Source organism: Melanotaenia boesemani, chromosome 3 (genome assembly GCF_017639745.1).
Source record: "Melanotaenia boesemani isolate fMelBoe1 chromosome 3, fMelBoe1.pri, whole genome shotgun sequence".
In the NCBI taxonomy this organism is placed as follows: Eukaryota; Metazoa; Chordata; class Actinopteri; order Atheriniformes; family Melanotaeniidae; genus Melanotaenia; species Melanotaenia boesemani.
The window spans coordinates 26,650,690-27,227,405 of record NC_055684.1 but is presented as its reverse complement, the minus strand read 5'-3'; the positions used below and the strand labels follow the sequence as shown (position 1 = coordinate 27,227,405).

At 37.6% G+C, this 576,716-nt stretch overlaps 27 protein-coding genes and 2 long non-coding RNA genes across 51 annotated transcripts; 17 read left to right on the top strand and 12 right to left on the bottom strand.

Annotated features, from left to right (window-relative positions):
• Positions 1-27,428: 27,428 nt before the first annotated feature.
• cfap20dc (CFAP20 domain containing) lies at positions 27,429-69,172 on the top strand. Its single transcript, XM_041980323.1, has 17 exons — positions 27,429-27,630; positions 27,750-27,839; positions 28,350-28,443; positions 28,542-28,614; positions 29,371-29,485; positions 29,605-29,752; positions 30,177-30,323; positions 32,260-32,411; positions 33,593-33,650; positions 34,504-34,614; positions 34,724-34,858; positions 36,147-36,469; positions 44,410-44,754; positions 46,456-46,692; positions 53,436-53,497; positions 58,348-58,442; positions 68,615-69,172. Exons 1-17 carry the CDS (start codon positions 27,598-27,600, stop codon positions 68,731-68,733), a joined length of 2,337 nt encoding a protein of 778 aa, XP_041836257.1. The 5' UTR covers positions 27,429-27,597; the 3' UTR covers positions 68,734-69,172.
• On the bottom strand, positions 67,408-68,552 carry LOC121636640. The gene is made up of 3 exons (XR_006009754.1): positions 68,402-68,552; positions 68,130-68,190; positions 67,408-68,006 (listed from the first exon to the last, which is right to left on the bottom strand). It is a non-coding gene; the product is annotated as an uncharacterized LOC121636640 (long non-coding RNA).
• An 8,985-nt stretch (positions 69,173-78,157) lies between the features above and the next one.
• si:dkeyp-67f1.2 (uncharacterized protein LOC556106 homolog) lies at positions 78,158-80,858 on the top strand. 3 transcript variants are annotated; one of them, XM_041980324.1, is made up of 9 exons: positions 78,158-78,743; positions 78,818-78,913; positions 79,023-79,055; positions 79,191-79,314; positions 79,397-79,455; positions 79,532-79,582; positions 79,689-79,773; positions 79,853-79,979; positions 80,109-80,857. In XM_041980324.1, the coding sequence occupies exons 1-9, from the start codon at positions 78,731-78,733 to the stop codon at positions 80,199-80,201; spliced, it is 681 nt and encodes a 226-aa protein (XP_041836258.1). In that variant the 5' UTR covers positions 78,158-78,730; the 3' UTR covers positions 80,202-80,857. The 3 variants fall into 3 exon arrangements, with proteins under 3 accessions (XP_041836258.1, XP_041836260.1, XP_041836259.1); XM_041980325.1 differs by having other exon boundaries at positions 78,159-78,728; XM_041980326.1 differs by lacking the exon at positions 78,818-78,913 and having other exon boundaries at positions 79,038-79,055; positions 80,109-80,858.
• Positions 80,859-81,045: 187 nt separating this feature from the next.
• LOC121636874 (actin-associated protein FAM107A) lies at positions 81,046-87,884 on the top strand. Its single transcript, XM_041980716.1, has 5 exons — positions 81,046-81,203; positions 84,186-84,237; positions 85,668-85,851; positions 85,940-86,096; positions 87,496-87,884. The coding sequence occupies exons 1-5, from the start codon at positions 81,180-81,182 to the stop codon at positions 87,598-87,600; spliced, it is 522 nt and encodes a 173-aa protein (XP_041836650.1). The 5' UTR covers positions 81,046-81,179; the 3' UTR covers positions 87,601-87,884.
• Positions 87,885-88,460: 576 nt separating this feature from the next.
• On the bottom strand, positions 88,461-107,296 carry camk1a (calcium/calmodulin-dependent protein kinase Ia). Of its 2 annotated transcripts, none has more exons than XM_041981608.1 (12): positions 107,206-107,296; positions 105,761-105,871; positions 97,537-97,668; positions 96,587-96,661; positions 95,257-95,395; positions 95,036-95,162; positions 94,675-94,750; positions 94,480-94,592; positions 94,299-94,377; positions 93,746-93,833; positions 92,520-92,691; positions 88,461-90,960 (listed from the first exon to the last, which is right to left on the bottom strand). In XM_041981608.1, the coding sequence occupies exons 2-12, from the start codon at positions 105,844-105,846 to the stop codon at positions 90,857-90,859; spliced, it is 1,191 nt and encodes a 396-aa protein (XP_041837542.1). In that variant the 5' UTR covers positions 105,847-105,871; positions 107,206-107,296; the 3' UTR covers positions 88,461-90,856. The 2 variants fall into 2 exon arrangements, with proteins under 2 accessions (XP_041837542.1, XP_041837543.1); XM_041981609.1 differs by lacking the exon at positions 88,461-90,960 and adding an exon at positions 91,704-92,430.
• Positions 107,297-109,691: 2,395 nt separating this feature from the next.
• On the top strand, positions 109,692-123,820 carry pbrm1l (polybromo 1, like). 5 transcript variants are annotated; one of them, XM_041980338.1, is made up of 30 exons: positions 109,692-109,798; positions 110,096-110,273; positions 110,439-110,536; positions 111,507-111,654; positions 112,014-112,163; positions 112,663-112,779; positions 112,908-112,976; positions 113,085-113,183; positions 113,299-113,384; positions 113,548-113,639; positions 113,719-113,935; positions 114,064-114,205; positions 114,348-114,433; positions 114,619-114,898; positions 115,010-115,115; positions 115,529-116,168; positions 116,338-116,561; positions 116,660-116,857; positions 117,049-117,206; positions 117,293-117,535; positions 118,076-118,221; positions 118,375-118,532; positions 119,486-119,669; positions 119,753-119,960; positions 120,107-120,305; positions 120,390-120,461; positions 121,474-121,635; positions 122,000-122,064; positions 122,931-123,135; positions 123,411-123,820. In XM_041980338.1, the coding sequence occupies exons 2-30, from the start codon at positions 110,130-110,132 to the stop codon at positions 123,572-123,574; spliced, it is 4,860 nt and encodes a 1,619-aa protein (XP_041836272.1). In that variant the 5' UTR covers positions 109,692-109,798; positions 110,096-110,129; the 3' UTR covers positions 123,575-123,820. The 5 variants fall into 5 exon arrangements, with proteins under 5 accessions (XP_041836272.1, XP_041836270.1, XP_041836269.1 ...); XM_041980336.1 differs by having other exon boundaries at positions 120,390-120,545; positions 121,474-121,602; XM_041980335.1 differs by having other exon boundaries at positions 120,390-120,545.
• Positions 123,821-124,050: 230 nt separating this feature from the next.
• Positions 124,051-134,010, top strand: stau1 (staufen double-stranded RNA binding protein 1). 2 transcript variants are annotated; one of them, XM_041980534.1, is made up of 15 exons: positions 124,051-124,226; positions 127,476-127,762; positions 127,974-128,095; positions 128,177-128,321; positions 128,448-128,604; positions 128,708-128,879; positions 128,988-129,083; positions 129,210-129,422; positions 129,508-129,651; positions 129,771-129,917; positions 130,032-130,107; positions 130,193-130,512; positions 130,617-130,739; positions 131,782-131,861; positions 133,277-134,010. In XM_041980534.1, exons 2-15 carry the CDS (start codon positions 127,570-127,572, stop codon positions 133,317-133,319), a joined length of 2,031 nt encoding a protein of 676 aa, XP_041836468.1. In that variant the 5' UTR covers positions 124,051-124,226; positions 127,476-127,569; the 3' UTR covers positions 133,320-134,010. The 2 variants fall into 2 exon arrangements, with proteins under 2 accessions (XP_041836468.1, XP_041836467.1); XM_041980533.1 differs by having other exon boundaries at positions 128,177-128,333.
• A 2,984-nt stretch (positions 134,011-136,994) lies between these two features.
• Positions 136,995-139,483, bottom strand: LOC121636931 (retinol dehydrogenase 10). Its single transcript, XM_041980799.1, has 5 exons — positions 139,031-139,483; positions 138,052-138,150; positions 137,744-137,889; positions 137,521-137,652; positions 136,995-137,406 (listed from the first exon to the last, which is right to left on the bottom strand). Exons 1-5 carry the CDS (start codon positions 139,481-139,483, stop codon positions 137,286-137,288), a joined length of 951 nt encoding a protein of 316 aa, XP_041836733.1. The 3' UTR covers positions 136,995-137,285.
• Positions 139,484-142,538: 3,055 nt separating this feature from the next.
• si:dkey-7k24.5 (somatomedin-B and thrombospondin type-1 domain-containing protein) lies at positions 142,539-149,254 on the top strand. Its single transcript, XM_041981442.1, has 5 exons — positions 142,539-143,181; positions 144,372-144,563; positions 145,070-145,148; positions 145,284-145,460; positions 146,974-149,254. The coding sequence occupies exons 1-5, from the start codon at positions 142,956-142,958 to the stop codon at positions 147,089-147,091; spliced, it is 792 nt and encodes a 263-aa protein (XP_041837376.1). The 5' UTR covers positions 142,539-142,955; the 3' UTR covers positions 147,092-149,254.
• On the bottom strand, positions 144,487-185,095 carry kcnb1 (potassium voltage-gated channel, Shab-related subfamily, member 1). 3 transcript variants are annotated; one of them, XM_041981440.1, is made up of 4 exons: positions 184,730-184,945; positions 182,338-182,989; positions 153,720-155,628; positions 144,487-144,546 (listed from the first exon to the last, which is right to left on the bottom strand). In XM_041981440.1, exons 2-3 carry the CDS (start codon positions 182,908-182,910, stop codon positions 153,721-153,723), a joined length of 2,481 nt encoding a protein of 826 aa, XP_041837374.1. In that variant the 5' UTR covers positions 182,911-182,989; positions 184,730-184,945; the 3' UTR covers positions 144,487-144,546; position 153,720. The 3 variants fall into 3 exon arrangements, with proteins under 3 accessions (XP_041837374.1, XP_041837375.1, XP_041837373.1); XM_041981441.1 differs by lacking the exons at positions 144,487-144,546; positions 184,730-184,945 and adding an exon at positions 185,017-185,095 and having other exon boundaries at positions 153,115-155,628; XM_041981439.1 differs by lacking the exon at positions 144,487-144,546 and having other exon boundaries at positions 153,115-155,628.
• Positions 185,096-186,476: 1,381 nt separating this feature from the next.
• ptgis (prostaglandin I2 (prostacyclin) synthase) lies at positions 186,477-192,242 on the bottom strand. Its single transcript, XM_041980626.1, has 10 exons — positions 192,100-192,242; positions 191,521-191,644; positions 191,217-191,389; positions 190,990-191,121; positions 190,756-190,868; positions 190,464-190,645; positions 188,383-188,548; positions 187,901-188,082; positions 187,339-187,490; positions 186,477-186,814 (listed from the first exon to the last, which is right to left on the bottom strand). The coding sequence occupies exons 1-10, from the start codon at positions 192,168-192,170 to the stop codon at positions 186,667-186,669; spliced, it is 1,443 nt and encodes a 480-aa protein (XP_041836560.1). The 5' UTR covers positions 192,171-192,242; the 3' UTR covers positions 186,477-186,666.
• Positions 192,243-196,967: 4,725 nt separating this feature from the next.
• Positions 196,968-229,117, top strand: LOC121636860 (SLIT-ROBO Rho GTPase-activating protein 3-like). 4 transcript variants are annotated; one of them, XM_041980695.1, is made up of 22 exons: positions 196,976-197,435; positions 204,522-204,717; positions 208,501-208,663; positions 210,480-210,542; positions 213,855-214,043; positions 214,360-214,488; positions 214,603-214,824; positions 214,944-215,045; positions 216,822-217,019; positions 217,138-217,222; positions 219,204-219,231; positions 221,755-221,785; positions 222,117-222,177; positions 222,872-222,949; positions 223,251-223,385; positions 223,497-223,602; positions 223,682-223,909; positions 225,188-225,261; positions 225,371-225,551; positions 226,206-226,352; positions 226,444-226,759; positions 227,247-229,117. In XM_041980695.1, the coding sequence occupies exons 1-22, from the start codon at positions 197,369-197,371 to the stop codon at positions 227,709-227,711; spliced, it is 3,264 nt and encodes a 1,087-aa protein (XP_041836629.1). In that variant the 5' UTR covers positions 196,976-197,368; the 3' UTR covers positions 227,712-229,117. The 4 variants fall into 4 exon arrangements, 2 of the variants coding, with proteins under 2 accessions (XP_041836629.1, XP_041836628.1); XM_041980694.1 differs by lacking the exon at positions 221,755-221,785 and adding an exon at positions 220,168-220,270; XR_006009778.1 differs by lacking the exons at positions 223,497-223,602; positions 223,682-223,909; positions 225,188-225,261; ... (2 more) ...; positions 226,444-226,759; positions 227,247-229,117 and adding an exon at positions 220,168-220,270 and having other exon boundaries at positions 196,968-197,435; positions 223,251-223,314.
• A 26,953-nt stretch (positions 229,118-256,070) lies between these two features.
• On the top strand, positions 256,071-263,824 carry oxtrl (oxytocin receptor like). Its single transcript, XM_041981569.1, has 3 exons — positions 256,071-256,166; positions 256,286-257,380; positions 262,563-263,824. The coding sequence occupies exons 2-3, from the start codon at positions 256,456-256,458 to the stop codon at positions 262,823-262,825; spliced, it is 1,188 nt and encodes a 395-aa protein (XP_041837503.1). The 5' UTR covers positions 256,071-256,166; positions 256,286-256,455; the 3' UTR covers positions 262,826-263,824.
• A 379-nt stretch (positions 263,825-264,203) lies between these two features.
• On the bottom strand, positions 264,204-267,957 carry zgc:172270 (uncharacterized protein LOC100136849 homolog). Its single transcript, XM_041980981.1, has 3 exons — positions 267,640-267,957; positions 267,264-267,451; positions 264,204-265,445 (listed from the first exon to the last, which is right to left on the bottom strand). Exons 1-3 carry the CDS (start codon positions 267,865-267,867, stop codon positions 265,295-265,297), a joined length of 567 nt encoding a protein of 188 aa, XP_041836915.1. The 5' UTR covers positions 267,868-267,957; the 3' UTR covers positions 264,204-265,294.
• Positions 267,958-271,484: 3,527 nt separating this feature from the next.
• On the bottom strand, positions 271,485-293,177 carry LOC121637155. The gene is made up of 3 exons (XR_006009804.1): positions 292,751-293,177; positions 272,182-272,188; positions 271,485-271,497 (listed from the first exon to the last, which is right to left on the bottom strand). It is a non-coding gene; the product is annotated as an uncharacterized LOC121637155 (long non-coding RNA).
• si:ch211-213o11.11 (probable G-protein coupled receptor) lies at positions 280,637-285,246 on the bottom strand. The gene is made up of 2 exons (XM_041981120.1): positions 284,977-285,246; positions 280,637-282,380 (listed from the first exon to the last, which is right to left on the bottom strand). Exon 2 carries the CDS (start codon positions 282,272-282,274, stop codon positions 280,994-280,996), a length of 1,281 nt encoding a protein of 426 aa, XP_041837054.1. The 5' UTR covers positions 282,275-282,380; positions 284,977-285,246; the 3' UTR covers positions 280,637-280,993.
• Positions 286,159-289,721, bottom strand: LOC121637154. Its single transcript, XM_041981121.1, has 6 exons — positions 289,440-289,721; positions 288,972-289,148; positions 288,732-288,888; positions 287,453-287,625; positions 287,001-287,229; positions 286,159-286,901 (listed from the first exon to the last, which is right to left on the bottom strand). The coding sequence occupies exons 2-6, from the start codon at positions 289,131-289,133 to the stop codon at positions 286,705-286,707; spliced, it is 918 nt and encodes a 305-aa protein (XP_041837055.1). The 5' UTR covers positions 289,134-289,148; positions 289,440-289,721; the 3' UTR covers positions 286,159-286,704.
• On the top strand, positions 289,895-297,574 carry rrp9 (ribosomal RNA processing 9, U3 small nucleolar RNA binding protein). Of its 2 annotated transcripts, none has more exons than XM_041981119.1 (15): positions 289,895-290,084; positions 290,221-290,315; positions 290,404-290,516; positions 290,605-290,672; positions 291,990-292,031; positions 292,145-292,271; positions 292,363-292,487; positions 292,598-292,690; positions 293,248-293,348; positions 293,440-293,574; positions 295,248-295,310; positions 295,432-295,577; positions 295,785-295,864; positions 296,015-296,088; positions 297,422-297,574. In XM_041981119.1, the coding sequence occupies exons 1-15, from the start codon at positions 289,986-289,988 to the stop codon at positions 297,522-297,524; spliced, it is 1,464 nt and encodes a 487-aa protein (XP_041837053.1). In that variant the 5' UTR covers positions 289,895-289,985; the 3' UTR covers positions 297,525-297,574. The 2 variants fall into 2 exon arrangements, with proteins under 2 accessions (XP_041837053.1, XP_041837051.1); XM_041981117.1 differs by having other exon boundaries at positions 295,432-295,589.
• A 1,567-nt stretch (positions 297,575-299,141) lies between these two features.
• grm2b (glutamate receptor, metabotropic 2b) lies at positions 299,142-326,400 on the bottom strand. Of its 2 annotated transcripts, XM_041981479.1 has the most exons (7): positions 325,513-326,400; positions 321,210-321,835; positions 306,891-307,728; positions 304,601-305,664; positions 301,793-301,985; positions 301,504-301,556; positions 299,733-299,804 (listed from the first exon to the last, which is right to left on the bottom strand). In XM_041981479.1, the coding sequence occupies exons 2-6, from the start codon at positions 321,717-321,719 to the stop codon at positions 301,549-301,551; spliced, it is 2,613 nt and encodes an 870-aa protein (XP_041837413.1). In that variant the 5' UTR covers positions 321,720-321,835; positions 325,513-326,400; the 3' UTR covers positions 299,733-299,804; positions 301,504-301,548. The 2 variants fall into 2 exon arrangements, with proteins under 2 accessions (XP_041837412.1, XP_041837413.1); XM_041981478.1 differs by lacking the exon at positions 301,504-301,556 and having other exon boundaries at positions 299,142-299,804; positions 325,513-326,399.
• A 6,859-nt stretch (positions 326,401-333,259) lies between these two features.
• LOC121637276 (testis-expressed protein 264 homolog) lies at positions 333,260-385,342 on the bottom strand. The gene is made up of 4 exons (XM_041981323.1): positions 384,860-385,342; positions 377,255-377,476; positions 343,656-343,821; positions 333,260-334,289 (listed from the first exon to the last, which is right to left on the bottom strand). The coding sequence occupies exons 1-4, from the start codon at positions 385,115-385,117 to the stop codon at positions 334,003-334,005; spliced, it is 933 nt and encodes a 310-aa protein (XP_041837257.1). The 5' UTR covers positions 385,118-385,342; the 3' UTR covers positions 333,260-334,002.
• A 4,366-nt stretch (positions 385,343-389,708) lies between these two features.
• Positions 389,709-390,993, top strand: brk1 (BRICK1 subunit of SCAR/WAVE actin nucleating complex). Its single transcript, XM_041978003.1, has 3 exons — positions 389,709-389,866; positions 390,355-390,437; positions 390,517-390,993. Exons 1-3 carry the CDS (start codon positions 389,749-389,751, stop codon positions 390,541-390,543), a joined length of 228 nt encoding a protein of 75 aa, XP_041833937.1. The 5' UTR covers positions 389,709-389,748; the 3' UTR covers positions 390,544-390,993.
• Positions 390,994-391,760: 767 nt separating this feature from the next.
• rbm5 (RNA binding motif protein 5) lies at positions 391,761-401,410 on the top strand. 2 transcript variants are annotated; one of them, XM_041979953.1, is made up of 25 exons: positions 391,761-391,904; positions 392,157-392,202; positions 393,098-393,275; positions 393,371-393,526; positions 393,664-393,733; positions 394,156-394,229; positions 394,877-394,960; positions 395,236-395,296; positions 395,687-395,752; positions 395,857-396,017; positions 396,109-396,206; positions 396,408-396,495; positions 396,581-396,649; positions 396,946-397,012; positions 397,613-397,713; positions 397,806-397,953; positions 398,535-398,626; positions 398,738-398,926; positions 399,014-399,154; positions 399,246-399,329; positions 399,455-399,640; positions 399,765-399,839; positions 399,934-400,034; positions 400,133-400,262; positions 400,366-401,410. In XM_041979953.1, the coding sequence occupies exons 2-25, from the start codon at positions 392,186-392,188 to the stop codon at positions 400,489-400,491; spliced, it is 2,562 nt and encodes an 853-aa protein (XP_041835887.1). In that variant the 5' UTR covers positions 391,761-391,904; positions 392,157-392,185; the 3' UTR covers positions 400,492-401,410. The 2 variants fall into 2 exon arrangements, with proteins under 2 accessions (XP_041835887.1, XP_041835886.1); XM_041979952.1 differs by having other exon boundaries at positions 393,368-393,526.
• A 5,208-nt stretch (positions 401,411-406,618) lies between these two features.
• slc38a3b (solute carrier family 38 member 3b) lies at positions 406,619-433,964 on the top strand. 3 transcript variants are annotated; one of them, XM_041980174.1, is made up of 17 exons: positions 406,619-406,812; positions 415,079-415,244; positions 415,573-415,593; positions 415,757-415,838; positions 415,959-416,074; positions 420,590-420,663; positions 421,166-421,258; positions 421,509-421,590; positions 424,949-425,031; positions 427,210-427,268; positions 427,619-427,792; positions 427,959-428,038; positions 428,128-428,228; positions 428,868-428,992; positions 429,071-429,215; positions 431,162-431,265; positions 431,388-433,964. In XM_041980174.1, the coding sequence occupies exons 2-17, from the start codon at positions 415,138-415,140 to the stop codon at positions 431,490-431,492; spliced, it is 1,551 nt and encodes a 516-aa protein (XP_041836108.1). In that variant the 5' UTR covers positions 406,619-406,812; positions 415,079-415,137; the 3' UTR covers positions 431,493-433,964. The 3 variants fall into 3 exon arrangements, with proteins under 3 accessions (XP_041836108.1, XP_041836109.1, XP_041836107.1); XM_041980173.1 differs by having other exon boundaries at positions 406,620-406,812; positions 415,070-415,244; XM_041980175.1 differs by lacking the exon at positions 415,573-415,593 and having other exon boundaries at positions 415,070-415,244.
• Positions 433,965-435,317: 1,353 nt separating this feature from the next.
• Positions 435,318-477,352, top strand: gnai2b (guanine nucleotide binding protein (G protein), alpha inhibiting activity polypeptide 2b). Of its 2 annotated transcripts, XM_041981066.1 has the most exons (10): positions 435,318-435,860; positions 435,985-436,132; positions 461,813-461,855; positions 464,847-464,988; positions 470,268-470,428; positions 473,152-473,280; positions 474,938-475,067; positions 475,395-475,548; positions 475,679-475,871; positions 476,756-477,352. In XM_041981066.1, the coding sequence occupies exons 2-9, from the start codon at positions 436,015-436,017 to the stop codon at positions 475,867-475,869; spliced, it is 1,068 nt and encodes a 355-aa protein (XP_041837000.1). In that variant the 5' UTR covers positions 435,318-435,860; positions 435,985-436,014; the 3' UTR covers positions 475,870-475,871; positions 476,756-477,352. The 2 variants fall into 2 exon arrangements, with proteins under 2 accessions (XP_041837000.1, XP_041836999.1); XM_041981065.1 differs by having other exon boundaries at positions 435,318-436,132.
• A 1,943-nt stretch (positions 477,353-479,295) lies between these two features.
• inka1b (inka box actin regulator 1b) lies at positions 479,296-481,842 on the top strand. Its single transcript, XM_041980994.1, has 3 exons — positions 479,296-479,421; positions 479,513-479,564; positions 480,723-481,842. Exons 2-3 carry the CDS (start codon positions 479,562-479,564, stop codon positions 481,647-481,649), a joined length of 930 nt encoding a protein of 309 aa, XP_041836928.1. The 5' UTR covers positions 479,296-479,421; positions 479,513-479,561; the 3' UTR covers positions 481,650-481,842.
• A 786-nt stretch (positions 481,843-482,628) lies between these two features.
• On the bottom strand, positions 482,629-517,776 carry uba7 (ubiquitin-like modifier activating enzyme 7). 2 transcript variants are annotated; one of them, XM_041980993.1, is made up of 25 exons: positions 517,697-517,776; positions 517,538-517,622; positions 517,283-517,451; positions 516,624-516,758; positions 516,292-516,398; positions 516,124-516,214; positions 515,808-515,940; positions 515,498-515,595; positions 515,268-515,417; positions 515,010-515,174; positions 514,058-514,162; positions 513,848-513,928; positions 513,311-513,466; positions 513,014-513,179; positions 512,710-512,906; positions 511,967-512,031; positions 510,442-510,652; positions 508,301-508,375; positions 507,287-507,488; positions 507,123-507,205; positions 505,331-505,423; positions 504,447-504,638; positions 486,254-486,355; positions 484,213-484,295; positions 482,629-483,120 (listed from the first exon to the last, which is right to left on the bottom strand). In XM_041980993.1, exons 2-25 carry the CDS (start codon positions 517,582-517,584, stop codon positions 482,988-482,990), a joined length of 3,039 nt encoding a protein of 1,012 aa, XP_041836927.1. In that variant the 5' UTR covers positions 517,585-517,622; positions 517,697-517,776; the 3' UTR covers positions 482,629-482,987. The 2 variants fall into 2 exon arrangements, with proteins under 2 accessions (XP_041836927.1, XP_041836926.1); XM_041980992.1 differs by having other exon boundaries at positions 517,538-517,748.
• Positions 517,777-521,606: 3,830 nt separating this feature from the next.
• LOC121636625 (macrophage-stimulating protein receptor-like) lies at positions 521,607-534,127 on the top strand. The gene is made up of 21 exons (XM_041980283.1): positions 521,607-521,720; positions 522,296-523,582; positions 525,306-525,482; positions 525,633-525,752; positions 525,903-526,073; positions 526,200-526,366; positions 527,539-527,668; positions 527,773-527,909; positions 528,056-528,235; positions 528,352-528,451; positions 528,652-528,888; positions 529,033-529,179; positions 529,364-529,526; positions 529,657-529,743; positions 530,241-530,447; positions 530,529-530,609; positions 530,785-530,966; positions 531,110-531,219; positions 531,986-532,151; positions 532,230-532,366; positions 532,567-534,127. The coding sequence occupies exons 2-21, from the start codon at positions 522,377-522,379 to the stop codon at positions 532,784-532,786; spliced, it is 4,125 nt and encodes a 1,374-aa protein (XP_041836217.1). The 5' UTR covers positions 521,607-521,720; positions 522,296-522,376; the 3' UTR covers positions 532,787-534,127.
• A 13,646-nt stretch (positions 534,128-547,773) lies between these two features.
• Positions 547,774-561,676, top strand: LOC121637501 (caM kinase-like vesicle-associated protein). 2 transcript variants are annotated; one of them, XM_041981696.1, is made up of 11 exons: positions 547,774-548,000; positions 556,834-556,972; positions 557,082-557,213; positions 558,540-558,614; positions 558,742-558,880; positions 559,049-559,169; positions 559,327-559,402; positions 559,517-559,653; positions 559,767-559,845; positions 560,025-560,112; positions 560,210-561,676. In XM_041981696.1, exons 2-11 carry the CDS (start codon positions 556,878-556,880, stop codon positions 560,519-560,521), a joined length of 1,254 nt encoding a protein of 417 aa, XP_041837630.1. In that variant the 5' UTR covers positions 547,774-548,000; positions 556,834-556,877; the 3' UTR covers positions 560,522-561,676. The 2 variants fall into 2 exon arrangements, with proteins under 2 accessions (XP_041837630.1, XP_041837632.1); XM_041981698.1 differs by lacking the exon at positions 547,774-548,000 and adding an exon at positions 553,216-553,288.
• A 1,187-nt stretch (positions 561,677-562,863) lies between these two features.
• Positions 562,864-576,017, top strand: LOC121636292 (RNA-binding protein 6). 2 transcript variants are annotated; one of them, XM_041979685.1, is made up of 23 exons: positions 562,864-562,996; positions 563,599-563,662; positions 565,281-566,775; positions 566,886-566,975; positions 567,085-567,154; positions 568,076-568,149; positions 570,715-570,789; positions 570,940-571,228; positions 571,327-571,484; positions 571,595-571,695; positions 571,787-571,856; positions 571,969-572,044; positions 572,160-572,218; positions 572,297-572,417; positions 572,614-572,711; positions 573,697-574,044; positions 574,194-574,343; positions 574,432-574,497; positions 574,662-574,889; positions 574,981-575,055; positions 575,168-575,265; positions 575,398-575,449; positions 575,526-576,017. In XM_041979685.1, the coding sequence occupies exons 2-23, from the start codon at positions 563,616-563,618 to the stop codon at positions 575,616-575,618; spliced, it is 3,933 nt and encodes a 1,310-aa protein (XP_041835619.1). In that variant the 5' UTR covers positions 562,864-562,996; positions 563,599-563,615; the 3' UTR covers positions 575,619-576,017. The 2 variants fall into 2 exon arrangements, with proteins under 2 accessions (XP_041835619.1, XP_041835618.1); XM_041979684.1 differs by having other exon boundaries at positions 575,523-576,016.
• Positions 576,018-576,716: the final 699 nt, after the last annotated feature.

Sequence of the window (576,716 nt, the reverse complement as noted above, 5' to 3'; positions counted from 1 at the left end):
TTATTTTTCATTAGTAGGAGTTATCATACTGGGTCAATAAAGCATAATTCACCTTGCCACATCATTGATTTTCATTTTGTGTTCCTTTGTATTTTTTTTCTCGGCTCATCTTGTCATGAGATGAGATGACCGCACCTTTGATCTGACCTCAGCTAAAGAGGTTTCCTTTTAGTTATCTCTCGGTTTTTCTGTAGATTTCAAAATTTTATTTTAATTACTTAGAAAAAACACAATTCAGTGGACTTTGGTGCTAATTACATAAACAATGCCAGTGTGTTTGGTATAATTTTTTTCTTTATATAGACAAATAGAAGAAGTGGCCTCTTGACAGCTTTTGTGTGTTTTATTTATTTATTTTTTTTCCCACATATGAGTGTTTTAGTAAAAATAAAATTCTATGTTAATGTCAAAGAGACAGAGCAGTGGCTGTTGTAACTCTAACTTCTTTCTGCCAGGTGAAAAGGTGAAAGTAGTTTGATACATGGAGCCAAAAAGTCCACATAAAAGAGGTTGCTGGGTTGCTCCCGAAACATTCAGTGTAGGCGTCTTTTAATCATGCCAAGTCGTTCCAAAGGTTTCCATGGCTATGAGGGTCTTCAGAAAGAAGTAATAACTTCAGCCCATGTCATGATGTTTTTGGAACCCCACTGAACCTTAATCACAGCAGTGAAATATGAGTCCGCTGTGTTTTTAGCTAAACAGAATGATTTTGCTTTTTATCTCAATTAATCAGATATGCACTTTTGGTCGAGACCCCTTGGGGTCAATGTGCATCTCACAGCACAAGGACATTTAATAATTATCGTTTGTAGGTTGGGGGTTGGGTAATAGAAAATAGCCCTTTCAGATCTTTCACCCAGGAGACTGAATACTGCTTTGTCTGAAGGGCTGTTTGCTGTTCAGCTTTTGTTTTAGTGTTTTTTTTAATGTTGTTGTTCATTCCTTCTTTTAATTTATTATTCCCTGTTTGTAGGACCTGCCTGTGGTGAACCAAAACCTCCCCTGATGAAAGTTGAGATGGCTTTCAACTTCCCCTTGAACAGGATGAAGTGTGCAGACATGTGTAGATGGAGAGATGAATGGATATTGGATTTCTAAGGAAGATAATGTTAAAAATTCTAAATATAAGGCGGGGAAACTGTCAGAAACCTCATCAATAGGGTGGATAGATGGGTTTTGGTGGATTATGTTCACAGCTGTGACAAAGCACCTTTATGTCCAAAACCAGCCGAGATAATGCCAAATTTGTCATTTTCATTTACCATTAGTTTACACTAACCTGTAAACTATTTAGAAGTTTATTACCTCTCACATTAGCAGCTAATGCTAAGATTGATGGATCTGCTTTATTTAACAAACAGCAAATGTTTTGAAAATAACAGGAAGTGATGTTATTATGCACGTATGTACTCCAAAATAAATCCAATAATTGGACGGGTAAATTTAGACAGTGATTACTTGAACATCGTATTTTAGAAGTGCATGTAGACGCATCATATCACTTGCAGATATTTGATTTTAATGGTCTTGAAGAAAAATAGGTTACATAAATATCTGTAAATGAATCTATATCAAATTGGATTTAATCAAATTCTAACTGAATTAGGAAATTTGTGGTGATACCCAGCCCTATGAGCCAATGCCTGGACCACCACCCCTGGATGGGTGAATATTCCGTTCCATGGCTGTTTCTAGACATTTTTACAATTTTAAATGTGATAAATGATAATTAGTCAGCAAAGTTACTCAAGACTCTGCCTCCCTTGGAATTACTTAATACCCTGACTTAAAGATTGGGATTTTTAATGTTGATTAAAAACAACAGCAACAAAAAAAAAAAAAAAAACACCATCTAGTTATAGCTCATAATATGATTTACTTTGTGGGAAGTGTAATGTTTGAAATAGGATTAGCCTTTATGGTATAGTTACTTGCAGTTAGACATTACAAGTGAGCTAGAAACTGGATCGGACAACAACGCTTGGAAGAATCCACAAGGGGATGACTCAACCTAGAGGTAGGGAAGTCTGGGCCTTTAGCAGTACCTCCCACCATCCATTCCTTACATCCACATACATTTGTGGTAAATTTAATACATAAAAAAGTGGATGTCCTCTTGTAGAAACATCCTCAAAGATGCACTTAATCTGCAGCTGTCTAGAGAAAAAGATTCTGTCAAGAAATTGAGTTGTTTCCAAAATATGCCACCTTCAGTTTGTTTGAACAAATCTGCTGGTCAGAAGGTTATATCTAAAATATGACATTATGATTGTTTTTAAACTCATTTATTTATAATATTTTCCTTGTCCTGCCTGGGTACCTTTGATGCCATGGGTTCAGGTGTGTGTGTATATGTGTGTGTGTGTCTCCCCCTGCTGCATGGACAAGTCCTTGTGTGGAGAGGTGAGGGTGTGGTTGCTTTGGATATTGCAAGCACACACAGTCCCAGCTGTCTTCCATCAAGGCTCGTTATCTTATTGCATATAAACCTTGGATGCACCTTCAGTCAGTGCCAGATTGTTGTAGCATCTATGTGAACCCAGCTCACTGCCTCTGATTAAGATCTGTGGAGATTCTGTTGGTTCACCACCATCTCACATAAGTTCTCCTGGAAGACCGAAAGTGACACACCCCGGATCCTTGGATCCCTGGACCCATAACCTCTACTCACCTGTTGATCCTGCTACCCAGCATACAGCCCTAGTTCCTCTCCACCATACCACCACAACCTGCATAAAAAGACTGTACCGGAGTGTTTGGAAATAAATATCAAGTATAAGTTTCTATAATTGGTTGTCTTTGAATCTCGTGTTTTGCTTGAAGTCCACAGCCTTGTATGTTCTGTTCAGTACACACTGGTCTTAAATTGCCATGTGCTACTCCAGCTCTTCGTTTAGTTAGCTATCCTCACAGTGTGTTTATATCCCTTGGCTAGATCAATGTCATTGTTTCGTCTTTGTTTCCTCATCTTCTTAGTCCTCGGTTTTCCCTTATGGTCTCTGTAGTCCAGTTTGTCTGTTTATTAATTTGGATTATTTTATACAGTTGTATCCAGATGCCTGTACTACGAAGCGGGATTAACATACTCGAGAATATCTCTGTTACCTGTGCTGACTTACCCAGACAGTCGCAGTCCTGATATGTGGTACTATGAAGCTGCTTATAATCTCTGTAATTCAACCCTGGGTTTTCCCATCTTGATCAGTGCGCGCTCACATAAAAGGGGTGGTGTTTGCAGCATCTGACCAAACAGCCTACTTTGCCATGGATGAACAGACTATTATTCTTCAAAAAATGGAAAAATTCAAACACATTCAGCGTAAGTTACCATGGTGAGTTATCCGGGTAACAAGTGAACCAGCATTGTAGAATGGAAAATACCAGGTTAACCCCAAAGTTATCTTGAGAAAATGCACCTTCGTAGCACAGGCCTCCGCTATAGTAGAGCCTTTGTTTCACAATAAATCCTTCATTCCAATATCTACATGCCTCCTCCCTGGTCCTGCATTTGGGTCCTGTCTCCTCACCCGAACCACATCGTGACAGTGTTAGTGATGACTAAACCTAAGCAGAGAATGAGTGAAAAAGTTGTTGAGACAAGTAAAAAGTAGACAAAAAGAAGGAAGTGAAGATAAACTGCTGCTGTATTCTGGTTTACAAACTCAGGCCTGTTATCTCAGTCTGTGACTGTCCTCAACCTCACCTACAGCCCCCTCACCAAGACCTTATTTGTTAATTAGTAACACTCATAATGACATTTACTGCGCTTGTGGTATAATTACACAAATTAAAAACAATCATATGAGTTGTGTGTCAAGATATGTAAAAATGACCGATGGGTTAAGATGTGATTTGTATCTCCTTATGGGTTGTATTTAATGGTTAACAACTTAAACTGTCCCATAGGCTTAAGTATTTGACATAACTTGCTTTTTTCACCACCAACTACAACATCTTATTACTTGTATTTTCTCAAAGTGCAGTTGGGGCTGAAGCTCATATGAAGTAAGTTGTTTTTAGAGGTTCACTTATTGAGGGCATAATAACAAATATTTCCAAAACAAAAACAGTTTCTACATAAAACATAAGTGCTAATAATCAGTAATGTGATATTTTTAATACTTTAAATCTGTCAAAAGGCAGCAACAATAACCCTGTAATCCCATTCTATGATTTAAGTTTAACATTTGTGATAAGGAAAAAGGAATAAAATCAGCTACTTCATTTCTTCCAGCACTGCAATGAGCATTTTGAATGGACGTTTCATTACTGAAATGTATTACAACTATTCTGTTGTTATTTAGGATCATTTTTAACAGACTACAAGGATACTATTCCTTGAATATTGCAGTTTCTCCTTGGTAAAGCAGGTACCAAGTCAGCAATTAAGCTACTTTGACCCCTTTACTTTGATGGTGATCAACCCATTCACTTCCTTCACCCTTGTAGTTAACCTCCTTGATGTGATATATGACTGTAATGTCAAATGTTTCATTTCTTAAGGTACTTCTTTTATCGAGCATACCAAAACTAAATCAGCTGAAGAGAACTTCAAAAAAGGAGAAATGGAACGTGGTCAGGTGTAAGAGGATAAAATGAACTGAGGAGCTTGTAAAACCTCCTACTGCAACTTCCCCACTAAATGCTCCCTTGTTGGGGTAAAAGCTGCATTATATCTGATTCAGTGATCTGCCTCAGATTTTTAGCCAGAACCTGACTGCACTGTGCTTTTGTGTACTGGGCAAACATTAGAAACAGCCTATGGGATCACTTAAACTGGTACATGAACACAAGGTACAGTGTCGACAGCAAGTAAAGCAACAACCCTCACCTCCCTGAAGGAAAATGTCCTTGAAGTAAAATAACTGTGATGCTTCGGGTCTCAGCAAAAATCTCCATCCCCAGAAGAGACGTTAGAACAGGCAGACCTGTTTTAGGGAAGAGGGGCATCACAAGGCCTGCAGGCTGATGAGTCACTTTGAGGCAGATCTGAGAATACCGTTATGGCTGCAGGGGCTGGAGAATTGTCAGCCACATGGTGTTGAGAGCTGCAGAAACGCACCTCCCCCTCACTTCCTCACTAATGTTAAACAATAGTGAATGAACATATATTTAGGAAACAAGTTATTGAATTATTTCAGTCATGTTTTAAAGTCTACCAAGATGCTAAGGAGAAGCTTTGGAGTGTACCTGTTCATGACAAACTTAAAGGTATGTCTTGGGTAAAAAAGAATAAGACCAATGACAATATGTAGGTAATAACTCTCTAGCAGTGTTAAGACTCTTAGATAGAAAAGTAAAGATTATGTTGAAAGTTCAAAATGCCATAGAGCAGAAAATGAAAGAGTTTCTGTAGGGTCTTATCTCAGTGTGTATAAGAAATTACTTTTTTTATCTTTTGAAGACTGTAAAAAGCAATGAACTAAATGCAGTGCAGAAGGTCTCTTCTAAGCAGTGCAAAAGATTACGTTACTCTATTATACAGTAATTTGAAAGTGAGGTAAAGGTTAATGATGAAAGAGGGACTGGTGTTTGGGGCCAAAGGTGCAAGAATAGCTTACAGAGAATTATGCAAAAATGCTTTACAGTTACAAAATGGTTTAATAATTAATTAATCAATCTGATGTTTTATTAATTTAAAAAATAATTATTGCTTTCCATTTCCTTTACAAGATTGTATATGATAAAACTTCAGTTATAACTCAGGTGATGTGTCAGGTAATGTTACAGTGCAAGGTCAGATAGAGATATGGTAAATTCTAACTAACATAATTTGGATTATGAGGGAAAGAGCTCCAGGTAAACACAGAATTTAAAAAAAAGAAAAGTAAGGAAAGCTATTGAATGAGGCCATGAAAATCAGTAGGAGTTTAAAGTTTTGGATAGAAAGACATGTAAACAGAAGAGATGTGTCCAAATCTGGGGAAAATGAGCTGTCTGATGTCAAATTGTATGCTTAAATATATAAGAAATTCACTTTGATATACCCAGATCAATAAAGCACAGACAGATGTTAAGTAGTAAATTAAGTTGTTTTTTTTTTATATATTATTTTCAGTACCAGACAAAAAAAAAAAAAAAAAAAAAAGAAATAGCTGCAGTGCAGGAGAATAGTCCACTGAAACTGTTCATCTAAAAGTAGGAAAACAAATTTGAATGATGTCTTTACAGGGAGCAGTGTTGCTGAAAATAAATTTAAAAAAAAACTTATTTAAACAGTATAATCTTGAAGCAGGTTTCAAGGATGGGGACAGAATTCAACTGAAGAAATAGAAAACTTGGAAATGTGTCCTTCAAGGTAAAAGAATATCCAGTTGTGAATGACAATTTTTAATATCCGTTTTTGGAAAGAAAAAAAAAAATCTAAGAATATGTGTATGATTGCTTTCCACTCAGTGGAGACACATTGCTTCAGTTCGCTGACCACTTCATCTACACTTGCAACTTGCAGCCAGCTGTTGCATCACTTTCCTCAGATTCAGTGGAATGCTTTTAGCAAAACATCATGACTACAGTTAACTTACCTAAATTTAAAATTAAAAATACAATGAACACTTTTTTTTGACTGTACTCTGACAAATGCATCTTTTGTTTTTTTTAAAGAAGCACATCTTGAGAGAGCTTGAGAGTTCAGTCTAACTGCCATACAAAGTACTGTCTAAATCAACATAATGAAATTACCTGTGTATAAATTTATAAAATAAAACTTATCTGAGACAGCATGAAATATTGCGTCCTTAAAAAAGTATGGTGTGCGTTTGCTGCAATGAAGGCAAGGAATGGTTTAGAAAGACAGGATTAAATGATCACAAGTGCTATTTGAGTCTTAAAGACACATTATAAAACCTTCCAAGCTTAACATTTAGCGTTCTGGAATTCTTATTGGCACTGTGATATCTGTGCATTTCTGGATCAATTGCTGCCCAGTAGCATCCCCATACTGTGAATCCAACGTGACATTGCAGCCAAGTTTTTCTTTACACACTGCGTCACAAGCTAGCAAGCGGATATAAAGACACCAGCTGTTTTGAACGCACATAATGACTGATTCAGCAAAGAAATGCAAGAAGACATTATTGGAAGAAAAGAGGAAAAGAAAGAGAAAATGACAATGCAAGATATAAGACAAGTGTCTTTTACTAGCTCAGAATCAGAATCAGAAAGCCTTTATTGTCATTGTAAACCAGAGCATACAACGAGATTAGGGGGTGCTACTCCTTATGGTGTTTGCATCAGAATAAAAAGAATATCAAAAATATTAAGAATAAGGGCAAAAGGAGGAAATAAATAGAAATAAAATACTTAAAGTAGAATATAAATATGGTAAGTACTAAAAACAGATATATACATATATTTACAATTTGAATGCATTGCACTTAGAAGTATTGTATTGCACAACAAGGTTCAAGTTTCACAGTGGTATAATACTTGTTGCAGTCTATTGCACATGTGTGTGATGGAGAGACAAGTAGGATGTAAGATGGATGTAATTTCGGTAGTGTGTCTTTAACAGATCACACAAGCAGGATTGCCAGCTTTCAGACATACGGCCACTTATACACCTACGTAATACCTGGTTATGTGACAAAGTGCATTTCCATTACCCCTAGAGTTGTGCAAGATATAAATATCACAATAAAAAAAACTTTTATTAATGGAAATTATTAATGGAAACACCTATATTTCGAAAAACCTCTCAAATATTGCTAAAAAGTTTTTAACCCATGAGGTGGTTTTTCAGACATGTCAATATAAAAGTATATTGCAAAAGTGTAATGGAAACACTTTTTCCGCATTTACACATCCCCGGATGTGATGTAGAGGGTTACGTGATCCGTTCATTTCAAGTAAAAAAGGCGCGGTATGAGTAGAAGCAGTAGATACAAATTAAAGAAAAATATATACATGCCATCCTTGATAGCAAACAACAGCAAAATGCAGAATTTTACAAAAAATTAGAAAGCTCCATCCTCTTCAAAGTGAAATCTTGCAGGTGTTATGATGGACAGATTGGATTCATACTGATTTAATGAATAAAGAGATTACAAACAAAACTCTTATTGATGACGAAGTAGTACGGGAGTTCAGCTGAAACCAGGTGAGTCGGGACCGGGAAGGGGAGAGAAGGAAAGCCCTTCTGTTCAGGAACGAGGTCCAACCAGGAGTGAATGCGTAGCTGGAGAATAAAAGGTCCAAAGGGAGATTGGTAACAGGTGTGGATCATTATCTATCCGGAGAGTGACCGCTGTGGCGCATGGCTGGAAAGGGTGTGGATAATCAGTAATTCGGAGCGGGTGTGACAGCGGGATGAGATTTTATGAGAATAACAGCTTATGTGCTAAACACCATTCAAAGGAAACACCTGCAAATCGCAATTGCACTTTGTCGAAATTTTAGAAATATTGCTTTTATTTTACGAAAAACTGTCAGGTTATTTAAGGAAAACATCTTTTGGTTTTCAATTAAGGGGCAATTCTGTATTTTAAGAACCGCTTTGTTACCTCATACACAAGTGAAAAAATTTGTAAAGCTTCAGTAAAGGAAGTTACATATTTCTGTTGTTGAATTTTCAGTTTTGTTTTCCTGTAAAGCATTTGATTATTTTTGATGAGTCATACCAAGCTTGACAGAACTGACTACTAATTTGGGATAACTAATCTAATATGAGGATTTAGATCAGTTAATCCTCATCTGATTGTTAATTTAGCTTAACTTTATCTCTTTATAACAATCTTCTAGAATTTCAAGTATTGCTACAAGCAAATATGTCTAATTTAAAACAGTAAAACAAAACGACAGAATACATTGTTTACTGTGCTAAAGCAACATAGAAAGATTTTCTGATATGATGTCCCTTCAGGATGGCATAATTTTTTCTGGCCCTTCCAAAAATGACTCACTCATATTCAGGATCACACCACACACGCATATTCAATTTCATGTGCTCATCTATGTCTATACAGATTTGACTAACTGTCTCACTTGTCATGAGCACGTTTCCACACAGACACAACTTCACTATTAGGCTGCAGCTGTCCTCACATTTTCCATGGACTATAAGTTAGACCTCAATCTGTCTGCGACCTGTTTGTCCCTCCATCCTTCATCTCAGAATCACCCAGCCTTTCTAACTTTGCTCCATCATTAACATTCCACTGCAGCGTCTCACCCTTTCCTTTCTTTTTCCCTTCCTTTAGCCATTCCTAATATGGCTCCCTTGGCCTTCTTCTCTGCCTCAAGCACCTCCATCTCAAAATGAGTGAATCAAGGAGTTTCTCTTTTTTTTTTTTTTTTGGCTAAGCTATTTCCTGCTTTGTCGAATACAGTTCCTTTTTTTAATCCTCCCTCTGCAACCCCACCCCTGCTCTTCACCCTTATTTAAGCTCAACTTTTTTCCCCCTTTCTCTCTCCCATTTCTTCTGCAACTTGCTCGTTATCAGTTGAATGATCGTCATTAGTTCTCCAGCTGATACAATCTTCAACCGAGCCTCCACCATCCTTCCCATTTGGGTCGCCCAATTTCAGCCTCATGGCTCTCTTCTGTCTGAACTGCTCTAAGACAACAAATCATCCAGGGTAATTAAATTGATCTAGCTCAGCTCATTCAACCATCACTCCCTGATACCACCAATGGTAGAGAGTTTTCTGCCTCACAAAGCCCAGCCTTTCTCAAGCTCCACACTGTTTCAGAGACCTTATAACGACTGAGTTTTTTTTCATTTTCTCTCTATAGAGACGTTTTGTGAGGGGCCTTACTAATCTGCACAGTGGAGCTTGAAGGCCACTTATAATTCTGGACATAGCCCTGCAAATTAGTGGCACTAGACAACTTGGAAGGCACACGCCTCCCGAGTTGTCTAGTGCATCTCAAGCTCCAAGTCATCTGCACCATTTTAATCAGGCACACCCTCTATGTAGACTTCTACAGCAGAGCATACTTTTAGGACAACAAGAAACTCAACAAGAAACCTCATTGTAATCCTCCCTCTGAGCATTTCCAACTGCCTCCCAAGTGGTTGATGCTACAAACGAATGCTGCTATTCCTTTTCAGCTACCTCAACTGCATTATCTGCATTATCCCTTGAGGTTGTCTGTTCCTTTTGGTCCTCCTGTCACTGGCTGCCATTGCTTCTCTCCACAAATTCATTACCCTTGATACTGCTTGTAAATTCAGCTGACAATTGGCATCACTTCCTTTCCTCCTGGACCAGTATCTCCTTCTCCTACGCAGACCATATCTCACAGACTGACAAGATTCAGCCCTACACAGACGCAGGACTTGCCATTGGATTTGGGGTATAGCACAGCAGATGGTGGTTCAACATTAACTGGTCGTCTGATATGTTACTCTTCCCTCCTCCTTCCAGCCTCTGGGCTGGTATGGCATTGGAGCAGCTCTTCTTTGAGAAAATTAATAGTTTAAAAAGAACACATATTAAACTACTGTTGATATCATCGCAGAAGCTGTACTTAATCCTTTGATATCCTTTGAATGAGTGCTACTTCTCTTATTCCGTGTTGGATCAGTATTCATAGCCTCCAGCCAAAAAGTACCTGACCATATAGTTGATGGTCATTACAAGCATGGCTGTGTAGTTGTAGTCATTCACCCCAAATGACATCAGAAACATCCATTCTCACCTTGCATCATCAAACTCTTCTGGGGATCAATGCACTGAAGATGCAGTTTTGAAGAGTACTTTCTAAGATATACTCCCCCACTTGTTTTGATCCCTGTGTCTCAAAGTCACGGGAACATGACCGGTGTTTTCTGCTCTGAAATGCAGGGGGCATGTCTGCATCATACGTCTATTGACAAATAGACGTATGATGATGATGATCAGCTCAAATGAAACAACCAGAGCAAACAAAGCAGATTTCACTTTAACAGTAGCAGGCTGCTTGGATGTGAAATCCCAAAAGCATGTTTTAGGCATGAAATATTTTGCTCTCCTTCTAGCTGTGGACTGAGTTACCAACATTGATAAATAGCAAAACTCATAAATCCAATCTGTCAAGGATTCAGCAGACAAACACTGGTGAAGTGCAGGCACACACAGACAAATGAGAGACAGTCTGGCAGTGGCAGCAATGTGTTGTATCTGTTAATCCTAGCTGTTTTTGTCAAAAGAACAGTAAACATACCAGGTGCATAAGGCAGGTGTTGGTGGTGACCATGGCCCCTCTTCATCATCAGATGTACATACAATTAATTCAGTGTCCACACATTTACTCCTGAAGTCCCCTTTCTCTCAGAAGGTGTGCTACCCATGAACCACCACAGGGCTTCTCTGGTGTTTACAGGTATGTGTTGCTGCTGAATTTCACAAAATTTCATTAAATTTTCTGTTAATTCAAAAGAAAGCCTAAGTTCTGCAATTTCAGCACACAGGGAAGAGACATTTCTGTGACAAAGGGAAACAGTTTGCTAACTTAGTCTGATTCAAATGCACAGTTGTTTTCCTTTTTTAAAAACCCTCTGCAGAAATCCAATTAAAAAACACTAACAGTCCAACTCCAGAAATGTTCAAAACACAGCTCTTGGCCTTTTTTGCATGTTATAAGTTACAATTATCCAATACATATTACTCGTTACAAGACTTCAAGGTCTGACAACAATTTTGGTTATATTTGAAATTTCCCACATGGCCAGCAGATGTATGCAGATTTCAGACTCTGGCAGGTATTGGCAGGTATTTGAGCACCACATGTGTATAAATACGGTGCTTGTCTCTTTTGTGGATATTTTAGACACATCCAAACTGTTATCGACACAAAAGGCATTATTAAAGAAAAGTTGGCAGCCTTGTCCACAGTCAGCAGCATGTATTCCATGATATGCCAACAGTGAGAGAGCATTTTGCAAAAAGAATTTCATGTTGTATTCTGTGTCTTAGCAGAATCTGCTGACAATGTCCAGAATTTATGTTTATAAATAGCTATAAAGAAACAACTGTCAGTGTTAAGTGGGGAAACAACTGCCTGTTGTGGTAACATGTTAGGTTTTTCTTTGTCCAACTATTATATCTATGTTCTGTATTACTTTATAATAAAGTCGCTTGACTTTCTCCTTTGTGTTTACCATGACTACTAGGCTGTCAGTCACTTTTAAGGTAAATACCATTTTGTAGAACTTGCTGAAAAGACTGCTGTTGCTTTTCTCTTTGACAGCAGAAAGCTGTAATTCTAAGGTTATATATTTGGGGTACATTCTTGTTTACCCATCTCTGAGTTCTGTATAGTATCAACTCATTAGCATTAATTTAATTTATTTTAAGTTTAAACATTTGTCTGAGGTATGCTCATTAGTTCCGTGTAATTAGATAATACAAGTTTTTTGAGTCCTCCTGATTATCATTAACCCTCTATACATGTGTTCCTATAATGCAAAAAAAAATAAATAAAAGCAACATTTATAACTCAAACGTGCTGACCTCAACACATAAACACAGGTAACTACAGCAACATAGTAACAACCAGTGAATACAGAACAGGAATCTGGAGTAACTTCAGAGGGGTTTAACCCAAACTAAAAATACTATGGGCCAACCTTGCAACATTTAACCCCAGATACAGCACAATGAAAACTTCTCTGTGCTGAATACTGCAGAGCATTAATACACCTGAGAAATGAGGCCAGCTCAATGTTACGCACAGAATCGATTCAATACAACAACACTGTGAGTGGGAAAAACTGTTTCATTATGTGTTCTTGGTGCAAGAATGAGAATGTGTTAATTTAGTGATGCCAACAAGCTCTTTATTGTAATGTCTGCCCAAACACCAATTGTTGAGTGCTACAAAATGCCAACAATACACTGTGCACTGTGTCCTGCACTAAATCTTGTTGTTCAACACACTAGTTTCTCTTGTATTGAGACCTGGCTGAAACTAATGCTGTATATGCAAAACCCTTTCCCCTGGAATTGGTTGTTTTATTGAATGTACATTGCCACATTTTCCATTGTATAATACAAACTGGATTAATAGATCATCTGTTACCCACAGCAAAGATCTGGTAAAATTTCAGAGTTTTATGTCTGCAACAAAACAAATGGCTGTTGTTCAACAATACAGAGAATAAAATCAAGATTTTTTATTTATGTTTCCTTTTCACTAAAAATAAAATGTGTAACCTTGTTGACATGTGCGTAAGATGTTTTTTATTTGTTACATTTATTTTTTATTTGACATGTTCTGCAGAATATGTCAAGTAAGCTGAGGTCTGACTCTCCATTTATTGCATTCTACATAAAATGTCAGACAAACCTGTCATGACAACTTACAGGGCAGGGCTTGCAAAGGGTAACCACTTAATTAAGAAGGAAAAGTTAGCAAAAAAAACTAGGTAAGCTAGTTGTAACGCTAGGAGAGTAACAGTAAAGGCCCCATGCATTTTTGGCCTGCAGCCGAGTGAGCCTGGAGAGTTGTAGGCACTGATGAGGCTGCCATGAGGCTTTGCCCCACAAACCATGGGGCGTGAAGCATACTGTACATGCTTAAAGCCAGGTGACCGGTGTGCAGTGGGGCAGGAGTTTGACCAGTTAAGTTAATCATCTGATCCTTCTGAATAGCTGATGATGTCAAATAAACCCATTGTTGCTGTCTTTGTTTATTAATGTGACTGGAGTAGATCACGCTTGTGCCTGTTGAAAGTACCACCTTGTCAGATTTCTATCCAAAAATGTAACAGAAAAGCATCATTGTTACACATGACACCAACATATTCAGCTGTCACCGGATTAATGGCGGTGAGTGTGTGGAAGAGGCTTAGGTCATTATATGGATACACAGCCTTACATTGGAATCATCCTGCAGAAGGCTTATCGGCAAATAGGATAACACCAACTGATGGCAGCAGCTGATATTTATGTGGGGTGTCCTATTTGTGTTGCAGTGACTCTGTCCTACAGCTGACAAGATTTATTTATATATAATTTTGATAGACATGCAGCCACACACACAAAAAAAAATTGGGCTTTGTAACAACTGAAAAGATGTGTTAACATAAAAGGACCTTTGAGCATGTAAGATCATTTTTTCCACATCTGAATTAATTTCATTGTTATTCAATGATATTGTTATACAGGGTTGAAATACTGTTGATTTTAATAAACCATATTTTAATTAGAAAATTAAAGACAAAAACAACTGGTATTGGCTATTGGTCACTTGCTAAAATATTATTTTTTAACACTGGTACCTGTATCAACCTTGAATTTTAGAAAGAAATTTTAAATATATAATTATGAAAAAGAGAAAGGAGTTTTTAACAAATACAGATGGCATTTAAATTTGGGTATGCTCAAAGAAATAATTTGTTGGATGAACTTTAAAAGAAAATCATGGAAATCATTTCCACACAATTAAATTACTTTTTTCCAACATAAAGCAATTTTGTTGTTTCAGTCCAATTTACTTTATTTGAGTCAACCTAATTTTGTTCAGTTTGTTCAGCTTAATGTTTTTTTCTGGTTTGCTCAAGGTCATTAACTCTGTTTAACTAATTTTATGTGAGTTTGATTTACACAAATACTTTAGGTTGATCTAACTTAATTTGCTTAGAACTAACTTACAGTTTTTCTCTGTTGATTCTTGAAACAGAAATGACATTCTTAAAACTATAAGATTCAAACAGTCTTACAATTCTATGTAACATTACAGCTCACAAGCAAAAGCTCATATCTCTCCCGAAACTGTTCATATATGCTTCAAAACTAGATTCCTCTCCCATTCATTTCCCAGTCAGTACCATCATAATTGCAAAGATCCTTCTCAACTGCTTTGGCTCATTTGCATTCACTTAGTGCTTTTGCCAAAATAACCTGGATGGTTCAGCACAACACCATGGATCACCTGCACAAGCTTGTATCTCTCCCAGAACTGTTAACTCACGTGTCAAAACTAAACTTCTGTGTGGAGTTTGCATGTTCTTCCTGTTCTTCCTGTGGGTTCTCTCCGGGTTCTCCGGCTTCCTTCACTTTCACATAAAGTAACACTTTCACTGATCCCTGTCATCACCCTCCTCCTCCTGGTCACCACCCTCCTCCTCCTGGTCACCACCCTCATCCTCCTGGTCACCACCCTCCTCCTCCTGGTCACCACCCTCCTCCTCCTGGCCATCCACACGCTACTCTCTGTTTGGCCATAGATTTTCATCCACATTGCATTCATATACGGTGTTCTTGACTAATTTTGACAATTGAACAGACTATTGTGCATATGATGACTTACACAATGAAATCATGCTGACATGTTTTGGAGAGAACAACCATTAGATTGAGGCTCAACTAATCATTTTAGACCAGCAAGATCTTTTTATTTGGAAAATGTGCTGAATGTGGGCTCATTGTGCCAACTGTAGGCTACTTGTACATAACCATTTGCAAAGATGCACACTTGAGACATGCACTAAGACATTTGCAATTTGATGAATTCAATGAGAAATGCCATTCTGTTGAGAACAATTGCAAGGTGGTCTGGAGATTTGTCCATCTTTTTTTGAAAGTGTCACTTCTGTTTCAAGAAATGGGCCAAACCAACTAAGAAAAACTGTAAGATAATTGTGCAATCTACACACCTTAAAAATCTTTAATAGACTTATCTAAATTGGATTTCACTAAACCGTAGATAAGTTTGATTTACTCTAATATATTCGGTTAAGTTAACTCAAATGCTTAATGTCGAAAATAAATAAATGAATTATGTGGAAATGATTTTCATGATTTCTTCAAGTTCATTCAACACAACAATTAAAGACAAAACAACTTGTGTGGTGCCAAAGGTAGGAATGAAACACAGTTTGGAAAACTTTTTTAAAGCAAAAAAAAAAGAATTTAGTCAAACATGTTACATTAGTTATTGACACTGTGGCGTTATTATTGTGCTTCATTCCTGAACCAGCAGAGGGGCTTTCTGTGTGCAAACATATTGATTTTTGCACATCATGCTTTTTGATCAGAAAATATTTTTGCACAAAGAAAAACTTCATCAGAGGAAACAAAGATTAATTCTGTCCTCACAAACTGAATTTTCCATGTTTGCTCCTATCTGTGTAGATTTACGAGCATAAAACTTTCCCTCAGTTTTATTTATCTTTTCCCTCATCGTACCCTCCTCTGCCACACACCTGTGCACATGCTGCCACACACCTTTCCACATGCTCGCAGTGAACCGTCTGATCATCTCTGTCAACACGCTCGCTCATCCTGATTTACTGCTGCTCTGCATCACTGGAAAAGAGTTTCTAAGTCAATATGAGTGGTTTATTTCAAATTTCATTATGTTACATTTTTGGTTTTGCATGGTTATGAAAACTATTGGTGTCTGTAAAGAAATATATGTTCTTTCGCAAACATCTGTTCACCGATGCAAAGTGAAAAACCTGAGTTAAGTTTCAGGTTTTTGTCCCTTTTGCTTTTTTACATTACAAATAAGTCTGGACATGCCATTGGTATGGATGCACTGATACCGATACCAGTGACAGGTCCGACACTGTGTTCATGTACTTGTGCTTGGTAATTTAGCTGAGGTTACAATGAAACAAAAGATAGCGTTTCATATCGTCACTGACATGGGAATTCAAATATTTTTTGTCAAATTGTTATATTTTGAAAATGCAACTACTTGAATAGCTATTGGCTTATTTATATGTATCAAGGATCTCATTGTTGTGTTATTTTTTTATGAATGTGCTTCTCCAGCAATGTCGGTCTAGAACCGCCAATGCGGATAGCTAGCACTTTTTTGGTCCATTTTAAAGTAATAAATTAATAACTTAATAAAAAGTAATAAAGGTAATACATTGAATAATCAAATAATACTTAAATTCACACACACACACACACACACACACACACACACACACACACACACACACACACACACACACACACACACACACACATTTGGTTATTTTTTAAATGATTTTGCATTTTGTTGGATGACATTGGATTCCAGCTTAGAATAAACATTAGAGACAAGTTTTTGTCCCAATTTTAAGATCTTTTTAAAATTGTTGTCATTACTGCCCTTGTTCATATGCTGGGAAGAAATCTGTAAACCCCCCCTCATTACAAAATATAACAATGGCAACATGCAATGAGATAACTAATATGGAGTGACTAAACTCCTTGCCCGGAGAGTCTATATCTCACGCATGATAGAATATTCCTTAACACTTAGGATTAAATCTATTACATTGGACAGTTGTAGTTTGTGACAATACAAGCATATTAGTGGAATAATTTCCCCTAGTGGACTGGACATTATTATGTGCAGGCGGGTATTCAACATATAGCTTGCCTCAGCTAATGCCTCATACTTGGTAGCAAATTACCTTAAACTGACTGATAGGGATTCCAGAATAGCTTGAGCCAAGTTAAACAATATTTGTTTCTGGCACTAATGAGAATGAAGCATGTGTCGCGATTTGATTAACTTGTCATTTGCATTCAGTGACACAGAGATTGTGGAAATTTAATGGCTTCATGAAAAGGTTCAAACAAAGGTGTGTTATGTTGTTTGGCAGCCTCTCATTAAAAGTGAGTAAAAGTAGCAACCACACTCCATTTGGCAGCAACCACTTCCTCCAATTACACTGTGGCTACACTACTCCTGATCTCCTTCCAACAGCTATTAGTCATTATTTAGTTGTTCATAAATGTTTTATAGCCTATAATAGTTTATGCACTTGCCTAGACAGGTAAGGTGTGATAAAATGTAAATTGACCTCCATTTGCTATACTCTCATAAAGCAATACCAAAAAAAAAAAACTTTAATTGAACTGCTACTGATTGAAACAAGGGGTTGTATTCTTAAAGTAATATCAATAAATTATATCTCTTGACACACACACACACGGATGGATGGCTGGATAGATAGATAGATAGATAGATAGATAGATAGATAGATAGATAGATAGATAGATAGATAGATAGATAGATAGATAGATAGATAGATAGATAGATAGATAGATAGATAGATAGATAGATAGATAGATAGATAGACAGACAGACAGATAGACAGATAGACAGATAGACAGATAGAGCTTCAGAACCTTCATTTGGACTGACAACAGCTGCTGTGCCATACAACCATGTTCCACACAAGTACACATCCTGCATATATTTTGCTTGACATGCATATGCAGAGGAAATTACCAAACACCATTAAACTGCCACATCTGTGGCAAATTGAAAGAAATGTTCAAATCTTTTACGTTTATTTACAGGGACACTAGATAAATCTGACTGGTTTTCTTCTATTATTTGAACATTTGAACAGACATCCAAAGAGAACTATGTAGGAGCTTTAGAGGAAAATTTAGTGTTTGATAGGTTAAAAAATATTTTCCATTTTGATGATTCCTGATGATTCCTGTTATCTCTCTTTCAAGATAATTTATAACCAAATCTGCCTTTAAAGGTAAAAGACGTATAAAGAATAACATTTTAAGTTGAAATGTAGTTAGCAAACAGTCTAAAGAAGCCTGCAATCAAAATCTGGAAAGGATCCTTAAGATATTCTACTTGAGTAAATGTATTTTATTACTTTTCCCACTGATTTGATGCAGGACCAGTTATTTTGTGTTACTGCTTCATTTCACATAAAGCTGCTGGGTCCAAGAACAGCAAAATAGCTACCACATATATTCATCTGTGCACACACTGTAAGTGATTCTACATTACTGACCCTCAAGGCTACGTGTGCACATTGTTGGGGGAAGATGCTTTGTACAATGACTATGTTTCTCTGAATGTGGCACCATGTCATAAACAACAGGGGTTATTTACAACAACAAAGCAGCCCAATGTCCAAAGTGATTGCAGTGCAAATGTATAATTTTTTTGTTCTGTTAATCTCAAACTGCAGGAAGCTGCTAACAACCACAATACAAGTTACATTGCCAAGCACATCCCTTGTGGTAGAAACTCAGACACACAGGCTCTCAATCTGACACCAATGAAAAATTAAATCAACCAGCTACAATGAGAGACATATCTGATTAAATACCATGCTCAAATCTTAAAACCATATACAAATCAAAAGAAAAAAAGATATTCAAAAAAAGAAAAAGAAACAGCACAACGCTAGCACTGTAATCACTAAAATGCTACTAAATAACAGACCAGTGTTTATTGGCAGGTATGCTTGGTAGCCAGTAATGTGCATCTGTCGACACCGCTGAGCCATATCAGAATTCAACAAAACCACCACTGAGCTGTATGTCCAGCCATGCCAACTAACATAGAAAATAGCCAATTCTGTCTGTCTGTCTTCTTCTCTCTCCACTTTTCACACACGCCTTATACACACATGCTGCTACAAACTGTAATTTTTTTACAAAGAAGGGTTGGATGAACCAGTCCTGAATCTATTCACAGCTGTCCAACAACATGAAAAGAACTGAGCTGGGTAGAAAAATTGGTCTTCTCCCCACTGCTTTTTGCTCGTTTTGACTCCTCAGCAGTCGCCTACCTCTCATTAAATGAACACAAAGCCTCTTTACAATTACAGTTTGATAGACCGGTGCTTCAATTAATAAAATATCTATAACATCAGTAGGATGAACGGTTTCTCATTTGGCTTTTTCAAACTGTTCATAGACCACAGTGCTGCAGTGTGTTGTGTTTATATGATTAATCTAAAGGTTTCCAAACCACCCTTGGTCTTATAAAATCAACTTGATGTATATTTGGTTTTGGTGGCCTGGTTCTTAAGCACAGCATTGGAATTAAATTAATGGCACCGGAAAATCAAAAACAGAGAGGGAGAAAGAGTATTTTTAGTCTCCCATTTAGGAATGCAAAGGCTTTCCAACACTTGTCTTGTGAACCCAGCTTACATGCACAGTCTACCATGTGCTAATTAAATATTATAACCATCTTTGAAGTACAACTTTACATATTACAGCACATGATTATACTTGTCTGATATTGACATTACTATCATTATGTTGCCCTAAAAATACTCCCAATCGCTCTGAAAATGTTATCAATATTAAGGAGATTGTTTAATGAAGTGCAAATGTACTGGTTAAACCTCAACACTACACCACATTAATATGCATTTGCATCAGAGAACAGCCATAGACTTGCCTAGGAAGCATTAATGAACATATTTCTTTATTATATTATCATCAAATCATCATAACCTGACAGGAACGCAAACAGCAATGGGCTGATTGATCACAAACAGATTTATTAGTCAAACAACATGCATTATCTAATTAGAAACATGCGATTAACACCTCTGATTCTTAATAGTTTTTGGAGAAAACCTTCAAATGATTAATTTCAGCAACTAATGTGAAAATATCCAGAAATGGAAATCAGAGTGGAAATTAATGAGGCCTGCTAATCTCCCTTTTTTTTTCTTGCTTGCCACTTGTCTGCCTTGCCAAAACATTAACATAACCTGCTGACAGATATTGCCAACATACATGCTTTGGTACTGTCAGCACTTGTCATGAGGCGTAAGGTTTTTAACAGGCTTGTGCCTTGGAAATTCTGCAGGTGAATTGATTAATTTATTTTTCTTTTTTTTTTTTTTTTCCTTTTAAGAAAAATCTAAACAGCATGAGGCGAGATAAGTCACTTTCAGTCTAAGGTAACACGTTATCTTTATTCCAGACATAAATAGATTTCAGTAAAAGGAGCAGGATTTCTCTCAAAACAGGAACTAATACCCACTATGTGCTATTTGGTGTTCTAACACCGTAGAAATTCCTGCTAAGAAAACACTGAGGTGAAATAAGCCAATTTAAAGAAAAGAGAAATCAGCTGCTTGATGCATATACAAGAACTACTTTCAGTCTTATCATATACATTGCACTACCCTAGCTTGTATTCTATTAGTACAACTGACAAGTGTACCATCTGTGAAGTCTGGATGTGTCAAACATAAATGGAACATTTTTTAAAGAAGTCAGTTTGTTCACCTTCTCAACGTCAGATGAATGAACTTCATACGAAATAAAAAAGCAGTTTCTGTCGTAACATCAAGAGGAGTCAGGATCAGATACTGACACTTTAGTACTCCTCTGTACATCCCTAATGTGTGATGAGGAGTTTTGCCTTAGGAAGGAGAAGATGATTAGGTCATATATTAAAGAGAAGAAGGATCACTTTAGAACAGACTGTAGGCCAAACCCTGATAAGAATGGGGGCCCCTGTGCATCCATGGTAACGGCATGATTTATGTTGTATGTTTTCATCTTCCTGGGTGGAAAATAACATTAGACCAAGGGGTTGGGGGGGTTGAGCATATGGCGTAGTCCATTTTTCATCATTTCCTTTTAGGAGCATAGCTACTGTAACCTGCAGAGCTCTCCAGTTACCTTCGCAAACATCAGAAAGGCTATGCATTTTCATCACGCGCCTTGTGGTCCTAGCCAATTCAAAGCTCACGAGCCTAGTGTCTAAATCTCACAGACACATTCATCACTCTTTGCTGTTCCAAACCCTCGTCCTGTGGCACGTTGTGTTAAAGACAAAACACACAGAACAACAGTGTTTTGGAGGCCCCGCCGTGTGCGTTCTGTCCATTTTATCTGCCTCCTTGCAGCAGAGTAAGACACTTCTATCATCACAAACGTGACTGTTATCCAGATTCAGAACCTTAAAACTTTAAATACAGAAAACAGCCTGTCTGTCTCCAACCACGCATGTGAATTATCACCTGTCATTAGAGGGGGCCCGCATTTTCTGAACAACAGTGAAATGCAATTTGGAAACAGCATACTATGACAGCTTAATCAACCTCTCTTTATGACTTCACCGACTTTGGTTTATATGCCTCAGGCTAATTTTACTGAATGACAGTCCTCTGACTATTTTATGTTTCCAGCCCACTTTCGGTACCATTTTTTTCTTTTTTTCTCTGCTAAGGTCATACTTGATTGGATCACACAAGCTCATAATCAAGAATGGCAAAAAAATGGCAGAATATCAAATAAAATCAAGCCATGATAATTTTCTTTTTAATCAGTCCAGCTAATTTCAGCATGGAGATATTTTAACAGTCTGCATCGTTTTGGACTCATAGAAAAGTTGTTATGCTATTATTAGTTATTACCGGATTTTACTAAAATTCTTTAACCCTTTTAATTTTTTTTATTTCCTTTTTAATTATTTCATTGGGCAACAATGATTAGCACTTAGTTTACTTCTTACTTACAGGTAGGTTTACTTCCAAAAGATTAAAAGAGACACAGTACAGAGACTCAAAATGTTTGTTATATAATGTTATTGGAGGCTAAAGGCTACAACATATTTTAAATGCAAGAATTTATAATATAAGCTGAATTGTTTTTTTGCAAATTGGCCATTTTAATAAACATTTTTGAGGCAATGTGACTGGAAAATGATAGTTAGATACTAAAGAAGGGCTGCACAGTGGTGTGGTGGTTAATGTTGCTGCCTCACAGCAAGAAAGTTGCTGGTGCAAGAAGTTTCTGCTGTGCAGAAAGTGGGTTCTCTGGATACTCCGCCTTCCTCCCACAGTCCAAAGACATGCATGTTAGGTTAATTGGTCATTCTAAATTCTCCTCTCCTGAGTGGCTGCTTCTCTCTTTGTGTTGGACTTGCAATGTCTATCTGTCCAGTGTGTACCCTGACTTTTGCCTAGTAACTGCTGGGATAGGCTCCAGCTTCCCTGTCGCCCTGAATTGAAATGAGCAGTATAGAAAATTAATTAATGCTAAAATATTTAAACTATTTCTTTCTTTTATACTAAATATATATATATATCATAGCATTAAATATTTGCATTTAATTGAGAGTAGTTTTTGTGTGTGCTAAAGCAAAATTCCAAGAGTCAGTGAGTGTTGCTCTGCAATGGATAAGGTTTCTTTGACCGAGTGGTTATCCTTGTAGACTAGCTGAATACATAGTAAAACAAAGAACGTAGTGACCTAAATATGTCTTCAGATATAAAAGAAGAGTTGGCCTTCAAGGTGATATCGTTTATTGGACTAGAGGCTGAGCCCTTTGCTTGCACTCCCAGTAGGCTGTTAAATTCCTCTGTGTAAAATCTGGCAATGTTTGGAACCAACGAATAACTGATTGCAGGGTGGGGGAAAAATGAACCATTCAGACAGTGAGGGGTCAAGACAAATCTTGGTTTGAGGATATGGGTTGAGATGTAGGGCATACTGTATTTAAAATATTAAGTAAATCAGGACCAGTTGGGGAATAGGAGTAGATTTTTGATTGCCCACTTCTGTCTAAGGATACATTAATGGCTTAAAAGGTCATGGAGTAGATTAGTCCACAATTTGCCACAAGCTAGAACAGGATGTGAGGACAGTTATCATGTTAAATGACCCAGATAACCGACTTCTCAATTTGATTTGTTCGCCATGTTTAACTTGTGATGCATTTCAAAAAGATGTCATATATTGTCCAGATATTTTTCTCATTCCATGTTTTCTTTTAAATCCACTAAAGTGGGTCAACATGCATGTAACCCAGGTTGGTTATAATACTCATATGTTTCTAAAAATGTCCCAGAAAACACTTCAATTCTCAAATGTCTTAATCCCATTTACAAGCACTGCTACAATGTTTGGATTAGGTTGCTGAAAACAAACACAAGCCCCTGGCAATTACATTTCTTATAATCTAGGGGACTGAGTTTTGAAACAAATATGTGGCATTTACTAAAGCTCGGAGAAATAAGAATTTTTCTGAGAATATTTGCCTGCAGTATGTTGTCAACATCAGATGGAAGGCACAAAATCATCTAATGTCAACACAAAAAATAAAAAATCATGAAATCCTCTTAAGTGTTTCTTTTTTTTTTTTTTTTTTTCAAAATGGCAAGTTGAGCGTTGAACAGAGGTAGATATTCTGCAGGAGGCTGGTGAATGCAGCCAGCCTCATATTAGGCCTCATTTAAAGTGCAAAGTTGTGATTTTTGTTGATCTTTATTCAGTTGAAGAGGAGACGATACACTATAATTAACATGAGCACTGTATCTATCACGTAGCTGTGCCAGAATATGCTCCCTGGTAGGTTGATGTCATATTAAAATACACAAAAAATTACAGGAGCATATTAGCACAAATCATAAATTAAAGAATAAATGTTAAAATGTAGCTAACTAAAAAAAAAAACTAACATAAGTACATAAGCATAGACAAAAGCAATTGTTGTTGCTCAAAATTTAACAGCATTAGAAAAGGTTTTTCCAAATATTTCTGAAAACTCCTTCAAAGATAGTTTTAATCATCATTCTAATTTAGGTTTTAACTGAAAGACTTTGCAAGATAACTTGCCCAAAGTAGTGTTTTTACTTTTGGCTGGAAGTGGTTTTGCTGGTAATAAGCCTTCTGAGCAGCACTTTCTTCACTGTCTTTTGGTGAATAGTTACATTTTTATGCTGTAAGAGGCTCACACTTCACTGTTGATGAGCGTTTGAAAGAAAAACCCAGTATAGATCAATACAAATAGCTTTAAGGTAGAAGTCTGTATGCGCTGCAGCATATACTCATTCATTAGTCTCTCAGCTCTTCTGTAAGGATTGCTCCCTGCATCTAAATACTATGTAAATGTAATGTAATGCTTGGTCATGATGATTTAGCCATGAACCTCTAAACATATATTCTTACCTCAATGTTCAGGGAACATCAGCAACAAGATTGTGGCTGTTTGATTTAAGAAACCTCCTATGTGACTGTCCCTCTACAGTATTTCATAACCAACATTGTCAACACTAATTGAAGTGTTTTGATTCGGGTAAATGAATAAATTCTTTTGAAAATAATGAGCAAATAATTAGTCATAATCAAGTATGATAACAAGAGCTGATTTATTAAATGATTTCTCCATACCAGCTTCGTCAGTGTTCACTGCATGCCAGGCTTTATTTTAATGATGCTGTCAGTCCCAATCAGCATCAAGCAATTTCTGCAGAGATTAAGTCAGTTATGATCCTTTCAAAATGCCATTCGCTGCTGATGCTTTTTATTCTTTCACACAATTCTGTAATGTCCTAATAGAACAGTTTTTAAAGGAGGATAATTACAAGTTAGTAGAAGATGCATTTGCTAGAAGATGCTCCACACATGCTTTACAGCTCAGGGATGACCATCTACAATGGTTGTTAGTTTATGTATAGATCTCCCCAGAGAGCTCTTCTGGGTTGCCATCATTACACTTGGAGACCGTTAAGAGAAATCTACATAGATGTGTAAAGGTATCGACTTAATGAGAACAAATTGCAAGAAAGGCATCTGCCAAGCAAGGAGTAGAACCAATGAACGCAGTTTCTGTGGCAATTAATTAGAAGTTCAAGTTCCAGATGAAGCTTTTTGTCATTCCAACTAGGAAATAATTAAAGTGGAGTACTAGTGGCCTACAAAGAGCAGTAAGATTTAGTATAATCATTCCTATCTCACATGTGAACATGACAGGCATGCCAACATGAGAAAATGATAGACCCAGGAGGCGAAACTTGTTAAGGCAAGAAGCAAAAAAAAATCAGGTCAAAATGTCCTGCATTCCTTACAGTTTGAATTTTAATCCAGAAAAATGCTAAAAGGATATGAAAACTCACATCATCCAACATACACAGCCTCATATCAATTATACTTAACATTTGACAAACAGCAATTGTAGGGACAGGATTACTGTTCCACAGACATTTGTTTGACTTTGGAAAAGGTGGCATGTCTTGATTTTATTTTCTCTTAAATAATATCATTCATTTATTCTGAACTTGTCGTACAGAAATGTTTACTTCTGCTACTCCCCCAGATGTCATTTCAGTGTTACAGTGAGAACTAAATTTCCTCACTAAGGAAATGGTGACAGTAAAAACTTTGTAGCAGTGTTTGTTCAAGAGCGATAAAACTCACTGTAGTCATAGGTGTGGCTGGAAATAGTTCTTTTTGTTTGGTCTCTTTTGTTCTAAATCCATAAATAACTGAGACCACCTAGTGTTTGAAGTCAGATGCGCAGAAATGTTAATAAGCAGTAAGACATACAGTTGTACTTCCGGACGTATTCTCCCTCAGTAGCTAATTAAAAGACATCTTTTTGATCTTGTAATAGCTGTGCTGCTAGGGTAAACAAAGCAAGTGACAATGACACAATAATGGATTTTAACATTTCAAGAGCAGATAAAACTTTAATACAGGTCTATTTTTAACATGTTTAGTCTTGCAACATATGTATAATATCTAAAATCAGTTCTTTCTATTTCAGTTCTTTTTTTGTACAAAAAAGAAAGATGAATAAAAAAAAACCCTCATTCTGTAACTATACAGTAGCTTTTTATGAATCTGCTGCTTTATTTAGTTTTTATCACAGACCAGCTTCAGTGTGAATTGACTGACAGAAAGGGGCCTTGTGAAAGGGTGAAAGATAGGAAGTTGAAAGTAAAATTGTTTATGAAATGAAAGAGAAATTAAACACAACAAATAAAGAAACTGAAGCCAGCCTCATTTCCTAAAAACCTGGACTTTGTTAAACTGTAAACTCAAACAAAATGCAATTAGTTGCAAAATCCTTTCAGCTCACATGCAAATCTTGAACTATTTTTCTTTTTCTTTGACAGTACAATGCCCATTTAAAATTTGATGTTAGCGTCATTAAAAACAAAAAGAAAAAAGAGAATCCATTTTTAAAAGTTGTATTTTTCAGCTCTGTGTTGCAATACCTTTCTGTAACAATACAGCAAGCATTTGGAGACTGCAAAAGTTCTGAAAGGGACTTATTTCTCTTTTGATAAATATATGATTTTAAATGCTCTACAATCTAGGGCCTCCTTATTTATGTATTTCACAATGAGCTATACTGTCTTCAGCAGGTAGGTAGCAGGACTGATCTTAATTCAGGCTAATTTAGCACCCGGGCTCTTATACTGAGGTATGATGAAGCAGAATTTGGTTTTATGTTTTCTTACTGAAGTAAGCAAAGCTTTTTCTAAAAAAAAAAAACTTTTGTTTGCATGTCAGTACATGTTTCTAGTTTCTAGTCTTCACACTGATGCCATGTGTGTGTATGCACCCTATACCACCACCAAGACTTTTGAACTGTGGTTAAAATACGATTGTTCATGCAGTATCCAAGATATTGGAGACATTGACATGTAACTGTTATTTTAAGGGTAATACTGTATGGAATTATATTCTGATCTTGTTGGAATGGGTCATGATTATGTTTCTAAATTTACGATTTGTTTAAAAATTAGACAGGTAATTTTAGGTCCACTTATTTCAAACTGAATTCTTTTTCTTTCTTTCTTTCTTTCTTTCTTTCTTTCTTTCTTTCTTTCTTTCTTTCTTTCTTTCTTTCTTTCTTAATTGTTTTTTTTTTTTTTACATACTAGACGCGTTACGTTGAGGCCGCTCTCGAGCTGCGCTTTTTGGAATGTCGAGGCTGCAGTGGAGTCTGGTAACCATGGAGATGACTCCACAAACTGACTTTCTGTTGTACACGTTCAGTTCCTAGCATATTCGCTTTAGAAGTTTAACTGCGTAGGTGTTAAGTGTATCGCTCAAAATTGTCTGGGCTATTGCAAATGACCCGTAAAACGAAATATTTAAAGCGGGTGAGCGCGCACGCGATGTTTTAATCTGACTCCATTGATGTGCCGTAAAATGTTCAGGAATAACTATCAGGTAAGTTAACAGTATGAGTGCCGATTATATAAGCATTATTTTCATTAAATACTGATATGAGCGTTAGTTTGATGTTAAAATAACAAATTTAGGAAGCTATAATCCTGTGTGCTTCGCAGGGTGGACCTGTGTTTGAGCTCTTCAGTGGACAGGGAAAGGACCCTGTAGCCAAATGGAAACTTTGTGGAGCCCCGTCGGCTATATATAAAGTGAGTTTTACCTGTGAACTGGTCATTTTTATCAGGGTTTTGTAATTATTCACAGCCAAAATGAATGAGCTTGTGTGTCCAATAAGTCAAGCTAGCATCTGCAGAGATGCACAACAATTCACGCAACTCATGAAAAAGAAATATAGCAAAGTAACAGGATGTGTAGCCTACTGCATAAGTGCCATATGGTGTCACCCTGATAGATAAGATCAGGAAGACAGCGTCTTCCTGATTTGCTACCCACTTTTTTGATGCCAGTCCCTTTCATCAGACAGAGCTGACAAATAATCTTGCCTTCATTACTGTAGATGCCAGGCCATACTGCCAGCTAAACACTTTTTACAGCTTGAGTTGATCTTGACACATGGACTTTATAGCTCAAACCTCATATATATGCTCCCATAAAAACCATTTGTCATCCCTAGAGGCATTTACAAAGCATGTATACCAGTCATACCCTGCAAGGACTCAGACTTAGCAAGGCCTCTTCTGAATTATGCTCTCTCATAGGAGTATAATAAAGAAGTTAAAGGATTTGTTTACTGTCTGGAGGGAAGCAGCCAGACAGTCAAGATGCAAATGCCAGAGAATGGAAAAATGTCTCGTAAGTCACTATCATACTTTCATACCTCCATGGATAGCTTTTATTTTGCATGGTTTATTTTCACATCGGTAGTAATTCACTCCCTCTTTTTGTTGCAGTTGGACTAATACAAAGATTTTTAGTCCTTCAAGTCAATGTTCCCGAGCACCATAATTTTTCTACAGAGCTTGTGTGAGTCTAACAGTCAAGTTGTTCCTATATGTTTAAATACTATGGAAATAGTTGGTGACTATAATCAAATTCTGTGGTAACATCCACTATCAACTTTATGGAGTTAATACAAGAGTTTGTTTGCATTAGGAGAATCCTTTTAACGGCAATTACTGTTGTATGGGAGATAAAATAATCATTATTATGACTACATTGTTCATTTATAAGAATGCTTAGAAGCAAAGCTATTAAATATGTATAAAACATCTAACTGTCAGCAGTGATGATGGTTCTCTTCCACATTGTAGAGGTTATGGCTTTAGTAATACACTGGAGTCCAATTTGTGTATTTTAAAACTTTTGCATTTAGGCTTCATTAGTCATAAAACACAGTATGTTTGTTTTTCAATTTATATGCAGCAACTCTGTGGTGGATTTAGCATAATAAAAAATAACACCTAATTGCAGTAAAGACTTTGAAACAAATGGAAAAAATTAAGATGAATTGCTGGAGTTTAAATGATTTTTCTTTTACTTTCAGATGATTTATTCCCCTATTTACACTCATTGAATTATTTTTGAAATATTATCTTGAAGCTATTGTTGCTGTCATATATAGTTTTGGTGTCATGACAGCTGATTTTACAGAGTGAAATTAAAGAAAAAACATCTTTAAGTACTCACATAGGAGAACAATAAAGCTAGAGTTTGACTTCTCACTGGCACTATGCATGCTGGTGATAATTGATGTGCTATTGTGCTTCCTGTTATTTACAGGATAACCGACTCCGAAAATCTAAAGAGAAGACTTCATTTATCAACAGTGCATAAAGAGTTGTCCAGCACACTTTTGCATGCAAAGATACCTTACACAGGACTGAAGCGTAATACTGTGAGCATCTTTTTCATCCTTTACCATTTTTTTTTTTGTAGTTTTAAATGTGCCTTCGGCCATGTTCTTTTATATATTTGTTTATATGTTTAACTTAAAATTATGTTGTATTTGCTCAGTGGTCTACTTTATGCATCGACCTTGTGTCATTGACTGGTGAACTGTTCAAAGGATTTTTGACTCTGGACGGTATCACATTGTTTGCTACCTGTAAAGTCCGAAGGATCTTCACTATGACAACTGAGCCTGCAGTAATGTTGGAAGATGGTAATGTATTTGGTTATTTGTTAGAAATTATGGGATTTTATGAGCTTACACTTAAAAAATCCCCAAAGTGCTCTATGTGTATGGTTATCAAATAGGCACAAATGGCTTACTACTCTCTGCTAAATCTATTCAGCCATTTTAGCTTTTAGGTTTAGGTTTAATGAGGTTTTTTTTAAATGATGTAGATATGTGGGAGTAACTTGACAAATAATTGGCTGGTTTCTGTTATGTTTGGTTGAGAACACATTGGTTGATTTTGTTAAATTGCACAATAATGGCAGCTAAATAGTGTCTGACAGGGGTACACCTGCTCTACCTAATTAATTAGTCACTTTTGTAATGTGATGATTTTTGGTTAATTCTGTTGTGAGAAATCTTCTTGAATGTTTGGTTATTTATTTTTCTTAATATTTTTTTTATATAGATGTGTGTCTCAGTGGAGCTGGTCTTAAGGATACAATCCCTCGCAGTTTCCACTACCCACCTGACGTGAACCAAGTCACACAGGTGTTTAACATCGAGAATTTGGGAAAGCCAGAGATGAAAATGGGCTCTTTTAGAACTGATTATGGTAGGTAAAACAAAACTGAAACCTAAAAACAGTAAAAAACAAAACAAAACTGCAGTTTATTTTAAGTTATCTACTCTTGTGTTTCTGCATTCTTTGTGTGGACTTTGCTTCCACAGTTATGTTTGTTTGTTTTCTTTTCTGTTTGCCATATAACTTCTTCCATGCACAACAACACTTGAGAATGATGTGGAGTTTAATTTTCCTGCGCAAAACGTAACTTAATTTTTTTTAACACTTATGAGATGAACTTGCATGTTGAGTGAAAAACTGGGCTTATCTTTAGTGGCGATGCCTGACCCCACCAATTCTCTAGTCTAGTGGATAAAATCCCTGCAGCCTGGACAGCCCTCCTGCTAGAGAAGGAGTTGTTAAAGTAGCAAAATAGCCATGGTGACATGCAACATTCATAAAGTAATCTAATATTTGCAGAGTCTACATACCTTGTTTGATTGTTTATGTAATTTAGGCCATATATCTTCTTAAGTGGCCTTTCGTTGGCCTGACTGGAAATGTTGTCGTTCTGAGGATAATTCGTTAAGATGTAGGTTTTTACATACACACTACAAGATAATGAAAATAAAACAGCTCACTAACACACAAAGACAGAAAGTGATGCGGAAAGAATGTCATGTACAGAAACTGTTTTCATTGAAGATGCTGTGATTGTAATCATTTTGTTTTGCTTGTGTGAAATTCCTGTGGTCTTAATTCTTGTGTTTATTTGAGCCTCACCTGTACTCAAGGAGCTGCAATTATCTCCTCATAGAAAAAGACATGCACCAGTAATCCACTTCTGTTGCCTTTGTGGCCTTTTTATCAACACGTATTTATTTGTTCTGACAGGTGTCCAAGTCATGTTGAATCAAGCAGCAATGCCCTTAGAAGAGAGCAGTAACCACACACCAGAGATATCTTTTCATAATTAGCATCTGCATTATTAGCACAACATTCCTAATCATAATTAAAACGATTGCTATTAATGTAGGCATCTAATTTAGCTGTGACGAAGTTGGTTGGTGGATGTTGTTGTTCTACTACCCAATGTGTCAGGAACAGTTAATAGTAAGCTGCAGATATTTATTTATTTTTTTGTTTTTCTTCATGCAGCAACAAACAAACCCCGATTATCTCAGTCTTACACCAAAGACACTCTATTGCTTACAAGGTCAATTAATTTTCACAGATCCAAATCACTGCAGAAAATGCCTCCAGTGAACCAGCTATCATTCGTATATCTCATTGTAATCCTTATTGTTATCCCCCTCCTTTATGGGCTTTTTCAGATTTAAAGCACTTTGAAATTTATTCACTCCAGGAGTACATCTCAGTGCATTCCATCTGCTATATCACAAAAGTGTGATTTCCTCTTTCCTTCTCAGAACATCCAACTAAGCTCTGTCTGTATCATCTTGTCGATCATGTTTGTCTTGCGGAGAGGAAGTGTTTGCTCTCTGCTTTGATGAGGATCAGTAAGAACGTGTATTTTGCTGTTAGCTTTAGCAGAGGTGGTCCTGATTAGCCCTGGCACAGATACAGCAAGGTCAAGTCGTTGCCATATCACAACTCCCACTCCAGCCCATTATTTTCTCATGATGAAATGGGGCAGATTGCCAGATTAACAAAAAACAGTATCCCTATCGGTCTAGTTTAAATCCAGTTTTTAATTCTCTTTCCATGTAAAATACAAGCTGAGAACATTAAATTCTCATGCAAAACAGTGCTGTTTGCTGAAGCTTAAATAATCACCAGTATCACATCTAAAATCAAAACCCCTCAGTACATAACTACAAAAAAGGCATGTTTATCAAGTTGTACTATTCACAGTAAAAATGAACTTTAAAAGGGCTCTGTGGCTAGACAGAATGTCGCCTCTCACTGACCTTAAAATGCCAGTCTGTTCACCAGTGAACAATAAAAAATATCTTTCTTTTTGCAGCCTCTGATCAGTCTACCACTGCCAGATCAACCAGTTATCGGAGAACCAGGCCTCAGGGTGTGTTATACACAGCCTCGGGCTCCAGAGCTTCCGGACTGTCTCCCCAAACTGGAAGGAAAAGCAGTACAACTTCAGAAAGAAGGGAGAGAAGTGTATGTTTCAGTCAAAATACTGTAATCTAATGAATCCCAGAGGAATATACACTGGTCAGTCACAACATTAAACATACCTGCTACCTATTATGAAGGTCTCCCTTATCCTCCCACAACAGCAAGAGAACATAGAGGCACTGACTCCACAAGTCCGCTAAAGGTGTCTTATGGAAACAGGAGACAAGTTTTTAGTTCTGTACTGTAACTTGTGGGATAGGAACTCCATGGACTAGACTTTTTTTTCCCACTGCATCCCAAAGATGTTCAGATGGACTTAAAACTTGCAAATTTGGAGGCCAAGTCAACACTTTAAATGCTTCATGTAAATTTAAAATTTCCTGAACGATTTTGCTATGTAGCAGAATCATTATACTCCAGAAAGTCCCTATCATTTAATAGAGTGAAGTGGCTAGCAACATCGTTGTAACTGTGAGCTGTAGACATGAATGGTAGGACCCAAGGTTTCTAAACAAAACATTAGCCACTAAATGACTGTAATGTAATGTCTAACCAAGGAATTGATGCACACTTCTTCACACTTACACTTACATGTGATTAATGAAACCACCTCCTTCCATTGCTTCAGGCTTCAGAATTGATGCTTCTGTAGCAGTAGGTGGTGGACAGAGGTCAGCAAAGACATTCTGACTGTTCTGCAGCTACCCAGCCTCATGAAAGAAGGCTGTGTGTTTGTACATCTTCCTGTAATAGCCAGCATTAAAGTTTTCGGCCATGGTTGAAGCTTTATTTTTATTTTATTTTATTTTTTTATTTCTATTTTATTTTTCACTAGGTTGACTTCTTTTACCAAGCATGTCATTAAACCTTGAGTTCAGTGTTCATGTTTTATCCGTCCTTGGAAACATTTTGGTGGTACTTATGACAAAATCATGTAAATTACCAGCAGGTTCAGAGACGCTCTAATCTGACCTAGCTGTTTTGTAGTCATGACGATTAATAAAGTTGCCCAAATTTTTAATGCTAAGTTTATTATTTGCTTGATGACTCTCTTAAGAGGAGCCCTTGTAACCAAACTAATGATATTCAGTTCACCTGTTAATGTTTTAATGTTGTGGCTAATTGGGGTATAACCCTCTGAATTATTTGTACCTTTATGCTGAGAACAAAACAGAATCGGTTTTCATTGAGCTTGTAAATTTTCCTTTGATTCAAACCCACAGGCTTGTGCTTCAAACACAATGAAACAAAAGACACAGACTCAAGAAATTTCTGGGCAAGGTGAGGAGTTATCACATGGACAGTACTCACATGCTCTTCATAAGTTCGACACACTGTTAAGTTTACTGTTATTTTCATAAAGTTTGAATAGATTCCTGCATCTTTACATTTAGTCATCATTATGTTTTGTTTTTTTTTAACAATAAAACAATCATGTTTGCTCAAATGTCGACTCTAAGAGAAAATGAGACAGAACCTTGAATATAAATAACAGACAAGGTTTTGAAAACATGAAATTTCTTTACTAAGATTTATGGGAAAATCTTTTACATATTTCACCCTACCCTACCATAATCACTGATGTTAAAAAAAATCTCTTGAAATTATTTTTAAAATGATCATTTTAATTGCACTCATGTCCCAAATGTGTAAAAAAACAGTGTGATTGACTTTGTCTCTGCATTGTCAGTGAGACTAGATGTATTTGGCTCAACACCTGCAATATCCTATGAATGATAATCTTCATATATTAAATAATTTGTTCTCTTCTCTGTTTTATTCTTCCAGTACTGTTCATTTGTAAAAGCATTACAGATGAAGTAACAAATCAATAAAAAGGAGCTTCTGTCTCTATGTTCTCTCAAGCACCCAATAACTGTTTTTGTGATTGGTAAAGCACCATCCTTTCAGCATGACTGAATGGAAAAATCTGGATGATGAAAATTCCTTAATTCAGCTGAACATAATGTTGCTGGATATACTCTTTCTGCAGTGAATGATTGCAAGCTCAGTTACTGAAATGCCTTCATTATTAGGGATTTTCACGGATATGCTTCTGGCAAGCTTTAATAACATTGTTGTTTGAATGTTTTATGTTATGAAGCTTTTCTGATGTTGAAATTATTATACGTAGGAGCATCTTGTAAATTACAGCCCCGCCCGCCCAAAGAAAGATCATTTGACAAGCAGGGGTGTAAAAAGCCACAGGTCCTTAGTCCTGGAAGAGAGACGCTGGCATCATCAGGTAAGCTGTATGATCTGAATAATCTGATCTTTTTATCTCTGTGTTGGGTTGTGGGGTGTTTTTGGGTATTGTTTTATTAATATGGAAAGGTGTTTAATTTTTGGTTAAGCTCCTCTAGATGCTGAATCATCTGGCCAGAGGGAGATGACTGTAAGCAGGGAGAAGAGTGCTCCCTCATCCAGTCAGACAAAGTGCAGGCAACAGCCTTTGACCCCAACAGAAAAGTCAGAGCACCTACGAGAAGGTGAGACGACTGGAATATATGTAGAGTTTTAGGTCTGAACGATAGCTGGAAAAATATAACAAGATAGCGAGGGATGAAACATGAGACAGAAAAGATTAATATGCAGGTTGGGTCATTCAGATATCTACTTTGCATGCACTGATTTTAATAAGCAGCTCCTTTATACTTGAGAAAAATACTTATTCCTGCATTTATATAATTCATAAATTAGATCACTTCAAAATATTACATGAATTTAAATGAGTCTCAGTCTATGCTGCAGATATTGCAGATATGCTTTTGTTCACCCCTTTTAAATTTTACATAACCCACATCAGGGCCACTTGCAGGACCTATCACGGTCTGACCTGCGAACTATCCCCCACTAACCCCCACATTCACACATACTCACACTCACTCACATTGTCCTTGCAAAATGAGTGCATGTGTTCTGAGAGCTCATTTATGGGGGTTTCTCTACAAGCAGTAAGCTCCTTTGGTGCAGCCCTGCCCACAGATGGAAAGTAGTTAGTTCATTAATGGTAATGTGGCACATTAAATAAAAGTCAGAGGGACATCTCCTGGGCCCAGGGTTTGCCACACAGTGGGCAATTAGAGGAAGTGATTATACTGTCGAGAGGTTCAAATGTGCTCACTCATTCAGATTTAGGTGCCCCTCTCTTTGATCTAAGGTTTATCTTGAAGAATAAAGATTCATTATTTCTCATCTGGGTGCAACTGTCGTTTAAGGCTAGAAAACCTTTTACCCACCTGACTATACGTTCAGAGGCAACATGAAAAGATTGTAAAATCACAAAATGAAGGATGTTAGGAATATTTGCTTATGCAAGTGTCTCAGTTATTTTTAAGGACACTTTGGAAAGACTGTCATTACATGAGTGACGACTGAGCAGTGAACTTCTGACCTAACTGCTGATTACGTTGATCTTTGTATTGTTATATTCTCATTAAAATATTTGCATAACAGAGCTATTAACAACACCTACAAACATGTCAGTGCAAGAGAAATTGTTTAATTTGGGCAAGCAGTGAAATTAATTACAACCATGCATATTGTTATAAAGATTTTTTATGTGCATACAATCAAATTAACTCACTGCAGGATGACATCACCCCAAGGATGAAAAAGGATTAATTAATTACAAAAGAATTATGTTTTAAAATATGTTCTACAGAAATTGTATGCTAATCTGCTTTTGGATAGTGTGCCGTTGATAAATGAAAATATAACATTTTCTGTATGTGCAGCCACGTCTGTTTAAGGTAAAGATACATATTTCTGTTTCAGATGAATCTAGCTGCAGTCCTGCAAAGCAAAGCTCAAGAATCACCTCCACACCGGCAGAGTCTCCCCTCTGCTCGAGCCGACCAAGTTTGTCTTCTGACCCACAAGTCTGGAACAGCTGGAAGAGTAATGAGGGGTCTGAGCCTCAGCTCACTCTGCAAGAGGAGGTGTTCACTTTCTCATCCCAACCTCACTCACCCAGACGAGGGCAAGGCCAGGGTGACCAGGGGAAGACGGAGATGGGAGATGATCCGGTTCAGAGCAGAAGTGGGAGACGATATCATGCCCAGCCTGAAGACGACTTCATTGGTAGTGAAAGCGATGAGGTATGGTTGCCGTCTGTGAGACACACAAGCACACTCTTTTTTGACTACGTGCACATTTGAAGTGCATCTCTTGTTGCTAGGACACTAATTGCCATCTGCCTTCAATAAGAGCAAAACCTCTGTTATATCCAGTGCTTTACAAAAAAGAAAAAAAATGTTCAAAACTAGATTTGTCTATTTGTGGAGTGCAGGATTTTTATGTTAGTATAATGCATTAGTAAATAATCCATTCCATTATAAAAACTTATAATATGCACACAGTTGCTTCACTATAAGCTGAATATATATTTATATTTTGGATTTTAATTTGACAGTGTTAGTGCCAGCATTCTCAGAATGGGTTTTTTTTCTGCTATGGAGTGCATTGTTTCATACAGTGCAGTTCACTTCAAATGTCATTGGGTTATTTGTCTTTAGATGATTACTTAATGGCTCTGATTTGTGTAATAACAAAGAGCAGTGTTCTTTGTGTTGAGCAGGGAAATTAAACTGAACAGTAGATGTCAAGAGCTATCATCAAAATATGCTAACTGCTTTTATTTACTCAAAACTTTAGAATAACTCAGATACTTTACAGTTAAGAACCTCATTTTATTCTGCAGGTGATTAGTTTGCTTTTATTATTTGTTTTTGCACAAAAGCAATACCTACTATCAACTACGCTAATAGCAAAATCCATCATAAAACCCATAGGCATTCAAAATCTTTTCGTAAACATTAAAAGTAAATTTCAGGGGTTGTTATGAATAACTAAGGGCTTCCCATAAGACTGATGGTTTTATGTGTGTGTGTGTTTTTGTTGTGTGTTTTTTTTTTGTACATGTGCGAAGGTAAATGTTTGGAACTCAATGACCCAAAAATGTAAACAATTTAAAAAGATTCATTTCAAAAGAAGTTAAACTTTTCTAGTGACCTTTGTAAACTGTATATATAACCTTTCTCTTTCCATAAAGCTTTGTCCAGAGCTGACATTTTCTTTAAAATTGCATTTTGGATTTGTGATTGAATTTATGTCTACATTCACCACCTAGTAATAGTGCACAGTCCTGGGTCTGTCTTGGGCTGCCATTTTAACATATTTAGCTAAATGATCTATTATCCTTATAGTTTTATTTAATTTTTAAGAGAGATACTCCCTGGCACAACTTAAAAAAATAAAATAAAATGAGGCTAATACAAGTGTATGCATTTTAAGTGGGGAGAAATCACAGTATTCTCATACACACACTTACTCTACACACCCACACACCCTCTCACAAACACACTTACACACCCACATGCCAACAGGTTATTAGAGGCAAGCGTCATTCTCTCTATGCAATTCAATTATCATGTAGCCTCTTTGTTGAATTCAACAGAACACTTCAAAAGAAACAAACTCCACAGTGAGCTTTTAAAAGTACAATACCATGGGGTGCATGTATTTTCTTTTTTTGTCTATGTCTACTTTATTTATTTGCTCTCCAAGAAGACCTGCCATTCCCATCTGATTAAACCAAAGCAATGTGTCCAAACCCTGAACTATGATTGAAAAAGTCATTACTGTCTTTTCACTCATCACATGAATGATAGCTAGTTCATCTTTGCACCTTACAGTGTAAACACCATTGTGCTTTGGTGGGAACTGTCCATTTGGGTTATGGGAAATTAAATGATGACCATTGTATTAAACAGCTGATGAGAATAAATTAATCTACAAAGGGAAAAAATATTCCAGCATCACAGAGTGAAATTGCATAAACAAAGGAAATGTTCAGGGAACAAATCTTCAAATTAACTAAGCAGAGCTAGATGATTAACTTAGAAGTATGTGATTGAATTTTAATTTAATTTTTCAGAAGCAGAGTAGCTAGTTGACACTAATAAATTCATTATATTTTAAAGCTAACAGCAGAAAAAAGAAAACATTTCTCTACAATTGCACCTATAACTATTCTACTTTTTTTTCTTTTAGACAACCACAGTTTGTTTATATCTTAGAAAAAATCATATTTTTTTAAAAGGGAGAATAGTCTTTCTCCCGAGTAAGTCATATGTACTATAACCATACAGTTGGCCAGAATGTTGAACTGTGTGAAGAAACATTCTGTTGTGACATTCTTATAATAGATGATGCAGCAAGGTCACAAAACTATGCAATGCATTTAACCATAAATACAGTTCAACTTGGTGTGAGGGATACTTGGAGTTATTGTGACCCCAACCATCCTTTCAGAAAATCTTCCTTTATATATAACATTAGCTATTTAAATCGGTTCAAAACTTTTGGGACCCAGACACTTCACACCTAAATCTCATGGTGCATCTATTTTCTAATCAGTGCAAAAGATCCCTTATATCATGACTTTTATTACTTTATAAATGTTTAATTATGGTTCATCAAACCTGTCAGGTCCTATGTATCATATATGTTTTTTTTTTTTTTTTTTGCCAGTTCTTAAGATAGTAAGACACATGTGATTGTGCCTTTTTTAACGTTTATAAGTCTTTGGTTGTACTCAATAAAGAGACACATCATGTTCTGTTCAAGAGTGAGGTAACAGCATCTGTAGCTCTTTATGTAAACCACAAAAAAACAAGAAAATCCAAATGGATATGGGGTAATGCTGTGATCCATTAGCCTCAGAAGTTACAAGCTTGTTGTGTTGAGTTAAAAGTCAGAAAATCAGTAGATTTGCTCATTGTGCTTACTGACCAGAAAAGTTATTGATAGCAGTATAAGCTTCTAGCAAGCACCATCCATATCGTGCATATAAACACTGTGGCAGTGTGTTTACTGATAGAGGTTAGACAACATTATATGTGCAGTTGATTTGATGAGATATACATTGATACAAGTGCTAGTAGCAGTTTTTTAGTGCAGCTATCACCACCTTTTATGTATGAAGATTTCAAAAAGGGACTGAAGTTTTTCTGACTTTCTAAATTGAAAATCCTACTTCAGGAGTAGTCCAAGTTGAAATTTTCCTTCTGGGAGTTTGTCAATTCCAACTTGCATGTTCAAATTGAAAGCACCAGAAGCACTTTCTTAACAGCCTGATAAGAGATGGTTTGGTACCTGCAGTCTCTGTAGAAAGTTATATGCATTACTGTTGATCATTCCCAATTAATTGGGTCTAAAGTCCAACTAAATGTCAACCACGCATGAAAAATAGCCCTCAGTCCTGTTTTGATGTTTGAATTTGTTAACTGAACACATGTGACACCAGTGGAGACATGTAGTGAGTGTGTTCTAAAGCCATCTGGCATGTTGTTGATTCTTCTTTTACTGATATATACAGATTAAAGCAGTTTTGATCATTTGGATTTGTGTAGCCTGAAGTTAGCATTAGCCTACGACTTGCTTTTCTTTTACGAGCAGGAAAAATGAGTGTCTGTTATTTATTACCTCTGCCAAGGCGGAAGTTATGTTTTTGGCAACGTATGTTTGCCTGTCTCTGTTAGCAATATAACTCAAAAAGTAATTTAATAAGAAAATTTCAGGAACTCTCCGAAATGGAATAAGGAATAACTGGTTAGAGTTTGGGGGTGATCAGGATCGCCTCCCAGAACCAGGAATTTCTTTTAATGCTAGAACTGCCTCCTGGAACAACCAGAGGGGTAATTCTGACACTGTGTCAATGCCACATAACAATCATAAAGGTGGCGTTTACAGAGGCCAGTTCGTTCCATCTTCTAGTTGCAGCTAGAGATGAATACTGCCTCGGCATATTGTCAAGGATGTCTGCTCCTAACTTGGTCCAATTGTAGTGAGAGGAGCTGATCATTTCTCCCCCATTTGAGTCTTCCTCATTCATTAGTTGGTGCATAGCCAAAGTGTATTTGCCATTTATTCTTCTGCTTCTGTTCATTTTGTTCATCTCAGTAAAACTATTTCTATCACCAACAAATACAGCTAAGACAACAAACAATTCAAACACCAGGTACACAAAGTCCGAAAAATATGTAAACACAAATGATGTTTCCCCATGAACACGGACAAACGACTCCTCTATTGAAAGCTCACATCTCACAGAATCCACAGCTGGAAGTTTCATCTTGCTATGACCAAGATTCACCGAACCAAAAGCAAAAGAAGGCCCGATTTGTACTTTACGTTTGTAAAAGTCAGAAAACATGTCTTACCATTGTTGTCTTGCATAAATTAAAGCTACTTTTATTGAAATAAATAAATAATAATAAATAATCCATTGTCTTTTGGAAGCAGTTTCCCATCCAAAAATCACAGTGTTTTACCATTTGCATGCGTTTTGACAAAGATAAATGTCAGTTCTTCATTCTTAAGTTCCAGCCAGAAAACTTCTCTTCATTTTAAAAACCTGCTGTCTCCTGATTGCATCAGATGCACCGCTGCAGCAGGGAAGGGAGACAGGGACGCCATGTTTCTGTGGTCAAAGCCAGCGGCCAGCAAAAAAAAACAAACAAAACAACTCGCGATTAAAAAAATGAACGCCGTTAATTAAAATAAATAGAAAGATAGATAGATAGATAGATAGATAGATAGATAGATAGATAGATAGATAGATAGATAGATAGATAGATAGATAGATAGATAGATAGATAGATAGATAGATAGATAGATAGATAGATAGATAGATTTATTTATTTACATATTTCCTTAGTTATTCGTTGGCATTGTCACTCGGTCTCTGTCAGGTGAAGCTGTGCATGTGTGTGGGGGTAGGGGCATGTCTGTTTGGACACCTGTATCCAAAACTAAGGAAACAGGGCTGTGGACACTAATTCCTGAAAAATCTGATAAAAGGACTGTTGCGTTCATCTTCCCTCTCCACCTCCAGGGGTTATTGCTTTTTGAACAGCTGGTAGAGAAACATGAGAGCTTCACAAAAGGAGCAGAGCAACCCCAAGTAAACACTAAACTTAAGAAAACAAGCCCAAAAACCAGCAACCCACGGCTGACGATATTTATAATTGACTGCACAGAACAATAAGCCCAACAAGTGGGCTTTGCACCACTGCCCACGTCGTGCTGCATCGCCACTGTAAACAGGAAGAAACTCACAGCTGCTGGCCAAAATGCATTAATTTAGTTGGTAACGGAGTAATGCACCATAGAGTAACAGTAACTGTGCTACTTTATTTAAAGAGTAATGCATTAGAATATTAGTGACCAAAAAAAACAGCATTACTACCCAACACTGGTGCAAAGTACTGATCCAGTAAATTAAAACTAATCCAAACTCAGGAGATTTTTTATGTAAGCATGTAATGCCAAAGATTTTGTGGAACTTCTCAAGGTATTCAAAAATGTAATTATTATTAAACATCTGCAATTTAGTATTGCTCACATAAAACTGGTGAAAGTCATATATTTAATTTTCTAACAGCTAGTCTGATTGTGCAGCTGTTGGGATGTTTCCCAGTAGTTCTATAGAACAGAGAAGCTGATGTTAAACTTGGAAGATTATTTTTTTGTTTTCATGTCATACCAACGAGCAAATAAACGAAAGCAAAAAACATATTCTGTTTCACAAAAGAAAAACAAGCAAGCAAAAATAATAATAATAATAATAATAAAATAAATATATAAATAAATAAAAACCTGTGTAATGCAATAATAGCTTTAAAGCTCCTTGGCTGTCACAAGTGTTGACATTTAAACTCTGTGGTGGCACTTCCGATAATTTAATGTTGCCAAACTTTACACAAGAAAATGCTTTTTCATGTTGTAATTCACAGCAGGCATGTTGCATATTTTAATTAAATTGGCTCTAGATATGTCATTGGGTGTGGAGGATGTTTATCTAATTAGCTTCCTAACAGGAAATGCACCACAGAAGGTTTGAGGCAGTTACAACTGTTTCACTATCCAAAATGGATAAAAGGTGAAGTATTACAGCTCTGTGTGTAAATATAATTAGTCAAAATTCAAGTTTTATTTATGAAAAGCCTTGCACTTCTGCCCCCAAAATGTGCTTGTACCTGACAAAATTGCTTTGTACCTGCATTTGAAGCCTAAGCGCCCAAAAGTCCAACTAGTGGCCATGCTTGCCCTTACAGTGTGGGCTAACCACAGCAACTGACTGTGTTTACAGTCCATAACTGAGAGATTCAGTCTATTATACTGTAGCCTATAGTACTGTAAGCATGTTAAGCTACTGTGTTCTCCCACACTGTGAGTAGTTATACATTCAAACTGTGAATTATCGTCCAACACAGGTCAGTGTGATTGTGATATTGATTCATTTATGGCAGGTTGCTCTTTTCTGAACTTGAAGCATTATTATCTTTCAAAGGGTTGCATCAGGTTCATGCAATTCTCTTGAGCAGGCGTGGGCTCTTAAACAGAGAGAAATATTAAAAGCAGACGAAAGCAATGAACTTTCAGTGTGAGAAATACTTTGAAATGTATCAGAAACAATGGGCCAAGGTAAAGTTTGTCATATTTTCATAGGGAAGTTGTTATTCTGATGCAAAAATAACTCAAAATAATTGACTCTGCAGCAGCTCAGTCAGATGCATTCATGCTCACAGTCACACCGATATCCAGCCTTTCAATAATACATGTAATTCATTGTTTATTCACCTGAACTTATGAAAATGATAAAGCAAAGAAAGTGAGGGAAGAACAAATAAGATTTGGAGCTGGTGAGCTAAAAGCCTGCAGGGACTTATGATAACCTTTCACCCATAAAAAAAAACAGATCTCATAGATAAAAGACAGTGGAAGGAGATTTAGTATTGAGGTTCTAGGGAGAACTTAATTATAGAAAATTAATGTCCATATTCAAAGTCTAATAAATGTGTGTGAGGACAATCTGTTTGACATGTGTATCGTAAAAGGCAGGATATATTTTTACAGAACCTTGGGTTTTATTTTTCTGTTTAATTGAAAATAGTGTTTATTAATGTACAAATAAAATTTGAAACATCTTTTCATTAAGTAAGTTTATTAAATCAATTTCAGTTTGTAGCCAACAGTATAGAAAAACATTTTTTAAAGTAATGCTTCATAGAAAATCCATGTTTTCAATATGAAACATTCACGCAGTGTATGCTTGAACAGTAGCTTTGAAGTGTGTAGCTTGCTCCTTCGTGGACGACGGAAGCTGTTGTCAGCTTTGTTTCACAACAGCTGCGATGGATTTTACTGCGACCTAGTTGTATATTGAGAGAAAAAATGTCAATACATGCAAAGAAACTTTCCACAGCCTCTTCAGCATAATCACTTTTGCTCTGTCCACACATACTTTATGCATAATATTTCCAAGTGTGTGGACAACAGCGCTGGTGTCTTGCTTGACCAGGCAGCTATTTAAATCTACACTACACGTGTTTACCTTCTTGTAGGGTTTAAGGTGGTCAGCTAGTTTACATAGAGGTTAGTGACTCCAAAAAAAAAACTCCATCCAGATGTAACTCTTTTTTTTCTACCACAGTGAAACTGGGTCACAGCTTGAATTTAGTGTTGTGAATTCAGCTGCCATCTTCAGTAAAGGAACAAGTCACAAACTTTTCACAGTTGTGTGTCTTTCAAGCTTGCTGAGATAACTTTTGGTATTCAGAATTGTGGTTTCACTGGAGTGTTCCTTCAGGTTTGGAGGGAACCATGCATTGCTGTTATGTATGTAGTGTTATCTAACCTCATTGGTAGGCAGAAATGGGAAACTATAGTACTGAGAGCTATCTCTGAATTCGAAGGTGGAACAGATTAGCAGACTTAAAATGAACATCATTAGCCTTTTTAAATGTGAGGTTAGTTTTAAAGCTAAGCAATCAACATTATGTCAGTTCCTGTGACTTTTTGCTTTTTCATTACCGTGTACTGTAATGCACACATCAATCTAAAGGAAAGAACACAGCAATAATACTTAATGAATTAAGATTAGTCTACCATGCACTCTTAAGTTATGAGTAATCAGCCCAAAAACTGTGTTTTCATTGTTATTTTTGTTCACATATTCCCTGTATTTCTTCAGGATAAGGACTATACTGTGTTCCAGCGCCAAGAATCTATCCTATCCTGTCCTGCTCATCTGAGAAATGCTGATGCAGACTGGCATGCACGATTTGAAGATCAGCCTGATTTTCCAAACATGAACCAAACATCACCAAGACAGCATAGTCTTTCTAGTGCCGCCATGCAATCTCCATCCACTGGGAAAGCTGAACCAACTGGGATGGTCCCCACACGCTGCCTCTCACCTACCAGACAGGACCACAAGTCACAGAAAGTGAACTGGGTTCTGGGTGGAAACAGCAGCTTTTCACTTTGTCGTAAATTCCTGCAAGAAGTCACATTGAGGGACTCCAAACTGCACAAGGTAGGGTCCACAATATTAACAAACAGCAGCCATTTTACAGAGTCACTCTCTAAAAGTGCTTTTGTTGCATAGAGACAAGCATGTAAATAGCTATTATTTTCCAGTTCCTCCTTATAATTAACTGAATAGCTGTAAATTGGCCACCACCACTAATTACCTCCTCTGTGACATGCTCGTGTTTGATGCTACACTATATAGCTCCAAAAAACAGTGCTGTTTTAGATCTGATTATGTCAACAATAACAAGGCACACATCCTCATTAAGATGTTGTACATACCAATGAAAACAAGGCTGACCGCCCAAGAGATATCCTCTATTACTGTAATGAAAAGCCAAATTTATCAGTTTTTCATTTGATTAGAAAGTTAACATTAAATGTTAACTTTCTAAACAAATGATTGTCTGAGATCAAAGGGGATGGTCATTGGCCTAAAATGTAGGACAATTATCGTTGCAACTCCACAGAGGTTTAACCTTCTTTAAGGATATTGTTTAGGTTTCATGCCCTTTAAATTTATTTTAAAGTCACAGCCTGAGTCTAAGCCACTCTCAACATTACCTGTAGGCAATTGATCCCTTAAAAAAAGAAAGAAAAAAAAAAACCTTTGATAAATCCACCACGCTGTTTGTCCAGCATCATCAGAGACACATCAGAGCAACATCAGAGACACAAAGCAGGCAAGAAAAAAAGTTCAGCTCCCAACAGACCCAATCAAAGATCCAGATGCTGGTGGAGACCACAGAAGATAAAGAAAATAGTAGTTGTTTATAAGTCATTCTTCCTTCAAAAGTGATTAATGCAGCCAATAAATATTAGTTAATTTTTTTATTTAGAAGTGTTTTCCAGCAATAATTGATGATGTGTTTGATTCAGTTCTTATAATTTGCTATAAGAAAATGTGTACAGTTTGAGCTGGAACTTACTGTACAGAGTGGTTTGGAGACATTGTACCAAATATAAAGCTTTCTGAGAGACTGTATAGTGTTATGTCGTACTGTCTCTATTTTCCCTATAGTGATGTGTCAGATATCCAGATATCACTTCTGGTTTGGACAGCTAAAGAGGAGCTGTAGTAATGCTTTTAGGATCAAACTATGGTCTGTTATGAGGTAGTCCCTTGCCTCTGTCGAAGAGATCAAGGATCAGAGCATAGTCAACTGAAGCGATCACAAGGCCTGAAGCAAGTTCTGTCACATAGCTGTTGCTCTCTGCATTTGCACAACTCACTGCTGAGTGATATCGCAGCATCCTTCATCAGTGCAGCTCCTGACTGCTGATTTGTGCCAACTCCAGCAGGCAGCATGCAGTGACGGCTTTGAGTGAAAGGTTGTCAGAGAAATATGACAAGGCGTTTGCTTCCCCTCCTGCAGCTCCGGTGTATTGACTTCCATTGATTCACCACCAGGGCAGCACCAGGCTTCCTTCCACTTTGTCAGACAAATCAAGTTACTATAGGAGTCTCCTAAATCAATAGATCTACTGTTTAAAGACAGTTCCTCAGAGGGTCAAAATAGTGGCGCATGTCCAGCACTTCTTCAAGGTCCATCTGTCGTTGTCGCCTGTTATTAAGATTACCCCCACTTTGTAGGCTGCAAGGAATTTATCAGCTTTGTGAATTTGGTGTGTGGTGTGTGAAATACTGTGTTTCGGATTGCTTCCAAATAAGTGACCTCTGTTTTAATCTGTAATAAATTTGAAGGAAGAAGATGAGACATGTAAGACTGATGATTCCAGTCATAATGTCTTACAACTGCATGGCAATCTACGGATGCATGAAGATGATGATGAGGAGTTCCAAATGCTGGCAAGCCTGAAAAGACAGCAGGAGGAAGATGAATGTAGACCGCTGGCCCTCAGTGCATCTCAAATCCATCAGTGTGATGTCAGCGTCAGCATGAGCAGTGACGACACCTCGACCTGGACCCACAGCTCCATGGTCTGTACTATTATCCTCTGATACTCTGCATCATTTCACGTTAACTCTTCCCTAACATGCAGCAGATGTCCAGCTCTTACTGTAGACGCTTACAGTCATTAGTAGGTTGTCCCTCTCTCTGTCTTCTCTCTGGAATATTTAGTTTGACCCTGACTGACCCTCACTCTTGCTAATTTCCATTTCAAGGCCCAAGTTACGCCACCATAAAGTGCTAATGCACCTCCGTCCATAGCCTATTTTCTGCATTACAGAAGATGGTGAAGATAGAAGCACATTTATTGGCCTTTTTCAGCTTTTAAAAATTACACTGGCATAATATCCCCAGCCCACCCCCAGTGACTGAAAATTATTTAGGTCATTTGAAATTATTCCCTGAAGTCTTGATAGAATTCAAAGATGGTGCAATTTGCTCTTGGCTATTGAAGGTCATTATACTATAGCCCATTAGCATATGCAAGATGCACTTACAGAAAAAAAAAAAAGAACCTGGGTACACTCGTTGGATCCCCAACGAATACAATCATTAGAAATGCTGATGTGATAGGGGTATTACCGTTTCTATACATGCAGGCATTCATTAATGTCCTGAGATTCATGCACAACAGTATTTCTACTGGGATTATCATCTTTTGGTTCCTTTTAAGAACACAGTGATGTGGTTACCAGTTAAAACACAAATCTTTGGATCCCACGGCAGGCTCAGTTTTCAACCAGGACAGAGTGAGCTTTACAAAAATGATTTCAAGTCAGCTGCAGTGTTTAAAATTCTAAGTATACACTGTATGACAACAGCACCACCAACAGTATATAATGGAAATGCTTCCCAGTAAAGAGAAAAGAATGCAAATATAGACACATAATATCCTATTTTTTCCAGGAACAGATATATATTTTGAAATATTGTAACAAAGGAAACAAAAGGTATGTAATGCATTTTTTTCAAGTGCAGAAAAAATGAGATATTTGTTAGAACTAAATAACGAGGACTCACTATCTTGGACTGGGACTCATTGGAAATGACAAGCCAATTCTTGTTCCTGGATGCTGTGATCCAAATGGTCTCCGCTGCTGTCATTCATGCTATTGTTGCTATTTTCCCTGCTTCAGAAGCCACTTTAACAGCCCAGACAGAACTTCACCCGTAGGCAATTGTGTGCTGTGCTTGCCTTACTTGACTGAATGCAGAAGAGTAAACTTGTAGATTGAGCAGTTGTGTGAAATTGGATTTCCTACATGTTTGCATGTGGTCTCAGTGTGATAGGTATTCTCCATGAGTACATGACTAAAGAAAGAGCTGTCATGTCAGAATTCAACATTTTTTCAAGCCATGACAGTCACAGCTACAGATGCGAGACTAAATCAGACAAAAGAAAACACACAATTAGTTAAAAAAAAAAAAAAAACTCCTGCCATTGTCCAGAAATGTATTCTTTTTTTTTCGGTTACTCAAGCACTTTTGTCAGCTAAATTTGTGACAGTAACAATGCACTGGCATAGACGGTTTTGAATGGCTAGAGCGTACGTCCATATAATGCCTTTATTTTCTTTTAGGAAGAAAAGCAGTGGCAGGGAGCTCTATCTCTGCACCTAATCACAAGCTCCCATCAGTGTTGACTAAACAGCTCACAACAAGCTTGAAACCTGAATGGCAATGAAAGCACAATACATTCTGTGTCCATGCGATCCATTCCCGCAAATGGGCTTTTCTGTGTTTGTTGGTACAATTTCTGTATGTGGAAATTTCTGTCCATATGACAGGTCACCCGAAAAGTACTGATAGTGGTGACACCAGTGCCCTTTTAAAACCCTCAGAGTTTTTTAATGTTAAGCACTTGTGGTGGTCAGACAGAATATGTAGAACGTTCTAAAAAGGGATGCTGGGTGTAGCAATTGTCTGATACTTTAATGTTCACACAGTTTACCATTTACAATAGCTTTTTAATATTAAAATAAGCCCCCAAATTTAACTCACAGTGGGATGAAAGGTTCATATAAAACACCAATCATTTGACTTTCATATATGATGACGTCCATCTGAACTTCTTTATTTAACCATCAGCTATACATCATTAATTCTGCGGCTTGTTGAAGCCTTTACCTGCTTCTTATGGCAAAGAGATGGGAGACTCCATTGACCAAATACAAAGACAACCATTCATGCTTCAAGCCAATTTGGAATTACTATTTACCTTACATGCTTATCTTTTAGATTTAGATTACTTGTTTAGCCCCTGGAAAAAAATCTCAGGTATGTTCTGGGGGAAAATATAGAGAAGCTCTAACTGACCAACAGGTTCAGATCCACATCTGCTTAGCTGTGAGAAAACCTTTTTAACCACTCCATCATCAGCTGCCCACAGGACTAAAGTAAATCTTTAAATGTTTTTTTTTCTAATTTAAATAAGATTATCTGAAATTGTATCTTAAAATTGATAGTGGGTAATGTTCAGCTTAAGCTTTCTATATCATCATATAAAATGAACAGACATTTATTTTATCAAAAAATGTAACCATATTAATAATTGCTGTAATCTAGCTGTACTGATCAGAGTGCCCGTGGGCACTGTGTTCCCATTAGTATGTGCAGTAAATCGCTCAATGTAAAAAAAAATCTATATATATAGATATATATATACATACATATGGGGATGGGGATGACACACGTCTACTTGCACTTTACTTTTACCTATATTCTCTTAACTGCTAGTTAGAGAAACATAAATGACAGCATTTTAGATAATGTTAACTTAAGCCCTTAAGTTTTTCTAATTGTTGTAGGGTCACATGAGGCAACACACAGGATAACAAAAGATGTGCAAGGGTTGCTATGTAGAGGGGAAGAGATTGGAAAATAGAGCACCAAGATGTTTGAAGATAAACCAGAGAGACAATACAAGCACTCGAGATGTCATCTCTAAGAGCCAAACCCCGTTTATGTTTTTCTGAGAAGCTGCAAAGCATCAGACAAGTCATCACATTGACTGCCAACCAGCAGGCCGCCAAAGTTACTGTATTGAACTTCAAAACTGTATTTTGCTGTCAGGTCAGGAAGTGATGTTTGTTCAAAATAAATTATGTTCAGCAGTGGATGTACTTCAATTTTTTTTTTTTTTTTTTTTTTTAAACCTGAGTGCTCTTTCTGAAACTCTTGTTCATGCAAATTTAAATGGCTATGTGAGGTACTGGGTTTTATGTTAAAGCTGAATACAGAAATTGTTTCCAGTCCCTAAGGTTTTTGTTTTTTGGGTTTTTTTCTGTCACCCTGCAGGTAAGTCATCTTCATCAGTCCACATTACCTGTAGAATTCCACAGGGTGCAAATTTAGGTTCTTTCTACAGAATTACATAAAGAAGCCAGTGGAATGCAGCTTGATAGTCAGAATTAAATCAAGCAATGCGAGGACTTGTAAAGCTTCAGCATGTCTGCTTCTTCATCAAAGTCATCTAATGAAATAGCCTTTAACAAGCACTAGGCTTAAACGTACTCCCGAGGCCACGACATGGTCATTAGTTTTGACATGATGAAGAGGATAGCATACCTGTGTGCCTATCTATCTATCTATCTATCTATCTATCTATCTATCTATCTATCTGTCAGTATATCTGTCTGTCTGTCTATCTATCTATCTATCTATCTGTCAGTATATCTGTCTGTCTGTCTGTCTGTCTGTCTGTCTTGTAGCATCTTCAAAGCAGATATTGATATAACTGACCTCGATCCACATTTTATGACAGTGGTTCTGTTACATCTAAGTGTTGAAACAGGTTTTTTCTTCATTTTATGGATCCCTTGATCTTTGTTCACCTTTTATTGCCTCTCTGTTGTTTTTTGTTTGTTTTTTATGTTGCATTTAAATCTTTTGTTTGCCAGTTTAAGGATATTCTGCTCTGATCTGACCAGGTAGCACACAATTGGGGTTTTGTAATTCTAAAGATGAAGTCTTTTGCAGAAATTTGCTTTGTTTTGCTTTAATTATCTTTTTTGTTAACATCAAGTGCTATGTATTATATAAAGTGTATACTTTGTATGATATTAGGCCGTTTAGATCATATTTTGGACACTTTACTCCACAGTATAACTGAGGGACATCTTCCAGAAAGGCTGAAATTGCATTATTGAAAATCACTGAAGTGATGGCATGGTTTACTTGTCAGGCAAGAGTGCAGTGAATTTGGTCACAGATCTTCACAAAAATAAATTGAAATCCAGACCATATGGCCCTTCATGTGACTCCTAAGCGTGCAACCTCTGTTGCAAGAGCAGTGAATATCAAAATACACTGAACCAGTTCAATTCGAGGTTGCCTTCCTCTGGTTTGTCTCACTGCAGGGCAGTACAAACGCCTGCCAGAGGGCAGCTATTTGAGGACCCTTTGTATGACACGGGAGGGATCCTGTCAGATGAAGTGGGCTTTCGAGGGTGTTTGCTGATCATACAGAGAGGTCAAGAACCAGAGAGGCTGGCTTATGATTTTTGGCAAGTGTTCGCTGTGTTTTAAATGACTTTCTTGTTTTAGAAGCATTACAGAATGGATTGGAAATTTTTCAACACACTTGTGATTTAAAATGTTTACCAAATTATATTGAAATAACATTTTTTTAATGTTATTTGGCTTTTAGGAAAATTCTGTTTTAATTTCATAGAAATGAGAATTGCAGCTAGTGAATGAGTAGAACCATATTCTTGGACAATTTATTTGATTTCCCTTTTTATTTATCCATCTCTTAGGGAGGTAATTGATTCCAGCAGTGGCATTTGTATTTGGAAATTGTTGCTGTGAACCCACAACATGCAGTCAAAGGAGTGCAAGTGAAACAGGCCATGTTTGGCTGCAGAAACAAAACAAATCCATCAACGAGATAAGAAGAACACAGGGAGTGGCCAAAACAATTGGGTACATTCGGAGAAAAAAAAGCGTGCACTGTTGAGCTCAGCAACATGAAAAGGTCTGGGCATCAATGGAAGACAGCAGTGGTGGATTAATGCAGGATTCAATCAGGTGCTAAGACAAACCCTCTCACAACATCCAGCCAAGTGTAGAACACTCTAGAGAAGGCTGACACATCCTTATCTGTTATCCAGCAAAACTTCATTAGAGCAAATACAGAAGATTCACCATGAGGTGGAGATCAGTCATAAGCTAGATGAGCAGAAAGGATTAGACTCAGCCAGAAAGTGTGAAAAGCCAAAGCATTTCTGGAACAACATCCTTTGAACAGATGAAACTAAGATCAGCATGAACAAGAGGGAAATGTGTGGATAACACTTGGAGTAGCTCCTGATCGAAACATTCATCATCAGTAAAGCATGTGAAGGCAGTGTGATGGCATGGACATACATGACTTCCATTGGCTCTCGGTGACAAGTGTTTATTGATGATGTAACAGAAGACACAAGCTGGATGAATTATGGAGAGTGTAGAGATGAACTGTTTGCTCGGATTTGGCCAAATGCTGCAAAGTGAATAGCAGAGCTTTACAAAACAGACTGACAATGACTGAAAACATGTTGCAAAAGCAATCCAGGAGTTGTTGATGGTAAAAAAAAAAGAGGAATATTCTCAAACAAATCAAGCCAGTTTCACTTGCTGAAGACAAAACTACCAACCTGATGCATTGGGGATGGAATCTAATTGAAGATTCAGTGTGATCCATCAGTTTACTTTTTTAGGAACATTTTTACAGACAAGCATTATACAGTTGTAATACAGGACTGGACTGATTTTGGTTTAACAGGATTGTGTGTAATTGGGTTTTTTTTTTTTTATTTGCTGTCTTTCTCAGATGGCATCTGTTGTAAACTGGTGTAAAAGTATACAGTTAGAACTGCAGTGAAGTGAACTACAAAATGTCAGAAAAGACTCAAAAATAAACATCACCTGAGATGTGTATGGGTCCCAGATTTCAGGCAGCCATTGCCAGAAAACAATCCTAAACAATGTATTAAGATGTAACATGTCCCCATTTACATTTGAGCCCCTGAAAAAGAGAGTTCTTCAGACTGAAGAGCTCATATTCCTAAACCCCTCTGTAAATTTGGTTTTGAAGTCATGAGCATGCTCTTTAAGCTCACATTCAGTATATAACTTTAACGTCAACTTCTTATGGTAAACAGCTGAAACAACAAAAATCGTGTTAATGTCTACATAACTGTAAGTCGGCAGATGAATGAGAATGTTCTTCTCATCTCCATGAAGGATTTTCTGCTTACCACAGTGGATTTTATCCTTCTCTAGAAATGCTTTCTCTTTTTTTTCTCTCCTTTTGATCATCTCAGTATTTGTACTGGTGTACAACCTCCACATGTCCCCCATGAATTATGGTCACACTGCTTTCCAGTGCTTTTAAATCCACAAGCATCACTTTGGTCTCGATGACTTTCAACTGCCTTTGACTTCACAAAATGTGTTACTTTTGATTTTACAATACAATATTATCCCTGTGTTCTTGAGACGCAAAATGCCCTGTGACAATATTCTGTCAAAAGAATTGCATGATTTCTTTTTAGAGGCATCATCATTTGACAAGCAATTGAGCTTAAATAGTCTGCTGGTGGTAAACACAATGACCTTCATTACTCATTCTGGGCATAAGAAATATTTTCAGTCTTGACGTGCTGTAAGTGGACATACTTTTGTCTTTGTAAATCAATGACTGTAAAAAATAATAATGTGAAATTCTGGAAATGTGTTGACTTTGAGTAAAGGTGATATTTTAACACAATTTACTATTTTTTTCATGCAGCCAGTGAATCAGGGGCATCACTATCAGAAGGAAATGAACCCACTGCTGCATTCAGACCCAAGGTAAAATGCATCACAACATAGAGATATGTTCTAGATTTTTTTTTTTACTCAGAGTAAATGTATACTATTGTTAGCGGCCTATAGTCTAAGAGTGTTAATTGCATTGCAAGGAGAAGATAATAGTGCAGAAATTTGCAAAACTCACTAATGTATATATTTTAACCAGAAAAAAGGCTTTGAAGCTTGTTTTTGAATTACACTTCAAGTACAAAAGAAAAAAGAAAAAGCGCCTAGAAATTCATAATCAGATGGCTACCAGTGAATGCAATTTTAGGCTAAATGTCAACTGTCAGATAGATGTAGACTGGAGCTTATCATGCTCTCTTATGAGTACAAATAAATTGAGGACACGCCAGATGCTGTGCCTTTCCTTTCCCTGAACTGCTGTTGTCGTTTTCACAATGGCATTTCTTTTTCACTGATTATTTTTGCTAGTCAGATTCATCTCTGTAAATTTTTGAGTAGTAAAATGATGGCAGACTTTGGTTTCTTCCAAATTTAAAAGCAGACTGTTTGACTTGCTGCACAGCAGGAGTTGCAGTAGAAAATTATAATGGAAAAACAGCCATAAGGCATGTTCCATCTTGTTTAGCTTACCTGCAGGTTAAACCGAAATTAACTTCTAACCTCAAAAAGAAAACATGCTGTTGAATGGGCTTCTACTGCTGTAGGAGAGAGAATAATCACAATAGTTTGGACCAATATTAACTTTAGGCAAGTTAAACAGAATACACTTCATGAAGCCCAGAAAACCAACCAAGTAAAGTAGAAGTTGATAATGAGAGAAACTGGGAATATCAAAAATGTAAGACTATTACTATGAAAAAAGACAGAATGGCTAGATTTTCTGTTTACTTTGATAAGTTCAATGGAATTTGTAGCATTCAGGGAAAGATGGAATCAAATAATGTGTTGTATAACCCTCATGTAAGTCAAATCTGTTTTGGGCTGTGGTCCTTAGAGAGGGGTTGGCTTAGAGAAAACGGGCTAAAAAAATGCTGAGATATCCTCATTACTACCGTGAATAGAAATAATAATAACATTGAATGATAATAATAGCCATGAATAGAAATAATAATAACATTGAATGATAATAATAGCAATGTAAGGCATTAACAGTGCATGTATGTCTTAGTATTTAATGTGATCTCACTGACTGTATTCCAACCTCTGAGTAAGCCGTACTGTTTCATAGTGTTTTTCCATCTCATTGCCCTGCTGTGGCAGTATATGAATGGATCCAGTTGTCCTTGGAGGGTTCTGGAGACATCATATCGCACCACAGCCTGCTAATGCACAGTCGTGTCTCTGCACTTGTCCATCTCTTTGTGGGTGTACACAACCGTGTGTTACAAAGGAAGACAAAGGGATTGCATCACAGTTCCGCTACTCAAATTATGCAGCCTCCTCATCTCTTCTCGCACTTGTGATTTATTGATGAAAAGCAAGGTACCCTGGTGAGAACATGTGTTGACTCCCACATGTTTAAATAGTGTTTGTGTCATTGTTTGAATCTGATGAAAAATACAATTCTGATCAACAGTAAGGATAAACAGGACAGATGTTTCCTTTTTTGTAATTAAATAACATATCTGTATGAATGCCCAATGTTTGATTCAATGTCCAGTAAAATCAATGTTACTATTGGCTACCACCTCAAACATGCAGCTCTACAGCATCCACAGCTGTACTACTGAAATTAGACTTAGAAGCAAGCCTTGATTTACATATTGAATAGCAGCTGCACAGGATTTGTCATTGTTTTCTTTGTTTTCTCCCAGGCGTTGCATCCTTAGACACCCTTACAGTGAATTCTATCTTGGTGTATTTTGAGCATCCTGGCACTACTGCAAGGCTTTTCTTGCTGTCGAGAGCTGCAGCTTCCTTGACAACTAAAATGATCCTGTAGCTGGGCTTAATGTTGCCATGGCATGACAAGCATTTTAACATGTGATGCACTTTCTTTCGTAGTTGATGTTAAAATCTAGCTTTTTGACACATGTGGGGTAATTGTGTCTGACGTTGACTGGCATAACAAATGTGAAACTGCAAATAAGGTTGTCAGAGAGACTAGCTCTATAGTGGAAATACAGTTGTTTTACAGGAAATACTTGTGTGAACTTTAGCAGAGTTGTCAAGGAGTAAGAGAAAGAAAGTTGTTACTTTTTCCTAAAGATATTTGGAGTGTTTTTTTTTCTTTCTTTCTTTTCAACATACAAAATTTCTTTGTAAAGACAGCATATTTTCTTCAAACTTAATACTAAAGTTAAATTATTTCCTTTTGCCAGATATCTGTTTTTGGATTGTAATTCAAAATTCTAAGAATTTATTCACTCTTGCCAAGTCCCATTTAACATTTTCAGGTCCACCTTATTCCTCAGTTGCAGGGGTCCTTGTCCTTGAAAACAGCTTTAACTTTTGTACAATGTTCCTGTCTTTCAAACAGTCAGAGAGGTGTTAGAGTGAGGTAAATGCTTTAGCCTGAAAAAAAGAATCAAAGCCTTAGTTGTAAAAAAAAAAGTGTTGCATTACTTAAGTGGTGTAAGACCAAAAATTATAAAAAAAAAAAAAAGGTTTAATTTTTAAAAGCATGGTAGATCAAATAAAAAAAATAATCATCACACTTGCAATTTTAATATTATCATGGTGCTTACATATGTTAATGCACTCATACTTTGGTTTTGGTTTTTTATTAAAGTGGTATCTTTCCCCTGATGATTGACCACAGCTGGTATGACAAATTTGTCCTAACAAAATGTATTCAACAATTTTGCAGTTAGTTAATATCAGAGGACTTTACTTAACAGTGATGTGAGGAATAAAGTAGACCATTCATTTCTAGGGTTTTCCCTGTCAGGACATAAAAAAAAAAAAAACATCTGGTCCTTGTCCAGTCTGCGTGTGAAATGTACACTGATCTGCAGGGTGATTAAAGGCACTCGATAAAGCATAAACACCTTTACCAAAGCAGAAGTGGAAGTAACACTAGTGGAAAACATTAAAGACAGCTGCCAGCCTTCACAGGGGTGGAGGTCCTAGCAAGTTCACTGCAAGGTAAGATCATGCAATCCTCAGAGAAATGGCAAAAAAAAGAGCTACATCTCAGACCCTACAGCGTCTTATCATTAAAGTTCTTGATGGTAATATTAGAAAGAAAGAAAGGAAGAAAGAAAGAAAGAAAGAAAGAAAGACAGTAACATGGGAACACAGTTTATGTTAGCAAAGTTTCATCTGAACAAACCCTCAAGGCTTCTGGAACAAAGTCCATTGAACAGATGAGACCAAAGAGGACATGTTTGGCCATAATACAAACCTCATACCTCATAATTGTTAATTACAGCAGTGGAGGGGTGAAGATTCGGGCTTGTTTTGTATGAACTCCATGAACTCCTCTAACCCAAATAATGCTACAGTCAAATGTGAGGTGTTCCCTCTAAGAGGACAATGATCCCATGCACCACAGTAAATCTACAACAAATGTCTGAAAGAAAAAAAAATAAAGTTGCTGCAATGGTCTTGTTAAAGTCCAGATCTAAACCTGATTCAAATGCTGTGGTGGGACCTCAAGAAAGCTGTGCATAACCAAACAGCCACAAACATCAAAGTCCTAAAGCAATTTTGTGAAGAGGACGGTGGTGAAAATTCTCTACAATGATGTGAAAGAGGGATAACATATAGAAAACCGTTACATCAAGTTACTAAAGAGTATTTTCACGTGATATTAAAACACTGGGTATACTTAGTTTCTTGTACTCCATTTCTGTGCTTTGTTTAATGAGTGCAGTAATTGATCATGTGCTGTTCATCTGAAGTTGCATTTACCTAAATGAAGACCTTGTAAATTTCAAATGATTTTTTAAACTGTGTCATGATACATAAAAGCTTTTAAATCACAGATATGAAAGGTGTAGTACAGCCGTTTTCCCCCACTAGACTGTATATTATTACTGGTGGTATCCTGTTCAAACTAACATCGTGTACCATTAATCAGCGAAAATGTTGGAATCTTGATGCATAATTAAAATGCTGTCGATCTGACTGTTTTTGATGTAAGTGAGAACATATTTTAAATTTGTAAGTGCCGTTAAGCATACCATGCTGCTTCCAGGGTGCTATGAAGAAAAGCAGTACACAAACCATGAACTGTTTTCTTGCATGGTGATTGTTCAGTTTTCAGAAACTGTGACATTAACAATCATTACACTTCTTGATGGTGAGAGAGACCAACCAGAGGCAAACATTAGAATCTCCTGCTGTCAGCTGAATGTTGTATAGAACATTATACTGTAATTCCTCATTAAATATGCTCTGGTTTGCTCTTATCCAAAGGCAAAAGATGTTAATGGATGATTGCACTACTGATATATAGCCAAAAATTATTATGAATGCTGTTTAACAAATGAATCTCGCATTGCTTCCAAGCAATAATTCATCTTGTGATATTTTCTCTCTGGCTTTAATCATTTTCAGCATGCTAAAAGAACAGTGGTTTCATTTACTGGAAAGTGACGGATGCATAATGGTACTCTGCATACATCACAGGCAGAGAAGATACACTCATTTAGAGAAAAATGGAGTCAAGCTCTAACAGAAACAGGCAAGGTTAAGACCCCTACTTTCTGCCAGAATGTGGATACTTGGAAGGCACAGCTGGAGTCAGAATTTAATAAGTGATCCTCCAGGTAAAACTGTGAGGCTGCAGGAGAAGTGGCTCAAGGACAATGGAATCTTAGATGGGCTTCTGAGAGTGCATGATGATGGGACTTCATTGTTAAAATGTCATAGGGTAGGATGGTGAGTGTAATGGTATGTGTTGTCATGACTGTCTGGCTTTATGGTCTTTTCCCTAGAGAGTGGATGGACGTGCTCAGCCCTCCTATTATGCCTCCCAGCCAGCAGAGAAGGTCAGGCAACACACAGAACAATCTGGAAAGCCAAGGCAGAGGTACAGTAACCTTCATTTTAGTCCTTTTTGCCCCCAGACTGCCTTTTACATCCTTGGGAGTCAGGAGGACAGCAAACAACCCATTGTTTTAATACTAATTACTCAAAAGCATGCAATTAATAGAAACAGTCGTTGTTGTCAGAGCTTACAGAGATGCTACATTTTGACCAAAGACTGCGCACAGCATGGTAGGACAGCAAGCATAAGCTATCTAATTAGGGAGAAAAAACCCATGAGAGTGGAGCTCTCTGTCCTCTACATAACACCATAGGTCAGAAGAGACAGCCTCATTACAGGTCTGTACCCCCCAGACACATCGACAAGGTTAATTGATGGAACCTTTCCAGTTTACTACATCATTTTTAAACCTCTTACACAATGTGTCATATAATTAGTTTTCATTATTGTTGCTCAAGTTCTGATAAGATAAAAATGTTCATCCCGCTGCATTCTGTAACCTTTTTAGCTTTTAACTGCCTGTCAGTTTAACAGCTAAATTCCTGTGCTTTAAAGTAGCAGGGATTACAGGGAATCTCTTTACAGCTTCATAATGTGGTCCTGGGTCTGGGTGTCTTAGGTCTTGATTGATGAGGAAAAAAATGGCAGCGGCAGAAAAGTTTTAAATCCACCTAAGTCTGAAGGTCACTTCACCATCCAAGCTTCTCATTGTTTTCTATTAGCAGCTTGACAGAGTAGACCATTATTCATGTCGGACAAGGTTATGCAAGTATATATATATATATATATTTAATTATATATATATACTTATATATATATATATATATATATATATATATATTAGGGTGGGACTTTAACACAGTAACTACGAATAATAAATTACAAAGAAATTAACACATTTAATCGCAATTTAAATCCCAAAACACGCTGAACGTTTGTCAGTGCATGAGTTCCTGGTACACTGAATACTGGTACATACATCAGAGCTCGGCTAACAACTTAGCAACTCGGGTGCTATATTTAGCAAGTTTTCAGACCCCTCTATGCAACAAGTCTAGCATTTTCTTATGGTGTTATGGGACACTTTTGAAAACTGACGTAGAAGAAAGAAAGACTTCTTATTAATGAGCCGTGGGCACTGCTGCAAACCCTTCCCCCGTCCAAAAGCGTTCACAGCTGCAATCCAAGCAGCCGATGTTCACCTGTGCTAGTATCAAGTGAAAACAAAAAATGAAATGCACAAAGCTGACACCGGCTAATCTTGCCCAGGCTTACCGTCAAATATTAATGCCTACTAATGAAGAATGTGGATAAAAACATTTAAAAGTTAAAAGTACTGTAACATGTTCTAGACTAATCTAATAATTAATCAGAGAAACTACTTAAAGTACTTAAAATGGAACTTTAACTTTCGGTCTGTTACAGTTTTGACTATTGATATTTTCTATTTCTTTTTCTACTGTTATGAATTGAAATGCAATTAAACGTATTTTTCCATACATAACTAGAGCTTGAATTTACAATATTAATGTCTTTGTCTATTTTTGTTATGCGATTATTCAGTATCAACTACAAAGCCTCTAATTAGTTAGATCATTTTTTATCAAGTCCCAGCCCTTATACATACACACACACACACACACACACACACACACACACATATATATATATATATACATATATATGTATGTATATATGTATGTATGTATGTATATATATGTGTGATATAAATATATTTGTTCAAGCATGTGTAACCGTGTCAGACCTGGTTCTGACAGGGTTAGTCTTTTCTTGTAGTCTTACTCTGCGTTGTGTTTTTTTTGTTTGTTGAAGGTACTGAGACAGAGACTTGACCCCTTCTGCATTGACCATTTATTCTGTACAAAATACAAGAGTGCTGATCAGGAGCGGTTAGCCTGCAGCCGGGTCATTCACACACTCGACCGTATCCGTCTCAATACTGGCAAACATCTCATACAGTGAACAAATCACACAATTACCTGTACAAAATACAAGAGTGCTGATCAGGAGCGGTTAGCCTGCAGCCGGGTCATTCACACACTGTCGAGAAATGGGAGCGACTTAATGCTGGAACAGTTAGCACGTTCAGAAGCGGCACTTTAAGCTAGCAACTGCCGCTGCTCAATAGTTAAACAGTATTAGCCTACTTCAGGAGCAGCTATACAATGTGCTCTATACACAAATGTTCATTATAGACTTCCATAACCTTAGAAGTACTCCCACAAACGGACCGCTAAAAGACCCGACTTACCTCGACCGTATCCGTCTCAATACTGGCAAACATCAGACGCAGCTGATGACGTAAATACGCCAGCACCAAGGCGGACACGCCCAAGAGCAAACCACCACAGTACAATATAATGATAATAATAACAGTGGCAAGTGGAATAACACTATTTACCCTGTTACATTCCCCCCCGCTAAATTCCACTTGCACACCAAAAAAAAAATTGATCAGCATTCCTTAACATAACAAGTACAGGCAACAACATCCGTAGTCATATTACAAAACATTTGCATACTGTCACATACTACATAGAGAACCACCCCGTTGGACACACAAAAAGAACTCAGTCAAAAACTACCCCAAAGGAGTCAGAATGAAGAAGAAGGCTGGCCAAGCCTCATCCCACTCATAGAGCTAAAACATGCCTGTCACACATTTTATACACCATGTCCAACACAGTAAGTCCGTGTAGCCACACCGACCAGACGCAAATAAACAAAACAGAAAACAGCACAAAGCATCCAGTGCATATCGGCAACACCACAATCAAATATGGCAGCCGAAAAGAAAAGAAAAAAAACTAAGATGCCACCTCGCACCTTTGGTGCATCATTTCTATCAGCCGATTCACGGGCTTGAACAGCCGTCCAGCCCGCGACATTACACGGCTCCTGACGTCCTGAACAGACGCACCCTCCACAGCCGTGGACATTTCCATCTGTGAAGAGTCCACATGCTGCATGCCAGGCTCGCCTGACTGATCCCCTTCCACAGGAACAGATACATGCACCGTGTCAGACTCCACGACAGTCTCCACATGATCCCATGTAGAAGGAGGGGCCAACAGGGACACCCCATCACTACTCGGAACACCCGTATCCTCGTCAGCTTCCAGAGCCAACCCTTCCATAACAGTACCCCCAGAAGACACTGACGGTAAACTGGACACCCACACTCTGGTCCTATAATCCAAAGAGTCCTCTGACACGCCTACTGATGCTCCTTCCACCTCAAGATCACCCGAATCAGAGAAGGACGAACCCTCCACTTCGCCCTCAGAAGCCAGCTCACACACTGGAAGGAAATTCACTGGCATAATCAGGTTGCGGTGAACCACCTTTTCCTGACCCGTGGACGGGTTTCGGATCTTGAAGGTATGACTCTCTTCACGTATCCCCGTAACCACATAAACCACGTTTTCCCAACGGTCAGCCAGCTTCCTCTTCCCACGCTCCCCCTTGTTCGCCAGCAACACTCTATCTCCCACCTCTACAGGTGCCCCTCTTACTTTCCTATTGTACAGCTCAGCATGGCGCTGCAACTGCTTCAATGCCGTCGCCTGCACCACGTCAATGGCCTCCTTAAGCTCTGTCCGCAACGACTGAACGTACCGGTCATAATCAGAGACCTCTGGGACGTCCAAGGCAGAGCCAAAGACCAGGTCCACAGGCAACCGTGGAACACGCCCAAACATAAGCAAAAACGGCGGGTAGCCAGTCGTCTCATGAACCGTACAGTTGTAAGCAAAAGTGAGAGATTTCAGCGCTGTGGGCCACTTCTGCTTAGCCTTTGGTGGTAGAGCACGGATCATGTTTCCCAGCGTCCTGTTCATTCTCTCACAGGAGCCATTCCCCATGGGATGATAAGCCGTGGTGTGCGACTTCTGAACCCCAGCAACATCCAACAGCTCAGCGATTAAGGCACTCTCAAAATTGGCCCCCTGGTCCGAATGAACTCTCTTGGGAAAGCCATAAATCGAGAAGTAGTTGTGCCAAAGTTGGTGTGCCACTGCTTTCGCTGACTGGTTTGGACATAAGAATGCATGGGCCATCTTGGTAAAATGATCGGTCACTACCAAGACATCCAAAGACTTATTGGAAGAGTCTTCGGCCGACCAGAAGTCCACACACACCAGTTCCATGGGTTCAGACGTCCTAATGTTCTCCAGCGGAGCTCTCGCCTCCGGGTCTGGCGACTTCGCCACCACACACCGTCTGCAGCGTTGCACATACTCCACCACATCCTTGTACAACCCCAACCAATAAAACCTCTGTCTCACCAGGTACAGCGTCCGCTGTTGACCCTGGTGTCCTGCCTCATCATGAACCCCTCTCAGAACTCTGAGCCTCAACGATGAAGGGACCACATACAGGTAGGTTTTGCTCTTTGTCAGCACGTTCTTTGCCACACGGTACAAAATACCGTCCCTGATTGTCAACTTGCCCCAGGCTCTCAGGAGCCCATTGACCTCCAGCAGCTCTTTAACTCGCTCTCTCCGTGACGGTCTCCTACCCCGTTCCACGTAGAAGCGCACCCTACACAGGACTGCATCAGAACATTGTTTGTCCTGCAGGTCCTCATGAGAGATGACTTTAAGACCAGAATAGTCTGGGGGCTGCACCGCCTGCGGGAAGTGTGGCAGGAGAAGAGCCTGATGACACATCCTAATTTCGGCTGGGACGTGCGCCTGAAGAACTGCTGAAACTTCATCTGCCGCCATAGTCCCAGTCACTGGACCGACGGAACCCTCTTGGGCCACAGGCCTGCACCCGTCCGCAGCCTTGTCCCTGGGATGAGCAGAGCAGAGGAACGCCTCCCGCACACCATACGCACACACAGCTGCTGCGTCTGTCAGGAGATCCCCATACCCAACTCTGGTCAACCGATGAGACACAGCGTTCCGGACGAACGGCTCCCGGCTCAAAGCATCGGCCACAATGTTCTGGGGACCAGGTATGTACCTAATGCCAAACTGGAAGGGCGCCAACTTTGCGATCCACCTCTGCTCACAAGCATCCAAGCGCGGCTTGGACAGGATATAAGTCAGAGGGTTGTTATCCGTCCAGACTGTAAATTCATGACCTCTCAGCCAATGGTGGAATTTATCACACACAGCCCACTTTAGCGCAAAAAACTCCAGCCTGTGCGCCGGGTACCTGGATTGTGCGTGACTGAGGGACTTGCTCGCAAACGCAATGGGTCTGGCTACTGACCCATCTGCTGGAACCTGCGACAGCACAGCCCCGAGACCATTCATCGACGCATCCACAGCTAACAAAAAGGGCTTCTCAAAGTCTGGATGCGCCAGAAGGACTTGGTCCAGCAAAGCCTGCTTCAGCCGACTAAAGGACCGGCTGCACTCTTCAGTCCAGTCACCTGCTTGGAGCACTCTCCTCTTGCTAAGGCGCCCCTTCCTCCCTTTTCCCCGGGGACCCTTGACGCCTGACGCCAACCCAAACAGTGGCTTAGCCAGGGACGAACACCCCTCAATAAACTGTTGGTAGAACACTACCATCCCTAGAAACGACCGGATCTTTCGTGGAGACGGAACGTCCGACCGGTCTTCCATCAAATCCGCTTCCGCCAGTGACGCGATAGCAGCGACCTTCTCCGGGTCCGAGCTAATGCCATCAGCGGTCACAATATGGCCCAAAAACTTCACCGACCTCCTCAGAAAATGACACTTCTTCGGAGCCAGCTTCAAGTTGTTAGCGCTAAGGCGCTTGAAGACTATTTCCAACCTCTTCAAAGCCAGGGCTTCGGTGGGGGCAAACACCAACACATCATCTAGGTAGCACAGGAGACTAAGGAAGTTCTGATCCCCAAACACACTCATCATCATCCTCATAAACGTCGCTGGACTGTTGCACAGCCCTTGGGGCATTCGATTATACTCGTACAGCCCAAATGGAGATGTGAACGCGGTGAACTTCCGATCGTCCTCGTGCACCTCAACGTTGTAGTACCCAGATGTGAGGTCCATTGTTGAAAAAAATGCATTGCCGCCCAGCGCCGCCAAGGCATCCGCAGGATGTGGCAGGGGGTGCGCGTCTTTCACCGTCCTGGCATTAAGCCAACGAAAGTCATTGCAGATCCTCAAATCTCCTGACTTCTTCCATACCAACACCAGCGGAGATGCAAACTCACTACTAGACTTCCGGATGATCTCTTTTTCCTCCATCTCATCCAACACCTGTCGAAGCTTCTCGTACTGTGTCGGAGGGACGCGCCTGCATGGAAGGCGAAACGGCCTTTCATCAACCATCCGAATCCGGTGAAGACAACCAGTTGCCTTCCCACAGTCCAGCTTATCTCTGGAGAAAATTGACTGGAACTCCGCGATGAGACCAACTAGCCTCTCTTTTCCAGCTTGCGACACTTCACATGAGTCAATGTCAATATCGGACAACCCCAGAGCGTGCAAAGATGCATGCAACGGGTCCGAGTGATCTTTCCACTCCCCGGAGAGATGGTGATCGGGAAGACTGGAGACCTCCGTGACCAGGCTATGATCATCTACACCCGCACCTGCGCTCCCACCCGACACCTGTCTGTGCTGACCGATCGCAGCACCAGAGCCATCAGACGATTCTGGTGCGCCCAACCCCTCTAACGCTACGCACAAGAACACATCAGCCAGTCTGGTGTTTTTCTTTAAGGTGACGCACTTGTTAAACGGGTTAACCACCTTCACTGGCAGCCACCCATCTTCCCTCAGGACCGCGACCGTCCTGCCTACCATCACTGATCTGGGGACCGCCCCAGCACCGGTTGGTTCCATCATGACAGCACTGCCAGCATGCATGCCACTCCCTTGCAGATGCCCCCACACCAGGTGCTCGGTTAGCGGCTCCAGCACGATCGCTCTTTTGGTTTTCACAGTACCCATTTTGTCAGGCAGATTCTCAGTGCACTCCTCCACTCCAGCCAACATACTGAGGAGCCTCTTCTCAGAGCCGCTCCCATCCGCGGGTGTGGAGGAACCACCGATCTGCCCACCCTGCTTGGATCTTAACTGCTGAAGCAGGTAACGCAACATGTTACTGCCCAGAATGATATCATCGCTCTGGCCATCAACAACCAGAGTCGGGACTATCATCCTGCAGCCGTAAACCTCCACTTCTAGTTCACACATACCAGTGGGAACCGTTTTGGATCCACCACAACCCACTAAGACTACATCAGTGGGGTCCAAAACATTTCCCTTAAGGACATCACATTCATACAGTCTTGGAATCACTTTAGCGCTTAATGTACAGACCATTGAGCCCGTATCTATCATCGCTCTTGTGGGTAATTTACCACCCAACATCACAGTCTCATAAAACAGACTGTCATGCGCTTTCAACCTCTGCGTGTTTTGGAGGACTGGTCTGCGCCCCAAATCTCTCTCCTCGCACACAGTCTGATAGACTGCTTCCAAATCTCCATCATTCCCAACACACACTGGGGGCTCTTTCGTTGGCCCAACATTTTCCCCCTCTGAATGTAGGCCAGTTAGTTTCCCATCACCTGAGCCGATGGGTTCCCACCTTCAGGTCCGGTGGCTAAAGCTCCGGGACAAGCTGCTCGTGCATGAGCAGGCGAGTAGCAACTGAAACACAACCGATTCGCTCTACAATGGTAGTAAGTTGTGTGCTCCCCTTCACCACAGATAGCACAAGGAGCAGCGGTTCTGCTTCTCCGTACCCGATTTGGGAGACCACGATTCCCTCCCCTCCCCAGTATCTCACTGTCCTTCGGCTGCTGAACCAACATCCGCTCCAGCATGCTAATAAGACGCTCAAGCCGGTCCCCAGAGCCGTCAGAACAGCGGACTTCAGAAGGCTGCGCTGAAGCTCCCGTTGATGGTGAACGCTGCTCGCATGACCTCACTTCCTGCTGCTGCACGGGCACTGAAGCAGGCAACCTGACCGGAGGCGTCCGTGTATTGCCACCACGGTGCTCCACGAGCCTCTCATGTACCTCTGCAACAGACCACTGAGCCAGGGGTTTACACTTGAAGATCAACGACAGCTCTGGGTCGGGGCAGTTTTTAATAAACATGGCTGTTAAATCACGGGGCAAGTCCTCAAATAATTTACCCTGCCTCTTAAGACAGTCCTCTGTCGTGTCCATTGCTCCGTTCAGCCGCAGCCAGTAATCGAAGGGGTCTTCCCTTTCCTTGGGTAATGTGGCGTAAAAGTCAGCCAGAGGCATCCCTGAAGAAATAGTGTCACTGAAGTGCTGCTTTAAAATCTCGAAAATGGGATCTGGGCCCCCAGAAAGGGATAACCGTGGCTTACTACGAATGCCCACTTTCACAACCTCCCGAGCCCTCCCGCTGAGCTTACTCAGCACCTCTTCAGACTGATCAGCAACTGGGACCCCCCTTTTCTTCATGTACGCCATCATCATTTCCTCCCACTCTTGAACGGTATGTCCATCACGCCCGTCCCCTCTAAACCCAATGGGTTCCTTGGCCTCTGACCTTATCATAACATTTAACAAGGATGGATCCGTAATAGTGTTACCACTGGGGCCCACAGAGCTAGATCCCAGCCCGGAGCCCAAACGAGACTCCAGACACGAAGCAATTGATTCACCTATAGAGAGGCCGATCTGTGCAGCCACACCAGCCAGGTGATGGCCCGATGCCTCCCCACCTTGTGTAACCTGCGCACGCAGCGCATCATGGTCTGTGTCCCCAGAGCTGCCAACATCCCCCACCAGATTCCTAACACTGGGACCTGGAGGTGATACACCGGGAGAGAGCATGAACGTAGCTCTGCCCCTGCCAACCCACGGAAGGGGGGTGGACATCAGTGAACCCCGCCCTCTACCAAACACCAAGTCATTGTCCATCATGCACGAATCACACTCGCTCTCCCAATACTCCAAATAAGCAAAAAAAAATTTTTTTTTTTTTTATATATTTTTGAAAGAAAAGAAAAAAATTTTTTCTTTGTTTTCTGTCCAAGTCCAGTAATTATACCCAAATCAGACAAACTCTTTGCTCATAAAAAAAACAAAAAAATAATAAATAAAAAAAACTCTTTAATAACCCAGTCTGCTAAACCAGACAATCACTATAAGGACACGCCTCCACAGAAAGAGGAAAAAAATATATATATATATATCCAGGGCCCGCTGGTTTTACAGACCCGACTTCCACAGCCACACACAGAATGGCAGCTGCAGCACACCACGGACCCCACGTGTTGCAGTCTGTTACCACAGCCAATGGCGAGAGAGAACGATGATCCGAGGTGTCATCACAGCCAATGGCGAGAGAGGACGATGAGCCGAAGTGTCCTGAAGAAACCACGTGATCATGCGCGCCGAGTTGTCTCTGATCCAGCCGCTGCACCTCCCTTTCGGCGCGAACAGGTTCGCTGCACAGCAACCGTACCAGGTGATAGACGGGCCCCGTCCCGACGAAGGAAGAAGCCGAACGGGTCACGGCACCAGTGTAACCGTGTCAGACCTGGTTCTGACAGGGTTAGTCTTTTCTTGTAGTCTTACTCTGCGTTGTGTTTTTTTTGTTTGTTGAAGGTACTGAGACAGAGACTTGACCCCTTCTGCATTGACCATTTATTCTGTACAAAATACAAGAGTGCTGATCAGGAGCGGTTAGCCTGCAGCCGGGTCATTCACACACTCGACCGTATCCGTCTCAATACTGGCAAACATCTCATACAGTGAACAAATCACACAATTACCTGTACAAAATACAAGAGTGCTGATCAGGAGCGGTTAGCCTGCAGCCGGGTCATTCACACACTGTCGAGAAATGGGAGCGACTTAATGCTGGAACAGTTAGCACGTTCAGAAGCGGCACTTTAAGCTAGCAACTGCCGCTGCTCAATAGTTAAACAGTATTAGCCTACTTCAGGAGCAGCTATACAATGTGCTCTATACACAAATGTTCATTATAGACTTCCATAACCTTAGAAGTACTCCCACAAACGGACCGCTAAAAGACCCGACTTACCTCGACCGTATCCGTCTCAATACTGGCAAACATCAGACGCAGCTGATGACGTAAATACGCCAGCACCAAGGCGGACACGCCCAAGAGCAAACCACCACAGTACAATATAATGATAATAATAACAGTGGCAAGTGGAATAACACTATTTACCCTGTTACACATGGTCAAGATTGAACATAAAAGGTTCTCCTTTTTTTTTTTGCTTTAAAACAGGAGAAGATGGGCGGTTGAAAGAAGAGGATAATGACGACGAGTTTTTGACTCTGCTCTACGATCCATGCCTGAACTGCTATTTTGATCCAAAGACAGGGAAGTACTATGAACTAGCTTAATTCAAAGCCCATTAGAATCAAAACTGATATATCACATTAACTGAAAATGAATTGCTTTAGGACTTTTTTTTGAGGCCAAGTTTATTGATCGGAAGGAAATTCTCCATTCACCAAAACCCTTTCTTTGTTGGTCCTTTTGTTCCTGGAAACTAATGGCAGCTTTGTGTCACCATGTTCAGTCACAGTGTGTAGGGGATTGGGACTCCGTAAATCAAATTCCTGCTTTTTTCAAGTTCTTTATTATTCACTTGCACATCTGATGATAAAAAGAGTCTTTTCAGGAGTCTTGGCTTGGAAACTGATTTGAAAGCCATCTGAAAGAACACCAGAGCGTTCTTCTTAATAAGCAGATTTCTGACATTTCAGTTTCAGATGGATTAGTTTTATGTGATAGGTTATTTTTAATTATAATTTGTGCAATAAAAAAGCCATAAGAATGTGCTGATGTGTGTTTGTTATTCGAATTAAATTTGATATGAGAAATGTCAGTGGTCCCAGTTTCATGTGTTTGTGCTCATTTTAAATTGAACAGAGCTGTCCAAGCAAGCATAAAAGATGATTGATTGTAATTAATCTGATGCATTTGGAACAATCCAGGCTTTTTCATGGTGTGTAACTGTAAGCAAGAGTAACAGCAGGTGGGCTGGTGATGAGGCTGGCAGGTCTATTCACCAGGCTTGCCACAATACTCACACACCTGCTGCAAGGGATTATTGATTCCTAATTTTGAGCATGATACAAGAAAAACAAAAAATGAAAATAAATACATATATTTAACTAATTTTGACATTTTTCTATTAGTATAAATTATACTATATCTCATTAAGTAACATGAAAAGTGATAACTTATGTTGGCACACTTGCTGCAGTCAATACAATAGCCAGGTAGAAGTGTTCAGATTCACAAGACATTGTTTCCCATTAACAGTCACAACCCGCCATGAGAAACCTTGGACGTAGGGATCAGCAGATCAGAATTTTAATGTTCTCATGCCTCACAAAACTGGTTGGAAACTGAGCTGCAAGTGTGAGTCTTGAAAAGACATTGAATGTTACATAAGGGGTTATCATGAATTAACCACCAGTCATGCATTTTTTATACCATCTCAATGTTTTATGTCATGATGCATGGCTGACTGGGATATGTCAAGGGATCATCCAGAGCAATGGGCTTCTCTGGTTTCCTCTCAAATTTGGGAAGATTTCGGATTATAATGCAACCAACGTCCCCGCCCACCCCCTCCCCATGCCTGAAAGCTGGTTGAACGTGTCGTTAGGGGGCGTGTAAACAGGTGAGACGTTCACCAGGAAGTAAACGAGGAAGTAAACAACTATGGCAACGCTCTAGTTTTAACAGAAAACTGTTTAATTAGGTATTTAAGCAGTCTCCACATGTCCTGCTTTTAGTAATCTGTAATGTACGGAGTTCCTACCAAACTCTGAAGTTGACAACGATGTCAGCAGCTCAGGTAAAACATAGTTATCCGCGTCTTAGAGGTGCTCGCTTGCAGCTCAATGTGTTTAGAAGTTCAGTTTATGTTTTAAAGCCTAAAATTAAATGTGTCTGAGGTTGTCGTGCAGAAGAAGTCTGCAGTGGCCCTGAAAATGAATAAAAACACAGGCGGATATCACGCAGAATGATTAAGATGTGTGTCTGTGAAGGAGTAGCACCACTGAGAGAGAAATGTTAAAGCAATTTTGCTCTGAATACGCTTGATGATACTGAGCCACATCTTTTACCGGCGCCCTCGTTATTTGACTGATTTGAAGTCATTCGCTTTGCCAAATTCTATTCATTTTCGGGGCCATTGTGCTAAGAACTACAATAGAGTAAAATAACTTGCAAGTAAATGCTGTTAGAGCCAGTATAGCTAACTTTGGAAGGAAGACTTTAAAGTAAAAGATAAGAAACTGCCTGACAACAGTTAATGCTTAACCATACTTTGTTAAGTAGTTATGAGTTTATTTAATAAAATGAGGAACAAATACTTCCCCTACATTTGTAAAGTACATATTGGTGATTTCCCAGACAACTGACTGCTGTTTCAGAGTCGTGAGGTAATGATACTTCTTGAATTTCCACTAAACCTTCTTCATAACTCCTGCAGTGGACCTTTAACAAGTAATGTCTCTTTTATAATCAATTTCTTAAACATTTGTTTCTGCTTTTGTACACACCATGATAGTGATTCCATGTTGTCCTTTATCACACTGATTACTATCTCTTATCTTCTCCCCTTGAGTAAAGAGGTGCATCACACTGATAACTGAATCATTACTCTATAAGTATGATTCCTCAGCGTGAGTGGTGCATCATTATTACTGACTAACAGCTGCTTAGTTGTCACCCAAATTGATTGGTTAACTTAAGTCCTGACAAAGTTTAGCCACTAATCCATCATCACATCGTGATAAGATCATTCTAAAGAGAAGGTAACCTTTCATGATGCATCACAACTGTCTTCTCCTTATTTTTCTTTTGGGGCTGTTCCCTTCAGGGGTTGACAAAGCAAATTGTCCTCATACACCAGCTGACTTCATGCCCTCCGTTCACTACATCTTCTAGGCCTCCTGCTCAGTAGTTCCAACCTCAGCATCTTTCTACTGATATGTTCATCATCCCTCCTCAGTACATGCCCAAACCATCTTGCCTCAAAAACATCTAACATGATGATTTCTCTCTGATTTACTCTTTCCCGATTCTATCCATTCTTGTCGCTACCAAAGAGAACCCTAACATTTTAATCTCTCCCACCTCCAGTTCTGCTTTCTGTCTTTTCCTCAGGACCACTGCCTCCAAACCGTACAACATCGCTAGTCTCACCACCATCTTGTACACCTTTCCAGTGCCCCCCTTGGAATGTATTGCGATATACTATCACAACTGTATGACTATAAAATGAAGTTGAAAAAAAAGAAGAAAAAAAATAGAAACTTAGAGAATAAATCATGCATTTCAACATTTCAAATGGTGAACATAAAAAAAAGCTTGTAAAATGCAGGCAGCATGCTCTTTAGGTAATGATGAAGAAAGCATGTGATGGGAATGATGTAATGAAGGACTCCTTATCTAATCAGCATTATGTGTCACTGCTCTGATTACACATAAACATAACTAAAGTGTAGAATCCATTTTGTGTTTTTTATTAATTACTTCAGAGTTTCAACAGGAATTAAGAGGGAAGCATCAAGGTTATCAAGTCATTTGTGATTTTTTTTGTACCTGTTGTTAAACTAATCATTAGTTACCTAATAGAAGTGGATTAGGAGATGTTCATCAGGTCATGGTTAACGAGCATTTAACTAGCATTAACCTCATTTGTTCTCTCATAAGGACTCGAAATTTTATGTGAGTTATTAAAAAACATCATCTACTTGTGGCCCTTGTGTTCATTACATCGATCATGTCTCTATAGAGTAATGGGGGGAAAAATTGGTATTATTTTACCAGAAACAGAATTGTATTGAACATAAATAGTGTCAGTAAATTACTAGCATTGGACATCCCGGATGGTACTACTATCCTTTCTGTCCATTTTTAATAAGTGTAGTTGATATTAAACTGAAAACTGAAAGTTAAGTAAAACTTGGCACTTATTCCTTATATCATAGACTTTTTTAATTGATGTGGAACAAGCGTGACACTGTCATTGAACCTCATCACTGTTTGACTGTTTTTCATGTCTGACACCACTGCAGATGTGACATATTGTTCCTGCTGGGATTGTTACTTTTTGGTCACGCTCCCTGTGCACCCTCATTATTGCTGCAAACACTAATGCTCACACGCTCTGCATTACGAATGATCTGATGCACAACTGTAATTTTAAAGATACCATATTCTAATGGTCGAGAATTTGCTGTGCATGATCAGTTGTCAGAAAAGTGTCATTTTGTGCTTACTCAGACATTCACAGCCTTGCTGCTGAGCTTTTGGGTTGCACCCCAGTATGATTTATAACATACCGCTGTTCAGCTGTCATATCTCCTGCGTGTATTTCCTTTTTATCTGTGCCACACATCATGAACTGAGCTGTTAGGTTTATGGGCTCTTTAACCACCCCACTGTTATATCTTATTGGATTCATTTGTCTTTTTAGGCCGAGTTAAGGCTTCACCCCGGCATTATTGCATCGGTGATCTTTGTCTCCGTGGTGGCAGTAGCTGCTGCTGTATTGATCATCCGAAAGTACTGCTTCCCAGTCAAGTAAGCAAGCTTGATTAATGAGCCGTAACGTGATTATTTTAAACCATTAGTGCTGGGAAAGCTCATCAGCCTGGTCTGTCACGTAACTTTATTCCAGCGAGGCGACGTACAGATACTCACTGCTGAAGCGGATGGAAGATCACCAGTCAGAGGAAGATGGCGACAAGGGGCCCAGCACAGTGGGAGAGGAGTCAGACGAGGTCAGTTTATTGTGGCTTCTCTGACTGTAGCTTTCACTCTCTTCCAGTCCCTCAATACAAGTCAACACATTCATAACCTTCCTCATCATATGCACTCCCCTTTTTCTTGTGACAGGATCTATTGGAATAAAGCTCCAACTGGGATGCTGCTGGACTGACTGAGAAAGAATCTATTATCGATGGGCTGTGTGGTATAAGGCTGCAGCTAACAGTTTGGTTCATCATTATTTATCTTCAGATGACTGTTTCCTCTGTACCTTCAGCGTGGTTAATGTTTGTGGGTAAATTAGATACTCCAGTTCTAGTCAGTTTTATATTATTCTCTATAAACTTATATTTCTGATTTTATCACAGTAGATTTTGTTTTACTTGTTAAAGAAAACACAAATGTGATATTTTGTCTTAAGTGTCATCATGCTGCTGATAAGCATTGGTATTTCTCCTGGTTTTCACCTCTCAGGTTACATAAAGGCTGGACTTTCTAACAGGTGCCAGTATAACTGCAGGCACAGCTCAGGGCTACAGAAAACTTAAAAAGTCATCTCAGTTTTTAAATGATATATATATATATATATATATATATATATATATATATATATATACTCAACTGTTTTAAATTAAAAGGTGAATTAAAGAGCTATTTCTACTTTTTTAATTCAAATTACTGTTTAATTGTAGTTCTATGGAAACAAGTCTGATACTGCACTATTTTGATTTTTTTTAATTATCACATATATATTATATATATTATATATTTTGTGTTGGGGTTAAAAGAGCTGTCCAGTGTAAAACCATGCCATCTATGTATTTTCTACAGGCAAGCTGAAGAGATGGATGCTACCTCAGTAACATCATCCACTTTGTTTGCTAACTGTAATTTTTTTAAGCCTTGATTTTGGATTTAGCCTGTCACCATGTAATGCAGAAGTGACCTTATTCACATGATGGGTGGGGTGCTGAAAAAGTGGCACTCAGAACCTGACTGAACAAAAATAGAAATCAGACCTTGTGGATATCTCTTTCTGTCCAATCAGATTCCAATCGCCACCTTCACACCCTAAATATGGTCACTTCTGGTTTCAGAAAGTCTAACTCGGCGCTGGCATACTGCCGAAGTCCAGGCTTCAAAATGGCTGTTCCCAAACCTTTGGGTGACGTCAGGGGTTTGTCATGTGTGCAGTCACCCCACCCGAATGGAAGCTAGGCAATTTTCTGCTGTAAATGGGGTCAGCCGCAAAACATTTAGTAGCCATTTAAAAAGGCCCACTGTAAGTGGTCTTAAGTGTCTGTAATAGAGGACTACATTTGGATTGGGATCCCGCAGGAACTCAACATGAAAGGAAGCAAATTTTGTGGGAGGAGGCATTTTTAACTTTGCTGTGGGCAAGGGCGGGCAGTCGGGACATAAAATACAGGTCCTAGTGTGACACTGGCGTTGGGTCTTAGCTAGCTTTAACTACAGTAATGGAGATTTAAACAAGACTTTTCTGTACTTTACCAACATGAGACAGTTTCCTCTGTTGCATCATATTAAATGTTGCACGTTTAATAAATTAATGTTAAAAGGTACAAAAATCACTGGAACTACTGTGTGAATAGTCAAGGGTGTATGGGAACGGGTGATAATGGTTAGAAATCCATCAAGAGTGGGCAGGAGTCAAATGAACAAAACAACCTTTTTTTCTTTCTTTTTTTTTACTGTTTTACTTTGATATTAGTCAGTCACTTCTCATGGGCCGATATAAATGTAGCATTTCTATTGGTCCCCTCAAGGCCAACAGACTCCTTGAAAAAGAGATGATTTTATCTAACAGGTCACGAGTTGCTTCTCTACTGCTGCTTCAGTCTTCAAATCTGAGCTCATCTCTATGTATGTAGCTTTAAAGAGGGTATAGATGACTAATGGCTTTACTTCCTTGTGAGAGGAAGTTGGGCCTTCTTTTGGTGACTTTTTGGTGAAACTGTCACTTAAAATATCTTCTATAATTACACTTCTGTGTTTTTCAAATCCACCATCTACTCACATATCATAGACCTATCTCTAAAATTCCACACATATTGTTTAAACTGATAGTTTTGAAAAAAGAAAAGATAAATTTGAATACAATTCAGTACCTAGAATTAGAGCCAAAATGTGGAAACACTTGATAAAGTTGTCTGGTAATAATGTCAAAGGATAATAATTTACTAAAACACACTTAATCGTTCTCCAAGTGAATAAATCAAGAACAGAGTGTTTTATTGTTGCATTATTTCAATGGCAGTGTAATAAATGTCGTTAATTAGCAAGTGGGTCTTTATAAATGTGCACCTTTAGATTCATGCAGTATTAGCCTTAATTTGAATAAGTGTGCCGCAGACAGCACGAGGGTCCAACAACCAGCAGTAATGAAATAAGCAGTTGTCACAGAGCATCACGTAGAGGCACTGACATTTCAGATATTTAAAACAAACAAATTGATCTGCGGGTAAAAATAGTCACAGTAAGACTCAAGCTGTCTACCAGTGAACCAGTTCCCTTTGAAATGGTTTCCTCTTTCATGCTAACTTTAATGCACTTAAGGTCAATTTACTACAAAGTCTGCTGACTTTTAAATGGACGTCTATGCTGTGTGATGTTGTTTGATGTTTTTAGACAGCTTAATATGAAGAAAGAAGAAACATAGTAAAAGTACAATTAAAAAAACCAATTGCTCCTGCTTGCGGGTTGTGAGCAAACGCCATGATGTAGTGATCACCAGTGTCACAGGATGCCAGCGGCAGTTCATTATGAATAATTAATCAGAAGTCACTTCACTGAGTTTTCTCTCATTCTCTTCTTCACGTATTGTCACTTTGATCAACTAATGAAGTAATAAAACCAGACAGAGGTCTTTTTCCCCTCTTATGTGTTACTGTAACAAAGGTATTTGCTTCCAGTTACTGAGGTGTGAATGATATTAGTGATGCTCACTGTATCTTTATATGTATTGCTCTTTGTTTAAACAGATATGTATATTGATCATTAAATATATTCACCCCTGAGCTTGGATGGAGTGTGTTTGGATTGTCCTTGTTTTGTCAAGGTTGTGACCTTGATGTTTTATTTTCTTGATCTGAAAGGAACCCCAGCTTTGTAAGAGAGAAAATGCTTATTATCACGGCTATTATCACTGCTCATGCTTAACTGAGATGTGCATTTACTGTCTTTAGATGCACACAACTAAACAGATCCTTGGTTTCCACAGTTTTCTTGTCTTTTACTCTCAATGCTTTGTTTCATTTACCTTTAAACGGTAGTACACAAAGACCCTCTGCTGGCTCTCTGTGGTATTACACATTACTATGACTGGGAACCTTGTGAATTGCAGCATCACTATTGACTATTTTGTGATTTGTAAACACAGAAAATGCTTCTTTTATTGAGTTTTCAGCATTGCTGGCAGGAATATGATGTCACACAGAACTTTGGAGATAAATTATATCTCCATCCTCAGCATCCACTAATTCCCAGCTTTACTATGTGGGAATATTTCCATATATTCATACACCATTAATTACAAAAAGCCTTTAAGAGAAAATTATACAATCTCAGGGGCTCCATGTAGAGGATGTCATTTTTCAGTGCTCATAAGAATGTTATGATTTAGCAGCATTTATTCTAATTCCTGTGGGTAGAAAAATGAGTGATAAAAACCAGGATCATTGTTGTCACATTGGGTCTTAATTCATATGAACAGCTGTTGGAATTTTTGCCATCATCAAACTGTCAAATGAGATCTCTTTGAGGAAGGTGCACACATGGCTTGTTAAATTATCACTTCCAACATAATACATGTGTGATGAGTGTCATGTTTTGTTTGTCTTTGCAGTGATTTCATCACTTTACGTTTACTTTGCTACAAGTTTTGAGTCGTATCCACTGTTCTGCGGTTATTTTTCTCTCTCAAAGATCACTTTTTAGGGGGGGATTTTTTTTTTTTTAACATTTAGCAACCCCTTCTAAGATACACTAAAACAACTTTATCATTACCTTAATTTTTGTCTCTTAAAGCCAGCTTTCTTTATGATAAACACAATGGCAACCCCGAGTTAACACAGAGCATCTTATAGCTCTCACAACAAATAACACAACTACAGAAGTTCATACTCAAAATTTCATATGGCAGCATGCTGATCTTGTTAAGCAGCACAACAGACTGTATGTAAATTTAGAAAAGATACTGCTGGCAAGTCTGAGCATGCTGTAGTGATGAGCAGTCTTCAATCTGTATTGGAATCATCTCTTCGTGGTTGTTTAACTCAACAACAAGAAACGTCAGCAGTCGCTTGTGTCTATGGAAACATTACACTTCACATCTGTACTTACTTTCAATTCTTAAAGTTTTTTCCTCTGCTCTGCCATCTGTACATGACATGTTTTTCTATTACGCTGCCATCTGTAGATAGCCTTTCCTTTCTTTTTTTCAGATCTTATTTTGTGCCTTTTTCCACACCTTAAAGCTGTCTTACTGTCACTGCTGCTGTATTGTTGTTTGCTGCTACTGTGATGAAACACCTTACAAAGGGTTCAGTTGTGTGGTTTATTTGTCGAATGTGTCAAAGAAAAATGCAGTCATTTTATTACGAATATCCCCACTGAGGTGAAAGCTGGGAATCAGCTCCAGTTGGAGGATCAGCAGGGCGTTCTTTTGCTGACATAAGGCTTTGACCTCTGCTTTAAGGGATTATCATGTTTTTCACTATCAAGATGTGACTAATGGCTTGTTCCTGTGCAAACAGTGTTGCCTTCCATCAAAACCATGGACTTAAATACCAATGTCTTGCCATGACGTATTACCATATTTATGTTGTTTTCATTTCAAGGAATTGATTTTTTGTACTCCCTCCTGGCCACGTTTTTGAGTTTGGTGAATTAATTTCACATCTGATTCTATGTTTTTAGTTTCTTATCAGAAAATGTGTTTTCATGGTTGAGGTTATAATCCTTTGATTGTATTTTTTATTTTTATTTTTTTTCTCTCCGTCTATGGTCCCTAGTGGTTCTGTGTGTGTATGGTTGTGAGTTGCTTTATGCAGATATGGGTTTTACTAAAAATTTACATACAAATAGAAAACTCTGACAACTGCTACAATGATTCTTTAAACCTTTTTTTTTCTTTCTTTCTTTCTTTTTTTTCTCCTATTTACTCATCCAATATGAAATATGAAGCTTTTGGCCTCTTTTCCCCTCTTTGTTCCTTTTCTCCCTCCAGCTTTCAGATGCTTCTTTACACACCAGCTAAGCACAATCTGCCTCGGAGATCATTAGTATCAGCACCAATGATCTCCTATTTGTTGATATTGGAAACAAGAGAAACTTGATCATCAAGTTCACAATGGGTGTGAGCATGTCGGTTGCCACATCCTGGTTTTTATGTAGCACTCAGAGACTTTTTTTCTTTATGCTTATTACAAGGCTGTCTTACAATAAACGTGTAGGACTTATTAAGGAGCATGTTCACAGATGAGACCTTACCAAAGCTCTGTCATATTTGTTGGATTTTTTTATTGAGCACATCAAGTACATGAAAGGACTTTTTTGGCAGAAAAACACAGTTTTATTGCAAGTATGAAATATAAAGGTAAGATTTGACTTAACTGTAGAGCCGGTGTTTGTGTGGCTGCTGATCTCCATCTTTCTTCTTCTCGTTGGAAGCTGTTTTCTCCCTAACTGCTGCAACTGTCCTCCTTATCACATGGCATATCTTCATGAATTCTGTTGATGTTCTGGACAAAGTAAAAAATTCTCTTGGTAAGATTTTTTTTCTTTCCCCTTTTAGATCTTAATTTTTAGTTGTTTTTTTTTAGGCTATGTTTATGTCTGTAATTTCAGCTGCACTGTCTCCTCTCTTACTTTTTAGGATTTGATCTAATGGATGTTGGACTTACAACAGGTAACTTAAACATTTTCAGTTTTTAAACAAATTCATAAAACTTTTTTTTCCCCTCTCCTGTAATTAACATAAAATCCAATAAGTGGCAAAACTCTACAGTAAGATCTGTTCTGTCTCTCTGTGCTGCATTTTAAGTAACAATTCCCCCTCCACCCAAGTGCAACCTTTCCAAGAGCTGTCCGCACAACCATTTTGCATTTGGTATCGCAAGCGGAGCAGCTAATGTTGTCGGGCCAAAGATTTGTTTTGATGGGAGAAAGTATGTATTTATGTAGTAAAAGCAGATTTTAAATGAAAAAGATAGAAGCAAGATAGAAGAATCTTCATCTGTGTTTGAACAGCATCATGAGTCACGTGTTGAACAACGTGGGACCAGGACTGAACGTTGTTGTAGTAAATGGTGAGAAAAATACCTTCACCTGCTCAGTACACTGTTAAACTGATTAATAATATATATATTACATTTTTTTCCTTAGGTGAAAATGGAGATATAGAAAAATTTGGCTATCTCAATATAAATGCTGGAAGTAAGTTTTTGATGTTTTATTTATTTATTATCACATTTTTCTTTTCAAATATTTTTGACACCTTTAACTGATAGTGTTTTTTTTTTTATTTTTACTCTGACAAAAGACCCAGAAGACATCCTGACATACTTGAAGGAAATACAATCTGACATGATTGTCTTGGTGGCGTCATTTGATGACATGGCAACAAAGTAAGTCCAAATTTCAACGTTTCAACATTTTAAAATGATCTTTTCATAAAATGTGACCCGTTTTTCTTCTTTGTGGAAGACTGACAGATGAAATGAGGGAGATATTTGTTGGAATGGGAAGCACTTTGATCAGTTCTGTGAATCAGAGAGACAACTGGGTGTTTGCTGGAAGAGTGGGGACAAGTATCAAAAGCCGCTTTGAGAAGGTTAGTGAACCCGTTGAGTGCCGTTTTTGTTTATTCTATTCGTGTCAGAAGAAGCCATCTATTTTAGAATATGCTAAGAGAAAAACAGCATGATAAAAAGAAATGTTTTCTCTCCTGCTCACCTGTCAGCTTGCTGTTAATGATGAGAATACCAACGTTTTTGAGGGATGGCCAGAAATGGTGGAGGTGGGCGGCTGTTTCCCAGGAACCCAGATGACCTGATGATAAACAGCAACTTCAGTATCAATGAACTTTTTAAGATTTTCTTTGAAATAACTCTGCTTCTGATTATGTCACTCCATTCCTAAAACTAAAAGCCAACTATAGTTTTCTGAATGGCTGACAGGTGCCTTGTACAGTAGCTCTCCTGGTGAGAACACTGAGCCAAGAAATACACCATGAGCAAAGGTCAAAGAAGATCCTCCTATTCAAACAAAGGCACGAAAAGCAAAGCAAATGTTTGCAGCAAATAAATGAGCCATTCTGAGTCCTTGTCCTTCTGAAAGAGGAACTTTAAGTAAATTTCTTTGGGATACAATGCACTAGTTTATATACTGATATTATATATCATATGCAAGTTTCAACGGTTACTTCAGTTCAGCAGTTATGTCTCTAAGGTCCTGAGCAGTGATGGGTGAGAAAATAAATTTTCCATTAAAAGATTTTGGATTCAGCCTCTGGGTTTTTTTTTTTTTTTTTTTTTTTACTTTTGGCTTTTAACATTGTTGGATAAACCCATGTGAAATGCTTTAAAGAGAGATACTTTATCTCCTCTTGCCACCATCAGAAGTGTAAGAAACCCCAACTAGACACTGTGTTTCACAAAAGTTATTTTATCATGCAATGTGTTTTGTAAGTTAATCGAGTCCTAAAAATAAAATTTGAATGTAACTTGTGGCAAAATGCTGTCAAATAAATATATCAGAATTAAAATTATTATTTTGTACTACACCTCTGAAATATTCCAACAGGTATTTTCAATTAATTATAAAAACATGCTGTACATAATCAGCTTTTACCTTGGCTGCTATTTCTGTGTGAGTGTCACCACTGACCCAAACAGAGAGCTCTTTCCTCTCGCTGTGGCATTCTTGGCTACTGGAGCAGAGAGAAAGTAACCTCAAATTACTGCAGAAAGTGTTCGCTGTGAGTCCCATCAGGAGTCGGAGCTGCCTCTAAATCTGGATTCATGCTGAGGACATGGGAGTCACCCATGGGAAGAAGGTAAGTTTGTTGTTATCTTCCTCATTTTCGTTCCTCATTTCTCCGTGAGACACAGCACACGAGCCATTTCACAAGTAACATAAAGATAATCCAGCAGAGGCATCCATGCGGCAAAAATCCTTTCCCAGGATTTATTGTGTTTTTGAGAAGATTAAAAAATAATGGAAAAACCAATGTTTCAATATGCTCTTTTCATGCTTCTGTGTTATTATGACTTCTATATCCAGGATTATCTTTGCAATGATTTTTTTTATTATTTTTTTAAACTAATGCCTTTGTTTTACACTAACACATTTCTTCTTTTGTGAGATTTTCTGTAGCTGCCGTCTCTACCTTTCACTCATTCCCCAAAGGAAGTGAATGCTTGAACCAAAAACAGGTCTTTATCCATCTGAAAAGACGCCCACTGAACAGTGGGCCTTGGAGACTGTTTATCCTGTCATGTCCTATTAATTCCTCTCCACACAATATCCTCTGTGTGAGACTGGCCAAACAGCAGGCCTCCCCCTCATCAACCAAACAGCCGCTGGCAGAGATGCTGTCACAAGAGTGCCTCTAGCACTCTTCTAGATTCTCCTCTATTTTGAATGATTTGCTGCCATCTTGATTCATTTTTAATGTATTAGAATATTAGAGATGTCATTTAAAGCCATATATATATAAAATGCAGCTGCTGAGATCCATTCAATGCCACTTCATGTGGCTTCACTCACTATATGAAGTAGTAGGAAACCTGATCAGTCACAATATTTATAGTAGCAATGATTTGTGGATCATTTAGACACTGAATTAAAATAAAGTACATCCAAAACTGAAATTTAGAAATACTGATGAGTTTCAAAAGCCTTGAAACAGCTGCATGTTTATTCCTCTGTTATCGCCTCTTCTGTTAACAACTTTGAGGATACAAATTACTGTAGTTTGAAGTTGAAATATTTCCATTTCTTTCTGGATCTCTGCTTCTAAACAGATCAAGACCTCTTTTACTAAATGACTTGTTTTTATGGGTCAGATGTTTGCAGTGGTTTGAACTGCATGCAGTCCCACTGCTGAACCTGCAGAATCTGGTTCAACATTGTCTTGCTGAAATAAGCAAAACTTTTGCTGAAAAACACAGCGTCTGGATGGCAGTGTTTGTTCAGCCAAAACCTGTGTTTTTAATCATTAATGTTACCTTCTAGAGTTACCCATGCTGTATGCACTCATGCATCCCCATATCATCGCAGATTATGCCTTTTGAACTCTCCACAGAGGGTGCGGTGCACATGATTTATTAATCAAATTTTGATATGGCACACCACAGGACAGTTTTCCACTTCACTTCCAGTCATCATAAATGAATACAGGACCAAAGAAAGCAATGGAGTTTCTGCAGCTTGCTTATGTTTTTATTTTTTGTTTTGTTTTTTTGTTTTTATGACATAAACTTTCTTATCATTTTTGGATGCAGCTAGTTAAAAATTATTGAAAATGCAGTGATTTCTATTTAAATATTATCTTTTCTTTTTGTTTGTTTGATTTACTTCATGTAGTAGGGGCCTGGAAAACAGAAAATCCAAGAAATATTGGTTTTCAGATATCTTAAACATGTTATGGAGTTATTAAATGATTGCAATTTCACATTTAGAAACATTATTCTTAAATCACTGAACTATTTACAGGCATTGTCTTGCACAGAACTCTCCCCCTCTTTACTTCTGAAAGACTCTTTTTATACTGATCATGTTATTGACCTGCTGCAACTTAATATTAGTTTTGAATTGACTAATTTTAGGATTACACAACATTTCCAGCCTATTGCTGGAAATGGCAGGATTTTGATATTAAAAAATGTTCAAAATTAGCATGAAATTCACAATATATAAACAAATATATAGAAAAATACAATAAATTCTCTTTTTAACATTTGTTATAATGTCATTAAATTGTCATTTATTATAAAACACTTCATTTTACTTATTTTATTGACATTTAACACAGCATCCCACTATTTATTTTCCTCCACATTCATTGAGTATTTGATTAGAAAACAAAGGCAGAAAGAAACCAGCTAAAAGGTTTATTCAGCTGTCCTGTCTGGATCCTACAGGGGAAAAATTCTTGTCTCCACAATTAATTCTGCTCAAACTCCATCAAATGAAACTCTCAGTGGGAATCAAACCGTGTTTTGTTTGATCTTTTCATTAATGAGGTAGCAGCTCACCAGTAAGGGCGCTCGCTTGGTTGGACTCATGAAGCAGAGCTGACATTTCATTTGTCTGTCAGGATTATAATGTGTCTTTGTGTTGCTGCCATGTCAGATTTCTATTCAACCTCATTCTTTTTTTAGGCTGGATTCAGCCTTAGATTACATTAGCTTATGCAATAATTGAACACAACAGATAAAAGTTTTTGCATTTTTCTCTTTTAGATATAAACAAATTCAAATCTATGTAATGATTTATTTTCCATCATTATCCCAACAACGGATGTGCATCTCCTATTATTCCCTTTTTATACAACACATTTACATCTAGTCTTTAAGTTCTATTTATTCTACTGTGCTGAGAAAACCTTTTTTACAGCCTGCAGAAGTTAATTTAGGTTTGCTTTAAACATTACTTGCTTTATTTTTGTATAAATCAAATCATTACCTTTTATAACATGAGGCAGTAAGAACAGTAGTGGTGTGGTCATAGTATCAAGTCTTATTTATAGTCTGTGTAAGTTGTTTTTGTCTTAAAAATTTGAGTTAATTGTTGGTTTGCTTCCATATTTCCACACAGTGAGAAATATAAGAAGGTGAGCAATAGGTTTTAGGGTTCAGTATCACCTTAGATTTATATTAGATTGCTGTAAACTTGATTTATATAATTTGTCTGTCTATTTTTCTTTATTATATCACTATTTTATTAGCTTAAAGTCTCCAGTGAATAATTATATGAAATGTTATTTTATATGCAATGTTTTGGGGTTTTTTTTTCTCTCTCTCTCTCTTCACAGAAAGAGCACCAACATTTTCCACATACTAGGGAAGCACACCCTTCTCAGCCTGGTAAGGAAAATATCCACTGAGGTATCATGTCATATTGTTTTATAAGCTCCTACCTGAGCTATTGTTAGAACATCTAGTTGTCTAAATTGTTATTTTAGCTACAAAAATGTGGGATGTGTCTCACTATGAGGCTGCATTACTGTGCTAACCCCTGAACCTGCTTGGCATCAGTACTGTTTGTTATTATCATTGTGATCACCCGCAGGAGGCAGGATGAGATGTTTGCCTCTGTTGGCCAGTTTTGTGTCAAGGAGGAAGCAATGATATGTTAAGATTTGTGTGATTCCTTACCATAAAGCACAGGTGCACATTATAGTACTTGCAGAGGGGACATTTTTATTGATCTTGACTGTCACTGATAAAGAGTAAAAGGTTGAGATGCGATCTGTTATGTCAGTGAGCTCTTATGTAGCTGTCAATAAACCATTTGCCTTAGAGATGTGGCAATTCAAAGGAATTGTGCTTCAAAGCTGTAATTTTGTGAAAGAGGAAATAACACAGTCTCCGAAATCCATGAAAGTGAAATCTGACCTTCCTCCGTCTGTGGTACTGCAAGCTTATCATTTAACATTATCCTCTGTCACTTGTGGCCAGAATATCTACTCTCTAGCAAATGTTGCATAGCCTATCTTTAGGTTATTCCATGACATCCAGGCTATTCTGTGGCTTGTATCAGAAGTAGATGAGCATGTGCAGTTTAGTATGTGCTGCAATGCTTAAATCCACAATAGATAGGGACAAGTAGGAGATGAGAGACCAGCAGAGTGTGCTAAAGTATTCCTACATACCTCTCCTCAACTTGCCAGAGATTTTCCCTGCTGTACTTCTCATCCATCCATCCATCCATCCGTCCATCCATCCATCCATCCATCCATCTTGTATGCCAACTTAACTGAATTACGGGTCACAGGAGGAGGTCTGAAATCTATTCCAGCTGCTGTCAGACATGAGGTAGCTCCTTAGACAGGTAGTCAGTCCATCATGGGACCAGCACAGACACAAACATCCACTCACACTCACTCCTAGGGTCAATTTAGGATTACCAATTAACATTTAATTTTGGACTGTCGGAGATAGCTGTGTCCACACGCACACACACACAGATAGCGTGCAAACTCCAAATGAGATTCCAGATGAGGTTCGAAACTCTGCTGTTAGGGTGCATTTCTTAATTAGGTAATAATATGCTGTTTTACCTGTCATTTGAGGTAGTGCATTTAACTGTGATATAAGCTTTTCAGTAAGAACTCAAAGTGTTAGGTGAGTTTAATAGACTCATCTAAAATATTGTCTAGATGTCTATCTAATCTCATATTTAAATTTTAAATAATCTTTAGTTGTGTCAATAAAGTCTTAAAGTATGCCGTTGCTCTCAGCTATTGTCTTGGTAGTGAGATGTGTGCTGCTTCATAGTATGTTCTTCTCCTTAGCCTCCATGATACAGACGCACCAAAATGAACAGATCAGATTACCAGAGTTTCAGGCCCCTCCATCTCAACTGCTGAGTGAGGAGGAAAGCATTAATTTAATCAAACCTCACAAGCCTCTCAGTCCTCTAACTGCCTCCAGGAGTCACAAGGAGCTCCAAAAAGAACTGCAGATGACCCACAAGAGGTTCGACAGATGATGCACTGGAAGTCATACATTCACACCTCACTTTCATTGTACATATAAATTATTAAGTTCTGTGTGTTTCTGACAGGAGGGTGGCCCAGGATGAAAAGACTGAACTCCAGAGAGTTTTGGAGAAGAGGAAATGGGAACAAAGGACGAAGGCAAGACGGGATCAGGAGGAAGCAAAGAGGAATGCATCACCCCTTCATCAAGAGCTGCTGAAAAGAAAAAAGAGGCTAGAAAATGTACACACAAAACAAGCAAAACTGTCATTACTCACATGTGCTTCATGACAAATGTTCTTATTTGATCTGGCCAGCAAACTACCCGAGTCATTAACATTATAACTTTGTTTCTCTGAGAGCATCTCAGAGTAACATAGCATGAGCATGATTTTGTGCTATGGAATATAAAATTGTTCCACAGTCAGCCAGCAGAGGGAAGTCCAGCCCAGTCTTTACTCAAATACTTGATCCATCCATATGCTACACTAAACCTGTGCTATTCTTCACCTAAATGTAATGCATTTTCCATTAATGCAATGTTAGATGCACCACATAAAGAAAATCATTGATTATTTCTAAAAATTGCATTTTTAGGACCTTTACCTGTGTTCTCAAAACCATGGACAGTATGGCCTCTCGTGGCATTTCTTATGCAGGCTTATATTGACATTAACTGAAAAAGTAAAGCAATATCACATTGTACACAAATACTCCACTGCAAGTAAAAATCCTGGAAGATGAGTAAACAGGTCTCAAGGATGTAGCCGCTTTATTTTACTGTTATTAGTTTAATCATTAATGTTGGATTAAGAATTAATTTACATTAAATTGAATGATGCAGTATAATTATTTCTTTTCTTTTTTTGCTGCAGAGGTGAAGAAGCCTCTGACTGAACACACTCTGCTCTTAAATTATTATGTTGTGCAGAGAGTGTGCAGTATTGTCCATTATATTTAGCAACTGGCACGTCAGTCTTCCTTGCACAATCATCTCTCTTGACATCAGAGCAGTCCCCGGCACCAAACCAGCTTTCTTTATCAGTTTGTTCAGTTTCTTTGAGTCATTGGCTCTCATGCTGCTGTATCGACAGATGGCTGCAAAGGAGACTGCACTTCCCACCACAGACTTTAAGATGACATGCAGCATCTTGTTGCAAAAATCTTCCTCAACCAGTAGAGCCCACCTTCTAGCAGCCTGTTGCAAAGTTGCATTTCTAGTTCACCTTCACCTTTTCTTTCAGGATGAGATAAGTGTTTGGCTTATTCCTGATTTCCCTTAAAGTCCATAATAATCTGTTTTGTCTTGTTTAGATTGTCTTGTAATTCTATGACTAGTGGATCAACTTTGGTATTTTTTTACGGTAAAACATGGAAAATATTCAAGAAGTAGTGTAGTGAAGTAAGAATGATAACTTATCTGTATTGGGACCAAAATGTGTATTGCTCAAATAGTACATAAAAAAGTACATAAACTTTTTTACTTGAGTGCAGTATTTCAGTTTATTTTATCACATTCTACAGCTGTATTTAGCAAACTGGCTCAAAGTAGAAATCAACAGAATATCCTGTAAAAAATGGTGCTAGTTCACCGTAGTTACATGCAAGTTCCACATGTGACCATGTCTTCATATCTTTGTAGCTGGAAAGAGAAGAGAAGGAGAAGCAAGAGGAGCCAGAATTCCTACAGGTCAAAGAGCGACTGAGGAGGACCGCAGAGCCCGATGATGCAGAGAAAGATGTGTGAACATGAAGATTTTTTATTTCACATCCTTATGTGTTGACAGCACAGTAGATTTTCAGAATTAAAGTGACTTGATAAGGAACTTGGTGAGGTGAACAGTAAATAGATCACACTGCTTCATATTCATGAATGAGGCAATATATATTTTTGGTCAAGTACAAATACATTGTCTTAAAAAAGTATTTCTATTACTATATTTAATTCCAGATCTTATTATAGTTTGAATCCAAGCATGTATACATGTAAAAGTAATTTGTTTTTTCACCTTCTGTCTATGTGTGTTGTTGAAGTGTTGGATCATTATGTTAATGAATTAAGTAATCACAATAAATAAAATAGGCTTTGTCATATGTTGATTACCTCGTAGAATAACTACTTTTTCCAGGTTATTTACTCATAGAGGAAGTAGAAAAATACACAGAAATTATGGTCAGAGTACACTTGTATACATTTAAAATAAGTTACCTATATGCACTGAAACTATCAGTTCCATAAACGGCTGCACTTCCTGTTTAACGTGCATCTAAAAATTATTTTGTTATGACAGCACACACAATGCATAGACAAGGAAGTTTTATTTCTTTTCCTGCAGTTATATCTCTGTGGGTACAAATTTTATTTTCATACATCTTTATCAATAACCCATGATGCATTGCATCTATACATTTGTAGCTCAAAACAGCTTTTACAAAAAAGGATATACAATATATACTTGTATTTATATTTATATCTATATCTGTATGTATGTATGTATGTATGTATGTATGCATATACATACACATCTATCTATCTATCTATCTATCATTTATCTATCTATCGATATATATAGATATGTGTGTGTACATGCATTCATACATACATACATGCTTTTATGTGTGTGTGTGTGTGTGTGTGTGTGTGTGTGTGTGTGTGTGTGTGTGTGTGTGTGTGTCTTTCTTTATGCATTTAGATGTGTTTGTAATGGGTAAGAGAAGCTTTTAAAAAAACAGCCAAGTGGAAACAAATCCCAGGAAAGGTTCAACAAAAGGTAATTTCCAAACATAAAATAGCCAGGTTATCAAAGTCATCAATAATGGCTATCACACAGTTAACATGAAGCCCTTCAAACACAGTTTGCATATTTTCCACAATTACAGTCATGTAAATCCAGAGTGATTGCCCTCTTTTTCCTCTACTGTGGACCAGCATGTTTCAGTGATTACAGGTGCAACAAAATATCAACCCAGGTGGATGGATTGGTGGAGCAGATTTTCAAAGTAATGAGAAGAATTGAATCAGTTATGGTATACTTTGCTTTTATAATGGCACAAAATGATTAATATCAAGATCAGGGAAATCGAATTTGTCCATGTAGTTGTAGTTAATACTTTTATCTGTATTAAATCTATTGTAGAATCATAGTCATTCTTTAATTGAGTCATACATGACAAAAATATGACCTATCATAATCTGTTATAAAACATAATCATTTCTCTGTATGGCTTAAGTTGTGGAGGTCTTTCGCTCAGGAGGACTGATGTTAAGTGTGCAGACGAATAATGCTTCCAGCACCCTGACATTTTTTTATATATTTTGCTCTGTGGCTGATATGTTTTTTTATTTTGTTTTGTTTTGTTTTTTTTATTTCTTTGTTTTTTTCTCCTTCTCTAGCGAGTGAATATCAAAAGACAAAGCAAGCAAGGAAAACAGAGTTATTAATAAACACAGAACAGGAGAAATGTCACTCAGATAGAGACTTGGCCATCATAGTCAATGCAAATGAGAAGTCCACTGTGCCGTGTTGTATTTTGTCACCAACATTACTTCTGGTGTTACTCACTTCACATTATATAGCTCAAAATTACAGTATTACATCTTTTTTTTCAATACAACAGAGTAATAATAATCATGTGTGTTTATACTAATTCATCATCATTCATGTAAACATATTTAACCAGGTCATGCAAACAGTAGACCAAAACTTCTTCCACTAAAAGGTGCACAGCACAGAGCAGACCCAGACTGAGATCCCTCCGGCTCTGCATGAGCCGGACCTGAGCCAGAACCAGATACTGACAGCTGGCGGATATTTAGTCACTTCTCATAAACAGAACAATGAGGATGAGCATGTTATGAAGGTTTCCTTCCAAAAACAGGGTGGTTTATTAATATTATTTCTCCTCTAATCAATCCTCTTGACAAGATGGGAGCCAATGGATATGCAGACATATTGGGATCTCAGTTTGAGCCTCTGGTAACAGAACAGCCATAAAACAAACAAACAAACAAAATAATCTCCTTTTGATATTCATACATTTCAATGATTTCCCCAAGATGAGGCATGCAGATACTTCAGGTCAGAACCATCCTTCAAAATCCCAGTCTGAGCCAGAATATAGAGTCCATAACCCCCAGAATCACCTGCTACTTTCAAGTATCTTCCTTTCTGAAAGGCTTTAAACAAAAGGAGTTCCTATTTATAGTTTATTCTAAAAAAAAAAAGACAGAAACATTTAAATCACAATATAAGAAAAAAGTTTGATCAGTAAGAGGTAAATGGACAGATTGAATTAAAAGTAAAGACACACTGTGACAGGGATTATATTCAGCTACGTGATCAGTGACCAGGGTCACATTAATGGGTAAAGAGGATAAAAACATGCAGGAGTAGCTTTCAGCACTGATTCCCTTTAAAGAGTGTTTTCTTTGTGACCTGTCTGGCCAGATTTCTGGAAAAAGCTGCCAGTAACGTAGTGTGTGTGATTAAGGTGGATATAGACACACAATAACTATGGTTAGAGGTAGATGTGACAGATGATGGAAGGGCAAAAAAAAAAAAAAATGAAAAAAAAAAAAAAATCTTTTTAATCCTAATCATTGATTCAAGCTTCAGAAGCTTACATTTCTCCTGAAACAAACACCCTGAATGAGTTGTAATGTTCACACTGCAAAATGGTCATACTCTGCTACGTCTGCACAAAGACCAACTGCATGTTTTGCTAGCGGGGGTTTAATTGAGGTTAGACCCTTTTATAAATACAAGACCATCTGTGTGCTTAAAACAGCCTTGCATACCCTTTTGGGGTTAAAGCATGTCTTTAATCGTGGTGTAACAAAGACTTACAGTGTGTATTGCCCACACTGTAGAAGGGGCCTTCAGGCTGTGGATGTTCTCTGGTGGAGACTGCCTGATATCTGCTCTGCATTCCTGGCCAGACTGGGTGGATGGGCTTTGGGTGCTCCTGGGATACAACGTCACCATGACAACAGTAGGCTGTGCTCAGATGCGGCTGGTTGGCCTGCAGCAGTAGGTGCAACTCCTCAGGCTGTCCCGATCTGTGCTGCCCTCGTTACTTCCACGGCGACCATCCTCATAGTGGGACACTGGATGTTAGAGCATAGTTTTATTATATTTTAAAGTATGGTTGTTGTTCTAATACATGTAGCAGCAGAGTTACAAGGGGCAGGAAGTATGAACTTCTTAATGCCTTCAGTTATTTAAGTTTTTTTGTCAACACGATCTCTCAGAAATGTGTAAAAGTAATCCTATCTCTTTAACCCTGCAAGAAATACAGAGTGAGTGATGCAGACATTTGCATTAGCACATTTAATTCATCCAGAAAACCTCTAGAATATTTTAGTGCTCCAGTGCATGCATGAAACCAGCATGACTGATAAACAGTGGTCCCCTTTGACCCCTCTTTCCCATTTCCAGCCTTTGAGAGCATCTCCAACACACATAGTAACTGCAGAAGAAGTCTTAAAAGTCTGTTGACATGGACTGCTCCAAGGAAACAATGCTAATGACAGCTTAAATGGTCTTTTTCATCCTCATCACAAAGAACTTGAGATCCTTCTTTCACTAAGGGATATAAATCATGGTTTCATGTGACCCCATGTCCACCTTTTGTCCATCTGAATGTCATATTCAGAGTACTGAGTAGACAGTGTTGACTGAAGTCCTCAACCCTTGGCACATTATGAGGTGACAAAAATGAAACTGCAAAATAAACACAGGAAGCTTTATCCCTTTCTGTATGGGGGCACTATATAGCTGCATTCCAAGAGAAGCTTGCATAATGAACAATCACACAAAACTATCTCTACATTCACATGTGAGCTTAATTTGCTTTTAGGTTCAGGAGTCTAGGTCATTTGGAAAGATTTAGACACTTAAAAACAAATAACTTCAGGTTAGGATAAGATCATGGCTTGCCTTCAAATTCATCCACTGACAAAGTTCACTGCATGTCAGAAATCTCCATTTTGTAGCTAACTGGGTGACAAATCATATTCCTTCTGCAAAGAGTATGAATGAAGGTACAAAATGAAAAAAAAGAGCTGAAATACATTACTCTGGTAGACGTATTGGGTGCCATGAAAAAAATAAGCACAAGCTGCACACATGTGTACAAAAAAAAAAGTTATTTAAATGCATATGTAACATTTTGTAATGAATCACACCTCATCATCTGTCAAACACGGCGGAGGCGGTTTCATTGCTGCCAAATTATTTGCATTCAGGTATCACACATAGTCCTTATATTTCTAATTGTTAGTTTTTTTTTTAATTAGTTTTGAGCTTTCAAGATACTTTGTAAAGACAAGCTGTAGGTCTTAAACAGTTAATGCAGTATAATTTGATTAAATCCCCTGAATCAATGCTGCAAATCTACACATCAAACACAGCTTAAGAGATTCTTTTTAAATCCATGGTGGTGGCACACAATGAGAAACAAAATTATGGAAACTGTGTCACTGTCCAAATGCTTATAAAACCAACTAAAGCAAAGACTTGGCATAAAAAAGTAGAAGTCTTCTAGTCGTCATGACAACTTGGCTTGATGTCCAATCCTACAGTACAACATTAAGTATCTAATCAAATACAGATAACATGAGCAACTCTGAAGCTGTATTTGTCTATTTGTAAAACGCTAACTTACAGCTCTCCTCCTCTTCATTCCCTAGCTCATCATCTTCTTCTTCCACCTCCTCCTCTGGGAGCAGATGTCCATGGCAGGGGCTGGTAGGAGTAATCTGACTGGGTCCCTCAAGACTTGTGCCCAGCTGCAACCTCCGCATGTGGCGCACAACTGCCGTGGCATTAAATGCTTGCTGCAGGGAGATAAAGGAAAGCGAAAAATAAAAACATACACCTTTGACTGTACTGCTCTCCAAGCACATTTGTATTCGTTCGTCATGCAACAAGACAAGTCAAACTATTTCAGTGATTTCTTTTAACTTTGTTTCATGTTTCTGAGGTAAAGTCATTTGCGTTACACTCTAACAGCAAAGAAATAAAATTTATTGATTCTTTAATATGAGTACAAATATTTTATTCAATGTTTTGGAGCAAAACTTTGTCACAATTGTATGTTTTTGTCACGATTTACAGAGTTACTTAAAATGCCTTTGAGTGTAACCTCAGTTTATATACAGAAAAGAGGCATATTTGGAATTATATTGATTTTATGCAATACAGTCTTCCAAAGTCTTTACTTGGCGATTAAACAGTAATAGAATAATAACATATAACTGAAGCATTTGCCAAAAAATGAAATCCAGTTATATAATAGTTAAGGTTAGCTTAGAAACCTTTGTTTCATTTTCCAAAAAACATGTTACTTTAAGTGTATGTATGTATGTATGTATGTATGTATGTATGTATGTATGTATGTATTTATATATTTATTTATTTTCATGCTAAGGGTTTAATTGGAACTGGTACAAAGTTGATAGTAAAAGAAGATTATACTGGTGAAAAAAACCAACATGAATAAAAAGAAACTTAGTTGAACTGTACCATCTTTGCCAAGAGAACAGGTCTTCTATCCAGCAGAACTTTGGCTAAAGATATCTATCTATTCTGATTACATTTGGTAAAGGTGCATGTAGCTAAGAAACATAAAGCCAAAGTCAAACACTCTTGCCACAAAGCGAAGTTCAACAGTGGGATTGTCATCGTTCGAGACATCGTGCACGATGGCACATTTCTTGAGTCACCTGACTTTAAGACCATCTGCCTTAAGGGTTAAAAGTTTGACAAGGACATTTAAATTAAACTTCTGCTTTGACTTCTAAATGAAACCATATGTCTGATAACTACTGAGAGAGGAAAATGAACACAGCATGAACTTGGTTCTGATTCCTCAACAAATTGCTCACTCACCTTCCATTTACTTTTGGCAAAGTTCTTCCTGATTTGTGCGCTGACGGATTCATGGATGTTCTTGTCCAGAGCTGTGTCACCACATATCCTGCAAGTTGTAGAATTATAGGGACATGGTACAGTTTTCTGGGGGCTTAACGTTAGTTCTTAAGTAATAAAATATTTATTTGACACTAGATGCCCATAGAAGAAGCAATGGACATGTTTCCCTGGGCTCCTCGGATGCATGACTAAACAAACAAAAAATTGATAGTTTGATAGTAGATAGTAGAATTTATTTAATTAACTTAAATAAATACAAATTACCATGTTGTCTACAAATACTCAAAATATACAAGAGTACCAAGGGACATAGTATGTTTTTTTTGTTGTTGTTTTTAACTAAAATATATTTATTGAATAGTAATATGGAACACATAAAATTTCATTATATCTGAAAAATTCAAATAAGTAAATGTTTGGCATTATTTCCTGAACTATTCCTAGCCATATAAAACAGGAATAAGTGATATTTACTGTTCATGCTGTGTAGAAATTACTGTGACTTTCCTACCATGGATGCAGCAGGGCCTGCTCACATGTGTATCTTTTCAAAGGGTCTTTTTCCATCATGTGACAGATGAAGTCTTTGGCTGCCAACAAATTTGAAGTTCATATTATTAAGGAATTTTTTTTTTTTTTAAAACACTTGTTATATATCATTGTTGTACGGGTAATGAGTATTTTAGCAGTACCTGAATCTGAGATGTCATCCCAGTATGGAGAGTCAAATTCATATTCTGCCTTTAGAATCTGCTCAAATAACTTGGCGTCATTTTCATCGTAAAACGGAGGATATCCACATAGCCTGTGGAATAATATTGGACCATGTTCAGGTTTGTAAAAAGATTATTTTACTGCTTTTCAGAAATGCATAAAATCCAACTTACAGAATGTAAGAGATAACTCCTATGGACCAACAATCCACTGCTTTACTGTACGGTTTTTGAGCAAGCACCTCAGGAGCTGTAAAAAAAAACACACGGCACATATTCACAAAGCTGAAAAGATATGACACACAACAGCAGTGAGGGCGAATTCAAGTAGTCTTGACCTGTTAGTAATACCATGTGATCCAGCAGGTTACGTTAAACAGAAAGAGAGCACTTGTGAAACACTTGCAATTGACTTAGTAGTGGATCAAAGAGCCTCTCACAGCAGAGTGCATAAAGAGGAGATTTCAGTTGAAGGAGCTTTCATGAAAGAGAGAGAAGATGAAGAGATTCTGTCTGCAGAGAAATAGATCCTTACCAACGTAACCTGGAGTACCACAGGCCGTGGACATGACACTCCCCGTTCCCTCAATCTTTGACAGTCCAAAGTCACTGATCATAATCTTGGAGTCTTCTTCCATACTATAATACAGCAAATTTTCTGGCTGCAAAGACAAGAAGTTTTAAAAATGAAACAACAAAGGTCATATGCAAGGCAGAGTGAGCTGTATCATTTCTGTGTTCCCTGAACTGAAATACCTTCAGGTCTCTGTGGACTATCCCCATATCATGGAGATACTTGACAGCATCCAAGATCTGATGGATAAGCTGGCTGGCATCTCTCTCTGTGTAGAAACCTTTCTCCACGATCCTGTCAAACAGCTCACCACCAGACACCCTACCAATTCAAATCACAACAAAAATAGAGTTTAGAAAAATATTGGTAATTTTCTCCCTTTTGAAACTGAACTTCAAAGAAGCATGTTTTAAAATTCAATTTTATATATATATATATATATATATATATATATATATATATATTTCATTTATTGTTTAACAGTTATGTTAATGAATATTGTCCTAAAAGTGTCTCCCCCTGTACTTGTGTTGCTTCAACCTATAAAGTATTTTGATATTCTTAATGCAAATGTTATCACCTTGTTTTTTTTGTTTGTTTGTTTGTTTGTTTGTTTTTTTTGTTGTTTTTTTTGTGATGTGGTTTAAAACTTCTGGTTTGTTAGCAGACAGCAATGCAGACAGATGTGATTGTCCCACCAAAGGCTACATGCACTTGTTTCTCCACTCATCGTGATCATCTGTCTTCTTTCTGTTTCATGTGTGTGGGTGTCTTTCTGGTAAACATGTGGTGTGGTTCTGTGTTATATATATATGGACTGCTGGGACTCATATTTTCTTGTGAAACTGGATGAGAACCTCAGTAAAATCCCTCTCCAACATGAGAAATGTAACTTTGTTCTGGAAGAAGGTGGGCAAAGGTTTTGATGTATCTGGGACTGAAAAGCTTTGCCACAACATTCTGATCTGACAAGGGCAAACATGTCAGATTACAGTTCGTGTTTTGCTCCTGACAACACATAGGAAAAGGCAGACACTTGCACAGTTGATCAGCAGACCAGAACTCCTTTCACTGCCAGTCAAAAGTTTAAACACCCTTACCCATTAGATTTAATGGAAGGATGTCCAAATTTTTGACTGGTACAGAGCAAAGGGCTACAGGTGATTGGCTAATTTGCATATTAAAAGATTCCCAAATGCTAAAAAGAGGCAAAACTGTAAAATTAGTTATTAAAGGCATAGAGGATCATTTACACAAAAAAAAACCCAAACTTCTAAATGTAATTTTAATTTGATCTCACATTAGTTTTAGTGGTTTAATCTATTCACTGATGCAGCAAATCCTCATAATCAAGAGACTTGAATCAGAACATGTTTAGCAGATATGCTTGAAAAGCTGATGTCAATTCATTTTCAGGCAATTGATTGAAGAAATAAAATAAAATGTTCTGCAGCTATTTCACAGCTGTTTGAGAAATGTGGACCTTTCATATAATAAGAAAGGGAAACTCACAGTTGCATGACAAGATATAGATGGGATGTGCTCTCAAAGATGTCCTCCAGGGAAACAATGTTGGGGTGCTTGATTCTGAGGAAGACGCATGACAGAAATTATTCTGAGGTGAACCACATCAGTCTAATGCTTACTGTTTGTCACAAGATGGCATTCTTGCGCCACAGTTCATATTAGCACAGCTCCGCTCTCTCTTCGGTATGGAAAGGGTAAAAATAGAATAAGACTGAACAAACACTTTTCCCCAAAAAGCTACAAAATGATCCGAAAACTGAGATTAAACACAACAGAACTTTAGAAAGATTATCACATGTCAATGAAAGGTACATTACCCCTGAAAAAGAACAGTTATTATGCTAGAAAGAAATGTCAGTCTTACTCATAGGAAAAAAAATAGATTTGGACTGAGTGGCCAACAGATGGATGAGCATCTCTCTTGGATCTCGAGTCAAGTTGAGAGCATATGAGCCGTCACTAACACAGCAGCAGCTGAGAGGAGCAAATATGGCTTTTAGCAGAATGAGAGAATCCCCCTCTCTTTTTCTCATATGATACTTTAAACAGTTTTTTACTTTCTCATATTTATTTCACTGCTACTTTAAATATTTACCCCAAATCCACTCCCCCCATTCTTCTATATCGTGCTCTCCCTCTATCATACCCTCCCCCCATCCCGTCTCAGCTTCTCCACCCCTCTATGTCTCTTTCTCTTTCTTCAGCACACTGCTGCGGGGAACTCCACACCATCTCCGCCTCTGTGTGCTGTTGCCCTGGCAACAGGGACACTAAAAATAGGTCTATCTTCTTTACTCCTGACATTTCCGGTGCACAATCCTACTGTTTCTACTGACACCATGTATTTAGTCATGGCTTTAGTTGACCCTATTCTGCATCTGCACATGCACTGTCATGAGATGCTGATGCATCGCAAGTAACTTCAGTGACTTCACCTGTGGAGGACTGCGATCTCATTTTCAATGTTGTTCTCTTTGCCTTCCAAGGCTTTCTTGGGGATGCACTTGATGGCCACCAGCCTCTGAGTCCTCTTCTCCTCTGCTAGAACCACCTCCGAGAATGCACCCCTGAAAAATAAATGGACACGAGACAGGGAATGAAAAAACATGTGGGAGTTTTGAGCAAAATGGAAAAGATTAGAAAGCAAAAGCAGTACTCTGTCCTCTTAAGCTAAAGCTCACAATACCTTGAAATTGCTACACTGAAGAAAGCAATAACTGAATGCTGAGATTATAAATATCTTTTCCCTACAAAGGTTTTTGATTGATCTCCACACAAATTCATTTGGACATTTGACATTTTTGCAATCTTCTAAAAACTGTTTTTCAGCTACGACTTCTGATATTGTGATTCATTGCATTTAACCATCTTGTATGGCATGGTGTGTGCATGTGTGTTGGTGAGTGAGTGCTGTTCAAATGAATAATTCAAAGTGGTGACATTACTAAGTGTTTTTTTTTTTGGCATCTGAGAAAAGGCTCAGAAGGTGAAACAACAGATATTGCAATAGCAGTTACTTTATAAAAGAAACTATTTTTAATTCCTTCAATAATAGATAGAGTAAATGTAGTGTGGCTGTATCTGAAGAAGACTAGACTGCATTATGGATTATGGTCTGGTAATGATGAGAGGGAGAATAGTGTGTATTTACACAGTCTACCCACAGGAGCGTGGGAGGGAGCTCAGGAGGAGGCCTGAGTCCATGAACATTGTAAGTAACCACAGGGATCTTTTCCATGTGTGAGGAACAGCACTGACACTCCAAACATAATATATTATCAACACTCAAGTTAAATTTTATCCAGAATTTGCATATGGGATAACTTCTTTTATTCTTCAGTCTTAAGTTACAGTGTTAGCGCTTAAAGCAACCCTGTGAAAAGATAGAAATTATCTCTTTTCACAGGGTGAAAATGAGCAGAAGACTTCTGAAGTTTGCTTCATAAGTCTTCAGCTTATGATCATCTTTAGAAGAGAAAGAAAGAAATACTTCACATAACTCTGGTTATGTCTAAGATGGAATTGTACAGTTACCATCATGCACTCAACAAACCAGTGCAGCACAAAACTGTAGAAAACAGTAAAACTTTCTCTTCAAACTTCACCATGAAGCTGCCAAATAAAGAGTCAGTTCTTACACACGTCTCCAATTTCATTTCTAAAATGTCCTAAAATATTCTCAGAACAAATCACATAAAGCTCTGGTTCTCATCGACCCATAAAAGCATCCTAATGTATTTATTGTAGGTTTGCAGCATTTATAGTCTGGGCTTCATAAGAGTCAAAAACTGAACTAAAAGTTTGTTACCTCTTGATTGTGTACTCAAGCTAAGAATCGTAAAGAAGGTGGAATCCTGAAGGTGATGACTAATATGAGACATTTTAAAGAAAACCATCAAGTTCATTGAAATATAGTTTCTTCAGCAAAGAAAATGTACTGTATTTATTTATCATGTGCTTTGATCAAAAATAATATCGGCCGGCTTCTTTGCTGATGGTGTTGATTAGTATATTGTAGCATAGAGACTGAATAAACTAACTAAAGGACTGAAATATCCCATATTCTCAGCTAACAGCAAGTTAGGTATAATTTTGTGTTTTAGTGTAGCTTTCTTTTACCCTACTGATTATTGTTTTTGGTGCAGTGATGAAGATCTGTGTGTTTCAGTGAATAAGCTGCATTCAAATACAGTAATACAAGACTGTCATTAGGCTGCAGAAACAAATAATCTTTAAAAAAAAATAATCACAAAAAGGAAAGTCAAACAGCTGATACTTTTATATTATCATTTTTCCTAGAGATAAAAATAACCCTACATAACAATAAATCCTCACAATACAAACAAATACACCCTAAAAGATTTTATTACTCAAACATTAACTGAGAGAAATGTAAACAAACAAAGAATAACCGCAGATGCAAAAGTGTTTGTGTGGCTGAAGGAAATGGACTGATGGTTAAAAAGATGAGTAGAATGAAAACACAACTGCATCATTTCCCTAACAGTGAGTGACAGAATGACTGTGGGTAAATGAGAAAGCTGGAAAAGGATGTTCATGGATGTATAGACACACACACACATTTTTCCTCTGTTGCCATGAGACACACTGTAATTAACCATCCAGTTGCTCATTTCTCCTTGGAGACATAGTAGGGGTGGGCTCTCAACGGGTTTGGGAGAGAAGCGTAGAGGAGGAGATAAAGCTACTCTAGTTGTTACACTGAACTAATGAGATTTTGTGAAGAACTAATGTGCACATCTTACAGTAATACTGGACACTCGTGAAATCTGGATAAATGAGAGGTGTATGATGCTGTCAAGTCTCATGGATTTAAACATAGTGTCTATTTTCTGCCTGCAACCGACCACAGAAATCAATTTAACGCCAATAAACAATTCTGGCTCGTATTTTAACTTGCTGCTCAAAATTAAACAAAGTTTTACATGAGTCATTGGTCTCAAGACTCATAGCTGATGCAGCTGTCAGCTCAGCTGTTTTTGTGCACATGAATAAGCCCAATGTCTGATTGGGGCATTTATATAGATAAATTAAATAGATAGATAGCAGACTGATGATGTCTGCCTCAAGCCATCAGCACCACATGAACACATGCAGCACAGCATGACACGCTTTCTCTGTCTCACACACTTTCACATGCGTGCATACACATACAAGTTGGTAAAAACACAGTAATCTCAGCTGCCTATAAGGACAAATATTGATTCACGCATTTTCAAATTGCCATGAAACACTCATGGAGTTTTAAGTATGACCAGTGTGCCTCTGCTATACATACATAAAAGTATGCATCTTAAGAGCCTATTTCTATGAAATTGTGGTACAAACAACTCACATATCAGACTGATTTAATATAGCTAATTATGTAATAATGACCAGAAAAAAAAATAAAACAATATATTCAATATGCTTTGCTTATAAGCAGAATATCATTTCACAAAAACTTCAAAATACAAACTAATTACATGAGGCTCGAGTTAACGTGTCATTAGTGATGTTTTATGGGACTAGGCAGGACCATTTAGCAGCTATATGACAGACATTGAAGAAACAGGAATCCACTGGATCCACAGATGTTTTGAAATCAGCATCTAATCAGTGGTATTCCATTAACACTCCACATCTAATAGCAGATAATACACTTTTGATGCAGTTTATGGTGAATATACAGAGTTAAATAATATGATCAGAGTTATTAAATACATGCATTAATTTAGTGCATTTCTTGGACTTGAAAAGACAACAACACAGTGCTATCAGAAGACAAAACAGTACACAGCTTCTACATGTTCATGAAAAGGTCTGGCTGTCACTTAAAGAAAGAAATGTTTGCTGCAATAACAAATACTGTTCAGAATATTTTTGTCTCACAGATATAGACAATCGCTCAGGAATAATAAGGCCCTTTGGACCTGTTGCAAAAAACTACAAGCATCCATCAGCCTATTGATCTCACCTGATACAAACACTCCCCTTGAGCCCAACATGCTTTCAAGTTCCACCTGAAAAAGGTTTCCCTTTTTAGCCTAATCCATCCTGTGTGTGCTCTTGTGGATGTGTGGATTTTAAGGCAGAGAAAAATAGTAGCGCAGATGTATGGACATACAGAATAATCTAATTCTACCGATCTCCCAATCCACTAACAATTTTACCACTGAATGTCCTCCATCCACTCCACTAAGCTCATGAGTAGGTCAAACCTCTTAACTCCAATGCTGTTCTTCACAGACGAACGAGGGCTTTCCAGCAGTGTTCAGTTCTGCACAGTCACAAAGTTTATGTTAATTATCCACCTGAAATGCTCAAGTAGCTCTTAAAATTGACCTATCCCATATTTTAAAGCTATTTTCTTTTAAAAAGGTAAAAAAAATTAAATACCCTCCTTTTCTGTTACATATTCCTCCATCATAATGTATCCCAAATATCTTTTGAATATTGAATCGCTGATTAACATAACATAACATGCAACCAGGTAAACCTGTTGTTGTTGCTTTCTACATACAACACACTATGCATTATTCAAGTTCTTTGTTTCAAAGCAGGGCCATCAAAAAGAAGAGTTAATCATTAGCAATACATCCAAGAAATACTCTTCTGGGGAAGTTTAAACTTAAACTTGTTTCAGTGATGTTTTATGGTCTAAAATGATTTCTTTCTGTAATTACACTCTATCAAGAGTCCCAGTCAGATAAGCTGCCAGCCTACAGGGAGTTCATGCTCCATATCAAAACTTACACAGTCTTCCTTCCTTTTCATTTACAGTATAAACACATTAGATTAAGCTGTGTCATTAACAATTTATACAAACTGTAAAAGAAAAAGACATCCATGTTGTTGACGTTAGTGACAGACTGACACACTACAGAAGCTAACACTTGTGGTAATTAGACTGCATAACAGTGCAGCTGCAGTGAAAAGTGAGTGGCTTCCCTCCCTTTAACAAAAAACTCAAAGTTACAACTTTCTTTATGAAAAAGTTAGGATATTATCTTAAATGAGAATGAAAACAAGAAGTTGCTGTAGATAAATAATAAAAAAATATTTTTTTTGTTGATGAATTTTTCCACTCCACATCAGCCCATTTTGAATGAGTGTGGGGCCAGGGAGGCAGAGCTGGACGGTTTAATTCATTTTATATAGTAGTGTTTCCCAATCCGGGTCCCCAGGACCCCCTGCCCTGCATGTCTTAGATGTGTTCCTACTCCAACACACTTGATTCAAATTATTATTAATAACAATAATAATAATAAAATTATTTGTATAGCGCTTTATATTGCAGTAATCTCAAAGTGCTTACAGAAAAAAAAAAACTATTTAGCAGAAGGCTTTTTTAAAAAGGAAGGTTTTCAAGTTTTGCTTAAAAACTTCTAAAGACTGTAGACTTCTCAGGTGGTCTGGTAGGGTGTTCCACAGTCTTGGGGCACCAACTGAAAAGGCCCGATCACCCATGCTACAAAGCTTGGTTTGGGGAATTTAGAGGGTGTTTGTGGTTGTACGGAGGGTTTGTGAGGAGGTGTGAGGGGTGGGGAGTTCCTGTAGGTAAAGATGAACTTCTTCATCAAGTTCTTTGCAGCCTGTAAATGAGCCATTCATGTAATTCAGGTGTTAAAGTAGGGTTACATCTAAAACATGCAGGGCAGGGGGCCCCGAGGACCTGGATTGGGAAACACTGTTATATAGCATGACAAGTCACATTCAGTCACAAACACTCAAAATGTATGATTTTGAACAGTAAACAAAAAATAAAACACCTGTGGGAAACCCATGCAGGACAAAATGGAAACTCCCCACAGAAAGGCCCAAGCTGAGCTTTGAACCAGAGATCTTCTCACTGTGAAGCAGCAATTAAACAGCTAGTCGTCCTACCAAAGTGCCCCCCCTTAGAACAAGCTGCTGGTGTCCAAAATTTCAGCAAACGAATGAATGAATGAATGAATGAATGAATGAATGAATGAATGAATGAATAAATCGTCACTTGTTTTGTGATGTGGTGGTCAGCACTGTTGCCTCACAGTCCAAAAACATGCATGTTAGATTACTAGATTCTAAATTCTCCCTAGAAGTGTGTTTAAGTGTGAGTGTAAGTGTGTATGTCTCTGTATTGACGCTGTGATTGGCCGGTGACCTCTCTGAGGTGTACCTTGCCTCTCGCCTGATAGCAGTTGGGATAGGCTCCAGCCATGCACTGCGACCCTGCATGACACTAAGCAGGTATAGCCAGTGGATGGATCATCCTCAACATACTTTTGTACTGGAAATGAGGTTATTTTATTTTATTTGTTTAAGGACCTTGCAGAAACTTTAGCACCTTAACAATATGATTTGACCTTTAAAACCTCATACTTGATCATCAGATGCAAGTTAAGCTTTTGTACAACTGAAGAAATAAGCAAAAACTTAACTTGTTTTAATAATTTTATAAATAAAAAAACAGCACTATTATTCACATTTATGTAGCTCACAGTTAAACTACAGAAAGTTTCATTTGTTCTTTTTATTTCAATATAAAAATATATATTGACGAAGAAGAAAATGGTTTATGAAAATTAACAAAACTGAAAAACTGCCTTTAAAGCAAGACCGACATAATAACTGTAGAGAGGATTTTTTTTTTCTTTCGTCTGCTAACCCAACCATGAGGACAGTTCGTCCTACAGTGGATTCCAAACAGATGTAGAACTGTGAGGATTAACCAGATCTGAATATAATATTTCAACATAAATCAATTAACTTCACACACTGAACTCCTGGATAAAGCCTCCGTATAATCTTTTCTCTGAGCATAAGGAGCTTTCTGTCAACACATTAATTCTGCCCTCTGCTCGGTCCAGCTACAGTGACAGCAGGGAGAGTATTATTGGTGCTTTCTCCTTTCTTTTTCCCTAAATTAAGAGAGCATGGCATCCTGGCAATCCCTCAGTCCTCGTTATATAACCTGTAATATCATCCTTTACTTTGCTGTCTCTGTTTTAAAGTTCCTATAAAGTCTTAGCAGAAATAATCAGCATCCTGCACCCATGAATTCTCAAATTTGCAGCGTACTATAGTCAATCTGCGCAGCACTAAGCATACTCAGCTCTGAGACACAGACACCTGGACCCTCATCAGCATTTGAAATAACTACAGTCTAATGTGCCCAGTGCTGCTGCACTTTTCTGGATGTTGACCAGAGTTTTGCAGTCATTAATATCTGATTCTGTGCTGCCTCTCTAGGGGAAGCAGGTGTGATTCCAAGTGGAGAGAAAACAGCCTCGCCACATATGGCGCACTCATGTCATCACAGGTGGACATGTGCAGGGGTCACTTGTACTCAGTTTGGGAGTAGAGAGGTGCCCCATGACCATCTGTGCTAAGTCCTGTCCCCCCTGGAGAGTGCAGTCAGAGGTCTGCATGACTTTACCCTGTAGGATGAAGATTAATTTAACAGTCTATTACAAATTACATCCTATTAAATCAAATTTTAAAATGTATTTTAGGTTCCAGACTATGCAGCAATAATAAAATAAATCTGAGGGTCAGGAAATTAAGTTCAGCTCTGGATTCTGGATGGTAGTCAAGCTTTTCTGTAGTCAGTTGTCTTCTTTTGATTACCCAGTTTATCTGTTACACCACCTGTGCAATTCATCACACATTCAAATAAAAGTAATGCTGTGTCCCACAGAAACGAGAGAAATTATCAAGAGAAAACCAGGTCATATTTTTTAAAAATGACAGATTTCATTGACGCATACTGTATTGTGGATATTTTGTATTGTGTGTATGGGACTAATGATGGATCAGTTTCTTTATGTTTCGCAGTAAGCTACAGTCAGGTAGACTACACAACACCAGGACCTGAATGAACTGGAATTTAGTCCTAGTTACACACGTGACTTTCCAGTCACAAATCACCTGAAGAGCACATTACATTTTAAGAGAGGATGTCTTAGTAAAACCTTAGTGAAGAGTTGACGTAATGATGAAGTCATAGATCCAAGACTAAGCTATAGGTTTTTGTGTATTTGCTGCAGCTTTACAAAAACCAATCAAGCCATAAAAAGTTACTTCATAAAGGACTGCTGATTTGGTGAGTGTGGTGAAAGTGGTGTGTGTGTGTGTGTGTGTGTGTGTGTGTGTGTGTGTGTGTGTGTGTGTGTGTGTGTGTGTGTGTGTGTGTGTGTGTGTGTGTGTGTGTGTGTACTAGTGGAGTCAGCACTCAGGAGAGGCCAAGAGTCAAAACCTTCAGAGTCCAGGCTCAAATTCTGCAGCACTAAATGTCTGGACTCCCTCCTGGTCTTTTCAGCTCTGAGTACGTTGTCTACAAACTTGTTTTAATATCTATAAATTCCAAATCTGCAGTAATTCAGTTTGTTTTGGATTATTTCAACAAGTCAAGTTCTTAACATTGAGACAGACAGAACCAGAGTAATAGAAATCTTAAATTAGAAAATATTAATATCATCATTGAATGCCATCTGTGTTTCTTTTTCCCCACTTTTCTTATATTAACTGGGAATACCTGATGGATGATGGATGTAAAATATAACAACTGACACATTTAAACAATGGCAATCAAAAGGTTCTGGAGGATCTAGAGGTCACAAGTGCATTTGACCAGATGGTCATTCATCTTTAGTCTGACAACAACACGCTACTTACGTTCCCAACACTTCTTTGAAGTCATAATGTTCCTTGATGTCTGATGTCTTCTTTTTCCATCCATTTCCATCCTCTCCAAGAGGCATCCTGATCGGATTCGCCACACTACAACTGTGGGACAAAAAAAAACAGACTCTGAGCAAATACAATTAAGCACTGAAAATCTTCACTTAAGAGGATCATCGAGATAAATGTAAATGATTATTAAACTACTAACCTGAATAATAACTTTTACAGATGTTTAATGTTTAAGAAAAACAAACATTTATAATGTGTGCTGTAAATCTTTAACCACCTTCTGATGTTCTTTGTAACATCATTCTAACAGAGAGGGGTTACTGCTTGTCATTTTTATTGAAATATTGCACCACAATTAGTGACTACTGACATCTTTAATGATCACTATTTGTAAAGATAAATGTAGCCAAACAAGTTGAAGCAGACAGTTGCTTAACCCAGATTGTGTTACGTTTGAGTTTTGTTACGATTTAGTATGATATAAACACATTTCATCTGAAATTAAACATTTTCTAGCTTTAATTCTGCAATTTCAAAAAGAATATGCTGCACTGCACTTAAGGACAATAACACAAGTTAGTGGTTTTATTTTTAAATTCTTGATAACTAAAATGTCAGATAACACTGGCTCTGTATGCCTGTGATCTCTCATACCTATAATTTGCTCAAGTATTATTCTTATATCAAATAGGATCCATTAGAGAGAGAAAACAATTGTCTAAATTATGAAGATGTTGAGAAGAAATGTGCAAGGTCAGGAATATAATGCAAAACAAATTAGACAAAATATGTGATTTTTGTGGCACCAAAGGTCTCAGCACTCACAGCACACAATTTGCTGACAGTAAGCTTCCAACAATAAATAGCAACTAATAGCTTTAAAGTGGGGCCAACAGAGACAGGAAAAGGACCAGAGCATCCTTGCAAAAACAAATGCATGACTAGTGAAGGCAGATACCAGCTGGGGGAACTGTTCTATATTTAACATCTGCAGCTTTAAACAATAAGCTGAAAAACAATAAGTAAACAACACAAACATAAATTCCAAGCACTCTAGTCAAGTGGAAACTGAATCTCACTGAGTAACGTTGGGCAACATGCTCTGCATCACAGCTGCAGGGCGTGAATGACAAGAAAGGAGGGAGATTGCATGGAAATGAAAGGGTTTTTGCCGGTACATCATACTGAAATGAGTCCTGGTTGTGGTCATGAAATCATCATGTATAGAAAGAACAGGCGGTGTGGGTGTGCAGAATGTACTACTGCAGCGCTCAAGGGTATGGCATTCAAATGTAGACAGCGTCTTTAGGTGAAATCAGGAGACTGCGGACGTACGACATAGAAGCGCAGCAAGCAGATCATTCAAAAGAAAAAGTGTGGTGTATGATGATGCATTTCAATCAATCTATAATTGAAAAGCAACGTACCTAAATGGCGATCTGTAGCTGCGCTGTGCTCCGCTTTCCTCTGGGAGCGATGTGGTTGCTGTGCTTGTACGCAGCGCTGGTGCGCTCAGACTTCTCCTGACGTCAAGAAAGCCCGACGTCTGCGAACGTAGTGCACCATAAAATCACTCACTGTTCTCTTAACGTGATCTGAGATTCACTCTGATTGTCAAAGCCGCCATCTGTCAAAGACATGCGGTTTTGTTGTTTTGGGGTTTTGGACATCTGCTTGTTTTTTTGTTTTTTTTTGTTTTTGTTTTTTTTTTTTTTTTTTTTTTATAGCTTCTTGCCAAAAACAAACAAACGAGAAAAGAGAAGAAAAGAGAAGAAAAGAAAAGAAAAACTGGATAACGCTGCAGCATAGCGAAAGTTATTAAAACAATTGCCGGAATTTAAAGAGACGAATTAAATCCCACGCATGTACGGGGAGAACATGCCAACTCCACACTAACCCCTCCCCAAGGCTCAAACCAGCGACCTTCTTGCTGTGAGGCCGCTGTGCTAACCATCATTCAACCGTGCGGTCAGCAAAAAAATAAATTAATAAAAATAAAATAATAATAATAATAATAATAATAATAATAATAATAATAATAATAATAATATAAATAAATAAATAAATAAATAAATAAATAAATAAATAAATAAATAAATAAATAAATAAATTAAAATAAAAATAAGGCAAACAGTGAATAACTTGAAGTAATAAAAGGGCAGAAAAGGAAAATCTTACATTTTTGGAAGAATACAGCTTCATACTTAAACATAATGTCACTGTTGTGGAGCGGTTTCAACTTTCAGCTTAATAGATCAAAGGATACCAACTCATTGGGAGAGGATGGAATATAGTTTTAATGGACAAATTTGTTTTTAATTTTCCTCTTTTCCCTTTTTTTATTTTTATTTTATTTTATTTAACCCATAAGAGCCCGACATCACTTGTCACACACGAGACATTTTGCTTACTTTATGGCATAAACTTCGCTCAAAATCCTGTTGAACACAATCTGATATTTGTCTTCTGTCTCCTAATAGATACCCAGAAGCAGAAATCCATATTATAATGTTTTAATATATCACATAAATGGTAAATGGTAGATAAAGAGCCAAATAAAGACCTCATATTTAAAAATGTGGCTTATCTTACCCGTTTTTTGATGAGCTTCAATTCAGCTCTTCAAAAACCTATGGGTGACTATGGAGGCTCTGCCCATCTTTTATATACAGTCTATGGTCCTCACTTTGCAGGCATAGAAAAACCATGCCCAACAACTCATATGAACAGATGTGAACTTACATGGTGTAGATTTGCTGGTTTCAGACTTCTGTTCTTTCAGATAGTTTCTGATTAAATGTTCCTACAATGGGACAGATTTGTGCTTTTGAGGCGTAGTAGAAGTAGGGGGTGTAGTTACACTTTGAGTTCGAATTCAGGGTCCACCCATTAAAAAGGCAGCCACAGATGAGCAAGAATACAATATGTCACAGAAATATACCAGTGTGTGACAACACCTTCACACATAGTCTGAAACTAGGTTTTACAAAAATAACCAAAAGCAAAACATTATTTTAGGTAAGGCAAGGCAAGTTTTATATAGCACATTTCATGTACAAGACAATTCAAAGTGCTTTACATAAAACCTTAAAAGCATTACAGATAGGCAGCAGAAACATTTAACATTAAAAACAAACCTTAAAAAGAAATAAAGAAATTAAACAAACAAGCTAAATATAATCAGATAAAATGCAAGAAACTAGCACCCAGACAGAACATAACTCTGCCAAGCTATTATTATTATTATTATTATTATTTTGCCAGTAATTGTAGGCATTATTTCTGAGTTAGAAGCTCTAATGGCAAAATTATCCTCATCTCCCCATATGAGAGAATCCTTTAAAAAATGTTCCTGGATCTAGGTAGTGATCTGGATCACCCCCGAAATCTAATCACTTCTTTATTCCATTTCTGAGACTTCCTTGAAAATGTCATCAAAATCTGTCCACACCTTAAGTTATGTTGCTAACAGACAGACAGACAAACCAACCCTGCAGAATACTGTCTTGGCGGAAGTAATAAAGGAGTGCTTTATGCTGTGGTAATAAAACATTTTTAGGGGTCGCTAGATCCCTGAAAGTCTGTGGTGTCCAATAGAAAGTGGAGTGGGGGATCATGAATGACAACCTGTTTACTCTTGGTTCGTTATTACTTGAAAAGGTTGAGAAACACTGTGCTACAGAGCCAAAAAACGAAGACACCTTGTGAAAAATAACTACTCAGAGCATTTTTAACTAGGCTACAATGGACACAACCATCACAACCATACAACGACTCCCAAACAGTATGGCGTGATCTCCTCTAGGGGTCCCGATCCCCTGATTGAGCATCTCTATTACTACTAAGTGCATTAATACTCCTAAACGACAGGGGTCAGCACTTTCAAAGGTGCCACTTTAAGTCTACCTCCGAACACAATACAACCCCAACTTCCGGGCTGGACTTTTCAAACACTAGCTAGCCATCTAGCTATCACACATTTTTGCTCAGGGAATTACACCGATTTTTTTCTTATAATCGGTAAGATTATTTAATAAAGTTAATGTTTGAATTCATGTCACCTTGTTTTCCTGTGTTTTAGGGAACTTTCGCATTTTTAAACTGCCTTGTTTGAGAAGTGAGAAGTCCGCTAGGAGAAAATGCTAACTGCTGCTTGTCCGGTTGCTTTGTTTCATAAATCTTAACTGTGCGAATCATTGAGTGGTTTTCTAGTTTTGGCTTGTTATTAATGAGGGCGTTGACGACGGCCGTCCGGCTCAAATTGAGTTAACCAAATATACGTTAGGTTTGATATTTATTTCATTATTTGCTTTGTAGAGATCGGGTTAGCTTGTTGTTAAACCAGGCAGCGATGTCAGCGAGCTCCAAGAGAAGACGAGCCACTTCTCCCTCCAGCAGTGTCAGCGGAGGAGGAGACCTCGATGATGCCTCCTCCTCTACTCCTGGAAGTGGCAGAAAAAGAAGGAGAATCTCCAATGTCCCCCCTGTGGATACGGTTAATGCACCTTTCTTTTTTTTATTAAATGAATAAACAGTAAGGCTTTCACAGAGTGTGATAACGATCTGCGCGCACTGTGCGGTCTGTATCATTTGTTAACAAATAGTTTGGTGTTTTTCTGTTTGTCTCTTGTTTTTTAAACATAATATTTTTGCTTTTCAGATTGCTGTATGTCATGAGCTGTTCAATGCTGTCAGGGACTACAAGGATGATCATGGGAGGCAACTTTGTGAAGTTTTTCTCAGGGTTCCAAAGAGGAGGTACTGTAATAGCGTTTATACTCCATGTTGCCTACAGCATACGCTTGTTAATGAAATAAACTGTCCTCTGCATATGGCAATTCAACTATCTATGTAAGCTGCCCAAAAATTCTAAAATTTGCAAAGTAAAATGCCCAAATTGTCTGAGAAAAACAAAAATTTCAATAGTAAATAATAATAATAATAAAAAAAACCCACACAAACAATAAAATCGACTACAAGCAAGATATGTTATGTATGTACTCAGCCATTTATATAAAAAAAATTAGGTAAATAAAGTTGTCTTTAAAAAGCAATCAGTCGTTGGATTTTACACAGTACCGAGCTTGATCTTACAGTAATACAAATGTAACAATGGTTGAGATAAACTCACTTAAAAAATTAATTTTGAGCAGAATCTAGTTGATAAAGGACCCAACTTCATGAGGACAGTCTGAAGAAGAAAAGACATAATGTTTATTTCTTTACTCAAACAGGAAGATATGTCAAAGTTCTGTATTACACAAGTTGAACTGATAGTAGATGAAATGGAAAGGGCTGACATTTAAACAAAAAGTAAGCTTTGTTTATTTATTAATGTTTCAGTTGGATATGGTGAAATAAATTATGAATATATGCATCATAGAAAAAGTTAATATTGCTCATAACAGTTTGGATAGCTGCAGGCAATTGACATGTGGACAGCTGGTGAATTCTAATCAAAATCTATGATCTCCATGGCCTAAGGTTGCTAAACAAACAGCAGCTCTGAAGTTTTAAAATTTCAACCAAGAGAAAAAGCAAAGCCTAGAAGGGAGAAGAGAATTAAACAAAATGAATGTTAAAGCTAAAAAAATAAATGTTCAAAAGTAGTGCATTTTTCTCTTTATCAAGTGATGTGAACTATGACTGAAAAAATTATCTCAACAAATAATGTAATGATTAATCGAAGAGAACGTGGTGACATCTGATGTTCCTTGCTCTTTTTCAGGAATCAGCCTGATTATTATGAAGTGGTTTCCCAACCGATCGATATGACAAAAATTCAGTACAAGCTGAAGTCAGAAGAATATAATGATGTGGAGCAGCTTACCACAGATTTTCAGCTCATGTTCAACAATGCCAGATCTTTCTACAAGGTAAAGAAAATAGAGCATTTTTCTGTTTGTCATTCCTACCAGAAACCTTTATGGGATAGAAAATCCTCTAGAAAAAAGTCATGTGAACTAGTGTGTTGTTTTTTCTTTTCTTTCTGTAAACCATGAACTTAGTGTGACAGCACTCGCACACATCTTATTATCAACGCGATGACTGTGTCAAACAACGCTGTTACTGGTTTCCTAATGTAAAGGATAAGTCGTCTGCAGAATGTACAGTGTAAAAGGATATTGGTATTTTTAAGCTTCATCTGCAAATGTAGTTGTGTTCAATGTCGTCTGGGTTTCAGAGCCTTTGCTCATAATCAGATCTTATCCCCTCTTTGTATTTAACAATTCAGAGAGATAGTGAAGAGTTTCAAGCAGCATGCAAGCTGTGGGGAGTTTATATGCAAACAAGGAGTGAGTTTGTGCAGCCTGGAGACGGAGATGAGGATGATGATGATGGGGATGACATGATGGATAATCCAGGAATATCAGCTGACGATGAGGTAAGTTCTTGTACTCATTACATTTATTTCTATAGTACTATGTGAGGAAGATGTTAACTTAATTAGGTGTTGACAATTGACAAATATTAGATGATGCATCTTTCTTAGGGCTGGGCGATTAATCGATAAAATTGATCAATCGAATTTTGCGTTTCTGATGATTTATTTTTGTGATAATCGTCATTTTTTTCTGCCGTGTGTGCTGTATGATAATGATCCAGATGGAAAGAGATCAGGGATGCAGTTGTGCTGCATATCTCAGTGCAACATATGAAGCTGTTTATACAGTGAAAAAGTGAACTTTTCTTACTGTCAGTCATTCATATAAATACGTAAATCATGTGTTTTTAAGAAAGAAAAGGGAAAAAATCAATTAAAACTGGAAAATTTTATTTTTATAGCCAGAGTCACCACGCCTTAATCATTCTCTCTTTTTTTAAACCCAACAAAACAGTTTTTGGAAAACTTTGAACCTTAAACTTGTATATTTATCTCTAAGACATCAGCTTCCAGTTTAAAGGAAGTGCTGGAGCAACTTCTGGAGGCTGTAGTATCCCACAACGATCCCTCAGGACGACTAGTCAGCGAACTGTTCCAGAAACTGCCTTCTAAAGTGGTGAGACTTCTTAGATTTTTCTCAGTACTTTCAGGCAGCAGCATGGACAGTATATAACACATTAAGTGTGCTCTACCCTGCCAATTTAATTTCTTCACTCTCATACACACACTTTTTGGTTTTCATAGCAATACCCAGACTACTATGCCATTATAAAGGAGCCAATAGATCTGAGAGCGATTGCGCAGCGAATACAGGTAATCAGTTCATTTTATTACTGTTTGCTTTTGTGCATCATTCCCATAAAAAAGATTACAAATGCTTGATGTCAAACTATATTCAGCCCACTTATTTTATGCCTACAGATTGGGTACTATAAAAATGTCAATGCTATGGCAAAGGACATTGACCTGTTGGCCAAAAATGCCAAAACATACAATGAACCAGGATCTCAGGTTTTCAAGGTACCCCTCCCTCTCCTTTTTTTTTCTTTTTTAAATTTTTTTTTTATTAAGTCATTCATTTTTTATTTATTTTTATGATGCCCCAAATATTAATTGTTGTTCTCTGATTGCACAGGATGCTAACACCATAAAGAAAGTCTTCATACAGCGTAAGACTGAACTTGAACATGCAGAGCCCACAAAATCAAGCCTCCGCATCAGGTATTAAACAGTAGTAGACGTAACAAGTTTGTTGATTTTAAATGTGTTCTTCCTTTTTTTTTTATTTTTTATTTTTTTATTTATTTATTTTAAATGAAAAGGTAATTTAACCAAGGCAGAAAAAGTTTTTTTTAAGACATGGTTTATGTTTCCTACTATTCAGAAATCGCAGATCTGGACAGGGGGATCGGCTTTCTGGCGTCAGCGTAGCACTTCAGTATGGCTCAGAGAGTGAGGACGACCCCATGCTTTCAGGTAGATTTCAGCCATTTTGGGAACAGAAACCGCGTTTGTGTTTTTAAAAACTGAAAGTTTATCAAATCCATCTTTCCAGGCTCTGTATGTTATGATGAAGGAGAGTCTGAGGCTGAAAGTCAGAGTTCCAGTATGGAGATGAGCAACCCAATCTTCCAGCTGTATGAAGCTGTGAGGGGGGCCAGGAATAACCAGGGCCAGATCTTTGCTGAACCTTTTCAGCAGCTGCCCTCTCGCAGGGAATATCCTGACTACTACCAGCAGATTAAACAGCCTATCTCTTTACAACAAATCAGGTGAGGAGCAGCCATTAATGCTTGTGTGGTGTGAAGCCACATTTAATGATTCAGTTTGTTTCCAAAAAATAACAGCTTTACAAGAAGTTAAGATGTTAAATAGTTTTTTTTGTTTTTTTAAATTTTAGGGCAAAGATGAAGAATGGCGAGTACGACAACATGGAGCAGATTGAGGTGGACCTCAATTTGATGTTTGAGAATGCAAAGCGCTACAACATGCCTAATTCAAGCATTTACAAACGGGCTTTCAGGCTTCAGCAGATCATGCAGGTGCTTACTTGTGAACTTTGTTGTGAAACAAGGCAGGAAAATGGCTTCAGTACCTAGTCATGCTTAAAAAACAAAGCTTATCTTGGAATTTTAATTTAAAATAGAAGTTTTGTATATTTCTTTTCCTTCTTTTTTTGTGTAGGCAAAAAAGAGGGAACTTTTAAGGAGAGATGATGAAGATGGAGACAGCATTTTGTCATCTGATACAGGAAGCATCAAGAGAAAAAGGTTTTGAGATTTGAAGTATCAGCATGCATTTCATTAATGCTGCCAAATTAATCATCATTTTGTATTTTGCTTAATAACAAAACATTAATTTTTATTTTGTCAGTATTTTTAGGCATTTTTTTTAATTGTTTTTCAGTATTCATGTTACTATCCTGCCAGTTCTTATCCCACTTATCTTTTTACAGCCACAAGAAAAATGTTAAGAAGAACCGAATGAAAGCCTTGTATGCTGCAGTGACTGAGGCCAGGGAGGCAGGCACCAGTCGACGTCTCTGTGATCTCTTCATGGTTAAACCATCCAAGAAGGATTATCCAGACTACTATAAAGTCATTCTCGAACCGATGGACCTGAAAACCATTGAGCACAACATCCGCATTGAACGCTACACCACAGAGGAGGCTCTGATGGAGGACATGAGGCTAATGTTCCGAAACGCCCGGCATTACAATGAGGAGGGATCTCAGGTCAGCAGTACAACGCCTCCCTCCCAGGATAAAAAGAATATACAGCTTTTTATGTTGTTACCTTAGTAAAACTTTAGTAACTATTGACACCAAAATGTTTGGTCTATGTAGGTTTACAATGATGCTGACATTCTGGAGAAGATACTGAAAGACAAGCGCAAGGAGTTGGGCCCTCCACCTGATGAAGATGACGTGGGGTCACCTAAACTGAAATTAAGTACGTTTTCCTAGTGATTTTCATATTTTAGTTGACCTGCTTTTCTTAGTTCAGCCTTTAATCCTTTATTTTGATAAATATTCTTTTTAATTGTGTGTGTCTGTGCTGAGCTGTTAGACATAACCAAAGACTTTGCTGATCACATTCTGAAAACCTGGCTGCTTTTTGTATAAACTTTTCCCTAAAAAGAAAAACATCAATCTAAACTACAATCTGCCAAATAAAATGCCTACTCTGAAAATGATGACCTACTGGATCACCTGATTGCAGACTGGTTAGAGTGGCTACTGTCTTTTTAAAAATTTGATCTTTGTAGAGGTTTGTGCTGAATTGAATGCTCTAATTTAGCTGTTCTCAACTTTTCCCTGTCGTGCTCAGTCTTTTTAATTCAAAGTTAACTTTTCTGTCTTTAGGAAAGAGTGGTGTTTCTCCAAAGAAGTCAAAATACCTCACTCCTCTTCAGCAGAGGTTAAATGAGCTCTACGATGCTGTGCGAAACTTCACTGATCGCCGAGGTCGGCGTTTAAGCACTATCTTCCTCCGTCTACCCTCTCGTGCCGAGTTGCCTGACTACTATGCTACAATCAAGAGGCCCATCGACATGGAGCGTCTGAGAAGCCATATGGCAGCAGGACGTTACCAAGACGTTGATGCTCTGGTGGAGGACTTTGCTCTCATGTTCAACAATGCTTGCATGTACAACGAACCAGAGTCTCTCATCTATCGAGATGCTCTGGTTTTGCATCGAGTGTTGCTGGAGACCCGAAAGCAGCAGGAGGGAGGGGAGGACTTTGGACCTCCAGCTGTGGGATCTCTGGTGCGAGAGCTCATCAGAAACCTGTATGTGTCTATAATGGGCCATCAGGATGAAGAGGGTCGATGCTACAGTGACTCACTGGCTGAGATCCCTGCTGTGGATCCAAAGGCCCCTGAGAAGCCACCACTGAACTTTGATATCATCAGGATGAATGTGGAGCGCGGTCGTTACAGGAGACTGGATGTTTTCCAGGAGCACATGTTTGAAGTGCTAGAGAAGGCGAGGCGGTTGCACAGGTGTGGGACTTTTTTTCCCCCCTCTTTATTTCTCTAATATTTTAGGGAGAACAATTTAAACATCTAAACAGAAATTTAAGAGGCAGTTCATCATTAGCAGTAGGTAAAATGGATGGCTAAAATTGATCCCAGTGTTTTATTTTATGTGTTTTTTTTTTTTTTTTTACAGGACTGACTCGGAGGTATTTGAGGATGCAGTGGAGCTGCAGCAGTTTTTCATTAAGATCAGGGATGAGCTCTGTAAAAACGGAGAGATTCTCCTCTCCACTGCTCTCAACTACTCAGCAAAACACTTGCATAGTGACGTAGATCAGGAAAAGAGGGAGAAAATTCCCAAAGAGATTGAGGAGGATAAGCAAAAAACAGAGGAAGAGGAGGAGGAAGAAAACAAAGGTTTGTGAACTTTTTTACATATTACACATCTGTGAAGACTTTTTAATATGTTATCAAGACGTGCCATTTAAACTCATCATAATATTTCCTATTTAAAGAGGATCGGAAAGCAAAGGACCTTCCAAGTGAGGCATGGCAGTCGGAGTCAGAGTCGGAGTCGCAGCGTGTTTACAGTCAGGATTGCAGCTTTGAAAACAGGACATACCATGTGGGAGACTTTGTCTATGTAGAGCCATCAGAACCAAACCTGAAACCTCATATTGTCTGTATTGAGCGTTTGTGGGAAGATGAAACAGGTGACTAACTCATTACATTTGATCAGTTTTCCTATTTATAGAAATTAACATTAAATTTCATGCAGTATAGAATACATGGAAATGATCATAAATAAACTATTTAAATAACAATATTTTGAAATAAATCATATGGATTTTGCAAAATATGTTTTTTTTAAAAAAACATCTTTCTTTTGTCTTTGTTTCTGAAGGTGAGAAGTGGCTCTATGGCTGTTGGTTCTACCGACCCAGTGAAACCTTTCACTTGGCCACACGCAAGTTCCTGGAAAAAGAGGTTTTCAAGGGCGACTACTACAACAAAGCACCCATCAGTAAAGTTCTGGGCAAATGCATGGTCATTAATGTTAAGGTAATATCCTTAAAAAGTGGAAATCTTTTCATTTCTATATGATCTAAGAATGCAAATCGGATTGTTTTCTTTTCTGGTTCGTGTAGGATTATTTCAAAATGCAACCCGAGGACTTCAGAGCTGAGGATGTCTACGTGTGCGAATCCCGCTATACTGCCAGGAACAAGTCCTTTAAGAAGATCAAGATTTGGCCCATGCCAGAGAGCTCTGTGAAATTAGTACCTCGGGAGGTGCCTCTTCCTGTTGTCCGTGTAGCCTCCATGTTTGCCAAACCCGACCTGGAAAAACTGGCAATGTCATATGCAGATAGTGGTAGTTTTGTGGACAAGGTGAGAAAATGCTCTTCTTTAAAGTTTAGTTTTTTATTGATATTATTACACATGACTTAACTTTTATTCCACTGATAACTTCTTTAAGCTGCTTACTGCTCCTCTGTAAACCTTTTCATCCTGTTTCAGTGGAAACTGAGTCATTGTGTTAGTAAATAATAAACACAAACAAGATCAATTTGACAGTAACTGGGCTGATGCCAGATGTAGGAATTATGGCACCTTTGGCACCATCTTGTAGTCTCTTCAGAATCAGGACATTTGCTTCTAGTCAAGCTCAGTGTGCAGGATATTTGTATTTTCCTTTTTATTTACACCTGTTTTCCAGGTATGAACAAAAAGGAAATTAAAACCCCGAGTGGTTAGTTGCCAAGCACGCATATTGTCATTTGGCCTCTACTTCAGGGAATTAATTAGCGTTAGTAGCATGCTTTGTCTTGACGTGGAGCTGGGTGGCAGAGGAATACAGTTTTCCACATATGAAAGATTGTGACAGTATAAACATCTCGGTCTTGTGTTTACACATGTTAACCAATATAGGAGAGAGAGGATGTCCCTTTGGAGATGAATGGAGCTGAGCCCGGCATCCAGTACTATGAACAGTTGCGCTACAACAACACGTGGTTTAAATTGGGCGATTGTGTTTACATCCAGTCACATGGTCTTTCAAAACCTCGAGTTGCCAGGTTGGTAGAGGTATATTTTGCTCCTTAGTTAAAGAAAACAAAACAAAAACATTTTACATGGATAGAAGTCTGAAATTATGTCTGTGCTGTAAAGATATTATTGGGCTATTAACTGTCATTAACTGTTTTATGACTTCTCTGGATGGGTTGCAGGTTAGAAAAGCTGTGGCTGCAGAATGGAACTGTCTTCTTCTTCGGACCCATCTTCATTCATCCTGAGGAAACGGAGCACGAACCCACAAAAATGTTCTACAAGAGAGAAGTGTTTCTGAGTCATCTAGAGGAGACCTTGCCCATGACTTGTGTTATAGGTACTGTTTTGGCAAGCTTACCAAAAATTTTCCTCACGTATTGCAGTGAGCTAGTTTGCTATTTGTGTGAAGCATTTACAGTAACAAATCATCATAATTAAAAAAAAAATTATTCATTTTTTGACAATTGGATGAGGAGATGGATGGAACTTTAAGTCTTTTTCAGACACAGGATGCATAACATTGATGGCTTCATTAGTCTGTTCAAATCTAAAGCATTCGTTCGTTCAAACAGTGGCCACTTCTCCTTCACTGTTCCTCACCATTCCTTCATTGCTTTTTAAGGTTAAAGAGTCGGCATGTTCATTAAAGTTATTCATGCAAGACTGGACAGCAGTTGAAGTGAGCTAAAATATGGAAGTCTTTATAGACTCAAGGTTTATGAGACTTGTGGCATGTTGAAAGTATATATGTATATATGTTACTGGGGTTTGCTTAGCAGAACTGCTTTCACAAAATGTTACAGAAATGCATCGGGTGGGCGATTGACACAAAACATCTCCACGTTCAGTTGTCACCTGGTTAATGGAAACGGTTGCATGTCTAAAGGGGGCTTGTCTTTAAACAAGAAGCCTCTAGCACGGTTCTTTTAAAGGGCGACATCATCTCTAAAGTCAGTAATTAACATTTAAACCAAAGCACTCAAAAAGAATATATAATGTTTTACAAGGTCTTTTTGCTATATATCTGACCATTTTCTTGGCTTCTGCTTGTAACATCATGGAGTCTGCTGGTTGCCTGGCAACTGCTGAGAATCAAAAGATGTTGTAATATATATAACCCCCATTAAAACAGTCCATCAGTGTAAAGTGCTTTCCTTAAAATGCTAAATCTTTTTCTCTAAACGGCCACATTTTACATTTTAGACCTTCCTACACAATGTGAGTGTGACTCTCAACATTTTTATTAATTTTTTTAAATTATTGAGCTTTATTTTTCCATCTGCTTTTCAGGCAGATGTACTGTGTCCTCCTTTAAGGACTTCGTGTCATGCAGACCTACAGAGTATTCAGAGGAAGATGTCCTGCTGTGTGAGAGTCGCTACATTGAAACAGAGAAGCAAATGAAAAAGTTTAAGGGTCTGAAGCGCTTCTCGTATTCTTCCAAAGTGGCTGAGGATGAAATCTATTACTTCAGGTTTGCAAATTAAACAGAAAACTTACTTTGATTCATACCAGATCTGTCTCTACCCCAGTCTCAGTTTCTTTTTGTATTTGTAGGAAATTGACAGTGCCACAGAAGGAAGCTTCCCCCTTTTTGAACAAGAAAATTGATGAGCTTGAGGTGAAACTGGCAGACATGGAGGATGCAGATGATGATATGGAAGACATGGATGATGATGAAGAGGCTCCAACGACACCTTCTTTGCCTCAGATGCAGACCCCTCTTACAAATGACATGGACGTTATGCCATACACACCTTCACAGGTATTCACATACCTCAGAAAACCTAAACCCAGCAAACCCATATCTTATACCCAAGGGCTTCAAGCACCTGCTACTTTTATTAATATTCATACATGACATGTTTAGTATTTTTTCTTTTTTAAATACGTCTTTGTGTCTTTATAAAGGCCACTCCTAAGGTGAAGGGCTTATCGAAGAAGGAAGGAGCTAAGAGGAAGATCAACATGAGTGGCTATATCCTGTTCAGCAGTGAAATGAGAGCGGTCATCAAAGCTCGACACCCTGATTTTTCTTTTGGGGAGCTGAGTCGACTAGTAGGGACAGAGTGGCGGAACCTAGAGGCTTCCAAGAAAGCAGAGTATGAAGGTGCGATTATGGTGGTCTGCAGGATCAGCGGTGTTTTCTGAGTGAACTGAAATCAACTCAATAACTGTTTTTTGTACATTTCAGAGCGTGCAGCCAAAATAGTGGAGCAGCAAGAACGTGAGAGGCCACCACAGAAGCAAGCTTCCCCTAGAGCAGGTACCCCTGTAGGGGCACTGATGGGGGTGGTGCCTTCGCCTAGCACTATGGGAATGATAAACCAGACCATGACACCTGTGTCAGGTAACCCCTCTCAGAGACAGCACGAGTGTTTTGACAACGAGACAGCAGGGAAATGAGGCTGGACTGTTAACCGTAATCCTTTTTTTTTTAACCATTTAAAACATTTTTGTCTTAAAGCTACATTATAAAAGCATATTTTTCTTCTTTTGCTGCTGTTTCATATTTTATGTTTATAGCTTCATTGTCAGTAACTTCATATCTGTAATTGCACGACAGTGACTGCATGATTGTTGTTTTTTTTTAAACCGCAAATGCTTGATTTTTTTTTGTTTTATTTTAATTTTCATTTAACTTACATGCTTGCTTTGCTAACATTCTCAGCCATTTGTATTGTCTACCCTTTTCACACACTGAACCTTAATTACTTATTATGTCTTAATATTCACATAGTTTGAATTTCCAGCAAAAACTTTTTGTCAGATCTGCTGTCTTTATTACATAAAGTATGCTTAGCTGTTAAGAGGATATAAAATGAACTGTCTGAAGTATCTGATTTTAAGCAAATGACAGTCAAGTCTAACATACAATGAGCAAGTGTACAAAACCACAATTAAATAACATTGTAATTTGCTATTATCGTTAAATAGGGATCTTAGAAGAGATGCATTGATTGAACAGGCGGTTATTGGAATTAATGGGTTATTTGCTGACAAAAGAACCTTTTTTTTTAAGTTTAAGGTTTTTTTTTTTTTTTCTTTTTTTAAGTTTTCCATGTTAAGATGAGCATAAAGAGAAAAAGTTGAGTAGCTATAACTTACTGTTACTTAAATTACCATACATTTACACAGAACATTGGCATAGCATTTATGTGTTAAGGTGCATGTGTGAAAAGGGCCACTGTGTGTAGTGGTAGTGCATGTTGTTTTAGAGTCAGTTGCATGAAACTTATGCATGGATATGTTGTGCTCTCCTTGCCCTGTTCCCGAAGGCATGATGGGAGCTTACGGCCAACCTTACATGCCCATGCAGGGCCCCCATGAGGGTTTGCTGAGTTTGGCCCCAATGCCACCTCACCCTGCAGGGGGTCCTCACCTGCCTCCTCATCATCTCCAGCAAGGTATGCCTGGATACCCTGGCATGCCTCATCAGGGTAAGGGCCACTGTCCTAGCCACACCTGCTCAGTCACATCCAGTCGTGTCTCTCCTGTTGGAGGGGTTTACCTGGTCCACGGGCTGCACAGCCTGAACTCCTCACTGAGCAGTTAAAGTTCTCTGGTCTCAAACAACCTCTGGCAAAATGTATTCACATTCCACACCTAATATACACATCCACATTTCACACACATATAATGCATGTGATAACTGATAACAAGTGACTAACATTCAGCATATATTTGACTTAGTCACAGTAATTTTTTTTATTGTAAATCTTAAGATAAATCAAAGTGGCATGAGTTTATTTGGCCTGTTTTTTAGGATTAATGTACACAAGCTTAATTTTGTACTTCCAACAGGTATGATGGGTGGTGGTATGAATGGGATGGCAGGAAGTCCTGCACAAGGAAACTTTATGCAACAGGTGAGTGCAATCTCCTCAGGGTGGGGGGGTTACCTTCTGTATGGCTATTTGGCATGCACTGTGAAATGAGAAGCTAGCACAAGCCACAAGAAGATGGAGCCCTCTATCCAGGCCAAACAAACAGGCGTTAACAGTTAGCAGCCAGGACTGGGCACTGCTGAGTGGGCACTAAGCACTGTCTGCTTGCACAGAACTGAGCTAGCAAGTAGGCTACAAAAACCAGTGTTTTAATTTATTCTCAGTTACCACTGACTGCGCATTCACTTGGCCTTGTCCCAGTAAACTGCATTTGTTCTCCAAGCACTTTAAGTGGTAGCCGTTGGCTGCAATTCTGGAAAAGCCAAATGAGCCAATCAACCATTAGCCAGCCTGAACACCACCACACACATGTTTAACCAGAGGAGCACCAGCAAACCTGCTTCTGCAGCCTGTCAGCAGCTACACTGGGTGAAAATGTCAGAATGCGGTGAACATTTCTGTTCATGCTCAGAAAACTAACCATGCCCTGATTTAATCATGTGGGAGTATGTTCAGCTTTGTTTGGATTCTTGTCAGTACAAGCTGCTGTAATTTTCCATCAGTACACATCTCCCCATCTCTGCCTGCCCACCAACAGCAATTTGACTCATCAGAAGATACTTTCTCAATTTACTCTTGTTTTGAGGGAGACACAGGTCCACTTTATAATGCCATCAGCTGTGCTTTATCATGCCAGATTTAGATTTTTTTGTTATCCGAAGGAAGAATTCTTTAATAAGCTAGACAAAGTGAAACAAAAGCATTTTACTAACAATAAAAGACTGAAGTTCAGTTTTGTAATTGGCTACAAATTCATGAAATAAAATCATTGCTGTTTTTTATTTTAGCCTGGGATGTTCAGTCCAGGGCAGCATGCTCCTCCACCATATCCAGGTCAGGGGCAGCCCTCACATTTGCAGCCTACCACTCCCATGTTTGTGGCACCACCACCAAAGACGCAGAGAGTACTGCACTCGGAGGCCTACCTGAAGTACATTGAGGGATTAAATTCAGAGTCTAGCACCGTCAGCAAGTGGGACCAAATGCTGAAAGGTGGTGGAAAGCAGTTCTTTTCTTCTTTCTCATCTCCCTAAGTGTATGTCTGTATTTTGTTTATGTTTGTATATACACATAATCTGCCTAGATATTAAGTGGTGATTGGGTTTTGCAAATTGAAACATTTTTTTGAGATGAAAGTAACATGATATATAAGTAAAGACCTTTAATTGATTTTGTATTTTTCAAAAGCACAAATGCACAATTTTCCTCAAAAAGTCAACATTGTTTACCTACCTACAGTATTTTAATGAATGCTGTTTTCACAATAGCTCAAAGGCGAGATGCTCACCTGACCAAAGAGCAAGAGAGTCGGCTTCCCGTTCACTGGCTGAAGAGCAAAGGAGCCCACACCACCATGGTGGACGCATTGTGGCGTTTGCGTGATTTGATGTTGAGAGACTCTCTGAACATCTTTCAGGCTTACAACTTGTAACCTGGTGGAGGAACCACTCACCTCAGTAACTGTGCTTTTCCTCATGTTACAGAGTTTAAGGGTAGACCATAGAAGCAATATTTTAGAGTGAATGTTGATCAATTTTCTATTTATTAGCTTATAATAATAATAATAATAATGAGCTTAATAGTTATTTGTGTGGATTTTTTTTTCTTTTTTTTTTATATATAATTTGGATGAATAGATGTTTTTGACATTGATACAATCAATAAAATTTCAAATACCTTTTTAGACTGCTTGTGTTTGTTTTAAAATTCAATAACTCTAAATAGGTACTACTCTTATGTGTTTATGTGTTGCCACCACCTATTATATATTTACATTTTTGGACTTGGACCACATTATTATAAAAATATGGGATACAAGCACGTCAGCTGAGTAATAAAAAATGCAATACTTTACATTTATTTTGGAAGTACTTCCTCCCTGATGGCGTCATTTCCTGGGCAGGATCCAGACTGTGCCATTCTCTTTAGTGTTTGCCCTGTCCTCCCAATGTTCACCTTCTCACCGGCCTTATTTTGATATTAAATAACATAAACTGACTCCTGAAACAGGCCATTAACAAAAGCTATCGACGTCAAACCACTGTGTCTTATGGAGTAACTAAAAATAACAAAGGGGCGACGAGGTGAGGTTTACTTTGTGCATACTTGTCGGGGTTAGCTAGCAAGCTAGCGATTTAACTGGCTGCTCTCAGACTCGCCAGGAAAATAATATGAGACGTGTCTTTGACCAGCCTAATAAATTAGTGTCAGACACTGCTGTTTATGAGTTGTAAGTTTATCTTAATCACATTGTGCTTTTGACTGTATTATTTCAATTTTTGTAGAGGATATTTCTTGTCTGCTACTGTAGTGAAAAATCTAGTTAGCTAATGCGGTCATCTTAGGAAGTTACCGGCGGCCTGATTTAATTATGCGCTGTGTTTTTACTAATTCATTAGTTTATTTTTTACTGACATTGGTGTACACTCCAAACAGGTGTTCGATGTATTTGAAAAACGAACAAGTTGGGTGATGTGCAAAACAGGTTTTGGATTTTTTTTTTTCCTTTTTTTTTTTTTTTTTTTGAAAGAGGTGTTTATGAGTGCACGTATCGGCTAACTCGCTAGCTTGCCGGTTAATCTTGCTTTATGACTGGCTGATGTATAAGTTGATACATTATAAATAATTGAAGTACCTCTATGACACGCACAACAGCTTCGTGCGTTTAAAAGTCGGTGCATGTGAGTTTTATGGTAAATTCGTTGATGACGTCTGACTTTCAATGGCTCCTGTTGTGTCGAGATCCGATCCTTTCCCCCTGTAGCCCAGCGACTGTACATTAGGACGTGTTCCCCTCCTATGACCGACTATGACTTGAGAAAAAGTATGAAAATTTCATGATTTAGTTATTAAAATGTAACAAATGAGCAGTATGAATTTCAGAGTTGTGCGAACCCCTTTTCCTTCTAAACACAATGAATCGCACAATGAGTTTATGTCCAGAAGGATGTGTAACCCCTGAACAATGTTGACCCAGACGAGGGAGATTTTCACGATTTATTTATGAAATAAGGTGACAAGTGAGAAAATTATTAGTAAAAAAAATAGTGAAAAGGCGACGGCATTTTTATTACATTTTTTACATTAAAAATGGTATGTAATTTATGGAACAAAAATCTAAAAACTGTATTCATATGGAAAAAACTAAAACCACTAAAGTTTTTTGTGTGTGTGTGCGTGCATTGCAGTAATTGTTACTGTTAGCAACATAAGTTTGTTGAGAATATAAACATAAAGACAATCCTCCTTTTTCTGAGAACTTTTCTTTCCCATGTGGACGGGACGAGGCTTCAGCGGAGCTGGAGGGGGAACGGATCTCCTTACCATTCAGCTTGGCTGAAGAACGTCCCCACAACAATGGCCCACCAAAAACATAATATAAAGACATTTTAGGATCAGAAACCGTTTTCATAATTCAGCCAGGGGGGTAATAGTAACCACCCATATACTTACATTGTCTGTCTTGTTCGCTACTTGTGATTCATGAACTACCGACAGGTAACAAATAAATAGAAAGAATGGAGAGGACTGCAGACTCCACACAGGTCTACAGTACAGTATAATTAAACAGCATCCTGCAGGTGGTAAAGACGACCAGTCACCAATACTTAGCAATAGATTGTCGCTTCAGTAGGATAAGTAACCAAAGCATATACATCAGGACTTAAACTGTAGCGGTAAATACATGGGTTTTGACAGCAGGTATGAAATGAGTGTTATTCAGTATTTTTGTAAGGTTGTAATGCATAAACAAAGATGCATTTGAACCTATTTCACTGGTACAGAAATTAGGCACTAATCAATACAATCTATAGAAAAATATGTGTTATCTTAATCAGCCTTTATGTCAATCAAGTCAGTCTGTGCATGTGTAACAGACTTCAGGAAAATGTTTCAAACCTTAATCTGTAACCTCATCAATGATGGGATCTGATGGCTCTGTGGTTATACTGGTCACAATTTGCTGGCACGATTTAGGCCCACTGTACACCAAAACAAGGTTGACCAGTATGATAACCATTATTATATGGTGAAATATTTTTATCCTAATGAATTTGATCAGTTTTGTGAATACATTGCCCCCTAGCCCAAAATCTTTTTTTTTTTTTTTTTGTAAAAAATGTTTGCCTGGCTTGTGATTTGATTAACTGTCACCGTTATGAATGGAGCTAGTTAGGAGGATTGCGAAACCTTCAGACTTCTTATCTTTTTTTTCAATTAAAAATGAGTCCCCAGTTCTAGTAAACATTATAAACATCTACATTAACCATTTTTAGGGAGGGAGTGCCCTCACGTTTGAAATCCCCTCAGAGTTGCCAGTATGATACCCAGACGTAGGATAACTTCCACAGACAACTGCAACAGATACGGCAGTGTGGCAAGATTTTCTTCTTGTAAGATCATGATCTAGCAGATCTTGTGAGAATTTTGCTGTCTTACAAGGTGTTGTACCTATCCACAGGGATTAAAAGTCACTGAATAGATTATGTATGACAGTAGTTGGTGAACCATATATGCCACAGCCTTTGGAGTCACTAGCTTCCAAGCACTGTCTACAACAATCGCATCACTAATGAAGAAATATAAACTGTCAGAATGGTGTTTTATCCTAAGAGTTTTTCATTTCTGTACCATCAAGACCAAAGCACAAGGAAGTTTACTTGGTAAGGCATGGTGGTAAAACCGTTTCTTAAAACATTTTGTTTTTTTCCTTCCATATGTAGTAGTCTCTACTGCCAACAAACTGGGTGATTTGTATTGGTATTACCGTCTGTGCAGTGTTTCTGTTTACAAAGAAAATCTTAATGTTGCTCAGACTAGCACAAATTATAAAGGACGATGGACTCTAGACTTATAATTCAAGTCCCAATTCATTCCCTCAGCTCGACCACTTGGTCTTACCCCTTCATTTTTTTAAAGATAAGATGACCCTTCTCTTTTGGAGATCCAAGTGTAGGGGTAATTTTGTCATCCAGATGTCCCCCAACGCCTCAGTTGGAAGGTTAGATATTCTCTACGCTTTGGCCCCTAAAAGACATCATCACCTTATCTTAGCAAAATGTAGTGACAGGGCCAAGGAATGAAACGGATTTGAGCCATAGATGACTTGTGAAAGGTCAGAACTTTCAGGTGGATTTTTTTTTATGTCAGTGTCTTTGTTTGACTGGCCTGGACAAGGCAGCAAGTCCATAGATGGCACTCCAATGGATTTGGTTCCACCAGTGCCTGTGATTAATTTTTTTTCCTCTAAAAAAGGTCATTTCAAAATGCTGCAATTCATCTCATAGAGGTTTTTGACATGTCTGATTTATTTCTTTCTCCCCTTTTTCCAGGCAGAGCTTCAGTTCAGACCTCCTCAATCAATAGTCCCCTCTACATTGTAAATATCTTGACTTGACTTCAGCCTACAAAGCTAAACCAACAAGGATGTCTCAGCTCCAGTTTCAGTGCCCGCCTAGCTCCATGCCTCCTGCCTCTGCCCCACTACAGATGGGGCAGCCGCAGCCTGGCTATAGCATCCCATGTGCTACAGGAGCCCTTCCATCAGAGAGTGCCAGCCAGCCCATAAGGAGCTCTGCTCTCCCAGCGGGCTCAGCCACTCCATATAGTACCACAACAGGTGGATTTTTTTTTTATTTAATATGCTTTTGGTGTATAGTGCCATTGTGTGTTTAAATTTTTAGGCCCCTTTCAGTATGTTGCATTATGTTGGTTTCAAATATTCACCAGGTCATGAGTTGAGTGTCATTGGGGCTAGTTGCAAACTTCTCTGATCATGTTTATGACCGTCTTTGATGGTTAGCTGTATTGAATATTTTGGTTCTTTTCAGTATCTAACATGGCAAACCCTAAAGAGAAGACCCCCATGTGTTTGGTGAATGAGTTAGCCCGTTTCAACAAGCTCCAACCTGAGTATAAGTTGCTTTCTGAGCAAGGACCAGCTCATTCCAAGGTACAGTGAGAATGAAAAGCTAGTCATGTAACTTATTTCTTATGTGTGAAGTTAATCCTAAAGCAGGAGAATTTCTTGCAGATCTTCTCAGTGAGGCTCACTCTGGGAGATCAGCATTGGGAGGCAGAAGGGACCAGTATCAAGAAAGCCCAGCATTCCGCTGCTGCTTCTGCCCTTGTTGAGACAACACTTCCCAAACCCACCATAAGGACACCCCGAAACACAGGCAAGAACCCAGGTGGGCTGTTCCCACTAGCTCTGTCAGGGTCTCTCTTGAATTTACTCTTAGCAGAGAGAGGATTTAATGCAAATATAATTTTATGATGGTGGTCTGTTTGTGTTTGTCTTGCAGTAGATGGCATTACACATACCATGGAGTTGAATGCACTTTGTATAAAGCTTGGTAAAAAGCCTGTGTATAAACCCATTGACCCATACCCGGTGATGAGACCACCAAACTTCAACTATAATGTCCGGGCTCCTGGGCCGTACCAGCGCTCTATGCAACAGTGAGTTTCCATTACTTTGAAGAGTGACACGAGAACTTTTTTTGTTTCCTGCTTTGGCTTTTATTATTAACAAGAATATTAAACAACTATCTAATTTGCTCAGGTACTACTATCCATTTCCTCCAGTGGGACCAATGATATACCACATGGAGCTTTCCGTTGGAGGTCAGCAGTTCATTGGGAAGGGGCGTACACGGCAGTTGGCCAAACATGACGCCGCTGCCAAGGCCTTGAAAGTTCTTCAGAAGGAGCCAATACTGCAGCAGTTGCCAGTAGTAAGAAAATAAATGCATAAATAAGTGTACACTTAGCATGAAGTAGTGCTAGAATGTTTTTATGTAAAATATTGGGACTTTTTCATTTTTAATGTTGTCTTTAAACAGATGAATGGAGACCCCGAGGAGGAGAATCTGAACAAATCAGAAATCAGTCAAGTGTTTGAAATTGCACTTAAACGAAACTTGCCTGTCAACTTTGAGGTTTGAATGGATTTGTGTTGTCATCCAAGAACTTTGTGTGGGAATATGTTCATAATATTGAGTATAACATGTACACAAGATGCCTATACTAACCTTGTATTTCATTGGGGTTTGTTGTTTTCTCAGGTTTTAAAAGAAGAGGGCCCTCCACACATCAAGAGTTTTCTAGTGCGTGTTACAGTTGGGGAGTTCACAGGAGAAGGTGAAGGAAAAAGTAAAAAGATTGCAAAGAAGCTGGCAGCAGCGGCAGTGCTAGGAGAATTGAAGAGGCTACCCCATATACCCATTGTGGAGAAGACTTTGCCACGCATTAAAAAGAAAACAAAATCTATCATCAAAGTAATGCAACGAGTGAAATGACTTTGGGATTAGTCAGAACAGAGATAAAGACTCTTACCTAATGATCATCTCATCGTGCCAACAGCTGCAGACCAGCCCAGAGTATGGCCAGGGGATGAATCCCATCAGTCGCTTGGCTCAGATCCAGCAGGCCAAGAAGGAGAAGGAGCCGGAGTACAGCATGGTGACAGAAAGGGGTCTACCACGCCGGAGGGAGTTTGTCATGCAGGTGAGTCATCTGTAACAGAGGCATGCTGGCAGCAAGACTAACAGTATTTGTCTTGTTTTTCTCTTCATTTTTTTTGTTTGTATATAATTTAGTTCCTTCATTTGTGTGTCTTGGTACAGGTGACAGTGTGTGGCCGGTCTGCAGAGGGAATGGGACCGAGTAAGAAGGTGGCCAAGAGAAATGCAGCTGAGAAAATGCTGGAACTCTTAGGATATAAAGGGCCTCAGCCCCAGCCTCCCAAACCGGCACTCAAAACTGATGAAAAGGTACTGTTTGGTGGTTATTAAATGACTTTTGAGAATACGTCACATGGTATAAAATGTATGTACCTCGGAGCTTTCATAAACTTAATATTTCTGGTGCTGTTCTGTTTACATCAGACCCCACTGAAAAAGCCTAGTGATGGACGCAAAGTGACCTTCTTTGAACCCGGCTCTGTGGAGGAGGTGACATTGGGTCAGTCTCAATTAAAATTGTCCCTACTAAAATAGTATTTTTTTTTTAGAATGTCCTTTTAGGAAGTGTTGCTTTTTTTTATCAGGTTCGAAGGAGGAGGACTTCCGCCTGCCTTACCTGAGCCACCAACAGCTGCCTGCAGGTATCCTGCCTATGGTGCCAGAGGTGGCTCAAGCAGTCGGAGCCTGCCCAGGATCCCATGCCAAGGACTACAGTCGAGCCCTGCCCAACCCAGGCAAGGCCACAATCACTGCCATGATTGCCAATGAGTTGCTTTATGCTGGGACATCACTGACTGCGGAGACTATCCTGAAAAATAAAAATAACTTGAACCAGCTGCCTCACGGACCCATCACTCGGCCCTCAGAACAGCTCAGTTATCTTGCATCTGTGCAGGGTTTGCAGGTAACCAACCATGTGTTCACATGTCTGGCCTTACAAAGCCCACGTGTTCTGGCATTTTTGTTCATCTTTGGTCAAATGAATTGGTGTTTATAATTTGTTTGCAGGTGGAATACAAGGATTTTCCCAAAAATAACAAGAATGAATTTGTGTCATTGATTAACTGCTCCAACCAGCCACCACTCATCAGTCATGGGATTGGAAAAGATGTAGAATCCTGTCATGATATGGTTAGTATTTAAAACTGGTTTAAGAGCTTGTTGACGTCCACTGTTTATCAGCCACATATTTTTAGGAACATTTTGTGCGGCCTACACCTCTTATTAGAGCAAACACAATGTCGCATACAGAAGCAGGGAACGCCTATGCTTGAAATGATTCTTTAATGCTGTTGTCAGGAGTTCGTGCCTTATTTCAAGATAGCAGAGCTTATGTCAAGATAAAAGGTTCATTTGTCATCTTAACAAATCAGTTTTCTCATATTAAAAAGTTTTTTTCTGCCATCAAGAGTACAGTGCCTGCATGCATAGATGATATCTAGACACCAGTAGTAACTGATTTAAGCTGACAATGTCAGATGGCAAGTAGGGATGGTCTGTTTTCTTTTGTAGTTATCTTTCAGAGATAGCCATCCCATTTTCTTTTCCCTAAATAAAAATATTGCCTGCTATAATAACTGCAGCAAACAATATTTTAAAGTTTTGCCATGAATTTGTGTTAATTTTGGATCCCTCCCAGCAGTCGTGAAAGTAAAGTTAAAGTCGAATGTCTTCTGTAATCTTGTTTTTTTTTTAGATAATGTAGCACATTTTCTTATGAAAATAAAGTTTATTTTCTAGAGATGAGCTGTTAGTTTATCTTTCCTTAAGAAAAATACAGTTTTTTTAGATAAGATAACTTCTCCATGTTTTACAAGACCACAAACTTTGTGACATAGAGATAAAATGATAAACACAAGTATACCTGCTCGTAGCTTTACCGTGATAAAAATGACAGGAAACCTTTATTTGTGGGTGTTTTGGATGCTTGAGGCGTGAACATGCAATTGCTGAAAAATAAATACTATTAAAAATATGTTAACAATAATTGGTTGTCAGTAGTTCAAAGGGAGGTTTTCTTGCAGCAGTAAGGAAAGACTTGAAAAGTTAATTTTTTTTTCTCATTGAGCGACATTGGTACAAGAGAAGCTAGCTTGAAAATTAGTTTCTCAGGCATACATGCATGTTTCCTAACTTCTTTGGGAATAAATCAAGCTGATCTTAACCTCTACAGGCTGCACTGAATATACTGAAGTTGCTCTCCGAGTTGGACCAGCAGTTAAATGAAAGGACACGAAATGGACCAGCCTCTGGGTAAGCTGCGAGGAAAGTTGTATTTTCCAGTAAAATCTTTTAGTACACTAACAGGCAAATTTAGTGTTCTCCTAAGTAAGTTTTTCCTTTTACTTGTATTTGTTAGTTATGTAGAAACTTCTGCTTGAAGAGTAATAAAATGAGCCTCATTTCTTTATCTTTACAGAGGAAGTGGAAAATATGTGCAAATATTTTGGTCTGTAAACATCCAAACAAAAATAGAAATATTGTTACAAGACAAAAACAGAACTTGTGTAACTCTAAAATGCTTCTAAGTGAATTTTTGATATGACCACCTTCTTCAACACTGCTGAACCATCTTAGATGGGCTTTCTTGTTTTTTTTTTTTTTGTTTGTTTTTTTTTTTTTTTAAAGGCTTAAGGAAAAGTCGTAAAAAGTCTCTGGATGTTTCCTGCCTGTTCTGCTCTCTGTCATGATGACAGACATGGTCTAGAAAGATGAATTAAATGATGCATCTTTGTGTCAGATCTTTTTTTTCTTTTGTCCTAAAAACAACAAATTCGGATACTTTTTAAAATGTATATGTAATTTTTAAGGTGAGCTATTTTTATTTTTTTTAGACACTATGCATAGATATGCCAAGTTTTTTGGCTTGTTCTTCAGTAATCACCGTGTTGGCTCAAAAGTACTGTTTCATACTTGTTAAACCTTTTGCAAATATATTTGTTCCCACTTCTTTTGTATCTATTATAAACTGCAAGTTACAAAATCCTTTAACATCCAATTTATAATAGTTTAAATTCAACATTGGTTGAGACTATGAGTTTATTGCCTTCTTTACAAAGCAGATGCTGACCAACTGTACAACTTATGTGCTGTACAACTTAAAAACAACCAAAAAGGATATTAGACAAATACCAGAAAACAATACCAAAGCCTAAATGTCAACAGTTTAGTCTGAGTTAAAAGCCAAGGAATAAAAATGGGTCTTTAAACAAGTTTAAAAATGTTTGCTGCTGGTGAGGTCCTGATAAGGAGAGAAAGACAGTTCTACAATTTTGGGGCAACAACAGAAAATCTATGTAATCCTTTGTTTTAATCTGGACCTCAGGAAAGCCAAAAGCATCTGATCAGCAGATCTCAGGGCTGTGGAAGGAGATTAAAAAGATATAAAGGTCCTAACCTATTTAAACACTTAAAAACGAACAACAAAGTCTTCAAATCCGCTCTAAAACAGACTGGGAGCCAGTGGAGACAAGATCAAATGTATTGTTACTTATTGTAATTATGTGAGCAGGACATTTTTATCACATAATTGTATTTAGCACATTCAAATTCTCATGAGATTCACAAAGTCCAACACATTGAGATTTGTGTTGATGTATGTCAGAACAAATGTGGACTATACTGAGGCTGATGACCGCTGTGACACCATATATTTTCTTCTTGTTCAGGTGTGGCAAGCAGGAAATCGAAGGCGACTCGCACCTCAAATAGGCTAACTCAAGCACATTGACACAGACGCTGGATGGCACAGCTTAGATAAGGTTTGGTTGTCTGTAAAAGCACTAGAGAAAACTCAAGTCACTGTGTTCTTTGTCTATTTTAGAAGGCTACAGGAAGCTGTAGACTCTAAACAATCACTCTTCATAATCATTGTTACAAAATGTTCACAGTTAAACAAGACTGACAGGAAAACAGTTTCTTCTCCTTGACGCTGTTTAATTGTACACATTATTTTTCTTTTGCTTTGTAGAAAAAGTAGCTGCATCCTAGTCAATGGGTTTGGGGGTGTCCTTGGTAGAAAAAAATGTAACTGTGAACTCTGTTTTTCTTTTGGATAGAACTTCTTTCCTCTTTGTGAAATCCGCTAACTTTTGTTTTTAAGTGTTTTACGTTTTATCCCCCTGCTGAGGTAGATGAATGAGGAAAGCCCCTACTAAGGTTTGGGCCTCATCTTTGTCTAGGGTGCAGCTGGTGAACCTCTGTTGATTTTCCTAGAGTGCTTTATATCAACAACCAAGAAGAATTTGTGACTAAATGTAGCGTTTGATGTAATGTGATGTTGTCACTGCTGTGCGTGGCAGGGACGTTTCCCTGATGAGCCCTCTTCTTCCCTCATGTCTGCTCCCCCACTCTGTCCAGTTCCCATAATTAAATTTTGGTGCTTACATGCACAAAACCAAAATTTCTGCTCTATTTGTCATTTCTTTTTCTTTCTTTTTTTATTTTTTATCCTTATTTGTCATGATGATTCCTATGTCTTTGTTGTATGAAGGTACTCAGTGGTGATTAACACCAAGGTCCTTATCCAGACACATTGCTAGTTTTTAGCTAGTGCAAGTGGCAGATTGTTGGATTTTTTTTTACATGTTACATAGGCAGCATAGAACTACACTATTACACCTCTTCATATAGCTGTTCCAACTTTAGCTTCATCTCATATAAAACTCCTTCTTCTTGAAGCCAAACTTCTTTCAATGACGACAGTGTGAGGAAGCAGTTTGACTTCTCCATGGGCCACATTAGCCACATTTCTATTAGTTTTTAAAGCAAATCTGAAGTTATCTTTTTTTTTTTTAACTGTGAAAAAGAAAGTTAAGTCTGACATTTTTTTCTTGAAATACTTTAAAGTTATTAAAGTAAGCTGTGTTGTGTCAATAGGTGGTAAAGGCTATAATGCTGGTGATTGTAGCTCAGTAGAAGACATTGTACTACCTTAAAATCAAATGTCCAGTCAAATAGTCTTTTTGCTTAGGAAAGCTCATAACTGAGGGAAGTGGCCCAGAAGTACCTGCTTCACAGCTGCAATGAGAGATGTTTGACATCTTTAAACTCTATGGAAAGCAGCTTGAGTGTTGTATTTATCACCTTTAGCAAAGGGAAAGTGAGGGCATCTTATGTGGAAAAAAATGAATTCAGCCCCAAATTTGTATCTTTTGAAGTCACACTTGATTATAATTTTCTACATTAACTATCTAAAATGCTCTTGGATAATTTTACTAAACAGTTTTACTTGACACCGACCCAGATCACAGCTTTAGTTAAGTGAAGTTTGATTGTCACTGCAGAGCACACATCTTTTCCTAATTCCTTTAAAAATTCTCCTCCCATCCTTCCTTAACCTTGTGACGTTTTCCAGTTTCATTAGGAAATGACCTTTTTACCTATTTGTTTATTTGACTATACTCTAAAGCTCTTACCTTGAGGAGTTACAAAAAGACCCATCAGCAACATTACACAACTTTGGTAGGGTAGGTAAGAAAAATAGAACTTGATTTTTTTAGGTATTACTTTGATCTTAAAGGACATCTGGGATATTGCATCATTGGTAAGACTTCATGATAATCCTTACTAGGTCAGACCCCTAAAGTGCATTAAGTCTTCTTACAAATCACCACAAGTGAGCATATAGATCTTTTTGATGAGTGGAATTTATTTATTTTTTTTTCCATTCATATGTCATACAGTACCAGTGTAACATAAATATGTAAGAGGACCATGTTTTAATTTGTATTTTAATGCTTTGCTAAATCAACTGTTTTAATTACCTTGGAATTAATCAGACATATCTATTTTGTGTAGGGCAGAATAGCCAAATTATTTATATGAAAAGCACACTGAAGAAGAGTGATATTAGGGTGACGAGGAAGACAAAGAGCTGGGAACAGTGATGGAGGATACTGTGTTTAGAGACGTTTGAGTCTCTAAAAAATGAAAAAAGGATGATTATAAACTTGGCACAAAAAATATAGAAATGAGTGTTTAGTGGATTTATTCTTTCTTGCAGCAATGCTTCTTGGCAATAAATCTTATACCATTGGGAAATTTGTTTATTTCACTTTTAAGTGGTTCCACATGTATGAGGGAAATACACATGTGGACAAATTTGTTGGTACCCTTCGATTAATGAAAGAAAAACTCACAATGGTCACAGAAATAACTTGAATCATTTTTCTCCAGGTCTGTTTCATGAGTTTATTTTTTAAATAATTCTGTTGAAACATGGTTGAAAAGCAATGTCTGACTTTCATTGGTTAAATTTCTTTAAATTATTTATTACTTTTGTCAGATTCAGTTATTTCTGTGACCATTGAGTTTTCTTCCATTAACCGAAGGGTAACAACAATTCTGTCCATGTCTGTGTATTTGTAGGATGAGCAGCAGAGTGGTGTGTGTGGGTTGTGTCCGTTAAAAAATATTGCCCAATCACTGTTAATGCTAAACAGTTAATTCTGTTATTGACTCTTGTTTTGGTGTCATTTATTAGATTTAATTTAATAAATTATTTATTGTATTTTATTATTTGGTTTTCTAGTATTGATACTACACTGCAGTGGGGCAAATCTTCCTTTGTGCACTTTTTTTAACCTAAACCTGCAAAATAACATAAGTCTCTCAATGGAATCAGCTGAGTGTTTGTATCAGTCAGAGCTAATACAAGTTTAGTCCCTGACTTCAGTAGGAAAAAGGACTGAGTGATTCAGATGGAGTACATCATATGTGTGGGTTAATCACATATCTGGGGATTTTTTTTTCTAATTCTTTAAATGGGAAAATAAAAATACACTTGTGGCAAACATATCTAACAATGAATATTCCCAAAATGTCCCAACTGAATTTCTTAAAAAGAATAGATCTTAGTATAATTTTCCTGTAAAGTGCTTTTGCCATATGTCTGATGCCTTGTCATACAAAAGATAGTTATTTTTATTCATGAGTGAACAAACATGACTCCATTCTGAGAACGTGAGTATGGCTGGAGATATTTACAACACAACACTGCTGCAGGAAATCTTCATCATTACTCATACTTGCTCTGGTGCTTTGCTTTGCTTTGTTTGGGCAGTGATTATGTTTTACTGCAACACTGCGGTATTCTAGGATTAGCAGGACTTGTGAGATCTTCTAAATCACGCATGTGCACTGATGCATACATCATCTGTGTGGCGGAGCAAAGTCCACATAGTGCAGATTTACTTCCAAGCTGTCCATGCTCAGGGACTGATTGTTGTGGGGCTAAAGTGGCTTTCATAGAATGTCTTGTATACTTTAAAATAAAATGGTTCAAACCCAGAAAGCAGGCAGTATGTATTTATTTGATGTAAATATAACAGAGCAAACTATTTATTGCAGATAGTAAAGGAAACGTTCCCGTTTTGGTCAGTGTTTTTAACTGTTTGGCCATTTCTTAAGTTAATGATGAAAACACTTTAAAATGGACTTTAAACTTCATCTGAACATTACAGAAAACTTCTTTTGTTCTGATAACTCCTTGGCTGAGTAGTCACCTAGTACAGGTTTCTGAATGAAAAGCCTACAAATCTAAAATCCCTGACAGTATTTTTAACCAGCAACTTAATCATACTTAACAGGCAGTCCTGTTTTTAATTTGATATAAATAAACCTTTTAATTGCATGTTGTTTTATGGCGGTGACTCCGGTCAGTGCACCACTGTAAGCTTATGCAACCTGAACAGAGCTGTTAGTCGTTCTTTGCTGCCTGTTATTAATGAAGGGAAACATGCACTTGTCCGAACCCAAGAAACGATAGGCAGCCACATTGGATTCCCATGGCAACAATCTGAAAAAGAATATTTGTGTGAACTTTAAGTAAAGAGAATGAGCTGGCAAACTAATCAAAACTGTGACATGAATGGAAGTTAAAAATATTTGAGGTGTGGTTATTTAAACTTACGCTCTGGACAGGAATGGCAGGTAGGTGAGGCGGGGGATGCACACCAGCGGTTGGTCTACCAGGATGGCGTTCATTGCTTGTTCGACGCAGTACTGGGGCTCCAGTGGGGGTAAGAACAGTTCCGCTTCCTCCCTGATGGTGGGTCCAACATACATTTACAGAGCAGATTTTAATGGGACAATTGATACCAAACATGTAGTCAGTCTGTGTTACTTTGACATACCGAATCTTGCAGCCCTCAAACATGCCTGTGTCCACAATGTAGGGACAGACTAAAGTAGTCTTCACACCTTGAACCTCCTCAACCAGCAACTCATGGGCCAGAGACTCATGGAAGCCCACTGCAGCAAACTTACTGGCGCAGTAGTCCTGCCACAAATAAGAGTCACTCATTAGAGCTGTTTTATATTGTCTTTACAGGTGATGAATATCATACGTGATCTTTTCATTCAACAAAAGAGAGGGATGTAAGACACTGTAAAAAATAAAGATGTCATGTCTCAGAGTGATGTTTCTCCCTCCCTGGTTCACCTCGACACAAGCTGTGCTGAAGAGGCCGAGTACGCTGGCGATGGTCACGATGTGTCCGTGATTCTGGGCTTTCATTTGTGGGAGGAAGGCCTTCACTGTCTGAGACACACACCATACAAACATACATTGTTATACAGCTGTTAGTGAGAATGGGGCTACAAAGTGTCCATATGAATTAAATGAGACTTAAATATTGAAGGGAAGCTTATGCTGCCTAAGTCGCTACTTACTAAGAGGATTCATTTAGGAGTCCTTAAATCTATAACGTGAGTGGGATAATGGTATTGACCCAATACATTTCACATGCCATACATCACACAACCTGCACACAATAATGTGCTCTGTCCATAGCTTACGATGAAAAGATTAGAACTGTGTTGTGATTACAACTCACTTGTTAAATGCCTCAAACTGACTATTTCAGGAAATATGTAGCTGAACAAGAGTTTGTTCCACCTCATCATCATTTAGACAGCTGATCTGAATTAGGACACATGATCAAACTCTCAAAGTTTGCAATTATTTACAAGAACTATTTGGACATATGAACATGAATAAGTCCAGCGATCTCAAACTCTGGTCCCTGAGGTTCCCTGGTCCAAAAACATAATTCAAATTAAATAGATCCAACAAATTGTTAAGTTTCATTCATGGGCCAGTAATTTTAGTCAGTTTTGTTGAAGCAGGGAGCATCTAAAACCTGCAGGACTTTTGCTTTAAGGACCAGTGTTTGAAATCCCTAATTTAGCCACTTGCCATATTAGAGCATTTATTCTGGATTAGTGGGTTTAGGTCTTGAAAAGATACAAAGGTGCCCTGACATATGAGTCTGATACACTGACATTTACGCCTTAGTGCCATAAGTTAATAAATGGCAGCTGAATTTGTCTGAGCTCAAGACTGTTAAACCACCTCATTTGGGAGAATTCATTAGTGTGAATGTCTCAGAAATGTTTGATAATAACTAACAAAGGCTCACCCAGAAGAGGGCATGACAGTTGACTTTCATAGTCCTCTCCATCAGTTCATCAGGACAGTCTAAAATGCTCTGCCCAGCCACCACGCCAGCATTGTTCACCAGTATTGTAACATCCCGGCCCAGGTCTTTTCTTACAAGCTCTGCTTTGCGGTACACATCTTCCCGGTTGGTCACATCCACAGTGTAAGTGTACGCCTTACCACCCATCTCATGCACCAGCTTGGCTGTCTGCTCATTGGAGCTGCTATTAACATCCCATAGCACCACATCTGCTCCGTGCTTGGTGAATTCTTGAGCAAAGAGACGACCCAGGCCACCTCCTGATCCAGTGATCAGCACCAGCTCACCGTCAATAGGCTTGGTGCGGGGACGCATGATGACCCGTACAGAGTTGCGCAGGATGAAGTAAATTACATCCAGCAGCATCATCTGGAGATCCATTAGAAAAATCATTTTTGCCTTATTTTTTGCTGATGAGCTTTACCTGAAAGGACAGAAGTCTGAGTGGCCTTCAGTGACTCAGACTTTACTAATGATACCTGTGAAGTTGTTTTTCCTACCGTCTAACTAAGGTGCAGGCAGCCAAGCTGGTGTTTCCCTCTTTCTGAGACCCCCAACCTCAACGTGTGGTTTATTTAAACACCCTCCCCTCGGATTAGAGGAAACACTTTGAGCTCCTAATGAAACCACGTTTGTTATAAGCTGTGAATGCGTACATTTTTACTGTGACTGAAGAAAATAACATGCTGAACGACTTTACAGCGAGGTAAAGACTCTTGATGTTTGTGGTTTTTTCAGTACACTTTTCAAAGTTATACTGTGCATGTGAGGCCCTTTTACACGTTCACAAATAAACCATGCATACTCTGCAAAACAGAAAACCAGCATGACATCTTAAAACATAACTTCCTGATTGCACCTCTGTGTAAAATGTATCAACATGATGAACAGAGGAAGAAAAAAGTGGTACAGAGCTTGTGTGGTGGTCAAAGGATAAATAATCACATTAGATGATGCAATGTGATGATTACTCACTGTAAATTTGAATTACTTTAAACCTTCATACTTAAATTATTTCATGCTCCCTGCAAGCATATCTTGCAAACAAGGTGGTCATTAATTAGAAAAGAATAAAAAGCTGATAGAAAACATGGGAGTATTCAATTAACCTAATCCTCAGCTGTGCCAAAGTCAAGTTAGCCAGAAAAACATAAGGCTGTTGCTTGCATATCTGGAAGTAATACAGAATTTGCTAAATGAATGGACACGATTCAAGGATAAGATTTTGTCCCAGTTCAGTAGAGCAGTGAGAATCATATTAAATGAGTAAGCAGATTATGGCTGTGCATAAATCTCTGCATTCGATGCTTACAGGCTTTAAAGGCTGCTTGTAATACATCACGTTTTAGTTGTATAGGTAAACACTGTGAGACAAGTTCAAGCTGTGTTTAGAACATTATACCTGAAAATGCTGCATGTGTGTCTTATTTTCCAACATATTTTCACTGAGCGCAAATTACATTTCATTGTATTTAACAGCACTTGCAGTGTTTTCTCACTGAATATTACAATCACAGTGCAGAGACCTGAAATGGCTTGGTTAATAAAGTTTCAAGTGTAGATTCATTTAAGACTATTTAATTACCATGCTGCAATATTTACTTTGCACTAATAAAATAGCCATAATGTGCTTTGTGATTTAATACTCTGTAAGTTAGTTCAAGTCTGTTTTCATACCAGAGTAAGCAGGTAATTAGAAAACCCTCAAGTGCAAACAAAAAATTAATTATTGCTAGTAATACCAAGTGCACTTGTTACAATATTAAACCGCTGTATGTTGCAACCGGATCTCTCACAACAGCAACAAAACAAATGTTTCTTCACCAAGATATTTTATGGAACAATTTTATATGAGCTGACCATTTTTATTGGCACTGCTAAGTATTTTTGCTCCGTGGAGTGGAGTGTTCACAAAAGTGTTTGTTACTAAAAGGTATTGCCTTGAATCTTTTGGTGATTCCTAATTATTGCCATGCAGATTAAGCGTAGTGTCACAGCTTCAAATGGGGCCATAAAGTATAGCTACATTAAGGAGTTACTCACCACAGAGAATGTGAGGTTTGCAAACTGAGTTTAATTTGTTTTCTTTTTAATTCTAGGGATTTTTTTTTTCTTTGTCACAAAAGGAAAATCTGAATATTTATATTTTGACACCAGCTTTGAAATAGATATTTCCTATGAGTGGTAAGAAGCTTCACGATAGTTTCAGATTGACTTATGAGTTGTGACTGAGTTCCATAAGACGACATTTGCCTCTGTTGTTTTACTGACTGGAATAAACTAAATGTCAAACCTGATCCATTGTTTGAATGTGTCCCTCGGTGTTGATATTTTATCATTTTTCCTTTTTTAATTTTCCTTTTTACTGAACTTTTGTTCCTATTATTACATTTAAAATAGGAACATATATTTTTCAAAAGCAAGCTTTTCGCAATTTTAACATCTCATCAGACATACATTTTTGTCCAATTTTCAATGTAATAGAGGCTTTAATGAGTTACATATTGCACTGTATAATTCTTTACACAATTGGCCATTTTTTAAGCAGGTTTGTGAAAATCCGGTGAAGCAAAGAAAGAAACTGTCAAAAGTAGAATAATAATTTTGACTATTTAAATAAAGTAATAATTTAAAAAAAGAGAAATTGTAGTCTTCTTTTTGGATAAACTTCAAAATATCGAATGAATACTTGCTGTCGTAATCTTTTACAGTATGTGGATCTAATAACAGAGTGCAGGCCTGCACTGTCCACAGTGTTGATCTTTTTGCATGAATAACCTCAGCCGTAGGAGTTTCAGTAATCCATCCTTTTCACATGCTGAGGCTCATGGGCCGGGGAAACTTGCCACTTCACAAACACGTCTGTAGAGAGGCTTTGGAGGCTGGAAAATTCACCATTCATTTTTGTGATTCCAAAGTTTTTGTACAGAGCAGAAAATTTGCAAATATTTTCACTGTCTTTGTTGTACAGTGGGAACCTGTTGTGGAAAGTTTAGTAAATAAAATTTAATGCAACTGCTGTTCAGCAACTTACTGACTTTTACACTTTGGTATATCTAAGCTTTTGTTTCCTTTCACATAAATAAGTGTAACACGCTCATATGAGTAGCCTGTTTGTAGCAGCCAATCCTTTGTCTAGACTGAAATACTGAGTTAACTCTACTAAAACTGCCTTAAAAAACATACAAGCATATAGCGTAAAGGGCAGGGGCACAGCTCAGAACATGAAAATTAAACTTTTTTAAGGGTTTAATTTAATGAGAAAAGTACAGCAAAATAAAGTAAATAGCAAGTTACCAACAATTGTTTACTTTATGATCCTGAATTGACTTTAATACACAAAGACTTATACATCACTTATAACGAGAAAAGCTTTGAAAGGTTTTGAGACCAATCATAAATTTTATCAGTGTTTCTTCAGCAACATTTGCCATTTAACTTTGTACATTCATCCCATCTGGTGGTTTTATCACTTGTACATCCTCTAAAATATAAACAGTCTGGACAGATAAATATTATCCCTCATGCTGGCAGGTGGTGAGATGATGCTGTAAAAATGCTGCATGATCAAGAACATGGGAGTGTTAATGCAGATCAACTTAAAGAAGTAGCCAAGCTCCATTTACTTGCACCTGGGAATCAGATGTTTTCGGGGTCCGTGTCTCTTTCCGAAGGTGTTCAGTGAACTGTTGCTTTAAGAGGTGCAAAGATGACAGATGAATGACTTTCAACCCGCCACCCATGTCTAATTTTCTGCTGGTCAAAGAGCGGCTGATCATAGGTGATAGTTCATTGAGATCAGCTCCACTTTAAACAGTAGCCTACAGTTGTTGCTCCCAACCAGTTGAATCCGTTGAGGTCCGTGATGTCAGTCTCTTGGGTCAGCTCCATCACTCAGATTTGGGTGTTATTTTTGTTCGTTGGGCCGTGTCGGTCGGGCTGTCGGGATGCGGGTTTTTGCTGCCCAGGCCGGGACTTGTCATGTATCAGTAAAGGATGGCGATCTGACCGATCATATGGGATCTGCTATTGCGACCAAGCCTGCGTGTCCACCACGGACTGCTGCCACGACTATGAGACCGCGTGTCCAGGTAGACGATGCGCTGAGGGAGACAAGTTTTGTGATCGTGTACTCTTTCTGTTATTTAGCGATTGCGTATTTTTTCTATACTTGAGTTGTTAGTAATCAAATCAAAGTGTTTCTGTCTTCTTGGATTAGCTTATTGACTTTGGTTTGTTTTGTTTTTATTAGGCCTGCTTTTTATTTGGTTGACTTAACTTTGTCATTAATAGGGACTTCTTGCCATTTTGGTAATCACTTTACAAGCTTGGAATATTTTTCCCTTTAAAATTCCTCCCATTCTTCTTGGCAAATGTTCAAAGTTTAATATAGAGAGCCAGTACTCAGTCTCTTTTCATTTTGGTTCCCTGTCTAAACATAACTATTTTAACCCAGAGACCCTGAAGAATCAGGAACAAGTTTTTACTCATGTCTGCTCCAAATTATTTAGCTTCTTTATTTTCCATTTTTTCTGAAAGCTGTCTCCACCCTGGTCTCAACAAATCCACCCCACAGGATAATGATGCCATCACCATGTTTGACTGTAGGGATGACAATAATAAGCCATACCTGGTGCCTTTTTTTTTCTCCACATTGGGACTGTCTGATTCAGATGTTTTCTTACAAAATGTAAATAAGCAATGGTTACCACCGCTTTACCATCACTCAGTCTGATTGGTGGAGTGGTGCACTGTTGGCTGTCCTCATGTAAAGTTGTCTCATCTTTTTAACAATAACTGGATCTCATGTTATCATCACCTCAGTCATTAATTTCCTGTTTTTCCCAGGGCTCTGTCTCCATTTAATGCATGTGGTGGTCAACCACATCAAGGAAGCTTGTTGTTTGTTCCAAGTATCTTCTATTGTAGAAGGATATAACACTTTATACATGTAGGCATTTTGAGTGCTCCAGAAATGTTGTTGGATGCTTCCAAAAACTTGTGCCTTGACACAATCCACAATCCACATGTTTTTCAACTTCATGCCTTGGCTTTGACTTTGATACATCATCTGAGATCTGTTGAGGTGTGTGACTTTCCAGATTGTGCATATGTGCATATCTAAGGGAAAGAAATGTTCATACAATGAATTTGGAACAAAAAATGTGGAAGATTTACATTTCCTAAAATACACAATAATTAACCAGTAAAGGTAGTCCATAAAAACAATTAAAACACTGGCTTTATTTTTTCTTCAGCTGTATGTGCTTCTTTACCTCAGCCGTGCCCTGTGTGGTGGGTGAGTGGACGCAGTGGTCAAGGTGTGCCGAGCCCTGCAAGACCACAGTCCGGAAGAGGAGCAGGACAGTCCTGCAGGAACCACGTAATGCAGGGAGGCCTTGTCCTCATCTGGAGGAGCATGCTGGCTGTGTGAAGTACTGGTCTCAGCAAGGACACTGTCAAAACTCACTTGGTGAGAAAAAATCAAACTAAATCCTCCCACACACTCAACAGCTCTCAATTGTGATCATCACATTGTTTTCAAAACTAACAGTGTTATTCTGAAATGTCACATATTATACAAAATATCACCAGTGATATATATATATATATATATATATATATATATATTAATGAAAAACAGTTGCTGGTTATTTTATTTAAAGGTTGATGCTCATTGTATCCAATGCACTGAAGCCCTAGTGAGAGAAGCATTATTTATGGTATAGCTGTGTTTTGGTGTGAATAGTATACACCAGTCTTGCATGTCAAACCCATCTGAAATTAAATAGCTTGTATATGTTTCCTCTGATTGCCTGAATGCCATTATTTCCTTCTTAAAATGTTTTTTAAATGAGCCATGTTGAAGAAAGAATGACAAAAAAACAAAAGCACCTGCTCATTTGAAATTTATATGGGACCAAGCACTGGAACATATGGGCACATGTAATATTCTCTTCATGAATGCTTCTTCTGCAGTCCCAGCACTCATTACCACTGGTGGCTATGGCAACGCTCGGAGAAAAAGAGACATCCCTGACAGCAGCGATGTAATGGGGTAACGCATCCCTGACAGACAACAAAAATATTTTAAATTACCTTCTATTTTTGCCTTTAATGTTCTTTATATTGTTGAAGTTATTTGTACATGTGTGAGCCTTTGTGTTTGTCATTATGCATTTATGTAAAATAGGTACTGCATCCAGTTTCAATTGACTTCTCTGACAAAAGGATGCCAGCAAAGCGGGGACCCTCACACCCTTTGGATGCAGCACCTGAGGGAGGGGCACCATGTGTGTGTTGAGTGCCAGCCACCTGCTCTCACTGCTGGACAAAGACACTGTGCAGGAGATGGAGAAGGAAACTATATGTACAGGTAAATCTAGCTTATTAACTGTGGAATTATATTAAAAACAGGCTTTGGCTGCATCCTGTTGCCATGGCCACTTATTTTAAAACTTGTTGAATACTCAGCTGATAAGAACTAGTGTATTTAGTGTCCTTTATTTAGAAATTAATGGGCACCAGATAGCCAAAGATCAGAATCATGATTCTAATAGCATCACAGGACACAGAAATTGTACCAAAAGGCCTAAATAATGCCATGCTTGCAGGGCAGCAGTTGTAGTATGATAAAATGGAGCATTAACTAATTAACTGCTAATCTTTGCTAACAAAGATGACGATATCAGGACCAGCTGGATGGCATTATCCATGTTGAACTAACCAGAGGCAGTCAAGGTTAAGGCTTTTTTTTTTCATTTTTTAGTTTTTAATAAAAAAAAACCTTTGGTAGGTAAATATGGATGCGTATGTTATTGTTTTTCCAAACACATTAGTTATCATTATCCAAGCTTAAATGCAGTCCCAGTATTGTTAAACTTAAACAAAGCTAGATGTATTTCTAAAAGTTTTCATTAGAGTGATAAAAGCTCAGTTTGTTATGGATAATTGCTGTTTATGCAGCAGGATGATGGGTGACTGTAGCCTAATTCACTTAGTAAACACAATAAGGACACGCAGGGTTAGGTATGAAAGCAAATCAAAGGTTGCATTACAGCTCTGACTGAAGGAGAATGATTTTCTGCTTAGAATGCTGTTAGAGTGTTGTATATCAACATAAGAAATGGTTATTTTATGCAACACAATTTCAGGATTACATTCTTGAACATACATTTTCTACTCTTTTTTCTTTCCTTTTTGCGTGTAGGGATGCAAACTAGAAAAGGGGTCAAGAAAAGCTATGTTTGAGCAAATATTTATACCCTCAAACATTCTGTTTTAGGGGTAAAAATGCTTATATTAGCTTGAAGGAAGGGCTGTGACTGTGATTTCAGTTTACCTCCTGTCTGTCCCTGTTGTTTTTACATTTAAATTAGATTTAGGCATTAGGTATATCTGGTTAGGCTTAGGAAAGCATAAAATTAGTTTCCATCGCCACATTTCTTTTTCACAGCTCATAAGATTTGTTCTTTTATATTGATGCTCAATATGTTTATAAATCTTGCCATAGAACCTTTGCACGAGAAAGGTGTGTATCTGCAGAAATATGCTTTGGTGTGAAGCCACTTATTACTTTGTCCTGACAGATTATGTTTACCTTAGCATTCACTGACTCTAGCACAGACACTGTTCTTCAAGAATTTTTGTGGGGCTCTGGGTTCGCAGTCTTAGAGTTCAGATGTATGGGTCAGTGTGATGGAAAAGGCTGGATATCTTTTTTTCAGGATTTATTTCATTTTTCTCCACTTAGATCACAGTTTTGAACCCCATCTGTTGGATCTGATTACTAACAGCGCTGGCTACCACAAGATGGCAACATTGGTTCTCAGTTAGATTTAATGGGCGCTGTTATATCTCTTTTCCTCTCTCCACCCTTACAGGAGAAGATCTCTCCAATGGCAGGCAGTGGGAAACCCTCGATGTAGGGGCGTCTGGAGACGTGTGAGGAGGCTGGAAGCTTGCTCCTGCCCAACATCTCTCAGCTTTCTTTTCATTTAACCTCCTATTTCTGTTAGCCTTCACTCTGGACATATTTACTGAGATATATTTAGGGATTTATATTCATGTATAATTACAAACTAACCAGAATATTAAAATACACCAGATGCTAAATATGTTCAGTCAGAGTACATCACATTAAATTAATTGTAAAATGAAAACCAACAATTTCTAAATCCAAAAAAGTAAAGTGATTTGATTTATTTCATTTTTTGTCATTCAAGGGAAATGTTGCTTTTTCTTAAGAAATAGAAATATCTCGGGACATTGAGACACTTTTTCTTTCACATGACAGGTACTGGCTCTGAGTAAATCACAACCAGCCACAACGCCAAAGTTACAACATGCACAGAACAGTAGAACATTAATACAGAAACAACAGCATAGAAAGTCAATGGGTAAAAATGTTTTCCAGATTTTTCTTTTACAAAACAGACAGCCTCGAGACCTACAAACAACACTGTATAAGAGCTGGCTAAGGTCATTCAAATATCTTTTTTCAATTCCCTGGAAACAGTGTGTACTTACAAAGACTGATGGCTTTAGCAAGGTTGGGGTCAATTCCACTGAGAGCTTAAACCATAGAAAAAAATATTTTGTGTTTTAAAGTTGTAGTACTTGTAGACTTTAATTCAGCTCATGCTCAAATACTGCTTATGTTTATAGGGTTATGTGTGGTCCATCAAGACCTCCTAAATTGACCCCAACCCTGTAATACAGTGTTAGATTCAGTGTGTGGAATTGAGCGACTTGTAAAAAGCAGCGATTCCCACCGGTATTTGAAAACTACTACATGCTTTTATAAAGGTCTTGTTGGGTTTTAACAAAAAATAAAAAAGTCTTCAACCTCTTTAGGATCAAATTTAGATGCTAATGCAACAACCAAATTCTACTGTAGATTTCAGCTAAAGATATTTACTGTACAACTGGGAGTCCTATTGAACAGCTGGGAGTATGGTTATGGAAATCTGTGCTCTTAAGTTTATTTTGTACCATTAAATGTGAAATAAAACAGAGTGGTGGTCTTCTAGTCCTATGATTCACATCAGAGTTTATCCATGGGGACCTCAGTAAATTAAAGGGCCTGCAACATTGTTAAGATTTCATTACTGTCAATGGCTCCCATGAGATGAAACAAAGTACAATGTCCTTAAAAACAACTATTTGTAGTGTTGTGGTGGTATTGTGTCACAGTATCACAGTATAGATATCAAATCAAACATCTTGATATTTCTCCATAATAACTTTTCTAAAATCTCAAAAATTTCAAGACTGAAGTCAAGATTTTTGTTGTCGATGAGTGTACGTGTATGCAAATCTCTTATATATATATTTCCATGATAAATTTAATTTCTCTACAGTAGTGCCTGCTGTCAATTCATAAAATAGTGATTGTCATCTTCGTGGAGAGAATTTCAGTGAAAATGGTCCCTGACAATATTGTATAGAAAACCAAAATCATTGGACAACAGACCACACAATAGATTTTGTGAGCTGAATGGTCTCAGTCCTAGCATTTTCTTGCAGTAAAATTACTCTGAAGGATACATCTGATCGACACGTATTTCGCTCTCAACTTGTGTAAACTTTGTGGAATTTCCAAGAGCATCAAAGTATAATTGTGTAAAATATGTTGAAGGAGATGGCATTTTTGGGCTTTGACTCTTATAAGACAAAGACAAATGCAATGAAATGTTTATCTGGAGCACACACAATATCAGTCTTATTGATACTGATGTTCCTTGCGGAAAATAGCCTGGTGCATCTTAAATGTAATAGTGTGATATGAATAAATACACACATTTATTGAGTAAAGCATACTGCAACCAAAGGAATATCACCAGAGGCCATCTGGAAAATGTGCAATACCCTTCACCACATATTGTGTAACAGGACGTTTTCTCATTAAATTGTCAAGTTATTTCAGTTTTGGCCACTTCGTTGTGGGTGAAGTCTATGATGCTGTTTTATAATCCCACAGTGCAGGGATTATATTTATTTATTATTTTTTGTGAGCATATATGATATTAACAGTACTTTTGATGTACATTCCCATATGTTTTAAGAACATTTTTTTTAAAGTTCTAGCTCCAAACACAAACTAATTGTGTTATATATACATTTAATTTAGGGTCTGAGATGAAGTGGTGAACAACTATTATATGAACTATATGATGCTGTTTCAATAAGAAACCTAATCCCTCTTTCCTCAGCTTCAATTAAAACTACAACCACCCCCAAACTACCATTTCCTAACAAAAAAGATATCCTAATTTCTCATATAATTTTAGATTTGTTTTGGATTATAATCTGATATAACCTGTATTATGATGCAACTAGAATTACTGATATTTGTTGGAAAAAACGGCAGGACTTTCACAACATGCATGTATTCCTATTGGAAACAGTTCATTCTTTTCTATTAAGTAGCAGCCTCACTGCTTTAATGCCCAGGCTTTACAGCAGCAACCCACACACACACACACACACACACACACACACACACACACACAGGTCCCTCTGCTTCTCTCAGTCATTGCTATTCCTTTCACACCTCAGCTCCTTTCACTATGAGAGAGCAATATGAAATGGTCCAGCACTGTGATTAAAATGGGAAACGAAATCAGGATTTGTGATTACACTCTTCACCACAACACACACACACACACACACACACACACACACACACACACACACACACAGGGACACACACATACAAAAAAGTATGTCAATCACCTTCTGTTGACTTTTTATCAAATTCTACCCAACAGCTACATTAGTGCAATGGCCTCTTTTACGTGTGTCTTTTCTATTTGGGTCAGGAAGTGACGGGCACTGAGGTTCTTCTTTGTTCATCTTGTTACTGTTTGAGATAGCTGTGATGACAGGAGACATAAAAACAAGTAACAAATGAAAGAGAATGTACATTAAGTGGCCTAGTGCAGTGTTGCAGATTTGCATTAATAATGCCAGTTCCAGGAATTTTGGAAGGATGAATCATCATTGTTCTGAGAGATATTCCCTAATTAGTTGTCTTGATGATGCGGGTGGAGTCTGCCAGGGATAAGTCTCCTACAGATGTTACAACTGAATTCTGGATAGCTGAAAAGACTTTGCAGAAGAATCTAAATTGTCCTGCCCAGTTTGGAAAGTTGGAAAATTTTGGTACTGCTAGCCAAAAAGGTGGTATGAGTACGACCATGCGCATGTCTGCAAAGTCTCAAACAGTAAATGTAGGAACTTTTAAGCCAGAGTTACTTATCTGTTGATAAATCTGACATTTTCAGCATGTTCAGCCAGATAAGCTGTTTCTTGTAGGTTTTTTTGTTGTATCTGTTTATATTTACTTATCTTACTCTATATTCTTCTGTATATTTTAATTAGTATTATTAAGTATTCTTTCTCTCTTCAGTTTTCCATCAACTAGACCCCCTTGTACTATATGCAGCGATTCACTGGACTCATTCATTCATTCATTCATTCATTCATTCATTCATTCATTCATTCATTCATTCATTCATTCATTCATTCTTCATTTTTTCCACACCTCTGAGAACCTGTGCCTGTGAATTTTGCACCACTGAACTCAAATCAGTAATCGGGGGTCAGGTTTGATCACACTTTGATCACATCCTGTATTTATATGGTCAGTCGCCTGACAAAAACATTCTTTTTCTCCTTGTACATATCACAGTGATGTACAGATATCACTCATGTTGTTTAAAAAAAATTGAATTCTTGTCTTAATCCAAGTAAAATTGGACTTAATTTCATGTAAATAAGTTTATATCATTAATATTGGACTGAGTCACAGTTTTCAGGAATAGTTTGGACAAGTTTCCAGTAACAACAGAGAGTAATTGAGAGGGATAACTTGGAATGTTTTTGTAATAAGCTTTGCAACACACAGTTCATCATGGATTACATGTCAATCTGTAGATTTGATTCAGATAGTTTGCTGACTTTCTATGAGCTAAACTTGTAGACATAAGATAACTAGAAACAGACATTAACAAACTGAAAGGGGACACACATCCGACTGTTGTGGAGCTGGACATATAGTCCTTTGGTCAATAAATAATTTCCTCTCTTCAGCTTGTATAGTGGGACAATACTCACACTAAATGGCCCATTTCGGTTAAAACTGTAGCTCTGTAGCTGCACAAGGAAACATACTGTCATCTTATGTACATTGATGACAATAATTACTTTATCTCTTTCCTAAAGCTCTAAATGCAGACATTACTTTATCTGTAAGTCTGTTGTATGTTTTAAACATACATTATTATTATTTTTTTAAACCCTAACCATGTATTTCTATTTCTGTTGTAATTTCCTCCCACTCCTATTGATTACAGCGAAGTAGAAAAGTAAGTAATTGCAGAAGCAGAAAAGCAAACAGAATGAGAAAAAGCTTGTCAAGGATAGAATTCAAATCAGAAATTCCTTGCTTAGAGGTTGGGGACTTCACACTCGCCTGCTCATAAGACATTTTATGCCACAGTTAAGAGTGGAAACAATCAGCATGCTGGAAAATTGAGCATGTGGAAACATAGTTGGGTTTTTCCTTTTATTTTGCTCTTTTTCTAAGTATTTTTGCAATCCATCACTACCAGCTCCTAAAACCTTTGAAATAGTTTAAAAATGCTTTACCAGTTCACTTCAGCCTTGAAGAGGGTGAGGAAAGCCTTTTTTATTCTGTCCATTCTCTCAGTTTAACATGACCTTTATGGATGTGAAGGGAAGATTTACCAGCCATCATGGATGTGATGTCTGTTGGGCTGATCTTTGAAGGGTATTGACATTCTTTCCATATGAATTCTCTCTATCGCAACTGTATCGTTCTTTAGTAGAGGCAGTGTAAACAGGTAATGGAGGATGCTTTGTGTTTTTGTAAATCCTTGGGAAACAGTCAAGAAACTCATTTATATTCATGGAACGGTATAGAAATTTCAAACATAATGTACAAGGTCCTTACACCTCAATGTTGCGCTTACACAGTACTCATGAATATGCAGAGTGCAGAGAAGGTCTAACATGTGACTACAGTGGCAATTTAGTGGCGTGTATGTTTTTGTATTTATTTTGGAATTCTGTTACATTGCACACTGGAGAACACTCCAATTAATAAATTACTCTGCTTAGCTGTGACCAGCCATTCAGGACAAGTGCTGTCACCATGGAAACTAAATGTAAGTATCCTGAACACAGTCTGGCAAACCTACATGGATCTTTATGAGCATGTGTGTTCGTGTGCATGCATGAGTCTGATAACTTCTGCAACACCTTAGCCTTGTGTAAGCTCAGTTTTACTAGACTTTCTGTTAAACATTAAGAAGGGAATTGAGAAGAAGAAATCCCCTGCTTTCAGTGTCTCATACACACTTGAAACTTTTTATATTAGTCAGATGGAGGCCAAAGCATGCTGAGGATATGTCAGTGAAGTCTAAACTTCATGCCAAGAAGCAAAAATCTCATATGATTTCCTTACATTCAATTATTTCTTCAAAGGAAGGATGCACAAGCAGCTCATATTGTGTTTTTATGTTGATGGTGGCTGCATGCATGTTTTCTCAATGAGCGTTTTAGATAGAAATCAAGATCATTATTTATTGACACTTCTGTTCACTTATTCTTGGACACTTGGTCCATCACTATCATTACTAAAAAAAATGGTATTAGTGCTAAGACAAAACATCCACATGTAGAAATGTGAACATATCCATTCTCATCACAGATAGCAGAATACTTCTTTAGAGAGAACAACCAATATAATGGATGATGAGCTGGAGCCCATGATAACTGCAGACCCTGTGACACTAATATTTATATATATACTGAATATTTCATATGATTATAACATAGCAGACAAAAACAGTCACTTTCTGTAGGGAACTTTCTCTTAGCTCTAGAAAAATAAATTGGGTTAGACAAGAGCATGTTTACATGAATTACCAGTAGTTCACTCATTCATATTCACAGTCTCTCTCTCTCTCTCTCTCTCTCTCTCTCTCTCTCTCTCTCTCACACACACACACACGCACACACATATGCAGACATGCACACACCTACAAATGTATATGACTAAGGCCAGGTTAAGGAATGGAGTGCACAAGAAAGTAGCTTATAGGCTTGTAGGTCCTCTTGTGTATCTCCAAGATTGAAAAATGAGATGGGAATCATTATGGGAAGGTGGATATGTTTCTTTCTTTTTTTTTCACGTAGAGAATATAAACACTTTTGGCTAAAACCATCATTTAGTTGTGTTGGACTAGTAATAACCACAGCTAAATTTCTTAACTGACTTCTTCGCTGAACAGACCCACTGGCTACTTGGGAGTGCTCTTTTGCTTTGTGGGCACAAATTACCGCTAACAGGAATGAGCTGAAGGAAGGGCAGTGACATCCTCCAATTTAGAAATGCTTCTTTCCCAGAGTATTAATCACACATGCTCACTCAGACCTTGTTGCCCTAATGGCATGCTCAGATAATTTGTGAAATGTGAGACTCTTTTTCTTTGTCTCCCTCTTCCTTTTTGTCAGGCTTATTGTTTATCTTAGCCTGTCAGGTGTCTCTATCACAAACACTTTGTCCCCAGCTACTTGTTTGTCTCTGCTTCACTTGTACCTCAGAGGCCTTTATCCAAAGTATTTTGGCGCCCCCTCTCAACCTTTGGTCTGCGTCCCATCTCAGGTCCTATGTGATTCTCGTGAGATATTCCACGAATCCCTTCAAGAGGGAAAAGACAATTCTGACCCAGCATTTTCTGGGCTGCTTCTAAATGGTTTGTCCCCCTCTGGTAATTTATGTTAATACTGCGTTTTGGGCTTCCACCAGCCAGCAGACGATCTGAAGGACTGGCCTCAGAGATGTCACGGAGGTGTTCATCATCGTCTGTATCAGCGTCAATGTATTTACTGATGGAGGAGTCATGGAAGGTGAATACAGTAGGGGCCATGGCAGTGCTATCTGGAGACTTTGGGGGGGTCTTGCTGCTGGCAGTGGTGTAGATAGAGACTTCAGGGCTTAACAGAGAGTGGTCTGACACAACTGAGCTGTCTGAAAGTGGGGACGGCCCTGCATCCCTCTCGCTGCGGCAAACTCCTTTAAGGCTTTTTGAGGTGTTGCCAGAAAAGAAAAACTTCTTTGCATTCTCTGTGTATGAGGACTTTGACACAGGAGTTGGCATGGAATGCCCCATGCTTTGCTGGCCGATTTTTGAACTAGCATGCTGAGACAAGGCTGCAGCTGGACCAAAAGTGAAGCGGTTGATTTCCTGAAGACCAGTTTCTGCTGCTGGACTACGGGGGAAGCGAGGATTCTCCTGGAAATCTGTTGCACAACTGATGTAACTGTCGATGCTTGACAAGCTTTTCATATCCCCAACAACTTCTCTGTTTCCTAGAACTTGTGGTCCATGATCATGAATGGCTCCGAGCTCGATCTCATCTCTCCGTTTGCCCACTCTAGAGCTCCTGTCTTTAGCATTGAGGTTGGGTTGTGATTGTGTCTTTGCCATCTGGTTGTACATCTCTTCTAGCTTCTGGACATTTAACCTTTGGGGGCTGGTTGCTCGAGCCTCGCAGGGTGATCCTAACTCTTGTGCATTGAAAGAATGGTTTGAGCTTGTCTCTGACGCAGCCCTTTTGTGAGTCCACTTCCAACGACTTGGAGACAGGTGGTTGTCATGCGGCCTCTCGCTCTTTTCCACCACAGCATCCATCAGCTCTGCACTACGAGCAAAAGCTTCTTTTAAGTTCATAGAAACAATGCTACCATTTCTCTTTGCCCTCTCAAGAGCCTCTCTCCTTTTAAGTGCTTTTTCTTGCCTCTTTTGCTCTTTGTAGAATTCAGAAAAGTTATTTACAATAATGGGAATGGGTAGGGCAATCACTAATACGCCAGCAATGCAGCATAACCCCCCCACAATCTTTCCTAACAGAGTTTTGGGGTAGATATCTCCATAGCCTACAGTGGTCATAGTAATAGTAGCCCACCAGAAAGAAGCTGGGATGCTTTTAAACTTTGTATCCTCCTCATCCTTCTCAGCAAAAAACACCAGACTAGAGAAGATCATGATGCCCATGGCCAGGAAAAGAATAAGCAAACCCAATTCATTGTAGCTCCTTCTAAGAGTGAACCCCAGAGACTGAAGACCTGTGGAGTGTCGAGCCAGCTTCAGAATACGCAGGATTCGCATGATCCTAAAGATTTGAACCACACGACGGACATTCTGAAACTGCAACACACTTTTGTTGGATTCTGTCAAGAAGATGGTGACATAGTAGGGCAAGATGGCCAAAAGGTCAATGACGTTCAGAGGACCCTTAAAGAACTTCCATTTATTGGGGGAGGAGAGGAAACGGAGCAGGTATTCCATGGTAAACCAGGCAATACACACAGCTTCCACATGTGCCAGCTGTGGGTTGTCTGTGGACTGGCCAAACTCATCTATGTCCTGCAGCTCTGGGAGGGTGTTCAAAGACAGGGCAATCGTGGATAGCACAATGAAGAGGATGGAGATGATGGCCAAGACCTGAAAGACAAATTTAGAAGAAGAAATGTGAGTAAAGATTGCAGGGTGAGGAGGTGGATTATAAACCTCTAAAGATTTTAGCAAAACTTCTTTCGCATGAGCGTAAATGTCCTTAACATCTGTTTTAAAGGCAAAAAAACTGTGTTAATTCTATTTTTCTTACTTATTACTTTCATATTTCTTCTTCAGTTAAATTTTCTAACACTAATTGAACATGTACTTTACATAGCACTAAATCCATGCACTTTCAGTATATTTATGATCATTCAGGGCTGACAGCAAGCGAATGCCAATAATCCTTGAGTCTTAAACTTTCAGTAACTGTGGTACTGAATGAGTGATTTGCTTTGGGCTTATAGATTGAGCTGACTTGAACTATTTATTTATTCATGACTCACTCATCAGGCTTATCCACATGAGTGATTGTGCTTTAGTGGACAATACGTAGCTAATAAACAGAAGACAAAAGACTGCAGGATACAACCTGGGTATTATCTGCTCAAATGTGTTGACTCTTTGATTTTCACTTGTGCAATGTTTAAAATAAAGAGTATCTTGAATCAAAATATAGCTAGATATAGCTATTCATGCATTTGTTGTTCATAGGCTCAATTATTATCACACAGTTAATCCAAAATAGGGCAGAGGAGACTCAACAAAAGCAGCAAAATGTAATATTTCTCCTGCACTAGCTTTAAATTCCCTTTAAATCTTGAACAAAATTAAAAATCAATTTCCTAACACACAAAGCTCTAAAAAAGACATTTTGAAGAACCCATACCATAGTCATGAACAAGTCAATAATTTTACTTTGGAGATCTAAGAGAGGATGATTATATACTTTTTACGTATATTTTCTCATTCTGTACATTATTACAGCACCTATGATCTGAAACACTTAGTTTTGGCTCCTGTCTCTTTAAGATCCCACTGTTCAGTCAGCCAATTGATCAAAAATATTGAATTTAAAGCAGCTGCACATTGTTTCTCTGAAGCTAAAATAGCCACTGGGCAGGCGTGATTGTGTAATATGATGATTTAGACCAGAGAAGGAAGACAAGCCTGGATGGCAAACAGTGTTCCAGCACTTCAGGAGTAGTGTGCTGTCTCAGAACAACTTCCTTTCATGTGGACTTTGTGCAGATACTTTACAAGCAAGAAAATAAATAAATAAAAATAAAAGGAAAATAAACTACAATGAAAGAAAGTTAAGGAAAAAGGTGGACAAAAAAAAAATCCAGACAGTATAGTGCAAATGTCTTGTTCCATCCATCCCTCACATTCATATTTTGCTCCTAAGGATGCTTAATCACCATTTTCAGTCTTTGTGCCTACAGAGGCATAGAGATGCCACCCAAGGAAAGACAAACTTGGACCATTTCACGTTATAATGGGATAGTCTATAAAAACGTGAAATTATCTTGCAATGTGATAAGTTTAATTGTAGAAATATCAACTGTATCACATTATACTGTGATAAGTTTTATTGTAAAAACATGAAACACGCTACATTATTATATAGACATTTCAACTCTTTTTTTTCAAGGATTAATTGTTCTACTCTGATATATTGTTGTACACAAAGCAGGAATGTGGGACAGTTAGGACAGTACATTACCTGCCTGTGTGTAGAGAGACTTGTCTTTATGTGTTGTTTTTTGGTTAATATGTACCAGTGATTACGCCTATGTCCTAGCTTTTTTCTGAAAACTAAAATTAAAATTATATATGTAATGCAGGGAGAATAAAATTGCCTAAATGAAGACGGCATCCGGTCTGGTTTAAAGCAACATTAACATTATTTCAGTGTCATCCAACATGTAAATGCAGAATTCTCAGCCCAGCGTGAAGTACAACTTAATCAGATTTTGTAAATGAGATAGACATTTCTCAGATCTGCTGCATTCACAGTTTCTTCATTTGAAGATGAAAACATTAACACACTTTATATTTCATGTTTTTACAATAAACATGTTATTACATGACAGGTTGCAATTTTTTTCCTTGGGTGGCAGCTCTACGCTTTCTACGAGTCATGCACATACAAAAAAGACACCTAATTCAAGGGATGAACCCATGTGTCAATGAAGAACAGAGAACTTCTGAAAAAACATTTTTTCCTGTCAGTATATAAAGAATTGTCTTGGCTATTGCTGTCTTGACCTGGGAACTCTTAGATTTTTAATATAAATTAGGATTTTCCTGGTTAAATACAAGACATTTTATTAAGTGTCTTTTATAGTAGATTGTCACCCTGTGCAAGTGCAACTTTAGCTCCAGTGACACAATACTTTCAGCCGATTCTTTGTTTATTCCTCCACCAAGATGCCTGATGTGCAACACTTTTTCTTTGTTTTTCAACTTTATGCTATAACTAACAGACAGAGTTTATAAAACTTTGTTGAGTGGTGCAGAACAGACAAAGGTGAAAAATAAGAAGAAATTGTATTTAAAGAATTAGCAAAATACATAACAAGACTCTGCCTTGGTAAGGTATTTGGTCTAAGATCCCATAAAGTTCTTATAGACCTCCTTTATCCAAGTGCTTTTTCCATCTATTTTTCTTAGGGAAAAGAGAATAAACACAGTGCGTTATTATTTGACAATGAACAGCTTTGTATTGGATTGAACTGATGAAACTAATGAAGGTTTTGAAACTTTCGAAATTTGAAAAAAAAACATAAACAAGAATAATTGTAAACCTAATGAATGAAACTGGTAACTTTAGGTCCATGACCACTGTGATCACAGATTACTGTCTCCAAGGAAATTTGCACACTCAGATGATTGAAATGAGCCTACCATTTCCACAATGTACTGACCCCACTGCCTATTCGCCACGTCAGTCACTTGATAAAAGCTAGATGAAGCCTTTAGATAAAGCCTTTCATCCTCACTATGTAAGAGAAGAATTAGAGCAAAACATTCTACTACTATTGTACATTGCTTTGACCTTCTAATGGTATCTTTGGATTGAGATGGATGAGACTTGTCGCTACCTGTAATGTGACATCGTGACATGACATAATAATGATATATATAAATGAAAATGCAGGAGCAGAATATCCACAGAATCCACTGCATTAGAGGATGTTGATGATTCATATTACACAGTGGAGAGAACTGGGAGGCCTTTTAGAAAACAGCATCCTTACACACACACACACACACACATGCACACGCACACCTCCCCACCCACACACTCCACCAATCATGCTTATAAGTAAGTACATGATGGCGGATTACATCTCTTTAAGCAGCATATTTCAGCATATTTAACTTCCCTTAGCCTTTTAAAAATACCCAAGACAAACACTGGCTACCACCATGAGCATTTCACTGATAACACTCTTGCAATAAGTCTAAACTTTATTATAAATTGGGAGATGAAGAGCACAAATCCAGCAGCTCTTCTGTGATGTTAGTGCTGTTGTTAAAGTTAAAAAAGAGTAGCTCTGACTGACATGACCTGAGTATGAAAGAGTCACAAAGTCAACATACATTAATGTCACTTGTGTTTTCAAGAACTAACAGATTTTCCTATTTTCCAATTTTTAATCATTTTCAAAATATGAATTATTTAATATATATTCCATACTGTGAATACTGACTGAATCACTTAACTTCCTTGTGTTTCCATAATCCATGCAAAAGCCACTATTAGGACAAACATAAGGCCATCAGGATAGTACATATTCTTTTAGAAGAACAAGAACAGAATTAGACAAGCCAGTCTGCACTAGTTATAAAGAGGACAAGTAAAAGGTTGCTGCTTGAAAACGGAGCTTGTTTTGGTAGTAGCTCACAAAAAAGAGGTTGGGATGTTATCTGATTAAATAATCATGGGGTAGTTAAAGTACTGTCTCTAAAAGTTAGTGCAGCTGATACTAATGAAATGTAGGAATAAGACATATCTGAGACACTTTATTTCTACTTTTTTTCTGAATTGAAATAAAAAAACACAACAACTTCCACAATGAAACTCTTGATCATCTGTACTGGTTAAACAAAGTCAGACCAAAGTCCAGCTTTTGATACAAAGTCTCCTTATAAATCACTCAAAGGAAATTAAGACAATCTGACAGAAAATAGATAATAACAACCATCATTTAAAAGGTGACTGACAGTGAGGACCTTGACAACAATAATTTGGACTCCTCAGAGTAAAAGTGATGACTAAAACAACAACCTTATCTATGGCCAATCAGAGCAGCAGGATGCTGTTGCCATAGCTTCATGACAGACATGAATAATGACCCTATTTGTTTATTTCCTTCCCATTGTGCCCCTCTCTTCCTGCCCTGGAGGATGTTTATTTGAATCAAACACTTGAAGAGCAGAGAGGGGTTGGGACTGATGGGTGAGAATGAAGCTGACAAGGGCAGCATAAAAGTGAATGCGTAGAAAGGGAACAGTGACAATAATTATGCTGTTAAAATTGAAATGATTAAGTAAATAACAGAGTGTATTGCTCATGTTTCCTGCTTTACTTTTGTAAACACCAGGTATTAAAGGTCACCTACTGGGGTTCAAGACACATCAGACTTGTAATAAGTAAAAAAAATGTGACAGAGACACACTGCTAACAAATCCCAAACTTGAAGCCACTGGAGATTGCAGCTATGAAAGAGCAGGACAAAAAAAGGGCAGAGGTAATAGGATTGAGAGGCTATAAAAAGGTTGCTAATGAAGGCGCACTGGTGCAGCTGTGTAATGTTGTGGTTATGAGGTTAAGTTCCACTAGGAAACCCTTTACATTTCCCAGTGGATTGTGGGGCTCCTGCCTCTGCACTCTACTCGCCCTTGCCTTGCATTGCTTTTTTTTTTGTTTTATCTCTGTGCTTTTATAAAACTACTGAACTCCAAAGTCGAGATAAACCTTCGGTGCAAATTAAGGAGACCACAAACAAACAAGTGTGACTGGAACTCAAGACATAAAATTGTAAAGGCAATAATTGAATTATAGACCATTCATGGACTCTTAACTGGACTAAGAGGCCTTCATAAATACAGTATAAATTAGCCACACCTAATATTACATCTTTCATGTCTTATCTTTCATAAAACTTTTATATGAATGCAAAAAATGTTACTACCACTGAATGCTCCATGGTGGCTCAACTCAACACTGGAGAGGAGAAGACAACATGTATATATGTGTATATATATATATATATATATGTATATGTTTTTGCCTTTGTTGAGCTATATGAAGAAAATGCAAAAACTTCTTTTTTTTACAAACACTAAACAGATTAACAGCTTTTAGGAGCGGTATTCCCTTTACACAGTGATAGTTAAATATATCTTATAAATCTCATCTTAAATTTTAATGTTGTAGTAGTAAATATTAATGACAAAGAAGTATGAAAATTTTAGGATTTACTAATATAATGGTAATAAGTCAGCATGGTGAATTTTAAAGCTGTGTGAAGCTGCCTCCTTGAGGGAACCATATTAGATTAATTTGCAACGTTCAGGTGAACAGATTCAAAGACAAGATTATTATCACAGAGAATCTAGATTGTGATGTGAGATGAATATTAAAAACAACTTATATCCATGCATGCACCTTTAGTGGTACATTATCCATATTTCTTTCTCATAAATTCTATAACAAAACTTCTGTGAAGAAGTTGGATAATTACTGCATAGGTAGCAGTTGTCTTTCAACTGCAACGAGTTATTTAACCCCAGCTGATGCAATGAGCAGTTTCTCATTCCTTTAACAACCATGTGGAAAGACACATCCTGTGTTTGTGGAAAGTATCTTAATCACTAGGGTCAAATCACTGGCATGCATCAATCACAGAAAACATGTAAGGAGATTGCGTAAATGACTTAAATTGGGTTAAGAACTGTCCAGCTCATTATTAAAAACTGGAAAGATATTGGGGAATCATCATATTCCAGGAAGGAATGTGGTTGGAAAAAAATCCTGAATGATCGAGATTGGAACAAACGTTTCTACAAACACAGTTCAAAGAGAAGTCAAGGGATTGGGACTGAACAGTTTATGTAGCCATATGAAAACCACTGTAAATCCTAAACCACTAGTCTATTAGTAGTGTCACGTAAAAGCTTTCTGAATCATACTTTTGAAATGAAGCCATTTTATTGTTTTTCAGCTTCAGACACCCTTCTTTAGGAGCAGTTCTGGTTGGTATTCACACTACATTAAGTGTGGTGGCATTCTCATTGACAGTTTAGGAACTCCAGAGCTCCCTGTGCTCTGGCTGGCACCTTTGTCATTGGCAGCAACAGGAGGAACAGACACAGTGGAAGCTTCTGTTCCTGTGAGCCCATTGTTACCACTTATTTTCTCAGAAAAAACATTAGACCTACATAATAATGACAGGTACTATTCTCAAACTTCCATCTCACTCTTTCTTATGAAGCAGTTGTGGGAAAGGTGTATCTGTTTTTTGGGTGAGTAAATCCAGGTCATGCTTGAACACCAAGATCCCCTGACAGCTGACTTGCTTTCCCATCATCCCCTGAGCCACATCGAAGGCCACAAGGATACCAAGCAACACTCTCCCAGCCTCTGCCGCCAGCCACTGTCACCATGACAACCCTCTTGAAGCTCGACAGGAGGTGGCTACATGGACCTGCTTGTGAAAAGCAAGTCTGAGTCTCCTTCTGTGTCTCTCCCTCACTTTTACCCCTGATTTGTACCTTATTGAAAGCTTACTAAGCTTAGTACTGTCTGTCCAAATGTAGTCTTGGTTCAGTCTTCAGGTATTTCTCTCATTTGTGTCATGTTGCTCTTTGTATTTCAGCACAGGTTATCGCTTCAGTTGTTCATTAGTGACCTATGACACAGATTAAAATTTTAAATTGAATGAATTTTCACAATTAGTGTTACAGACGGATAAAAGCATGCATAAGGCATCATCTTTATTTAAATATGCTTGCATCATGTACCACACAATTACCCTTTCAGCATTTGAACAGCTTCATCATTATTTCCACACCACTGGTCTATATATTTCTTTGGAGATGTTATTGTCAGTGGTCAATAGTATGTGAGTAATAATGTGAAATAATTCACACCCCTGATTCCGAATGTGGAACAGCTCTATCTCTCTGCCTGTGAAAGAGACGGGGTTTCCATGGAGACGGGAGGAGACTATGTCTTCCACATTTCCCTCAGCATGATAGCTTGAAATACACAAAGAGAGACACATTTGCAGAGGCTCAGCTGTAGTCTCCCCACACTGCATCACCTCTTAACATCAGTGTCTCCTTTATCTTAACCTACACCATCTTTCTAAGGTGTGTAACTTGTATTTTGGGGCTCATTTTGGGAGATTATGCTAGTAGCTTCATGATCATGACTTCCATTTCTCCATCCACCTTGTATGTCTCTTTGATGGAAAATGATGTTTAAGGGAAAGTTTATGTGAGGAAATTATAGTTACATGATCCGTTTGTCTTCCAGACCAAATTTCTGTATGTTTGTATTTTAAACATTTCAGCATTCTGTGCTTACAATTGAATGCAGAAAACATACTCCACTGATCCTCACAAATGAACATCAGTGTGCTATTGTGTGCATTATGCAGTGCCCATTTCTAAATTTATTAATTTTAAAATCACAAATAAGAATATGTACAGTATTCTTATGTACAAAGTGGTTATTGAATAGCCAAATTTGGAGTGTTTATCAAACTTTTCCCTAACTTATGCAGTCTTTCAATGCACAAAGTGCACCACACCCCTAAACCACTAATGTAGGTAGGAAATCTATGCTTGCACCATCCATCTCCTGAATGAATCCCACCTCATCTCCTCTCCCTCTCAATTATTCATGCATTTCAGATGAAGAAGAGAATCCAGACTCAGCATCTATATTTAAACTCTGACTGGTCCGCGGTGGTTGTATAAATAGAAACAGTATAGGGTCTGGCTTGCTATGCCAAACTAGGCTGCTTTCTACAGTAATTGTAACTTGGGTGACACGGCATTTGCAATGACTGGGAGGACAACAAAGACAGAGCAATCAGTGTTGTGCAGAGAGTTTTCTGGATTGAGGAAATCAGAGCAAAATATAATTACCTGTTCCTGCAGCAAATTAAATGCGTAAGACATAGCTGCAATAATTTATTTTCAGCTGTGGTGTATGATAACATGTCGCTAAAAATATAGAGCAGCAAGACTATCATATTGTTCAGACACATTGCGGCTATATGTTCACCAGTGTGATATTAATGCATGTATGATGCAGTTCACGCAGCTTTGCAGTACATGATCATTTATTTATTACAGAAACCAGAGAACATCCTGGCATACTCTGCAAACATCAGCACAGAATAAAAAAAAGAAAAGGTAAACATGCGGAAAGCATTGATTTGAAAAGAAAAGGGAGATGCAGACAGAGAGAAACACACAAAACTCCTCTACACACACAGTCAATCAACACCAATGTCTGAATAGAAGGCAGCTGCAAGTTGCACTGCGATGACAGTTACCATGGCGATGGTGACAGAGAACTTTAAAACATTTCAGTAATGACTCAAATAAAAAAAGAAAATAAGAAAAGATAAATGAGAGAGAGAGAGAGAAAGAGAGAGAGAGAGCAAAAACATTCAAAAACAGAGCAACAAAGACAAAGAGTTGTCCGACCTCAGCTGATATACTTGAATGTCATGGATTCTACTCACAAAGCTGGGGCCACACGAAGCAAGATTAATCTTAATCCTGCACTCAAACACATGCTTACTGCCCTTTTTCATATACTTAGCTCAACAACATGAGCGTTCATATTTTATAGTTTGTGAAGGCTCAGATCAGTGGCCTTCAGTGTCTGTGCTTTTAATCCCTTTGAGAGCTACACTCAAATTAACATGCAAATCCACTAAGTTTTGGTAATTGGGCAGCTTTAAACACATGATTTTTATACTTAAACACCCTCTGATGCATTGTTTCAAACAATTTAAAGTCAGCGCATGAAGTGACAACATGTCATGCCTGAGTTAACGTAACTTTCCACCAAGAAGAGCCCAGCATGAAGGGACACACAGTAATTCAGTTACTCTGTGTACAAATCAGCAAATACAGGGAACTCTGTGCCATTTTACTGGAAGTGAATGTAAGATAAGATTGATTTAGGTTTTGGGTGAGCATAAGTTTCATACTTTGTCAGGATGCATTATGCTATTGCTGTAGTAGAGAGGAGGAAGAGTGATACAGTTGAGACTGGACAATACACACTATGTTTGAGTAGAAGAAGAGATGCCATGTTGTGTTCTGACTGGGTGCAAGCTAAAAATAAAGCAGCATCATATGTTCGAGCCAGACGTTGTCCCTGAATTATTTCTCTAACCCGTGACGTGGATTTAGTTAATAGTTAAACCTGAAGGGGCACATAGTGTTACTCGAATCTGTATGACGATACCTGGCTGTGAAGCCCAGCCCTCCTTAACTATTGCTGTCATTGTGAATTTTTGTGTTTTAACATAAAAACATGACAATCTTTGATCTATCTATCTATCTATCTATCTATCTATCTATCTATCTATCTATCTATCTATCTATCTATCTATCTATCTATCTATCTATCTATCTATCTATCTATCTATCTATCCATCTCTCTCTCTCTCTCTCTATATATATATATATATATATATATATATTAGTATTAGACAGTAAAACTATTCTAAAAAGTACTTTTTTTCAAAAATGAACTCTAATAGATGCACATATTATTTCGACAAAGCTTGGCAGATCTGCTATAGGATTAGCTAAGATTGGTTAATAACTATTTAGTGTCAGCATTTTGCTGACTTAAGCATCACTAAAACCTTATGACAGGATGTAGTTTTACAAACTGTTGGTAGTGTGATGCTAATTTTTGCAAGAAATACTTGATGTAAGCATTCATTTTTATTCATGTGATGAAAACTGAATGTAGTATAAAGTCTTGGTGAAAGTGATCACTAAGGTGAAAGGCTTCTCACACCAAGAGTCAAGTGCTCTCTCCAAACTCTTACAATCATCCAGTGGTTTGATGAATGTCTTCTTCACCTTGGTGGATGTTTTCTCTACTTATGGCCTTTAAACTTTGTTTAAAGCCATTTATTCCTCTATTTACAATGGCAATTCCAAAACAGTTGGATCACTGTGTAAAATGTGAATCAAAACCAACTTGCGATGATTTGTAAATCTCATGAACCAAAAATCTATTCACTAAAGAACATAGAAATGATCAAACATTAAGGCAATAAATTTTACTATTTTATAAAAAAAATAGACCATCTTGAATTTTAAAGCAGCAAAAATCCCCAGCACACAGAGATTTCTCCAGAGTCTATGAATGATTTGATGATATTGTGTCTGTAGATGATAAAATATTCAGTGTCTTTACAATACAAACATTATTCTGAATTTTCTGCCCAATTTGTAGACTCAGTTTATTTTTATAAAATGCACCCAATTAACCTAATTAGCGCCAACATCATCCAACTGTTTCCTTTTAGTACCACATACCTTTCAATTCTAATGTTGGCCAACTTTTAAAAAAAAAATGTTGTTGCCATCAAATACAAGATGAGATAATATTTCACCAAAATTTAAAGAATGTCTGACTTCAGACATTATAATCTTAAGAGTTTGCTGTTCAGGGTTATTTCATATTGAGGTAAGGAAATGAAGTCTTAGTGTCCATACAAGCCAGGAGATGCCTCACAGCTACTGTGTTAGGAGTAAAGAATAGTAAAGAAAAGAAATTAACAAAATTTTGGAATTAAAAATAAAACAATTAAATAATAAATAAATAAACTAGTATCTGTTATATGCCATGAACTATTTCCTACAGTGACAATCTATGAAATATGCTCATGCCCAGCCGGCATGTCCATGTGGGACCCAAAAGGGTTAAATTGGTTCTGACTGGGTTTCAGCTGGGGCCCAACTTGGTGAGAGCTCATGTAATAAAAATAAAATATTTGCCCTGTTTATCCCCATGTCTACAACCCTAATGGGACTCATACAGCCAGCTCACATGCAAAATTTGCCCAGTTCAATCCCATGCCTACTCAGTACCCACATATCCCATATTTAACCCTTGTGGCCCCCACATGGACATGCTGGCTGGGTACAAGTTGGCAGAAAATACAAAACACTGTATGCTGCAGAAATCTATTTTTTAAGAAGTAAAGCCTGTGAACAAGTTTAAATAAACAGCTTGAGTTTTACTGGCACATAAGGTGCATGGCAGACAGACAGTATCTCTTAAGAATCCTCTGCAGTCAGTGTCCATACCTTCTCTGACAAAAAAGAAAAAGAAGCATGTCCACTGTACTGCTCTGCTGTGCTCCTGCTGCAGTATTTATTTACAACCTCTCCTGTAACACTGATGCAAACTCATGCTACTGTTACTGCAGCACATCTGCAAGCAGAATTTACATAACTAGGAAGGTTACTATTGACAATCCTCAACCGTCACTGGCCTGGGTTCAGCTCAGTGCAAGCTTGAGGAGTAAAGACAAAAAGTAAATATTCTATTTACCTTAAATTAATTCTTTCTATGAGGACTAACTAACCAAGGTAATTATTTTCTACTTGCTGGACCATAAGTAGTGAAGAAAATGAGGATTAACATGTAATAGGCAAGGCAAGTTTATTTGTATAGCACGATTCAATGACAGGGTGAGTCAATGTGCTTTACAGAACACTGAAAAATCAGAAAATAAGAAGTATAAAACCTTAGGGTTTTGGAGGTGTAGTTCACCTGAACAGACCTACCCAAATTAAATCAACAATAACTCTGTAATTTTCAGGTCAATATACATAACCTTGGTCTCAATGGATAGATAAGACCCTATGGAATATAAATTCAGTGTCAGAAACATTGTTAAAGTTAATATGCCTGTGCAAATTGTGATAAACCATAGGTAAAAATAATAATAATAAAAAAATATCATCGCCTAATTGTTTTTTTACACAGATGAAAACGTCATGATAGAAATCATTCTGTGCATAAAGATACCACTGCATCCATTCAGCCACCCTTGACTACAACTGTACAAAGTTTCATGAGAATAGAACAAAGCTCTTAGCTTTTATGCAAGTTTTTGTGCGGATTTGGCCACTTGGATACCCAAACTGTGCCAAATTATGCTGTGTCTGTATTTCCTCCAGAGCTTCTAACACGGTGTATTTGGTTTTTTGTAATTTCTTGGTCATGTTTGGCTTTTATCCTTCGTTCTAAATGGATAAAAAGTCAAAATGAAACAAAGAAATGAACACTGTTCGATATTCGCTCTTTCCGGTGCGCATGGCGCAGTTTCACGATTATGGATTACTACGCTGTGAGTTTTGATCGAAGAACAGTGTGGATAGACTGAAAATGACCACAAAAGGGTAAGGGAATAAAAAAATATTGCTGTTTGTGAGAATAGCTTTGGGATTTGGTGCTGTATTTTGTGATAAACATGCTATCTGATAAGGCTAGCTGTGATATGCGAAGGTTAGCTTTGTGTTTGTTTTGAGACTGACATGAGGTGCTTGGCGAATAGCTTTTTATGCTTGGTTTCATATGAAAGTGCAGCTTTTCTAGTTTCATTTGATACCCAATATGTTGGGGTGGAGCGAACGGATCACGCGTTGTGTTGCATTTTGTTTCGGGTGTTACTCGTTATGGTGGCGCTGTTGTTTGTGGCATACGTATTTTAAAGTTTTATTAAACAAATACTTTGTTGACTAAATGCACTTGGAGACTTGATTTAGTGGCATTGGGTATTCTTCTTTGAGACACATTATAAATAAAATATCCTTACATCACTAAAGTAACTTTTTTACACACATGAACTTGTGTTTACACCTGTTGGACCCACCTGTGGGTCCGTCGGGTTTAAAAATAAAAAGAGAAAAAAAAAAAAAAGAAAGAAAATTTACAGTCATTATTTTCCACAAAAAACACCTTATGTTGTTCATGCAGGCAACAATAACCTATTACCTGACCTGGACCTCCCACCCCTCATCTGTGACTGGATCTATAAATTTTTAACCGAGCATCACAAACAGTGAGGATGGGCCCCACACATCATCCACCCTGGCACCGAGCATGGGCTCCTCCCAGGGCTTTGTTAAAAGCCCCTTCCTGTATGCACTGTACACACACAACTGTGTCCCATCACTCAAACTGACTTGTGAAATTGGCAGATGACACAACAGTGATGGGTCTTATTTCTGGCGGTGATGAGACAGCATGGGAGGAGATCCAGAGGCTCCTGGCCTGGTGTACTGCGAACAACGTCCTGCTGAAAACCGGAAAAACCAAAGAGATTGTGATTGAGTGGAGGGGGAAGAGAGAAGACCCTTCTCCACTGCAAATTAACAGCAAGTGTGTGGAAAGAGTCTCCCGCTTTAAATTCCTGGGGGTGCACGTGTCTGACCTCACGTGGTCCAACAATACAACAGTAGTGGTCAGCAAAGCTCACCACCTTCCTGAGGCTGCTGAGAAAATCCTGGCTGGAGACAAAGCTGCTACAGTTCTTACCACAATAGAAAGTCTTGTAGCATACTGCATCGTGGCGTGGCATGCTGGCTGCACAGCTAAAGCCCTACAAGGGGTCATTTAGACTGCACAGAAAATCATTGGCTGCCCCCTGCCCTCCCTGGAGGATATCGTAAACGGTAGTGGCCTAAATAAGAGAATCCTCGCTGACCCATCACACCCCAGTCGGGGCTTCTTTGACCCTGTGTCTTCTGGTAGGAGGTTCAGAACCATCAGCAGCCAGACAAACCATATTAGAAACTCTTTTTACCCCGGATGATTAGGCTTCTTAACGCCTAACCCCACATGCACCTTCACCATCACTGCTACATCTGGCACACACTTGTCTTATTTTGTTTATAGTTTTATTTATAACATACCTCATCTGGTATTTTACAATGTGCATTAGTGTGAGTGAGTGGGTGTGTGCTTACGTATGTGGGTATTTATGGATATGGAGGCGTTTGTTATACTTACTTGTGAATTTTTTTATATTTTCTGTGTTTTGTGGCACTGTGGGAGAAATGCCCATCCAGTTTCGTTGTGAAACTGTAGCAATGACACAATAAGAAAAAAATTCTATTGTTGTGTTTGAAATATGTGACCTCTAGTGGTTTGGAGAGCAACTGCATGGGAGGTGTAAGAGAATGGTGCCCATACAAATTTTTCTTTTACATAGATTTTATTTTAGTCTTAACTATGATGGGTTTATTTATTTAATTGTTTATTTAACACTGACTAAATACTTTTGACTGTCATATGACTAAACTCAACTAAAAAGTGATTAAGTTCAGTGGTTACATGCACCAAGGAAACCACCTAAGTTATTTTTAGGTGGTGTTGGTGTTGTTAAAAGAATCAGTTGTTGCCTTAGCCTTTATTATTTTCTAATTTTAACCAAGATCTTCCCTGAAAAAGATCTGTGGGAGTATATGTAAATCTAAAACCTGTACACACCATAAGGTGCCTTTTAATATGTTCAAGTTGGCATATCCATGGGCACTAATTTCAGTTCATGTTACCACAAATGAGACCAATCAAAATTTGAAAGAATCAAATTGAAAGAAGTTAAAAAAAAAGACTGCTGTAATATCTGGGTGTCAAAGTCTTAATTATTTCTAAATTTGTGTGAAAAATAAAAGTAAAACCAATCAATCTCTTGGCAGCTGGGAGATACTCTAGCATCCATTAACAGAACAAAGCAGCTATTAAGAATGAATGGATGAATTTGTTTGGCAAACACACTCCAATGGAAAAAATAAAAACTAATTTACCTGCAAAACAAAAAGCATTTAGGTATGGGGGCTTAAAGTTGTATCTTTGTCCCAATTTGATTTGCACCACAGCAGAAAAACTATTCCTCTCAACAGGAGCTTTACAGTTGTGAAATCTTCTTAGTTTGCATATTCTTTCCAACTTCCACATCCATTACTAGAAAAAGGAACTTTGTTGTTCACCCCTAAAGTTTTTATTGTTGCTCAATCATTGTTGCTTTGCAGTATACCTCATCATACGGACATTTGTGACTCAGCAGACACTGACGAGCACTCCACCTGAGGGTCCCCACTGATTCAGAATAACTGACAGAGTTGCAATATTAATCACTCACTCAAAGACTTCCTTGGCATATTTTTACATCTTTGAGTGCGACAGCCTTTCACCAGCCACAACAACCTCCACCTCACTTCAGCTGTACAGCTTAAAGTACCATCTCTTCAATAAAATGTATTGTACACTCTGCTGGCAAAGCCTTCTGTTTTAATGGAGGAAAAACACATGTCATATGCTTGTTATTGTTTTTGTATTAATATTATTATTTATCTATTCCTGTTAAATATTTTATTTTTGCCACGCACATGTTTTATCTAGCAAATCAGTGTCCAGCATGGCTTTTGTTTGCCCATCTAGACACTTCCAGATGAGAATTAATTGGTAGGATTTTCACTTTTGGTGCTTTTTTTTCTCCTCTAAAACATTATACAAACCCGATGCTTTTGTTCCTTTTACTTGTGTGAATATGTACGATTGTTCTTCATACAGGCATTTAGAATTTAATTAAGTCCAAAGGCAAGCCATAGTTTCAGATCGCTAACTGTGACCTCAATAAAAGTTATAATCAAAAGCTGTTCCTACAGAACAGAAAAGGGCTCTTGTTAGGACACTTTCAGAGTTGTGAAAATGAGTCAGAGATAGTCATGCTTTTGAATGTAATAGTGTTTATATACTGTGTGGTTTTATGTTTGTGTAAAAACACCCTGTCTGTTCATTTGGGCTCTCAAATTTGAACAAGTTTTACTTAGATTAGACATTTCATTAGCTTGAATGCGCTTTACTGCCTCTCATGACCGAGCACTTTGACATTTTAATTATGTATGAAATTTCGTTAAAACACTAAAAACATGTCAGTTATGCTTCTGATATGATAAATTTAACTGTCCAATCCAGTTCAGAACTAAGCAGTTAAGTGAAGGCTTCTTTATAATGTGGAGCAGGGAAAATGTTGCTTTTTTGCTACCACATGAGGCCCTACAGACACTGTTCTATGACGCACAATAATTCTCACATCTATAAGAAAAAAAATTGCTGAATACCACAGTGTTATAAGGTGACATCCTGGAATTTCATGTCTTCTTCCCACAGGCTAAAACAATGAGCATTTGCCCTTTTTCAAGCACTGTTCCAATATTTCTCTTAGTCATAAATCTGTCTTGATTTTCTGTTTTGCTGCCTGAAATTCAGCCTACATGCCGCACATTAATTTTCTCTTTCATATTTACTGTCTCCAGGTCTCTTGATCACTGTTTTTTCTTTTCTCTTTTTTCCCCCCTTTTTACATTCTTTGCTCTCCCAGTCTTCTTTCGTCTTGGAGACAGTGACGTCTTTGTGTTTTCACTCAGTGCTCACATAACAGCTCAACTACAAATTGAATGAACAAAGGAGCTTGCCTAGCTTTGAAGCAGCAATGCACAATTCTTGTCCACCTCCCATGTGTTACCATCTACTTTTCTATGGAGTGAAAGTGTATTCTATTCATCTATGACAATCAAACAGCAACCTACAGGGCTGAAAGATGAAGCCAGATCTGATGTGCCAAAAACTGCAGTTCCTTGCTGGCTACAAAAGCAAATCAATCCCTACAGACCAGTCAAAATGCCAAATTTATTGCAGAAAAAAACAAGCTTGTAGCCTTGTACAAAAATGCTTTATTTTCTTCATGGTTAATTTATTCACATAAACTGTACCGGGGGTAACTTTCATATATTTGATGTTAAAATATTATTTAGGCTTAAAATGTGATTCATGTGATGTTGAGAGAAATTGGTTTAATTTACTAGACATAAAGTAAAATATTTGACATATTTAATTTTACACAGAGAGTATATTTACATGTTTACATCTTTTGAATGTGGCTGTCATAATCTGCAGCTTCTACCTTTGTGGTGCTCACATATTTAACTTAATTTATTTCCTCTTATTCTTTTAGCCTTCTCACATGGTTTAGCTGGTGAGGCAAGTATCCTTTCCTCTGTTACTAGAGAAGACATTAAAGGCCGTGCTAATGTTATGAAATGCGGCAGATCATTTAAGTTTATCCTGTGTATGTGTTGTGAACATTGTTTGGAAGAATAAAAGTAAATTTGAATATGCATTATTTTATTGTTTTATTTGATGCATCTCTATTTTCCACTTTTTAAAGAAAATGCTGAGCAGAGAGATCAGTTTCATTTACTGATTTGTATAAATTCCAACTCTTATCTATAGTCATAAGCTATAGGTAATCAAATAGCAGACATGTTTGGGCAGAATCAACTACTTTAGGCATTTATGGCTCAGTTACAGCATTGGCAAATGTTACGTGGGCCAGAAATGGTCCAGATGTTGGTTGTTGGCCTGGATGTGGATTATGTCAAGTATGTTGTGAGCCAGAAGTTGATGTAATACGAGAAGCCCTCCTTATGGTACTTTCAATTTGGGCAACACGTGGTCATGTGACTGGGTTTTGGCAGCCACACTCATATTTAGTCAGTGCCATAAGTCAAGGCCAAATTTGGGCCAATAATTTGTTGCCATCTAGGTAGTGCCTAAAAGAATGAGATCAAAAATACCTGCACTAGAATTGAACTTCTTTTTTTAATGCAACAAAGGGCTCATTTTAAGGAACATTGGAGGAGTTCAGCCATCAGAGAGAGGAGTCAGAGTAAAGCCACTACGATTCAGCATCCAAAGGGACTTGATGGTTTGTATGGGCATTTGGTCAAGATTACTTCTGGATGCTCCAAAGGCAATCATGTAGGAGGATGTGCAGGGGAGTAGGGCTGTCAAATGATTAATTTTTTTTAAAAGATAAATCACAGTTTACAAATGAATTAATCATGATTAATTACCATTTGCGATTATGCCTGAAATTTGCCCGTTTTTACTGCAAACCACTGCATACACATATATAGTGTTAACTGACTTTCCCTTGGGTAAAGAGAAAGTCCAAGGGTCAGTAAATGTAGCATGTAGTGTACTTTTATATGTTGTTACCATTATATGTTACCAAGTTCTAGATCGTAATGCCGAATTCATACATCATCATGTCACCAACCATCTACAGATGATCACACAGTGATAATATCTGTCATAAAACCACCAAATGTTGACAAATCAAGTTAAACATGCTGATATTGATGAAGAAACTGATAAAACTGTTGATCTGACTAAAAACACAAAGGTCTCATTTGTGCCCTCCTTTTCCTGGCCAGTGTTGATGCCTGCCCCCTTTTAAAACTTTTCGTGACCCGCCCCTGCATAGCTGAAATGTAAATCCTTTCTACCACCTGTCAGCTACAGTGTTTGAAAAGGATCCTGCCAAAAACAATACTCTGGGGTAAATATATGCTGGTATGAACCATGACCTGCTAGTTCCCTCCTTCTCACCTGAGCGATAAACAAATGCTACAAGAGAGACGGTACTGGCGACAGAAAAGCTGATCAGCTAATCACCATCAGCCGTCATGATTCATGGAGCAACAGGAGATAGAGAGGAGGAGCAGACACGGAGAAGACCGGAGAGCAACTAGACCAGCCACGTTTGGGCACAATGCAGGAAGAAAAAGAAAAACAAGATGGATGGATGGATGGATGGATGGATGGATGGATGGATGGATGGATAGAACACAGTAACTTCTCAGTTAGAGATATGACTATGAAATTATAATTTGTCTAGTATTAGGCTGATCATATGTAAACATGTTATTTACAGTATATCAAACCATACGAAGGAAAAAAAAACCTGGAAATTCAGATTTAAGTTCAAGTTAATCACAATTAATCTAACATAAATGTTAAACTGGCTGTCGTGTCATTAAATATATAAATATTTCTTCATCTTCTTTCTTTGAACTGATTATATTTTGGGAAGAGAAACATTTACCTCATGGCTTTGATATAGAATTTTTCATTCTCCAAGCTGTTGTTGGCTGTGATTTGCAACTGACGTTGGCAGTGAAAATGCAGAATAAGGAAGGGAGCCATCTTTCTGCATTAAAAGATCAGCATCATAACTACTAAGCAAATACGTAAATTCAGTGTGCCTCCATCCATCTGGTTAAAAGTTAGGTCACTACTTGGCTCAAAAGTTCATTCAACACAAAAGACAAAAAAAGATCAGAAAAAAATATAGTTTGCACCATATTCAAAACTACCAACTATGCAAATACAAAGTAATTAATGGTAACTATCCTCTGCTTCACAGTAATGACAAAAAAAGGTCATATGTGAGTGGGTTTAATCTATTCCCCCAGTCCTGCCTGTGTTATGTGTTGAGCATTATTACTAAAACCAAAAGATGGAACAATTTATAAACTTTAATTTAATTTCACCTTTAATCTTTATACAGTGCAGTGGTGCTTTTAAAGCTGCATTTAAATCTGGCTTTGGGAAAAAATAGAAGAGACACCCTCACTTGCTGACGCTGTTGCCGAGGAGAGGGTGTGACAGCCAGAGAGCAAATGCTGGGAAACTCAATCTTCTCATACATAAGATTTGAGCTCATATCTCTACAACACACAAACGCTGACCAATAACCTCTGATATGCTAGTTCCTCTGAATCCTTTATCAATAACAATTAGTGCTTTTAATGCTACCTGGTCACTAAACAGCTTCCTGCAGAAGAGAGATACATGAGATATTTATTTTCTCTCAACTTCTCTAATGTAGGGAAAACAAATAAAAATTAATTAATTAATTAAACAAATTTATTTAAGAAATGTGTTCTAATACCCCTCAGCAATAGTCAAGTAACACAACAACCTTTCATTTATTTATATGATTCTCACTGGATTTATTTTACCATAGGTAAATAAATATGTGACGGTGTGAACCATAAAGCGGTAGTTTCCTTCTCAGCTGAACAATAAACAAATGCTACAAGAGAGAAAAGCCGATCAGCTGATCAACAACATACACCATGATTCAAGAGAGGAAGGAAGCAGCTGCGATGCACAAACACGGAGACTACCAGAGATCCACTAGAGCAGACACTTGTACAAAATGCAGGAAAAGCTAAAACAAAAAAAGAAATGCGGGCAGTGCTTTAAGTGGGCCAGTATACACTGGTACGCAGTACCGGCGTTTTTAAATGTTATCTCTTAGCATACCGGGACTTTTTTTTACAGCGTACAATGCATATCAGGACTTTTATCGGCTTTCCTCAGCAGTCAGTATACCCTCCTCCGACCTCACCACCGTTTACAGCTTGTATTTGTTGATTTAAAAGAAAAAAAGTTGCCTCAAAAGAAATATATTGTTTTGATGCATCACGCTGCACTTACTAACTAGCGAAGGGAAGGAGATCTGCTGATGAGAAGGCTTGTGAAGCACCAAACCAATCAAGCAAAGAAGAACCCAAGACTTACTGGAGCCTTTTTAAAGTAAACTGATGTCTTAAAAATCCTCACCACTGTCTTAGAGGCAGACTACTGTTTCAAAGAGTAAGAACTAATTCTTTAAATATTTTTAACATTATACTGTGTGCAAATATTTAAAGTACTTATACATTCCTGATTAATGAAATTTCCTCATCTTCACAGCTAATGTTTTTCTCCTTATTTTTGCTTTCTCTTTCAGCCGTTGCCATCTCCTATCCATCTATCTATCCCTGCTGTGTGATAGAAGTGGAATCCACTAGTTTTTGTTGCCTTCAAGTTCAGGCCTGATGACATTTTGCATTTCACACATTTCTGTATTACAATTTACATTATCTGATTACCAGTTTGATATTCAACATGTTTAAGCTGACACTCAGTGTGTAGCTTGTCAGCATTTTGAGTTTTTGAAGATTATTTTCAGATAAAAGATAAGATAATATTGCTAAAGTGGCATGGGCTAGGTCTAATGCTAAGAAAAAACATATTTCACAGAGAAAAACTGTAATAGTAATACGCTGTTAAATAAGTCTGGTAATAAACTAAATAAGTCTAAATGGGACTTATCACTTTTACTTTATGTATTTACTTTTCAGTTTTATTTTTAATGTCTATTTTAATGCCATGAGGCTTGAAGTTAATAAAAGTGTCTCCATGGCACTTTGAATTTGGCAAATGTGTATTTAATTTAGAACTTGCTGTCATTTCTGTGCAATAAAACTATTGATCTATAGATCGATTTATATGCGGGAAAAGTGCAGGTGTGGAACCCTCTCACCTGCATAAGAGTGTGTGTTAAAACAGCCTCATTCTCCACGGGAGGAACATCCATGGGTTGCTCCAATAATGTTGTATTTATTCTCAAATCCATCCATAGAGCCACCCAGCTCATCTTTTCCATCTCACCTCTCCATATGCACTGGCAATAGGTGTGGTAAATTATCCAAAACCTCAAAATGCTTATGGATTTTTAAATATTTATATTAGTACACACTTACAGTTGCAACACTTAAGTGCAATATAACACCAGATGACTGCATATTTCAAATATTTACAATATTTAACAAGTTTCTAACTTCACTTCCTGCACTGCAGACAAGATGACAGTTTAACATGTGGGAACACCAAACAACATGTGACACATGCAGAGCCCAATAAAAATATCGTTGCCAGCTATTTGCCTGGCCATAAGGGATCTTCCCGTTAGTTGCTGAAAACTGGTTTGTGGTTTCTCACCTTCTGCTATGTTGTGAAGATAGCGATGATAGTGACAATCGAAGGTGAGAGCTGAAGTCACACTCGGCTTTCTGAAAATTATTAAACTACCATAGAGACACTTACTCTGCACTGCATGTAAGTTTACCCATCAGTTTTATTGCAGTCATCCACCAACAACATCAAATATTTGTACTTTTAGACAACATAGGAAAGAACAGTCTCTGTGGTAGCTGTCAAAAAGTAATTGGCAGAGATTTCTAAATTCTATAGCAATTGTTAAAAGAAAACAAAAGAAAAGAAAAAAACATAGTTTAGTTTAGTTTAATTTATGTAGATCTTAAAAGTGATTTAACAGAATTTGTTTGTGCTTCCCAAATAATGCTTTCTAGTCTTCACTGAAACAGATGGTCGGGACTATTTAAATTTAAATTCCATAAATCTGTGCAAAATAATTTTCACTTGTGAAATCAAGAACTTCATTTTCATTAAAAAGTATGGTCTTTTAAAATGCTGCATCCTTTGTTTGTCTTCTATAAAATCTCACACCTTAACGTATCAGCTGTAGCTGATCCAGCCCCCAATACAAAACCCTTAATTCTTGTCTTTTTTTATGACTTCCTATACATCATCTAACCAGCTGTAACTTCTCAGCTCCTACAAACAGTAATAGATTCTCTCCCGGTTGCTTCATGTCATAAATTCTGCTGCAAACTGATTTATGAGGAGGAATATAGCCAAGTCACATTTATGTTATCTTAAGTAGAGGAGCATAATTGGAATTTGTTGCCTGCCATCTGATACACAAAACCCACTAAAAAAATAGTAATTTCTTTTTTTTTTTTTTTTTTTAATTCATATTCACCTTTGGTTTCTTCAGTAAACCGTTTAAAGACAAACCCAGTTCATGAAAACTGTCTGGAATGTAATTTTCCTAACTGGGTTTGATGAATGTAACTTTTAGTAATGAAAACGTAATTAGAGGAAACATTTTGAGTAATTCTCCTGAAGTATATACAAAGAATTCTCAGAATTGTAAATGTTGTGCTTAAACCTCTCAGACTTTACATTCAGACTTTGTGAATTTTTGTTTTGCTTTTACTATAAGTTACAGCAATAAAAACTAAATATTACATTATTATTGACTAAGATTATCAGCATTTCAATGTGATAACAAATCATTTGAAACTTTTAAATCTAAGAATGCATTCAGGAGAAACTGCTGGTGGAAAGTGGTATTGGAAGTCCTCTCCTGGTGCCAGTCTTATGTTAGGCACTGCTTTGCCAGCAGTCAAGACACAATCTCATTTTATGGTGACTCAAATCTGATTTGAGCAAGAGACAGACAAAGCAGCTAACAAAGAATGTAAACACAGAAAGGGAAGCTTCAAATTGGGCCCAGAGTCTCCTGGAGAATAATTAATGTGACATTTCCCTGACATTTAGTCCGAGGTATAGCAGAGGAGCCCGGAGAAGGAAGCAAGAAAGGAGAGATTTGAGCCAGTGAGAGAAAAGGAAGACAGGACAGAGAGAATATGAGCCTGACTTTCTCCGGGAACACCCTGACAAATAATGTAGCTTCTACTCACCTCCTTGTTTTAGTTTAGCAAATATATTAAAGTATTATAGAAATGCATTAACAAAATAACACACATAGAAACATGAATAGACTAATGTTCAATACCCACTTCTTTAGTGATGATAAATCTGTACTTTTGTTGCTTGGTAACCGTTTGTTTTGTGCTCATCTCTAAAATTCACCACCTGTTTTAAGGCTGTTACATTACTGTCTCTGAATCAGGAAAACTGATGAGCCAACACTGAGTCTGTGGTTAAAGCTTCACCGCTCAACAAGCCTATAGTTGCTTATTAAAACTTTCCTTGGTTAATACATCAACCCCTACCAATGCTTTTAGTAGCTGGGTCTGTGGTTTCAGATTACCCTTTTAAGCTAATTAGCAATTGATAAACTACTTTTTACCATGTGGGGGATGCTTTGTTTTTATGGTAGGCTATCCTTTACCAAAGTATCTTAACGCTAATGAAGAGATGATGCAGATTAACATAACAGCTAAACACTCTGAACGGAAATACTGGATATAGACTACTTATCACTGGGTAGATTAGTAGAGGTGTAGATTTACATAAAACACAATGCAATAACAATCTGCTGTGTCATTGTTCAAAGTGAAGATGAGTATCCATCTCTGTCAAGCCCTTTAAAATGCTTTTCTGTTGATATTTTTGATAAACTGCAGAAATCAGAGTGGTAGAGTGGAGATAGCACTGTATGGTTAACTCAAAGTGGCCATCCCCTTTTTGCATGCTACGGCTCTTCCTTAGCTCAAAATGCAATAAACATTGATTATCCCTTTGATTACCATGAAGAAGACATTTCACTGACAGACTTGAAGAACTCACCACAGATTGTTTGTGGGTTAGAGTTGACACTTCTCACAAATTCTCGCTGCAAAGCATCAGCCAGCACAAATTGCAAATAGCTTAATTTCCATTTGCTATACAATGCTAGCTGCAAGCTAAAATGGGGCACGGTGCTCCCCTTACTACAGCACTGGAAAGAAAGCATGTCCTCTTTGATCCCTCATAATTATCCAACCTTGAAGAGCTTGATCAAAGGTTTTTCATGCTTAACACTGTTGTTGTAGACCAGGTTGCAGTTGCAGGTTTGGCTCTGCTACAGGCCAAATAGGGTTTTTTTGCACCAATGAAGGGTGAGCACTGCTGATAGGAGTTCCCAGATGTAACTTCCAGATATGGACATAATGTGCACCACAGAAAGACATATAATTACTCAACACATGGTAGTTCCAAAATGCTGGGGTCTGTTTTTATTCATCCAAATAGTGACTATTTTTACACAGCCATGTGTGCTTTAAAGCTGAGGTTCTGCTGTGTAAATTTATTTTTCTAATAGCAAACTGAGCATAATGACCTGACTGCTTATTCTAAAAATATGTCTGCTTAATCTAAAACATACCAATAAATCTTGATTTCTTTCTTGTACAAAAATGACATGTCAAAACTGTCTTCAATAATTTCTAGCACTTACCACACCAATTCATCCAAACAATTCAAATTTTTGGTGCATAAACATGCAATATCAGTCGATTTCTCTGCTTCCTGCAGGATATTACTAATTAATTTGGCTCACTATGATTAATAAACAACACACTACAGAAACATGTTAAAAGAAAATAAAAAAAAATAACAGAAACAAAATTTATTCTGTTTTGTGAATAATGTCTGCCAAGTCACTTTTAAATGATCAAATATTGCAAGATAAATAAAGGCACAATTGTGTGGATGTAAATCTGTACATCTGTGCATATCCTTTTTTTCTTTTTCTTTACTCTTCAGCATTAAAGAAGAGATAAACAGAGCTACATTTTTAAAAAGCAAGCTAATTATCTAACAAGGCAGATGGTGGTAAATTTGATATAGACATTCAAGAAGATACAGATAAATGACCTTTAGGTCATATTCAGATGAGGATCCAGATTCTTCTGACCATTAAGATATATTCTTTTCTACTTTTGAAGAAAAGAAATAACACAGAATACACATATCCCATAATATTAAATCACACCCATAATCTTTCCCTATAATTTCCTGCCTTCATTTATGCTCCAACCTTGGAACAGCCGTACATACACACATGCATACATAAATCAGCTTTGATCATTTTTTAAAGATGGTTGTGTTACTGTGTACATGAGTTTAAAGTGAAATGCACTTCTAGAGTGTTTATGAGGCTGTATGTCTTACATTAGCTTATGTGAGGTCAGGCATTTCCAAGTTGCATATTTTAACTCCAAGCTTGCAGTGTACAACTCATAACTACTCCAAATGTAAACACAAGCAGTACTCTTAAGGCTGACTGTCAATATTAGCAGGTTTAAGAGAAATTATTTGAGTAGCTTCAGATTCAAGCTAATGTTGGCATGCTAATATAATTCTGTTTGATTTACCCCCTAAAAAGAAAATTAGAACATAATTTAAACTTTTCCATGTTCAGACCACAAAGTAGAAAAAACTGCCTCCCTCCAGGTTTGCTTCATCGCTTTTCAAATATACATATTTTAACTTTATGTTTGCTTGAAACTTGGCTACTTTTTCATATGCATGAATGATTGTATAAAACAAAACACATGAATTCACTGGTAAATTAGCAATAGTGTTTGCTTTATTAAGCGGGTAATATTAGAGTGATCACTGCAGTGTTGATTTTACAGCTAATACTATTGAATGTAGACATGCTGTATGTATGTGCCATTCACATTGTAAATTCCCTTTGTTGGAAATTACATGAAATGCAGAAGCTTATGAATTAGTGTATAGTATAATTTGTTACATAAATTAACTCATGTCTGTCCTTCATGATAAATATGGCCAGTGTTGTTTAACTTTTTAGGCAGGATTCACACAGACATAATGCATTAACACTTAACAGTGGGTGGGCCTGACCTCTAAAAGAAGGTCAGTCAGTCACGGGATCAGGCTTGTGATTGGTCAGATTGGTCAGCTGGGCCTGTGCTACTACTTGAAAAATGTAAACAATTTTGACTATATCAAGACAAGCTAATCTAGTAAAGTGAAGCAGCAAATCCAGATAATGGAAAATGAATGTGTGAATCATGCATTTCTCTACTGTAGCTTAACATGTAGACAGATGCTCCTCAAACTTTAACTTGGGAATACTAGTTTGACAACAACTGGAAACAAAACAACATGTAGAGATGAAAATGTTCTGCTGGTGTTCTGTTTGACTGGACCAAAGCTGAGAATTAGTAAAGAAAGAAAGAAAGAAAGAAAGAAAGAAAGAAAGAAAGAAAGAAAGAAAGAAAGAAAGAAAGAAAGAAAGAAAGAAAGAAAGAAAGAAAGAAAGAAAGAAAGAAAGAAAGAAAGAAAGAAAGAAAGAAAGAAAGAAAGAAAGAAACTAACTTATGTTTACATGTCTAGTATTTGTTCACTTTTACAAGCCTGCAGAGTTGTACTTATAGCCCATATTAGCGTCAATCAATTACACGCCCAGCTCACACCCAACATCCCACGGCAATTACCTTCGCTGCAACAGATGAGCTCGGTTTTTCCAAGAGATCCCAAAGCTTCTTTCGTTTTTCTGCACAGCAAGTGTTGTCAAATTCTTCCCCCTCTCTGTCTTTCAAATTGTCAGCCTCTCTTTTGAGCTCTTCATTCATTTGCTCCTTTTTCTGGTGGTACCTTGCCTGACAACATGACTCCAGATATATCTCATCAATGCCCCAGTAGTCAAGCTCTTGACTAAATGACAGGGCACACATTTCCTCCATCATGTGCAGCTTGCCTGTGCGGTAAAAATTTAGAATTGATGTGAATGCCCCTGGATGTCGGTCAAAAAAGTACTCATTCTCATCAAGATTGTAGTCATCGCACACTTCCATCAAAGATTCATGAGAGTTGCAATCTCTTAACTTTCCCAAACGTGTTCGTGGTAGCCTGTCCAACGTTCGCCACAAGACCTCATGTGGGAGACCCCCAACATTCAGCCTGACTCTGCGGTAGCAGGATTTGCTATGAATGATGTCAACTGGTTCAGGTGGCAGTGACGATGTTGACCGGGAGCCAGCTTTATTCAACTCCAAGGATTTTTCCATGATGACTTTGAGTTGAGGAAGCAAGCAAACAGCCAGGGCTATGGACGGCAGTAAACCCTCTTCTCATTCATTATGGATTCTAGAAGAATCATAAGAATAATAATAAACAAACAAAAGAAACATTAGTATAACATTTGCCCCCAAATTGTCAGTGTAACATGAGTCATCAGACTATGCACCAACATTGTGATAACATTTTATTGCTCCAACCCCATGACATTTGATTGTTTTTTTTACCTATGCCCTTATCCAAATGAACAACCTGAAGAGGTAAAAATTACTCATTGCTTAAACTGCTACTTTCAAGCAGTATTTTTTAACTCTTTCTCTACCTAGTTTCCTGTGCCAGTTAGTGATTAAAGTGATGCATAAAATCAAGCAAAGAATTGATAATCACCTCTTAAAAGTGCTCTTGGGTAGAGAAATAAGGATTAAATGGAATAAATATATTCTTCTTACATCAAGCCAGATTGCTTCTTTGGAATTGGTATTTTCTTTTTTTTTTTCCAATCCTGAATTAACTGCAAAGTCTTTGTGACCAGATGGAGGTTATTCAGATGACTCACACATATTATCAATGCAAGAAACAGAGGCCTGGCTTATTTTTTAATTTGCCTCAATCTAAAGCAGCTACTGAGAGAAAAAACACATTTAAAATAATTCCTACAAGCATTTTATACTGGCATCTAGCACAGAGCTGTAAGGCGTGAATGACAACAGAAATTCATTGATGTGCACAAAAGCAGAGAAATTCAAAATTTAGTAATCTTGAAATTGTCAATAACACATTGATTAAACCAACATATAGAAGCAGGTTTGGGGTTTAGTTTAAAGCTTAACAGGGAAAATATTAGATAACCTAGCTAAATGGTCTCCTTCTTGATTGCTCAGAAGCTTAACCAGAAACATTGCTGAAACTCAACAAAACCTCGAGGACTTCAAAAGCTAGGATTTTCTTTAAATGTTTTAGAGCAAAAATATGGGTGTTGCTCTCATGACTGAATGTATACAGAACATCTGAATGTGGCTGTTTTTGCTCTTTTTGACGCCCATGCAGTGCTGTGGGTGGGACACAGGACGCAACAGAGATGAGCGCGATGCAAAGTGAGCGCTGTCCAGTCCAGTGGTGCTGAAACACACTGGAAGCGCTGTTTGCTCTCTGAATCTACCCATGGAAGGAAGACTGAAAAAAAAACATGTCTTTCCATGACAGAATGACAATCTAACATTTTCTGACTCTTTAATGATGGTAGACGTGGCACCAGCTGTACACTGCACCTTCTGTGTCCATGTCCGTTAAAGAGTGAGAGCCCAACTAACACATCGGGCCTAAAGATGTGATCTTTGATCGCTGTCACACAAAGTTTCCAATACTTCACAAACACAATAAGGCCTGAGGATCCATCAGGATTTAAATCAATGCACCTACAAGATAAAGATTTACACTAGGTGCATGAGCCAGGCTGAAGACATTGTTATGTCGACTTGAGAACATGCTGCAAGAAACACCTAAAAGAAAAAGCTATGGAGCCTCCACCTTCGTGTTGGTCAAGGCTTAAATAAAATAGTTCAGCAATAAACAAACATCCATCCTTCCTTTGCATTTCTGTTCTGGGTAGATACAAAGAGGGTGGCAACAAGCTGGGACGTAATCATCTTAAAGTGCAATGTTGTTATTGAACCTTTCTCCTGTTTTCACAAGATGAATGCTCCATATTGGTGCATCTTGAATGCAGAGTTCTCCTACATTTATAAGCTATTACAATTGGCAGGTTGCAAATAATTTAAAGTCCAGAGATAGAAATAAGCTTCAAAATACCGTGGTGGGTTGTTGTCATCCTGTACTGATTCAGATCAGCACGAACCGCTCTGTGGATCAATCAATCCGTCATAAACGAAGATGAAGCGTTTAAAAGCAGGAGGCGTCGATATTAAGCTACTATTGCCAGGGTTTAACCCATTTCCCCCTCCTCTGCCTCCGACATGGCAGAGAGGTCCTCAACACGATCTACTGCCTACCCGCCGGGTTCCTGCTCCGCATATCGCAGCACACTGTTTTCCCTCGAAGATCAACAAGTACGTCGACAGCTCATTCGGACAGACTACCTGTGTTCCCGGTCAGCTGTGTGAGGAGGCGCCGCATCTCAGGGAAGGTGGATCCATGGCAGCTCCGCGCTCCTTTCCACATCTGTTTAACTCCTTCTGCACCGCCACCTGACGCTGTAAACACACTGCTGGGTACTGACTGACGACTGGAAAATTACGAGAAACCATAAAACTATTTATGTATGTAGTATGTGCATGATATGGCTCATGATATCAAGTCAATGACTGGCGATTAGACAAAAGCTTTTAGTCCTTTAATAGGCTGCACATTTACATCAGCACTTTTGAGTAGCATAGAATGATTCATGTCCCACTTGTCAAAAGGGTAGACATAACTATTAAGATTTTTTAAAAACTACGACAGAAACACTAATAAAAAAATCAAAAGTGCTATTACTATCAGCAATATAGCCCCAGAAATGTATAAATTATTAGGTGCTATGTATGCATTAGAGAATTGTGTTTTACTGCTATAACAATCTCTAAATGGAATCAGTTTTAAATCTTTAATGCTTAGTTACACTAAGTAGTTCACTGGTCTTACCTTGTAGGGGGTCACACCCTGTCCAAAAAGCAATAAGCCAGTTTTTTGGAAAGATAGGTAACAGGTTCAGACAGAAGAAAGAAAGATCTGCAGTGACTGAACTTTATTCAATTTTTGTGAAAATATGTATTTTTTCCTTGACACATATTTTTGCAGCCAGCTTCTGTTGATCTCCTGGTCTAAGCATCCTCTGGGACCAGGATGTGTTGACAGGGTGTACTGTGTAGAGGTCCCCAGTCCAACTCAGACCCAGGGAAAATAATAAGACAACCATGTATTCTCAAACTTCTATGGTAAAAATGTAGAATCACCAGTCACCCTAACATGCATGTTTTTGGACTGTGGGACAAAGCCAGAACACACAGAGAGAATCTATGCATGCATGAGGAGACATACAAAGACCGGAGAAAGGCCTCCAGTGAAGTTCAAATTCTTGTTGTGAGACAACGTTGCCAACAATGTTAACTCCTACTTCATTTTTCAAAGTCCAAATGTTGACTGATATTCTAATATAGCATGTAAATTATAATTAAGTGGAATGATATTAAAAATGTAAATATGTTTAAGATATTCTAGTAGCCTACAGTAACCTCAGGTTTTGTAATCAAATGACCCTCAGGCATAGTTTGTGACAAAATTACTCCGACTGAAAAATCATGTATTTGTAATAGCCTAACAACCCCCCTCACCCCACCCTTACTACACACATACAAATACACACAGCAAGAGTTTAATAAGCTGTTTGAAAGTTCTTCAAATTACACCTGTTCATCTTGCACACAGAAAAATCTGACATGAAAATACAGATTAATTTCCTTATAATAACAAAATCAACTGCTAAACACAAGGGTCTCTTGCCTCTCTCTGAGGTAACGATTGCATTGTAAAAATAAGATATCCCAGTATGACTTTTTTTTTAAAACTTTTTATTAAAAATATTTTACATATCAGTTACATTTTTTATCAAACATATTTTAAAAATAAAAAGGTTACTTAAAATTTACACCACACAAGTAATATATAAAATAAATAATGCTACACTGCATTTACCAAGAGAGGTTTAGCAATCAACTTATTTCAAGTAAGTTTGGATGTTGCATTTAATGCTAAATATTCTTCCGTCTGAATCTGACCTGCAGATCTCCATCAGGCTGGAGCATCCCAAAGCCGTAGCGACTGGGATTAACTGGTGGAAGTTTAGCCTCAGGGTTGCACAGCTCCAGATCAAGATGGGTCAAGAGCAAAAACACAAACCTACAGGGGAACAAAAAAAAAAAAAGTTTACAAGCCACTCAGTAAACAGCATAACTAATATATAATATTAATATAAACACATCTACATTAACTGACTTTATTAAAAATATAAACAAATAATAACAAAAAACAGCAAGAATGAGCAACAGATTCCCAAAGTCAACATGTTGCTATTTACTAGCATCCTAGTTAATAGTGTTGATTACATGAACTGACTTTTAACCTTAGCCTGACACAGAAAAGCTCTCCCAGCTAACTGCACTCAGCCTCTGTTATTCAGTTCTTCTGTCATATGATTTCAGCAATTACCTTTTTACACTTGTTGCTAAAGATGATAGAGAATATGAAAGTAGGACTGAAATGATAAAGGGGGAATATTAAGCATAGATGGATTGACTGATCTGGTAATCTAGGGGGAAACTCCTTCACCACAAATGCACCTTTTTTTTTATTTTATATGCATAATGAAGATAAATAGCAAAATAAAAATAAAAATAAAAAAAAATCAGATTTTTTTAACTCACTGTTTAATAGCTGTGACAGCAAACTCCTTGCCAGGGCAGCTGTTCTTCCCTCCACCCCAAGGCATGTTGAAGTACTTCATTTCTTTTCCATCCTTGTAGAATTTGTCCTTCACTGTCTTATCTTGTTTTAGGAAACGATCATATTTGAACATCTGTCAAGGAGACAAAGCATATTAGCATAATTTAGCAAAGCAAAATGTTCCAAACAAGTCTGATTGTGTGCCTCCTGCTCCATACCTTCTGTTAAGAATAATGTGTAATCATTCACTAACCACTGAAGACAAGCAAAGTAAACTTTGATAAATGATCACACTTAACTGCTAGTCCCAATCGCCACACTCTTCGTGGGCACTAATCAGCTTCCATCATAAGTATTTGGTCAGATTTAATCGTCGTTTTTTAATGCTGTCTCCTCAACCTTATGTGCTATAATGCAACTTCAAAATATCACTACATTCTGTCATTTTTAATGGATGATCATGGCCGGTCTCCCCATTCCACAAAAGTTACACACACACATCTAGCTCTATAGTAGTTCACGTTAGGGGTACACCTTAAGTACCTGGGGTTCTTGGTGTATCTGTGGGTCCATTTGAGGGCTGAGGAAGGGGAATAGACACACTCTGTCTCCTCGTCTAAGATGGTACTCTTGTCCATTGGCCATGCGGAGGGTCTTTTCCTGAACCACTTCTCTGTTGATCATTACTGCAGCGGTGAGTCGTAGGGTCTCGCTCAGAACACTGTCTGCAGAAAGGAAAGAACAGGAAAGTTGAAAACATGGGATGGTTGTAGTCGTCATTTGGACTAACGGTACATTGAGTCACAGACATGGAGAAAATGAAAAAGTCAATCAAGAGCCAATTGATTAAAAGGTCAAATATCAGTTGGTGTTGTCACTGATTAGTACACTGTCCTTTTTTTATTATTATTTTTTTTTTTCAACAAGTTAAACGGACCTTGGTTTCCATCTCAGTGAAGTGGTTAAAGCCTAAGGTACAAGAACACAAGAAAATAACAGAAAGGCTGCAAGCAGCTGTTACATACCAAACACAGGTGTGCTGTGAGCTTCCAGCAGATTTGTGAGGGGATGCTGCAGGGAAGCATCCCGGAGAGTTGACAGGCTTCTGATCTCTGACTGAACCGCCTCCATGGCCGCAGGGTGAGTGAGCAGGAAGCTGAGGGCCCAAAAGGCAGCAGGTCCAGCATTGCACTGAAGGGAAAGAACATCAAACAGCACATATAAACTTTTACATAAGCTTCAAGTTTGAAAACCTGCTCAGATTCAGTGCTTATTTTGTATAAGTGTGTACAGGGTGTGCTTTACGTAAAGATATTTCTTTGTCATCAACTTCTGAAAACATGTAAATATATAATAACATAGAGCTCATCTGTACTGCTGCTGTGTGAATATAGTTGATAGGAGGAGAAGTCAAGAAATCAGTCAACACTTCATAGAAACTGCTGTCAGCCTCATTGGAGGAGACACCTGAGCCTGTCAGACCGTAATCGCTCTGGGTTAAGGGAGCTGTTGATCTTACCTCTGCACATCTCAGGTCAGCTCAGAGACCAGAGGTACATCACATTGTCTTTCTGCCCTCTTAAAGTCTTCAGATCACTAGATTTAATGCATTAGATAATGATTTGAGTCTGGCTTCCCCAACAGCTGGAGGGTGGGGATTATTATTAGATTACTAGAGTGTTAGATGAGGAGACTCTTGGCGTCTGCTGGTGTGCATGTGAATACACTAAATCTATTGTTTCTTTAATGTTGATTTTATACTTAGATTTTAATATGGATAGAATTAATTTGTGATATGGTGGGTAGTTTCTGTTATTTAGCAAGGATGGCTGTTTCTCCTTACTTGCAGCCTAAATGCTAGGATAAGCTAAACAGCAGCAACTATGTATTCAGAATCGACAATGGCAGTAAATCTCATTATCGGATTAAAATACATGTGTGTCTGCAGAAACACACACGTATACAAACATCACAGCACATTAAATCACAGTCTCTCCAATCATGTAAATAACGAACTCACATCAGCATATCTGCAGTGTGTTGCAGTCAATAACATTGATTGTTTTTTGCAAATGGAAAATGCACTGCAACCCTTAGCATGTGCAACACTGGTGATGATGTAGGTGGCTTTAGTGAAATCCCACCATTACACTTCCCCCAGAAATACATCAGTCTCCCTGTAACACATGTATGAGCCACATTCCCTCTGGCACCTCTCACTAGTCTCAAATCTAATCCCTCTGTTCTCTGCAGCAGTGCTCCAGTTTTCATCCAAGACTGAGAATGTATGCTCCAATAACCCGGCAGACATGATAATGCACAAACATACTTGGAGACTGGCAGTGTTTCCCCAGACAAGCAGAAAGAACAATCACTGTTGCAGTGAGACTGACAGGTTAAAACAGGGCTGAAATTGGTACAGATAAAATGCTACATAGATAAAGCTCAGCTACGGACCAAACACAGCTCGCTTTCTCCCCCATCTGGCAGCTCAGCTTACAGCAACCACACCACGCTGCTCTGGACTTGCCTGAACAAGCGAGCATCTATTGTGCACTCACACCTGAGTCAATATTGCTTTTAAAGGGATTTTCTAACTCTGTATGTAGCCATATGAAAAACTAAATAATATTTGAACAAGACTTCAGAGGTGAAGCCACAGTTACTTATTAAAAGTTTTGGTCAACATTAAGACAAGTTCAAAGATAGTTTTTCTTTTCTTTTAACATACACCCAGGTTAAACACCACTGTGAGGAGATGATAACAGCACCATTCTTGAGTATGCATGCTGTATAAAGTAGTAAATCCAGTTTTCTTTTTACACGTGTAAATACTGATCCTCAAGCAGGATAAGGAGACATGGAAACTGATTCACACAGTCAAAACTGGCAACGATCCAGTCTAAGTTACAGGTTGAGGCAGGCAGCTTTGGGTAATGGACTATGAGGAATTCACTGGCTATCAGTTCTGCACTATTGGCAGGCTGAACTGGGGTGTAGGGAGAATCTAAGTTTCAGAATCCTGACATCAAAAAGGGGCCTAACATTCGTGAGTATGTTTTTGATTTCTGCATGTGTGGTAGATTGACAATAAAATAACTCCCACCTGTGTGGTCCACAGCTGTAACAGCAGAGCTTTTTTCTGCATGTCTGCATCTATTCCCTCCTTCTGCAGAAAGTTATGGTAGCTCTGCTGCCAGGAATTAGACTGTGACCCTTCATCCAGACAGTTTGGGGACAGCAGCTTCCATAATTGCTCCCGGGATGTGTTGACTATTTTACTTTCCTCTGTAATGAAACCAGCATAAATGTGAATACAGCTTACTAAACTGTTTATATAAATATACAATAGGACTACATATAACAGGTGTATTATCATTTCCTGCAGCACAGCTTACCTCGCTTCAGGGAAGAGCGAGCCAGTTTGGTGAGAAGATCATCAAACTTGCGGAACTCCTTGTAGACAACAGCAGCATTGTCTTTCCTCTCAAACAGTGTAAGATAACCAGCCCTGTGTACAATGATGAAGTAAAAACAAAATCCTGTCAATCCGTGCAGTGTAAACAATGACAACAGGTTTGTCCAAAAAATGATCCAATTGATCTTGCAAGGGCTGAAATTCTGAGTGTTACCTGAAAAGAAGACTGTAGCAGAGGCTAAAGAGACCATCCTCTGTCCACCCATTGTGGTTATTCAGGAGCAGGCTGCGAAGGTGAACATTCATGGAACTGCTGAGATTCAAGAGACTGGCACCTTGAAAATGCCTAAAAAAAAACAAATTAAAGATGGTATTGAGATTTTGCATTTCTCATTAAAACTTCATTTAATGAACAGCCTATTTAAAGGATGCATTCATTACTGTTCCATCCAGCTTCTCTCTGATGTGGGGTTGATGCCTGGTAGCAGACAGAAGATCCTTTTTAGAAGTCGGCCTCTGATGTGAGTAAAATCCAAGCAGCGTGTGTCATTCAGCACGCTATCAAAGGAGTTTGGATCCAACAGCACTGTCACATACTGACCAGCAACACGGACCTGCAGCAACATCATTGTAGTGGTTTAAAAAGTCATTGGTTCCAATTTTATTTTTTTATCTCAAGCTCTTACTAAAAAGTCTTTATTGAGCCTTTAAAAAGAGTCAAATGTTTAAAGTTATTATAACTTACAGTAAAGATATCTCCATGTTTTTCTTTCATGCGAGCCAAAAATTTTGCTGCATCTTTTCCAAATTCAAGCGCGTGTCCCAGCCATGGAATAAACCCTTTGTCCAGAGGAGGTTCATTTTTCTGTCTGTCAAGCATAAAGAAATTTATTCAAATTACAGTACTGTGATACTTTGCATTTGTACATTTCACACATTCAATAATCTCACCAAACAGGTTTGGAGTTAACGTGAAGCCGTGTAAACGCTGTTTCTTTTTCGTGAATAAAAAAACAAACATGCAAAATGTAGACCAGTGTGACAATCAAAATGAATTTGGAGTTTCAGTGAATTATGTTATTTTAAAAACAAAATTTTATAGTAAAAATTGTGTGTTTAATTAATGTTCACTGCATGGATTAAATGTCATGCTATAAAGTGCCATATCTTAGTAGTTAAACTGATTAAGCTTTAGAAGAAAGAAGTTATGTTAAACCTTTCCACATTTTGTAGTAGTTAAAACTTCAGACTCATAAAACATGTATACACCTTTTCAAAATACAAAAAAAAAAAAATTTCTAAAGAAATCAATAAAAAAATTTACCTTGAGCGAGAGGAATAAAGAAAAACTAGTACAAGCAATCCATTTAGAAGTAAAAATATTGTCCACAACATGTCTGTACGAGGTCTGAAACTTGAGCTGCCCTGTAGATAATTTGCTTTATAGCTGCTGGCAACGTACTTGAAGCTTTAATGCTGGCTTAGATGTAACTACCCCTTGTTATGGGGGCGTGGAAAGGTGTGGCTAGTGACACAAGGAGTTGGGTAATATTCATCTGCAGACACCGCAAAACCCTATATCCCGTCATAACACTGAAGTATTTAAAAATAAAAAATGAATGATCTACTGTATAATGGCTCAAGGTTCATTTACATCAAGTTGCAGTATATTGTCAAACAACCTACACTACACAAACAGTTCCTCCTTTCTACTTCCTAGGATGCATGGAAAAGTCACATGCACCACATTATTTCATGTCTGTGACATCATCACGTTCAAGCAACTCATCTGTCATTAAGTAAGAGATGATGTCGACAGACATATTTACAGGAAGAGTCACACCGTAGTTTGCTGGTGTAAAATTTCGCTATGACAACATGCTATTTCCATTTAGCCTTGTAAGCCGCATATTTTTGCCTCCCAAGAGATGACTTATAGATAGTAACAGGAACAAGCAGTCACCTGATGACAGTCAACGATTAGTCCTCCAACAACAAGCGCTGTAATCTACGAAACCTGTCTGTTGACACGAGTCAACGTCCAGATGTGATACTATGACTCAACTAAACTTCTACCTTGTGTTCAAAATAATTATTAATCAGATCTTAAAAATGTACTTAAAAAGTTGAAAAGAAATGCATGTACGATACATGAAGTGTTTTAAATAAATTAATGAACAAACCATTTGGTTTTAGCTGGTTGTTGGGCGTGCAGAATACCAGCAGGGGGTAGTCATGCACCTGCAGCAGCTTCCTCATTTCATCAGCAGGAAAGAAGGTCAATCGTTGACTTATGAGTCGAGTTAATTAACTTTTCATCAAAATGAAACTTTTGCACTAATTAAGCATACATAAAAGCAGCTTCAGTGGCAGCTATTTTTTACATAAAAGTGAAAAAGTTATTATTAAAGTTAACTTAGAAGATAGGCCATATTAATTAAAGACTACTCAAGTTATTATCCCCTCATATTTAAATATATGCAATCCGATATAGGCTAAAACTTGCCAAAGTTATACATTTTTAGGGGCTTTTAAAGTTACCTTTTAACTCAGCTGCTAGCTTGCCTTTAGGCCACTGTATGCTCCGTTCAAATAGACAATTATAAGAACCAAGTACAATTTCCAAATCCTACTAACATTTTTGTTTCTATGTGTAAACCATCCATGTTCGCCACGTAGTCTACCATAGCACAAAACAGCCCACCTGAAGGTTAGATTTTACAGTACTTTTATTTATTTTCTGTCCCTGTTATTAAACAGGGTTAAATCAGAGGTGTGTGTTGCTGTGAAACATGATGATATCATGATAACCCTGCTCATTTAAAGCGGAGTGGAGAGAAGGTAATAAATAAATAAATAAATAAATAAATAAATGTCAATGCTATTGTCATAAATTAAAAAAAAAGTTAAGTCTTAAAAATGTATACATTCCTTTCTATTTATCATTCTATTTCTATGTATATTGCTTTGCCTTTACTGTGCATGTATTTTTGTTACTGCTGGCGACTGAGCTGCTCTCTGTCTTACTCTCTTGCAAACAATAATGCAAATCTTGCAGTGTTTTTCCAGTTAAATAAAGGCAAAGAATAAAGGTTTAACGTCTATACAGGATTTTGACACAACACTAATTAAGATGAAACGATTATCAGAACAGCCACAACATCTCAGAAGTGTCGCTCAATCTACATCTACCACTCTCCTCCAAAACAATAATAGAATATCTATAAATATAGTAGTTGTTATTTTATTTTATTTTAATATTTATTTTTATTCAAAAGTATCCATCAGAATCCAAAGTAGGATATATCCCACCTAACGCCCCATGACAGCTGGGATAAGTAGCTCCCCCGTAACCTTGAATAGGATAAAGTGTGTATGGAAATAGATGGATTTGAATGGATTTAGAAATCCCAGCTTCTTGACATGCAGACCCCTATATGTAAATGGGGACCCATTTTAATTGGAAATTGACGAGAAAAGCTGTTTCATTCACAGTTGTGTGCTGTTCTTTTGTCATTTTGTCATGAGTTAAGGAGGTAAAAGGTCTGAGGTTGATTGGCCTTTCCTTTCAGAAACTGCCCACAACACTGTCAAAAGACCACTTAGTGTAGGTGCACAGGTTTAAGCAGTTATTGTGTGCAAAGGACTATAAAATGTTATTACTATGAGATATGATTTAAATGAGCATTTTATTAATGGTTATGCATACAAAAATGTTTGAGCTTCTAATAAAGTGGGTTCCATATTATGGAGGTGTTATTTCTAAACCCATCCGCCAGTTTACTCTTTAAGCCCATTTTCATTAAATAACTAATTCAGTTAAAGTAACTAAATATATTGTTGTTTAGAGATTAAGTATTAATACACTTGAAAATGTAATATCTGATTATTTTAAACTTTTTTATATACAAAGAGGGTTCATCAACTTAAGCTGAACCAAATGTTGAATGAAGAAGAATGAAGAATTTACTAGAACAAATGTGCATTGCTGGGATGTACAATGGTATACACTTCCACATTTAATTAATTATTTTTTTTACAGAATAGGTTTGTGGTCTATTCCTGCCCAGCATAATAATTCTTGCAATGTAAAAACAGCTACATAAAACATTAGATTTAATTAAATATTGACCATATTTTTGTTGGCAATGACTGAGTCATAACACGTGACTGTGTACAGTCATCTATTATTAAATGTCTGTATGATATAGTGAGCTTATCCATAATCCCAAATAGCTATGCTGCAAAGGCAGCTGTAGTTCTTATATTTAAATACTGATAAGTATTCCTCCTTAAGGAACTTAAGTTTTTTCTTGGTGGACCCTGTGAGGATAATTTCTCCAGTAAAGCTCTTTAAATGAATGGTGTTAAAGTTTCCATGGCCCAGTTAGACACAGCTTGTTCACATTATTTTCAAACCCAACCTAACTTTTATCAGGTGCTCTCTGAGGCCAAGAAGTGGTGGGTAACATTGGCTCAGGAAAGTAGAAGTTAGATTGAGTATTGCATGGTGAGAACAGGGAGGTTACTTCTGCACATTTCTCTTGAGCTTTCTCAACAGTTATCACACGACAGTTACACAGAGAGTTCCTGAGAATTTGCTGCAAGGGTGAATAGAGATCTCTTGACACAGATCAAAATGCAATCTTCTCCCAAACTCAATTACCCCTTGTGCTGTCTATCAGTTCAGATTGTAAGATAAAAGATAGCAAGTCATTCCTTTTTTAAACAAACACTATGTTTATCTGAAGTACAGTGATAGCACACAATTAGATAAGTTGCAAAATAGGTATCTTAGTATCTACATTTTTTTTACTGCATGTAACTGACTTCTTTTTCATGTGAAGACAAGTAATGTTCTTGTCTCCTTTTTCCTCTTTGAAACTGGGCCTACAAATATAGGTGGTGAAGCTACTTGAGAACAACTACAAGAGACATTATGTTTTTTTTTATTTTAATAATATCCGACTAAAAATTTTGTTAACTTTATACAGTGGTTTCATGATCCTCAAATACTCTGGTATGACCATCAGAGACTGCAAGCTGCCCTGTCTTTAAGCTAGTAAAACAACCCAAACCATAGAATTTTCATCACCTTGCACAGATGGTGTGAAGATCATCTTCTGAAAAATGTCAGCACCACAGATGTTTATCACTATTACAACTCTGTGTTTGATTTGTCTTTTTAGAGCACATTGTTTCAAAATGCATTATGCATTTACCTGCAACCTGGCAGAGAGAGAAACAACTGAAGATTACTGATATTACTGATTACTGATATTTTTCCTGCAAAATATAGGGATGTTTCATGAATTTTTGGCAGTTAGACTCCAAAAAAGGAGCATTATATGTTCAATGGAGTTTTCCATGAAGATATGAGAAGAAAAGGACTTCTTGAAGTATAGAATCTGGTGATAGTGAATTTAGGAGATGACTGAGACACTGAAGACATTTAAAAGACAAAATTATAATGGTATTTGAAGAATAAGGGCTAAGGGCTGATCTGTTCTGAGAAATTAGTTAAAAATATTAGAGAAGGAGTGCAGTTATGGACACTTGTAACAAAAAGGCCATGAGCATGAAAAACTGGTTTTATGTATTTATGTGCAATTACTTTTACACAAGGGCAAAGTTAAATAGAAAAAAACCTTACTTATCTGCACATCAAACTGTAAATAAATAAACACCAATAATATACCATGACCTACACTTGTCATGGTGGGATCTGCTGTAACATGTTATAATCTAACTGCTCTCCAGCAGAGTTCCAGTGCAGGCCCACGTGATTACTTGAAGGCAGTCTCCAGTGGCTTGATATGCAAGGATCTGCTTACCTATCACGATAAACAACACAGGCAGTAAAAAGACTGGTGTCATGCTGGATACCCCCTCCTAGGGGTAACAATGTTGGTAAGGTTTTACACAGGGATTGCACATTAAGAACAGTTAAAACTAGATAAATCTATGACAATCACGTGGCAAGGGAAGATCATATTCTCTTCATTTTACTCATAATATGACAGATCTTCATTGCAAGATACATAGGTAAACAACATAGGCAATCTGTTATTTTATTTCAGTTGACACACAAGAGTCCTAAATCATCTCTGAAAAGAAAAGTGAGGGGGTGAGGAGGGGTTTGGAGGAGGAGTCTCACACTGACTTTTACTTCCATTGAGTGAAATCTGCAGCAGCGTTGAACTTGCAAAGAGAAGGAGAGAGGGGGGAATTTTAGGCTGAAGGAGCTCACATCGCTGAGGCTGTTTCCTCCCGAGGTTACAGCGGAGACTGCGTGAAATGTACATCAAACGTGAATTGTTTTCCGATGCACTGAGGAGAACTGGTGAGGAGGAGGAGGAGTGGTCATTATTATGCACTTTTAGATCGACGTCGCCTTGAACGCAGCGCAGCACCCATCGCAGTCAGTCAGAACCTCGTGTGCGTTTAATCTCCGAAGTTGTGTCGAGCAGGCGATGATTCGCATCTGATTGTTGATCAACTATCTGGAGAGGACTGCGGACGGGCAGACGCTGCATTGTGGCGACCGAGACGCTGATTTTTGCCTGAGGATCGCACAATCCGTTCATCCCAAAATGTCATCTCATGCGAAAGTCAAAAAGGACAAAGAGATTATTGCCGAATATGAGACCCAAGTGAAAGGTTGGTAACGTGCAGGCCTGATCTTGTTGTTATTGTGTGCAGGCACCATTGCATAACTTTACCACAAGCTTTATATGGCTCTCAGTGTGCAGTGTCATGGGGTGGGACAGATAGCATGGTTTTAATTGAGTTGTTTTAAATGTATGTCCCTCTTTAATCCCTTAGAAATGAATGTTTTTCTATCTACACCGATATCTCCATTTAGGGTGAGGTTAATACTTGTATTTAGTCACACAGCCGTTACACAGCAACTTGGTGGAACCAGTTTTTCCATGCTGCAGCTTACTTTGTGCTCCATTCTCATAGCTACAACATGCCTAGCCTTGCATGTGAGCAACCAGCTTAAAAATTTATTTCAAAGGACAGGACTGGAAGATTTTCCAAAAGCTCAAACAAGAAGAGAACAAATTAGCTTACTTGTAATTTATTTCTCCTCTCTCTATCCCTCTGTCTCTGTCTCTCTCTTTTTTTATTTTTTATTTTTTTATACAAATACCCAAGAAAAATGTTTGCACACAAATAATTACTTGGTAAAAAAAAAATAGAAGTGATAATCTGTGCCAAATTAAAATACAGTAGGTTTTTGTTGTGAGCATTTTACTGTCATTCCAGGACAAAGCATCATTTAAGGGAGAATGAGACAAAATGCTTGAGAAGGTCACACAGCCAACAATTCAGAAAGTGCATAAATAATGTATGCTGTCTGTATGAATTATGAACCATGAAAGGATTTTACTGTCTGATGCTAAATATGTGACTGGATAAGCCACCCAAATAGAGAAGAAAGGCAGGAGCATAAATTCTGTACTGGAATTTACATAGCATGATGTGAATGAGGGGGCTCTCCTCTCAGCCTTCTAATGGCAACTTCAGGTTTTAACACTTTTATGCATCACCTATGATTAAAAACCAGGTAAAAGTGATAAGATTTGTCTATGGATTTATTAGCTGATCCACAAACAAACAAACAAACAAAAAAAAAAAAACAGTTATTGTTATTTCTATAAATATTTTAAATTCAAAATGAATTAATTGTAGTTTAATTTCCTACTTTATTTTTCTGAAATTAATATTTTGGCATTTTAAACTTTTGATACATCAAATGAATAGACGATACATTTGATCATTTTTATAGAGAAATTTTGCAGATTAACCAGTGTTAGCTAATTATGTGTTGGAAATCTAACACCATGATAACTCAAAGGATCATTTAAATGGAGACAAATACTATTTTAGACATCTCAGCCATGCATGAAGCCTTCTACTGAAAATATGTTAATAGATTGCAAAATTTGGGGCACTTGCTGAAATTGAGTCCTCATTAACTACCTATCAATGTTAACAAAGGTCCTCATTAAACCTGGTGCTATTTTAGTGTTTGTTTGTAAGTAAAAGAAGCAAGGTTCACATTTAAGGTCTGTTTGTGAACTGTAGCCATTGACTATAATTATTTACGCTAATTAGACCAATATAAACAAACCAACTGACAAAACATACCTATACTTCATACATGCTCAGTACTTTTGGTTCAAAATATCACAAAAATAATTTCTATACTTGAAAGCACGAAAGACGTATTAACTTTGGGTTGCGTATTGAACTCTGTCATCTCAAAATGTTTGTTTGTGTGGTCTACAATCAATTGACCGCACATATGGAAGATTTAACAGTCTATACTTGTATTCCGAATAAATATTGTTAAATGCATTTCCAAATCCAACTTTTAAACTGCATTTTTAAATTGTGATGGATATACAGTTTTTGTTGAGAATTAGAAGGTCAGTACTATCCTGAAATCTGTACAGTAAGATACAGACAACAGAGGGCTAGTTTAGCTTAGCATTGTGGCTGGAAGAGGCAAACCCCTAAAATGCTTCAATATCAGTTACCTTTTTTTTTTTTTTTTTGTCCCATTGGAGCATTTTCATGACTTTCTAATTTTATTAAATTTGCTCAAATTTTATAAATGCATCAAATTGATCAAACTAGTTTATCTATTTATATTCTCAATGGTTTCACCTTTGGGTAGGTACATGCTAACTCATTGCCACCACTATGCTAAGCTAAAATAACTAGCTTGTTGTATTGTGTGACGCATTGTGATTAGGAAACTTAATATAATTTAAAAAAAGTATTGTACACCATGGATAAACTGTGAGTTGATTGCAGTTGATTAACTTACAAACAGTCCTACATGCTCACACTTGCACCTTTGGTCAAGAATCACCATTTACTCGACCATACGTGTCTTTGGACTGCGGGGAAGAATGTTCACCACATGAAAGGCCCAGTCATAGGTTTGAACCAGGAACTTTCTTACTGTAAGGAAACCATGCTAACTACTGCATGACAATGCCGCCACTATACATTGAATACTTTTTTTTTTCCAGACACATCATTCAGATGAATTATAAATTTACTATATCATGTAGAAGCATGGAAAAGGTCATAGCGGTCAGTTGTCTGTGCGATTGCTAAGTGAAAGTAAAAATTTCTTTCAAAAGGCTTAATTTAGTACTCATGACTGCCTTACAAACATACAAATTAAATGACAAAAGCTGGTCAGCATCTGTCTGGAATGAAGAGTATGATGAACATTTTGCAGTCCGACGTGTGGTTGAATGTCATTCTCTGTTAGTCCTTCACTCCTTTAAACACTCTCTGGTCTACACTCAGCTCTGCGGCTGTGAGAGAGCCATCACAACTCCATCTCTCGTCTCAGTTTCAGGAAAAGCTTTTAAGCTGACATGTTAAGCTCATTTGCTAACGGGGCTCAGATTGGTTTGGAGCTGTGAGGGCTTTATTCTGACACTGACACTGGCCTTCAATAATGCCGAGATGCTAACTACACAGCATTTCAATCAGACACAAGCCTCATGCACTTTTTTTTTATTTAGTTTTTTTTAATATGCATTTTTTTAGCAAATAGTACAGCCTTTGTTTGTGTAAGGGTGTGTCCCATTTGAATGATAAATACATTCATAATTACTTTCAATATTTATTTTGCTAGTGTTGAAGTAATATATGTCTTAGTCAGAGTTTCAACTAATATTTTCATTGTTGCCCAACCTGAAGCATCTCGCTAATCCAAAACTTAAACACAACTAAAACAGGGAATGCCCCTCATCATGAATCACCCAGTACATCTGGGTGTAAGCTGCATTTAATCTTTAATGCTGTTTTATCGATTTTGACTCTCAAGCCACAAGTTACCCTTACAACACTTTTACAAGGTTTGGAGTTGATGAAAAAATGTATAGCACCGCAGACTTTGTGTAACTTAATGATTTTAAAGTGATTCCTTAGTAGAGACATTCATTACAGGAGCTTCTACCAACACCATATTCTCTGCAGATATGCATTCCATGTGCAGCATGCAGACCAACCCCCCTGCAGGGATTCATCATACTGAAAGAATGCTACAGATACTGGTTTGAAATGTCAGAGTCATAATACAGCAGTGAAACGATAGCTTTGTTGCCTGTGCATTGGTAATGTCTATGACACACTGTTTGTTGCTATGTTGACAGATGCACGTTCACAGATGAGTATTATGTGTTATGAAATGTCAAGGGAAAACTGCTTGGAATTGTACCCATTACATCCTGGATTTTCCTGCGGTTGAACAAAGAGTGATGCTGCTCTTTGTTAGAAAAATTTGGTAGGAGTGAGAGTATAAGTAATGTGAACTCAAGCAAATAGACTATAAAGGAATACCGTAGTCATTATTACATTCAGAAGACAAGTGCTCACAGAGCACAGCCTTGATTTGTACCAAATTATGTCAATGTGTCATTGTTGGTTAGGGCCAATGTGACTAGCCTTGCATGGCTAACTACAGACACAGCCTCAGTCACTGCTACTGGCCATTGCAAAAGCTGCTCTAGGCTACTTTGTAGAGGTTACTCTGGTGACAGTGACTCCTCGCTGTGTGATATTTGGTTCCCAGTGCTGCAGTAAAGCACAGACCTAATAAGCTGAGCTATGAAGAAACAGTGACCATTTTTTCAACATGTCAGTAAACTATCTGTCCGAACATCTAGCTACCACAAGCATGCTGCGTTTCAACTAAGTAGGTGGACATGTCTTTTTGACCCTGCAGAATCAAAGAGCAGGTCAGTGTATTACAATAACATAACAAAGATCAGTAGTTTTACCATGCAAACCTTCAGATTATAAACACACATAACCAGGCAATGTAGATACAGTCAAGTGATTGTTTAGCAGAGAGTTGAGCTAACTTTGGTAATTTGGTTAGTGCTTATGGAGGATAGTTAGTGTTTACTATCAGTTTATATGTACCAAAGGCACATAATCAAAGTACAAAATATAATTATGATCAGTTAACAAAAACATATTCATAAAATTAGAACTTTAAGTCAAAGGGTTTGCATTTGCATATAGTGCAATATACTAGGCACATTTCTATAGAGTTTGGGTTGGTACATTTCAGACTTACTTAAGATAAACTTACAAAGATATTTCTTGAGCAGGCTCCATCTGATTGGTAATATGCAGTTAAATCTTCTGAAGTAATTCTTTTTCCTCAAAGTGCAAGTAAAATATCCCAGTACATGTCAGGATATGTCAACCGTGTGAGTTAGGGGGAAAGAAAAAAAACATAACAATGAAAATATCTAAAATCCTTCTATGGGTATTTCAACAAGCCTTTGGGTGTGGAGCATTTTATTCATTTTTGGCTACATGCTGTTCTTTGGAAGAGAAATTGGTAAGGCATGTTACTCGGCATTTCAGTACTCCTGTTTCATCAACAAAAAGATGGAAAAGCTTTTGAGACGTATTTCTTGGTGTATAATTCCCTTAAACTCTTTGCCAGCTTCTGTGTAATTATTCATTACTCTGCAAAGGCTTGAATCATTCATTGAATGTAGTGCAGTATTGCTCAGTCCCTAGTAACAATTTAAGATCTAAAAATAGCACTCACACAGGAGAATGAATGCAAATACCACAAGTCTGTTTGGTGCTTTCTGTCTAAATTCGTGGAGTATAATCAGTTTAGTTTTGCTCTTTATGTTATTTGCTTGCTCTTTTACTCTGTCACCGTGGGATTAAAATTAGTTCAAGGCATCAAGGTCAACAAATTGTGTTATTCCGTGGTCTATTTTAATATGGTAGCGGTAATACAAAACCATTCTTTTTACTTTGAATTTGATTGCTGCCTCATTCATCATCACAGGCTGTTTGTTGTGTGTTTTGAAGCAGAGAAAGTTGCCCTTGTCCTTGGCCATTATGCTAAACAGACTGACTGCTGCGACTGTGTGAGCAGAGAACTGGCCTGCTCTCATTGAAATGCCTCCAGAGGCATGTAACCAGGCAACTGGGCAACTGTGGGGACCATAAGGGGCACATCTCCTCATCACCACACATAAAGGGACTACATATTTACTCAGTTTCTCTCAATCTTGCTCACTCATTCACATTTTCACTCAGACATTGGGGGGAGGCTTTCTGAAATCCTTTATTTTATTCACAAAAACAGCATTTAAAAATCAATAAAGAAGCTTTTCTTCTACAAGGCAATCATTTCCATTGATACATTTACACAGAGTGCTTTTTAGCACACTTAAATCATATGCATAGTTTTAAGAGTCTGTCATGGTGGAATCTTTAGCCATCTAAATGTTGATGAGTTGGTTCTTGTCTACAGAGAGCATGGATGTGAGTTCACTGATACTTTAGGATATTAAGCAAACTAAAACTATTGTAAATGGTTTTGTACTTATATAGCACTTTTCGAGTCAGCTTGACCTCTCAAGGCGCTTTACACTACCTATCAAATTCACTCATTCACACACACTCATGCCCCAATAGGCACATCATGGAGGCAACGTGGGGTTAAGTGTCTTGCCCAAGGACACTTTGACATGTAGTCAGGGGAATCCTGGAATCGATCCTCCAACCTTCCGTCTTCCACCTGAGCTACAGCCACCCCTGTAGCCCCCACATTGCCCGACTGATCCGTCCCTTGGAGCCAATCCTCTGTCATAATGTTGAAGTTTGTGTAGAAAATTATTGGCTTTTGCATTTCTGGAAAATGAAGCTGTCATAAAATGATATCAGAATGTTGTAACTGCAAACTTCTGTGTTCCAAAACAGTTTTATACAAACTGCAATTAAAAACTAAGCAAATATAGCTACAGTATATAACATTTGAGTGGTTTATCTTTACTGCATTGATTATTTTAAGGTTTTTATTTACTTTTGCTGTACAGTGGAATTACAAGTGTACAGTAGCACTGAGCCTTAGGGTCTGACTTGATATATGGATTTACATTCAGCAGACCTGGTGTAAATATAGTAAGGATGACATATGATTTGTATTCGTCATGGTCATTTTGTAAATTTTGTAAAGTAAGATTTATGAGTAGAAAAACAAAGACTGAATGTCTGTTAGAAATTTATCCTGGTAAAGTTTGGTTTGCATCCATGTGACCCCATACAATATTTATACCTTATTTAAATTCTCAATAAGTATATCTTTTTGATCTCTTTTTGAAATAAATGTAAAATGTAATTTTATTACTGTAATTTAAAATGTTTGGACAATACAGAATTTTTCTTCTTTCTTAGACGATGAAATGGAGCAGTGAGTTTCTAAACCTCAGACAGACTACTGTATTCTTGTAATCGAATGCTTGCAATTTGTTTATTCAAGTCAAACTCCTCAGCACAATGCATTTTGAGAAGCTGACCTATTTTGTATTTTCCGTGCTGTCTGTTGCGATCATCAGACATGCATCTCATACTGTATGCACGTGTGCCACCCCAGCATGCAGACACCCCCAGTCTCCCTCCCTACCACAGTACGCACACATACACAGCAGACAAATGCACTTCGACATCTAGATTTCTTCCACTCATGATGACTTTGTTCTTTTATTGGGGCGTGTGTTGGTTTAAGTGTGTTCTTAAATGTTTGCATTTACATGCTTTGCTCCGTCTGCTGCTGCAAGTTTGTGGGTTAACTGCTGACAGCGGCCCACTGAGGTGAGGCCCAGCATGTAAGCCCGCTCCCCCTGTTTGGCTCTATTTATTGTGACGGTGGCCTCCCTCTTTGATATACAGAGATCCGAAACCAGCTGGTGGAGCAGTTCCGCTGTCTGGAGCAACAGTCCGAGTCCAGACTGCAGCTGCTGCAGGACCTACAGGAGTTCTTCCGCCGGAAGGCCGAGCTCCAGCTTGAGTATTCCAGAGGTCTGGATAAACTGGCCGAGCGTTACTCCGCCAAGATCCGCACCTCCAGAGAGCACCAGCACTTCAAGTGAGTATCAGTAGTATCTGATAAGCAGTGGAACGTCTGTGTAAAATGTGTCTGATTGACAAACAATTGTTAGAAATGCCAGACTGATCACTGGCACTGCAGACACAGACAAAAACCAAGGGGGGATAAAAAGCAAAAGAAAAAGGGAGGAGGGATAAAAGCAGAAGAAATGACCTGAAATGAAGCCAGGGCCAAGGAAGCTTGTGGCCTCAGGCTTCTGTGTTTCTCCCAACTAGGTCAGACTCTTTATCCACCCCCCTCCTCTTTTCGCTTTGGCTGTCATTTCATTTCCATTCTCAGACAACTTCACAACTGCTATCCGAACACTCATATTTTCCTTATGTACACAAAAAGAAAATAAGCTGAGCTTCATTAAGGAATACGATGACACGTTCTTTTCAGGATATTTTACTCGGGTATGACTTTAATTATTTTCTTTTTTGTGTAAACGGGAGATAAGTAGTCATGAAACAAACATACCCTGCAACATTTTGCAGGACTGCTTCTTAAATGCGTAGACAGGCCTGCGGCACATTCTGACTGTTAGATTATGTTATAATTGTAGTTGCAGCCCATGTGTTTGTTAAAAATCACTGACCATACATGAACGGTCAAAATTCATGAGCATAATCATGTCAAACATAGAGCATTAAAGTTTGCTCTTTAGCTTGAAAATGGATCAATAAAGACTTTTAAAAATCCATGATTTAGTCAGAGTTAATTTCTTTAGGTTCCTTTTTTTAAGTGGATACAATTCACAGTGCATACACATATACAATGCATAGACTGAAAAACTAATGATTAGACCCAAATAAACTTTAATACTGATGCTTTATCATTTAGTTTATGGAATGAAGAAAAAAAACAGATAAAACTTCTAAAAAACAAAGCATGTCAAGGGGTTCATTTGAATTAGTCAAACAAACCCTGATGCACATAATCATTTTTGGATTTTGTAGGATATCACATTTTTATATGAGTACTACGGTTGATTATTGATTGATAAGCAGATGTACACTCATCCATGTGACCTGGCGTTATCGGTACAGAATAACAAACTGATTTATTCAGAAAAGCTCATTCCCTCTCTCTTAGTCTCTCTGGTCAGCTGGACATGAAGCCTAATCATAGCATCATGAACTCCCATCTCTGGGATTTTGATAAATGGAGCATTTCCTCAAAGGGAGACTCCTGCAGAAACTTAGCATTAGATTGCTTCTCCCCACACCCTGCTGTCCCACATTCCTCTGTCACATTAAATGGTCATCATTATAGCTGTCTGTCAAAAGCTACATTAATACTTGTAGACAAGACTGGAGAGAATAATCTGTATCATTAATAACACTGCATGGTCTTCTCCATTGCAGTGTCAGCATTGGCTCTCTACTCTGTTTCTTCCTTTAAAAACAAAACAAAACAAAGCAACCTCTCTTTTTCATGTTAGTGATCCTGTCAGATTTTAACTTGTAATGTAGAAGAGGCTGGCATGCTTGGGGGACATTTTCATAACCTCTTACAGAATAAATGCATAAAAAATGGTGATACGACAGATCTCAGCAGCCTGTCTCTCTTAAAACACAATAATTAGTTAAAAGATGCACTGTGTGAGTTGAATTGTCAGTTAAGCCTGGCTCCGCTGAGTGTTGCAGTCTTCTGATGCAGAAACTGTGTTGTGAACCAAAGATTGCTGTACTTTATGTGGGATGTCAAGTGTAAAACCTCCTACTGTCAACCTCCAAAAAACATATCAATGTCATCTTGTTTGTGTACTGAAGTCTCATCCAGAGCAACCATCAGCCAAACATTTCCAATCAGGCTGATGGCATGTCCAGGATGTAACACCTGCTCAGCTTGAAAGGAGTGCCTTTGGGGATTGCTTGTTCTTCTTGTTTTGTTTTTCAAAGAGTTAAAGGATGAAAGGAAAAGCAAAAAAAAAGATGTTGATATCCAACACTCTGAGTTTCCAGGCTCAACTCTTTCACGAAGTGCAAAGCTGCAAATTTAAAGATTCCAAGTTTGTGCCATTTGTTGCCGACATAATTTAATCAGACAAAGTAAAAATTACAGGGCATTTAACTAAATAAGATGCCAGTTGTCAGAAATAAAAACAAACAAAAAAAAATTAAAAATGGCTTTCCTTCCTAGAACAAAGTCAAGTGTAAAAGATGGGAGTTCATACATCAATTCATTGAATTTAGTTTTAGTTCCTGGTTATATCAAAGGAAGTTGCCCTTACAACGAATGATTAAATCTGATCAGATTTTGACACTAATCCCTGGTAATGCACTGAGGGCACTACATTGAGACTGATGTCACTTCTATTTTTTTATTACAGTGCAGATACCAGCATTAACTGAAAGTTAGACTGAGTTTGATGAAGGCTGTTGATGGGGAAAAAAACGTTAAGATCATGGTATGATCTTCAAAACTTAGATCAGAGTAAAAAATAACTTAATTCTGCTTCACACTAGAAGATAAGATGCTGCTGTGGATCCATTTATCATCAGACCAAATGCACGACTAAAACAGCAAAAAAGAAATAGTTTTTTAATTGAGATTGTTGGAAGTCGCTGTACAGACAACATTTGAACCAGATGCATGAGGTCTCAGCTGATGAAGGAAATGTAATGTAAATGAAAATGGATTACTTGACCAGGTTATAGCAATAAGCAGTTATAAATGTCTTTGTAAAATAAACTCCGTTTAAATAGAAAAGGAGTTTGTAGAACCACCTAAAGAACTGTTAAATATGTGTTTATATCAGTCAGTGTCAAGTAGTGTGTCAGTAGGTGTGCATGCAGAGCTGATTCTGTGCCCCATGTGCTCTGACCCCTAGAAAGATCCACACTAATAGACAGTTGACATTTAATAGAGACATTTGTGCAGTTGCTTTGTAGAAGAAACTTATCTTTTATTATTACTGTGTTTTTTTATTGTTTATCCGTAGTCTAAGTTTAGTGGCTTGCAGGTGCTGCAGCTAACATTGTACTTAAATGCAACTTCTACTGTGCCAGGAAGTTCTTGTTACTGAAGTCTTTACTGTAACAACTATGGCTGCTCTCAGTGATCCTAAACCGAAGCCCATCAGGATGTTTGGTCGTTGTGGCGAACGATGGCTTGCATCAAAATCTGCTGCAACCACGATGCATTCATTTGTGTCCTATGTATTCTCTATATACTTCGCTAGTTCAGTTGTATCACAAACACTTACCAAATCTCATCTAAACCAGATTAGCCACAAATTCCATGTTAACAAAAATGCAAATAAAAGGTGTTTTACTCACATCTCTTAAGCAGGGCTTGGATTAAGAAGTGCAATGATTCAACATTATTCTGTGCAGTCACAATGTCCTCCTAAGATAGAAAAAATACAAGAAGACAAACAAACTCTTTGGTGTGGGGATAATTAAACTCACATGCTCCCTTGAGCAAAGAGGCAGCCAGCATGCCTTTCATGTATGTGTGTCTAAGGGAGTGTGTATGCAGAGCTGCCTCCTGTTTTGCTGATTCCCCACCACATGTGCGCTGACCCCTTGATTACTAATATGTAAAGCCCCACAGCTGGTACTAAATAACAAAATGAAAGATATGTGCAGAAAGAAGATTTTCATCCTGCTTGATGTTTAAGTACACAAACATTATAACTACTAATGCTCAGGAACCAATGACTTTGATCAGAGCTCAATGATTCATGAGATTTTGCTGTTTTGATGTAGTTTTCTAAAACTTCTAAGTATTGCTTGAAGGTGAAATGCTAACAACAACTCTCCCTCATCATTTCAGAAAAGACCAAAATCTTCTTTCCACTGTGAATTGCTGGTATTTGGTCTTGGACCAAACCCGACGAGAAAGCAGAGACCATGCTACTCTCAGCGACATCTACAACAACAACGTCATTGTCCGTCTGGCACACGTGGGTGAGGATGTCATCAGACTTTTCAAAAAGGTCAGAATTTAAATGGATGACTGATGCTCACACACAGACACACACACACAGTCACACAACTTGTCAGCTCAAATCACATGACTGGTATGCCAAAGCTGGGAACTTTGTGCTATATTAACAGTAAAAAATATTATTTATAGTAATAATAATCCCAACAGTAATCAAGCACTTTTCTTAACAAAGGTTTTTCCAAAGGCTGTCACAAAGAGAAAAGTTTTAAAAAGGGTCTTGAAAGTGGCTTAGTATGTCTGGGTTCATTAAGGAGAGAGCCACATAGTGTTGGCCTTCAATGAAATCCTCATATTCCCTTGTGACAGTCAGCAACCTGGGATAAACCGGCAGGTCTCTGTAGTCGAACAGAACACACCGGGTCAGAAAGGCTGAGATGTATTTCAAGCCAAAGCCATTTAAGTTTCTAAAAGTCTAACACACAGCTGATGAAAGAAATCTAGCACAAGAGTGATGTGATCAGGCCTCTTTTTTCCCCATTAATGACTCTAGCAGCAGTGATTTCTACCAGAAACCTTGCTTGATACCCAAGTATAATGTGTCATAGTAATCAAGGTGAGAGCAGAAAAGAATATGTGCAACTCTGAGTAAAGAGCAGCTGAAAGAAATGACCTGATAACAGAAGTCAGCATCAGATATCAACCACAGACTCCATGTTATGTAAAAAATGTGGTAAATTGTCAGGTTTGAAATGTCAGGAGTATACATTTATTGTCATGTGTTCCATCTTTAACTATATTATTATTCACCATGTTTACTGTTCTTGATTAATCAGCTTCTTAGACTTGTTTGAATTTGTACAACTTAGAGAAATGTTAGAGAAATGTCTACAGCTAAGACATGGTTGGAGCCTTAATAACTCTTCTTATCCTCCTAAATCATTGCAAATAAACTACTTAGATGGTTTTATATCAGAATTGGCTGATAGCTTCATTCACAACCTGAGAATCTTTCTACTTCATGAATTGAGTATAACAAGTCTACATTTCTGTCTGATATCTGACAAGCAACATCCAGCTATAGCAAAGGGAGGCTTAAGGGAGTTTAGTGGCTTGCAACCAGCTAAAGAAAAGGACTAATGACTGCTGAACATCTCCTTCTGCAAAAAGTTTGCTCAACATATGACAGAGTTCTCCAAAACTATAATCCAGTAATGCTCTTTCATACCGGTTCAGCTGCAGTGCATTCTTGATGTTAATGAATTACACATGTGGTGAGGGGAATGAATCACTTCTGGCAACAAACTTTAAAGTTACTGAATGTGCTGAAGTTTTACTCTTGTCAAATGTGAAACTGCAAGGTAGCTGTTTTGACACGTTGTCCCCAAGTGGTTAAAAAAAAAAAAAAAAAAAAAAAAAACCAGAGTGGGCGAAGCATCACTCTATATTCACTCAACTTGATTTCTAGAGTCGCCCTCCACTGGCACTGAAATTATTTCCCCTTTGAGCTAAAAGCCTTGTTGTGGGACATGTCCAATTCATCATAGGCTCTTTTTCCCTGTAACTAAGCTGAAGCTGGGACTCTATGCCATGGGAAATGTTCTGCAATGACTGCACTGTTCTATTTTTGTCTGCCGGTTCTCTTTGGGTATTGTATTAGATCCTCTCAGCTTCAGCATAATGACAGCATTTCAGTGCCTGCTGACATCCATAAAGAAAAAACAACAAAAAACTGGCACATAGTTTTCAAGGTTTTCTCATGTGGGGAAGCAATGCTGTTAAAAATCCCAGTTTCAGTCCTCAATGTTTGAATACATGTCTTCATTAAACATGGTGTTATTGTCACCTGTTTTCTCCCTCTTTCACAGAGTAAAGACATTGGGGTGCAGATGCATGAAGAGTTAGTGAAAGTCACTAATGAGCTCTACACAGTAAGTAACTGAAACTTAACATAATTTCTAACTTAATTTTTTTCTGCATGTGTTTTGTTGTGCCATTCTACATGCTTTGGCCAGTGTTAGCTCTCTGTGTGATGTCAAACTGAAATCCAGTCCCTTTTTTTTTTTTCAAACCCACAACCTCTATCTAACCTGTGAAGCAGCTGGCATGACACTGCACACAGCAGATATGCCTTATCGACAGACCAGTCTTTTGACACGTCATTTCTTCCTTCTGCTGAGGTCGTGAAAGGAGAAAATTTACATTCTCCCTCCTGATGTGAATTTCTGCATCATTTGAAGGAGAGAGTGTTCTTGCTCCTAGCTGTGCTTCAAGCAGACTCAGCAGTCTGTGCTGCAGAGGTGCTCACAGCCAAACATGAGCTGCAGTTACGGTTTGAGCTAATGTTGCATGTCCTCAGACACGTCTGCTTGTGTGTGGTATGGTAATAGTTGTAGTTCTTGTGACATGCCTTGTGTAAGGGCCTCAATATACATGACAATAAACACGCAGAAAGGTCTGTTTGATGGTGTGGATAGAAAACATTTGTGTTTAGTCTTCTTGCTTTTTTGTTTCACTGCAAAAACTTGAAGTGATATCTTCTGTTGTATGCTGGACACAGACAACAAACATGCAGGAGTACTTTCTTCTGGGTCTCATTGGTTAGCAATGTCATTATCCTGTAGCAAGTTGACATATTGTTTTAATCCACTTAAAAGCCTCTTAAGGCTGAGTAGACCTGAGGTAACTAAGGGTAACAGTACAAATATCTCTAAGCAGGAAAAGAAACAGGCTGTGTAACTAAGTGTCCTCATCATAACTACAATTCATGGGTTTAAATGGCTGTAACATCAACCCCGGCTTTTGGTTAATTCCTGTATCATTATTGCGTAAATGCGTCAATGGGGAAAATAAAAATTCAGGTTATGGCTCATTTGCTGTAAATAAAAGTGGTTTAATGAAGGAAAGAAGAGAAGAACTCTTTATTTGCAGATGTATTAAAAAGAAAAATAAAGCATTATTAAGTATCATTGACACGATAACTACAGGATTGTTGCCCTTACTTTCATTATTAAATGATGTTCGAAATAAAGCGTGTGCAACAAAAATAAATAGAAGCAGAAACATTGGCATGGCTTAAACGATGTGAGAAATATTCTTACATGCAACACTACATGGCACAAGTCGCATCACCCCGGTACTTGTATTGATTTTTTTGCCCTCTCTGATTCATGCATTATTAAATACCTGTCTGCAGCTCCCACACACTGCAAGAGGAATAGCAGAAGTCTCACTAATTTTGGAAAAGAGAAAGTTTTATAGCTTAATATATACAGCATGTATAATTTGATTATTTCATCAGCTATGAAAGAATTAAACTCGTTTTTGGGGCTGCTGATTTTTGGTCATTGATCTGCTGTTGATTTTCTTGTGGAAACAGACTCATTTCTTGTTTCATACGCTGCTGAAACACTTGCTCGCTGTCACTTTGTTACCTCCTTCCTTCCCTGCTGATCGATCTCACTGTCCTTTGCTCATCCATTTCAGTCACGGTTGCTAGGAAACCAGAACTTGAGAAGTAGTGATGGAACAGCAGCTGTTGTATAATTGTACTGTTGATTTAGGGGTTATTTGTTAAATATTGACACATGGTCCTGCTGATATCAACATTGTAGAAATGTACATTGTTTTGGTAAGTTAGCATACATGTAGAAGAATGTTGACACATCAGACCGACACACCCAGCACATCATTGCCAGCTAAGTTTAGAAATATGCATGGAAATATGATGATCCCACGAGCTTGATGAGTAAGCTACACTCCCTAATGTTTTCATGTGAGATGAACATAAATATCCTTGGGTCACATGAATTCATATCTATTACACTTTGTCTTGTCATAGCCTTTGATTTAATTACTGTGCAATATATTTACAGAAATTATACATATTTGAAGATGACTGTACCATTCACTAGTTTCACAAAGTGCTTAGGTTGGAAAAATGCATAGAAATGGTTTTCAGAGCTCAGAAAAAAAAAAAAAAAAAAAGCTGGTTAAACCTGATTATCAAGAATTTGTGATCAAGAAAGCATTTTTAATGTTGCCTAGTGTTAAAAATTCCTTCTTTAAAAAAATCACTTGAACTCAAATTTAAATTTAATAATAGTTATTATTTTTTTTAATGTGTTGCAATCTCAAAATAGGCACACACACAAAGAAAAAAATAAAAATAAAAATGTCTCTGTTCTAACGTTGGTTTGTGTACATGCACATCAGTATTCTGATAATTGGCCTTATTATTGACCTCTATATATATATATATATATATATATATATATATATATATATATATATAGATATATATATATATATATATATATATATATATATATATGGATCAGGGTCTAATTCACCACTGTGTTGCTTTACTTCTTCTTATACACTGCTTATGATACACGGCTCCAAACACCAAATTTCAAAGAGAGATGTTATCTCATTCTATTTTTTTTTTATTTATTTATTTTTTTTTTTTGTATAGGATTTTAACTCAACCATGAAAGTTTTCATTTCATTAAGTACCAAACAATATCGATGAGTGTTGCAGTGAGGCCGGTTTAGCATCAGGAGCATACTTTTAAGTACATGCAAAATGTACTGTAGTATAATGGTGCTGAAATAAAGGAGTCCTGTTTGTATCTTTGAGTAACAATATTACCTTCACAAAAGGGAAAGTTGTCATTTTGCATGAATTCACTCCCAGACCATCACAAACACCAACTTTCCAGTTAACTGAATTAATAACAAAGCCTGAGAGTCTCTCTTCTTTTTAGCCAAAATGATGAGAAAGATTTTCAGACCAGGTTTTCCTCTTTTCATCATCTTAATCAACAAGGTTGCAGTGATTCTGTATCTTGTCTATAAATATTGTCTTGGTGCTTTAATTTGCATTTGTTGATTCCACTGTGTGCTGCCTTAATGCAGCAGGATCTTAAGATAACAGCCATATGATATTTTCTATGACCTTTACCCATGTGAATTAAAGACTTCTTAGAATTCTATGAAACTTTTTTCTTCTTAGTCATTTTGACCTGTTGCCAAAAAACAAAAACACTTTTAATATTCTGCTGATTATAAAATAGATGAAGATATTAGTATCACTCTTGCCTATGATGTGATCTATGTTAGGATGGTAGAGGCACATTGTATTTTAAAATATCCAAGAGTCCTCTGTTGTAGTTATCAAAGTTCATCCCATCCATCAAAGCAACTCTTGCTAGTCTTACATTTGCTGTCTGTTCTTCCAGGTGATGAAGACGTACCACATGTACCATACTGAGAGTCTCAGTTCTGAAAGCAAACTGAAGGAGGCAGAGAAACAGGAAGAGAAGCACATTGGCAAGGTTAATGACAGTGCAGGCCTGCTGCGATATGGTCATGATGAACGTCCACAGCGACGAAGTTCTGTAAAGAAGATGGAGAAATTAAAGGAAAAGGTCTGTTTTGGCTGACAGGCATGCATGTGATTCAAATGTGCATGTTACTCTTTAGAGGCTAAATATCTTTTGCAAATGTTTTGTAAATGTATTTGTAATGAAACTTTTTTTTTTCACTATTTCCTGTGTGCATAAATAATGTTAGAAATGTTTTCAGAGACACTTAATCCCTGCATTGCACAACATTGTTAATACATACATTGACTCATTATGTGAGATAAAATCAATGTAATGCAGTAACGTTTCCTTTGAGTACATTAGGCAGCCATTGTACATCCTGCACTGATGGGACTCTGTCTTGCTCTTCCTTCCCTAGAGACAAGCCAAGTACTCTGAAAACAAGCTGAAATGCACAAAGGCCCGAAACGACTATCTTCTCAATCTGGCAGCTACCAATGCCCTGGTGGCCAAATATTACATCCAGGATGTCTCAGACTTGATAGATGTAAGTATACTCCAGTCAGTGCTAAAACTACTAATACTGACCAAGCGCTTACATGTTGTCCTGGAGTGTTAGTACAGGATTTTTTAATGATTTCAAATTGCTACTTGTGCTCAGTGTTGTGATTTAGGGTACCATGCAAGCCTGGCTCGCACTATGAGAACATACCTATCTGCTGAATATAGTCTGGAAACCTCTCGCCATGAGGGTTTGGACTTACTGGAGGGAGCAGTAGATGCCATGGACATCAGGGGAGACAAGCTGAAGTTTATGGACACACATAGCCACATCTTCTGTCCTCCAGCACGCTTTGACTATCAGCCACACATGGGGGATGAGGTGAGCCCTCTGAGAGGAATCTAAGAATAGTTCATTTCTAGGTCTTGGTTCTTGTTATATTGGCTGTGGTCTGTGTTAAATCATTCTCATGAAGATCATGTTCTATATTTTTATCCCAGGTGTGTCAGGTGAGTGCACAACAGCCTGTCCAGACAGAGCTGTTGATGCGCTACCACCAACTGCAGTCTCGCCTCTCCACACTGAAGATAGAAAATGAAGAGGTGAGCCATTCTGTGCACACAAATCTGGAGACTGTGTCAGCAGGTCATTTTAAAATAAAGCAAGCTTACTGTAGGTGTGCTGTACAGAACAAAAGACATAGGGTTAGATATGCTTACTTGTAAAGATGGTTATAAGTTAAAAGATTAAACAGAAAAGCTTGAAACAACCCTTTTACAAAATATGTTTTCTGTGATGCTGATGGTGATGGAAAAGGTTGTCTGATGTTCTGATCTAAAACCTTCTTTGGGTGTTTACTATTGAGATCTGGGTACTGCCAAAGCATTATATTCAGACTATTTCCATACTCATGAAACCAGCGACACCTGCTGCCTCTTTGTTGGATTGTAATTTTGGAAGAGACCTCTCCTTTCAGGTTTCCTGGCAAGCATCCGAACTGTTGACATGTAAGGATGAAGATACAATTTTAAAAACGTATTCATTTTTACAGAAGTTACACATTTTTAGATTTCTATTGTAGTACAATCATCTGGTAGGTGATCTAACCTAGCTCATTATATGTAGCTTAGCATGTTTCCCCGTTTTACCAAAGGAGGTTTTTTCTGCTTTTAATCAGTGGAATAGATTAAAATTCAGAACTAAGTAATAACATGCAGTTTTGTGTGGCAACTGTTGGAAAATGTGACATTATTTAACTATGTATGTGTCATAATGATGTTGATGGTATTTACAATTTGTAAAAGAAAAACAGAAAAACAAAATTTTCCAGTTGCTTAAATCATGAATGTTAGTGAAACAGGAACTTGTACTGTTGGGTGATAGATAACAAGATGCTGTGAGTTGATAAGGTTAAAAAAAGGGGTTTTCCTGTATGTTAATTATTGCAAAATACTTTTCTAGGGAAATGACTGTCATATTAATCAAACCATGAATTCTGTCAAAATATGCTGCAGAACAGAAAATTACTTTAGAAATATCAGCTGCTCTTAAACATTATAACCAAAGCTCGAGTGTTGGAAAAAGCATTATTATTTCATGCTAAATTTAAATGCCTAACATCTTGTTTGTGTAGGTCTACAAGTTGTACAGGTTAAACAACAAAGAAATATTTAGTCAGTTTCTTCATTTTTGGAGTGCCTTGTTTTACATCCGGGTGAGCTGGGCTAACCAGTTGTTTCTTGGTGGCTTCAGTACAGATACTGAAGTAGTGTATTCTTCTTTTTGCTCTCCAGAAAAAAAAATATATTTCACAAAATGTTGAACTGCATAATTATATTCTAAGCTTGAGTTAGCCACCCATATTTCAGGCTAGCAAACATACATCAACCAGAGCTTAGGACTGTCACACCTTTTACAGTAAATTCATTTCTTAATCTAACACTGATTTGTGGGCTGTCTCTCATCTGTTCTTCTGCTACCCCCAACATGGAGTCAACAAGGTCACTGTGACTCACATAGACTTGTTTAAAGGTCACTATGGTGTGTATACATGCCATGAATATGGAAATGCACACTCTTTTCCTGTGTGCTTCACATAGAAGAACTGTGGTTAATCTTTCATGTCACATTGCATCATGCTAGGACTTGCAATTACTCAGCTGCTTGTGATGTGACAAACTGTTGTGCAAATATCCTGCAGCATTTATAGTCTGAGACTATGCTACCTTGCTTAAACAAAAGCTTGTTTATGACATTTTGAAAGTCTGTACATTTAGTTCAAACACTGTTTAACATGTAACAGTTCATTTATTGTCTAGCAAGGATATCGTATTTGTATTCTAAAATGTTAAAACATGTTTGTATTGCGTGTATTTCAGGTGAGGAAAACCCTTGATGCCACCATGCAAACTCTTCAGGACATGCTCACTGTGGAGGACTTTGATGTTTCAGAGGCCTTCCAGCATAGCCAATCCACAGAGTCAGTGAAGTCGGCTTCCTCTGACTCCTATATGAGTAAGGCGAACATTGCTAAGAGGCGAGCCAATCATCAAGAAACGGAAGGCTTTTACTTCACTGTGAGTTCTCAGACAAATTGAAGTGCAAAGCACAGCAGCATGGTGCACATGTACACAGAATTAGGAAAAAAATGAACAAGTGATAGTATTCTTGTCTTTTCATCTGTTTTATCTGCAGAAATATAAGGAGTACTTGAACGGCAGCAATCTCATAGTTAAATTGCAGGCTAAGCATGACCTTCTGAAGCAGACACTTGGAGAAGGTGAGACTTATTAAAGCATTTTCGTGTTGTGTATTTGTTGAGAGGAAAGGTCAGCATGAAGTGGATAAATACTATCCTGCCTGTAACTGAAGCATATGGATGCTATTTAGACATAGCATTTATACCAAGTCTGTTCCCAACAAATAGAAATGCTATGTTTTCAGTTTAGCATCATGCGTCTGCAAATTATAGGACTTAGAAATTGTCACCCATGTGATAAGATCATGTAAAAATAAATCTGAGTGTTTAAAATGGCCAAACAATATCATTCATGATAAGTCATTTACTTAAACACTTAATTATTTGTTGCACATTGACCTTAAACTAATGAGAACACCCTGTTGCACTTACATGCAGAGAGCTATAGTTATAGGTGCTTTGTCATCTAATTGTCTTAGTATACAGTAAGAGGAGGGGGATTTGTTTTACTGACTGAAGCAGGTCAGATTCAGCTACAGTAGGTGACAATAAACCTCTTTTCAGCCTGTTACTGTTGGGTTTTCTCCATTTGACCTACATCAGAAATAAAAAGGATGTACAAACAGACAGGGGCTAGCTGACAATGCATCAATACTGTAAGCATTGAATTTAAGAGTTGTACATCTCTGTACATACATTTCCCAAGTCCTGTCTACCTTTTTTTTTTTTTTTTTTGTTATTCAGTTTTTATCAGGTTCTTCTGCGCTGACGTATCTTAATGTTTCAAAGCCCAGGGCAAGAACTTAGGAACATGTGCAGAGTGCCTTGGCTTGGATTTTTTTTTCCTTGCTAATTTGAGCTCTATCAAATGTATACATGCAGGAGAAATTCAGCTCCTAACCACATTACCAACATCTGTCCTATTTTGAGAAATTCAGTTTAGTACGACTGCAGTCAGACTAAGATGTTTAAATGAATTTAAAAAGTCTGATTTTAGTCAGACACAATAACTCAAGATATTTTTTCGTAATGCAGTCAAGCTGATTAAAGGCTTAATTGTTGTCAAATAAAACACTTTGTTTTCAAAATTCCATTGTTAGACATAAGCATAAAGATTTTTATGTTAAATACTGCATGAAGCTGCCACGTCTGGGATGTGAAGTTGACGAGGGAGGCAACTTTTTCCGATAGTTGCACAGGGTTGGCATGAAAATATCTTTGGCTTCAAATGATTCCCATTCAAAAAAGAAAAAAAAAAGTAAACTTTCACTTGAAATAGTGAGTCTACACATATTTTAATATATTTTATTTCACTCTTCATCTCCATCCTTGTGCTAATATATATTTAAATATGGTCACTTCTAACTCCAAAAATACCAAGCCAGTGATGGCTTTATCAAACAAGTGTGGTTCAGTCCGTTCATGTACAGTCATTGCTTATACTAAAGTTGTTACAACTTAAACAGAGATTGCCATACTTTGATCACTCCTCCCCAAATACTGGAAAGATGGAAGAAAGATCAGTAGTATGTTATTTCATCATTTAAATTCAGTGTTTGGAATTATTTGATATAAATAAGAATTTCAGTGAAAGCTGCTTTTCAAACAAATATTTGTAATTGACTGATCAAAGTGAGCTAATTTGTTAGTGTACGTTAGGTTGTGTTTGTACTAATGTGCTGCATATATCATGAAATCATCCCATTGCACAAATCATGTCCCTCAGCCTCCCTCTCTTGTTGCCCCTGGTTACATTTTCCACTTTGCAGACAGAGAGAAAGAGCAGACAAGCTGTCCCCTTCTGGGGCTCTTGTGCTGTTTCTAGGGCGACCGCTGAATGACCGCTGCCTGGCGGTGAGTCAGATGCAGCTATGGTGCTTACCCCATTCAGTTTGGCTGAATAGCTGCCCCTTTTTCTCATAACACCCCTTTCCGTCTCCATCTGCCAGCCTTGTATAGTCAGCCAGCACTCAACCAAGACCAGCAACTTCTGTGACTGTAAACCACCTTATTCTAATTTACACTTTCTTTTCTTTTCTGTTGTTTTTTTTTTTTTTTTTAGGGGAGAGGGCCGAATATGGAACATCACGGTAAGATGCCCACTGATAAAAGGGTAAATAATGTGTAAAATCCTTCCAGTGGTTCTGGGTTAAATGAGACTACAGTTTGGGAATAGATTTATTTTTCTATTAAATTAAATTAAATGTAACTATGGAGCCAGGTCCAAAAAGGTTCTTTTTTTCTTTAAAGTAGCAATAATATAATAAACTAAGAAACAAAACACCAATAAACTTGATAATATTTTATGCTATAAACAATTGAGTGGGACTAAAATGAACAATTACTGACAAAGCTAACTCATGAATAATAGAAAACAAAGTTTGATTTGGCTTTTATTATTGAACTCCTACACATTTGTTATACATCTTCAATCTATCATTAACATGGTGTGAACCAACTGTAGATTTATGCTGCTTAGGGCCAGTTATGTGTTTTTCATAAATGTTAAATGAGGAAAAATAATAACACTCATGACTATGACTTTTTACAAATGCAGAGTAGTAATATGAAACACAAGAATGTTTAGAGGGTGCCCATTGAGATGTTTAAAGTTACAGTTTTAGACGTAGTAATACTTGTCATTGATATGAAAAGTCATGATAATAGCAAGCTATTAGTGATTTATTTGCACCATGTTCATCTGGGATGGAATGATTGTACAACTAGCAGCACATACTTGAGAGAAGACAAAAAAAGAGAAAGAATTTAGTGCAAAGGTTTGAATTTATAAAGGGTTTCCTGAAATTGGAAGAAAGAATCTGCAAAAAGACTAATTGTTATTTACTGTTTTCCCAAATTGTCAGCTGTTACTTAAACTGAAGTATTAAGTTGTTTGGAGGGTAAATATGCTGTGGCAAAGACTGAGAAAAAACTAAATAGAAATATCATGTTTGCTCATATAGTTATTCCTACAGTGTTATTTATATATTCCATGTTTCAACCCTACAATCCCACCATCTCCCCAGGCCCCCCACTCTCCCCCCTAAACCCCAGAGAATGCAGGAGTCTGCACCTCGCTCCATTTTTAACCGTAGGCTGTTTAACGGCAATATGGAGGCCTTCATTCAGGTATTAGCCCATCTGTGCCTTTTGTCTCTATGAGCTCAGCTGTCTCGCTAGCAGTCCTTGGGGGTCCTTTTTTTTGCCTGTGATCACTCTTTTACCCAAACGTTTTCCCTCATGCCCTTTCCTCTTGCTCAATGCCTTTTCTTCAAAGTGTTACATCTTAGGAGGGATAGGGTGCTTGAATTTGTTTAAATGTGTTAAGGATATTAATTAGCTTTAAGAAAGCTGCTTCAAGGTTCTTATTGTCTTATTGTGAGCCCCCAGCTTCTGAAAAAAAACAAAAAAAAGAAAAACGCGGCCACAATTCCTCAGTAGCAGCGAGCAAGTTATTCTTCAAAACTAGAACTGAACTGAAGTCTTTGGTTATTAAGCCAATTGACTGACATATTTTTGCTATTATTTTTTTATAGCAATAAAGAATGAGGGTTTCAAATGTGACAACATACTGTCTATATTAATGGTAACACAGTAAATTGCAGTAAATTAATGTACCCGTCCTCTAAACGTTAGGCTTGAAAACTTTCAGAATCTTAATAAATAAGGAGAATAAAGTGGTTTTTGGTGGATTATGTAAACGGCTATGACAAAGCACACGTGTCCCGAAAAGCAGCTTCTCTCCCGAGATAGAACCAAATTTGGATTTTTAAATTAGCACCTGTAATAACTTTATTTCTGGACACTCAGTGATAAAAACATCTAAATGTAAGCCTTGAAGGAGGTAAAAACGGTGATAAAGTGGTTTTTGGTGGATTCCTTTTACCTCTGTAACAAAGTACTTATGTGCCCAAAATCAGCTTCTTTGGCCAAATAATGCCAAATTCAGTTTTTTAATATGGCATGAGTAATACAGTAATTGTTGTTGTTTATACAGTAATGTGTTAATAAATTAACATGATAATTTCACAGACGAATCTTTTTGCATTAATGTTCATTGTGACAGCCCTAATAAAATACTTTTTTTTTTTCTTTTTTTGTTGATCTGGTAACTTACTGAAATTATCCTAGGACCCCCATGGGGCTCGGGACACCCAGTTTGGTAAAAAGCTGATTTAATGGACCTTTTTTTCTTTTTTATCTGTTTAATTGACAAAATAATATAAAGGAAGTTTCTAATTAAACTATTAGTTTATTAATTTAAATAGTATAAATTTTTTTCATAAGCAGCTTCTTAGCTGAAAATTTACTCAATATTTATTCCCCACTCTTCCATGTTCTGGGATACTACCCTCCCTCAGCCCTCAGCCCCTAAGGCCGTGTCTTCATGGCCTAAGGGGCTGATCATCACAGCCCAGTAGGCAATGATGCTTTGGCTATATTCTCTCTCTCTCTTTCTGTCTCTCTCTCTCTCTCTCTCTCTCTCTCACTCTCTTGCTATCTCTCTCTCTCTCGCTCTCTTTGTCGCTGTAAGATCTGTCTCTCTCACTAACCTGTTGTGGTTGTTGTTGCCTCTGTTCCTCTGTCTACGTGCCTTACTGCTCTCTGCCCAGGGGAAGAAGAAATGTCCGTGCCAGGAGTCAGGTACTCCGTCTTATAGTAGGGCTTTTCATCACATTGTGTTCAGTATACTAACATTTCTGTGCCTCCATGTTTGCAGTCCTATGAAAATATAAAATACGGTAGTAATAACAATGTATTGTATGGTGGCACAGACATAGCATGAGTTTGTTCTTTTCACTTAACATTAGGCATTTTAGTAAATGACTAACAGTGTCCCCTCAATCCTGAATAATTTATTTTGGGGAGTTTCTGCATTAGCTTCTGGTAATAACATCTTGCTGGCATGGCTGTTTATCTTCTGTTATCTTCATTTCATATGCTTAAGATCATTATAATATGATTCTGTCTGTAGGATTCAGGGCAGCCAATACCAGTGGTGGTTGAGAGCTGCATCCGGTACATCAATTTGTACGGTACGTTTTGACTTCTATGGTTAATAGATGGATGGATAAGGGTTTCCTGTCTTGACTATGCATCTGCTTTGACTATACAGTTTTATATAAATACCAAGAAAGTACTCAACAAAAAAAAATGCCCCTAATAACTGATGAGTATTTGCATTAGATGACTTTCTTTAGAGCCATAAGATTGATAATATTACAATTTCATTCAGTGTGCTTTACTTAATAGACAAAATGTGAAAAAATATGCCACATTAACATACACAGACAAGCTTAATACATAAATTCTTTAACAAGTAAATTCAATTCAAAGAACTACAAGATAATGTTGTCATTTAAAACTGTCTTTGATTAATCATGAAATCTTCTAATGGGCAGCATTTTCAGTTCATTAATGCTCTCATTTATCTTACCAAATTTACCTGTGATGAAAAAACTACCCACATTCACTTTGTGTATATTTTATTACTGTATAATCATTTTTAAAGTGGTTTTCTTCTTTGTTTGTGTGTGTAAAGCTTCCTACTTTTAAGTCTTTCCTTATGCTCAGTTAAATCTAGTATGTCACTATTTACAACCGTTTGTAAAAACCATGAGAGCAGAGACATTCAGCAGAACAGCAGCTGTTGTAATTTCAACAAGATTTGTCATTAACATTCAAATTTTTTTCTTCTCATTTTACTTCAGTGGGTTTATCTTTCCACAGGTCTTCAGCAGCAAGGTATATTTCGGGTTCCAGGATCTCAGGTCGAAGTCAATGATATTAAGAATGCATTTGAAAGAGGTTAGTCCCAGGTTACTTCGACATCTTCCCTTGATTGATTTTAAATTGTGTTTTGCTCACCTAAACAGCCAAAGCTGCTCTCGCAGGACTCTAAAGTGCAAATCGAGAGCCTGTGTCGCATGAAATGCATATGACAACCACTTACTGCATAAAACATGAGATCAGCATCCTGAAGTAATAATAAATGAGAAAACATAACTGCATTATCCTGTAATTTAAAATGCACACAGACATTGCATCAGAGCCATGTTACATGAAAGTGGGTGCAATGAATGAGTAATGAGTGGTGGTCCATCTGCAGGAGAGGACCCGCTGATGGATGATCAGACTGATCATGACATCAACTCTGTGGCAGGCGTTCTTAAGCTTTACTTCCGCGGGCTGGAAAATCCGCTCTTTCCTAAGGAGCGTTTCCTAGATCTCATATCCACAACCAGTGAGTCACATTATGGGAAAATGCCCAAAATATATTTAGATATTTAGTTTGCATAATTCTTAGTAATTGTTCCACATGCTTTTTTGTTGATCTTATTTTTTTTACTTTTAGAACTTGACTCTGGTTCGGAAAGAGCTCATCATCTTCAGCAGATAATTGTGACTCTGCAGCGACCCGTTATCATCGTCATGCGATACCTGTTTGCATTTCTTAATCAGTAAGTCTTCTCACAATTAAACAAATATATAATTAAAATGTGTCATTTTAATGTTATGATACTTATGATACTCTCCAAGTCTTTCCCAGTACAGTGACGAGAACATGATGGACCCCTACAACCTAGCTATCTGCTTTGGCCCTACACTTATGCCCATACCAGATGAACAAGATCCTGTGGCCTGCCAAGCACATGTTAATGAGGTCATTAAGATGATTATTATCCACCATGAGGTCATCTTCCCAACCCAGCGCGAGTTAGAGGGACCTGTTTATGAAAAGTGTATGGCAGGAGGGGAAGAATACTGGTAGGTGGAAGGAATGATATATCAGTTTTCATTAGTTGTTTGTTAGTTGTTCATTAGTTGTTTTTCAAGGCAAAGAGTGCAGCAAAAAGGGGGGTCCAGTTTGAAGACCCACATTTATACAGAGTTTGCTTTTTACTAGTTTGTATAAAAAACAAACACTTCATGGCAACAATTCAGAAAGATTACAGCTTCATTCAGACTGTTGGCAAATTAGATTTGTTTTCTCAGATCAGTCTGTACGAACAGATTGTCCACTATGTTATTTGCCAGAAATTACATCAGCTTCCTGTGACCAGAATTACCAACATACCTACCCTGGTTGCTATAGTAATGACAAAGGTTTCAACTACACTTGTGATTTTGTTCTCTGTGGTGTGAGAAACTTAGCCTGTAAACAAGCTTCCCACCAAAGTGCCAGCAGAATATTTATTTTGGCATATTTCCACCGGTTCTTGTTCTTTGTGTTAAAGCAGCATTAGGCTCCTCTCACTCCTTAATTTTGTGCCTTCTGACCTCCTCGATCCTCATGCCTGTGACTTGGAAATCAATCAACATATTATAGTCTCAGTTCTGAACATGCACCTGCAGAAGAGAGCGTGCACAGATGTATCATATTTGGAAGCTGTGATGGACAAAATTAATATGAAACATTATCCTACGTTGTAAACTGAATTAGATGTTATCATGAACATAATCAAGGAACATCCTGCAAAGTTCATAAAATTATTAAGCAGGCTCTAACAAGGCAATAGACAAGACAACTGTGTCACACATATTTAAATTAGATCCATTTACAATGATGTTGAAGTAAGGATGTCACATTTTGCTAAAGAACTGTTCTTTGATTTGTCTGCTTGGATCTAAGGAGGGCTTAAAACTAAGTGTGATTCTTAACCATCCCAGTTGATGGATGAACAACATGAAACATCTAAATATTTTTGATAGAAGCTAAAAAGGATAGTCCTACACCAGACAGTAAAAAATGTTTAAAGACTGCTGTTGTCACAGTCATGTGACCAGTGTTATCCAGGAACAAATTTACAACCACCTTCAAATGTGGTCTGGATCTGCAGATGAGTTTCATGTGATCTTGAATCTAGATACCATCTAAATCTGCACAGGTGTGACCTAAAACAACACAGAGTCAGAAATGTTAATGCTCTTTCATTTAATTTAAATTTCCATTTTTGGGCTCCATAAGGAGTCTTTTCATAAAATAAAAGCTAAAGGTGGAACACTGTCCTCCTCTTAATTTTGCATTCCTAATTATTTACTCAGTGAAAGCCCCCACAGTGAGCCGGGTGCTCTTGATGAGATAGACAACGGTACTGGGCCAAACACAAGTGATGAAGGTGAGTCACCAAACACAGTCAGTCCACTGTCAAGATCACAGCTGTGGTGTTTGGAAATGACAGTGAAAATAATGAGATTTTGGATTCTGGCATGTCTTCTGTGTTGCAGAATTGGAGCAGATTGAGGCCATTGCTAAATTTGACTACGCGGGGCGAAGTCCAAGGGAGCTGTCCTTTAAGAAGGGAGCCTCTCTGCTGCTGTATCTGCGAGCATCTGAGGACTGGTGGGAGGGCAGACATAATGGTGTGGATGGGCTCATCCCACATCAGTACATTGTGGTGCAGGACATGTAAGTATAATTCCTGATTAGAAGCCAGAATCTAGTGCTACTCTGTTTCTTTTTTTTCCTAAATTTCTCAGAAATTCTTATTTTCATTGTCCCCTTTTTGTTTGCTGTGGGATGTTTTAAAAAAACATTGTCATGCAGAAATTGTAAATTTGCCTGTATTAATGTGAATATAACACTCCTCTCCCTTGTGTACATTGTTCCATCTTCATTTGGTTGCAACAGAAACAAAACAAATCTCTTAGAAATAAAAATTTTCCCAAAGTACTTTAAAGACTGCCATGTTCAGTAATTATTAAATCACTTCAGTGAATCCCCAAATGGATTTAATTTCTTCTCCAACTTCTTTCCTGCTAACCAGACTTCCATCACAATAACTGAATTAAATATGCATAATAGGACCAGTTGTCTGTTATGTAGCACCATTGGTTGCATCTAAAGTGTAATCAATTTTTTTGTTTTGCTAATAAAAATGCACTCACCTTCTGATGAAACCTTTGTGTTGTTTTTGTTTATCCATGTACTTATTAGGAACATTATGTGTTCAAGAGTACCAATAATGAAGTTTAGTCTTTAAAATTTAAAAGCTCCACAAACATTTCCTTTAGATAGAAGATATCTACCAAGACTAATCACTCTTTTATGTTTTCATGTCAGGGATGATGCATTTTCTGACAGCATTCAGAGGACTGATAGTGAGACCAGCAGTGGGCTGCACCACAATGACCGCCCCTCATCTAGAAATGAGAATCAGTCTCTATGTGAACACACACCTGAGAACCGCTTTGGACCAGTACTAGGAAGGTGGGGGCTAGTTTCAACTTTATGGGAGACGATGTGTGAAGAAGTTTGTGCTAATTACAAAGTCTGAGTCTATTTTATCACCTTCTCTTAGGGTGAGAGTGCGATCAGATGGAGCCGCAGTTCCACGCCACAGGAACGGTGCCGACAGCCTCAGCCCCACGAGGGTGGCCGATCAGCCCCCCAGGGTCATGCCCCGGCCCTGCAGCCCACACAAAATAGCACTCAGCAGGGGCCATGCAGACAGCCCGGAGAAGCGGCGTCTCACCACATTTGGCAGCGCTGGTTGCATCAACCATCCCGATAGAAAGGTGTTTGTTGACAGCCACTCTCAACGGTCATCACCAAGCACCACTCGGCATGCCAGTTTAGGAGACCACAAAGCTCACGAGGCTGAGGCACTTGCTGAGGTGAGTGCTGGGAGTAGTTGTTAAAAGCACGGATGGAGTTGCTTTACTTCAGTTTTGATGGTCATTTGTTTTGGGGGTAGTGGGTTATTCAGAACAAACTGTGGACAAATGTAGGAGTTATATCGTAATTGTTTTCTAATTCTAGCGTGTTTGAGGTTTTTGAAATCCCATTGTGTTATGACACTGAATACAAAAACAAATAATAAAATATAATTATGTATAAACTCATTGGATGTTCAGCTTCACTTATGGTTTTCACATTTTTTTCTGCATCTGTTCGTATTTGATTAGTAGGCATTTAGCATATAGTCTCAAGATCAGGAGGCAGCCTGTGAACAGACAAAATACATCAAATCTATTGACATGATCGTGTTCCCAAATATTTTGTTTCCTCTGTAATTCACACAGTTGGGTATTCAAAAAATGGGTATTATTTAAACTTAAATTTTCAAAAGTAAACATTTTTCTTTTTGCTCTTAATTAACAGGACATAGAGAAAACAATGAATACAGCACTGCATGAGTTGCGTGAGCTGGAGAGGCAGAATGTGGCCAAACATGCTCCTGATGTTGTTCTTGACACTTTGGAGCCCCTCAAACACCCCAGCGGAGCCCAGGATATTTCTGCCAGCCCGCTGCACACCATGGTGATCAGAGATCCAGATGCAGTCCAGCGACGCAGCAGCAGCAGCTCCTCCTCTGAGACTATGACTACTTTTAAGCCTGCTCTGTCTGCTCGTAGGCCAAGTGCACCATTAAGGCCTCCACCTGTCAGACCTGTCCGACCAGCTCCTGTGATTGGACAGGGCCAGGGTCCACACCGCTCCAGCAGCTCCAGTTCATCTGGTCTGGGCAGTCCAGGCATCACCCCAACTGAAAGGGGCTTTCCCAAAGCACCCTCCCCATCTCCATCAACCTCCTCTTCATCCTCAGACAAACAAAGTAACATGTAATCAGCAGTCAAGAAACTGAAGAACACGGTGGATACTGACTGATTGTGATTATCATCACACCCCCTACACCTCCTCTCCTCTGCAAAACATTGACACCAGGTCTGTTTGGTAAATATTTAACACTGATCTTATACAGAGAATGATAGCTTCTTCTGGTGTCTGGCCACACTTGGTTGGAGCTAGACGGTGTACTGATATATTACACAGAAACAGGATACAAATGTATACTTTATAGAATGCTACCATGCTAAATAGCTATGCTGGAATAAAGAGATGCACTGGAATATATTTCTGTTTACTGAAGTATGACAATGAAACATCTCATGGAAATGTTATTAGATTACAACAATGCTGCTGTGAGTTTGTTCAGTGGTTTCCTGCTCCATTATCATGGAACACTTGAGGGAATATTTCACCTCCTATCATGTAGAAATTCACTCTGTCCTGGTTGTCCATATAATCACGTTATTATAATTCCTTTGGCACCATTTCTAAAGTGTCAGAGACATAGAGAAGTGTCACGCCGTATTAGAAGATGGCCAACATGGCTAAAGGATAAAACTGGTGTGGACTTGCATCAAGCTGCACTTCTTCTAATGACCACAAGAGGCTGGCTCCAAGAAAATTCCAGTCATATAATTGACAACAGCCTCAAGTTATGGAAACTGTTTCTTTGAAATATGCTATTGGTACTTTGTACAAACATTCTATGCATAGTGGCTTTAAAGGAAATTGAGATTTTGTGCAGATATTGTTATATATAAGACATGTAAGAAGTTAGAAAAATAATTTGGTTTCAAGCACAAATACAACTAGTTGTCTGTAATCAGTGTTGTCACCTCGGCTTGCGGTTCTCCTTCGACCTGCCAAGTTTATAGTCAATATGTAGGGCAATACCCTCCAACAGAAGCAGTGCACCAGCTCTGCTGTCTGCATCTCTGTGTCAGTTCATCAGCAGTGGATAAAGACTTTTTCAAACCCACTGAGATTGTAATATTTGAGAAATTGAGTCTTGGAAGACACAGAATTCATCTAACTGATGGACTTATGAACACTGCAGGGAACTGTGCTGCATTTATACGTTCTGTGTCCTCATTATGATGAAGCTGTACTAAGAACACATCTAGACCTGACTAGATTGTGCACAGTCACTGCAGGCTGTATGGATGTTTAGCTGAACATGTTTACTGATGATGATATTTGTTGTCTGTCCCATGAAATTGATCAATATATCTTAAAAGTGTAATAAGTACATACATTAAAGGAAAATACACATACTGTTAAAGGATGCTTGTAAATATAACATTGTATAATAGGAACAGGGTATATTATCATCTATTGTGTAGATTTTTGTAATTCTTATCCTTGCACAAACATTAGCAGAACAATAAATTGATGAAATATCACAGAGATTTCTAAAGACTTGTCTGTCTTATGGGTTTGTTTGAAAAATATTTGTACAGAGAGGAGGCAATTCAGAATGAACAGCAAGATAAAGGATATTTAATTATGGAAACCTAGAGTATGAATTCTTATAAAAATTACAGTGGTTTTGCACCGCCATCTGCTGGTCAGCTACAATTTCACCAGTAAGGAAGGTAAGAACTTGATGGACCAACGACGGTCTTCAGTAAAAAGATGCATAATTAATTAATGGAGGTAAGGATTAAAAGGTAAAGAAAACTGCAACATAAATTCAGCTAGAGTTACCCATCCATGCTCTATGTGTGAGCTGAGCTTTTTATACATATTTTCTTGAATAAATAACATTAGAACATACTGTTGTTATAAAAGCAAATATTGGGCCAGCTGATTAAGTTCTTGCAATTATTAATATCCTGACTGGTTTGTATGTATATATAGTCATTGATGCGTTACCTTGTCACATGCCCTGAGAATAAAGAAACTTTAATCCTTGAAAACTCCAATCAACACTAAAATGTTCTATTGTAGTAAAATCCTTGAATGGGTTCATCTAAGATATGACCCTATTTATTGATATTTATTGCACATTAGGAACTGAATGAGTCTCAGTCTACAGCATCATACGTCTCATTAGAAGTTAAATGTTCTTGTTATCTTAATGTCTTAATGCACATGCATCTGTTTTTTTTCTCAAATAGGCCACTGATCCCTCAAGAGGGTAAATCTGATGAGATTTTTCAGAAAAAAAATCACTTGTAGAGCATTTACTGTAACATTTACACCTATGAAACACGATAAAGGGCATCATGATGTGCTCATGGCATGTAAAAGTATTGTTTTGAAGATAAAAATAAAATTGTCAAACAAATCTATGAATAATTAAAGTATAAAGTGGGAGAAAATGGTATCAAATTAATTTTAATTGTCTCAAACATCACAAACTTAGCTGTCATGGTTTTCTATAAACAGGCTTTTAATTAGATGAAAAATCTGCTTTTACAGAACTGTTTTGTTATTTTTTTTGACATTGTTTTGGAAATGTAGTATACAAAGCCAGTCACCAGCACTGCAGCCATTGCTCTTATTGATGTGACCATGTAAACAAATACAATAGACAGTAAGTATATGATCAGCTCTTCCTTTTCAAAAACAAATACTGGCAGGTGTTTTCTATGCCATAACCTTATCAAGGTAAGTCTGCATGTCTCTTTTCTTTTCTTTTTTGTCTTTACAGCCTGCTTTCACTGTCAGCTTTAATTCATTTTGGTGTGTTTATTGAGATTAAAGTGAGAATGTAATGAGATTAGTACTTTAACCGAGGACTGGATGGCTGAGGGAGGAGGGAGTGCACTACGGGTAATCTAGCAGCCAGCTTTGCAGCTCTGGTCTCTCAGTTCACAAGGCTTTTTCATCAGTGTTGTAATATAATTAGTAAGGTCATCAGGTATGATGCTTTTTTTTTTCTCTTTTTTTTTTTTTTTCCATTTACCCCAGCCGACACAACATCAGATCCCTGCTTATGGGATTATAAGATTTATAGTGCATGTGAACAAAAAATAGTAATTATGTTACTATTACTGTTGTCACACAGAGCATGATGTTTATGAGGTGTTAAACTGGTCCCTCTCTTGTGGAACAAGCTTCCGCTTTGGGTTGGAGAAGGAAAATCCTTCTGTGCCATATTAAGATTAGACTTTCCTTTTTGATAAAACTTCCAGTTAGGGCTGGCTTGGATGACACTAAGCTATCCCTTTAAATATGCTGCTATAGGTTAAGGTTGCTGAGGGGCTGTTAATGTTACACTTAGCAATTCTCTGTACTCTGTTCACTTAACACTTTACTTCTTTATGTATGAACAGTTTCTTCTTGTAAATTTTTATTTTTATTTTTTTTTTTTTTTGCTCTAGCTCCACTCAAAACTAAAATAAAATGATCCAAACCCACACCACTGTGGAGAAATTAACAAATCAAAGACCTCAAAAGAAGTCTTTCTGTCCAGGTGCTGCTGGATCTTAGTGATACAGCAGATCACCAGATTTTATTAGACAGACTCAGAAGTCTGGTGGGCCTCTCAGGTACTGTTTTAAAATGGTTTTAGTCCCATCTCACAAAAAGGCAATTTTTAGTAAGTATGGATACATGCTCCTCAAGAGTCCATGAAGTCAGGTGTGGGGTTCCCCAAGGATCAATTTTAGGCCCAATACTTTTTAATCATGTTGCCTCTTGGGAATGTCATGAGACACAACATTGATTGTCACAGCTATACTGATGATACGCAACTTTACATTGTCATATCTCCTGATCACTTAGAGCCAGTCAACACTCTTTTAAACTGTATTTTAGAAATAGTCATGGATGGCAGATAATTTCTTACAGCTCAACTAGGAAAATACTAAAGAAAACAGAGAGATCATTATACCAAACTTACATAATTTCAATCCTTCTAAGTGAGTGAGAAACCGGGGTGTTCTTTTTTTACTCTGATTTGTGTGATGAAATCATGCACCTATGCCCAAGTTGATATTGTTTGATGAATTTGTGATCTTGTATTTAAACAAAATGACTTACAAAAAAAAAAAAAAAAAAAAAATTATAGCACTGCCTCCAGCACTACATGACAGCACCTGGGTCCAACTGGATTCACAGCAGTCTGACTACACCTTAATTATGATTTCCCATCTTGTTTGAATTCTTGCTTGTGTTGTTCTTACTCTCAAATGTAAGTCGCTTTGGATAAAAATGTCTGCTAAATGACTATAGACTAGAATAGAATTTGGATTTTATGCCACATAGAAATGGCACAAGGACAGGATTTTATCATCTTAAAAACATTGCCAGTCTGCCCATTTCGCTCTCTTGCCAGCATGGAGGTGCTAATGCATGCTTTTATCTCCAGTAGAATAGATTACTGTAATGCTCTGCTCTCCAGACTTCCTAAAAAGTGTATTTCAAACCTACTATTACTTTAGAATTCAGCTGCACATGTTCTGATGAGGACCAGAGAGTGGGAACATATTATACCAGGTATAACATCGCTGCATTGGCTCCCCGTTTGTTTCAGAACTGATTGTAAGGTTCTTTCAGTCATATATAAATGTCTTAATGGTCTTGAGCCTTCTTATTTATCTAAATTGCAATTAAATTATGAGCCCTCGCGGACCCTGAGGTCCTCTGGTACCAACCTTTTTGTTTTTCCTAACGTAGGAACCAAATCGTACAGCAAGGTCTTTTTCCATTATTATGGTCCTAGTCTGTGAAACAGCCTGCCAGAGAACCTCAGGGCCACAGAGACTGTTGATGTTTTTAAAAAGAGGCCCTGAGGCCGACTGTTTCAGCTTAGCTGGTAATTTTTTTTTTTTAGCATTTTGTATTGACTTTGGTAGGAAAAGTACTTCATAAATAAAATTGATTTATATTTAATGTATTTACAATGTAGTTATATCTACAATAATGAATTTTAATTTAGTTAGATTATAACTCAGTTTTAATCAATTTAATTGGACTGGACTTTAGCTTTAGTTTCTAAGTCTAACCAAGTAATGCTATTCCCTAAAACCAACCAAGAAGTGACAAACATGTCTAAGTGTTTGAGTGTTATTGATTAAACTTAAATCATATGTCTATCTTTCCATGATGGTTTGTCCTCTTCCTGAATGACATTCTGATGTCCTTGTTGTCTATCTGGGTGAAATGAATCACTGAGCCAATGTGTCAATCAGTCATGCCATACAATCTGACATAGCATTTTACAAGGAAAAATTAAAGATGTGATCAACATCAACACAGTTAAGTTAATATTTTATCATGGTTTGTTAATTTTGTCCATTATTTGTTTTTGTTTTTCACATACTGTTTCTCCCTGTGTTAAATTGGATCTGTGTGTTTTCCTGGTTGTGAAGAGGTACCTATTTTTTATGCTGATGCATGTAGATGGAACACTTTGCCTGTTGCTCACTTGACTGATTAGCCTAACTTGATTGATTAGTCTTACTTGATTGATTAGTTTCCATTAACAGAATCAATTTGACTGTCAAAACAACTCATTGCAGCCATTTTTGTGACTGAGTGATGGCAGTAGATAAACTGGTAGAGTATGTATGTACTAGTATGACCATGAGTTGAAATCTCTATAATCTATCATCAAGCAGCCATTAAAATATGGCCTTTATGTGCACTGATCTGCCTTGTAGTGAGCTGTGAATTAAACTAATCGCAGCAACTGTCTCAGCTATTTTATGGTTTAGACATTTTATAGTTAAAGTAAATCATTTTAATAGTGTGATGCTGACGACAAGTGAGGGGACAGTTTTATATATATAAAAAAATATATGGCAGTATGATAAATTGAAATTTATTCATAGAACAGAAATAAAATAGAACAGAATTTGTCATATGCACAGGTACATGTAAGTAGAAGCACACTGGAATTCTTGAGCATTTCAACGGTTCACAGAAATAAAAATAAGATATAACACAATGACAGCACACATTCAAAGACCTAAAAGTTGAATGCAGAGTTTATAAACACTTTTAAATTAATCTCTGCGTACTTCATACAATGGATTGGAAGAAAATCACTGGGACTCAAACGGGACATGGTAATGATTTTATAAAACAACATTTGAAAGATGAGATGCATTTGAGACAATAAAACACAATGAGGAAAAATTCCACCAAAAAATGTATTCATTTTCTGTACCACTTCATCCTATTAAGAGTTGTGGGGAAGTTATTACCAGGCAAGAGGCAGAGTACACCCTGGACAGGTTTCCAGGCCATCAACACGAGATGAGTCATTGGGCTTCAAATTGAACTGCAGAGGAAGGCAACATTTTGTTAAAGTAAAACCTACTGTCTAGACAAAATGACAAATAGGAGGAAACAAAACAAACACCTCAGAAAAAGGAAGAACAGTTTTCTTGTCACAGGTGAATGGGAACAACAGCAGAGGGTTACTCTGGCTGGAATCATGTCCTTTATTTGTGTATCTGAATTAAATGAGGAATGTAAGGCCAGGTCTAAGGTGTAACACCACATCTTTTCATGATACTGAAGACTTAGCTGTCATGCATTTGCTGTTAATTAAATGTAAATTAAACAAGACCTCCCATGACCCTGAACTGGACTAAGCAGTAAAGAAAATGAATGAATGAATGAATGAATGAATGAATGAAACAAGACCTTTGCAGTCTCTGACTTTTTGTACAGTGCAAGAGGTTTTTGTTTCCAATCAGCAAACCACGGCAGGGTGTTTCAGTCCCTCAAATCTGCTTTCTTGCTCTGTTGCATTTAACCAGCAACAACTGGAAGGTGCTAGGATAACTGACACGAGATGTAGGGGTCCGGTTAACTAAATCTCTCAGAAGATAGGAATTTTTGCCCTAAGAGGAATACAAAGATAAAACAGATAAAATATGATGACTGGAGGGAAATGTCAAAGTGCCAAAATAACCCCAACAGGTCACAGTGATAAATATCTCATTCAGCAAGTCTCCGAATCATCACCAGTGGAACTAATGTGCTTATGGAAAAATGCAGGTTATTTCTTTTTCTTAGAAGGGAGGGATAAATCTAGATATAACGACAAAGGTTCACACACTAAAACTAAACAAAAACTATTCATGATGTGAAGGATACAGTGGGTTATTTTAGGTAGTGACTGGTGAATGTCTACTACTGCAGCCACCGGTTAGTAAACTACTGCAACTCTGAAATAAGGTCAACCTTGACAAAACATACTGCATTTACTTTGTTGGGTAAATATGTTTATTACTTGCAGCTGTGCAACAATATGGATTATGTCTTCTTTTAGTTCCTCAGCACATAAGGATTGTTAAGTTAAAACTGAATTACTTTCTCTTAATAACAGTTTAATTATCTTTAAAAACTAGGATGAAACAAAGAAATCCATAGTTGTTAGAGAGCAGCAAAATCATTGCCAAGAAACAAACAAACACATGCCTTAACCCATATCCTGGAACTGTTTACGCCCTTCCTGACCTATTCAGGAAGAGGGCAAACAGTTCCTGTTCACCTTTGTACTCAGTGTATCCATGTTTACACTACAATTCTTTCATACCCCTAATACTAAGACAACACAGACTTTTAAAACCATTTCTCTTACTCCATTAGCTTCAAAATCATGACCTTTCAATGATGGATCAACCTCAACTTCTAGCTTAAAAGCTGGCATTGTACTGGGTTTTCTTCATCAAACAGTTAACTGTTAAGTGGAGTAAACAAATCTAAACAATTTTCCCAAAATGTTTTTGGATTTTTATGAAGGAGGAGCTCAAGAATTCTAGATAAGTCGAGTTCCCTCTGCATTCATTTTTAAAATTTGTTTGATGTTTAGGGTGATGATAAAAGCAAACACCAAAGGCCCTTTAAATCTGTACTACATGCCTGGATCATGATCAGCTTTGAGACTTTCCTTAGTAATTATTAGATGATTGGAGCTTGGTGATATAGATTGGAGATTGGTGTTTTCCCATACAGTCTTTTCTATGTGAGCATCTTAATGGTATAATATGGTTCTTCAGGCTCCTTTGGTGGCAGAAACCACTGCAAAGGTCTTTTGGGTGCTTAGGCAGCATCATTTATATGCTTGCATCTCATTACAACTAAGCGAAGATCAAAATGCAAGTACCAAGCAGGCTGATAAGGAAATTAATTTTATCAAATTTGCTCTCAAATGTAAGTCGCTTTGGATAAAAGCGTCTGCTAAATGACTGTAGAATAGAATCAAATACATGACAAAACTAAGGGAACTGCTGGTGCAGATATGTGTTACGACCCCGCCTCAAAATCCAGGGGACAAAGAGGTCAACAACAAAAACAAGCTGGACCAAACTTAAAGACATTTACAACGTTTTATTATAAACCCAGGTTCCAATACAAACACAAAACAAAACAACAAAAGGTGTCCAAGGTACGGGATATCTAGTCCGGTTAAAGTAAAATGAAAACCAATTAACTAAAGGTGTCCTCAATTGAGGTAACAATTAACAATTAGCAAATACAAAATAAATAGTTCTCTTTACTTATATAACTTTAACAACCTATACAATTTTAAACAACTATACAAACCAAAATCTTATCAAACTTACTCTAAAAAACTAAAAAAGTTTTTTTGTAAACCAAACCAAAATCAATACCACAAAATAAATCAAAAGCTATTTAAACTAGAAACCAAATATAGCTATAAAACTTAAACACAAAAGCTACTCACAAACGATGAGAGCAAACAATCTCAATTTACCATAAACCAAACACAATCATGTAACTATCGGGAAACCAAATGCTCTTACAATCAATCAACCAACTACTTCAACAACACAATCCCAGATGGCAAGCTGTGGGCTTAATGAACAGCTGCCCCGAATGCTGGTGCTTCCTCCCTTTTAAAGGCCAGGTGTTCCGCTGGTTGGTTTGGGAGGTCTCTCAGATCCACAGCCAATCACAGAGTTGCAATCACACAGCAGTATTTGCATTAACACAGAACCCAGCTATAGGCCTGGGGATGTGACAATAATCCCACCCATCCATCCATCCATCCATCCATCCATCCATCCATCCATATCCGATCCAGATACACACGTGGACAAAAGTGTTGGTACCCTTCGGTTAATGAAAGAAAAACTCACAATGGTCATAGAAATAACTTGAATCTGACAAAAGTAATAAATAAAAATTCTATGAAAATTAACCATCGAAAGTCAGACATTGTTTTTCAACCATGCTTCAACAGAATTATTTAAAAAATAAACTCATGAAACAGGTCTGGACAAAAATTATGGTACCCCAACTTAATATTTTGTTGCACAACCTTTTGAGGCAATCACTGCAATCCAACGATTCCTGTAATTGTCAGAGACTTCTACACCTCTCAGCAGGCATTTTGGCCCACTCCTCATAAGCAAACTGCTCCAGTTGTCTCAGGCTTGAAGGGTGCCTTTTCCAGACGGCATGTTTCAGCTCCTTCCAAAGAGGCTCAATAGGATTTAGGTCAGGGCTCATAGAAGGCCACTTTAGAATAGTCCAATATTTTCCTCTTAGCCACGACCTACGACTGAGACCAAGCTTTCTGGCACCGGCCAGCACATTTCTCTCTATGATCCCTTGATAGTCTTGAGATTTCATTGTACCTGCACAGATTCAAGACACCCTGTGCCAGATGCAGCAAAGCAGCCCCAGAACATAACAGAGCCTCCTCCATGTTTCACAGTAGAGACAGTGTTCTTTTCTTGATATGCTTCATTTTTTCGTCTGTAAACATAGAGCCGATGTGCCTTGGCAAAAAGTTCCATTTTTGTCTCATCTGTCCATAGGACATTCTCCCAGAAGCTTTGTGGCTTGTCGACATGTAGTTTGGCAAATTCCAATCTGGCTTTTTTATGATTTGTTTTCAACAATGGTGTCCTCCTTCGTCGTCTCCCGTTAAGTCCACTTTGGCTCAAACAACGACAGATGGTGCGATCTGACACTGATGTTCCTTGAGCTTGAAGTTCACCTTTAATCTCTTTAAAAGGTTTTCTGGGCTCTTTTGTTACCATTTGTATTATCTGTCTCTTTGATTTGTCATCAATTTTCCTCCTGCAGTCACGTCCAGGGAGGTTGGCTACAGTCCCATGAATCTTAAATGTCTGAATAATATGTGAAACTGTAGTCACAGGAACATCCAGCTGCTTGGAGATGGTCTTATAGCCTTTACCTTTAACATGCTTGTCTATAATTTTCTTTCTAAACTCCTGAGACATCTCTTTCCTTTTCTTCCTTTGGTCCATGTTGAGTGTGGTACACACCATGCCACCAAACAGCACAGTGACTACCTGTAGCTCTATATATAGACCCACTGACTGATTACAAGATTGTAGACACCTGTGATGCTAATTAGTGGACACACCTTGGATTAACATGTCCCTTTGGTCACATTATTTTCAGTCTTTTCCAGGGGTACCATAATTTTTGTCCAGGCCTGTTTCATGAGTTTATTTTTTTAAATAATTCTATTGAAGCATGGTTGAAAAGCAATGTCTAACTTTCATTGGTTAAACTTAATAGAATTTTTATTTATTATTACTACTTTTGTCAGATTCAAGTTATTTCTGTGACCATTGTGAGTTTTTCTTTCATTAACCAAAGGGTACCAACAATTTTGTCCACATGTGTAATAATCACTTTCAGTGTCCCTGACTTAGAAAAGTGATTGCTAGCTAACTGCATGGCCTGATATTGATCAAGAATCGAGAATATTATTGAATGTAGTCATAAGAGATCACATGGAATTTATTTTTCATTTTGAAACATAAAGTAAGAGACTTTACTGGCTCCCTGTTGGACCTCAATTTACTATTTTACTGGCCTGGATCCAAAATATTTAGCTTTTGCCAACAGGCTGTGATCCCTTTGGAAGTTTAAACAATTGCATTCCATCTTTTTAGGCAACTGGTAAACTTCACTGCCTCCTTATCTTTGTTTAGGAGCTCAAACCAAACAAACAATGGTAAAGTGCTGCTATCTGCCCCCTTGTTCACCTCTGTGATGGCGAACAAGGGGGCAGAAAGCAGCAATGAACAGAAACCCGTCGATAGATCCTTGAGGAAGACCACAAGAGGATGAAACATAAACACACACATAGGTCTTAAAGCTAAAAACAATAGGTTCCTGTGTGTAATAATACTATTCATATATAGACACTGGGTTTTTCATCAGACTGTCACACTGTTGTGGAGACAGATGATGTGGCTTGAGTGATTTCTCTGTCCAGACAAATTGCAGCTTATGAGTTATTGCTGTTATATTGTGGTGTTTTAGTTGTTTTTTTTTCAGCTTGCTTCTTTTGCTCCTGTCTTGCAACTCCTGACAGGATTGTATTCCTTAGCAGCAAACTGTTGTTTCTAGCAAACAAAGCTCTGATCAAATTAATGTATGCTACTGCTCCTTAATTTAAGTTGCAACTTGCACCAAACTGCAGACAGACAATAGAAATTATTGACTGGTGAATATAGATCAGCATGGACTGTATTAGCTAAATGGCAGTGATGAAAACACAGTTTGAAAAAGTAAATTAACCATCTTACATCGTAAGAATTCCCTCATTTTCATCCGATAAACAAATAATAACTTAGTATCTGTTCTTTGAGAATACTGTGCATTGGGTCAGTTATGTAATTAGTCAGGAGCAGCACAGATTGAGATTTGATGTGGATAAACTTTTATAAATTTCACAAGTAGCTTGAGGCTTTCTTGGATTACACCACCCAGAGCTTTCCCTCTACTGATTTCATGGATATCATCTTTCTCTCTTTAATATGAGATACAGATGTAGGAGCACTTTCCCACATTTGAGATGCAATGTGTTACATTTGCAGTAGTGAATCTGAGAATTGTTTGTTTGCTTAGCCTCTGCTCTTCCTGTGGATGTAGGCAGGCAACAGTGGCAGTGGCATGAGGCTGCAAAAATCTCATGGGTAAATAAATAATAAAAAAAAAAGCACCAAGGACTGAAGCACTAAATTTGTTTGGAAATCAGAAGACTCTTCTTTCCCGATCTTGTCCAAAGTTATTCAAAGACAATAACAACTTAAAGTAACTGTTCATGAATTTAAATTGTTGTATTTTTGAGCAGTACCATCTATCTGAAAACATTTCAATCACTGACCAATGACGGAGCTAAAAGTAATCAGTCACTTCTTAAAATATGTGTGAATGCAAATGTCTTTGATAAGCATCAAATTGTGATGGTGTGATTATGTGGTCAGCATTTGCAGTGTTCATGGATCCAAAGATCAGTGAACTAGCAACAGAGCTGTGGCAGGCATAAAGTACACCTGAAGTGAGGTGAAGATGGTCCAGGTGGCCTAAACCCACAAAGGAGTTACTCTACGACATTTATTAAAATACCTGCATACACAAGGACAGGGCCTAAAACAAACTGCTGAAAACCACTTGCAGCTTGCTGAGTAGCTGCAGACCGGTATGTGTACCCATGCTGAGAATACATTACATGTGTAATACCTGCAAATTTTCTGATATAAGATGTCGGAAAAGTCGAATTCTCCTACAACCAATATTCATGCTCATGCCTGCTATGTGTTAATTTATTTACTTCCATTCTTTTTCTGCTTTTTGTAAAGCAGTAAAATCTCACATCACATCGAGATGAGACTTCCACGTTGGTCTTCAGAACAACTTTGCTAGTGAATACTGCTGAAGGCATATTTTTTTTCTCTCTTACTTTTTTCTTTTTTTTAAAGTAATGAAAAAAATCTATTATCAATTATTTATACTTTCAAAGTTGCACAAGTTCCAAGTTATACAGTCCCACTATGCTCTGCACTACCACATAGTGTGACATCATATTTTATTATACTTTATTGCAAACCCTGATGTTGTTATGGCCTGTCTAACATCTGTTACTATGAAGAAACATGTTATGTATCAATTATGATAGAATATCTGAACTTAAAACACATACTAATCAGTCAAATTTATTGCCAGTATGTAAGGTAAGAAAATAAACATGATTATAGCTGTGATTATGCTTAATAGAGTAAAGCAGCACTGCTAACAAAACTATAAACCTTGCATCTTAAACCATGCCATGGGACTTCATGTTCAGGATTTTGGATTTTGTTTTGCTGCAATGGAAAAGTTTACAAGCCCAAAGACTTTATGAGAATTTCAATCAATACAATCGTGCTAACTGGGGTAAATTACTGTATCAGAAAGACTGACATAAAGAAGGATAGAATATAAACATCCAAGTGCTTTCTTGTTTCTGCTACATTAAAGATTTACTTATTTTTATGATGAGCAGAAAAAAATGTTTCTGATTTATTTTTCCCCAAGCTTTGGTGCCAGTGGTGGAGAATACAGATCATGTTGGACTCCTTTCAACTGGTAATCAAGAAATACCCAACCAGTTTGTAGGAAATCAGAAAAAAATGAGGATCTGAAGCATCAAAGCTAAATAACCATGCAGTGGTAATCATTACAAACAGTTCGACCAACTCAGCATGTAAATATTTAGAAACTGCTACCAGGAATTAAGGGAACAAATATTGCAGAGTTTCTCTTTATTCCTTCACTCCTCTTTAAACATGCAATGATGTAAACTCTGTATTTAGCAGAACACACAGTAGAGTTACAAACAATGCTGAGTTACAGGAGTAAAGACACAATTTAAGTAGTCTGAACTAGATGTCTCAGACATTGAGAGGGCTGGGCATCCTAATTTTTTATAAAAATGGTCTTGAAATTTGTATGTTTGTGTCACTAGTTAGAGTTAATTCTATTTAAGTTTAATTTGATCACTTTGTTGTAGAACCAGTGCCAGTTAATGTTAATGTGCAATGGTTGACTATATAATCATAAAATTCAAACTTCCATTATAGTTTTTTTTTAATCTCAGAAGAGGAATAATGTCAGATAAATCTTTTCCAGTGTGGTTCTGATTAGATGAGGGGACATCGGGCTGCTGTTTAGTGTTCAGATTTATTTGCACAGATCTATTAGGGAAGCACTGGAAAACTGATTATATTTGTTTAGTTTTTTAAATTACCCACGCTGTGCTGGGAAGGGATTCAGTGAAGTGCAGCATACCAGAAACTAAAAATATCTTGCAATTCTCCTTTTGGTGGAAGGATTGCATGTGAGTTGAAGGAGGTTGCATAGATCAAAGCTTTAGCTGTGATCTGATGGCATGCAGGGCAAGACATCTGAATATTTGGTAAATGTAAACCCTGTACAAAATAGTATTTGTTGGGCATTGGGTATTGGAGACAGTCAAACATGTTTCCAGTTAAATCTTTCACATATTTTTATCTAATAGGAAAGACATAAAGTATTCAACTCAGTGGGTACTTTCCACTTTAATATACTTAACATGTTTAGTCATTTGTATTGTATCAGATTTTAGGAAATACCAATTTTTTAAGTTAAACAGCAACATTTTTGCTTCTATGTTCATCTGAGAAACTGAGAATTTAGCTAGGCTTTTGAAAAAGAATTGCAGTGTTAGACAAAATACTCAGCCATCTTCAGCAAGCAGGGCATCAGCATTGCACCAACTTCTTGAAAGGTTTTATGACCTTCCTTTGGCAAATTCCTTTGTTTATCTGCTCTGTTGGCAAGATTGTGTTCTTCTTTTTTCTTAAAAATACCCAAAAGCTTTTCTGTTGGTTTCAGATCAAGTTCCACAATTGACAAGCCATAAGATTTTGGGTCAATGCTTCAATTAAGATAGAGATAATAATGAGTGTGTTTTTTAAATAAGCTATGTTGCTTACTTTGGTGTGTGAAGGCTTGTTTTACTTTATTATGCATACACTGTTATTACTGTGTAAAGCACTTTGCCTTGCCTTTGGCAGGAAAAGTGCTTCACAAATAAAATTGATTCGATTTTGGATCTCTAGTCCTCTTGTTCCAAGCTTCTACATACTACTAGTTTGCAGTTTTTGGTATGTCCTTAGGCAGTTATTGTGCTTTTTTTTGAAGGGATTGTCACTTCAATACCTGCACTCATGCAGCCCCATTATCATTACATTTCAGCCTCCGTGCATCACTGTCTGAGTCCTGCTCAGGCTCCTGCCAAACATGCTGGAACCCTTCTGAGCCAAATTAGTACTTTAGGTACTTTTTTTGTTGTTCTTCTTTTGTGAAGTTCAGTTTTGCAATTTTGTGTCTGAGCTTTTACAGAACTTCAACTAGACACTGTTTTGCCATTAGTCTGAAACACTGTACGCAAGAGGATATGGTAAGACGAAATGCAACATTTTAGAACCACTGCACAGGGATGTACTCACATTCTTTACAATTTGTAAATCTGTCGCACGAGTATCAGTTTATGCTATAGTGCAGTTTTGGACTCCAGCTGCAGTGCAAGTCCAGCTCAGTCAATGTCATGTTTCACAGTGATGTCACAGATTATTTGCTGTGAACCTCAAAGAACCCAGATTATTTTCACTTTAATGCTTTATTTACTCTGTGTTCACTATAAAGATATCAAGTTCAGCAAATAAATGTTTTTAAATAAAAAAAAAAAAGTTTGCTTTTGAAAAGGAGTTACGAATGAAATTTTCTGGTCAACAATCCTGAGATGTGCTGTTGAAATAATGTTATTTTCTGTGTTGTAACAGGCGTGTGAAAATGCTATGGCTAACTTCCCCACGACTTAAACATATCCTTCACGTGAGATCATGTAGTCTTTGGTAGGAATGTCTATCAGTGGCCTATATTATCTGCTACATCAGATCTAACAAAAACATTATATTTTCTATGCGTTTTCTAAAAAGAAATACACAAATTTATCAGCTGTAAACTACCTTTCATCAAAATGAGCAGATAAATGGACGTCTTATTTAAGTGCAGAAATATGTTGACATGTTAGAGGACCAAGCTTGGTAACAGCTTATCACTGATTTGTTATAATTTTATCACTAACAAACTTAAAACAGCAGGGGTAGCTATAGGTTTACAACCTGAAACAGAAATATTTAATAGATTTCTTAACTTTATTTTCATGTCAGACTTCTATGATGTTCAGCAAACTTTCCAAAAACATGTTGCTTTTAATATATTCAAAATGTAATTAAACATGAAGCAATTCTGCAAGTATTTACACAAAATCTAAGTGTAACATGAGTAAAAGATCACGCACTCAATTAAATCAAGGCAAGTGGGGTGACAAAAGAGGGGTTTGAGAAAACATGATTCAAAGTAAAGGCATAACCTGTAATTTCCTTTGTGCAGGCTGAAGGGTTGCAGCGTCTTTTTGTTCTACAAACACAACCGAAGCCAGAGACCAACTTTCATTTCCTCTAGTCTCATGTGATGCATTGACAGGTTACAGGCAGAAAATTAAAACAAGAATGAAGGAGAAAAACTTAAATTAAATCCTGATGGTTTTTCTTCAGGAAAGCTTTTGCATTGCTCATGGTGGTCAAGCCAACAAAGAAGGAATAACAGTTCATTTTAAAACTGGCAGACAATGATACAAAAACATGTTCATCTGGTATAAACTGGATTAACACATTGCTGTCTGCAAGTAGTGCAGCAGATATATTTCCTTCAATAGCCTATGTAAGACAGTAATTGCTACAGCTTATGATTTGAAGTCTAGTAAACTGCAGTGTAAGACAATTTACAGGGAAAAAACAACAAAAGAGAATTATGCAGTATATTATATAAAGTGGTTTGTCCCCAACACATATAATAATAATGATGATAATATGAAAGAGTTTAGTGAAAAAAGGCATACAAGTGCAGGGGGTTTTATGTGCACTAGATTTCACAGAAGATGAACTGCTTTCTCTTAATATACAAGCTGTAAATTGAAGATTCTTGTTAAAATTTAATCAGCCTAGAATGTTGAAGAGGATGTCGTAAATCACTTTACGTTTTATTTTTACTTCATATTCTGATAAGAAATATGTCCTCTCTAATGCACTGGTGTTAAATCAAAAATCCTGCATTAATGTCTACAACGTGTCGGAGACAGATATGTGGAAATCTTCATGTTGGACCGGCTCCACTGCACATTGTGTTTTTAGATTAGTCTTAACTATAACGCTCCAAATGTTGCTTTTATATCTTAGTTTCACATCTCAATTTTAAAAAATTCATGATTTTTGGACAAACTTTGTTTTATGTTCCCTTTTTTCTATAATAAGTGCAAGATGCTCATTCAATGTAGAAAATTTCCATTTAAAGTAATGGTTCAACCATAATACTTTGAAAGGCAGCATAGAAAATATGCAAAGTGGTCATAAGATGTTTTTATAGGCTAGGAGCTATGTATGGGAACATTTTAGGGAGGAATCGGGTTCAAAAGTTGAAGCAAACACACAGACTGATAAAAGACGCTTCTCTTGTAAAGCTACATGTTCTGTCGGCATGTTATTTGACAGACAGCACTGATTTGTTATGCTGTGTTTTTACATACTATAACCTTCGCACTACCAACACCCACTGTTCCTATTGTGAACATGGTCGGATTTTGGGTAAAGCATCTTAAAACCTTCTGGGGAAGATAAAATTATAATCTAGCTTGAGAAAGACTTAATTCATCATTAAATAGAAATAAGAACTGCTTATTAGAAATAGAAACTCTGCATTTAATTTTAGTCTTATTGTCTTTTTGGTGTTATCAGCTATGTCTAAAACAAAAAAGATTAACATCCAATGTATGTATTTGTTCAAATTTCTAAGTTATAGACTTTTTTTTAAACATGTGAAAGGAGTGTGACACTGCACACTTACAACACCATCCACACTGCCATTCTGTTTAAAATTCACAAACTGTTTACGCCATGAATTTTCTAATTCACACCGACCGAACATGTTTCCATTGCACTAATTGCATTTATAAAATGGTGTCATAAAGCAGCATGCACACTCTGTGATTTTTTTTTTTTTTTTTTTCTATCAGCATTGCTTTTCGGTACATTTATCATAATGACATTCAAACTCAGCAAAGGAAACAAGGGAAAATAAAGGGCTGCTATCCTATACTGGACAATTAAATATTAATTTGCCCAACTTCCCCTTTCTAAATGACAACTTATTAACCACTGAAGCTAAGCTATTTTAAAATTCAAACATCTTCAAAATCAGCCAGTAAAAGCTCCAGAGGTGAAAGGCTGAGCTCAACAGTCTTATGCTTTCTAGTCATGAGGCACATGGCACAATTCAGAAATAAAGCAAATATGATTTTCCTTGTCAGCAAGCTGTTTTCTGAATTGCTATCATCTGTTTCATTAAAACTTTTAGCACAACTGCTAGTGATACAGCAGCCTCATGATAATGACACTAAAATCTCTCAACTGTAAACCAAATGTGTTGCAAGCAAAACAAACAAACAAACAAAAAAAAGCACAAAGAATGATGTGTTCATTTTCCTGCTTCTTGTCTCTTGTGAATGTGGCATTTCTGGAAACCTTTGAAAAACAGCTGGTTAAACAGATATCTGTGTGGTAGAAAGTTCACATATCATAGGTTTACACAAATACTTTTGTTGTCAGATCCACAATAACGTGAGCTTTGTATTGCGGTGCCTCCTCATTGTATTATCAAAGATTCAAGAGATCGTAGATTTTTACTACGTACCATCAAGACACAGTTTAGTAAAACCAAACCCTGAGTAATTCATAGAATTAGAAAAATGCAAAATGGAGATTTTTCTAAATATGCCATAAAAACAAGTACATTTGTAAATGTTTAAATAAATTTCCATTGAAAAGGTTAAAATCAGAATGGTGACAATGGGATCTTCACCTTTTGTGTAATGAATTAAATGTTGTTCTGGGTCAAATCGTGAAATTTAAATTGATTTAACTCCAGATTTTGTTTGTCTTTTGTGATATTCACTGTTTATTTGTAACAACTTCATCAGTCTTTTCATAATCTTGTTATGAGAACACACATCTCTGGGGGACACTAAGGGGGACCTTTCAAACTGGAAATAATGATGCTACTAAATCCCCTAAATCCAAAAGTCTTGTGGTTTTCCTCTGTTTTCCCTATTTACTGTTTGGCAAATATTACATGTCGTGTTAAACACTAATGTGCATCAAACCCGAAAACAAAGCCGATGTATCAAATCAAAATGAGGAACAGTTGAAGAAATGTACATATGCTTTGCTTTTAGAGGATCTGCTCATATTACTGAGAAAAATGGTAGCATCTGTTGACAGGGTTTCTTACCCATCACTCTAATTTCTTTTAAATAAATCCTGGACTGAAATCTACTGCTGTCCAGCTCGGCTATAGGCACCAAGAATTTCAGTTTTTGGGTTTGTAACAACACATGATGTATATTTGATATCCTCACTACCTATATGCATTAAGCCTTTTCTCACCTTATAAAGATGTTAGTCCACTCCTCCACTCCTCAGCACAAGTCCACAGCGGAGCACTGTGGGACATAATCAATACCAATCAACACAAAGCTACACTCCTGCATTTAATCAAAGCTAATGAGATTTTTCAAGCTCTTTTAAGTGGTTAGTTTCCAAAAATACCTTTATAATCCAACTAATGGCATAGCTGTGGGGATGACAATCGGATAGTTAAGCCACTTTGGTTCAGACTGAAATATCTCAATTACTATTTAATAGATTAAAGAGAAATTGTTTTCACATGTTTGTGAATCCAAAACCACCTGGCATTTTCTTTTTTTTTTGTCAATAAGAGGGTAAGTAAGTCTTGGATGAACAAACTCTGCATTGCATGATGTGGATGATGATGATTATCATCTCAAAGTCTCATATGAAGTTTTTGCATCAAAAGTATTATAAAATGTTCATTATGTGCAGCATTCTTTTATGTGAAATCAGTTCCAGGAGCTAAAACAAGTTGCACTTATCACAACTGACTTATAGAAGTTATGCAGCATTTTTAAGCAGACATTGAAGAATCTTTGCTTCCACAAGAAGTGGATTCTGCTCTGTTCGCTTTTGCAGATGACTTTTGGTGTTGCACTTTCAATTTAGTCTAATGTCCAGCTGAATTCCCAGGTTTTTGTAGAGCTCCATCACTTCCACATCTTTTCTAGGATGGCAATAGTGCTTTGTTTATTCCATCCATCCATGTTCTATACTACTTATTTTAATTAAGCTAGCACAGAAAGGCCACCAACCACTCACACTCACACCTATAGGGAGAATTTAGACCAGTTAACTCAACAAGAATGTTTGGATGGTAACCAGAGTACCCGAAGAGAACCCACTCATACACGGGAAGAACATGCAAACTCTGCACAGAAAGTTTAAAAAATTTTTCACTGAGCAAAGGACCAAATCCAAGTTCACATTGTACACAAAAGCCAAATTATAGCACGGTTTAGTGGGCTTTCCTTTTTTTATGTTTTGTATTTTAGCAACGTAATAATGTGTCATCATTAACAAATTTCTTTTGTCCACATTTTTCAGATTGTATTTATTTATTCATTTGTTTTTCTTTTTCTTTTTTGTTTGTTTGCTTGTTTTTTATTGAGGTACAGCTTTGATTAATACCCAACATTTTTTAAACAAAATTTTGAACTGGTTTCCCCAGTTTCCCGTAAGCTCAGCTAACTGTTGTCTGCCTCCAAAAGCAAATCATCTTACTCAGAACCACCAACTGCTTTTCTTTTCTACTTTATCAGAGGTAGTCAGCATTTTATTTTAGTGCTTTATACACAATATCTATTAATTTCACTGTTGTAAAATCAGATACGATTGAGACCAAGTGTGCCAGTGAGAAATGTAATAAATAACTCATAACAAAAAGACATGTTCACTTAAACTTTATTCAGTTTTGTGTGGAGATTTATCATATTACAGGTTTATTCTTGCTGTTCTTGTATTCTCTGCTCAAGGCCATGTTTCTTACACAGTGGAGCCAAGTCCCACATGGGTTGTGTAATAAGACATTACCACATTACATGGAGGAGGCTACAGGATTTTTCCCAGCATGCCTTATTGCACCTTCAAAACATCTTCACCTGGCTCTACCCCATCTGGTTTAACTTAATGAGCGTGAAAAATATTTATTTTGACTTCATAACTTATAAAATCAAACAAAGTCTTCTTCACGCTATTATGAAATAGTTATAATTTTCCTTTTTTTTCTCTTATTTTATTGCTGCCATCTGCTCTCAGTGCATGTTGTTGTTCAATGCCCTTCCTAAGTCAACTGCAATAAACACTAAATATGTCTGATAGTGAACTTAAAGAATTGTCACCTTAAACTGCAGCTTTGTTTGACTGTCCAGTCTGCAGCTGTTTTTATTTAACCACACTTGTCTCAAAGTACTATTTTTGTCAGATACAATCTTGTCAAAGAATACCTGAAAAGTCACACAGTTCTTCTAATTTAGACTCTCCACAGCTCTAGATTTAAAAATGAATCAATAAAGATGTGGTTGGAAGTTGAAGCGGAGACTTTCAACTATGAGTCAGAGGGTTTAATAAAAATATTGCATTAAGTATTTTTTCTCCTTTTTCTTTTGCAGCCAATTCTTAATGTCTGGCCCATCTTACTGGTGACAATTTATAACCTTGTCATGACATTATTCAGGGGTTGTAAAGTCTTATTCAAAGTCCAGTTAAGTAGGAATTTACAAATGAACTAAATCGCTTAGAGTAAAGGTAAACATAAGAGGAAACTTTAACTTGAAATTATTAAACCAGCTGATCTTTTAAATGATACAGAATCATGATTTCATTCAGAAAGTGGTTTTTCTAAAAGGTGCATCATCAAAGCAGTGTCCATTCAGACTTCCTGCTTGAATGCATGTTGTCTATCTTCCTCTAATCTACCTCAGCTGCAGATGTTACAGATGCTTTGAGTTGCATGTGATCCTCAAAGAACACAGCCAGGGGTTACTGTACAGTATTTTATACTTCTGTTGTACGTTTTCTCTAAGGGCAAAACTTTATCCCTGTTACTGCAAATTATGTCCACATGCTGGAAAAGCTGTTGCTCTACAATAAAGTCATTATCTTTTCACTCTACCAAAATGGGGTAAGGTTGTAAACTTTGAAAGAATAAATGGAAAACTAACTTTTCATTGTACTTGCAGGATGATTTTGTTAGTTTTGTGAGACTTCTCTTTGCTCTGTGAGACTAAAATGTTAACAGCTTTTTGTTGAAGTCAGACGAAGGTCTTTTCTTTTGATCTTACAGTCCCTATAGACCCAAACAAAGGCTGGAAGGGGAAACTATTCGATACCAGTTGCAGTAACCACAACATGCTTTTTACAAACTGTCTACAATTGAGAGAATGCAGAATGTAGCAAGGACTTCCATGGGCATATAGTCATTTGGCAAAGTGAATCCACACTGATAAAATTTGTTTCAAAAGAAAAAAAATTATTGTACTATTTTTTTCCCTTCCTAATATGTCCACATGAGATATTTAAACAATCTATAGCATGGCAAGATTCCATCTCCTGTATGGTGCATAGGTCAATTTTGGAGAAGAGGAGTCGTTAGTTATTAAGGATGATCCATTCTATAATATTATTATCATTGTTTGTCGTAAAAACTAACCAAAAACCTCCTCAAGATTTATTAAAACAATCTGGACTATTTGTTTGTGCTGTATGAGTGCAGAGTTTGAATACTCAAAATCAGGAAGCTATTTCAAGGTCATTTTTTCACTGCATGAACTATCATGGAAAAAGAAGCTTTGTGAGCATGTGGCTGTAGTTATAGTTAGATACCTTCAGACTGAAACCTTGGCCTCTAATCTTAAAGGCGTACGTCAATTTAATATTTCATGCGTTATCTGTGAAGAAGAGGCATCAGAGTGTGCATAATAATACTTAGACATGCAACACTGCTGTACTCATATAACCGAAAGAAGATTGCCTTTTAGAAACGGTATTTATTTTAGTTGGCAGTGCTCGCATCAACCTTGTATTAGTCACGGTAACATGATTTAGTTTTGCATGGGGTTTCTGACCCCTTCCACCAACACACACATGCTTCAGGTTAGAAACAAGGGAGTGACTTCTGAGTGCGCAGAATCCACAGGACAGCTGTACCAACACACTGGCTGTTATCCCGTAAAGCTCTGACCCTCGTGTTAAGGTACTCCCACAGCACAGGTACTCCACACTTATATCATCACGTCAAACAACTGTCTCCAACATAAACTAATGAACTGATGTTGCATTTATGTGCATGTGCGCTCAAAGAAAGGTTCAAACAGAGTGTTTGTGTGGTCAGGATTGTAGCACTGAATTCTCTTCTTTTTACATGATGGTGCTCAAACTAAAGAAAATTCTCATCAGTTTCAAGTCAAGTTATTTAATGAGAATCAAGATGCTTTTCCCTCATACAGTGTAATTCAATGCAGCATCTGTCTTCGTAGTATAATGTAGATGTATATCCTTCAACTGATGGAAATACAGAGAGATAACCATGAACATGTGGCAAAATAAAATCATAGTTTGCACTTTGGAAGCCAATGTTGTGAGACTGAAATATAAAAGGAATGTGAAGTTTTCAGTTGAAACCAGATAAATATGTCTAGACTACAAATATTTAGATGGCTCCACATTTTCTTGTTCATCTGGATCAGCACTACAGTGCATTCAATTTTAAATTAAACTATAGACATGACACTTGTTGTAGCAGTCATCTCTTAACTTTGATTTTAGGTGTTTTATAAAAATAAGAGGAACTGCATGTGAGGTATATTTCTAACTAATTTTAGTTAGAAATGCCCAAACTACCTCAATGCCCAAAGCTCGAGAGTGTGTTTGTTTAGCAGTGATTGGCAGCTGAGAGTTGTGGTTTAAGGTTGGGGTAAAATTGTTTGTCAACATAAAGTTTAAAAAGTTGACCAGAGAACCAGAAAATAAGTGGGGGGGGGGGGGGGGGGGGGGGGGGGGGGCCCATCTGTCAGACATGCTTCTTGGACACTGTGGCATTTATTGATGATATTGCTGTTGACTGAAACAGCAGAACAAATATGCAGAACTATTTCACATTCAGATTAATTCCAAGTCCTTGTTTCACATGTTATTATTAAGCAGGACAACTATTACATGTGAACATATAAACTTTTGAGGGAGAAGAGAAAAAAAAATCTGCTCAACTGACTGAGTCAGTCAGCAGAAGTCCAACTGATTTAAGTTTATACTTTCTGAAGGATGAACTAGACATCTTACAATAAACAAAAATTGAAACTGGCTCCAGTGCAAGCCTCAGAGAACATCATCAGGAAAGATCCAAAACATCTGCTGATGTCTCGATTTGAAGGCTCTACTGAGTTTTCTGCCTGCAAAGAGTTTGGCATAGTACCTGATTTCTTTTTCAGGCAGTAAACTGTCCGCACTATGTTAAAGGGATGTATTTTATGCTGTTGTCTCAGCATTAAAACAAATGTGGTCAGATTTAAGCTGAGAGGAAGCACATGTCCTAAAGATAAAAATTGGTGTCTGTCCACACATTTTTGGAGACTGTCTTCTTATTCTTAAATTTACCCAGGACTAGACTTGGGCTTTACAGGATTGAATTATGGGGTGTTTTTATGGGTTTGAACAAAGAACAGAAATAACCAATTAAGTTGGAGGACTAGTACATATTTGCTTGATAATGTCTCATGCAAGTATTTCTTTACATGTTTTTTGTATATCTATTTTAATTGTTTTCTGTTCTAATTGATATTTGGCTTTTTCACAGAGGACAGTTATGTACTTGTATTTATTGGGATAATTTGGAATAAGTCAAAGATGTTATGATGCTGACCAAATCATGAGTTACAAAGACTGATGCATGTTGTCTTCTCTAAAAGCACATGATGCTACTAAAGTTTGATGCAAAATACCCAGTGTAATAATTTGCATATCATAGTGACTAATTAGTCCTCTCCAGGTCTGGAATGAGGTCCTGCCCCAAGTGGAGGAGTTCAAGTATCTAAGGGTTTTGTTTACGAGGGAGGAAAGGATGGATGCCGTGAAGTGGACTCTGCATCGGTCTGTCGTGGTGAAGAAGATGCTGAGCCTCCTTTGATTCCACGTTCCTACCCTCACTTATGGTCACTAACTGTGGGTAGTGACCAAAATAACAAGATCATGAATACAAGCAGCCGAAATGAGTTTCCTCCTCAGGGTGGCTGAGCTCTACCTTAGAAATAGGGTGAGAAGCTCAGTCGTCCTCCGCATCAAGAGGAGCTAGATAAAAGGCTCAGGCATCTGGTCAGAATGCCTCCTGGATGCCTCCATGGTGAGGTGTTCTGGGCACGTCCCATCAAAAGGAGACCCCAACTGAGACCCAGGACATGCTGGAGGGACTACATCTCTCGGCTAGCCTGGGAACGCTTCAAGATCTCCCCAGATGAGCTGGCAAATGTGGCTGGGGAGAGAGAAGTTTAGGCTTCCCTGCTTAGGCAACTGCTCCCGTGACCCAACCCCGGATAAGTGGTAACAAATTGATGGATGGATGGATGGATGGATGGATGGATGTGCACTATGAGCTGATCTTGGTAGACCTTCAAAAAGTAAATTTTTGTGGCTCTGTCACAACAAATGTGTCTAATAATGGTTGGATATATATCAGCATTTATCTGCATTTGCTGAATTAAACACAAATTGTCCCTGGCTGGACAATGTCTCTAATCAATAATAAATGCTGATGTAAGAGGAGCCACAAGCTGAGAAAGACTTTTTATCAGCCAAGGATTTCTTAGGTGATACTAACAAAATACTTAATCTAAAAACTACTAGTAAAGTGTCAAAGTGAGTCTCCATGTATTACCAGATGTCATAGATGTTGTCACTTCATAACCCTTTCCTCAAAATAGTGTTAATAACCATTTTAGAACAGTACTTCTTTTAAGTGCCTTTCAAGTTTTCTAATGTTTTTACAAAATACCCACTGCAGCACACAGTGCTACTGTATGATGGAGGTTGTCTAGCTGTTAGTACGGAAAGTCCTTAGAGGGTTCAGTACCTCTCATGGGAGACGTTGTTTGCAGTAATGCAAGGTCTGACACCTAATGCAGCATTATGTAGTAAGCATTTTAGCCGTGATGATGTTTTGAGATTTTTTGGGGTGAATAGTGAGAACAGCCTTTTGGTCAACACACTCAGAGCAGGCCTGGAGCATACACAAACTAAGTGGCTGCTTGGGACGATTAGGTCATGAAATGACCAGTAAAATAATGATTTCTTACAGTTTTAGGCAGCTCCTTTTTTCTGTTTTATGCTCTGACACATCCTTAGAATGGAGATAGAGTACTATAGAGGGAATTTTATGGTAGCCACCTGCCCTCTAATAAGTAGATTGCACACAATTTCTACACAGCAGAAAGGACATGCATTTATATTTTATCTTTACAGCTTAGGTTTTGTTGGGCTTGTTGCTTTACTAGTTTTATTGGTGAGTCGATGTGCAGATCCATGTTTTGTGTTTTAATATTGCATGTATTACTTATTCTTTGGTCATGATTCAAACACTGAAGATCGTATAACATTTTAAAGGCTTTCTAGTGGTGTATTAATGTAAAAAAAAAAAAAAAAAAGTTGCTTATTTAGAACATCCACAACTCACATGAGAGGTCACACAGTTCACAGCCTTTTTACTGATTCGGGAGAAAAAAAAATACCATCAGATGCCAACCACCTGGCATTTATCTCAGAATGAAGCCAACACATCAAAAATCCCCTTTTAGCCTTCTTTTTATTGAAAAATGAGCTTTGTGTGGCTGCATCACACCATGGAGATATTGCATACTACATTATAGATGAGGGTATTACTTGCCCTTCGTTCTGCACTTTCTGCATTTCACTGAAGGAATTCCTTTGATCTCTGGATCACTAAACGATGATGTTCTTTAAACCGGAGGTCTAAATAAAGGTCTACTAAGAAGGATCATAATTCCACAGATTTACTTACCTCTGTGATCGTTTTAATTTAGGCTGTCACAATGAATTTAGTCAGGTACTCAAATATTTTGACCAGGGGATAATTATTAAACATTCATTCATGCATTCATTATTTTTTATACCACTTTATCTAATTAACGGGTCACAGATTATTGGGCATGTAAGTATTTAATTCAGGTATTTTTACATTTTTTTTGTATTTTTCATTCATTAAATTGATTCTGCTGATCAATGATCGTGAAGCAAAGCTGTAACTACAATCTACCATATTGTTTTAGGATTGTGTTTATTGATTGATAATATATCCAAATATAACCCTGAAATGGAAGACCAGTGCAGATCCCTTTCAAACTTTTCAAGTAAATTTGCCAATAAACTTCTTGGTCATTCAAAGGGGACTTTAAGATACTGAGAATTTACTCATGCTGGATCTAGGATAAAAAAAAAAAGCTGGATTCAGCTGAAACTGGAACGGCTTCTTTTTGAAACTTCTGTTTGTGGTAAAACTGTTTGAATGCTTCACATCACTGCTGTAGGTCACATTTTTGCCAATGAAAAGCAAACATATATTGACTCTTTAGAGGGGAAAAAAGAGACCCATTTACCTGCCAGTTTGTCTAAGCAGATTATATCTGGGACATATACTATAACAGTTGAGGCTGGCAGCTGAACAAATGATTGACAATAGAACACCTGCAAGTGTTCAGCTGAGCATGAAAATAGCAGATGTTTCCACATTGTACTCCACATGTGACTTTAACATTTTCTTGTTGTGACCTCTTTGTGGGTCAGGAAAGTAAGACATTTCTAGGTTCAGTTACTTTAGTTTAGTCCTCAAAGAACATTTATATAATTGGGAGACATATTTGTAACCTGCATGTCAGCTCCACAAACACAAGACAACAAATTCTTCTTTCTGCTGAAACTGTGCAAAGGAAATGAACAAACTAATAACTAATCTACATAGCAGTTTTATATCAACCAAGGTTTATTGAAGATAAAGAAAACGTTATCCTTAGTTGAATTAAAAACAACATTTTACATAAATATCTGCAAACTTTTTTTGTGTTTGAGCCACTAGATTTATTGAGTCAATGCCTTAGCACACTTTTTCTTTTTTTACCTCTAAATGTAAACATCCATGACAGAGCACTTAAATTACTTTTAACTTACAGAAAATACAGATTTCATTACATTAAAAACAAGCATGATCCAGTGCCACACAACATCTTCATGTGGTGGTCTTTAAAAAAAAGAAAGAAAAGAAAAGAAAAAAGTGAACTCTACAAATCAAAGTGGGATTTTTAAACCAAACAAAGAATTATTTTAAAAATTATAGCTGCTAAAAGCCCTGACCCAGATCATACAAGACAAACGCCACAAAGATAATTACAAATAAATTACAGCCTAAGTAAAAATCTTTCAATCACATAAAATAAGAAGTGCATAAGGAAGAGAGAGACAGAAGGAACTGCAATGTGCGGTCTGTTCATAGTCCAACCCGCAGTTTTCTTCCAGAGAAAATAACATGAGGGGAGGGCAATACAGACACTAGAAGGATGCAGAGATTCAGCAGCCCAGACATCCAACTGGACGCAGCGGGTGCTCCTTGAACCTGAAAACAGTCACATAGAAGATCGTTCAAAAGGTGAGTTTTTTACATTTTTATTTATTTATTTATTTTTTTTTCTATGGGTTCATTCAAATTAATTATTTCGATCATATAGTTCAGAGTTTTAAATAACATATTGTTTTGTTTTTCTGCAGACGAAACATCAGGTTTTGGATTATTTAACTGTAAGACAATATAAATCAAACTTTAACGGAATAAACTGGTGGTACCTGAATTTAGCAGGGCACTAAGTTACCTTGGAAGGCAGCGGTCCTGGGCGTGTGATGAGACCACTGGCTGCGCAAAAGTAGTGCTTTTACGCACGATGGAGGACCTTTTGCACGAGCTGGACATTTGGTCTCAGAATGTTTCGTGGAGCAACTCAAGTCGTGGAAACGAAAGTTATTCAGGAAACGTCACAGTGAACCCTTTAAAACGAAATGAAGAAGTGGCCAAAGTAGAAGTTACAGTCCTGGTCCTGGTCCTGCTACTTGCTCTAACGGGCAACCTTTGCGTCCTGTGGGCGATCCACACCACCAAACACAGCCAGTCTCGGATGTATTACTTTATGAAACACCTGAGTATCGCGGACCTTGTTGTTGCAATCTTTCAGGTCTTACCGCAGCTCATTTGGGATATCACCTTTCGCTTCTATGGACCCGATTTTCTGTGCCGGCTGGTGAAATACCTCCAGGTGGTGGGAATGTTTGCGTCTACATACATGCTTGTCCTGATGTCTATAGATAGGTGTTTAGCAATCTGTCAACCACTTCGCTCCATGCGCAAAGGAAGGGATCGCTGCTGTGTGGTTGCGTCTTGGATGCTTAGTCTGTTATTCAGCGCCCCACAAGCCCACATTTTTTCTCTGAAGGAGGTCGGGAACGGTGTGTATGACTGCTGGGGTGACTTCGTGCAGCCGTGGGGTGCTAAAGCATACATCACATGGATGAGTCTCAGCATTTACATTCTTCCAGTGGCTATATTAAGTATCTGCTATGGTTTGATATGTTTTAAAATATGGCAGAATATCAACACAAAAACCAAAAAGGGGCACTTTTTGGCTCCCACTCCGAGGCCGTCCAAAGGCGCTCACCCACTCTCGCGTGTGAGCAGCGTTAGGCTCATTTCAAAAGCCAAAATCCGCACAGTGAAAATGACATTTGTAGTTGTCCTTGCTTACATTGTGTGCTGGACTCCCTTTTTCTTTGTCCAGATGTGGTCTGCGTGGGATCCCGCTGCACCAAGAGAAGGTAAATGTACATTTTATAATTAATTACTGTAACCAATTTTGCACAAGATTTGCTTTTTAATCATAACTGCAAAGAAAAGAAACGAAAAGAAAAGAAAAGAAAAGAAAAGTGTTTTACGCCATGTTTTATGTACTATATTATTATATTACTATATATATAAAAGTGTTATACAGTCTTATACAGAAAAATCTTATACAGAAAAAGGTAACGCGTCAAAGGGTCGTTTCTGTCCAGAAATGATAGATTATAGTGGTAAAATATCGAGCTCACAAACCCTTGACGTTTTACAACAATATTTCAAGTGCCTCATACTTGCAATGATCATTCATACAAGTCACAAAATATGTCTTGGAATAAATGAGCAATTCCCTTTTCTGGCAGGGCAACACAATGATGTTAAATCCAGATTTCCCCAGAGTAAATTCATATGAATGGGAGTATCTCTGGTTATCAGTTTGAACAAAGTCCTGGGAGCCACTGGGAATGTAAATGTACCATCACATCAAAGAGTCTTTTCGCTCTCTGTTCCCAGTGGTAGTTTATATAAAGTTCATGTAACAATTTTTTCAGATTTTCTTCTCTCATTTCTGGTCAGTTTGTTCTCAAAGGACACAGAATCAGTATTTGTGCTCCACAACCTTAAAATCTGTGTTGTTTTGAAACACAGTCAAAGAGTTCAGACTCAAGTTACTTGAGTTTAAGGCACTGCTATTTCAGTCATTAAGTTTTGCACAAAATTAAGGAAATAAACATTGAATGTCTTGTAACCTTGAACATAGGTTCTAATTGATCTTCTTACCATTTCACAGCATAAGCATGTATGAATATTCTCAAATGGCCATTATTAACATGTCTTTAAACATGTTTCTAATGGAATATTACCCTGCATTAAGAAACCCCCTATATATCCAAAATGTTTATATTTAATGCATTTAAAGTTTGTAGAAGTAATCTTTTGCAAGGGCAGATTAAAGTTTTTTTTCTGTGATTAAATAAGCAGTTCACTTCAGACAATCAATTTTAACAATTTCCAGCTTTATGTCATCCTGCTGAAGATGTTCAACTCAAATCTGCTTTTTTGACACTGAGTGACCCAGTTTACTCTAAATTTCTCCCCAAATTGTCCGATTTCATGATTTCTTTTATAAATGGAGTGCAATCCAAAGGCAGCAAAACCTCCATGATGTTCCATTATGTCTCATTGTTTGCTATGGTGTGTGATATGGTGCAGTACATGGTCACATTATGGACTGCATTTTGCAGCCCAACTCCATGTAAATGTGTAATGCAGTGTGTAATTATGGAAAAAAATGCATGTAGCCAAATCAAGCGAGTCAAAAACTAAAGGATACTGTGCAACTCAGCTGACTAATGACATGTTAGTGAAAATCCGAGACAAAAGATCTTTTCCCAGGATTAAAATGTAAGATTACAATGTATTATTAATATAATATTGTTATAGAAATACTAACTGGCGTAAGGTAAAACAGCAATGGCTAAAGCATCTCACATTAGCAGACCAATGTAGACGCCCCAGATAAAAGATGACGGCCCAGTCTCCTTTTAATTAGCTTCAAGTAGTTCAGTGGACAGTCAGGCTTTTTGGAAGAGGTATAAAATAGAATGTGCCAAAACTTAGTAACGTCAAACATAACCAGAATTTACCGAAGTCTAGCACCTATACCAGTCACTGTCATAAAATGTTTCAAAGACAACAAATGAGACAACAGACTACAGGTTGCAAGAACTGTTGGGTAAAAACTGGCCACAGCCACAACACAACAAAAGACCACAGACCACTTAGAAAGAGGAGATGGAGCCTACCTGGACATATAGAATCTCAGGAGGGGCACTTCACTTTTGGCTACATACGATATGGTCTTTGCTCTTAACTGTTATGAAACTTGACATTTGAATTGTTTTAAATGATGAAAAATTACTGTTCTGATGTCCCCGTTCTAAGTAGCTCTTAGTAGCTAATTCATCGGGAAACTATCTGAATGTCCACATTTAGAGCACTTTATTACAAAGCACTGCAAAGACCAGATTAAATGGTTCATTAAAAGTGGGGCACACTTAGCATTTTACTACTTAAATATGACTACTCATATATTTCTAAATGACAAATGGCTTCAGGGACTGAATGAAATGGGACACTTAATACTGCATAGTCTTAATGTGAGACAATCTGTTACATTATTGTACATGTACCTGTGTTATAACACTTTGCCTTCAGGATTTAGAGGAGATTTTATGAAGGACAGACCTACCAAATGAGCTTAAATAAATCATCAGGTGTAAAGTTCGAATTACCTTGTTTTATGCTATTTCTCATAACTCTCTTTAAAAGTAAGCTTCTTTATAAATCTGGGAATGAAAGTAAGAAAATCAGATTTGGCTCAATCTCTTTAAATATTTTCCAACCTAGTGCAATTTCTTAGTAATGCTATCCAGCTAATGAATTAGTTGACTCTATGTAGGCGAGTGTTCAGTGGCTCAAGTCATTCATTCACTGTGTGAACACCAAAAAGTCTCACTTCAGTAATATCATGACACTAAAACCTAATAGGGAAAAGAAATCCAATGTCTCTTGTAAAGTTTGTTTTAGCTTTTTAAATCCAATAAATAATCCGATATCTAATAAAATTTCATGAAAGCAGTGCTTGTTCTTTAAATAAGTGACTGTAATTTCATTACAATTCTAATTAAATAAACACCACTTTTCCATTTTCCTAACTAATGCTCAAAAAAACATACATCATGAAATGATGGTAAATCAGCCAAAATAAATGTTTTTCTTTTGTTTCTGGCATCACAGAAATCAGATTAAGGAAGAGAAGGTTTGTACGCTCTCATTTTGTAGTATTAAGAGTACTGTGTTCCCTAAGGGCATGACTTGTCACTGCTAATAAGCTTACAACTCTTGACAGGCTGTTTGGCAAATGTGTTAAACAAACACCTTTTCATAGCTTTGGTCATTTGGTATACACTGCAGAAAACAGTTCTCAGAATAAACTGTGTGGAGTCAGATTCAGACAGGAAGGGAGCAGCTTAGCACTTGACAAGGGGAGATGACAACAAGCACTAAATTTCCTTCACCTCATTAAGGACTGAGTGAAAAAACCTGGAAGTTTCCTACATTCCACTGTTGCTCCCTCAACATGGTAGGAGCTAAAGATTGGAAATGTAATCAGCTTAGTGAATAAGAAAATAAGGCACGTTTCTCCACCGAGGACAGTCTTTTAACAAACCATTTGTCATCTTTGTGTCAGCTTGAAGTTCTATCTGTGAAGCATCCATTAGCCTCTCGTACTTTTCAGTCAGTCTCAAATGTTTTGTGACTTGCCTGGTATTAACAAGTCAGCTAATACATTTTTTAATGATACATCACTTCAGAGACTGAATGAAATGGGAAATTCAATATTGTATATTTTTAAACTGGTACTTTGCCACCTCTGGCATGTGTCTGTGTTATGACATCTTACCTTGAGCTTAAAAGTATTTAGATCTGTTGACACAATACACTGTGAGCCATGTCATGCTGACAGATTAGCAGTTTAGCAGCCTAGTGATAGCTTGTCAAGATATTCCTAATAAATCCAAAGTGTTGAATCAACCAACAGATTAACATCACCAGCTTGAAAGATCAAAACTTTGGACTTAAGCCTCGTGTTATTATTTATCACTTGCAGGAAAACATGGTTATTTTTAGGCTTTTCCGAGCTTTGACCATCTGTTCCTTCTCTAATTGTTTGTTTCTGTTGGGTCTGCAGTGGGCCTTAACCTGTTCCATCTATATTTCTTAAATTGGTAAGAAATCCAATGAGAAAATGAGCAATGTCAGTCTGAGCCAGTCTATTAACATTTATCTGTCATTTTCAAATCAATTAATTTGTCCTGAAGATGGAAAAGATCAACCTTCCTGCCACAGTGTTGCTAATTTATGAGAAAAAAGAGATGCGTCATCTCAACAGCTTTCAGCCACAGATATAAATAATCTCGATGTTTCCCAGCAAATGGTCTGGCAACATGCCCAAGTGAGTGCCTTATCAACAAGCAAACAAATCTCCCTTTGAATGTTATAGAAGAGATGGTAAAATGTGCTGTGCTGCTGGACTGTTATTTGAACAGCTTTAGCACCAATTAGAGAACTTCTTCGTTTTGGATCATATGTTGTTCATATGTTGTAGCTTCACATTATCTTGCTGTTTTCTTTTTACTCTTTGTGTACTCCTGTCAGTTTTGTTCCATACTTTTGTTCCACTCCTGTTTTCATTTAGCTGCTTACACAACACCTGCAGTCTTCTGGGTTTTCTGGGGTCTTTTTTAGTGAGTTTTTAGTTTGCGTTGTATCCTCTGTTGTTTGTGATCTTTGCCTGTTCCCAGTTTTTGCTCTTTGCCAAATCCCTGACTACCTTATTTTGCTTCCGCAGTTCTTGGACTTCTTTAGATTCTGTATTTTGGCTTGCCCATGTCAGCTAGTTTGCTTCATGGACTGTTTTATGATAAGGATCACCATCACATAAGTTATTGTGTTTTGTTTTGTTTTGTTCCCCCTTTTTCTTCACCATCAACACCAGGACACAAACCAGTTGTTTGTGAGTTCTATGTGTGAGACAACTGTTTATGCCTTTCCTGCTTTCTTCTTGTCGATTCTGACTGTTCAGTGAAGATAAGATAAAACTGCCTGATTAGAGCTAGAAAAGAATCATTGTTTAGTGCTGAATACTTTCGAAACCCCGTGTGTTCTGTACAAAATGAAGTGGGAGTTGTCACATATTTTAGCTTCCATTTATAACATTATGTTTAGCAAACATCACTTCAACAAGACAAACAGTTTATTTGTTGGGTATTCTATCCAGCAACAGACTGCATAGATTGTGTGTGTATTTGAACTACAACATACGTCTTGGCTCATGGCTGTCAGGAAACATCTAAGTGTATTATAGTGGATTACTAATGTATGTTTAGGACATCAGTTGATGTTTTAAGGCACACAAGATATTTATTAGCTACACAGATGATAATAGTTAGTAGGGCTAATTTACTGTTGGATATGTTTTTTCTTTTTTTTTTACACAATTTGTCTTATGTAAGAAAATTACAGAAATGAACTAGATAAGATGAATTCTTTTTTTATTTGCTCTCATTTTTAACCAACCTCTTCTCTGTGTCTGTACAGACATGGCCTTCATCATTGCCATGTTACTGGCTAGTCTCAACAGCTGCTGTAACCCCTGGATCTACATGTTCTTTGCTGGTCACCTGTTTCATGATTTGATGCAGTGCTTCTTTTGCTGCTGTAGACAGTATCTGACAGACTCTTCCTACAGCAGTGATCAACAGTGCAGGCACAAGAGTAGCTCCTCCACTTACGTCATCAAGAACGCCAGCAGTCAGAGGAGCCTCACACACACATCCAGCACAGGGGGGGCAGCTCACTAAGAAGCCAGCTGAGAGCCATCCAAACTTCCTGAATTATCCAGCAATCATGCAAGCCCCTGTTTCAGACATTTAATCATTTGCAGCAGAGCTGTGCAGGCCATTTTACAATGCTTGTTGTCAAATATTTTAAATTAAACCAAGCAGAAAATATAAAACCCTTATGTATGGTAAAAAGCCTTGTACTCAGTGATAACATGAACAAGACATGAACAAATGGAATGTAAATTGAAAGTTACAAGCCCAGTTTAAACTCTTACATTTAACACACAAGTTAAAAATATACTAATAACCCCCTGAATCATTGCTACTGTTTGGTCCTACAAGACAGACAGAAAACATCCTGTTCTGGCAAAAAAAAAAAAGAAAAAAAAAGTGTCCCTTAACAGCTCTGAACAAACAGACTCACTGGACTGGGATTATTGTATTCATGGTGGAGAAAATAATCATATATGTTGTATGCAGTAGTATGATTATATGTATATTTTGTGTAAGCAAAGTTGTGAAATAGGACAAAAGTATCTATATTAAAGATTTAGCATAAAATAACAATTTTCTTTGTTTAAAAATCTTAGTCTTTTCAAACCTGTTTGTATTATTCTGTTCTTTAGTCTTGTATCTTAATGTTTCAACAATTGTTCTTCTGATAAGATTCTATTAATATAACTCGGAGTTAATGTTAATGTCACCTGAGGTCTGGCTCCAGCTGTAGGAGTGCATTTTAAGCTACTGAGGCTAAAGATTGTATCTTATGGGACATAATAAACAGTGTTTTACTGCATGAAGTAAAATCAAATTAATTTTTATGCACCCTCCTCTGCTCCTTGTGTGTTCTGATATTTTCTTTTAACAGCTTTGACTCTCCTTTCTTTGACTGTTTATTTTGAATTTAACTTTCCACATGTTATAAATTGAATTGAAATACACCTAATACCATGATTATTTGTTCATTAGATAGGCATTAATACACCAAACTGAAAGAATAAGTTTGCATTCTTTTGTGAATCAGAGAAATGGAAGATGAGATCATTTTCCTCCACAAACACATTTTAATGATCAATCAATTCTATAATTTTAAGCACTATAGTATGTATGCAGTACATCTTGATTTGCAATAAGAACTTCTTTTAAATAAACCTTGTGAGGACACACAGTTACCCATAAGCAATAAGACAGGTATCAGCTACTCCAGTCCTCAAGGGTGTCCTGCAGGTATTGGGTGTTCCCCTGCAGCAACACATCTTTCCCAAATGACTGGGTCATTTACAGACGTTTGCAGAACTTGACAACAAGCTGTTGGAGATCCATTTTATTTTAATTAGGTGTGTTACTGTAGGGAAACATTCGATACCTTCAGGACACCGGCCCTCGAGGACCAGAGTTGGTGATTACTGCAATAGGATCTAAACAATATGTTGTATTAAACCTGTTCCCAGTCATGCATTTATGCAATAAATAATAAGGTTGATCAGCCTGCTGTGGATGTACCTTAGACATGGAATTGGCAGTGTACCAGCAGTAACACGTCTCAAGGATATGATATCAGTCTATGGGTGCCAGCAGGCAGCTGCCAGCAGCAGTTACATCACTGTCAAAAATGCAGAAGGCTGTGCTGGCATGTCACGTCAACTCTCTCTCTTTCTCTCTCTCACACACTACAGTCTTCACAGAAGACAATGACTGACTTTAATGTCCTGACAACTTACCTCAAGAGTAAACACAGCTTCTCAAATCCTCCACATACAGGTATATGATGCTTAAAATCTTGACCATGAAATGCAAAAACACGTACTGGAATTAAAAATGTTTTATTCATCTGTTTTAATTACAAAAAATCACTCCGTCAATTACTAAATAAAAAAAGGATAAATAAACAAAAAACCTTGAAACTTGTTTAATTATTACTCTTCGTTGTTTATGAAGTCTGTGATTCACACAAATAAGAAACAGGTTTAAGTGATATGGTAAACACATGACACCAAAAAAATGATAAATCCGTCACAGATGGGGTTTGCTGATAAAGCCATTTCTAATCTGGTAATTGAAGGTTTTATCAAACACATAAATTTGCTTTGAGGAACTCTACACTCTAAACAGCAGTTCACAAATATAATATCTTGTTGTAATGATTTCAAGTGTAAGCCCAATTGTCAGAGAGAGAAAATGTGATGTAGTTTTAACAAGAAGAGACATCGAGGTGATTTCACAATGAATGTCATATTAAAAAATTGTATCACAAAGTAAACACCTTAACATTTAAAGGATCAGCAGACACTGCTGCAGACACCTTGAGCAGGGTCATTTTAACAACAACAATAATAATAATAATAAAAGTGTTTTAAATTTTTAATGAAATATTACGGAATAAAAAAAAAATCAATGCCCTCTCAGGCTGGGTCCACTTGAGCAGAAGTGCTTTTTTTTCCACATCTTGAGCAAATCCAGCCTGGACCAGCTTCTCGGGTATGAGTGTCACTCTTTGGCCAGGTGGATACTGAAGCCTTCACAGCATTTCCCAGCACTTCTAAGAAGAGGAGCCACAACGACACTCAACGCAATGCTCCACAGACTCTGCAGCCAGCGGGTGCCAATAAGTGCACACTGGATACAGGGACCAATCATCCTGTCACAGGAAAAATAAATAAATAAATAAATTACAAAGCAAACCATCTCCATTTTATTTCGAAGTCATCTGTCCTCTGACACAGTGACAACAAGAAACTGAAAAGGATTATTGAACTTCAAACTGCTGCCAATGATAGGATGCTATCAGGGTGTCTGTGTGTTGATTACAGGTTGGTTTTAACTTCATGCCTTCATGCTTCTCCATCTTTTCATAATCAAGTTTTTTATGTCTAAATAGTTTGTATCCAGGCCCTTCTTACATCATGCTGTCATTTTTAAGCCTGCATCTTTCCTATTAAAACATGCAGACAGAAAACCTGACAGAGACTTTGCTATCTCAGCCTGTTCATGAAGGCCTAATGCAAAAAGGGATACTACATTTGAAAAGAAGTTACATCTAAATAGTTTATTTAATAAAACCATTCTAACTATTATTGTCTAAAGGAAGATTTAAAAAACAAACAAAAATAACAAACAAACAGACTATTTGCTGTTTTTCTTTTTTCAGTGCAGACACTAAGGGTCAATAACAAAGGACACTAAATGTAAAGTAATTATCAGAGAACAAATGAGGAGTAAATGAGAAACTTGTTATCCACAAGTTCATCAGTAACTCCCGTCCAAATTTTATTAACCTGCTAATGATTAGTTAATGGTTAGTCAATTAAAAAACAAATGAGAATTGTAGAATTGATTGATCATTAGTGAGTGCTTTCCTAATAAACCCTGACGGACTTTAGAAGACAATAATGAGTTAGTATAGAAAAGAACAGGAGGTCTTTGTTAATAAGTAGGCAATGATTAGAAAGTTAATTTCTGTCAATTAATCATAGAGGATACGCTTACATTAGTCTGTTTTTTTTTTTTTTTTTTACTAAGCAGTCCTTTGTCACTTCAAAAATGATCAAGTTCCTGTAAAGTGGTACCAGATAGTTACTGAGCCCTGAGTGAGAACCTTCTTATATATGAGTCTCCTTTATCTAAATACTGCAAAATCCTTAATATATCTAAATAGATAGTTAATCACTATAAAGTTAATCAATCAAAGTATCAATTACTGACCCTTAAAGAATAGATAATTTTATTGATTTATATGTTGCCCCTTGATTAAATCAACTCAATAACTAATATTAAGTATTACTTTTCACCTATGATGAGTGATGATGAAAGAAGGATTCAATACTCTGTAACCAGTGTAATGCACCTCTTTATTAGAGGAACATAAAAGGTTTTAGTAATTGTTGAACCAGTGAGGAAGTTCTTCTATCTAACTATCTATTATGTGAAACTACTTGCATTGATACACGTATGTAGGATAAGACAGCGAGTGTGCAAGACTGAATAAAGAAAAAGTCACTGTGGAATCTAGCCAAGGCTAAAAATGAGCTTTATAAATGTCCTGCATTTTAAAACGTTATGACTTTTTTCCCACTTTTTGAGAGGATAGGCCTTTACAAAATGTACTGTGCCATTTCTGAGGCAGTACAAAGAATGGACATTTATTAGAAACATATCTTCGACCAAGTGGATTTTTCAGCTACTTCGGCCACTAGAAGAATTTTCATAGTTATACTTCATCTGTACTAAAAACTATTGACAGTGTTTTGTGAATAGCAAACATTTTGTCACTGAATGTTGCTACAACTCCTGTGAATGTGTTTTATTCAGTAAAATGAGCACAATAAAAATTTCTTCACTTCAGTGTTAGTATTTTGGAGGCAAATACATTAAAAATTATGCCCAAATAAACCCAAATTTTCTGTTTGGTTACAACACATAAACAAGAGATGGAACATAGTGGAAGGCCTAAACCTACCAGATGTGGAAGCAGCTGAGGATGGCAAAGAAGAAACCAGCAATAATTGACATGGGAATGGCCAGTATTACTGTGATTATCCTGTAAATCCAAACTCTGGAGACCTCAAATAGAGCATTACTCCAGATCCACACTCTGTCCCCACTGCGAACCGACACAGGCTCAGCAATCACATCCTCAAATGTCACCTGGAGACATAGAGACAAAGTGCTGATGTTATCAGTAGATCCCAGTAGGCATGATGAGTTATATCCACTGGAGGGCAGTGTAGTAAGCCAAAGCAGCTACGTGGAGGGTTTTGTTTTTAGGTTGCATTACAAGTGGAAAATCATCCATAAAACAAAGTTTAATAGATTTTTGCATATGAATGCTGTACCTTGAGGCAGTCATTGATACCTCTGGTGTCTCTGGCATTAATCAGAGGTTTGGTATCACTGATTTCCACTAGTGTAGATGTGTGAATATTTTCTTCCTCTTCCATAGAAGGCTGGGCTTTCCACAGCGTCTGAGGTTCTTCCCCATCTTCAAATTCTTCTGGGTCACTGGAATCCCCCAAGTCAATCTCCACTTCCTCTGAATCTTCACCTTTCATCATGGTGTCCATTCAAACATGTGAAGAAAATGCTTTCCAAAAGGAGCAGAGTGGATGATTGTCACTTCACCAGCAGTCCAGACTGAGACCACTGACTGCACCCCTCCAGTTGGCTGAGCACTGAGGTTATATTGGGAATGTTACAGTGCCCTGGGTGGTATTTGCAGATGGTCTTTTAAGCGAAGATCATTTTCCTGTGCTGTGTGGCGGAAAGAAGGGCTAGGGGAGGATAAAAATACTGAAGTCATGGAGATGACTCTGTTTACACTGATACATTGCAGAGAGAATATAATCACAAAGATTAATACAATACATAGCAGTGTATAAAAACATAACAGCAGAACAAAAGTACCAATTTTAATCAAACTCTTTCAGATTCAAAGATTTAATTTATTTTCTCAAACTTATTTCTCCAACTAACTATCAGGGGAACTGGAAGGCAATACTACCCCCCTCTGGCAACTTGTAGAGATTACTATGCCTACAAGGTCTGCCAAGCAGGTATCAGTCTTGTACTTAAACCGTAAATTGAAAAATAAAAGTAGTCAAAATCATTTAAACTGCTTGAAGCAAGTCTTAATTTGTAGAACCAATAGTTATTACTGGGTCACGAAGGAATCAATAATAATAGCTACTCTTCCATGAGAAAATCCATGTGAATGCTTTTTAGCTGACATCCTATTAGCTCATTTTGATTGGAAAATAAACCTCCGACAGGCTATTTATAGCAAAGCATTCTGCACTGTACTATTTTGTATTGTACCGCACTGTACTGTACTGTACTGTACTGTACTGTATTGTATTGTACTGTATTGTATTGTATTGTATTGTATTGTACTGTACTGTACTGTACTGTACTGTACTGTACTGTATTGTATTGTATTGTACTGTATTGAACTGTATTGTACTTTGAACTGCTACCACACAACATTTCAGAAAGTAAACCCTTGTCAGCACATTGTCCAATACACAATTATTCAAAACTAACAAAAATGACCACATAATCTCATCTGAAATGATTAACTTGGAAAGAGCAATTATTGCATTTTTAAGCCTTCTGTGCCTTTGTACATCCAGCCAAAGTACCAAAGCTGAGAGTGGCCTGGTTATCATTATTTTTTTAATTGTCATTGCAAAATAATTTGATCATCTCATTAACTCAAGACTATGATTACCATTTTCTCATGTTAATTGTTGTATTGAAATTGCTATCTTGAGAAAGCAATTTTTTTTCTCTGGATCACAGGTGGGCTCAAAATTAGTGTTTATGATGTTACACCTAATTTAATCTATCAAAATAGTTTCCATGACAGCTGAGAGGACTCATGGCGTGTATAGGTGTAATTCTGCAAATGAGTGATTGGTAAAACTTAACTGTTATCTCTACATGCAGTTTCAGTCTGTGTCAGACTTGACAGAAGTAAAGTCGGATGCATTAATCAGTGATGGATGTTCCTCGATCAGATGTGCGCAGCTTGCAGCCAGTCCTGGATTTACTGTACTGGGGTAGTCCATTTCATTACAGCTTTGTACTGGGATACACCTGGAGACAGTTGTAGTGGTGGAAGATCAGAGGATGATAACTAAACTCTCATCCATGTTGTAGAACAACACCCTTCCGCATCCAACACCATCTCCCTCACAATGTCAGCAATGCATAGCTCCTTCAGGGACAGACTGCTTCAAATGTCAGAATAATTGCTGCCAAGAAGCAGTTGGAAACCAGCACACTGCTTCAAGACCACAAACACACTTAAAGCCAGTAAAATAAATTATTGTTCATATTGAATTAGGGAGCATTGTGTTGGCTAATGGGTTGGTGACATTATTCTTGTATATTTGTTGTTGTGCTTTTTTGTGTTTGTTTGTTTGTCTTTCTTTTTGGGATCTGTACATCTGGTACCATCTTTACAGTGGGCTAATGGGCAAGTCAGTGATTAAGGGAGTGAGGAAGAATGTGGATGAGTGAGTGGCTGAGTGAGTGAGTCAGCAAAAATGATTACTGGGTAAAAAGTTCATTAAAATTATTGATTAATTAGAGCAATAACAGGTAGGACTTAAAAAGCTTTTGTTTCGTTAAATGTGCTCCTTCTAAGTTTTGTTATTTTTTGTATTATTGTTTTCATACACTAGTTTTATTTGATTCATTTTATCTTTTGTTTTAAATGAATAAATAAATCACAGTAAGGAGTTTCCTGGATTGAGCCTGGGTTAGGGGGATTTTGTGGTAATTTGAGAGGTTTGAACCTGAATAGAGTTTTTATGTTATCTCTGTGTATGCATGTATTTATTCTAGGTACTCCAACTTCCTCCCACAGTCCACAGCCAGGCCTTTTTAGGTTAATTGGAATCTTTAAATTCCCAGGAGTGATTGTAATCATTGTTTTTCTCTCTGTGTTGCCTAATTAATCACTATTGTCTATATTCCTGCACGCAGCGAGAGCATCAGTGGATCACACATACAATTCACTCATGCTGCAACACTTGAGATTCCTCAGACCTACACAGCTGTCTGACGAGGTTTACAACCCTCCCTTCCCACTCAGACTTCTTCTTACTGTTTGTTAATGAGGCTATAGAAACACTGCTCCTCTCTTGCCTCCACTCTGGTCAAACTCTGTCCTCTGGTGTCAAAACCCGCTATACAAAATCATCCCAGTCCATGGCTCACCAAGGTTCTAAGGGATCACAGAGCTGGACTCAGGGCAGCAGAAAGAAATCAAATCAAAAGAGCACACTGACTTGTCTGAGTACCGGCACACGACATCTGTTCATGGTGTTTAACTCTCCACCACCTGTTCAGCCTCCCACTGTGCTGACTGCAGAAATGTTTGCTTCCTACTTCACTGAAAAGGTTGCTATCATCAGTAACCAATTCACTGAGCCTGACCAACTCAGCTTTACCAATTCAGCTACTGGTGCCTCACTCTGCTCTTTCCACTCTCTAAATGAGGACGAAGTCTCTAAACTTCCAGTCAAATCAAAACTCACGACCTGTCCTCTTGATCCTGTCCCTACCAACATCCTGCAGAGCATTCTACTTACAATCAACTCTGCAGTAACCCATATTATTGGTTTCTCTTTTAAATCCAGTGTCTTTCCCTCTGCCTTCAATCAAGCTCAGGTTACCCACTACTGAAGTAACCCATACTCAACCCAGCCCAGGTTGAAAACTACCCGCCAGTCTCACTGCTTCCATTCATGTCTAAACTACTAGAGGGGGCCGTCTTCAGTCAGGTCTTGCAGTTCTTCCATGACAACAACCTGTTAGATCCATATCAGTCTGGCTATAGGCAAGGCCACTCTACTGAAACTGCTCTCCTGTTAGTTACCGATTCCCTACGGCTTGCCAGATCTGCTGGTCAATCCTCTATCTTTATACTGCTGGACCTGTCTGCTACCTTTGACACTGTCAACCATCAGATCCTCCTCTCCACACTCTCGGAGCTTGGCATCTCAGGATCTATCCTCTCGTGGTTCATGTTCACTGAAAGATCGTAGAGTTTTTTGGTGAGGGGGAGTGTCCAGATTGCATGGGCTGACAACAGGGGTGCTTCAGGGCTCGGTGCTTGGCCGTCTTCTCTTTTCACTATACTCCTCACTCTGTGCAGTCATTAGCTGTCATGGCTTCTCCTACAACTGCTACACAGATGACACTCAGCTTTTCCTTTCCTTCCCACCTGACGACACAATAGTCTCAATGCGAATATCAGCATACCTTGCTGATATCTCCGCATGGATAAAGCATAGCCGTCTTCAGCTAAATCTGTCAAAGACTGAGGTTATTGTCTGTCCAGCCAGTTCTTCCTTACCTCCACAGATAAGCATGCAGCTTGACTCTATCACGCTTGTGCCTATGTCTTCTGCCAGGAATCTTGGTGTCATGGTAGACAGCCAGCTGACCTTTAAGGTACATGTTGCCTCGGTTGCCCCGTCTTGCAGATTTGCTCTCTACAACATCAGGAGGACCAGACCCCACCTGACAGAACACACGGCCCAGCTCTTGGTTCAGGCTCTGGTCATTTCACACACTGACTATTGCAATTCCTTACTTGCCTGCCTGCCTGAACACTCAGGTAAACTTCTGCAGATGATTCAGAATGCAGCGGCATATAAACAAGCCCAAAAGAGATCATGTCACTCCATTGCTAATCACTCTTCCCTGGCTTCCAGTTCAAAGGAAGCCATCAAATTTAAAGCTCTGCTTCTGGCTTACAAAACATAACCCAAATGGTTCCTGTCTACCTAAACTCTGTAATCCAAAGCTACACTCCTTCTCGACTGTTATGCTCCCACCAAAATGTAGTGCGAAATCAGTAGCTAGACTCTTTTCCTTTGTTGTTCCCCGGTGGTGGAACGATCTATCTATTTTAAGAGCAAGCTAAAGACTCAGCTGTTTAAGCAGCATTTCCACAGTTAGCTGAACTTTTCTACTCGGAATAAGTTAGGAAGATTTGTCCAGCTCTTTGGCACAATTCAGCACTGAATAAGCTGCGTGCGCTTACTCCCAAGATGATATTGTGTGATGAAATTGTGATCTCGTAATTAAACAAAGGACTACTGTAGGGAGGGGAAGGGGAAAAATGCGCTACCTCTAGCACTACTCAACAGCACCTGTGTCCAACTGGACTCACAGCAGTCTGACTACTTCCTGTAACTATGATGTCCCCTCCTATTTGATTTCTTGCTTGTGTTGCTCTTACTACCAGATGTAAATAGCTTTGGAGAAACGCGTCTGCTAAATGACTGTAGAATAGCAGAATGTAGAATAGAACACAGAATGGGGGCTTCCACAAAGCACCTTGAGAAACATAACAATGGGGCTCACTACCCAGAGGACCAAACAGTCAATGCTACAATATTAATATCTTTCTCAAGACAATTAGATAAATTATCCCTTTTTCATGATAAAAAAAGTTTTTGTCTTGCAATAACCAGATAACTATCTAGTATATAATAGTACACTACTACTACTACAAAAAATAATAATAAAAATTAATAATAATATACTACATGTGAATGCTTTGATCAAAGTTCATAGTTTTTGTCATGTTGCAGAAAATGTGCTATACAAATAAACTTGAACTTAAACTTGAATTTGTCTTTTGTAGTTACTGTTGCCATTATAAATCAGTGCTGAATATATGGTCTTACAAGGTCACAAAGTTTTAGGTCCATGAAGTGCAGTTGATTGATATTGTTATATTGATTATCATTCAATAACACTTAACCACAAACTTTAATTTATGAATCAAATAATCTAGTGATTTAGCTATCATAGTATATTTTATTAACTACTGTGTTCCTTTGTAAATTTTTTCTGTTTTATTATTTGATTAATGTCATCCACTATGACCAGTTTTAAATGCCTGTATGAATTTCATCATATTGTGGTGAGTTTTTGTTTTTTTTTTTTGAGCCAGAAATTTTGTCTTCAGTCAGTTTTTCATTAATCTAACTTAAAGTTTTAATCCTGTTTTCATTTTGAAGGTGGAGTTGTGTAACATACATGTGTTTATGATTATTCATTGTTTTATTCTTAAAAACATTGAACAAAATAGTCTTTCTGAAGCATTTGACAGTATTTTCTTAGTGATGGGTAATTAAAAGAGATATCCATTAACTTCTCTTTGTTTATTTCTTACAATACCAACACAATGAAACAAGAATTTTGAACCTAGTGTTTTCCACTGTTCTGGTATTTTTTTTTAAATATCTCCACAACTAATCTGAATACTTAAACACAAAGCTTCAAAAAACCTGTAATACAAAAACTATTTATTTTACAAATCAGCAAAAGGCATTTAATTGTCTTGCCCTGGGTGCATTTTTAACCTTTTTGAGAGATTCCTGCTAAACACAACAGTAGTGTTCTTGTGTAAAATTATGCATGTAATATTTGAATTGTTGTGTTTGAAAGATCATGAACATTTTAAGGTGATTTACCTCAGAATTAGTTGAGAACCTTTGTACCTGTTCACCAGTCGTCCAGTTGCTATCAAAAGGTCAATAAGTTAGCCACAGAGGCAGACAAAATGTAATTATTTTACCCACTGCACTGTCATCACAAGGCCACCTCACACTGCTGTCAACATCATCCTCATTAAATAGTGACTTGGTTATTAGTTGGTAATGTCATAATTAAATTAATGTAATTTAATATAAATGACAAATAAGTTCTCCTTGCAAAAATTACTTTTACCCACGAAATTTACCCGGCTTTATGTTAAAAAAAAAAAAAAAAGTAAAAACAATTAAACTATGGTTCTGGTTGGTTTCATTTTAATATAACTTTCAATGCTGAACAAGACAGAGCAACTATGTACTTTTAACTAAGTACATAACAAACTACAGATGCGTTCACAGTTGAGAGTTGTGTACTACTCTGCAGTGACCACTGCACAGTCACCACGGTAACGATCACGCTTGCCTGCTGGAGGGAGGCAGAGTAAGAACACAATGTATTGATGACAGAAGATTTCCTGCAATGGTGCAGGAGACAATGGCATGTTAATGGACTGCACACCTCACCAGATGGGGTTTGTTTGTTTCCGGCTGCAAAGGTGAGGTCAGCAAAGTGTGTGCATGCATGCGTGTGTGTTTGTGAATTGGCAGAGTTGATTAAACACAATAGAGACACATGTCACGGCTCGGTAAATTGTAGGTAATAGATTTCTTACTCATAATGTCAGCTGATGAAATGGGGGATGGTATCTGAGATTTTACTGTTCTTGCTATTTCTCTGAAATTCTTATGATATTTTTCACCCTTTAGCATCATAAGAAGAAACATTCTTTTTGTTTTGTTTGTTTTCTTTTGTTTGTTTGGTTGTTTGTTTGTTTTGTTTTTACATAGTGGAGCCCAGTTTACAGCCTGTGACATCATAATAGAAAATGATTCTAAAAATTTGTGTGGAATCACTTCAAGATCAGAGACTAAAATGCACTGATAATATCCAAAGGGTTGTTTTGCAATTTTAAAGGGGTTAAAACTGCTACATAAGACGGCAGACATATACAGTCATTCTAATCATATTCATATTACTTAGTGCAGTGAATATTTGTTTGTTTTAACCCACGCAATGGTTCAACACCAACTAAAGCTCAGAGTTTCTGTTGCCAGCAGCAGCAGCTTATGTGGGACATGAGAGAGGTCAGACAACGTTCATGCTCAGCACCTGTCAGTCCAGATGTTTTCAGTACAATGGGTCAGTTGAACTATTTATCACGTCTAGTTAGCTGTGCATTCACCAAAATGTCCAATTTTAGAGCTTCCTGCAATTCACTTTGACATAATAACACAAAATAGAGTGGTACAAAATCAGTGCTTCTATATATATTATATTTCAGGCTGCTTAGATGAGGTTGATGTCATCACTATAATAAATTCAAAACAAAAATACTTTTAAAACCTGTTTGGATCTTAGCAGCTAATTTGTTGATATTGTAAGTGTTTAACAGTATCATGTTGCTATTTACCCTCTGCCTTATGCCAGCATAAGAACATCCTGTCAGCAAAGCTACAGTACTGCTACTCCCTGAGCAGGATTATTAAATAAGGGATTTCAATTTATGTAATTGAGAGACATGTGCCAACTTGCAAGCAAAATCTTTGCAATTAAACAGTTTGCTGTTTAAATACTGTCAAAGAAGATGTTAAAAATGATTGCAGGAAGCCCCTCAACCTCACACCACCAGGATACCTTGCATTTAAAACATAAGATTGAAAAGCAAAAATATATAAATGCATCTATGCAAAGATAAATAATTCAGTATATAATTAAGTGCTTGGAGTAGAGTATAATTTAAAAGAAAAGAGAGAGTAATACAAAATGTAGACCTTATTATTAGAACAAAATAATTTTTAATAACTAAAGAAAAAACTCTTTATCTTTAAAACTCAGATAAAAGATAAATTGAAAAGAACATACAATGATGCAGTGAATATATATATATATATATATATCTATGTATATATATATATATATTGAAAATAGCAATTGTTAACATTGCAATGAGAACATATGCATTTATATAATTAAATGATATAAATATTAAGTATATACACATACACTGACACTTGAAACTGGCTTCACACTCCTGTTATTTTGTTTACACATTACTCACAATCAGCACACAACTATACACTTTCACTGCACTGTCCACACACTGCATGTTGGCACTTTGTACATTTTTGTGTTGCTTTGTTCATTTTGCACTTGCTCTTCTCACCGCAAATGCACCTCATATTTTCTCCAATGTGTGTTGCCAGTGTCTTTGCTGGTCTTGAAATATGCTGGTTGTGCAGCAGTTTGCAGAGCTCCAGGATGAAGTCCCAACGGGGAACGTTTGCGCCTGTGCAGCAGTGCACCTGTACAGGACCCATGCATTCAGGCAGGCCATGTCCAGTATGTTATAAAATACTGTAATTGACCATCTCCTGGGTCCAATCGGGTGGCGTACTGCTTTATTGTTGTTTTATTGCCGGCCCCCACCAGGCTTCTGTTTCTTGCCAGGAGTCTGTTGGTGAGGGGGAGAGAGGTAAAACGTTGTCTGTGGTGATATTTCTACCTGATAATAAAACTACTTAGGCTACTCAGTATCGGACAGTTGTCAGACTCATGTGCGTTACTAAGCAACTGGGAAGTGGTGTGAAGGGGCGTGGTGCAAAAACATCTGACAACTGATTATAGCACTTTGAATAACAGGTTCCAGGTATAAATAGTCATATTTCTTTTTCTTTTGATCACACATGCACCAGAATTCACTATAAGTTTACTGGATCAAGATTAGGAAAAAGGTGCTCTTGGGTTTTAGGTGCTGAAGAATGGTTTGGGGTTTACCTTTTTGTGGGTTTACTGTGTGTGTTTATATAATTATTTGAGTAGGTAGATTATGGATATTTTTTAGAGTCCATATAGGGAGATTTTAGATTATAGAGTTTGTTTTATGACCTGGGAAACACCTCTTTCAGCAGGAAGTAGTTTAACTCAATCAGCAGCAAGGGAGATAAATTGTCCTCCTTAGCTCATTTGAGAGCTGCTGCTGGTGGAAGCTGGGCCGCTCCACAGTAGGATAGTGTGAGTCCCCTGGTCCAATTTATATTTAAATAAAAAAAAATTTGCATTAAATTCTGCTTTCAATGCTTCACTGTTGCCAGCCGCTCACACAGGTCATTTTGTCACAACAAGCATTTGAAACACCAAGGTGATAAAAATGACCTCCTTGGCGGTTCTAGTGTTATAGTGATGTTCGATATAATTCAAAGGGAAAACAAATGGTCTGTGAAACTTAACATTGCGATCTGAATCAAATGGCCAGGTTTTATTTTTATTTTGACTTTTTAAAGGTAGGTGAGTTTAACATAAAGCTTTGAAACAAGGGAAGGTCTTTTAAATGTCCATATTTTTCTTTAGAAAGTGCAACAATCTTTTGTGTACTTTCTACTTAATTTCTTCAATTTTAAAAATTGAACATATTGAACTTTATCTGGAGCCAGTCTTGCTGAGAAAGCAAATAATCTCATTTCCCGAAATGTCAGTCTTTTAAATGTGTGCTATTTTCCTGGGTTTTGGTCCATAATCAGTTTTAAGAATATGTGTAAGGATTTGCTTTATTGGCTCTGTTAAGATGATTGAGCAACCGTCATATGTTATGTGCACATATAGTTTGAAGGTCTGATTGAATAATGGGATTCACTCACTCAGACACCACCATCAATCACATCCTATCCCTTTGATTCTTTACAAGTGGTTCTCTCATCATTACTCCTGTGCATCATTAATCATTCTGTGCATTGACTGAGTGTCTCATTGAGTTTGAATTAAATAGACAGCAGAAGGCCCAAGAAGAAGAAGATAAGGCCTTTTCAGTAGATTTAGCATTTAGCACAGCCAGTAACAAGTCACACTCAACTGAGCTCAAACCATGAATTCTAATTCTCTATAGTAGTGGACCAGTGTTTGATAATCAGTGAGCAGAGGAGAAGGGCAGTTGGTGTGATTGTCTTGAATAAGAATGGGGGACTGTTTAACTTGGAGGTCCTTCAGTAATAACTTGTTAAGTGCAGACTAAAATTTACAAAATAATGTCCAGCAGAGGATAGAGTTGAAGATGTCTGCACGGCCACACCCCTGGCTACTTGACAGAGCTACAATCTCCACACACCACCATTCGCCACCTCCGGTCCACTGACTCAAATCACCTTTGCCTATCCAGGACCAGATTCAGCACAATGGGGGACAGGTCCTTCCAGGCTGCAGCTCCACGGCTATGGAATGCCCTGCCTGAACACCTCAGGGTGCCACAGACAGAGAAGTCTTAAAAAAAAAAAAAAAATTTATTCAGAAAGACTTTTATATAATTTAGTGTATTTATTAGTTTATGAATTTGTGTTTCTTTTGATTTTAACTTTGAGATTTTATTTCTAAGGTCTAAAGTGTGTTATAAATCAAAATTATTATTATTATTATTATTATTAGTAGTAGTAGTAGTAGTAGTAGTAGCAGTAGAGTAGTAGTAGTAGTAGTAATAGTAGTAGTAGTAGTAGTAGTAATAGTAGTAGTAGTAGTAGAGTAGTAATAGTAGTAGTAGTAGTAGTAGTAGTAGTAATAGTAGTAGTAGTAGTAGTAGTAGTAGAGTAGTAGTAGTAGTAGTAATAGTAGTAGTAGTAGTAGTAGTAGTAGTAGTATTGAGTCACATACTCTGGAAGAGGGAGTATGAAACAAACAATCAGATCTTTAAACTTTTTATTTACACCACCACTCCACTATGTCAACATAAAAATGAGAACTTTTATTTCTTTTAAAAAATGTAAATTGAGTGTTTTGGTTTATTAGTGTAATTTGTATTTTTGAAAGCAAAAAAATAACCTAATTTTTAAAATTCTTTTAACAGATATTCAAATCCCTTTTTTGATCATCTCACGTGACACATTACTTCTTAGTGCTTAAAACGTTTGCACAAAACTGTAAGTCATGTGTACATTTGGGTGTGTAAATTGTGTAAATATATTGCTATATGTTACAATAATAACAAACCTGAAATTGGGTATCATGTTATATTTGCATACTGTTTGTATCCATTGGTAATTGTTCTTTTATTGTGTTTGCCTTGGCTGCGCTTTTATCAGCGCTCCACTCATAGATTTTCCACAGCACTTAAATAAATGTGTTTGCAGCCAGAGACCATAAAATGGCACAGTTATCTTGCTTTTAACATACCCACAAGTCAATAAACAGAATTTCAGTTACTGGGTGTATGTGTTGACATTAGAAGTCTTTCTTTGTTGCCTATCAGTGTGCAGTTGTCCCCTCGCAATGATATTTCTGTCTTTATCCCAGCAAAGTAGAAGTTATGCTCATCCAACATTCGGTGTAATCACACATTTCTGTCTATATCTCTGGGTGTTCACAGGGTTTGCCCAAATTTAGCTCAGCATGCTCTTTTCATTTGCCAGCCATTATCAGCATGTCAGCCTGATGTTATCCTTTAAGTCTAATCTATGTGGAAGAGCTGTGCCTTCTCCCTGCAGGAGCTTCAACAGTATACTGTGTCATCACTGATTTAGCTTTGAAAAACACAGATGATCCGTGTAGTTTAATAAAAAAAATGCTGCATATGGAGCCTTGTCTTCAGGGTTTGCCATGTGGAACACTGAGAGATACATGTACAAAATGGGAATTCTTCCACGCAGTGTGTGAGCATATATTAAAAGGGTTCAAAGGGTATTAGAGACAATCTATTCATCTGTTATGAAATGGCATTTTCTCTTTATGTAATCATGTGTTAACTGGGCTCAGTCTTAATCACAGGCTTTTCTCAAGTGACACACAGAGGTCAGGACCCAGACAGTCAAAGCTTATCTGCACAGAGACAATATGTCCAAAAGTAATTATAAAAACCTATTTTAGTTTTCAGATAACTATAAAAAAAATGCAAATTTCTCATTTTAAAGCTGTAATAGTTAAAAAGGAGTTTCACAAAGCTTCACAGTTCACAAAGCCCAAAATTAAACAAGTTTGGAAAATTTTCACAATAATTGTCACCACTCCAAAGTAACATTTTGGAAAATCCATTAGACATTTTAACAATGATTGAGAGAAATTTTTACTTTATCATGTGAAGAAACCATGAATTTGTCCCAGAACAAATATCTTTGTTTTTTATGTTAATACAAATTGTGCTTTATTCTTATGCCACCTACCACAACACTGAGTTCTTAGACACGCCTTGGTGCCCCTGGACACATCATCAGTGATGTAACCTGGGCTCACAGGGTTGATCAGGCCCCAGTTTGTGTCCAGGTAACACTACCCTACTTGCCAAGCCTCTCCCGTCTTGTTCCACAACTGAACTGTTATAACTTAGCAGAAAGCAGTAAATTTATTTTTTCATAATACAAACAGTAATAAGAAGAGACTCAGATCATATGATTGTCTGTTCTATAACCTACAGTATTGTTAACCATCTTGCTTAGAAAATCAAATAAGTCTGTTTTGTAAGCGAATCTGCAAAAAAACCTGATGCGACCAATCAGTTCATTTAAATGATTAATCAGTATTTATTGCACATGTAATTCAATATAAATTACAAATTCTTAAACAGAAAATAACTTTCATTCCTTTTAAATAAAGCTGAAATTACATCTTGCAGCACAAGATTTGATTGTTTGATACTTGCTTGTACAGATTATTGCTGCTCTTTATCTAATGTAAAACCACTAGTCTTGAGAATGAAGGAATATTGTGAAAATTAATATTTACTAACTCTTCCTAAGATCTTATAATAAATCTAATTTCTAAAATAATTTTTACATGTTGCTCTGTTGACTGATTCTGTATTTTCAAGTAAAAATCTAATATTTAAGTTAATTACATTTTAATAAATTAAATATGTTGACAGCAGAAAACAAACTTCAGTACCTTTGTAATTCTTTACTAGTAGCTTTACTATGACCATTTTAAGAGGTCTGTAAGCCTTTGTGGATAAAAAGTATAAAGTTTCAAAGACTAAACTCATTTATTTTTACTGAATGCAAAACTTACAGTGCACTGCTGACAGGAATTATGTAATGTTATCCCCTATTCAGTCTTATATTCTGCTGACAGCTAGTGCTGAGGCACAACAGTGAGGTATATTTAGTTAAACTCTTCTGGGATCTGCCCTGGTATCCTGAAACTAGTTTGTCCAGTTTGATCCAGAGTATTTCTAGGACTGGAAGTGGCAAAGCTAGCATGCGTCTCTATGGTGCAACTGGTCCTGTGGAGAAACTGCAAGAAATTCTCATGAACCGAACCTTCATGGCTGGAAGCAGCCAGCATCATCGGCCGGGCTGAGTAGCAGCGCCTGAGCTTATAAAGCTCCTCCCTGATCTGCCGGTTAAGAAGCCCATAGAAAAAAGGGTTGATAGCAAAGGAGGAATAGGCCAGCCAGGTGACTGCTTCCTCCAGATCATCAGAGATGTTAGGTGTTGCATCTAGTATCAAGTGGAGATGGAAAGCAAAGTAAGGCAGCCAGCAGATTAGAAACTGGCCAACAATGACCACAAGAGTGAGCGCAGCTTTACCCCCACCAAAAGGCCGGTCACGTGCAATCCTACGAGGAGCGTTGCGAGTTGTGATTATGGTGGTTTGGCTGTTTATAGAGTCAGAGCGATGCTTCAGCTGACTGTTCGTCCAGGAAGGCAAAGGTCCATGCTGCCGGGCTGCCACGCGAGCCACCTTGTACACGTTACAGTAGACAGCAAAAATCACTGCAGCTGGCAAACAGAAACAGGTAACACTGAAGAGCACAGAGAAAATACGTCTGTGCTCACTGCTGCTCCAGTGAAGTGAGCAGTGAGCAGCACTGATGGAGTTCAGGCTGCCATAAGACGGCCATCCAAACACAGTGGACAACCCCAGCACAGCAGAAGCCACCCACACCATCACCATAACAGCTGCAGTGAGCTTTAGCGTCATCTTGACCTCATAGCGCATGGGATGGACAATGTAGTAGTAACGCTCCACACTGATGGCTGTGATTGTGAATATAGAGGCAGCTATTAGGGTCACATTGAGGAAAACGTAGACCTGGCACTCCAGCACAGTAAAAACCACACCAGCAAAGTACGGGGAGCTGGACACAATGCCAAGAGGCATGAGCAAGATGGCACATAGTAGGTCCACAGCACAGAGATGACACACAAAGGCAAATTTCCTGAGATGAGGAGCTTTGATGACAACCACCAGAACAGCAGTGTTGGCCAGCAGTGCCAGAACATTCAGGGTCACCATGAAAAACATCCCTGTCAGGTCCTTGAAGCGTGTCTGAAGGTTGGGAAGGGTGCCCAGCTGTCTGCTGGGAACAGAGGGCACTGGAGCCCATGCAGAGGTGCTGTCATTGTACTGTGGAGTTAGAAAAGTACTGTTTTCCTCCATGACTCATAATAGTGATTTCAGAGAACAAATCGGTATTCCAGCATTCCCCATCATTCTGCAGCAAGGTCAAAGGATCTCCCAGAAATCAAATAAATAATCTTCAATCCTGTAAAGAGAAAAACAAAGCCCATTAAAACATATACATATGGATTTTTTTCTATACAGTATTGACATATTATATTTTAAACTGATGAAAACAAATGTTTGCAAGACAATTTATACATTCATGAAAAAAGGAGAGAAAATTAGCACAATTTATATGGAGGTTTTATAGTTACTGAAAACAGCAAACTGGTGCAGCTTCTATGGTGAGGATGAAACAAAACTGGCAACTTGGAGGCAGTAAAGTCAAAATAATAAGCTGAAAATCTCAATAAAGCTCTAGAAAGCTGAGAGGAACTGCAGCTAGGCGATAAGTCTCTTCATTTTCTTCTGAGAACAAGTATTTTTACAAGTTGCTGTGTTACACATAGCTGATATGAAATGTTAAAAGACACTGCTGAAAATACCACATACACCACAATGTGCACTGTGAGTTTATGTTGGCAATAAATTAAATAGACTGACTAGAACTGACTGAAAAACCATATTGAATTCCAAACTTCAGTGTATAACACAGGTTTTCTGTGTTTCTGATTCTGTTATAAATGTGCAGACTCGGATCCCAAGCAGAGATGACTCAGATGATATCACTATGACATCATAAAAATTCATAGAGCTCATCCAGAGCTGCAAGGATTTTTTTTTTACACTAATCATTATTATACTATTGGTCCTCATCCCATATACCATTATTCAGCCTGGTTTATGCAAAGCATGTTGTAATAAATGCCCTTGTACCTTCAGAACTTTTAAGAAAACCCACACAAATCAATCAATATCCATTCATGTTATTTGTGGGAATATTTAAGGGACACTCTCAGCCATTTTAATGAGGGAGAAACATGATCAATAGGAATAATTCATGGAGGACACAGTGTCTCTCCTCCATCCATCCCCATCCTTTAGAAATGAAAGATAATGAGTGTGCTTGTTTCAACCCAGCTGCAGGGAACCCGTTGCATTGATTAGTATGTGCTCTGTGTCACCCTTCATCGTACCACCAAAGATGAAACCTTCCTCACCTAACAAAATAAGATCTAGTGTGCATCATGGTTAGAAACTATGCTTTTAGTCTCCATTTTCATATCTGTATTGTGAATCTCTACACATGGCTCAGTCCAGATTGTGCTGACAATCATAATCAGGTTTCTGATATGTAATTGTGTAGGGGTCTGTGTCCTAAATACAAGTCCCAGCCTCTGCCAGTGATCCACTGATGCTGTAATCTTCTCTAGTGGACAGCTATTGGCATGCCACATTTGCAGTGGGATTTATCCCCAGAAAGAGGACTAGTACAAGAACATCCTCATATTATGTAAGGGTGTCCTCGTTTTGTTCATGTTCCAGTTGCAAACTAACATGTGACACATTATTCACTTATATTGGTTCTTTTGTAGCAGAAATAAATTATTTTTAAGAAACAATTGGTGTCCCTTTTTATGGGGATCACTGAATTATGCCAAACTTTTAATCCCCCATTGGAGCTGATTTAGCATTTACAAGGAAACGCCTTCATGTCATTACATTATTTATAATAAATAAACAAACAATTAAGTTGCATTTAGGTTAAATAGGTTCCGCTTTGAATTTAAAATTGCATTATGTGAAAAATAATAATTTTGTTTTGAAAGGTTTAGGACTTTAAATTAAATAAATGGCCATGATAATCAAGTCACATTGTCACTTTCATTTATGAGAGACATATAAAATGGCTGTCAGTCAGAAACTTTGCCCTGCATACAGTCATTAGTGACAATACGTTATGTGGGTGTCTGCCTTATACACACCTTATACTATTGTATAGAACAGAGTCATACAATACTAAAAACCTAGTTTCAGTTAAAAAAAGATTCGCACTTAATGACAAGATCAAGTCCAGCATAAAAAGCCTACACAGGTAAAGGTAGCGGCAAATATTAAAGCAAAATGTACTGCAAGAAGTTCAATCCCATTAGATTATTAGACTATCAGCACTGGAGTATCATATATCATTTTAAGAAGTTGGAGGTGAAACCAGTTTGAACGTCTTGCAAGAAGATTCTGAAATATGCAATAGTTGGGTGGAAGATAAGTATATAGTGAGCAAGTTTTAGTTAATCAGCAGTGAACTGACGGCCTGTCCAGGGTGTACACTGCTTCTCACTTGATGACACATAAGACAGACTCCCACCCCTTGGTGACAATGACTTTAATGAAGCAGGTATAGAAAATGGATGAAAGTTTTAGCTGACAAGATCATAAGTTAAAGTTATTTTACTTTATGACAAAAATCCATCAGCTTGTAAGTATACACAGGTAAAAGAAAAGGTGAAAATCCTAACATGGATGTCATTGTTTTAATCTAGCGCTCTTGGGCGTAACCGGTGACATAAAATACCCCTTGTCATCTGACCCCTGGTCTTAAGAGAACTTGTTAGTTAGACACATTACTTTCTTTTCTATTCTATTATCACTATATTTCTACAAGTTGTACAACTCCTTTAGAAGGAATAATTCTGCTCTGACTTGCTTCATATTTCTCTTGTCACGATTAAAAAAAACAAAACAGATATGATGTGACAGTCTCATGTGTTTTTTCATTAATTAACTGATTTACTTACCTTAATAAACTTCACACAAATAATCCCAGTTAGGTTTACCTAACTACACATCTGCTCACTTAAACAAAAACTTAGTAGCTCTTACTTTTTGAAAATCTGTTTGTCCTCCAAAAAGTTCAAGTAAAGCTAAAAAGTTCCCAAGGCATGGTTATAGCTTGTCTGTAAAACCTTGTAAAACATCAAACTCAAGTCCCAGATGTTGCTTCCAGATGAAAAGGTGTCCTGCTGTCTTGTAGCTTCAGATGATTTCTCACGGAACTGATCTGAGCCCTGAAAGAAAACTCCAGGAGGACTGAGTGAGAAGTGATGAGCTGTGAATTGACTGAGACGGATCAGTCAGCTTCAGGGACAAAAGGGGGAGGAGCCAGCAGAAGATAACTGCACTAAACAGCCACCATCCACATAACATTAACCATATCCCATACACAACCACAATCACACACACATGCACACGCAAGCAAACTCTTTCATCAGTCAGTATGTGGCTGTGACTGTCACGGTGTATACACTGTGCTTGTTGTTGCACATGGTCTCTTACATGAAGACAGTCCCTGTTGCTTTTAAGTCTATATACATAGGCATACTCTCGCTGGCCAATTTATTTGGTACATTTTGCTTGTACCTGGTTGGACTCCTTTTGCCATCAGTTTTTTTTTTTTTGTGGCATAGCTTCAAGAAGGTGTTGAAAACACTGCTCAGAGATGTTGCTCTGTATTGACCTGGTGGCATCTCTGCTCTCTGTGACTGAGCTCTGGTTGTAAAACCTGGGTGGGTCACCAGTCCATTACAGACATTGCAGAGATAAATGACCTCTCAAACTTACGCTCACCCCTGGCCTTAATTTTGGAATCACTAATTAATCCAATATAGATAGATAGATAGATAGATAGATAGATAGATAGATAGATAGATAGATAGATAGATAGATAGATAGATAGATAGATAGATAGATAGATAGATAGATAGATAGATAGATAGATAGATAGATAGATAGATAGATAGATAGATAGACAGATAGATAGATAGAATGTATTTATTTATCCATTACACACCTTGTCTTCACAGCCTTGTAGGAGTAGATCAATGGTTGCAGGGTAACGTAAAACAAGACTGACATCTGTTGGTTGCAGGACAAAATTATACACAAAAGTCTTCTTTGCCATGCTTATAAATAGAAAAATCTCAGTTCCAAAAGTTTATTATCTCTTACGTAATGAAGTACAACAAAGACATTAAAAACAAATCAATTGGAAGAAATATTTATCACAACATATTGTAAAACTGCAACTAAGCTATCTAGAAATACAGTATCATTTGTTTTAAAGTTTAAGTTTAAAGTTTGTGATCAACAGTAGAATTTCCAAACCTACTTGTACACATGAAGTCCATCTAAATGGAACCATAAATGCATGAAAAAAATGACTGGACAGACCTATTATTTAGCCACAACCACTTACAGTAAGGCGAATGTAATAAGAACACTTGTGTTTAGTAATGATAATGATGTGATGTTTTATAGTCTTACTGAAGGCCTAGCTTTAGTCACACGTTTCTAACAAACAGTCGACAACAAGCTGTCAAAGTAGAAAAACAAAAACCGAGTTCCACACAGTGTTGAAAAAACAACTGACTTAAAGCAGCTGGTTTTAATGCAGAAGAAACTCCATCTATTAAAAAAAAGGCAACCTTTCACATCTTGTCACGAAAAATACAACAGCACTGCTAGAACTAAGAGTCGTTTTCCATCGCATCACTTTCAGGCAGGAGGGAAGCATCTTGGTAAAAGGTCTGCTCAGCTATTGCTCTGTTTTCAGTTTTACCCAAGCCCAGTCTCTTCTTCAATAGCTTGTCCTCATTGTTCAACTTTGTGCGGATTGCAGTTTTTATTTGGTTGCTTTCGACACCAAACTTGTCTGCAACATGATCTGAAAAAGAAAAAATTATAAAATATTTTTAACTGGCTGGTTTGTCAATAACTGCTGGGTAAAAAGTACTTGTGCTCAATTAGTTAATCTTCATCTCACCCATTAGGCTTTTCAAAATCTCAGGTGGGAGTGGAGGCTTGTGGCAATCCTCTCCAGTGAAGCTGTTTTTCCGACCCTGCAAACAGTGTGTGCCCAAAGTGTCTCTGTCGAAAAGTATCATTAGCAATGCAGAAACATACTTCTTGTAGTCTGAAATTTCTGCCACCCGCTCATAGAGATTTTTTGGTACTCGAAGATTCTCAGATAGATACAGGAAACTATGATCATCCTGAAAGCAAAACAGGAAAACACAAGTTTCAGAAATATCTTCTTGGCGGCTGAATCAGACAGTACTACTTTCATGTCAAGTTGTCAACTAATGGTGGAAGTGGGATTAGAACAATGAACACCCTGATACAGAGCACTTACATTGTTCTCCTGTGGTAACAAAACATAACATAAACTGCACCATCTGCCTCCAACTGCAATATTCATGTTGTTGGAGCATTTACCTCTGCTACATCATGAACTGTTCTCAACTGCATCTCCGGTTCAGTCAGGAAAGTGATGCTTTCTTCTGGGTTTTGTGACACAACTGCTGCCTCACCTCCATGGAGTACATGGTCTAGAGTGACTCGTAGTTCATGGGCTGTGTGCCTCATCTGCATCATGAGGGTGTTCATCTCTGCAAAAAGCATCAAATCAATTAGAATAAATCCAGTTAAACTATTTGATGGCATGTCTACAGCTCAACCAGTGCTTATAGAAATTAAAATCAATGTCCGCTGCAGAAATGTTTGACAACTTGGTAACAAAACAATCCAACACTTTATAATGGAGTAAATATTATTCCCTTATGTACCCTTAATGTCAGTGATTTTAACTGGTTTGGGAACATTAAATCTGTTTGATCTCAACTTGTAAACCATTGACAAACAGCTTGGTCCAGCTAAATATTTACTAATAATTGGTTACGTATTTAGAGATGCAAAAAAGAAAAAAAATAGTGTGATCTTTATTTTTTATCATTTCTGTGTTGATTATTTTTAAAATGTTAATTTTTTTAAACATAGCTGCTGTTTCCTTTGTTTTCTTTTCCATTGACACAATTCTTATTAGCTGGTTGTAGAGATTTTTGGTGGGTTTTTCCACCTTTTCTGTGTACTCTTATAATCATGAATTGATAAGAAACTGTCTTTTTCTTTATTAATGAATGTGGAGGTCTGAAAAAAAAAATGATTTTACAGTCTTTTCTAGCTTTGCTTGTCTCTTTAATGTTTGGTAATGAATGTGATAAAAGAATGAATACCAACCAATCCGTTTTGAGAAGAGCAGACTTTGTTAGTAACTGGATTTGGCATTTTTTATTTACAGAGAAGGGACACCCAATAATCCACTCTTTCAATTGTATTTTCTTAACTGAAGTACTGATTCTGTGTAGCTTTGGGAGAGATGATAAAGTTAACTTTAATACTCCAGACTGGACTCTGGTCATCTCTTACTGTGTTTCAACAAACACATAAAACGTGAAACTCTTTTTGTAAGTTTAATAAACCAGTGTTTGTCTATAACTGTTACAAAAGGCTATTTTTTTATTTCATTTAACTGCTTTACTAACTAGTTTATTTAATTTTTTAAAAATGTAATTATTTAACTACAAGTTTCTTTTGAACTTGAACAGATTTTTTTAAATGAAATCAAACAGCTACCGTTCTTCTTAGGCTTTAATTGAAATGATTGTGGTCTTTTTTCTTATGTTTACATATTTATATTAGAAGCATTTCCACCCACCTTTGAGTTCCCTTAGTTCCCTCTCTGCCAAAATTCTACATCTGCGTTCATATTTTAGTTGTGCCTGAAGTTGCTCTATTTTCATGAGAAGGCTGATGGTGTCTGTCCTGAGGCCTGGACTTGCAAGATTTTCTTCATCAAAGTCAATCATTTCAGGCTGCCAAATGAGAAAACATTATATTATGAAGTACTTCCACACACAAAACAGCAGCCTTGCATCACAGTTAAATAGTTTATCACCTCATTGTTGGGAAGCGGTGAGTGGCTGGAATCAACTGCCACCCTATATTTATCCTCCACTGACCCACAGTGAAACCCATGCGCATCTGAAACGTCTCCGATCTTGATCATCTTCACTTGTGGTTGTATTGGATTTGTTCCAGAGTCTCTCTTTGGCGGCATGACAGAGAAAACAATCTGGGAAGAGTACAAGAACCGCAGTCATTAAAAGATTTGATCTTCTGCACAAGCTGGTATCAGTCAAACTTTTTCAGTAATTTAGTAATGCTGTCTTTAAACTCAAGGCTAAGCTAAATGAAAAAGTATATATATATATATTTGTTTGCAAAGCACCCCCTCCCCCGTCTGCCTCCTCATCCCCTACGTAATAGCCAACAGCAGCTGGAACTACAGAGTCATACAAACTGTCCATCAATACATCATTCGTTACACGTGATATTTAATATTAGATAGTACAAAGAACCTCACCTGACTGTTAATGGTGCCTTCAGTAATTATCTATAAACACAATGACTGAAGACAAAGGCAGCGCAGTACATGAAAATACTGCGTAGTAGAGGAAGTAGTAGTACTACTCTCAGTATTACAGTACATGGGTCCTGATCCAATCAAGGATATTTTTTAACAATCGCGCGTAATCTTTCACATTAGATATACGTTAAATAGTAACATTACATTTATCTTTTATTGTGTGTAGCATTCATATGTATAAAACTCCTGGGTTGTAAAATCTACATTTTCTTACAAGTAACTGCGGAACAAATCCGAAAAAACTTATTCCCCGAGGGAAGTATTTCTCCCCAGTACAGTTTCCTGTGCACAATTCAACCAATGAAAATTCATAGTTTCAGCAAAAGGTGGGACGTTTGAAAAACGACGTGACCGTTAGCCAATCAGTGAGCACACAACCTGAGTCTTAACTTGAAGTTTGGTTGCAGTTTACCCATGTGGGTTTCATGTAGACTTTCCGTTAAGAGAACGAGAATTGTATAGTTGTATATTTGTAAACGGTGTATGCCACGTGCCACCATGTCTTCGTCGTTCTTCATAAAACCCAAAGCAAATACCAAATTAATTAAAAACAGGAAAAATACAGTGGTGCCTAAACGAAAGGTAAGTGAACTTAACTGTTAGCAAGCATGCTAAATCGTGTTAGCTCACCAACAGCCTGTCTCACTTACTTCGTATTAATAGAGATATTAATACCACAGTATGTCATTGAAACCCTCTTTGTTATATTCTGGTGTAGAGTGATGTAGGTTCAGATGCAAAGAACAAAATACGTGCGAAGAAAGCCCACAGCAAATACGATGAAGAGATTTCCAGTGACTCCGATACAGAAAGGTGAGTTTCTGCCACCCCCATACTTATCTACTAAGTAAAATTACTGATCTGATATAACCATGTTTTTCTGTTGTTTTTGATTTTTCAGTCCTGTTGTGTCTAAGAAGAGGCAGGCCAGTGAGCACATAAATTACGAAGAAACTCCACAGGAGAAGAAGCTCAGATTAGCAAAACTTTACCTCGAACAGTTAAAGGAAGAGGGTAAGCATGGCTTAACGTGTACACAGGTTTAACATGTAACACTGTCCTCCCTGTCGTAGATTTTTAACATGGGGTTTGTTCTTATCAGAGGAAAAGAAAGCTGAAGATGACTCATTTGAAAGTGATCTGATTGCGGGAAGACTCCAAGAAGAAGTGGTAAGTAGTGTTTTCTTTTTTTAGGGAGGGGTACATAGTGGTGTAATTTCTTAGAGTATCAATTGCTTCATATTTCTATGATCTGTACAACTTAACATAAAATGTTATGAAAGTCAGTGGGCAGTAACAACTTATAAAGTGTTGATTTTATGCAATAAATATAAAAATACACAAAAATCTGAAAACTTTAATCACATTTTGCAAAATAAACAGAAAACTTAGTGATCCAAAATATTTCTACATGTAGAAAAACAAAGAAATGAATCTTTACATCATACAAGTTATTTCAGCAGTTTGTCTCTTATGGTAGGTGGTAAATGGACTTGTATTTGCTGAGCTACAGGCGCCCCTGATAGTTCTTGAGATGCACGCCTTTTTAGGAGCAGAGTATAAAGGTACATTAAATGTCTAAAAAAAAAAAAATACAGATGTTTTTCTTTTTTCATGAAACTGGGTTGGCGTTAGTGTAGCTGAATGAACTGAAAAAACACTTAACCAAAACACTTATAAATGCAGATAGTTAGGTAATTTGAACTAGATCCATTTTGATCTGTTTTTTTATGTACATACTGCGGATTCATTTGTGCAAGTACTATATGTACTGTAAGTTGACAACAGCCTCTTACCTGCACTGCCAGGTATTTTCTCTGCGCCATCGACTCCAGATGTATGTTTTTAAAAAAGGAACTGCCTATAATCTTAAATTTTTTGTTTATGGTTAATGGTCATATAATGGTATAATATATAATGGTAATAGTATTTTTCTTCCTGTAAATGCCATTGTTGATTGAAATACACATTAAGAATACATTAATATTGCCTTTTTATAAGTCAGAGGCTGTGTCCAAATGTGCACCCTACTCCCTACATAGTGCCCTATGTAGGGGTCACGCCATTTTTTCGGAGTGGCCGAATGTCCAGAGAGAAAAAAAGTAGGGCACTCAAAATTACCCACAATGCATCTTGAAAAGCAGTGAGCATCGATGGTCACTAGACGAGTCAATATAGACCACAATGCATTGCGGGCAGAAGTTAAACATGGCGCAAGGAGGTGAAATAATTTAGCTGCGCAAAATTACCTATAAGCAAACAAACAAAGAATAAAATTTTCTTTCACTTCACACAGGGGCAGACCTCACAATTATTATTTCTTACTGTTTTTTCAATAACAAGATGTGTTCATTAACTATGACAAGCAGCTCATATGCTATCTTAAGTGCCCCTGCTACATATATATATATATATATATATATATATATATATATATTTATGTAATCAGCATTGATTTTTCTTTGTATGTCATCTCCCCCCCCCCAGCTTGAACAGAAAGGAAAGCTCCAACGACTTATTGCCAAGGATGTAAGTATGAGAATTTAAGTCCTTCAGTCTTGCTGCCTATTCAGTGTCCTTGTAGGGGAAGATGTTGCCTATAAAAGGTTCAGTTTTCATTAAGTTTTCTCTCTGTCTTTTAGCTCTTGTCCCCAGATACTTCAGAGATCAGGGTGTTAAGAGGACACAAACTTCCAATCACCTGTCTGGTCATCACACCTGATGACAATTGCATCTTCTCTGCTGCCAAAGACTGCTCTATCATTAAATGTTAGAATACAGCTAACTCCTCCAGGCCATTTTAAAATATCATTCAATGTGTTTGCAAATTTTTTACTTTGTTTTTCTGTTATGTACTCAGGGGATATTGAGAGTGGTAAGAAATTGTACACAATACCTGGAGGAAGGAAAGGTACAGAAGAGCGCCATGTTGGACACACAGCTCATGTCCTGTGTATGGCGATATCATCAGATGGAAAATACTTGGTGAGAAGTGGCCTTTTTCATATTAATTCCTGCTTTTGTCATTTGAAGAAACTTGGAGTAGTTTGAATAGTTAAGTGCAACTGCAGCATCTTTCTTTTGTATCTTTTCAGGCCACTGGAGACATGAACAAGCTGATAATGATTTGGGAGGCAGAAACATGTAAACATCTTTATAAATTTACAGGACACAAAGGCCCTGTGTCGGTACGTGCTTATTTATTTTTCCAACAATTGCATACAGCGACAAAGTTTTTACATCCCAACTAGAGATGCACCGATTGCAAAATTCTTGGCCGATACCGATTTCCGGTTTTTGAGGGGGTCTGACCTGCCAAAACCGGTTTTACCGATACCGATTTTCTATCTAAGAAATCATTATAATCATACAATAGACACCATATTTACTTGGCTTGAGAATAAAACATCAAAAATAAGATATAGTGAGTTTCACCAGTGCCCCCTGAGCAGATTTATTTAGAACACTGACCATAACATTCAGTCCAGTTTACAGGTCAATATAGGAAAAAAACTTTGGTTCAGTTTTGAGCTGTCCGCGTTGAGCTGCTGCGCATGCGTGTCAGCGTGACCGGCCAAAAACCGGAAATGACGACAGTGACCGGCCGGTCACCGATTGGGCCGGTTGGATAGAAAACCGGCCTTTTTGATCGGCGGCCGATTGACCGGTGCATCTCTAATCCCAACAGCTAAGTTGATGATATTCCTGGGATGAGTAGCATCTTTCTTTTCCTCTTTTTTTTTAGGGCCTTTCTTTCAGGAAGGGAACTCATGATCTGTACAGCGCCTCTCATGACCGCTCTGTCAAAGTGTGGAATGTGGATGAGAATGCATATGTGGAAACACTGTCAGTAAATCATTTGTTGATAATTTTTCACTTTCAAACATTGTTCTTTGGCTTTCATGTTGTAATTAGACTGTTATTTTAAATCCTTTAGCTTTGGCCATCAAGATTCAATCACAGGACTGGACAGTCTAAGCCGTGAGCGCTGTGTGACTGCAGGCGGACGGGATGGCACTGTGAGAGTGTGGAAAATAGCTGAAGAGTCTCAGCTGGTGTTTCACGGACACAAGTAAGTCTCTTTTTAGATCTGTAGTTTGTGCTTCTGTAGTTTGTTTCCTGGAATTTAAGATGGGTGACCGTAAATGAGAGGACAGCTTTACTGACTCTTTCACTGAGCTGTAATAAAAACTATCTAAATAGTAGGTCTGTAATTAAAATGTATTATTCTTTGAATCCAACTGTGCACACAGCTTCTCAAAAACAAATAAGGCTATTGATTTAAAAAAAAATATCATTATTTTATTTTACTTTAAGTAGGGGTCAGCGTTATGGGAATTATGAGTAATTAATTACAAAAAATGAACACATTTAATGGCAGTTTGCATTCCAAACAATGTGGAACGTTTGTCAGTGGACAACTTCCTGGTCAAGTCAGAGCTCGGCTAAAGCAGTGCTGTCAACTTACAGACTTGATGCTTTATTTCAGACACGTGATGCTTTATTTCAGACCCCTCTAGTGATTTAGTGACTTTTTTGTTGTTTAAGTGACTAGCGACAAATCTAGTGATTTTTTTTTCCCAGCTGTTATTGGAGACTTTTATATACTGATGTAAATGCATGTGCACTCTTGGTTTACATGTTTACTCTTCTCAATGAGGAGCGGGTGCTGCTGAAGGCCCCTCCCCTATCCAAACGCAGTCACAGCTGCAGTCAGAGCAGGAGACGTCACCTCAGCTAGGGAGGTCAGACTGAAAATGAAACACACAAAGCTGCTGCTGGCTGATCCCGCCCTGGCTTTCTGTCACATATTCATGTCTACTAATGAAGAGTAAAAAAATCAAGTTCTGTAATTAGAGAACGAATGAAGTATTTAAAGTGACACTTTAACTTTAGGTCTGTTCTGTTTTGACCAGGGATATTTTCTATTTCGTTTTCTACTATTTTAAATTGAAATGTAATTAAATGCATTTTACCAGACATTACAAGAGATTGAGTTTACAATATTAATGTCTGTGTCTATTAGTTGATTCAGTCGTCCACTAAAATCCATTTGAATAAAAAAAAAAAAAATCTTGTTTTTCGGGCAAATATTGTCATGAAATTAAAATGTGATTAATCAAAATTAATTACAAAGCTAATTAAAAAGTTTTTTAATTTAGTCCCACCCCAAATTTTAGGTATTTATTCATTTACATAGTTAAATAATTTTTTTGTATGTATTTTGGGCTTGTTGGGCCATTTTAATAAGTTAAACACAAACATGAAGACATGTAAACATTTATTAAGTGGAGTTATTTCTTATTGATAAAGCAATACTAGTACATATTAACATGTTTTTGCTTTTGAGTTTCCTTCAAGTCACATTAAGCTTCTAAATAAAAGCATTATTACTCATATTGTACCTAAAACAGTTTACAAAGTGCTTTAGATATGTTAAAAACAGATACAGATAATCATGTTAAATTGCTTGATGATGGAAAAAGGATTCACTTAATGAGACCTTGAATGTTTGTGCTGCAGCTTTGAGTTTTAACATCTTAAGACTCAGAATATTTTTCTCAGTGGATCTAAAAGGGCATGTTAGACACACACATCACTCTATGCTAACACTCTGTTGTGTTTTAGAGATGCATCAGCTAGTGGCAAAATGCTTTTTGATAAACATCAACATCATCTGTTTGTATTGCAATGCTCTGTTTTGTCTGAGAGTGACTAAGATTGTTGTCTTCATTTGTCCTTCAGAGGTTCAATTGACTGCATTCAACTCATAAACGAGGAGCACATGATCTCAGGAGCAGAAGATGGGTGAGTTGCCATTTTTACATTTATATTGCCTCATTTTTTTTTATTATTCACAGGATCTCATTTTGCTAATAAATTCATCTGTTTGTCCTTTGTACTCGTCCTTTTTTTCTCTCAACATCAGCTCAGTGTCTCTTTGGAGTGTCAACAAGAAGAAGCCTCTGAGCACGGTGCAGCAGGCTCATGGTTGCCATGGTGACGTAGGGCTGGAGCAGCCTCATTGGGTGGTCTCGGTAGCGGCCCTTCAGAACTCGGATATTGTTGCCTCAGGTGCCTCTGGCTGTGAGAGTCCTCTTCATTAGCTTTTTAATAACAGACATGATTATATCAACATCACACTTCCAATGAAACATTTCACAGCTGTCAGACATTTGGTTGTAATGAAGTTTTCTACATAAAAAGTTGATTTTAATGTTTAATTAAAGTGTTCTTTCAAGGAGTTTGGAGATTTTAGGTAACAGTGATTCTTCTGTACAGGCTCTCACAACTCACAGGTAAATGTGTGGAAGTGCGGCCATAATTACAGAGGACTGGAGCTTCTGTTCAGCGTACCAGTGGTAAGCTCTCTTAACTGGCTTCTATCATGAACAAAGTAGCACAAGGAATTATTTTTAAAAATTGTAAACATTAGAATGTTTCCTTGGTTGTCACTGAAACTGCTACACATATTTTTCTGAATGTTCTCTTCTTTTGTTTTTCTCTTCTAGCCTGGTTTTGTGAACAGTCTGAAGTTTTCAAGCTCTGGTCAGTTCTTGGTGGCTGGAGTTGGACAGGAGCACAGGTAGGGGACTGATGTACATTTCCATAGAAACGGTCCACAGAGTTGCCAGCAACTAATGAATGTCAGTTCTGGTTCATGTGGCACGAATGCACACATCCACTAGATGGCAGTATTAACTCATCTAAGCTCAAATAAAAAATCCATCTTTTTTTCTTTTCTTTTTAGAAAACTTGTGAAATGTTTTGTTAGATAATATCACATTTGTCAGTCTGCCTACAACAATTTGTGATCTGTCACATGGTAAAGAGACTGTGCTTATATTGGGCGTTTCTAGTCATTTGACCACTGAAAGCACTTTTACACTGCAAGTCACATTCACACGAGCACACACTCGAACAGGACTTCCTAGGCGTCATCTATTAAGTGTTTTTCTTTTTTTCACAATCACACACATATGAGCACATTATAGGCAATTTGGGGTTCAGTATTTTGCACAGGATATTTTGACATATAGTCTGAGGAAGCCGGGATTGAACCACCAACCTTTCAGTTGACAGACAACCGCTCTTTCCCTGAGCCAGAGTTGCTCATCTGATACAGTCAATGTGTGGGGGAAAAGATGAAGAAAAAAACATGACATTAACTGAAAAAAGCGTAATTGTTTTGACCAAACTCTTAGATTGTTGCTTACAGGAATTTGAATTAAAGTCTTTATAACAAAGATTTCCTTTCTAGAAAGAACCAAAACAATAATATGCAGACCAGAAAAAGTCTTTTTCTGTGTATGTTGTAGTAACATGAGGTTTTCATTGACAGCCTGTCTCATCAGAGGTAGATATCCCGTTTGCAGCCACACATATGGCCAGATTAACTTTAGTATGGACCTAGTGTTAGTGTGTATCGATTATTTGAGTACAGCTTTGATATCTGAGTAAAGAGGGTGATATTGATGACAGTTTGGACCTATTTAGTTGAGTTTGTCTTTTCTTGCACCTTAAAAAATGCTTTTAATCAGAATTGCACATTTCCTTTGCTGATTATGAATCTGATCTTTCACTGTAAATAGAGAAAGGTTGAAATAAATCCAACAGTTTTTCAGCTACATGCACAGTCTGCATCACTGTGAAGGGCATCCATTTTGGAGAGTATTTGTTTTAATCTCAGGGCCTTTGTTTTTTTTTTGTTTTTTTTTTTAAAGCAGTATATTCTGGTTTATTATTTACTCCCTTTACTCACAAGACTGGAAAGTAAAAGGTTTGAGGTATTGTTGGAGGAGCTTTGATTTCACCCTTTCTTGTAGATTTGAAATTGAGTGTTCATCCTTACTGATAACTGGTGCATTGCACATAAACCCGATGACTATTTGTTAACATAGCCTTTATTACATTTACAGGTTGGGCCGATGGTGGAGACTGAAAGAGGCCAAAAATGGGATCTTTATCATTCCTCTTAAAAGGAAACCTTCTAATCCAGAGGAATCCAAGATGACTAATTAATTATTTTTCTTTTTCCATGTGTTTATTTTTTCTGTAAATAAAAGATTTAAATACTGTCAGGGTCTATTTATTTATTTAAAATTTTCCTTTAAATCAACCTTACTATTAAAAACCTAGAGTGTGCAGGCACTGACAGAGCCTCCCCTGTGGCCATTGTTTTTATAGAAGCGCTTTAACAGCTTCCACTTAAAATGAAGGAGTCAAAGCATTGTGGTTGAGGTGGGCAGTACCTTCATAGACCAAAGGTGTGAGGAGGCTGCATCGTAGGAGTAAGACCGGCACTCGTTCTGTCTATTTTGAACTTCATGCTGCTATCTTTTGTCATGGTAACTATATTTTATGCTTTTGCTGCGCATCATGTTGTGATTACGTATAAGGCTGCATATTTATGTCATTTGCATTTAACTCCTGGAAGTGGACCAGGTAGAAAGTGGGCGCTATTGAGCAGAAGTCAGAATAAGCCCATCTTGGGTAAAGTTTTGTAGAAACTGCACATGTACCTGCTCAACTAGCCAGCAAAGTTGCATCTAATTTTACACTTAATTATTTGGGTACTATGTTGAATAAGACTTAAAAATGAAGCAGTCTGTGTTCAGATTGCAGTTTTTTGCATTAGGGCAATTAAAAAATAATCTAGTCTTGACTGGGCTTAAGTAAATACAGCCTCAGATGAACAACACATGGTATACACTCATTATTTGTTGAATACAATCTAAGCCTAAATTCACAAGAGGTGTATAAAAAATTGGTCTGGACTTTGGGTAATTACAAAACCTTGGTTCTTTTCTTCTTCGGTCCTCCTGCTGTGGATGGGATAATTTTCCTGCTGCAAGACCCAGTTTCCATCTAGTGGTTTACTCAGATGTAAATTTGGCAAATCTAAGTTGTACTGCCACATTATGTTTTTCTTTCTCTGCTGTTTTTCATGAACCATGCATTTTAACATGTCAACCGAGTTCTGCAGAGCATGAGATGTATCTTTATAGTTTGTGTAGTTTCTCTGAGCATTGCAGTCTGACCTCAACGTAAACTTGATTGGGTGTCCACCTCTGTGTAGATGAGTGTCAAAAATGTCTTTCACTGATGAATAATCTTCCTTATGTAGGGAAAATAGACTTTAAATTGTTTTGAAGTGGTCATACAATCCTTTTCAGTTCTATGGGCAGCAACAGCTGATTCTAAAAGATCATTGCTGATGTCTTTCCTCGTTATCTTAACACACACCTAAATGCCCCAGACCAGAAAACTACCAAAACTTGTGCTTTTATAGTGGAACTTACACTTAATCTTAATTAATCAAGTGCATTATATATGCAGGATCTTCCTACTAGTTTCCCTCTTAATTCTTGTAGAGGCGGTAAAGATGGGCGGGAGTGTTTTTATACACACTGCCGCTGAATGTTTGTCATTTTTGTTAAGTAAATAATGACGTAGTGCAACATGTGCTTTTCATCTGAGATTATTTTACTTAATTTTAAAACCTAGAAAGGACCAGATTATTTTTCTTGTTATTTTCTAAAACCTAATAACTGAACAGTGTAGTTTGTCAAGTTGTTTTTCCCTCATGTTTTAAAAAGAAAAATCAAACCAGACAGAAAACTGCAAAATCGTACACTGTGGAATTCAGTCTTTTAATATTAAAAAAACATCTTATTTACATAAATTACAAGAAAACACACTTTGATATCAGTCTACATAAACACATGTCCTGTATATTGTCTAGTTGCCTAGTTTTTATCATTCACTATGATTAATCACACATTTAACAGAAGGACTAAATTTATTTCAAAGCACATCTTTTTCTCACTTTTTTTTTTGTCAATATCTAAAACATCTGGATATATTCACAGCACTGTTGGTACAAGATAAGAATAGCCTTTTGTAATACACTATTGCTTCACAACCACCCATTTGACAACAAGACTCTTGAGGACAAGGCACGGTGCATTTAATCACATCTATCTGTAAACCAAGAAGATCACAGCATTTTTAATCTATACAAAAAGGCTTTACAGTTGATACAAACTGCTCGATGCAGGAACATCATTTAGCTTTCACAGTTGGAGTTACTCTTGCCGCTGTCAGTCTCCTCTCGCAGTTATCTCTCTGCAATATGTGAGATGGAACAAGGGTTTCCAGGGACGGATGAATAATGATGGGAAGGTCTCTTGTGCTTAGAAAGGATTTTTTTTTTTTTTTTTTTTTTTCACAAAGACGATGTTGTAGAGTCCACCACCTCGCGGCCGTTACAAACTGTTGGCACATAGTTGGAGGCTGATCCTGAGAGAATAGGAGCAATGAGGTTAGCCAGGCATGAGTTTATTTTACTGATAGGAAACAAGACTGCGGAGCAGAGATAAAAACAGTGAGAACAATGAGGTGCTGCACGATGACCATTCCAAGCTTTAAAATATAGATCCAAATAGGAATAAAAAGTAAAGTTTGTGTGATTTAACAAAACTTTAAAAGCAACCATTTTAAGTACATTTTATTGACAGTAATTCTTTATTTTTTCAGTGTGAGGATGAACTGCAATGTAGTGCTTTATGTTGTAGTGTAGCTTCTGTGGCAACAGCAAAATGTCCCTTCTTACATCACCTGGGTCCAAGAAAAGAGACATTTACATTAAGCTGCTTAGCTAACACTAATATCAAAGTGAAATAAGAGGCAACTGAGGTAAAGTAAGCCCCATTTTGTTAGTCTCATCGCATAATCACTAAGTTATATTTTAAGTTTTTATAGGCAATCAGCAACATTAGGAGAGTACAGTTAGACAATTCAACCAAAATATGAAGCACTTGTGCTTTCAGACTAACAATTTAAAGGTTAATATGTGAGCTCTTCTGGCTCAAGAGAAGTAAATAGCACAAATACTTCGGTTCGTTATAGATATTTGGTTGTTTATTGTTTTAGCCAAGACATTTCCACTTTTCAGCACCAAATGAAATTCAATAAGTGGAAATAATTTGAACAGCAATAATAGTAAAAAGTTACTTTACTACCAAGTAAAACTTGACTTATGTTTCACATCCAATAAGAACATCTTCTCAACTATATGTTACATTTATTTATTTATTTCTATCAGTTATTTGCAAGGAAATTTGAAGGCGACTAAAAGCCCATATGACTTCCCTCCCAGAGAAACACAGGGAGTTTTCTTGAGTCAAAACAAATGTAACAAATCCACTAAAACCCTGTACAGCTTAAAGTTCTGCTGACTGACCCCAATTACTATTTGACTAAACATTTAATAGATAAGTTTTAGATGTTTTTACAGGTGGATACTTGACTCCTCTTTTCACATTTGTAGTTTCCCCTTGGCTTCAGTATTTCAAGACCTTGACGGGTTACCAATACTTTACTAATCCCAGAAGAGAAATTCTAAATTTCAGTTAATGAAGGAAACTGGTGTGATCCACTTTTCAGAGCAAACAATTTTTTTTTCTGTTGTTGTTGTTGGTATCAGCTTTGTAATATTTTTAGTTTCATGAGGCACCAAATGTTTTCACTCTGCGACTGGTCTTGACTGCAGACAGTAGAGTCAATATGTATGTAGTTTCTATTAGTTCAACCATACAGTTGTCATGTGTGCAGAAGGTTTGGCATTGTCTTGCTGAAACAAGCAAAGCCTTCTCTGAAAATTTGGCTGAGTATTAATGATGCTTTCACAAATGTTTAAGATACCCACTCCAGTGTAATAATGCTCCTCATATTCATACCAAGAGAAAGTAGCAGAACTATGTACATTCAAGCATGTCTTAAATTTGTAGATGCATTAGCACGCTGGTTTTTGAGCCTTGGCATGTAGTCATTTTCTACTGCAGTTTGCAGTCGACTAAAATTTTGCTGGATTATCAGAATTCTTATGTAGTAGCAAAAACATAATCCCCAAATTATTTACAATATTAACTTGCCAACATTACTTTAAAACTTTTAACCCTTCACCCACACAATATATTGAACCCCTCCCCATCTTTACCTCTGAAAAATTTGTCCTCTCCTGGATGCTTTATACCTCATCGAGTCACTCACCTGTTGCCAAATAAACAGAATCAGCTGTGAAACGTTTGACCTGAATTTCTATCTTATCATTGCACAACTTTTTCAATTGTTTTGTTTTTGCTTTTTTTCCTGTCCCAACTTTATTGAAATGATTTGGAAAACACTGCATTTTATATTTAAATGTTGCATAGCATCATAACACTTTTAGACTTTTATTTATTAGATGCAGCATTCAGTAGAAGATAAAGAGTAGTGTGTGTCCGTACCTTTTGAGTAGCTGGAACTGGGAGCGGAGGCAGAAGTTGAGACTGTGGCACTGAAGCGGTTGGTTGTGACTCTGAGGGTGGCCACATTTTTCTGGGGCTGAAACAGGATGATGTGGATTTTGGGGGCAAAAAGACAGCCAAGAACCACCGACCCACTCAGACTTACAGAAATACACATGGTAGTGGTCTGCACCTGTAAAAAGAGAGAGTGTGATATAATGGTGTCCATCTGGGTTCGAGATTTATCATTATGCCTTCAAAAAGACTGTTGAAGTTTGTTCAGAGGCCACCTGGTCCCACTCCTCACATACACACACTCTACAGCCTTTGATCAAACCAGTACACTCACAATTTTTTATTTATTTCCTGCTCTTGTTACTCTCAGACCTTCATCCAATTGGTAGACTTCCCTCTTGTCTCTTTTGTTGTTATCCCAAGCAATTTGTTAATTTCCTCTTTCTTTTCTTTACAGTGTTTTAAAAAATATGTCCAGAGTCTCAAATACACACAGCATAAACCATGTGTAGTAATATATATGTTAATCATTTAATCGGTTGCCAGAAATTGTGGTAATTAACATTTAAGAAAATGACAAATAGAATTGGTTTGTATGCAGAAAACTCAAATTAGTTCAAATCAGATTTTAGATACAGTTAAATGAACTGTATCTAATAAATACTACATTTGAAAAGAGAATAGTTGATGCTGCGCCTGTATCAAAATAGAAATTTATGATGTCTCTTTGTGAGTCATAGTTATTATTCTTGCATTATTAGCTATATTTCCATTTTCAATTATAAATGTGTGTTAGGCTTTCAATTATTTATGTTGGCAATTCTAATTGTGAATTTGCATGTGCATGAATATGAGGGCTAGAAGAAGGATATGCGATAAGCACAGCTGGCTCTCCTGGAAAGTCAGGGCCTTGTTAGTCATATTTCAGCTCCTAATGTGAGCTGACTGCTGGGGTCATCTTCCTAAGCTCCATTTCTTCCCACCCCACTGGTTACCCTTGCAGTCCAAGAACTTCTATTTTCAGAACCACAGCATGAAGTGAAAAATCATTACAAAGCACAGTCCCTAACAAAAGGACGGCACAGAAGTCTTATTTTAACTTTGAACACAACTTGTGAGCACCAGCAGACTTTTCCTCAGCAGAAATTGTTCAAAGTGTTTGTCTGCATGTGAAATATGTAGTAGTTTCTTGATTCAAGCTTAAATGTTCAGAGAGGTCAACGTTTAGGCAGGCAGGTGTTTTGTTGGGTTATGTCACATGACATGACAGTAACTGCAACCAATGAGCATCACATTGTGTTAGTCCATGGCAATGTATAGTTCTCTAACTCTAACCATGTCTTATATGATACTGATATTTCTATAACTAAAACGCAAGTCAATATGTTGGTGTAAATTCTCATTCATCTAGGTAATCATGGTAATCTTAAAAGCTTGAATCAAAGGCAACTGGACTTCTTTTTTTCTCTTGAAAACATTTCATCTCTCATCCAAAAGGCTTCTTCAGTTCTAAACTGACTGGTGAGGGGATCCAGGCTTATAAGCTGCAGCCTGGAACTCCTCACCATTTAAAAATATTCCTCTAACATTAATTTGCTCTTAACATTGTACACAAATAATTGGAAAGTACTAACTCTAACTGGATGTGCTAAAACACTGTTTAAATTCTGTAATTGGCAACAGAATGGGTGTTAGACCTTTTACTAATTTAACACCTTTTCTGAAAAGTTTTATTGAACATCTTTGTATTTTATTTATGTATATATATTTGTCACAGATATGACCGTGTTACTCGTTGTTTAGAATATTTCTATTCATTCCAACTTTTTCATTCATCTCTGTACTGGATCTCCAACACTCTTCCACAGTGTTTAGTTCATCTCTGAAATCTCACTGAGCATCAGTAAAGGAAAATTTTAGTTCATGATTTCAGCACAGGGAGATCACCACAGATGCAAAAAGCCTGAGGAACCTCAGGATGACATGAAGCTTGTGTGATCTACACACCCCCATCCCTCATCTGTTTGAACAGCAAAGGCCTTGATGCACACCTTGACCGAAATGCTGTGGCAGAAGCCTTGAGTCTGCCTTTGGTTCTAGCTTTTACCTTACATGATACGTCAGGTTTATGCCTAGGTTTTGTATAAATTTTTTAATTCACACTGACTGCATGGAGAAAAATAATATGCACCAACAGAGAAAAAAATCCATTTGATTTCCTGCTGTGATATTACAATGCAAGCAATTTCAGAAGGCATATGCAACTAATTTATTCATTGCTATTTGTATGATTCAAACTAAATTTAGCCTTTAGCGACATATATGTCATATCTCCAGTGACTAGTATGGCGGAGGTACCACAAAGCACAGAGCATTCACCATCCCTGCTTACAGTTAAGCAAGTGTGAGTTCACTGTACAAGGTCACCGCTTTAGTCTGATCAGAAATCAACTATTTTCAACCAAGTTGTGTCATTAAACATTAAAAAATGCTGTGATTGGATGAATCAAGTTGACTGTCATTAATTATTTCTGTCAGTGTTTTCAGTCCTGATCTGTCTTCAGAGTCTTTGTTCTTGTCTTGAAAGATCCTTCAGCCCACATAAAAAGAAAACCTTTCATGAGTTTGGTTGAAGGAGATCAAATGGAATACACGGGTAAAAGATACACACACAAGTAGCACTCATTTACGGACTTTGTTTAGATTATTTCACAATTGTGGGCTACAGAGGTTTCTGAATAAATAAAGTGTGACTAAAAAAAATAAATAAAAAAAAAGTCCATGCATAGTTACCCTGTAGTCACTGGCAGTAACATAGAAGATGGGCTGGAAGGCAAGCCAGATGATGCAGGTGGTGTACATGGTAAACCCAATGAACTTGGCCTCATTGAAGTTCTCAGGGCACTTTCTTGTCTTGAAAGCATAGACAGTGCAGAGGATGATGAGGATGCAGTTGTAGGTGAGGGACACAAGCATGCTGGTGTCCCTGCTGTTGCACTTCAGGGTAACCACGTCTCTCCTCTCTGGGCTCACCTCCTTCCGAACCCCTGGCACCTCCACCAGCAGCCAGATAACAGCCACCAGCAGCTGGCAGGAGATCAGAGCACCACATATTGCTACTTGAGAGGCTGGGCTGATGAAGCGGGGCCTCTGAGCGCCATCCTTCACCCCACTGAAGATCCGAGCGATGCGGTTGGTCTTGGTTAGCAGGGCTGAGTAGCACACAGCGAATGAGGTTCCCAGGCCTAGTCGGCGCAGTGTGCAAACGGCAGTGGAAGGTTTGGCGATGTAGATGAAGGTTATGCTGTAGCACATCAGGACTCCCAGCAAGAGGATGTAGGAGAGCTCACGTCCACTTGCTTTAACCACAGGTGTTTCATTGTGTTTAAAGAACAAGGCCACTACAGAAAGGGTGCAAAGTATACCAAGACAGGAGATAGTAACAGGCCCAATAGCCCATGCATCCTCCCAGCGAATGTACTCTTCAGGCAGATCAAAGCAGCCAGTCAAGTTAGCCAGAGGCCACTGACCAAAGCTACAGTCAGCACAAGTAAACTCATCCTGCAGGTACTGGTAGGGCTGACAGGGAATGCAAATCCAGCAGCACACATCTCCTGGCTGCATGCTCTTTATCTCATTCTTCCTGCAGGGATCGCTACACTGTGAGGTCGGAGGAATATGGCCACGCCAGGCTACCAGGGAGTTGTTCAGGGTCAGTATCTGGTCCCAGTAGCCAACTTTCCTATAGATGTACTTCCCCTCTTCTTTGTGGTAATGAAATATGTTGTAGCGGCTGATGCTGTCACCAACAGAGTCAAAACGCACCATGCTCTCCGTGTCAGCAGGTCTGAAAGGAGCTGGTGGGAAGCAAAAATACAGAAATGCTTGAAGTAATTTCCCAGCATTCATGGGTATGTTCATTTATTGCAAATTTGTGGTATATCATAAAAAATTAAATAATTAAAAGTAGTAAATGAGTAATTAGAGGGCACAAAACTATATTTCATTTACATTCCTGACACTTAAAAATATATCCTCATGATTTTAGTTTATCTATATGTGAGCATTTGCCCCAAGCTAATATAAAGAATCATCCCCAAACATGCAAATGCAGAAGACACACAGCTGTTCCTCTGTTCAGTCTTAGAAATGAAAGGATTCCCACCTCAGACAAACTCTCAATAATTGTCTGATACATTCATCTCAAGCATCTAAGATTACTGTAACACTATTAGCAGTTTTTTCTACATACTCAGTAGGATGACTCCAGCTTATTCAGAATGCAGCAAGAGTTTGAACCCACTAATATTTTACTCCCATTCAAAGCCACTTAATTAGTTCCCAGTTCACAATATAGTCTATAAAGCACTTAATGACATGCATCCCCACACTGTTCACTGTCTAGAGCCTGATCCGGACTCTCGGGTCATCAGGTATCAGTCTTCTCACTAAATTAGATCAAAGTCTGGTGGTCCTGCTCACTGAAATAAACATTTAAAACCATCTCAAATATTTTGTACCTTTCCAGCCAATGCATGAGTGTGATGATAAGTGTTTATTTTAAGTTGTATCGTATTTTTTTCATACACTTTTGCTATGTGTGTTGCATTTAATATTGTTGATGAGTTTTGGACTGTTTTCTTGCGTTAAATGTTTAATGACCACGGGATGAAGGCCATCTAGATTAAAATTTTGCATTTTACTTGTGCTTTAATCATTATTTTCTTTGTGCTGTCTGTTATTTTCTTTTGACTAAAGAAGAGTCAAAAAGAAGAGTCATAATGAAATAAGCAATATATATAGTATGTCCCAGATAGGTTGTCCTCCCACTGATTTCCTGCTCAATTGTGGATGATTTTTTTGCCAATTAAATAATTGCAAAGCTTTTTTTCAGCTGTACAGAGGAAACTACATGAGGTCTTTACCCTATGTCATGCAATCCCAATTTGTTTTACATTTTTAGAATTTACAGTGAAATAAATCTTAATTCCACCTGTTTCTTTAGTCATAGCTCAATTTTTTAGATGTCCTTAGTTGGAATAAAACATTTTGTGTCTGCGTTTGCTCTCATTGCTTTGCTTACCTTCAAACTTGGTCTTTAAGATGAACTCCTTGTAGAATCTTTTGCCATTACCTGGTTTCATTGCATCACAGACCTTAGAAGTGTTGGAGCATACTGCTTGCCTCATGTTGTGCAGAGCATACGCCATGGCATACACAGCATTTACCACAAACATGATCTTTGACTCCTGCTCAAAAGTTCCATCTCGTAAGCTGTGCTCACTGCAGCCGGGCTCTTGAAGGCTGCAGCCAAACCGGTGCTCCCAGAACTCTTTGAACCATGGGTTCCTCATGTTGGTGTATGGGTTCAGCTTGGTGAAGTAGTCTTCAAACTCTCTGATTGGGTAGGATGCTAGTTCAATGGTAAAGGCCCCTTCTGCTGCAGTCTCGCTGCCCCTCACCACACTCTCCTGTGCTCCCCATCCGTCACTGGCCACCCAGATGAGGCTAACATTCATTCGAGCAGCAGCCACAAGCAGCTCACGGGCATCCTCACTGCGGGTGAACAGGATGACCACCTTGGCGTTGGACTTCTGCTGCAGGGAGCGGATCACATTGTCATAGCCCTGACGGTTCATGGAGCGGCTCACTTTAGCTGAAGTGGCAATGCAGATTTGGCGAGTGCGGGCCTCCTGCTGGAAGGCATCTATGCCCGTCTCACCGTAGTCCCCCTCAGATGCTACTGTTGAGACATAGGTCCAGTTGAAGTAACGCAGAATCTCAGCCATGGCCTTGGCCTGGTAGAAGTCAGGGGGCACAGTGCGGGCAAAGTAGTCATAGCGAGTCTTATCACTGAGCTTTGCACTAGTGGAGGCATAGCTAATCTGAGGGATCTGGAACAAACGCAGGAGGTTGGCCACCTGGAGAAAAGCAAAATGATGTTACTTTTAAAACATATATCTTATAACTGAGAAACTTTTAGAAAAAACATTACATTACATTACACAAGTTTTGAATATAATGCCATAAAAACATTTTTTGAAAAGTCGGTACATGAACGGAAAAGTTGTGTCATGTCTGGTTTAACTTTGAAACAGATAAAGTAGATTAAAAAAAAAAAGAAAAAAGATCCAGGATTTCTTCTCAAGTGTGACATTTAAGGCTGAATCTTTCCATAGCTGAGGGGCATACTTCACATGGCACAAAATCTCTTAATAATCCTAAGTTTAATAAAATTGTCAGGGCATTTAGTTTCAGCTTCCATGAAGACTACTCCTTGTGCTCTTGCTTGATATAAATATAAATGTTTTAACTGTTAGTCGGAAGCTCAGAGGGGGCAAGGCCTCTGCAGTGGTAGCACCTAAACTGTGGAAAAAGCTGTCTTTCTACATTAGACAGTCCTCCTTTAAATCTGTCTTTAAATCTTCTTAAAAGGCATTTGTTGAAATTGTGATCTGATTTTATTTGATTTTAATTATCTTATGTTATTTAACTACATTTAAAGTTTTGAAGTACTTAATTCGCTATTTATTTTTATTGATTTTATTATTTTGCACATTGTAGCATTTTGATCAACTTTGTTGTTTATGAAGTGCATTATAGATAAAGTTGCGGCTGCTGCTGCACATGGCAGAAGAGCAACTAAGAAAACCAAATTAGTTATTTTATTTCCATGATTACATTCTACAGGAATGTTGATTCTGAAACTCTGAGTGGTGCAGCACACACTGATTACTGGACTGAGTGGAAAGATCTGGCAGCATAAAACTGCACCGATCAGAAACTGGAGTGGCTAAAGGCGGCCGCTGTGAAGAGTGATCCAACTGTAAATAATCAGATAAATTATAAAGTCAAATCTATCTTGCAAAATCATTCACTTGTTATGTGTCTACTACAGGTTCTCAGTCACAGAGCAACTTTCTCTGGTTGCATCATTCCCTTCACTTATCCCCATACACGCTTTCATACTGTAATTAAGACACATTTAAAGAAAAAAACTTGAATTCTGTTTAAAGGAAAAATTAAGAAAAAGACTTGGGATGGGTTCAAGGATGTAAGTTTAAAGTAATTATGGCTTCAGGTCAAAAGTTGAATCTTTGGTGCCATGATGTGTTTTGGTGTACATGGCAGCTGTCAGCATCTATACTGAACTATGGTGGTAGGCTTTCATTCACAAATGCTTTCATCCAGGTGCCATTGTTTCCAGGGTTGATTTTGCTTGTTTTAGCAAGACAACATACCACAATCTGAACAGAGCTCAGAAAAAAAGTCTGAATGCTAAACTGGCTTGGATGCAGCTAGAGTAAAGAATAAAAAAGATGACATCACTCCTTGCACACATGTTTTCTAAGTTTGATGAATACATTTCTGTCCATGAGCCTACTGGATGATGGGGTGGTGAAGGGGCTGAATGGAATGGCTGTGCAATGTTTAGGGGCAGGACTGGCAATGGGAGTAGCAGCCGACATGAGGCAGAGAGCAAAATAGGAACTTTACTGCTTAAACAAACTGCAGATTAGAGAGGTACACTTGATAGGTGGCATGAAAAGCATGAGGCACATCACATGAACTAGACTACAGGTGTCACCTCATTTTTGTGGTTTAAACAACTATATAAGTACAGTCAGAAAGTGTAAATCTGATACATTTCTCACTGTCTTTAAATTTCACAATTTCATCAGTGTGCTGTAATTATAGATTTAAAATATCTGTTCAGCATTTTTGCCTTTAACACGTCAATATCCATTTGATCTGCAGGTGAAGTTGAATCGATAAGAGCAAAGATGAGATACTGTCTGGCAATAGAATCAGAAACAATCTAATGTCCCTCTATCCCAAACTTTTTAGTAATCTAAATCATCAGCAGCAGTCGTGCCACAAAAGCTCTTCACCATAAGAATTCAGTTTAGTTTAGTTTTCCTTTGGTTGCATACCTACACAAACAAATATATTGATTTTGGTGTGCAAATGGTTTCTGGTATTGTTGTGTTTACAAAAAGTGATTGATGATATTTACCTTCGCATGGCATCTGAATACCAGCCTGCTGAAATAATCACAGTCAATATATTAAACTATGGCAATTATATTCTCACGCTGCATTATGGAACGGTGACAGAAAAGCAGTAGAAACTTGTCATCCTGCTGGATTCCTCATGAGACATAGTGGTGATTAGTGAATACCCAAGGCTTAAAAAAGACTGCCTCCTCCCTCCTATGATTGTACGCCTGGAGGCTTTCCAAACAATGGCATCCCTATGGATCTAATTGGAAGCTTCAACACTCGCACTAAGCACTATTTTCTCTTCTAGCTCACTCATTCCAGCCCACAAGAGCTTAAAGTGAGTTAAAAATCTGTTCTGTTATACTGTAAATCACATTATATTATATTTATGCCAGAATCACTTTTTTCTGCATGTAGTCACTGAATATTTTACTTAGCAAACCTTATACAGCAAACAGTGCGGGTCAGTTAGTGGGTCCTCTACTTTATCATCTATCTGTAACCCAGATCTCAAGATCACGTAGATGCTCATTTTGTCATAACCACCTTTGTTCATCAGCAAAGACAAGCTATTATGTTATTTCCTAAAGTAGCCATCAGGAATATTTTTCCAGGCTTCTTGAAAGACTTTCTAAAGCTTTTCTTTGAATTTTGGCTGCCTTTTCTTTTTTCATTCTCTGTCAAGAGGATCCCACACTGCCTTAATAATGTTCAGGTCCAGGCTCTGAAGAGAAAATGAATTTTTCTCTAAACACAACTCTTGAGTTAGAGGCTTTTTTTTATGTCAGAACTATTTTTAGGTCAGTGTTAAATGGTGAAGTGAAAATGAAAAAAAAGAGGAGTGGCTCAAGACTTTGCACCATACTGTACAACAAACATGCTGTTTGACCCAAGAAATTACAGACATTAGCCCTGATCTGCAAGTTGTGATGTGCTTAAACTTTCAAATAGTCCACATACAAGAAGCGGCAGAAAACACAAGCATACAACAAGCTCTTGAGGGGGAAAACTGAGTAAATATCATTTATTTTGACAATTGAACCACAGCCGGCAGTGTTCTCTCTTTTTTTTTTAAAACAAATATAGGATAAGAGGTCTCATTAAATTACACACAGAGAGATGGGATCTGTTTAAAATGCATGGGGAAGTCTGCTAACATCCACTGACTGAATTCATGTTTCCTGAGATATAAACAGTATTTATGCAGCAAGCTAACATAGCAGCTTTTCTAAGTCAGTCAGTCACACTTGCATGGTAATAAGGTAGTTTCCTCTTGCAGGGCTTTTCAGACAGACAGTTCGCCTTCATCAATAGATTCTTGGAAAAGCCTGACAGCACACCTTTCAAGACAGCACTGGAGTGTGTGACAGTAACCGTCTGTTCATTTCCCTCTTATTCTCTCAGTCAGATAACACCCACAGTACCAGCTCAGGTAAATTCAGTCTCACTGCATGAGCTCCCAAAAACCTACGTTTTGGATTTATTTTAATAGTTAAACCCTACCACTGCACTTGCACAGTTTCCAAGAAGCTTTGTCAACATTTTTACTGGTATTAATTATTATATAGACTCACCACAATTGTAAATGCTACCCCAGCCTGAACTCATCCCTAGTGATCACCCAAACGCTCAAACCCCTTTAGCTTGCTTTAATCATTGATGCAGAAAAGAAAAGAAAATTACTTCAGGCTTCAATTAGATGTGATTCATAATATCCTGATCTAACATCCATATGTCCCAAATGAGACCTCTCTGACCTCAGTGATTTAAAAATACTTCATGGTGGAGGGATGTTTACACAGTATCTCTTTATAGAGATTTAATTAGAATTTTAACTTCTTAAACATACATTTATACTAACTACATAAAGTAATCTATACAAATGCAAAACTAAAGGATATTGACACCCTATGAGGAGTGCCTTGTTGTAATGAGACTGCAAATATATGGGTATTAAATGCTGTACTCAAAAATTATTATGAAAAAAATACATAATGAAATGAATTACTTTATTTAAATTGTAGATTATGTTCTAGATATTTTTTAATTATGGCACAACACTATTAAGTTCAGGCATTATTTGGTTCTATTAATTAGAAGGTTCATTAGTGAAACACAGCTTATGTATTTCTCCATCCCTCCAGTGTTCCTTTTGTCCAGGCAGTCTCTTTGCATTAACAGAGCACATGCTTTTGCGAACAGTGCCGCCATTAGCATATGCAGAATAAGAATGTGTAACTTAAGCAGTCTGTCTGACAAAAGTTTTTCTTTGATTATTAATTTGTTTGCCCTCACTGATGTCCTTTCTTTTGATCAATATGTAAATGATTACCTAAGACTGATATTCATCATAATTATTTTCTGTGATCTTTTGTCCGAACCATTTAATTGGGCAACTTGTCAATAAAATGTAAACACAATGAATATTTTGACATATTTTATGAATTTATAATGTATTGCAGAATTTAAAATGAGCTTATTTAAATGTCAAAGACTGATTTCACAAGAGTTTTGGTTTGCACAGCTATTTTTTGTCTGCAGTTTTCATCTAAAGTAAAATATTCACAAGGGTCCTTTTTAAAAGCCCGGTTGCCTTTTCTTTCTTACAGCAACAATAGAGATATAACATGAAAAGAAAAACCCATGCACAGATAAGCCTAAACTTCATGCAGTTGGTAATGTGTTGTGTTGCGGCATCTTTTACCATTTATGTGGTTAAGTTTGTCCCAGAAGCATATTTGACATTACTGAGGAGAAGAAAACCCATAAGGCAAAGGAATGTAAGAGCAGCTTTGCTTTGTGCCAGTTGAACATATATTTGTACCAATACTTCTATGTTAATATTAGTGTAAAAAATATTCATAACAAAGTATTATGAGATTCCAGGCCAGTGTTCCTACAGAAACAGAAAAGAAAGCTATAAACTGGGCCATTACCAGTCTCTTACTCATGGGTCTGTTATTTCTTTTCAACATGGAAAGTCCATCATATGTCCCAAAGGACTGTGTCAAGTTGAGCCCTACAGTGGATAAAGTCAATGACATTTAGACTGACAATTTTTTGATGTGTGAAAATCTGGGGACAAACCAAAGATCCAGAAAAACAACAGAGGGGAAATGTAAAGGATGCTGCTCCTGACTTCAGTTGTGAAATTGACTGGAAAGCGTTGAATGCAAAACAGATGCCTAAAACACGGTTTTTAACACATGCACACAGTTTTTAACTTTTGAGGCAAAACTTAGCCTATTTAAATAAACATACTGATTAGTAATCAAATTAATCTGGTAGATTATACATTTCACAAAAAAGGCAGTTCAAACAGGCTGATGAAGAAGCGCATGTGAAACAACCTGAAGATCTTAAATCAGTTCTTTTGAATTCCATGATTTTAGCCAAAAGCAAAAGCAGGTTTACATTCTTTTAATGAATGAAGTGGTCTTAACCTTGATCCAAGCATCTGTGTATTCTCAGAGAGAAAGACGTATCAAGGCTAAATCATGTTACCCAACTGTAGAGGCAGCTGCAACAGCAGAACAATGGTGCAATTTAATTGACCGTGCAACATCAAACACACAGATGGTTTTCTAAATATGCATTTTTTTGTGCTCATTCACTTGGACCTAGTCAAGGCAAACCCACTGAATATGACCTTGTCTTTCTTAGGTATTTCCACTGTCTCTTTTTAAACTCAAGACTTTTTCCTGATTAGAAAATAGATCAACTTTGATAATTAAGCAGCACACCTCTGCATTTTTTAAAAATCTATACCTGTTTTTAAATAAGGAATGAAATACAGTGATGTGATATGTGCTGTAGTCCTAAATTTGAAACAGACATATATTTGCAAAATGTGAGCTCAATCTGTTGTTTAGTGGATAAGGATTAACCAGAACCAAAGATAATAAACTTGCTACTGAGATGAACATAATCTAGCTGGAAATTTTGCATGTATTGGGTGTTAAAATAGGAGGCTTGGTACTGTCTTGCATGGGAGTAGTGGTTACAGAGGTGGGCTTGGGTTTGGAGAACCTGGGTTCAAGTCCCTGGGCTAGCAACCAAGGTAAAAATCACTGTGGGTCCTTGAGCAAGGCCCTTAACCCCCAACTGCTCCCCAGGCACTGGAATCTGGCAACCCACTGCTCCTAGCAACTAGGATGAGTTAAATGCAGAGAAAGAATTTCTCCACTGTGAGACTAATAAAGTATTATTATTATTAAATCCTATACATTACATTTGGAGACAATGCAGCTAGTTAGCATAACAGTTAGCTAACATTGTCCATAAAAGATGCTGAAGTCCAGAAGATTTTGAACTTTACTGAAGGCAGTCTTTAATCATCACAAGTTTACTCTTGGTAAAACATCACTGTTAAAAGGATTTGTTCACATTGCAATTATTAATCAGGGAGTATGACATAGCTAATATTTGTGGTCAAATTTTTGTTCAGGCCTTTTTGATTTAAAGAACTGAAAGTATGGCTTTGTTGTGAAAGTCTAAGTAGCTTTTATATCACATCAATGCACAGGGCAGTGAATACACATGGATGCTAAAGTGAGACCCTTGCAGAGGTTTGCACCTGTAACCAGCCAATCTCTATCAATCTTTATTTATATGAAACTTTTCATCTCAAAGTGCTGTAAATAAAAAAGGTTGCTAACAAGTCAGCACAACCCACACACAAACACAAGGACAGTACAGTTCTGAAGAATATATATATATATATATATATATATATATATATATATATATATATATATATATATATATATATATATATATATATATGTTCATTGGAATTTATCCTGACTGCTGTGAAGGCATGGCCAAGCATTCATCGGACAGTAACAACTACACACTTGACCTTTCTGTGCATGTGCAAAAGGGCACGTGTTACTCAGCACTCACCCAGTGACAATGTCACCACAGCTAAACCTCCTTAATCTCAGCCTGAAGAAACTTCTTTATAGACATTTTTTCTTATTGGTTATAATACTGTTTTGATTGTGCATAGTTAATAAGAAATCTATGTTTATTTACAACAAAAAGAAAACATTTCTGGCAATTTTGTCAACACAAAAAGCCTTGATAAAGTTGTTCTGTTTAAAACAGGTTCAGTTCTAGTATTTTTTTTTTAAATAATTAGGCTAATTATATTATACTAATTATTTATCTGCCCTCCACACTGCAGATTTCATTTTCCACATCTCTTTTTTTGTGTTGCAGTTGCAATTCAAAAAAAAGTTGGGGAGCTGTAGTGTGCAATAACTTTTGATGATGAACTTTGGCAGACTTTTACACTTTGGCGCCGCCTAACAAAGATTACTTTGGCATCTGTCCTGCTTCCTCTGCTCTGAGATCTCTCCAGCCAGTAAAAGTCAGTCCAGTGTTGTGTTGTGGAAATTTCATATATCCCCTTTAATATTGTGCTATGCTGATCACTCTCAAGGTAAACAGATTGTTTAAGTTCTTGGTAACAGAGCTTAATGCTGAGTAGCCTGTTGCTATCTTAAAGTTGATGTATTTCCTTAGAGCAGTTCACACTGACCTGTGTGACTTATCTGATACTAGCCAGATACCTTCAGGATGACCCAGCAGGGCATCCTGCCTTAATGTCAATGGGGTTGTTTATGTGCTCAGTAAATGCAAAAGCTCATTAGGTTTGCTGAAGTGTCTAATCCTGTGTGAGGAACAGACAGTCTCTTTGTTTTTATCTTACAAGATATATGATGTGCTGTGACGTGATCATTCTGCTTAAAAGATGTTGCCTGTGTGTTTCTTATCAGATTCTCTTCAGATCTCTGTGCTGTCAGACCTCTGAACAGTCTCTCGAATTGCAATTCTACTCTTTCTATTCTTTGTATTCTAATTCTGTGTTCAATAAACTTATCATTTTTCACTTCAGAACCAGACTCCTCATCCTTGACAGAGTAACTTTTTGCCTCGACAGTTGACCCTTCTTTTATTTCTTGCTCTGTCATGTTCCTGCTTTCTTTTCCTCACTTCCTATAATATCGCCCTCTTGCATTTCTTTGCTTTACTTTTTCAGTCTTTTGTTGCTCCAGTCCCAACTTTTTTGAGAGATGCTGCTGCTTCAAGAAATAGTGAAAATGGTTTGCTTTTATTATTTTATATTCTCTTTATCATATATTTTAATTTAGATTTATGAAATGTGCAAGTATTTACCTATTTGTTTTTTTATTTGAATTTTACCTATTGCATTTTTATGTTTTTTATTTTTGGAATAACAATTGTAGTGTGTCTTGTGTCTTACAGTTTGTCTCGGTTTCTCTTATATATTCATTTCTTTATTTTCTATACCACTTTGTCCAATTTAGGGTCACAGGGAAGCTGGACAGATTTCCAGTCCATCGCAGGGGTAACACAAAGAGACAAGCAACCATTTACTCCTAGAAAGAATTTAAATAACATGCAAGTCTTTGAGATGTGGGTGAAAGCCAGAGAACCTGTAGAGAGCCCACACATACACAGGAAGAACATGCAAACTACACACAGAAAAGCCCCTGTTTTATCCTTTGGATACTCATTTGGCCAGTGGTCCAGATTCCATGCTTTGGTTGCCTGGGTAACCTTCTTTTTTTTTCCCACTGCACACACTGGTGTCATGTCAACAACATTCTTCATTCTCATTAGTCTAAGCCAGCAAGCACCCACCTTGCATGTTATCACAATGTGTCACAAAACTTTATTGACATTTTATCTAATTGGTCTCCAAGTGCCATGTAGCTACAAGTCACTTCCTCTGCACACATCACTTTTAAGAGACAGATCAGCCACTGGTTTGTTTTTAAAGATGAATTACTAGGGGTTTACAATAACTGCTAGAAAAAGACTAATGTATGTTTTTTTTTCCAACTGTCATGCAAGCATGTGAATGATTCATTTGGACAGATCACCAAGATATTACTTCCTTACAGCAGCATCAAGCCTGATCGTAGGGTTGGAGTTTGTTTATGTAAAATGGAATTGGTGGGTGGGTGGGGGCCTTTCGTGATCTGTATGAGTGCATGAGAGATAATGAATGATAAGGTGTGTGTTTTTAATTTGGTTAAGTTATATGTTTGAGTATGTGAAGCCTTTTTATGTTTAAATTATTTTAATTTGATATTTAATCTTTGTTATTGTGTAAAGCGCTTTGTGCTGCTCTTTGGTATGAAAAGTGGTCTAAAATTTGATTTGATTTGATTTGATTTTGAAATAACACTTGAAAAAGAAGAAGAAGAAAAATATAAGAGCAACCTTCAGTCAATTCTCAAGTGCAGGGATACATCTGAGCTTAATCAGCCTCCTAGCTGAGGGCTTTAAGATATCACTTTAAGCCTGTAGCACTTATTAAAAATAAAACGATATGTCTGGTCATTTTTATTGTGATTGAGACTGAAAAGCAGCGTTACACTCCTGAGTACTACATTCTAAATGCCAACTACAAGCTCTGAGTAAAGACTGACCTGTGATACTCTGTCTAAGGCAGACAAGATAAAGTGATTTACATCCAGACAGTGATAAGGCAGCAGTATTATTAACTGTGTGACTCCAAACAACCTTCCAGTCATTACAGTGTTTTCCCTGATACTGAATGACATTCTGACATGCTAATTAGAGAGCGGGGATGTGTTCTCCAAATGCACCATATAACATTTTCGAGGAAAGCATCACATAATAAACAAGGCCTTTTGAAGTTAACACCAAAGCAGGCTTTTTCTCCATCTGACTAATTCTGTGAGGACAGAAACACAATAAAAACAGATCCCTCTCCTGCCTGCTGCATCAGGCAACAACAGAGCTAATAAGCCAGTGCAAACTAAAAATATTAAAGATCAAATATATAGTAGGGCAAATGTTACAAGCTCAAATTATTAAGGGTCTTTGGAGCAGTTTCAGCAGTGGCAGGGTTCAGCTACTAAACTAAATGGATATTGCAGTATCCCTTTGTGTATTTTTTTTTCTTTTCTTAATGTGTCTTAATAAAAAGTGGAGTATTGAAGTTGCACTAGTATGGTCAAACTAACTATCAAGATTGAAGGATTTATAGTTATTTTTTGTTTTTAATGCTACAAATTTTTAAATAATATGTGTATTGGTGCCTTTGAATATTTGTGGTTAAAGTTGATTCATTTCAAGTACAAGGTTATGATTATCACTCTAAGCTAAAAACAGCTTTTTATTGTCTAGCTTCTGAGGCAGACACCTTGTGTATTTGGCGTTAGAAATCTCATCTTCCTGTTATTTGTCTAGGAAGCATGTGGGAACAGTTCAAAGTTATTTTATTGTTCTTGTTTAAATTATTTTATTATAATGCCAGGTTAAACTCGTTGCTGTAAAATGTGTAGGCTGCTAAAGCTGAGTCATTATGCATGCTTGGTTATATAGCTGACATCCCAGATGGCAATAAAAGTTATTTTCAAGAGCTTTAGCAGTGAGAAGCCCTAACAAGAGCAACAGAATACACAAGAATGAGTAAGACAATGATGAGCTTCCAGTACATTGCTGGGCTAATTATACAGAAATCCTTTGAGGCTGATGAGAAACTGGCTCCTCTCCCGCCGTCTTTGCCACATCTCATCGTTGGCCCTGTCACATGCAGCATCAGTCTGTCCTCCACATGCAGGTGGACACATCCCTGCCAACCAGAAGAGATGCTCCCCACAGATGGGAAAAGCCGCTTCTCTCAAAGTTCCCCAGGACAGTTCCTGGCACTTGTCCTCCTCACTTTTATAATGATCGTCATCACCACAAAGTGCTTTCCTGGGATAAATGGGGACTGTGTAAACCAGTGACCTCTCAAAAAATTCCCACCATGGGCTTTTAGCTGTGTTCAAAGCTTGATTCATTTTAGTGTTCAGGATGTGAAAGCACTAACAAAAACACTGTTAGTGACAGAAGAGGTATGTATTCAAATGAAAGAAAAACACACACAAAAGCAATGAGTTTCTTTATGAGTCTTTTCTTTTTTAAGCTGTGTGGTTGCTATAGATTCATTCATAGAGAGCCATGCAGAAAAAAAAACATGCTGGTCTTTTGTCAAAACATCATCAACAATACAAGAGAGGAGGATCTGTAGTATTCACTTCTTTCTGAGAGAGAAAGCCCTGTGTGAAATAATGGAGGCTATAGACAGTCATAACATGGTGGTGGATATCCTCAATCTGTCTGTCAGATTCCTCATTCAGCTTTAACATGCAGAGATAAAACATGAATCTCTACAGACTCACACAACACCTTATCCAAAAACAGATCACATTCTACCTTCAGTCCTAACTTTTTCAAGAATCAGTATCTCCATCATTCCTTGCTTTTTGTTGGGAAAGGAGAAGTACATTAAATAAAAGCATAGCCTGTTTCTTGAATTAGCCAAAATTAAAAGATCAACATCAAACAGATGTCTCCTCATATTTGAGGATACTAGGGATGTAACAGATCTAAGACCAAGATGCAAGTACCTACAGTTGTAGTTCTCTTTTTAAAAAGACAGAGCCAACTACAACCAGCCTATGATTGTTAAATTCTCATTACATTAACAATAAAGGCGCTGATGGGAAGATAAGTTAAATGAAGTGCAACAGCTCACGGATATGTACACAGACACATGTCAAGCACTATATGACAGCCAGAGAACTATGGAGGAACTGCTTCATTAGCTACAGTGCAAACAAGGATGCTACTGGCACATTAGCCAAACCAAGTACTGCAGACTACCCTTTCACTTTTCACATCTCATGAGTGTTTACTTGGCCACAGACACTAAGGAGGAGGAAAGGAGAGAATGACAAGGGTGATCCTTTATCATTTCCTGAAAGCTTTGTACACAACTCTCTCTAGTTAGGTGTTAGATATAAATAGCTAATTCAACATGTTATAAAAAACATGTTTCAAAAGTCTGCATAGAACTACATTTTTATATTCATGCATCACAATGGCCATCATCAAATCAAATCAAATTTATAGAGCACGTTTTATACAAAAGGTAGCACAATGGGCTCTTCATAAAAGTGCAACTAACAATTTTAACACAGACACATCATGTCACATACATTACAACAATTTGCAGCCATGGTTTCTGACACTGAGACACATCAAACAAGGAAATCTACATACCTATTATATGTTTTTCGGTCGAAGATATTTTAAAGGCTCTTTGGACTCTAGTGGCCTTTATCTAACAGTAGCTTGAAGGAAAAGGGGGTGAGAGATGGGGAATTACATGCAGCAAACGGGCCCAGGTTGAGGCCTTGGACCTTGACCCCACAGAACTGCAACCTCTGAACTCAGAGGTAGTTGTTCAGCTAGTTAAGCTAAACACCACCCCACCGGGCAAAGATACTTTTAACTCTATGTAAAGTATAGTAAATGTCCACTAGCCACAAGAATAAATATGACATGTTACAGATGCAAATAAGAAATTGATGGTACAACTGGTTTAAGTTTTAACTGAAACAAAATTAAGTCTGTGACTAACCATGTGGATACAGCCACAGCAGAAATGCTAATTATCATTACTTTTATTGTGTATAGTTTACCAAAAACACAACTTCCCCACAAAAAAAGGAGATCAGTTTGTGTGTATGTGTTTTTTTTATGATAAAGTATTAAAATCTGGAGTTAATGGAAATTATAACCAAATTCTTCTCATGAGTTACATCTCAGGACCACCTTGTATGTCATGTTGATTATGGAAGATAAGGACAATGAGAATGCATTGTTGATGCTTAGATGCATCACCTCTGACAACCATTGATATGTGTAAAAGGTCTGTTTTCTTCACAAAAAAGAAATTAAGCTGTTGACAAAGTGATTGATGTTTGTTTTTGTTGTTTTGTTTGTTTTTTTTATCCTGATGCTTGAAAAAAATCATCCCTGGTGGATTTATATGCCTGCCAAGGTAAAATGTCTTCTACTTTTACCAAAAGCTTAGAGAAAAGTCAGATTCAAAATGTTTTCAGTAATCCTTTGAATTTGTGGAGTTCAGCAAAAACCAATAATGCCAAAGCTAAAATAATTCATTTTTATTTTTACAGAATATTGCTCATTTAATGGTCAGCCTCTTTGAGAACTCAACTTGTTTAATAATTGACATAACAGATGCAGTTCAAAGCAGTTTAAAAAAACAGATCCAAGCCAAAGGCTGTAGGCTATATTAGGAATCAATAACTACAATTATTAAAGGGTTAAATTTTAATTGCAGGTTAGTCTTAAATGTAGACAACACTAATGACCCCTAAATTTTTTTTTTTCTTGTTTGATATTAAGATAAATAGATGTTTATGAAAATAAATACAGTGGTTGTTTTATTATTATTTCTTTATGGCTGAGACTACATGCAAGTGTTTGTGTTCTCAATATAAAAACTAGAACTTCTGAGACAAATGATTATGCCCACATACCTGAATGGAAACATCACTGTAGGATCCTCCAATAACCCCCGAGATGGCCAGCGGCACCTCATTTTGGATGGGTCTGGAGCCGTCTGGGCAGATGAAGCCTGGATCGTGCACCTTGGTGAGGGAGGCCCTAACAAAATCTAGGGACTGCTCCAGAGCGTAGGTGTCCTTGGAGCAGGTGTCCAGGATGTGGGCGCCCAGCTGGAGTCCTGGAAGGATGCGATCGCTGGAGTTAATCTCATCAAGTGCCAGCAGCATGGCCTCCAATCTCTGGATCCCTCTCTCAACATTGATCTTCCCACAGTCCTCCATCCCATCACCTTTCTCATGCACAGGGAACAGGCCTCCAATCACCAAGTCCCCATCCATGATGATCTCCCGTTTGGCTGCAGGAGGTAATCTGGAGATGCTTGGCAGGACTCCTGGTATTAACAGCTCCAACAGGAACATGTGGACAGGCCAATAATGGACAGGATTGGCTCGCCATTTGAAGCACAGCATTGCATGCAGCATGGTGGATTGGTAACAGGGTTTAGATGGTTAAAGTAGAGATGGGTTGTTGTTCACAAAGCCTGGATGCAGTTTCCTTTCAAGTTTTCTCTCAGTGAATACAGCATCTCTGATATTTTCTAAGCAAATGAAAGGAAAGGTTATCATGAATGAAGTATCAATCAACTCATCTATCCATGTCTCTATAAAAGAGACATGACTCACAACATGACCATTTGTTTAAAAATATGCATCATTTTTCATTAGTACCATTCAAACCATTCAGCATTTTGCCTGCAGGTCTGATCAAAGTTACAAAACAGTCATGTTAGTTTAAAGGACGTCAGTTTATACTTTCTCCCGTAGGTGGTTCTTATCTTTTATTTCGATTCATGTCTGAACTCAACACTTTTCTCAGCTTGTTTCAATCAGTTACTCAGAAGAACAACCTAAACACAAGCTCTCATGCCATCAGACTGAAATCGAACTATAAATTATGGGACTTTACTTTTATAAAGTGAAACTGATATTTTGTGTGTTTGTTTTTCTTTATCACTTCATGAAATATGATTGCTCCAGAATCATCTGAAAAAAACTGTGAAAAAAAATCTGAGTTTACCACCTGGAGTGACCACATCAAACATTTATAGATATTTAAGGCACCTTTCAAGTGAAGCATATTTTCCAAGCTTACACACATAGATTGTGGTTCTCCTCGATGACCGGGGTTGCCATGGAAACATTGTGGGGGAAAAATAAGGGTGGGACTGCAGGGGAAGTGGGCAGTGAGACATGTATGCTAATATAGCTTCCTATCATGTTAAGGTTACAGGTTTGGATCTCACCAGGAGTTGTTATGATGTCTGGATTAGGGGAAGTGGGCAGGTTCACTTGCAGTGCTTTGCCACATTCATCCAACAAACAAACAGGATTTGAGTAGAATTAGAAAGACAATTTTCTTATAATGAGTCATAGCTTGAAACCTTTTTATGGTTATTCGTCAACACATTTATCATAGAGCATATCAACAGTAACGGCAAGCAGCATTCAGCAACAGAAAAAGGATATCAGTCTGTTTTGGATTGTCTAGAGGTGTCACATTGCCATCAGAGTTTGACCACTGCTACCTTTTCTTTTTAAAAAGTGTTGGGGAGCTTATTGCTGATATTACCCTTTCTTTTACACATTGTTGTTTTTTACATATAATATAATATTAAACAATTGGACTCCGGCATGATCTCGTTAACAGTTTTGACTCCTCCCTCTGAAACAGTGATTTTATCAAACCTGAGTGTGCCCTGCTTCCTATGCTTACAGAGGCAGAAGATCATCACAGTGGGGGATGCAAGGATTTGTTACAAAAACACCAGCCTCTGCAGCTACACACAGATAAGGCCATGTGGTGTATATGCATGGTTTTGTAGGGACACTAAAGGATATTCTGTGACAGCCTGGGAGAAGCAAACAGTGAAGGAAACGATGAACGGCGGCGGGTGGGGGGGTTAATGAACGTTGAATATCTTCCAAGTTCAATTTTACATCAGGTTGTGGATGGGAGACCGTATGGTACATTGATGAATTCACTACCCTGTGCTTATCAAAGAGGAGTGCGAGAGATAGTGTATGAGCTTTAATGTAGAATATGTCTCTGATCTGCTTTGATTCTGAACAGGAAATACAGGTGTGTGGTATTGCTGCACCACATTTGCTCTATTATTAGAACCAACACGAGAAAGTAACTTGAAGAGTTAAACATGAAGCGTATTCTATGCTGTCTCCTGCAGCAGACCGTTGCAAACACTAGGTCACAGTGTGAAGTAATGGTGCAATAAGGAGCAGCCAATTAGGCTGACCTATGCAAGCTAGGCCAAAGTTGGAAGTCCAGATGAACTTTGTCTGCCTCTAAGAACTGCAAAAAAAATACTGGAGATGCAAACTTGATTTGCAACTATTAAACCCATATTTCCCTATAATTATATGACAGGCTTTCTTTTTTAAAGGAGCCATATTATGAGCCTACATGAGCGATAAATCACAGTCTTTGCTTAGTACAAGAGTAGCTTTTGTCAAGTCTTGACAGCATCATTAAAACTATCTTGAAACGGCTGCCACACCAACACCCGCCAGCCAATAGAGTCACTTGCTCTCCAGCTGTCTGCTCAAAATATTCCCTCTGAAAGGCAAGTTCAAAAAGAAAAAGCAGTGTTGCTTTTCTCAGCTTTGAACCTTCAGCTAATGCATTACTGCCCAGCACAGAAAAGATTTCTTTAAGATGATTTGAGAACAATGATCCATATTATCCTCAGTCCTTACCCAAATATAGCTAATGTGTAGTATTTGACTCGTTGATAAGAGCCAGCAGTAATGGTCACTGGTATGTACAGTGTAATCATGTACATGTACTAATGAGGAAATGTTCTGTTTATGTGGGAAATGGTTTAAAGTTGATTACAAAATGAGAAAAACCCATTTGTTATTTTGATGTAATATAATTCAGAAATGCTGCACCTATCTTATTGTTATAATACAGTAATTTACAATAAAACTCATTTGAATTTCTCAACTCACACTTTTAGTATACATGATATTTCATTTATTTCCAAATCCACCACATGCTGATCAGTAAGTCTTTTGAGAAATGAGAACCAAAACACAGCATTTGCCAATTTAAAGTATTACTCCCTGATGTTAATAGGGCATTGTTATAACAAAATCCAAGCATTGATTAAAAGGAAAATATTCTCATTTTTTTATATGTCACTATCTTCATATAACTGGAGAACTAAACAGTTCATTCAAAATACTGCAGTTCAGGAGGAGATCTTTATTTAAAAGTTATGAATTCCCAAAATAGAAGGAGAAAAGAAGCTTCAGCCTCCATAACTCATCTAATGTTTTCCATCATTATATAATCTCCAGCAGGGACTCCGTTGATCTCTCCACCTGGACTTGTCAGCTGAAGGAATTAGGATGCCTCTGTGCTGACCAGCAGCCAGCTGATAGAATTTGAACATGGATCAGATGCATAATTTGATCAAAGTAGCTCAGGGAAATCCGGCTGCCAGCCCGTTTAACTATCAAAAACGAAATCTCATTGCTCCAAAATACCACTTGGATATTTAAGTGTGAAAGTAAGATTACATATCAAGGCTCTTGAGACTAACTGTGATAATAAGAATGATGGTTACAACAACAGGTTGCATTTATTTTTGATTGCTGGCATTAAAAAATGTATATATACATCTAAAGAGTGTGCGATATCCACTATGATTAATCGTCCTGTGACATTTGAGAGAAATCCCTCTCATTGACGCACTGACAGCAGCGTTTTATGGATTGTACCAAAGCAAAATCAGTTTTAAAATCAGTTTTGTGTTTTTGAAATTGTAAAGAGATTTGCTAAATTGCTCTTAACAGTGGGATTTTCTGAAAACAAATTATCCTATTAGATATTTTATTAGGTTATGTCATCTTCGCGCAAAACGGTGATTTTTATTCTTTCAGATCATACAGGATACAACTTTACATAAATATCGCTCCATAAATGACCGTCTAAAACCGGTGACGGGTTTCACTCATACTTTTTACGCTTAAAGCTCTTAGATATACTTTCTTGTGTCCAGGTAGAGTTAAGACAAATGTTAGGAAATTTGGTTTCTTAATGAGTGATTATAATGTTGAATTTGGTGGCAGTAAATTTCGGGGTGAAATGCATAATTTAAAGAGAACAATTTGGCGGGAAATACTGTTGAAAACAAAACAAAACACACGAAGACTGACAGGTTAGAATAAAATGATTGAGGGGCCAGTTTCATACCTTTTGTGGAAGGATCTTCCTCGATGTATTTGCTGGTCTTCTTCACACAAGTCGAGCAACAATAGACTAAATACAGAAATCGTCAGGAGCTTCATTAGACAGACAGAATCCAGATGATGCTCACTTTGGGCATGTTTGCCGGGCAGCTGTTTGGCTCTGTCCTTGGTTCTGAAGTGTGCTTCTCATTTGCGAATCCTGCAAACTCCTCTCGGTGCCCTCCAACTTGTGCCGCCCAGCCAATCCCACACACTGTCCACGATATGTCCACAATCACACAGAGACCGATGGTTCTACCTGCCACTGGAAGAATCTAAATTAAACAGCAATCAAACATTTACGCGTTAGGTCTCATATGTCTGCTATAATAATAGCGCGTCGATAGCTGATCAAATCAACTTCCAAACAAGCTGAGATGTTGAGAAATGTTGCTGTAGCACCGTCGGATTACAAACGTGCAACCGCCCTGTGCTCCTCCACAGCATTAATGAGTGGCAGAGTCGACGCTCCGCTTTCCCTCAGAAACCTGACGAGCTCTTTGTGCTGCGCTTGTTTGCAAAGAGAAGGAGTTACAGCACCGAAATAGGAACAGTTGAATAATTATGGCATCTAATGTGTAAAATATAATGTCAGCTGTTTAGTACCCCTGAGAAAAACAACCACGAATATCCGTTGATCAACAGCCTCAAACCCTGCTTTCAACTTCTCACGCGTCTTTTTTATGTGGCGCATCCTTTGCATTCCCTACGGAGCAGAGCTTACATGTTATTTTTTATGATAAACCAAAAGAAGATTAGAAAATCCTGCTGTTTCTCCTCAGCTAAATTTAGACTGGAAAGAAAGGGACATCAACTTTTTTTTTTCCATGCCACTCTGGGAAGGCTGGCCAATTCCTCATTCACCCCCATCTCATTAAAACTGAATCGCACTTCAACTGAGTGGCGCAGCACTTCACAAACTCAAGAGGCAACATGCACAGTTTGTTTTTCATCACAAACGGACAACACACACAGACAAAAGTACAGAAGAAATACTCAATTTTCCTTCAAGTTGGACTGAATTCTTTCTTTCGTTTAGCATAAACATGATGCATATTCAGTCAAATTAAGTAGGTTTAGCCAGCTGTTGAAATCTTCAGCTTTTTACTGTAATTAGGGCTGACTACACAAACAGTTCTGAGGCAAAACATTCTTCAGAAACTCAGTCTCATATACAAACTGAACACTTTTGCCTCATGCAAAACAATATTTCATCAGCAACATTCTTGCCACATAATTAGTGCAGAAAAAAGATCTGTTGTGTCAACCATGCTGCGCACCCAGTTACAGAAAAATCTGGAAACACTCAGGAAGCAACATTCCCACTGAATTCGGAGTTATTGCAGCTTCATCCCTCCTCTTACCCACACATACAGAAAATCAAATGCATCACTGCTAAAACAAGAACCTTTTCTGAGTACAGTGGCAATTAAAATGACGAGGGGTGCTGCTTGCTGCGTAATTTGCTCAGACAACACAAAAGGAGCAATTTTCTCCTGAAATAAAGATGCAGTTTATATCGCAACAATTGAGTACAAGTGGGTAGCATGCAGAGTTTAGATATGAACATGCCAATTAATGTCAAGCAAAATTACAGAGGACAGGAGTAAAGTGTTCTGTACCAGTGGTCAGCAGCACATCTGCGCCACTGCTGTTCTCTTGTAGCACTTAATCAGTCCAAAACAGAGCCAGCCGTTGGCATAGGCTGCAGGCAAACGCTAAGGGCGCAGTGGTCCACAGGGTGCGCCACAAGCCGAGAGAGAAAAAAATAAAAAATGAAACCAATGCTATTATCTGGGAATCTAACATTAACTCACAGCAACTTAACAGCAGTTGTCTATTGTAACTAAATAATAATGAGGCTTTTTTTTTCTGGGTCTACCTGTCCTCTGTGAGAGAGGGAACAGGCGAGATGACTGAATCTGACCGTGATCCCAACACCTGGAGATCAATACTCAAAAATGTCTAAAGGGTAAAACAGTCCTGCCCCCAGGAAAGGAAAGTAAGGGAATAGGAAGAAAATGACTGAGAAGTACAGAAACATTAACGTAATGAAAAGAATAAGATAAATGGATTTTGGATCTCAGTTGTTGGAGCAGTGTCAACTTGCTAGCTTACGTCGGACCAGTAGTATAGTATATAATCAACAAAACGATGAAGCTGACTTAAGCTAATGTTACTCCCACTTTAAATTCATCAGGGATATTTTGAAATGTAATAATGGGCCTGTTACGGGGTTATTTAGACTTATTTATACCTGCTGGTATACCAGTTAATATGTAAGTAATGGGTTTGTTTTAACGCTTTGGTTTATTGTGTCACAGTTTATGTTTAAAGTTTCCTTAGCTTTCACATATCATTCATAGGTTATATACACTATCAGTCATGCTTTCACACCATAGACAGACAGACAAAGAGAACCTTGAAGATGTGATCAATAATTCTAACACATAGTTTTCCCATCACATAAGACAAAGCTATTAAATATGATCTTCTCTAAATGGCAAAATGGTTTCTTAGGCCGTAGCCCTGGTTCATCTGACGGATGCTCTCCTGCATTGCTCAGCCTCTCACCATTTCCCCATTCCTCTTCTTTCCTCTCCTCAACCTCCTCACTACCTTCAGAACAACCATCACTTCCCATTTCTTCACTTGCTTCTTCATCTCTCTCTCTGCTACAAGGACAATAGACCCCATACAAGCTAGATAGATACAAGATTATCTGCTTATACCAGGACACACAATAAGCTATTGCTGTAAGTGTTACTAAGATTTTTTTTAATTAGCTGCAGATGATTGATTGTAAAATAAATAACTTAACTACCTACATCAGCTCACCTTGTCTCACATCCTCAGTGCTCATCTGGACATGATGATGAACCTGCTGCTGTGTCCAGGACTGAGGACCATGTGGTTTATGGTGTTAATCTTTGCTAATACTGATATATTGCAATGTTACTGTGGTGCTGAAAGGGTCAGTGTGTTTGCCATCCAATAAACCATTTGCTTCACCAACAAACACACACAAGTCATGTTTTATATTGTACCTCCTCTGACTGTAAACCTATTCTACTTGGTGTCTTATAACATGCAGGCTGGACAGCTTTCTGATTCATGTCCCAAATTTTTTAGTTAATTCACTGAATGAAGTTAATCAGTAATAGTTATAAGAAATATCTTTTTATAATGTATTAAATCTGACTCAAGAGCACCAACAGTAGGGGTTATAATCAGACTCTCTTATTTAGAAATCATTGTAGTCCTAAAGTTGGTAAATTCTCCTCCTCTGTTTATTTGATTAATTTAGAAATGTTGGTAGATCAGTTGTCATCAGCATTACAAATTTTGGAGTTTGGTGCATTCATTTTTTCAGATAACACGATGACAGTGGCATCTTTACACTCCTGAAATTACAAGGGAGCCATTGGTACCAAATATGGCATGATTGATCACTGGGAAAGGACTAAAATATGTATAAAGTTTTATTGCAAGGTCAAATGATTTGCAGTAATAACTTTGATGAATTTCTAACACTAATAAATCTTTGTTGTCCCTAAATAAATCCTAACATGCTGCCTTCACTCAAGACACATGTGGCTCATATTAGCACTGTTTGTTCAGGTGCTGCTCACCTCTCTTCTCTAAGAAATTAAAAAGAAGCTGCTTCCCCTCACTTCATTTTCAAACCCTATGTTTTTGTCCTCTCCCTTTGCTGGTATCCAGATTTCACTTTATTTGGTAAATACATGACTGTCTTCTCTGGCTGTCTGGCTTAGTGAACCTACCTTGCAGGTGTGGACTAAACCATTTTGCACAATTTTAGAGGGGTGATGGGTCCCTCAAAGGTGTTGTTGAGACCTTTGTTACAGTCAACATGCAGACAGCTTCCTCTGTTGGAATCAGAGTAAACAGGAGTAAATCAAGAGATCGTTGAATTCTCTTTTAAATACTTGTGCAATAGTCTTGTTGTGTCTACGCTGGTTCAATTCATTTGATCTCACTTGTTTTCAAGTTCAGTATTTTGACTTTGCATGTAACAAAACATTCTTTACTCCTACAAATCAGAGTTCATGTAATCAGCGGCATTGGTTTGTCTGTTAGTAGATAACTCATAACATATCTAAAAAAGTTATGGGTGTATTTTGATTAAATTTTTAGAAAATCTCAGAAATGGAATAAGGAACAAGTGACTAGATTTGGGGGGTGATTCAGATCAACACCTGGATCTAGGAATTTTTAAAAGGATTCTTTAATATGGCGAGATATGGATAGTTTTGCCTTTAGAGATTCTAACTCAAAAACAATACCCACAATCATTGGCAAATAAAAGATTACAATGGCTAGGCGGAGGTCTGCGGTCGTTCAGGGTCCAAAATGTAAAATTAATTCTCTCTGTGGAGCTTCCTTTGTTAAGATGTTATCTTCTTTTTCTTATTTTTTCAAACCTAAAAAGAAGAACAGAAAGCAAAAGGACAAATCTGTTTAATCTTAAATGAGTATGTCTTTGTTGTGTAATGTATCTGTTATATTCTATTTAATTTTTCCTATTTTATAATTTTGATTTATTTTTTCATTTTTATTTAATTTCAGCACCTTATTCTAATTTCACTTGGACTCTTTTTTTCTATTTTCTCTCACTGTATGTCATTGTTTTAAGGAGCAAAGCAGCATTTTCCCTCTATTATTAATAAAGCATTTCTGATTCTGGACAAATTAAATGATAATATGATTTTTTTTTCATTATATAATAGATAGTATGACTACAGATCTTCTTTAGAAGGAACTTAGAGGAGGCCAATCAGTGATCGAAGAGTGACTGACAGTAACAGAATAGTTTGGCTTTATTCTTTCCTGCAAACATGTTTAACTTGAGAAATTGTATATAATCTGTATTTCCATTTCATCCTTGTCCTGTGTGAGTGCTTTCACGTATTATTAGCCTTATAGCATAATTGCTTAAATCATATTTTAAGATTTTATAGGCAATGATAAAGAGTCAATCAGCAATAATAGGAGAGGATAGTTAGACAAATATCACAATTTAGCCAAAATATTACCATGGCAATTATGCTATGTGGCTAACGATATATCACCTTGTTCTTAGATCTCACCAAGTACTTTGGTGAGTCAAATGTTACTTTCATTAAACAGGATGATCAACTTAAAGTAGAAAATAATAAACTAAAACCACTTGAATTATCCTTTTAAAGTACATCCCCTTTACCCTGTGTTGACATAAAAAGTAAAAGTTACCAACTTGTGTGTACACATAACAAAAAGTCAAGTGCACTCACTCCTTCTGCAGAGGTCTGTAATTACGTGGAGAGAAAGCATCTTAGCACTTACTCTTAGCTCATCCATCTGATTTAAATTCATCCTCTGGGAACATAACCCCATCTTAAAAGTTATCAGCATTTAGATTAAAAATGTAAATACATTGTATAGATTATCTTATTTGTGGAGCATTTGTAAGTTAAAAGCTCAGCATTTAGTCACTTAAGTACCTACATCCACTTTAGAGTCAATTAATGGAAGTCCAATGTTGAACCGGACACTGTAGGTTTGTTTTTGTAATGTTTCCATGTTCTGGGACGTAAGGAACAGTTTAAAGACCACTTGTCAGCTAAATCAAACATAATTAATAGTTAGTCAAGATTTCCATTAATGCCACATTTTCCTCAGAGAATAAAATAACTGATAATTCTCTGATATGCAAATGCTTTCTAGCCTTACTTTTACAAGGAAAACACTGGTTGTATGCTTTTACTTCAGCCTATACAGTCCAACTCAACCCAGACCATTACAACCATGTTGGTTGGACAGTTGTGGACACTATTTTATCTAATGAAGCATCATCAACTTCCTGTCTGGTACAAGGGTTTTTGATCATTGTCCTATTGAAAAGCAAATTATAATCCCACCAAACGTAAATCAGCCTTGCAGATTATGCTTTTAGGGTTGCTTCTGTCCCCTCAGGGTGTACATAGCTTGTTGTGCATGTAAAAGGTCTGAAGAACAACAAAGCCAAAAGTAAACATCAAAGGCAATTATTCTCTCCCAGAAAGACACTGCCTCTGAGCTCATCTGGATGCAACAAGTCGTCTTAACAGCTAAACTGAAAATGCATCACTGATACCAGTTAATGCTATATTCCGGGTCAAAATTATTATGTAAGTTATACATGTCTAAAATTAACATTAAAATCATTATTACAAGCTTAACTGCAACTCAGATGTCTACAAGTCTAACTTTTTTTTAAAGGTTTCTTAAGCATTTGGAGGCAGGAAATATGGATATCACTATCAGATGGTACCTCTGATATTTATTTTAAAGGAATATGAAAGGGAACAGAAACAGAAGGGGGAGGGAAAAAAAGCTGAAATTAATCTGTGCAAAATGTCAACAGGTGGAAGAATCCTTGAGAATGTGAAATTATACGATTTGATTGCTGCGAAACATGAAATGAAATAGTCTTTATGGTTGTCTTAGAATAATTTGAGGACTGCAGGAGTAAGATAGAGTAATTTTAAATATAAGTCCAGAGTGTTGCTTTCAGTTGCAGTAAAATGAATGTTCATTTTCAGCCTACTTGTTTTGGTTGCATACCCACTGTGAACACATCAAGTACAACACAGATTTTAACACGCTTCATGAAATCCACAAGCAAAAACGCACAAAAACATCCAGGCATTTAAAAAAAAAGAAAAGCTCAGTAAAATCTGGTTATTTTAATGTTGCATGTCAGTCTTTATGACAGAGTAAAAGCCCTTTGTTATCTTGTGATATCTGTTCTTGCATTAGGAAAACATGTCATATTTCAGATTTCCACACATTGTTCTAGCAAACAGTGAGGTTCAATAGAAAGTTTGGGAAAAGAAAGGAGCAGTGCATGAGATTTTATTTTATTTAGAAGAGCAAAGAATAAAAGAAAACTATGTTTATTTCTAGGCATATAGCTCAGTGTATGATTATATGCTAATATCAAACACCTGCAACAACAGTGTAGCATAGGCTGAGATGAAAATTGTTAACTGAACCTGAAATAGCTGTGTGGGTGAATAACTCAGGGTGAGGAGCAGCCAAACTAAAGAGGTGAACATGAGATCATAAAGATCTAAAAATCTCATTTCATGGCATGAGTAAACAGAAGACGAAGACACAGTCCTGCATCACTACAGTCAAACATATGCAGAAATTAGTCAGCAAACGAGTTTTCCAGATGCACTCTTTACACATTCTTTCAGAATAATAATAATAAAAAAAAAAACAGCCAGCAGGGTAAAAGTTAACCCAATGATAACCTTGAGTATGTTGATAAAAACTGGTTTTGATGGAAATTTTTGTTGCAGACACTTTACCAGTTATGTGTAAAAACACAAGCACAACGGCATGTTTGAAATCTCCCTGTTCTCATTTACTGAGTCAATGTTTATATGTGAGACCTTTGAAGTTCCCAAATGGGTCCCATTTGTGTAAGTCCTCATGTGTGATGTCCATCAAATTTGGGCCAAGTGAGCTCCAGATAAATAACCATTTTAAACCCATGTAACCACGCCTAAGCAATGTGTGCAACTTACATAAGGATGATATAAAACCAGTTCATGTAGGGCCCATTTTACAACCTACATAAGATGCAAATGTTGACTAAGGATTCATGTCCCATCTTCAAAAGACAGAAATGAGGTGAAAGTATTGAGATTTTTTATAAAGAAAGAAAGAACACAATTTGAGTGTATCTGCACAAATAACACAATTATTGTTTTACCTCACTGTTACTTTACAACTCCTCAAACAATTTCATACAGACAGAAAATGTTCATGTCAGCAACATAAAATGAGCAAACGGCTTTCTCCTTGCATGTATGATTATAGTCACTGGAAAGCAATGATGTTCAAGTAAAATGTTTGAAAAAAACAAATGCTACTTTTAAGGAGAAAGAATATTTCAAGATTCACAGGGTAGCTTTATTTTTTCAGATTTCAAGTGGATCAGTGAAATGAAACTGAATAAAATAAATCACTTGATGCCCTACATTTTTCATTAAATCCATCAACAACATCAAGACCAAAAGTAAACTCATCAAACCAAAAGGTATTGCCTGTCCAACCAAACGAACACAGCACATGAACCGGTTCTAAAGAGCTCTTTCTGTAACTGCTAAATAAGAAATACACTCTTCTCTGAAATGAAAGACCAACAAACTGATACGACATCATCCTGCTTCACCAAATGTGAATTAACCTGTAACTTAGAGAAAATTTAATTATATTTAACATAACTTTTTTATGAGATATTAAAGGATGTCTGGAAACATCATTGATATTTTCATGACATTGGCTGTTATTAACAATAGTCCATCACCAGCTCAACAAATTTTTAAAACTTCTCAGCTTCATCTCTTTAAAATTTTTTAAAAATTCTTTTATCCTCAACTTAAGACATCTCACTGAACTTTTACTCCTCCCCTCCAACAATGCCCCACAACCCCTGAGTGGGAACCTCCAGGTTCTTTTGCTTGGAGTCTCCATGACGCTGCTTTTCTCTCTCTTCTTGATGTGCACCTGACTGCACCACGTCCAGCTCTTTAAACGGTGTTCCACTGGAGCTTCGCCCCTTGAAGTCTCTACTCCCTTGATCCCCGATAGGCACGGAGTGGACAGAGGACCCAGCCGGCGATGTCTCTCTGCTGTCCGACAGGAGAACTCCACTCCCAGAGCTGTATTCACTGTTGGAATCTGCACCTAGAGCAGCGATGAAACAAAGGGAGGGCATGGACAGATGGTGAGTCGACTTCTATCAACAAACACCACATGAGAAAAACAAGACGGCCCACAAATCCAGGGCTGGGATTCAACTGAAATCTGCAGGGCGCCGTTTGAGCTGCACTTTGATTTCAGTCCAGAATGACTATTATATCTTTCCAAGGTTTCCCTTCATTTTACATCAAACCGATGACTAATTTGTAACACGTGTGGAAATCTTTCTCCTGACATGTTTCTTGAAATAAAATGTCAGTATTTGATGGTTCATAGCATAATGCTAAATGTGTGTTTGAGAGGATGAAAACAGTTTATGTTGAAAGAGCACAGACAGTGACAAAACAAGCAGCTAAATATAGAAGGTGAAATTAAAAAACATTACAAGGTCATGGATTTTCTATCAAGAGAATCTTTGTTTATCCTGGTGTTTTTCTACTTGTAGATGGTTATATCATAAAGTAACAGAGAAATACAAATTGTGAGGAAATGACACATTACTTTCTCATCTTCCACATCAGCTGGAGGTAATAAATCTATTCTAACTCTTTCAATTTGAAGAATGAACCAACATCTACCTTTTAAAACGAAGACAGAGCAGCTACAGCACGCTTTGCTTGTCACGTTTCTCTTCTTGTTAATGAACTATTAGATTGCAGCTACAACACCTTGTGTTGTGACTTGAAGTCGGAACAGAAAACAGACACTGAGGTGTTGTTAATTACAAACTTCCATGAGCTAAAGCTTTTAATTGGATTGGATCACAGAAGCAGCCGCTTGACTTCTCATTGTTTTCTTTTGGTTTGTTCCTTGCAGGTTCGTAAGATCAGTTTCATCTCTCTGCGTGCCAGTTTGTTGACCTTTAATCTCTTTGTGGAAGCACAATGCTCTTCTCAAATCAATATCTCTTAACACTAAGCTAGCCAGTCATGAACAGCAGACCTTATCCAGAAACACACAGACCAAGAATTGGCACTTAATACAAAACGGTGGACTTTGTCCCTTAGAAACACGTAATGTGTCTTACTGTAATGCTATAAAATCTGTGAGGAAGCTGAGGTGTGTGCATTAAACAGAATGACTGGCTGGGAAACTGTCAATCTAGTTCATAACATGCATTATAACTGTGTATCGGTGTGTGAAGAATAGACAATTGTTTGGTTTTTGTTGTTCAATTAAGAATGCTAGTAGGAAAAAGGAGAAATGATTATGTTCAATCACAAACACATACACAGACAACAACCTGATTTTATTCTTAGTTCAGACCAAACTTGATTTTATGACTAAATCAGTCTGATGAGCAATGGCATTCTTGTTTAATGTTATTAATATGAGCATGAACAGCACTGTGTTTTAATGGAGTAGGTAAAAGGCTTGTAAATAAAATTATGGACAATAATAAGCAGATCATTTCACTTGAAGTTGATTCTAGAGCTCACAAGATACTGCTTTCATTTTACATGAACTCTGGTTTTAACCTTAGCAGTCACACCCATGCAAAGGAATCACAAACACGAAGAGCAGGAAAACAAATGTCTTAAGAGAAGTTCCCATCTTCATGAGAAAATGTGTCAGGCTATCAAAAAAGTCAGAATCCAAAGCCAGATTTCTTTTTAACAGTTCATTAAACTTTATTAAATTAATACAAATTTATTAAGCAAGATATAATGAGCCAAGAAAAAAAAAGAGATACTGAATATCTCACGAGTGTGATTTGCTGCCTTACCTTTATTTAAATCATGTTGCTGTACAAAATATTATCAGAATTTGATATTAGGAGGAGAAAATGACTTTGAGCTGAGAGTCAGTATGAATGTGGGTAAACAGGGGATCACACATGCTGGAGTTTAAACAAGATGTGAACTCGGAGAGCAAAAATTAATTATCTATTCCAGATTATGCACGTTTACTGATTTTACTGAAACAAAAGTTGTACGGATGCAAGACACCACAATGTATAGTGTAAAAAACACATTTAAATTTAGCCACAAGCACTAGATGATTCATTTACACCCAACTCAAATGCAAATAATTATTGGGAAGAAAGAAAGACTACAAAAAAACATGAAAAAAATTCTGCACAATAAGAGCTGAAAGGCCACAGGTTTTGGTTTTGAACTGCTGATGGAAAGCCTGAGGGAAATCACAAATTCTAATCAGTCAATGGGGAGAAAAATCTCATTCGGACTGGGGAAAAAAAACACACACATTAGGCGTGAAATCTTCATTTAGAAGGAATATTTGCATTTCATTGGAAGGCTTTTGTGGTTACTTTAAAAACGGTCTCTACGGCTGAGAGACAGATCATTCATGATTAACAAGAAGCAAAAACATTTTCAGACTTAAAATGGTTTAAATTCCTGAACTGATAACTTTTGAGTTATAATCTGTGCAGACCAAAATGTATGTATGAAACATTTTTTTGCTCTCAGTTGGTGCTGAATGACCAGCAAAGGCATCATTTATACTTTTGCCTTTCCAGCAACTGCATGCAAAGCCAGGCCTTGGGCTACACTGTAATGGACACGTACCATCTCAAAAATGTAATAACACATAGTGGTTGGAGGGGCTTCAAAGATGGGGACTGCATGAACTGTGATTGGCAGCATGTTTTCCCCCCTACAAGGCTGATGAGAGAGAAGGAAGTCTGAACCAAGTTTTCTGAAGACTTTTCTCTCTTTTCCTGAAACCTGCACACTCTAAATGTGACAGTGAAAACACTGACAAGGGCATATACAGTAATGAAAAGAAGCAGATCCTAATGATTATTTCAACGAGCAGATAAAATAACCTGAGCACATAGTAAGGTATAAAGCACATCACAGCACTGCGCTGTCTGATAAATTTAGTGTCTTACTTGGAATCTGTAGGTACACTGCCTGGCCCAAAAAAAGCTGCCACCAAAGAAAGAAGGTCACACACTCTAATATTTCGTAGGACCACCTTTAACTTGAACTTTCTGTGGTACTGTTTCAATGAGCTTCTGCAATGTCACAAGATTTATTTCCATCCAGTGCTGCATTAATTTTTCACCAAGATCTTGTATTGATGATGGGAGAGTCCAACCAGTTGTGCTAAGACGTTTCCAACACATTCCAAAGATTCTCAATGGGGTTAAGGTCTGGACTCTGTGGTGGCCAATCCATGTGTGAAAATGATGCCCCATGATCCCTGAACCACTCTTTTACAATTTGAGCCCGATGAATCCTGACATTGTCATCTTGGAATATGCCCGTGCCATCAGGGAAGAAAAAAATCCATTGATGGAATAACCTGCTCATTGTCAGTCTCAGGCTTGTACAGCAGGAACTAGGCATGATGGCTGCATTACTTCATCTGCCTCTCTTCTTACCCTGATGCTCCCATCACTCTGGAACAGGGTAAATCTGGATTCATCAGACCACATGGCTTTCTTCCAGCTCCAGAGTCCAATCTTTATGCTCCTTAGGAAACTGAAGACTTTTTTCAGTTAGCCTCCCTGATTAGTGGTTCTCTTATGGCTACACAGTAAAACCCAATTCTTAAACTAATTTTAGTAGTTTCTGCAATCTTTCCTTAGATGTTTTCTTTGACTGATTTATGTCGATGATTTTACTCTTCTTAAACAAACTAACATCTTTTCCACGACCACATGGCTGTTTAAAAAGTGAGAAGTTACTCGTTACATCAGTTGGGATTAAATAAACTGCAGCTGAAAGATACTCACCCATGCAGTAATTATAGTTGGCTCGTACATATTTGCTTAGTTAAAACCAGGTGGCATTTTTTTAGCCAGTTAGTTAACATATGCTGAGCATATCAAATCAAATCAATTTTATTTATAAAAAGCTTTTAATCCAGAAAGCAATACAAAGTGGTTTACATTATAGAAACAATTTCAGCATATTAAAATAAAACAAAGCCTTCACACACAAAAGTATAACAAAGCAATTTAAAAACACCGACCTCATTATAACAAACAGCTTGTAGATGAATGTTACTGGAGGAAAAACAATATTAATAATATTATCATCTACTATCTATTATTATTATTATTATTTAAAGTCTTAGAGCTCCTGCACAAAAAATCTCCTATGTGTCTGTTCTGTGTGCACAAATAGAAATAAAAACCTTCTGAATCCTGTGTCTTCATAGCTTAACTTGGACCTGTTCTCATGGTCTTGAGCAGGCTTTGGTTTTGATGTTTGACTCCAAATTGTTCCCAAAAGCGTTAAAACAGAAAACAAAAGCAGCAGCAGTTTGTGGCTTGTTAATGCACTGCTGCTGATGAACAACCACACATACAAAGTGCAAAACCTATTTTGTTTCAGAGCAAACTATGCCAAGGATTGACAGGGTAATTGTTAGACTGCTGTCTGGAAGCATGAGGAGCTATGTGTGCAGAAGCTATGGGTTAATAAGGTCACTGAGACAGGAATGGTATGGAGAGTGTGATGGAGAGTGTGAGCATGTGTGTGGAGAGGAGGAGCGGGTGGTGGGGGGGGGGTCGTCAACAGACCGAAGAAGCTTCCAGTGGCCTGAATGCTCCACTGGCTCACTCTGGCTAAGTTCATCCCAGTGTGACAGGAGCATGACTATCTGTCACATTATCATTCAAAGACATGGACCTGAATGTCACTTCCACTCTGCTCTTCATGTGTCGCATGCTTGTGACATGTGAAGAGTGGGATTTGTCAGCACTGCTCTATTTTTCTCTGCTTTCACATGTGTGTTGAAATCCACAGTGGAACTTTAACAGCATCTGGCAAAAGGTGTGAGTAGAGAAAAACTCATTTTTTTAAAGGTTTACTTAAAAACAGTTTTACTGGAAAATAGCGTTCTGATACAATTTTTGTTAATTTAGTTTTCTACCAAAACCCACTTCAAGTAACAGTTTTATAATAAATATGAACTTAAAGTTCAAACTTTCAGCTTAAATTTAGGGTATTCGCATCTAATTTGGAGTAGGCAATTTAAAAAATATGAATATTATAAATTTAGAAATCTCTATTGTTGAAGCTCAAATTTAACTTGACAGCTAATTCAATGGCTGCTTTATTGACAGGTTTGCCCTCATTATTTTTACATCTGGTTAAAGGTCTGGAATTTATTCAAAGTTTGACATTTTCATATGGAAACGAATACAGTGAACCTACAACATGCAATCAAAGAAACTTCCAATGCAGGTGAGACAGGTAGAATAGAACTTTATTTGTCATTGCAACAAAAGTGCAATGAAATTACAATAGTCTAAAAAAAAACCAAAAACAAAACAAAACATACCTTTCAAAGAGAAAGCAGAAGTTTCAGGAGACGCATATTTGCATAACATGCTGTGAGCATTCCAGGGATTTGAGGAGTTAAAGAAAAGTAATATTCTGCAATAAATGAATAAGTTATCTGATCTCAGCTCAGTGCAGCTGCTTTTCATTTGCTGAAAACAGAACCAAAAGAAAACCATTCTTTGGTCATGTCAGACCTTAGTAACTCTGCACAGAAATTTGAGAACCTATTAAACATTAACATTTTACTTGCATATTAATTGATATAATATTTGAGCCTTTGAAAGAAGTGGGTTCTTCATATTTGAGAGGTGTAACACTACAAGCAGAGAATTATTTTAACCAGTTCTCACTCCCAGTCATCACATAATGGCAATTAGTCAGCTGTGGAGGAGCTCTTTGTGTGTCAACAAGCGGCAGTAAAGAGGAACCCCATGCACTGAATGCTGCTGGGCCAAGAACCTTTGCATCTGTATGTGAAAGATACTGTGCTGGCAATTTAAGCCAATATTCACTACACAACTGTGCCTGATTACCTTTGTATGAACAACAAAAGTTGGAAAAAACTATATAAATGTATTAATATTCCTGGACCCAACTATGATGTAACATACCTCAATCCCAATTTAAATCAGATAATTAGTGATCCCCGAAAATCCAAGAATTACTTTGTACATACAAAAATAGAGTATTCTTCTAGAGTCATTTTCAATTACATAAAAATGAAATAGAGGATCTCACACTGACAAGACATGGCAGACTGAAAAGAATGAGTTGGTGGCTCCAGCTTTTGCATCATGCCAAAAATTCAGTCTGTATTGTTACAGTTTGTGAATAAAACACAGGCTGTTTCTTAGAATTAATCATTTTTGCACAAAGGAAAAAAAGTTTTGGATAACGGAAAAGTCGAGCAAGACTGCAGCTACAAGGAGAAGGATCTGATTTAGTTTTTAAAAAGTTGTTTTCCATAAAGACAGAAATGTTTCAAGAGATGTGTGCATTCACACAAAACCACTAGAAACACTGTGTGTATGCCAGCCCTGTAAGTGGTGCTGTAAAAGTGTAACTAAACACACCAAAAACAGAGAATAAGACATGGAGCATGTGCATAAACTCTAGCGATATATAAACAAACAAATGGAGAACAAGATGGCGAAGAATCCAGCTAAAAAGGAGACATTTGTGTGAATTGACGGTTGCTGACACTTGGCAACACTGCAATCTACTTCTCTTGTAGGGTTTGTGTATGTAGGCTAAGGGATCTCTGGTGTTTTCAGATTTATTTACTTTGGGAACCAGTTTAAGAAATTAGTATTTTAGGGTTCCCCAAAACACCAGTTCCATGTGGATGAAACGTCCAAACGATTAAAAAATCTTTAGCAGATATACCTAAACTAATATCCGTGTTGACAAGGTCTAAATCACTTATTTCAGTCACAAAACGTTAAACTTCAGATTTTTCTAATCCAATCACAAAATTCATTGTCAAGTTTGCAAAACAAGACTAACATTATACAGGTTTTTCAACTCTTAATTTTTAATTTTATTGATGAGATTATATCTGTATAAACAGTTTCAGTTAAATGTTGCAACACACGTGTCCAATTTCCAGCAAATAACTAATCATCACATTTGATTTGATTCTTCTATAAATAATAATTTCATATTTCAGAAATAGCTGCATCATTAACTTAAGTAACTTCCAATAAATCAGTCCTCTAATAACTTCAGCCCAGCTGTATTTGCAAACCCCATGCTACTTACAGCATGTTTAAATATTAAACATGGGCTGCAACAGAGATTCTCAAGTTTTTCATGTTATTTTAAATTTTGTTAGTTTCCATTAAAAGTTAAGCTTTATTTATTTTCACCATGAGGTCTTGCTCTTTTGACTTTACCTAAACAAATCAGATCGCCCCCTGCCACAGCAGTTCTAATCTGTTACAATGCTGTTATTATAAGCTTCATACCCATATTGTCCCATTTCACATCATCTAATGATTACAATTGCTACAGTTACCTCTTCATAAGCTTTTATTTCTCAGGAGGATAATTTTCTATCAGGTAAAGTAGTGTTTCGGTGCTTATGCATCTTTGTCAGTGGAAGCAGCATTTCCAGATGGTGTCCACAGACTGTAGCTGCCTTTTAGTGAGTGGCAGTACACTTCCACCAGAAGCTGCTGTGTTTAGTCTTTTCATTAACACCTAAGAAGGTGTCAGTAACAGTGTGCTTCTGCAGAGCTGTTCATAAACAAAACAGCAGTAGAGCCAAGGTCCAATTCCCTTTAATCCCTTACAAAAATCAGCTACTGCAACTGAACACGGAGGGCAAAGTACACATGTTGTAGCATCCTGTTGTCTTAGCCCAGCAGGAAATAAGTCCTTGGCTAAAATACTTGCAAAGTACTTTTTACATACAGTTTTATAATGTTAAATAATTTTCCAGAAAGGAATCCTGCTGGTCATTAAAATTGTTCATGAAGCCTGTACCAGTAATCCCGTCTTCTTTTAAACTTTCACAACTATTGTGATCACCTGACACCTCAAGTCCTCTCAATTATTTGGAGTCTTTGGTGTCCATTTTGCTTTCCGTCTGTAACTTTACTTTTTCGTTTCCCTCTAACTGCAACTGCCTGGGAGCTAGCAAATATACTGCAGTATTTAGTAGCTTCCCTCAGGATTTGATGGAGAAAAACTAACTGGATATTGTGAATGTCACTGCAGCTGTGTGCATTACAGCAGCCACCAAAGTCGGACATAAAAAGAGCACGATGACCTGTGGCATATGTTATCAAGAAGAGCTGATATTGGTTGGAGATTTGGCATAGACTGCCAAGATCAGTCATTGTAGGTTTTTTTTTCTTTTTGTTGTTGTTTTTGTTTGCTTATTTTCCCTGTGGAACACTGAGTAACTGGAACTGAAGCTGGCTGCTTAACAAAAGGAAGTCAATGCACTATGGGGAAAATAAATGCTTTGATAACTGTAATTGTAAGATTATAGCTGTCGCTTTATTTCCAATTAATATTTGCTTTTATCTATTAGCCACATATTTTTTCAATTACTCTTAAATCTAAACATTTCAACTGCAAGCATCTACCATTGTTTATGTAAAAGGTAATATCTGATCAATATCTTATATAATCAAGCTGACATATACATATATATATATATATATATATATACATATACATATATATATATATATACATATATACATATATATACATATATATATATATATACATATACATATACATATATATATATATATATGTATATATATATATATATATATATATGTATATATATATACATATATATATATATATATATATATATACATATACATATATATATATATATATACATATACATATATACATATATATATACATATACATATATACATATATATATACATATACATATATACATATATATATATATATATATATATATATATATATATATATATATATATGTATATATATATATATATACACATATACACATACACATCTGTCATCTGGCAACAGACAGCAGCTCAAATCGTAGCAGTGGCAACTTACTTAGTTCTTACTTACTGTAGCTGCACTTCCTGCAGCTGCCACAACCTGTCGCAAGTCTCCACAGCTTCCCAGAGCTGCTGGAGCTGCTGACAGGCCAGCGTAACAGTGCTAACGGCTCAAACTGATACGGTTCAGGACCTCCTCGCTCTTGTGTAGCTGAGGAAATTCAGGAGGGGAAAAGTCTTCCACCTAAAAACCGCTCTGTGGTGTAGGTGCTTTTTGAATCTCGCTTTGCATCTTGCCAGTGAGCTGAGCTGCTGTCTGTCAATTATTTCTGCCTGTGTATCCCAACCCGCCCACTTTCTGCTTAATGACCACCCCACAACTCCCACCCCAGCCCTTGCAGTTTCAGGCATTTTTCAAATTCGGAAGTAAGTGGAGTTATGCAAAAAGGTAGGGGGTGTAGTTACACTTTAACACTTAAAAACAAACCTCTGACTCCTACTTCACTTGTCAGCATTACAACAGCATTGTGCATTATTGTTGGTGCAAATGCATCACAGCAAAAATGATCACATACCTGAGATGTCTGTATCGCTGAATGATTCCTCTTGTTCTGATAACCTCCTTTCTACCTGCCGGACTTCAGGCACATAAAAATCACCCTGCCGAGCCAAGGGCACCATGAATTGGATCTGACCGTCTCTGTGGATTTCAAGGTATGGGTGTGCGCAGAGCCTCCTTTCCTGGGGAAGAAGTTGTCGAGCACAAATTACAAGTTATAATTATAAATTAGAAAGAAAGATGTAGCAGATTAATTTAGCTTCACTAAGTGTGAAAAGCAGTACACCATGTTCCAAAACATTAAGCATATGCTATTTTTGTTTATTTATTCGAAATAATCAATGTAAATAGCAGTGAACAGAATTTTCTAATTGCCAAAAATTATTTTATAATAAACTGGATTTTATCAAACAAAACTTCCAGTGATGTAAATAATGTTTCACAATCACTCACAATAGTGTTCTAAATTTTAGCATTATGTTGAAGATTATTCTTCTAAAAGCAAATCTAAAAAATTTTACAGATCATGATACATATTAATATAGGAGCCCATCTTTGATATCACCACAGCGATTCTCTCATCCACTGAACTTTTAAGGTCAAAGTTCCTGCTTGAATCTCATTTGAGGATACCAGAATAGTCTCTCAAACATGCTGTTTGGAGGTATACTGCCACCCACCCTCAGATCTTCCTTTTAAAGATTCTGCACAGGTTCTCAACTGGGTAGAGGTCAGGGGATGGTGGCCATACCATGAGTTTTTCTCCCTTTATACCCAAAGCAGTCAAAGACATATAAATATTTTTTATTTTTTTACAGCATTAGATGATGTGTTGTTTCGCATGAGGATTATTTTACTGCAGAAGGCACAGTTCTTTCTTTCATCCCATGGCAGGAAATGGTCAGTGAGAAACTGCACATATTCTGCAGGGGTCATTTAGAGGGGTCTGCCACCTCACTCCCTATTTATTTATCCCAAAACACCACTCCACCACCAGCTTGCTGACATCACAGCCTTGTTGGGACATGGTGGCCATCCATCAGCCATCCAGAACTCCAACCATCCGGACCATCCAGTGAAGCACAGCATTCAGTCAATAAAACAGTTAGAAAATTAGTCTTCATGTATTTCTGAGACACCAGCAAACATTTCTTTTTGTGAGCAATGGTTAAGGGTGGCGAAAATACGGCTCTATGCACAACTGCAAGCCTCTGGAGTGTCCTGCATCAAGAGGCAGCTTCAAATACCTGGTTGCTGCTCATCAGTGGCTTTTTAACTATATCTCGCTTATGTTTTTAAAGAAATGTCCAATGTTTTCATTCCTTCTGCAATGGCTTGGACTATTTTAGACTTTTCATTTGCGCAAAGAGACATCTTTTCCCCATCTGCATGGAAACTGTGCTTGCTTAATAACAAGGAACAACCTATTTAACCAGTTCCTCTGACTCTTATCAGTGATCTAAACAGAAAGGAGAGACAACACAAGCAAAATCTTCTACAAAAAAAAAGTTTTATCAACTGAAATCTTACAGTCATGACCAATTATTATGCATGTAGGACTTCAGTTACTTAAATAATTCGTAATAATATGGAACACATTGCAATCTACAGATTTGAAATTCCCTGTAAAGAAAGTAACCTGCTTTTTGGAAATAACTTATTAAATGTACAGAAATTCATTCAAATCAGTCATTCCAAACCTACTGCTTGGAATAAGTAGAATATACCATTAGTTAAAACAAGTGCACAATTGTGTGACTATTAACTGTGTGTAGAATAGAAGTATCAGTATATTGTTGTCGATGTTACTATGAATTACATAAACACTTTAAAAGAGCTCTTACAAACACCTACAGAAACCATGCAGAAGGATACAGGCATAACCATGCTAATAATCCCCGGCATCTGCTCTCAATTGCGGGAAAAAATGTTATGATTTCATATGTGGGAACTCTACCAGCTCACACCTGAACGACAGGGAGGCAGTTTTTTTTCTCTTCACACCCTTCATCACAACCTAGATCCCGACAATCCGTGATGAGAACGTTCAGACTCCACATTTCACACTGCTTTTGTTAAATCTGCTATCCTTCCTCTGCTTCTTGCCTCACTCCTCTAGATGTGAGAAGTCTCACATCCACTCCTCCAGGTTCATTAACGTTTAATGCACCATGTTCTCTTGCTCTGCTCATGCAAAGCCACTGTTACTTTCACTCTTTAAGCAAATGCTAAATTTCTAACAATACAAAAAAGAAAAAAAAAAAAATCTAAACCATAAAGTGTTATCTTAGTATGACTATCCAGATATTGATTTATTATCTTAACTATTATAAATATATATAACAAAGATATTAATTAGTTAGTTAATGGACAATGAATTGGAAAAAATGAGATTTGAACAGAGAACTTTATTGGCGCTTTACACCAGAATGTATTTATCTTCCAAAGTCTTGTTTCATGACAGTTTCCTGATTAGCCTACAAGGCAGAAAAAGTGACAGGTAGTTGCTGTGTAGTGATGGAAAAACAGCTGATAACCAGGCTTGTAGGTTTAACAGACACATGCAAGACAGGTTTCAGAGGGGACAACGCTAACTTCTTTTCAAACTCTGTCATATCATCTCTCTCACCATCTGTCTCAACCCAGTTCTGACAGCAGTGACGCTCCTCTCACTTCTGTCTGCAGTGACAATGTTGTCAGTTCCAGTGATTTCAGTGGCATTAATTATTGGTGCCTTTTTCCTTCACCAACATCTGGGTTTAGATATACTAATGCACATAGATGCAAATGTCACACACACACACACACACACACACACACACACACACACACACACACACACACACACACACACACACACACACACACACATTCAGAACACAAGTTCAGACCACACCAATAAATGAAAGCGAAATGAAGTTTAGTGTGAATACATTATAGATTTATTTGATTATGCAATATAAGACTTTATAAATGAAAGATATTTAGATATTTAATAATACTTAGTACAAATGAACCACCACTTATTTATCAGAGGTGTTCTATTTAAAAAGGTGGCATTGTGAATAATTTGGTTATGTGCAGTATGCAGCTACACTGCAGGTTGTAATCTTGCAGTAACCATGTCACACATTACAACAGCAGCTGACTCAAGTAAAGATGTAGGGTACTGCCGATGCCACTACGGCCAACAGCAGGTGGCTGCAGCTGTAGCCTTTGTGTTAGTTTTGCAATGGAATCTGTTGAGTTTGTCCATCAGAATACCATAAAACCATGTTCGAAGACCAGAAAGCAAACATGGTTTGAGCTAAAATACACTCTTTAAACAACATGACTGTCACTGTCATGTTGTATGCTGTTCCTACCCCTCACATCCAGCTGCTCTCGTAACTATTAGAGGTTAGACGTTGTATATTTTTTAATTATTGGCTTAATGGTCTGCCTACATGCATTTTTGGGGAGAGGAACAGTCTATAATTTTTTGCCCAGATAACCGTGCAGTCATACACATCAAAAACACTTTTCCTGCTTTGTACATAGCAGAAAAAGTCATCCCCCTGTTGACTTCCTGTGATGGTTTGCACTTTGTTAGCTTGATGAAAGATTGCCCTTCAACTAAATCTTCTGCAGCAAAGCCTTGAAAGCAGTTCGTGGCATTTCTTGTGAGCTTAATAAAGGATACCAATGAATTCTGGTGCAGATGATGACAGAGCGGCTGACATCTCTCTGACTCCAATATATTGATTTGTTGCTTATGAGTAGCTGGTTTGTTGAGGTTGCCAAGGTTATGAGCTAGGTCAACCTTTCTTCATTATTACTGCAGGTTTCCCTGACAACTTTGAGCATTTATGAATCCCAGATTTTGCCAGCAGATATTATTTGATGAAACATATATCATTTATAAACTGGGCTCTTGTAGCATTTTTCTTCCACAATTAGCTACGCCTTTAGTTCTCAGTGGCTGGCTGCTGGCTGGAGCATACCTTTTTCTTCAACTCCAGCTGCTTTACATTTTAAGTTCATAAGGTAATAGTATAATTCTTCATAGATCTACTCAGAAGTGAAATAGCTTTTTTTTTCTTTTTTCTTTTTTTTGTTTCCAGCAGAAAAGCTCGGATGCATTTTTTTCTAAAGTGTATAAAAGTATATTTCCACATTTATAAAGTGTATTTCCACGATGATAAAAGGTTTGTCTTATGTCTAATTTTGTGTCATATTTTACTTGAAACCCCAAAAAAAGAAGTTATACTAAATTGAAATATTTATGGAAAAATCTGGATAACTCATCTGTACATCTGTTATATGTCAAGTTTTTTTTTCTTTCCCATGCCATTATTTTTCTACATACCCACTGAATAGCTACTAAAAATGAATCACATTTAATATTGTATTCTCTGTTTAAAAAGAAGAGAGAAGCTGCATTAGCACAAATGTACTTTTCATTAATGAAAAACCAAAACTGCTCTTTGTTAGGAAATGGAAAGTACTTCTTACATTTTGAAACAAAGTATTGGTCAGCCATGAAATAGAAGCACAACATTATAATGAATTTTAACCCAATCTTTATAACGTTCAACAAAAGCAGTTTTACTCACGAACTGTCAGGATAACTTTAAAAATAAGATTTTGGGAGAAGGTTTGGAGAGGATGGTGGACGGGGTCTGTGTGGGTGGGTGAAGGGTCGGGTTGTAGGGAGGAGTTTTGGGGGATGGTGGAGGGGGGTTTGGCAGATGGGTGGGGTGTTCGGTAAGGGGATGCAGACATGTGCTTGACTGTGGGGCGTCTGGTCCTGGTATTTTGGCCCTTCCCCAGATGTTTCTGGGCTGGGCATGGTCTCAGCCCCTTTGCAAGCACACGGTTTATCCTTGTTGCATGGTTACACACTCACATGTGCATGCAGACCGAGGTGCTCCATCTGCTTTCGGCCGTTTCCTACTGCTGTTTGTGCGTCTGCACTTCTCGCTCTGCAGGTACATTTGATGATTGTTTGTTGTGCTTTTTCATGAAGATGATGTAAAGCTTTCTGTTTGCTTCATGTCTGGACGTAGCAGCTGGACGTCGAGTTGTGCCGATTCTTATTTTTCTTGCTTTTACCTATTTTCTTTATATATTCTTTTTTTCTAGCTTTGAAATTGTTTATATTGTTATTGCAATCACTGCTGTGATTATGGCAGCCTCGTCTGTTCTCCTTTCCACGTTTCATTTCTTTTCTTTTGTCTCTTTACCCCTCTCCTTTTACTCTTATAAACAGAAGTGCTGGAAGAAACAGGAAGTTAATAATTAGAAAAAGAAGTGGAATCACTGAGGCAGGTTTGTGGCAGGTTTTTGTAATTGGCCAGGGGATTGTGGATGGTGCGCTTATTATTTTTTGTTTGACTTTCTTTATTCTTCTTCCTGGCAGTGTCATGACCTCGGGCCCAGCAGCAGCCTTATAGCAGCACAAAGTAAGAAGCTTAATTTAAGATAAATCTCCCTCACATCCTCAACAGAACCGGAGTGCTATTAATTTTGGACATATAAAACTTACTTATTGGTTTGTCTGGCCTGAAAATATGATTGCATTTTAGCACCACTGTAAGAACAAACATGAGAAAATACAGGGACCAACAGAGCACGTTCTCACTTTACTTTGATTAAACTGATTGAAAATCAGCCACAGTGTGTTTTACATTCTTCTTCTTTACTTGTTGCGGTTTTTTCAACTCATGAATTAAGTTATCCTTTGTTATCCATGGTTATAAATTTAAAAAAAGGGTTGATAAACAGGCATTTAAGAAGATTATGATATTCACCTCTATGTTATCCTCACGCCTCAAATGGTAACATTTCAGGTGTTTCATGGATGGAAACTCCCTGTCATGGCTGTGTGTGTGAGTTTGCAGGTTGGGTTGAGCAGGTTGCCATGGGGACGGAGGGCGGAGGCTGGAGCCTCAATTGACACCACCTGCAGCTCGTCAGCGGGCTCGTTAGCCGGGAGAAGAGCTGGCTATTTAGAGTCATGCAGGAGCTCCAGTCTTCGCCAGATTGTCATTCAATGAAGCGTGGTAATCAGGCCTCTACCTACGATCTATTTGTGCTTTGCTCCTGGATTATTGACCTTGTCATTTTTTCTACAGACTAAGACCTTGATCCCCTCAGTTAACCTCAGCACCCAGGATTTTGGACTACTCCTCACATCAAGCTACCTGCCTGCCTGCTCGCCCTGCCTGCAACCAAGCTCACAACACCATCCACAGATAACATCTCCTGGTTCACCCCTCCACAAAGAGTTGCCCGGACCTGGATCAAGCTACCAACACTTATCATTAATAAACATTGTCGCACCTTTCTCCCGGCTGTCTGAGTGTTCTGCTTTTGGGTCCGCTTCCTGGTACCGCGGCTGCAGGCCGTGTCAGTACAATCTGGCCAAAAACCATGGACCCAGCAGACTCTTTTCGAACGGCCCTAACAGACCAAGGGAAACTCCTCGCCGAGCACGAGAGAGCCCTGCACTTAATAGGAGAACAACAGAGTCATTGTAACCATCGCCTGGATGCAGTTTTCGAACAGATACGAAGTATTCACAGTCTATTATCTGTTTCATCCACAGCACCCACCGGACCTCCTCCCACAGCCGCCGTGCCCAGCCCTCCAGCTACTCCAGATCCCGTTTTCCGTGACGCCGCTTTCCCTACTCCTGAGCCGTTCTCCGGGGACATAAGCAGTTGTGGAGGTTTTGTATTGCAGTGCAAATTAGCCATTTCTCGCTCTCCCCGCTCCTTCCCCTCTGACTCCGCCAAGATTTCATTCATCATAGCCCTCCTCCGTGGGAAAGCGCTCGCATGGGCTCTGGCATATTTTCAGTCTCATCAGCTCGATTCAACCCTTTTTTCTTCGTTTCTAGACGACCTCAGCAGTACTTTTGATCACCCCTTAAGAGGAGCCGATGCAGTGAAACGACTGCTGAATATAAGACAGGGAAGTCGACCCGCAGCGGAATTCATCATAGACTTCCGGGTTCTGGCCGCAGAGACGGGTTGGCCGTCGGAGGTCTTAAAGGGAATCCTGCTTAACTCCCTCAACGATCAACTCAAGGATCAGCTGGCTCTGAGGGAAGAAGCCGCCACTTTCGAGGAACTCGTCACCTCAGTAATCAAGGTGGATTCCAGGCTAGCCGAGAGGCGTAGAGAACGCGGAATCCGGATTTCTCAGCTCAGCGAACGGACGGCCGCCAGGCTGGAGATGCCGTCGGGCGGTGCTAGCTCCAACTTTCCGCCTCTACTCGAACCAACCGGAGAGGAGGAGCCAATGCAGGTGGGACGAACTGGTCTAACGGCAAAAGAACGCCAGCACCGTACCCGTAATCATCTGTGTTATTACTGTGGGTCAGCAACACACCTAGTTTCAGGCTGCCAGCTGCGGCCAAAAGACGGTGCCCGCCAGTAGGGGCAGGAGTACTGGTGGGCGGAGCTCAACAGCCGAATCCTCCACGTTGTGTGTTTACTGCAGTTCTCTCCATAGACGGTACAGATCATCAGTTACAAGCTTTAGTCGATTCTGGAGCCGAACAGAACCTGATGGATCCAGATACGGCACATGGTCTCGGTCTTTCCCCCGTCGCTCTGACAAACCCCATCTCAGTGACTGCTTTGGATGGTAGGATTCTCACTACCATCACCCATACTACTGGTCCTCTCTCATTACAAGTTTCCGGTAATCACACAGAGACCATCAGATTCCTTCTGTTTCCTGTTGCTAACAGTCCTCTCATTCTAGGATATCCCTGGCTAGCATTGCACAACCCTCACATCAACTGGAGCCAGAACCGCGTAGAGAGTTGGAGTCTTTTTTGTCTGTCAAACTGCCTCAGATCCGCACGTCCCCCCACTAATTCTCCGGCCCATCCTCCTGAAAGTCCAGTGGATTTATCAGCCATCCCTCCAGTCTACCACGACTTAGGTTCAGTTTTTAGTAAGGATAAAGCTATGTCCTTACCACCACACCGACCGTACGACTGCGCCATAGACCTGGTCCCTGGAGCCACATTTCCGAGCAGCAGGTTATATAATCTGTCCAAACCCGAACGTGAGGTGATGGAGAATTATATTCATGAGTCACTGGATGCAGGCCTCATCAGACCTTCATCTTCTCCCCTCGGTGCAGGGTTTTTCTTCGTCCAGAAAAAGGACAAAACCCTGCGGCCGTGTATTGATTATCAAGGACTGAATCACATAACCATCAAAAACAAATATCCATTACCTCTGATATCATCTGCTTTTGAACCCATCCAGGGGGCCAGGATTTTCACCAAGTTGGATCTACGAAATGCCTACCACTTAGTCCGGATACGAGAGGGAGACGAATGGAAAACAGCCTTCAATACTCCCCTCGGTCACTTTGAGTATCGGGTTATGCCTTTTGGGCTCACAAACGCTCCAGCCGTCTTCCAGGCCCTAATTAATGATGTCTTACGTGACTACCTGCATCACTTTGTTTTCGTGTACCTGGATGACATACTCATTTTCTCTCGATCCCTCACAGAGCACCAACAGCACGTGCGTCTGGTCCTGCAACGACTGTTGGAGAACCGCCTGTACGTCAAGGCTGAAAAGTGCGACTTCCACGTTTCCTCAATCTCCTTCTTGGGATACATCTTCCAGGGCGGGCAGGTGAAGACGGACCCCTCCAAAGTCAGGACAGTGGCTGAATGGCCCACACCAACCAGCAGGAAGGAACTGCAACGCTTTCTTGGGTTCGCAAATTTTTACCGACGTTTCATTAGGAACTACAGCATGGTGGCGGCTCCTCTCACAAGGTTGACCTCAGTTAAGCTCCCCTTCATCTGGACCCCGGAGGCAGGACAGGCCTTCAGCACCCTCAAAGACCGTTTCATCTCGGCTCCCATTCTGGTTCAACCAGACCCTGACCGACAGTTCGTCCTTGAGGTAGACGCCTCCGATTCCGGGGTGGGGGCGGTGTTGTCCCAGCGCTCAGGTAAGGGGGATAAATTACACCCTTGTGCTTTTTTTTCTAGACGATTATCCTCTTCTGAGCAGAACTATGATGTGGGCGACAGGGAGCTGTTGGCTGTCAAGCTAGCCTTGGAGGAGTGGCGGCACTGGCTGGAGGGAGCTCAACATCCTTTTTTGGTTTGGACAGATCACAGAAACCTGGCGTATTTACGAAGCGCCAAGAGGTTGAATGCCCGTCAAGCACGCTGGTCACTGTTTTTCAACCGTTTTAACTTCTCCATTTCCTACCGCCCAGGATCCCAGAACACTAAGCCCGACGCCTTGTCCAGAATCCACGCCACGAATAGGGACTCCACTGAACCAGCACGCATTCTTCCTCCGTCAGTGGTCATTGGAGGGGTCACATGGCAGATTGAGGACAAGATACGCCAAGGCCTACGCATGGACCCGGACCCCGGGAACGGTCCTCCCAACCGCCAATATGTGCCCACATCCGCTCGTTCTGCCGTTCTGCACTGGGTACATACCGCCAAGTTTGCTTGTCATCCAGGCATTCAAAGAACAATAAATCTGGTCAAAAGGCATTTCTGGTGGTCATCCTTGGCAGGGGACGCCAGGGATTACGTCTCAGCCTGTACAGTCTGCGCTCGGAGTAAATCCTCCAACCAACCACCATCAGGATTGCTCCAGCCACTGGAAGTCCCAGGACGCCCTTGGTCGCATATTTCACTTGATTTCGTCACTGGCTTGCCGCCATCCCAAGGTAAAACCACCATACTCACCATAGTGGACCGGTTTTCTAAAGCTGCACATTTCATTCCCCTAGACAAGCTGCCTACATCCACTGAAACTGCGGACCTTCTGGTGAACCACGTCTTCCGTCTCCATGGCATCCCCGCCGAAATCGTGTCCGACAGGGGTCCTCAGTTTGTGTCCAGAGTTTGGAAGACGTTCTGCACTGCCCTTGGGGCCAAAGTGTCATTAAGCTCTGGTCATCACCCCCAGTCTAATGGACAAACGGAACGGCTGAATCAGGAGCTGGAGGCCGCCCTGCGGTGTGTCGCGTCCGACAATCCCTCCACCTGGAGCCGTTATGTGGGCTGGGTGGAATACGCCCACAACTCCCTGTCGTCATCGGCCACTGGTTGTTCCCCATTCGAGGCATCCTTGGGCTACCAACCTCCTTTGTTCCCCACGGAGGAGCGGGAACTGGACGTGCCGTCCGTGCAGCATCACCTGCAACGGGCGCAGCGGGTCTGGACGCGGACTAGGGCGATCCTGCTGCGCACGGCGGAGCGCACCAAACGCCATGCTGATCGTCGCCGTCGACCGGCTCCCGTCTACTCGCCTGGTCAGAAGGTGTGGCTGTCTGCCAGGGATGTCCCTCTGAAGGATGTGCCTCCTAAGCTAGCTCCTCGCTTCATTGGCCCCTACACTATCGACTCCCTGGTGGGTGCTTCTGCGGTCCGGCTCCGGCTCCCCTCTTCGCTGCGTGTCCACCCCACATTCCATGTGTCCCAGGTGAAGCCCGTCCTGTCCAGTCCTTTGTGCCCTCCGGCCAGGCCCCCTCCGCCCGCCCGGGTCGTGGGTGGCGCTCCGGCCTTCTCGGTCCGCCGCATTCTGGATGTTCGCCGCCGCGGCCGGGGGTTCCACTATCTGGTGGATTGGGTTGGTTATGGTCCGGAGGAGCGGTCTTGGGTTCCCCGGCGGTTCATCCTGGACCCTGCCTTGGTGGCTGCTTTCCGCCGCTCCCGGCGGCGTGCTGCTGTTGGGCCGCCTGGGGGCGTCCCTTGAGGGGGGGGTACTGTCATGGCTGTGTGTGTGAGTTTGCAGGTTGGGTTGAGCAGGTTGCCATGGGGACGGAGGGCGGAGGCTGGAGCCTCAATTGACACCACCTGCAGCTCGTCAGCGGGCTCGTTAGCCGGGAGAAGAGCTGGCTATTTAGAGTCATGCAGGAGCTCCAGTCTTCGCCAGATTGTCATTCAATGAAGCGTGGTAATCAGGCCTCTACCTACGATCTATTTGTGCTTTGCTCCTGGATTATTGACCTTGTCATTTTTTCTACAGACTAAGACCTTGATCCCCTCAGTTAACCTCAGCACCCAGGATTTTGGACTACTCCTCACATCAAGCTACCTGCCTGCCTGCTCGCCCTGCCTGCAACCAAGCTCACAACACCATCCACAGATAACATCTCCTGGTTCACCCCTCCACAAAGAGTTGCCCGGACCTGGATCAAGCTACCAACACTTATCATTAATAAACATTGTCGCACCTTTCTCCCGGCTGTCTGAGTGTTCTGCTTTTGGGTCCGCTTCCTGGTACCGCGGCTGCAGGCCGTGTCACTCCCATTCAAGGTGAATGAGTCATGACCATTTTATGACTGAAGTTAAGTACACCATTATTATTTGCTGGACTGAAACATTGTGACAGGGTCAAGCTGCACTAACAAAGGATTAAACTGAATAACTGAATTTGAATAATTAGAATTTGAAGATTAGTTGTAAAAACATGCACACAACATGCAACAAGTGTTCAAAGCACTTTAATCACCTCTCAACTTTCTCCAACTACTCCAACAGCATGTCCTTAGGGATGTAGCGGAGTACATAGTCTACATCAAGAAGAGGATGTACTTGCGTCCTCTGTATGCAATGTGCACACCAGCTGCGTGGGACCTCTGTGTAAATACACCACATCATGTGAATAAATAAATTAAACTGCAAGAGGTATTTTTAGAACTCTAAAAACAAAACTCCACGTATTTCCTTTTACACGTTTTCTTCTTTCCAAGAAAGCTGTGAATCTTGCTGTAACTGTATATTTCCCTTAACTGTTTGAAACAAGAAATGTAGAACATATTTGAAAAGAATAATGCATTTTGCTGCAGCTTCCCCTATGAACAGCAATTCAGTGATAAATTACAATAAATTTTCCAGTGCATAGCAGAAAGAGTCAGTGCTCTGCTGTAAAGCTGAATTTTAACCAGAGGCACTGTGGGACAGCAAAGTAAATATAAAGAATATATTTAGGAACCAGAGGAATTTTTCTAAAAAAAAGAAAAAAAACATAGCAATATAACTGCTATTAATGTTGAAGGCTACAGAGTAAAGTAAAGCTTGATGCAAATAAGCCACCTGTGAAGGCTCTGTAGAGATGCCATTAACTCTAAACAAACAAAAAATTATGGCATGATATTCTGGAACAAATTTTAATGATCACATTCACTTTTATTTTTTCACATATTCATCCATTTAGCTTGTGGCTTGTTTTAGGAAGGCCCACAAATTCATACTGAAGCTCAAATAACAGGCAGTTCCTAATATCGTCTTGTCTTAAGCCAAATCTCACCGGAATAGCATCTGAAGAAAGGAAAGTCCTTTGAGATCATCAATCATATACTAGTAGCAGTCAGTGTTTAAATTATATAAATTATTTGTTAATCTGGTGGTTATTTCAGAAATTAATTTAAGAGTTATATGATCAAATATTTTTATAGGTAAAGACATAAGTAATACGAATTAAAAAATGGGCAGAATGATAGACCCATGTTAGAATGTTGTGCCAATCTATCTTGTACAAGAAGTGTTTAATTGAGTAAGTGTTTTTATAGCCAACAGAAAAGATACTCAGAGAGCCCAAATGCTTCCAAAGCCTAGTCGGCAACTACGGACATGTCAATATTATGTGCTACAAAATATAGCTTTGATAAATGCAACCTTCTGGTCAAATGTGGTAAAATGTATTGTTTCCTTAAAACAATGCTCAGTGTCTAAGCACCAAGTTTGGTATTAAAAGATAATTAGGTTGCACAAATGTGACATCACTTCCTGTTTTGCCAGCAATTGCATAGACTTGCACTGCATCTCATCAGTACCAGTTTCTGTGTCAAGCCATGAGAGTCATGGCAAGAGCAACACCGAGTTACAGCAATCTCTGGCACAAGCTTTAGAAGTTTGAGCATCAGTAGCTTCACAAAAGCCACACACTATACAAACACTCTTGATGGTTTACAGGAATGGTTGTGAGGACTGCATTATGCATTATGTTTTCCTATCTACAGAGCATGGTAAAAGTGCAAAGCTTAGATTTTTTATAGTGGAAATGGATTGGGCAGCTAATAAGAGTATTGTGGGGATATTAACAGTATTTGTATTTGTTTGATTAGAATGAGAAAATCTTCTGCCTTTACTCCACACTTGCTACATTCTGGGGTTTGGGTAAAGACCATTCACTCAATGCTCTTGGAAAAGTTTATTTTTTATCATAAAGATGGGTAAAAAAAAAAAAAACAGAAAACCTGTCATGGATTCTTTTCAATTGGATTGGAAATTTTTGTTCTCTGCAAGCAGAAATTGCTCATGTGATCAATCCTGGGAGTAACATGTCAGTATGTCAGAAATTATTTATGTTAGGCTACTCTGTCTCTTCTTGCACACAACCATATGAACTAAGGCCAAATAAAAAACCCTTACAGTAGTAATAACTTCTTATATCATAAGTTAATTTGATCAGGATAAAAAAAATACAATTTAACAACTGGCCAAACAAAATATCATGTCCACCCATCAAATAGTTCTTAAAACCAAATGAATTGCAACTTACAATGGTATGAGATGAAAAACAGTAAGACTGCATGTGTCCAGCCAAAGAAGAATTACCTCTCCACAGAAACAGGCAGGTAACAGTGATAGCACCCCACCTGTCAGCGCATCCAGTGTGAAGTGGCAGTGTCAGAAATAGGTCATGTATCAGGCTGAGCAAGACTGGATGTGCTGCTTAGGTAACTTAAATGTAAAGAAATACTACAACAAAACTTGCAATAACGTGACATTTTATGGTTTACATGTCAAATATTTTGCAAAAATGCTCAATCATTCTCAGTTCAGCTTCAACTACAGACCAACACTGACTTCAAATTACTTTCACAATTATATGTTACAGAGTCCCAAAGAAATAAACCAAAAGTGTGAATTTATTTGTGGCATCTGAAAGAAACAAGATGACACCTGATAGGAAGTGGGAGACGAGTGCTCCCCACAACTGCAGATTAATTCATGGGACTGGTTTACAGGTATAAAACAGATATGTATCTTGTTTTCCCAGTGAGAAAAAAAGACATTCAAGACTTTTCCAATCAAACAATTACCAAAAAAAAATCACTTAATGAGCAATTTAAAGGACAACAAAGAACCACAGTGACCGACATGGCCAGTCACTGAACTATTTCAGCTGTCACTGCCTATACATGTCTTCATGTTAATGTGGGTATGAAGACATTAAATATTCATGCATGAGCCAAAAAGCCTAGAGCGTTGGCATCTGATATTTCCATAGCTGGATAACAACAGCATACTGCTGTTTCCTCTCCAATTTACCTTTACAATTTTTTCAGGACCACAATTATGAGTGCATGACACGTAATCATTAAGAACAAATAATTTAGGTCTTAAAGATTATACTGAATGACACCCTCTTACCATACTGTCTGGTATGTTTTCAGTAGAGCTATTAATAGATATCTATATCTCTCTCTCAGTAGACTGTGGATCAATGCATAGATAGACTGGCTCATGTTTATTTCATGTCATTTTGTTTTCCACCACTCTAAAGCATATATAAAAGAAAACAGCATTAGTTTGAGTTTTAAAGGCTTTTTGTGTTTTCATTTCATTGTCTTTTACACAAAGAATAAATGACAAAAATTGAAAATAATAAAGGCGTCAATAAAACGGAAACTTTTAGAATCAAACTTATTTAACCAAATTGACTACAACACATCAGATATGCCATTTTTATCAATAATCCTTTTCCAAAATACTTCCTTTGTACACATGTATTTCACATGTTAAAGGCAAAGCTTTGTAGCAGTATGTTTAGGCAGCTACAGAGCAAAAACAATAATTACACCACAGCTCTGCACTGACTCTGGGGGCTTTCATACAAGGCTAATAGTCTATAACTGGTGCACTACCAAAGTATTATAGTTAATCACTACAGATGCAGAGATTTAAGTTCTTTATTCTAAAAGTAAGTACTCCAAACACTCAGTGGATTGAAACCAGTCCTCATGATTATTAAAAAAAAACTGTGCACTGTACAGTGAATCACTTCTGTATATGTAAAAAGCCTCAATTATTATTGGCAATATTTTCCTTTACAAAATTAATCTGGCAGTGCTGACACAGAAAGAAAGGGTACCATGCCTATCATACAATAAGACATATATTAGGCAAACAGGAAACAAACACAGATAAACAAATACAGGAAATAATGCTAAACTGAGAGAATAGCAAAACAGAACAAAATCTAAAATCTGCCATATTTAATCACAGTAAAAGAGAATAATCATATTATGGACTGGGAAGAAAACTGGGCAATCTGTTCAGAAAAACAACTAAAACCACCTCTGGATCAGGGAGGCCACTGAGATCAGGAAACAGGCACTAAGGACCATCAGCAGGGATGAGGGATCCTTGTCACACCTGGAAAGCCGCCGTTCACAAGAAAACAGGCAATAGGGACGTCTGGCAAACTTGATTAAGAACAACAACCTATATATTAAATTTCACAGCATCACCATACAACCATTCTGAGTAATGCGACAGGAAGTGGCCAAAACATATCAAGGTAAACAAGGGCCTTTTTTTAACTGTCGTAGCAAAAGAAAGGCTAAGTGTAACAAAGGGTACCAGTTTTAAATATATAAGCTTTACTAAGTGCCACAACGCTGGGCCACATTCACCAAAAGTTCACTGACGTGGTAATCGTGCAATGTACAGACCGCGTACATTACAATAACTGGCAGTCACCATCAGGCACTGCAGCCAGTCTCTCTTATTTCTAACACAACAAGAAAAGTACTATTGTCTTACCCTGCAGCAATTTTCTTACCCACTAAGTGCTCCTAGCTATTGTAATACTCCTCAGGTGTTTCCGCCATGCAATGGCTCATCTCCTCCTGTCTGAGAAGCTGGATTTAAAATTAAAAAGTCCTACAGCAGCCATATTAGCTGACATTAGCTGCTCAGTCCAAACCATAAATATGTTAGTAGAACATTTTAATTACCTTGCTTATAAGATGTTTGTACAAAACAACCCCAACAAGGAATAAAATTAATTTAGAATGAATAATGTACAGTATATTAAAGTTCAGTATAAAATACCACAGCTGCTATATACACTGTACTTGCAAAGGTGGACAGTTCATCCAAACTAATGTGTATATAAAGTTTTTTTGTTGCAGAGATATGCCAGTTACAACATGTACTTATCTAGAAGAGCAAAGTGATAGCATGGCCTTAAGATGTGATTCTGTGCTTTATCCAGAAGAAGCATAAATGAATGTAGAGGTTATATCCATATATCCAAGTAGAGATATCCAAGCATTACCAGCTGTCTGCTCTTGTTCTCTAGTAAGAGTCTTGTGTAGAAAACAGTGCGTGAGTGAGTTGATGAGTGCCTGTTTATCCTGTAGGGCATTCTTTGATGGTACTGAGGCCAAGAAGCATGTGCTAATAGAAACAGAGAAGACCAGAATTGTGTCCTTTTTCAGTCTAGTTGTTATTTCAGGGTCATTCTAGTCAAATTTACTGAAGCATATTTGAATTCTTATTACTGTCTATATGGTTCAGTGAATCTAAATACATTAGCAGCAGACTTCTCATAAACAGTGCTTACAGCAGAGAATGAACTGTAGCGAAATGATGAAAAAAAAAACTTCTTTGATATTCACTGATATTAATGCGTCTCAAAATTGAGAAATAAAATGTATATTCTCAATGCAAAAGAAATTATCCTGAATATTAAGAAGAACTAAAATATAATCATCAACAAATGATAGATATTAACAGCAGTCTTCAACGGCTATGGGAAGCCTGTCTCTGAAAGTAAGGACATGGTCAATTTTTTTCTGCACAGACAAAAATTGGAAAATGCAGCTGACTATTTTATACAGACAAAAACATTTTCCAATATGTAACTAAAGCACCAAAAGTCGAGTCTGAGATTTGGAAGATGTTTCAATAATTTTGACACGTGTTGCATTCAATTAATAATGCTATTTTTTATAGTTATAGCCATTATGGATAGCGTCATTATAGATATAGTCATTATGTTGTTGATCTCAGATGAAAAATAAAATGTCACAGTGGGTCCCTCTCTTTGTGTGCAGGGGCCTTTTCTAGAAAGCAGGTTCAACTAACTCTGAGTCCATGTAGAAACTCTGAGTTAACTCACTCTGAGCTGAACAACTCTGAGTTTTTGGTTCCAGAACAGCTACTGTGAGTTGGTTCAATCAACTGTGAGTATTTTTAGACAGAGTTGGGAACCACAACAAAAAGCATAATCAGTAGAGCAACAATACCTGGATTCACCATGGCAACTGCTGACAAAAACCTGGTTACTTTACCCGATTGGTGCGAGAGGTTCTCACAAAGAGGTGTTTTGTAAAGAAGGGAAGACTACTGCTGCTGCTAAGGAGACAGAAAACTGTTGCCTGAGTCAGTGTGGAAGTTGGAATCCATTAGTCCACTGACTTAATATTTAACTTCAATAAAACTGGAGCATGTGGGTTAAAATATTGATGGATAGAATAAAATCTTAGTTTCATGTAGGTTGATTCTGTGATTTATTTTAACATGTTGAATAATCCAATATTACTATACAACAGTCATGTTGGATAACATCCTCAAAAAGAGCACAAGAAGGAACTCAGGCTTATTTAGTCGCAGCCCTTCTCCACAGGCAGTTCATCAATTAGCTCCTGTTTACACCCTGTGCGTTTTACAATTCACATCATATACGTACATTCATATTTATAAAATGTGTAGACACATCCACAGTGTATATATATCTGTGCAAACCAGAAATAATAAACAATAAAAAATAAGAATAAAAGAGGACTTAGTAATTTAGTGTGATCAATCATCTGTTCAAAGGATCTTATTCTCTTCTGCATTTTTTGAAAATTGATTTGTACAATTCTTTGGTTGGTCATGCTTGGAATTTTCTTCAGTTCGTCACCCAATCCATTCCACAATTTCTGGTATACAGACAGGCCGACAGTAGATTTCTACCCATCACACATTTATGAAATTATTATTTCAGACACATAACATGACCTTACTCATGATCTGACACACCGTTGTCTTTCTAAAATGTTCTGTGTTGCCAACATTATACGGAAAGGTCTCATTTACAAAAGAAGTTTTTAAAAAGTATTGCAGTACCGTATAAATCTTCCTGTGATGTCCTCTCACGTCCACAGTGTGTTCATGTTTGATATGCTGTAGAATCCAAGTTAAAAAACGGTACTGTTTGATGAGATGTTGATCCGGAAATGATAACGCCTTTTCTAGTTCGGAAATATTCTCCCTACATAAATCATTGCACATTTATCGATGTGTATTATTTCAGCTTCTCAATCAGTGGTTACCAACACCGGTCCTTGAGATCTACCATCATGCAGGTTTTAGTTAGGGATGGCCGTACTGATACACTGGAGTCAATACTTTGATATGAGCCAGTCAAAATATCAGATTCAATATTTATAGACATACCACTCTGCTGATACAAAACATGCCATTTGGTTTCACTTCTGAGAGTTTTTATGCAATAAAATTGCATGCAAAGCCCAGCCACAGTGTATTTCTTCTGCCTTACATGAGGCAGCTTTAATGCATGAGGTAGGTAGAAATTTAATGCATGTTATTTCGCATTATGTTTTATTAAATTTATCATATTACTGTTACATACTTTATTTATTTTTAAGAAGAAAAAAACAATTATCTAGGCCAAAACTACAGATCTGGTCTGAAAATGGTAAATACTGCATCACTTAATATAAAAACACTGTAAAAAGTCAACCAAAAATGCAATAAAATAAATGCTGACCACTGTATTGTGACTAGAATTTCTAGGATTTTCAGCCTCTCCCCCCTTCTTCTACCACATGTATTAATTTAATCACCACACTAAATGACCTGTTGTTTTTCAAATCAGACACTCAACCAAGGCTTTTCACTGCACCTCACAGAAATGGTCACTTTTAACTTTACCTCCAGTTCAAATATGTACTATTTAGTATGAACAGAGGAAATAGCTGCTCTATTTTTAGATTGCCGTCATTCTGGATCAGATCATGTGGAAGTATTCTGTACAGCAGGGGTAGCCAACGTTGGTCCTCGAGGGCACCAATCCAGCAGGTTTTCCAGATTTCCGTGCTCCAACACACCTGACTTAAACTAACGAGTCATTGTGAAGATTCTTATAGGCTGTTCGATCTATTTAATTTGAGTCAGGTGTGCTGGAGCAGGGAAATCTGGAAAACCTGCCGGATTGGTGCCCTCGAGGACCGACGTTGGCTACCCCTGCTGTACAGGGTGATATGCAGAGATAGATATATGCTTGATTTTACATCACACTGGACCTTGTAAGAATAAACATTTGCATCTTCAAGAAGTGTACAGAAACCTAAACAGCTCAAAGGTGTTTTTGGAGAGGAACATCCACATAGTTTATTAAGGGAATCTTGCCTTCTCTCCACACCTGTCAACCACATTCAATGCTGTCGAAGCACATGGAAAGAAAGCAATAATATTTATACTGTAATGCCAATCTACGTCATTTATTATGAGGCTGAAACAACTATTTAGAAGTCCCAGCCAGAGCAGATCAGACCTGCTGTATGGCTTTGCCTCACATGCTGCTGGTGTTTAAGTTTTTTTTTCCCAGCTTTGTGCTGCAGCCTACTTCTAGACTTCATAGAATAACACAAAATGTCTCCTCTGTTCTCTGTACTGCGCATGGCCCGATGCAAACACAGAAAGAATGTCTCAATTCACCCCCCATCCCGCATAACTGTTTCACCACTTCACTCTCAGAATTAATCTAATTAACAATGTGTGCAACTACAGCCTCATATACACACCTGTGGCTACAGGTGAGCTAACTGCTAATTTAACAAACTGCTGACAGCCTCCACACAGATGCAGCAGGAATATTTTCACCAGTAGCAAGAAAACTTGCAGCTGGTGACCTTGAGACATAGTATGAAAAAAATAAAACAATTTTCATATGACTGCTGTAACACTCTTACAACTAAAGATAGCCTGGGACAAATTTATGGAAGTCAAAAATTAAGCCACAATATTTTACACAGTGGCAGCAGCATCACCAAAGAGAAACGCAGGTGACAAATGTCAAATCAAAACAAATCTAAACTGAGTGGACGAAGGCAAAAGGTCAAAACAAAATTTTGGATATGTATTATATGGTGTCAACAGAAGCTTAGTCATGTTAAAAGGGATGTTACATGGAAAAAATAGTGGAAGACTTGCAGGTGTGTCTTGTAGTGTAGTTTCAGAAGTATTATCTTAACAGGATTCAGATTGTTTCTTTGGTCAATGTTGCACATTCTGGTGCTAGGAACATGAACATATTTCTCCTATCCTGCCACTGACAATATTTTATGGCAACTTGGGAGCAACAGCAAGTACTTGTGACAGTGGCACAGACAGAAAATCACCTACATAATGCTGATTTTAAGTAAATTCAATTCACTTTTAAGCAAGCTGTTTGTGTATTTCCACAAAAGAAAGACCTTGGAGAAACACCCGAGTCTAGCTCCTGAAAACTAATACTTATTACAATCTAGCAGCTACCTGTGCCAGTCCATTCTTTTATTTTGGGCACATGATTTGCATTTGGAAACCAGTTTATAGTGAAGCATTACCGCTGCCAAACAGTGTCTGAAACTGACGTTGGCTCGCAGGATTGAATGCTGAGCTCAGCACTGCCCACTAGTGGAGGAACTGACTTAACATCTATGGCAACACAAAAGACAAATGGAAGTATGAGGGCGGCGACGTTTGCCAACATTTGAAACGGACGTCCCTATTTCAAACGTAAGGGAGCATAAATGGGCCTTTAGTCAGTCAAACTCTGCCAGCCTTAGAACATCTGCAAAGCACAGCAAGAAAAGAATGTCATTAGGTTCGGCAACCAAATGTTTCTCAAAGGGCCAATATTTGTGTCATAGTTATTTTATGTTATTATTTTATGTTCACTGGATGAATACGTTTTGTGTATTTGTTGATTTTTTGGCATTTTTATAAAACAATCTAATTTTACAAAAATAAAACACCAAATGGTTCAAATGTTGCTGATTCAAAATGTCCAGCACATATGATTTAATATGTCCCTAAAAGGATACAAAACTTGAACATTTTAAAAAAGAATTTGTGGCTTAAAATGTGTTATTTCAGCTCTTAAATGATCATAATTTGTGAGTCAAGAAGCACTGTACTGCAGCACTTTCACTCAGCATGAACCTTGTAATTTAATGGATAGTGACATTTCGACAGTTTCCTGTAATAACAGTAATCTGTAAAATTATAAAATACCACTCCATCAGAGGCACATAATGCCTCCCTACCAAGAAATGTGTTTTTCCTTTATTTCTTTTCCTTTACTTCTTTAAGTCCCAGTAGTAGTTGATATTACATCTCTACTGTGTTTTTATTGCCACATGGTAATTGTGAATGCTAGAACAGGAGAACGAGAGCAATTCCCCTGGAGAACAACGGTCTTGTCAGAGTCTGACTGCTTCACATAAAGAGTAGAATAATGTAACATCGAATCTCCACAGTCTTATAGTCTTCATTTCATTTCAAAGGGCTAGGGGAGAAGAACGGTTTAAAGGGTCTGAGGGCATAATGAATGACAGAAGTCGCTGCCAGGATGAACAATCCAGGTGTCACTCAAGCAACAACAGTCTTTACACAGACTTATTCAACCCTGACAAATGACCAAGGACTGTCTGGAAGTCATTGAGCTGAATAAAGCTGTTAAGTCTTAAGCCTCCTTTTTATCTTTCCCGTTTTCTTTAGTTCGTTCACTACGGCCCTAAAACTACAACTTGGTTAGATGTCCCCACTCTGTTGTCAGGCTCATACTTGAATGGTTTAAAATTGGCTCTTGAATTGCTTTTCAGAAAATCCCTCAAGAGTACACTGAAGCAAATTTAATTTGCATGTCTATCTCAACAAAAGACACAATCTAAGAACATTTTAGCCAGCAGAATGAGTGCATGTTTATGTTTGTGTTTGTGTGTGTGTGTGTGTGTGTGTGTCTTATAAGAACACATGGTGTTGAAGGGGAGATTTAAGCATTCAGCTACAAATTGTGCAAGTTATGTTAGATGCTTGGACTTTGCATTGGTGAAGTCTCCAGTTTGAAATGTCAGCAAAAGCTTCAACTCTCAATTTCAAGGTGTTTTCAGGTTGAACTTTAATGCTGATTATCTGATTTTTATCCTAACAGATTGGGGTTTTGTGTCCTTACTGCATCCAGCAGCTATAAAGACAACACCATATGGATTGTAGGTACTCTCTCATCTCCTTCTCCACATATCCGTTTATCTATTTATGGAACTTCTCCAGTCATTTTCTTTGTCATATAAACTTAGTACATCAATATCTCGAGGAGGACAAACAGGAGCACAGTCAACAACATACAACAACAGACTAATAACATCAAAACAGATGGCATACATCTTTTAAGCATTGCTTGATTTGTCGCATTAGAACAGATTGATAAAATGGCCACAGGCACAGAATGATTTGTCCTGTATCTAAAAATAACTACCCCTCCTAAATTGCAGTCACACCCTACTGTCTAATCTTAACTCAGAGTGACAGTGAAACAGTGAATAAAGTTTAAATCGGATCAATCATATGTAGATGTGACATTTAACACCAACGGTAGATTCCCAGCTGCTGGTGGATGAAAGTCGTGTTTGAACATTTGACGAGTAAACTCCAAAGAGGCTCCTGAGGGAAAAGTTAGCTCACAGGGTCGTGATGCAACACACTTGATAAAAAAAAAGGCACCCTGAGTTAACACATCAATAAAGCTAATTGGTTATAAATAAAACTATATAAAAGAGATTAAATTATTTAATGTAAACACATCAAAACAAAATGCGTTCCCTATTTCAGAAGAAATAACACTAATAGAATTTATTTGGATTTACACAGAAAAAAATGGCTGACAGCACTTTGCAGTTACAAAAATTGGAAGGAAATAAGATTGAATGGTTATTTATGAAAAATATCAGACACATCTACTTTATCTTTTTAGACATAGGTCTTTTAGTAACTACATTATATGTTAAAAGGAAAATAACAGGGCTATTTGTTTGTTTGTTTTTCTGTACATAATTTACATTATCCTGAATACAAACTTGGCAAAGTTGGAAAAAACTATTATAATGTCTTGATATTACATTTTTATTTGCACAGTTTTTAATCTTTGTTACAGCACTGGTGGTATTAGCTTAAATTTGTCATTTAATACAAACATGGTATTTCAGTGTAGTTGTACAAATGTTTAAATCTGCAAAGATCCATAATTCACTATAATCATCACTATAATTTTTCATTATCAATCCACAGACCCATCAGATTCTGTCTGTTGACTTTGCCTCTGTAGGTGATAACCCATAGATTTTAGTGCAGCTTCCAATTATAGACTGGACTACAAAAAATATCAATAAAATATCCAATAAAAGCACTAAGGATTATTACAACCTGGATCACTGAGAATTTATACGGACATATCATTCATTTACATTTCAACTTCTACAACCACGCATGAACAGTTTGGACCTTTATAAGTTCACATGAAGAACAATGTGCTCATTAGGAAACAGCTGTTCTAGCAAGTAAGTAAAATGAGCACACGTTAAGCTGTTTAAGAGAGCCTGTTACAGTGACACTCACATAATAATGTCATTTTCTGGAATGAAGTGACTGAAGACATTACTGTCACAAGTCACAACAGAAGCAGACAAAATAAATGGGAACTAGTAAATTAGAATACAACATGTTTGGCCATTAAAGTGATCCTGGTGGGATTGGATTTATTCTCCCCTACATAAAGGCTGTCCTAACTAATAAATATACATTTTTAATAGAATGAATAAATTTTCCCTCTTGAAAAGAAAGTTTTGTTGACATCTGCAGCCTTTTTACACAGCTGAACCTCCCTTCTACATCCTCCAGCCTGACAGTGCCTCCATGACTTTTTCAAGCATTCAAACCCAACAACCTTTTCTGACCTTTCTGAGTAGACGTCACAGTTAGCTAAATGTCTGCATGTTTAACAGACCCTGCGGAATAGTATCTGTGCTCTTCTTTGATTAAATCTCGTGCATGTAGATGAAAAGAATAAAAATTGCAAGAGGCAGCAACTCATGTTCCAAAACTGTGGCTTGATTCTCTGTTGGGTAAAGACTTCACGTACACTTTACTATGTGTCAATTCTTTAAAAAAATAAATAAATAAATAAATAAAGGCCATTTCTACAAGACAAATGAAAACTCGTTTTACATTCAGCACAGAACCTCAGTGCTGGCAAGAAACTTAAGAGCCCTCAAGCAAACAAATGTTCCATCATCTGCCTTTCACCAACCTTTAGATCCCTGTGAATGTCATCAATATTATCCTCCCTCTCCAGTTCCAATTCCCGTTTGCAGGCCCGGGTACCATGCTCAAACCAAATCTCAAGATGCCAAAACGTCTGCGATGTAGCTAACCACTAAAAAGCCAAGGCACAGAAGAAAAACACAACGACCAATCAATGTTCTCACAAGGCAAATATCAGGCATGGCCATGGGGCAGCGATTCAAAGTGTCTAACAGACAGAAATCATTCTGCCATGACAAGCTTGGCATGCTAAATGCTGATGAGCTTGTTTGAAAAGGTCTCACCGCTTGGGATATATGTCAGCCATCGACAGAATACTTAATTCACTGAAAACTTATTCTATTCATCTACTTCAGTTACGAATACATTCTAGTTTCCTATTTTATGTCCTGTACTACTTTTATCATTTATTTATTATGCTAACTGGGGATTTGCATGACATAATTACAATAGGCTTATGCAACGTCTTAACATTCATTTCTGTACAGTCCATTTTTTGATACAAGATGTTGTATTGATGATGGGAGAGTTGCCCTAAGTCTTCTTCAGCACGTCCCAAAGATTTTCAGTGGAGTTAAGGTCTGGGTCTTGTGGTTGCCAATCCAAATATGAAATCTCATGTTTCCTGAACCACTCTTTCAAAATTTTAGTGATTGCATTGTCATTTTGGAGTATGTCCATGTCGTTAAGGAAGCAAAACAAAAATTTGCACATCCGAGCCAAGCACAAAAAGGCCTTCACTGATGGCAGACATTAAAGCAGCTATGACTGAGGTGGCAGAATATTTATTCCAGGACTATAAAAATAAAACAGAGATTCTGTCTGCCACTGCCAGTGTCCAACTTGGTGCAAATACTGTGGGTGTGTGCGCTGTCCATGAATGCGGTGAGACAGCTCAGCTGGCTGTTTTCATACGGATGGCTTTTGGTTACTTTTCCATAAAAGAGAAGTATTTGACATTACTTCTACTGAAAACCACCACCAAAGGAGTGGATATTTACAATGGCATGAAGGAATACCTACTGGAAAAAAAGCTTCCTATTGGAAAAACCGGTCTCGACAACAACTGATGGAGAACCAGCTATGATAGGTGGTCACTTTGGATTTACTGCTCATTGCAAAGCGCACCTGGACTTTCCTTAACTCCTAAACTATCATTGGATTATCCACCAGCAGGCTATTATTGGGAAGGTCCTGGGGTTTGATCATGTCATGATGCCTGTTGTGAACATCATCAACTCCATTCATGCAAAGCCCAAGCAACACTGGAGCTTAAAGCTTTTCCTAGAAGAATGTTCTGCGGAACATGAAGATCTGCTCCTTCACACTGAAGTCAGATGGCTGAGCAGAGGTAAGATACTACAATGCTTTCTTTTTTTTCTTGGTGACATCAAGGCTTTCGTGGAAATAAGGAGAGAGGATACCACATTACTAAGTGATGCTTAGTGGCTGTTGGATTTGGCCTTCCAGGATGATTTAACTGACAAAAAGAACCAACTGAACCAGCAGTTGCAAGGCAGAGACAACAACGTATGTAACATAAGTGCTGTAAAAGGCATTTAGTGCAAACCCTCTTTTTACATCCAGTAAATTAAAAAAAGATTTAAACATTTTCCGACAGTTGTGAAGATGCTGAAAAGCAACACAGGAGCAGAAAAGGTGTTTAAGGTACAAAGATTTTGTGATCTATTGTGCAAGCTGGGACGGGAGTTTTCAGATAGACTTTGAGAAACTGGAGCCACGTGTGATATTTATTTGCCAACCCTTTCCTGGATGTGGATATCAGTGAGTTGTCAGGACAGGTGGCTGAACTTTTCAGTGTTGATCCTATGGAGATAGAGGTTTAAAACCGCATAAATAATTTCCAGCTTAAATCCCAGAAACATTCACAGCATTTCTGGAGTTTGGTAGAGAATCATAAAAATCTTCACCCGGCTGTTCTGAAAATAAGTGCTTTGTTTAGGTCAACATATCTGTGTGAATCCATCTTTTCTGACATGAATGGCATAAAATCAAAGTACAGAAACAGACTGACAGATGAACATTTATATGGCTCCATCAGAGTGAATCTCAGTGGATACACTCCTCTATACAGCTCTGTCTGAATCAATGCAGTCAGTCTTCTCACTGATGGAAACTCAACATATAGAAGTCATAAGATGTAGTGTTTGTAAATTTCATGTTTTGACATCATGTGATTTTTTTTTATTCATTCATAAAGTAATACAGCCTCCACAAGCTGGTAAATTTCTTTGTTTTTTTAATTGAGTTTTCAATTTTTAATTCTTGCATTGTTGAAAATGCTTTAAAATATTAAAGAGTACAGCATACATATGCTAGTGAATTTTTTTGAGTTTTTATACAAGATCGTTCCTTTTCACAACTTTAGAAGTATTGAAATACAGCAAATGTAAAGTGCACATGCTTGTGAATTTAAGTTACACAATTTGTGTCCTGTGAACATTTCTGAATGAATTATATGCAAAACGGAAATATTCAGTTGTCCTATATGGAAATTAGCAATGTGAATAAATGTTACTTAACATGAGTAGCTCTGCAGTAGTCATCTACAAGCTCCTTGGTCTTACTGGTATTTGGGGGCAGATGGCTTTGTTCGCACCAGTCCACAAAATCAGTAATGGCCTCCCTGTACTCGTTCTCGTTCCCCTCTGACACACAGCCAACAGTGCAGATAACAGAGGGGGGAGTTGTAGATGAAGTCTGAGTTATACATTGTGAACAGGAACAGTGAGACAACCGCTCCTAGTGCTGCAAAGGGTCCAGCATAGAGCTTAATTGGGTGTGAAGATACCAAGGACGATCCTGTCCATGGCCTCCATCAGATAGGAAATTAGGGTGATAGGTCCAGAGTTGTTTGGTTCCCTAGGTTGGGATATTTTGGGAACCAAAACCATCCAGGAGATCTTCCACAAGACTGGGACTTTCTCTTTCTCCAAACAGAGGCTCAAGTTGAACAAGTGCAGGAACATCTATCACTGATCATTAAAACATCACTTGGGAACTTTTCATTCTGAATACAAAGAAAAGTCTGTTGGTTACTTTAGAAATAAACTGCTAAACTGTCATAGATAGCAGAGTTTAACTAAAGCAGCATCTGTCTCGTTGAAAGCTCAACTCACCTGAAGTAGTTTGCAGAGTTTCCTGGTTTGAAACACCTCACACTACAGCAGAGGAACGGATAATTCCTTCTGCCACTGACATGTTTTTTAGTAGCAGCCCATAAACTAAAGACTATTTTGTGGCACATTTCTTCGTATGTTTCTTTATGAGCATTGGGTTGCGTGTGGTAGTGCAGTCGGGGGGTTTAGGAGCAAAAGTTTGGGAACCACAGGGTTAAATATATTTAATGCAAAAATTTTAGGGAATCACTTTCCTTCTCACAGGTAATTCACTCAGTTGATGCTTTAGTTCCTGCTTCAAGTTTACTCCCATAAAAAATTATTCAAGAATAAGGTACTGCATAATGCCAGGAGCTAGAACTGACCTTCAGTGTGGTTGTAATTTGAAACCATAGGGAATGACAATTCTGTTGCATAATGATTTTTTGAGAAACAAAGCTGTCACACTTTCATACAGTCCATATAGATAAAAAAAATAAATTTTTTAAAGCTTATGTGCTCAACATAGGGGTCAGTTACATCCAAAGTTGTTATTTGTGTTAGCTTATATATTAGACTGGCTGTTTGAACCCCAGGACTGAATATCTCTGTGGATTTCATGGCTTTAGCTAAATTGTGTCATCTAATGCCAGCAATCTCCCAACTCCCTGCATGCTCTATTATGGGAACATAAATTCATCAATTTGCAATGTCTTTCCAATTTGTAGAAAGATGGTTAATCAGCATATATTTCTATACATTTATTCTACCCTTTAATTTTACCTTCTAAAAGATCAATGTTGCATATTAATAAAAGCTGCAGGGGAAATGGGACAACAAGAACAATCCACATGAGACATTATAAGCAAAAATACTAGTGACTAGTAAAATTAACACTTTGGCATATATGTCTGTTAGAACCGTCCTGAAACAAATAATGTCTCTGAAGACGATGATATTAACTTTTTGTTAAAAGGATTTATAAAAATAGTCGATTCAACTTCATGCTTTTTTTGGCAGCAGTTTGTGATGCTATAGCGAGAGCGGACGGGCTCGCATCTTTTTTAACCCAGTTTTCTTGTAATAATGGGATAATTTATCTCGTTTATCTCATTTATTTTGTTTTCTCAAGATGATGGATTGCAAATGCAGGGTCGCGAGGGGGCTGGAGCTGCTCTTAGTCCATCACAGAACCAACACAGAGAGACAAACATTAAATCAGACTGTCACTCGCCCCTGGAAAAAATTTAAAGACTCAAATCAGCCTAACTTGCATGCCTTAAAACCTACTTGTTGTTAATATATAAAAAATATAATAAAAAAAAAAAAAAATGTATATATATATACATACATACATACATACAAGGATGAATTATATTGGTTTTTACTGAGTGTGTTTGTGGTCTACTGGGAGCAGTGCTGGTTTCCATGCCTTGGGTGCAGCAGTCTGTTGCTGAAGGAGCTCTACAGGGTTGTCAGTGTTCTGGAGGAGTGTGGAACAGTGAGGAGGGGGCTCGTCCTTCAACATGGATAAGGGCTTAGCCATTATTCTCCTCTCTTCTACCTCAACTGGTCGGTCCATTGGGCATCCCATTACAGAGCTGTTCTATACAGGGATGCCTTAGTACAGTCAAGCCAGCATTGGACGCAAGCTGACGTCACATCGAGGAACATCCATCTGTGATCGATGCATCCAATTTTACTTCCATCAAGTCTGACAAACGCTGAAATTGGGATATGTCTGATAATTAAGTTTAATATCAATCATGCACAGAATCATGGCCAATTTCCACCGGGTCCGTGTGCACCGCGATCCAGCTCAATTCACACCAGGAGCGTGTCAGACGCGGAGCACTCGCAAGTGCAATCTGCAAAGCTGGATCCACGAGATCACAAAATCACAGAAGGATATACATCTCGTAGTCCATGAGGGGAAAAGAACAAGTAAATAAAAAGTATTAATCTAATTAATTTTATATGAATTACCATCAGAAGTGTCCCAGAAGCGCCTTGCCGCGGCTCTCCGCTAAATTTATGCGCAAAGTCTATTTTTGTCGGAGCACGCACCCAGAATGCGTCAAATTCCGCCGTTCAGATAGGGGCAGACAGGAAATGAGACATGCGAGCAGTGTAAAAACTTCCGGTATTTTTCCAAATAAAAGCCCCTGTGCAGATTTGCGCTCCTGTACAATGAAAACCTTACATGTTTAATCGGTCAGGGGTCTCAGTGTTTTGTTGGGGTTTTTGTGTTTTTTTTTGTTTTTTGTTTTTTAAATCATGGACAAATTCATCCTGGAAGTGGAGAATTTCACGATTCTCCAATTTCATGGATCATTTCAATCTCATGGATCCAACTAGGTGGACTGCACTCGCAGGCACGCTGCACCTGACATACTCCTGGTGTAGACTGCTGTGCCACAGAGGTCGGAACAAAACCGTGGAGCAGCTATAACATGGCGCACACGCACCTGGTGGAAATGAGGAGTCAGCGTATGTTTAGCAGAGAGGCACTTCTGGGACGCTTCTGACACACGCCATACCATGCCTGGTGTGAACCAAAACCATTGACTAAAACAGACCGAATGATCCGGAGGAACACGGCGTACAAAACGCGGCACACATGTACCCAGTGGAAATTGGCCTTCACACATATACACCATGACTTCCCTCTTCCTGTGGTCCTAGGGTCTATTTTGATCAATAAAATCAGGTTTAACACAGTAAGACTTACTTTTGAGTCCACCTTAATTGTCTCGTTTTCTTGAGAAAACAAGCTTCATTATCTTGAGACAACATTATAATTAACAACTCGTTAACAGTTAAAAAAAAATAATAATAGTCGAGCCTGAATGCTGTCGGCTTCTGTACTGTATTATATTGAGGTGAATCTAATATGTTTTACGCCCAAACAAAACCAGTTTCCAAAAAGCCTCAAATGAAAACAAACTAATCATATGCCCAAATGAACCCCTTACTGAAAAAAGTGGTATCACCATAACTTCTACATCAAGATTATTAGCACAATTTTTAAGCACTTGCAATAAAAATCTTATGTACAGTACCCTTGAAACCAAAAGCAAATTAAATACCCGTTGCATAACTTTGTCAAATTAGAGGTATTGTACTTCTGTTTAATTCAACAATTATATGTGCTTTTGTTACTTTACAAAAAAAAAATTGATGGAGTTTCCCATAATACGGAGCTGCACAGCATCAACTAGCTTGGCTTTGTAAGCTGACCTTTCAGCTAGGCTAAGTGCCACTGGAGCAGAGCCAGGCTTAAACAGCATCCAAGCAGATGGCAGAGCCAGACAGACAAGACACACAAATATAACCGTCCAGCAGGAACAGAGCAACTGAGGCGACCTGAAGTGTCACCACCTGTCTTAGCGTACCACAAGTTTGCCATATTCCCAATATCCTCAGCTCATCACAGCAACTGACTTTCCCAGCATTCCTGAAGCAGCACTCAGAGAGATAATTCATTAAGAGTCCAAAGTATTATTTTGTTTCTATTTTCTTTGTCTTTAGTTTCACCACACATCTCTATGACTCTCCCAAACTATAAATGTCTTCCTGCTACTTTATCTAACACAAAACTCTAAGCCCCCAGAGGAGGCTGCAAAAATGGCCTGAGGAAATGTGAAGAAAAGATCTGTTATGTTCAACTTCTAACAAAACGTATTTCAGCTTTGTGCTGCCTGAACAGTATGACTCAGATGATGCAGGTGATGTTCATGGGGTGACATATTGATCATTTACTTGCCATTGATTGATGAATGACCACATAGACTTTGCAGTGATTCATCCTTTTGCACACACTCACATATTTTCTTCACTTGTTCTCCCTTTCACAAAAATAAGCATAAAGAGGCTGAGGATGCTTGTTGTTCTACAATCTCCATTCAAAACAAGTTGAGACACAAGTTGAGGTTTAAAAGGCAAAACTTATGTTTACTTTATATTATTTCTTCTAGTGTCTACTTTATGTATTATGTGTATGAATGTCAATATGTATGTGTATACATATAAATATTATATATATATATATATATATATATATATATACCGAATTATACACACCCAAAGCCTGTCCTACAAAGCTGTATAATCCCTTATCAAGCTAACTCCAGGGTTAACCCCGGATTTTCTGTCCTACCATGCTGGTTCAGCTACCAATAAAACAGCTAAACAGGCGCTCCAAATATTCTGCTTTCGCAAAAAACATACATTTTCAGTTTTTGTTGATATTGTCAGGAAGGTGATATTTAAATAGTGGGTGTTACTGGTGTATTAGGTTGATATATTTATCAGTGTTCAAATATTTTGTCCTTAAATATTTTACAGTTTTTATATTTTGTATTTTATTAATGGTGTGTACAACATATTAGGCACTTTTCAAGATAAAGCAATCACGTACATCATCACCCAAAATAATAAACACAAAGCAAGTTATCACCTACCTGACAATACCAATAAAAACTGAAAATGAAGAAACTTTATAAATACAGAATTTATAGCAGAACTGTTGTATTGGTTTGAACTAGATTGCATAGGTGTACCTAAAGCAGTGGTCAGTGAGTGGATATGCATGAAGTAAAGCTATATTTGTGTTACTACATGAACGTTTTCTTGACTTTTCGACATTCTATCAGACACTCATATTTTTATGTACTAAGAAACTCTGTTGGTCCGTTTGCCCTCAGGGACTCATGTCAAGAGCAGCAGCAAGTAGCAGCCGGAACCACCAGACCAAGAAGGGCCTTAGGAAGGGGAGAAGCAGAGAATGTCTAAGGAGATCTGAGACACAATCCCGGCCCATGCTAAAGAGCGCTTCTCCTTTGCTGACTACCTCATGAGTGCCACACTGCTACAGGCAGAGATGTTTAAGCAGCACCGACATACGTTTCCTGGTGAGGCTCTTGATGCCACCGTGACAGCATATCCCATGCTGAACAAGGCAAAGATTAATACAGAACTGTCACTCACGAGAAAACTGAATTCAGCGGCTGCTGTGGTGCACTTACGTTGTACCAGGTTCTTCTCAGTTACAGCCTCCAGGAGACCTTTTCTGAGACATTTTCAATATACTTATAACCACACCCATGACAGCAGCTGAAGCTGAGAGGTGTTTCTCAACACGGAAAAGGATTAAAACATTCCTGAGAAATGCAATGGGCCAGGAACGTCTGAATGCGCAGGCCACGTTTAATATGGATGGCGAGCTTGTCAGGAACATGACTGATTTCAATGAGAGTGTCATTAATCACTTTGCTGCTTTGAAAGAAAGACGACCAAAATTTCAGTACAAGTGATGTGGTCTAAATAAAGAGTCATTCTCTCTTTCTCGGTCTCACACAAACACACACACACACACACAAACAAAAAAGAAATCTGTACATTGCTGATGTTGGTTTTTAATGGCTTAATAGTTCAGGTTTTTAAGGCAATAGGTTAATCTCTGTTTTTGCTCAAGTTTACAAAGCTTTATGTATATATACATATATACACACAAATCTATCCATCTTATCAGAGATTTATGAATTTTGCTCTCCTTTTGTGACTGTGAAAAGCTTCCTTCTTTCATAAATAACAGATATAATATACTACTCTTTTAAATAAACACTTTATGACTCAGATCTAGTCCCCTCTTCCTAATTAACGGTAAAATTTATATCTCTTTAAATGACAATGGTATCCGAGGGTAAACTAATTGACAGTTTATCAGTTGATGACTGCAGGGGATTGATCATTATTTGTAGAGTCAAAATTATTTGATTAATGAAGACTCATGGATGTAACTTTCCAATATAGCCCAGTATGTGACTTGTGTAGTGAAGGGGAATATCGTTGTCTTGTAGTGTAGTGGTTACAGGTGATGTTGACCAGGAAAAACTGACACCTGCCTTGCTACTTATTAATTTACCCATTGAACGGGTCACCTTAGTCATCATCACAACAATTGCACCACCCCTGAGAAATCTGTCAGGACACCGGCACTGCAGACACAATTCTATTTAATGCCATTAATAATAAGAAATCCAAAAAGCGAAATACCTGGATGTAATGTTCAAGTTGTTGGTAGACTCTTCTCATCCTGAGGTAGTTGAGGAAAAACGTCCCGTGAGGAAATGAGGTAGTGACCACATGTGTTACTTGGGGAAAGGTGAAAACATTAAAGCCAGATGTCTTGTAGCGCTTTAGAAGTTCTTCATCTGCTTTGTTTTCTCCATCAGTCAGAATACTGCCGATAGCATAGCGACACAGTGGTCCTAAAACCTAGAAAGGAGGAGTAAATGAACTAATAAATAAAGACATATGACATAATAGAACATGTAAACAACATAAACTAATAAATCATTTGGATAATGGATGTGTTCAAAAGTGTTTTGGAATAACTAGTTCTACATAATCAGGAAATGGTTAAACTCTGTAAAATCTAACATTTTTTCTTTCTTTTGGCATATGCCTGGTGTAAGCAAAGTGCAACATCACATGTTTACAGTGGCTTACAAAAAGGTGCATTCCTGTCTACAGTAGATAGGCCACAATCATTAGGCAGGATTCATTCAAAGGATAGGCATAGTTTTAAATAGCTTCATGTATTCAACTGAAACCATGTTTCATCTGCAAAACAAACCAATGACACTACAGTCTATGTAGGAAAACAACCTAAGCCTGCATACCTGCAGTCAGCCATTTATGTGGTTGGACAAGAAAGTGCTGAAAATTCAACATTTTATGCAAAAGGCTCCAATATTACTGTACAGCATACATCGTAGTTATAACCAGTGACAATACTGTCTACATTCTTCATGTTAAACCTGAGAAAACATCTAGTGCCTGTAGAAGAAGTTTCAGCTTGGTGTGCCTTTTCTGCACATTCTGCCTTTGTTAAAAATCTGTTGTCTCTTTCTTATTGTAATGATTTTAAATGTGAAAAAGCCTCTGATTTAAAAGCAGCAGTGAAACATAAATTCTGTCATAAAGTCTTGTGTCATCCAGTGAATTCACAGTAGAATATTCCTTTCATCATTCCTATAATCTGCATAGAATAAAAAATGTTTTAAGATGAAAATGGTGTGCAAACAAGGTGCAAATCCAACTTGATTGTGACTAATTTCAGTCTTGTTGAAAGAGGATATTGTTTGCAATTTTGCTGAAAAGTGTTTTAAAATATGTGTGCAGGCATGTTTTGATTGTAGTCATCTTATGTTTCCAAGTGATAAACTTTGGCAATTACAAGGATAAAAATATCTTAGTTCAACCACAGAAGAGACTTTATCCGTATATATGAGTGTATTTCTATCAGCATAGGTAATCAGTCAAAATTAACCAAAAATAGCATAAAACATAAGACATCAACAAAAAATGCATTATCTAGCATTCCTATAATATTCTTGTTATGTTATTCAGGTGCCAAAGTGAGAGAAAATATGCTCATTAATTTCAGCTCCACTTGGAGCATTTGACAGCATAGCAATTATTGCTGTTTCCTCCATTTTAAGCACCCAGGTGCCTATTAAAGAAGAAGAAAAAAAAATACACTTTTTACAAATGAATCCTCCAGGGACAACTAAGCTTTTCTCCCACTGTGCTCTCTAAAGATGAGCACCACTCAAGGCTCATGTAATAAATATGCTGGAATTGTCTAATTTGTTCATTAACCTATTAATGTCATGCTTTTAGGCACAGTGGGTCCTATATTTATCAACCCAAAAGGCTAGTAATGGCTAGAAATTTGGTGCTCACAGTGCACGTCACAACAGGCTCATTTTTGTAACAAGCACACAAGGGTGGTGCAAGACAAGAGCAACTTGCAAATCCTATTTTCAATATAACTTCAAATTCAGTGTGCTAATCCAAATAAATCTTGCATTGTGCACTGTTGTGTTTTTAAATATATTGTGGTAAATTCAGTCAGACTTACATGCAATATCACATACAACTGACCAACACACAGTATATAATGTGTACATATGTGCATTGTTAATTCTTGCAATTTTGCTTTCCAATCCTAACCCCTTTATTTCTATACCACATTTTAAACACATGGTTCCCAATGTGCTTTACATATAAAATATGACTGTTGAAATGCAGAGACATTTCACACACAACCAGAAAATCTGCACCCCAAAAAAACAAAATAAATAAAACTTGAGAAACAAAACACAAAAATATAGTTTAAATAAACCAAAGAAATCTAAAAACTATAACATACACTAAAAGCAATAAAAGACTGAAATGCATTCAGATAAATTGACAAATTAAGACAAGCTACAATAAAGCAATTAGAAAGATAGAATACACTAAAAGAAATTTAAAATCTCACCTAATCTCACCTGTAAATGCTGGGATAGGCTCCAGCTTACCCGCGACCCTTAATGGACTAAGCGGTTCAGAAAATGAATGATTGAATGAATAAAACTAATATAAAGACTAAGATACACTAAGAGAAATTAAAAGGCTAAAATACATTAAAAGACTAACAGAGACCATACAATCCCCATGCTGTGCTAAAAGGAGTAAAAATGTGTTTTAAGTAGGCGTTACCGGCAGTAACTAATTTTTGTAATTAATCGTGTTCATATTTTTAACGCAATTTACAAGCTTCATACAGCCATTATTTCTCTGATATAACGGCAGGACGTGGAGAAGCATGATGGAAAATATGAGCCACACCTGCACTTTTCCCGCATTCTTTTTTATCCTGCACCAACGTGTCTGCTAGCGGATCTCTGGTAGTCTCTGTGCAGAAGCTGCTTCTTTCCACTCATGTTGTTCCTTGGATCATGATGGCTGTCGGTGACCAGCTGATCGGCTTTTTGCTCTTGTTGCGTTTGTTTATTGTTCAGCTGAGAACGAGGAAACTAGCGGTTCATGGTTCACACCGTCACATATTTACCCAAAAGTATTCTTTTTGGCAGGACCCTTCTCGGCTGGTGGTAGACAGGGTTTATACTTCAGCTATTTAGGGGCGGGTCTAGAAAAGTTCTGAGAATTTCTGTAAGGCTGTAACTTCTTTTCTACAGCAAAACTGCCATGTGGGGTTCACCAAGGCTCAATTTTGGGTGTTACTTTTAGAAAACGTGGTATTTCTTATCACTTTTACATGAATGATACACAAATTCATTTGCCTCTACAGCAACATAACCAAAGCATCTCATGTCAGTTGATGGAGTGTCTTAAAGAGGTCAAAGAGTGGATGGCTTTTAAATGTTTACAATTAAATAAAGACAAGAGGTACTGTAATGTTTTGTATGCTGGGCTCAACCAAACCTCCCTAGCTTGCCTATAGTTAGTTCAAAATGCAGCTGCTCGGCTTTTAACTGGCAATAAAAAGTATGAACACATCACCACCATCCTGGCTTCACTACACTGTCAATTTTAAAATTCATTTTAAGATTTTACTGTTTGTTTTTAAATCGTTAAGTAGACTGGCACCAACTTGCATATCAGACTTGCTGGAACTCCATCAAGGGCACTGATAAGAACTAAACCAGTGGAGGGCAGTGCCCCTGGTGCCCACGCTGTGCTCTAGACAGGACATGAGAATTGAGTGGTCCCTCTTGTCAAAAGCAGCAGGGAAGGGAGGTCTAAAAGCACAAGGAAGGCAGAATCACCAGCATCTGTGGTTAATAAAAAAATCATTAAAAACTCTTAGAAGTGCAGACTCTGTGCTGTGATTTTATTTAAAACCAGAATTCATTTTTTCAAAAATATAATATGGAGTATTACAACTTCTTCTAAAATCTTGGACATATAAGGAAGCCTTGAGGTTACTCTGTAATTGCTTAAAATGAAGGAATCCAGATTTGCATTTTAAATTAAGGGTTCAACAACTGCCCCTTATTAAGATAAGCAGGGACAACGCCTGAGGAAATAATGTTGTTTATTATATTGTGGACGAAAGGGCCAATAGTGTCCCAGACCTCTTTAAAGAGGGGGGGTGCTTTATAGTTATATGAACAGAAATGGCTTAGTATAGAGAATTTTTGTGGAGAAAGAGGGGTGGATGGGGGGGAGATCAGATGTTAACAGCTTTGTTGCCAAGTATGACAAAGATAACACTGGTAAAGCTGTGTAAAGTCTTCACTATGCACATGATGAATGAGGTATAATTAGTAAGTCTCATCAAAATGCGAATGCATAGTGTTGGTCCACAATCCCAGTGTAACCATCTATTTACCGATCTACTGTAAATAAAACCTTTACTGACACTTTCTTGAAAGATAAAGGCAGGTTTTCAGTGAAGCTGTCAGATCAAACGAGTTAAAAAAAAATATAATGAATCTATTCCTGAAGGATTTTAAACCTCCTGTTAGTAATTCACTGATCATACTATAGTCAACAAAAAGCACATCTGGAAAACCATACATAAAAGACTATTTCATATGCTTTTGTTTTGAGGGTTCACAGCAAGAAGTCTGGGTCGTGTGGACTTATTTACCAGCACAAGGCTCCAAATACGCATCAGGAACAAAAAACTTGACAAGTTATTGTCCATAGGCTTTGTTTTACTCCTCTAGCTGCACTCATTACGACACGAGTGTGATGTCTTTTCTTTCTTCAATACACTGACAGTTTATCAGAAGCAAAATGTTATAAAATCCAACTCAAGGAATCACATCCTTTTGTGTCTTAGCAGCACAACAGCTGAACTGGCTTTGATGAGGTAGGAGGAATAAAGAGTAAAAAGAATCTTCTCCAGCATACAAAGCATTTCGTACCCCCACTCGGACCCTGACAGGCTTACATTTTAAATGTTTTAGTATGACTTTCTGAAAGGGTTAGTACTAGAGAGATTTCATCATTTACTCTAAAGACCAGCAATCGACTGACATACATTTCCCAAGCAGCCCTTCCTCCATCTGCCATCCCCACAGCTTTCATCTCACTGTGACACAAACATCGGTCCCTGAAGATGGGCAAACATGCATTGTTTCACTGCTATTCCACTCGCCATCTCGCTTTTTATTCTCACATCCATGTTTCAGGGTCTGCAAACACTGACCTCAATCACTTACTCGAAGTATCAAGTTTGACAGAATACTATCTGATCTACCCCCCCTGCCTCCCTCTGATGTTTGTTGCATTTAGAGTTGAAGGGATGAAGAACAGAGGTGAAGGGGGCACACTGGGTCGCAGAAACCCCTTGGCTTTGAAGCTGTGAAGAGGCTGGTGAAGAAGAAGGGTTTAGCGTGTGGAGCCTCTGTGCTAGCTGTTTGAAGGAGCAGACAGAGCTGCTCTCGCACCGTATCCATGGCAACCATCTCAGGACCATCTCAAGTTTTCGTTGAGGTCTTTTGTTTCTCCAGAGGAAGTGTTTAAAGGAGGTAAAAGTAAGAAAACCAAGAACAGAGGATAAGACCAGCCACGCACACACTTATCCTCTGTCAGAGAATCCTTCCCACTGCAAATATCAACAGACAGTAACTCCCTATTTAGACCGCAAATACCAGTTCTCCTATGTGAGAACAATCTCCGGGGCTGCTGATGCAGCCACTGAATGGCATCCTGAGGCTTGGACGCTAATGAGCTGAGATCATTACGCCAATTATTCTAACTTAGATCAGGACTTGGCTGTGACCGTGCAGAGGAACCAGGACCCACTGCTAGCTTAATTGCCAGCTTGGGAAAAAGAGGATGAGTATAACAAAAGGGCTTTGAATCAGAGCCGGAAAAAGCCCATCACTACACTTTGACTACATTCCATCAGGTTGCTGCAGCAGGTTTAAGCAATGTCATTAAAGCCAATAGTGTCTAAAGTTAGTAGGCAGCTATTTGCATATTACTGAGACAGAATTATTCAAATTAGTAAAACAGAGTTAAACAGAAATAGATAATATAACAATGTAGTTGACTTAATACCCTAATTTTGAAATGTAATCAATTTAACAGACATTTTGATCCAAAGCAACTTGCATGTTTAAATGAGGCGTGACATTCAGGGTTTAGTGTAGAAAGAAATCCTTGTGCTATCTAACTTTTTTAAAGACAATATGAGTAAATAACTGCGAGTTAGGGATAATAAATGATTTAATAAATGATTTAGAAGGGGAGGTGTTCTCAGAAAAGATGAGCCTTCAAGGGATTCTGAAAGGTGGAATGTGACATGATAGTATTTGTCAGTTTGTTCCACTATCCTGGAACTACACTGAAAATGGTCTCTAGACTGATGCTGTATTATGCACAGGGATCGCAGCATCAGTTTATTTATTCTAGGATTTCCATCCAAGAATTCAAAACTGTTGGTAAAAACAACAGAAAATTAGGCTGACATAATGTAGAAAGGGCATCTCAGTTATTCAGTTTAGTTATTACCATTTCTATTTCTGTTTATTGCTTAATTCAAACTGTTTGAGACTTAATATTTATAGTTTTATTCCTTTAAAACCATATTTGAGATTTAATCTTCATTTTATCATTTTGAGGTCAATTTTTTTGGTGTAGATATAAAAGAAAACTGTGTATAAAATTGGGCATTAAAGTCAAGGCCACAGCAGAGGGATATTTCTACATATTACATCTTTTATACTCTTGTTACCTAACCCTTAAGTCTCTTCACAGGGACATTATTTCTGTAAAATCAGTACAAGATGCCGTTTTTCATTCCTTCATGGTCTTGGAAGAAACTTGTAAAAACATAACTATGTGGGAACAAGTTCCACAATAACTGGAAGAGTGTGTGCTGTTAAGTATCAGGAAAATCAGATCCAGCAGCTGTTATGTCCTGCTGCTTATTTGAACTGAGATTTTAAGATAGATGGATTTACACAGGGAGCAACAGGAAAATTTCTCACAGATGGATCCAACTGACTAATTGTGTTGGTAGCAGCCTTGGAGCGACGGTAAGGAGACAACCTTCACTCCAGTTTGACCTTTGATCTGTCTGGAGCCCTATTACATGAGTTTATTTCATAATTGGGTGCCTAATTTAAGTAAATAGTGTTTTTTTCCCCCCATCCAGTAGTTTTAACAATTTATCATATCATTATAGTTACTTGTTTTATAATAAAAAGACAAGAATCTAAATGGAGAATTAAGTAAAACCTGTGTGAAAAGGAGTTATAGTTTTAGTAGTTACATACAACACATTATCATTAGCAGTCAAATAAACGTGTTACATCTCACTTTAACTCTTGGGGTTTCTGACAATTTACTTACAGAATAGAATAAAAAGATGTTTAAAAATTCATTTGAACATGAAATAAGCACTCCAGTGCCTTTGGATTATATTTCATGACATCTTAATACACGAGACACACCATCTGAACAGATGTGCAATGATGATGATGATGCTCAGAGGCAAAAATACTTCCTTTTTCAGTCTCAGCAAAACGTGACGAAAAAAAATGGGAGGGGGGCTGAGTTAACTATGCGAAATGCAATCAGTGACAACCTACTGGGAAAGAAATATTTAAAATGAATGAGTAAAATAACTGATGACTTGCTAACAAGTGAGCAATTTTTCAACTCGTCTCCTCTAAAAGAAAAACACCAACGCCATCTAGCGGCCAACAGCATAACTTACACCTTTAAAACATCCGCTTGGTTAAGCTAAATTACAAAGCAAAATTCTGGAAAAACATCGCTATTCTAAACTGGGGGGAAATATCTTTTCAAAGATAATGTAATCAAATAGATGTCTGGATTTTTTACCTTTTTGGGATGGTCATAAAACACTCCGATACATGAGAGTTCTGGTCCAATAAAGTGAGCTTCTTTAAAAAGTTGTCCGCAGTTTTTGTAAGGTCCTTCTTTAAATTTGTAGGCAAAAGTTATCTTCTTTATAGGCGGGACGCCAGTGTGAACTTTGACATTTATTTGGAGTCCCAAATAAAAAATATAACCAGCAACTGTTAAAAAGAAAAGACCTAACAGGATAACAACCACGCACAGACTGAGTAAGTCTGGCATGATAGCTCACCGACAGGCGGAGCAGGTACCGTTTTAGCTGCTTCTTCCGAACAGTTAACACCGTGTCATTTCCTGGAAGAAGCTAACATGTTTAAGAAGATGTATTTGTTGTATTTTAAAAGTACATGTCCTTGACTGGACTTATTCTTACAATCTTAGAAGACAACAACGACAAACAACAAGGTTTCACGTTGTACGAGACTTCCTGGAAAGTACCATTTATGCCGACGAAAGGGGGAGTTCGCTACGAATTAATTTACAAAAATCTTAAAAGGAAGCGTGTCACCAGCAACTCAGATAAGATGTAAAAATATTCCAGTCAACATGTTATCGATGTTTACTTCGATCGATATTTGACTCCTTTTTAGGTGTGACTGCTTCATAGTTACCTACAATTCTACCGTTCTAGTAAAATGACCAGCTCTTTAGTCTTCTGGGCAATCTTAATGGAAAAAAAAATAGTAGTAGGCTAATTATGAAATAGGACTTTATTTATATATATATATATATATATATATATATATATATATATATATATATATATATATATATATATATATATATAGTTGGCCCTTTAACAAAATGTAACAAAAAATAAATTTTTTGGGAAGGGATCTCTACCATTTATTACCATGTGATACATTAAAACTATTATAATGTGGTTTTCTGCTTCTGGGTACTATTAGGGGACAGAAGACAAGTATCAGATTGTGTTCAACAGGATTTTGAGCAAAGTTGATGCCATAAATTGAAGCAAAATGTCTCAGAAACTGTATGTAACATATATGTCATGCAGGGCTCTTACGGGTTAATCAGTTTGTCAGTGTGTTTATCTGGTTGTAAATTATGTGATTGCAACTTTTTATATTTGTTGGTTAAATGTGTTTAATGTCTGTGGTTTTTGTTCACAGCTCCATTTGGAGTGAGTGTTTGTGGTTGTGTTTCTGTTTACATGGTAATGCCATAGATTATTTTACTGCATTAAATATTTGGCAGGTCCTGCTGGATCAATATACCGCCACTGGTGGGTTGCTGCATGGAAAAGTTTGGTAACCCCTATTAAGGTTGGACAGTCTATTATCTGTCTAAACTGAGTTGACTTTTTATTTTGTAATGTTATTTGAATCAAATCAAGTGAAACTACTGTTAACCATTTTATGTTTTTATTGCTGCAGCAAATATTGGTGTTAGCATATTATATTTATGGTAAACTGGCATCTAAAATATTTGCTGACAAATGACACAATCATGTTTTTTTTAATTAACATAATATAAAATGGATGTAGGAGTCCCATTGTGACTGTTGTATTGAGTCTTTTGATGAGAATAAGAGCGAGAAAAGAACTGAACTGGTGGCTGATAGTTGTGTATGAATGTCAGTCTATATAAAATAATGAGCTTCGGTGTTTGCTTAGTCTGTGTGTTTGTGTGCATGCATACATTTGTGCAATTGCATGTGAGCATATGTGTGCAGTATATGAGCTGGGGTGGCCTGGGTGAGTGTATGACTCCCGAAATGACTTTTTATCCCAGTCCGGCCCTGATTGATACCATCAAAACTCCTGAAAATGCATTAGTTTGAGATTACAATTTGGACCATATAAAGGTCAGGAAGCCAGAGAGAAAAGAGAAGGAAAACGACCCAAGCCTTACGTTTGAATTAATTCAAGTGCACAGAGAACTTTCTCTTGATATTGTAGGTTAAAATGCTGTACACTGAGCCCCTAACAAAGGTTGGTTGAATGTCTTCACATACAATATGACTCTAAAGGTTTATTATCCAGTGTCCAGCAGCCACACACTTCCACCTGAAAATTAAAATTTAAAGCATTTATAAAAAGTATTATGACTTGTGAAAATAACTTTCTACATAAATTCCTAAATACCATTTGCTGAATCAACATATTGTGTTTGATGCAGTACGAATTGAAAGCTTTTCTGATTTACATTTTACTTTGGAAAAACTAAGAAAAAGAACGTAATGCTAGTTTTTCTTTAATGCATTTCACACTTTTCATTCAAAAGTTTGTTTCCACTCACACCACCAAAGTGTCAAATCTACCCTTTTAACATTAGCCACAAATTATATTATCAGTGCAGGTTAAAATATGCAGACTACAGAAAAAAAAAAGAACTTCGAAACTCTGAAACATCTTCAGAAATAAATTCACAAAAAAGAGACAAGTAAAAGTAAATAAGAGTAAGTAAGTAAGTTTCTACCGTTTTTTACAGCAGTTTGTTTCTGTGTGGATTAGGAGCAAAAATGTCTACAATATCTAGACTGAGAGGTTTAAAAAACTGAAGATGAGAGTGGTTATGGAACATGAAAAACAATGGCAAGAGAAAATGAGAAAACCGAGGAGGTGAGAAAAAAAGAAAGTTCTTCATTCTCCTGGGTTTATTTCTATTCTCCAGCTACATCCTTTGATGCATCCAATAAGCCCGAACCCTGATCTACCTTTAGTGTTACACCATTCTCCGTTGATCCTCCTGATATTCCTGAGATTTATCTAAATGCATCCTATGATCCCTCTTCTGAGCCCTGACATCTCTAATACTCCACCATTCTCTAAAGATCCTGCTGATATTCCTCTGTTCTCCTGACTCACTCCAAGATCTTTTTTCTGACCTCTACTCTTAGATCAACGTCATCTCTTCACATTTTTATAATTATCCTTCTAACTGTCCTGTCGTCTGCCCCAATTCTTGCTATCTGACACATCTTCTCTCCGAACCCCACTTCATCCCTCCATCTCGCTTTCTCCAATGTTCTATTCTACTATCACTCTATTCTGTTTTGCTCTCTATACTTTCCTCCATAAAAATAATTCAATAAAACAAATCTGACAACAAATAAAATGTATAATATACAAAATGAGCAAATAAAATCATTGTAACTGTCAGCCATATTTCCGCAGGTGTATATTTGTCAGACACCTGCAGAAATAAATAAAAGTACCGCACATTCTGGTAAACTCAATGTAATAATAGTGAAAGCTGAAAGTAGATAAACCTATAGTTATTACTGGTATTAGATATTGTGTCATATTGCTCTAAACTCCTCAGTAAGACTTCACGGGCAGTATGTGTTACCACCGGTAGTTTTTATCAATGTTCATTTACTATGGCTCTACATGTCTGAAACAGTCTATTAGTTGGTAAGATATGAATAAAATGCACTTACAATTGTAATAAAATCAGAATGCATTGATCTACAACTCCCCCAAACCTTTTGTTTACCTAAAAATATTAAAGAAAAACTTCATTTTTATTAAAGTTTTTTCTAGGATGCACCACTGTCTTGCAAGAATTCCAAAGTAATGGCAGGGAATGTGAAAAGATTTTACAACCTGACAGCAAAGATGCTGTCCAGAGAAACCTTTAGTTTCTCTGCACTGCAGGGGAAGGTTGTTCTTATTGATAATGTGGCATCTAGGAACAACAAACAGGGATTACACTCAGATGCAATGACCCTTATGACCAATCCAAAGTTATTCATCTGTAGTCCAGTCTGTATGAATGATGCATCCTGGAACCTTGAGAAGTTACTGGTCAGTGCAGATTGAGAGCCTTACAAGCACTACAGCAGAAAATTCCTCACTATTGACATTGAGGGCAGACATTAAAGACCTGCTGCAGAAGATAAATGTGCAGTCCGTGGGTCTCTATGTAAGATTTAAGCCATTACTACTCTGAGCTATTGGTATATACTCATGTTTACGCTTTCATGGCTCACAGTTTAAGTCAACTGCAGCAATCCAGAGATTGTGCTATTGCCAGAGCTATACACTATGGTTTTTCAGCCTTTTTACTTAATGAAATCCCTATTTTATACAGTTTTCTGTTGGGAGTTTCTGGTGAAGATATAAAAGTTTGACTCAACCACTGTGTATACCACAAATATCCTAATTTTGCAGACTTAAATAGGAAAAATAAACATGTTTTTCAAGTGCTTTTGAAAAAGCAAAGAAAATGGACATATCAGTGTAAGCAAATTTTTGTGAGCAAAATTAAAACAGGCCAATTTTAATCCTATTTCCAAATAAATACGTTGTACAAAATTAAGAAAGTAGTGATTAGCAAACCACCCAAGTCCTAAATTGTAAAAAAAAAAAAGTCATTTTGAATTTCACAGCAGCTAATTTAGAAAAAAAAGTTGAGCTTAGCCATTTAAAAACAATGGAAAAAGTTTAGCAAATTTGACAATAGGTCTGCATCATAGGCTGTGGAATCCAGAAAGTCTAAGTTTTTGAGGGGCAGCATTTGAGAGGTGATTACCATTGTCAAAGGCAGCATGGGAAAATATATATAAATAAAAGTACTAATGACATTCTTAAACCTAAAATTGCAACACACAGCATTAAATATTCAAGGAAATATCTATACTTGGGACTGAAAGCATTATTATTAAAAGGATTGCAAACCATGCCACCCAGTAACATGTAAAAACATATATTTTCAGGGAAAAGAAAAAAAATCCCAGTTTCACTTGCTGTAGTTGTTGTATATAGTGTAAAGAAATGCATTGGTGCTACTTTTTAACAGCCACAGCGGTAGATTCACCGTGCTTCCTGGATGCGACTGGGAGGGTGCTGGGGTTCATCCTGACTGCAGGCTGCATCTCGTCCAACATGGCTGGCCAAGAAGATCCAGTGCAACGGGAGATTCACCAAGATTGGGCAAATCGAGAGTATATAGAAGTCATTACTAGCAGCATTAAAAAGATTGCTGACTTTCTTAATTCATTTGGTAAGATTTTGTTTAAAAAAATCGATTACGATCCGTATTAATGTAGAAAAATAGTTCAGAAATGAAATTAGCTAGCTATACGGCTGTTGCTAGCACTGATGTTGATGTTTTAAATGGCCACTCCCAGCTAGCAGTTAGCTCGATTGTTAGCATGAGGCTTCTTATGTTGTTAATTTACAGTGACATTTTGAAAGTGAACTGCTTCTCCTTGTTTATTAATGTTAGATACCTATCACCTGTATGTGTGTATGTGTACTGTGAGTGTAAGATTACTTGACTCGACAGCTAACATTATTTAGCTGCTAATGTACGTCCGCTTCGGTTGACATGACAGAAAAGTGATATGGCGTTTTATAATAACACTGGATGCTGGTATAATTGTGTTTACGAATATCTTTGTAATTTGTGGTTTTGACAATATGTGCCACACTGTACGAGACACCGAGGGTAATGACTGTAACATGTGAAATGAACTTAAACCCAAACAGATATGTCTTGTCGCTCCCGTCTGGCCACCCTCAATGAGAAGTTGACAGCTTTGGAGAGAAGGATTGAGTATATAGAGGCCAGAGTAAGTATACAAACCAAATATATTTTGTTGTCCGTTTTCAAGTGCTATTATCATCAACTGTATATTTATGTTTATACAGGTGACCAAAGGAGAAACCTTAACCTAGAGCATGGGAATTCATCCGGGAGTTGCCTGCCCACCCTCCATCCTGAACTTTTGGACTAAGTGTGTTGGACACCACCTTCCTTTTTGGGGATCACGTGGACCATTTTTATATTATATTGCAAAGTTCTATGTTGTTTTGTCTCACGAAACATTTGTATAGAAGATTTGGGTCTGTTTTGGGTATGAATGACTCAAGCATTATTATTTGAAAGCAAATCTAATCTCCATAAGTCTTGGTTAAAAAAAAGAAATAAATAAAACTTTTAAACTAAGTAATAGATATGATATCAGCACCGTTTCATCACCAAATCAGAGGTTTTTCAACAAGGGGAAATTCTTGTGTGCCAAGTTGAACAAATTATTGTGTACTCATCTTTATTGAGGACTTGTCTGTACAGTAAATTGTTTGATGTTTCAGAATTTAAATGCTCTAATAAATGCTAAACAATTACCTTTTATTCCAAGTTACTCTTATTTAAGTGAACTAATATGTTTAATTTTTTATCTCCACTGAAACGAATGGCTAAACAGCACACATAGTAAAAGGGGAGACATGCAGCTGAACTACAGTGCTTGACATGAGCTACACAGCAAACACTGTATTACAAAGAACGTTATTTCATGGAATAAAAAATGATAGAGTATACGCGTTACATAAGAAATTTATATAATATTGGAAGATAAATTTATATGCACATCTGAGGAATTACAGCATACGTCTGCAGACACGAAAATGGGGTAAGTGCTCGGACTGCAGTGGGTACATTAAGTTGTGGTGCATTGAGATGAGGCCATTAACGTAAGTATTTCCGCATGTTCGCCTGCTAGTCAGACTTAATGTGAATTGATAGAGGAGGTCCACCAGTTTAACAAAGGCTATAAACCATGTTACCACGCACTTTATTGATACCAAACGCCGTTTAAAACAAACGTTACGCAAAACACAGTAAAATGGCGGAAAATTAATATTTGTTATTTTTGCCCTCAATTTTGCCTATCAGGGAATTCTTCTTGAGCTCCCTCTTACTTGGCGAATTTAGCTCTGAAGGACGTAAAACCAAATAAAATATTTCCGTGGACTTGAATAAACGTCTCTATTATGTCAAACTAAAATATAACTAGATGGGAACAACTGCAACTACAAACACGTCGATTCAAGCTGTTGCCTGTAAGGCAAATTCGGTGAAATAGTTTAATCTTACCAATAATGCACTAGGCTCTGCCGCAGTGCATGTTGGGATAAAGAAGGTTCTATCGTCGAAGGATCTTCGGTCAGACCTTGAGTGTGAGATGAATTTCTTTGGTCACTAATTGCATTAAAAAGTGACCGTAGAGAATATTATTGTCAACAAACCAACTGTGGTGAGTTATTGTATATTCAGACTGAAAACTAAAATTGTTCACATCTTCACATCAGTGTTATTTTTGTCCATTAGTTCCGCCTTTTTTAAGCTAACGTTGGGATCCATTATGTTTTGCCATTATTTACTTGATTTTACGAGCTCATTCGGATTAAGGAGAGTGCGTCTGTGTTTAGACATGCTAATGATTAATTTAACAAATCAATGTCGGAATAATTGTAAACTTGTCGTATACATATTTCCTCATTTTAAGGTTCTGTGAGTGCAGAGTCCGTATAGAAAATGGGAGCTGATAAAAGGTGAGTAGTAACTGAAAGCGCGAGCACACTTCGCTATGGTCAAATATTTATTTTGGTACTCTCATTTTAATATAAAATGTAATTTTGCCCATTTTACTAAAACATTGTTTATGCATTGGATATTAGCAGCAAGCAGTACTTTACAAAGAAATTCCAATTAGTACATGTCGATAACATCAAAATCAAGTGGAAGTCATAATTCCAACGTAATTGAGTAACATTGCAAAATGTCAGAGGACACCAGCACAAAGAAAGCTGTAATTCGGAGTAAATACACGCACTTAGACATAAATCCCTATATCAGGGTAGAGAAATTTTAATTGATTAGCTAAATTAGTCTAATTTAACCCTTGTTTCCAGCTATATGGTTGGTGCTTTGATTGCAATAAGGATTCAAAGTACAGGCTGACTGCAGGTAACTTGCACTGCCAATCCATAGCTCATCAAACAGGTTGACCAAACTGCATCTGTGTTTTACAGTTTTGCAGTCTTCATTTCATCTTTGAAAAATGGCACTCGTTCTTTAAAATTAGTGGTTGTTTTTAAATAACATAATTATGTCAGGCTTGAAAGTAAGACATTTGGTAGGAGGTTATTTGTTGGAGTTTTTAAAAATTGTCACTTTCAATTCACTGTAAGTCTTGGTTCACAGTTTATGAATTTATTTATTAAATTTATTTGTAAAAGTTACACACAAATATTAACCAAGAATAGATGCTACTGGCTACTCTTTTAGATGTATTAAGCTAAACTGAGCCATGGCATCTTGTCTTCTGCTGAAGAAAGTTTCAAGCTAATGCCATATTTATCAGATATACTGGTTACAAATGATCTTTGAATGTTGTGTAGTTAAAGATTGTGTTAATGTTTTGCTGTTCTGTGCCTTCCTAATTAGGATTAGTCGGACAGAGCGTAGTGGCAGATACGGCTCTGACCAGTCCCGTGACGAGTCAGAGTGGCGCGACAGACGAGAGAGAGACCAAGAGCGTGATCACAACATGCGCCGCTGGAGTGAAGAGAGACGTAATGATCGTTATGATGGAGATCGCCGAGGAATGAGAGACAGTCCAGAGGTACTTATTCTGTCCAGAGACTTTAAATTGTATTCCCTTTTTTCCCCCAGAATTATGTTTAGGATATTCATTTTTAACATTTTGTCTTAAAGCAGAGAGAGAGGAAACGACGTAATAGTGATAGATCAGAGGATGGTTATCACTCAGATGGTGACTATCAAGAGCAAGATTACAGAAGGGAGCCAGGAGATGAGAAGAAGAGTAAGACAATCATGCTCGGGGGACTTTCTCCGCACGTTACTGAGGATGATGTAAGTGCTTGAATGTCTTTTGCAGACCTCCAACTTTTTCTTCTTTTTGCTTAAATGGGTTTATTCTACTTATTTTGTTAGATGCAATGTCCTTTAAAATGTATTCATTGGTGATCCATGTCTGTATGTTGTTAAAGATTCGTTTTGCCATCGATCAACTGGAGGGTCCTCAGCCAGTGGATGTCAGACTGATGAAAAAGCGAACAGGTGAGAACCAGATGTATGCCGGACCCTGATCTTCCCCCCTAGTCCTTGACCATAGGGCCAATCTGCTTCAATTCAGACCCATTTTCCCATAGCAACTACTATTATATAAAATTATTTGTAAACAGATGTAAAATGTTGATGCAAGACTTATCATTTCAGTACATTGTGGATCTGTAGAAGGTAAGTACAAACAACAGTAATGGTTAGGAGAAAGTCAATTGACTGATACCCACTGTACTTTGGTGTGGTTCAAACTGTGGTATTCAGCTGGATTTTTTTTTGCTATGGTAAAACTCTTAAGGAGTGGCCTATTGTACCAAACTGGGCCTGGGTTGTGAAGCAGTTTGTGGAAGAGTTTGAATAATATGCCCATGGACTCTTAACTAACACACCTCCCGTCTATATTTGAATGCTGTCTCTAGGTATAAGCCGTGGTTTCGCCTTCGTGGACTTTTATCACTTGCAAGATGCTACCAGATGGATGGAGACCAATCAGGTTGCTTCACAATCGCCAAGTCTAGTTTAATTCTTGGGGTTCTGGAGAAATTATCCTAAAGGCAACCAGAATGTGTTCAATATATAGTTTGGAAACTGTACAGAAAAATAACAACTAATGGATTGAATACCACACAGGAAAAATATTTGATTAGTATATGAATAGAGATCCCAGTATTTCTGATTTAAAAATTCCTTGCTTTAACAGATTGAATTTAGTTAATTGTAGTGGCACTGATATTAGAGCTGCAGATTTTTTTACTAATTTTGTGAGGTCTGCATTTGAACTATAAAAGACACATTTTTTTAGCCCTAACTTTCAGTAAAAGATGATTTTTCTTTTCTTTTAGTTATGTAACTTTTTTTTTTTTTTTGAAGGCCCATACATTTTTTTTAAAGCAGTAAAAAATTGTCTGTTAGGATCACATTTTACACTCTGCTCCAGCTTAGTCTGGGCACGCGGGTCCCAAACACCTAAAGAATTGTCTTTACATCATGCTCACTTATACATCATGTGCTTGTCTTTAACTCAAAGGCTGTTTGTTGGGGGCCCCTCTCCCCATTCTCTCCCTTCCATGACTGCTTGCTCCAATTGATTAGATCATTGCTTGCCATGAACTGTTGAGTGATTTTGTTTTCCTTTTTCAGAAACGTCTGATCATCCAAGGCAAGATGGTGGACATGCACTACAGTCACCCTAGAAACAAATACGAAGATTGGCTCTGCAACACTGTAAGTGAATATCTTGTTTTTATAATCCCATTATCCAAACAATTCTGCTCCAGAATAGTGAACACACACTTGTGATAGGTCTGTTAGTCATAATTTCTGCAGTTCCTTTTGGTTTTGCTTTGTTGTACACCTATGTTTGTATATGTGGTAAAGGTAAGGTTGTATCTTGGGTATGTATGGTATGCTGACCAAAATAGATTGCCTTATCTCTGAGGCAGCATTGTTCCAGGCTTTAGTAGGTTTGTAATAAAAATGATGTGAACGGTTACTTGCAGTGTGGCCTGTACAATTTCCGGAGGCGAATGAAGTGCTTCAGGTGTGGAGCAGCCAAAGCTGGTAAGTAGTTGAATCAGCAAGAGGCCACCCACTGCAAACATCCGGACAGCCTGGGGCAACTGTGCTGGGATGCAGTATGAAGTTTGTGTTTTTGTGGTTGTGAAGACCTAAGGTGTTGTGAACTCTTAAATGTTGTCAGTCACTGGTCTAAATATCAACGACTTGGATGAGAAATGGCATGCAATGTCTGTTACTTGACGTGAAACTTCAATTAGGGTGAAACCCAGCTTTTAATGTAATTTCTAAGAATAGTCGTATTATGTGTCATATTTTCAAATGACACATTTTTAGCACATTCTGTGCTCTTTAACTTAATAGTTCAGTTCCTGCTCTTTAATATGCACTTAAAGTAATGTTAATACAGTTCTTACTTGTTCAATCTTTCAACAGAAAGTGAAACGAGCAATAACACAGGGGTCTCTGAAACTCAACCCAGTGGAGATTTTTACGGCGACAGTAAGAACTTCTCTCTTTCATAGATTTAATATCTCATTTACTTTGGAGAAAAAAATCTCTCTGCATATGGTTGGATGTTAAATAAAGCGTCTTGTCCCATACAGCAATCATCCTGAGAAATATTGCTCCTATGACCACTGTGGAAGCCATCTTGACAGCCCTAGCACCATATGCTAATCTTTCGTCCAACAACATTCGCCTCATTAAGGACAAACAAACAGGCCAGAACAGAGGTTTCGCCTTTGTACAATTGTCCTCACCTCTGGTAAAGAATCCTTAAACCCTTAAGACATTTTTCTTAGGGAAAAATAAAACATATTGTACAACATATGTCCTGATATTGCTTTTTTTCACAGGAGGCCTCTCAGCTACTAACCATCTTACAGGGGCTGCAGCCTCCCCTAAAACTGGATGGAAAAACAATTGGGGTGGATTATGCCAAGAGTGCTAGAAAGTAAGTGATTTTATCATGTTTCTGTATTTTATTTCTATTGATCACAATGTTTACCTCTGTATGGATTAACTTTTTAATTTTACTTGTCATATGTAGTGCAATTTTCTAGATACCTGCTTTTAATACACTGTAGAGCGATTTCACACAAACTCGGGTTGGACTAATGTTTTGCGGGGGGTTTTGTTTTTTTGCCTGGATTAGGGACCTTTTACTGCCCGATGGGAACCGCGTCAGTGCCTTTTCTGTTGCCAGCACAGCCATTGCTGCAGCCCAGTGGTCATCAACTCAGGTAGGCCAACTTTTTTTTTTGTCTGCATCTTGTTTCCCAACTCTGATTTAGTGTCATAAACTCATGATCTACTTTACCCTGACAGCCACAGCAGAGCTCGGATGGAATGTCAGAGTATGCATATCTACAAGAAGGTTATGCTCCACTGTCACAGGTGAGTAAGAAGAAATTAATTCAAGATTTGAACAGCTGGCATAAACATTATATTTTTGTTTTGATTTCTTATTTATTAATTTTTGCACTTTTCATTAAATTTTTTCCTTGATGTGTTCACGTCAAGGGAAAAAAACATTAAACACAATATGGCTCTTTAGTTACATCTAGTGGCAGTGGAGGTGGATTGTAACAGATTACTGACTGTATTTTTGTAGTTAACAGCTTCAAGGGAAAATCTTTGCATCATGATAATGTTTTTAATTTCTGTTAACACTTGAAATAATTTATTTACAGGAATTCCAGCCATACTACCAGCATGGAGCAGGAGCAAGCACCTCTCAGGGAAATGGAATCCTAGGAGGTACATTATATTTTGACACCTTTTGTAGATAATTGGCAGGGTTACTGATTATTAATTTTAAACTTGTATAGAAATATTTTCAGAACATTATTATGTTTTATTTTCAGAACTTTTTATATGATGGAAATTTTTAGGATATTCTGCCATTTATTTGAAAAAGGTAGAATTTGAATGTTTTCAGGGGTCATTAAAAAGGAGAACCTGTTCTCAATTTACCTTTCTGGTTCAATAAAGGTTAAATAACAAATAAATAAATTAGACTAAGAAACTTGGGCAAATTTTAAAAATTTAATTTATCTAGGTGCTATGATATGAGATATATGATTTTATAATAATTTCCCCCATGGCAATGGAAAAGTATTTATGTATCTATTTCCCTTCCAAATCTGCATGCTGAGAGAGGTTAACTAGTTATTGCTCCTGATGCACAGGCGTTTCCAATACATTTAGCTCCTAGAGATGTGTTGGCTCCTCTATCAGCCTCTGATGCTTTTTTTTTTAGCTGAGATGTTTATGCATTAAAGACCCCTGCCATATTTTCATAATTTGACTTTGTATGTTGGATGTCGACACTAAGAAACATTTTCTTTCTAATTTTAGCTGCCCCAGGTGTAAAGATTGTCCCAGCTGCAGTTGGAGTTGTAATATCACAGAGTGCTCAAGTCTACCAGCCTCATATAATAGCGCAGCCTGCTGTGCAGGTAATGTTCCTTCCTGTTAATTTTGGCATTAGACAGTGAAACAGATTTAAATTACTGCAGAGATCTCTAAATAACCATGGCACTAATTGTAGGCATTGCCGCTTGCTCAACAACTGGAGACAAAACCCCCGACAGCACATCTTTCAGCTTTAGAAACTGCATCTCTGCCAGCTATTGCTGTATCTGCTGCTGTTAACGCCTCTTTACCAGCCTCTGTACGCACATTGGACACCAACACAGGTATGAGCAAAGAAAATGTCTTAAAACTGTTTTATATGAAGTGTGATGTGCATAAATCTTATATTTTTATAGTCACTTTTGAAAGGGTACGCTAGGTAAATTGGAATATGTTGTTTGGAGCCTGTGGTCTGAAAGTAACTTACTTCTTCTTGAATTCTAATGTTTGTGTATGTTATGTGTGTCCAATAAAATAACAGTGGCAGGTGTATGATGTGACCAAAAAAAAATATGTGAACTGGGCACCTTTTAAAGATTTCTTTTACTTAAGGTTTTTATTTTTTGTTATCAATTTCACCAGTTCAAGAACAGTCAGATTTCAGTCCAAAAGTTTAATGCAAAATAAGAGATGGATACTCTTATTCAGTTGTTGGATAGAATAACAGAAAATTTACATTGAGCATGTTTAAATGGCACTTTCTTCATGTCCTACCTTGTGCATGTATACTGGGACAAGGATAATGGTCCAATTTAACTAAAGGGGTCAAACTAATTGTAGTTCAACTCAGCTGTACATGCAACTGTGTAAAACTGTGTGTTCACATCAGTTCTTAATGATTTTTTTATGTTTTCATAAATGACAGCTGTTCCTGATACTTCCACCTATCAGTATGATGAGTCTTCTGGCTACTACTATGACCCTCAAAGTGGCCTCTACTATGACCCAAATTCACATGTAGGCAGCACACATCCAACATGTCTGACTTTTTTTCTTTTTCTTTCTCCTTTTTTCATCTTGGGAAAGTTAAATCTTTTGATCTTGAACATTACTTTTTCTCCTTTTTAGTATTACTACAATGCTCAGACACAGCAGTATCTGTATTGGGACAGTGAGAAGCAGACATATGTACCAGCCTCTACAAACGCAAATGATGGACAAAGTGATAAAGCTAATGGTTCTGCAGCAACAGGCAGCAAGGAACCTAAAGAGGGCAAAGAGAAGAAGGAGAAGCCCAAAAGCAAGACTGCACAGCAGGTGCCATCATTAATGCCACAATAGCAACTATTTCTTATTCAAATTATTTTTGGTTTGTACTCATTAAAATTTATATTTTAACTCCAGATTGCAAAAGACATGGAACGGTGGGCCAAAAGTCTCAATAAGCAGAAAGAGAACTTCAAGAGTAGCTTTCAGCCAATAAGTCAAGAAGAAAGGAAGGAGGCAGCTGCAGCTGATGCTGGATATACACTGTTTGAGAAGAAGGTATGCACATAAGAGTTCAATGTCTTGAAGTTATGGGACTGCACATCAAAATATCTATGTCCTAAATTGTGTTTTGTTTTGTTTTTTTTAGCAGGCAGGTCTAGACAGACTCATGCTAGAAGTGTCAAGGGGCCTTGAAGAGGAGCCCCCCATCAGCTCGGTTGCTACTTCTAAAGTAAGTATTTCTTTGGGTACAGCTTCACTTTGCACTATGATGGTGACATTCAAGTGCATTCAGATTTAACATCACTCTTTTGTCCTATCTAGTCTTATGTCCATATGTTTCTCTTGCATGGTTAGGTTGGCCTTGTGGCAGCTTATAGTGGAGACAGTGACCCCGAGGAAGGAGGAGCAGAACTTGATGGTGGAGAGGGAGGCCAGGACAAGCTGACAGACTGGAAAAAGTTGGCCTGCCTGCTCTGTAGGAGACAGTTTCCTAATAAAGAGAGTTTAATTCGACATCAGCAGCTCTCTGACCTTCACAAGGTATAATCACATTAGTCCTGAAACATGAATGGGAGAACATCTAAACTACCAACTAACTACTACAAGAAACCATTAGATAAATAATTTTTAATGATGTATTCATATTTTGTCTGGGCGCGCTTAGAAAAACCTGGAAGTTCTCCGCAGATCCCAAATGACTGAAGCAGAGCTGGAGGAATTGGAGAGGAAAGAGACTGAGGTTCAACTTCACATTAAATCACTTGCCTATCATTAATTTGGTTTTTCCATGTTAATGTGACTGTTTTTTAAAATGTAATTTTTTTTGTGAACAGTTGAAATACAGGGACAGAGCAGCTGAGAGGAGAGAGAAATATGGAATCCCAGAACCCCCAGTGCCTAAAAAGAAGAAATTCAGCCAGCCAACACCAGCAATGTGAGTAACAGATTTTTTATAAGTGAAAGAGTAATATAGCACAAGTTCTTTTTAAAAAAAATAAGTAACTGTATATTTGGCTTTGCTTTCATGTGCAGCAACTATGAACAGCCCACTAAAGATGGCCTTAACAGTGACAACATTGGGAACAAAATGCTGCAAGCTATGGGTTGGAAGGAGGGGAAAGGTCTCGGTCGTAATCAGCAAGGCATCACTGCTCCAATTGAGGTATTTGCAACAATTATCTGACTATGTCATGGTGTACCAGTGCATCAGCATCAATAACAATCAAGTTTCAGTGGGTGCTAACATTTGTGGGTTTCCTTTTTAGGCACAGTTGAGAACAAAGGGTGCTGGACTTGGCACTAAAGGCACCAACTACACCCTCTCACCTTCAGACACATATAAAGATGCAGTCCGAAAAGCCATGTTTGCTCGCTTCACAGAATTGGAATAAGTCAACAGTTTCAACTAGATTGTTTTGTATCTGATTTGTTGATGATTTGGTGCAACTCTTTGTCTGCATCATAGGAAGGAACAGGCTCCATGTATGATAAATGATGGGATTACCTCCTGCTACCAGACAACAGAATATCATCTGTAATGTTGGGATACTGGGATAGTTAATGACTTAATTTATAATTTGTACATATGCACAGTGAATTACCCTTCTTGGTTTCCATAGTTTTATATATTTGATCCATCTTTGTTTTTTTTTCTCCCTTGTTTCAGCATGTGAAGAAAATTGTACAGTTTATATAAAATCTTGTCAAATTAAGAAAATAAAGAGCAACACATAATTTGTGATGGTCTTGTTTTATACTTATTTCACAAACAAGATTGTTTTTTGTGTATAGAGTCTACTATATTGTATAAATAACATCTTTAATACTGTCTCGTTTAAACTGTTTAAACTTCATGGGACATTAAGGGAATACAGAATGGTTTAGAGGTTTTTTTTTGTGTGTTTTATAGAGTTCATATAGCAGAAAACTAAAGAGGGAGAAACTAAATAAGTGGAGATATATGTATGTATGTAAGTCACATAAGAATTCTTGGGGCGATAGACAAATTAAAAACCTCATCAAGTTTTGAATTATATAGCACCCCACATTCTATACTAGTTCTTATCTTTCTTAACTGCAGAGGTTTGAGGTTATATTTATAAAAGTAAATTTTATTCATTAATTATACTTCAAAAGAGCAATCCAATAAAAAATATACTAATTCATTTTTCATGCAGCCAAAATGGCTAAAATTAATGGATCGACATTTCAGTCTGCACAAGTAAGTCGGTGTGGAAGGTGGCTATAATTTAAGGGGTCAGCTTAACCTCAAATCTTTGTCCTACCTGCACAATAAAAAGATGAGACATTTTTGTCTTCTTAAGACCATTACTCTTGGTCTGTTACACTTACGAGTGTAATTTGGTCAATGTTCAGGGAGCTTAAAGCATAGATATCTACAATAATAGTAGATGTGTCATCTGCTCTGCTGGCCAGCGGAGTCAAACATCCACACTGGCGGCCATCTTGCCACAGTCAGCTCGCTCACTCAGTATTTTAATGGTGCATGTACTTTATAAATAACCATAACTTGCTCAATTTTATAGCGATTTTTAAAAGGTTTGGTTTGTTATAAACACCAGAGATGTAGCTATGTCAGTGCATACTTGTGAGTAAATACGATGAATAATCATAGCCAAAGATTCTAGAGCGGCGCTTTAACCATGGAATTTCATATGAAAATAAACAGATAGGTGCAATGAATATGCACATGCACAAATTTTTTATGTTACATCAATATTTAGGCTACAGAATGACAACTTGATTTAATATATATATACAGTATCTCACAAAGGTGAGTACACCCCTCGCATTTCTGCAAATATTTAATTATATCTTTTCATGTGTGACCGGGCCATAGGTTCGATAAACCAGGAAACTAATCAGCCTTCCCAGGCAGCCATCTTAACTAAGCCCCTAGATCTACATGTGAGGAACCTGGTGGTAAAAGATGGGTGGAGGCAACTCATCCCCTCAGGATCACAATATTTATTAACAAGATGTATATAAACAAAAAAAATACAACTCCAGTCCAAACCAGTAAGGGGACCACTCCAGTGATGACAGCAGCAAAAAAAAAAAAAAAAAAAAAAAAAAAGAAAGGGCAGAAGGGTCTAGGGTCAGGCCTGACCCTAACTTTGTCCCTCTGACCCTCAACAAAAAGAACATGCAATAAAAACCGGTTAAATCAGTTAAAAGTAAAAGACCTGCATTCCAGGGCACACGGATTAATAAAAGTAAAACAGGGATGAGCAAAACGGGTGACGGCCTGCACCATCCCACACTAGATGGGATGGGACGGGATTTTTTATCTGTTCGAGACTTCACACATGAAGATAAAAAATCAGGCAGTTTTGATCATACTTTGTGTGGTGTGCTCCGATAATTTCAGCACAGAACAACACACACATTATGATGCTGTTCCACAACCGATCTAGAATCTTGTCCTCCAAGCCAGAAATCGCACCTGACCAAACATGATCTAACAAAAACCAAGAAGAAGAAACATAGCAACAACCTGTAAAATGAAGAAGAAGGACCATGGCAACAACCAGAAAACACAATGCCCAGCATGGAAGAGTGTCTTTCAGTCTCTTTAATTAAAGGCAGGTGTGTACCAAAGACGACTAAATACTGCAAAACGGACTTCAACAAAGTATTAGATCACGGCCATGTCAAGAGTATAGGTGGAGGGGGGTATTTAAGAAGGCTTGGTGGGGGGGGGCTGTATATGTACTTCAAAGCCCTGGACCCTGCGCTCCATCTGTCTCTGGGGGGCCGGCTCCTGGCTGGGTCAGTGGCGGCCGTCCCTGGGATGACTCTGATATTTGTGGTGGCCCGTGTGCATTTGCACAACCACTGGTCACTATTCATTCCAGTTATTTACTAACCTGCATGCTGAGACAGCAACTGTGTCGTGTTGTGGGTTTAATCATGTTTTCCTTTGTGTTGCTGATGTTTTATTGTTTTGACAATTTCTTTTTTCTAAAACTTGTTTGTCTTTTATATGTGCTTCTGATGATTGTCAGTTTTGTTTTCTTAAAGATATTTCATGTGTTTATTTTTATTTAGTCCAGCATAAATATATATAATCACCAATAGACAAATTAATAAAGACTTAAATACTTAAAGCAAAGCAAATTTGTTCAGCACAACACAGCAGCCAAACCATTATTCTGCTTTCTATGATGCTGGACAGGACAAGGTAAAAAAAAAATAAAAATAATAATAATTATGAATAACAAAAGATTATTATTTATTTAGACAATCAACTTAATGTATGTTCTTATTATATATATATATATATATATATATATATATATATATGTGTGTGTGTGTGTGTGTGTGTGTGTGTGTGTGTGTGTGTGTGTGTGTGTGTGTGTGTGTGTGTGTGTGTGTAAAAAAAAAAGCCTCACTCACCTGTAAAAGCTGCTCCTTTACACAAAGTGGTGTTTAGTTTGCCTGTCTCCCTGCTGTTGGCTCTTACTTAAACAATGATTCTTACAGAATGAAACACAATCCAATCTTTCTTCAGGCTAGTTTTGTGACCCTCATGATTCCCCTATCCTTTAATATGTTTACCTCTTGGGGTGAAATGTTCTGAACCTCACACCTACCTCTGTAACATAAATATAATGCAGCAGCACAGCGTAAGAGTAGAGTCTGTTTACATTTTCTCTTTTGTTTTGTGAACGCTCTGTGTCTGTTCTTCATAAAGAGTCTACACACTGCTAAATACCACACCGAAAAACCAGTTGGGTAACAATAGAATAGAAAATGTTCACAAGCATCAGTGGAGTGCTCTGTTCTGTACTGAATCTCAAAAGCTGATTTGTGTTTTTGCTTTTTTGGAGGGGGAAATAAATGATTAGCTGCCATTGAAAATCAGGTGTTTTAGAAACATTCAACACATGTGGACATATTTAACTATTATGCAGAAATTAACAGAAATATGCTGTATGGATTGTTAGAGGAGTCTTGTGATAAGTTGCACCAAATTTCTTGGCCACTTCTGCAGTGAACATTTGTCCATAATGCATGTCTTTTATTTGATATTTTTATGGTTCACTGTATTACACTTTCTTTGTTTTTTGCTTAAATATGTTCTTGTTATTATATTACAGTGTTATATATGTTTTTGTAAGCTAGGCTGTTGGTCCCAGTCCCAGACTTCTCCCATCTCAAGTTGTTCTTGAGTAAGATACATAAGTTGCTTTGGATAAAAGTGGCTACCAAACAACTGTAATGTAGCCTATACTTGGCACATCTCTTGTTTATGCATGTGAATTAATCCCTACATTGCCATTAGATTTTCTGAAATGTCTAAATCACTTAGTTAATGGAGTTATTTCTTACTGTTTGTTTGCCAGAAGCAGCAGTGACCTCCTCACCTCAGTATTAACCACTTAGCTATAGTTCACTCATGACTGAGTAGAGGGAAAACTCCCCACATTCCACAGAAAGCTGCTAAAATAGCCGCCAAATCAGGCCGCTGGATCAGATACAACCAGTACAGAATTAAAATATCTATGACAGACAGGGATGTGCGGTCAGGTTCATGGCTGATGAGGCACTAAGTCTGGTTTATAATTGTAATAACTCAGATCTATTCCAGGGGTTCCTGAACTTTTCCATGCCAAGCCCCCCCCAAACAGCATTAGCCTCTGGCCAGGAAGAATGCTACCAAAAATGTAAAGAAACATCAAGTTTCAGCATGTATTTTCTTACTTTTATTTACTATTCAACCAATGTTACACTTGTTTATAATAACAAAATTATTAACAAATATTTTTAGCTCTGTATATTCTGTATGCTGTATTATATTTTTGGATTTTAGTTGTGCTAGCTAGCTACACGCTAGCTTGAGGAGTAGAGTAGCCTAATAACGGGCAGGTCTACACAGATTATGTCTTTGTTATGCTGAACTTGTTGAACTTTTTTTTTTTATTATTTCCTCAAATTTTGTGAGACACTCCCTAAAACCTCCTGGTGTCCCCTCACTTTGAAAACCACTGATCTATTCAACTGGCAGTATATTGACCACTGGAAATGTTTCAATATCTCTTCAGCATTCTTCTCTCACACATCAACACAAACACACACAGAGCAATATATCTGTCCTAGAAAGAACTATAATAGCAGCAAATGCAGATGATGAACAGAATAAATTTGCTCCCGTCATGTGTTCTCAACATTTCATATTCATTCTAAACAAAGTACAGAGATGTGAACACAAATAAATTTTTTTGACTCACAGTTAAATTCTTAATTATTTTTTTAATCAATTTTAACAGTTTGCTCATCAAGAGGATAAAATGAAAAAATAGACTAATTAATGTTTTAAAGTTTTTTTATTTTTATATTTATTTATAGTCTCATCTTTTTTTTTCTCATCCATTTGTGGTCCTTTTATGTATGAAGTCCATGTGCCTGTCCTGCTACACAAGAGATAATGCTATCTGAAGAGATAATGGCCAAAGAAGAAAGTCTTTATTGATCTGTCTTATTGCACCTGTATGTTTATTCTTTTTTTATCTTTTCATTTTAGTTTAGATAATTCCCCATCTGGTGAGTCGGACGAAGCAGAGCATAAAATAAACAAACCGCTGCACCACATGAACTGTTGACTTTACATACACTTTAGCACGAAAACAAGCACCCGCCACCTCACGTGCGCCCCCTATAGGTACGGTAAAGTTCTCACTTTATGACACTTTATGACTTTTCCACTCAGTTTATTGTCCGATGAGCGAGAATTACTATGTCACACACTTGCATTAAAGATATTGCACAGACAGTAGAAAGTGGTTTATAATAACTCTTTCTGTAAACCTTATATTGGCGAAATGCTGAGAAACAGGAACAGACACGTGCCATGTTCAGTGTGTACGGAATCGCGCATTCAAAGGTGAGGCTCAGCTCGCCACTGCTCCATCTCGGGTTTGTATTTGATCGGGAACTGCGCGAATTTTATTCTACTTCAGAACATGACGTTAAAAATGATTGAGTCATACAGAAAATACATTTGTAACACAGAGTGTTACACAGAGTGTTACACAGAGTGTTACAAATAGACAAATATTAAAATTATGTGATAATTATTAGTTTTTTCTTTTGGTCACGGCTCTGCCTTCCCTGGCCAAACGTCACTGAAGACAGAGGACGCTGTATTCAGTATAGGAACTTGGGATTCATGACTTCTGGGATTCTTCTATGGGAACTTGGCTAAAGCGCGCAGCAAGCGCGCGCACATTTTCAGATCTCAAGCGATAAATAATCCAAAGCGTGACCCTCACTTCTGTGCTGCTTCAGGCGTACTGTAGATACAGACTATCTCTTGAGATTTTCAGGCCTGAAGCTTGAGCAATCACAGTTAAAGTCTAATGTTCTTCTCTCACTAGCTTTGGGACCAAGTGTTGAAACCTGACCTCATGGAGTGAGCAGAGCAGCTCCTGGCGGCGGAGGGGGTGTTCAGGAGGCGGACCTAACTCAACCCCCCACAGTAAAGCTGAAGATCGCTTTACAATGCCGACCATTCCCTTAAGCACATTGTAGTTGCCTCGTTGGAGAGACACGGTGCGGGTGTGCGTAAAAATCCAAATAGGCAGATACTATCACTGAGAAAAGGAAAGAGCTTTACCCAAAAGGAGATTTTGAAATTATTTCCACTCAGCTGAGGAACAGAGCTGAAAACCTTGTGACAGCAGCCTTTGGTAAGACTGGACAAATCTGATGTTTTCATTATAAGACTAAAATTATCTAATTAGCTACTTATAGTATTGGATTCAACTGACTCATTTGTATTTATCCGTTTTAATTTGATAGTGAAAACTTGTAAAATTGCTTTTAAACACGTATGTTCTTTACAATCACACAGAGAGTTGTAGTAGGCTTGGTCAATGAAATTGGTTTTGGGGGGCAACGAGCTCGGCGCCTGAATGATCAAATGGTAACGAAGACATACGACTTTCTATCAGGGGTGAGCAATAAAGAGACAATAGTTAGATTGGTCCCCCTGCGGTGTTCGTCAGGTCCAGATGTCACACGACCATGTGCCTCAAGGAGTAAATAACATACTGGTGTCCATCTTTTGTTCGTGCGACTCGTGCTCCGCACGTAGAATGCGCCTGGAAATAAAACTTGACTTGGAACAGGTAAATTATATAAATATATATATAAATGTATCACCTGATAAGATATTAGCTGTGTATACGACAGATATTTCTTTGTTCAAGTTCCATGTGTGGGCTTGATCAAACTTCGACATGATATGACGCAAATTTCTTGGTACCCTACGTGAAATGCGTCCTCCAGATAACTGCCTCCACCTTTTTACGTGAAGGCAGTCAGCTCCTACCAGTCTTTCTGTATCCGACCCAAACTCGTATCAGTAATATTGTCAGTAGACACCTGAAACAACCAACAGCATCCATTTAAAGCACGCTGCCTTTGTTGTTGAGGGCTATGTGGAGGAAGAGCGCTTGTGTGGGAAGTTAATGGCACTATCGCTGTCTGCTGACATCATTACATGTGGTTTTATCTTTATTTTATGTCATAGACATTGTTATGATGGCTTTGAGAAGCGGAAAGCCTTTAATTTCCTTCGACATGTTCTCAAACAGTTCTTGAGTGTCTTTTTTATGCCTGATGTTCTGTGGTTTCTGTCACTGTCACGGCTGTGTGTGTGGTTAGTAACTATCGCACTATGTAAAACATTAATCACAGGATAGTATTTACCCTACCCTGTTTGTCCAATTTATTATGTTACCTTGTTTAATTAAATAATGCCATAGAATTATGTGGTGAATAACAGCCAGCAGAAATATGTACACATTTGAAAGTCTTTTGTTTTGGTAGTTGTTTACATAAAACAAGCAAATGAGGGCTGCATTCTGTGAACTGAAACAGGGATGATAATAACAGATAATATGTAATAATATAATGTATAATAACTTAACAGATATTTTATCAGCCAAATGATTTATCACCAGAGTTTATTTGGCTAGAAATGCTTAAGATTTTGTTCTGAAAGATCTCATATTGTTGCCTGTTTTTTAATATTTTTCTGTGGATATGTGGTACTTTATTCCCATTGTTGTGGAGCAATATGTAGAAACTTGGAATCGTTTGTATTCAAGCTATTTGATATCATAGATTCAGTTTACAAAAACTTTCTATTTCAAAATCTAAAACAAATCATGACATGGACTATGCTATAAGTCTACAATTAAATAACAGTCTTCTCTTGAGTTAATTTTTTATTTATTTTAATTTTTTCAAATGTTAAAATCTGATTTGTTGTAGCCTTTGACGGCTGTACAAATTGATGTTATAAATTCTGCATCCATAACTAATTTAGTACAAACTAAATTCAACCAAATTAGAAATTGAATTCAATGTGAAGCTTGCGAGTCACTACTCACTTGATTCTGGAAATCAGTTTGTTTTTTTTATTCTAGTTGTGGTCTTTATTTATATATTTATGAACAGCATATACTCAAGCATTAACTATATACGAAGAAATCTACAGCTAGATGTAGCTGTATATAGATTGGCAGTCCATAGACAATCTGTCTATCCAAGGTGGTGTTAGAAAGGGTGTATGTTTTTGAATTTGGTACCTATCTAAACACCCCTGTATGGTCTCTCATGCTGTGTTCATGAGAGCAGAGAATGGACAGATAAACGCAGCTGCAATCAGTGACCTCAACTCGTGCGGCGAGCAAAGTGTTAAAGCGCGTTGTAGTGGGAGTTGAACAGGTGCTCACTGTGTGGAAGCCAGTGTTTTATCCATGTAGAACTCAGCCAGCTGCTCTTCTGTCACACTGAATAGACCTGTGGATATCTGTATTTGAGTCAGCCCAAGTGTTAAGTGTCAGCCACTCCAGTGGTTATTATTATCTTTGTCATGGGGCTCATAATCTGTGTAGGTTGAACCTGGCTTTATCATGTGCTGTTGTCTATTTAAATTGAAGTCATGAGAAAGTCATTTTCATCTGTTGTTTGTGTATGAGTTTGTATGTATTTAGTCTGTGTTTTGTTAACGTTTTTATGAGATAGTATTGTACTGGTTTGATTCTGGCTTGTCTTGAACATGGAGCTGACAAAGGGCTCAAGTTTGAGCACTCTTCATCCTCAAAACATCTTCATGTTTTTATTATGTGTTATATCATTAGGTGATTATGTAAGTATTTCTACGTAGCACCTGTGTGTGTTTTTTTTTATCAGTAATGTGCATAGACTGGGTATGGATCCATATGCCATATGTAATGTAGGTTTTATGTCTGTCCTGCTGAATGTGGGTCATTTACAAGAAAAATTGGGAAGGAGAGTGATAGATGAACACAGACAAAACTTAAAAAGGTATTCTTTGTTGGCTGTAATTTCACCCATCACAGCAAGAGACCCTTCTGGAATACAAATAGGGATTTAGTCCATTTCAGCATTTCACTTGCAATCATTTTTAAAAATCTTCTTTTGGCATCATCTACTTCTTTCAAGCCTTTTACACTTTACTCTCTGTATTATTGGTATATTGTTGCTTGGTTACAGTACTGGCCATTACAGTTATGCTGTAGTTCGGAAGTCACACTTTACCACTGTCAATGCCTTTGGTTTCTTCTAAACAGGCCAACTGGCAATGAATTAATGTCACTTTGGTGATCTGCAGAACCAAGCAAATATAAATCTAAAAATCCCAAGTTTAAAAACTGGCACCTCATCACAGACCTGTGCTGTGAGCTTCCTGAGATTCATGCTTGTATAACTGCGGAATACCTCCTGCTGCTGTCTGCTGTTTTTGTCTGAAAAATGTCCTGTCACTTCAACAAGTACTCATACTTAATTAGAGTTAATTGACTTCTTATGTAACTAAGAAGAAAGAAGAATTTAGTAAACCAGTGCTGAATCAAATGTGGCCTCATGCATTTTGTCAAGGATACTTTTATGTGTCCCTTTTCATTTTATTATTTGATAAAGGGGATTAAATCTTATTTAAATACAACTATTGTAACACAGACAGCAGGAATCTGGACAGGATATAATTATCACCCAATACACCCAATCAGTGGTTTGTTGTTTTCAAGTGACTAAAAAATGAAGAGTGAAAACTCATTCTGATTTGGTTTTTAAAGTGATGCTGTCCAGTTGAAGAAAATATTCTCTGTTGATTCAGCTTAAAAAAAGTAAAAAAAAGTACAAAATCCATTCTGATTTGGCAACATTTTGGCAAAAAACAACTAGTAGTTATGCAAGTTTATTTAAATCTGTACAAAAGGAAGATGCATGCTCTTTGCACGCTCAGAAAAAAAATACTTTTTTTCTTAGATAAAGTTTATATTCCTCTTAGATCTTCTTGCCTCTACCCTCAGATCATTGACATCTGTACCTTTTATGGCTAACCAAACTTAAACTAATGGCCCATCAGATGTCTGCCAACTTGCAACATGATCAAGATGGGTTGCAAAAAAGTCCGGATCCCTATTTGTAGACATGCTGATGCTTAGATGGCTACGCAGGCTAAATATGAATCTACGTGATGACTTCGTTACCTACTAAGTTGTTAATTGCTTTATGCAAGTTTTGGCAGTCTAACTAGTCTTACATTTCCCACCAGTTTGCACATTACCGGGACTAAAAAAAAAAAAAACAGGATCATTGTCAGGCATCTTTGCAACTTATCAGTTAATTGATGGATGAGCTTGATATCCTCTACTAAATCCTTTCGTAAACACAGACTATACTGACTGCTTGTAAAATAACATATCGAAATATGTCTTGGCTCAGTGTCTGGACTCAAGTGAAGATGCTTAATTTTATGGCCCCTTCCCCCCTTTAATGATTCAGTATGTCTGCTGATGAGGCATGAGAGCATCATTCTCTACATCTTAGGTTGAAGTACTGTGTTGTTATAATTACATATACTGTTTAGTCCTCCTCTTTATTGCATATCACAGGCCGAATGTTACTTAGTGTAAACGCAAAGCCTAGTTTTGATGTTTGACTGCATTTTACAATATTAAACTTCACACAGCAGATCATAGCAAATGATAGAACAGATTAGACTTACAGAACAAGGGCCACAGTTTTGATGGTAGTATTAGTAAAAAAATGTGGCATTTCAGTTTGATTTTAATATTAACATTTAAATTAAATTTAGATGAACGACTGTCTTAAAGCATCTTAATATGTTTTATTATAATCTTAGTTGCAGATGGCCTAAAGGCAAACAATTTCTTGTATTTGATAAATTCAGCTCTGTCCTGTAGACAAATTATCTCCTCACGGTCGAGTGAGCTTCAGGTGCTGGCTGATAACATAGGACATGAGCATGTGCTCCTCTGTCCCCAGAAACCACGTGGCGTGGGATGAGCTGGTGCTGCCAGGCGCTCTTGGCTGAACCTCGTGCATTTCCTCATCTACATGAGGACATTTTTTGTCTAATTATGTCCAAGAGTAGCTGGCAAATGAGTTAGAAGAATGAAATATATATATATATATATATATATATATATATGCTAAACATGGCCTTAACCTAAATTTCTTGGAAACTGGTGTCTTTATGAATGATTTGTTTGCTTGTAGTTGGTGTGTGTATAAAAGGTCAGTGAGTTTCTGGGCCCCTGACAAACCTTTGCATCTTTCACCCAGTGCTGCACTGATGTTTCTGGATTCTGAGTCATGGAGAAAGGAAAAGAATTGCCAATGGATCTGCAGAAGAAGATAACTGAACTATATAAAACAGGAAAGGGATATAAAAAGATGACCAAAGAATTGTGAATGTCACTCAGCTGTGTTCAAAGTCTAAAAGTGTAAAATAAGGGATTCTGATGAAATTAAACCACGGTCAGGTAGACCAACAAAAATCTCAGCCACAACTGCCTGGAAAAATTGTTCAGGATGCAAAGAAAAACCCACAAATAACTTCAGTTGAAATACAGGACTCTGAAAAAAAAGTGGTGTGTCTTTTTTAAGATGAACAATAAGGAGGCACGTGAAGAAAAATGGGCTGCATGGTCAAATCCCCAGAAGAAAGCCATTACTACACAAATACCACAAAATATCCCTTTTAGTGTACGTCAAACAGCACAGAGACTAGCCTCAAAACTTCTGGAGCAGTCATTTGGAGTAATGAAACCAAAACCTAACTTTTTTGGCTACCCTAAAGGTACACCATTCCTACTGTGAAACAGAGGTGCTGATGTTTTGGGGATGTGTGAAGGCACAGGAAACTTGGTCAAAACTGATGGCAAGAAAATACTAGAGGAAAAATTGCACCCATTAGCCTGGAAGCTGTGCATTGGACGTACTTGGATGTTCCAGCATGACAACAATCAAAAACATAAGGCCAAGTCGACCTGTCATTGGCTACAGCAGAATAAAGTGAAGGTTTTGGAGTGGCCATCTCAGTCTCCTGACCTCAGTATCATTGAGTCACTCTGGTGAGATCTCAAATGTGCAGTTCATGCAAATCTTCCACAAATTTACAGGAACTGGAACTTTTTGCCAAGAAGAATGGGCACCATTACCATCTCAGAAACTAAAGCGCCTCATCCACAACGACCACAAAAGATTTCAAGCTGATGTTAAAGAGGCAATACATGTCATTAAGAACTGATCAGGTCATTATGATTTAAAAAGAGTAAATAGTTGTTTGATAATTAATGGCTTCACCACCAGCTTCACCTTCACCAACCACTAAACATTCGTGAAAGAACAGTTTTTGTGTTATCATTCATATTCTCTGAAAAATAGCCAAAAAATAACAAATTCTGCCAGGATGTGTAAAGTTATGAGCATCACTGTATACATGTACACACTGCCAGTCAAAACTTTATTATGGGAATGTGGGAATGGCTTTTGGCTGGTACTATATATATGAGCACAGACGTTACCAAAGAAGACATGCATTTAGAGTTGCATTACAACAAAACAGTGATGTGGAAAAGTATCATTCAGTAGCCTCAGTAGTAAGCCTCATGCTGTATTTACTGTAAATTTACTGATCCCATGCTTTACTGATGTTCATGAACAGAAACAGTAATTGTGTTTTCCTCGGAGCTGAGTGACCCATTTTAAAGTTTGTGTTATTTTTCTTAATTGTGGTTGTTGAGTTTCTTTCTTAAACAAGCAATCACTTGCACACAAAATGTGACTCACTTTTAAGATGGCACATTCACCCATTTTACCTTTTAAGCTATTTCTGGAATTATTCACTATCAAAATCTGATGTCGAAACAGGGAGAGTTGACATTTGGGGCTTTTCTGTTTGAGGCAATGTTAAAAAATACGTGCTGTCTACAAATAAAATTACAAATGTTTTAGATAAGGTCATGGAAAGGTAAAAATCCAGATTCAGATTTTGACCTTTTTTTTCATTGGGAGAAATTTTTCATGCTTTTAAAAGCACTTGTACCCAGTTATTATATCAAGTATCAAGCAGAGTTATTTTATTTGATCTCTCTCAGGTTTCTCCTCTAGCTGCCGTAATATGGTGTCAGTATAACACGCTTTGATTGTACAGTATGAATAGCAGTAACTGATCTTCAGGCTGAGAGGACAATGAGAACACAGTACACTGGTCACAGTGGAAGCTGCTAACAAAACACCATTGTCCAACTGAGTTCACCCTGTGAAATTGTAAGGAATATTCATTACAGTCACCGGGACCATGGGAGGCTACTGAAAGTAATTTTTAGTTTTAGAGTTAATTTTAAAGATCTTTCGTTTGTCTATTTTTTACTTTTTTTTATTTATTTTTTTGTACCTCAGAGAATATTTTTGTGTTAGGGCTATATCTCTTTTCTTGAACTGATTAATTTCAACTTTTGTTTCTGCGAATGAAATCTCACTTGGGCCTATGAGTGTAAATGTGGTTACTGTGTGAACCCCACATTCAGCACCAGAAAGTGATTTTAAAAACGTACAATTATGGTATTATAGTAATAACTGTTTTGCAAGGACTTTTTTGAGCACTTTTAGGCACATTGTTGTAAGTGGTTTATGTTTTTGTGGTATTGCATTATTCTTTAATTTATTATAGACCACTGAGCCATTGTGTGGGATTTCAGCAGTGGTACACAGAAGAGCAAACAAAACTAAGAAAACCTCAAACAGACTTTAACCTTTGACTCTCTGGTTTGTGCCGTTCAATACTGAATCATGAAACTGTCACACTTACCAGTACTTCATGCCAGATAATTATATTTGCAGTCTGACAGCATCATCGATGTTAGTTTGTACTGCAAAAGTTTCAGGAAAGAATGAATGAGCGAATGACATCACCTGACCTGATGTCTGATGTCACTGTGCAGATGTCACTGTGCAGATCTTATTTATTGCTGCATGATTGCAATACAGACAAACACTTAGTTGACAAATTTATAAAGTCCAGAATTTATTGTAGAATTTGTTGGAAAATGTCATACAAATGCTAAGAATAATTGTGATGCAACATTAACACTACAGTTAGATTTAAATTTCTACTTTTTTCAGTTTGTAAAGTCATCAGTTTGGCAAAAAAAAGATGATCTTGATATGCAATGGAGCAACAATACTGCAAAAAACACAACAAATGTAACTTTTAAGCTCTTGTAAGTAAAACAGTGACCTGCCAGAAAAAAAAAAAAAAAAAAAAAATAGACGTGATTTTCCAGTCCCGCAAAACACTATCAAGATGAAATCAACCACATTTCTGAAAAGTACATATTCTGAGGTATTTATTGGGGTTTTAATATGAGGTATGTTGCAATAAAAGTCATGTACTGTGTGTACTTGACGCACTATATCCAGAGGACATACCTGTATGATGAAATCTATTTGACCATGATGAAATGGGCAAAAAATAAATAAAAAAAGGGAGACAATTGTCTTTAAGAAGCAGACAAAACACACTTTCAATACCATCAAACTTGAACATCTGACACAAACCAGTCATTTCTGACTCAGGTCCTTTTATCTCTTTGTTTTCAGATATTCAAGATTTGAACTCACTCCATCATAAAACACACACAGGCAGAAGGAAATCTGCTAAATCTTGGATGATGGAGCCTTCACAGTCAGAGTTGAACATATTATCCAATGGAAAAACTCATGACCTCGGCGATGACATAGGCATACCAATGAAGACAATGCTAGAGGAGGATCAGTAAGTACAATGCAACAGTCCCACACACAGATGAATGGTTGTCTCCTTTTTAACACAGCATGTAGCCACAAATTTTCTCACTTTGTCCCTTTTGTCTTTCTGTTGTTATACTGATGTGAAAACCACATCCTCGTTGTTCACAGAACCAATATTCTTGTTAATGTGCAAGCATCAATGCAAAAGCTTAAGATTTCCCAATTAATAGGAATAGAATAACGGATGTGGTGAGCAACATACAGTATGACTTACTTCCTGCAAAATGTCTGTATCTTAAAATGCATGTTTGCCTTGTTTTTGTGCTCGCCTCCACTGGTGGACCCTTATACAGAAATGGCACTCAAACAATCAGGTATGTTTGTAGAACTTTGTGTGTAGGGTTTATAATTACAGATTTGATTTTACATAATCAACAAATCAAAGATCTGATTTACTGCTTTCAACAGCAGATGTATCCACACTTTTTAGAAGTGGATAGAAAGATCATTGTTAAGACCCAATATTTTGGCCCCTAGGTTTGATGACCCTGATGGAGGACTGGAGAGCGAGGAGTTTTTGCCCAGTGCTGATGGAAAGAAACCCATACGCTTCACAGATGTAAGTGATAAAGCAATCATTTTTCTACATAAATAGTTATGTTTTTTTTTTTTTTTTGCAATTTATTGCATGGACTTGTTCTGTTATAGTTTTTTTTGTTTTTTTCGAACTTTTTTACAGTTTGAAGGAAAAACCTCTTTTGGCATGTCAGTTTTCAACCTGGGCAATGCTATTATGGGCAGTGGAATCCTTGGTTTGGCTTATGCCATGGCCAACACTGGCATTCTCCTCTTCTGGTGAGTAAATTATTTCATGCTTTATATGAAGCTTTCATAAGATATAAGCACATAATTTCCAAGACGCTGATAGTTGCTTGTGCTGGACAGTGCCTTGAAATTACTATTAGACATTTTAGTAAGAATGCTTATCTACTTTGTTGTTAAGAGTTAAGGGCCGTCCACACCATCAACAGTCACAGTGTCTAAAAGATGGTTGTAAATGTTGTTCTAGTTCAAGTCGGTGGGAAAGTCAACACCATAAAAATAAGGAGAACAAAAGTGACAAATAATTTTGTTGGGATCACTTTCTGGGCTTGTATCACATTATTTTTTAATTTTATTTTCTAAACATCATTAATTAATTAATTAATATTCTTGTCAGTGGGAGTAGATAAAAACCAAGTTACATATTCAGATAATACCCTGTCTTTTGTTTCTGACTGTCTTTTATACTTTAGATATAGCCTGCCACTTATTAGATGTTCCGTAACATAATATTAGGCAAAAAAAAAAGCAATAAACACAAACTTGTCAAATTACATGTCTTTGATGGTGATGGAGTGTCTGAAGTTTAAAGTCTTTTCTGTACTGAGTTCCTTTTCTCGAAGATTGACAAGATCAAACTGATTTAGACTTAATATTTTGCCCTTAAAAGAAAGATAGATAATGCTCATTTCCATGTAACTTTTCAATATTCAATAAAAAAAGTATATAAAACAAGGCTTATATAACACATATTCTAACTCAGCTTTCCTTTGTAAAATTTTATGAACCCACACTCTTCCAGTTTGCTTTTTCTACATGTAACACAACAGTGGCAGGTCATCAAAATCAAATTTGGGGCCTGGAACCAGCTGGAGTGGGCAGCATGTATGCTTGGTGTGGACAGTTTGTTCAATGAGAAGATTGATACAACCCTTGTTTTCTCTGTAGCGCCAACTTGTAAGAATAGCTTAGTATATTGACGGGATCTGAAGTAGAAGGAAACAAACTTTTTTCTAATGGCATCTATAAAGCTCACTGAGATTCCTTAGCTTTGATGTTATGATTATTTTGGCAGGAGAGCAGCTATTATTCTTGAGAACATTTAAAATTGTTTTACACTTGAGTTTTTGCACAGTTTAAACAAATGAAGACATGTTCAAAAGTAAAATGATGGTGGATTTGCAGAAGTTGTTTCACTTGGCTCCTAATTCTGAGACTGAATTAGCCTAGCCAAGCTAGCGTAAGCTAGGCTAAACCAACTAAATTACTGCTTGCCTCAGATTGATACAAAACAGACTGATACAGAAAAGACTAGCATTGTGTGAGAATGGTATTAATCCTCTCATTTACTTCTTAGCAAGGAAATATTTAGAAGAAAAAAGATTGTAAAGAAATCTTAAAATATTTAGGGTATTTTTGCAGACATTGAGCTTTGCTCCTTCTAATGTTTAGTTGAATGAACTTAAAGGTGGGGTAAGCTCCCGACAAACTAGGCAAAATCAGCCCTGAGACTAATGATTTTCATGAGGGATTACTGAAGAAGGGAAACTTTTGGAGTAGACATCTTTGGTGGTGTGATTACATAAAGGCTTGATTTACAACCTGTCGTGACATATTACACCATACACAGAACACATTGATATGCCTCCTATTCTATTCATACTCACTTTTCCCAAGCTCTTATCCCTGCTCTAGGTGCCACATATAGGTCCTAGAAAGGCCACATCTCAGAATAACCAAACCCCCCGGATGCATACGAGCCATCTGGATTGGTCTTTTACTTTCCCCTGCCTTGTGTAGACTGCTGCTGTCAGACCTTGACCCTGGTTGCCTTGGTCATGTTGTCTGTGTTTATGTAGCAGGATAGGAATAGAGAATGTCATCACAGTCAGCCTCATCAGTGAAAGAAAGCTAAACTTTTCAATGCTAGAGCTCCTACAAAGTACCTCTTTTAATGAAGGAGGGTATAGAACATCTCATGAAATCTATTATGGCTGCTTAGCCTGTGTAAGTATAATTGTATACTTTGGACAGGATCAATATCATGCTGCAAAAAAAAGTAATTGGTAAACTATGGACCAATAATGCATATAAGATTTACAAATGAGTAGATAAGTTATTATTGATTTCAGTGATTTAGGAGAAACAGTCGTCAGCTAGATGAAAGAAAAAGAAACTTCAACATTGTTCCACATCACTTAACACTCTTTGGGGTTGCATCTTCCATTGTCTTCCATAGATGGCACCATTTTCTTACGTTTCTTCAATATATTTTTATTAATTTGATTTAATTTTTTAGAAAATATAACAGCAAACAAAGAAACAAAACAAAGCAACAACAACGAAAACGAGCAAAAAAACAACACCAAAACCAACATCTGAAACTATAATGCAAAACACAACATTTGGCTCACTTATACATTGATACAAAACCAAGAAATTAAAAGCATGGTTAAGCTAGGGGAAAGAGAGAGAAAAAAAACAAATAAAAATAAAAAACAAAACAAGAGTGACTATAAAAATTCTCTTGTAGGAACGGATGACATATTCAGACCAATGTGGGACTGAAAAAGCTCCCGTGTTCTATAGGACACAAGATCTTTAGAGTTCAACAAACATGTTAGGTAATCCAAAGACACATACTTAAGAATTGTCCTGTGCTATTGAGTTATAGATGGAGCCTTTTCTGTTATCCAGTTAATGAATATACATTTTCTTGTGCAGAATGTTGTTTATATTTATAAGCAACAGTCTTAGTTGGTATACCAAGCAACATATATTGTGGGTTATTCTAAAGATTAACAGCTATATTATTATTTATTTCCTACCCAACAAAATTCCAAAACCTCTGTATTTTCCAACATAACAGTGAGTCAAACTGGCCATCTCGGTTTACCACTTGAGGCAAAGTAGTGAAAGTCTTGTGTCAAACTTATGATACTGAGATGGGGATATGTGGGCTCTGTGTAAGATCTTTAGTTGCATAACTTCTATTTTATTACGAACACTGAATGGCTTTTCCAAGCTGTGTCCCACAGATCGACTGTAATGTCTAGATCAAGTTCCCTTTGCCATTTTTGTTTTAAATGACTAGTACATGCAGTCTCGTGTTTTTTTCTAAGACCTTATAATGCAAGCTTATTGACTTGTCCCTTTGCATTTTAAAAAGCAAACTTTCTATGTTTGAATAACTCTGAGTCACTAGTAAAGTAGTGTCCTTCCTGATGAAATCCCTTATTTGTAAATATGTAAAAAAAAATAAATAAATAAATTTAATATTTTATATTGTATTTTTCTGTCAACTGACAAAAATAGTTTGGGCCCTCAAAAAAAAATCATTGAGACTAAAGATGCCCTTGGCATCCCAGCTCCGAAAGATAATATCAGTTAGAGGGAAATCAGGATTATCACATATGGATGTGAAGATAGAGGTGACCCGAGACCTCTCATCAAGTCTCCTTATGGCTCGCCATAGTTTAATAGTATTTGACATAATAGGATTTTGACAAGAAAATTTCAGATTGATTTTTTTTTTAACAAATAGTAAAGTTATTAATGGGATCTTTGACATGGAAATATCAATATCTAACCACAATTAAGTGCAATCCTTGTGAATCTAGTCAATGCAGGTGAACACTAGGTTTATATGTTTTAAAATTTGGGAGGTCAAGCAAAATGTCTCAGCATCTTCATTTTGATTTTTAAGCCAAAAGAAAAGTGGCAGTCAAGTTTCTAATGGCCCTAAGTTAAAGGTAATGGTGCCCTAACACGAACAGAAAGAGATAATTAATAAGAATTAAGAAGTCATGATGACCATAGTAATACTAATTAGTTCTAGAAAATCCTGTACATTTTGAAGAAACAACAGAAGGAGGGATATCTAACTACAACAGGGGTAACTTAATAGAATTTCATCAAATGAGCCAATGTAATTTAGAGCAATATATCATTTTTCTAAGTAATGACCAAGTGTAACACTTTTGCCTTTTTGTTTCAATAGCGTTGTGTAAATTGGTAATCTGCTTGTAGGCCATATTGATGTACTAACATGGAAGTTCTATAAAGTTCTCAAAATGTCAAGACCACTGTAGCTGTTCTTATGCTTGCAGAGTCAGTCCCTCTGCAAGCTGGCCAGATATGCTGAGAACTCTGTGCCTTTGTAGGAGGACCTGGACAACCCTGGTCACAAAAAGAAAAAATGGCTATGGGAAACAGCACGTGTACGACTACTGACCACTATCAATGGAGTTTAGTTTTTTTAGTTTGGAGTATTTTATAAGTCTTTAGGGATGTGTTTTCTTGTTTCATCCTTATTGTTTGTGTCAGCTGTTCACATTGGATCAGCTTTAAAATATCAAACACTAAGCAAACTAAGCACCCAAACATCTTACACTAAATCATGTTTGATAAGAATGAAAATGTGTGTACTTCAAAATACTTGCTGTAGTAATATGGACAGAATATAACATGTAAAATTCATGAATAAGGGTGTATATAAATAATTTTTACATGCAGCTTTATGACTTTCACTTGTGTTCTGTGTTACAGGTTTCTTCTGACTGCTGTTGCAGCCTTATCGTGTTACTCCATTCATCTAATGCTCAAATCCTCTGGCATTGTGGGTAAGTCTTATATCATGTATGTACTTTTTCGTAATAAAATAGTACAGATGCCATTTATTAGTTACTTAAATTATGTACATTATTAAGAGGGTAAATGTTTGGCCATCCATGGATATTGGTGAAAAAGTTTAATTTAAACCAACCACATTATTTATTGTAATTTTAAAAGGTAGTTTAACTAAGGGCGCTGTAATGAAACTGAAACTTAAAACAAGCGCTCCAACAGCAAGCTATATAATTGTTGTTTTGTTTTTGAAGGATTACATTTCCAGCCAGCATAACTTTCTAAGGCTTTAAAATAGATTGTATGGAAAAATGTAAGAATTTTTTAAATGATGAAATCTGATATGTGGCAATTTTTTACCATTAAAACTTACATTAAAACTGTCAAAGTGACTAATAGGATTTTATTTATCTATTTCTTTGATGCATTTTATTGAATTGTTTAGACAGACACCTCAATAAATACAGCTGAATCTTTTTGTTTGTAATCTACTTACAGGAATTCGCGCTTATGAACAGCTGGGGTACAGGGCCTTTGGCACTCCTGGAAAAATGGCTGCTGGCATTGCAATCACCCTGCAGAACATTGGAGGTGAGGAGCCACAATGACTTTGTGATTCATGTGTTTACAAATATATAGAACTCAAATACCTGTAACAATAACACAAATTCTACACCACTAGATAGATAGAAAGCTGTAGCTGTTGCTCTGTCACATACATTAACATAGTGTGATAACTGTTAACATGACGTTGCTTTGCTTCTGTCTTTTTGGTTAATAAGTTCCTCTCAGGTAGGCTTGTCCTCTCATTTTACATTTCTTCTGTCTTATCTTGTTCCAGCTATGTCCAGTTACCTGTACATTGTTAAATCAGAGTTACCGCTGGTCATCCAGGCTTTTTTGAAGACAGATTCTAACTCTGAGTGAGTACTGTCATTTGTTTGCTATACAATATCAACAATACTGTGCTAGTGCCAGTGAAAGGCATGTGACCCCTGCTTGTCATTGACCCATTATACTGTATGTGGAGCGAATATTTCACTTTGCACCCTTTTTTGATTCAGTCAGCATGGGGGGGTGTGATAAGAATGGATGCTTAGAATTGGTTGAGCAACTGAAGGACCATGACTGGGTATGTGTTAGTTACAGATATACACACAATACAAACCCTCACCGCTGTCAGCATGTGGAGGCAAAGCTTCACGTGAGAGTCATGCCGCAGACACTCTGCATAGAGGCCATAGAGGACTGAAGTGGATTCCAGCTGCCTTTTCTAATCTAAAAACAAACGTGCTCAGAATGGTCTGCAGCGACAACAAACATCCAAGATTCAAATTTGTCATTTTAACATTTCTTTCTATGTTAAGTGAGCAAATAGTTAACAAAAAAAAAAACAAAAAACAAAAGCTGGATTAACTCCAGATGTCAAATCAGTTGTGCAATGAAATAAAATTCTTTAGATTAGACAATTTTAGATAATAATTTGTGCCTCCATAAGAACTAAGAACCATGCATGGTAAAATGGTTGTTCATGTCTTGGGGATAGTGTCATCTCACCATGACAAAACTGTGAATACATTTAGTAGCTAGTACCAAATAAGAGTAAAATAGCATGGTTGCTCCAGACATCTTAGTCGCTCAAGATTTCTGAACCCATTATTGGCATTCATATGTTGTATTTCCTTATTTTATGTCATCCTTTATGCTCCCTAGCTCCTAACACACACACACACACACACACACACACACACACACACACACACACACACACACACACACACACACACACACACACACAATACAATACAATAGTATATTTGAGTCTTTGTGTGTGTAGTACAGTTCATGGCTCATATAAATATGTATATTGTCGTTATTGGATACGAATATACTGACATTCAGGGTATGGGAATATATTATACATTCTTGTAACTTCACTGTGTAAAATGTTGCCACTGAAATGTTTAATTGTTCTTAATAGATAAAATTATTTTTAATGGGTATTTGAAGTCTTAAATCCAGACTTCATGGGCTAACCGGTGGTGTGGTGGTTAGCACTGTTGCCTCACATCAAGATGTTACCTGTGGTTATCATTTACTGCTGATTCACTTTGGCCTGGGATAAACTATATTTAGATTCTTATCCATTGCACTGTTGCATCGGATCAGTTCTAAACTTGGAGTCATAAAGAACTATCTTCAGCGACAAGAAGGAATTTTGCAACAGATGGTGTGTCCGCCTTAGAATACTTGACTCCTTGAATTCGTCTACAGTTACATGAAGAGGCAGGAGTAGCTGAGCCAGCCTAAATCCACAGAAAGAATTGCAAATTTTCCATACTTCTTGGATCAACCTACCTGCCAAGTACCTTGGTGACCTCACTACAATTGAAAATGATTTATTTAGACTCCTCTGTCGGTCTCTCGTCCACACAGACAAACACTCAAATGACAGCAGCAGGTGGTGTAAAGTGGTGGTGCCAAATTCCGAGGCTGAGCATAAGGACAGGTCAGCTCAGGGCCAGCTCTCACTGTCCGTTTCCACTAGACGCTCCCATCGTTATCCAAATCCGTGGCGTCAAAAGAACTGAGTGGAATGAGGGGGGTGTGTGGTGGGGTTATGGCTTTATTTATGGCCAGCGACTTTTGAAACAGACAGCAATGACGTACAGTAGATGGACAAACAAGTTGTTGCTTAAGTTGAAGAAGTTTATAGTGGTACTTGGCAATGCACATACGAATTATTTGATATTTGGGAGGATTTTGAAACAGTTTTAGGTTTGCTGTGAAGTTTATCACACATGGAGTGGCTGAAATTCAATTTTACAGTTTTACTGAAATCAAACTGCAGGGACTGAGAGGTAATAACACTAGAACTATGCGCTAAAACCCAATAAAACACTGAGTTTAACTAAAGGAAACTACAGAGAAAGTCTCAGGTGGTTTGTCACTGAGTTAGTTCACATGCTTGTAGTCATGTGCTTCATTCTAATACGAACTACTTGTAGTACACTCACTGCTAGTCTGCGCTCATAAATCTTTAAGACTTGCAATTTACAGATGAACATTACGTACAACTTGGAGCTGCCCTCAAAAACTTGACTTTGAGTTGAATTCTTAACTTTGTCAAGTGACTAACTTGTGATAACCTGGAATGACCTACTGACCAAAAGACCAAATAAGACATAACTAGGTATTTGTGCGACTTCCCTTGCTTTCAAGAGACTCCTCCAAACACACACATATGCTGCTTGTCTCATAGATCAGCATGTGCTGCAGCCTACAGAGCAGCAGCAGACAGCTGATCCCTATAGCTGTGTTTTATTCAGGGTCAAGAATAACAGGCTTAGCAACTTAAAAAGGGGGCTTTGGGGCACAAAGACCTCCTTGTAAATGGGATTTAGGAGACAGTAGTCCTTAATGGGTTGACAGTAATTTCTGTAAGGTTTTTGTTGCTGGTGAAGCTGCTTGTTTGAGATTTACTTTTATTGCCCGGCTCATATGCGACACACAAGCTACTGAATCACACGCCATTTGTGGCTAGAACCAATAATGCCTAGAGTGATGGAAGAAGAGGAAAAAGAAATGTCTACTATCAGCCTCTTACAAAATAGGGCTTCTGTATCAACTCAATGAAAAACACCAGCTTGTAAGAGGCTCAGCCAAGAACCTCATACTGTATCCTAATGCTAACACACCCACACGTGTTAACAATACACATAAACGCCTCATGTGATGTTGGAGATATGAGGGGGGCATGTTTTATGAGGGGTGTTCACAGGATGTTTGTTTTTAAAAAGGACATGTGGTTCCCACATATAGCCCATGATGATACAGCAGCACGCAAGGGAAAGGAGACAGTATATATGTGTCCATGAACAAGGTGAGGAACACATGTCAGCGCAAATACATTGAAAGGACTATTTTAGTGCTGTTTTGCTGCCTTCGTTGTGTCTCCTTTTCTGAAACTGAACTGCCGCATAAATCATTGGTTATGTAACAGTCTATTCCAGTACTTCTGTTGAGAGCAACATAAGAAGACATTTTTCCAAAGCTTTGAAGCCAATATTCCCATCAGGTTACTGTTGGTCAGACATCTGAACCTGTGGATTATTTACAACCTTGCTTCATTTAAACATAGTCTTCTTAGGCTACTCATTTTTTATAAACAAAAGATATGAACTGGTTTTTCTGCTACTTACAATTTCCACTCTTTTTGTTACTGCCTTCTGTCTGTTAAGCTCACAAAGTAAACTAGATTTTTTTTTCTTCCCCAAATAGTGTGTGGTACTTGAATGGAAACTACCTGGTCATCTTGGTTTCTGCCAGTGTCATCCTGCCCCTTGCTTTAATGAAACAACTCGGTGAGTAACAAATGAAACTACACCTATTTAACTAAATGAGAGAGTATTAGTTTAAGATACAATTGGTTTTTTGTAACCGATGAGAATGAGGCTTATAACCTATATTCAAGGTGAAAGCACAAAACCTGAGATAAGATACAAGGAAAAATAAATAAAAGTTGCTTCCAAATTCTAACCCACTGTGTTGGCTGAATTTGAATTGAGCCATTCAGTGCATGCCTCTTCATTCGAGAGCAGTCCAGCTCCTCTTATGTCAATGCTGATGAAACATGGTAGGCGCCAATCTTATTTCTGGAAGTGTACATTCTACTGTACTACTGTTTGATCAGCGTGAAAAAAGATAAGCGCCAGGCTGATAAGAATTCAGACTGGTGGGTTGCTCACACCCCACTTCAACTTTTATTGTCTCATTATCTCATGCTACCACCACTGTAGGCTACTGCATCATTTTACATTGTTTATTTATTTATATGTTGTTTTTTTTTATATATAGAAATAAGTGTTTTACCTTAAAAATAAACTCTGACATGAACTTCTATTAGTTCAAGCTTTTTTTTTATATTTGTTTTATGTGACATTTATGTGACTGTTTTCCCAGATAATAAAGATCTTACTTTACAGTATTAAAAAAGCATGTCAATCCCTATTAAAATGACTGTCTAAACTGACATGTATTTGTGGACAGTTTGATACTAGAAGTGTTTGCACTTTTGTCTTCTGAATTAAGAGTTTCACTTCCCAAAGAGCAGAGATTTAAACTGAACAAGCTACAGTGGCAAACTAAGCAGAGGTCTAAAATTCAGAGCCAGATCTAAAAACAAAGCGCCAATGCCATTCATTTGATATACAAATGATATGCAAAAGATGCTGTCATTGTTAATGATTTATTGATTCAGATCACTATTGACTGTACCAACTAATTTACAGACCAGTAGCCTGCTGCCCAGTAAGAACAAGGTTCTCCTCATGGTGAGCTGTGTGCTCCAGTGCAGTGTTGTTCTTGTGGTTTGTAACTCTGTGCTGTACACTAAATGAGGAAAAAAAGAGGCATTTTAACACCTCAGATTTCTCTCTGAAAAATATTTTAATTGTAAATATATCCAAAATCACATTAACAGTGAAGAGCAGCAGTTTGGCAATACCTTGAAAGTGAATGAAAGTTAAATATGTTGGTAAAAAATTGGCCAAGTTACTCTATAGTATTTGATAAACAGTAATATAAAACTAAAATTTCTAATACATTAGCTAGTCTCTGCTTTAGTTCACAATAGATTCATAATCTTAGGGTTCAAACATGGAAGGCTGAATCCTTCTAATGTTTCCTCCTGACCTAAATTTATGGTTTGCATAGATTGATTAGGCTTTGTACAAACACAGTAGTCATGCACCTGATGCCATCTAAATTGTGCACTTATGTTTGTCTGGACTACGGGCAGAGCAACTAAGGTGTGCAGGGCACAATAGAAATCTAGAAATCCAGAATTTCAAATGTGGGGGAAAAAAAGCACATGTTCTTCTAGAGCCTTATCGGATTATTTTTTTAATTTCTTTTATTCCCCATTATAAGTTAGTCAAAACCAAGTCCTTTAACTTCTGCAGCTCTATAAAGCATCTTTTCTTTTTCACAAAAGTTTTTTTTCCTTACACCCTCTTAGAAGTTTCTAATCTTCCAGCTCAGTTAATTTGACATTGTTTTGTTTCTTCTATGCAGTTCCTTTTTTTTTTTTTGTAGAAAAACATTGTTTATATGTGAATCTTGTTAATCCAGAAAGTTTTTTGACATCACGTCAGCTTATGTAATGACATTCTGATGGAGCAGTTAGGTTAATATCAAGCAATTAGTGCGTTCTTATCCCGCCACTGGTGGTGAAAGCAGCAGGTGTCCATAATTTTCCCTGAGTTAATCGCACCCTCAAGGCCGGCACAATCTGTTCATTATCACAGTGTAAACATGTTTTTTTTTCCTTCTTTTTTTTTTAGGGTGCTGTGAGGTCATTATGTGGGATGTGTTTTTTTTCCTCTTTTTTTCCTAAACAGAAAGTGTGAAATGTTGATCCATCTAGAAACTTTAAGGGTTTCTTGTGTTGCTAATACAGCTAATAGGTGTTACATTAAACACATGCTGTAAGTTCAGTTTAACAGCTGTTAATTTGACTGTCTCGGTCTTTTTATTTTCAGGTTACCTTGGTTACACCAGTGGATTTTCACTCAGCTGCATGGTGTTCTTTCTCACCGCAGTAAGCTGTTCGAGCTCACACAGTGGCAGATCATCACAGTTACTCTTCATGCAGTCTCATTTTTTTCTGGCACATAGGCCCATGTTGCCCACTTTCCCACCCTTGTCTCTTTCCCACCCTGGTCCCTATTTTCAGTGTGTTTGATAAGATGAAGAGGTACTTTAAGGCAAATTAATTAGAAGCTGAGTCACCCTGATCTGGTTTGGAGTGCTTTTTTGAGCTTGTTATCAATGGATTGTTTACTGATTTACATTTGTTTACTGACTGATACGTCCTTTCATCCTTAAGCTGTTTCTCAGATTGTACTGCTTCTTTTTAAAAAACCCTTCTTTCACATCTGTGTGTTGCAGGTTATCTTCAAGAAGTTTCAGATTCCTTGCCCCTTTGAGGAGTTCTCGGCCAACAACACTGCTACACACCTCAGTCTGAATGTTTCAAGCCATGTGCATGAGCACAGCAACGATGTGGTTCATGGGGATGATGACTACCACTGCACCCCACGCATGTTGACCATCAACTCACAGGCAGGCAGCTATGGCAAAGAGCAGTTCGTTTATCTGGTTCTGCATTGTTTTTGAACGCTGAGGTCTTTTGATGTACTTGCTAAACTGAGTTCACACACACTTTTTTGGAAAGGCTGTACAGCACAGCTAATAATAGAAAGTCATGTGTTTATGTACTTCCTCACAGACAGCATACACAATCCCCATCTTGGCTTTTGCTTTTGTTTGCCACCCTGAAGTCCTGCCCATCTACACTGAGTTGCGCAAGTGAGTCATTTCTTTAAAACCCTACAATGTTTGATAACATGTCAGTGCAGAATGTGGCATTCACATAACTTTCAAATTTCTGATTTCAGTCCAACACAGAAGAAGATGCAAAAGGTGTCCAACCTCTCCATCCTTGTCATGTACACTATGTACTTTCTGGCAGCTCTCTTTGGCTACCTGACCTTTTACGGTGAGAGCAGCTGTCCCTGACGTTCTAATGCTGTTTTTCTTCAGTAGCTGTGAATAAATGCAAAAGTTGTTGCCCAAACCAGATAGACAGAAAAAGATTCAAAGTGAGGTTAAAGGATTGCTGCTACAGCTTTGATTTGGTGGAATAAAGAGACTCTTGAAGAGAGGAAACGGCAACAAAAAGCCTTTCAAAGGGGACTCTGATATTTAATGTTCTTTATTTTCTCATTTAGTCATATTGCAAATTAATTGGATCTTTTTACATAGTTTCAAGAAAAAATATATTTTGTCTATAAGTTAAATAATTTGGCAAAAGTAGAGTATTGATGAGATATTTAAAATTCACACTAAACACGCACATAACAAAACACATGAAAAGCATGTTTTATTCCATGGTAAAGGGTTTTCTAGAACCCAACTTCTTCCAAATGACTTAATTATTAGCTTGTGTCAATTTTTTTTTTTTCTGTTCCAAAAAGAAATAATAGAATATGCAGTGTTTGCATTGTTACATGAAGTGGAAGCACCCTCTTGTGGTGACCGTCTGCTATGAAATACTTCCAGTCCAGTATTATAAGGTCGTGTAACTTGGTGATATTGACATAGATTCATGAACTGGTTCCTTTTGATGTTCCCGTAGACAACGTGGAGACTGAACTGCTGCACACTTACAGCCGCATTGATCCATATGACACTTTGATCCTGTGTGTGCGTGTGGCCGTCCTCACTGCTGTCACCCTCACCGTCCCCATTGTGTTGTTCCCAGTAAGTAAACCTGTATTTTTGTGTTTTTTTTTTTTAAATACACAAACACAATTTCATGAATGAAATTTGTATCTGCAGGTGCGTAGAGCCATTCTGCAGATGTTATTTGCCAGCAAGTCTTTCAACTGGATACGCCACATTGCCATTGCATTGATTCTGCTCACCTTGATCAACATGCTGGTGATATTTGCTCCTAACATTCTGGGCATCTTTGGCATCATTGGTTAGTACATCACTGAATTTCACATCAGTAATATTGCAGTAACTGTGACCTGCAGGGGTGTTTGAGTAGAGGCTGCAATACCTTGAATCTCTTTTTGCTATAGTAAGGACTGTACAAGAAAAATCATCACCCTGACAAAGATAAAGGTTGGAACAAAAGAAAAGTTTTGTCATAGTCAAAATTATATAAATATAATTATATAAAACTTTTCATTTTTCTTGACTTTAGGTTTGTTATAATGCATATTTCTTATCTCAATTTACAGGCTGAACTTTCCTATTTCACACTAGTTTTTTTTATGATGTTTCAAGCTATCACAATGCTGACACACACACACACACAAATCTTGAAAAACAAAAAATAAATCACGTCACCAGTGCAAGTTTTTCTCATGGACAAACTGGCAGCTTGGGTCAATATTATCGTCACACTTTGTACTACGAGTGAAGGCCGTGTTTTGTGTGTCAGAGGTGAAAGTTGAAAAGCCTAATTTAACAGACCACCAAGAACATCTTCAAAGCAACAGATTATACTTTGGCAAACATACATGTGTCACATCCATGTACAGAAACAGAGAAAAGAGATGTTGCAATATACAGAGCTGCATTCAGCAGCAGTTTACTGTCATCTGTGAATGTATGTGTTAAAGTTTAATTGACAAACACAGATTATACAAAAATTTGATGAAAACTAGATTTGGTAAATCTAAACCACTGTAGGTTTGATGTATAAGAAGCATTGTTGTGTTTCATTTGCCTCACTTTCTATCCCCATAAAATTTATATGACCTGTACTGAAGTAAAGGTCACTTCAACTTCTTCTAAAACGTGCTGACTTCCAGATAGGGCAAAAAAACAAAAAAAAAAAAAAAACAAAAAAACAAAAAACAAAACAAGCGAAAGCTGACTGTGGCATTTGTACATTGATTATGAGTAAATCTAAAACAAATCTGCCTCCAAAAAAAGTTAAGACCGTGTGTAAAAAACAAAAATATGTGCAATGTTTCAAGAAGGGTGCAGAGTTAGGATATCGAACTTAGTGACCTTTTGTTTTTAAGAAAAATATGACAAGTTCAACTTGAACGGCAGCTGTAACATGAGGCAGATGGTCCTTCTTCCTTTTAGCCAAGAGGACAGAGCATTATCATCATCCTCATGTCCAAAATTAATTTTACATTTGACTTTTATAAGGTCACATTTTTTATTATTTAAACATTAGGAAATCTTAAATTAACTCAGGTTCAGAAATGCCATTATTATTTACTTTTCTTTCCCACCTTTTTAATATTAATTGAGTCATATTGAAAATAACCAAAATGTTGTCTTTGTGCAAAAATGAATGAGCCAACAGAGGCATCTTTTTGTGAAAATTCAGGTTTTTACGCATACTTTTTAAGAAAGTCAAACAATTTGTCAGTGCTGGTTAACTCACAAATATTAGTTTTTTATTCTTTATCAAATTTGACATCTCTTAGATTAGTGCAGAAGTGTTGCTTTACTAACGTCTTTCTTCTTCTAAAACCAGAATAAATGAATACATAATGATTGTTGATCTGACCGCATGTGAAATTTAAATTACATGGGATTGTGGCTTTATCATGTAGATCTTCTCATTTAATTACTGGTTATGATGGGAGAACTAAATTTAGATTCCTTCAGTAGAAAGATTAAAAAAAGAGAGAGATAAAAAATTGTTTTGACAAAAAGCTGATCGTGTCAGTCATAAAGGTCTCAGATCAAACTACAGTTTAGTGCATTCCACATTTTGACAGCTATGCATGATGAATCAGGATGTTTCTTGGAAGATGCTAGATGCATGCCTATATCAATTTATATATTTATCAGTATATAAAAACAGAAAAGCAATGAAAAAGACATGATGCAAGTCTTTATTTGTTTCATTAATTCATCAGTGTGTTCCTGATCAGTTCCTCCTCTTCCTTCCAGGTGCCACGTCAGCTCCCTGCCTCATTTTCATCTTCCCTGCCGTCTTTTACATTCGCATCGTTCCCAAAGAGGACGAACCCCTGAACTCCCTTCCCAAGATACTGGTGAGGCATTAAAGAAGAGGCCTTCAGACATTTGTTATACTGACACATGTCATAATAATTATATAATAATTTCATAATAATTAAACCTCTGGTCTGTTTTTTCCCCTCCCTTTCATTCTTAGGCCTTTTGTTTTGCTGCTTTGGGAGTGTCCTTCATGGTGATGAGTCTGAGCTTCATAATTATGGACTGGACAACAGGGGGTGGCCTCGCTGTAGGAGGCCACTAGATGCTGCTTCAGTGTGTATGTATGTGTGTGTGTGTTTTTTTAATGAATGGGAGTATATGGTATGGTCAGTGTAAATGGAGCAATATCACCTCAGTGGAACACACTACAGGTCTGCTCAGCTCAGAGCTGGGTGTTGTCACAGTATAAAATACACAGTATTAATGTAGAAATGGATAGGAATCAATTAGATTGATCAATTTAGATAAAAATTTTTTACTGTAAATTAACATAAATCTTTTTTAAAAATCCCCCAAAACGAAGATTTTACTATTAAATTTAATACAGAGAAAATGAAATGCATTTTATCTCAATAATCATACACGGACAACGTCTTTTGGTGCACCTATGATGGTGAAATGTTTTTTTTTTTCTGTTGCTTCAGCTTTATTTACACACAAATTGCTGCAGCTGGTACTATACAAATAAAAACAGTAAAGGCATCAACTGCTTGAATTATCCTCCATGAGATGCACAAAAGAGAACAGTCAGATGAAGTCCATTAAAATCAGCAGGATTCTGCTGTTTGTCTTCTTTTAGTTTAAATCTAAGAAGCGCTTCACAGGCTTAGAGTGCAAGGAGATATTTTTATGTGTCTGAAAGCTTTTGCTCCATATGCATTAAAACCCTGGTGCCTTTTAGCATTTAGAATGGCACACATAGAATTAATGAAATGTATATTTATTTAGCTAACTACTTTATCTGTTTTGCATTTTAAATAGGTGTTATTTAACTACTGTACATGATCATATGACAAAAGAAACTTGTTTGATTTCAGTTTATTTCTTTTCATAGTTTATAGATGATTAAATATGTTACTCATTAATACTATTTAGGGTACTTTCTTGATAAAATGATTTAAGGATTTGATGCCTCACCCTGTATAAAAACTTGATCAAAATTATACCAAACTGTGATCTTGAAAATTAAGCAATGCAAATTCTGTCTATTCTCAAAGTTGAAAGGAATAGTAACTTATTTTTATTAATGTTGGTTCCTTAATAAGAAGATTAATGTCTAAACGTTAGTGTATACAATTATGAGATTGATGGCACTGGAAACGGTGGGAAACAGCCAACCAGGCTTATCAACATGCACATCCTAAGCTTATGCTTTTGCATACATTGTCATGCCTTCAGTCTTTTTCCTAAACTAAACCAACTGCCAACTTCACAAAGATTATTATTACAAGGCGTTTTCCTAAATAAAAATAATAATAAAGTATTTTTGACTGGCATTTGTACATGTCCAGGTTTTTATTTCACTTTATAGGCAAACCAGAGCAATATACATATGTCAAAGCAAGAAAACTAATTTATTGTGCATGGCTGGTAAAACTTTGTTGGCTCACATAATTCTTTGGCAAGGGACAGATAACGTGATGATGTGTCACACCTTTGGGATTCAGCCTTAGTCTGTTTACGTTACTGGTTTGAAGTGTTTTGATCCGTCTTGTTATCTGTTTAGATCTTCAGTTAATATTTTGCATGATGTGTATCTCCACTTTTCTCTGCAAGAAACTGCACATTAACTGCTTTTGGTTCCAGCACTGTTGTGTATAAATGTTATTGCAATACTGTACCTTTGGCATCCTACAGTGAAATGTTTTTAATTATCAGTTTGTGTTGTGTTAATATGAAGACCTTCTTCAAACAAATGGTTTAGGCATATGTGTTATGATGTTACGGTGTTATGACAAGTTAATCTAGGCATGTGGACAGATACCTCTAAAACGTTTAATTCTTCAGGGGGATTTTCCAACCCATAATAGCACAGTTTTTAATGTTATATTTAATTATACGACAATATAAACCAAAAATTCACAGCAAGATCACAGCAATCTTGGGTAGGAAACACCTGCATAAAACATGGTTCTATATTGTATGACCCCACTTTTGTGGAAACTGAAATGTATCATGACTGCTGGGCTTTCTTTATTTAGCATTGTGAATCTTGACAGAGATGTTTTTTTTTTTTGTTTGTTTGTTTTTTTTTTTTTTTGTTTTTTGTCTTTTGTCTGGAAAAATAATGAGAAAAAGCAGAAGGAAAGTTTAGTTGAAGTACCATGCTCTGTCCTTTGCTTTTCCACATGGATATGCTGAGATTTAAACACAGATTTAGCATTGTCATGTTCAGTTTAACATTTTTTTTTTTTTTTTTTTTTAAAGATCCTGCCAAAAATAACAACTGACTACCTACTGCTTTAAAATAGATTCCACAGTTTCACTGCTGGTCATATCGTAAACAAATCTGCGTGATATTTTTTCATAGATGCTCAAGACATTAGTCTATGGAAATAACAAAACTATAAATTAATATAAAAGTCTATGGATTTTGGTGAATAAGAAGGAACTTTATATAAATAATGTATATAAATGTAAACCTTTTATATTTGTGATGCATATTTACAGTAGCTTGTAAAGTGTAAATAGCTGGGACAGTTTTAGTTTGGCAAATAAAATGATTTTAGATGTTTTTAGATTGTCTTTGTCTTCATTTCCCTTTTAACTGAAAGTGAATTCTTTGTAAGTAATACACATTTATGGTTATGTTTTCTAAACACAAATGGGCTGTTATATCTAATAAGACTCATCTTTTTAAACTCTATTGTCATCATGGTTCCTCACTGTTTACACAGTCATGTCCACACTGGTGAAGTCTTTGGTATAAGACATCAGAAGTAATTTACATTTTTGCTAACAGTCACTAGTATATTGTGTAGTTTTATATTTATGCATTTCTAATACTATAATGTAAAGTTTCCACCACAATCTAACAGCGGTATTTAACTAATTTAGCACCTCAGAGGACAATTTCAGCTTTCACATGGAACATATCTAATCAGTGAAAAGCTGATTTTCTTTTCTACATGTGCTGGGTAAATTTAACATGATGCAAACAATAAAAAGAAAAAAAACATTTTACATTAAATAGACAAGTTTTCTATTAGTATATTCAGGTGTCACCACAGCAAATAATCTGCCTCCATTTAATCCTCTCCTCTGCATCCTCCTCTCTTAGACCAACTAACTTCATGGCCTCTTTCAGCACATCTATAAATCTAATTTTTGGTCCTCTAGGCCTCCTGCCTGATACTTCCAATCTCAGCATCCTTCTACGGATATATTCACCTACCTCCTCTGTACATGCCCAAACCATCTCAATGTGACATCCTTTAATTGTATCCAAAACACCTAACACCTGCTGTTCCTCCGATGTACATTTTAATTTCTGCCACTTGCAGTTCTGCCTCTTGCTTTTCCTCAGGGCCACCATTTCCAAACCATACAACACAACATTATCGGTCCCACCTCCACATCTTGTAAACTTTTCCTTTCATATGCTCTTTTATTACAGTTTTTGTCCCACCCATTCCAGCCTGCTTGTACACATCTCCACCTCTTTTCAATACTCTGAAATGTTGACCCTAAGTGGGCTACTTAAAATCCTCCACCTTCTTTATCTCTATTCCTTGTACCCTCACTGTACAGCTTGAGCCCCTCTTATCACATGTACTCTGTATGGTTGCAGCTAATCTTTAAAGTTCTTTAAAAAAAAGTTTGTTTTATTATTTCACGTCAAATGTTAAATTAAATACCAAATGAGTAAGTGACTTATTGACTTGGTGAGTACGCTGTGTTCCATTTCTCATTATGAAAGGGATTACTCACAGCTTCAACAAACACCAGTCATCCACCACTCGATGGCGCTGTGTACCAGTTATTCTAACAGGCTAATGAGGTGCCAAGGTATTTCATAAACATGTGACGCAAAGACATTTAAGCCATTTTATCTGCACACACCGCATCCCCGCAAACATTAAGCGGCTCCTGTGTGGTGCAGCCAGTCCTGATAGCAGTTAGTACCACTGCAAAACGCTGTTGCCTATTTGTCGCTCCAGACTGAGCGCTTAGCAGAAATGCAGCGGAATGACGCTGGCACAGCGCCCACTGCAGTCAGCACATCACACTCCTAACATCACGCCTCGCTGGCATCCCCTCTAATTGGTTCCACGCAAGCCACCGCGCGAAGGGCTCACCTGCTTTAATTGGACTATCGCGACAAGTTGCCGAAGTGACGTCAATGCAACTGGTTGCCTACTTCCAGCTGTCACGAGGATATCTGACGATTTTTGCGCGAGCATAACTGGGTGTCGAGAAGGACCGCAGCAGTCGCGCGAGCGAGGGAACGTACTGTTCGCCAGACCGACAAGAGAGTCAGACAGCTTACCATGTTGATGGATGGATGCAGGGCAGAGGACTCAGAGCGTCTCGGCATGGACCACATAGCTTCTAGTTGAGCAGGAGAGCAGGGATATTGACTTTTTACGTTGATCCAAACTCTGGAATAGGTTGTTTCCCTCCCCAGAAGGTGGGACTGGATACAGAATATTTTCCATCCTCATTTTTGACATCGACAATTATTTTTTTTATTATCATCATTTTAAAATATTTATTTATTTATTTATTTTTATTTATTTTTGTTTTTGCGCAAGTGGTTGGTGCGCCCCTGCTTTTAAGGACCAATGGGTTGTACAGTGAGCGCCGAGGATAAAGCTGCCGCGGAGAGGTCAAAGATGATTGACAAAAACCTCCGAGAAGATGGGGAGAAGGCAGCCAGAGAAGTGAAATTGCTTTTATTAGGTAGGTTTCTGCTGGAGGTTGCTCCTGGGGTTATTGTGGGAAACTGGAAAGAGTGTAGACTGCTGCAGGGAACAAATCTCCTTATTTTAATTATGTAAAATCACCTCTAATAATAAAAAAGATCATAATACCAATGAAGCCAGGTCATACCCCCCAAACCAACCCAGCCACAGTAAATCCTCAAAAGACTGAACACATATAGAGAAGAAGCCATTTCAATGCTCATCTGTCCAAGAATCATACTCAAACAATGTGATATGTGATCATGTTATTAAATAGCCAATTCAAGTGTCTATATACATAGAGATGAAGTCGGAAATCATCTTGTCAACAAGCTGCACAGCTTCTGGGAGCTCTGAGCTGGCATTTTTCCCAGAAAGCTTAATTTAATATAGCCTATCAAACCTGTGAACCAGGACTAAACATTAACAGGGCAACACTTCAACTAAATACACCATTCTCTAAAGGAATAACTTACAATAAAACTATCCCTAGACATCTAACAAGAAATACCAAAAAGCTTTTATTAAATGAATTCTGGAGTTTTCCTTCCTCATTTAGCCTTACAATCCTTTGCTCTGTGCACATACTCAACACTCAAACAGCCAACACACACTCTCCCACTCACTACCACGTTCTCACTTCCTCCGTTATCATTTTCAGCTGCTTTACATGATAAAGATTTTGATTAATCTTTCTGCTTCTTGCTAATTGTGCTCAAGTAACTCTTGACCTGGAATACAGTCTTCAGGTGTGTGAGTTTGAGAGTGATGGTGGTAGAGAAAAGCCAAAAAGAGTGTCATCCTGATGTGGCAAGATGTCAGTAATGGGCTTCAACTGGTTGTTGAAGCTTTAAATCTAAAGACACAGAAGTGTTTGCTTATTGATTTTCAGCCTTAGTAGTTCATGGTATTTCAAGCAGTGTTTGTGTCTAAAAATGTAATTTTAATGTCACCTCTTTTCTTATTAAATCAACGTTTCGACACATCCTGCTATCATTCAAGGCCTCTGTTGTTACATCTGAGCTTCTCTTTCACCACTCCACTCTAAATCTGGCATCACCTCGTTTGATTTCTTGTGTCAACCATTCTTGGCCTGCCTCTGGTCACACACACTTCCAAATGAGATGCTTCTTTGAGATTTTGTATATGATGTCAGCACAGTCGGCTTTTGTTACGGCGTGACATTAATGAAGTGGGCGACATCTCAGTGACACATGTTATGAGTAAGTGCAATAAAAGTGACATCACCTATTTGGCATTAGAAAAACATATTTTATAAATATAAGACCTGAAACTTTTACAGTTTCAGGCCTTTTAAATTTGAGCAATAAGATGGAAAATGTGAAGGTTTCATTTAATTTAACTGCTTAACTTTCAGGGTCCCTTTTCTGGTGCTGTTACCCCCATGAAAAGTCAGAATGGGGGGGTGGGATATGTTTAGGCAGAGATGTATCTACAACCTTAAAAACACTGCAGCCCTTTGCTTGTTTTATTTTCAGCAAAGGTAAACAGTGGCTGATCTGTCCAGGGTGTATGGCCTCTCACCTAGTAGCTGCTGGGAGGCTCCAGCCCCCCTGTGACCCTGCATTGGAATAACTGTGCATAGACAATGCATTGATGGAAAACAGTGGTTGTGTTTGAGTGGACTTTGATTAATATTAAGTTATTAAAGTGTCAGATTTATTTCACGTAGTGCCTGTATTACTTCAGTTATCAGATTAATTTGATGTGTGACTGAGTAAATTTGCAGTTTTGTGAAATTCCATGTTTCAAGTTAGGCCATAAATCCCAGGGCAGCCAGTTTTATGTCTGACAGGCTAACAAAACACAGCAAACTACAGGTTGATGTAAAATGAACAAAAACATTAAATCTGAGTTTTAAAATTTCAATTAACAGTTTACTCCACATTTCATCTTGTTAACGGAGGTGGCAGTGAGGCAGTTCTAATGTTCGCTATCTTATCACAACATGTTTTCTAGTGTATTTCTATACCTGGAATTATTTTCTGGCTGATAGTAGGTATTGAATAATACTCTTATAATAATACTTGCATATTAAATTTAATAATTTGTCTATATTAAATCTGTCTAGTTGAAGTAGCACCATGACCCTTGAGTGTCATTAATCTGTGATGAGCAGTCTAACAGATAGGATTTAATAAGGATTAACAACATGCTCAAAGCAAAAGAAATAAATCAAGCATAGTGGCTTTTCATCCATATGTATACAAACTGTGGGCATATAGATGAAGAACCACACTGATGTACTTTGGAGAGAAAACAGCATAGTTGACCTTGTGCTTCAGCAGACAAAGTAAATATTTCATCACATGTCTGGAGGAATTATATCACATTCAGAGTATAAGTGGTTAAATACAAGACTGTTTCTTGGTCTGATGCTGTGATTTCCTGCAGCCCTGCTGTCAACCCATTATTCCAATACACAAAAAAATATTGATATCAGTTTCCCTAAGTACTATGCATCTATAGGTCTGCTTTGATGTGTTCAGGAATTTGCCATGTAATCACAAAGCAAACTGAAGCTTGCACAATGATGACTGATGTTTCGCTGCTGCAGAAATCACATTATTAAATAATGCACTTAAGTGGGATAAAAAGTGCCCTGACTTTTGAAATATGCATGTACATAATCCACATTTATTTTCCACATGTATTTAGTTGATATTGTACAGTGTATAGTCTGTCATAGATGCTTGTCTTTTCCCAGTTAACAAGAGAATGTCCTGTAATAGATAAATGAAAGATTTTATTGATTGACTGTGATTAACCGTTTTGTTTTTGGACACAGTCATGTCTCTGTTCTTTTTGTTAAGCTAAGATAATTTTATTCCTGGCTGAAGTGTCATCTACCAACTACTTATGCACTGGATTGGTCCATACTTAAATTAAAAAACATGATAAACGATTGAAGAGATTAAGAGAAGAGGAAAAGCGGGTTCTTTTTATGTAAAATGACATTGCTATCCATACCACTACAATGTACTGTAGGTCATTTACATGTTTTGAAAGTGCTGGCATAACTGACCTAAAAGGTAGTATAAATAAGTACAAATCTGCATATTTCTTTATTACATTCTCCCAGTATCATCTCCCAGTTACTTCTTACACTTTATACACTCCCAGTCAAAAGTTTGGACACACTTTTCCATTAGATTTAATGAAAAAGTGTCTCCAAACTTTTGGCTAATACTGTGTAAAATAGGAAGCATCAATTCCCAATTCCAAAAACATAGTAAGGGTCAAATTCCCCACCTCCAGCCAGCATTCAGATAAAGGTGAGGCACAAGGCAGCAACAAAGTACAAGCAAAGATCAAATATTCGGTGGGAATATGTGTGGGTCAAAGGCTAGACAGCTTATCACAATGAAACTTGGACACTGGCAGGAAATGACGGAAACCATTGAGTATAGACCTGCTGCTCCTCAAGGATGAAGAAGAATCCTGAATGAGACAGAGCACCATCAAATCTTGCAGATAACTGTACTGATGTCTGACTGTTCTGTTCTCAAAGCTTTGACAGTTATTTGCACACATCAAAGATGGTGCACAAGGAATCTACTTCACTGTATTTTTTGTTACCATCAAGTTGTTAAAATTGTAATGTATCCATCAAAAGACAATAAACTATAATATATAGTAGTAGCTTTTAAATAGCTGTGGCAGTTTTTTAGATTTTGTGTGTAGGATAAAATTGTTAGGGGTGTTGTTGCCATTAACTTTGTCCACTTCTTAGTACAGCTGCATCACATGTTTTCTGAATGCAAGAAAGCAGTAATTCATGGTGTGTTTGATTCTTGACCATCCTAGATGAAAGATGACCAGTGTGATAAAATGTTCAAAGACTGCTCGTGGTACAATCGTGTGATCAAAGACAACCAAAGATAAATTTCTGACGGCTTTAAAAATGTAGGATGATCCTGCAGCTGCTTTGACCTACATCCACTAACTAACCAATAAGAACAGGGGACACCGTTGTTTAAAATAAAAAACAAATCTGAACTGTGTGGATCAGGGGTGTCAAACTCGATTTAGTACAGGGCCACATTATGATTAGAGTGACTTGTCAAGGCCTAGAAGTTATTTTAAATGCACATACCTGTACATTTCCACATGTGTGTAGTAATCCTGCCCAGCTGAACCGACTCACCTCATAATACAAACTGAAGTGAGATCTGTTAATTATGAAAGACAAAATATATAACAAGTTATCCCCACTGCCTTGGAAATGTTTATATTTAAACATTAAAAAAATACAACCTCATGTTGATAAATTAGGATTTACAGTTACTCTTATTAAAAAAATTGCAGTTAATGTTTATTACATTTTTACATTTACCATTTACACATTTCATCTCACATGCCACATTAGACTTGCTGGTGGGCCAGTTTAGTTTTACACCACTGGTGTGTAGATGAATGGCAAAAATTCCAAACATAACTTGTGGAAGCAAATGTGGTTAATTGTGACAGCAGAATCTCCAGCTCATACCACGGGCAAAGATGTAATTCAGAAGGAATTAAGAGTTACAACTGCTGAATAACATACTAGTAAACATATCAATACATACTTTTCCAAACCAGGCAGCCATTTTTCAGCTCATTCAGTGTTGGTGTGATACTCAGATTCTGTGTTGCTCTTCAAAGCCTGCTACAGTACAGCATATAATACTGTACAGTCTGTACACATGAAACATAATATCATAGCCAGGATCATTTGTCATATCTCACAGTAGTTAGGATGTTGCTGTCTTTAGAAAAATGGGACCTGGCAGAATCCATTCTACCAAGGGAGTATTCATCTCTTTGAGAAGCACCTACAGAGAGAGAGTAATGACTGATTACAACCAGGTGTGAATGACAGTAATGCAGCAGTGGGGTAATCATCTAGACAAATAACAGGTGTGGAGCAAATGCAGGAAGCAAAAAAAAAAAAAAAAAGTGTACAAATCAAATCAGTTAAAATTTTAACAGTAAGTAAAAGAAAAGCTGACTAAAATATGAGAAGACAGTAAAAAAAAAAAAAAAATAGCCAACAATATCCAAGCCATGACTGTTTTTTTTTTTTTTCCCCCCCAACAGTTCCTGTTAATTGGAAGTTTGCTTAAATGCACTCAGTTGATCTGTTAACATAATCCCTGTTTTTTTTTTAGTCGGACAGGGATGTGGACAGGGACCAACACCACATAACACACAAAATTAAAATGATATGACAATGGTTTGCGAGGTGGCTGTTTACTGACACTGCAGAGAACATGCTAGAGAGGCTGCTGCCGAGGACATAATGTGGAAAGCATATCGGTTGTATTTGTTCCATTTGTGCCTGAGAAGATACTGGCTTGTCCTAGAAAAAAGAGAATGAGTCACTTATGGTAGCAACTGAAGCATGAAAGCATGAGTATCAGACATTTTAGAATGGCCTCACAGCATCTGGCCAATTATTATTTTTTTTTCATAAGGGTTTTAAGTAGCTAAAAAGTTTGCCCTCTTTTTTTGTTTCTTGCAGAATCAGTAGTTCTTCAGTGATGAAGCTCAGGGTTAAACCGTTATAATGAACCAGATGATTCCATAACAGTTACATAACAGTACATGCAGTCGCAAGTGTCACTGATTGCTAAAGATGAACATAGATTCTCATTATGTGGAGGAGAACAAAGATTAAATGTTAAGCATTTAGCTAAGCTGTTGCCAGACTCAGGGAGCTGGTATACTCTGACACATTGGGCTGATGGAATACACATCTCAACACAGGGCTAAAAATATTAGATAAACTTATCAAGCTCAATTAAAAACTCCCTCTGCACAACTTCTGGTTTTGTAATGAAACAATTCCCCATGTTGCAAAATATTACATAGCCAGTTCTCATCTGAACTGGAATCAGGAACAAAAACTACCATTTCATAAATCTTACCATGCAACATCACTGCTTTACACCAGTATCTGTTCAGGAACTATTTTATATTGGGAAGTCAAACTTGTAAATAGCCTATGCAAGGTCCAAGGCTGACTAGCAGACGATGACTCATAGCTATATATGTGTATTAGAAATGTTATATAAAATGTTGAATTATTAACACACAAAAGCTGTACAAAATCACACGTAGGCCTTTTATAGTTTATGCTGATAGACTTTTTGTGCTTAATGATGGATAAACATTGCATTTGCTTGTTTATTAAGTGCTCGCCACTTTTCATGTCTTATTTTTTAGGAGATTGTTTACAGTAAGTAGTAACTGATGTCCCCTCAAGACTGCAGCAGCAGCCTGAGCACAACAAAGGAAGCTTGAAAGGTTAAACCTAGGGCACATAAAGTCAGGGAACACTCACTGCTGCTGGTGAAGCTTCACAGGCTTATGTTTCTTAGCTATGGAGGCCAAACAGTAAGAAAACTAAATGTAGAGGGGACATAAGCAATGTTTTAAATAGTAACAGGATCACCCTCTGAACAGTTGAAATGACATTTGACTTTAGATCTTAACCACTGAAGCACAGCTCAGGTGTTTTAGTAAACATAACCATGGGAGAGTTTCAGTTTATGATCAAATTTAGCTTAATTCCTTTGAAAATTACTGTATAAAGTATACTCAAATTTGGTTTTCAGTTTTGTTGTTTACAATTCTAAACAATCACTGAAGTATATGTAGGTATCATAAACAATATATATTTTAAAGGATATGAAGCTGCCCAAACTGAAGCACACATTTTCACCCAGAAATGTTGAGGATATATTTAATTTTTACCAAGTTCTTTTCTTTTGAAATCACTGAAATCAGCATCCATTGCAGCTTATCTCTTAATTCCCCTGTCATTCAGGTAGACTATAATAATAGTGCTTCACAGACATTACTCACTTCTCATGAGAGGGGAGAGCTCAGGCTGAGACTGTCCATATAGAGATGACAGCTACCCGACTACCTACTTATTGAAAGAATATACTTATTGAATGTTAGTCATGTCTGTGGTGAATGCCACTGAGGCTTTGGGAAATGCATGTGTAATTATGTGCTGATCTGGTAAGAAATTGATATTTCTGCTGTCACAGTGAGGATTCGGGTTTTGCTTTCATGCACGCAGTATTTTGCTCCTGGTTTTTAAAGAGTTTTTCTGTGTGAAAAATTCAGTGCCCAGTGGTAAGCAATTTTTTATATTAGCGAAGGAGTGACTTGTGCTTGCAGGTTATCAGAGGCAGATTTTTCATAATGAGGCAACTTTGCTCGGGGTTACAGTGGACTAATGAGTAGAGGAATGGTGGATCTTTTAGGCCTTGTCTGTTTTAACGTGCTTTATTTTAGGTCAGTGAAGTGAGTTCTTTGTATTTCCTAAAGCAAAATGGTGGTTTGTGACACCCTGTAAGAGTGTTAACTTAGGTTTTTTTGTGGAAGTGAGAATTCCACTCATATTCAGGCCTACATGTTCATGACTGCTATCACATGTCCAAGCCTGACATCCTCTTCCGTAAGACTTCTTCCACTTTTTATTCCGTTTGAATGTCACATGTAGAGAGTTTTTAGTTTGAGTCATTGAGATTGAGGTGTATTTAATTGGCCACCTCTTGTTCAAGGATTCAGGGTAACTGCATTCCAGCATCCGCAGGGTACAACCATGGTATCAAGCAGGGAAACAATATGGATTATCAGTCACTGATGCTAAATGTTGTGTCTTTAAATGTTATGAAGGATTGGTCTTTTTTTTCATGCTGTTATGCCTCTCTGCCCGCTGGTCTTGCAGTGGGAGTTTTATAAATTTACACAATGAAGCCATGAAGCTCTATTCAAATGTTGCTGGATTACCCTTGTAACACCAATGGTTATGCAGCGATCCAAATGCAAAACCTAAATACTTAAAAGAGTTACGTTTTCATACTAGCATGCATGAACGCTGTTTGTCCAATATAATCATTATCACAGCTCACAAATTCAGTAAATTCATGCAAAAAAACTGTCAATAATTTTATGCACAATTCTCAGTCATCTTTTTTTTTTCTCAAGGTACAGGGGACATTTCAGATTGTTGCTCATATTTTATATTTCAACCACATTTATAATTCAGGCATACTTATTATTTAGAAATAATCTTGAATTTTTTTTCTTCTTGTCTTTTTATATTACACATTCTCCCTCATACAGTGCCCTTTTCGCAGAGTACAGATGTGTATCAGCAAGAAGCAAAGTGGTGTTAGGAGCAGGGGTCATCAGCATGTTATCTGGTCATCGCCAGTCTTCAAAGCCAGTTGATGCAGGAGGTGCTGGCTGTGCAGTAACTTGGTATGACCTCCACTTTTTAATTGGTTCTCCAAGAACCCTTAAAAGCCTTGTCAGTTTGACAGGAGGTCGGAGGGAGTGATTGCGAAACAAAGGATGAGAAGTGGAGAGAATAGATATAGGCAGGCAGGGATATAATAACAATGCTTCCATACATTTACTGGGAAAAATACTTAAGATTATCTTAGATAATACAGAAAAACTTCTTGATACCACTGGATCTTCTGCATGAGGTAACTGTGGTAACACAAGAGAATAAATGTGACTCCACCAGACATGTCTCAGTGTGATTCAAAAGCATTCAAGAAGTGAACCTTCCCTCTGCTAAAAATACAACCCTTGTCTATTTTTGAAGGAGTCTGCATCAAGCTGCTTAAGGTATATGCGCCAGGCACAAAGTCCAATATGGCAACAGGATAAAGAATCCTTGACAATTACTGAATAAGATGTCTATAAGAAGCATCTGTCTGAAACTGTTTCATTCTAGGGAGAATTTTCTGCTCAACCTGTAAATAGGCCTGAGTGTATAATTGCAGCTGAAAAAGATGTAGGAGTGCTCTAAAGGTCACACCACATAAAATGTTACCAATCCCTTTTGATTTAGGAACCTCTTTGCAAGCATTCCTGTCCCTGTTATTGGCTGTCTTAACTGAATTTGTTCATTAGCACAAACAAAACCTGCGCAGGAGAAAAAAATGTTCTGCCACCATCCCCTCATATATCCTGTTTCAGAGACTGGTACAGAGGGAATGATCACCAGGCCAGGATATTGCATTCATCTGTCAGTCACACAGTCCTGCAGGATCTAAATGAGGTCATTAATGCAGGTCCACAAAAACTCTACTACTCCCCAGAAGTGGTAGACTTAAATGAAATGTATTTTATTATAGACAGCAGGGAGACATGCAATGTATTAAACTGAAATCACTGTTTTCAGCAGCATAAAGAAAGAACTTGTTAATAGGGTGTCTGGTCAAATTCTAAATCCTGCCAGTGAGCCCTCCTGATAAGTATCTTTTTCTGCCATGACCCACCACAGCAGCTTTAATAAAAATGGACCCTCAACAGTGTTGAAAAGTCGTTAAGTCCAAGAGATTGGGAATAACAGAATATGCAAGGGAAGTTTGTTTGTATAGTACATTTCATGTACAAGACAATGCTTTACATAAAACATTAAAGATATTACATATGGTGCAAAGAAAGCATTTAAAATATCAAATAGCAAAATAGCAAATATTTACAAATAAATCATAATTACATCATAAATTAAATTGAAATGATCAAAACAAGATAAGTTAAAAGTTACCATACAGATTTTATGCATGAGAAAACAAATGTTTTTAACCTGTCAGATTTTTCTAAAGTAATTCTGACAAAAGCATTTGATTAAAACAACAGAGAAAATAAATTACACTATGTCAGTACTGTCATACAAAGTACACTGGATGCAGATTAACACCACTTAGATCTGTCAGCATTTTCTCAGCAAAGGTCTGACTTTTTTTTTTTTTTTCTTTGCCTGGGAAACGCTTATCTTTTTAAAGTGGTTAACTCTAGCAGTGTGATTTCAGCCTCTGAATAATGTTATCATCACAACAGTTTTGTTTAAAGAATGACTCAAAATCCCAAAAGAATTAAACTATAAATAAAACATATCAGTTATTGCCTTTAGGACAGTAATGCAGAGTTTCCTGTCTAAACAAAAATAGAAACATAATCAGTGTTTGCTTTAATTCAAAAACCAACATGTCTTTACCAATGTTTCCAAAAGAAAAAAAAAAGTTGATTTGCAGTGTAAAATGTGGATCAAAACAGCACAATTTATTTTTAAATCACTGTTTTGTACTGCTTCTTTGAAAACAGCTGTTTCAATCTTTGAGTTTGCAGTGATGGGAAATACACTGGATCACCATACAACCAAGATAAAAAGCTTACAGTCTTTGATTAATTCTTCTTTACATTGGTATTTATAAAATAAATAAATAAACAAATAAATAAATAAATAAAAATAAATAATCACTGACACCAGAAAACTTTTGAGCACAATGGACATGTGTTTAGTCATCATTCAGCCTTGAATTATGTGATTCAGCAGTATTTGAAGGTGTTTATTGGCTTCAGCTTCAGTCATTTCTACTTTTCAAAAAGAGTGCTGCATTCCAGATTGCATAGGTGTTAACAACTCTCTTTTTCTTTATTAAAACACAGATTTATTGACTAACATTTCAAAATAACTCACAGAGAGTCATGGTTATCAAACGGTAGTCCAACACAACCTGTATGATACAGTGTAATGCCATCACTTCACATAAGCTAGGTTACTGGCTTGCCTTCGGTAGAAGTGTTCGTTACTGTATGTTACTACAGTTCCTTGTGTATATTATAGCCCTGGGAACACTAAGGGTAAACACACTGCCATGGACAAGAGTAACTTGCCTTGTTATAATCTTTGTTTCAGTAGGTATACCCAAGTTTTATTTTGTTTAAATGTTCTACTTTTGATGTTAAATCTGACATATTGTCGAACCATGAACTATGTATTAAAATGACCAGATACAGATTAATCAGACTATTTCATGACTAATTAGTCATTTTAAAGTACAGGAATTAAAAAAAAGCTTCACTTCACTGTCCAGATATAAAAATAACAAGATAAAACATTAGAAGAAAAAGAAAAGATGTGCTGGTCTCCCTTCTATCTCCTGCTAACATTTTTAGGGTGTATCACCTGCTTCACCATGCTTCATCTGTTCTGCAGCAATGTAGACTCAGTGCACTCGATAGCATTTACAATCACTAGCTATGTTGCAGACTCCATCAATTTGAAACTCTATATTCAAGGTCACTCATTGATCTGGCTCCCAGTTTGATTCCCAGAATAGCTATCAACCCCCCCCCCCCCCCCCCCCCCCACACACACACACACACACACACACACACTCATTCACAGTGTCATTAAAAAACAAAATATGTCGTCGGTTTGACCACAAACCAGGAGATGAGGAATTGTCAAAAATTGTCCTCAGGTTGTACAAAACTAATTGTTTTTTATTAAAAAAAACAAACAAACAAACAAAAAAAAACCCTAATAAAGATTTCAGGAAACCTCCCTTCCAGGCTGTTGAATGGTAAATGGACTACATTTATCTTGTTGACTGCTCAAAGTGGTTTACACTATAAACCACATTCAATAATTCACCCATTCTTCAATATGTGGACTGGAGAAGCTGGGATAAAACCACCAACCATCCAACTGGTGAATGACATCTCCATTAAGCCACAGACCCACACTCATTCAATGTGGAAAAATATTGAGGTTCAACAATGCTGCAGATAAGACCGAGTACCACCTACAATATGGGCAACGTAAGGTTAAAAAAGCTTTGCTTAATGCCTAATGCAGCTTCACCAGGATTAGAATGGAAACATGTTCAAACATTAAGACAGTAATTGCAATGACATGAGCAAAACTGCGCAGGGAGACGGTATAAAAACATAAAAACAGGCAGGGACTGCATCAAGGCATTATAATAGTGCTTCTTCAGCTCAGAGACTCTACAAATAATCTTTAAAGAACTAAATCCATTCTGACAGTTCTGTATGCATAAAACTAGGAAAGGTTGGAAAATTTAGTCTACTAAATATTTCATGAATGAAGGTAAAATAGTTCAAAATGATGTATTCTTGCTCAAGTCACGACTCTATTCTTCTCTTAGCAGTTGCCATGGTCATTTTCTAAGGTTACTCTGAAAAACCTGTTTAAAAATTATTTTATTCTTGCTGCACAGAAATTTTAGATACTAAAGAATACTAACAGGACTGATTTTTGCTTTGATATATGAATGTAAAACTATTCAATTCTCACTCTTCTCACAGTGCTACTGAAAAAGCTGTGAGAAGTAACAGATGGAAGGGTTTTGTCAGGGTGGCTTCTATGAAAACTGCTACAAGTAAATAGATGAATGAAAAAAATGCAAGCACTTTTAAGGCCACACTTTCTTTTTAGGATTATGGAGACACAATCTGCTGCTGTTCCAGGACATTTTAGAGGCTGAACTAGGTCTCAAATATAAATGCCATCACAAACAATACATTAGCTGTGTGGCCCCATAATTTAATCTTGTCCTGTCTGCTCTCCTTACAAGACCTTGATCTGACATCTTTAAGTATTTTAATGAGAGTTATTTTTAGTTTCTCACAATCATACAAAGCCTTCCTTTTTTTTTTTAACATGGGAGTTTACCCCCGGCTTGGTTTTGAATGCAGCTGGCAGACAGGCAAAATTGGCTGGGAACAAAGTTTAAATGGTAAATAGTTCTTAAACTGCACCTTTTGAACTTTCTTTAAGTTTATCAAAACACTTAAAGAGTGTTTTATATTCATTCACAAAAACAGTCTGCAGCATACAGCACTGCAGTTTTCCACATTCACACAGATTAACACATCTGAGACAATATGGGGGGATCAGCTAGGGAGCCAACCACTGATCTTTCAGCTGGAGGAATCAAATGAAACACACACACACAAAAAAACAACAGATTTTGTAATTTTGTGATTCATGATGTGGCCAAACACAAATGTAGAACAAAAATGATTAGGTGAGGGAATGAGTGACAGCAATGTTTATACTTGTTGGTACTTTAACAGCCTAGTCCCACTTCATCAAAACATGTTGCTAATCTTTCAGGGTCAGATATCTGTATGTGAACAGCACTTCCATTTTCCAGACCTCAACCATCCAGTCAATAGTTTATTGATCTCTTTTATCACCAGATGAAACTCCAATGAAGTACAATACTCACAAAGGCCACACTTGATACGTATACATAGGCAGTGATTTTTCTTAAAGTAATTAATTAAATGTTTTCTTTTTCATTGGCTAAATATTCAAATCTTCCAAGAGGTATTAGATAACCTTTTGCAATGAATGATAGATACAAGAAACCAATTAAAGGTTACGACCCATCAGTTTGGTGTCTTTTTCAGGGACACCTCAACATGAGCTCGACAGGTCGAGGATCGAACCAGCAACCCTCAGGCTACAAGATGACCACTCTACCCACTGAGACATGCCACCCCATGCACTTTTTTTTTTTTTTTTAATGCTCACCTAAGCATTAGTTTAATTTTTGGCACTTTAAGGAGTAGTGAAGACTTTATACTTTTTTTTCCAACTGATTCATTATTATTATTATTATTATTTATTGCCATTCGATAAATTACAGAGTGACCTGTAATGGTGGTTAAGATGCAAACTATTTTACCTCACATTTGGTACCTGAATTCAGATAACCTGTAGTCTAGACCAATTTAATCAGATTTAAATTTAAAATACAAATACTGTAACGTAGAGATAATCTCATGGTACAAAAGTTGTAACAAGCTAACATTTTTAACATAGATGCTAACATTACCTATCATCTGGACTTGAGTCCACATCTCTGTAGGCGATCCATCATTCTCCTAACAATTCCACATGACTTGATTTTATATACCAACCTTGGGACATGTTTTCCATTTTTCTCCCATATTATAAAAAATCAATTCAGCAATAATGACACAACAGCTGTTGCACAAGCACATCATAGCCTCGTTTCCACCAATGGGTACAGGTCAAGACAGGACGGTTAGGGTGTGGATGTGGTTTGTAAACTCTAATCTTGTTGTGTTTCCAAAGCCAACCGTAACCTTACTCGAGAGACAGAGTATCAGTTGGATAGCGATAGATGCCTCAGCTTCATAATTTTATGACGGCATTACAGCGCAGCACCTTCCTTAAAGTATAACAAAAACACGACTCGAAAAGGAGGAGAATGGCCGTCATCCAGCAATTTCTGTTCTTTCTTCTTGGTGGTCCTTTGTAACGCCATTTTAAACGGAAATGTAAGGCCCATTTATGCTCGACTCAGACATCGGATACGCAGACAGAAGGACAGTTTCGTCCATCTTCTGCATCAGTTACGCTAGTAATTTGGTCCATTTTCAGTCAGCTTAGCTATCCATTGCTTGACACAGAAGATGGAGCAATACCACCGGAAATTGTGGGGGCAGTGCTGACCAGAATAGCTGACATGCGACCAGCAAGAGAAACAAACCAGAGAAAAGAAGGGTGTGGAAGGGAACAGAAAAGCAGAAGAAGAATGAAGACGAGGACAACCAATGTAGAAATTGCGCAAGCTTTTGAAAAAAGACTGTATGCGAGTGTATAGGGTGTGTTGAGCTGTTGGAAACAACTTTATAGCGGTGCATTAATCAACCAATTAATGGATTGCAGTGTGTCAAACTCAACCCTTTTGGGTCGGGTCAGTTAGATTGGTACCCCAACGGAAGGGTTCCAACAAAGTAGGAGAGTTTGGGTCGGATATTAGGGTACCCTTTCCAGTTTTTCGCGTGTGGAAACACAGAAAAATGTCTCCCGACCTGCCTCACCCCGACCTGCATCCATTGGTGGACATGGGGCTCATAATTACATGTGGATGTTAACTATGTAGTAATTTTTTCACTCTACACAAGTACACGGAATAAAACACATGATAGTACGTGTTCACACAGTGAGTTTAACTCATAATGAAGATAGATTTGTGACAACCAAACAGTTTATCATTTAACCACCTTCCTGCTATCACCCAGCATCTATTACTTATAAAGATATCTGATGTTGATGTAACAACAAATCTTCCAAAGCTTTTTGCATTTGAGATTTTGCATAAGTCAACTCTTTGATTAATTATCATATCTGGAGATGGTAGCGTGGGCACATAAAACTTAATTCTGCACTCTCACTCTCTCTAACAGCCTGTATATCAACAAAATACTAAATGGTTTTATGTTCCCTCAAACACTGCGGCAACTGTTTAGCACTGCTGTTTGCAGTTGTGTGTGTGTGTATATGCTGACAAGCTGGTATGCAAAAACATGGGAAGGCGTGAGAGAAAGTGGTGTGATTGCAAGGTAAACACCAGCTGTGGTGGTTGATATGTTACTAGGGGATCAGCATAGAAAACTTCAAATCACATCATAAATAATCAGTCTCTGGTCTTAAAATGTGCCACATTTAACCAAAAGATGTATTAGTTTTGAAAAAAAAAAAAAAACCCAATCTAATTATTAAATGGATACTAGAATGTATGCATTTACATCAAATTAGCAAACAGATGTTATAATATTATGGCTTTCAAAGTTAACGTGTCAATGCAAGAAACATTACATTTGTTAACACAATAATGCTTTAATGCATTAACGCATGTGCAAGATGACATTTGTATATCACACAATTAGCCACTCAGTTCTTGCATTTGACTTTCTAGTCCACACTCCTTACCAGGTGTACCAAACTGCTGTGTGCAAACAGCAATAAAAAAAAGAAGAAGTCGTTGTATCTACGTAAGTAATGGCTTATTGTGACCAGAGCAGGATGAAAGAATCAGAAAAAGCCTGTTGGCCCTTTGGACAGGAAGTTTGAGAATAAAAAAAAAACCAAAAAAAAACCAAAACAAAAAAAAAAACACGGAACAATCAATAAAATCGTTGTTTTTATTTCACTGAAACACTGCTAAAGGGGGTCCAACAAAAGAACACAGAGGTCCGCGAGGCGTTGAACATTCAGATCCATTGTGATTAATGTCCACACATTGTTCCTATTTTATGAAAAAAAAAAAAAAAGAAAAAGTGAGGCTACATGTTTTGTTTTTCGGTTTTATGCTTTCAAAAGTGAGATTCTCACCATATATAATGTATTCTGGTTGAGTCCTTCGATAGAGCCAAAGTTAAATGAACATACGCCCATACTTTTTTTCCTTAAAATAGGGACAATTTGTGGACATTAATCACAGTAGCTCTTAATGTTCAAAGCCTCAGGGACCCCCTGTGCTCTTTGGGACCCCAGGTTGGGAACCACTGCTCAATACTACTCTGTATATTGTAATTTTCACCAGAACATTGCTATCATGTCACAATATGATGTGAATGAATGAATGAATATGTAAGTAATAAAAATTGTCATGATGACATCTGTAGCGTTTTTCCCTTTTTATTCTCTTTTTATTCTCCCTCTATACCCATCTTGCTTAAAATGTTAGAAATATTATGACAACCACTTTATAAAAGACCCTCTACACATTAAAGTGCTGCAACCCGCAATCAATAACATGATTAGGGTAATTAATAGGGTCGGAGTAATGTGATGATTTCTTTCTGAATGACCTATGTGATTTCTAATCTGTATATTATGATGCTTTCAACAATCTGTCAAGTGTAAAATCTACAATAGAATCAGCTCTGCTGAGAGCAAGCAATGGAAATTTATTGGGAATGGTAATGGGTCCTATTGAACTAGCCATGGGAGCAAGTCGTCTCATGACAGGAAGTATGGCAGTTTAAATCCCACTCCCCCAGTCATCTGTCGTGTATACTTGGGTAAAACACTTCACTCTCCTGGACAGCTGTAGGTATTGGCATGCAGTCATACCTTGATTTTAATTGTATTTCTGAGAAATTTCAGTCTGGTTTTAAACTGTTTCATAGCACAGACACAGCGCTGCTGAGAGTTTTTAATGATCTACTCTCGTCTTCTTCTGCTCTGATACATCTAGATCTTAATTCAGCCTTTGACACGGTTGATCATCAAATTTTATTATCTCTTCTTGACACGTGTATTGGCATGGGCGGCATGGCTCAGTGGGTAGAGTGGTTGTCCTATAGCCCAAGGGTTGCCAGTTCAATCCCAACCCGGATGAGCTCATGTCGAGGTGTCCCTGAGCAAGACACCGAACCCCAAATTGCTCCTGATGGGTTGTGGTTAGCGCCTTGCATGGCAGCTTCCGCCATTAATGTGTGTGAATGTGTGTGTGAATGGGTGAATGTGACATACATGTAAAGAGCTTTGGATAAAAGCACGATATAAGTACAGACCATTTACCATTAGAGGTGCAGTTTTGAACTGGTTCCAAGAGTTTCTCTGTCTGTCTGTCTGTCTGGTTTTTGTCAACAGCATCCCCAGTTAATTGTGGGTTGTCAGAGGGCTCCATTCTGGGTCCAATTCCTTTTTCTTTATACTAAGTTTCATTTAGAAAGCATGGCATCACCTGTTTTTGTTTCACAGACGACTCACAAATCTATCTGCCCATACAATGAGGTTTAGTGAGTGTATAGACACCACATTGAATTGTCTTGTGGAAGTACATTCAAGATATACACCTTTAGGTTCATCACTTAGGATATGTGACTAAGTGCCACAGTTGAATATACATGTTGCCTTCATTGTTTCTGATAGCAGAAAGAAAACGACTGAGTATGGGCCCATTTTCACAAGCTCACATGCACTGCACCCTCCTCCTGGCTCAGAACCAAGACTGATAGATTAAAACTTTCTTTAATCAGTGGAACTGAACATTTTTTTTACACAAACTATGCTAATAATTGTCAGTTTCAAAATCTGCCCTGGGTGCATCCCTTACTTTGCTCACAGCTGTTCACTCATGATCGGACCATAAAGTACACAATGCCAAATATTAGCATATGTCTTCATGGCATTAGCAGTTACTAAGGTGCTACCTAAAAGAAACTGAAATTATTATACTTTTTTCTTTTATTTCTGGTTTTCTTCCTCTCTCTACACCTTTGTCTAGTCATTCAGTACTCTGTAGTTTCCAAATTCATGCTCAGATGTTATCAGCTACCGTTATATCACATAACTGAATGCACAACTAATAAACATTAAACTGTGTCTTTTTTATTCTAACCATGCATTTTTTATGCATACTGTATATATCTAATATGAAATAACCAAAGTATTGGTCCACTATATTTGGAGATATATAGATCCAGCTTTTGGCAACATAAAGTGACCTTAAGGTGTCGAGTGATTGGATTTGCCTTTATGAGTAGATACAGTTGAGCGTTGCAAGCACAGAAAATAAATAATGCATTTTGCTTGTGTTTTGTGCTGCCATGGGTGAGCATGCAGAAAGAGACAAATTAGAAAGGGAATGGCATCTTACTGCACAGCACGTGCTGCGTTTGCTAAACAGGATGTGTTATCAGTAGTGCTTGAGAGGGTTGAAGTGGATAGGTATGAAACAGTTGAGAGCAGTACCGGTAACACACAGGCACTGCAGGCTTTAATTTAAAACAGGATGATCAATAGTGCTGAAGGATGCAACGAGTTCTAAAAGGATTAAATGTAGAGAGGTTCTTGCTTTTGTTATTAGGAGTCAGTAATGAAGCGTGTCTCTTTTGTGCATAGGATTCTTCCTCAGGCAGCAGTGATTGATTGCATACATTTGCATGTCACGTCACATGCCGTGTCTTGTGCTCAGTGTGCCATTGTTGATTTGTGTACATAAGAAGAAACTGCCACTAGCATGACTCCTTTATTCTCCTTTAAAAGCTACTCCAGTTTCCTGGCTTTTACTGGTCCAATTTAGCTTGGGCTGTCTGCTAAGAGTGCAGCAGGCATCCAACTCTGCAGAGTAAAACATTGAAGCTCCCCTGCTCCCTGCAAGGCTGATGACCTACTTTTCCACTTCAGGCGATAGCATGCTGTACTGTGTTCAGTCATGTAAAATTTCTCCATCAGTCTCTACCTTGCATGTAAAAGGGGTTTAGGTGGTGATGCAGAGGAGATGGCTGCATGGCTGGTTCAAACACTTGCACTACAAACTTTAGTTTGGTGACAGTCACAACTGGAACCAGCATGTTGTGTTGCAGTAAGGCAATCTAAGGTTTTGTTCCTCCTGACAAACTCAAGGGGTGTAGAGACAGGGTGAAAGATTGCAGCTCCTGGCAGGTCAATAGGAGGACTGCAAAGAGAAACTTGACTTTAGACTGGCTGAAAACACAGAGGACTGTAAATAAGTGCTTGCTGACAAAGGGCAATATATTTATAAATGAGTATCTAGAATTGAATTCACCTCTCAAACAAATAAATGCTTATTTGCACGAAGGCACTGAGCCTGATCCCGATGAAGTTTTCCAGTACACAGTTGTTTTAAGCTGTTTTGTTCTAGGAAATGAATTATGCTAAATCATGTAACCTGTTTGTTAATTGCATTTCTGTGTCTTTACATTTGTGTTCATCTTCTTTACAGCCAGCAGTGACCACATTTAGACAAGAGCAATAGCTTTTAGTGGCTGTTAATGAAATATTAAGCAGATATTGGCATATTTTGTCCTACTACAGTATATTGATCAAACATGTTTACAGCTCAAAAGTCTATGTTGTTGTTTATATTGCTCTAGATTTCTCTAGAAGCTGTTAGACTTTCAATGCATCTTGTGTCTGTGTTGATTAAATCCTGTGATTTTTTTATCTGAACTGGTGTATTACATGTGAGGCAGTGGTCATTCTGGGAGAGTATTTTATCATTTGAGAGCATGCTCCTGTTCGTAGTTGGTTTGAAGGTTGTGTGACAGCTAAGTTAATCCTTGGCCCTACCAGCTGTTACAGATAAAGCACGGGGACCACCAGTCTGTAAAACTGGTTTCCACTAACATTTCAATTAACATACATAATTTTTCTAAACATTGTTTGCAAAAATAAACTGAAGCAAAATAACCCATAAAAAGGGATTTTAAAACAAAGAGGAATCGTATAAATGAATCTTTATTTTTTGTATAATTGAACTGGTTAAATAATAGACATTTGTAAGTGTGACCTACCACTGTGCGTTATTGGTTCTAGCTTCCAGTGGCTGGGTAAATTGGGATTTGCACTATAAAATCTTGTGCTTGTTGCTTTGTTTAAAAAATAAGCATTATAGGTAGATTGAAAAAGAGAAGTCTAAAATGAATAAGTATCATAGATCTCAATATTGTTTTTGTACTTTTCTCACAATGTAACCGTGTATTGTCATTAGGGTAGCAAGAGTAAATTTATTGCTCCAGTAAGCATCCAATAATCAGATACTGCGTATTTAAATTAATTCCACTCATGTCTGGTAAAAATGAAAACTGTTTTCATGTATTTAATCATAAAATAGCATCACGTCTCCTTTTGTCAGTCAGGTTACGCCAGTACAGAGACAAGGCTTTATATAGCAACCACATTATTGTTTTAGACCTACAATATACTGTATTTAGCGCCATCAGTATCCAGAGCAAGTTAACATTTAAAAGGCTATAAATATCAGTTGAACATAAAACAGTCATGGCACCAGCAGTTAGGGGCAGTGATCTGGGATGAGAGTAAAGGAGGAAATGTGTCACATCCGTGCTAATGAGTCATTTCCCCCATGACAGTTGCGCAGACAATAGATAGTCTGTAATGTGGGTATATTCCAAGACGTGTTAAATATTATAGGTCCTCCTAAGGATGCTGTATTTATGTTTGGTAAAAATGTTAATATTGAAAACATTATACCTGTGTAGACTTTATTGATATCATTTTGAGTATTCATTAACATTAGTATGTTCAAGGCTTTTCAAATTCACTAAGATATAGCATAGCTGCAGACTTTCCTAATGGCCAACAAAAACACAAAACAATTTAGCCTCACTCTGCTGCTGATGCTGCACTCTCACTTCCGCTGCAGCATGTGCTTTGCTGTGTGTGCAAGTCTGTTTTGTTTCTCAGTTAATGTTTTCATCAAACTCAGGCATGCCAATGGGATCGATCTTGTCCCTCAATGCTATTTATTTGTCCAAACCATTCAGAAACAATCACAATTCTCTCATGGTAAATGCGTAATAAACTAAAAAATGTCAGTTTAAGATGGAAAGTGGAAATGAAAGCTCAACAGTATTGCCTCTCTGTCAAATGCAAATTGCAGCTGATAGAATACATTTACTCTCAACTGAAATGAAGTGGCTGCAAATAAATAAATAAATAAACACATAAATAAATAAATTGTAGCCTTGTGCTAGAGGCAGAATTTGGTTTGTTCATTTTTCAGGTTATAAAAGGAATTCACAAATTTTGGTTTAAAATTCATTTGGTTGAAAAAGGTTCTTAGGAGTTTTTAGAAGTCTAATCATGCCATGTTTAATAGTGTTTTAATAATGTAGGCAGTCTATGTAAACAACTAAAATGCTGATAAAAAGTGGTGAGAAGTGTCCACATCACTCTACACTCTCTCTAAACCAGCACCCTTTATGCTCAGATCTCACACACACTTTATAACATTGCATTCTCATCCTCCTCCTCTTCCTTCTCCTCCTGATCCATTTCAAGCTCATTTGTCACTCTTGTTCGTCTTGTCCACCCCTACTCCTAGAGACTCCTATCTCATCTCTTCTGCATCTGCTTTTAGCTTATAGTGCTTTGTCTTTAAATTGTCCTCATGCTCATCAATTTATAGATGGAGATTACCTACTTTTAGGGTCTTGTTTGTATTTGCAGGATAAAGCTGGTTTGCCTCATCTGAATACCACACAGGGTTACTGTGTTTAGCTTTTCCAAAGGGAATATGGGCACTTTGAGCTACTTTAGAGTAATTCTTACCTCCTCCCCAGTCAGTTAGTATAGTGATTATCTTGACCTCAGACTTGTAATTAAAACATGTGGATCAAATACAGATTAGAGGAAGTCAGCTGTCATTTTTCTTCTATTTTTTAATACATTCTTTAACAAAGAACTGTTAAAGAATTGGCAACATATGTTCAGGTGCTTGATGTAGGCCAAAATCTGCTCTCACAAACATGAGGTCCATCTTAAAAGCGAAGAAGACAAGAAGCTTCACAAGGGTGCCAGTTACCCTCTAAAGATCTGATGCTCTTGACTGTGAGCCTAACATGCATAATTCAGTGGTGGCATGACATTATATACTTATTTGGTTTTTTCCCAGTACCTTTCTTTGTTGATCTTGTTTATTTAACTGGAAAATATGGCAGGATTTAAACAAAGGATGCAGAACAAAGGCTACAAACAAAAGAAACATAATAAATTGTGTGTGTAGATGTAATGAGTTAGCAGTGTGATTTGTGTGTTCTGAGTGTGCATAACTCTATTCCTCCAGGAGGTAGTATACTTAGTATAAAGTTTTGTAAACAGTATGCAACTATGTGATTCTACAGCTGTTTATTTAGAGTTTTGAGGACATGAAGATGATGTTCTCTTTGCAGAGTTCATGGTATGGTTCCTCACTTTTGCTCAGTCAGTAACCTTCAGTCAGTAACCTAGCAGAAATGGTGAGTACCACCCCAGTATGTGCATACAAATAAGATGTTAAGATTGTGGAATTAGGTACACCATCATACCAGTTCCTTCTTTCACACATTGAGATCTGTGACTACCCCCAACAGGTGGGATTTAAATATGCAGAAACAGACTTCCAGTCCAATATAACTCCTGCTTGTAGGTATATACAGATGCAGTCAGTGAGCAGAGTGACTTTGCATCTGACAAACAGCCACTGCCTGATTGCAGTCTGCAGCTCTCTCTCTCTCTCTCTCTCTGTGTGTGTGTATACTGCTGTAAAAAGAAAAAAGTCCATGTGAGTCTATGGAGCAAACATAGCATTATAAATCATAATCATCATCATCATAGACAAAAAGCACAAAAACATAACAAATACCAAGTGATGCAATCAATTAGACCAAACCTAAGTAGAGCATCTCTCCTTTTTATCCACTCATGACAGTAGATGCAAACGCTTGAAACATCTACATCAATACCAGTGTCAAGACATTCTATGTTCTGATAATGTATGTGGATATTTATGTGCTTGCTGACATTAAGTCTGTGTAATCAGTCCACAAAAAGACTCTGTGCCATCAGCAGTGGGTGACTGAGATGTATCTCAAGCTATCATCAGTGTGAGTGGGCTTGTAAGAGAATTGGATGTGGTGAGAGGGATGATTATATTTTCTGTTGCCAGGCCAATTGTGATCCTCTTGATACAAATCATGTTATTGCTCCTTGTTCTGACACTCATCGATAAGCAACTTGGGAACCACTTTTAATACTTGGGGTCGATCAGGCAGAAAAATGTGGGTGATGATTGTTTTCTCATTGCCAGAGAGAGATGCTGGGTCTTTTGTAAGAACTCTACAATGAAGAAGCTTGTCCCAATGCCAGCTCTGGATCTGTAGAACATAGATGAGCCATCAAAGCTGTCCCAGTTCTGTAGAATAACAGGCTTTGTGTAAAATTTTTAACAAACATTGTTTGCTGTTCTCTGCAAGGTAGACTCATATAAATACAGTATTTGAGTTCTGTGTGGGTCTACTGTTGATGTCAATTAAGTAATCTGGCATTTTATTGGCTCATAAAACTGTTAATATCCTGCACAGTGTCAATGGATGAGTCCTATAGCAGTCCCCTCATTATTAAGCCTTCTTTTGACTCTCTGCACCTGTATTAAAGAAGAAATTGTTGTCGTTTCCATCCCATTGTGACAAATTAATTGCCCCATGTTTGTTTTCATGAATAATTGGATAAGTTACACATATTCCCCCTGTGCTTAGAAGACTACAAATAGGTTAATCATTTTCTTATGATCTTTTAGTTAACTACAGCAGTTGAAGTTGTAGTTAGGTGCAATAGTGTGCTGCATCCTTTATAATCAATGGATAGTTGTTAAGCTGAAATCTACTTGGATGTAGAGGTCAACTCCTATCAAACATGCACATTAAACAACTTATGTAGTTTAAAGCTTGATTCGTAAGTGATTAGATATGAGTATGATGTGCAGAGAGAAACATTTTGACTTGCTATATCATAATGAAAATGCACAAGTGCTTTTTCTACAATGGGAGATATTTATTAAAATCTCTATAATAATCATGCCACTGTTTTTTTCTAAAATCTCATATACAGTCTGATCCTGTCTCAAGACTCGCCTGTGTTCTCTGTTTTTCTCATATTTTTATAATGCAGGGATAGACAAGTAATTCTAACTTTTCTGAAAATTAAGGGACATCATTCGATTCCATCTTGAAGATGAATAAAAGCAATATTGTGTATGTTGCACTGTTTACTCCCTATGGCTGCAACAAGATTACTTTCTCCTTTAAAATCAGTACAAAAGTTTTTTCCCAGAAGCAGCACAACAACAGTGGCCAGTTCTCCTCAAAAACCTCCATGAAGAATTAGGAGACTCTCTTCTTTTTCTCTGCTGTTCTCTGCTGTTCACAAGCGTTCACCTCCCTGTAGGCTTGAAATATTAATGGCAGAGTTTTATTCTTGTGTCAGGAAGGTGACCTTCAAATGTGTGTGGGCCTGCAGGGAGACTAATATTCCACTTTCCAATTTTTCTTTTTACATGAGCTTTTTTATTTAAGCTCTTGTCAGATGCAGTATATATACTTTTATTTATGTTTTGTCATGCTGCAGGGAAATTTTGATGCTCCAGATGGAAACAGAAGCTAAAAGAAGACATTGTGTTTTTAGAGATGTTTACCTTGATGTGTAGCACTGAGACAGCTATCTTCAAGCTGAAAGGCAACCTTTCTTCCTGCTGTGCTACAGCCATCCCATTTAAGTGAAAATGCTGTATGATGATTGTTGACCATGTGAGGAGATAGCATTGCTGGTCCCAGTTGCTCCATCAGCCACTGACCAGGTTAATGCTTGCTGGCAGGGCTGGGTCAGGTAGCATGATGTGATGGTGTATGCTGGCATAGTCCTGACAGCACTGGGGAAGTGTCAAACATTCAGGCTCACTCGTTTGAGGAACAGAATTATGTATTTGTACAGCTTACTGTACAAAGACAAAAAAAAAAAAAAAAAAAAAAAAAAAAAAAAACTAATATGCAACGAGATGTAAATTTTGCATCTTCTGTTCTCTGTGACTGTCTAAACACTCAATTTTTTAATCATTACACCATAACAAATACATCTAAAAAACCAATTCCAAATGCAGCAAAAATTAAAAAAGTGTGTGTGCCTTTGCAGCAACAAGTGTAAACATTTGGTTGTTTTAGATCTAGATTAACTGATTTTGTGAACCTGTTTTTTCCTTGCATTTAAAATGATGTTTTGCAGCTGACTCAAGCTAAATGCTGCATAGTTCACAGTGTTTGATTTCCCATGTCTTCTGCCTTCATGCTTTTATTTTTATTCTAGAAAGTGAATTAAAGAGGACAGTGTTAATAATGGACTAGATTTAAATATAATCCAAAATAACTTTTATAAGTTTGTCATCTGCCATTATCTAGAATGTATTGTTAAAAGCCATCTCTCATCACTGTACCCATCTAATATTAGGGTGAAAAATAAACATTGGAATTAATGGGGAGGTCCTCATGCGTATCTGTACATCACGTCCACACAAATGGAAACATAAATAAACGAGACAGCCCAGAGGACAAAATGATTTTAGAGGCAAGTCATTAAGGGGTTGCTCATGTTTTCAGAACAGAAGCTGCTACTGCTGATGTTGTGCTTAATTCTAATCACACACACAAAGACAACAGTTACCTAAAGGTCATATGTAACGCTAATATTTTAATGTTCCAACAGGTGCTGGGGAGTCTGGGAAGAGCACCATTGTAAAGCAAATGAAGTAAGTTACTAAATCTTTTGTTTCTCACTGACTTTTTACTCTCCGGTCTGGATGAATCTCTGCCTCTGGAGTTTAAGTATCTCAGAATGTTGTTCATGAGTGATGGCAAATTGGAGTGAGAGATAGACAAACAGATTGGGGCTTCATCAACATTGCTCCAGTCTGTTGTTGTAAAGCAATTTCTCCACTGACTGAAAGAATGAAATGGTGGATACGGGAGCCAAAATGAGTTTCCTCCATAGGCTGGCTGGACTCAGCCTTAGAGACAGCTTTGGAGTAGAGCTGCTGTTTCTCCACATCAAAAGGATTCAGACGAGGTGGCTCAGACACCTGATTAGGATGCCTTCTGGTTGACCACTACGGGGATTTTTGGGCATGTCCAATTGGTAGAAGATCTCACAGTAGACCCAGAATATACTGGAGGAGTTGTATCCTTTCTGGCCTGGGATTGGAGCTGGACAGTGTCACTAGGGAGAGCAATCTGGATTTCCTTTCTGGACCTGTTGCTTCCACTACTTCCACTACTACTTTTGATAGGCAAAAGAAAATGGATAAACAAATGTAAAGTCTGCTCTGTGTAACCTAAAGATGTTTTTTTCCTACTGAAAATAGAGTTACTAGGTCAAACACAATATGCTGAACTAACTAGCAATAGGCTTAAAACCTCATGCAGTACTTTGGGGAGATGGCTATTTTATTGTTTCATTCAAGAACCAAAGCAAGACTTCTCTTATGTAAAATAGCAGATTACTTTTTTCTTCTTTAATGCCTTTCGGACTTCTAAAAGTCAGTTCTCTGATGTCTGCCCCCGAGGATTTATGACTCCTTCTAATGCTTTACTGATCTTATCTACTGTGTTTGGGTCATCTACTCAGGTACTGACCATGTTGCATATTAAATCATAACCTTGGTTACTATGGTTTAAAATGGTAACCATGTCATTGTTAGTTAAGATAAATTTTAATTTCTGCATTGTGGTATCCAGGGATACTATATACAGACTTTTTTACTTTTACTACTTATTGCATACAAATTACTGGATAAAGAGGCACTAGTAATGCCTGTGCAGCATCCTGAACACACATACAAATGGACATGCAGACACAGAAGACCCTAAATCGCTTAATTATTCACATTCCTAAGGGCTAGCCAGGCGTTCAATACATTTTTTATGAGCTTTGTGCGGAAGCTGTTGAATGCTCTTGAAAGCAATTTATTAACACATTCATACATTCAGATAAATCCGTCTGTGAGACCCATAACAATGGTCTATTAGTCAACCTTGCAAAAGAAAAAAATTATTCTTAAAACACTTAAAAACAAGTTAACCACTTTCAAAATGATTACCTTTCCCTAACATATGTATCACTAATCTGTTAAATGCAGGAGCCAGTTTGATCTTAGAACTAATGGAAAATTTCCCCAGTTTCCTTTCTCTGTACGTCATCGTGCAGCCTGATAAAGTCTGACAGGGTGAATGCTTGTTCATGCAAATACACTTAGTTTCCACACTTGAAATTAAAATATTGCAAGGGACACACTTAGGATGCTACATTAGCTGAATGCTGCAGAGTTGAGGTACTTCAGCTATGTGTCAACTATACTGCTAGACATCATCCTGCACACCACACTGGTATGAGAAATACGGAAATTCAGGAATCCTTTGAACACTATAAAGCAATCCAGACCAAAAAAGATATTTTATAATAGTTGGCTGTATTTTTATGTCACTGTTTGGCATAAAAGTTATTAGGATTTTAATTAAATGAGTGTTGTGACCAATAGGCATAACTGAGGAGATTCTGCTTAATACTGTCAGCTTAGAGTTCAAACATGCTGGTCAGCTGGGACCTTTCTGTTTGGAGTTTGCAGGTTCTTCCAGTGCCTGTGTTTCCCCTTCAGTACAAGGATATGTATGTAAGGTTAATTGATGTGTGCATATTAGTGCAATTTGTTGTTTTTTCTCTTTCTGTTAGCATTATGATAGACTAACAACCGATTGAAATTACATCCAATTCCCACCTTTTATCCATCAATAGAAGTAAACTCTATTCCTTGTGATGTTTTACAGGATAATGCAAGTTTAGTTGTTGAAGTTAATGAGACAGACACTTACATAAAAGCAACACAAAATCTAACATGTGGTTGACATGGAAGTTCCTTGCTGTAAGGTAATACTTGAAAAATACCTTACAATTTTGCACAAGATAAGAGTATGTGCATGAAGCAGCACTACAGAGCAGCTTTTCTCTCCAAAGCATGAAGTGCACCATGACTTGCTTAAAGATTCAAACCTTCTTGAATAAATTGGTGTATCATGAGGTTTTACAGCTATGCAAACTGTACTCAACTAGAAAAAAGCATCATCATATAATCAGTCACATGAGTTACTGATTATACTGAGCATACTGTTTATGCCCCAAATAAACAGGAAGAAAAAAAAATACGAAAAAAAAACATGATCAGCAACTTTTTTTGCTAAATGGCCAATTTTTTTTATTGTGATCATCGCTATGCAAAATATTTTAGTGTCCTCTGCTGAATAATTCCATGTTAAGCAGTTGTTTTGATTAGCAAACTGGCCACTTTATTGTTTAGGTTTACTCTTAATTAGTGTGTGTGTTTGTGTATTTTTCAATATGAAACCTCCAAAATCAGAATGTATTAAGCTTAATAAGCTGCACTGGCAGAAAGACCATGTTGAGCACAATAAGGCGTAATATTTTAGCTGTTTAGTTTAATATTAAAATAACAGTTTGTGTGATATAAAAACAGGTTTTTATTGTCATTTATCATGTTCATACTGTTCTCATATTGATGTAATTTTTTTGGCTATATGCTCAGACTGTAACTGCAAATATTATAATTAAGTACAAATTTGGCAGAATGAACATCGGAATTAGCTAAAGCAGCCATAATTACTTTTTAGAGTGTGAATCTATCTATTAATGCTCACCAAGATCAATTTTGCATATTCCTTGATGTTCTCAGGATCATCCATGAAGACGGCTACTCAGAGGATGAGTGTAAGCAGTATCGAGCTGTTGTTTACAGTAATACCATCCAGTCTATTATGGCCATTGTAAAAGCCATGACAAGTCTCAAGATAGACTACAGCAACTCTGCTAGAGCGGTAAGATACACAAACACACTGCATTTGTGTCTGATATAATTAATGTCATTATTCATTTTATTTCTCTCTTAATCTGTCATTTACAGGTATAAGCATGGTATTAACACATGCGCTAAGACTTACAAGTAATAGGCAAAAGGCTAAAAGCCTTAATCACTGTGTGAGGTTGCAGAATTAAGTTAGCCATGGGCAGATCATGGTCTCCCACGGGCCGTGATAAAGCCTGTTTTATCAACACTGTCTTGCAGCTGTGTATGAAGTGCAGACTTCCAGGTTTAAAACTGCCTTTCCCAAAAACTGAAATCACAAACATTTACTTTTGTTTCTAAATTCATCCTGGTTCAAATTTTTTGCAGGCACTGCATGTTATCTATGGCACAAACACTTTACTCCCTCACTTAAATCCTTCCCAGTACAACTCAGTGAGCAAAGATTATTTCAAGGCTGTGATGCCTCAGGGAAACCAGGTCTCTTTTCTTCTCTTGGCAATTGTTGTTCAGTCAATAACTCGGGCAAGCTGTGCCAGTAAAACAAATGTGAGATTGTGCGGTTTTAACATGCACCTGTTCACAACAGCCTTTTTGTCAGAAGAAACATTGATGTGGTAGAAACTGGAACACATTGTAATCCTTTTCTGATACATCTCTGAAACCTGCAGGAAAATGGTGTTTTCATCTTGCTAACTCCATATCCTCAATCTTTGATCTCTTCTCTCTCACTAAGTTTTAATAGACAGACAGTAGTCTAAAACTACATGCAAGACCTGCAGCAGGCGAGGCAGCTGCACAAGCAGCTGTCAGTGGCTCTGCTTTAGGACTGGATTTATTCAAAGTGCTAACATGACATATTGTAGCAGAATATCAGGCTGATATCTTCTGCAGCATCGGTAATAACACATATGAAGTTTATGCTTTAAATAATGCAGTAGAAGGAAGACCTTACAGGCTGCTTAGTCAAACCTCTCCAAAAACCAGTAACTGCTCAGTCATTGGCAGCTGTATCTAAGCAAGTAAGCATTTTAAATATTTGAGTATGTTGTTAGGATGTATCTGAAAGACAAATGCTGTGCAATCATCCACTGGTTTAGGGATTGCAATTTTGAAGCTTGAGTTTAGCATTTAGCTCTTGACTTTTTTTGCTTTTGCTGCTAGAAGTGACTTTCCAAGAAAACTGCATACCCATTGGGTAACTAACCTTTTTATTGCTGGGCTATTACAGAGAAGGACAACTAGGCACTTTCACATTCAAACTTTCAATCGGTTCAGAATTACCACTCCACCTAAAGCCAGAGGAAATCAGAGTACCCAGAGAAACCCTCACAGATACAGAGAGAACATGTAAACTTTACACAGAAAGCTTTTAGCTCAGGTTCAAAGCAGAAGCTAAATGTATGGTGATGGTGCTCGCAAATGCACCACCATGCTGCCCTGTGTTTAACTTACTCATAATTACAATCATGTCTACAAATGTTAATTGTACTTCTGTATGAAATAATGGGTGTTAAAGAATTTCACAAGGATTTTGAGAATTTGAGAAACAGAGAATAAGACATGATGATGTGCATAAACTCGTGCAATGTAAACAAATAAACAAAGATGTTGGAGAGTCAAACTAAAAAGAAAACACAGCACAAGCACAACACGAATTCACCATTTCTGTATTTATTAAAGGGTTTTGTATGCAGATTAAAGTAGCACTATGTAACATTCTGTTCTTAAAAATATGTTTCTGACTTGTTTTGATGACACATTGACATTTACTATGTACATTCCTGGAGCCGTTGTTGGCCAGCAGTGTTCTGAGGCTCAGAAACTGCACCTTACATTTTATTTCTGGACGCTGCTTTATTTCATACCAGCTTTACTGCACTGCATTGCACGCTAGCAAACTGCTAATCGACACACTGGCCATTTTAAACACATACCCTGGTACACCCTTTATTCATGATAGAAACACTAGAGAATGTTATTGGAGAAAGAGAGGAAAAGAAAGAGAGAAAGGGACAGAGCAAGAGATAAGACTAGAGTCAACATTTAACTGATTTTTACTGGCTGGAGAGAGTTCAGAGAACAAGATGGATGCCAAATTAGCTGTTGTTAGGGGGTGCCTCACCAAGAAAATCTAAGTTCAGTAGTGCAGTCTTATGGGAAACGAGGGGCCATGGCGTCATTGGGTGAGGAAATATGTGTGTGGGTTGCAAACATGAAAATGAAACTGTGGCATTTTCAGATCTACGCCATGAAAAACTTTCGTGAATACACCAAAACTGTGTGGATAACCCTAATTTTTGCATATTCACACAAGTTCAGCTTTGCATTTAATGAAATTTAATATAAAAGCTCACATGAACAGATGAAACACAGAGCAGACACCCAGAGAGTCACAGCTCTTAGGCAGAGATGCACTCTGCTGCATCCTGAGACCTCTTCGCAACCTAGGAACGATGATATCTAACACGCTCTGGACTGGTTCCTGTGGAGCACTGAGTCAGTGTGATTTTACAGTGAAACTCATAACTGAAGCTGTAATCGAAAAATGTAACTGTTCTAGTAGTGTATGTGTGTGTGTGTGATTTCTTTATGTTCTTTTTCTTCTTTTTTTCTCACCAACAGATTTGTTAAATGGCTGTGTGAACATGATGGCACTCCTACACTCCCTCACACAGCAATTAGTATGTTAGCCTGCCTGCACTTGCACACATCAGCACTTTACAGTAGCGCGCACACACAAACACTTACATTGTGTGCCTACACATGCACAAAACTAAAACGTACATGATATCAATGTTCTCACTTAAATGTTATCCACGCAGTTGGCTATTTAATCTATTTATTATGGCTTGGGGAGCAGGGAGAGTTCAAAAACAGAATAACATTACCACAGATTCAGAGTATAGGTTAGTAAAAGCAGCTGCAATGTTTTATTGCCCAACAATTATGAGCACTTCAACATAAAACTGTTAGAGTAAAAAAAAAAAAAAAATAAAATAAAATAGAGCAATAACAAGGCAGTTTACAATCAATTTAAGTGTTTGATTCTTTTGTAAGGTTCAGTGCTACATAAGTATGGAAACAAGAGAAGCTAAGAGCATGAAACTATCAGGCTTTTTCTAAAAGTACCTTAGACATTTGTTAGTCTTTTGTGCCTTTTGTTGTATGCTTACTTTTCAAGAAAGAAAAAGTCACATATAGATGAGGTTAAAAAGATGAGGTTAAAAAGGAGTTTGTGGCCTGTATACTTTGTAATATTGTAGATGTAAAACAGTTTCAGTTTAATGTAACTACTAACAAAATACTGTTCTTTGCATATGTTTTATGTTATTATCTTTTAGGGGCAGCAACCCTATAGTTGATGCTTATACAGACATTAATGCACTTACATAAAGGTTTAAATAGCAGTTTTCACACTGATAAATTGATCTAAAATGGCTGGTGTACTTAACAGAGGAATGTGTCACCTTTATATAGTTATGGTTTGTCCAATAATGTCAGTCATATTTTGTAGTCCATGCACAAACAGGTGGACCACCAATTTTAATCTCAAAATAATGGAAAGAGTGAAGTGCATCGGAGGGGGGGTGGGGGTGGGGGTAAATGCAAACTATTATTTCTTGTATGTGTCTAAGCAGTTGATAAAGCAATAAATGGACACTTTGAGTTGTCCAGGCTACTAATGCATTAACACAAAGTATGACAATTCTCTTAGTTGCTTTTATACTCACCAAATTGTCACTCTGTATGTGGTATGGGATCTGGTTCAGACTACTGGGACTGGTTAGCTGGTGAGCAGTCAGGCAAGTTGTGGTCAGACTGATTCATAGCTGTTGCTTGGTCACTCAGTCCTGCCATGATGGATGTTTTTTTTAATGCCTGCTCGATCAGCAGTACCCAGTTTTGGCAGCTAATGGCTAGTGCCTGATCATTCAGAGTAGCTATTGTTAGCCTGGATTTGACCTGAACTTTGCTGGCTACTGTCACCCACTTGTTTATTTGGCCCTGTCCAGGTGGATTTTGACTGACACCCACTCACTCTGCATGACCCAGTCCTGATGAATAACAGAACTGCCAGTTATTTGAACTTGGGTATGGATCCTCAGCTGCTATTGAAATGGCCATGCAATGGATAACATGCACACTGTAGCTGGGGCACACTGCCTGGGGAAATTTGAACATATGAGGGAATTTGGGAACTCTGACGTTATAGTTGCCAAGTTGCTGAAAAACATTCTCGTGAGCAAGAATTTGAGACTGCTGAATAAATCAAGTTTATTATGCATACAAATTTTAAAACATGTTTAAAGCTCTCTTTTTGAGCTTTGGTTGTTTTTTAAGGTGATAACACATTGTTTTAACTTCATAAGCCAGAACCCAGCAGATAAGTGAGAAATAATGAAAAGTCATGCCATGGGCTCTTTAAATTAATGCCAACAAGAAATAACTAGCAGAGTGGTAAACAACAGAATAAAAGGTTTCAGTCGTTTATAGCAGCTTTGCATGCTGTTGCCTTGAGTCAAACTAAAACATCTTGAATATCTTGCATATGCTCAACCCAGATTGATTGGCACATCCCCTTATCCTATTTGTCAGTGACATAATCCCCACATTAAAATACCTCTGTCATAACCTTTGCTTCCCTGGCTTTAGTTTAGAGATGTACATCCTATGACATTTTGTTTAATATTTAAATATTGTAGAAATGCAGAGAAGAAAGGTGGTTTTTTTCTCTCTGACATGAACAGATATGTTTACTCTGCAATGGACCATATTTTTCACATATTTAACAGCATACATTTGCATAGATTACAAATTGTATATTTTTATCATTATGTTTTGTATCTTAATAGGACCATAATGTCTCTATCTGTTATCATGTGTGTTGATGCCAGCTCAAAGAAGACCCTTCCTCTGAATATTTTCAGACTATGTAGTATATGGTATAGGATATTCATAATTTTACATATTTAAGTGCATTGTAGATTGTGCTCTTTGATCACGACATCTAAACTGCTTTAGCAGTGGCTCTCCTCCCAGCTCTTTTAGCAAGAGAATTTCAGCAACCAAAAACCATTTTAGTGTGCATGTGCATGTGTGCGCTGTGTTAGGATAGACTTTGCAAGATGACAGCCTCTCAGAGGAATTATTTTAGTATTCATCCATAAACACTTCTATACAATAGATTAAATGTCATTTTTTCGTGGATGAACATTTCAGTGTTGCTTTTGGCACATACTGTATGTTCCCAGTAACAACCCAGTGCTGTGTCCTCACCGCCCCCTGCAGGACGATGCCCAGCAGCTCTTTGCCCTTTCTGCAGCTGCAGAGGAGCAGGGCATTCTTCCTGATGACTTGGCCAATGTGATCAGGCGACTGTGGGCAGACAGTGGCATACAAAGCTGCTTTTCCAGGTCTCGAGAATACCAGCTCAACGACTCTGCAGCATAGTGAGTATTTTGAGTGGATTTCATTAAGTTATCTTTCAAATCGATCTAATCATACAGTCAGTTCAGCAGAGGAATACCTTATAGCTTAGTACTAACTCAGTAAAATGTCTGCTTTTTAATATTCTGCACAATTTTTCAATATTTAAGATGCTTCTATCAGCATCTTTTACCTGTGCATCAATCATTGAGTGATCTGCTTCTACAGACACCTGACTTTAACTAGATGTAAATGTAAACATACCTTAATGTGAAATCTCACAGCCGCTTGATAAATGCTGTGTGCTTGTCATTCAAACAAAGATAATTCTCTTTCAAGACAGCACTTTTTAATTTACAACAACATTAAAAAAAGAGTCAGATTTTGTTGTTTGGGCTTGGTTGATACTCATCTAGATTACTTTTATATTGATGTTTATATGAATAGCTGACTGCTGCCTTCTGATGCTGTTTGCTTGGCATTGTGATGGATTCTATTTGCAACCTGTATAATATGTGCTGCAGTGCAAATCTGTCTGACTTCTCTGGGGAGGTAATGAAGATGTGAAAGATAGGCCAATAACTTCCATTTAGGGATCTTTTCTCCCTCTCTGGATCCGATCTTTAATATTGCAACCTGATAAGCAGAGTAAAGTACAGTTTGTATTGAGGGATGGAAATAAAAGGGAGGAAAAAAATAGAAAGAAAATCAGTTTCCAAGTAAACTTGAGAATTGATAGGTCTTACAAAAATACCTACAAGTGACTCTTTTGTCCTTTTAAACATGATGATAGACTTTTTTGGCAGTAAATTTAGAAGTCATTTGTTATGGCTGCTGTGATAGCACAGCAGAATGTTGGTTTGATCATTTGTTTTGTTTTTATTCTCTTCAGTAACTCTGCTAGTTTTTTTTGTTTTTTCCCCAACTCATTAATTATTAAAATTACAAGGGTGGGATATGCATGAATGGTGAAATGAGTTGATCTGAAATGCTGGATACATCATATATCTGTTTCTTTCTGTGAAGTATAGGTTGGCTGGGCAACTTAATCTCTCAGCTGGCTTTGGAAGATGATGTAATATATGTGAAAGTGGCGCAGGCTGTGTCAAGCATAGCAAGGATGCTTCCACACCCCCCTACTGACCAACAGTCTGTCAGAAATTGGAGCAAATGCAAAAATGGATAGAGGAGAAGTGGGAAAACAGATTTCTAAATTGAGAACGACCATTTAGATGCAAACGTGAAAGGAATTACAGCCAATGTAGTGACTGGAGAGCAAGATTAAACTTTCTTTGTTCTTTGTTTCTTGTGTGAATTTTAACTTGCCTCTCTGTCTTAGATAAACTGTGTGTAATTCTCTCGCCTTTGTTTAAGTAACATAAGCTGTGAGCAGTTTCGCTTTTTAAAGGCAAAACGTCTTGGAGGATTACTCTCACACCCTTTTGACTTTGAATATTGTATTCAAATTGATCACAGAAGGAACATCACAGCAATCACAAGTAAAACGTAGAAACTATGCATGTTGCCATAGAAATTCTCTCACTGCAGATCTTTTATAGTAGTAGTGGGTTTAGTGGTAATCCTTCAAAAGCTATCACATACCTTTTGAAATATATTTCAGTCAGCCATCACTCACCATGTAGGGATTTGTTACATTATATCTACAGAGTTTATGTTTGTTGCCTAGAGTCGCACCTTGACTTACTCATCTTTAAACCCAGCATTGTAAAAATTGAATTGATGCTGGCAAATATATCACCAATAACAGATTCACTTTAGATCCCAACACCACATATCATCCTCAAATGCAAACACACTGTGGATTATTCATGTAACTGATATTTAACTTGAATGGGTATATGAGATAGCCATTGTAAAGCAGACAAGTCATCTCTTGAGAGATTTTATGCAGAGTTGAGAGGCTGCAGATAACATGTTACACATATGTTGGTGATTGATAAGCTTAATGTTAGTAATGAGTGTGTATAAGTAAATGCTGAAAACATTGCATTACAATACAATAGGCAATATATCGAGATTTTCAAAATATATAGACCTTTTCACATGTGACATTAAATGAGGGAATATCGTTTATATCGAGATAGCTTGTTTTGAGTTAAAAGTATCTTTTCTTTTTGCTTTTTGCACAACTGTATTTTTGTTTTGGTCATTGAAAAGTATTTTTCATTCATTTTGTTTTAATTTAATTTAATATACAGCAACTTTAATTTCAGTCAGCTGTTTTAATGCACATGTGTTGCTGATCCTGAATAAAAGTGCATTTAGCACTTAAGACTGTAAATTAGAACGGTCTCTTTTGTTATTTGACAAAAAAATTATATAGAGGTATATATCGTATATCGTGATTCAGGTAAAAAATATTGAGATATGAAATTTGGTTCATATGGCCCAGTCCTAATTACAGTCAATAGCATCATCTTTTACCTCACTCTTATTGAGTTTTTGTTGTTGCAGCAACACAAGGTGGAGCTGCGAAGCTAGAGTCTAACCTGAGTAAAGAGTGTTGCTAAAATATCACAACAGCCCACAGTATTAGCAGTAACTAAAAAGGCCCTTAAAAATGTTTTCAGGAAGTAAAAACAGCTGTATTAGATGTGGATTGCACGACGAGTGGTCAGTGACCTGTGTGTTGATGTGTTCTGTCAGCCTATTGTTGTTTCTGTTTCTATCTTTCTTGCAGGCTGCAAATCATGTTGAAATCTTGATCTCTATTTTTCCGTCTTAGTTACCTGAATGACCTGGAGAGGATAGCAAAAGCAGATTACATTCCCACCCAGCAGGATGTGCTACGAACTCGGGTCAAGACTACAGGCATTGTCGAGACTCACTTCACCTTCAAGGAACTGCACTTCAAGTAAGATCATATCAGTGATTTGATTTGATTTTCATTTGAGCTGAGGAGTTTTAAAATGACCAAAAAATGCCCTCCTATTGTCCTTCTTTTTTTCCAGAACAAGTGCTTAAGCTAATTACAATTAGTGTGAGAGTTCAGGGAGCTCTTGCTAAATAATTGATTGTATTTGACCAGCACCTCTCAAGGTTCACACCCCTCTGATGCTTCCTTCCAATGATACAGGAAAAAGCTAATTGTCATGTAGTACTTGCCATTGAAACATGACCAGTCTTGTAATTTAGGAGAACAGCAAAGAAAACAAACTAACAATAAAAAATTAAATTAAATATGAATATGTTGTAACTGTTTATTGTTTTGTTTAAGTCCTGTAAGTGCAGAAGCAGTGACATTGCAGAACCAACCTGAACACTTTCATAAAGTCAGCATATCCTTCATTGAGTATTATTGTGCAGGCAAGCCTTTTACATAATTTACAACTTTATCCAGAAAACATAATGGTTCCAATTTTATTAGGCTTAAGGGCTGACAAACCCCTGTGATTTTAAGTGTGCATATTCACTAGCCAGAGCCCAAATTATACCAGTAATTAAAAGCTTAATCATCACGATTGCACAAAGAGCTGACTAAATAAATCTGATCCTGCCCACGAAGCTCTCGATCAAAAAAAAAAAAAAAGCAAGAATTGTACTGAGCCATAATGTTTTAGTATGTCCCACTGTATATGGCACACTACTATTCGTCTTCTATAAAATATGCCCTGACCCAACCACACCACTCCTGTGATATACAGATATATCTTTTAAAAGAGGATGCAAGAAAGATCCTTTAAACATTGGAGAATATAAGTAAATATATAATGTAAAATATGGTACATAACAGCACTAAGAGTACAGATCTTTAGAAAGGGTTAGATATAAAGAGAGAAGAGGTGAACAGAAGTCACTAACAAAAAGGCAGCAGCAGCCATGTGGCTCTGATGTGACCTGTTTCCTGATAGCCCCTGATATTTACTCTCCCACAGCTTCAGTATTTGGCCTCAATAATACATGAAGAAAATCAATAAAAAGAACGTCACCGTCTTGTAATTCTGTGCTGTTTGTCATACGTACAATAGAAAGGAAAACCTAAAGATACAGAGGAACAGAGGATTCATTTTAAAATGTTCAGATGCTGATGTTAGATTATGTCTAACCTCATCAGATCATGCTTTGCTCAAACCTCATATTTGTCTAGTATTTTATAAGGTTACGGAAGATGTCCTCAACTTAGAGGACTGTTATCGCCTCGCCTTTTTCTCAGACCGCAATTGTGGCTCTCAGACTTCCCATTACCCTGTGCTTTGCTCCGATGATAGAGGCATGCCTTTTTTCTTGTAGCCTGCATTAACCTCCAGTCCCTTCTCAGTTTTCTCACAAACATCTTTTAACTTTCTCACCACTTTTGCACTTAAAGTAATCTTTTGGAAATGTAATGTAGTTTCAGATGGAATGTCACTCTAATTTTTACCTTCCCTCTTTCACCGTAATTTTTCCCAAAGTGTCCTTTTCAGCTCCCTGTTATTCCTTTTAGCGTCACATTAATGTTTTGCAACCTAGTTTCTTCAGCCACAGACACACAATCCCACATTTTATTCTTTTATTTTTTATTTTTCTTGCAGAATGTTTGACGTGGGAGGCCAACGCTCAGAGAGAAAGAAGTGGATTCACTGTTTTGAAGGAGTAACAGCCATTATCTTTTGTGTTGCACTGAGCGCTTATGACCTGGTGCTGGCTGAGGATGAGGAGATGGTAAGAAAAACCCCATTTTCTGGTGTATGTGTGCTTGGGTTAATCTGTTTAAAGATGTCACTTTACAAGCTTGATAAATTTGCTCTTAGTCTCCTTTTTAGCATGGGGTAGTTTAAGTTGTAATGCACAGAAACACATGAAATGCCGAAGAACCTGTTATGGCTAAATAAACTACTTGTAAGTGTTTGAAAGGCCTCCTCTGCTGTGATTATTCTCATATTTCAAATATAACATGAAACAACATTGTCCCCTTGTGGCAGTTCTCAGGCATTGGATGTCCTTAAGTCAAAGCCATCAGCCATAATGAATGGTTTTCCTTCACTTTAGAACCGAATGCACGAGAGCATGAAGCTTTTTGACTCCATCTGCAACAACAAATGGTTCACTGAAACCTCCATCATCCTCTTCCTTAACAAGAAAGACCTCTTTGAGGAGAAGATTACCCGCAGCCCCCTCACCATCTGCTTCCCTGAATACGCAGGTACACAATGGAGCAAATCTGCAGTTGAGAAAACAACATTCAGCATCTGCAGAAACTTATGCAGAAACTTGTCGCCTCTTTGAGAATAAATTACTTGCTCATCTGCTTTTTCTTTTCTCTTTCTTCCCAGGGGCCAACAAGTTTGATGAAGCTGCCAGCTATATCCAGACCCAGTTTGAAGATCTGAACAAGAAAAAGGACACCAAGGAGATCTACACCCACTTCACCTGTGCCACTGACACCAAGAACGTGCAGTTTGTCTTTGATGCAGTCACTGATGTTATTATTAAGAACAACCTGAAAGACTGTGGTCTTTTCTAAAGGTAGGATATGGGAATGACATGGTGAGTAGGGAGCAACTGTTGGGATGTATATATATATGTGCGATTTGTAACTGGTACAGGCAAATGAGAGCAAATAACTCCAGTTTCAGCTTCCCTTCACTGGCTTCCTGTTCATCTACAGATCCATTTTGAGATTCTTTTATTTGTTTTCAAGTCTCTTAATGGTCACCCATACATGCCATTACATGCTCTTAGATCAGCTGACCAGATGCTTTTAACTGTCTACAAAACATTTTATAAATCCTAGGGAGACAGAGCCTTTTCCGTTTTAGCTCCTAAAATATGGAATGAGCTCCCACTGCAGGTCAGACAAGCTCCTTCTCTTGTTGTTTTTAAGTCTTTTTTAAAAACACACTTTTTCTCTTTGGCTTTCAAGCAAGTATGAGTTGTCATCTGTGTCTTTTACCTTTTGTATGTACTTGTGTTATTTTAAATTACTCATAGCTCCTATATGGTCATTTATGGTCTTATTTGCATTTTTATCTAGCTTATTCTTTATTTGTGCGGTTTTTGTGCTTAGCACACTTTTGTCAGCAGTTATGTTAACAGGCTTTAGAAATAAAATGGTATGGTGTTTTGTTTAATAAATGTTTCATTCATTAATTCATTATTATTGTTTTTTGTTGTTTGTTTGTTTGTTTTATGGTTAATACAAAGTAAGATGCAATTACTTTGACAACATTCATAACCATACATTTCCAAGAACTGAACACACCTTGAAGCATTGAAAACTTAAATACTAAATTAATTCACAGGCGTCCAATAATAGCAAGTAAAATTCCCTTCAGATCTGTTAATAAACTTTAAGACTTTTTGTAGTGACCTAGACCAATAAACATGTTGTAATCTTTTTTTTTCTGCAGGATGATGCCCATTGCACACAGACTGCATGAGAGACTGCAATAGCCATGTGATGATTACTGCTTTTCATAATGAAAACCATGACAGACTTGATTACTGGAGGAGGAACCTGACAGAACCCTGAAATCACTGATTTGCAATCATCACTTTCTCTGTCACACCTGTTATCATTACTTTATATATATATATATTTTTCTTACTGCTCTTTGTAGGGGTTCTTATTCTGTTAATGCTGAGCATCTGCATACATATATTGGACAAATGACTCTAATTTGATAAGAGCAATCATTCAAAAATCAAGGCATTGTGATCAGATCTGTAACATGACAGTTTAACTCATCAGCCGTGTAGCTTTAGTTGAAAACAATTGTCAGAAGAGCAAAACATTTTGTAATTAGAACCCTTCATCTCATCACAGCACAGTGCAAATGGAAAGATATTTAATTATTAATAGGTTTTCATGGACCAGTCTAAGAACTGTTCATTTGATTGTTTGATTTGCTCAGTTTATTAATTTCCATTCAGGTTTCTTAGTTGAGTTATTATGGTTTTCATTTTACTTTTTTGCCTTTTTGCTTTGGAAGTTTAAGAAGAAGACAGTTGACAAAGAAAAGACTTTTTATAAAAAAAAAATCTTATGAGCTTATTTTAATTCATTTGATGACCTATTTGACTGCACAGAGCTTATTTTTAGAAGAAAACCAACACGCATGGAGAATGGCATTAGATGAAGGGAAAATGTTTTTTGTACAATGTTTACACACAATCAATATTCACTCTTGTATTGTAGTGCATTGTTCTGCATGACTGTCCATAGATTAGCCTGTATCCCTAACAAACTAATAACATTCCTTAAGTAACTTCTTAAAAAAAAAATAAAGAAAAACAAAGAAAAAGAAATAGCTATGTGTCACTTTTAAGATATCTGCAAGCTTTTTAAGTGGTGATGTCTGTTCCTAACATGGATTATTCTGTACGGTCTTTTCATTCCAAGTCTTTTTACATATGTTTGTGCCTTGATATCTGTTTACACTTGTTCTTTAGAGACATGCTATCTACATAGTGTGATTTAGGGCTATTTCTCTTTCACCTAAGTTTGCATAAACCCTGATTAAAGATGCACCACAACACCATGACAAAAGTTATGATAGTTGTTCATTAATGTTAAAAATAAAGGTCATTCACATGTTAAATGTAAATAAAAGTTTGGTCACTTTGTCTAAAGTGTAATGTGTTGAGAGGAACGATCTGGAGAAATGCTTTAATAATAATTAAAAGAAAAAGAAAAGAGGAAGATAAAGAAAAGTGGGAACTCTGAGAAAGTAGTCCGCTGGGGATTTCCATTTGTAAATTAGAAATATGGACTAAAAATTAACACAAATTCACAATAAGAATGAAGAAATGTATAATGTATTAGAAAACATACAATTAAGGCAACAGGTAAAAGTATGATGCAATATACCTTCCTGCCATTGTGTACTATTTTCAAATATTTGTTTTCCCTGTAGCTCAGCTGTCCCATTTTAAACATAGTCATATATTCACATCAGTTGTTAATAATAATCATAAAACCATGTGTTTTAGCAACAATTCTTCTGATTTAAAGTATCTGCACGTTCACATAACATCTTTATCTTTGTTAGTGATGAACAGAGTAATTGAAGTAGACTGAAACAAACTGTCACCACTTAGCTGAATTATAACACAGTACTGTTAGCTTACCAAGATGTGAGAGGAGCATGAATGGCTTATTCTCATTTTAATGAAGACATTATTTCAGCCCAATGGTGTGTTTGCAACTCAAAAAGGCCCAGAAAGAATTCTTAACTAATAGTTTACATCAACAGGATGTGAAACAACCAGATCCACAAGGTGGCGCTACGTAGATTTCAGTAAACTGGTGTTTCCGTGCAGTTCATTGTACTCCCATCATTTGACAACTTTGACAACAAAGCCTATGAGTAAGTTAACCCCATATTTTGAAAGACACTGATCCATTCTGAATCATTCGACTAGATTTACTGTAAAATGTGAGGGACCAAAGGTTCAAATACAGTTCATTATTCAAAGATAATAGCCTTTAGTGAGAAAGTGAGAATAATCCCATTCTATAAAGCTTGATTAAGTTTTTTTAATTTTTTTTTTTTTTTACTTTCCCCCCACCCGGTAAAGTTGAACAAACTGATCCCAAGCTTTTTGTACTTTAAATATAAAGCATGTATATTCAATGAGACGCTTGGGGTATCATTTTTTGAAACGTCTCAAAAATATAAATACATATTCACTACAGTCATCGTTATTATTATGATTTTTTTCCGGTTAATCGAACTGATATTACATGATTAAATGACAAAATATAAGAGATTAAAAGTTTAATCTCCCAGACCCAGATGTGGAGTCCAGCAGTCTTGCATGGTGAAATTTACACACAGTAGGGACTTACTGAAATGACTCTGGGAGAGCTCCTGTTTCAGGCGACATCTGATTGGCTGTTCTTTTGATGCGCTGCGCTGATTTGCTGCGGCAGAAAACTCAAGATTGTCAAAGTCCGCTGACAAACCTTCATGTGGATCAGAAGAGGGGACGCAGAGCAACATATCGCCTCTGATCAGCTGGTGCACGTGGACGTGCTGACTGCGCTGCACTTAATTTTAAACTGCCTGCAGAGGTGTGTAGCTATTATTAGACTTAAACTCTATATTTCAGGAGGACTAATAGTTAAATATATGTAGTATGGTTCAATTTCCATTTGTTCTCAGAAATTAAACGGAGGTTTTGAACTTCACTGCAAACTCGTTAATACAAGAAATGGTAAGTTTATTTTTTTTTCTCATTATGTTGGTTATATGTGTTGATTGAAAAAAGCCTGCTTGCCTTAGCAAAATAACGTGTTTATTTGCAAAACACGCTGCAACATTTGCACAAATGTTATCAAATTTTCCTTGGACGATTCATGTAACACTAAAGTCTTTAAATCTTCAAATCCTCTAAATGCATAAAACTGTGTGAATCACTTGTGTCCATTGTGTGAAAGCAGCCAAGAAGAATAGTGCATTTTTAAAGTGGCATTCTCACTATAGGGTCTCTCTGTGGGTGTCTGATAAGTCTCTCTAGGGGCCAAATGGTTCAGCACCCACAGCTGTGATAACATCATGGTACTGTGGTTTCCTGACTACTCCAAGCCAAATACTGGCAGGATAGGGACTCAGCAAGGTAAATTTAGTAAAAACTTGGAAAAGAAGAAAAAAAAAAAAACTCTATGAGAGAAAAAAAAAAAAACAATTTAAAAGGTTACTGATTACACTGACAATAATTCCGCTACTTTCTGGTACAGGAAAGCTTAGCGACTGCATTTTAATGAATTTTTGTGAAGATCATGGGGGAGGTGAATTTTATAGCTTTTTTTTTTTATTCATCTGAAAGCTGGGAGATTCTATGATTCATGATAAGAATATCTCTGGGTAATTCCAAAATGTTGCTGTCATTTCCTGCTTTATAATATACTCCAGTCAACATCCTGTAATGTAGAGGGGTCCAGAGAGGATATGTGGGCCTTTTCAGTGGACTCCAGATTCAGCTCTTACTTTGTTCAAACTTCCCCTCCAACTTAAGGAGGCAGGGAGAATTTTCCCAGTTAGAAATATGCATCCTGTGCTGGGAATTCTGAATGCTTCATTTTCTGGGCTCATACTGCTTGGGATGGTCTCCATAAAGTTACTCTGAGGTTTTTCAGGAATTGTTTTAAGGCTGTAGAACTGAGTGATCTCAGCTGGTAAAAATGTCATTGGCCCAAATAACTCAAGAAACTGTTGTTGCCTCACAGCTGGCCAGATCACGATATTTTGGAAAGCAGTCTTAGAGTCCTGTAGTCTGCTGTAACACAATCTTGTGGAGTAAGGGATTTTAAGTGGGCTTATTTTAAATTCTGCAGCACATTTATTAAGAGTTTGTCTCTTTCTCATTGTCCAGCTGTGTTTAGGAGATTCTACTAACTGTCTCCGGGGCCAAATGCACTCCATGATGAGGTCCTTGCAGGACTTGAAGCAGATAAGCAGACCGAGGCCACTGAGCGAGCCATGTATCCAGTCTTTTGCTGTCACACGGCTCTACAAACAGAGAGCTATGCAGGAACGGCTCACCCGTCTCCGTGTTTCTGATGCCAGTGAAGCCAGCACATATGACTCTGCCTGCTGCCTGGCCAGCCCGCTGGAAGAAGAGGAAGAGCAGCAGGAGCATGAACGGCTGGCACAAGGCTCCCCCAGCAGTGAGAAGAGTGTGGACTTTGACTCAGGTTATTCAGAGGCTTCCTGGCAGGATGAAGGTGTGGTGCTGAGACGAACCAGAAATGTCCGCGTCTCCTCATCTGCTTGTGTTCGTACTAACAGAGGCTCCTCCGGTCGCATCAGGCCCAAATCAACATCTGATGCTTGCCTGGAGTGCTGGACTTCTTTTGAAGCCAGTGATGCAGAGGACTGGACCACACTGCTCCTGAGCCGCAGCAGGAACAGACAACCCCTGGTTCTGGGGGACAATAGTTTTGCTGATCTAATAAAGAATTGGATGGACCTACCAGACTGTCCTGAGCAAGCAGAACTAAAGCCTAGTGCAGGCCGGCGTCTTGCAAAAGACATCTTGGGTAACATGCGCCGGAAGCTGGCAGGGATGTCTAAAAATGTTGAAATGAGGCCAAAGTCGGTGGGGTCCACAAGATCCAGACCTGCAGAAGCTCCTCAGCGGATGTCCTGTCCAGTGGGACTGGAGTCTCTCAAACCTTTCTTCCACCAGTCTCACACAGGACTGCATCAGCTGGACACGGACTTCTACCAGTTTACTGCTCTCATGAAGACAGGCAGCCGACAACCCATCATATGCAATGACATCATTGGATATATCTGAGCATAACGGCATTAAAAGACTTAATATTTTTTATACAAATTTTGATATTTTCAAAGCTAATATTTCTGGACTGTAAGCTTTGTGTATTTAATGTAAATGCTTTGTTCCTGCCAAAGTTTGTGTGACAGTAAATGCTACAAAATGATTAAAGGAACGATAAAACATTATACCCTTCTGCAATTGGATTAAATGTTTTGCATTCAAATAATTTTAATGTATATATTATATATATATATTTATATTTTTTTTTTTATCATTTTTGACAGAACTGTGGAGAAAAGGATTCTGTCCATAGAACTGAGATTTCAACAACTATAGTAACTAGAAATAATAATAATCAAATTATATGTGAACAGTTAAGAGGATCAAAACATTGTGTAGTGTATGAACTACACAAGGTTAAAAAAAAGGTTAAAAAAAATAGGTTGGTGTGGTCATCATAGTCATGTTTACTCTGCACCAGAAATAAAAGAACTACCTGATAGATAATTATGGAAATAATTTTTGAAAATGAAGAACATAGATAAAACTTGTTCCTCAAATGTAAATTTATTACCTTGTTCACACAATTTCCATCCATGTTCTTAAAAATCCAGTTATGTGGCAGTAGTTGCACTAATGATTACAGAGACCATTCGCTTAGCAAAAGTAAATGTTGCCAGGGAACAAGAACTTGTTAAAAGTTTATTGTGAGTTTAAGCAAAAGGGGAAGACAGATATCTGAACACAAAAGCATCCTAGATGACTCCAGTTTCTTTAGTCTTAACAGTTTACAGAGATGGAGAGTAGAAGACGGTTAAACAAGTGTCCAACACTGCTACTCTCTTAATATTGTGCTCATCCTAAGCTGAATTAAACCTGGAAGCTTGGAACAGTATCATGTCATATAATAACCTGGAATGCATCTGCACAACCTCTTAGCAAGACTCTAAAAAGACAATCTTTACATGACCCATGACTCAGCTTTGGGACAAGCAGGTATAGATTATGGAGAGCTTGACACTTTATTTATGAGTCATAATTAATAACATGACTTTAAGGTAAAATTTCACATAGGAAAATGACAAAGGAAATGGCAGTTTACCAAGATTCCAATGTAGTCTTATTAAAAAGTGACAAAAAAAAGCAAATGATAAATTGTATGTTAGTCTTGGAGCATTTGGCATTCATTATTTTTTGGGCATAGGTCAGGTACCATAGATTGTTTCAACCTGCTAAAAAAATTACATTTCAAAATTAGCAGAAAAGTTTAAAAATGAGTTTATTAAACCTCAGTATCTCTCTGGAGGGTTGAATTGCTTTGAACCTTTTCAGTGAAGAAACCTCACACTGGCTGTGTCACTTGAGCATATATCTGATAGTTGGTACCAGTTCGCAGTCCTCATCTTCAGCAAAAGAAGGGATCAACTCTAGCATCTTCTTATGAGGTGGGATGTCTGCCTTTGTTACCATTTTCACCACATCAGACACACTGAAAAAAAAAATGCATTGCACAATATAATTTCTGTCCAAATACAGCAAACAAATGTTTGTTGTTAGTTGCAAGAAAAACGGTTTCTCTTTTTGCTTTTTTCCCCCCCTTTGAGTTTGACAAGGTTAATTTCTTTTTGCTATAGACCACCATAATGACTTAAAAATAATTAGGGAAACAACAGTGAGCCACAAAGTTCAGCTTTATACTGCAAACTATGTAACCTTAAACACCACCATACAATATCAGTTCTATAAGACCTTCATCTTGCAAACAGTATAAGGAAGTTAAAATGCATTACATTACATGTAGGGTATTGAAACCAATCAAAACATAGAATAACACAAATTTTCCTCTATGATAAAGCTTTGTCAGCTGGCTTTTAGTTGTGTTGTTCTTTGTTCCCTTTTCGGTGGCTCAACACAGGAAACATGGAGCAGGGAGACTCCACAGGAAGTGCCTACTGAAGTGTGTATTTGTCATGTAGAGTCTGCAGTCCACATGGCCAGCACTCGGCCCCTCTCCCCTGCAGCTTAATCTAATCACAACACCAGCTCTCCTGAGACATGACTGTCAAAAACAGTCGAATAATGCACATTTTGTTTCAAGTCCAAACAGCTTTAAGCTATGAGCAACTATTATTCAAACGTTCTTTTAATCCTGGAATTATCACATGTAAACGGTCTAATGATGGAATTATTCATCCTGTCCTTGGGAATTAAAACACACCCTGCAGAGTCTACTGTACATTCATCTGTGATTCAGTCCATTAACTGACCAAGAGATAGAAAAGTGTGGTAATTTAATACAGTCCTGAATAACGTGACTTCCAAGATGCAAAAGTTCACACTAATTTAACTCTTTAACTCGTGTCCTCAGCAAACTGAAGGAAACCTGAGGAGGTGTCTTAATCGTCTGTGTTCAGTGAAGTGTGTGCAAGGGTGTTAACAGGCTCTCTCATAGGCTTGGAGGAAGCGCCTCATCCTGCCATTACTCTCCAAACAAACAAAGGAGCACTGTGTTTTGTGACTTGTTATGTGCGCAGGACAGCAAGAGCATGGCCATGTACAATATTGTTTTATCTGAGCATACCTTTTCTTCAGCCTTTCTTCATGTCCATTGTACAGGATGGCAGGTCCATAGAAAAGACTGCAGATGTTCAAGTCATACTTCTCCTGCACAGAAGCAGAAAAATAATCCAGTTTAGTTAGAAGTAGAGCATTGCTTTAATTCTAACAAAAAGAAAAAAAATTTTTTTTTTCTAACATGTAATATGTGTTTTTTGTAGAGCTGCAGGTGATCTGTTTGGCCCCAAAAGCTGTGCAGTGTCTATACAAGCAAAATTAGGAGCAATAGTAACACATGCCAATTTTTGGGCCAACATAATAAAGAGACTAAATTTCTGCTCAGGGCCAAAATAAACCTGAAAAAAAAAACAAACAAAAAAAACAAACAAAACTAAACAGAAAAAACAAACCGCAAGTCCTGGACTCATTAATTCTGTTACAACTAATTCATATACTATTACTGCATTAGAAAAATGTAAGACTTTCTCCAGTTTACAAGGCAACTCAATGACTTTCAGACCAGGAAAAGAGTCAGAGATTGAACTATTTATCCACAATTCCCAACAGAGTTTGTTGACGTCCCCAGGCTTTAAGCATCGTCTTTCTGTCAGTCTACCCCAGGGCAGCTGTGGTTACACATGTAGGTTACCACCACCGAGTCTGAATGCAGCGTGAATGAATAATGCACTTCACTGTAAAGTGTTTTGAGTGTCTTGAAAAGTGCTATATAAATCTAATTCATAATCATTATTATTTATATCAATACCATCCTATCATCCAAACATGGTCATGGTAGCATCATGCTGTGGGAATGATTTTCTGATGCAGAGTAATCATAATAGAAAAATCTTTCCAAATTGCTCAGATTCTCAGACTGGAGCTAGGGTTTATATCAAGACTATGATCATCAAGAAAACATGGGAGCAATTTTAAGAAAACTGTGGAACTACAACCAGATCTTAACTCAGTCAGGAATCTCTGAAGAGGCCTAAAATGGCTGTGGCAGATTAAGAAATTCTAGCAAAAATAATGCTTGTTAAATCACTACCAAGAAGAAATTACCAGTACCGAGAAGGTTGCAAATGCTAATTCAAACGGGATATTTCAGTCTTTTTAAAAAGCATATGAAACGTCACAAAATTAACCTAGTGGTGAACAATTAGAGCTTATGATGGTTTATCTGTTAAACACAGAGGAACACATTAACAGTGAAGCTCATGGGTTATAAGGACTGTATGTGAAAGAGGAATCATGATGGGATTTTGACGGGCCAGCCATTTGCCTGCTAGCTGCCAACTTCCACATCCACATTTGCAGTGTGTGTGGTGTCTTATCAACCAAGTCCAATTCAATTCATGACTTATCAGGAAGAGTCTAATGAGTCAAAATTAGGTGTCAGCATGTGCCTGCGGCCTGTTATGCACCAATCGGATGCATGGTTGTCTGAGCTACCCTATTTACTGTATGGTCTCTGGTACAGTAATAATATCATTTAATATTTAAGAGTAAATTATGCAGATTTAAGTTTGCATGTTAGATAAAGTGCACACCACTTCCAAAAGAGGCACAACCTAAGATACAAAAATGCAAAGGCAGCCTGTAACCAATGCATGCTCCATTCTCAACTCCTGAGGTTGATTCACTGACAAAAATAAATAAATAGATGTATAAAACAAAGCCATGAAATCATATTTAGAGACAGTAGATCAAAGTGTTTAATTTAAAATAAAATTCTTGTTATCAAAGTAACAATATTCTAAGTTATTGTTTCAAATGATGGTGGAATCAATAACCAGTTTATACCTAATTTTAATCATCCATACATTGTTGCAAGAGGAGAAGAATATGTTTTATCACTTTTTAATTTTTGTCCAGGATGCAGAAAATGTAGAAAAGAATCTTTAAGTTGCGAGAAGTAGGTGTAAAGTGGTCACACATTTAAAAACAATGGACACTGTTGCAACATGTGCACTGGAGGAAGGTGAGCAGGTTTAAGGGGGAATGAAAATGAAAAACAGTATTCAGTAGCACTGTGTGTGTGTGTGGTGTGTGTTTTCTTGCTGTACCTTGATATGCTGCAGCAGATCTCCCAAGGTCATTTCCTGCTGATTGCTGCCTCTGCCCTCAACAAGGAAGTCATCCCACAGGGTGTATTTCTTTCCTGCAACCTGTCGATAGACACGTTACATAGTTAAACATCACACTGCTACACACACAAACACACACAGGCCAAGATGACAGACAAGGTACTGCTTGTCTGAAAATGTCTGAGTCCATAGTAAGAGCCTTGGATTGTTGTAACCAGAGACTTCATTTGTCACTGTTTTCTTCTAAACCAGCTGAGAACAATCAGCAAACTCGGACAAACCACAATGGGGTCAAGAAGGCGCTTCCTCAAGTGTGACAGAGTGACTGTTTCCCTAATTTCCATCTTCGAGACTTCTCTGAGGTGTACAATTATTGTTTACCACTAAAATCCATATAGCCATTTAATGTAACATTGTGGAAAAACGATAGCCCTGGAGGAAAGCTAAAACAAACAAACAAAAAGAGAAACTATCAGTGGGAATGTGTTGCTCTAGTTTGAGGAATAACAACAGATAAATCTTCCTAGACAGTTTGAGAGACTGAAATTTAAATAGCTGAAATCTGAACACTAAGAAGCCATTTTCACCCTCATTTTCTCATCGTCTGTATCGAGAAGGTAAAGTTGGTATCATGCATCAATTTGTCTAGACACCATATTATATTCTGGCTTCCTCCAAGGTCATCCTTTGCATGCACAGCTGCATAATTATAACTTCAGGATATTGTTTCTTCCCTCCAACTCAATAATCAACCTCTAAAATAAATTTTAATGAATTTTAAAATAGGTCTTTCTAACCAATATAGTGACTCAGAACATCCTCTTATAATTCCATAAAAAACTAGAAGCACTCAGAGAGCGCTGACCTCTGCCAAGTCATAGGGTCACTCGTGAGAAAAAACCCCAAAAGGCCCAACAGCCCACCTAATTACACTCTTATGAATCCTTCAAGCTCATATATCTCACTCTCTGTTTCCATTCTCAGGATATTTGCCACATCTTATTCAGAATCCTTGACCCTGGAAACATACACTTAGACACCAATATGAGGCAAATGGTTAGAATGGTCTTAAAGACATTGAAGAAATTCACATTTTATCTACTGGTGGCAATCTGGGTTTGTAACGATCTGGTTACTGTATTTAACATCTATGTCATATTGTGAATTTTTTAGCCAATAATTCTGGACATTATTTGTTGAGTTAGAAGCTGTAAGCTTTTAATTATCTCTATTTTTGAATAATAAAGAATTCTTGGATCCCGATGGATCACCCCTAAAATCTAATTACTTATTACCTTATTCCATTTCCTGAAAATTTTAGCAAAATTTGTCCATAACTTTTTGAGTAATGTTGCTAACAGACAGACAGACCAGCTCTGCTGAAAACATAACCTCTGCTTTGGTGGAGGTAAAAAAAAAAAAAAAAACAGAAAACAGAAAACATGTCTGAATTTATTAGGAAGTATTATCATTTTGCTCACTTTAATATAATTTACCAAGAAATGGTCATATTTAGCAGGGAATCCGATTTTGGCACAATGCCAGCTTGTTATTTGGCACATCTTGTATTCAGTGATGTGATTAATTTATTCCAGGTATTTCCACTGGATTTGACCTTTTTTAATCATAAAATTATCCTAATGGAGGAGAATTGCTTTTAAGATGGCACTCCTGTCCCACTATGCAACCCAGCACGACCTATCTTCACTTTCTCCATAAACAGACACATTTTTAAATGTTAGACCTGGCAGATTTTCAGTGAAAACTTATAAACACTATTCTTTTGGGTGGTTGGATTTATGTACATTGTATGCATTATAATAAATGCACATTTTTAACACACTTTTTGACTAAGATATGTTTTTTAAAATGGAAAGTCAATAGGATAAAATAAGAAAGTTAATGTTTGAATGTGTGGGCAAATAGTCCTGAACATTTTCTGCTGCTGTTCAAGTGAGTTTTTCTGTGTGCTGTGTGTGGAGAATTGTCCTACTTTCTTTATTGATTTACTGATTTGTAAGTATATGCATGCAGAAAAATAAGAAGCCTCATCAGCTTTATGTGTTATAAAGAAAATAAGAGATTTCCAGAGCCTAATTTCTGCATCATATCCTGTTTTCCCTATGCTATAAAATGCCGATACCCATTACCTCCACATCACATTTCTTGCTGGGAGAGTGCATCTCCTGCAGAAAAACGTCCTGTTGTGATGCGTTTGTGTGAATGACAATAGTGGAAAAAGACTGGACTGAACTTTCTCCTGAAAATCTATAGTATTTATGTGTGGAAAAAAAGAGCTTTTGTCAGTTTTTCAATGTTCTAGTCATGGCCTGATGTATATACTATTTGTTATACATAAAAATCTAGTATTTAAAAAGAAAATTAGCAGGTTTATCAGCCATCTTTATCCAGGATGTTTTCAAGACAAAACACCCAACAGTTACCCGGCATCTACAAGTGGATTTCTACAGGATCAGCTTTTGACCTCCAAACAAAACACAATACAAACCCAGACAGATTAATGTAACCCCTGCAAATATTAACACCCTGTTTACCCAAAACATCAAATTCCACACATGTAAGACCTGACAAAAGAAAAACATCACCTGACTGAAATGTGTCAGGATTCCTCACATGCATAAAATAAGTCAAAATATGTTGCCTGGTCAGACAACTGCTCGCATACAGGCACTGTCTGGCAAGAGGAGCTGAGAAGACCAAAACTTGGCTGGAGTTGTGAATACCAAAACCCCGGCTGAACCTGGGTCCAATTATCTCTGCTCCAGCAGCCAAGGGGAACTTTTCGACCAGCACGAACGACTCTCACCACTTATGGGGTTTGGGGATGTGGAGACAAACTTGAAATTTACTTCTTCTAAAGTTTAACTGAGTGTCTATGCTTTGTCCTGGTTTTCAGACAAAGAGTGCTTTGTTTGCAAGATGCACAGAACAACATGGGTCTGTTTACTTTTTTTTTTTTTTTAGATTTGAGCACAGAGCTTTATAAGAGCCTAAAAACATCATTAGCAAAACAGAACTACATGGAAAAATGCACAAAATTCTTTAAACACTCTTACAAATCCAACATCATTGTTGGTCAGCAAAATGGGCCTTTTTCTTAAGTGCTCCCAATGCCCGAGATTTTCATGAGTACTTTTGTGTGCAGATGCTGATTTTACACAATGCAAAGAAGGGCGTGCAAGCTATTTTTACACCCTGTCCTCCCTTCCTCTCTCTTGTTCCACGGGAACCTGAAGCAAATCAACCAATATGCTAGTGATCTAAAACTTTTCACTGTATAGAAGGAGAGGAAAAAAAAAAATACAAAGAATGCTGGAACCAGACTGACTGCTGGAAGCAATTACAACTGGTCTCCCACAAGCACAACTGTGCTCTTTTTTATGGTACTGCCACAATAAAAACAAAAATGTCCCAACAAAACAGTTGTCTCTGGGAGATGACAAGAAATGTGAAACAGAAAGCTGTTCTTTTCCGAGGGCTACATTGAACCAGATGACATATTAACAGCTCACACAATTTTCTGCAGAAAATAACATATAGTAAATATTTGATCTGTGGTTTTAATATAGTTGATTTAATGAATCAGCTACACTCAGAGTGGAAACTGCAATCATAACCAAGTTTGGTCAAAATGAAGAACTGTATTAATGTTGACATATATCCTCACACAAGTCAGTACATTTAAATATTGTAAAGATTTCCTGAGGTTATGATGTATAATTTAAGTCTGACAGCTCATCTGATACACAGAGAACAGCACAAATGGACAAATCCCTACAAGTGCGGCCTGGTGGCGGATAGCAGCTGTCTACTCAGTGTGGCTGTTGGAGTATCCAAGAAGGCAAGCAGTGATTTTGTTGTTTTTTCCTCAAGGTAAAACTATTAAATATAAGTCTTTATTTAGTCTGGAAATGAATATTTAAAAAGAGTTATGAAACTAAGGTGCAATGTTAAATGGAAGAATCCAAGCTCTGAAAATACGAAACCTCAGTAATATGGGCTGAAGATCCACTGCCCCATCACACTGTGCAGATTCTGATCTCTGAACAAAGAGCAGAGCTGGCAGTTATGATTCTGGGTGGTTGAGCTGCACTGTGTTTGACTTCAGAGTACGAGGATGAAACAAGCCCTTATTTATGCTGCACTACTTTATGCTACTCTTATGTTGGAAGATGGCCAAATTTTCCATATGCTCTGTAGTCTGTACAACAAAAACAAAGCTTTGAACTTCCTCTAAAATATGACACAGCTGCTCTTTCCACAACAATAATGGAAAACAATGACATTTTAACTGCTTCTCACTTTAACACTTCTGTAATATTTCATCTGATAATCTCAGACAGCGTCATTTAAATGTAAACTATCTTTAAAATGATTAAATGTGTACTTCAGGCAAAATTTAGAAAGACAGTTCTTTTCATGTAACAGTGGATTTATTAAAGCTCTAGATTTTTTTTTTTTTTTTATAATTTTCATGTTTCCCCAAGATGATAAATTAATGTTAAATCCTCTCTTGGGGGCCAATAAACACTCATATCATAAATTCTTTCTCCCTCAGTGAGATTTTTAGATATGAAGTTCGCCAACAGCCAAAGTGACCAGCCAAAAGTGCAGACAGCTTCCTCTTGTTGACAGGAAGCCTTAAGAGCTGTCTCTTCCTGAAAAGCCTTAATTTATGTGATCTTAAAATAAGGCACTGGTAATATGAAATACACACATAACGACTGCAGTTATCTTTTTTCTTAGTAGTTTAAATTGTAAAACAGAACAATATATAAATAAAGAATCAAAATTTGTGCATTTTCTTTTATAAATATTTCACACCAGAAAATAAATCAGTGCAAATTTAGGGACAATAATGTTACATGTTACTATAAAAAAGGTGAATTAAAAAAGAGACTGAAGTTTTAACAAATGGCTTCAATATATAGCCCAAAGTCCAAAAATGATCTAGAGATGGAATATATATTAAATAAAAACTCCTCTCAAACCAAATACAGCCAGTTTAAAGAAGACATCCCCCTACATATATTTCAACATCAAAATTACAGGATTAAAAAGTCAAAAAGATCCAGCTGGATCTCAGAGAGGTATTTCTATTATGACTCATCAAAATCTGAGAAGCAAAAAAACATAAAAAGTATTCAATCACATAACGTATTAATGACAACAGGAATAAAAAGGAATTATTGTGTTAGTCTGACCAAAATATTACAACACCGTAGTTCTGAAACCCAGACTAAAACACCCACATAATATGTTTGGACTGGTGGTAAAATAACTCATGCATGTAGCTGCATGTATACTCAACTAAACTCAAACCGCCCAAGCTAGACAGCACCGGCTCTGAAAGTTCCATATTTATCAAAGGGCATCTTTTAAAAGCAAAAGTGTATATTAAACAGCACAATGTAACTTCCAAACCTTAAAACTCTGCATTTTGACTTGTTTGAGAGCCCAGTGACACATCATTCTCCAGCAGCTTCCAGAGGCTGAAAAACTGCACATCACAACTTTTGCTTCCAGGATGCTGCATCATGTCACAGCTGAGTTTCGCTTTAAGCACCGCATCACATGGCTGCAGCTGCATCTCAACACACTGGCCGTTTTGAATGCGCAAAATGTTTGATTTGTCAAAAAAAACGCAATAGGACATCAGAGGACAAGAGGACAATAAAGACAGAAAGTTACAGAGCAAGAGACAGGACAAGAGTCAACATCGGACTGACGTGTAAGAAAATCTACCAAAGTTCAGAGACGCCAATAAATTTTTTTTTTTTGAAAATGAAAATAGACTTTGTTGGTTTTAATTGAAAGATTTGAAAGGTTAACATAATACAGCATTATTAAATTTTCTTTGGATCCCAGGACATTAGAGGCCTCACTTTGGCAGTTACAACATATGACCTGGTGGATGTGATAACATAAGCAGCTGATTGATATAAGTCCAAAAATAGATCCATGTGCTGCAGATATACATGAGTGAATGGGAAAGGGAGAGCAGCCAGAGGAAGCTCAGCTAATGAACTCGATAAAGAGGCAGCAAAAGGAAGAAAAAACAAAAGACAAGTTCAATAAAACAACACCAGAGTGGTCATTTTGCATGGTTCATTGCAGTTGGAACAAAGTTATAATGTTCTGTTCATAATGTGTATTTTAAACCTGCCCTTTAAAACAATAGAGCAGTTTTTAGAAACAGGAAGCTGAGAGTTTTAAGCCCTCCTACTCACAGTATACTAGAAGAAATGCCTTTGTAGAGGCACGTTTCCATCTCAGCTTCATTATCTGGCCAGAATTCCAGCAGTGGAAACGTTTTTACAACCCGCTGTGGCCAGAGGCCTGTTTCATCAAAGGCAACTATGTTAATCTAGAGGGCTTTAAAGTGAGTTTAAAAAGAGGCATACGGAGGACCTGTGTGGTTGCTTCAGATCATATTTTTATCTTAATCCCTTAAAGCCTCTCTTACCTTTTCATTCTGTAGAAATTGTGGTAGCTTAAGACCTCATGTCACAGATAAGTATTGTTGCTGACTACTGCATAGGTTTTAAAAATAAAGAAAAAGCATGTATACACTAACCGTATTGCTGGTATATATACTGAACTAATAACTGCTGTAAAATAAAGAGCAGTTCATTTTGTCAAGACTGGGCTATTGTATTTTCTAACTGTTAGAAAATAACTGAATTATTCCTTCCATACAATATTCAACTACTAGCTGTGCTGCTTTGATTCATACCACCAACTCAAACACTGAAAAACTGAGCACACCAAGAACCAGAGCAGGCACTACAGTGTGTCCGATAGCAGAGGCACAAACAGACAACTGCAGACGCCACGTGCCCACCATTTGTTATATTACAGTATCCCACTGAAGTCTGTTTGGATGAGGCATTCTGCAGATGTGGAGTAAGACGGCAAACTGGCACGTACATGCATTTGTGAAGCACATGCACATGATGATGACATGGATTTTTGAGGGGTTTCACACAATCAGGTAATCTATTGGCAGTAAAAGTGAATTCCTCTTTTTTTGTATTGACTTCACCACCCAGTGATGCCAGTGATGGTGAGAAGCGACACAGCCAATGACATAACATCAGCAGATGCAAGCTCTCAGCTGTTGATCTGGTATGCTTCGAATAATCTATTTTTAACTATCATCTTTAAAACAAAAAAATATACACATAACCCATTTTATGTATAATGTTAGTGAATTACTGATTTTATTTAATATATACACTAGTGTTCAAAAGTTTGGGGTCACTTCCCTATTGAATCCCATGGCAAAGTGACCCCAAACTTTTGAACAGTAGTGTATATATTCAATAAAATCAGTAATTCACTAACATTATACATAAAATGCGTTCACCAACAAATATAATGATAAAGAATATCATTATTTATCTTACTTTTTTAAGAAAAGGAAAAAACAAGGCCTAAACAATAAAATCTTGTGAATGTTTCTCTCTCTCTCTCTCTCTCTCTCTCTCTCTCTCTCTCTCTCTCGCTCTATACATATATTATGTATATATATATATATATATATATATATATATATAAATAATCTTGCTTTGATGTAGATTTAGCAGCAGTTTACCTACATCTTCAGTTTTCTGGTTAAGCCTTTTCTACTTTACAATGGGACATCAACACAGTCATGTAAAATGTGCCTTTTGTCCACTTGGGAGTGTCAGCTGCTGCTTGATCACTATTGATCACCAATCTCTTTAGACCGCTGTGAAGAAGCAGATGGCTGAGACCCCCAACTGTTACTCAGTCCTCAACAATCCATGAAAAATCCCCAAAAGTTTAAAGGGTATCAGTCTTCTTACAAAGTGTACAGGCTCAAGATCAGTGGTAAATTGAAGAACATGCCCTGAAAGGTAACTTGTGGTGTGCTGTTGTAGGGTGGAGGAGGAGCAGGAGTGGCAGCTCAGCAGCATACAGACACTTCTCAGGAAAGTACAGAGTTTGACACATGGGCTAAAAGCACAATTGCTTCTGAAAGGCTTTCATTGACGTGTAAAACAGCAAACAGCATCTCAATGTGATTGTCTTTCAAATGAGAAGATAACAGCACTCCACCTGACTGAGAAAAACCTCGGGCAGAAGCACTGAGTCAATAAAACCCTGACAAATGGGCCAGTGATATGCTGGAGCCTGCAGAGTCAGACGCCAAATGCTCGACAGTTAAAAAGCTATACATTAGTATAAAAGTGATACTACTGCCTTCTAACCCTTCTAAATTATTTGAGATTAATCAAAGTAGTTTTACATTGCCAGTTTGAATAATGATTGTAACGCAATATGTACATACACAAGATGCTATGTAAAGTAGATTTAATGGTGACACTGCAATGTGTTCAGGCTCTCCATCAGTCCATTTATCTATTGGACACTGGGTAACACAATTTCCTCTACAGGAGTGGTAAATGCAGTGGTACAGACCTCTGTCACTGCGTTTCTCTTTTAGGACAACATCTTTTAAGTTTCATGACTAACGGCCTAATTGAAAACATTACAAACTGTTCATATGGTGATTTCGAGATCTTTGGAGAATGTCTTGTAGATTTTAGTTTTAATTATGTTCTTTTATTTTGCATTTTACTTTTTGACACTTTCAGTAACTGTAGATATTTTATTAATATTTAGAGTATAACAAAGTACTTTAGCTTTAAATTCTTACTGAATAGCTTCCAACTTTCAGAAAGATTTTAAGTACATATAGTGTTTACTTTTGTTTTATATGACTCAAACTGGACAAAGCTCTCTGTAAATGTGTCAATGCAACAGCAGCAGCTCTAAGTTAAAAATCAGTGTATCCTTTGTTGCAACATTTTAATTTGCAGCATTGATCTGATCATTAGAAATCAAGGGTCACACTCTTTAGATGCTTGATGCGATGATGTGTGGAATATACTGATGCAACTCTCTCATGTGTTGGCTACATTATTGATATGTGTAGGTCAATATGATGTCCAGTTCTAGTCAGAGGCCAATGAGGTACAAGCTGTTTTGATTTTGGACATAATCAAATAGGGTTAGGACACATGAAACTGTCATGTGTCTCACAATGTGTATTTAAATTATATACTGCTCAATAAGGAGGAAAGAAGATGATTTTCATGGCATTGGAGTGGAAGCATACTAGATGAACCTGAACAGGTTAAACTGAGCAGCCAACTTTTTTACGACATGTAGCAACATGGGTGTTCTTTGGTTGAGAGAATAGTAACAAAGTCAACAACTGTCAGAGGCAAAAGTTAAATTGTCCAGTATATATAAGTCTGTCATAATCCCTCCATGATTCTCCAAAGTGAACGTGCCTGCCTGCTGTTTACTGTAGATGATTAATCAAAGTACTTCACATAACTCTACTTCAAAAAGAATATTTCGTTTTTGAAGTAGAGTCATTTTTCCAGCTGCAACTCTTAACTGTTGTGACATGTACCTCATTCACCTTTGGGCTCAGTGTGCTGGATAGTAGAGTTGCAGAGTGAAGTGCAAAATAGCTGGAATTTTCCAAACCTGGCAGGCTGAAAGCCTCTTCGTCTATATACATGTCTTTATCCATGTTGACTACATACATACTGCTTTGCTGCCTCCCTCCACACAATACTCATCTAACTGTGGTAAAGTTCACAGAGCTATGCATGCACAGCCCTGGCTCTGTTTAATATAGACTCTACCAAAATGGTGTCTACAGCTAAATAAAGTTTCTATGTCATGAGGCTGTATGTTTGTATGTTTAGTATATATTATATTATAGTATATTAGTACGTACAGCATAAATGTTTTCTAGTCATGCTGGCAGCTTAACTATGACAGTGACATCCCATCAGTATTTTTAACACTTATAGGACAGAAACTTTGATGCTAATGTCAGCAGGGAAGAAGGAATAGAGAAACAAAAACAAACTAACAAAAACAAGCAGAAAGACAAGATGCAAAGTCTGTAGCAGCAAAATCCTGCAAAAAAGTTACTCAGCTTGAATTCAGTATAATGCAGCTAATAACCATGAAACCAGTCTCCTGCCACCATTTATGCTTCACTGAGCTTTCAACAGGCATGAATGGGAGATAAAAACTTGGCAAATAGTGTGACAAACAATAAATGACACAAAGACATGAATGTAAAGATGCATTGTGTGGTATTGTTTGGATTTACTGTACACATTTTGATCAAGCTATTTATTGACAGTGGAAAGAAAAAAAATGTGCCTATCCTGGGTGTATTTCTCACAATTTAACAATATACATATAAACTGAAGAAATTATCATTTTTACCTGCCTTTATATTTATCATTCACTGAAATTGCCAGATGAGGCACAAATGTAACACTGCAACAGAGAAAATATAATTGTATGATTATCTTATTTATAAGGCACCAGCAAGGCTGTTATAGCTCAGATCTTTTAAAGAAGGTTGGGATACATTATGCTTTGGTAAAGAACCCATCGGAGAAGCTTCACTGGTTGACATTGTGATCCAGCTAAAGGGCAGCTGTTCTCCTAAAAGTCACCCTGCTGTGTGCCTCATGCCTCTGGTTTAAATATGAATGAGAAGAGGAGATAAAATCAAAGATGATTTAAAAGAGTGACTAGAACAAACACCTCCAGCTTTTTTTGAGCTGTATCCCGCAGACCACTAAATAAAAGATCTGGATATTTAGTAGTAGTATTCATAGTTTGGTCGTATTCTGTCTGGTGACACACAAATAAACACCCTGTCTACAGACATAATATTGCTATTGATGACACAAAAGGAAAACAGAGGACCATCAGTTACACAATAATAAAGAGTAAAACAACATTTGACTTAACAACATGAGGGCAACCGACACAATACAAACTAATACACCATGGACAACAACAGAAGGCACAAGCCATACACACTGATCACTGATTACGCATTATCCCGTAAAACATTATTCATGTCTTAGTCTTGAGTTACAACAGAACAATACACCCAGTGCTCCTCTGGGAATCCAGAAGGCCTTGGATCATGTTCACCCTGTTTCTTTAGTGGCATAGTCCAAGGAAGCCAACAGATTTAACCACATGTGAAGCAAGCCTCCCCTTTTGTTGTTCTCCTTCTCTCCTTAAGCCAGTCCCTGCTATTTGTGAGACAGATGTTCAACCTGCAATTATCCAAGTACTCACATCATAAACTAGCTGATGCTGGTATTTGATTTCTACACGTTCAACAATGTATTACAGCATAGTTTCTTCTTGTTTCATAAATGCATATAAAGGAAAAAAGCTATGGAAGAAATTTGATTTAAAAAAAAGACTAAAGCAGGAAAACTCATAACTCTCTGACTTATCCCGTATGTTCTGCAGAACATACGGCATGCAACATTACATGGAGCTCTCTGGGAAATCTGGTTTCAATACATTGCTTCCTGTGAAGGCAGGAAATAACAGTCTTTTCTGCAGGCAATTAACAAAGAAGCAGTGTGCACACTGAACTATGAGTGACTTTCCCCAGATCAACAGCATTGCTTCCAAAGCTGCTAATTTAATTAGAGAGTGAGAGGGTAAGCTGGGGAAGGGGGGCACTAAGGGAGCATTAAAGGGCATAAAGTTATGACCATGGTGTAGAAGATGTGTGCACATGCATGAAAGAAGGTGTATTTTGTGGTACACAACCAACATGCAACAATGGCCTCATAGAAAACAAGTAAAGAAACTGGTGCAGTGTCGGGCAAGCCGATGCAGATATAGAAGACTGACTAATTTAATACTCAGCTGAAAGAGGTCCTCCTCTCCTCTGGCCTCGGGTGATGTTTCTGTATTTTATTGAAGCTGCAGCTCAGTTACAGCTGCAGAAGTGCAGCACTCATTAATCTTTCCTGCTCTTGAAATATCCTTTAATGTCTTGAGGGGTTTTGTTTTCTGCATGCAGAAACCACACTGTGGTAGATCAAACTTAACTTAACATAACTTAACCCATTTAATCTGTTACTACTTTAAAATGCACTCCTCTCCAAAAGCATTGGAACAGTGAGGTCAGTTTCTTTAGTTTGCTGTGGAAAGCAAACATTTAGGTTTGACATCAAAAGAAGAATATGGGAAAAAAGATAAATATTTCAGCTTTTACTTCCAGGTACTGACATCAGACTCTGATGCACAACTCAGGCGATAGCATCCATTTCTTGCCCCTGATGAACTCCTGTGTTGTTCTGGCAGTGTGAGGTCATCATCTTGCTACATGATGACTTCTAATCAGCTGCATCCTTCTTTAAATTGGCAGACAAAACGCTTCTATAGACTTCTGAGTTCATTTTGCTGCTGCCATCATGTGTTACATCATCACTGAAGATTAATGAGCTTGTTCCAGAAGAAGCCATGCAGGCCCAAGCCATGACGTTACCACCATTGTGTCTCACAGATCAACTTATATGGATCATGAGCACATCCATTCTTTCTCCAAACTTTAGCTTTTCCATCACTTTGGTAAAGGTTAGTCTTTGACTCGTCAGTCCATAAAACTTTTTCCAGAATGTTCGTAGCCCTGTACTTTTTTTGGGCAAACTCCAGCCTGGCTTTCCTGTTCCTCTTGCTAAAGAGTGGTTTGCATCTTCCAGTGTAGCCTCTGTGCTTTGTTCATGGAGTCTTCTGTGAATAGTAGATTGTGATACTTTCACTCCAGCCCTTTGAGGTTGTTGCTGATGTTGCTAACAGTTGTTTTAGGGTTATTCTTTAAAGCTCTGTTTCTGTCGTCAACTGCTGATGTTTTCATCAGTCTATTTATTTAACATCTGTTCCTTAGAACACCAGTAGCTTCTTTCTTCGGCACATTCCAGATTGTTGTATTGGTTATGGCCAGCATTTGTGCATTGGCTCTCATTGATTTTCTATCTTCTCTCAGCTTCACGGTTAGTTTTACTCATAGACAGCTCTCTGCTTATGATGGTTCCTCCAGTAACTACAAATGCTTTCTGCAGAGCCAAAACCCAACTGAGGGCAGACATTCTGTTCTACTTATTGTTTGGATGATCAGTGTAATAGGACACACCTGGGCACCAATAGCAACCTGTCAGTCACATGTTCCAATACTTTTGCTCGCCTAAAACCTTTTTGGTCACAAATAATGCTATCTCTGGAGTTTTGCCTCAGATTGAGATCCAAATACCTTGAATAAAAAGCTGAAATGTTCATCTTCTGTTTCATATTTATCTTTTGATGCCAAACACCAAATGTTCTCAGTCTGCAGCAAAAATAAAGAAACAGTCCTCGCTGCATTACTAGCAACTACACATGCACTTTCTTGGTGTTAGAGAGTTAATCTCTTTTGTTTTTTCTTATTTTATTTCTTCAGATTAGTAGAACAAGCTAAATACATTGATGTATCACCAGTTAAAGTTTACATGGCTAATGTTTTAGCAAAACATTGCTTTGAAAGAATTTTAGCATTCAAATGTAGACTGGTTCATTTCAGCTTTTTTTTCTTTTGTTTTTCCCATCATCTATTATCATATTATTCTCATTATTGACTAAATTCTCCACTATATTATATCTATATTTTTTCCATAATGTCAATGACTTTGCCATCTGTTTGCCAGGAAGTGTGCAACCACTTTTTTTTCCTGTAACAGCTACCTGTTGCTGTAAAGAACGATGATTCAAAACAGATAGGCGTGGTCCTAAAACCAAAACCAACTTAAAAACAACCAAGCCATTATGATACATGCATCCCAAAGAACTGGGTGTAGATTTTGTCCGTAGTAGCCTGTTTACACATGCACAGCAGATTAAAGGATTCTGTGTGAGAAATATTCTTAGAACTGTAAATGGTCCTGCATAGCACCTCATGGGGCACCAAGAAGCAGGACTAGATGCTAAAATCAAAAGAGCAACCCCAGGTTTGTATACTGCACTATGAAGATGGTGAATAACGCTCTCAAATGATCCATAATAAGTGTTTTAGAGTTTGTTCAGAACATGTGTATGTTGGTGTTCAACAAACATGTGGATAGCAACATATAGCCCAAATAAACTAAATACAATCCAGCAAGCATTATCAGCTTACAGACTAGCTAGCTGTTAAATCTCTGGACAATTACCTGCCCTATGCATTCATGGGTTTATTCAAAAGTTTTCCAGACAGAGCCTTTGGGAGCTGGCGAGTCTGATACACACACTTGTGTTCTTGCATGTAGCCTTTTAAAAATGTCTTGAAAATTTCACGGCAGCTGTCCACGTTTTCTGCAGTGTTCTACAACACCATAGTGCAGAGAGGTCTTGCTGAACACAGCAGTTATTACATCTCTAATGTTTTATTCATGTTAAAATCTGGATTTATGAAACTTAAACTTTATGCAGCTTTGAACAATTACGTTATACATCTTGCTGTCCTGCTCCATTTTTAAATATTTCATACGTTTAATTTTTTAAAGTTCTATAGCAACAATCAACAGTGCAGATATAATCTAAAAGGCTTCTGCTTTTACAATAACATTTGAATCAATTAAGTTTCCCTGCTAACACCAGGGTTTAGATTTCACGGCCATGTTTTCAATACATTTTCTTCTCTGTGAACGCTAGAATTTCTAATTAAAGTTTAGGTTTTGGTTTCTCTAATGGGGGAAAAATATACAAGAAAGAAATCTATGTTTCCCAATTGGAGTGTTGAGCATGCAGGGAAAGCCATCTGTTTGTTTACATATTTCTCCCACGATACAGAGGAGAGCAACACAGGGACAGCCAGGGAAACTTCCTATTTTGGGAAACAGCTGCTAAAAAAAAAAACAAACCCATAAATTATTAGGACAGTGAGAGAATAAGTTTGTGAGGGAAATACAGTATGTGGAGATAGAGGGGTTAAAACATATATATATATATACAAAAGCCTTAAATCATAGCAGTTACAAACATTTTTGTTTCTTTAGAGTTGTGATAGCTCAGATTACACTGTGGTGACTGGTAAATATCTGGCACTTTGATGTGGTACGCTCCATATTGGGCAACACTGGGTGGAACACCAGTATAACCAGTGAAATCTGAGTGTTGATCCTTGATATTAATGAACTGAGACTGATTTAATGAGTGAAGAGGTCTAAGACATTACAAAAGTAAGCTGAGCTCTTGATACGGCATGTCTGATCAGTGATATTTAACAGCTGCACGTCTGCAGTTGCTTCAGAGGCCACCAGCTGAAACCCTCTCTAAACTTAGATTAGAGAGATGAGTCTTCAAGACCGGGATATTGTTTTTGTCTCCTTTTCCCCTCCTATCCTTTTGATGTGTTTTTAAATATTTCATATTTCATACTTGTAATTTATACTTTAGCACATCACAGATTAGTAGCATTCATTTCTACATTGCACTGCTAACAAAATACTTGAAGGACTGAAACAGTGTCACATTAAGTTATCTCTGCAACTGGTGACATAACGTCTAGACTACAAGTCAGACACAGAGGGTGTTCGGAGTATTGGAACAGACAAGTGTTTAGATTTTAAATATCAATATATATCAGCCAGTAAGCTTCAAAAGCCAGACTTTGGCCTCTGACTGGAATGTGACTGCATGTACACTGCATATCACAGAAACGTGTGAAGACAACAGTGGATATCTGAGTCCAAACCCTGCGTCGATATGTTTCTACCGGTATTTAAGATTTTTAATGTGACTACATCACTATCTAGTTTACTATCTGTTTACTATTATTATTTCATTGTTGATCAACTAAGCTCATTGTATAGAGGCTTATGGCACATAAATCCACTTTTCACTGGATTTGTTACTCAGATGAGGTTTTTGTAACAGCTTTATCAGGATTAACTGACAATTTAAAGCTTCTTTAATAGAGAATAATGTTCACTTTGTTAGGCAAGGGCCCTTTAGTGTGAATTAGACAATAAAATAAATATGGTTTAAGGAAGTTTAGGGCATCTGTTTTTCAACAGTTCTTACTCAGATTCACCCATGAACTCTATATAAAAAGTGGATGCAGTCCCCTAGTTTCATTGTGGCATGCCTTAAGGTCTACTGCATCAGAGAGTATACTTAGCATTGGCTCTAAAGGTTTTCTTGTACACACAAACTGCCAAAGAATCAATTTCTCTCATTTAAACCTCAGGCTGGTTCATTCTTTCCCATAAGTCATTATAGTATCATTTGCTATAATTCCATTATTGTATATATTTATCCTCAAAGATTTGTGTTTGAGGACAGGATTGGTTTGACTGGCAGACCTTGGAGCCAGTGGGAGTGACTAAAAAGTTGCATAGTAAATTCTCCACTTTAAATATACTCTCCAACAAAAGGCACCAAGAACTTAAACAGCCTAAGGGAGGTTTCAAGAGACAAAAAATGATTCAACTCCTGAGACTGCTGAATTTCCACAGAGACCTAAAGTACACCACAGTGAATTAGACAAATCAAATCTGTTTAAGTGTGTGTAAAATATCTCTCCCCACAGGTGTGTGTCGGCTGCAGTGACCACGATATACTGACACACAGAGCAATTAAAAGAGCTGCACTTGATTTTACTCCAAATTAGTTAATGACATTTGGCTGTATTTTAATTTGTACATTAGAATGTAACCACTGTAAAACAATCAGAGAAAAACAGTGATGCGATTTAAATGTGCTCCAGCTCTGTAGCTCACAGTGCACACTGTGGTAGCTGAAGCAAGAAGGAAAGTCTGAGTTTCAATGTCGAACTTATAAACAGTAACAACTGCTGTGCAAATTAAAGTTGATGGATTCTGTAAACTGTGGCAGTGATAACTGAGGATAATGCTGCAGTCCTTTAAATTCTTCACAGTAGAAAAAGGAAAAGAAAAAAACACTGGGTCACATGTGTGCTGAGGTTACAACAAATTTCCTGCATGGCTATAACTGACATTATACAAGACAGATAAAATCCTGTCTATTTTCTCAAAAAAAAAAAAAAAAAAAAAAAACTGTTTAAAACTTTTGTGCATCATTTGTCTTGTGATAAGTAGCCTACCAACCATTTGTAATTCCAAAGATGTTTCTCATTAATCTGCCTGAACTTGTCTTTAAACCCTGTATCCCTACATTTTATGGATTGTTTGTAATAAACTGTTTTGTGCTGAATCAGGTTGTCAGAAGCAATTTTGAATGATTATGTTTGCATGTACGACCACTCATCAAAAAGAACTAGAACAATGGGGAAAAACAGAACAAAAATTAAACAAAATTAATCCCATCTAAAAAATGTAATGACAAATTAAAGTTTTAGTTTTTTTTGTTAGAAGGAAATAAAGGTGGTATGTCCAAACATAAAAATGTTAACATGCAACTGTTAAAACACCTGTGTTTTTTATTTAAGGATGAGGGCTGTCTGTGCAATCATGGTTGCATTTTCTGCAGATGCTAAATTTTTCCGCGTAACCAAAGATGAAACCAAATCCACACTGTCTCAGACCCCTTGTCACTGCGCCATCAAGTTACACAGGACACTGTGACCCCACTTGCTGACACCTAGCGACCTTTGCCTGTCAGAAGTTCAGTGGCCCCAAGAGAGAAAGCTGGCAAGTTTGGGTCCATATCCAATTACCCTCAAAGGTTAGCAACAGCAACAAGCAGCAAGGAACTGTAATAGGGTTGCAAAAGTAACTGTTGGGAAATCTGTACAGGTTTTATCCAAATGCTGACCAACTTTTAAGTCTGACTGGCAGTAATTTTTGTATTTACTTACTGAGTCCCTTAAAAAACATCAGATATTAGGGTGTATGTGACCCTAAAATGACTCTATTTAAAAGAATAAGATTTACAGCTGCCTTAAATTCACTTAATTTGTCCAAACACAGAGGCAAGTCTGGGTCTGTTTGTGCCTTACGTGCACTGAAATATCCTAAGGATTATACTGAGCCAGGTAAAAGACCGGGCTTACAGGCAATAGACTGACAGTAGTGGGCTCTTATCCTAAGAGCACTCATTCATGACTTAATGCTCTCCACCCAAAGGAAAGGCATAAATTTAAAACAGTCAACAGATTTATCCTCAAGGTAGACAGGCTTGAATTATGAATGTATATACAGCTAGGGTCTGTCCGACTTTACAAAGTGTCTCACTGAGGCCATATGTGAATGGACTGTACATAGATCTCATCCCTGAACCCCTCACAGCCACTAACTGAGACCGGCTGTGGTTGTAAAAAGCCGCTACTCACTTCGAAGTCCTGAGGGCGGCATGGCTGGGACAGGACAAAGTACTGTACAGCCAGGTTGAGGTAAGCTGTGCGGTAGGAGCTGATCTTCTTGTGACCCTGAATCAGTTTAAACAGCTCCAGGCACATCAGACCTGCCACTGCGGCTGTTGTGGTGGCTATGGCGGGGATAATCCTTCCAGCGATGCGCTTACTCTGAAAAGGAGAGGAATTTCACTAGTACATACTTATCTGTTGTAATGTTGAGTGTGTTTTACATTTACATATTTTAACTTTATTTATAAATGTGCATACATAAGCATACCATTTCTATCTAAAAGACACCATGCAACATACAGCCTGATGTGCTTTGATATGTATGTATGTATGTATGTGATGTGTTTGTTAAATAACATTATGTGAATAGGGTTAAATGGTGACTAAGATTGAAATTATTCCCCAACGAGATGCAACATGTGGAAATGTCTCTCTGATTACACCGAGGCAGCTCTCCTTTGTCTTCTGTCACTTAGACCCCCCCACCACCACCACCACCCCCAAGCCTCCATCTGCCTTGGCGGTGTGTGTCTGCAGCAGCGGCTTTAAACAAGGTCTGGCTCAGGTGTCACCTCTCGGGCGACAGGCAAAGTGCTGTGATTAGTTCTGCTCCAGGAACAATAGGTGAGGAGGTGGTTTCTGTGGCTTTGGGGCAGGTGTGTGAAGGACCAACTACAAAAATTACCCAAAGGGAGGGAAAGCAGTCATTCTACTTTTTTTTTCCTCTACCCTCATCTCTACCAACCTTTAATTTAGTTTAATTTGTCTGACTTTCCTGTAAATACCTTGCTGTTCCCAAAGATTGTTTTAGATTAAGCACATGATGCTCAAAGTGAAATTAAAATGCTGACCTGGTGGCGATCAACTGCAGGGATGTCGTAGTTCTCTGCTCTCAGGTTAGATGCAGCAACGATGTAGTCTATGTGGAAGTTGCTGTCATCATCCTGCAACAGATGTGATGGTAATGATATGTTAGTTGTTTGTGTATCACAGTTCAGAGCTGAACACAAAGGAGAAATGCCAAATTCAACACAAAATGTGAGCATACTAAGTAAAACAAATACAATCAGAGACAAGGAAAGACAAAGAATTTGTCTCATAATGGTTTACAACTCCACAGTTAGAATCAAGTACATGATACTGTTGGTACCACAGGGAGCAGATCACATCATGTCCATACTAAGTGTCAAACCCCAATGATGCAATGCCCTCCTTGAGCTTTGGCTGCTTTGTAGTTGTGTTACTGTGGTCACCGTGTCAGAATGCCGTGCAAATCAGATTTCTCTTATGATCGACGCAGCCAGTGAGGTCATGCCTCTGCTAGTGTGGCTCTACAAAAGCTAGGAGGACGATTGTCACTCTGGGATGGCTTTAGGGATTGTGGAGAAGCTTCAAGTTGGCAACCTGATGCCTTTGAAACCCTCCTACACACATTCCATCTATCCACAGCATGACCAGGGCATGTAGGGATAAAAATGAGAGAAAGGAGATTGGAATCTGGTTTTTATTCAAGATGACATTCAATATGTACCTAACTTACCTCATCCACCTTCGTTACTGTCTCCACTGAATCAGTTAGATTTACTAGAAGCTCATCTGACCAGATTTTTAATATAATTCGCTCTTTCTGATGATTTCTAATAACCAACCGATTCTGCAACACAACAGACGGAATCATTTCTAGTCTGCTTGTAGCCCCTCACTGATATAAAAGTTTTCTTCCAGGGGCCACCATGAAATAACCAACTATCTTTTTTTTTTTTTTACCACTATTTAAAGCTAAAGAAAAGGCAAATGTAATTATTCCCAGGAAACCATGAAGCTGACTGATGGACAAACACACCGAATAGATCAGATCCAGATGACAATTTAATGCACAAACAGAATTCCATAATTCATACGTTTATATAAAAAATGTTTCAATTTAGTCCTGTTTAGTAACTGTTTAATGTTACCATTGATAGAAAAAAATGAAAAGTTTTCAAGTTGTCTGGTTGATATTTGGGGTTGAGTCAGACTAAGATTTTATCACCATTTCATATTTTTTATTTTTTGGGAGCATTTCCAGGTCTATGATTTGATCTATATTCATTTGTGTCTTTAATGTTCAAATAAATATCCTTATTGCTTTTAGAAAAATAACAAGTATTAACAACAAAAGGTGATTTTTAACCAAAGGAACCTTTTTATATTTCAGCTATTTGACAAGACTAACACAGTGGTTGTGTTATTATTGTCTTCAGAGCTCAGTCCTAGTCTATTCTTATTAACTGACTTGTAATAAACATACTGTATGCTAGCAAAAGTTAGCTGATGTACTTCAGACAAAAAATCTGTTCCATGCAAGTTGATTGATTCAGCTGTTCTGTGTGCAATTTCTAAAAACAGGAAGGGAATTTCTTAAGTATACAAATTTGCTCCAATGTGTGAAACATCATACAATCAAGCTCTGTTTCATGCACGTATTGAGGATCAGCTAAGATCAGACCACAGAGAACCCACAGATGTGGAAAAAAAAGACACATTCTGAAAGCACCCTATAGATGTAGGTATTGCTCCCTGCCAAGGCTAAGTCGCCACTCTGTCACCGTCTGCAGCCTCTGCAAAGTCAGAAGCGGAGGCAACATTGTGCTGCTGTCCTACCTTCTCAAAGTCGATGGGGCACATCTGAGCTGAGTTTTTCAATGAGGACAACTTTCTTTTCAGTTCCTCAAGTTGGACTTTTTCTATGGCGAAAACACAAAAAGAGTAAAGATGTCAGAAGAAGGGATAGAAACATGAAATAACAGCAACTTGAAGAAACTTACCATTGTCATCACCCTTCTTTTTTCTGTCCTCCTCCATCTCCTCGTCCGTAGTGTGAATTTTCACAGAGGACTTGGGAGTAAAAGATGGTACTTTGACCCTTGCTAAGGTTTCTCTTATAGAGTTCCTGTCTCCTGTCCCTTTGATCCCATAGATGTGCCCATACAGGTTAGCTGCAGCCACCACATAGTCCATGTGGGTAATCTAAAACCCAAAATAAAGTTGCCTGTGTTTATTAGCATGCAAATAATGATAGAAACACATTCAACATGTCAAACAAAAAGATCTTTGATACAGAATTCATTCAACATTGAGTCATTAGAATTAATTAATTTTAAGGGTGAAAATATGAAAAGAGAAATAAGTTAAGGAGAAGTGAGAGCTGAATGAGATTAATGTGGCACAATAAAGCCAAATTGTTTCCCTGAACAAAATGCAGTAAATAGTTCCAACAACTCCAGTTTTAGTTTCCCTCACAACACACACATGTATGTACTGTTAACTGTGCTGGTCACTACTGCTTACTGTACAGCAACATCCAAGCTCTACAACCTTTTCTACAATAGTGTAATACCCAATATCTATCTATCCATCCATCCATCCGTCCCTACTCATTCCAATTCAGGGTGGCGGGAGAGCGAGGCCTAACCCAGCAGCTACTAGAAGAGAGGCAGGGTACACCCTGGACAGGTTGCCAGTCCATTGCAGACATTGCAGACCACTGTGTGGATTTTACTGTCCATATGTAAATTACGGACATTGCAAATTAGCCTCTGCTATAAATGTTTTGGTGTGATACATGTTTATTGTATACACTTTTCCCTATCAAATGCATTTGCAGTGCAGCTAATAATCATTATAGGGTCAGAGAGAGGAGGATCCACTATTTGACCAGATAAAGAAAGAATGCAAGCAGCTATCGCAAAATATATTCAAAGCATTCTTCTGTGATTCGCATCCACTAGTTGTATTCCAGCATTGCTACTGCATGATGCATTATGCCACACACTACTCACATTGTTAGGGTCGAAGGTCAGTGCATGAGGGCATCTCTTGGATCCAGACCAGAAGGGTAGACCATTACTGGTCACCTTAGGAGAAGCAAATGAAAACCCTTTTATCACAGTGGTCGACAGCTGGAAAGTCATTGCAAATCTTCATTATATTCCTGTATGAACTGGTAAGAACTCAATATGATGGCCACAGTCAGATCTCTGACCCACACAAAATAATACCTGAGCTATATTTCAAATACATACATTTAATTCAGCAGTACAAACACATTAATAATATATCATATCCAATACAAGGCCTTCAGAGCCAGCAGGCTGACAATCAACCCGAGGTACCAACAGACTAATATTGTTATCAGCCATGTGTTGACCACATAATTTGTGTGTCTGATAGAGGAACAAAGGGTGGAACAGCTTTGATGTTGCCAAATGGTTCATCTATGGAGAAAGAGTCTCCTTCTGGTGTTTCCAGTTTTCACTGCAGGGGTGCTTTCTATAGCAGCCAAAAGGCATCAACAGCTTTAGTTCTTTTCAGAATCAGGCTTCAGATGGCTCAGGGGCAGAATGGGACAGTAAAAAAGAGGATAACACTATTTAATATGGTGCTCTTTGGCCCTCCTGTGATCTTATGGTTTATTGTGTTTTTGATTATTACTGGATTTTGTGAGTTTTGGGAACATAAAACAGAATTATAATCAACTGTGTTATTGTTAATTCAGTATAATCTGGTCACTTCAAACAGCTCTCTGCTGTCCTTTTTTCTTTTTTGTCCTTTGATTTTTACTTTCACTTTTACTCATTTGTGACATGAGAAATAAATAATTAATGTGAATCAGCTTTATTTTTTTTTCTTTTGCAATTCATCATTTTATATAAAAATGTCTGAAGTAACAAATAAGGTAATTAAGTTTTAATATCCTCAGGTTTTGATTTAAAAGCTCTTATTTGATACATTTGTAGATAAAAATGTCAAACATTGAATTTTAGGAAAAAGAAAAAGGGTAAGCAAGTCTTTCTGTAGAAGGCTGATTTAAAATTTATCATCAAACTTAAATGATTAGTAAGTAATTAAGAATCATTTCTAGTTTATTTATATCATATTTAGTACTGACAATGCTTTACTTAACTTTTAATTCTCACTCAGTATAATGACTGTGTATGAAGAGAAATGTAGTTTTTTTTTATATGTTTCTACAATATGCAGCTTTTCTCAGCTTCCATATCCTTCATGGTCCAATCTCTTCCCCTTTTTTTAATGTTTTACAAGTACACATAAGCTTTGTGGAGATTCAAACTCTGATCTATGTTGGATAAAAAGTACTTCAACATTATGTTTTGGCAGAAATACATAATGGGGACTTGTGGGGGTAGTGGTGGGGGCTTTTTTTAATCGATGCATTGCCACACTTGCTTCTCTGTGAAAGCTGCCAGCCAGCAAAGTAGCAGTTACATCAAGTGTGTGGCTATGTATGATAATTATGTACCGTTTTTCTTCTTTTGTTTTTATCAGGTTGGCTTTTGACAGATAACTGCCGTCAGCTGCCTTATCATAGTTCCTCAGAAAGTCTGTGGTCACAAGTGACTTTTCAAGAGAACAATGAAACTTCACCTGTTGTACAGATGCAAACAGAAGTATGAAAGAAAAAAAAAGAGAACCAAAGCTGCCGCAATAACTGTCACATGGTTTCGGTTTTGTAAATTTCAGGCAAGACAAAAAACAAATATAAACATATAAAACATACAAGAAATGCCAAGGGAATTCAGCACCTTTCTATAAACATGGTTTGTTTGGGTTGATACTGATCCATGACCTCCACCCCAACCCCCCCATGGGTGACTGCAACATGTGACATCACTCTGTCTGCATGCTTCCATAGATTACAAACCCTCAGAGACTCTCCAGATATTTATCAGCAATGGCTTTCAGACAAGGTTAATAGTTTTCTCTGAATCAGGAGAAATATGTCATGAAACGTGAACAATGCAACACCAGCTGATGTTTCTTTTGCGTTACTGTCTTACTGCAGTATTTAACTGGTGGGTATCCAACAACGTAAGACGCACAACAGTGCCCCTCTGTGTCCATAAACATGAATTACACTTTAATGATATTTAGCTTTTTTTTCCCTCTTGTGTGATTTTACCTGTCCAGGAGGGAAACAGTGCAGCAGCTGACAGATATCATTGTTATAGAGTGTTTCCCACTTGCAGCGTGCCCAGCTGACACAGTCCTCCCAAATCTTTGGATGCTTTCCTCCATCTGCCATGTCCTGCAGGCTGTTCCACACCCCTTCGAGAATCTCCACGGCTTCAGCGTCTCCATTGGCTAGGGTTCGTTCTACAAAGCCTGGATCTCTGGAGAAAATAGTGTCACAGTCCAAGTGAATTTAATGACAATACAGTACAAAGAGTAATGGTTTGTACTTATGGTTATACAAAGTACAAGGCACGTGTATAAAGCTATATGTATAAGAATTATGTAAATATAATGAACAGAATTAAAGCTTTGACTTGCAACATTGTTTAGTTGACCATTTTTTCTTTTTTGTTTTTTATATGTAACGTGGATTTTAGTGTCCAAAAAGGCCCTATATAAATTTGATGACTTATAATTATTATTAAACTAAGTTAGCTACATTTGACCTAGAAAGCAAAAATGGGGAAGATCCTGCTCCTACAACAAGCACAGTAAGTATGACAACTGACCTATTGGAGAGTACTTGACTCAAAAGGGGATTTTTTTGACCTTTAGCTTTTGACTCAGACAGGGGAAGTCTGTGTTTAGCTAACTTGTTCCATACTGGATGATGTTTCTTCAAACCCTCTTACATGGATAATTCTTGCACCACCTTGTGCCACCTCATTGCTTTGCATTGTAGAAACAAAATCTGTCTGTCTTCTCTGCATGTTGTTACATGTAAACAGGTCAAAACAGGAACATTTGAGGCATACTTCTGGGGAGAGTTACATGGGTGGGACAAAACACAACTGAACACCATTTGATTGTTCATTTCCATGACCTCATTTATCATGACTTATAATTTGCTGCAACAAGACATGTCAATGACTGGCCTATTGAAAAGTCCAGAAACTTTGTTTTTATTTCCAAAAGAATTGTGCAAAAGAGCAAACACCACGCTGGGCTAAATTACAGTTTCTTGTTTCTATAAAGACCCATTACAATGAGGGGAGATTATGTCAAATCTTGCCACAACAAACAGAGGGGCATTTTAAAACAAGACTGGATTAGGAAGGCTTCAGGACTTGAAGCTTTTTGTTTGGTACAGTTCGGGTCTAGAAACAGTCACTGAAGATTTGATGTATTATAATTAGGTAAATGTAGTAAAAGAAAGTAAATCTTACAAGATTTTTTTTACTTAAGTCGATGTTTCTACACCAGGAAGCCCCCTAATTAGTTACAGATTGTTTATACAGTTTTCACTCATGGTTTACTGCTAAAATCCAGCCACATGTTTCTGTTGTTAATAAACCTAAACTAAAATTTATAACTATTAAATTAGCTTTTGTAGGTTTCCTGGAATGTCTTACACAGAGTGGAAAAGGAGGAGAGCGTTAAATGATGACATATTGAACATAGTCCCCCTTGCTGGAGTCAACTCCAGTTGTGGAGGTGAAGGTAGATGACAAAAGGATGACATCATATCTTACCTCAAAAAGAGATTCACATTTTCAGGTGTTTGTTTAAACAGTCCTTCAAACTGGTCTCTGGCCCACTGAAACAATAACAAGTTAAGTTAGTATAAGGAGAAGAAATTGTAATTGTTTACTCTGTGTGAAATTTGAGCAGCAATAAATAGTTAGCTCCCAGTTAGATGAGTAGACATATTGAAGATTAATGCTGGTGACTTCAGCAGTAAATTTTCTGTACACCACCACCTAGTATTGTTTGTACTAAAGTAACTTGACAGCTTTAGGGTGAAATGGCTGTTTCATTAAAGAACAGTTCCAGTCAGATCAGTATTTAGATAATTGGCCAATATTAGCATCATATCCTAAACTGATGTTTAAAGACAGAGATAGCAAATGCTAATGTTTATCAAATATTATCATAATAAGCTGATGTTGTCAGGTTTATAGCTGTTCTTATGTCTCATGTTTTTATTGTATTTATATTGATTTTATTTGTATGCAGCACTTTGTTTCAGGTGTGGTTGTTATAAAGTGCCTAATAAATTAAGTTGGTATAGTATAGTATTTAGGTACTGCTGCATCACAATGGACAGAACATTATGGATGGCAATATAGCATGTTAAGCATTAACTAAATTAAGTTTAGGGACTTCTATACGTTAACATTTTGCAGCTCTTTTTCATTTTAACATCTTACAACACATTTTAATTATTTCCATTTTAACAAGGAGAAGCAAAAAGCTTAATATGTAGGTTTTGTACCTGCAGGGTGTGCTCAATTCTGTGGGGGAAGTTCTTGAGAGTGCACAATGGGATGGCATTACTGGAACTTGATTTAGCCGGACCATAAGACTCAGTCAGGTGAGGCACCACCACCAGAGTATGACCCTTGCTTCCTAAAGTTCCTCCCTCCAGCAATGGCTTCTGGTGTTGAACGCAGCGTCCATCCAAATAAACCCCTGGGGAACAAAAACAAAAGGGACTGAATGTTTCAAATATAATTTTATTATTATGTGGTAATGAAAGACTAAATTCACAATGGTGATGAAAGACTTAGCGTCCTCACTGGCTTCCACATTATCAAGGGCTGCAGCCACTCCATCGAGACCCATGAAGAAGTTGTAGTCATACACTCCCTCACTGTCAGAGTCCAAGCGGTTCTGATGAGCAGTGATTTTCACCTGTGGGTTCATCTCACGGACGGCCTTGGCTGCAATCTCTGACTTAGGCTTCTGTTTATAGAAAAGTGAGCAAATGGGCAATGTGTGAAACAGAAACATTCTGACCCTTCCACTGCTGCAACTGGAACCAGTGAGCCCTGCAGAGAGGAAGCTGTCAAGAGGTGTACTGTGTGGTTCCTCACCCCAATATCCTGAGACCTGAACAGGAACTGGCGGTTTAGATTGGATCTTTCTATATAGTCCATGTCTGTTACAGTGATGTGGCCCTCTTCTCCTGCACCAAGCCCAATGAGGGCAAAGTTTTTGAGAAGCTCACAGCCAATAGCACCAGCTCCAACCTTACAAAAAAAGATAAAAGCAACTTTGTCTGAATGAATGTATATAATTTGTTATTTTACCAAACATGATGCACTACCAGCTGCTTTGTGTGCAGCTTTCACACTGACTAATGAAATGCATACAGTCTCTGTCAAAAACAAGTGTGCAGTAAGTAAACAGTAAAAAAATAACACTTTTAGAGGAAACAGAGAAAGGGCTTGGCACTGTTAAATGACCCCTATATAGAGGTCAGTACTGCCAGGAAATGCCACCTGAATCCCAGCCATTTCCTGTATATGCCATCATCAACACCAGACAAGATCAAAGAAAAGCACAGATGGGGTTCCTGAATGTCATGCAAAGTGTGCCCTCTGTTGGACAAATTTCAAATCTGTGCTCACCAGGAAATACTTCTGGTTCCCAAGCTTCTCCTGGAATGCTGGACCAAAGACAGCAATCTGTGCATCATACCTGGTGCCTTTCTATTAGAGACAGGTAAAAAAAAAACAAACAAAAAACAAACAAACACATGAATCAGATTAAAATCTTACTTTAATGGACTGCTTGTTTAATAAAATCACTCTTTAAATGAAGGAAGTCTTTTAACATACTGATGAAAATGAGCGCTCCTCCAGTTGACCGCCCTCCTCAGGGAGACACTCCAGAGCATCAAAGTATAACCACTGCTGAAGAGGGGTGAATTTCCTACTACATGCCTACAAAAATATTTCAGAAGAAAATGAACAACATATGGTTACTTCAACTAAATGCATCACTAAGTTAGAAACTGATCAGTCACAACACCAAAACCCCTGATGCATGAAGGGATTATATTGTTATGATGCACTGTTCATCTATTAATACTGCAGATCAAACACACTTCCTAATGGCAACAACACTCAGTGATGGCAACTATAAGCCAAAGTAATTCATCTGCCTCATCACTTTGGAAGAATTTAGACCCAACCTTCTTCAAGAAGAGTGGGAAGAAACTTCTCTGTACCTCTTACTGTAAAATGATGGATTTCAATTTGTTTGACCTTATAACCCCGTCCACATTGATAGGTATCAAGATCTTTAAGATCAATGAGGACGTCTTTCTTGTGTTAACACAACTCAATGCTCCAGACCAGTAAACTACAAAAACATTTGTTTTCATAGAGGTGCTCACACTTGCTGATGCAACACTTAATTGCCTCTTATACTTTTAATTCCTATGGAAGCAGTAAGGGTGTTTTTTTTTTTGCAAGCTGATGTGTCTGGATTTTTACTTCGTTTTTGTTAAATAAATAATGACAGAGTGTAATATGTCACAAAGCATTAATCTGAGGTTGCATTTATCTCATTTTTAAGATCTGTTAACAAAACCAATAGTTTTTTTGTGTCATAACCTGAAACATAAACCTTAGAATTAAATGAAGGGTTCCTTTGTTTTTACATGACTCTTTATTAGGACAATGCTTTTGGCTTTGTGGCTTGTTGGTGTTTACAGATATGTACAGTTTTGAAATAGCAGCACTTATTAAAAAAAAGATAAGTTTCAGTTTTGATTTTTGACCTCACCTTAATAACTTCCTGAGCAGCTAAACCTCCAAAGAAAGCATTCATAGGAGCCAAATCCCCCTGTGCTGTGTAGGACAGTCTCCGCACTGCATCCTCATCCAGCTGGTCCACCTGTGCTACTGCATTCAGCTCTCTCACCAAGGCAACCAGGAAATCTGCATCTGACTGGATGAGTTCATCCAAAGTGACATGTTAATGGAAAGTATACTAGGAACTATGTCATGTTCATTTTGTCACATCCAACATGTATTAACAGACCTGAGACCAAGACTGAGGGAGCCGCTGCTCCTTCTTTACGAAGCTATGGAGGGCTTGGAATGCCAGGTGCAAGGTGTTGTGTCTTGATATTTTTCCAAAGTCATTAAATATCAGCAGCTGATGATCTTGTAGAGCCTCGCTCAGTGGTTTCTGTAATGAATGATTTAATTATAACTAGCAAGGTGCATTCTTAAAAAAAATTAAAGCTTATCTTAAAACAAAACACTTACAAAGTCTAGCTGGATTGGCTGTTTAACCTCAGTTGCTACCCCTCCCCGTTCATACTCAGAAAAGGCTGAAGTGTCACAGATTGTGAAGGAATATTGGCCTGGTAATTAAAGAGAAAAATGACATGCATAAAGAAAGTGAAAGAAAAGTTCACCTCATGAACTGAAAGGTTACCACCACACTTCTCAAAGAGGTTGAAGGAGTTATGAGAAGAATGTCATGTGAGCAGAAAGGAGTGTCGGTCATGAGTATCGCAAGTGTCAACAGTCGACAAAGAACAGAGCAAAGTATTCATGGTGAAGCAACACCAACCACAGACTTTGATCTCCACGGGGCCGATGCTGTTGAGCTCCGTCATGCCTTGGACTTCAGAGAAGATAACTTTACAGCCATCTGAAAGTCCATGTTTCTGGTCATCTGTGCACACAACCAATCCTGGATTTTCCTGAAATAAAATCATGTTGAAACTATTATATCTTATGAATGAATTTGATGTCCCCACTTACTATTCTATAATCTCTTGTTGCAAACTAAATTTAAATAAATGAGCAACTTTAAGTCCAATACAGCATTTAGAGGGGGGGAAATGGTTTTAAATGGGGGGCCATAGAATGATGGAATATATTACCTTAGTGATTCTTTCTATCATGATTGTTGCAGGCATCTCTCCATCACGATCCAACACCTCAAACTTCTCACCAAAGTCACAGAACAGCTGGCTGCAAACACCATTTTTACTCCTTTAATCTTTGCACAAAAAGATTAATTTTTGACTGTTTTTTTTACACTCACTTACCCACAGAGTCCTTTGGTGTCTGCAACTATGAACTTTATTCCATGTGAATGGCAGAGCTCACCAAAACGCTTCTGATCATCTAATGATGAGTCAGTGAGGACCACCACCTGGAAAATCACATGCACCCCTCTGTTTTAAAAAGATATTTCCTCCTTGTTATTGGTGTTAATGTACTTCACTGCACTGACACTGGGAGAATGCTTTTACTTTCATTTCATGACGGGGAAAGTTTCACGGTGCAAATCAGAGGTTTAATGCATCCTAATCTTCTTTTTAAAAGTTGATGTCTTTATTCACCATCAGGAAATTAAATAAACAAATAGTAGAAACACCTCAAATTTCAGGAGCAGGTCTTCATCAAGTGGTCCGGTGTGTGCTGACACATGCACATGTGGATTTAAGACAGACAGCTGTTGTACGGAACATGTGGCTCGGTTCTGACCCAGATGTGACTCCTGCAGATAGAACTGATTGCAAAATGAAACAACAGATTAACAATAACAATTGTGACCAAATGTTCACCTAATTTATTTTAGCTTTTGACCCCACTGTCCAGTCTTTATCTGGAAACTGAACTTGCTTTGTAATCATGAAACTGTAAATGCTTTCAATCTTTTGTTTGTGACTGTGTACCCAAACATGAATGAAATAATCAGCTTTAATATAAATATATAAATATATATATATATATATATATATATATATATATATATATATATATATAAATTACCAACATATTTAATTTAAACTCAAATGATCAGTTTTTAGGGGGCAGTATATTACATTTAGAGAATATCTATCAAAATCTGACAACATTTAAATACACAGGAAGAGGCGGTGGAAGAAGAAAACTATCCCATTGACAAGATAATTAACACTTCCTTGCGTGAGAAGGTTTGACAGGTTGCTGCTGTTCAAACTGGAAAATGACACCATCCTGAATATTTGTTTATTTGTCTGTTCGTTTACTAATACATCCAACTATTAGCACCTGTGATGAAAGGTCAGTCCACGCAGTCTGGCCCTCATCCTGCACTGTGACAGACTTAACTCCGGATAAGATCACGTTTTTGGCTATTTCCACTCCCAGACCTCTCATTCCTGCTATGAGGACGTTGACTGTGCCCATCCGGTGCATCGCCTCGTGACCCAGAACATACCTGTATAAAGTTAAATAACAAGCAAATGTGACTCTTAATGTCTGTCTGAACTCATCCTTCCAGCTGTATGTGCAGGTTGAACTTACAGCTGCCGGGAGTAGAATCCTTCATCCAGGTCGCCGGTTCCTGCCATGTTGCACCCGCAGTTTCCTGTTTGAAACGACCAGCGAACTGATTTGAGGGGAAAGATGATTCTCTAAATCTTATAAAGAAACCGAACAGCTCATACAGAAAAGAAGCGTTACCACCTCTAATCAATAATCAGATGACAGCACTTTATGTTTCGCTTTCGTTTTAGCTATTTCTCTGCGAGGTGTGGCGTTATTACAAGAAATCCATTCTTTCCGAGTGTATGATTGAAACCCGGCCACTAGGTGGCGCTTCAATACTTCCTACACAATAACCATTTTTACTAGAGAAGATGCCACCACCTGAGTTACTCTTTAAATTGAAAATGCGGAGAACTGCTGGATAAAAAGTGTTTCAACTTTATGTTCTGCTGTTTGTGATATGTAAATGGAAATACAACTTGAAACACAAAGTTTTAAGAAATAATCTCAATCTACAGTGCAAATAAACAGCAGAAGTAAGAGAACTTGTTTCTGGAGAAAGGTTTTGAGATGACCAATAGCTGCAAATAGTGCAGCTTTGTGTGTTTTTTGTGTAGTACACTGGCCAACAGTTTCTGTTTTTAAATGAGCCTTATAAATAAAGTTGCCTTGTCTTTCATATTTATAGAATTTGGATAAGAGGTTAAGAAAATGTTGCATATTTGAAGAAAAGCAAGTCAATTGTGTTTTGTTGGGAAAACCATAGCATTCACGTTATTGTATCTAAAGAGGACTTTTAATATTTCCTCAGTGACATTACTGTGAAACACCCAAGTATTGCTTCACTTGATGGTGAGTATTTCATAATTTCACTATGGCAAAGACCTTACTAAAAAGAAAAAAAATCCTAACAAAGAAAAGTATTGCCTGCGTAGGAATGACCAGAAATGACTCATTATTAGGTATGAGGCATGAAGATAAAAAGCATTGCACTCGTTGCGATAAAGAATGAATTAAATGGGGCTAAGATAAGGTCAGGAGGTGAAAAAGGAAATCTGTTTTTAGTATCCAAATAATGGCTGAAAAATTGCATCGTGTTTGATAAAGTCTCAGAAAAACACTAAATGGTTTTAATCTAATCTAAGTGATGATAATGCCACCATTATTGTAGACTTCAAAAAAATGTTTTTATAACCATTGTTAGTGTTTTTTTTATTAAGTTATATGTCCAGGATATAACCAACCTATCTCCTAATATTTGCTGGGGTAGCCTCTACAGCTTCTGCATCCCTGTATTGGATTAAGTGTGTATAGAAAATGAATGAATGGACGAACTAATACTAATATTTTCGGCACTTCAGAATGTTGAGTAATCTTTACTTTCCACTTATATAAAATTGTTGCATGCAAATAATTTGTTACACATTCATGTAATCTTTACAAACAATCTGAAACACAAAGCTAGAATTGAATGGACTCACCCCCCCACACAGGTAAAGAACTGACAGAATGTGGGAGAAATCATAATTTTATTGCAGCTTACTTTTAAAACATCATCTGGTAGCTTTGTTTATAATTTGAACTTCTCTTTGGTAAGTATCTTGCTATGCAAATAACATTTCTTGTAGATTAGATCAGAATTGATTAGATTAGGTAGATTTGTATTCATTCATTGGGGGAAATTTAGTGTTGCAGACAGCTGTATAAAGTATACACAGTATACACAGAACCAAAATAGAAAAACACACACTCATCTATATTTACATGTATACAAACCAAAGATAATAATACAAGGGATCAAACGAGCAAAAAAGAAACACCAAAGCAGTGCAAGGTGACAGTTGTTGACCACATAAACAGGTATAAATGTAAATATGTACAGTTATTATGACCAGATGTTGCACAATGACAAGCTTTGTTGTGGTTGGGTGGAGAATCAGCTCTGTTGGGAGCAGGCCTGATTATAGAGGCTGACAGCAGAAGGGAGGAAGGACCTGTGGTACCACAATGTGCACTGTGGATGAAGAAGCAAGCTGCTGATGGTGCTTTCCAGGGCTCTAACTGTCTTGTGTAGGGGTTGAGAGGCATTGTCCATGGTTGATGACAGCTTTGCTATCATCCTCCTGCTGCTCACCACTTCCACAGGCTCAAGACTGCAGCTCATAACAGAGCTGGCCTTCTTCACCAATTTGGTTAGTTTTCTTTCTTTCTCTATGCCACAGCATAAAATAGGAGTGAGGTCATGATAGCGTCACAGAAGGTCCTCAGGAGGCTTTCCTGCACTCCGACCTAGTCCGCCCAGCAGGTGGAGTCTGCTTTGACCCTTCTTGTAAAGAATGAATGGATCTAAATAGTGTGGTGCAGTGTAAGATGTGTGTACAAGTTGTTGTATGAGTTTGGTCATCACTAATACACATGCACTGATACAAATGTGAGGACTGAATCCGATATCCCTGATGCTTTTTTTAATATTTGTTTGGGTAGTCCCACAATCTGGTGCTCCCTGCATGGCCTCATTGTAGTCCAATTAAAACAACTTCTTTTGTGCTGTGTATTATTTTATGCCAGACTGCAGCAGGACCACCTATTTAAGTGTTGTTGGACGAGGGAAGAATAACAAATATTCTTTCCTTTAAACTTGTAAACCACCCCTGTAGTGCATTTCCTTCAGGCTGTGTTTGCTGAACTTTGGATCCAGTAGTGGATGTTTAACTTTTGGCCCTCTAATGCCACATTAAGTCGCTGAAGCTTTTGCATTTGGACTCTGATTATAATGATGGGCCCATCTCTATTAGGATAGTGTTGCCAATGATAAACTTTTTTATTTATATTTGTTTTAAATCTGTTTTCTCTATTCAAATCAAAGAGGGTTAAGGGTACGTAAGGTGCATAAATCACTGTTTTCAACTGATACTTATGTTGGAATGCTGACATGCTTCCCTGCTCTCATCCCTCCTTTCCTGAATACAAAAAGGGGGGAGTGAGCAATGCATTTTTCTCATAACTTCCTGGCTTATGCTGCCTTCATAACCTTATTCCTCATCTGAAATCAATGCTTTTCTTGGCAGAAATCCTGTAAACTGTTTTCCAGGCTGAACGAGACTAGTCCAGTTTGACAAAATGACGCCTGAGTGGAAAAGTGCTGTAGATGGCGATGTCATATCATGGAAAAGAAATTATGATATTTTCGAAGTGGTCATATTTCGCAATAATTTCTTACTTCCTCATTGCGGGTGCGGCTTGACAGGACAGCACCCAGACATGGAAAATCTGGATCGAGTTGGATGTAATGACAAGTGCGTTTCCGGTCTGTCACTTTAAAAATTAACCCTAAATCCCTGGCTTAATGGATATTACATGTAACCGTGAAGAAGCTGTAGGATGTAAGGAAGTGATTACAAATTTTAATTGGTCAAACAATCACTCAAGCAAAACAAAACATGGAACCTTTTATGTTAAGACCAGTCCAATCTTTAGAAATATGATGATTACGATAATAATAATAATAATAATAATAATAATAATAATGAGAAGAAGAAGAAGAAGAAGAAGAAGAAGAAGAAGAAGAAGAAGAAGAAGAAGAAAGATCATGATGGCAAAAAAAAAAAAAGATCCAAACCAGTAAAAAAAAAAAAAAAAAAAAAAAAAAGGCAGCAAGATAGCTAATATGTACAAAGTGAAAAAAACATCACTAGAAACAAAAAACCTAAAACAATGTGTACAAATGTTTTACAAGCATTCATTTTTGATACAAAAAGTGAGGGAAACAGAAAAATAGGAAAAACACACAGCAGTTTTTTTGGTTAAATATCTAAACTGTGCTAGCTAGCTAGCTTACTAAAATAGTATAGCATTTTAAAATGAATATCATGATAGCAATTAAAATAAGATCCAACCCTAACTAACTAACTAACTAACTAACTAACTAACTAACTAACTAACTAACTAACTAACTAACTAACTAACTAATTCTTCTACTTTTTCTTCTTCTTATTATTATTTAGGCTTTTGCAGTTACTTTTGTTTGAAGGAGACAGTACAACCCTGACTTCCGCCTCAGACTGCTGTAACTTTATTGCTCAGCCAGTTTGGTGTAAAACGGTGACGGTGTCAGGTGAATGCGGCCAGTGAGCGTCACAGCACGTTTGTTAGTAAAAGAAATCAACTTTTGAGTGTATTGGACAGATTTCTGTAACATCCCCTCCTGTTTAAAAGCGAGGTAAGCTCTATTTTATGATTGAGAAAAATAGTTATAATTAGAAGCCCATTAGCGTCATACCTGTTTAATGTTTAGATACAGCTTTAAGAATTATGGCCGATACACGAGATTCAGTAATGAGGTTGTAATGATCATTTTCAGTTTACTTATTATTTTGTAAATGTCTTTATCTTCTTATAGCTGTAAGGAGAATTGTGTATAAATAATAACCGCTCTAATTTGACATGTCGAATATACTTTATATAATTAAATATACACAGTTTAGTTCGCACTCTGTTTTGTGCGCCACTGTAAAGCAGATTTTTTCCGCAGATAAATCAAAAGTTGTTCACACAACTTGTTCACACAACTTTTGATTGTAAGTTTAGTTCATGTCATGGTGCCTCATAAATAATAAAAACAATAAAAACTAATTTAAAAATAGCTGTTATTTCCCCCTCTTTTTTACTTACTGTGTTTCTCTGTTTAAGTAGGCAGATCCGTTTAAGAAGCAGTGAATCTCTGTTAAATATGAGCCAGTGTTACAGTCTGTTATCTCAACAATTTCAACATTCCTTCTCTGTTTTCTCTCACAGACCCTCAGCTTCTCCAGAATGTTCTCTTTTTGGAAAGTATCTTGTAGGTAGCACTTAATCACATTGGGCTGTGACGTGGAGATGGTCGCTCTGACTGCCTTGCTGACAGTATACATATGGATACAAACACAGTTAGCCTCAGGACAGCATACATGTCCCTCTACGCCTCGCATACCATTGGATTTCAATGTAGAATATGTCCTCCCCTACTTCCAAACAGACAAAAGGATACAGAACATTGCACTGAACTGGGATTCAAATCCAGTTGAGGTGTATGTTGGATACCAGAATGCAATAGTGGCAGTTAATGATTCTATGAAAAAAGTATGGGAGCTGAAAACTGGACCTTTGGGCAGTCCTGACTGTCAAACCTGTCAGGCATGTGACATAGAAAATGATCCTGAGGATCCAGTGGACACAGACAATGAGGTTCTGGTTTTGGATCCATCTGGATATGAATTGCCATACTTGTACATTTGTGGAAGTACACAGCATGGGATGTGTTACTTTATTGACACTAGCTATGGACAGCCAGAGCCTAAATGTTTATACAGAAAAGAGAGAAACTCTCCAATCCAGTGTCCCGACTGTCTGGCCAGCCCCCTTGGCACCAAAGTCACCATCGTTGAACAGGGAAGGACGTCCTTGTTCTTTGTGGCCGCTTCTATCAATGAGAAAGTGGCTCAGAGCTATCCAAGAAGGTCATTATCGGTGATGAGGCCACTTGCGACTGAAGATGGCTTTCATATGGTCATGGACGGCCTGACAGTGCTTCCCAATCTACGTGGCTCCTATAGCATCGACTACATATACAGTTTTTCCACCAAGGATTATGTGTATTTTCTGTCCCTGCAGAGGGAAAACCCCTTTAGGAACAATTCAGCCTTTCAGACCCGTCTGGGACGACTGCCCATCTTAACAACAGAAGTGTGGAAGTACAGAGAAGTGGTGCTGGAGTGCCGGTACACACCAAAGCGGAGAAGAAAACGGAGAGAAGCTTTAAGGAATATTGTGTACAACGGGCTGCAGGCAGCACATTTTGGGAGAGTAGGGAAGGACCTGGCCAAAGAGCTGTGGGTGGACGAGAAAGAAGACATTCTGTATGGGGTGTTCGCAGAGGTCAATGTAAATGGTAAACCTCTAAAAAACTCAGCTTTTTGTGCCTTCAGTTTGAGTCACATCAACCAGGCGATTAAGAAGGGTGTGGAGGACTGCTGCAAGTTAGCTTCCGAGCAGTTGTCCAGAGGCCTCTGCCACTACCAGCCATGTGAGAGCTGCCTGCATGAGGTGAGTAACTGTTTTTTAGCCATAGTGTCATCAGAACAGTACACAGGTCACCCTGCACCCAGACAGGAAGTAACTTGTCCAGACATACATGAAATCAAATTATGTCGAGCTATGGAGCATGCAGCTTAATATTGTATTTAGTAATAAAGGATCACATATCCTGAAGGAAACTACAGTAATTTCATATAGAAGATCTTGAACTCTTACATATTGAACATGTCTTTTTTGAGAATGGTGAATAGTGTTTGTGAAAGTGGAAAAGCAGGTCCAGGTGAGAGACAAGAGTGGGATGGATGAGTCACTAGTGTAATCTGTGCGTTGCCACATCGTTTGTCTTTATCAGATGTAAGTTTCACTCTTTCTCAGTGAAGTGGAAGCCTCAATACAAAGCCACCAGAGGAAAGATATGGTTTGGGTTAAAACGTGTCAGATAAAGAACAATGTTATTCATAGACCAAAATGTTTTGGCTTGTGGCCTACATCTGGGTCAAACCTCAGAAGTCAAAATGCCTTGGTCTAACAATAGTCATTTTAGATAAAAGAAGTGCTGCTTTAGCTCCGATTTTATCTCTGTTGTAACCTTCTCTATTTATTTTAGTTGTAAATGGAAACACCAGTAAAACCCTTTGAATTGGTCCACAGTTCTTTACAAAAAAAGGTGTGGTCTTTCCCTTTTATGGAGTTCCCTCTGTGTCATTTGATGTCTAAGACATACTACATGAATGAGTACCAATAAGAAAAATTGTATATCCTGTTGATAAAAGGTGGAATTTCAAGGGGAGGGTCAGTGTTGGACTGTACCAGTCTTACACAGTTTATTTGAGTAGCAGGAAATTGGATTTCTTATTGGGACATGAGTTCTTTTATTGTGGTTGAGGTTTTAGTTTGGCAGCAGCCGGTAAGAAACTGGTGTAAACATCTGTCCACATTAAATATTAAGTATAAAGCAACACATATGAAAGAACAAGGAACAAGACTAATGCAGCACAAGTATATAAATATGTTGACCTAAATCTGTATGGTGAATTTAGTTACACATGTCTTTACTTTGGTACAGTGTTGAAGGATATGTTGCAACAAAAAACAAACAAAAAAGTGTTTATATTGCTGTTGGAGTCTGTCATTTATTTTAATAGTATGTGCTTGACAAGCAAGCATGAAAAAAAAAAAGTTTTACACATTCGGTATAAGATTACACCAGCTGTTTGTAAAATCTGGAGCAGGTAACTGTGAAAAGGCAGAGAGGGGCATGCAGGGGCAGGTTAGTTAACTGCTTTGCTGTGGAATGTTTACAATCAGTTTAACATATCCTGTCTTTTTTGATTGATCACCCTTCTTTTAGGCACTCGGTGACTTATCCTCTTCCAACCAGACGCATGCTCTGTCATCTGTCGTATTTGTGTCTTAGTGTACAGAATGTACAGTTTTATTTCCAGGCTAAATTTCCTGGGAAACAGTCACTAAGTAAACAAAGCTGAGGTGACTGCTGTTTATGGCCCTCCTCTCACAGCTTACAACATGGCTGCAAGCAAAGATAGACCTCTTCCTCTTTAAATGACTGATTTAGGCCTGTTTATTCTCCTTCTCTCTCTCCTTTATAAAGTGTTGCATTTCAATACTAGTTCTGGATGAGGCAAATACATGCTAACTTTGAATTTGAAATCATAAGTGTATGAATTATTATTTATGATGTTTTATTAATGTGCTTCTCCTGTTTGTACAGAGCTCTGAGGACATTGACATATGCCAGCAAAAGCCCACCCTGGTGTCAAAACCACACTACAAAGTGGACCTCTTTAACGGCCAGATGAGAGGTGTCTTGTTCACCTCTGTCTTGGTCACCACTAATGGAAATCATACACTTGGCCATTTTGGTACTTCAGATGGACGGATGCTGCAGGTAATAAGGGTGTAACTGGGTTCGTGAGAATGCTGCAAGTGCCATGTTCTACGTAAACATATAGAAGTTTATCGGCTTTTAGAAGCTACATGCTATGACTTCCAGATTTGGGAATTCTTGTGAATTTTCTTCTCTGCTGCATTGGTTTAGGTGATTCTCACAGTGCAAACACCTATTTTTTTTGCCAACTATTCATTGGGAGAAGTTGGAGTGTCCAGAACATCAGTTGTGTATTCAGAGGATTTACTTCTCTTTGTGGCTGGAAATAAGGTACGCTTTTCAGAATCTGTTTAAGAATAAGAATAAGAAAACCTTTATTAGTCTGTCAGTGGAGACAGTGCTTTACCTTTAAAATTGACCTGTTATCACTGGATGTTTTTCTCCATTTTCACATCTCATTTTTCTCTCCCTCTATTCAAGATGTTCAGGGTACCCTCTACAGGACCAGGGTGTGCGCATTTCTTGACATGCCCTGCATGTTTGACGGCTCCACACTTTATGAACTGTGGCTGGTGTTCAGGGCACTGCTCCAGGAAGCATGAGTGTACTTCACAGTGGAACAAAGACTCTTGTGCACCCATTATAACCGAGGTAGTCATTCAACAAGTTATTCAATGGATGAATTTTAACCAGACTAACTCGTAAAATTGCACAGACTCTCCTCATTGCACTGAGATGCAGATTGCTGTTGCCTCACATTTACACTTTTATCTGTAGTTTTTCCCTAAAACGGTACCCGCTGGTGGGGAGACAGAGGTGACGCTGTGCGGATCAGAGTTTCAATCTCCTCTCCAACCGGCCATCATCAATGGCAAAACTCACATCATCACAGTAGGCTCTGGGACCTTGTGTACAGTTCTGCCTAAGAAGAGCGATAGTAGTAGGTGAGCAGCTTTGCACAAGCAAACAAGTAAATTAATGATATGTGGTACTGACTTATGTAAACCATTAAGATCTAAAGCATCCTTTACAGAGACATCCTAAAACCTGAGCAATGTTTAACAATGACTTTTCTCAAACTGGAGGAGTGTGTCTACAACACGATTAATGGGTTAGCAAAGTATGTCAAACCCAAACCAAAGAGGTTTTTCACTGCCCAGAATGTCTCTTTTTTAACCCTAGATATGTTATGATAGCAGCTAATGCTTTTTTAAAAAAAAAACTCCATGTTAACCGCAATGAAAAAGAGTTCTCAGAACCATTGTTGAAACACTTCAGCTACTTTTGTCAGAAGTCCTCAAGCTGCCTCTGCAAACTGAGTGAAGTCCAGCTGCGTTTAATCTGAGCCATTTGACAAAATCAAGAGGGCCAACAAGGTCCCATTTGTCCATTTAAAGTCTGATGGCTAATAGTGTTTAATATGATGTAAACCAACCTATGAAATTGAGAGAGCTATCTAAAGGCTGGTCAAATTACATGCTGAGGGTGAAAAAATAGCCTGCAGCACTTAGAAGCTCATAAGCCATTAAGCCTTTTATTATTCTACAATGGAAAATGCTTAAAACCACTACCAGACATGTTTTTAGATCTGGTTACCTATCCAACCTGACTTATCAGGGCAAAGAGCCTTACTCAGATGTAACCAATAAGCCTCTGGTTGCCATGAATGAGATCCAGAGTTTCTTTGGGTGGAAAAAACAATAATCTGTGCAACACTCCACCAATTAGGCATTTTTGGTAGAGTGACCAGTCAGAAGCAATTCCTCTCTTACAGACACACTGCTGGGAATTTGGTGGTTGCTGCATGACTTTGTGGGAGTGATTGGGAGACCAGTTAGGATCGAGGGCCAGATGGATAAAGAAAAATACAGAGCATGTTTGAGTGAAAACTTTTTAGAGTGCTTATAATTTCTAGCTAGTGAGTAGATTATATTTGAAATGGAAAGTTCTTTTAAGTGGAGAAGAAAGTAAAAGTTTTTAAGCCAAGCACGAAGCATACTGTAACACTATGATCAACAAACTTTACGTCTGTACTAGATATGCTGCTGTTCATTTATATCTGATAAGATCCAGGCTTCTTGGAATATCTGTAGACACAATATTACTTGTCTTCTAGGCTGGTGTGCAAAATTCACGAAAAGATAGTAAACCAGAACCTCAGTATAACTTTGAAAGTACACGAAGGAAAAGTGGAGGGCCGATATTCAATTGAAGGCTCAGCTCAGATGTCTGGCTTCTCTTTTGTGGTGAGAATTTTATATCTTATACAGTTAAAAAAGAAATGCCAATTCACTCATTCTGCATTTTTTCATGGGAATAAGACTGCAAAATTATTTTATTTTACCTCCAGGAACCCTGCATAACGGAGATAAAACCTGACTTTGGCCCCATGTTTGGAGGAACAACAGTTACAATAACAGGCAATTATTTTAATTCTGGGATAAAAAGAGAAGTTTTTTTTGCAGACAAAAAGTGTGTGATCCAAAGGTGAGCAGTTCAAATGACTATATTTCATTAATAATGCTAACACATGACAAGAAAATATTTATTTCAATGACTTTAGAGCTTCATTTTAACTGAGCTATAAGGTATTTAAAATTTAGTTACCATTTGTTTTTGGTTTTCTTTTACAGTGTTTCTGAAGGAACAGGAATTTTCTCTTCAATCGTCTGCCAGACAGCCGCTGCAGAAAGTTTTGGAGAAGTATCTGTGAACGTTCTTATTGATGGCCTTCAAGTGTCCTCTCCTAAGAAGTTCTTCTACAAGGAAAATCCTGTAATAACCTCAGTGTACCCCCTCTGCAGTTTCCAAAGGTGAGACTCTGACTTGGTTCTTGTAGTAAACTCGTGCAAAGTTAATATATCATCAAAAATAGTGTTTGCTTACCGATAATATTAATTGTATTGTTAACATGATCACTCTCTCACAGAGGGTCCATGCTCGTGATAGAGGGTCACAATCTTGACTCAGCCCATAAAACAGTGGTTCAGTTCACACTCAAAGATTCCCGCATGCCACCTCTTCAACAAGTAAGCCGACTCTTTAAATATATTCTTACCAGTTGTTTTTCCTATACAACTTATAATTTAGACACACAGATTTTATCTATGTCATTAAACTTTGTCTTGTAAGTAGATAAGCAAAAAAGAAATCAATATAAATTATGTGTGATTTCAAACAAAACATTTTGTGCTTCATCTGTTTTTTTTATCTGTTTTTTCCACTTGAGATTTGCGATGGCACACGAAATAGTACACATATGCAGTGTTGGGCCCCTGCATTTCCAAAGGAAATGCCTGAGGAAAAGTTTGGGGAGTATGTTGGAGAGATTACTTTTCACATGGATGGAAAAAGTGGCCTCCTGAAAAAGCGTTTTAACTACCACCGAGATGGCGATGTCATCCCTTTTGAACATGATGACAAAGTTTTACTTTTAAAACCAGGAGATACTGAGGTTTCACTGCATGTATGTATCACAATTTGAATTGTCATGTCTACAACAGTGATACTTTGCATAAAGATACATGTAATATCATAAATCCATGTTTCACAAAAAGCAAATGATCAACTTATAACAAATATTTAATATGTTTTTCTATATATGTAACAGCATAACAATCTGAATCCAGTGAGCTCATGTATGAACATCACTATGAGCATCGGGAATGAGTTTTGCCATGCTAAGGTTTTGGCAAATGAACTGACCTGCCGGATTTCTAAAAGCCTGGTTATCCCTAGCAAGGGATTACCTGTCAGGGTAAGAAAGTCACCTGAACCAAAGCAAATATCCAAACTAATAGCAAACTGAATGAAATGGATGAAATGAAAAATACTTTAATAATCCCAGATGGAAATTCCAGTGTAACTGTATGTAATATAAACATAAATGTAACGAAACTGGAATGTACTAACAAGAGTAATCATCTGCTTCATTGCTGCAGGTGTCTGTGAATGGAGAAGTTTATGATGTGGGCACAGTAGTCGTAGACAACAGCAACAATTCCTCTGTGATTGCGGGTATTGTTCTGGGAGTCATTGCTGCGCTGGTTGTAGGTGCTGGCCTCGCATTAATTGTGATGATTCATTTGAGAAAGAAAAAGACAAGTGAGAAAAATTCTCTTTTTTTATATTTTAACTGTCTCTCTACTGTATATTCTTTATATCTTTTGGAGATGCTTTACCTTTAAAATGGTGAATTGCTCATTGATTTAATTAATTTTGTTTATCCTTTAAGCCAACGTAGAGATGCGTTTATCAACAACGTTTTCCCGTAGCCGCATAGGCAGCAATCTTCAGCCTCCGGCAGGTGACTACAGACAAGGTGAGACATTCAAATTCATAAAATCTAGAAAAATGGAAAATAATTTATTGCTGAATTGTATGATGTGGTAAGGATAACTACATACAATTCTGTTTACAAAAAGTTGTGAGGTTGTGTAAAGCATACATGGAAGCAGAATCTAAAGTTTCATTTAAATTAATATAGTGACAATATTTCATTTGCTGAAACCAACAAATTTCAATATTTTTTCAAATGTGTTTGTTTTTACTGATGCTAGCAACATATTAAAAAAAATTACTGGATATGGGCAGCAAACAATACTACAAAAAGTAATGCTTAAAACACACACACACATACACACACACTTGGATGGACTGTTTGGAATAATAAATTCAGCTCCCTAACTTGAACAAAAAGCATCCGAGAACAGCAGACTGAAAAGTAAAGATGGGGAAGGGGGCTAACGCTTTTTTACTAACCTTTATACGTGAACCTGAGTTCATTTTTTTCTAAGTTGTGCATTTTCTCATTCGTAGATCTGTCTAGTCAAACATCTGGTTCAGGAGGAATGGCCTTCCAAGGTTTATTGTACTCTGCCAGCTATGATCATCTAGCTGTTCCTCTAATGTCACATGACAGTATCTCGATGGTTAGCTTGAGTTCTGATCTGCTTGAAGAGGTCAAAGATGTACTAATTCCTGAAGAGATGCTCAGATATGAGGAAAGCCAGATTATTGGAAAAGGTAAGTCTCCAGCTGTTTGTTTATTTCCTTATATATTCTTTTAAATGCATTTCAAGTCTGTCACTCTTTCTTCTTGCACAGGCCACTTTGGGAAAGTTTATCATGGATACCTCATGGATAGTAATAAGCAAGAGACCCACTGTGCTGTTAAATCATTGAACAGTAAGTGAATTTGATTTATAAAGGAAAGTTTTGTAGTTATTTGACAGAGACATGCACAGTAATCCATTTACCTCAAAGGGAAGCATATTTGGTGCCAGGCTTTAGCATAGCTGCTAATTTCCACCTGAATATGTGAACTTCAAAAGACTTATACAAGGATATCTTTTATTAACAGGAATCACAGATTTAAGTGAAGTGGACCAGTTCCTCAGAGAAGGCATCATCATGAAAGGCTTCCACCACCCCAACATACTTTCTTTACTAGGCATCATGCTACCCAAAGAAGGGCTCCCTCTGGTGGTTCTGCCGTATATGCAGCATGGAGACATGCGTCATTTCATCCGCTCTGAGCACAGGGTAAAATCAAGCACTGAAACTTTCTAAATGCGTGGGTCATACAGTAAATATATGCTCAGTAAGCTTGGCTACAGCTTCTGGTTTTTCCAAAACATTTTGTCGTATTTATTCATACATGTTTAAAATGTATTTGTCTATCACAGAACCCAACTGTGAAAGACCTGATTGGATTTGGGCTTCAGGTTGCCAAGGGTATGGAGTACTTAGCCCAGAAGAAGTTTGTTCACAGAGACCTGGCTGCACGCAACTGCATGTGAGTGTGAATCGTGTACTGTTTACTTTACATGTTTATTTGTTTTTACACTGTTTCTGGTTTCTGTCTGTTAATGACAAAAATCGAATAGGAATAAAACCACTGACATCACACTGTATTAAATGAAGGGTAATAACAGGCTCATTGTTTATTGTTAGGATGCCCCTTGTGCTGTCTGTCTTTTACAAAGCAGGATTCTATATTCCAGTCTTAAGCACAGTGTATTTAAGAAGACACTGTAAGTTTTACCTGGAAAGTTACATCTCAGTTCATTTCTAAAATATTAAAAATACTTAACATATCTGCCTTCTGTGAATAAATAACACATATTTTCAAAATGTCCCAAATTATATCAGATTATAAATCAATATAGTGACTAATAAAACCCATAGTATGATTGCATATTTGCATGTTTTTAGACATTTTAGAATTGGTGTATTTTAATAACTGGACCAATAACTCGGGGTTGGATTCTACCAAAATTCAACACAAGACCAGCTTAATAATTATAAGATCTGTAAGTATCTCAGCAGATAGTAGGAACTAGGCCTGATGGGAGCATCACTTCTTCTGCCTCTTTTCTTACTCTGATGCTCCCATCACTCTGGAACAGGATAAATCTGGATTTATTAGACCACATGACCTTTTTCTAGTGTTCCAGTTCTCAGGATCTCAGGTTTTAAAAATAAACCTGATTTAGACATGCAATATGTGAGCAACAGCTGGTTGAAGGTTAGACGAGTCCTTAGATATTTCCTCTTTACAGGTTGGATGAAACCTTCACGGTAAAGGTGGCTGATTTCGGCATGGCTAGAGACGTCTATGACAAAGAGTACTACAGCGTTCAAAATCGCAAAAGGGCAAAGCTTCCAGTGAAGTGGATGGCCATTGAAAGCCTGCAAACACAGAAGTTCACAACCAAGTCTGATGTGGTGAGTATGCTTGATGCATCATGTTTATGTCTGTTATTTACATCTGTATCTATAATACAATGATTATTTGTTTTTTAGTGGTCATATGGCATCTTATTGTGGGAGCTGTTAACCAGAGGTGCAAACCCATATCCAGATGTGGACCCCTATGACATCACTTACTTTTTGTTAAAGGGACGTCGACTTCCCCAGCCACAGTACTGCCCAGATACTCTGTAAGCATCATACCATGACTCATTGCATCACAAATTATCACAAGGGAGTGGCACACCCACTGTAAAAATTCTGCAAGTTTCTAACTTTCATCCATTTATGCCATAAAGTCAATACAGTTACAGCTAATGGGTGTATTGTCTCCGTTCCTTATCAGTTTACAGTGACTTGTACACTTTCTCATTAATCTTTCACTCCACAGCTATTCAGTCATGCTGGCATGTTGGAACCCGGAGCCTGAGTGCAGACCCAACTTCCACAACTTGGTTGCTGAAGTAGACCACATTCTGTCATGTCTGGAAGGAGAGCACTATATTAATCTGAAGGTTACCTACGTCAACTTAGACCAGCCAAGGCCTTATCCCTGTATGACTGTACCTGCAGATGAAGCTGAGTCCTCAGACTTGGACTCTGACAGTTAGTTGTTAGCTGAGGCTGCAACTGAGCAAGACTCTCCGACAGGGTCACAGAATCCAGATTAAACCTGGAAAGTATACAGAACACATGCAGCTTTCCCCGTCAGTTAAAGTGTTGATTATAGTTACAAGCCTGAGAAAATGGGACACTTGACTGCTGATTTAAACGTGGTGTAGATTATATAAGCCCTTACTGGAGGCAAAATTATGCTGGAAGTTTCTCATCCTTGTTCCTTGCAAAATGGAAATGTCAAGTAGATGTTTTGCTAAAGCACAAGTATGAATATGACAAATGAATGTAACAGACTTGCTCTCAGATTTGTAAAATAATATGTGGCGGTGGCCACACGTCTGTGGACTAACTGATAAACTGACTGTCTCCGGCCATTAATTGGAACTCTGTGGTCAAAAATGAGTTTTTTTTTGTCTCTCCTTTTTAGGAGAGACTGCATCTAAATCATTTAAGATGCAGCTGTTAAAATATGGGCTTCAGAATTTTTACTTAATACAAGGATGCAGTATAACAAAATCTGCACCTTTTGTATTATGCAGTTCTCTGAACAGTTTAGAAATATGTAGAACCAGTGATTAGCACTAGAGGGCACCCATGGTCTCATTCTAAGGGCGCTAGACTCACTACTGCAGTGATGCTCTGCGGTACAGCCGGTCTCCAGCAGACACATCCAAATAAAGGTATTGCACAAACAGTACAACTATATTTATCATAACCTCAAACACATTGCCCCCCCCTTGAGCAAATGCAACAAAATTTGGTCTTTTAATTGAATCAACACAACATACAGTATAGCAGTGGTTCCCACCCATTTCCCTTCAGGACCCCCTTCATGTATCTACCAAAAAGCTGTGGACCCCCTCTATGCTTGATTTTATGCTTTCACTAGCTCGCTTCTCTCCATAAATGATGCATTCTGGCTGAGACCTGTCAAACCTGGCAGGGACCCCTGGTTGGGCACATATTTTGCAAAGATTGTTTTTAAATAAAATTTTAAAAAGTCTCCACACTACAGCTGACAATCGAAAGAAATTTATAATGTAAGCACTGATTTTTTTTTAATTTTTTTATACAACTTTCATACTGTTGCAGGATAATTTAACCAAAACAAGTTTTTTTTTTTAAATAAAAAGCAGTAACTGATTTGTGTTGACATACTTGATTAATGTCATTGTGTGTTTTTTTTTAATACAAACTTGATTTTATTTCTTTTCAGTAGGTTGCACTGAGTGTTTATAAATAAATATGTGATCAATTTGAATGTATTCTTCAATGTGTACGAAAAGAGTGTTTCTGTCTTAGTCTTATTCTGAATAAATATTTATATGAAACTTGCTGCTTTCCAGAGAATTACATAATTTAATCTAAATAAATCTTTTTTCCCCCCTCAAAACTGTCTCTGAAAGGCAAAAAGACAAGAAGGGGAAGTACAAAAGTTTTCTGAGAGTGGATCATCAAAGCTAAAGATGGAAATGATGCTGAATGCAGTGACACAGGTCTGATGCAGTAGAGCTCTTGTTCTCTTGTCAGGTACATGAGAGGAAAAACACACTGTTAGAGGTCTGAATTATGTCAACTCAACCAGAGTAAAACCTACGTGCCTCTGCCCAATCTGTGTATCTACTCGATGAATAATTTATAGTTCCGGGGGGGAAAAAAGTTTTAATCCCTTGCGTTTAGGTTTTGAAATTGTGTTTGAAAATAATGACAAGCCCTGGTTGTGTGTAGGTAGAGGTTCAGGTTTTGAAAATGGGGTGAGCTTCCCACCGAAAAATTTTCTATCCTGCAGACGATAAGACAAATGCCTACAATATGTTTTTATTCACACTAGATGCCTTTTGTTTCAATATTGCTGACTGCTTAATGGGTCTTTTTAAAAACTAAAACAGAGTTAGAAGAAAAAAAAATGGCTAAAACTGTATATTCATTTTCATAATCATTCATAATAATTCCTAGTTCATCATTTAGGTTTGCAGCAAAAAAATGTGTGGCACTGCAGATGAGTGTGCGGTGGGGATACGATATAATTGTTCCTCAGTTTGGCCTTTATATTCTTATGGCATTGTATCTAAAGGTGCCACTAATCTGGAAAATTCAGCAATTTGAATGCACTTAAACTGTTTGTATGTGTCTGTATGAATGCTCAGTTAGCAGTGCATCCATCTTCCATACAGGAGACCAGAGTTCAATTACCCCAGGGAACAAACTTTAAGACATTAAAACATTTCCTTTACAGGGAACAAACATTAAGACCTTCCAGTTGTTTCTCTTAGGGCAGACCCTACCTACTACCTACCTACCCAGCATAAGATGCTTTTGTCTGCTAAATGAGTGATAGAGCAAGTGTAGTAAGATGTCTCAATGGTTAAGGTAAAAGTGCAAGGCAGGACATTTGGCCAACAAAATAGCCTACATAAAAAGTAATGATTAACCATGAAAAACAATCGTCTCATTAACTTGTCATGCCTTGAAATCAAGTGTCAGAATAAATTTTGCACAGATTTCTCCATTTTACTTTTTGTTGAGACAGTTTGCAGAGGGATCTTTTATAGCCTTTTCCTACTAGTGCCTACTTTGCTCAACTTAGTCTTCAGTATTTTCCATTAGGTAGTAAAAACTGGTACCAGGTACACATTTAGTGCCTTCTCAACCGGGGTTCCAAGTGAACCGAATTGAGGTGAAAATGTGATGTTGTCTGCAAACTGTAGGTCACTGATTGGCCAGGGATCGATAAAACTGGATGAGTCATGAAAGCAACTTATTCACATACTCTCCAATACATTCCCAGTTTTTTGAGGTGTGGGTGTGTTTCAGAACTTTGCATTGGCATTATAGCTTGCATACTTTACTCATTAACCTTTGGTTTAGACACTTTGAACTGTATCTATTTAGTTGACAGTAATCATCCGTATCTTTAAATTGGCCTGAATGTAGCATGATCCAATTCAGTCCAAATTATTTCTAAAGTACATTTGAAACAATCAGCATTGTACCAAAGTGCTGCTCAATCATAAAAATATAGGAGTAAATGATTAACGATAAAATAAACAATTAAAAATATTATGCATGATAAAAAAATAAATCATAAGAATGTATGAACATAAATATGCATATACACACACAAACATAAGAACACAGAATAGTACAAATAGTAACATTAGAAAAAGCCTTTGAGAACAAGTGTGTTTTTAAAAGAGATTTAAAAAACAGACAGCGAAGAAGCTTGTCTCACATTTAAGTCAAGAGTTTAGGCGCTGCCACTGCCTTAGCCAGATCCTCTCTGAGCTTGAGGTTCATCACTGCGACTCCAAGGTGAGCAGTTAGCAGACCTTAGTGGCCTAGGAAGGACATAAGGCTGCAGCAACTCTGACAGGAGGGGTGGAACAAGGCCATTTAGCTATTTGTAAGCTAAACAAAGAATGTAAAAATCAATTCTGCAGTGCACAGGGAGCCAGTAATGGGAAGACAAAACTGGAGAAATGTGCTCATGTCTGTGTACTTCAGTTAACAGACGAGCAACAGCATTCTGGGCTGTAGGCGAGAAATGGAAGTTTGGCTAACTCCAACAAAGAGAGCATTACAGCAATCCAGGTGGCATGTGACAAAGGCATGAATTGTTCTTTCCAAGTCCTTCCATGCTGGGTTTTAACTCGGATATCTGCTTTAACTGAAAGAAAGCCTCCCTAATTTACAATCACAATCCAAATGAACCTCTAAATGATGACCATGTTTTTAATGTAAGACCCCAGGGAACCAAAGTCAGGGAAGACTTGGTCCAAACAAAAAACATCAGTTTTCTTCTTGTTAAAAAAAAAAAAACAACAAAAAAAAAAAAACAATCATGACTTGGTGGAGTTTTTGTTATTATGCTGAAAGGAGACCAAATATGACAGTTGTCTGCATAAAAGAAATCCCATGTTTCTTCATGATAGAGCCTGGGAGGAGCAAATGTAGTGAAAGAAGGAGTGGATCCAAAATTGAACCCTGCAGCCCCCCAGAGGAAAGAGGATCTGTAGAGGACACTGAATTTTCACCACAGACACAAAAGCTTCTATGAGTAAGATAGGAACAAAACCAATCTTTTAAGTCCACCCAGCGTCCAGGCAATCGGTGACAATACTATGACTGAGTATTGAAGGTAGCAGTAATATCTATAAGCCCCAAGATAACAGTAAAACCAGAATCAGTGGCTGAAAAATGCCATTAAAATCTTTAAAAATGCTGTTTTAGTGCTATGTGGGACTCTAGTATGCCATACCCATCTAAAAATGCATTTAACTGGATAAAAAACTTAATAAACCTGAGGGCATCACATGGTCAGTTTCCTCAGACAGCAATGACAAACATGATCTTTTTTTTCTATTTTGAGTCAATTAATAGTTTTTAAGAGGAACATTGAAAAAATGTTGTACTAATCATTCAAAGAAACGCATAGGGGCACTAAACCGAGTTTTATTTGGTCCTTTTCATTCAGATACATAAGGCTCATGCTTTATATGTGCACAAACATCGTGCTGAAACAGATAGCAAGCTCCTGAAATGTTTGGTCTTCGATTCTTTTTGTTGCTTTCAGCTGTATATTTTCATAAATAATTTACACTTTTATTTCACACTGCCCTGCTTTTGGTGCAGAGTTTGGCTCAAACCTGTGAAATATCATACAGCAGCTGTGGTGTGATCCATGAAAAAGCCAAAGTAACTGAGGCTGTAGCTATTTCCCATGAGGACTTATGCAGATTTGGTCTCCAAAGATTAAAGCTGTGAAGATAACAAATGTGTTATTAGGACAGTTAAATAGCGCTTGCCCAATTAACATTATTTCTTGTAAATGATATGGGGCTGCCTCTGAATCACCAAATGTATATTGGCTAGATTTGAATGATGGGGTCAGTTAGGGAGCTTTTTGGTCTTTATGGAAGTGCGGGCATAAGATAAGCCACAATGTACTGCTCTTTATTTTAATATCCTAAAGCAAGAGAAAAATATATGAAGTTGATTCACTGTGGTTGAATCCTTGCAGTTTAGAAAGGTGTTTCAAAGGCATTCACAATCTGAAGCTTTTCATTAGTGTTCAAGGACTCTGTGTTTTCATGATGCTGTTTCAAATAAGTTTGCAGAGGAAGACGAGGGGAAAAAGAATAGAGTGAGAGCAAAGGTATTTTGTTACTTATTAACAAACTGACATAGTACTTGGCTGCCTGTTTTTTCTTCTGTATTCATGAGAAAAAGTGCACACATGAAATATAGTTCAAAGGACAAATACATCATCCTCAAAAGTATTTCTTTGACTTTGAAATATTTTATGTAGCACCATCTAATCCAGTATTTCACATGAAGTTCTTACATTATGATATCCATTTTCCACTGAATCTCCCTGCAAAATATCTAGTGGATTTGTAGCTTCACTCTTCTGTTCTCTGAGATGAAATTGCTATCCTTGAGCTTGTGTACCATCAGTAGCTGCCTGAATAGCGAGGCAATCTTCCTCCTTCTTTTGCTCTTCGCTATTGTCGCACTGCATTCAGAGGGAGGATGAGAACTTGGGAGGTCACAGATGGAGAGAAGTGTTATGTTTGTTCCTGTCTCTGCTCTCTGAGTGAATGTCTCCACAGATGGGAATATATTGAAAGGCAAACACAAATTTGCACAGCAATGAAAGAGGTTTAGAAACACAAGGTCAGGCTCATATGTAATCGTACCTTTTTTTTTCTTTATGGCAGTTTTTCAGCATCCTTCATCCCTGTGCTTGTGTGTGTGACAGAATTTATACCATATATGTATATATGTTATTAAAATGACCACATAAATGTATTAAACTAGTTTCGGGGATCATCTGCTGACTATATGCCCACCTTCACTGCATGTCAAAAGTACTTTTTTCTGTAATTGAGTTACTTGAGCATCAATAATGAAATTGATTTAATAAACTATAATTATTAATTCCTCATACTTTGAGGCAGTAACATTAGACCCCTTATATGATCGCAACATTCACACAGAAACCAGGATATTCAGTATCCTCTCAACATCCCTCATTTCTAAATTATAGAACCTGTGAGGAGAATTTGTGATTTTTCAGAGCTCAGTCCTTGATTGTGTTTGCAGCGTTCTTGCTCTTTTTCTGGATGTATCGTTGTTGTTACTGCATTCTCAATTTTTTTCCTTTACAATGACTTGATTGTCCTTATACATGTGTATGAATGATTCTTCTGCCCTTGCGGATCCGTAACATGATTGAGCAAACGTAGTAGTACCACTGGAAACCGTGGGGACAATGTTGAGCAGTATAGCTGACGTATGTGTGGCCTGCGAAAGGAACAAAGAAGAACAAGAACCTGCAATGTATTCAATGGCCACCACTGTCATTATGCTGCCTCTTTTTATGTCTCTTTCTGAGAATATACATTATCATGATCTCCTTCCTTGTCACCATGTTTACTATTGAGTAAAACTGACATCTAAAGTACAAGGTCAGCTCCCAAAATAAGTCTAGGGGCTCATGACCATCTTAATCCACCCCTGGTGATGTGGTGTGTAAACGGAAACTCAGCTGAATCATCACGTGACATTCCGGAAGAAAAAGTTGTAAAGTGTGGTTTCTCATCCTCAGGACTGGGCAGCGACAGCTTCAGAAATATACATAAAAAAGCCACTTTGCTCGTTTTAAGGTTGGAAAGTTACATAGTGCATTTTTAAATTTATGGTTACTATACTTAATGCAGTGGTATTTATTTATTTACCAATAGCTCCAATGAAGTCCGATTTATTAATATGACCTTCCCATAAACAATTAGACACAGTTAAAGTTCAGAGGACAGTCGCAGGTTGTATTAAGTCATTTTAGTATTGTAGCTCCTCAGCTTTGCAGTTTTCTGCCCTTTAGTAAATTAGTACCTATGAGTAAATAAGCTCCTACAAACTTGTATCTACTTTGCTGTGTTTGCATGAGGATCCCTTTACTTGCAAGCTATACTGACTATCTAGGTCAGGAATAGACAAGTTCAAGCCACAGTCCTGCAGGTTTTAGATGTTTCCCAACGACAGATTCGAGTGTGGAGTGTAAATAATTGTACCTGCGTCATTCATTTAGTTCAACATTATGTCTTGGACTTCCAAACATAATACTGGGAGTCTAACACCAAATGGACACCCAACATTATGGGGTTCTCCCCCAAAAATCAAGACAAGAAAATAACTGAGATATTTAATCATGCAACATATTGTATAGTGTAATTTAATGTTTTCAGTTATGGTTTTAGATATAACTTTCTGAAATACCCAGCAGTTAACTTGCTTTATTGCTTTTATTTGTATAAAATACACAAATGAAAGGAACAAAAAACATTTGATAGTACACTGAAAACAATATGATCAGCAAAACAGTAAGAAATGTGAGATAGATAGAACCAGACAAGGAAACTATAACTTCCACTGAGAAACTTCTCCTTTGTTAATTTTCGACATACTGAGAATTTGACAATGATTTGGCTCCTTTAGTCTGTTGAAGTCACACGTAACAGTTGCTGCGACTGTAACTGTTACTTTCACACGAGGCCCAAGAACTGGATGGAGTTCAGCAGAAATGCTATCAGCTCTATTGTTTAGGTGGGCTTGACAACAATGCTACTTATATTCTAAAATACAAACACAGGACACATTCATCTATGCAGTTTCTAACAATATCTAGTTTTGGGTAAAATTTACAAGCGACTTGCTCTGTCATTAGTTGGCCTTATACGTTGCTTGAGAAAGTATTCGACAACGGCCAAAACTTTTACAAAAGCATAAAACATTTTAAATAAATAAGGGTTTGTTTAGGAAAACATTGATTTATGTTAAATACGGTCGATCTACGCTCCTACCCTCACCTATGGTCATGAGCTGTGGGCAGTGACCGAAATTAGTCTTCTCCGCGTGGTGGCCGGACTCTCTTTTAGACACAGGTTGAGAAGCTCAGTGATCCAGGAGAGGCTTAGAGTAGAGTCGCTGCTCCTCAACATTGAGTGGAGCCAGAAGAGGTGGCTCAGGCATCTGGTCAGGATGCCTCCTGAACGCCTCCCTGGTGCAGTGTTCTGGACACATCCCACTGGGAGGAGTCCCCAGGAAAGACCCAGGACACACTGCTGGCCTGGGAAGGCCATGGTGAATGTGGCCGAGGAGAGGGAAGTCTGGGCTTCTCTGCTTAGGCAGCTGCCCCCGTGACCAAACCCTGGATAAGAAGTAACAAATTGATGGATGGATGGATGGATGGATGGATGGATGGATGGATGGATGGATGGATGGATGGATGGATGGATGGATGGATGATTTATAAACAGTCACTAATAGGAACAAAAAAGTTCATCATCTATATTATTACCAAATGGTGTTAACAAATCAAAAAAGTTTTAGTATATGATTATTATAGACAGTAAAGGGCACGAAAGCAGTAACCAGCTGTGACTGAGGGGCTAGAGAAGTGGTATGGGACTGAAAGTTCACTAGTTCATATCCTAATCTCTGGGGCATGGTACAGTATGTGTACATACGTGTGTGTGTGTGTGTGTGTGTGGGAGCAACTGCATATACTTTATTGCTTACTATTTTTAGGAAGTGGTTGTGACATATAGATACATGCTGAGGTCCACTTCATGTGTATGCTGAAAAGCAGGCTTGAGTAAATGAAAAATTCCTACTCTAAAACTTGCACACTTCTGCAAACCTATCAGTAAACACATGAGACAAGCCTAATGCTACATACAATTAAAAGTAAAACAGCATTCTGAGGTAGTAAGTCATAGTAATAGCTACATTCCATAGAATAAAGTCTGTCTATCCAAAAGTTTTATTTTTGTTTTTATTTTATAACCTAAAAATAGAAATAAAAATGTGGTTCTTCAAAAATAACAACAAATATCCTATAATAGCTATTTATCAAAAATGATAAGTTGTCTATTGTCAAAAGGAGTTGTAACGTGCTGCTCTTAACGAGTTTTATTTAGCTGGGCTGAGGGAAAATGGCTCTTTGGACTGTAAATGTTGCAGACCCCTGCTCCAAACTCTAGACCTTCAAGGTGTCTTTTTATCTTGTAAAAGCTCTTCATCTTTTAGCTAATTTAAGTTACATTTCTTGACTGGCATCTACAATTTCCAGTTATATATTCACTCTCAAATGTTTCACAAGATCATCTTGAAACCTAACTTGCATTTTAAGTATGTTAAACTTTATTTCCATCATGAAGAACATTCTCTTATTTATTTCTTCTCTTTTTAACAAGATAAAAAAAAATTATGTTAGAAATCTCCTTTTTGTAAACACATAGGGAAAACACAAATACCACATCAGCTCTAAACTGAAAGGTCGGCTGCTCTCAAGACTGTGCAGACACATTTTCTTATGCTGCAAACCTATGGTGTCTCTGACAAAAAAGAAAGTTGTCATTTCTATGATCCAAGTTAATGAGAAAAGCAAAAACTAACAATTCAAGCTTACATTTGTCTGTTAAAACAGGTTTGCAGACAGAAAATGTGGATAAAAGAGATTTTTCTTCCTCTTATGCTGATATGTATTTGTCTTCCAAAAGCCCTGTTGTGGCTTATGAGCTTGTTGCTATGACAACCACCATTTGAAACCAGTTGTGTGTAGGAAGGCAGAGAAATGTGGTTGAAAAATTAGCAAAGTATTTTATGCATGTTTTATATTCTATTCATAATTTTAAAATATGTTGTGTTGAGGGAATCATTAAAATGAGATTGGAAGACATGAAAATATCATTCATTCACCTTTTGGGTAACATGGGATCATTTTCATTCTCATATATGTTTATTATACTGTTTGTGCCTCAAAATTAATTATTCATTGTGATTACTCTGAATGCAAATATTTTTGCCTGCTAATCCCTAGTAAGAATCAGTTCCACCCCAGTGTCTGCAAGGAACATCTTTTAAGATGCTGGAGTGTCATTTTATGTCATTATCACTTTTTAAATAAATTGCATGTGATTCAAAATATCCTTATTAATTTGGGGTAAAAGATAATTTGTTTTCTAAAGTTGTTGACATGGGTACCAGCAAAGTCTGGAAAAAGTAAGTAAAAGCAGTCATGTTAATACTCTGGCATAAGTTTCCTTTAAAGAAATTATCACCAAAGGTAATAAATGAATAGAAACCATGTAGTTATCATAAAATCATTGCATTTAAAACTGCCCTTCCATTTTTAATTCAAATGTTAACTCATCATTTTTCCATGAATCTTATCTGCTCAACCTCTTGTAGATAACTATGCATCCAACACACTCTCAGAAGTGTAATATTTCTAAATCAGCTGCAGCCTGCAGCAATTATGAAGAAGAGTCCCACTGTTTATGAAAGTGGATAAGCGCTGGTGCAGACCCAAAGGCAGCCCTCATAAACTGTGAATTAGCAAGAAAGAATACAGAGAAAAACTGCCGTTCCACACCAGCAGAGAGACTACAGTGATTACAAGGATATGAAACCTTCACCGTCGGTTAATGTATTTATTGTTTCTTTATCCCAAGAGTATGGCCTAATAATTAAATTTTGGCCTGTCAAGCACAAGTTTGTTACTACTGGGTTTTAAACTCTATTGTGTTTTAGTCTTAGTTGGAAACACATGAGCTCACATTTTACCACTTGGCTCATTTCTCTGTAGTGAAGTTAATGATGCAGTGAATTGTTATGGACTGTTTGTTTTGACACAGAAATCATTGATGCACCGCTAGATCCAGGCTGAGCGACATTATGGACATCCGGTCTCACTGTGTTGTGGTAGCTATGGTAACCTCAGAGAGCACCAAATGTTCTGCTTCAAATGTGAGGGTATCATCTGTGACACTATGTCTCCCTTCCTGTACAAATGCATAATTTCCAAATTCGGAAAGTTTGTCGCTTCTCTTCTCAATAACTTTTCAGGATTGATCTAACAGGCTACAATGAAACAAGTGAAGCCAAAACCTAATTTTTAAGATCATTCATAAAATAATCCAAAATATTGTTTTTAGATTGATGAATGTAATTAGTTTTATATGTTCAAACCCCCAAAGTAACACTGTCTAATGTTTCTATATGTAAAAACTACAAATGTTAGTCTAATCAATTTTATACTGACTCCTTGGCTAGAAGAAGACACAGTTTCAATTTAAAAGATTTTTAATTTCCATGTGTCTTGATATTTATTTCCTGATTAATTTAAATAGGTTTATGAATTAATGTTCACTCTGGGGTGTTTTCTTTCTTTCTTAGCAGTTTTGTTAAATAAAATTATTTGGATTATTCACCCAGGAAACTGTTTCCTTATCTTTAGAGACTGCTGTATTAGCTTTCAAGGTCTCAACTAATGTTGGAGTAGTATGCCTTCAGCCCTTCAAAGGATTCCATCGCAGACCCCATGACTATGGCTTTGGTTTCTATGGCAACTAAGTTGAAATATAAGTTGACTCATCTTTTACAAGTGAGTGTCGGATTGTGTAGAGAAATATTTTGGCCAAAGAAATTACATTAAAGAAAAATCATGCTCTATAAAGGAAAAAAAAAAGGAAGAGGAAGAGAACAAGAACAAGAGGAAAATCCAAAACAATCTACAATAATCTACTATGATGATCTTTTCCTTTCTTTTCTTTTCTTTTCTTTTCTTTTCTTTTCTCAAAAAATGGATTTTTATACTCCAGAGAACACAGCAACATGTAAAATAGCTCACATTATTCACTAAGAAACTATTATGAACACAGAGGAAAAGACAAAAAAGTTGAGATTGTGAAGTAGGGGAGCTATTTGAGTCCATTCATAGACTTACAAATATTGGATTAACTCTGCGCAGCCATGGCAACGTGAGGATGAGCGGAGCATTGAGTACTTTCTGAGAAGCCCAGTGTATTACTGTCTGCAAGCTTCATGACGCAGATTCCACTTTTGCATTCATCAAACAGTTCCAATGACTGCTAAAGCTTTAAGTACTGAAATAGAGTGATTATATCTTATAACATGAATTTAGTTGTGTATTACAATGCTAATGCCATGAAAAGATTTCTTAAGTGACAATAAATGTGGCATGAAGAAAACCTGTGGATCCAAAGTTAGTCTACAAGCATATAACTATAGATAAATTTAGTTTTACACTCCAAACATATGTGGTATATCAATTTAAAAACAATAATTATATTAATAATCAATTACTGTATTATCAGTTATTATACTAAATATATTTATATAATTTCAACTGGCCCCACAGTCTGTGAAAAGGATACTCACTTTGTGATGGCTTGTCCTATCTTCTTCTCTCCAATTGCATGAAACACTGCAATATCCTTGTCCTCAAAAGGCTGTTACTATGGTGACAGCACACCAAAAATAATAAATGTCAGAGTCAATTTAACTGCTGTATCAAGCACATCAATATAATATTATTAGAAAACATACAAATGTTGAGTAAAAACATATTTTGCAAAATGAAAACATTTCTGATAAAATCATCTATGTCAAAGCTGTTCTGACAAGAAGTATAAAGTCTTAATGCTGGCTCGATACATTATGTACAACTTGTTCTGTCATTCTGTACAGTACACTTCATGGGTTAGAGTTATCCATTTCCAGAATGCACCTGTGATTTGTTTCCTATACAAAATTTCCATATATTTTTTCTGCTTGATGAAAAATAACATTTTGTGCTACTGTGTCAGTGGGGTTGTGTTCATACAGCAATTCAAAGCATCTTTAAAACTTTAACCATTTGTCACTCCAAAACACAATTTTGGGTTTGTATCTCAAGTTAAGGTCTGAAAAAAAAAAATCTAATCAAATCCAGTGTCCTGCAGTGAATGACTGGAGGGGATTATAAACCTATGACAGTGTATGAATAAGTAACTGGTATGAAGAATTCTACTGTTCAGATTTGTGATATAGCACAACCAGAAACCTGGAAAGTCATATGATACAGGGAGTCCAAAAAAGAGAGTAGGAGGTTTTGTGGGTAGGTAGGGAGGAAGGTAAAGATTCTTCACCACTCTCTTTCCTGTTTTCCCAATGGCTTTTCAGCTGCATTACTCATTTTAGGAGTGAAGAGACACCCCTGTTACATAAAGCAGTGCTACAGAATCTTCGATCTAAAATCTGTGCAGATCCCCTGTATACCTGTAAATATTTTCAGTTACTGATGATCAGATCAGCGTTTAATGTACTAAGCAAACTATTTAATTTAAAATATAGAAAACAGAAACTGACATTTCTTCTTCAGATCTGTACATTTGTTGACACACAGGTGTGTGTGTGTGTGTGTGTGTGTGTGATTGTATGTAATCGCCTTTCCACTTGAGAAGTACTCATATCAACACGGCCCCCAGTATTGTCTTTATCTGTCAGTGGTTCCAATGTTATTGCTGATCTGTCAGTCATGTTCAAATTAGATTTTGCACTACATTAACTTGACATTTTTTATGTCATCATCATACAAAAGGAGTATCCAGCTCTGGTCCCTGAGGGCCACAATCCTGCAGGTTTTCAATATTTCCGTGTCAACACACCCGATTCAAATTAAGAAGTCATTGTGAGGAACTTCATGGATCATTTTAATTTGAGTCAGGCGTGTTGGAGCAGGGAAACATTGAAACCCGGCAGGACAGTGGCCCCCAAGGACCAGCATTGGACACTCCTGATTTACAGTGTAGCAGAAAATGCTTGCAGAGAATGTAGTGTTGCAGCATAAATGCTAATCAGTACTTGCCTAAATACTGGTCAGTATTATCTCTCACTGTTGATAGAGGCTAAAGAGCTGTAGCATGAGATGAGATTTTTTTTTTTTTTTTTTTGCCACCCATCTTGACTTTTAAAATCAGTAAGACACCTTATTTATGTGTCCAGGAATTTTTGTGTGTTTGGGACAGGTGGCAAGACTTGCGAATAAGTACAAGGAAATGTCATTTTCATGATAGAATATTATAGTGTCTGTTTTAATGGAAGTCGTGTTTATTTTGAATGGTCTACCCAACTGGAACCAAATACTTCTTAAAGGCCTAACTTTTGTTTTAAATACCTAACCTTAAAGCAGTCTGTTTACTCGTACTTGGCTTCTTGGCTTGGCAGTCATTTCTGTCTGTATCCTCAGTCACTAAACCTAAACCTAAACACTAATGTTAACTGTTTCACCTGTTAAACAGCTGATTTACAACTATCTGTTAAAATCCTTAATGAACTCCTTTAAGCGAAGTTAGCTATCTACTTCATATAAAGTCAGGCTGATAAGGCACAGCTGTCTCAGTCTGTCTCACCTGCAATCACTGCCTGAACCACAGCCACACCATCCCCTCTAAAAAACAAACAAACAAACAAACAAAAATACAAAGCAAAAAAATATATATATTACTATTAATCACACAATCCAGTAGACAGATGGTATAGGGAATTTGAAGACTGCAACAAGACAAGATTTTTCCTCAATGTGGACAGTTGGAATGGAGTAGCATCTGCAATCACCTGCTTATGAACATGACTGTGTCAGCTACTGAAATTGTGAAATAAGATGTGTTTTGATGGTTGGTTGTATCTCCAAGCTGATATCAAGGGGTCATGTTTTTTGTTTTGTTTCTCCTTCAGTTTGTTAACGTGTCTACACAACCCATGTATACTTGCTTTTGCAATTCCACGAGGCTCTTTGAACACAGCATTTAGACAGTGTCACTGATTAAATAGGGAGTGAATTACTCAAGTTGACAAAAATATACTTAAATGTAAAAAGGAGACAAAATAAAAAGTATAGTATTAGAAACAAAATAAAGGGAGTAAAATCCTGCAGATATCATTCGGTAAAACTAACATTTAAACCACGAAGATAGTCTCAATAACTTCTGGAGGGACTGCTAAAAAGATGCATTATAAGCAGTGAACATAATCTGTTCAGCTACAAGTTGCAAAAATTCTGATTGAGTCGTAACATTTGATGCAATGCTGCACGCGCAATGAAAAGATTAAGAGTGGTGTGGCGTGTGTCTCGCACGCACCTCCTCCTCCTCCCTGCATCATAGCCGGCTCTCCATCACATTCACGTAATACTCCCGTGAATAAACTGACTTGCTGGAAATGCTTGAGGATCTTGCGTCTCTGAAAACGCGCTGCCTGTAACATCAGCGGGATCAAAGTAAAGTGAAGCCGCTCAGAGAGAATACTACAACATCAGACACGGTGCTGGATTACTCATTATACCAGATTATTTTATTGAAGGTAAGTGGGCACAATATGCATTTGTTTTACTGTTGGAAGAGTCCTGAACACCGCTTTGAAAAATGAGAGAAGAGATCCTCTTTGAGATGTATTTATTCATCAACTGCCTGTTGATGTTACTGAAGTTCCTTATGTTAAGTGTTTTATGTTAATTTCATTCTGATTGAACCCTAAGAATGTCAGTATATTTTCAGGGCAGACTATGAATGATGAAAACAGCTTTCCTGCAATATTTTTCTTATTATGAGTTGCTTGACAAGTAAAACATCAAAAATCTCATCAAGCACTTGCTCATAGAGTTGTGGAAGCTGCGCTTCATGCAGTTAACTGCAGTAACCTACTTCTTAAATTCATTTGAACGTTCTCACAGTCATGTCGTGTCCTTGCCTTTTGCCATTACTTGGTCATTATTTCACACGCCAACTGGTGATTATCTCCGCTTATTTTAGCAATGTTCAAACCACCGCTTCTAACACCCCAAAAGTACAAAAAAAAAAACAAAAAAAACTAAATGTGTTCTCCTGAGCAAATCTAAGCCATGCACCGCACCTGTGTTGTGTCAAACTAAGAGCATATTTAATATACAAAAGTTTGAGGAACTTGGTCAGTTTATTTGATATTATTTATCTGAGTACAAATTTCAATGAGGATTAATTAATAGACATAATTTATATATATATATATATATATATATATATATATATATATATATATATATATATATATAGATAACATATACCAATATATATAGTTTAAAGTTTTATTATATTTTAGATTTAAGTGAAGCTGCTTTAAACGTGAGACAGACTGTTTTTGTTGGAAAGCTAAAAAGTGAATAATTTGATAGTGTTTAAAATGGTTATTTTAATAAAGCTTTGAACCTTTTCAGGCTTTAAAGTGATTTGAACCTCATTTGGTGTTTGGTAGCAAATAATTAGGTATTCATTTATAGCTAATTAGAAGTAGCTACGAAATAACAGGGATTTTAGAATGATAACTTTGTCAAAAAAAAAAAAAAAAAAAAAAAAAAAAGAAGAGCAATAACATATTGGATTATTAGCCATTTAGATTGTACCCCTGAGGCTGAATTAGTCAAAACTAAAGATCAGCAACAGTTACATAAAGTGGCAGCAATCTTGGCCAGCGATTGCTATGAAAACACACACACATTCACACACAGATACACAGTTGTTCTGCTGTTCTACACAGACAGTACCTTGGTGCATACTGTAGCGGAAACCATGGCAACAAAACAACATCAGAAGAAATTGGTCAGATGAGCCAGTGATGCTTGAGAAAGAGATGAATGGTAGACTCGATGCACAACAGAAGCAATCACAAAAGCAGACTGATTCATGCTCATTAACATGTTTTCCACCTCTTTGGCCTTTTAGTTGGAGAAAAGCAAATCATTCTTCATGTCAGTTCATTACTGATATATTGTCCTTGAAAATGTGGAATTGATTTTTGCATTGATGCCAAACAAGGGGGAAATGTCAGTTAATTATTATATCAATGATATTTATTTTAATAATGTTATTTAAATGTACAAACAAGGTATTACAAGCTATAAAATTTGGCTCAAACATCCTCACTACCATCTGCCTCCTGTCACCAAGCAGTTCTCTTTGAAGAGGCTCGGCTGTGGCCAAATCCGCCTCTCTGGCTTGCTTCCACTGTCTCACATTGCTTTGACCAACGATCCAATTTCAAAATAGACTTATTCAAATACACACACACACACACACACACACACACACACACACACACACACACGCACACATATATATATATATATATATATATATATATATATATATATATATATATATACATGTCTGTGCGTATGTGTAAGACTTGGAAAAAAAGAAGAAATTACAGTTGAATTACAGTTCCTCCCACCATCCAAAGACATGCATGTTAGGTTAACTGATGACTCTAAATTCTCCCTAGGAGTGAGTGTGTGTGTGAATGGTTGTTTGTGCCCAATGTGTTGGCCCTGCGATGGACTGGTGACCTGTCCAGGGTTCACCCTGCCTCTCACCTGTTAATGCTGGGATAGGCTCCAGCTTACCCATGACCCATAATGGAATAAGCGGTACAGAGAATGAAAATGATGAATACAGTTGAAATGACTTAAATGAAGTTGCAAGAAAGTTTTATCTGTCACATATCTAGAGCTATATCCTACCCCCAGGGGTCCAGGAGTACAGAGACATATCCAAGGTAAAAAGGACAAATGCAACCACCAACACAAAGGTTAAAAATGGGCCAAGACTGGGCCTGTGGGTAGATTTTTCAAAAGTTATATGACATAAGTAATCCTTGATTGGGCAGGTGGATGAGCCCATGGCTGCATCACTAATGAACGCAAGATGCCAGTCCGAGTCAGGCCAGGATAATAAAGAGGTACTATTATGATGTGCTTTCATAAGGATGACCTAGTTGGGCATTTTCATGTTAAAGATTGAGTGGAAACAAACACTTAAATCTGTTGGCAGTTTCTAGATAACATTTTCTTCAAGCAGATAAATAAAAAAAGTCTGTGACATTCAAAGAGGATGTGATCTCTATTCAGAACAATGCTGTGTCGTGTGTGTCCAAATGCTTAAGTGATTAACTGCCCAGCAGTGGCTTTACAGCTGAATGAGAAATAATCTAACCCTTTAAGCAATTCTTATCAAGAACCTGTTCGCTTCTTAAAATAAAGTGAGACAATTCAACTTTCACATGACAGCTAAATGTCAGATCAAATGACAGATTCAGTGACTTATCTGTAGCAGGTCTGTTTTAAGCTCTCAAAAACCTTTCTCTCTAGAAGGTTTTTAGTTGCTCTTCAAAGAGATGTCTCCTTTCCACTCTGTAACTCTCAGGTTCTCAACTGAATTTATGTTGGGTTAGAAAAACATTTGATCAGCCATTTTTCTGGTAAGCTGAGAAATACTTGGGTACTATTAATTATGAAACATTCTGCAACATCCAATAAGACCATGGCTTATTGAATGTATCTTCAGGAACTGTCTGAAGGTTTAGAAATTTGTCTTTTAGTCCATTTTCAACTGGAAGAGGTCCAGGTAACTCATTTGTATTGAAACTGAGACGCACACCTTTCTTCCACTCTGCTGGGTCTTGGTATGAAGCAGGCCATAAGTAAGGCAGCCATGGGTCCATCCATCGGCTGCATAAAAGCCGCTCTTATTTAGTTTGCGCATGCAATTTTTAAAAATCTGTCTTCAGGTTTTTTCTTGGCCCAAACTTTATGCTATATTTGTTAGTACTATTCGTTGGTGGTTGTGCTTCAGTTTTCATTATGTTTTATCTGTCTTTTCTTTGAGCATTTAAAACTTAAAGTATATGGTGGCACAAAAAGATGATGGCCTTCCTAACAGCTTTGTGTTTGATTTATTTTGCACTTTATTTGAACATTTTCTTCTCCAGCAAGACAACAGTTGAGGTGGAGAGTTTTGCTAGAGTGTTGCATCCATTTAAATAATATTTCTTTGCAATTGTTTCACAGCTTAAAAATCTGTTAAATTCTGTTTATGATGCTTTTTACTTGAGACTGTAAAGCGACATAACAAACATGCACCTTAATACAAAGTCATTTCTTTACACCATACCACCACCTCGTTATACATCACCCAAAAAAAAAAACCAAAAAAAAAACACACAATTTAATAAGAATTATATTATTTTGATTGGAAAATAGAAAAATAAGCTGAGACTACTTGGAAGTCTAATGATTGTCCATATTTCAGGATGCTCATTTTTAATGTTTTGTCAGATTCAATCAACATGCCAATAGGTTTTATCCCAAAAAAAATCTTAACCAACAGTTCATGTACACAAGTTTAAAAAATGAAGTTTGAAAACAGCATTAAGACAGCCATATACCTGTTTTGTATTTTTAAAAGTTAGACTATTGATCGGTAACTGAGACATATCTAATGTATTTTTGACACTGGTAGACAAGAAAAGCCAAACTAATTACATTACTGTGTAAGAACGGCTCAATTCAACTCACGTTAAATTTGAGCTCCTGCTTGTGTTTTTTCAAATTTTTTCTTGCCATACCACTCTCTTTTGTTAAACTTCCATTTTGCCAGGGTATATTGTTTTTATTGTGACTGAGTGATTTTTAAAAACAAATAATCCAAATCTCAGATGTTTTGTCTGTAGCCATCAGAAAAAAGTCAGACACTGTAATCTGTTTATCAAATTAAGGAGCTCTGTTATTAAGTTTTTCTAAGTGCTTAGTGCTATTACTTTAAAACAGAATTTGTATTTGCATTTTCTCTAAAGAAGAGCACGTTTTTCCAGATCTCTTAAAAGGTATAAGATGAAAGAGCCTCTGATTCAGCAGTAGTCAGGTGCCTTTTATCTTTTTTTTCTACTGATGAAGAAAAACAGCAGTTTATCTTGGTCTGCTTTGAAAGAGGAAAACAAGTTTTCACAAATTCTGTCTGACTTATAATATTTGCTGTTTAGTGTTTTGTGCACTGTGAGTCATGCTTCCGGGAGCAGGTTTGGGGATCTATGATTCATTGTGGATCTGATGATTACAATAAATGGTTTCATATCAGCAATACTCATTAATTCTGCTTGGCATATGTGGTTTTGTTTCTCTCTGAGGTAGCTATTGATGATGTGCTGAAGTGAAAAATAAAGGCAACAAAACAGTACCAGAGGCCTTTTATGCATGATATGTAATGTAGTTTATTTAAGACTCTGCTCAGACATTATCTTGGTGCGCAATACTCTTTTTTTTTTTCCAAGTTATCTCACAGGATGAATATGATGATGTCTGATGATTGAATTCACTTTGCAAAAGCTATTACAGAGAGAAGATTGTAGGGTTGTGTGTCTCTGTTGGTCTGAATAACCATCATGACAGAGGACTGAAGCTAATATTATGAAACGAAATAATTATGATACCCAGACAGCACCTTCATATAAATTATTGTGAAAGAAAAAACACAAATTGTTTGGCTGGGTGTTAGTTGCAGTTAGTAAGTTGCAGTGTATCTATGAAATACTCATCATGCTCCAGTATGAACTGAGTGCTCCTTTAGGAGCCAGAAGGGGCATCCTGTTATATCCTGCATTTCAACAAATAGTGCACTGAAATATTGCTTTAAGGCTAAAGCTCTGCTGCAAGAGATGGGCTCTTTGTTTAAGCAATTTTCAGATTCTTTCTCTTTCTTTTCAGTTGCCGCAAGGAAACATCTTGTTTACTTGTGCATACCTCTGGAATACAACAGCCTTCAGTGACAGTACATGAGTGCTAGGTATAGTTTGCTTTGTACATTTCAATTTGTCATTTATCTTGCAGAAGAAAGAAAGTCTTTCAATATTACTTTAAACAAACAGAAAAAATAGTATTATACTTTATGTATTTCATATATACAGCACTTTATCAGTACATAAGTGCAGCTCAAAGTGCTTTACAGAGCAAAAACAACATGAAATAACATAATTTAAAAAAGAAAGATGAAAATCGTATCATTATAAAGGCAATTTGGAATAATGAGTGAATAATAATGATAATTGCAAAAGCAGACATTTGCTTTGGTTCCCACATTAACTTGACCAGCTGCCAATCAGAATTGGGGCGACCACAAGGGAGGCCATTGAAATTTCCTGGATGTCCCTTGACCGCCATTGATTAAGAGGCTTAAAAGAGCATTATTTGAGACAGGCTTGCTTCAAGTGTAATAGTCAAGAAACCAACATATGAATCTGTTCCAGTCTGTGCTGACTGGATTAAAGACTAATGAGTCCCCTTGTGGACAGTAGCACATACACACACATCCAACTGTCTTCAGTTTGAGGGCCTTATGGTTTACAAGAAAAGAGAACAATTCAAGGGAAATTTTACATTGACACTTACATGACACTTTTCCAGCTGATTACTGTAGTATAATTTATAGTAGTATTTTAATCAGAGCCCTCCTGGATTGAAATGTTTGAATAATCAAATGAGGAATATAGATTTGATTGCATTTAAATTAGTTGAAGTCTGGTATAAATTTCTTTTGGTTACTCAATCTTGGTCCTCGAAGGCCAGCAGTAGCAGGTTTTAGACGTTTCCCTGCTGCAGCATATTTGACTCCGACTCAGACTTGTACAGAGTTTGATGTCAAGCGCTGCACAAATCTGCTAATTACCAGTTGATTTATATCAAGTGCGTTGCAGCAGGGAAACCTGCAGGACACTGGACATTGTTTTACATTTTGGCTAGTAGTCTTTTTTTTTTAAATTATTTATATTATATATGTTGGTATTCTATTTTATTTATTGTTTTTTTTGTACTTTTCTTGTATATATTCTGTTTATTTGTGTTTATCTATCTATCTATCTATCTATCTATCTATCTATCTATCTATCTATCTATCTATCTATCTATCTATCTATCTATCTATCTATCTATCTATCTATCTATCTATCATGAAAATGTAATCTGAATGAGGTATTAACATATGTCACTCTGCAAACCCTCTAGAGACTTTCAGATTCCATTTTGAGATCACACATTTTTGTACTAGAGTGGCTGTATATCAGCCCTCTGGATGTGATAGCTGTGAGAAATTCTGTTTCCTCTGGTTTTGACTAAGGCTACAGACAATCAGAATCTTTGTACTCCCACTCTTCTGTGCTGGCTGCTATTTCCATTGTTCAGCCTGCCAAAAAACTTGTCTGTTATCAACACAAGCAGTCTATGTCAGCAGTGAGGCTTAGCTATTAGCTGTGGAAGCGTGTAGTATTTTCTGCAGGGCAGCAGCAGTAACGGAAGTTACTACTGAAATATGAAGTTGTTTTGTCCTTTGAGGTCAGTTGCTGATGTATTAGGTTAAATGAGGTATAGGAGATGTGATAATTATTTTCAGAGAATTTTGAGTAGCATTTTGTTATAAATCCCAAAATTTGTAGAGGACAGTTCTCTTTACAACTTGTGAAATCTAGTTCATAATACATTCAGGTTACTTCCTAAATGTCTGAATAGTGTATTTTTATATTGTACAATTTTTCCACTAGATACCTAAAATATAGTCACAGTGGAGAACAATTCAATGAGAAACAAACACTTGCTGTCTGGGATGCAACATTGATTTATGCAAATACTATTGGGAAGACTGGTGTAAATAATAAAATACAGCATAATAAATTTCAAGTGTGCATTGAAATGAACATAACTACATTAAAGACTGAGTTGGAACTGCTCATATTGTTTAAACTGAAAAAGAAATGTTATATTTATCTCAGAAATGGTTGCATTTATTAAATGATGTACCTCATGTTCATTCCAAATATAAACACTTGGCTTGAAGTGTGCTGAAAGCTAGGTGTTAAACAGCAACCTCAACAATGCATGCCTGACACTGAGATGCTACTTTAAGCTAAAGGTGCTTCGATGAAAAGAAAACTTATTTCTGCACTGTCTGCAAAACGCAGTGTTTCCATTGATTGTTCATCTTTCTTTTGTCAAAAGGACCAACAGGTTTTGGTACAGTACTGCCACTAGCCGGTCTGGAGTGTGGACCAGGATGTCAGCTGCAATGACTGAGCAGAAATCGTCCTTTAGTCATCCTGCGCATGTGTTACCGCGTTGAAGAAAACTGATGCATTAATTCCACAAATGAATCTCTTTTCATCAATGCATTAATTTTGACAGCCCTGGTTTTAGATTTTCTTATTTTTATCTATACTTGATAATAGGTTTGTTACAATTAACACGTATTCAGAAATTCCCAGTTATGAAGGAAAATTGTGATTATATCTCTGCTGATTTATAATTAAACAAATGGATAAACTTCCCAGCTATTTAGAAGACTGACTCATAGAAATTATACACTTTTATGGCACCATTTCACTGTAACCACTCTTCCTCTATGAACAGGTATTTAAACAAAATGACTTACAAAAAACTATATATATATATATATATATATATATATGTGCACTGCCTCTAGCGCTACATGACAGCACCTTGGTCCCAGCAGTCTGACTACCACTTAATTATGATGCCCCATCTTGTTTGAATTCTCGCTTGTGTTGTTCTAACTCTCAAATGTAAATCGCTTTGGATAAAAGCGTCTGCTAAATAACTGTAGAATAGAATAAATAGAATACAACATATCATATTGTATGTGTTCACATTTTTAGACAGTCTACAAGCCTACCAGGCTTCTTTTTTTTCCTGTATTTGTACTAAAAATATATGAATATAATCTACACACAGTTTTGAAGTTGTTATGACAAAGCAGTGAAGAGCTGCAGCATTTGTAGGGTCCAGTCCATCTTCATATCCTTTACTTTAGAAAGCAGACAAATGAATTCTGCAGCATTTTCTGTTGTTGCTGCAGTACAGGGTTGACTCACTGCAGAGTGGAACTCTGAAACAAGCTCTGCACTGTTCACTGCAGATAACTACACTACTGAAATTCTTTTGTTGTGCCACTCCTGTGGTATTTTGAAATCATTTGTTTCAACAAGCTCAACTACACATACCTTCAGTGTTCTCAGATGTATAACCAGGCTTTAGAGAAAGAATCAATCACAAGTCCAAACTGCTCCCTCTAAGCGTTTGTATTAATTTACCACATTCATTTTATGTTTAGTGCATCACCAAGAAACAGCTCCTTTATTTCAACTGTTGTCATTAATAAAACATCTGCTAAGAAAATTGTGGTGCATTTTTTACAATATAAATGCAGTTCTATTTTTTTTTAAAATATTCATTATTAAGACCACATCTACAGAATACTGTAATGAACTGTGTCTGTGTTAAATGAATCTGTTCAGGTGACCTACAGATGTTTCTCCTTTTTGACAGGCTGTACTGTGGCAACACATTCCCTGGCTAGGGCACAAGCTGCCATGCCATTTGGTTGTCTGACACTCGGGGAGAACAAGGATTACAACAGTCCCTCAGAGGTGACTGACAAGTATGACCTGGGACAAATTGTTAAATCGTGAGTACATCTGTGTTGCAATAAATTCTGACAAGTGTGTAGCGACTCTGGAAAGATTTGACCCAGATTTGAGTATAATGAGTTTTTGCTTTGTCATCTTTTTATACAGGGAGGAGTTTTGTGAGATATTTCGAGCGAAGGATAGGAACACCTTGAAAATGTACACGTGTAAAAAGTTCCACAAGAAGGATGGAAGGAAAGTGAGGAAAGCTGCCAAGAATGAGATACTGATCTTAAAGATGTAAGTAAAATGCTAAGCTCCTTATTATAGTGCTCTGCTGTCTAAGCCTCCATTCTTTCACTGACACAAACACAGTACAGTGAAACGTTGTCTTTTGCTTAAGTGGAAAAAAATATTATACAATATTTATTTTGATCTCCAAATCTAATAAAACCAACATTTTTCTTTTTACAGAACAGACTAAAATATTCTAAAAATAAGACATTTTACTATTTTATGAAAAATATTAACTCATCTTGAATTTAATGAGCAGCAACGCATGAAAAGTTGGACATTTCTATACTTGTATACTTTAAACAACATATCTAGCAATTGAAAAAAAAGTAGTTGTTGGGCCTTTGTCTGATAAAGGATTTTAGCTATTCAACAGTCCAGAGACTTTCTTGTATTTTGCACTTCAGGACGCTCTAAACGTTTTCAGCTGGTGAAAAGTGAGCTGCAGGTGGACCTATACTCTACATAGCCACACTGCTAAACTGAGTGCTAACAAGCTGGATGGTCTTTCTTTTCTTTAGTCCTGAGGATTAGGCATCCTTGGTTTCCAGAAGAGATTTCAAATTTTTGATTCATCTGACCACATAACAGTTTTCCACTTTAACTGGACTCATATCTGTGCTCCTTAGCCCTTAGAAGACTGCAGCACTTCTAGCTCATGTTCATATATGACTTCATCTTTGAATAATAGAGCTTTAACCTGCATTTGTGGATGGCACAGTGAACTGTGTTCAGACACACAGTGATTTCTTGGAAGTTCCCCTTAAAGTGATCTTTTCACATCCACTTACTGACCTGTTGCTAATTAATTTTATTAGTTGCAATTTATTCTTCTAGCTGTTTTTTTTAAGAAGTACTTTGTTTTCCAGTCTTTCTTTTCCCCTGTGCCAATGTTTGATAGTTGCTGCCACCAAATTGAAGATGTGATACTTTTTGTGAAATCATAAAACGTCTCCTTATCAAGATTTTTAAATGTTTTTAATGTTCTATTAAGATAAAAATGTTATTGTGTGCATTTTACAGTGACCAAACTTTTTTTTTAATTACGATTGTACATTAAAATATTAATGAACTCACACACAACAAAATTAATTGGTTAATAAAGTGAAGGGCACCTATGAAACTGTAAACAATGCATTGTCATCGTGATTTGTATATACTTGAGTGATGTGTGAGTGAAAGCAGAATATAAACAATACCCACAGCTGGACTGGAGTGTGCCAATGCCATGCTGTGCATTTCTTAGTTTTACCTTAATCATCATGACTATTTGTAACTATGACTTTATCCCTCCTTTTTTCCTGCTTCTAATCCCTTTCCTGCTATTTAAAGGGTAAAACATCATAACATTCTTCAGCTGGTTGATGCATTTGAAACTAAGAAAGAGTACTTCATTTTCCTGGAGCTGTAAGTACCATAAGTCATTATAGAGAAACTTTAGCCAAGACTTGTCAGACTTGTCCTTTTGTCTTCACATGCATGTCATCAACAAGCAATATGTCACACATTACTGAAGTATGTCTCATCTTGTCAGAGCCACAGGAAGAGAAGTGTTTGACTGGATCTTAGATCAAGGTTACTACTCAGAGAGGGACACCAGCAATGTTATGAGGCAGGTGTTGGAGGCTGTAGCTTACCTGCACTCCCTGAAAATTGTCCACAGAAACCTTAAGGTACATGGCACTGCTGACACCTAGTGATAAAAACCAGTATTTAACCACAGGCCAAATAAAAATACTGTGTATGGAAAACTGTATAACACCCCATACAGACATGAAATACTGTTTGACTGAATAGAACGCTTACTAGTTTAATGAAAGTTTATTTTTCCACTCATGCAGCTGGAGAACTTGGTATACTTTAATCGTTTGAAGCACTCCAAAATTGTTATCAGTGACTTCCAGCTGGCAAAACTGGAAAATAGACTCATCAAGGACCCATGTGGAACTCCAGAGTATCTTGGTAAGTGACACAAAACTTGCCTTTAGATCAGTGAAATTCAATTTGTATGTCATTTTTATTATTAAATTGTGATATAAATAATTTGATTTTAGATCTTCTAATAAACTGTGATCATTCAGTCTACATGATATTATCAGAACACTTATTTTGCTTGTAGCTCCTGAGGTTGTTGGGAGGCAGAGATATGGAAGACCTGTGGACTGTTGGGCTATTGGTGTCATCATGTATATACTGTAAGTGCTCATTAACATGCTCTCAATTGTATTAATTATCACACAGAAGTGTTTTATTTCAAATAAATAAATAAATAAAATAACTTTATTGCTCTTGTTTTTCCAACTTCACAGTTTGTCTGGCAACCCTCCTTTCTATGATGACAGTGATGAAGATGATTCTGATAACCGTGATAAAAATCTTTTCCTAAAGATTTTATCCGGAGACTATGAATTTGATTCCCCATACTGGGATGACATTTCAGATTCTGGTAAGACATTAATTCCTAATTACTTCACAGATTACTTTTCCAGGGTATAATTAATATAAAACATATTAATTCCTGTATGTATTCTTCCTGTGCTTCTTTTTTGTGCTGCACAGCCAAAACCTTAGTGGCATCTTTAATGGACGTGGACCAAGATCAGCGACTGACTGCACAGGAAGCTATAGCCCATGAATGGTAAAAGAAAATAATAATAAAAAGTAATAATTTAATTAAGACTGAATGGTGGTTAATTATATTCAAGTATATGTAGTACATCAAAAGTAAATGTCTGCTCTAACACTTGGAGAAAATAGAGCCACAGGAAGAGAAGCGTCTTTCTTCTTTTCCTGTAGACGTGTCATTCTTTCTCTCAGGATTTCTGGAAATGCTGCTTCAGACAAGAACATCAAAGATGGTGTTTGTGCACAAATCGAAAAGAACTTTGCCAAAGCCAAGTGGAAGGTAAATTTACTCATTTACATTTCACTCAAAGGCTTGATTTGTGAATTTTGCTGCACAGTATCACTTTAAACAAACAATTTGTTTTTGCAACTCACAGAAAGCAGTAAGAGTGACCACTCTCATGAAGAGACTTAGAGCATCAGAGCAGGGAGAGTCTGGGGCGGTTGGTCTTGCTGCAGGAGCCACAGCTGACCCCAATGCACCCAGCAGTGGTCCTGCTCCTCAAGCAGGCAGCGGCAGCTTCATGGCTGCCAGCATAAAAGCCGCTCTTAAAGAAAAGGCACCTGACACACAGACTGCAAACATCGCTGCACCCTCCTTGCCCAGTACAGCCCGACAGGATGAGCAGCAACAGGCACGTTGCAATGGCGATGCCCCACAGATGTTGCCACAAAGAAAAGGAGAGTAGGCATCAATTAAACACAAGAACAGGACCCTTGAGAAAAAACAAGCACATCTACAGCCAATAAATTTGGCATAATGTTTTATGTCTCTGCTGTCTGGCTTCTCTAATTTGCAGAATTATTCAGTGACAGCAAATGTTTTATCTTGTGTCTTCTGTGCTGATTGATGGTGTTCTTCAGCTTCCTTTTTTCCTGTTATTTTGTGTACAGGTCCCTTTAAAAATGGTTAAAAAGTAGCTCTTCTGTTGTTTGCCTTTTTTTCCCCTGAAAACTGTAAAAAGTCATTGGGTCATTCATTGAGTATTTATGTAGAAATTTAGTATAATAATTAATCTTTTCTCATTGTATATAGATGTATTTGCCTCAACTACTTGCTACTTTTTAGCTTCAAAAAGTATAAACCTTAGTTTATATCTTGTGACTTAAAATTGTGAGTTGAAAGATTTGGTAATTTGATCGCATAACAGTTTGTTTAAAACCAAATGTATACAAATGTTGACTCTTTCCAGCATATCTGAGCAAATATCTGTGCTCCCAAATTAATTACATCTGCACAAAGTGACAAAGTTGCCACTTTGATTGGCAGATAAATTAAGCTAAGTTTGAAAAGAAGCTAAATAAAAAAAAAATTGTCATTGTGTTTAGATATATCAACAGATTCATTCATAATAGCTACAACTTACAATAAGACAGCTTAGAATTTTAAGGCAGCAAGACAGCATATTTTAAGTTAAAGTGCCTTAGTATTTGTTGCAGTCATGTTTTCAGACTTAATCATAAATGCTTATTGAAATCACTGAAGTGTTTTAGCTCATTTATTAGGTCTTTTGTGTGGGGGCTAATTTGCATATTGATTTTTGTGTACTGTCCTCTTTCATGCTTCATTTAAAACACAGAAAGATAGGTTTAGAGCACTTTATGTGGTGTGGTGTTTTAGTTGTTGCTGTGTTGTATCCTGTAATTAATAAATCAAGAATTTATTGCAGAGTCCATATATTGTACGCCTATGTATAGTTCAATTATATGTGTATACACGTGTGTGTAATGTTTTTTTGTTTTGTTTTTTTCAATTGTGTGTTTGGCAACATTTAGATGAGCTAACAGGTTGATAATATGCTCGTAAATAAATAAATGAGCAATATCGATATTGCTGAGATTGGCATCTTTCTGGACCTATAATGCTTTTTTCTCTCTTTTTTTACATTTTGTCCTATATTTAGGCATTAGCATATTCAGAATATTTATCTCAATAATAAGTGAAACACAGAGAACATCATGTTCTTTTTTACAACATTGCTGGATCAACAAGTCAAGGGAGTTGGATAGAGACATTAACATTCTCAGTTAAGAAAGATATCAGATGCCAGTATTCAGAGTGGAGCTGCTATCAATTTTATAATTACTTTGGTGTGTGAAGGATGGTAATCCAGACAGCACCATCATGTGTAGTAATTCAAGTGTTTCAGCAGCACTTTAAACACAAAAAGACAAATGAAAACAAGCTCAAGATTCACCCTGAATATATTATTGCAAAAGTAGTTTTATTTGGTTACCAGCCCATATGCAGACAAGGAAACAAGGGAGCAGCTAATGCAGTTCACAGGAATAAAGTCAAAATTACTTTGAAAAATGGACAAGTTTGTAACTGAAAATGTAACTGAATAGAAAAATGTAAAATTATATAGAAAATTATATAATTTTGATATATAAGATATTTTTATATTATATGTAGAATAGAAAATTAAGAGAAAAAAAATCCCCTGAATATAGTGAGAGTGGAAGTGTGTACTTTTAAACATACAAAACAATAGAAAAACTATTATAAATTGAGTTAACTCTGTTTAAAGATAAGACCGAAACAACCTAAAACAATTTTCTTCTTTTAAATACTTGTAGTAGTACTTGACGCACCCAGAGAACCCAGACCTACGCCAGTTTTTTTTTTTTTTTTTTTTTCCAATGATTTTGAGCATTATTATTATTTAGTTAGCAGTTCTAATGGCAGAATTGTCTCTATCTCCTCATTGTAAATAACCCCTATAAAATTCCTTGATCCAGGTGATCCGGATATCCCCAAAGATTCGATTTTTTTCTTTTTTTTTTTTTTTTTTTAGATTTCCTGATTTTTTTTTTTTTTTTAATCGAAATCCGTCCATAACTTTTTGAGTTGCGCTGCTAACAGACAGAAAAATCAACGCCGCGGATACAAGGCGGAGGTAATAAAGAGGAATATCTACAATGTTGAATGAAAAAAATACAAAGGTGGGAGAAAAGTCTATCCATAAGAATGTAAGGACAAACAGTAGAGGGCAGTATTTTGTCTGCCTAACTAGCAAAAAGAAGAAGACGACGACGCGCTTTCATCTTCTGCGGCTACAGAAGAAGAGCGCTAGTCTCCATTTTTTTAATAATCAGTTTCTACATCGACGATTTGGGCGACGATCATCCATAACAAGAACCAAGGTTTAAGAAACGCCAAGGTAGGTCTTCTTAAAAAAAAAAAACTCGACGTGGTTGAGGTTCAATCTAAGGCCACTGAATGACACTGCTAAATTGCAAGTTAACGCAAAGAAACCGTCAATGTAATGTTAGCAGGTGAAGATAGCTCAGAAAAAACGTCTCCCGGTGGCTTGTTTGTGGCGATGTGCTGCGGTTAAAATGATCCCTTTAATTATATCTGGCCAGCGTTGTCACAGATCTCTTGATTTCGTATATGTTGCCGTCGTTTGCGTTCCTTACACGATCCTTTCTTGTTGTGGCGTAGGTTTGCGGGGCCTAGTGCTGTCTACAGTTAGCGGGCCACTCTGTGCCACCATTAGCATTCACACTGCGCATGGTTATTGGTCACTGTTTGACGTAAAGAGCCACATTTAAAGAGTCGTCACTAGTCGTTATCGAAATGATCGACATATCGCTCGTATGTAGTGCTCTAAGGTTACCAACTTGTGTCGAAAAAAGTCGACTTGTCCAGTCAAAGTACGTTCTTTATCAGCTTTATAGTTAATGGTGTACCTTCCATTGTTTTGTCAAACATAGTAAATCATCTGCCTTTTATGACGCTAACCCTTTATTTCGACTTCAGGTTGCATAGTTGCAAACATGTGGGATGGACCAGGACATGGACCACGGGGAGGACTACCTTTTCGGTAAGGCAACATTCTTTATTCACATAGACTTAAGACAAAGTTCAGCTTAGAAGTGAAAAATAAATTCATGTTTTCTTTAACTGAACTTTTTTTTAATGTATTAGTATTTTCAAATGCCAGGCTGTATACTTAAAACTTTGTGTCAAATCTAAGTTGTGTGATGTGTAACATGCATGGGCATTAGGTAAAATTCCTTCGAGTCATATCTTGGCCCACAGTGTCTGTGCATTTACTTTTTTTTTTTTTGTTTGTTTTTGACAATAATGGTTGGAATCACTTGTCACTTTATGATTTGAGTACAATTCAGAGAGGTTTTGACCATTCAAAACCATGGTGATTTTGAATTAAACACCTTGTCCACACGGAAACGAGTTGAAGTGTGTCCACTCAAGTTTTTATTTTTATTTTATTTTTTTCTTCCTCCTCCTTTTCAAATCAGCTGAACATTTTGTTTGGAGCTGGTGGCCAGAAGCCCTAACTTTTTAAACCAGATCTCAAAGTGAATCAATGGGGATCATAAAAACCTGCTTTACAGTATTTCAACACATCTATCCTTATTAAAAAGAAAAAAGTGCCACATATAAGGCTACAGCTGGTACATCCAATCAGTTTTCATTCATTTACAGGGGTTTAGTGAGGGCAGTGAGCAGTTGGAGTGCTTCATTTCTGTCCTGCTAACCTTGAGTTTTCCTGCAACATATAATTATTAAAAACATGTCTGAGAAACATTGCAGGGCAGATGATTTGTTCCCATTAAAAAATAAAAAAAAAAATCAATACAATATATATTTAATTCAACTTTTGTTTCACTGAGGGACGGGACTCAGCATAATACATTATTGATGCTGAGAATTTCACTAATAAAAACATAAAACCAAGTATGGTTTCAGCACGGTGTGGGGCAGGGGGTCCAGAGCTTTTTAGTATTTGTATTAAGGGAGACCAAACTTGTGTAAATATCCAGGTAAAATACAATTTGACATTTTCTCTCAATATTCTCGCTGACACATAAGCAATAGGAAATAAAGTGACATCTAATCAGTAACAAGGCAAAGATATTTTTAGTCTGTACAAGTTATTGTAACAACTTTTTTAAATCTTAAAATGATTAAAACTTTCCATTGTAATTCAGCCATCCCCAGTCAGGACCATCTGTGGCTTGTTTGTGTATTCAGACCCAAACAACCTTTGACAAAAGTAAAAAAAAAAAAAAAAAAAAAAATCTTCATTAGTGTGTGACAAAGTAAATGTTGATTTTAATTAATGTGTTAAAGCGAAAATGATGCATCAACATGCTCGGCTCTATTTTTCTGTTACAGTAATGAGTTTTTACCTTTTTTTCTTTTGTTTTTTTTTTTGCGTACTTGCACAGGTGCATGTGCAGTCAAAAATTAGGTGCACCGCTGCAATCTTACATGCACAAACTTGCACATTCATGCAGTATTTCAAGCCCTGTAATGTAGTATGAGATCTTAGATGTACCAAGATTGAATATTCCTGTTTGAGACTAACTGAACTGGGGGAAAAAAATAAAATAAAATCAGGCCTCTCCTGCTTTGCTCTTAGTTGTTTGTATTTCAAACCAAGAAGTAGCCTTTTATATTCATGTGTGTTTCAGGGGTGATCACCGTGGAGAAATGTTTGGGGGCAGAGACCGTCCAATGCCAGATTACAGAGGCAGAAATGGAATGCACATGGGTCAAATGGGCCCAAGACATCTAGATGTGCCACCTATGGACATGAGGAGAATGGATGGTCCACCCATGAGGGGACGTGATATGGATCCGCGTGATATGCGAGGCAGAGAGTCAAATCGAGAGTTCTTCAGACTTGGAGAGGAGCCAGACTTCAGTTGTAGGAGGCACTATGACGCTTCTGTTAGAGACAAACTATTTCCAGGGCCAGGCAGGGATCCAGGAGACATGGGGGGGAGGGGTGCGCATCAGCGGGAACCAAACGACCGATTCATGGACATGAGAGAAAGAGAGTCATTTCATTATGACATGCCACGGTTCAACAATCCTAATTTTAATGAAAGGAGAGGGTTTCCTATGGATCGAATGGAGCGGAATGATGGATTTAGGGACATGTATGACAGACCCCCAATGGGTATTGATGATGCTGATCGCTATGATATGGACTTACCTCCACGTGAAAGGAGAATGATAGATTCTGACAGAAGAGGTGGAAGAGGACCACCTTTCAATCCTCGAGGTAGATTTGACTCAGATGTGGATTTCAGAAATCGGCCTGGACCATCAGCTGAATTTAGAGGTAGAGATAGATCTCCTTTAAGATTTGGAAAGAGTGATGTACCTCCAGTGGACAGGGAGAGATCAGACGTTGTTGGTCCTCAGCGGTCAGAGTTTATGGGTGCAGTTGACAGTAACCGAGAGTATCCAGATTCAAGTGAAAGCCCCGTTATGGATTATCGGAGTGGCGAGGAAATGACTCTTGCAGAAGAATGGAAAAACCGCCAGAAGGACAAGAATCCTTTCGTAGGTAAAGACATGGGAAGTGTACCTGAAACCAAATTCCCTGCAGGTTATGGCAGAGAGATGAATGTTTGTGGTCCACCACCATTTCATGAGAGGGATAAGCCTTCGGGTAGCTTCCCAGAGAAAGATATCTATTTCCCCCGTGGTGACCACTTTCCTGGAGTAGATCTACCATCAGTTGGCAGTAAAGCTCCACAAGATCATCTACTCCCAGAAATAAACCCCTTAACTGGCCATATGGATAGAGAAAATAAACAATGGCCTGGAGAAGGAGACCCAAAGTACATTCAGAATAACCCAAATCGGGATAAAAGGCCCCCTTACCACCATGAAAAGAATCAGCCCTCACATGAGATTCAGGAGCCAAAAGATTGCTTTGAAAGGATGAAAGACACGCCACACAATCAAGGACTTTCCAGGGATAAGCTAGGGGAAGAACATGACTTTCAAAGCAGCACAGTACAGGCAGGAGACCAGGACTACAGGGACATAGATTACAGGACAGGGTCTGGAAGGGTCTTTGAATACAAACACGAAGATCTTCCAACACCAGATAAACTCCTGAAAGATCCCAAACCAGTCACACCTTCAAAATTCACCGATTCTGGTTCCCAGGTACATGACTTCTGTTCTCCCCCCTCCCCCCCCCCCCCCTTCATCTCCAGCATTGATCTCAAGATTATATTAAAATTTTTATGTTTTGATTTCCCATGACTATTTGAAAGGATCAAGATTACAGGAATGCATCAGTGAAGGACAAAGTATCGAACATTATATCCATAACCGGTATTCCAAAGACTGCCACAATGGAGCAGGTAATAAACCCTAAAGAAGTTTGATTATAACAGCTAATTATATTCAACTGCAGCCATTGTATATATTTTATATAGACAGCCCTGACATAACACAGATTGTTTTCTGCAGATTCTTGGTGCCTTCGCTGTCCGTGATGGCGTGCCAATGCAGGGGATGAAAATCAAAAATGTTGTGCCAGGTAAAAACTGAAATTCTTTGAGTTTGTTTGGGGCAGTCGATCGCTAATATGTCCCTCGACATTTCGCATTAAGAAGATTCGAACCTCCGCCTTCTTTATTTTTTTCATTTTTCTTTTACACTTGGTTGCTTTTGTTGATGGTGATGTCTGTGATCTCGCTCAGTGTTAAGGAAGGGGGTGGGAGGGAGTTCTGTCATCTCTTGTCTTGTATGAGGATGTGAGGTCATTGAGGTCAGCAATGGAAGGATCCAATACTGGCATCTTTTGGAGAGTGATATTCAGTGTTGGTCACAGAAGATATGTGACAAGTGACTCTTTGACTTTGTCCTTTGCAGACATTGTTTTTAAGTACTCTGAAAAATAGAAGTTGAAACTTGAAGTAGAAACTGCTCGGCTAGTCTTTGTTCATCCTCCCGATCTAGAAATGTGCTATCGAGTGAAAGTTTTCCTCAGTGGATTGCTATACACATGGTGCCTACATCCTGCCAAGCCTTTTTTTTGTGAAGATTTTGCCTAAAAGGCCTTCAAATTTTCATAAATATAACTAAATGATTCCTTTTTTATTCTTCCATCTTTCACTTTGATAAAAACATGACTTCTCAACTATACAAGTGTTTACTGCCGATGGTCCGGGATATTTTTTGTTAAGGTTTTTGGCTTTAAAAAAAAAAAAAAGAAGTCTCTCATGGCAGGACTGGTACATTTTCACTCATCGCTATACAAACTAGGGAAAGAATACTCAAAAATGTTTTCCTGAAAAGGTATGTGTTTCATTAAGTGTGAAAATTCGCTCACGCTGATCTCGATGTATTCTCGAATGCTTCTTTTTTTTTTTTTTTTATTTGTTTGTTTTACTGGGTGATTTGTCATTACTGGAACTGACTAACAAAAACCCATCTGTATTTCAAATGCTGTCCCCAGGTTACAGCTACGATATGGCCTATGTGGAGTTTTTAAACCTCGAGGATGCAGTCCACTTCATGGAGTCCAACAAGGTGGCCCATCCTCGTCACTCTACGAAGGCCGTCTCTCCCAACAGGATTACGAGGGGTTGAGAGGGCATTCAGTAGCTGGGAGTGGGAACAAATATGGGAAAGGGTTGCTGTTATTTAAACTCACTTTGGCTAAGGAGATAAGTCATCTGTTGACCTTTCAGTTAACAGTTGGTGCTTACATCATCAATGGTTATAAGTACTCATTCACAAAGCCATGACAGAAATGGTAATACAGGTTTTCTATTCAGTGCTTTAGTACAATTTATTACCGAGGGCTTGAAAACTATGTTGACAGGTTTCGCTCTTATTAGACATGATCACCACTTTTCCAGATTTTGGCTGCAAACCACATAACTCTGGAATGGATTTAACCAACAAATATATATTATTTCTAATGTAAAATAGATTAAGTTAATCTTCATGTTGGATTATCTAAACCCGAAGAGGTTCTAACATTGCAAGAGGACGATTTCTGTTGATGACAAGCTTCTATACCCTGCCACCGTTTTCTGTATTGGATTACTATTTAACGACAAAAAAAGGTTAGAATGTGATCTTTTGTAAGGTTTTTTGGAAAGAGGTTTCTGTTTTCAAGACGGCAAATACAGACTGGAATGATTCATCGGTGTGTGAGCTTAGTTTAGGAGCAACATTTCTCTGGGTTGACCACAGGTGTTTTTGAAGCACTCCCAGTGTGCAGCCAAACTGGCTTCATTCCAGAGGATGGAGGTGGCTTAACTTTTTTTCCCCCCCTTGAGTTTATTTGGTTTCTGTGTGAGTGCAGCCTCATGAGAACCTTGCAAATATTTCTGAACAGGCCTCAGATAGATGCCTTTCGTATGACTTTTGCTGAAGTCGTGCTGTGAGTAGTGTTTGTAAATTATTGTTGTGATTAGTACATTTCTTTAGTTTTTCAATAAAGTATATATCAGAGTTTTTGGCTACACTATAAGTTTTTGGTTTTTTACTGCTTAAGAGCTTAAGCTTTGCTTTCATAGACCATTATTTTATGTTCTAGCAAATTAAGCAGTCTGATTTTTGGTTGTTTTACCTAGGACAGGCACAAAGGGCTTTTTTTTTTTTTTTTTTTTTTTTTGTTAAATCTCTAAAGATATTGGGTTGATTTATTTTCTAAATTTTGCACTTCATGGTTTCAGTGTGATTTGCCTCAAGAAACCACCATGTAATTGACAGGTGTGGTGCAGGTTTTACCTGTATGTGTGAACATAGTTCTTCTTACTTTCAGTCTCATGCCATCATCAGGTCGTCCTTGTTATTTGGATTTCTTGACAGCTTCACTGCTTCACAAAGCTTTCCGTCTGGCTGTTGACTGTTAGTCTTCACGTCTTCAATAAACTGCAGCATTCATTCTGTGGCAACACTTTTCGGGCAATTCATTGTCGCTCATATTCCTTTTTTTTCCTTTGTTATTTTTCCTGAAAGCGTGGAAATCCTCTGGTGTATTCTTGAACTCTTCTTTGCATCCTGGACATTTTGATCCGTATACCTTGGGATTAGTTGCAGCAATGGGATGAAAATCTTCTGGAAAACCAAGTCAGGATTGGTGTGTTTCTCGTCATGACTCGAAAAGTCAAGCATCTTTTGTTTCTCTTTGTAGAAAAAATAAGTTGTTGCTGAAATATGTAGAATTTATGGTTGATTTGTTTTTGTATTTTCTTTTAACTTTATAGTCTCTTTCATTTCAACGCTATGGTCTGTTGCATGTGATATGCAAAGATAAAAACTAAATGACGCAGCTAGTTGTGTGAGAGGTGACTGTAGTTTTGTTTTTGTTTGTTTTTTTTTTTTTGTTTGGGGACCACAATGACGCATTGCATCCATTTATGGTTTTTCTGGTTATTTAAATCTTGTGCAAAAAGTGTGAAATTAACCAGCATTATTGTCAGTCTATATTCAGTATGCATAATCTGCATCCTAATTTTGGATGTGTTGTTGCGTATGTCCAATCAGGTGGCAGACATTGAATATTGACAAAGGCATTGTTTGGCCTGTATTCCTAATCTGCTGAGTGGTTCTCATTTGGCACCAAATTTGCTTTAGATGTGAAAATTCCTAATAACATAGTATAAGAAAGCATATTCATTGATACAGATACAAAAAAGGAAAATATTTTTTAAATATATTATAAATGATGGTTAAATATTCCCTGGTACAAGTTTTCAGTTCAGGATTTGCTCTTTTTCCGTTTTGTTTTCAACAATTTGATTTTGGTTTTTGTTGGGCAAAAACCTATTTGTCACTTTTGACTTTAAATTACAATCATCTTACATTGCATGAACTAAATGGCTATATGAGGTCAATAGCAGGTCAATAGTGGAAGTAATTTGCACTTGCAGCATGGATTTGTATTTCCAACTACACTATCCTAGTATAGGGGCAAAAGGCAAAGCCATGGACCTGGACTTTGCGCATCACCGTAGTGGTGGACCTTTTAATCCTCAGCATTAAAGAGGAGGGCTAAACCTGCCGTAGTGCATGTCATTTGCTTGTTAGCTGGTTCACTATCAAGGTAGAATGCTGATTGGGGGTGTGTTTTTCTTTCAGGGATCCCTAAAGGTTGGCACTAGAACAACTTCCATGAAGTATGTCCAGCCTGATGAGTGTGAAAGAGGTGTTCATGTGAGTGATGATACAAAGTAATCTTTCTCTACTTTTGTTAAGGAAACAAAAAGTAGGATCATTCTAAAGGCTTTGTAAGACTGAATTAGATGTGGTCTGAAAGTTTCTACAAAACAAGAACTTCCTTTTCTACCCGTTTTTCGGAAACAGGAATCAGATCACAAAGTACCTCAAACTCAGGAGTCCCAGCTGCCTGGACCAGAAGAACCTTCAGAAGAGTTAAAGACTAACCTGAATGGATCCAACCAAAAGGCTCCTATGGAGCAGCTGTCGCATGGCCAGTGGCAGCGCATGTCTGACCTGACTCCAGAGGCTTGGCAGCAACAGGTGGATCAGCAACTCCAACAAGAAGCCGAGCAGCAAGGAGAATCTTGGAACAGCCGCAACCCCCCTCATCACAGCTCCCACCACTCAAACTCTGTATTTAAAGACAGTAAAAGTACGTTGCTCTAAGCTCCTTCTGCTACTGATCTTCAAATGAAGAAATGCTACCAGACCACGCATTTTAAAAAATTATATTTCTACGCTTCTTTACAGCCATGATAATAAAGAATGTGAAGCCCACCACCACAGTAGAGGCTATCCTGAAAGCCTTGGATCCATTTGCTTATCTGGATGAAAGAAATGTTCGCCTGGTGAAGGGAAAGCCCCCTGGAACAAAGTGCTTCTGCTTTGTTGATATGGATTCCCATGAGGTACGTTTATATTTCAGCAAACTGTTAAATCATTTTGCATTAATCTTTTTTTTTCATGGGTACCTACTTTGTACAGTATTCAACACAGATCATTATTTCTTCTTTTGTAGCAAGTGACACGTCTGGTTGAGCTTCTCACTAAACCCAGGCCTCTTTATATCGATGGAGTCAGAGTTTACGCTGAGGTTGCAAAACCCCTGAAAAACCAGAAGTAAGTCACCAAGTTTAAGGGGTTGTCTTATCAGCCATGTCCTCATGAAAAATGCCATTTAATTAGTATGTTTGCTGTCTGTCCGTATTAGTTTCAGAAGAGATTATGATAAATCAAACACTTCCATTCTTGGGCACCCCCCTGAGGGCAGCATGATGGCAGTAAGTTGATGTGTAATCACTTTCCAAACCACTTACAGAAATAAAGTCAAATCCCATTATTAAACTGTATTCCTTTTTTAATTAATTAAAAAAAATTTTTTGTGTTTTTCAGCAACCGCCATTCCCACAACCTCCACAGTACTTGCAAACCCAGCAGCCGCCTGCTGGTGCCGCTCCCACAATGCAAGGTACACAAATATATTCAAACAAGCCAATTAGATATCTTCCCATTACCACAATTTTTACTTGAAGCACTAAATTAACGTTCAACTTCCACATCTAAATAGTCTGTTTGCTCACTAGGTGACTTGATGCCTGGGTGCACTAATCCTGCTCTGTCATCTGACCCCAGCATGAGCCAAGTAGGTTACAAAACAAAAAGCAAAGCTATACATGTATCTCGAGTCTTGATGCTTAACTTTATTTAAACTTCGTTTAAGGGTATTGGCTATGCTGAAAGTCCAGCTGTAGTGCCACCATACCAGACTGGTGGACTACATGTGCCTACAGACCCTGCTGGGATAACTGCAAACACAGATGGATCACAGACGTATCTTTATGGTAAGTAAGAACTCAAGCTTTAATATATTTAAAATGAGCAGTTCTTATGGAATGATTTAATAAGTCAGACTCGTATCCTACCAGAGTCATGAGCACAGGATCTATGTAAACTTTTTTTTTCATGATGTCAGACATCAGTGGATTTTATATTTCCAGTTGATTTGTATAATATATGTATTTGTTGAATTTTCTTCAGGCTCTGAAACTCCAGACATGTCCAACTACTTGTATGACTCTACGTCAGGGTTTTACTACGATCCTGAAACGACACTGTACTATGATCCGAACTCAAGGGTGAGATTCCAGTGCAACAGTGATATATGTCTATGGTCTGATGGGGTAACATCTGGGAGAAAAGCAAAACCAAAATGCAGTTTAAGTCCAACACAATCTGAAAAATACAGGGTTTGCCATGAATTAATTTTTTTTTTAATGATAGCCCTCCAAAATTAAACTTAATTCTTCCTTTTTGTGTTGATGCTGTGCATGTTGAACTTACTCCCCGAACAGTCTTCACCGTTCACATCGAATGTACCCGATAAACTCTTCAGTTCACATCAGTTTGTAGGACCAAGCGAAAAACTTGAAAGACATGATGCATTCAAATACTAACACAAAATTGCTTGGTTTTGAAATTGAGTTTAGATTGAACTGAAACCCTTTACCATCACAGAGAGAAAAATACTTTACGACTTTGTAAGCTGAATTCCAGACTCCCAGATGGTATCGAGCTCTTACAGAGAGATAATACTGTACATCAAAGATTTTGTTTATATGCTTTAATCAGTTACTTGACATAGCTATTAAGTTATTTATATTTATTTCAGCTTTAAAGTATAAAGGTATCTGTGTAATGTTAAAAACTTTTTAAACTAAATAATGTTTTTGTTGATAAAAGCATTTAGTTGCTGCTTTGACTTAGACAAAAGATTTTTTTATTTATCTGACGAGTGACCTCTGTGAGATAATGACATTTAGCTCTTCTAAGAACTTCTATATTCACTAAGAAAGGCAAGTTTATTTGTATAGCACAATTCGGTGCTTTACAGAATACAAGAAACCTAATTTAACATTAAAACAAAAGAAAAAGGAAAAAGAACACTGGATAAAAACCATATTAAAACATGATCAAGTTTTTAAAAATTTAAGCTTAAAAGAAAAAGATGCAGATTTGTACCTTTTTTAAAGTATCACAGCTTTAGCTGCCACTTGTTTTCAGGGATTTTTTTCCATTAAAACCTGTCTCCTTTCTCCCCCCAACTACTTTGTTGTGTTTTAGTACTTCTACAATGCTCAGACCCAGGAGTACTTGTATTGGGATTCTGCATCAAAAACATACATTCCAGTTCCAGGAGGGCACTCTGCAAATAACCAGCCTCTGTTCATGACTGCAGAAGACCAGGCCATTCTTTCCAACCCAGCTGCAGATGCTCCTTTAGAAATGAAGAAACCATCGATCCCTCCGCAGCCTTCAGCAGCTACTCCAGCAGTTCCTGTTTCAGCTGCCACCTCCACTCCAGAGGCTGTCCCAGCTCCTGCAGCGGGTCCTGACAAAAAAGATGATGACGACTCTGCTAAAAAGGACAAAGATAAAGAGGAGAAACCGAAAAGCCTTGCTGCAGTCAAGGTTACACTTCTATCATATTACTGCTAAATATCTTCATTTCATTCATATTTGGTCATTTAGTAGACACTTTTATCAAAAGTGACTTTACATTCTTCATTACAGCAGTGTAGAAGGTAAGTAAATAACATGTATGTTGTTACTGTTTTCAGATCATGAAGGATATGGAGCGCTGGGCAAAAATCCAGAATCGTCAGAAGGACAGTGTTCGGGCTCCATCTCCAGTCCTGAAGTCTGGATTTGACGATGATAAGAGGCAGTCTAAGTCGGCTGATGCAGCTTTTGCTATATTTGAGAGAAAGGTTAGACTCACATTCAGCTTTCATTTTCAAATAAAGAATGTAGGGTATTATATGAATGCATACAACATTTTTTCATCCTTTGTTGTAGATCTCAGGTGGGGAGGATCTTTTTAAGAAGCCCCTTGCTCCTCTCAAGAAGGAAGAAAAATCAAAGGTAGGGTGTGCTGTTTTGCTGTACTCTAGGGGAGCATTGTTCACCTTTTGGTCTTTTAGCGACAGGGATGCACCAATGTGACTTAGAAATATGAACAATGTTTTTTTTTATTTTCCGTCTTGTTTTTATTGCAAGTTTAATTGCTTATTTGCCTTAAATCCCAGCGTCCAATGGGCTCCTTGGGTCTGCTGGCATCAGACTATGCAGCTGGAAGCGATGAAGAGGTGGAAGAAGATAAGGAGGAGGGAGCTAAAAGCACTCAGAGCAACCAGCCAGAGGACAAAGAGGACAAACTAACAGACTGGAAGAAAATGGCCTGCTTATTGTGCAGGAGACAGTTCCCCAACAAGGATGCTCTGATCCGCCACCAGCAGCTTTCCGACCTGCATAAAGTACTACGCTTATCCAGTGCCTAAACACACACTGACAGTGATTCATCAAATTTAGGCTCTAAACTTTTTTTTTGTTTTTCTGTCTCAACAGCAAAATATGGAAATCCACCTCAAAATCAAAAGATCAAAGAAGGAGCTAGAAGCATTGGAGAACCAGGAAAAGGAAGTAAGTGGGCAATAATGGAGTAGGGAGTTTTGCCGTAGAGACCATTGAGGTGTCAGTTGGATACTTTTAAGTGTTTCTATACTTTTCTAAAAGTGGAATTTGCCTTCTACAGTTAAATGCCAGAGAAACTTCCAAATCACCAGAACAGAAAAGAAGAAAACACCATCACCAGCAGCCGCAGCATCATAACACCTGGGCTGGAAGCTCCAGGTAGGCTCAAAGCAAAATGTGTTAAATGTGAATGAGTTAGAGAACTAAATAAAATTCAAGGTGTTTTATTTTTATTTCTTTTTCTTTATAGCAGTTTTTCAGTTTATATTCTGCCTTGTTTTCTATGTACAGGGAAATGAACAAAGTCAGTGAAAGGCCTGGTTTAGGGGCTGAACCTGTCCAGGTAAAAATGACATTTACATGTTCAGTTAAAAATAAATAAATAAATACTAAATCTGTGCATTCTTTTTCTGAAGCAGAGAGCTAAGAAGGAGCCTGTTGTTTGGGACCATGCCACCTACAAACAAGCAGTGCGCAAAGCCATGTTTGCACGGTTCAAGGAACTTGAGTGATCTCATCTGAACACATCCTTACTTTTATATGTGAAATTAATGTTTGCCCACCTGGCATGAGAAATCCCCTTGTCCATATTTACCATTTCTCTGCCTTGGACCTTCCCACACTAGTTTTCTACCCTGGAACGATGCAACAATGGCTGTGACCTGAACATTGCACATCTTTGGTAGATCTGAACAAGAATTTATTTGATGTTTATGTAGAAATCATGCTGTTGATTTTTGACCATATTTTTCATGTGGCCTATATGTGGAATTGTTTTTTTTTTTATTATTATTATTCTTTCAGGCTGGAAATGAATGCATTTTGTTTTAAAAATGAAAAAATCAATTTCATGGGTTGAAATTCCTTTTTATGTTCACATTTTAAGTAAAAAAAAAAAAAAAAAAAAGTTCTGTGTGCACTTTTGTTTGACATTTGCAGTGCAATCAACTGACCACCAGGTGGCAGGAGGATGCCATATTTTGACGATGAGCTGTATCCAAAAAGTGAAGTACTGAACCAAAGCCTTAGTTTCTATCTAATGTATTTACCAAGTATAATTATTCTATCAGATCTTGACCCCCTGAGAACCACCTGTTTCTCCCATATCAGTAGGTAGTTTTTCTCCCAGTTTAATTCAAGTCCACAGCTATAGTTTTAATGGCCCCCATGTTGCACAGGATTTAGAACATGAAGCGTTCTTGCTGACCTTTTCTGAAGGAATCGGCCCTCATACTCTGAATGGCTGAAGTTCAGTGAATGTCAGGAATTGCATGTTGTGCTGACAAACAGGCTCTGGAGCTGCAACAGCCATAGGGAGCATGAGCAGCTGCAGTCAGACACGAACGGCACATGAAGAGTGCAAGAGGAAGCATGTTTTTTTTTTTTTTTTATTTGTAGTAAGTATATGACGGTAATTTTATTCAGACATAAAAACCTGGTGAATTAATCCTGGTGATTTTCAGTGAGTGGGATTCTGGCATTTTCATACAAGTAGAAACTACCAAGGAGCTAGTTAAGGGTGTGAATAAGTTTTTAAGGGGCTGAGCTGAGGAGACAACATGGTGGTAAAGCTGTTGATTTTACAGCAACACCAGTATTCAGGTTCAGAT

Bases quoted from the DNA above. Each gene is read 5' to 3' on its own strand.
- rrp9 (XM_041981117.1), top strand. From the start codon at position 289,986: ATGCCACGTGCCACCATGTCTTCGTCGTTCTTCATAAAACCCAAAGCA. The intron at 290,085-290,220 runs GTAAGTGAACTT...ATTCTGGTGTAG, and splicing joins CAGTGGTGCCTAAACGAAAG to AGTGATGTAGGTTCAGATGC. The intron at 290,316-290,403 runs GTGAGTTTCTGC...TTGATTTTTCAG, and splicing joins AGTGACTCCGATACAGAAAG to TCCTGTTGTGTCTAAGAAGA.
- ptgis (XM_041980626.1), bottom strand. From the start codon at position 192,170: ATGTTGTGGACAATATTTTTACTTCTAAATGGATTGCTTGTACTAGTT. The intron at 191,390-191,520 runs GTAAGTTATAAT...ATGTTGCTGCAG, and splicing joins AACATGGAGATATCTTTACT to GTCCGTGTTGCTGGTCAGTA. The intron at 190,869-190,989 runs GTAACACTCAGA...CATTGTACACAG, and splicing joins TGCTACAGTCTTCTTTTCAG to GGCTGGTTATCTTACACTGT.
- LOC121636931 (XM_041980799.1), bottom strand. From the start codon at position 139,483: ATGATTTTTCTAATGGATCTCCAGATGATGCTGCTGGATGTAATTTAC. The intron at 138,151-139,030 runs GTGAGCCTTTGT...TGTGTGTCTCAG, and splicing joins ACTGTCATGCCCTCTTCTGG to ACAGTGAAGGCCTTCCTCCC. The intron at 137,890-138,051 runs GTGAACCAGGGA...TATTTGTGGCAG, and splicing joins TCAGCACAGCTTGTGTCGAG to GACTACTGCGCCAGTAAGTT.
- si:ch211-213o11.11 (XM_041981120.1), bottom strand. From the start codon at position 282,274: ATGGAGGAAAACAGTACTTTTCTAACTCCACAGTACAATGACAGCACC.
- rbm5 (XM_041979952.1), top strand. The intron at 394,961-395,235 runs GTAAGTGAATAT...GGTTACTTGCAG, and splicing joins AAGATTGGCTCTGCAACACT to TGTGGCCTGTACAATTTCCG. The intron at 400,263-400,365 runs GTATTTGCAACA...TTTCCTTTTTAG, and splicing joins GCATCACTGCTCCAATTGAG to GCACAGTTGAGAACAAAGGG.
- LOC121637154 (XM_041981121.1), bottom strand. From the start codon at position 289,133: ATGCCGCCAAAGAGAGACTCTGGAACAAATCCAATACAACCACAAGTG. The intron at 287,230-287,452 runs GTAAATGCTCCA...TTTTGCTTTCAG, and splicing joins CAGTTCATGATGTAGCAGAG to GATGATCATAGTTTCCTGTA. The intron at 286,902-287,000 runs GTGAGATGAAGA...TTTCTTTTTCAG, and splicing joins GATTTTGAAAAGCCTAATGG to ATCATGTTGCAGACAAGTTT.
- LOC121636874 (XM_041980716.1), top strand. From the start codon at position 81,180: ATGGGAGTCACCCATGGGAAGAAG. The intron at 85,852-85,939 runs GTTCGACAGATG...TGTTTCTGACAG, and splicing joins CTGCAGATGACCCACAAGAG to GAGGGTGGCCCAGGATGAAA. The intron at 86,097-87,495 runs GTACACACAAAA...ATATCTTTGTAG, and splicing joins GAAAAAAGAGGCTAGAAAAT to CTGGAAAGAGAAGAGAAGGA.
- si:dkey-7k24.5 (XM_041981442.1), top strand. From the start codon at position 142,956: ATGTCAGTCTCTTGGGTCAGCTCCATCACTCAGATTTGGGTGTTATTT. The intron at 143,182-144,371 runs GTAGACGATGCG...TCTTTACCTCAG, and splicing joins CTATGAGACCGCGTGTCCAG to CCGTGCCCTGTGTGGTGGGT. The intron at 145,149-145,283 runs GTAACGCATCCC...TATGTAAAATAG, and splicing joins GACAGCAGCGATGTAATGGG to GTACTGCATCCAGTTTCAAT.
- camk1a (XM_041981608.1), bottom strand. From the start codon at position 105,846: ATGCCTCTTGGAGAGGATGGAAATGGATGGAAAAAGAAGACATCAGAC. The intron at 95,396-96,586 runs GTGAGTTTCCCT...TTGAATTGGTAG, and splicing joins CTATATCTTGTCATGCAACT to GGTGTCTGGTGGTGAGCTGT. The intron at 93,834-94,298 runs GTAGGAAAGTCA...TACAACTTGCAG, and splicing joins CAGGCCCTGCTGCATCCATG to GATATGTGGTGACACAGCTC.
- uba7 (XM_041980993.1), bottom strand. From the start codon at position 517,584: ATGGCAGGAACCGGCGACCTGGATGAAGGATTCTACTCCCGGCAGCT. The intron at 508,376-510,441 runs GTAAAATCACAC...GCTTCTCCTAAG, and splicing joins ACTGTTTCCCTCCTGGACAG to GTGACCAGTAATGGTCTACC. The intron at 507,489-508,300 runs GTGAGTAGTGTG...TTTGGGTTTTAG, and splicing joins TGACCTTCGACCCTAACAAT to ATTACCCACATGGACTATGT.
- LOC121637276 (XM_041981323.1), bottom strand. From the start codon at position 385,117: ATGCCAGACTTACTCAGTCTGTGCGTGGTTGTTATCCTGTTAGGTCTT. The intron at 377,477-384,859 runs GTAAAAAATCCA...CCTCCTTTCTAG, and splicing joins TTTATGACCATCCCAAAAAG to GTTTTAGGACCACTGTGTCG. The intron at 343,822-377,254 runs GTATTTCGCTTT...CTTCTTCCCCAG, and splicing joins AACTTGAACATTACATCCAG to GAAAGGAGGCTCTGCGCACA.
- LOC121637501 (XM_041981696.1), top strand. From the start codon at position 556,878: ATGCCATTTGGTTGTCTGACACTCGGGGAGAACAAGGATTACAACAGT. The intron at 558,615-558,741 runs GTAAGTACCATA...TCATCTTGTCAG, and splicing joins TACTTCATTTTCCTGGAGCT to AGCCACAGGAAGAGAAGTGT. The intron at 560,113-560,209 runs GTAAATTTACTC...TGCAACTCACAG, and splicing joins TTGCCAAAGCCAAGTGGAAG to AAAGCAGTAAGAGTGACCAC.
- grm2b (XM_041981478.1), bottom strand. From the start codon at position 321,719: ATGCTGCATGCAATGCTGTGCTTCAAATGGCGAGCCAATCCTGTCCAT. The intron at 307,729-321,209 runs GTATGTGGGCAT...GCTTTTCTCCAG, and splicing joins ACAGTGATGTTTCCATTCAG to GTGGCCAACCTCCTGCGTTT. The intron at 299,805-301,792 runs GTACGGACACAC...CTATTCTCTCAG, and splicing joins CAGTTCCAGCTACTCAAAAG to GATCAGCCTCCAACTATGTG.
- gnai2b (XM_041981066.1), top strand. From the start codon at position 436,015: ATGGGTTGTACAGTGAGCGCCGAGGATAAAGCTGCCGCGGAGAGGTCA. The intron at 461,856-464,846 runs GTAAGTTACTAA...TGATGTTCTCAG, and splicing joins ACCATTGTAAAGCAAATGAA to GATCATCCATGAAGACGGCT. The intron at 475,068-475,394 runs GTAAGAAAAACC...CCTTCACTTTAG, and splicing joins TGGCTGAGGATGAGGAGATG to AACCGAATGCACGAGAGCAT.
- slc38a3b (XM_041980174.1), top strand. From the start codon at position 415,138: ATGATGGAGCCTTCACAGTCAGAGTTGAACATATTATCCAATGGAAAA. The intron at 415,594-415,756 runs GTATGTTTGTAG...TTTGGCCCCTAG, and splicing joins AATGGCACTCAAACAATCAG to GTTTGATGACCCTGATGGAG. The intron at 427,269-427,618 runs GTAAGCTGTTCG...TGTGTGTTGCAG, and splicing joins TGGTGTTCTTTCTCACCGCA to GTTATCTTCAAGAAGTTTCA.
- stau1 (XM_041980533.1), top strand. From the start codon at position 127,570: ATGTCTCAGCTCCAGTTTCAGTGCCCGCCTAGCTCCATGCCTCCTGCC. The intron at 128,334-128,447 runs GTGGGCTGTTCC...TTTGTCTTGCAG, and splicing joins AAACACAGGCAAGAACCCAG to TAGATGGCATTACACATACC. The intron at 129,423-129,507 runs GTAATGCAACGA...TCGTGCCAACAG, and splicing joins AAACAAAATCTATCATCAAA to CTGCAGACCAGCCCAGAGTA.
- LOC121636625 (XM_041980283.1), top strand. From the start codon at position 522,377: ATGGTCGCTCTGACTGCCTTGCTGACAGTATACATATGGATACAAACA. The intron at 526,074-526,199 runs GTAGTCATTCAA...TTTTATCTGTAG, and splicing joins GTGCACCCATTATAACCGAG to TTTTTCCCTAAAACGGTACC. The intron at 530,610-530,784 runs GTAAGTGAATTT...TTTTATTAACAG, and splicing joins TGCTGTTAAATCATTGAACA to GAATCACAGATTTAAGTGAA.
- cfap20dc (XM_041980323.1), top strand. From the start codon at position 27,598: ATGTGCCGTAAAATGTTCAGGAATAACTATCAG. The intron at 29,486-29,604 runs GTGAGCATCTTT...GTATTTGCTCAG, and splicing joins CAGGACTGAAGCGTAATACT to TGGTCTACTTTATGCATCGA. The intron at 34,615-34,723 runs GTAAGCTGTATG...TTTTTGGTTAAG, and splicing joins AGAGACGCTGGCATCATCAG to CTCCTCTAGATGCTGAATCA.
- LOC121636292 (XM_041979684.1), top strand. From the start codon at position 563,616: ATGTGGGATGGACCAGGACATGGACCACGGGGAGGACTACCTTTTCG. The intron at 567,155-568,075 runs GTAAAAACTGAA...TGCTGTCCCCAG, and splicing joins AATCAAAAATGTTGTGCCAG to GTTACAGCTACGATATGGCC. The intron at 571,857-571,968 runs GTAAGTTGATGT...TGTGTTTTTCAG, and splicing joins CTGAGGGCAGCATGATGGCA to CAACCGCCATTCCCACAACC.
- zgc:172270 (XM_041980981.1), bottom strand. From the start codon at position 267,867: ATGGACACCATGATGAAAGGTGAAGATTCAGAGGAAGTGGAGATTGAC. The intron at 267,452-267,639 runs GTACAGCATTCA...CTATGTCTCCAG, and splicing joins GTATCAATGACTGCCTCAAG to GTGACATTTGAGGATGTGAT. The intron at 265,446-267,263 runs GTAGGTTTAGGC...TTCCTGTGACAG, and splicing joins CTCAGCTGCTTCCACATCTG to GATGATTGGTCCCTGTATCC.
- si:dkeyp-67f1.2 (XM_041980324.1), top strand. The intron at 79,056-79,190 runs GTAACTTAAACA...CTGCATTTTAAG, and splicing joins GGATGTTGGACTTACAACAG to TAACAATTCCCCCTCCACCC. The intron at 79,456-79,531 runs GTGAGAAAAATA...TTTTTTCCTTAG, and splicing joins GAACGTTGTTGTAGTAAATG to GTGAAAATGGAGATATAGAA.
- oxtrl (XM_041981569.1), top strand. From the start codon at position 256,456: ATGGAGGACCTTTTGCACGAGCTGGACATTTGGTCTCAGAATGTTTCG. The intron at 257,381-262,562 runs GTAAATGTACAT...GTGTCTGTACAG, and splicing joins TCCCGCTGCACCAAGAGAAG to ACATGGCCTTCATCATTGCC.
- pbrm1l (XM_041980335.1), top strand. From the start codon at position 110,130: ATGTCAGCGAGCTCCAAGAGAAGACGAGCCACTTCTCCCTCCAGCAGT. The intron at 113,936-114,063 runs GTGAGGAGCAGC...TTTAAATTTTAG, and splicing joins ATCTCTTTACAACAAATCAG to GGCAAAGATGAAGAATGGCG. The intron at 118,222-118,374 runs GTTGGTAGAGGT...GATGGGTTGCAG, and splicing joins TCAAAACCTCGAGTTGCCAG to GTTAGAAAAGCTGTGGCTGC.
- LOC121636860 (XM_041980694.1), top strand. From the start codon at position 197,369: ATGTCATCTCATGCGAAAGTCAAAAAGGACAAAGAGATTATTGCCGAA. The intron at 217,020-217,137 runs GTGAGTTCTCAG...TTTTATCTGCAG, and splicing joins CGGAAGGCTTTTACTTCACT to AAATATAAGGAGTACTTGAA. The intron at 223,603-223,681 runs GTAAGTCTTCTC...ATACTCTCCAAG, and splicing joins CTGTTTGCATTTCTTAATCA to TCTTTCCCAGTACAGTGACG.
- brk1 (XM_041978003.1), top strand. From the start codon at position 389,749: ATGGCTGGCCAAGAAGATCCAGTGCAACGGGAGATTCACCAAGATTGG. The intron at 389,867-390,354 runs GTAAGATTTTGT...AAACCCAAACAG, and splicing joins TGACTTTCTTAATTCATTTG to ATATGTCTTGTCGCTCCCGT. The intron at 390,438-390,516 runs GTAAGTATACAA...ATGTTTATACAG, and splicing joins TTGAGTATATAGAGGCCAGA to GTGACCAAAGGAGAAACCTT.
- kcnb1 (XM_041981441.1), bottom strand. From the start codon at position 182,910: ATGGAAAAATCCTTGGAGTTGAATAAAGCTGGCTCCCGGTCAACATCG. The intron at 155,629-182,337 runs GTAATTGCCGTG...TTTGTCTTTCAG, and splicing joins GCTCATCTGTTGCAGCGAAG to GTCTTGGCCATCATCTCCAT.